Below are 567,307 nucleotides of genomic sequence, written 5' to 3' on the forward strand. Positions count from 1 at the left end.
CTACTCTGCGTCTCACAAAGACATGGTGGTTGGAAACAAGAATCTCAAATTTGGACTCATCAGCCCAAAGGACAGATTTTCATCGGTCTAATGTTCATTGCTTGTGTTTCATGGCCCAAGCAAGTCTTTTTTCTTATTGGTGTCCTTTTAGTAGTGGTTTCTTTGCAGAAATTTGACTTTGGAGGCCTGATTCACGCAGTCTCCTCTGAACAGTTGATGTTGAGATGTGTCTGTTACTTGAACTCTGTGAAGCATGTATTTGGGTTGCAATCTGAGGTGCAGTTAACTCTAATGAACTTATCCTCTGCAGCAGAGGTAACTCTGGGTCTTCCTTTCCTGTGGAGGTCCTCATGAGAGCCAGTTTCATCATAGCTCTTGATGGTTTTTGTGACTGCACTTGAAGGAACTTTAAAAGTTCTTGACATTTTCTACATTGACTGACCTTCATGTCTTAAAGTAATGATGGACCGTCGTTTCTCTTTGCTTATTTGAGCTTTTCTTGCCATAATATGTACTTGGTCTTTTATCAAATTGGGCTATATTCTGTATACCCCCCTACCTTGTCACAACACAACGGATTGTCTCAAATTCATTAAGAAGGAAAGAAATTCCACAAATGAACGTTTAACAAGGCACACCTGTTAATTGAAATGCATTCCAGGTGACTACCTCATGAAGCTGGTTGAGAGAATGCCAAGAGCATGCAAAGCTGTGATCAAGGCAAAGGGTGGCTATTTGAAGAATCTCAAATATATTTTGGATTCATTTCACTTTTTTGGTTACTACATGATTCCATATGTGTTATTTCATAGTTTTGTTGTCTTCACTATTATTCTACAATGTAGAAAGAAGAAGAAATGAGTAAGTGTTCTAAAACGTTTGACTGGTAGTGTGTACACATTATATATAATTTATGCCTCAATATCGAGATGTGTAACATGCGCAATGACGTGCCAAATTGATCTGAGTGCATTGCTATAGGGTAAGCATTAGAATAATACACCTCAATATTTACAGCCATATCTCTCTAGGATCTGATCCTCATCAGTATTGTGTAATAATTATAATGATAAGGTAAGATTTGAATGGAGAAAGCTTATCAGAGCGCAATGCTGCCTTTCTTTCAATCCGATCAGTATTGTCACATGCTCCAACGATGCACTTAGCTAACATTCTTTCTGCCTGGTGTTTTGGGAAATGCATGTTACATCTTAGGCCATTGTAGGAAAGATGTATCATTAAAACACTCGTAAGCCTAATATCCTTCGTTATAAGGAAACCAGGCCAGGGGCTGTTCAATTCAATTCTCTCATCGGTGCCCGAGAACAGGGTTTCCCAAACTCGGTCCTGGGGCCCACCCTGGGTACACGTTTTGTTTTGCCCTAGTACTGCACAGCTGGTTCAAATAATCAAAGCTTGATGAGTTGGTTATTTGAATCAGCTGTGTCGTGCTATGGCAAAAACCAAAACGTGCACTCGGGGGTCCCCAGGACCGAGTTTGGGAAACCCTGCCCTAGAGTCTAGAGCAGGGCTGTTCAATGTCGGTCCTGGAAGGCCAAACCACTTATGTTTTTTGTTTCTGCCTGTTAGTTAATTGCACTCACCTGGTGTCTCAGGTCTAAATTAGTCCATTATTAGAAGGAAAGGATGAAAAACAAGCGTTTTCACTCCAGGTCAACATTGAACATCCCTTCTCTAGACTCTAGAGGGCACTAGTGCCCATTGTGAGAATGGCGAGTGGAATTGAACAACCCTGGGCCGGTTTCCCGATAACAATGGAACTTGAAAGCTCTGCAATGTATTGGGTTCTGAATGAAGAGTATGTTGTTAATTTTGTTCTCATGCCCTGCACGTCCTCTGTGCTCAAAGTGGGCTAGTATTTTTAGAAACGTCCCAATTTGCCAGAGATTTGACACTGCTCTCAATCTGGTCAGGCTTCTTTCTGTGATTAGACAAACCAAGAGAAAATGACGTGAGCTAAATTTACCTCATCAAGACCTCATCACTCCTACCCTTCCAAGTTGGCGATCTGAAAGTGTCCAAAAATCTTTTCTGAAGCATAAGGGGGAGGGAGAGTACGAAGCGAGAGGTTGTTCCCTTATCCTTTTTCATTGGCCAAAACTCTTCATTATGCTCTCTTTTGTCATTTAGCCACTTGGGGGTAAATCACATTTTCACATAGTCATGTATTGACCTCAATGGGATATTACAGTAACTGAAATTTGGCTTCAGTGGAGATTTGCCCTTTGTTATGATTACCGGCGGTGACCTCAGCTAAAGTTAGGTCGTGGCATCTTTTAATAAAAAAATATACAGCACTGCAATGGCATATCTTTAGATTAGGTCTTTAGATTAGGTTCAAACACCACTACAGTAGGATGTAGGATTGTTGCCTTAGACGGCTTCAGGAAAGCATAAATACGCCAGTGTTTATCACATAGAGTATAAGAATATCAGCCATAGCGGATCAAGATATTCAACCCCTGCTTAACTTTCTAACACGTTTAATCTGATAGCGGCTGCTGGTATAAAATGTGTGTGTGTGTGTGTGTCTATAGAGCCCTCACATGCCCAGAGGATTCAAACACAGCTCAGCTCACCACATCTGCTCAGATTACTGGGTTATTCAACATGAACAACCGCGGGTAGTTTTACGAATGGTGGCCTGAAAGATTTCTCAATGGCTTATGTAGAGACCACAGGATCCAGTAGTGATGACTCGATGTGTAGGAAGCATGCGTGCTGCCGAGACATACGTGCTATGATTTATGTAGTAGCAGCTATACAACTGAAAGACCTAGCCACAGCTGAGATCCTAACTGAAACAGACCTTAAGGTGAGCCTGGGACCAAAGAGCAACAGCATACAGTTAACTCCACGTTTACCTGAGTTAACCTATCCCCCCCCCCCCTCCTGCTACAGGGCTATAGGAGTAGGGCACTACAGCTCCAGTGTCGTGGAAAGGGAAACTGCATGGGCAATCGTTATAGTCTCACCTCCGGCTCTATTCTACCCCGCTGCGTTAGCCTTTGGGGGTAGGAAGGAACAGATAGGTGTGGGGTGGTGGTGGTGGGGCATCTATAATGGATTGGTCTCTTTATTTGTGACAAGAGGAGATGGATGCACTACAAGGAGGCAGGACAATGAAGCCCCATTAAAAATGGATTACAGCGAATAGCTCGGAGGGGGTTGTTATTTTCCTACTTATCCGAGCTGTATTTATATATCTACAACTAGTACAGTACAGCTGTTTCTCTCCGGATTAGTCCCTCGTCGTGCTCTCACGCTCTCTTTCTTTCTTTCCCCACTCATCTCTTTCTCTCTCTATATATATGTTCTGTCTCTTTCGCTTTCCGTTCCTGCTGTCTCGTTCCAGCGCGCTGACTTCTTACCACGAGGGTGAACACTTCTATCCATCAGCACCCTGCCAGCACTGTGCCCTTCCTCTCTCTCTCTCTCTCTGCTCTCTCTCTCTCTGCTCTCTCCAGTCTCTCCCCTTTCTCTCTCCGGTCTCTCCCCATGCCCCTACTGCTCAGCCCATCTGTCTGACATGAGTTAGTGCTGCGCCCTGCGCTTCCAGTCTCCCGTGTCTGTCCGTCTTTGTCTTCCTCGACCAGCCCGGCTCTGAACATGGTGCCACAGAGAAATACTGTAGAGCTGAGGAGGAGGAGGAGCATATTGGGGTGTATTCAAACGGATATTGCTTTCCATATGATGCTCAGAGGCTGAGCAACACAGATATGAAGGCAATTTGACCATGACCTTTGCACTAGAGATATGGCTCTCTGTGCAGTAAAGATCCATGATGATCACAGGGAAATAAGTATGTTTTCCCTGTGATGTTCAGAGGCCAAGGGACAGTGGTCTGAAGTTTGGCTAAAAATGTCATAATTAGATTTACGACTTTGGTACAGTAATCAAACATTTGGCTCTAAATGTTGAAGAGTTGGGTCTATCATCTCAGGGAGGAGAGCATATGAAAGAGGACATTCTCAGCTACTGGAAGAAAATACATGTTTGGATATTAAAATAATATATTTATGATCTTGATATTCTTTGTGTACGGGTGAATTTGACCCGGAACATAAACGGTGTTCGAATTGAACATAAAGGGTTCATATAAATTCATTTAACTGTATAAAGCAGTACACACCTGTAAACCAGTGTTTTTTGTCGTTGTGCCCCACAAGATGAAAATGGTTAGATACTGAATGATGAGCTTTTGTTTACCCTTCTCTTTTCATATTTAAAATGAGGCGTGTCAATTTGATTTCTGTCGATTCAACAAATGTCCCCAAAATCATTCTGTACAAACGTCCTAGTATACCGAACAAAAACATAAACGCAACATGTAAAGTGTTGGTCCCATGTTTCGTGAGCTGAAATAAAAGGTCCCCAAAATGTTCCATACACACATCCCTTTTAGTGAGCGTTTATCCTTTGCCAAGATAATCCACCTGACAGGTGGCATATCAAGAGGTTGATTAAACAGTGTGATCATTACACAGGTGCACCTTGTGCTGGGGACAATAAAATCACACTCTAAAATGTGCAGTTTTATCAAACAACACAATGCCACAGATGTCTCAAGTTTTAAGGGAGCATGCAGTTGGCATGCTAACGGCAGGAATGTCCACCAGAGGTATTGCAAGAGAATGTAATGTTCACTTCTCTACCATAAGACGATTTTAGAGAATTTGGCAGGACGTCCAATCAGCCTCACAACCGCAGACCAAGTGTAACCACGCTAGCCCGGGACCTCCACATCCGACTTCTTCACCTGTGGTGTCGTCTGAGACCAGACGCCCGGACAGCTGATGGAGGAGGAGTATTTCTGAGGAGTATTTTTGTTTGTAGAAAAAAAACTCATTCCGATTGGCTGGGCCTGGCTCCCCAGTGGGTGGGCCTTTGCCCTCCCAGGCCCACCCATGGCTGTGCACATCCCAGTCATGTGAAATCCATAGATTAGAGCCTAATGGATTTATTTCAATTGACTGATTCCCTTATATGAACTGTAACTCAGTAAAATCATTGAAATTGTTACATGTTGCGTATCTATTTTTGTACAGTATCATTTTCCATTTCCCTTCATTCATATGAGATGCCATAATAACACCCCTAGACGCTAGTTTAATACAACAACAAAAATGATGCTACAGGGAAAAAGATCCGTTTTGGTATTCTTTTCAGAATGCATCCTCTTCAGAAGCTATTATACTTTCTAGCGGGAATTCTGTTTGACCAATGAGTCAGAGTGAATTAAGATCTGCGGTTAGGTATGTGCTTAGCTTCAAGTCTTCATTATAAAACATCTCCCGGTTTATCCTTTTAATACCTTTCCAGCGGCTTTCCTTCCGGTAATTTCCTTGGAAGGACAGGGTGGGTGCAAGAGAGAACAGATGAGATTATCATACAAGTGATGATGAGGCATACAAGGAACAGGTATTCTAGGAATGGCATTCTGAACTACACTCACTGATGATACACTAACAAATTGAGGAACCATGGTTACGGTTAAATAAAGGTTTTTTTCCGAAAAGCCCCCTCCAAAACGATTTACTTGTTTACACTGCCTCATAAAAGATGCAATATAATACAGTAATTCCCATAACTGCACTTCGCATATTCATAAAATCTTGAAAGGCATAAAAATGATTTTTTTCATCGATTCCAAAATGTGTCCAAGAGCAGCCTCACTATAGGAGAATAGAGGAGAATAGTCCAATAAGATATGGTGAAATAGAATACAATAGCCTTTTATTGATCTCCCAGCAGGTAATCTATCTTTCCCCAGGCGTCAGACACGTAGACAACACCTGAGGGTTGATAGCAGAAGTACAGGCTGGAATTGTCCTGTCAACGCCCACTCCTAGAGGAGTCTCCCCCCCACCCCCCTCTTCATCCCCCCAAACGAGCCCAGGTTTCTATAGAGAATGCCAGCCGTGTGAAACCTAAGAATATCATTGGCTGAGCCACCACAGGAGTGGATGAAAGAGGGAGTGCAGAGAGAAAGAGAGTGTGTGTGTGTGTGTGTGGGGGGGGGGGGGCAGAGTGAGAAGGCTTACGAAGATGTAACTGCTCTGCCTGCCACAGCAACTCGGCAGAACAGAGAGAGAGGGGGGGAACAAGGGAGGGACACACAAAGAAAGAGAGAGGTAGAAAGATGCCTTGCCGTGTTGTGGATTCTCTCTCCCGTGGTAAAACAGAAGCCCCATTGGATTGAACAGGAAGACTTAGGCTACAACTTCTGGACTGGTGCTTGGGAGAGGGCGAGCAGCAGCACCTGAAGAGACGCACCGGAGCAAGTACAGCAGATCTCTTTTGGATCTCGACAACACCTGAACATCCAACTGGATCCCTTTTCTGATCTACCGTTCTACGTACCTTCGCTGCTCACTAAAAGCGCCAGGACCCGGCTGAACTTCTAAACTGATTCTGATCACCGACTCCACCCTAAGACCAGAGTGGAGGGACCCAACTGGGACTCTGCGTGGATGGACTCCACCACGGTGGCCTCTTTTAGATGTGCTTCTCTCCCCTCGCTATACTGCCGGACTGGCCCCGCACCCACCTGTGCTCCCTGAGAGGCCTCAGCGGACCCCCCCCCCCCTCCCACCACCACCCTGGTGCCTCTGGGATGGTGTGATCATTGCGGGACCCATCGCTGACCTTAGATCAGGGCCAACATGCCGGTGATGAAGGGCCTCCTGGCCCCCCAGAATACCTTTCTGGACACCATCGCCACCCGCTTCGATGGCACCCGTGAGTACACCCTAATATACCGTAGTATGTCCTAGTATACCATAGTACTGTAGTGTAATGAAACATACCGTAGTGTACTCTAGTACTGTAGCGCTACTGAAAACATACCTGTCCACTTTTGGAAGACAATCATAAGTGACAATAATAATAATAACAATAGATGTTTTGGCATAGTGCTTTTTATTACATGGCGACTCTCAAAGTGCTTTACTGTGGCTCTGCAAACAAGTTAAAACACAAGCAAGTTGCTGCAACAATCAATGCAAAAATCATAGATTCACAAGTGAATATTTATTCAGTCCAAAACAAAAATGATGCAAACACACCACGTTTTGATCTTGGAGGGCCGAAACAATGTGTATGACGAGTTTCTCTCTCTGTCTTATAAAATACGTTTTGGGATCTTCCATGTGTAATATTTTGAATTTGTTTTTTTGCAAAGCACAGTGTATAAACACGAATGGATGAACTGTTTCGCTGTGCTTCCACTGCCGCCCATATAACCTGTGTCATAAAAACAGTCTGTGTGTAGACCTCTGTGCTTAAATGATGCTTTAAACACCATGTCGCATGGAAGAAAAACATTGTAGGTGTAGTATTGTCACACTTTATTTAAAGTCATCATGTGCTTTATTTACTTGGTATAAAGATGTATGAGCTTTTATAATGTCGCATTATTGTGTATTTCTGTGTGGCAATTTGTCGACAAACTGAAAGTTATACATCTTGGCTTTAATCTACAGTGCCTTCGGAGAGTTTTCACACCCCTTGACTTTTACCACATGTTGTTGTGTTACAGCCTACATTTTAAATTTATTACATATACCCCATAAAGTTAAAGTGGAATTATGTTTTTTTGCTACTTTTACAAATGAATTAAAAATGAAAAGCTGAAATGTCTTGAGTCAATAAGTATTCAAACTCGTTGCCATGGCAAACCTAAACACGTTCAGCAGTAAAAATGTGCTTAACAAGTCACATAATAAGTTGCATGGACTCACTCTTTGTGCGAAAAGAGTGTTAAAGATGATTTTTGAATGACTACCTCGTCTCTGTACCCCACACATACAATTATCTGTAAGGTCCCTCAGTCGAGCAGTGAATTTCAAACACAGATTCAACCAAAAAGACCAGGGAGGTTTTCTAATGCTTCGCAAAGAAGTGCACCTATTGGTAGATGGGTAAAAAAAGCAGACATTGAATATCCCTTTGAGCATGGTGAAGTTATTAATTACACTTTGCATGGTGTAGCAATCCAGTCACTACAAATATACAGGCATCTTTCCTAATTCAGTTGCTGGAGAGGAAGGAAACCACTCAGGGATTTCTCCATGAATCCTATGGTTACAGATTATAACGGCTGTGATAGGAGATAACTGAGGATGGATCAACAACATTGTAGTTACTCCACAATACTAACCTAAATGACAGACTGAAAAGAAGGAAGTCTGTACAGAATAAAAATATTCCTAAAAATTGCATTCTGTTTGCAACAAGGCACAAGTAATACTGCAAAAAAATGTGTGGTAAAGCAATTAACTTTTGGTCCTGAATACAAAGTGTTATGTTTGGGGAAAATCCAATACAACACATTACTGAGTACCACTCTCCACATTTTCAAGCATAGTGGTGGCTGCATCATGTTGTGTTTATGCTTGTAATTGTTAAGGACTGGGGAGTTTTTCAGGATAACAAAATAAATGGAATGGAGTGAAGCACAGCTTCCAGAAAATAGTATCTTTCAAACTAGAGGTTTCATGACTAATTGAGGTAAGACAGTAATTCTGCTCATAGATTATGCATGTATGAACTGCACATTGACACATCCAGCCCCCAAAAAGGGAGGTTTAAAAAATACAGTCGTGGCCAAAAGTTTTAAGAATGACACAAATATAAATGTTCACAAAGTCTGCTGCCTCAGTTTGTTTGATGGCAATTTGCATATACTCCAGAAAGTTATGAAGAATGATCAGATGAATTGCAATTAATTGCAATGTCCCTCTTTGCCATGCAAATGAACTGAATCCCGCAAAACATTTCCACTGCATTTCAGCCATGCCATAAAAGCTGACAGCATGTCAGTGATTCTCTCATTAACACAGGTGTGAGTGTTGACGAGGACAGGGCTGGAGATCAGTCTGTCATGCTGATTGAGTTCAAATAACAGACTGGAAGCTTCAAAAGGAGAGTGGTGCTTGGAATCATTGTTCTTCCTCTGTCAATCATGGTTACCTGCAAGGAAACACGTGCCGTCATCGTTGCTTTGCACAAAAAGGGCTTTACAGTTAACACAATCAAGCATTTATCAGATCATCAAGAACTTCAAGGAGAGCGGTTCAATTGTTGTGAAGAAGGCTTCAGGGCGCCCAAGAAAGTCCAGCAACCGCCAGGACCGTCTCCTAAAGTTGATTCAGCTGCGGGATTGGGGAACCACCAGTACACAGCTTGCTCAGGAATGGCAGTAGGCAGGTGTGAGTGCATCTGCACGCACAGTGAGGCGAAGACCTTTGCAGGATGGCCTGGTGTCAAGAAGGACAGCAAAGAAGCCACTTCTGTCCAGGAAAAACATCAGGGACAGACTGATATTCTGCAAAAGGTACAGGGATTGGACTGCTGAGGACTGGGGTAAAGTAATTTTCTCTGATGAATCCCCTTTCCGATTGTTTGGGGCATCTGGAAAAAAGCTTGTCCGGAGAAGACAAGATGAGCGCGACCATCAGTCCTGTGCCATGCCAACAGTAAAGCATCCTGAGACCATTCATGTGTGGGGTTGCTTCTCAGCCAAGGTAGTGGGCTCACTCACAATTTTGCCTAAGAACAGAACCATGAATAAAGAATGGTACCAGCACATCATCCAAGAGCAACTTCTCCCAAACATCCAGGAACAGTTTGGTGACGAACAATGCCTTTTCCAGCATGATGAAGCACGTTGCCAATAGGCAAAGGTGATAACTAAGTTGGCCTGGAAATTCCCTAGACCTTAATCCCATTGAGAACTTGGCGTCAATCCTCAAGAGGCGGGTGGACCAACAAAAACTGAAAAAACAAAAACATTGGGCTGCCATCAGTCAGGATGTGGCCCAGAAGTTAATTGACAGCATGTCAGGGCGGATTGCAGAGGTCTTGAAAAAAAGGGTCAACACTGCAAATATTGACTCTTTGCATCAACTTCATGTAATTGTCAATAAAAGCCTTTGACACTTATGAAATGCTTGTAATTATACTTCAGTATTCCATGGTAACATTTGACAAAAATATCTAAAGACACTGAGGCAGCAGACTTTGTGAAAATGAATATTTGTGTCATTCTCAAAACTTTTGGCCACGACTGTACTTAGTAGTCTCCAAAGTTCCAGAGCATGTCATTAAATATCTGCTCCGAAATAAGATAAAAAGATGTCTGCAGAAAGAATGGGGTATTTTTTTTAACCTTTATTTAACCAGGCAAGTCAGTTAAGAACACATTCTTATTTTCAATGACGGCCTGGGAACAGTGGGTTAACTGCCTGTTCAGGGGCAGAACGACAGATTTGTACCTTGTCAGCTCGGGGGTTTGAACTCGCAACCTTCCGGTATCAGCTATGACTTGACACCTTGACCTTGAAAAAAATCTATTTTGGTTATTGAACTACAGTAAGTGAAGTGGATTTACACCTGGTAACGGAATTACATCATAGGACCCTGATCTGTACTACACAGAAATGCATAATTATGGATATGAATATCACTCTCTTCATGGTGATATAGCCTGAATAGGTACACAAAGGTTGAAATATGCAATATCCTTTGCATGTTTGGGTATTATTCTAATCTACACACTTGTTATTGTTTTAATGAGCTCCATCCCCAAACAAGACCAAATTTGGTTGGACCGGTCCAAATCTGAACCAATCACATCTGTTTCACAAGTTTGTAGAGTACAGTACAGCACAAAACAGTACAGTAGAGTTCAGTACACTAGAGTACAGTAAGGTACATTATACTGTCCTCAACTCTAGTATGCTCTACTGTATTAAACTATATTCTACTGTACAGTGCAGCACAGGACTGTACTGAACAATACTCTATTCAATTTGATTTAACTTTAATTTACTTTACTGTACTCTACTGTGGTCTAATGTACTGCACTGTGCTCTCCAAACTTGTGAAGCATAGACGGCTATGATTGGTTCAAATTTGGTCCGGTCTGGACTGGACCAAATCTGAACCAATCATCCATGTCTATGTTTGTGAACTAAAACCAGTCCGGACCATGTCAAAAGGTCTGGACCATATCAAAAAACAACGCCTGTGGATGTTGAAATCAAGGCCGGGGGGATCTGACCAAATTTAAACTACTTCTCAATTTCCATGGACATCCAGTGTCGGTTGGTGCTCAGTGGGTAAGGATGCTGGTTACAGTGCATGGAAAGAGAAGGGGCTTATGGGTAGGTATCAGTAAGAGCTGGGAGAGGTGACATTAAATAGAGAGAGAGAGAGAGAGGCAGAGGGAGAGAGGGAGGGGTTGTTTTCACACTTGCTTTGACCACCAGATGACAGAATAAGAAAGGAAACAGTTATGAGCTGAACATAGTAGTATGCAAGTGGAAGGGGGGTCTGTAACAGGTGACACAACTGTGGTTTTTGACCACGATAAATTCCCATTGTAGCAGTAATTGCAATTGCAGTAATTCTGTTACTGGTTTTTGGGAAATATCGGGCAATGTTTCTTAAACTTACAGTGCATTTGGAAAGTTTTCAGACTTTTTTCCATGTTTTGTTACGTTACAGCCTTATTCTAAAATTGGTTATATATTTTTTTACCTCATCAATCTACACACAATACCCCATAATGACAAAGCGAAAATAGATTTTTAGACATTTTTGCGAAAAAATATATATACAAAAAACAGAAATATCTTATTTACTTAAGCATTCAAACACTCTGCTATGAGACTCGAAATTGGGCTCAGGTGCATCCTGTTTACATTGATCATCCTTGTGCTGTTTCTACAACTTGATTGGAGTGCACCTGTGGTAAATTCAATTGATTGGACATGATTTGGAAAGGCACACACCTGTCTATGTAAGGTCCCACAGTTGACAGTGCATATCAGAGCAAAAACCAAGCCATGCGGTCAAAGGAATTATCCAGGATTGTGTCAAGGAATAGGTCTGGGGAAGGGTACCAAAACATTACTGCAGCATTGAAGGTCCCCAAGAACACAGTGGTCACAGCATTGAAGGTCCCCAAGCACACGACAGCCTGCTTGGAGTATGCCAAAAGGCAACTAAAGGCCTCTCAGACCTTGAGAAACAAGATTCTTTGTTCTGATAAAACCAAGATTGAACTCTTTGGCCTGAATGCCAAGCGTCTCAACTGGAGGACACCTGGCACCATCCCTACTGTGAAGCATGGTGGTGGCAGCATCGTGCTGTGGAGAGGTGTTTCAGTGGCAGGGACTAGGAGACTTGTTAGGATCGAGGAAAAGATGAACGGAGCAAAGTACAGAGCAATCATTGATGAAAACCTGTTCCAGAAACTCAGGATCACTTTCCATGGGGACAACAACTCTAACCACATAGCCCAGAGCTTGAGAGGATCTGCAGAGAAGAATGGGAGAAACCCCCCACATACAGGTGTGCCAAGCTTGTAGCGTCATCCTCAAGGCTGTAATCACTGCCAAAGGTGCTTCAGCAAAGCACTGAGTAAATGGTCTGAATACTTATATAAATGTGATATTTAAGTTTCTTCTTTTTATAAATGTGCTAATTTAAAAAAAACTGTTTTGCTTTGTCATTATGGGGTATTGTGTGTAGAATAAGGTCGTAACATAACAAAATGTGGAAAAAGTCAAGTGGTCGGAATACTTTCTAAATGCACTGTACACAAGGCAAATCATTTCTCCAAAACACAATATGTGTTGATATTGGGTTGCAGAGGTCTTTACTCCAATATTATTGTGTTTTGATTTATTTCTAAAACCCTTTAAGACTTTGTCTGGTAGATGTTTTCTAAGACCCTCTTTTCATATGTTTGCCTTAAATATGCCCAAAAAATATGTTCAAATTGACTCTTAGCTTTCATTTGACACCCAATTTTACATGCTCCTATGAACTCCACATGTTGGTGCTCACATGAGTCCTTTTACCTGGAAATGCCCATATATTAATTTTACACATATACTGAACAAAAATATAAACACAACATGTAAAGTGTTGTTGGTCTTATGTTTCATGAGCTGAAATTAAAGATCCCAGATTTTTTTCATATGCACATGAAAAAAACCATTTCTCTCATCTTTTGTGCACAATTTTGTTAACGTCCCTGTAAGTGAATATTTCACCTTTGCGAAGATACTCCATCCACCTGACAGGTGTGGCATATTGAGATGCTGATTAAACAGCATGATCATTACACAGTGCACCAATAAAATGCCACTCTAAAATGTGCAGTTTTGTCACACTACACAATGCCACAGATGTCTCACGTTTTGAGGGAGTGTGCAATTAGCACGCTGACTGCAGGAATGTCCACCAGAGCGGTTGCCAGATAATTTAATGTTAATTTCTCTACCATAAGCCGCCTCCGACTTTGTTTTAGAGAATTTGGCAGTATGTCCACGTGTAACCACGCCAGCCCAGGACCGCCACATCCAGCTTCTTTGCCTGTGAGATCGTCTGAGACCAGCCACCCGGACAGCTGATGAAATGAGTATTTCTGTCTTTTAATAAAACCCTTTGTGGGGAAAAACTGATTCTGATTTGCTGGGCCTGGCTCCCCAGTGGGTGGGCTTGGCTCCCAAGGGGAGCGCCCTTGCCCAGTCATGTGAAATCCATGGATTAGGGCCTGATGTGAAAAGGGCCTGATTTGACTGATTTCCTTATAGGCACTGTAACTCAATAAAATTGTTGAAATTGTTGCATGTTGCATTTAGAATTTTGTTCTTTATATTTTATTTGGGTTAAGAGAGCTTTCTGTTTGTCTGAAGAGGCTTAGAAATATATTTTCCTTTTACTACTTTGTGCTTGCCTTGATGATAGATGCAATAAGCCAGTAAATATTTAAATTAATTATGTTACCATAAATAAGCTTGATCGTCGGACTTGACAAACACTCTTCCCAGGCAGTTGCAACATCTCAATGGAGCTGTATACTGTAACAGTTCTTGTGCTCTGAGCTGCTATGCCACACAGTGTAATTTCTGCATGGGCTGTCTTCCTTGTTTTGTACCTAGTGGAGAGACTCCAGGGACAGGGAGGCTGTGTCTCATTGTAAACTAATACCAAGGGGACAGGAGTGTTGCTGCTTGTTGTCGATTCACCCCATCTTCCCCAAGTCACCCTTTGTAACACTGAACTGTTGTGGTGCCTGACAATGCCTCTGTTCTACATACTGTATCAGAGGGAGGGTATATAACTGGAAACTTTGTGTTTACCAGTAAACTACCCGCATTTTGGTAACTTTTTAAAGGATTTTATTATTTTATCATGAGACATCTAGTTGCCATTTTGGGTACTACAGATTATCACAGGTGACTGTAATTATCTCTGACTTTATGTTCTACATATATATAAAATAATCAAATATGAGTATTTTAAAATAACAAATGTAATGAAAATGCTGAAAAACAAAATCCTATATATAAACCATCAACTTAGTGAATAGCATTGGTATAATATGTGAGGATTTCAGCATGAAATACTGTATTATTTTATATTCATTTAAAAAAAAACTTTTTATTTTACTATGTCATTATGTCTTTGTTGTAAATGTTTTGGTGCCAAATTGGTGGCAGTTGTGAAAAAACACAATCGTTCGAATAGTTGCAGAGTTAATCGAAAATAATGCCATTGTTGATTAGACGCTTTTTTCATTAATTAGGCTATTTTCTCTTGAACCATATGGTCTATCAACTAGAAACTAATGAACAATATGGACACAGATATATATATAAAAAATCATACTATATATGAATACATGTTTAAAAAGTTATTCAAGTGAGGTGGCAAGTAGCCTAGTGGTTAGAGTGTTGGAATAGTAACCGGAAGGTTACAAGATTGAATCCCCGAGCTGACAAGGTAAACCTCTATCATTCTACCCCAGAGCAAGGCACTGTTCCTAGACTGTCATTGAAAATAAGAATTGACTTAAATAAAAAATGAATTGCCAAAGTTACCACAGATTACCTGTTAAATACAAAAATGCCTCAAGATTCGGGTACCATTGGAAAATGACTGATAACACTAATCAGACCATTGACTACAAATGAGTTGGAGCTTTAATATTTCTAAAATAATTAATGGTGAGATGAATGTAATTGTATATACGAGAGAGTTGATGTTAATGTGTGTTAAATAGTTGTTAAATAGAAGGACATAATTGTATTTTTCTCAGCAGTGAGTCAACCACTATAATGAAGGCTCAGAAGCTGTCTTCTGAGCATGGAGCACAAATCCAATAACGTTGATTAGGGATTGTGATTGTGAGCCTTGGATAATGAAACAGTATATTGTAAATACTTAATTGGCAGGAAGAAAATGTCTTAACCCATTAATATGATCATTTCATGATAATTACATATCTTCCGTTATTTTCATTACAATCTGGGACGAGCCCCCAAGTCCCCACCCCCCAAAAAACGTTGACCGAGCACATGAACAATTGATGCAAAAGCAGCCTTGCATTGGAGAGGTTGTAAAATCAACCCAAGGAAGAAGTTACCACAGTAAATACACGTGTTCGTTATCTTATCAAATATTAGGTGTGTCCACATTTACCATTTTCAAGCTTCCTTCCCCCCTCGAATGAATGACATAAATGTATGATAGAATTATCTCTATTCATTGAAGGGAACAAGTCCCGTGACGGAGCCCTATATTCCACAAGCAATGTAGGTGGATGAGTAGTCTAAAGTAAGAAGGCCGATGTCTCTGGAGACGCCCTAAGCTTTGATTGATGGTTCTATTGCCTGTCCGCTACTGTGTTACAACTGTAAGTGACTGGAAGGAGATACCAGATGCTCTATGTCATTTATTTCAAGATCAGATGAAGCCGTAACACTAAAGGTTATCATAAAAGCACTGTACTCCTTTCCTTCGCTTTCATTTTCTTATCTTGTAGCTTTGATGTGCGATTCCTGTCCAGTCGTGAATACGCTTATGATGTCTATCTCCAAACGACAGTATCAGTGTGTAGGCTGCCTGGAGCAGGGGAGGCCCTCACTTCCTCTCTATGCTCCAAAGGGTCAAGGCATGAACCTCAAAGCCACTTCCAGAGGGGCCAAACAAACACACAAGCCAAACTTTCTTCATTCCCAACCACAACACAGAGGGCAACTGAGTTCATTTCTCAATGCCTTTTTGGTATTTAGAATACATTTTTATGAGTGAGTCACTTGTTCATTGTCTGTATCGTTCAGAATTTGTGTAGGCCTGTTGCAATACCCTCACTGTAAAAGTTGTTCATTTTTGTTGTTGTCAGAGATGCTTTTAATTTATTCCTTTGAGTGGTCTTCCCTTAGAATTTTGTTTGCTTCATTATGGGCAGAAGCACAATAAAATAGATGAGTAGGCTACAGCAGGCAATCGATGTTGGAAGCGCTTGCCACCGGACGCCAGAGCTTTCAAAGGCTCCGCGAACTGCTACTTGACAGAAACCCTCTGGGTGGCACAGTGCCCACGGCTGAAAGTGTGTGTGTATCTGCAGCTGTGAGTGTGTATTTCAATATGTGGGTGTGTGTATATGTTTGTGTGTGTTTATTTGTTCATGTGTGTATTTCCACAGTGTCAACTCTCCAGTCTGACCTCCCCAGTAGCTTTAGGCAGGGAGGCAGCAGTCACCCTGTGGGTAGCATGGTTATGGGGCAGCTGTGAGCCGAGATAAGAGCTTGGTTCATTTCTCCCCGCACACTTTTCCTTGAAAGGCGGTAGGCAGATAAACCAAGAGGGGACAAGGCGAGCGGCGTCAGTAGATTGAACCAGGTGGCGTCATTGTTAACTGGGTGATGAATGGGGTCTGAGGGCCAGCACTAAGGGTTGAATAGAAGAGCTGCCTATGACAGCTAGTGGACAGTTGAAGTGATTGGGTTAGCTACTTCTGTCTCTTTGTGTGTGTGTGTGTGTGTGTGTGTGTGTGTGTGTGTGTGTGTGTGTGTGTGTGTGTGTGTGTGTGTGTGTGTGTGTGTGTGTGTGTGTGTGTGTGTGTGTGTGTGTGTGTGTGTGTGTGTGTGTGTGTGTGTGTGTGTGTGTGTGCGTGCGAGCATGCGAGCGTACATGCGTGTGTCTTTGAAGCTGAGGGATGGGATAATAGATACACCATCCTCTGTGGCTTTCTGCTTTAAGGATGAAGAATGTGTTGTAATACCAGGTTAGCTCCAGAGCAGACAGTCTGTTTTAGATGAAATACATTTAGCTAGATATGGTCATTTTGATTGGTTAATTGATTTTACATTGAATGATCAATTGATCCTGGCATTGAGTTAACTCTGTGTTGGCCAATTGTGCTGGTCATTGCTTGTGGTGCAAATATGTTCATTCTGAACGAGACAATAACATTAACATCAGCTAATGACAAGGGAGAATGCTACGTACCCAGCTAAGCAGCGTAATTACGTGCATCACAATGCTGCTCTGAGCCTGCTCATTTTTTACTAAGGTTTGAAATTAGCTTTTGTGACATGGCCCTCGATCTGTGTGCTTTGAGTATCACATTCACATTGGCTGATTCTACATAGTCTAGCATCTCGTATGTATAAGGTGAATAGCAGTCTCTTGCTCTAAGAATAGCTCCAGCCTGTTGTTAGCTTAGCTACAGTCTGTTGTTGTTAGCATTAGCATCTAGCTCCAGTCTGTTGCTGTTAGCATTAGCACCATGCTCCAGTTTGTTAATATAATAATAATAACAACATATGACAATTATCAAACACTTTAATCCAAAGTGACTTTCAGTCATGCCTGCATGCAATTTTGTATGGGTGGCTCCAGCAGTAATCAAACCCATGATCCTGGCACTGAAAGTGCCGTGCTCTACCAACTGAGTTACACAGGACATGTTGCTAGCATTAGCAGCTAGCTCCAGTCTGTTGCTGTAACCATTAGAATCTAGCTCCAATCTACAGTTCTGTGCCTTATAGATGTGTAATTAAATTATATAGAGGCAAGATCCTTGAAGGAAGATCTTTAAAGCTTCAATATGTAACTTTTTGGGTAACCCTGACCAAATTCACATAAATGTGTGTTATAGATATGTCATTCTCGTTGAAAGCAAGTCTAACAAGCAGCAGATCACTTCTATGTACATTATTTATATTTTTCCCATACTTACACTTAATTTTTTCATCTTTTATTTTCGGTTTTGTACACCAGCTTCAAACAGCTGAAAATATTTTATTTTCGTACATGGAAAAATATTTCACAACGGTTTAGATGGTATAATGATTCTCTACACTATACTTGCTTGTTGTGTTACATAAACTATTAAAATTTTAGCAACCAGGAAATTGAGGAGTGATTTCTGCATAGTGTATCTTTAAGAGGATTATGGCCAAGGACTGAGGCACTGCAGAACACACACAAAAACACTCACCCACACAGTCACGCTCTCTCTCTCACACACACACACACACACACACACACACACACACACACACACACACACACACACACACACACACACACACACACACACACACACACACACACACACACACACACACACACACACACACACACACACACACACACACACATTCCACCTTACACTCAATAACTGGTTGTGCCAAATTTAGCTACGATGACTCCAACCAAACGCTTCCTATAGTTGTTGATCAGTCTCTCATGTCGCTGCGGACAAATTTTGTCCCACTCTGGCTTGCAGAACTGCTTTAGCACAGCGACATTTGTGGGTTTTCAAGCATGAACTGGTCCTCTCAGTTGGGATTAAGTCTGGACTTTGACCAGGCCATTCCAAAGTTTTGACTCGTATGTCCATAGAACATTCTTCCAAGAGTCTTGTTGATGATCCAGGTGCTTCCAGGTTGCTTTTTGGCAAACTTTAGTTAACTTTTTGGATGAGATGGGTCCCATTATGTCTGGCGAAATCCAAACACTGCATTCCACAGTAAGAACCTCATACCAACGGTCAGGCATGGTGGTGGTAGTGTGATGGTTTGAGGATGCTTTGCTGCCTCAGGACCTGGACGACTTGCCTTAATAGAAGGAACCATGAATTCTGCTCTGTTTTAGAGAATTCTACAGGAGAATGTCAGGCCATCTGTCTGTAAGCTGAAGCTGAAGCGTTGCTGGGTCATGCAGCAAGACAATGATCCAAAACACATAATCAAGTATACATGAAAATGGTTAAAAAGCAACAAACTTGTTTTGGAACAACCTAGTCAAAGTTCAGGCCTAATCCCTATTGAGATGTTGTGGCAGGACTTGAAACGAACAGTTCATGCTTGAAAACCCACAAATGTTGCTGAGTTAAAGTTCTGCGTGGAAGACTGGGCCAAAATTCCTCCACAGTGATGTGAGAGACTGATCAACAACTACAGGAATCATTTGGATGCAGTAATTGCAGCTAAAGGTGGCACAACCAGTTATTTAGTGTAATGGGGCAACTACTTTTTTACACAACGGAATTGGGTGTTGCATAACTTTGTTAATGAAAAAAATGAAGTAAGTGTATATATTTGTGTGTTATTTGTAAACACAGGTTCCCTTTACTTAACATTAGGTTTTGGTTGAAGATCTGATTTAAGTATAAAAAATATGCAAAACATAGAGAGAACCAGAAAGGGGGCAAATACTTTTTCACAACACTGTATAAACACAAACACGCTCACCCTTACACACGCACATACACACGCATGTTTTTGTCAGTTGATGATGCACATTGTGCACTTACAGTTGAAGTCGAAAGTTTACATACGCTTAGGTTGGAGTCATTAAAACTCGATTTTCAACCACTCCACACCTTTCTTGTTCACAAACTATAGTTTTGGCAAGTCGGTTAGGACATCTACTTTGTGCATGACACAAGTCATTTTTCCAACCATTGTTTACAGATTATTTCACATATAATTCACTGTGTCACAATTCCAGTGGGTCAGAAGTTTACATACGCTAAGTTGACTGTGCCTTTAAACAGCTTGGAAAATTCCAGAAAATGATGTCATGGCTTTAGAAGCTTCTGATGGGCTAATTGACATCATTTGAGTCAATTGGAGGTGTACCTGTGGATGTATTTCAAGGGCTACCTTCAAACTCAATGCCTCTTTGCTTGACATCATGGGAAAATCAAAAGAAATCAGCCAAGACCTCAGAAAATAACTTGTTGACCTCCACAAGTCTGGTTCATCCTTGGGAGCAATTTCCAAACGCCTGAAGGTACCACGTTCATCTGTACAAACAATAGTACGCAAGTATAAACATAATGAAACCACGCAGCCATCATATCGCTCAGGAAGGAGACGCTTTCTGTCTCCTAGTGTAAGGGTTTTCCTGTGGTGAAGTAGAGGCGGACCAAAACGCAGCGTGGTTATATTGATTCATGTTTAATAAAAACAGATAAACATGAACACTACAAAACAATAAACGTGGAAAACCAAAAATAGTCCTATCTGGTGCAGAGACAGGAACAATCACCCACAAACACACAGTGAAACCCAAGCTACCTAAGTATGATTCTCAATCAGAGACAACTAATGACACCTGCCTCTGATTGAGAACCATACTAGGCCGAAACATAGAAATACCCCAAAACATAGAAAAACAAACATAGACTGCCCACCTAACTCACACCCTGACCATACTAAATAAATACTAAACAAAGGAAACAAAGGTCAGAACGTGACACCTAGAGATGGTGCGAGAAGTGCAAATCAATCCCAGAACAACAGCAAAGGACCTTGTGAAGATGCTGGAGGAAACAGGTACAAAAGTATCTATATCCACAGTAAAACGAGTCCTATATCGACATAACCTGAAAGGCCGCTCAGCAAGGACTACGGTTTGCAACTGCACATGGGGACAAAGATCGTTCTTTTTGTAGAAATGTCCTCTGGTCTGATGAAACAAAAATATAACTATTTGGCCATAATGACCATTGTTATATTTGGAGGAAAAAGGGGGAGGCTTGTAAGCCGAAAAACACCATCCCAACCGTGAAGCACAGGGGTGGCAGCATCATGTTGTGGGGGTGCTTTGCTGCAGGAGGGACTGGTGCACTTCACAAAATAGATGGCATCATGAGGAAGGAAAATGATGTGGACATATTGAAGCAACATCTCAAGACATCAGTCAGGAAGTTAAAGCTTGGTCGCAAATGGGTCTTCCGACTGGACAATGACCCCAAGCATACTTCCAAAGTTGTGGCTTAAGGACAACAAATTCAAGGTATTGGAGTGGCCATCACAAAGCCCTGACCTCAGTCCCATAGAAAGGTTGTGGACAGAACTGAAAAAGCGTGTGCGAGCAAGGAGTCCAACAAACCTGACTCCGTTACATCAGCTCTGTCAGGAGGAATGGGCCAAAATTCACCCAACTTATTGTGGGAAGCTTGTGGAAGGCTACCCAAAATGTTTGACCCAAGTTAAACAATTTAAAGGCAATGCTACCAAATACTAATTGAGTGCATGTAAACTTCTGACCCACTGGGAATGTGATGAAAGTAATAAAAGCTGGAATAAATCACTCTCTACTATTATTCTGACATTTCACATTCTTAAAATAAAGTGGTGATCCTAACTGACCTAAGACAGGGAATTGTTACTAGGATTACATGTCAGGAATTGTGAAAACCTGAGTTTAAATGTATTTGGCTAAGGTGTATGTAAACTTCTGACTTCAACTGTATGCTGTACTCCACTATGTTTTGGGTGCTTTGTCAGTGTGCTTCTATCAGACTTCTATGGCCCCTCTCTGTTGTGAGGCAACTATTGCCTCTTTTCCTAGAGTTGGCAGTGATCTTTATATTTTTAGACATGAGACAGTGGCATACACTGTCAGGCTTAACACATTTTAAGCTTTAGACACAAAGCCTTTATTGACAACAATTGACCCTACGCCTTACTGTTGCAATCTCTGACAATATTTTTCCGGGCAGCCTAATTCCTCATTCAAACCACTGAAGAAAATCCCTCAAAATGATCTCAAACTTGTTTTTAATACACAATTCAATTAAACACATACTACACCTTGCTGATAATGAGACTCTCGGGTATGTTGTGGTGGACTGTCAATAAAATTGCTTCACAGAAACCTGGTAAAATTGTTTTTGTAGTGTGGCTCGCCACTGGATGGCTCTACATGCACTGTCAGCATGCAGTCAAAGCTACAAACTACCTTTGGAGCTAACAAGTGCTCTAAAATCTGATGTCGACAGCAGATTAGTTATATTCATAATATAACTTAACTAGCTAACATACATTTGGAGAAAACAAGTTATATTAACTAGCTAGCTAGCTTTAGCAACATTGGAGCCAGCTAGCAAACAATACAACAAAAATGATTCTGAAAATACTCCAACAGGCTCAATTCAATCTATCACAGCTAAAGGGCAACCACAATGCGGGTTCACTCAATCTTTATTCTGTGCTGTGATTTTAAGGATAGGTGTGTTCAGGTCAATATCTGTGTCAATACCCAATGACAACATCCACAAGAGGAACTTGTGGTGTGTGTTGGTTTTAACAGCATTGACATTCGGAGTGAAGCAGCGGTGTGGTTTTCCTGTATTTACAGTTGATTAAATTGGTTGCATCAATGAAGTTGCAAATCCGACACTAAAGATGACAGCGCACGTGAGCATGGTTAGTCAGTATCAGAGAATGAAAAATACATTCAAGTACAGAATAGCTCAACATTTTGGTGCCAAGATATTCTTACACTGTGATTTATGGGGTACCCTTGACCCACTTGGGAGACAATATAGAGATACTGCTAACTAGAGTTAGTGAATGTATTCTTAGACCATATTGCATAAGCTGAAGATGTAAAGGGTTGAGTTTAGCAAAAACAAACTAGCAAAACAAACTGTAGCCTATAGGCCTACTCTGCTACATGTATATAGTGTTTGATGGTTAGGACTACAAGGTAGCATGTAAAGAGTACATGGAGGCCTATAGTATTTGCTACGTTGTCAGTGTTTCTCTCTAGACCTCAGGAGTTATTGGCATTGCTTCAGTAGACGTTCATTGTTTGACACTCTTTGAACTTGTTTAGTGAGGTGCAGTTTTCTGACATTTTGTAGCTACAAAACGATAAAACATTGACAGTCAGCGTGTCCTCATAACGAACCACTTTAATCCACCAATTCAGACTCTTTCACAAAGGGCCATAAATAGCCAATCAAGTCTCAGGTTCTCAAGACACAGCTTGCCAGGAACCGTTCGCCACGAAACTTCCATTGACTGCCGGTGTTGAGGCGGTGGATCCGGTGGTTGCTGCCTGCTTCTCTTTATGTAATTCCTCCGTGGCGGGTTTGTTGTCGCTCGCTGCACGCCCGTGAAGGCTGTCACCACTTTGAAAAATCCCCAGCGGATGGCTTCCTGACTGTCGAGAACGGCCAATTAAAGCGCTAGTTTGTCTAAAGCGTGTCGTCAGCTGCTTTAGCTCTCCTTCATCGTGCTCTTGCACTCCTCCTCCGAGTGTAGCCTACTCCCTCTGGAATTTTGAGTTGCTGGTGGTGTGTGTCAAGCTTGCCTTGATTCAGTCTTTGACTTGAATGTTTTTACATTGGAAACATTGTAGCCTTCCTCCTCAAGGAACCTAGGTTACATACCTAATGGACATGTAGACCCAAAGTGTAAATCCAAATCCCGGCCCTTACTTCAACACCGAGATGTTTAAATGATGTAAATGCCAGTTATGCCAGACTCAGTCAGGTGTACTTGACTGTTGCTTTTCGGCGCCACAAACTGCTTATGGTGCACAGTTATTTTATTCTTTGGAATATGGGAGGAGAGCATGTATGTTGCCACTGGGCATATGTGAACATATTGTTATCTGATCCCTACATGTACAGGAATGGGTTGAGCCCCTGGGTAGAGGTATTGGTGTTTGGTAATCTGTGGTGGTAGAGCCTGCAGGCATAGCTAAATTAATAGAGGTTGTGATCCCAATAAATCTCTACTTTCTCCCAAAATGTGCACTTGCTCACTTCCCTTAATGGATTTTAAGGTAAATGACTGGTCCCTCTTGCCCATATATACAACAATCCAATGCATTTGCAGTGAACAAGAGATTATTGGAATTTTGCCATAATGTGTGAATACAGCACCAATGCTCTGCGAGACTACTATTGTACTGTTTAGGCTGACACTGTCCATGGTGCTGATGAGATGGAGAGAAAAAAAGGGGAAAAGAAAGGGGGTAGATGGAGCCCGAGGTGTGGATAGAATGAAAGGGCAAGAAGAGCATTGTTTTATGTCAGGCGGGCTGGTGCTTGGTGGTCTGCCAGGAATTGCTACCTATTAGCCAGGCATAGGCCTACCTATTACCTATTACTGTAGTGTAAGGGGCGGCAGCGTAGCCTAGTGGTTAGAGCGTTGGACTAGTAACCGGAAGGTTGCGAGTTCAAACCCCTGAGCTGACAAGGTACAAATCTGTCGTTCTGCCCATGAACCGGCAGTTAACCCACTGTTCCCAGGCCGTCATTGAAAATAAGAATATGTTCTTAACTGACTTGCCTGGTTAAATAAAGGTTAAAACATTTTTTTTAAAGTCTACATAGCCCATGCAAGAACCAAACAGTTCTTTCCAAACACTCCTGATTGACAAACATTCTCGTTCTCTTCCTCGACCCCACAGACAGCAACTTCCTGCTGGGAAACGCGCAGGGCCACCGCGGCTACCCAATCGTCTACTGCTCGGATGGCTTCTGCGAGCTGACGGGCTTTGCGCGCACCGAGGTGATGCAGAAGATGTGCAGCTGCCGCTTCCTGTACGGCCACGACACCAGCGAGCACGTGGCCCAGCAGATGGAGAAGGCCCTGGAGGGACGAGAGGAGTTCCAGACTGAGGTCCACTTCTACAAGAAGAACGGTGAGAGTGAGACCGTAGAAATAGAATTCTATTCTATTTAATGGGGATGTCTGTTCTAGAGATTCTATTGTGATGATTGAGTGTGCCCCACAAGCATAGACGCAGACCTGGTTTCAGCTACTATTTGAAATCTTTCAAATACTTTGAGCATTTGCTTGGAGCGTTTGCCTGGAGTGCCATAATGGTGGGATTTGCAGTTTGGGACTACTCTATTAGTCCATTAAACCAGGCACACTCATTCAAGCACTGATAAAGTATTTGAAATCAGCACCATACTACATACGACAACATGTACCATGCTATTGACAGAGTTCAATCTGAGCAGTTTGACCCGAGTGAAGAGTTTGGACATGGTCTGGTCTGAATTTGGAGAGCTCAAGCTGTGACAGAGGTGAGCCTGTAACCCATGAGCGATGGAAGGAGCTAATAGCAAGCAGAGACGGAAATATGGACGAGAATCTATGCAGTAGGTTTAACAGGGCTGCCGTGTTTAACTCAAGGAATTAGTGTGTGTGTGTGTGAGTGTGTGTGTGTGAACATACACTCGCTTCTGAATGACTGAATTTTAAGTAGGATTCTAAACTAATTGCCAGTATTGTCCTGTGGCCCACAATAAGATGTAACGCTTGCACACAGAACACAGCACTAAGAGCTTCTCCCACCTCCGAAACAGGCTTACTATAAGCTTTGTTCCCTCAACAGAGACCCAAACCGTACACAGAAAATTATGTGAACCACTGTGTTGCTAATTACTGAATGGAAAGTTTGTTGATAGTCTGGGTGTCTACAGATCTAAATAAAGCAAGAGACCCTGAATTGCTACTGAATTGCTACTGAATTGCTACTGAATTGCTGCTGAATTGCTACTTTGGCTAAACTCAAGCCTTAACATTATACATCTATTGCATGGTCCAAGGAGACCAAGAGAGCTTAGCTAGCCAACGTGAGCAATCGGTTGCAAGAGTTTTTTTCTTCTCTTATCTGCTTTATCACTGTTATTAATGAGATGCCAGCAGTACCATTTTTAATCTGAGCAACGTCATTTTTTTTGCGGTATCATTTATTTATTCATTACATGTAATGATGCAAGGAAGCTCATGGATCATGTCCTACATTGCTTCTTTTTGTTCTCAACAAAAATCTTTGTTTGTTTGCTTTGTTCAGGGACCTCTTTCTGGTGCCTACTGGACGTTGTGCCCATAAAGAACGAGAAGGGGGAGATGGTCCTATTCCTCTTCTCGTTCAAGGACATCACTGACACACATGGCAAAGTGCATCACAAGAAAGAAGGTAGGCCACACTTCAAAATCGCTCTCACCAAAAACTATTTTCCTTTGGTTTGGATGTGGTTTATGATGTACCACCTTTTTTCCCCTCCGCAATGTTCTCCTGTTTTGTCATTATTATTATTTATTTATTTATTATGCCGTTGGGCAGCCATTTGTGTTAACTTCAAAGATATTATTTGAGTAGTTAACTCATATAGACACCGAGCTGTAGACCTGTATTGTCTTGTGACATGAAACAAGCATGTTAAAAAACAGATGGAAGTCGTCATGGAGGTGACTGTGTGTTTTAACGTTTCAGAGGACAAGAGGCGGAGCAGGAAGAGTGGCAGCTCTCACTTCAGCGAAGCCAGGAAGCGGGGGCGGACCATGATCTACCATCTGACCAGCCAGTTCTCCAGAGGCGGCAAGAGAGAGGTCAACCTGGGCAGTGTGAGTACTGGGACCCCCTCAATTAATTCTTCTATTGGTACATTGGGTTGATTAGCTGATTCCTGATTGGTTAATTGGTTTACATATGTGCGTTATGCTTTCAACTGTTAAACTGTTTGGATAATTATTGAGCAAGGAACAACAATCATTCAAACTTGAACCAAATTCATAATGGTCATTTTTAAGTTCATACACTCAAACTTATTCCAAAGATAAATGGGTATTTCAAATACCCAATAAAACTAACATGGGTGAAGTTCAAAGCCTCTTAATAACCGTTTGGGCTTGTCAATAAATAACTAACAAAAGACAGGTTCTACATCATACAGTTCCACTGGTGTGGTCTAACATCCATTTCCACTGGTGTGGTCTAACATCCATTTCCACTGGTGTGGTCTAACATCCATTTCCACTGGTGTGGTCTAACATCAATTTCCACTGGTGTGGTCTAACATCCATTTCCACTGGTGTGGTCTAACATCCATTTCCACTGGTGTGGTCTAACATCAATTTCCACTGGTGTGGTCTAACATCCATTTCCACTGGTGTGGTCTAACATCCATTTCCACTGGTGTGGTCTAACATCAATTTCCACTGGTGTGGTCTAACATCCATTTCCACTGGTGTGGTCTAACATCCATTTCCACTGGTGTGGTCTAACATCCATTTCCACTGGTGTGGTCTAACATCCATTTCCACTGGTGTGGTCTAACATCCATTTCCACTGGTGTGGTCTAACATCCATTTCCACTGGTGTGGTCTAACATCCATTTCCACTGGTGTGGTCTAACATCCATTTCCACTGGTGTGGTCTAACATCCATTTCCACTGGTGTGGTCTAACATCCAATTCCACTGGTGTGGTCTAACATCCATTTCCACTGGTGTGGTCTAACATGAAACTCCATTTCTCCCTCCTCTGCAGGTTGAAACTGGAGTCACAGCATTAAAATGGCAAAATCTTAGCCTCCCAGCCATGGTTGCCGGGAGACTCAAGGCAGTTTCTAAGGAATAGAGTCACTGGCATTGTGGATTAGGGGTCAGAGTGGAAACTGATTACATTATCCCCCTGGGTGTTGCTGGGTTTCAACTAGACAGCCACAAAGTCAGATTCTACAGCCACAAAGTCAAAATTGGCTATACCAATTAGCTGTTTGGTCTTAATTTAAGGCTAGGCATAAGGTTAGTAGTGTGGTTAAGGTTAGTGTTAGGTTTTCAAATCAGATTATATGAAGATACATTTTAGAAATGGGTGGGGTTTATCCATAATTCTACCTTTGTGGCTTTATTAACGAGTGATAACCGTGTTACTGTGGCTGTCTTGAACATGGCAATGCTGCACTAGCAGCAGCTGCATTATATAGGTCATCATATATGTCCCTGATGGTTTTCTTACTCCCCTGGGTGTTGGGATGTCTATAGGGCCTCCAGAGAGATTTTTCATACTGAAAAGTAGGGGCTGAGGGGGTGTGTTTCAGGCCCTCCTCTCCCCTTCTTGGGCATCAGTGTGGTACGACCTCCCCCTCGTCTGCCAGAGGCCTGGTGCCACGCTTCCGATCCCACCTACTCGCAGATGGCACTGTTTACGCCGCCATACAGGCTCACTCACACCTGCTCGGAATGAATCACACTCGGACACACAGACGCATAGCTCACGTACCTACACACTGGCACACACAGCAGTACCCATGTACACTCCGCTTACCACAAAATGCTACACACGCATGCACATGCCAGGTCATTTTCAATGTCAGACTCATCTCTTGGGGGGCTGCTGAAAAATCACTAATTAGAGGGTTAGTAGCAAACCTACAACTCTGTTATTTTTTTAATTACCGGTTAAGTTGACTGAGAACACATTCTCATTTACAATAACCACCTGGGGAATAGTTGCAGGGGAGTGGAGATGAATGATCCAATCGGGAGCAGGGGATGATTAGGTGGCCATGATGGTATGACGGCCAGATTGGGAATGAAGCCAGGACAACCGGGGTTAATGCCCCTACTCTTACGATAAGTGCCATGGGATCTTTAGTGACCACAAAGAGTCAGGACAGGTTTCCCATCCGAAAGACAGCACCCAAACACAGGGTGTCCTTGGACCAAAGGAAAGAGTGCCTCCTACTGGCCCTCCAACAGCATCTGGTCTCCCATCAGGGCCAACCCTGATTAGCTTCAGAGGCAAGCCAGCAGTGGCATGCAGGGTGGTATGCTGCTGGCATGTCAATATATGGCATTAAAGCTGGAATCCATACTTGGAGAAACTGCCGCGTCAGTTTGCAATATTACAAAAACAAAGACGTTTCTTCAAACTGCGAACACTGTATTGTTCCCTCTGACATCATTGGATATCATTGCACATGGATGCATGCGCGATAAAACAGCAGAGTATACTGCAAGAAATGTTTTCGCGGTGCTGAATGCTCCTCTCCTCCATTTCAACAAAAACAATAACACATTTTAAAATATTTTTTTATATTTTTAATTGAACCTTTATTTAACCAGGTAGGCTAGTTGAGAACAAGTTCTCATTTGCAACTGCGACCTGGCCAAGATCAAGCACAGCAGTGTGAACAGACAACAACACAGAGTTACACATGGAGTAAACAATAAACAATAAACGAGTCAATAACATAGTAGAGAAAAAAAAAGAATCTATATACATTGTGTGCAAAAGGCATGAGGAGGTAGGCAATAAATAGGCCATAGGAGTGAATAATTACAATTTAGCAGATTAACACTGGAGTGATAAATGATCAGATTAACATGTACTGGTAGAGATAAAGGAGCAGAAAAGTAAATTAAATAAAAACAATCTGGGGTTGAGGTAGGTGAATTGGATGAGCTATACACCGATGGACTATGTACAGCTGCAGCGATCGGTTAGCTGCTCAGATAGCAGATGTTTAAAGTTGGTGAGGGAGGTAAAAGTCTCCAACTTCAGAGATTTTTGCAATTCGTTCCAGTCGCAGGCAGCAGAGAACTGGAAGGAAAGGCGGCCAAATGAGGTGTTGGCTTTAGGGATGGTCAGTGAGATACACCTGTTGGAGCGCGTGCTACGGGTGGGTGTTGCCATCGTGACCAGTGAACTGAGATAAGGCGGAGCTTTACCTAGCATAGACTTGTAGATGACCTGGAGCCAGTGGGTCTGGCGACGAACATGTAGCGAGGGCCAGCCGACTAGAGCATACAGGTCACAGTGGTGGGTGGTATAAAGTGCTTTAGTAACAAAACGGATGGCACTGTGATAAACTGCATCCAGTTTGCTGAGTAGAGTATTGGAAGCTATTTTGTAGATGACATCGCCGATGTCGATGATCGGTAGGATAGTCAGTTTTACGAGGGTAAGTTTTGCAGCGTGAGTGAAGGAGGCTTTGTTGCGAAATAGAAAGCCGACTCTAGATTTGATTTTGGATTGGAGATGTTTGATATGAGTCTGGAAGGAGAGTTTGCAGTCTAGCCAGACACCTAGGTACTTATAGATGTCCACATAATCTAGGTTGGAACCATCCAGGGTGGTGATGCTAGTCGGGCATGCGGGTGCGGGCATCGAACGGTTGAAAAGCATGGATTTGGTTTTACTAGCGTTTAAGAGCAGTTGGAGGCCATGGAAGGAGTGTTGTATGGCATTGAAACTCATATGGAGCTAAGATAGCACAGTGCACTGGGGCGGACAGTGGCGCTGTTTCAAATGATGCGCATTTCAGCTTTAAGATTATGTTTACCTGCTATAGATAAAATTGTCCCTTACACACTGCAAGTTGATACATCTAAATTATATTATTATAACATAATTATAACACAATGTCATTAACATATTATTATGAACATCTATTATTACAGCATATTTTGGGAACATGCCAGTATATTGTAACATATATTGCAGTACCATAGGGATATGGTAATTGTAGCCGTTTCTCTTGGCATTTTCATCTACCTAGAGACCCAGAACGAGGATCATGTTTCCTCTCCAAGTGTGAGTGTGCGACAGAGGGGGAAGCCAACTATAAATCCAACACAGAGGGAGGTGGAGAGATGACACTCACTCTGTCATGTGTGTACGCTCGTGTGTGTGCGTGTGCACATGTGTGTGGAGAGAGTGTGTGGGTATGGTCAAAAAGCTTGTGGTGTGTGTGTGTGTGTGTGTGTGTGTGTGTGTGTGTGTGTGTGTGTGTGTGTGTGTGTGTGTGTGTGTGTGTGTGTGTGTGTGTGTGTGTGTGTGTGTGTGTGTGTGTGTGTGTGTGTGTGTGTGTGTGTGTGTGTGTGTGTGTGTGTGTGTGTGTATGGTCATGTATGTGCACAAGTATGAGTTATTACTCTTCTCTCTATATTACACACACGTTGGGATTTCTATAATCGTTGCTGCCTAAGTTACAGGACTTATTCATTTACATTCTAGGAATGCTCATGGGATCACAGAGAATCTCTCTCTCTCTCTCTCTCTCTCTCTCTCTCTCTCTCTCTCTCTCTCTCTCTCTCTCTCTCTCTCTCTCTCTCTCTCTCTCTCTCTCTCTCTCTCTCTCTCCAGTTAACAGCGCATTCGGAAAGTATCCAAACCCATTCCCCTTTTCCACAATTTGTTACGTTACAGCCTTATTCTAAATTGGATTAAATCCATCAATCTACACCCAATACCCCAATAGAAAAAATAAATACATTATTTACATAAGTATTCAGACCCTTTGCTATGAGACTCGAAAATTGAGCTCAGTTGTATCCTGTTTCCAATGATTAAATGGTAAATTAAATTGGCCATGACGTCAAAGGAATTGTCCCGTAGAGCTCCGAGACAGGATTGTGTCGAGGCACAGATCTGGGGAAGGGTACTCCAAAATTTCTGCAGCATTGAAGGTCCTCAAGAACACAGTGGCCTCCATAATTCTTAAATTGATGAAGTTTGAAACCACCAAGACTCTTCATAGAGCTGGCCGCCCGACCAACCTGAGCAATCGGGGTTGAAGGACGTTGGTCAGGGAGGTGACCAAGAACCCAATGGTCACTCTGACAGAGCTCAAGAGGTCCTCTGCAGAGATGAGAGAAACTTCCAGAAGGACAACCATCTCTGCAGCACTCCACCAATCAGGCCTTGATGGTAGAGTAGCCATACGGAAGCCACTCCTCAGTAAAAGGCACATGACAGCCCTCTTGGAGTTTGCCAAAAGGCATCTAAAGGACTCTCAGACTTTGAGAAACAAGATTCTCTGGACTGATGAAACCAAGACTGGCAAAGGGAAAGGGAAAGGGGAAACCTAGTCAGTTGTACAACTGAATGCATTCAACTCTGAATGCCAATCGTCACGTCTTGAGGAAACTTGGCACCATCCCTACGGTGAAACAGCATGCTGTTGGGATGTTTTTCAGTGGCAGGGACTGGGAGACTAGTCAGGCTTGAGGGAAAGATGAACGGAGCAAGGTACGGAGACATCCTTGATGAAAACCTGCTCCAGAGCGCTCAGGACCTCAGACTGGGGCGAAGGTTCACCTTCCAACAGGACAATGACCCTAAGCACACAGCCAACACACACACACACACACACACACACACACACACACACACACACACACACACACACACACACACACACACACACACACACACACACACACACACACACACACACACACACACACACACACACACACACACACACACACACACACACACACACACACATACATACATACGGTTGAAGTCGGAAGTTTACATGCACTTAAGTTGGAGTCATTAAAACTTGTTTTTCAACCACTCCACAAATTTCTTGTTAACAAACTATAGTTTTGGCAAGTGGGTTAAGACATCTACTTTGTGCATGACACAAGTCATTTTTCCAACCATTGTTTACAGACAGATTATTTCACTTATAATTCACTGTATCACAACTCCAGTGGTTCAGAAGTTTACATACACTAAGTTGACTGTGCCTTTAAACAGCTTGGAAAAGCTGATAGGCTAATTGACATCATTTGAGTCAATTGGAGGTGTACCTGTGGATGTATTTCAAGGCCTACCTTCAAACTCAGTGCCTCTTTGCTTGACATCATGGGAAAATCAAAAGAAATCAGCCAAGACCTCAGAAAATAACTGTAGACACAAACAAGTCACAAACAAGATTCATCCTTGGGAGCAATTTCCAAATGCCTGAAGGTACCACGTTCATCTGTACAAACAATAGTGCGCAAGTATAAACACCATGGGAGCACGCAGCCGTCATACCGCTCAGGAAGGAGACACTTTGGTGCCAAAAGTGCAAATCAATCCCAGAACAACAGCAAAGGACCTTGTGAAGATGCTGGAGGAAACGGGTACCAAAGTGTCTATATCCACAGTAAAAACGAGTCCTATTTCGACATAACCTGAAAGGCCGCTCAGCAAGGAAGAAGCCACTGCTCCAAAACCGCCATCGTTATGTGACCATCGTTATGTTAGGAGGAAAAAGGGGGAGGCTTGCAAGCCAAAGAACACCATCCCAACCGTTAAGCACGGGGTTGGCAGCATCATGTTGTGGGGGTGCTTTGCTGCAGGAGGGAAGGGTGCACTTCACAAATTAGATGGCGTCATGAGGTAGGAAAATTACGTGGATATATTGAAGCAACATCACAAGACAACAGTCAGGAAGTTAAAGTACTAGTCTCTACTATTATTCTGACATTTCACATTCTTAAAACAAAGTGGTGATCCTAACTGACCTAAAACAGGGAATTTTTACTAGGATTAAATGTCAGGAATTGTGAAAAACTGAGTTTAAATGTATTTTTGCAAAGGTGTATGTAAACTTCCGACTTCAACTGTACATGCATACTGGTGGACCATTCTTGATACACACGGGAAACTGCTGAGCGTGAAAAACACAGCAGTGTTGCAGTTCTTCACAAAAACTCCTACTACCAGGGGCGCAACTTTGGTTTTCGAAGTGGGGGGAACATAACCTGGTGGGGGTCTGGGTATTTTAAGCTAACTTCCTGCATTTCTACACAATCTAATATGACCCATGGCCCGTCGAACCGTCTCTATTTTGAACAACATAAAGTACACAAAAATGCCCAGTCAACAAGTAAGAGATCATTTAAAAATATGTTTTAGCGATTGATAAGACTGAACTAGATCAATGATAATTCAATAATATTTTGTTGCACCTTCAACCAATAGCCTAACAAATGAACAACTCTTACAAATGACGTACAAAGACTTTTGATTGTCTTTGTCTTTATCAAATCTTAACCAGACTAAATATTCATTATTGGTTTCAGGTGTGTTAGGCAAAGGCCAGAGTGACAACGACAGTACGGCAGACCCCCAGGGCCAGGACTGAGCAGCCCAGGAGCTAGGGATTTCCTAAATAGGAACTGTATCTCCCCTGGTGTGGGCATGTTTTCAATACAGACTCCTTTTGCTGTACTGTATTCCATATAAGACATCACAACCTTATGAAAGGTGCACAGTATAACCTTAATCTTATAGTAAATCAAATCTAGTGACACATACCTTGACATTTCTTCCATCTATTGTGGGAGGATTAGAAGAAATTGTAATGCATTTCTTTACCACTTTACATATTAGGTTACAGTTTATTCTGATAAGTCTCCACTATCAACTTTTCCAAGCAAACAAAAACAGGGAGAAGGAAGAATCTGCAGACATGCTAAGATAGAAGAACATACTCTTTGTTAGAATTCAGCTAGCCTTCACAAGACCATAGCACATGCAAATATGTCCCTGTTTATGTTTTACACCTCCAGCAGAATAATTACATTTCTGTGTGCATGATATTCAGTTTCACTGGCATATAGTATGTTCTATGGATGGTCTTAAACTGCAGAAATTTATGTCTGAGATTATATGAACATGATTGGGCATTCTAACATATCTGTATCCATTCATCATCGTCAATAGCGTCTCCTAAGTTTTGTGTCGGGCAAAGCCTCTATCAACCCTTGATACAGTTTGGAAATCGACTTTAGAGGTTTATCAGACTTCCTTAAAAAAGTTTAAATCTTTAAAGCTTCTTGCTTGTCCTATAAATGTCAGAATATCGGTCTTCAATCGTTTGGTCGCTGATTTCATCGTTTCATTCAGGTCTAGTGTGATTGAGGCAAAAATAATAGCTACATTTAGGGAGCTAGCTAGAATTAGCCAACATTTGGATAGCTCTACTTTCTAATGATACAATGGTGCATCATCAAATTGACTGAAACAGGACAAAACAAAGGCAACAAATCATTTCCAACAGCTGTTAGATACTGTAACATAGATGCTGGGAGATGAGAAGAAGGTAGTAAGTTTAATATAACATGGACTGGTACAACATAAGAGTAGGGTCTAGACATGAAACAGAAACAATACTGCATGGGGAAAGAACCTAAAGGAGTGCCAGATAAAGGGGAGGTAATGAGTGAGGTAATGGAGTCCAGGTGTGCTTAATGATGAAGCACAGGTTCACGTAATGATGAAAGCCAGGTGTACGTAATGATGATTCCCAGGACCAGTGGTCAGTAAACCGGCGACGTCAAACACCGGAGGGGAGGAGCAGGAGTAGACGTGACAGATGCTGCTACCTGACAGATAGCTAGAGGCTAGCTAGAGCTGAACTGGCTGTGGTAGCTGCTAGCTAGCTAACTAGCTGCTAGGTGTTCATTCACTTCAGTCGAGAGGGGATGAAACATTAGCTAACATAGAATGTCAGTTGCACTACTAGCTCAGCACTGGGAATAAACATTTATTTTTCTGTCAAAAAACAGTTATCTTGCCAGCTAGATCAGTCAACTAAGGAGAAGCCAGTTTCTGCTCTCCTTACTTTTACAACTCTGAGAAAAATAACAACACAGACAGCAGCTGCCTCGGTTCATCTCTCCCATGCTGGTCCAATACGCCAGCCTTTCAGAAGCTTTGGCTTCACACAGCCTGTCCGCACGCTGTGGTGGTGTCTGTGAGGTCCTAAAATCCAGCTGGGTTGAAACTGGAAAACAGCCTACCCGATCACTCTGAGGCTTCTACGCGGTCTTAAAGTACACCCAGAGCTGCGTTTTGCATCAGAGTGCAATGATACAACTGGGCGGGACAAAAATGCACAATCAATACACAATACACAATGTCTCAATTATTTAACCTGTCTCTTCCACTTCATCTACACTGATTGAAGTGGATTTAACAAGTGACATAAATAAGGTATCATAGCTTTCACCTGGATTCACCTGGTCAGTCTATGTCATGGAAAGAGCATGTGTTCTTAATGTTTTGTGTACTCTACATGACCAAAAGTATGTGCACACATGCTTGTCGAACATCTCATTCCAAAATCATGGGCATTAATATGGAGTTGGTTCCCCCCTTTGCTGCTATACCACTCTTCTGGGAATGCTTTCCAGTAGATGTTGGAACACTGGAAGAAAGTCCCTCGCAATCAGTGTTCAAACTCATCCCAAAGGTGTTCGATGGGGTTGAGGTCAGGGCTCTTTGCAGGCCAGTCAAGTTAATCCGCACAGATCTCGACAAACCGTTTCTGTATGGACCTCGCTTTGTGCACAGGGGCATTGTCATGCTGAAACAGGAAAGGACCTTTCCCAAACCGTTGCCACAAAGTTGGAAGCACAGAATCATCTAGAATGTCTTGTATGCTGTAGCGTTATTTGCCTTCACTGGAACTAAGGGCCCTAGCCCAAACCATTAAAAAAACAGCCCCAGACCATTATTATGGAATCATGTAGTAACCAAAGAAGTGTGAAACAAATCTAAATATATTTCATATTTGAGATTCTTCAAAGTAGCCACCCTTGATGACAGCTTTGCACACTCTTGGCATTCTCTCAACCAGCTTCACCTGGAATGCTTCTCCAACAGTCTTGAAGGAGTTCCCACATATGCTGAGAACTTGTTGGCTGCTTTTCCTTCACTCTGCGGTCCAACTCATTCCAAACCACCTCAAATGAGCTGATGTCGGGTGATTATGGAGGCCAGGTTATCTGATACAGCACTCCATCACTCTCCTTCTTGGTCAAATAGTCATTACACAGTCTGTAGGTGTGTTTTGGGTCATTGTCCTGTTGAAAAACAAATGATAGTCCCACCAAACGCAAATCAGATGGGATGGGGTATCGCTGCAGAATGCTGTGGTAGCCATGCTTGTTTAGTATGCCTTGAATTCTAAATAAATCACTGACAGTGTTACCAGCAAAGCACCCCCACACCATCACACCTCTATGCTTCAAGGTGGGAACCACATATGCGGAGATCATCTGTTCACCTAATCTGCGTCTCACAAAGACAGCGGTTGGAAGCAGAAATCTCAAATTTGGACTCATCAGACCAAAGGACAGATTTCCACCGGTCTAATATCCATTGATCATGTTTCTTGGCCCAAGCAAGTCTCTTCTTCTTATTGATGTCCTTTAGTAGTGGTTTCTTTGCAGCAATTCGACCACGAAGGCCTGATTCACACAGTCTCCTCTGAACAGTTGATGCTGAGATGTGTCTGTTACTTGAACTCTGAAGCATTTATTTGCTCTGCAATTTCTGAGTCTGGTAACTCTAATGAACATTTTCGCCCCAGCAGGTGTAACGCTTGGTCTTCCTTTCCTGTATCTGTCCTCATGAGAGCAAGTTTCATCATAGCGCTTGATGGTTTTTGCGACTGTACTTGAAGAAACTTTCAAAGTTCTTGAAATGTTCCAGATTGACTGACCTTCATGTCTTAATTAAAGTAATGATGGACAGTTTTTTCTCTTTGCTTATTTGAGCTGTTCTGGCCATCATATGGACTTCGTATTTTACCAAATAGGCTATCGTCTGTATACCAACCCTACCTTGTCACAGCACAACTGATTGGCTCAAACGCATTAAGGAGGTAAGAAATTCCACAAATGTACTTTTAACAAGGTACACATGTTAATTGAAATGCATTCCAGGTGACTACCTCATGAAGCTGGTTGAGAGAATGCCAAGAGTGTGCAAGCTGTCCTCAAGGCAAAGGGTGGCTACTTTGAAGAATCTCAAATATAAAATATATATTTTTAACACTTTTTTTTGTTACTACATGATTCCATATGTGTTATTTCATAGTTTTGATGTCTCCGCTACTATTCTACAATGTAGAAAATAGTAAAAACAAAGAAACCCCCTGGAATGAGTAGGTGTGTCCAAGACTGGTACTGTATATACAGTGCCTTCGGAAAGTATTCAGATCCCTTGACTTTTCCCACATTTTGTTATGCTATAGCCTTATTCTAAAATGGATTAAATAAATAAAAATCCTCAGCAATCTACACACAATACCCCGTAATGACAAAGGGAAAAGAGGTCGGTTGAGATGTTTGCAAATGTATTAAAAACAAAAAACCTTATTAACATAAGTATTCAGACTTTTTGCTATGAGACACGAAATTGAGCGAGGTGCATCCTGTTTCCATTGATCATCCTTGGGATGTTTTTACAATTTGATTGGAGTCCCCCTGTGGTAAATTAAATTGATTGGACATGATTTGGAAACACACACCCATCTATATAAGGTTCCACAGTTGACAGTGCATGTCAGAGCAAAAACCATGCCATGAGGTCGAAGGAATTGTCCGTAGAGCTCCAAGACAGGATCGTGTCAAGGCATTGAAGGTCCCCAAAGAACACATTGGTCTCAAGTTTCAAACCACCAAGACTCCTAGAGCTAGCCGCCTGGCCAAAATGAGACACCGGGGAGAAGGGCCTTGGTCAGGGAGGTGACCAAGAACCCATGGTCACTCTAACAGAGCTCTAGAGTTGATGGACAACCATCTCTGCAGCACTCCACCAATCTGGCCTTTATGGTAGAGTGGCCAGAAGGAAGCCACTCCTCAGTAAAAAGCACATAACAGCCTGCTTGGGGTTTGCCAAAAGGAACCTAAAGCCGCTCATGAGTAACAAGATTCTCTGGTCTGATGAAACCAAGATTGAACTTTGAATGCCAAGCGTCACGACTGAAGGAAACCTGGCACCGTCTATACGGTGAAGCATGCTGGAGGCAACATCATGCTGTGGGGATGTTTTTCAGTGACAGAGACTGAGAGACAAGTCAGGATCGAGGCAAAGTACGGAGAGATCCTTGATTAAAACCTGCTCCATAGCGCTCAGGACCTCTGACTGGGGGGCGAAGGTTCACCTTCCAACAGCACAACAACCTTAAGCACACAGACAAGACAACACAGGAGTGGCTTTGGGACAAGTGTCTCAGCCAAAGCTGGGACTTGAACCCAAATGAACATCTCTGGAAAGACCTGAATTAGCTGTGCAGCAACGCTCCCCATCCAACTTGACAGAGCTTGAGAGGATCTGAAGAGAAGAATGGGAGAAACTCCCCAAATACAGGTGTGCTAAGCTTGTAGCATCATACCTAACAAGACTCGAGGCTGTAATAGCTGCCAAAGATGCTTCAACAAAGTACTGAGTGAAGGGTCTGAATGCTTATATGAATGTGATACAGTGGGGCAAAAACATATTTAGTCAGCCACCAATTGTGCAAGTTCTCCCACTTAAAAAGATGAGAGAGGCCTGTAATTTCCATCATAGGTACACTTCAACTATGACAGACAAAACGAGAATAAAAAAAATCCAGAAAATCACATTGTAGGATTTTTAATGAATTTATTTGCAAATTATTGTGGAAAATAAGTATTTGGTCAATAACAAAAGTTTATCTCAATACTTTGTTATATACCCTTTGTTGGCAATGACAGAGGTGAAACATTTTCTGTAAGTCTTCACAAGGTTTTCATACACTGTTGCTGGTATTTTGGCCCATTCCTCCACGCAGATCTCCTCTAGAGCAGTGATGTTTTGGGGCTGTTTCTGGGCAACACGGACTTTCAACTCCCTCCAAAGATTGTCTATGGGGTCGAGATCTGGAGACTGGCTAGGCCACTCAACTATTTTTTATTTATTTTTTATTTCACCTTTATTTAACCAGGTAAGTTAGTTGAGAACAAGTTCTCATTTGCAACTGCAACCTAGCCAAGATAAAGCGTAGCAATTCGACACATACAACAACACAGAGTTACACATGGAATAAACAAAACATACAGTCAATAATACAGTAGAACAAAAGAAAACAAAAAGTCTATATACAGTAAGTGCAAATTAGGTAAGTTAAGGAAATAAATAGGCCATGGTGGCGAAGTAATTACAATATAGAAATTAAACACAGGAATGGTAGATCGACAGAAGATGAATGTGCAGGTAGAGATACTGGGGTGCAAAGGAGCAAAATAAATAAATACCAGTATGGGGATGAGGTAGGTAGATAGATGGGCTGTTTACAGATAGGCTAAGTACAGGTGCAGTGATCTGTAAACTGCTCTGACAGCTGGTGCTTAAAGCTCGTGAGGGAGATGTGAGTCTCCAGCTTCAGAGATTTTTGCAATTGATTCCAGTCATGGCCAGCAGAGAACTGGAAGGAAAGACGACCAAAGGAGGAATTGGCTTTTGGGGTGACCAGTGAGATATACCTGCTGGAGCGCGTGCTACGAGTGGGTGCTGCTATGCTGACAAGTGAGCTGAAATGAGGCGGGGCTTTACCTAGCAGAGACAGTAGATAACCTGTAGCCAGTGGGTTTGGCGACGAGTAATAAATTAGTCTAAAGAAGGACAGTTTTATTGCTTCTTTAATCAGAACAACACTTTTCAGCTGTGCTAACATAATTGCAAAAGGCTTTACTAATGATCAATTAGCCTTTTAAAATTATAAATTTGGATTAGCTAACACAGCGTGCCATTGGAATACATGAGTGATGGTTGCTGATAATGGGCCTCAGTACGCCTATGTAGATATTCCATAACAAAATCCACCGTTTCCAGCTACAATAGTCATTTACAACAACATTAACAAAGGCTGCACTGTATTTCTGATCAACTTGATGTTATATTAATGGACAAAAAAAGTGCTTTTCTTTCAAAAACAAGGACATTTCTAAGTGACCCCAAACTTTTGAACGGTAGTGTATGTCATTATCCCCCCCCCCCCCTCACCCTTTCATTTCTTCCCTGTTAGCAGTTGGTCGTGCTGTGAATAGCTCACTATTTGTAGCACCAGTCCAGGAAGACAGGAACACCTGTGTGTGAGAGAAGAGAGAACAGGCTGTTAAAGGATTGACGCTGTAACTTCAGAGAAAGTGTGGGATAACTGCAAAGCATCTCAGTGCCCTAAAATACACCATGATTACCCCCAATTCCTATATTTAGGCTGTTTGTTCAAGGGAGTTGGGAATAACTATCTATCTCAATCCGTCTTTCTGTGGGTTTTAAGGAGGCAAGGAATCGATTGTGTCAGGGTTGACTAACCCTCCTCCTGGAGAGTTACTGGGTGTTCAGGGTTTTGTTCCAGAACTACTCTATAAAACACCTGATTCAGCTAAGTATTTCTCATTTATGTCCTCTCGTTGCCTCGTCCACTCTCTTTTTCTATCTCCCTATGGGGTTGGGAGTGTGTAATTCTAGTCCCCCCTGGTTTATATAATCTACTGTAACCCAGTTTCCAATGAGTCCACCAGTCTTGACCTGCTTTTTATGTGAGCAGGTTGTTGTGGAGTGTTCAAGTGGGAGATGATGAAGCAACAATGTGGAGTTGGTCGTTGTAGAATGTATGCACACATGACTGTAAGTCGCTTTGGATAAAAGCGTCTGCTAAATGGCATATATTATTATTATTATTATACTACTGTGGTCAAATCTAACAGTAACCATGCTGTTATTTCAGCAATTTCAGCTGGTTTGGACCTTTACTCTGTGCTGTATCCTGCTCGAGAGAAAGTCTGCCTTTCTGTGTTACAAGGGAGATATAAACCCTGGTCGCTCACGAGAGAAACAAACGGGCTGACACTGATTTTGAAGTCACAGGCAGGGCTACCTGATCAAGAGACGATGGGAGACCATGATCTGTCTGTGTCATGGTTTGTTTTTCTCAGCTCAAAGCATGCTGGGGGATATACGCGTTATAGGGTTGCCTGGGTAAAGCTTGATGAAGTACAAAGATCAGCTGTTGCTGCAGGGAGATTTAGCAACACTTGGTGCCCGCAGCGGGCTTTTTCGCCTCTCATCAACACTAGGACGTGCTCTGTTGGCTGTCGGAAGGATGGATTGACCCGACCCCGGTGATGTAATGTGAGCCAAATTAAAAAAGAAGTCCCAGCGTTCGCTGACGTCCCTGACTCATTCGCTAAAAAAAAACATTAAATCAGCTTGGCTTTTCCTTGGATTTGCCTCAGTGCCATTCAGCTTCTTAATTGAAGTGGGGGAAACATCCCAGCAGTCGAAACAAGTGGGAAATAACACATGGTCATTGTAACTGTACAGTGTCCCTCTTTTCTTCTTCCCTTTATATTGCACATTTTCACAATCGAGAGGAGCCTGTCATTATGGGTCAAGAGGTGATGGTTTGGGGACAATTCCAACATTTACAACGCACGCACGCACCAGGGTTGGGGTCAATTCTGAATGGAGTTGCGAAGTGCCCTTTAATTTCAATTGAATTCTTGAATTTGAATTGACTACACCTCACAGGAAACAGCATTTTAATTAAAGGTAGAACTTCTATTCAATGAAAATTAAATGGGTAATGGCTATTCAAATGGCTATTATGTACTGTATGTAGACACATCCCTATACAAATGTAGATGTTGACACCATGTATATGTATAACATATGGTTGAAATATTACATGTTTTTACTCATTTGCCTAAACTTATAAATATTATTGTATATTTTTGTAGGTTGTCTATAATAATTCAAATTTCACTTACATATTAGAAAAAATTAATTTCCCAGAATGCATTAGATCAAATCAAAGACTCCAGAATGGAAGAGAACAATCTAACATCTCATCACAAAAAAATGTTTGACAGTTGACTTATAATCAAGTTCATATTTGAAATGGTATCTGTATATATTTTTTAATTATGTGACAGACGTTTTTTGTAAAATATATGTCAAAGGAATGTCTTTATTTCACATCTGTTGAATTTCTTTGAATTGCTGTGAATGAAATTATATTCAAATTCTGCTGCCTCTGAGGTGTGTCCAATGCAAATTTAAATTCTTGGGTTGAATTGAATTTAGATGAAGAAATTCCTAATTGATCCCAATTTTGGCACACACACACACACACACACACACACACACACACACACACACACACACACACACACACACACACACACACACACACACACACACACACACACACACACACACACACACACACACACACACACACACGGGTTTGTATAACTAATATTGTGGGGACACACAATTCAGTCCCATTCACAATCCTATTTTACCTAACCCTAAAACTAACCTTAGCTCCTAACCCTAACCTAATTATAACCCTAACACTAGTTCTAAGCTTAACCCTAAACCCCCTAGAAATAGCATTTGACCTTGTGGGGACTAGCAAAAGATACAAAATTAGGAATGTTATAATTACGCCACTCTCCTACTCTCCCTCCTTTTTTGTGTGACCACAATTCCCTCACTCCCCCAATTATTTCCCCACGTAAGGGCTATCCATCCCGAGGAGCCTCATTAAGAAGATTACACAGCAGCACAACGGTGCTCGCCGCCTCCCGGACACATACCAGGGAAATTACATTTCATACTTAATTACCCAGGCTGACCCCCCCCCCCCCCAAAAAAAAAAAAAAAAAAAAAAAAAAAAACAATACGCACATATTCCAGAAAGTAACAAATAAATGAAATTTTACGAAATATCTGAACAAGCAATGAAGTCATTGAACACTGGTCACTATAATAATGTATACATACTGTTTTACCCACTTTATAGGTATACACTGTTCTAGTCATGTTTCATCCTATAGAACTACTGCTGTACACACATTTTCCATTTATATACTGACCATACTGTCTACACACACGCTATATATATAAATATTATACTGTATAAATTGAATATATATAGTGTGTGTAGACAGTATGGACAGTATATAAATGGAAAAGGTGTGTACACACACTATATATATATTATACTGTATATACTGAATACATTATTATAGTGACCAGTGTTCAATGACTTTATGTACATAGGGCAAGAGGTCTCTACAGTGCAGGGTATAGTAGGCCAGCTAGTGATGACGGTTTAACAGTCGGATGGCCTGGAGATAGAAGCATTTCTCGGTCCCAGCTTGGATGCACCTGTACTGTCTCCACCTTCTAGATGATAGTGAGGTGAACAGGCTGTGGGTTGGGTGGTTGGAGTCCTTGATCCATTTAGCCTTTTCTGTTTCCCTTCACTCCTCTTTCATTTCTGTCCAAAGTAATAGCTTTACTTAATGTCTCCTCAACATTGTTATGGCTATAACGTCCAATAGTCAGATCTGCGCTGTCATTATGCCAACCCCGGATGGACACTCTGATTCGCTATGGTATTATAATATATCTCACCCATGATTAGCTTTCTCAATCAAAAATTCTAACGAGGGGGGAATGAATAAGTGCTATTTCAAATTTTTATGGCGAAGTTCAGTCGAATCGGCACTTCTCTCATTTGTCTTTAATGAGACGAGATGAGAAAAGTTGAGAAATACACTTGGGCGAGAAATAGCTGATGCTTTTTGAATGGGGGGGATGTTGAAGGAAGAGTTGAAATCATGCATGTCATTCTGATGCTGTGTGGCGTAGTTGGTCGTTTCCCCTTCATCGTCGCCTCACTTCCTCCCTCACAGGAAGTCATCTTGATCGGAGGACCTCGTTTTTTGATAGGGCACTGATGGACAAATGTGATACTTTTTGCATTCATGATGTGTAGCAGAAACAATGAGAAACGGAGGAACTTGAGAAACTGGCCCAAGTGGGTGACTGTTTTCCCTTCACACACAATCCCATTCATCCTTTAATCATTCTACCAACACATCTCTCTCTCCCGCTCTCTCTCTCGCTCTCTCTCTCCCCCTCAGAACATGTTTGAGAAGCCCTCATCCCTCCCGGAGTATAAGGTAGCGGCGGTGCAGAAGTCCCGCTTCATCCTGCTTCACTACAGCATATCCAAGGCATTATGGGACTGGATGATCCTCCTGGCCACCTTCTATGTGGCGGTCACCGTGCCCTACAACGTCTGCTTCACGCCTTACGACGAGCTGGACACGGCCGCCCGCGCCACCATCGTCAGCGACATCGCCGTGGAGATGCTCTTCATCCTGGGTGAGGAGATGGGCGGAGTAAGGGAATAGGAGGTAGGAGGTAGGTTGTAGGATGTAGGAAGTAAGGAATATGAAATGGGACGTGCCATCGCTGTTAACGACATTGTTGAGGAAATGCTCTTCCATCCTGGGTGAGGGAGTAAGGAAGTAAGGGAGAAAACGAAAGGAAAGGTATAGGAGATGGAAAGGTTGTAGAAGATAAGGAATAGGACGTTGGATGCTTCTCCATCAAAAACCACACAGTCATTGAGATGTTCTTATGAAATAAGGGGATAAGATCAAAGGATAGGAGGAGATAGGAGGTTTAGTTGTAGGAGATAAGGGATAGGAAATAGGAGCTGAAAGCAGCCACCTGCTCCACCAACATCAACGACATCACCATGGAGATACTCTATAGGCGGTAGGATATCTGGGATCTAGGGAATAGGAGGCAAGAGATTGGAAATAATCACGTCAGGATTTGGCTTAATTATGGTTTGCTGTTCTCTTAGTCTTAACTGTATTAACTGTTATGTCCAGTATATTCATCTGATCCAGTGTTTCTCCTGTAGTAGATACATTTCCAAGATAGATAGTATGTGTCCTGGTCAGACTAAGACCTTGGTTCAAATACATTCTTATTTAAGTATTTGTATTTTAAATACTTATTTTCTCTGTATTTAATTATTTTCAAATTATTTGGCTGGATTACTTCTATTTGAAGTTTTTAAAAGTATTTTCAAATGATTTCCTATAAATAATATTTGAAACTATTTTCAACAATTGTTTCCAAGTATATTTCAAATACCATAGGACCAAACAGACCTGGGTTCAAATGCATGGAATATTGAAATATGCGTATTTGGAAATACCCTTGTCTCTGTATTTTAGTATTTTCAAATACATACAAATACTTTCCAAGTGTATTTCCAATATTCAACTATTTTTAAGAAAAATATCCAAATACTTACTTTGAAATGAATGTGAAATGAATTGAAATACTTGAGTAGTATTTGAACCCAGGTCGGATGCTGGTCCTGAAAAACTTGGGTGTGCAGTCTTTTGCTCCAGCCAGAAACGACAACACCTCTTGGTGAGATATACGTTGAATTAGGTGCTGTCGTGCAGGGCTGGAGCAAAAGCATGCACAGGGTTTTCCCCAAGGGTTGGGTGACCACTATTCTACCATGACTGAAACATTTCTGTGACCACTAAGCAAACATTTAGCTATCTTGGAACCTCATCACTTATTTCATACCCACTCCATTCACAGACATCATCCTGAACTTCCGAACATCCTTTGTGAGCACGTCGGGTCAGGTGGTGTACGAGGCACGCTCCATTTGCATCCACTACGCCACCACCTGGTTCTTTGTTGACCTGGTGGCTGCACTGCCCTTTGACCTGCTCTATGCCTTCAACATCACCGTGGTGGGTATATGAGTTCGTATATTCACGTACACTATACTGTACCTATTCACATACAAATTCACTTCAAAGAATAAAAAAATGGCTTGGATAAATTCTAATTAATTTGGTTGGAGGCAAGTGAATTTCAGCAAGTGTAATTTATAATACCTTTGGTAAGTTGAAGGTGCCTACAGAGCAGTGGCGATTTTAGCATGTAAATCTTGGTGGGGTAAACTCCCCCCAATTTTTTTAGATGCATGCCAGCAAAGACACTACACAACACTAAACAATACATTAATTGCACTATTACGGCGACAAGTGGTGCCCACAAACCGTGCCCCAATACTGGCCTACATAAAGCGGTCTCAACAGCAGAGCTTTCTTTCCAGCACAATGGAGTGAATCCTTACCACTGCTACACCTGGCTATCAGCGGAGCCTTGTCTGGCAGCGAAACAGTTCATTCAGCCTCGTATACTGCCTTTTTCAAAAACATAGCTGATATGGATTAAACAAATGTGGTTGCTACTGATAATTGAGATGTACAAACTATGGCATAAGGGAACGATGAGCAGAGAAGAGCCATTCCGTAATTTCGATGAAGACATTAATGAACGAGCGTGGAGTAAGACGGACGTAGTCAATATAACGGTGTTCAGCACTTTTGAAATGTACAGCAACAGAATGCAGAACATGGTCTGCTTTTACAGTATTTTCCCTGTACACTAAGACAGAACGGTAGGATAAATAAAGGGGGCATATAAGCAGACAATGAAACCTCTTACAACATTAGATTATGAGATTTCTCATAAACAAGTTATAGGCTACATATGCAGCACCACAGAGTCAGAACAGTAACGTTAGGTGAAATTAAGAGGTGAAAATAGACCAAATCATTAGGGTGAGGCACATGGGCTACTATCAGCTTACTACACAACATACACTTAGTATTACTTTTTTAGCTACAGTATACATATCTCCCTGGCATATTACATAATTTATGCAGCAGCATACAATACATTTTTGGATTCACCTTGTGATGTGCTCACTGAAGTTGGCGCAGCAGTCCTTTGTGGGCAATTTTTTAAATCAAACTTTGTCATCAAAGTTTGGCATTCTCTGGATTTATAGTGGGAACTCAGGAAAAAAAATACACAGCCACTCCATTGAATAGCAGGCTACTGGTTGCTTTGCAATGCTTGCAGTTAGCCACTGATTCCTTCCAAACGACTCATTGTTGAGTTTGCGATTTTCAACTTGTTGTGTAATCTTTATGTTCAATGGCCGATGAGCACCGATAGTATATACACAGCTATTCTGAGTGATCACCTTCAACCTATGGTGAATAATTTTCTACCCTAATGGGAGTGGTCTCCTCCAAGACGACAATGTCCCCATCCACAGGGCATGAGTGGTCACTCAATGGTTTGATGAGCATGAAAACGATGTGAACCATATGCCATGGCCATCTCAGTCACCAGATATCAACCCAATTGAACACTTATGGGAGATTCTGGAGAGGCGTCTGAGACGGCGTTTTCCATCAACAAAACACCAAATTATGGAATTTCCCATGGAAGAATGGTGTCGCATCCCTCAAATAGAGTTCCAGACACTTGTAGAAGCTATTCCAAGGCTTATTGGAGCTGTTCTGGCAGCTCGTTTTCATAGTTTCCACATTTTGTTGTCATGAATGTTGCCTTAAATGTAAAAAATACATTTAATTTGGATTTCATTTAAATTATCTTCAACCTACTCCACACCAAGTGAATGTGGAAAACAATTATAATTAAAACAATTTAAATTACTTTTTCATTTCAATGATCTACACAACCTACTCCACTCTCTCAAAATTAGTCCCCCCCCAAAAAAGAAGAAAAATCTGTTCTTATCTTTATCCTGTCTTTCCTCTTGGTCCCAGACCTCCCTGGTCCACCTGCTGAAGACGGTTCGTTTGCTGCGGCTGTTGAGGCTTCTCCAGAAGCTGGACCGTTACTCCCAGTACAGTGCCATGGTGCTCACCCTGCTCATGTCCATGTTCGCCCTGCTGGCCCACTGGATGGCCTGCATCTGGTACATCATCGGACGCAAGGAGATGGAGAACAACGACCCTGACACCTGGGACATAGGTGAGTCTGGCTGGCTGAGTGAGGAAGGTGAGGGCCGAGTGGGTGGGTGGGTGAGATGGGTGACACACACAAATACCAGGGCCTGGGATGTACAGACATATTCACTTGTGTGCATGCACGCAATGCGCACCCACACATTGATCATACTCATCGATAGATGCACCAAATTTAAGTCTCCAACCCCATATGTGTGTGTGTGCGTGTAGGCATGCGTAAGTGTGTGTCTACGTGTGTGAACAAGTGTGTGTCAAAGGAAAGCATTACTGGGCCTTATTTATCCCTGGAGGACACAACCTCATTCCACCAGCTCCCTTAAGTCCATGCCAGCTTCCTGACTCTTGGTGTGCCCTGGCGGGGGTGGCAACCAGCGAGTGCCTTGCCAACGCCCCCATCACTCTAAGTCTTTGATGACAGACCACCTGAACAGTGACATAGGCAGTGTACCGCAACAGAAGATGTTCACGCTTGCTCTGTAATACGATACAAACAGCATTTATTTTACATTATTAGAGTAGAAGTGTCTCCTCTTGCGCATCCAGAACATCGCTCTTAAAGGCATGATCCATCCCCAAGAAATAAAAATCATGAAACTCCTATCAATTTCTTGTAAACCTATGTTCAGTGGTTAAAATAAAAATGCTCCCCGTGATTTAACTTCTAAGTGGTCCGTATTTGAAATCCGGAACTTGTGTCGGAAAGGGTCATACTACATGGTTCTTGTCACTGGCGATAGGGGATGACACACTATCACATTACATAACGCTTTTATAACAATTACCTGCACTCCCGATCGCCAAATCAGCCAATAGATGGTATGAGCATACTTGTCTAGAACACATCCATCCATTTATATCGTCATGACAAAGTAGATATTTCACTTAGATGTGCTCAATTTAAAACATGGTACCAAATTATTCAACTCAGCTTCTCTCTCAAGTACAATCTCACAATGTGCCCTGTGTCTTTGGGAAATGTGGGAAAGGGCCATTGTTGCATACTCTGCACTCGCTCTGACAAGTTGAACTCAGTGAGATATACCCTTAAATTGATAGTGCAGTTTGTTTAGGCAATTTTACAGCTCGCTAGATACTCCACATGCTGATTTTAACTTTAGTATTATTGTGTGTAGCTAAGTTTGCTAGCTAACTAGCTAGCCAGCCAAGAGAGAGAGCATTGCATTGTGGGTTTTGTAGTCGACCTGAGCTGCAACAGATTTCCACAACAATTTGTTTTATTATGTCGACAAAATGAAATATTTGTTCACAAAAAATTACGTTTTCTTTCTCCCCAGCCCAGTTGTCTTCCAGCACGACTTGTCTGAATTCTCAATGTTGATTCATATTTTATTTTAACCCTAAATTATACAAGTAAGCGTGGCTTGGAGTTATATGAATGCTGACCTTCAGACCTGGTCTCACCCCTACACCCCCTACCCTCCAGGTTGGCTCCATGAGCTGGGCAAGCGTTTGGAGACTCCATACGCCAACAGCACACTGGGCGGACCCTCAGTACGCAGCTCCTATATCGCTGCCCTCTACTTCACCCTCAGTAGCCTCACCAGCGTGGGCTTCGGCAATGTGTGTGCCAACACTGACGCTGAGAAGATCTTCTCTATCTGCACTATGCTCATAGGGGGTGAGTGTGGCACCCTGGTTTGGCGCTGCCACCCGGGCAAGCGGGCATGCCAGGTCCAGGCCCAAAGTTTGGATGCAGTTTGGCGTCTTTTCATTTGTAAGTCGCACTGTGGTTATGGGGATTTAAAATGTGTGCCTTGTTCCTCTGCATCTCCTCTCCTTTCCTCTCCTCTTCTCTTCTGTTCTCTCCCCCCAGCCCTGATGCATGCGGTGGTATTTGGTAACGTGACGGCCATTATCCAGCGGATGTACTCGCGGCGCTCCCTCTACCACACGCGCATGAAGGACTTGAAGGACTTCATCAGGGTTCACCGTCTTCCCCAGCAGCTCAAACAGCGAATGCTGGAGTACTTCCAGACCACCTGGTCCGTTAACAATGGCATCGATGCCAACGAGGTAAGGTCATACGACCATAATGCAACCACAATACAACAACAGAACGATGCATAAAACACACTGATCCAGCTCAGATTTATGCTATCTTATTGCATTGTGTATTTATTATGGATCCCCATTAGCTCATGCCAAGGCAGCAGCTACACTTCCTGGGGTGCAGCAAAAATTAAGACAGTAATATACATTATAATATATATATTTTTTTACATTAAAATACATTTTACAACTTTAAGTAAGTGTCCTCCAGCCACTACTCTATTACAACACACTATATGGTAGCCACATTGATAAGTTGACATGGTCCTTTTTACATTGGTCAAGTGCTCTCTCTCTCTTTTTCCTCTCTTTCCTGCTGGCTTTCCCTCTCTCTCCCTCACCGCTCCCTCTCTCTATATCTCTCTCTTCCTCTTTCTCTCCGTTCCAGCTCTTGCACGATTTCCCAGACGAGCTGCGGGCCGACATCGCCATGCACCTGAACAAGGACATCCTGCAGCTGCCCGTGTTCGAGGGGGCCAGCCGTGGCTGTCTGCGCTCGCTCTCCCTCCACATCAAGACCTCGTTCTGCGCCCCTGGCGAGTACTTGATCCGGCAGGGCGACGCGCTCCACGCTAACTACTTTGTCTGCTCGGGTTCCCTGGAGGTGCTCAAGGACAGCATGGTGCTGGCCATCCTAGGTTAGTATAGGGGTCAAAGGTCATTGTCATCTGTAGGTCATATGTGGGACCGAAGAGAGAGGGTGAAGTTCCCCTTAGGTACAGATCTAGGATCAGCTTCCCTTCCCCCAATTCAAACCTTAACCATTAGTGGGGAAAATGCTAAACTGACCAAAGATCAGTGTCTAGGAGCAACTTCACCCTACTCTGAAGAGAGACTAGCGGGGATGGAATATGATAAACATTTGATGGGCTTGATAGGACTTTCACCACCTTGCTTATACCATCGTTTCCTTAACCTCTCCTCGAGTATCCAGATCCACTCAATTGATCTATTATTCTTTTAGCACAGCTGATTTGACTGGTTAACTGCTCATCAAGTCCTTTATTAGTTTAATAACGTGTGCTAGTACTGGATTTGTTCAAAAGAGTAGAACTGGCTGGAGGAACTGGAACTGTCTGGAGGAACTAGAACTGGCTGGAGGAACTAGAACTGGCTGGAGGAACTAGAACTGGCTGGGGGTACTAGAACTGGCTGGGGGTACTAGAACTGGCTGGGGGTACTAGAACTGGCAGGGGGTACTAGAACTGGCTGGGGGTACTAGAACTGGCTGGAGGAACTAGAACTAGCTGGGGGTACTAGAACTGGCTGGGGGTACTAGAACTGGCTGGGGGTACTAGAACTGGCTGGAGGAACTAGAACTGGCTGGGGGTACCTATGGGGTAGAGGCTAGGGGGTTTCTGGACAGGGCCAATGATTCCTCAGCAGCACCAACATGTGCCGTACTATATGTTGCTGACTGGTTGGTTACAGGGAAGGGGGATCTGATTGGCTCCGACCTGCCGGGGACGGATCACGTGATCAAGACGAATGCGGACGTGAAGGCGCTGACCTACTGCGACCTGCAGTATATCAGTGTGCGGGCTCTAAGGGAGGTGCTGGAGTTCTACCCGGAGTACGCCAGCCTGTTCACTGCAGATATCCTCCACAACCTCACATACAACCTGAGAGAAGGCAGCGAGGCAGAGGTGAGATATACACACCTCCACTGCAACCTCTACCAAAACTCTAAAAACATTTGAATGAAAGAAGTTGATGCTATACTCATTTAAAATCGCAAATATACAACATTTTTAGAGGTGAATAAAGCAAACCATTACATAGGCTGTTTTTACACTAAAATGTCTTATGTCATTGTCACTCTCCTTGACGTTCCTTCTGCACAATTGATCAAGCCTCTCTTGATCAATCAAACTCGTTGACTTTATTGTCATGGCAATTCTATTTGTCAGTGCTACTGTTACGCATATCCTAGCCCCGCTCTACACATAACAGAGTGGGATAAACTTGTCCCTAGATGCTAATCTAACATCAGGTTTGTGGTTTTCGCCCCTAATGGATAAGGTTAGGGGTTGGGGAGAGAAGCTGATCCAAGATCTGTGCATAAGGGCATGTTCTACCCACAGCGGTCATTACCCCAGAACAAGTGACAGTTGCTTAATTCACACAAAGCAACAACAACAAAACATTTATTTAATGTGTGATTACTTTGGAAAGGCTGTAAACAGAGGAAAGTCTGGTGCTTTACTTGAAGGTGACCTACATAAGGACTTCATAACACATTCATAACCCATACATGCCACCTTCATAAACTGTTCATAAGAATTTCAGAAATGCTTTATATTTTTAGTATGTCTTGCAGTTGTTAACAGAAGTATTTACTAAATGTGTCTGTACAACATAAATGCAGTAGGTTTGAGTTATGACTGCTGGCATCAGCTCACAGACTCCCCTCAACCTCTTCCAAACAATAGAAGGGAATGGAGTTTTGTAAATCCCTTGTGGTTTGACAACATGGCGAATCAAATGACAGACGTGAAGAAATAGCTACTAGCTAAGCTTTTATCAGTCAAAGGCGTGTCATTTTTTACAAAGCCTTTGTATCGCCGCCTTGTCATATTTTTGATTATTTGAGGGTTTTCTTTTCTAGTCACGTTGCCGGCATTTCATCTCATTTCCTTTCATGTCTTCAGAAACGAGATTTGAGCGACGCTGATATTACATTTGTTCAAGCGTTCGGTTTAGATTCAAATGTATTCTTAATGTGTTTTTTTTGGGGGGGGGGGGGGGTGGAGGGGCAATTTGAGCATGGCGCACAAGAAGAAATTAAATGAAGGCATTTGGTTGAAATGAAATGATATTTGTTTCCCATTCATTTGGCAGCCTTGCACTGTCTGTCTTCAAACTGTGCGTCGAATTGCGGGCCCGCAAAGTGGTTTGTAATCAGGTTTTGGGTCTGAGCAATGCTCTAGTTCCCTCTCACCATCTGTTCGAAGTGGGCTCTGGCACGAGGCCAGGGGTGCAGGCTTCAACCTCGCACAGGCTGAAGGAGAACTCAGTGCTGAAAATCTGGATAACACTTTAATGAAGGGTATCATGCTTATTACAATGTCTTATAATAGTACTACACTGACCATAAGAGTCCATAATAGCAGTTATAAAAACTCTGTTATAGATACTTAACTTCCACACTGGTAGCCAGGCCCCTATCCACTGTCCACACACACACACACACACACACAAACACTCACAGACAATAGCCCCTATCCACTGTCCACACACACAAACACTCACAGACAATAGCCCCTATCCACTGTCCACACACACAAACACTCACAGACAATAGCCCCTATCCACTGTCCACACACACAAACACTCACAGACAATAGCCCCTATCCACTGTCCACACACACAAACACTCACAGACAATAGCCCCTATCCACTGTCCACACACACAAACACTCACAGACAATAGCCCCTATCCACTGTCCACACACACACACACTCACAGACAATAGCCCCTATCCACTGTCCACACACACAAACACTCACAGACAATAGCCCCTATCCACTGTCCACACACACAAACACTCACAGACAATAGCCCCTATCCACTGTCCACACACACAAACACTCACAGACAATAGCCCCTATCCACTGTCCACACACACAAACACTCACAGACAATAGCCCCTATCCACTGTCCACACACACAAACACTCACAGACAATAGCCCCTATCCACTGTCCACACACACAAACACTCACAGACAATAGCCCCTATCCACTGTCCACACACACAAACACTCACAGACAATAGCCCCTATCCACTGTCCACACACACAAACACTCACAGACAATAGCCCCTATCCACTGTCCACACACAAAACACTCACAGACAATAGCCCCTATCCACTGTCCACACACACAAACACTCACAGACAATAGCCCCTATCCACTGTCCACACACACAAACACTCACAGACAATAGCCCCTATCCACTGTCCACACACACAAACACTCACAGACAATAGCCCCTATCCACTGTCCACACACACAAAACAATAGCCCCTATCCACTGTCCACACACACAAACACTCACAGACAATAGCCCCTATCCACTGTCCACACACACAAACACTCACAGACAATAGCCCCTATCCACTGTCCACACACACAAACACTCACAGACAATAGCCCCTATCCACTGTCCACACACACAAACACTCACAGACAATAGCCCCTATCCACTGTCCACACACACAAACACTCACAGACAATAGCCCCTATCCACTGTCCACACACACAAACACTCACAGACAATAGCCCCTATCCACTGTCCACACACACAAACACTCACAGACAATAGCCCCTATCCACTGTCCACACACACAAACACTCACAGACAATAGCCCCTATCCACTGTCCACACACACAAACACTCACAGACAATAGCCCCTATCCACTGTCCACACACACAAACACTCACAGACAATAGCCCCTATCCACTGTCCACACACACAAACAATAGCCCCTATCCACTGTCCACACACACAAACACTCACAGACAATAGCCCCTATCCACTGTCCACACACACAAACACTCACAGACAATAGCCCCTATCCACTGTCCACACACACAAACACTCACAGACAATAGCCCCTATCCACTGTCCACACACACAAACACTCACAGACAATAGCCCCTATCCACTGTCCACACACACAAACACTCACAGACAATAGCCCCTATCCACTGTCCACACACACAAACACTCACAGACAATAGCCCCTATCCACTGTCCACACACACAAACACTCACAGACAATAGCCCCTATCCACTGTCCACACACACAAACACTCACAGACAATAGCCCCTATCCACTGTCCACACACACAAACACTCACAGACAATAGCCCCTATCCACTGTCCACACACACAAACACTCACAGACAATAGCCCCTATCCACTGTCCACACACACAAACACTCACAGACAATAGCCCCTATCCACTGTCCACACACACAAACACTCACAGACAATAGCCCCTATCCACTGTCCACACACACAAACACTCACAGACAATAGCCCCTATCCACTGTCCACACACACAAACACTCACAGACAATAGCCCCTATCCACTGTCCACACACACACACACTCACAGACAATAGCCCTATCCACTGTCCACACACACACACACTCACAGACAATAGCCCCTATCCACTGTCCACACACACAAACACTCACAGACAATAGCCCCTATCCACTGTCCACACACACAAACACTCACAGACAATAGCCCCTATCCACTGTCCACACACACAAACACTCACAGACAATAGCCCCTATCCACTGTCCACACACACAAACACTCACAGACAATAGCCCCTATCCACTGTCCACACACACAAACACTCACAGACAATAGCCCCTATCCACTGTCCACACACACAAACACTCACAGACAATAGCCCCTATCCACTGTCCACACACACAAACACTCACAGACAATAGCCCCTATCCACTGTCCACACACACAAACACTCACAGACAATAGCCCCTATCCACTGTCCACACACACAAACACTCACAGACAATAGCCCCTATCCACTGTCCACACACACAAACACTCACAGACAATAGCCCCTATCCACTGTCCACACACACAAACACTCACAGACAATAGCCCCTATCCACTGTCCACACACACAAACACTCACATACAATAGCCCCTATCCACTGTCCACACACACAAACACTCACATACAATAGCCCCTATCCACTGTCCACACACACAAACACTCACAGACAATAGCCCCTATCCACTGTCCACACACACAAACACTCACAGACAATAGCCCCTATCCACTGTCCACACACACAAACACTCACAGACAATAGCCCCTATCCAATGTCCACACACACAAACACTCACAGACAATAGCCCCTATCCACTGTCCACACACACAAACACTCACAGACAATAGCCCCTATCCACTGTCCACACACACAAACACTCACAGACAATAGCCCCTATCCACTGTCCACACACACAAACACTCACAGACAATAGCCCCTATCCACTGTCCACACACACAAACACTCACAGACAATAGCCCCTATCCACTGTCCACACACACAAACACTCACAGACAATAGCCCCTATCCACTGTCCACACACACAAACACTCACAGACAATAGCCCCTATCCACTGTCCACACAGCACTTTTACAGACAATAGCCCCATCACACACTCATAGCACACACATGACATACACACACACACACACACACACACACACACACACACACACACACACACACACACACACACACACACACACACACACACACACACACACACACACACACACACACACACACCACACTCTCTTTTGAGTTAAGAGATAACAATATTTGATTGAACTCTCTCTAAATCTATTTGCTATGTGGGCCACTGGCAGGACTTGAAATGCATAAGTTTACCCATTAGTTGATAACAATTAATGTCAGTAATGACATTCCCATTAGCTTCAGGGAGGCTGACTCCCTTTGGAAAACTTTTCCCCCAGTGTGATGAGCCCTTCTTTTTCCAGCAATAGCTCACCTATATTATACACACTGTTCAATATTGTTACCAAAGACTCGATGTTGTCACTGAAAAAAATCTAAGAAAAGAAGCCTGTTTATTGCATTTATTTTTATTGGCAGTAAGGGAGATCCTTGTATTTTCTCTAAGGAGGCTTACTGTCACTATCCTGAGCTCCCTGTGCCGTGTGTTATGATCAAAGAGAAAGCAAGGATTATGGTGGTGTGTATTGTACATACAAGAAACCGTACTGTCAGAGAGAAAACATGTATTCAGAATATGTGAAGATAGGCTTCGACAACAAAAAAAAGTTTCACGGTGTAAAGTTCATAGTTGAAGCCCGTAATTGCGATACATTGCTGGCAATTTCCCTCCATGGCAGCAGAGAGAAGAACTCTCTCTGGAATCCAGCTGCCATCCAATGCAGGACCAATTAACAGATTCAGTCTGCGTGGCAAAGATGCCATCCCTAGCAACATTTAGATAATGATCAAAGAAATAACATGGGGGCGGCTTAGGAAACAGGTTCATGTGATTTTATAAGACATAATATATCCCCAAAAGGAGGATTCGGAAAAGTGGACTACCTGAATGCATACAGGATGTGTTAAAGTGCGTGTGTGCAAATTGCTAAAAATGTCATACTATGAAAAAAATCAAATTGGTCTTCCTTATTTACAATCATTCCTCTTGTATTACTCTTTTCACAGGGCCTGACAAGGTTCTCAAGGTCGCCCAGGCTTCCACACGTGAGTGCCGTCCATGCAACTTCAATAATATTGCCTCCATGTAGTCTAACGGACCATTCTTTTCCCCATTCCACTCGCCAAAGTTCCCCATTCCACATAAACCTGCCTGTCACATGCCATTTCAAATGCACCCTTACTAGTTCATCCCACGACAGTTGAAGTCGGAAGTTCACATACACTTACCACTCCACACATTTCTTGTTAACAAACTATAGTTTTGGCAAGTCGGTTAGGACATCTACTTTGTGCATGACACAAGTCATTTTTCCAACAATTGTTTAGAGAAAGATTATTTAACTTGTAATTCACTGTATCACAATTCCAGTGGGTCAGAAGTTTACATACACTAAGTTGACTGTGCCTTTAAACAGCTTGGAAAATTCCAGAAAATTATGTCATGGCTTTAGAAGCTTCTGATAGGCTAATTGACATCATTTGAGTCAATTGGAGGTGTACCTGTGGATGTATTTCAAGGCCTAACTCAGTGCCTCTTTGCTTGACATCATGGGAAAATCAAAAGAAATCAGCCAAAACCTCTGGTTCATCCTTGGGAGCAGTTTCCAAACGCCTGAAGGTATCATATTCATCTGTACAAACAATAGTGCACAAGTATAAACACCATGGGACCATGCAGCCGTGTTACCACTCAGGAAGATTAACTTACTTTGGTGCGAAAAGTGCAAATCAATCTCAGAACAACAGCAAAGGACCTTCTGAAGATGCTGGGGGTAACAGGTACAAAATTGTCTATATCCACAGTAAAATGAGTCCTATATCGACATAACCTGAAAGGCCGCTGAGCAAGGAAGAAGCCAGTGCTTCAAAACCGCCATAAAAAAGCCAGACTACAGTTTCAAACTGCACATGTGGACAAAGATCGTACTTTTTGGAGAAATGTCCCCTGGTCTGATGAAACAAAAATAGAACTGTTTGGCCATAATGACCATCGTTATGTTGGGAGGAAAAAGGGGAAGCTTGCAAGCCGAAGAACACCATCCCAACTGTGAAGCACGGGGGTGGCAGCATCATGTTGTGAGGGTGCTTTGATGCAGGAGGGATTGGTGCGCTTCACAAAACAGATGGCATCATGAGATAGGAAAATGATGTGAATATATTGAAGGTATCAGTCAGGAAGTTAAAGTTTGGTTGCAAATGGGTCTTCCAAATGGACAATGACCCCCAAGCATACTTCCAAAGTTGTGGCAAAATATCTTAAGTACAACAAAGTCAAGGTATTGGAGTGGCCATCACAAAACACTGACCTCAATCCTATAGAAAATTTGTGGGCAGAACTGAAAAAGCGTGTGCCAGCAAGGAGGCCTACAAACCTGACTCAGTTACACCAGCTCTGCCAGAAGGAATGGGCCAAAATTCACCCAACTTATTGTGGGAAGCTTGTGGAAGGCTACCCAAGTTAAACAATTTAAAGGCAATGCTGCCAAATACTAATTGAGTGTATGTAAACTTCTGATCCACTGGGAATGTGATGAAAGAAATAAAAACTGAAAGAAATAATTCTCTTCTATTATTCTAACATTTCACTTTCTTAAAATAAAGTGGTGATCCTAACTGACATAAAACAGGGAATTTTTACTTGGATTAAATGTCAGGAATTGTGACAAACTGAGTTTAAAATGTATTTGGCTAAGGTGTATGTAAACTTCCGACTTCAACTGGATCTGTATAACATGGGTTTCTGTCATGACTTGATGATTGTAATCCAAACACACGTTTTCTGAAGTGTGTTTGGATTTGTAAAAAAAAATTCAGGGTCATGTTGCTATAACTTCTCTGTAGGGGTTAGCGCCAGCCCGTCGCCAGGGTCAGGTTCATTAGGCACCAAATGGAAGAAAGCGGACTGGAACAGAGAGGGACTACTTGGACAAATTTTTTGTTTCACGTTTACAAATGTTTCCCATTATACCCTAATGAATAAGACCCAGGACTTCCCCTGAAGGTTGGAACTCATTTGGAGCAGAGAAAACGGTTCACTCCCTGGAGTCAGATCGCTAACTGGGTCAATATCTCTGTTAATAATAAGCCTTATGGGCTTATGAATGTAGGTTTGGCTAATGTTTTTTTTTGACACCTCGCTTGCCCAATTGAATTCCCCTTCAGTGTCACATGTTTTTGTTTTATCATATAAAGATTCAGCAACAGCATCAACCTTGCAATTTCTCCTATCCACCCGTGGCTTGATAAAACTACATATGAATTCAATATAAAGAACATGAATCATATCATATAATCCCCAGCTTCTAATTGGTTTATTCAATTCCACTCATCCCTCTGTAAATGAGAACATGTTCTCAGCATGTTCATTAGGTGTGAAACGAAAGAAAAAGGACTAAAACAGTGAAAGGACTTTCTAGACTTATCCAATAAGCAAGTCTTATTTCCCCCCCTTTGCAAAAAAAAAAAAAAATCCATGTTGTATTCTAATGAACCCTGCTCAAATAAGGTTGAAATAAATATGAGAAATTGATACATTTTCTTTTTTTTCCCTGCCGCCCAGAACCGCCGAGGTTCCACAGAGCACAAGCTCCCGTCCATCATTGAGACAAAAGGAGGTCTCCATGACGACTCAGATGAGTACTACCACCTATCACCAGCGTCCCGCACCCGCCGCGCAAACCTCCTCTTGCCCAGCCTGAGCAGCCCCGTGCGCCGCACCTCCCTGGGCAACCTGCTGGGTGACGAGCTAAGGCAGTTCAATGCCCTGCGGCGCTGCCGTTCGCCCAATCTGAGCCGGGGAGGCCTACCCCGGGGCCACAGCCTGTCTTCCCCACAGCCGCTGCCGAAAAAGGAGCACAGTGTCCCAGTGGCAGCCCCTGCTAGTCCCCCTACCTCAGGGGAGTTGGGGGCAGGGAGTCAGGGCCGCAAGCCCTCCAAGCTGCTGATTCCCACTGTCAGCTATTTTGTACCGCCGGACCTCAGTCCAAGGTAAACCACACACACAGAGGCCCAAGTTTTGTTGGACTTTCACTTTATCGCTGTCTGAATATCCAAACTTGTGCACTAGGTAATATTAAGTTATGTACAGCATTGGCAAAGTGTATTAAGTAGTGTGCTAGTGTGGATACTGTGATATAGTCATTTTGTTTTGTAAAGAGTCATTCGCCAAGGCTAAACTAGACAAATTGCAGTAAAACATTTAAAACTTCAACCACATTTCCATCGTGCAATTGTAACTAAATAGCAATGTATACACTGTGTAATGAATGATATGGGATTGCATTTACAAGCTTCTACAATAGCATTTAAAGCCAATTTAATATCTCACCAGATCTCAAACCACTTTAGTAAAGCAATAAGATTATCTAATTTCATCCAACCCCTACCACACACCATCCATCCATATTCATAATGTATTGTCTGGTGTCTAGTGAGCCCCACATAAAGGCAATACTGTAATGTGGCCCATAAGGCTCCGATGTCCTCCGGCCCAGAGAGATTCAGCTCTATGGGCAGCTGCCAGTGGGGCTCCCATTGCGGCTCCTTGGGTCGTGTGGCGACGGATGATAATTTGATAATTGAAAGGGGCTCTACTGTTTCTGTTGCCCCCCCCCCCCTGCCAGGGTTGTCGACGGCATCGAGGACAATGGTCGCACGTTCCTCTTCAACATGGAGCACAGTGGGCCCAAGGCCAGCACCACGGGACGTCCCAGTGAAGGTAACGCTAAACCCGTCTTAAACCCTGCGTTGACCGCACCCTGACCGCACCCGCTGCGGGAGTCTCACCGGGGAGCCAGATGGCTTGAAGGTGAACGTGGGGTTCAAACTGGGGCAGACATCATGCTGTCCCATATCCAGAATATAAGTTAGAGAAATTAATATGACATCTCAGGTGTCTACAGAGGTAGTAAGGCAGTAAAGGACATATTGGGCAATGTAATTCAATCAAAACTAGTTTGGGCTTGTTACGGTTGATAGGTAAAATATATCCCCTATTTTCCTCTAATGCTGAACAAGGGTGAGTAGCCAAAAGCATGTGTTGTTTACGAACACACTAAGTAGCGTCACGTTAATAACATATATATTAGCTGAGGATTAATGACACATTGACAACGGGGCGACAGAAGGGTGTATCAAGGGGAGGATTCATGATATCCAAGCATGACCGATTTAGTTTTCACTTGTAATTAACCGATGTGTCTAAGCGACGAAATAGGCGCCCTTATTATTTTCGGTTCCACCAGGTCTTGTTTGTGACTATGTCACGCATTTTCACATCTGAGCGAAGGGCCCATCCTGCGGACAGACTCATCCCCTCAAACCCCAGAGGCAAGAGACAGTCCTCTGACATGGGAGTCCAAATACCAAACTATTTTCCCACTTTGTTTTACTCTATTATCGTTCTTGATTTTTCGTTCATTTTTAGGTTCATGATAAGCAGGCAGATATGGTTCACAGTTTTTTCAAATTTATATCGATGCATCATGGGGAATTTAAGGTCATAAGTATCAATGTAAACGGACTGGGGAGTGACATCAAGAGAAGTAAGGTCATAGCAAAGATGAAACGGGAGAGAGTTGACATACTATTCTGGCAGGAAACTCACTTATCCACACCTGAACACGAGAAACTCAAGAAAATGGGATATAGAAACACTTTTTTTTCTTACAAAATGGGTAGAAGGGGAGTTGCAATCTTGATCCCACATTCAGTTAATTTTGAGTTTACGTCAAAAATAAAAGACAAGGAGGGTAGATTTATACTGGATAAAAAGGAAGTTACATTATTTAATGTATACGCACCCCCAGGGAGTGACATGGTCTTCCACAGGAAGGTGTTTGATTTAATTGCCACAGAAGCCTCTGACACTCTTATCTGTGGAGGGGACTTTAACACAATTCTAAACTCAAAATTGGACAGCACAAACCAAAATAGGAAAATGAGCCTAGTTGCCAAAAAGATCAATAGGATACCTCGGGATCTAGGACTGCTCGATGTATGGCGTGAAACCCACAAGACCGATAAGGAATATACTTTTTACTCAGCCCGCCACACTGAATACTCCAGGTTAGACTACTTTTTTTAATGTACAGTGCAGATACACAGGCTTAAGAATTGTTGGATTGGGCAGAGAGACTTATCAGATCATAATGGAGTTTACCTAACTCTACACCTTGATAGCAAACCAATAAATACTATATGGAGACTTAATACAAGCATGCTGAATGATTCAGCATTCAAGGAATCAATAAAGACAGAATTGAACATCTATCTGGAGAATAATGATAATGGGGAAGTATCTCCTGCTATATTGTGGGATGCAGCTAAGGAGGTTATTAGAGGGAAGATCATAGCCACATCATCTCTCAAGAAAAAGTCTAAAGAAGGCCAGTTTTATTGCTTCTTTAATCAGAACAACAGTTTTCAGCTGTGCTAACATAATTGCAAAAGGGTTTAGGTTTTCTTTTTCCTTTTAAAATGATAAACTTGGATTAGCTAACGCAACGTGACATTGGAACACTGGAGTGATGGTTGCTGATAATACGATAATGTAGATATTCCATTAAAAATCAGCTGTTTCCTGCTACAATAGTCATTTACAACATTAACAATGTCTACACTGTATTTCTGATCAATATGATGTTAATGACAAAAAATGTGCTTTCCTTTGAAAAACAAGGACATTTCTAAGTGACCCTAACATTTTGAATGGTAGTAAACTCATCAAAAAAAGCAATGTCCCTTTTTCAGGACCCTTTCAAAGATAATTCATAAAAATCCAAATAACTTCACAGATCTTCATTGTAAACGGTTTAAACACAATTAATGAACATGCACCTGTGGAACGGTCGTTAAGACACTAACAGCTTACAGACGGTAGGCAATTAAGGTCACAGTTATTAAAACTTAGGAGGCCATTCTACTGACTGAAAAACACCAAAAGAAAGATGTCCAGGGTCCCTGCTCACCTGCGTGAACGTGCCTTAGGCATGCTCCAAGTAGGCATGAGGACTGCAGATGTGGCCAGGGCAATAAATTGCAATGTCCATACTGTGAGACACCAGCACTACAAGGATACAGGACGGACATCTGATCGTCCTCACAGTGGCAGACCACGTGTAACAACACCTGCACAGGATCGGTACATCCGAACATCACACCTGCGGGACAGGTACAGAATGACAACAACTGCCCGAGTTACACCAGGAACGCACAATCCCTCCATCAGTGGTCAGACTGTCCACAATAGGCTGAGAGCGGCTGGACTGAGGGCTTGTAAGGCCTGTTGTAATGCAAGTCCTCACCAGACATCACCGGCAACAATATCACCTATGGGCACAAAACCACCGCCGCTGGACCAGACAGGACAGGCAAAAAGTGCTCTTCACTGACGAGTCACGTTTTTGTCTCACCTGGGGGTATGGTCGGATTCACGTTTATCCCCGAAGGAATGAGCGTTACACCGAGGCCTGTACTCTGAAGCGGGATCGATTTGGAAGTGGCGGGTCCGTCATGGTCTGGGGCGGTGTGTCACAGCATCATCGGACTGAGCTTGTTGTCATTGCAGAGTTTATATATTAAACCACCTGGACACATCAAAGATACAGCCGTTCTTCTGAACTGAGCTGTAGGAATGCAACTGCTTAGTTATGCTAGCATTGGTGGTTTTAAAACAGCTAGACTTCAATGCCTGTGATGGTAGAAAACTAAGGATGGATCAACAACATTGTACTCACTCCACAATAATGACCTAAATGAAAAGAAGAATACAAATATACAGAATAAAAATATCCCAAAACGTGCATTTGTATGCAACAAGGCACAATATGCTTGAGGAAAACCTCCTTCAGTCTGCTTTACACCAGAGACTGGGAGAGGATGAATACACCTTTCAGCAGGACAATGACCTACAACACAAGGCCAAATCTACACTGGAGTTGCTTACCAAGAAGACAGTGAATGTTCCTGAGTGGCCAAGTTACAGTTGTCTTAAAGGTCCCGAACAGTCATTCTGATTCCCATGTAAAATAGCCTTTTGAGTTACTAAAGCTAACCATGAACTAGCTAACACCAGACACAGATGAAGACCTAGCTAGCCATGAACTAGCTAACACCAGACACAGATGAAGACCTAGCTAGCCATGAACTAGCTAACACCAGACAAAGATGCAAGGGGAAACATACATGTATCAATGCCATAGATGAAGTGTAAACTTTTAATTATATTCGCTAGCACACTCCGGTATTGTAAATCAATCAATCACACACAGCCACTCAACATATCAATTACACCAAACAACAAATGAAGCCTATTCCTTGTTTTATGAGCCCAAGAGGTATTTGTCTTCTTCTGTTTCTTCCTCCACAGATACGAGGCAGGTGAACGCTACTTTGCTTCTGGAGTCGGAAGAGGTTAGACAGAGCATCAGTCAGCTCAACCAGAAGGTACACTACATTACAGTAGAGTAAGCCTCAGTGCAGCCTAACTGCTGAGTGAGAAAGAGAACACTAGTCCTATATTTATTTCTGAGACTACTCCTATGTTTCTTGCTGAGACTACTACTACTTTCTTTCTGAGACTACTTCTATGTTTCTTGCTGAAACATGCAATTAGTGAAAATATCTATAGCATTAGGAATGAGCATATTTGCACATTCAACGCCACATCTTGGATTATATGTGAACAACTTGGTGATACTACAAAGAACGACCGAAAGTACAAATCATAGCTTGAACGGTTAACCTTCTTGTGATTTAATAATAATAATAATAATAATAAATGCCATTTAGCAGACGCTTTTATCCAAAGCGACTTACAGTCATGTGTGCATACATTCTACGTATGGGTGGTCCCGGGAATCGAACCCACTACCCTGGCGTTACAAGCGCCATGCTCTACCAACTGAGCTACAGAAGGATTAACATACGTATACGTGTTACCTAGGCTCATAAATTCTCTCGGAAGAAAATGTATTAACCCTTAATAAATGCATATAAATGCATATCGGCATCCACCACAATCTCTGGATTTCGATTCTATTCCAATTCTATTGTATTTTATTATATTCCTATTCTATCCAAATTCTATTCAACTCAAATTGACTTTATTCTATTACATTCTATGCAATTTCCACCTTTATGTAGCACAATGTGTTCTTGCAATCCCTAATGTGGATGCAAATGTGTGGCAGGTGGTGCTGGAGTATACAGATGGTTCTAGGTAGGCCTTGTCTGAAGTGGGTATTAATTAATCAGCAGGGTGCTTCTGCATTGCAGAGAAAAAACCTGCAAGTGCTGACTCGACAATACCAAAAATACCTGATGATGACAACCCAACCCGCCCTAACATTCTCCTCGGATTCCTTCTACCCCCCCCCCCCCTCCTCCCCCCATGTGCCCTTCCACTTTCCCCCCTTTTTGAATCGTTACAGTCTCTCTGTCTTGGGAGTTTTTTTGGATGCATGTGTAAACAGGTCATTTCTTAGTCACAGAGAACAGTAGCTAGTCCGTGTTGGATAGGCGTACTTTGTGAAAGCTTCAGAGAGAGCAAGAGTCACTCTGTGAGGGCTGGAAACGAGTTGCAAAGATATGCTTGAGAGAACAAACGTCGCTGCCGTTTGGGTCGGGCTATTTTGTAAGTGGCTCCTGTGCCATGTTCATTTCAGACATATGCAAAGTATATATATATATTTACATATTGAGATATTCAGACTTGAGATCCTCGCACTAAACTATGACTTTCGCCTGAATCATTTAGTGACGTCAGTGGGAGACTTGCATGAATATTCGCCTTCAAGGTGCAGATCAAAAGGTCTGAATACATTCATATGTTGCCGCTTTCCCCTCCCCAATCTAACCCGAGTATATGTTCTCTCTTCCTAGATGGGCAACTTGAACAACGAAGTGTCTCAGCTGACCAAGGACCTCCATCACATGATGCACCTTCTCCAGGCCCAGGTGGCTATGCACCACTACACAGCCTCCCTGTCCTCCTCCTATCCCTACGCCGTCCAAATGGTCTCCAACCCCAACCCCACCGCCAGCACTGGCACAGCCTACAACCTGGCCCCCAGCAGCCTGCACCTCCATCAGGACCCTGGGAGCATGGAGGGGGGACACACGGACACACTCCACCCTTGCTGGGGCTACAGTGAGGCTCCAGGGGGGAGCTGCCAGGCTAGGGCCACAGGCGGTGGACAGCCAGAGGGCCACTACCAGACCCAACCTCAGTCTTCCAGCCCAGGGCCCCCTAGCTTCTACCATGTGACAGACTCGTCGGCCGTGCCAGGACCCTGCCGGGGATCTGGTAGAACCTCACCCAATCCCTGGACTGGCCCTTCCTTGCTTAGCATTAGCCCAACCTTACAGAGTGGTGGTAGCCCAGGCACGGCTACCACTGCTGGGCATGAGGACTTTGGCGAGAGTCGCCCTGGCCTTGACACTAGCCCAGTTAGCATCAGCCAGTCCCAACCCAGCTTGTGTCTGCAGCCGCCTAGCAGCGGTTTGTACAGCTGCCTGCTGTCTAGTGCTCCCACGTCTACTCACAGCCTCGTGGATGCCTACCCCAGTACCTACCCGCACATCTACCTAGCCTCAGAACCCCTTTTACACCCTGCAATGCCTACCCTGGGGGAACCTGCTGCAGTCCTGGGGATTGACGGGGTTCCAAGCCATGACTTCCCCCAGCAATACACATCCACCTCCAGCCTCCTTGACGAGGACCTGCACAGTCTGTCTGTCCACTCCAGCCCTGGAACTGCCCCCTCTTTCCCCAGGCCATCGTCCGTCTGTTCCCAGGACTCAGAGTCTCCTCCTAGGCAGGACAACTGCGCTCCTCCCCACATCCCCTTGGGAGACTCGGCAGCGGTGGGACACACCAGTCTGGAGTGCCTGCTGGGGAATGGGGGCTCCACAGAGAGCAGGGACAGCGAGAGCCCCGGGACCAGGTCGAGGAGATCCAGCCTGGAAGCTCAGACTCAGTGCACAGAGCAGTCCTGGTGCCTGGACCTGACGGACTAGTGCCCTTTCCACACAAGAGTGAATACAATATCTGGGCCAGCACACTAGGGTCTGCGCTGGCACGATAGTGTGAAAAGGTTACGCTTGGCCCTACAATTTGGCCCCAACAACTCAACCCCAACTACCATCACGGGGGAACTAAAAACTGGACAGGGAACTGAATCTTTACAAAGACAAGAAATGTGGGCATGATACAGAGCATTATAGGGACTGTGGTGCATTGTGCAACATTATGGACGTGCACTTTTGAGTGTTCTTAACGTGTGGCGTGTTTTCCCCCCATTTTCTGGGGAGGGGGGTGGGGGGGGGGTCACTTGTTAGTCCGCGTTCAAGCGACTTACAGCTTTTACTATGCAAACGCATGTCATTTTGTGCGTTGTCTTGGATTTGATCAAGTGTGTCCTTTTTTTTTAGACGTAGCTCATTTTTGAGGAGTTTCTCTCTTTCGATTGAAAGATCAACCTGAACATGTGTATTATTGAAGTTGAAATCCCGTTCGAGGTTAGAAGTGATTGTGACCTAGGTAGAGGTTCTTGACTGTAACACCTCGATCAAATGTTAGCGCGCGGAACAGGGGTCATTGTTACGTTCCTACACAAGTCCTCTAAAAGGGGAATTAAATCAAATACAAACCATGGTTATATTATTAATATATAAAATGTTTAATTCAGTTCAATGAAACAACATTACACTTGGTTGAAATGGCTACCTTTACAAAAGTAATCAAAGAATGCAACCAAAACGTATTAAGGTCTCAAGAACATAGGTTCAAAATCCAGAAAGCAGTTACTGTTTTCTAATTGATGAATAGTCGTTATTTAAAAAACGCTTTCAATTTTTTCAGATTAACAAGGTTGGAGGCTGCTTACCATAGAGATACTATGGCTGTGTTTACACAGCCACAAAAACCCAAATCTGATTTTCATTCTATATCTGATCTTTTTTGTCTACACTCAAGTTTTACATGTGACCCATATCAGATTTGCCCATTCACATATATATGTATAACGCTCATGTCTCCGTCACAACAATGGGAGTCGTTGTCCCAAAGGCGGGAAGGCAGGCGACAAACCTTAGGTCCAAAATAAGCCCATAGAAACGCTTTGGGCTTATTTTGGATAGATTTTTGGCAAGAGTGAAACCTCTCATTTTACCTCCTCTCTGCTCACACTGATGTAGCCTCTGAAGTAGCACACATATGCAATTCTCATTTCCTGTCACTGTTCCTTTAAATATTAGGGTGGTTGTCATGGTCAAGGCAAATCATGGTAAAAAAGTAAAATTTCAAAGCAAAGAAATCTGATCTGAGCGTCCAGACAGAGGTCACATATGGAGGATCGGGTTTGTATCAGGATTCAGCTCCACATATGGAGATGGTATAATTTGGAAGTCAACAGATCTGATTCCATGTGGTCTTTTGCTGTTTACACGTTAGGGAAGAAGATCAGATAGGTATCAGATATGCAAATAATTGGCAAAAGATCTGAATTGGGCTGCTTCTGTAAACGCAGCATAAAGGTGTCCAATTATGAACATCATGAATACATCTCTATACTACACATAGGGGCATTTGCTTGTTTAACCAAAAGATGACTATTTACACATTAATTTGTCAAGCAGTACTACAAGCAGTAAGCTAATGATAGAGTGCGTCCAAAATGGCACCCTATTCCCTATATAGTGCAAAACTTTGGACCAGGGCCCATAGGGGTCTGGTCGAAAGTAGTACACTATACAGGGAATAAGGTGCCTTTTTGGGACAGAGCCATACACACCTGTGAATTAGTGGGTTCCCGTAAGATATTCAGTCGAGATGAAGCCAATCGATATTGCGTAACCACAAAACATGAATTTACCTTAACCTGTTCCCCCACAGCTGGTTATTGAGCACAAGACGAGTTTCATAAGAATTTCGAAAAGATAAAATGTCGACCTTCGAGTCAGCCATAGAGTATATCATTTGAATGATTTGTTCTGAATAGAGCTGTGTCACTGCACTCCGAACCAGACTAGAGCTCACCTGGAAAGAGGGGTCTAACAACTTCTGCACTCACACAGAGATAACTCCTCCAAGTAAGAATACATGTTGAAGTATACATTTAGGCTTCCTCACAGAGGAATTGGCTGTTATGACCTGTTACCTCATTGCATGCTGAAGTGGTTTAATCTTTTTCCTAAGGAAAAGGTATCGACAATATGTTAACATTCTATTCGAGATACTGTAGATTGTATAGACACATACTGTACTTGCATGACAGGTCGAGGCCGACTGATTCACACGCACGGTTGGATGTTTTGACTTACTATTACATACTGGGCATATACGTTTTCAGATAAAAGAATATATCTATTAATTGTTTTTGGTTGACGTGGTGTTTTTTTCTCCCAAGTTCAGGCATGTTTATGTTGGAAGATAAATCGTTTTGTGTATTTTCAACCTCAATCAATTCATTATTCGCAACCAAATAACATCTTGAGATAATTTAAAAAGGAGTTAAAAAAAGAAAATCCTAACACCTATTAAGGGCTAGATTCAATAAGTATCATGGAAGATCTGCATTATAGCACAATTGAAATTGAAAGGGCATTTCTTATTGAGCCAACATATGCAGTGTTTACCATGAATTTGCGAACGCATAAACATTGCCTTTAAATATCAATTGAGCTAGTGCGGATCTTCCTCTATAAGGATAGGCTTAAGTGTACAATTTAACACCCTTATACAAAGCACACATACAGTATAGTAGGAATATTCAAATAAAGCTGCAAAAAACATTGTACCCCCATTTTGAAAGTTAATACTACTCATTCCGAGCTAGGAAAAGTTCCCTGAGGAAATATACTTAATATATTCTATAACTTCCAAACTATTTATGCCCGAGGGAGAAAAAAACAATCTCACGTCAATATTCAGAGTATACCATAATTTTGTTTGAGATTTCTCCTTGACTGACATAATAAAATATGCTGACAAATCCTACTGTGTATTTTACTCAACTTTCTCTAAACTAGGGCTGTCAAACTTAACTCCCAAGAGAGAGCGCATGTTCCCTTAATCCATGAGAAACAATATTTCATAATCCATCTGTTTGTCATAGTGGCAGGCTCATGCCTTTCTGTCAGAGCAGGCTGGTTGAGGAAGAAATGCCATCCTCATTTCTCCCTACACCAACCGCCACTGCTTTCTGAATAGCACGACAGCATGAGTGACACACCAGGGAGGGGCTGTCACCGAAGAATGCCACTAAATATCCAGTAATTAACAGCTTACAAAGTTTCAGTCGTTCTAGTGACTACATTACCACAAATAAAGCTTAGGAATTACCCAGAGTTACCCGCTCTCGTCAGGTTGGCCAGCTCTCATCAGGTCACAGTAAGTGACGTTCAGCTTAAGATCACTGTGGAGCTCAGTTTGGCCATTCACACATGCAAACACACCCGACCTGGGCTCATATACATGCTTTATTTAACTCTTTGTGTGTTAAATACTTCTTTTCTCTGTATTTGAGTATTTTCCTAATCATTTTGCCGAATCAACGACTTCTACTCAAAGTCGGAACTACTTTGCTTTATTATTATGAACTCAGTCGGTGTCTCAACTGTAGAATAGTATATTACACAACGTGACATTTCTAAATCCTCTTGTGTAGGTCAGTCACTGACAGACACTCAATGTCAGCTATTTTTCTTTTCAGATTGCTAGGTAAATTGGGGCTCTATTCAATTTGTAAAGCTGAAGCGCTACAGATTTCGCAATAGAAATGTAAAGCATGTGCCCAACAGTCCTGACCACCAGGGGGCCCCCCATTGATTTTGTAATTCGCCCAGATATCATATGAACATATGTTGTAGAATTGCAGGAAATTAGCTTTGAAACTGCAACATTTGCACAATACTTTGATTAACCTTGTGCATCTTTATTTAACCTCCCTGATTGAACTTTGTTACTTATTATCAAGGACAGATCAGCAGCATCCATGTTTCTCTTATGTATTTTGAATCAGAAATGACTTCACATGGATTCAATTTTCTCGGTGCACTCTATAAACAACTTGATCCCTCGAGGCTGCCGCCTGCCTGCCTACGTACCTTCGTTCCCCCGCGCAGCATCTGCCATTGTGTCAGTGCGGCACGAGAACCTGCCGCCTAAATGACCCGTCACTTTTTTCACCTGCCGAGTCACTTGGCTGCCTTCCGCTCATACTGTACGCTTGTCGCTGTCACCCCGACCTGCTTTTGGGATCTAATGTCTTTACCGCAGATCGTGTTCCCCCCCAGGTGGGCACTGCCCCCCCTGGCATCTGCCACTTTGCCCCTATTAGTTTTGGTAGGTGGTGATGGTGAGGGCTGTGGCAGGTGGTACTGGGTTGTGTGCCCATAACTCTCAACACAACAGCCCTGGGAGGGTGAAAAGGTTCAGCTGAAGGATGGCTTATAGTCTGGCTGTACGGTGCAGTCTTGTTATTAGATACCTGTACCTGCTTGACTTTCACTAACTTTAAATTGCCCGATCAATACTAATGGCTTGTTAATGAAAGTGCTTTTTTATGGGTCCCTTGGCATGCAGAGGAAGCAGTCAGGGACAGCATCTCTTGAAAGGTCTGCCAGGTGGCTCAACCTAAAACCAGGGTTATGTTCACCTAGGCACGAAATGGAAGAAAGCAGAACGGAACCGAGAGGTACCATCTGAGCTGTAAGAAAGGCTGGTTCTCATTTTCCTTTGCAAAACGTTTCGCTACGATGCACCCTATGAACACGAACCAGTGAATACGGTTCTCTTATATTACTTATACTGAGCAAAAATATAACACGCAAGAATTTCTAAGATTTTACTGAGTTATAGTTCATAGATGGAAATTAGTCAATATAAATAAATCCATTCGGCCCTAATTTACAGATTTCAAATGACTGGGCAATGGGTGGGCCTGGCTCCCAAGTGGATGGGCCTGTTGGAGTCAGTTTATGGTAGAGAAATTAACATGAAATAATCTGGCAACAGCTCTGGTGGACATACCTATAGTCAGCATGCCAATTGCAGGCTCCCTCAAAGTTTGAGACTTCTGTGGCATTGTGCTGTGTGACATTAACTGCACATTTTGGAGTGGCCTTTTATCGTCCCCAGTACAAGGTGCACCTGGGTAATGATCATGCTGTTTAATCAGCTTCTTGATATGCCACACCTGTCAGATGGATGAATTCTCTTGGCAAAGGGGAACTGCTTGCTAACAGGGATGAAAACGAATTTGTGCACAACATTTGAGAGAAATACGCTTTTTGTGCGTTTGGAACATTTCTGGGATCTTTTATTTCCAGGTCATGAAACATGGGACCAACACTTTACATGTTGCATTTATATTTTTGTTCAGCATACACTAAAAAGTAACATGTTTGAGATTGTAATATTGTAGCAACATTAGGAACGTCCTTACCGTGTCGTGTTGGCAGGAGCAGAACATGGTCACTGATAGGCCAATAACTGTGGCAGACAGACAGACACGTATCTGGCAGCGGGAAAATACAAGGTTGTCCTGGAGAATACCCTCGGTGCAAAAAAACTAGGGGGATAGCTAAAAAAAAAAAAGTGAACCGTGGAGGGAAGGAGAAAAAGGACGAGTGATTCGGAAAAAGCCCAAATGGCTCATATGTAATAAATTGGTGAAGTCCCTAAGACAGTACCTAATTCAGTTTGTCAGGCCCTCAAAATATCTAGTTGTCGTCACAAATAAAGCCAGTGAGTTTTTAGGCCCCAAATATCAAGATACCGTAACAATTAAAGCCAGGGAGTCTTTCCTTACCAACAGACAAGGAAAAACCTCAAGTCAGGGCAAGTGAAGGGAAAAACTCCCTTACCTGGTAGAAATGCAGAGGCTCAAAAGGGATGTGTGTCTATTGAGCCTGGTGAGAGGTGAGATTTGGATGTTCCTTCTTGTTCGTTATCGTGTAGCTCCCCCCTCTGGAGTGGGAAAACGTAGACGTTGAGTGTGCATCCAAGGCAGCAATCGGACTATGTAGTGTTTGCGGTCAGCAGAGCACACATCCTATCCATTTCACTGAATGTTTCACCTTTTTCCTCTGAACTCAGTTATGTTTTGTGGTACTACGATTGATCCGAGGCGTGTGCAAATGTGTATGGCACATTGAAGTTGAATATGGGGGTAATTCCCATTTAAAACAACTGTTAATTCTGCAGCTGTGCAATCAATATGTGCAGGGTCATGTAAGTGTCAGGCACGTAACGGAAAACAAAAGTGTTTCACTAGACGAGTGACAAGTTCTTCCTCGTTTCAATCATTTTGTTTTTTTATTTGGGTGTGTGGTGTTTAAATAACACGACCCATACTTTCTGTGCCCATTCATTACTGGATAGTATATCGACACATTGGGTCATTGTGAGACATTTTTTAGAGAAAGGGCATTGGCAAAATTAGAGCCTGTGTCCTTCTGGTCCATAAACCAGTGCTTGGACCACTGCGCCAGCTGTTGAGTTAGTGATTTAGAGTAGAAAACAATGGTGATTCGTTAATACTGTTGAAAAAAAAAGCTGCATTGGAATTCAAAATGACAACCTTGTGTGTCACAAACCGTGTCCAACGCCCACCATCTACGCTGAGCAAAAAAATATAAACCAAACATGCAAAAATTTCATTTTACTACAGTTCATGTAAAGAAATCAGTCAATAGAAATAAATTCATTAGGCCCGAAATGATGGATTTCACATAACTGGGCATATAGATATGCATCTGATGATAACAAATACCTTAATAATCAAATAAAAAAGATAGGGGCGTGGATCAGAAAACAAGTCAGTGCCTGGTGTGACCACTATTTGCCTCATGCAGCGCAACACATTTCCTTCGCATAGAGTCGATCAGGCTGTTGTTTGTGGCCTGTGGAATGTTGTCCCACTCCTCTTCAATGGGTATGCTAGATATTGGCCGACACTGGAACACGCTGTCGTACACGTCTCTCGAGCATCCCAAACATGCTCAATGGGTGACATGTCTGGTGAGTATGCAGGCCATGGAAGAGCTGCAACATTTTTACATTCCAGGAAGTGTGTACAGATCCTTTCGACAATGGGGCTGTGCATTACCATGCTGAAAAATTAGGCGATGGCGGCGGATGACTGGCACGACAATTGGCCTCAGGATCTTGTCACGGTATCACTCTGTGCATTCAAATTGCCATCGATAAAATGCAGTTGTGTTTGTTGTCTGTAGTTTATGCCTGCCTGCCCATACCATAACCCTACCAGCAACATGGGGCACACTGTTCACAATGATGACATCAGGAAACTGCTCGCCCACATGACGTCATACACGTGGGTCTGCCATCTGCCATAATTACGGTTGAAACAGGGATGCATCCGTGAAGAGCACAGCGTGCAGCGAATTAATGGTGAGCATTTGCCCACTGAATTCGGTTACAACGCCAAACTGCAGTCATGTCAAGACCCTGGTGAGGACGATAAGCACCACAGTATGTGCAGAAATCCTTCGGTTGTGCAAACCCAAAGTTTCATCAGCTGTCCGGGTGGCTGGTCTCAGACGATCCCGCAGGTGAAGGAGCCGGATGTGGAGGTCCTGGGCTGGCGTGGTTACACATGGTCTGCGGTTACGAGGCCGGTTGGACGTACTGCCTAATTCTCTAAAACGACTTTGGAAGCAGCTTATGGTAAGAGAAATTAACATTCAATTCTCTGGCAACAGCTCTGGGGGACATTCCTGAACATATGTAATAGACCCATTTCCCGGCCGGGGTGTGAAGTTGCAGTACGCAGTTCTTCCTCAGATCGGGGATTGACAATACAACAACATCCAACTTCAGATGCAGCTTATGCAAGTTAACAAACATGTTTTTACACCTGCATTGTTTGCTGTTTGGGGTTTTAGGCTGGGTTTCTGTACAGCACTTTGAGATATCAGCTGATGTACGAAGGGCTATATAAATACATTTGATTTGATTTGATGTAGTCCGATGGTTATCATCTACAACGTCACAGATGTCTTCCGAGGATGAACTACCTAGCAAGCTACCAAGCCAGCAAGGTAAAATATCACAAATAGAGCTCGATAAAGCCAGAAGAATAATACTCTCCTTGAACATAGTTATAGCCACCAGTCTTGTGTTTTCATATTCATCGCTATTACGTTTGTCGACATCTGCGTGTAAATATTCTGCTAGAGGGATTTTTTTAACACGAGAATGCGTGTGCATCACTCAAAGGTATCGTTTGTTTGTAAACCAAAAATGTCTATTCAAAGAGAATAAAATAAGAACCAAAATCACAAGTGAAATGGTGAAGGTCGGGAATTACAATTACTCAATCTTCAAGCAAACTTGTTCTCGTATATATATTTTTTCAGCTGACCATGCCTAAATTGTTGATGTCTGCTCCAACCTTGTTTCGAAAGTCTTCCTTCCCACAAGCTTAATACTGAAAAGGCTTCTCCTTTGAGTGAGTAAACGTATGTCCTAGTAGCTGTTTATTCGTGATAAAGCGTTCTTGGCACAAAGTGCACGCAAATGGCTGCTCTTCTGTATGAAGGAGTTGGTGGGTTTTCAAACTACCCTTCAAAGGAAAGTGTTTGCTACAATCCGTGCAAGGATTCTGCTCTCCAGCGTGTACTCGCTAATGTCTTTTCAGAGTGGGGCATTTTTTCTTATGCTTCTTCAAATTAAACTTCAGCGTAAAAAAATGTCCACAGTCGCGGCACTGGTAAGGGAGTTGATCATGTTGGGACTTGAGGTGCTTTCTCATTAAATATGGACTGTTGAAAGTCTTGTTACACAAACAGCATTTTCTGGCTTTGGAGGAAGGCGTAAAATGGCACTTTGCCTTGTGTTCCCTCAAATTGAACTTCCTCTTGAAATGTTCTCCACAGTCGAGGCACTGGTAAGGGAGCTGGCCATGTTTGGAATTCAGGTGCTTTCTCATTAAATATGCACTATGGAAGATTTCATGACACACGTGGCACGTCCTGGCTTTGGAGGACTGTCTTGGGGTAGGACGAACATTAGAAGTGTCTGGGCTCTGGGCTGAAGTGCCATGGGCCTGGGATGTCTTGTACTCAAAAGATGTTGTAGACATGTTATCCTCTCCTGGTTGAGCTGCCTCCTCACGCCCAATCTTCAGATGTTTTTGTAAGTCCTTCTGATTGCCTAGAAAACTTGCTCTAGTATGTTTTTCCAGGTAACAACGCCTAAATTGTTGATGTCTGCTCCAGCCTTGTTTCGTTTTGAAGGTTTTCCCACAAGCTGAACACTGAAAAGGCTTTTCCCTTGTGTGAGTAAACACATGTCTTTTTAGGTGTTTATTTGTGATAAAACGTTGTTGGCACAAAGTGCACGCAAATGGCCGCTCTCCTGTATGAAGGCGTTGATGGATTTTCAGACTACCCTTGCAAGTAAAACATTTGCCACAATCCGTGCAAGGAAAAGGCTGCTCTCCTGTATGTACTTGCAAATGTCTTTTCAATCGGCACAGAGATGGGAAGTCTTTACCACATGTATCACATAGATAGGTTGAAGGCTGAGGGATATTTGTCTCATGTTCCCTTGGTGCCAGCGAGCTGCTGCCATCTGCTGGATCAACATCCCTTTGGTGCTGGTTTGGGTTGACTCCCTCACTTGACACCCTCGAGTCTTGCTGTTGTCTCTGAACGTGCTGCAGCGTTGATTGAGAAGTATTCTTAACACACAAAGGACACTTTCTGGAGCCCAAATGAATGTCAGAATGTTTCTGTAGTTCAGATTTGCTTTGGAATGTCTCTCCGCAAACAAGGCACACGTACGTACGTACATCATGTTGGAATTTCATATGTTTTCTCAGATTCTCTCCATTTTGAAACGTTTCATTACACAAAAGACATGTTTCATAATGGTTGGCTATTGTGGAGGATTGCCCTTGAATTGTGAGAGCATTGGAGGTTGTTGGGTTCTGGGGTGTTGTGCTGAAGGACTGGGGTATCTCCATCCCATTTTCCACTATTAGAGTCGTGTTGGTCTCTTGGTGACCCCCCCTAGGTGCCTGCTGTTGGTTCACCAGGTTACACCTCTTAAACTGAGAGAGCTTAAAAGTCTTACCACACTCACAACAAGTGAGAAGCCTCTTTGCCGCTGAGCAAACTTTTTCATGTTTCAGCAAGTGAGAATTTTTGTAGAAATGGTCTCCACAGCCGAGACACTGGTAAGGGAGCAGATCATGTTTGGATTTGAGGTGCTTTCTCATTAAATGTACACTAACAAAAGTCTTGTGACACACACGGCATGTTCTGGCCTTGGACAACTGTGTTGGAGTGGGTTTATGGCACTCTTTCTGATGTTCTTTCAAATTAAACTTCTTCCTGAAGTTTTCTCCACAGTGGAGGCATTGGTAAGGGAGCTGAGCATGTTTGGAATTCAGGTGCTTTTTCATGAAATGTATCGTGTCAAAAGTTTTGTGACACAAACGGCACGTTCTGGCTCTGGAAGACTCCTTTCGAGTGCGAAGGACATTGGAAGTGTCGTCGGGCTGGGATGTCTCTGTCCCATCCTCAAAAGATGGCATCGACGTGTTGTCCTCTTCAAATTGAGCTGGCTCTTCAAACACATTCTGCAGATGTTTCTGTAAGTCTTCCTGGCATTCAAAGCTCTGCAAACACTTGGTGCACTGGTAAGAGTGAGATCTCACGTGTTTTGTCAAATTGCTTGCTTCAATGAAAGTTTTGTCACACAGAGAGCAAGAGAGGAGACTCTTCACCACCAAGCACTCTTTTTTATGCTCCTTCAAATGAAAGTTCCTTTGGAAATTTCCTCCACAGCCCGGGCACTGGTAAGGGAGTTGATCATGTTTGGATTTGAGGTGCTTTCTCATTAAATATGCACTGTCAAAAGTCTTGTTACACAAACTGCAATTTCTGGCTTTGGAAGACTGATCTGGAGTGGGACAAATGTTGGAAGTTGTTGAGCTCGCCACCAAGCACAATTTCTTATGTTCCTTTAAATGAAACTTCCTCTTGAAATGTTCTCCACAGTTGCAGCACTGGTAAGGGAGCTGATCGTGTTTGGAATTCAGGTGCTTTCTCATTAAATATGCACTTTGGAAAGTTCCCTGACACACATGGCAAGTTCTGGCTTTGGAAAACTCTTTTGGATTGGGACGAACGTTAGAAGTCGTTGGGCTCAGGGGCGAAGTGCCATTGGGCTGGGATGTCTCGATCCCATCCTCAAAAGATGTTGCAGACATGTTATCCTCTTCAAAAGATGTCGTAGACAAGTTGTCCTCTTCTGGTTGAGTTGCCACCTCACACCCAATCTGTTGATGTTTGTGTAAGTCCTCATGATGTTCAAAGCTTTGCAAACACTGGGTGCACTGGTAAGAACTCTGCTCAGTATGAGATCTCATGTGTGCCGTCAAATCCTTTGCTCCAATGAAGGTCTTCCTACAAAAGGAGCACATTTTGACCCGTTTGCTTCTAGCAGACTGCCCAATTACATGAGATAGGTCAGGGGCCAAAGAAGACTGAGGCATACTGTCAAAAGGTTCTCTGTTCTGTCCACTGCACTCCTCTGAGTGAACGTCCTTGACGTGGTGGTGCAGTGTCTCCTCCTCTAGGCCTCTACCTAGAGTTGAAAATAAAAAATAGTGATCTCAAAACATGGCAAAATCTGGGAGAACAAGTAAGGGTCGAACAATTATAGATACACTGTCTGGCTAAGACATGCAAATTGCTTTAACTTTAGCAGCCATAGGTTTTATGCTATTAACAAAATTGCCAAATGTGTGACTTCTTGAACGTGCATTCCAAGGCAAGTGATTGAAGGGGAAGTACTTTAAAACTTAATGTCAGATGGTTTCTCCCCCCGATAGTAGTCTATGGGCCGGGATAAACTGTAATCCATGGTTTGGTTTTCTTTAAACAGCCACTACAATCTCCAGCTAACTTTAGCCACCCTAGCTAAAACTCAATGGGAGGGGTATCTGGTGCCTGATATACATGAGTTGGCCATTCTTTTCAACAGGCACCACATACCCCTACCACTCCCATTCATTGTTGGCGAGCGGTGACTGAAATTAGCTGAATTTTGTAGAAAACTGAACCATGGATTACAGTTTCTCCTGGCCTATAGTATACTTTCAGGGTGAGAAACCATCCGGCATCACGTTGTAAAATACTGAGCTTACCATTAACGTATTATAAACGTTGAGCCAAATATCACTTTAAGAAGCAGATTCTGTATAAAATTGAGAGCCTGAATCATAGCTAGGATGATGATTTTCCTACCAGCTTTCCTTTTCTTGGGAGCATCATCGTCTGAGGTTACACTGTCTTGTCTGAAAAAGACCAAATTGAAGGAGCGTTAGGATTGTAATGGAAGATTACCAGTAGCAAGAATTGTTTCCAGTATAATAAATTCTTACTCAGTCTCTGGTGGTGGCTGTCCATTGGCATTGCTCTTACTTTCTGGTGATATGACCCATCCTGCTCTCTGTCCTTGGGGTCGCTCTTTTTTAATTTGAAGCCTCTTTCTCCTCAATGTTGGAGATGACACAGGTAACGGCATATCAGTCATGTCAAGTCGGTGCAGCAGCACCATGGGCTGACGGAGCAGACAGGAAGTTGACAAACTAGAACTGTCCTGCACTTTCTGTTGGTTGCTGTGAGGCTTTTGTATTGATAGCCCACTGTCAGTTTGAGGTTGGTGAAAAGCTCCATCTAGTTCTCTCACTCTTGCTGACTCTTTGTCAACTGTCTCGTGTTTAAGGTCTCCCTCAGTAGTTTCCTTGTGTATACACACCTCTTCTGAACCTTGAATTTGTAAAGACAAAATCTCAACATTCAAATGTCCGTCTGAATGCACCCCATCTACGCTCTTCACGTAATCTGACTCCAACAAAGGAAGCATTTCTGAATCGTTGGCAGATGAGGCTGGGCTTTGAATGTTCATATTTTCATATGGCAAAGGTTCCTCCATGGGTTCTGATTTGATCTCTGGGTCAGTTTGATCTGGAAAGATCACAACTGTCTTTAGTGGAGAGAGCGACAGCGATGAGAGGATGTAGTCGACCGAAGATAGAGCTGAGACAGGAAGACAAAGAAAGTCCATGTCAAACAAACCCTGGTTCATCTTTTTTAGTTTTATGGACACAAACCAATGTCTTTTTATGGCATTGATAATAAACAACCAGCAGTTATATGATACTAGAGGTTGACCGATTAATCGGAATGGCCGATTTAATTAGGCCCGATTTCAAGTTTTATTTAGGTATTTTTGGACACCGATTTGGCCGTTGAATTATTTTATTTTTTACACCTTTATTTAATCTTTATTTAACTAGGAAAGTCAGCAAAGAAAACATTCTTATTTTCAATTGACGGACTAGGAATGGTGGGTTAACTGCCTCGTTCAGGGGCAGAACGACAGAATTTCACCTTGTCAGCTCGGGGGATTCAATTTAGCAACCTTACAGTTAACTCGTCCAACGCTCTAACCACCTGCCTCTCATTGCACTCCACGAGGACACCACCTGTTATGTAAATGCAGTAAGCCAAGGTAAGTTGCTAGCTAGCATTAAACTTATCTTATAAAAAACAATCAATCAATCATAATCACATGGTTGATGATATTACTAGTTTATCTAGCGTGTCCCGAGTTGCATATAATCGATGCGGTGCGTATCCTTGCTACAAGGTGTACCTAACCATGAACATCAATGCCTTAAAATCAATACACAGAAGTATATATTTTTAAACCTGCATATTTAGCTGAAAGAAATCCAGGTTAGCAGGCAATTTAAACAGGTGAAATTGTGTCACTTCTCTTGCGTTCATTGCACGCAGTCAGTGTATATGCAACAGTTTGGCCCGCCTAATTTGCCAGAATTTTACGTAATTATGACATAACATTGAAGGTTGTGCAATGTAACAGGAATATTTAGACTAATGGATGCCACCCCTTAGATAAAATACAGAACGGTTCCGTATTTCACTGAAAGAATAAACGTCTTGTTTTCGAGATGATAGTTTCCGGATTCGACCATATTAATGACCTAAGGCTCGTATTTCTCGTATTTCTGTGTGTTATTACGTTATAACTAAGTCTATGATTTGATAGAGCACTCTGACTGAGCGGTGGAAGGCTCGTAAGCATTCATTCAAACAGCACTTTAGTGCATTTTGCCAGCAGCTCTTCGTTGTGCGTCAAGCATTTGCGCTGTTTATGACTTCAAGCCTATCAAGTCCCGAGATGAGGCTGGTGTAACCAATGTGAAATGTCTATCTATTTAGCGGTGTGCGAGCTAATAGTGTTTCAAACGTCACTCGCTCTGAGACTTGGAGTGGTTGTTCCCCTTGGGTAACGCTGCTTCGAGGGTGGCTGTTGTCGTTGTGTTCCTAGTTCGAGCCCAGGGAGGAGCGAGGTGAGGGACGGAATCTATACTGTTACACTGGCAATACTAAAGTGCCTATAAGAACATCCAATAGTCAAAGGTTAATGAAATACAAATGGTATAGAGAGAAATAGTCCTATAATTCCTATAATAACTACAACCTAAAACTTCTTACCTGGGAATATTGAAGACTCATGTTAAAAGGAACCACCAGCTTTCATATGTTCTGCGCAAAGAACTTAAACGTTAGCTTTCTTACATGGCACATATTGCACTTTTACTTTCTTCTTCAACACTTTGTTTTTGCATTACTTAAACCAAATTGAACATGTTTCATTATTTATTTGAGACTAAATTGATTTTATTTATGTATTACATTAAGTTAAAATAAGTGTTCATTGTTCATTCAGTGTTGTAATTGTCATTATTAATTCATTGGTTTCGGCTTTTTACGTCCTCCAATAAATCGGTATAGGTATCAGCGTTGAAAAATCATAATCGGTTGACCTCTATATGATATAGTAGTGAACGATAGTTACTGGAGTTGTAACTCCAATTCTATGAGTGGGGCGGAGCCCCATGAGGGAGCTCTGCTCCTAGTGGTTTGAATAGCCTGAGAGAAAATTATGCACACCTGCAGCCAATGGGAGCACAGGTGTCCCTATATAAGGGGACGCTTCCCCTCAATCAGCCTCCCAAAAAATGATCTTCCGCAAGACTGGGGGTCGGCAGGGCCTTAAGTCCTATGGGGCTCTGCTCCACTCATAGAACTGGAGATACCACTCCGGTAACTATCGTTCTATATCGTAGAGCGGAGCCCCATAGGGGAGCTCTGCTCCTAGTGGTTTAAGGTGGAGCGCAAATGCTCCGTAATGTACTTTCCACCGAGCCTAAGACTTCCAACTTAATGAAAAGGTCGGGCCCAGCAATGGCTGCGACCACACTGTGTCACAATATACTGTGTCCTCAGTACAATCCGCCCCACTCAGTCCAGAGACATAGTCAATGGCTAGTGGGCAGATAAACAGAATATGAGCCTTACTAATCTGAACCAGCAGATGGATGATACTTCAATATCCTGTCAATATTCAATGATTGGTCTAATAGGACTGTAATACTAGTTACAGGAACTATTTCCCTCATCCTTCCGCCCAAACATAGTCATAGACCTGTGGGCAGGTTAGAATACATGACCTCTACTGTATTGATCTCTCAGTCAGGAGTCATGTCACATAGTCACCCTAACAGGTAAAAGTGGACCTGAAGGAAACCAGTCCATCGGTCCTGCAGTTTTCCACTTAGTTTAAGTCCTCCAATCCGCTTTGCTGAGTACAGACTGAACCATGGTTAGAAGACATATCATACTGATTTTTCAGACGACATGAGACCCAAGAGTGTCATGACCGAATGTGCCGTCACTGTGTGATTCGGATGAAACCTTCGTAGGGCTAGCAACAGGGCAGCCCGACAAGGATCCGAAGTTCGAGCCTTCATAGTCACATAGTCTAGCTGCAATCCCAGATAGACAATCCGATGACTGGGCCAAGGTGCACTCTTTCCCCAATTCACAGCAAACCCCCACACGCGTGCGATGAATCACAGTCTGTGTCGTGTGTGCGATCGCCAGCTCTGCTGAGGAGGCGAGACCAGTAGGTCGTCTAGGTAGGCCACGTCCCTTATCCACTGACGATGCGACGGTTCGATTGCCGCCTCCACACATTTGGAAAAGGTGTGAGGTGCCAGGGTGAACCCGAATGGCATTCTCACATACTCGTACCCCTTGGGAGGCGAAAAACACAGAAACTTCCTGTGACGCGGATGTACCGGCACATGGAAGTACATGTCCTTTAGGTCTACTTTTATACAAAAGTCTGTTGTGGACACATTCCAGCAGGTGCTTTGTCGTAAGCATTCGAAAGGGCCCTTTGTGGCTACACGCTCGTTGAGAATGTGTAGATCCAGGATTGGCCTCACCCCCCCCCCATCTATTTTGGCACTAGGAAGTAGGGCGAATATAGCCCGTTGTTCCTTTGCTCGCGGGAATGTACTGTGACCGTGCCTTCTTCGCCAAAAGTCCCATAATCTCTGCAGTGAGAGCGGCGACTTTCTCTGGCGATTTCCTCACTGTTTCCACCACGCCCAAAAACGGGGGAGGAGTCACCCTTCACCAACGTCCCAGGCTTCTCTTTAACACCTCAGCCACATTACTCTTTGGTTGTCATGGAAAAGAGGTTCTCTTGTGACAAAAGTCAATTGGAACAGTCTTTATTATACAAACAACACGTTGGCTACTCCATCCCTATACAGTGGTGGGGAGGGGGGGATAGTGGGCACAATCGAACAGGGCGATGTGCTCTCCTCTATCCTCTCCCCCTCGTCTCATCATGGCAGACGTCTCTTCTGGCCACCAGAAGAGGGGCCCACTCTCGTAGCGCTGTTGTCGTCTGTTGCCGGGCTCGCTGTCTGGCACTAGACCCAGGTCTACATGTGACAGTAGAACTGGGTGGGTCTCTGGGTAGCAATCTAGCTCGTCCTGCACCTTTAGTAAAGCTAAATCCAGCCATTTCCCAGGAAACCAACAGGGAAAAATGTATCCGAGACGCTTCAATAAAAAGTTTGATTTACTGATGGTGCACACGTATTGCTATTTTCATCTACATCTCTACCTTGGCAGCCATTTCTTGGATCCATCTTGAGAACACAATGTAAACCAGTCCAAAAGCCTGTCCTCTCCTAATCCAGCTTCCCAACACGCTCCTTTGCTTCTTTGGCGGTGAGTCCGAAGAGGCTGTCGTTAAGAGATGGGGGAGTTCAACAGCATGGCTTTGTCAGTCTCCTTCATGGCTGTCAGAGACAGCCAGCGGTGTCATTCCGCGACCACCATAGTGGCCATGGACCTCCCCGCACACACAGCCGACACTTGGGTGACGCTTCTTCGGTCCCTTCCTCCGACAGCCCAGTCTTACCCGTAGTGAGACGGGACAGAGAGGCTGCCAGGAGGGCAATATTATTTGCTGCTGCTACAGCCTGGGCCCCGAGTGCAAAGGACTTCTCAACCAGCTGCGTTGTTGAGTCGGTCCTTTGATGTGGGTAGAGAAGCCTTCTTGGACGAGGGTCAGGAGCTCGAACCCGGGACGAGATACGCAGCCATGATGCTCTCGAGCCTGGGGATCCCCTGGGAAATTCCCACTCGTCTGCTGTCCACTCTGGTGAATGGGATATAAGCTTTGGCCGGCGCGAGTGCCGTCAGAGGTGACTCTCATACTCCACGTACTTTCTGAGCGAGGGCATGGCAGGAGCCAATGGCTCCGCCACCCTTCTTGGCTGAGAATAGGGGCCGCCTCCATCCTATCCACCTCCGGGTTGGGTGGAATGGGGGGGGGGCAGCTGGAGCTCTAGGTGGCTCGCAGCCCTCTCAATGAGCCCTGGAAACTAAGAGCGCAGAGAGGCCATGACGTGAAGGGGCTGCTGAGTAGTCAGAGTCCACCTTGTCCTCGCACAAGGATGAGAAAAATCTTGCACTCTCCTGAGGGAGTTTTTCCCCCAAATTGGGTCAGTGGAATGTTCCGGAGAAACATCCATGCACCTACCAACATCCTCGTCATCTCCAGATGCGGTGCAATCATATGATGCCTCAGAAACTGAGGCTGACATTGCGTCCTCAAGAGGAAAATCCTCCCTAAAAAATGCCCACTGCTGCTTCTTTCCTTTAAAGAAAGGAGGGCTCAGCTAGGGCATTGTGGGAGATTTGTGAGGATGCTCCTAGCGTGCTGTGACCCTAAGCACACGAAACACAGGTCATGTGAGTCCACAGAGGAGCAGTGACACTGAGCTCTTAAAAGAGCTTTTGGGTTGGGTGTAAATACCGGTGTGCTCATTTAGATGGACAACGTTGAGACTTCGAAATCGACGGCGGGTTCATCCTGAGACTTATCTTCTCGGCTTCTTCAGTCCGGTTCAAGTCGCTGAAGATAATGGGAGGCTGATTGAGGGGAAGCGCCCCTTTTATATAGGGACACCTGTGCTCCCATTGGTTGCAGGTGTGTGCATAATCTTCTCTCAGGCTATTCAGGCTATTACCCCGCTGCCTAAGCTCAGAGTAATGTAGCTCTTACCGTTGGTGTCCACATATTCATATGTGTTGTTTTGGTACTGGAGTAGGGTCTTCAAAGGCTCGGGGTGACACACAAACTGCACACAGTCCTCCAGGATAGAAGGGTCAGGTGGAAACCAAGATGCAGTCTAATGGAAAGAGGAATGGCAATGATCCCCATTTCTATAATATCATCTGAATTAATATTTTATATGAAACCAGTTAATAGAAACATCTCTTTATGGATGTTGCATTCTACCATAATTGGATCCAATGAATAGACATTTGGCATTTATATAATTTAAACATTTGGTTTAACCCATAGAGTTGGATAGAGGGCACATCTTTGCAGTGGGGGCATTGAGGGCTATCTCCATTTTAAAGTAGCCAATTTCTTCTTCTACTTCTATTAGTGTATTGACAGTCTGTAAACAAACTGAAAGGGTGTGTACTGCCACCTGGAGTATGTTTTCTGAATAGGTATAAAGCCTACTTACCCAAAGTGGAACACTGTCACCTTTGGTCCAACCACTACCAACCGATTCGTATAGGATCCCTTTGGACAGTGATTGTTGTATGAAAGTAGACTGATGATGGCAATAACATCTTAGCATGGTACCTGTTGAAGGGTTGGTGTTGGAAGTAACTTCTCCAGCCTAGACAGGAACTCCCACACCAGACTCTGCAGTGCGGAGTCATACTTGAGGCCGAATTCCTCTGAATAAACATTCTAGAAAACAAACAAGAACATTATGTCCATGCTTTTGAATTAAAACAATGATCTACAACGCATGTGAAAGTATTCATACCTTTCACATTTTGGTAACCTTATAAAGAAAAATGTCACGAATAATTGATCAGCTACACAGTCAGTGACAACACTGACCTGGAAGAAGTGTTCTCTCTCAATTGGGTCTTCTAGCAGGCTTTGAATCAGCTTCAGGAAGTTGGATTCTGATGCCTCCACCTCTGGATCAGGAATCTACAGCAAGCATTGAACAGTCAGTCAATTTAACTAGCCAACGTTAAACAACAGCAAAGTTATCAGTCTTGATATTTCACTGAGTAGCAGCACTCACCTCCTTTTCCCTATGAGTGATGACACAGGATCTAAGCCTGTTCAGGTGTGGCTGGATGGTGTCGGGGTCAGCTAGGTGATCTGTGCGACACAACTCCAGAACCAGCTGATGGAGTAAAAAAAATACAATTCATTATTATTTACAACAACCTGCAAGTAAGAGACTATGGAATGTGTTAATTTGTTAAACAAATCTAAATATATTTTATATCTTAGATTCTTCAAAGTAGCCACCCTTTGCCTTGAAGACAGCCTTGCACACTTTTGGCATTCTCTCAACCATTTTCACCTGGAATACTTTTCCAACAGTCTTGAAGGAGATCCCACATATGCTGAGCACTTACTGGCTGCTTTTCCTTCACTCTGTGGTCCAACTCATCCCAAACCATCTCAATTGGGTTGAGGTCAGGTGATTGTGGAAGCCAGGTCATCTGATGCAGCTCTCCATCACTCTCCTTCTTTGTCAAATAGGCCTTACACAGCCTAGAGGTGCGTTTTGGGTCATTGTCGTGTTGAAAAACAAATTATAGTCCCACTAAGCCAAAAAACAGATGGGATGACGTATCGCTGCATAATGTGTCCTGAATTCAAAATAAGTGTGCCTTGAATTCTAAATAAAATCACAGACAGTGTCACCAGCAAAGCTCCCCCACACCATCACACCTCCTCCTCCATGGTGGGAACCACACATGCGGAGATCATCTGTTCACCTACTCTGCGTCTCACATCGACAAGGAGGTTGGAATCAAAAATCTCAAATTTGAACTCATCAGACCAAAGGACAGATTTCCACCAGTCTAATGTCCATTTCTCGTGTTTCTCGGCCCAAGCAAGTCTCTTCTTCTCATTGGTGTCCTTTAGTAGTGGTTTCTTTACAGCAATTCGACCATGAAGGCCTGATTCATGCAGTCTCCCCTAAACAGTTGATGTTGAGATGTGTCTGTTACTTGAACTCTGTGAAGTATTTATTTGGGCTGCAATCTGAAGTGCAGTCAACTCTAATGAATTTGTCCTCTGCAGCAGAGGTAACTCTGGGTCTTCCTTTCCTGTGGCGGTTCTCATGAGAACCAGTTTCATAATAGCGCTTGATGGTTTTTGCAATTGTACTTGAAGAACCATTCAAAGTTCTTGACATTTTCCAGATTGACTGACATGTCTAAAAGTAATGAGGGACTGTCATTTCTTTTTGCTTATTTGAGCTGTTCTTGCCATAATATGGACTTGGTCTTTTACCAAATAGAGCTATCTTCTGTATACCATCCTAACCTTGTCACAACACAAATGATTGGCTCAAATGCATTAAGGAGAAAAGAAATTCCACAAATTAACGTTTAACAAGGCACACCTGTTAATTTAAATGCATTCCAGGTGACTGCCTCATGAAGCTGATTGAGAGAATGCCAAGAGTGTGCAAAGCTGAATCTCAAATATAAAATAAATACTGTTTAACACTTTATTTGTTACTACAATATTCCATATGTTATTTCACCCCGTCTTCACTATTATTCTACAATGTAGAAAATAGTACAAATAAAGAAACACCCTGGAATGAGTAGGTGTGTCCATCCATTTGACTGGTACTGTATATATGTATAACTTTAAGAGCTGGATTGCCTGTCATTGCAATTTGTTTATTTTCTTTTGAGCTTGTTAGCATATTTAGCTAGCAGCCTCCCAGGAAATTTGCTATTACTTGTGCTCATTCTGTTAGCATTCTGGTAATAGACACCAAATGTTTTTTTTTTTTCGTTTTTGGAGCCCCCTTGTGTACTAAGCCAGTAATACTGTAAATCCCAGGGTGATTTATTTATTTTAAAAATATATTTTACCTTTATTTAAACTAGGCAAGTCAGTTAAGAACAAATTCTTATTTTCAATGACGGCCTAGGAACAGTGGGTTAACGGCCTTGTTCAGGGGCAGAATGACACATTTATACCTTGTCAGCTTGGGGATTCGATCTTTCAACCTTTCGGTTACTCTCTAACCACTAGGCTACCTGGCGCCAATATGAGCATCTGAATACCTTCCAACCTTAATGTGTAGATGGGTGAGAAAAAAATCTACTTCATCCATTTTGAATTCAGGTTGTAACAACAAAATGTGGAGTAAGTTAAGAGGAATGAATACTTTCTGAAGGCCCTGTATGTAGTTTGTGACCTCACCCCCTGTACTTGAACAAGTGTCCCCCCTGTACTTGAACAAGTGTCCCCCCTGTACTTGAACAAGTGTCCCCCCTGTACTTGAACAAGTGTCCCCCCTGTACTTGAACAAGTGTCCCCCTGTACTTGAACAAGTGTCCCCCTGTACTTGAACAAGTGTCCCCCTGTACTTGAACAAGTGTCCCCCTGTACTTGAACAAGTGTCCCCCTGTACTTGAACAAGTGTCCCCCTGTGTTGAACAAGTGTCCCCCTGTACTTGAACAAGTGTCCCCCTGTACTTGAACAAGTGTCCCCCTGTACATGAACAAGTGTCCCCCTGTACATGAACAAGTGTCCCCCCTGTACATGAACAAGTGTCCCCCTGTACATGAACAAGTGTCCCCCCTGTACATGAACAAGTGTCCCATCCCTCCTCTCCTTTTCCATCCGTCCCATCTCTCACCTGTGCCCGCAGCCCCATGATGAGTTGGACTCGCTCTCTGTAACTCATCAGATCAGGAACTACCTCCAACACAGTGGTGACAAACTCCTCCACCAAGCCATAGTCCATTATGTCTCTCCGCTGAACAACTTGCCACAGAACTGCAGACGCCAGACGCAGTGGAGGAACAAAAAGACGCAAAGACGACAGTGGAAGAGGTCCATCTACAGAAACACAAATTCAGATAGTTAGCTAGATGACAAATGCCTTAGAAAATACTTACATGAAGATCATTTCATAATAACAAGCCATCTTTGATCGATTTTCTTGTTGTCAAACAAGGCTTTGAAAAAATTATATAAAATAATATTTATTGTATTTTTCCAGAGGCAATCTGCAGTCACCCCACTACTGGAGAAATGTAACCACTCTCAATACAACCACTCTCAGATACAGCCCGAACTGTGATGTCGTAGGGAGTTGTAGTTTCCAACATGACAATTTTCAACATAGTTTAAAACGTGGTAATTAACTACAATGAAAATAAAAGAGAGACGCACACTCTAGGAGCTCAGATGCAAAAATGTAATTGCCAACGTTTGGACAGCCAAGCTGTCTTCATCAGGGTATACCCTGATGGTAATTAGGGTATACCCTGGGATGGGACACTTGTTCATGTACAGGGGGGACACTTGTTCATGTACAGGGGGACACTTGTTCAAGTACAGGGGGACACTTGTTCAAGTACAGGGGGACACTTGTTCAAGTACAGGGGGACACTTGTTCAAGTACAGGGGGACACTTGTTCAAGTACAGGGGGACACTTGTTCAAGTACAGGGGGACACTTGTTCAAGTACAGGGGGACACTTGTTCAAGTACAGGGGGGACACTTGTTCAAGTACAGGGGGTGAGGTCACAAACTACATACAGGGCCTTCAGAAAGTATTCATTCCTCTTAACTTACTCCACATTTTGTTGTTACAACCTGAATTCAAAATGGATGAAGTAGATTTTTTTCTCACCCATCTACACATTAAGGTTGGAAGGTATTCAGATGCTCATATTGGCGCCAGGTAGCCTAGTGGTTAGAGAGTGTTTCCGGTTCCGGTTGGAGCGAGTGGTCGCATCTGCACGTCGCTCCAACGGGTAGTATAACTTTTTCATTATATTTCATTATATCACAACGGTTTGATTTGTCTTATCTTAGCAATTTCTTCTCAGCAATTTCTTCTCAGCTAGCTACATAGCCGTCTTTGTATCAAAGATAATTGCGTAATTATCGTATTTCGCCGTCCTAACGTAGTCTTCACTAGCCAGCTAGCTAACGTCCACTGATTAGCTGCACTGGAGAAACTATTACACTCAACTGAACGACTTGATTAGTTTAGTGTTAGCTAGCTACATAGCTGTCTTTGCTGTCTTCGTATCATCGTATCATCGTATCCAAGATAATTGTGTTGTTTAGGTTTAGAGTGTGTAGTCTTAGAGTGATTATCTTAATTTACCGAGGTTAGCTAGCCAGCTATTTGTCGTCCTTAACGTAGGTGACTCTGCTAGCTAGCCAACAGCTAGCCAACGTCTTCTGTATAGAACTCAACTACCCGGTCGCATTCACAGGTTGTATCACATATTCACTTCATTTCATTACAGTACAACGGTTTGATTTGTTTGATCGTAGCTAGCTACTTAGCTAGCTACATAGCCGTCTTTGTATCAAAGATAATTGTGTAGTCTAGAGCGATTTTCTAGGTTCGCTAGCCATCTATTGTCGCTCTTTTAACGCAACGTAACGTAAACAACACTGCTAGCTAGCCTGCTAGCCCCCGAATAGCAACACTGCAGAAACTATTACACTCAACGGAACGACTTGATTAGTGTAGTGTCAACAACGCACCCACTGCCAGCTGGCCTACTTCAGCAGTACTGTATCATTTTAATCATTTTAGTCAATAAGATTCTTGCTACGTAGCTTAACTTTCTGAACATTCGAGACGTGTAGTCCACTTGTCATTCCAATCTCCTTTGCATTAGCGTAGCCTCTTCTGTAGCCTGTCAACTATGTGTCTGTTTATCCCTGTTCTCTCCTCTCTGCACAGACCATACAAACGCTCCTCACCGCGTGGCCGCGGCCACCCTACTCTGGTGGTCCCAGCGCGCACGACCCACGTGGAGTTCCAGGTCTCCGGTAGCCTCTGGAACTGCCAATCTGCGGTCAACAAGGCAGAGTTCATCTCAGCCTATGCCTCCCTCCAGTCCCTCGACTTCTTGGCACTGACGGAAACATGGATCACCACAGACAACACTGCTACTCCTACTGCTCTCTCTTCGTCCGCCCACGTGTTCTCGCACACCCCGAGAGCGTCTGGTCAGCGGGGTGGTGGCACCGGGATCCTCATCTCTCCCAAGTGGTCATTCTCTCTTTCTCCCCTTACCCATCTGTCTATCGCCTCCTTTGAATTCCATGCTGTCACAGTTACTAGCCCTTTCAAGCTTAACATCCTTATCATTTATCGCCCTCCAGGTTCCCTCAGAGAGTTCATCAATGAGCTTGATGCCTTGATAAGCTCCTTTCCTGAGGACGGCTCACCTCTCACAGTTCTGGGCGACTTTAACCTCCCCACGTCTACCTTTGACTCTTTCCTCTCTGCCTCCTTCTTTCCACTCCTCTCCTCTTTTGACCTCACCCTCTCACCTTCCCACCCTACTCACAAGGCAGGCAATACGCTCGACCTCATCTTTACTAGATGCTGTTCTTCCACTAACCTCATTGCAACTCCCCTCCAAGTCTCCGACCACTGCCTTGTATCCTTTTCCCTCTCGCTCTCATCCAACACCTCCCACACTGCCCCTACTCGGATGGTATCGCGCCGTCCCAACCTTCGCTCTCTCTCCCCCGCTACTCTCTCCTCTTCCATCCTATCATCTCTTCCCTCCGCTCAAACCTTCTCCCACCTATCTCCTGATTCTGCCTCCTCAACCCTCCTCTCCTCCCTCTCTGCATCCCTTGACTCTCTATGTCCCCTATCCTCCAGGCCGGCTCGGTCCTCCCCTCCCCGCTCCGTGGCTCGATGACTCATTGCGAGCTCACAGAACAGGGCTCCGGGCAGCCGAGCGGAAATGGAGGAAAACTCGCCTCCCTGCGGACCTGGCATCCTTTCACTCCCTCCTCTCTACATTTTCCTCCTCTGTCTCTGCTGCTAAAGCCACTTTCTACCACGCTAAATTCCAAGCATCTGCCTCTAACCCTAGGAAGCTCTTTGCCACCTTCTCCTCCCTCCTGAATCCTCCGCCCCCTCCCCCCTCCTCCCTCTCTGCAGATGACTTCGTCAACCATTTTGAAAAGAAGGTCGACGACATCCGATCCTCGTTTGCTAAGTCAAGCGACACCGCTGGTTCTGCTCACACTGCCCTGCCCTGTGCTCTGACCTCTTTCTCCCCTCTCTCTCCAGATGAAATCTCGCGTCTTGTGACGGCCGGCCGCCCAACAACCTGCCCGCTTGACCCTATCCCCTCCTCTCTTCTCCAGACCATTTCCGGAGACCTTCTCCCTTACCTCACCTCGCTCATCAACTCATCCCTGACCGTTGGCTACGTCCCTTCCGTCTTCAAGAGAGCGAGAGTTGCACCCCTTCTGAAAAAACCTACACTCGATCCCTCCGATGTCAACAATTACAGACCAGTATCCCTTCTTTCTTTTCTCTCCAAAACTCTTGAACGTGCCGTCCTTGGCCAGCTCTCCCGCTATCTCTCTCTGAATGACCTTCTTGATCCAAATCAGTCAGGTTTCAAGACCAGTCATTCAACTGAGACTGCTCTCCTCTGTATCACGGAGGCGCTCCGCACTGCTAAAGCTAACTCTCTCTCCTCTGCTCTCATCCTTCTAGATCTATCGGCTGCCTTCGATACTGTGAACCATCAGATCCTCCTCTCCACCCTCTCCGAGTTGGGCATCTCCGGCGCGGCCCACGCTTGGATTGCGTCCTACCTGACAGGTCGCTCCTACCAGGTGGCGTGGCGAGAATCTGTCTCCTCACCACGCGCTCTCACCACTGGTGTCCCCCAGGGCTCTGTTCTTGGCCCTCTCCTATTCTCGCTATACACCAAGTCACTTGGCTCTGTCATAACCTCACATGGTCTCTCTTATCATTGCTATGCAGACGACACACAATTAATCTTCTCCTTTCCCCCTTCTGATGACTAGGTGGCGAATCGCATCTCTGCATGTCTGGCAGACATATCAGTGTGGATGACGGATCACCACCTCAAGCTGAACCTCGGCAAGACGGAGCTGCTCTTCCTCCCGGGGAAGGACTGCCCGTTCCATGATCTCGCCATCACGGTTGACAACTCCATTGTGTCCTCCTCCCAGAGCGCCAAGAACCTTGGCGTGATCCTGGACAACACCCTGTCGTTCTCAACTAACATCAAGGCGGTGGCCCGTTCCTGTAGGTTCATGCTCTACAACATCCGCAGAGTACGACCCTGCCTCACACAGGAAGCGGCGCAGGTCCTAATCCAGGCACTTGTCATCTCCCGTCTGGATTACTGCAACTCGCTGTTGGCTGGGCTCCCTGCCTGTGCCATTAAACCCCTTCAACTCATCCAGAACGCCGCAGCCCGTCTGGTGTTCAACCTTCCCAAGTTCTCTCACGTCACCCCGCTCCTCCGTTCTCTCCACTGGCTTCCAGTTGAAGCTCGCATCCGCTACAAGACCATGGTGCTTGCCTACGGAGCTGTGAGGGGAACGGCACCTCAGTACCTCCAGGCTCTGATCAGGCCCTACACCCAAACAAGGGCACTGCGTTCATCCACCTCTGGCCTGCTCGCCTCCCTACCACTGAGGAAGTACAGCTCCCGCTCAGCCCAGTCAAAACTGTTCGCTGCCCTGGCCCCCCAATGGTGGAACAAACTCCCTCACGACGCCAGGACAGCGGAGTCAATCACCACCTTCCGGAGACACCTGAAACCCCACCTCTTTAAGGAATACCTAGGATAGGTTAAGTAATCCCTCTCACCCCACCCCCCCTAAGTTTTAGATGCACTATTGTTAAGTGACTGTCCCACTGGATGTCATAAGGTGAATGCACCAATTTGTAAGTCGCTCTGGATAAGAGCGTCTGCTAAATGACTTAAATGTAAATGTAATGTACATTTTTGCATCTGAGCTCCTAGTGTGCGGCTCTCTTTTATTTTCAAGCTTTCTACTCCGCTAGCCAGCACCTCGTCTAAATAGGTGTCCGTTTCTTTTTCTTCTAAATGAACCACAATGACCATTACCCATTGTGCATCTACTTGTCCTGTCTGTGTTTCTTTTACGCCTTCTACGGAAAAGACCAGAATGCGCGATCGTGAGGGGATATCGAGAGCAGCTGATGTTTCGCGAGGTATCTCTACCTGAAAATACATGATCAAAGTGATTGACAGTTGGTATTCAACACTCATAAAAGTGTCTTATTTACTTTGAAGAACTACACATTTGTGATTCTGTCAGACTGCATAGGAAGCAGCTCTATAGAGATCACTTAGAATTAAATTATAGTCGTCAAATAATATGCACAACTGAAATACTTTAGTAAAGTAATGTGAATAAATGATGGTTAATAAGTGATAAGCAGTAATGGGCAGTCACTACCATCATGGGACTTTTATTCATTGTTTATTCGGTGTTGTTACAGCATTCAACCCAAATCAAAAACCATGATTTCTTAAAAAAAATAATCGAACCGCACTAATCACTCAGCACTATTCAATTTAAAGTTAAACAAATGATATAGAAATCACAGATTGCCCCTTAAATACTCTTTGATGTAAAGTCCCCTGTTTAGGGAACCGTTTCCGACCTACATTTTCGCTTATAATTCTATCTGTGGACACCGTAGATCAAAATGTCTCACATTAAGCGGCAGCCCTGCGTCTCATGGACACAGGAGTTTGTCTCTTCTGCCTGTATGAAGCAGGGTGTGAAATCTGACACCACTTGAAGCTGGGATGTCCCTCGCACCATTTAATTTGCTCTTTCGACTATCCAACTCCTGGCTGAACCCTACGTCACAGCTACTAACAACGCATATGCCTGGAATCCCCAGAGGTCGATTTACTAAGGCTGTCCCCAACTAAAAAAAATATTGTGTCAACCGAAAGTCGTATGTTCTTTCGACCAATTGATTGCTCTAAATGTTTATACATGTATTTTTCCATATGTAGACACACCCTATGTGTTTTAATCAAATCAACAATATGCATTGAGTTTGTATGTGTCACGCCTTGGTCATTGTATTTTGTGTTTTTGGTATATGTTTGGGTAGGCCAGGGTGTGACATGGGTTTATATGTTGTATTCATATTGGGGTTTGTATTATTGGGATTGTGTATGATTAGGGGTGTGTCTAGTTAGGCTTGGCTGCCTGAGGCGATTCTCAATTGGAGTCAGGTGATTCTCGTTGTCTCGGATTGGGAACCGTATTTAGGTAGCCTGAGTTTGCGTTGTATTTTGTGGGTGTTTGTTCCTGTCTCTGTGTTGTTTTCACCAGATAGGCTGTAATTAGTTTCTCGTTTCGTTTGTTGTTTTCGTATTTCAGTTTTTTCATGTACCGTCTTATCATTCATTAAAGTCATGAGTAACCTACACGCTGCATTTCGGTCTGACTCTCTACTTACAACAGACAAACGTCGTTACAGTATGATGCTTTAAGCTTACGGTTTGATGCCTCAAGAGGGCACCAGAGATCCAGATAACCAGAAGAAGAAAAAATACCTGACTCAACTATTACATTTACATTTAAGTCATTTAGCAGACGCTCTTATCCAGAGCGACTTACAAATTGGTGCATTCACCTTATGACATCCAGTGGAACAACCACTTTACAATAGTGCATCTAAATATTTTAAGGGGGGGAGGGGGGGGTGAGAAGGATTACTTTATCCTATCCTAGGTATTCCTTAAAGAGGTGGGGTTTCAGGTGTCTCCGGAAGGTGGTGATTGACTCCGCTGTCCTGGCGTCGTGAGGGAGTTTGTTCCACCATTGGGGAGCCAGAGCAGCGAACAGTTTTGACTGGGCTGAGCGGGAACTGTACTTCCTCAGTGGTAGGGAGGCGAGCAGGCCAGAGGTGGATGAACGCAGTGCCCTTATTTGGGTGTAGGGCCTGATCAGAGCCTGGAGGTACTGAGGTGCCGTTCCCCTCACAGCTCCGTAGGCAAGCACCATGATCTTGTAGCGGATGCGAGCTTCAACTGGAAGCCAGTGGAGAGAGCGGAGGAGCGGGGTGACGTGAGAGAACTTGGGAAGGTTGAACACTAGACGGGCTGCGGCGTTCTGGATGAGTTGTAGGGGTTTAATGGCACAGGCAGGGAGCCCAGCCAACAGCGAGTTGCAGTAATCCAGACGGGAGATGACAAGTGCCTGGATTAGGACCTGCGCCGCTTCCTGTGTGAGGCAGGGTCGTACTCTGCGGATGTTGTAGAGCATGAACCTACAGGAACGGGCCACCGCCTTGATGTTAGTTGAGAACGACAGGGTGTTGTCCAGGATCATGCCAAGGTTCTTAGCGCTCTGGGAGGAGGACACAATGGAGTTGTCAACCGTGATGGCGAGATCATGGAACGGGCAGTCCTTCCCCGGGAGGAAGAGCAGCTCCGTCTTGCCGAAGTTCAGCTTGAGGTGGTGATCCGTCATCCACACTGATATGTCTGCCAGACATGCAGAGATGCAATTCGCCACCTGGTCATCAGAAGTGGGAAAGGAGAAGATTAATTGTGTGTCGTCTGCATAGCAATGATAGGAGAGACCATGTGAGGTTATCTATTCTCCTCCCGCTCCTGCTGGCTTTCGCAGATTCGGCCGTTACTCTCCTGAAGTTGACGGTAATATGGCTACACGAGGAGTCGGCAACCTTTCTCATGTGGAATGCCAATTTATCTTACCGTTTCTACCAATCTGTGTGCCAGTTATGGTTTTGATATGCACATTTTCGTGACAGTTTAATTTAATTTATAATGATGTCTTCATACCACAAAAACATTCATGTGGTTAATCAAAATTATATCCAAATCTAAATGAAAAAGATACAAACGTAAAACATTACTTCTAATGCCATTGACAACTATGTAAAAAATGTCCCACATAAAGCCAACAAATAAAAACATTGCAGCCTGCAGGTAGAAAATATCCTGATTAAAATAAATGTCCTATAAATCACATTGGCTACACATGGCCTGTCTGTAACAAACTTGAAACATTGTATCAACTATTAACTTTGGTCAGGCCCGAAGCTTGTGCTAGCAAACTTGCAACATAGTATAAAATATTCTGTGCTCTCAAGAGTTTCCCATGCCAGTGAGCTCTGGACAGACACAGCTGTAGGCTATTTGCGCGAGGGATAAGAAGCCGTGCTTGACTTGGGCAGGAGCTCACTGGAGCTGAGTATCGGCATTTCAAATGTTCTACTGCTTGAGCTCCTGTTCCTCTTTAAGAATATTATCTCAAAAGTATCGTGGAGCTCATGCACCTAAATATAAACAGTACCAGCACCCAAAATGAGTACCAGAACCTATTTCATCCCAAGTCAAGCATTGATTCCACTGGATCAGAGCATGACAGTTCATTAGTGGTGGTGTGTTAAGCCAATCAGAAATACTATCAGATCCCCAAATGGTTACATTTATATGCCTACATTTGCACGCAGGCCAGGTAGCCTATAGACCTACATCTATGCATGCGTGTACTTACTCAACACTGGCAGGAGCACTCCAAAACAAAAGACAATGTATATGTATACATTTACATTACTCATAAATGGAATGAAATAAACCAAAACCTGTTTCTCACAAGTATACCATAGGCTGTGCACTCTGCAAACAATGTGTTCACTGACAGTGAGAATGGGAAGGCTGAAATAATCATATTTTATGCATTAAAAGAAATGACCATAACCAAAGTAACAAACATTGTATTAGAAATGATAGGAATTAACGGTAAATGTACTACTGGAGATATATGGAATGGGGAATTGATATACACTAACAATCAAATGCAAACAATTCACACAATAAAGTTATGAAACAATACATATGCACAAATTGGAGAGAGAAGTGCATCTGGGCGAATAGTCAACACAACGTCTACATTGGCCATGCAGAAGTCAGGGCATTCATACTTATTGCGCTTCGCGGAGCAGTGGAGAGCTGTTGTCAAGGAAGTGAGTCTGTGTATTATACAGGATGTACCACTCCCACTTACTGTCAACCAATCAGATCAATGCGGAGCTATACAGAGCCCTCCGTATTGTTACAAAATTTGGGAGGTGCACGGCGATGCAGTACAGAGCTTGATTTGGCCTCTGCATGCCTCCACAATTATGGAGCCTCCGACCACATTTTCGAATCAAGCATAAATTGGCTTTTAGTCTAGGCCTCCGCAATGCATTAGTTCACTGAGATGGGCGCAACTATATGCATTTGTTTTAGTCGAGCATTAACAATCTTGGGCGACCAACAGCCTAACGACCAAACAATCGCCCAGTCGACTAATTGGGGTCAGCCCTACGATTTATAGACAGTAATCTAAAATAATTAATAGATTTGAAACAAAAAAACACTTTGTCATTGACAGACACTATTAATATGAGATGAAAGGCGAGTTCCTAACTAGTTCAGGAAGCCAAGCTAGGGCTCTGTGAGAAGTTCACAGCAGTGGGGGCAAATGTATTCAAAATAGACCTTTCAAAAATAGGCACATTTCAAGCCATATTCATACAGAAATATAAAATGTCTTATTTTCATATTTGTACTGTGTACTCGAAGCGTGTGTCTTCACAAGTGACTACACCTCAGAAATTTTGTTTTTTAAATTTACCAGAAAGGTGAGATTTTTACCTTTCTTGGAGTACGCAGCATTACTAGTAATCGTTTATGGCCCTCATGACAAATCATGACTTTCGGCGATTACGTAAATTACATTTTTGATTACATTCAAGAGGTTTTAATAATATTGTACTACAGATCATTCATGGAAATAAAGCGCTAGCTATTTGCATCTGCAAGTTTGCTCTATTGTTTTGTGTTTTATTTACCTTCTTCCTTAAGATGTTTTTGCATGTCGAGCTTCCAGTGTTAGCTGTAGTGTATTACTTAACTGGCTTTTTTTGGAAACAAAATGTGCTATCGCCACTCCAGAATTTACCAATAAAACCAGGAAGAAACAACGTTACTTCTTCTTTGAGATTTGGTTGGCGGGTCGCATCTAAATGTTAAAGTGCATACACCGCCACCTACTGTACTGGAGTGTGAGGCTAGTCACTGCCTACCTAACTACATCAAATGATCTTCATTAGTCCTGTTCTTCTAAGAAAGTGAAATAGAGCCCTAGACACCTCCATCTAACCCTTTCACACAATCTCTCCCTGAATATGTTATACAGTTCACAAAATATCAATACATGCGCCACTGTTTTCCGCCACTAAACACTCATGACAGACCTGTTTCATGTCTCCCTATCATCCATAACGTGGCATTCGTAGTTTACCTCACACAACTTCCTCTCTCCTACATCCCATACTCCCCACCTCTTCCTTAATTGACTGGTGTATGCAGTACAATTGCCTCTCCTTACTACTGGCATCGCACAACCTTTGCCAAAGGTTGAGCCCTTTTACCAAGATCAAGTACTTCCCTGCGGTACCTGAATATCTACCACCTCTCTCCTCACCGCACTCTTAGCCGCCACATCAACATTCTCATTACCCTCCATGGGCGGGAAACCAGCAAAAGCTTACCACCACTCCCATCCTCTCCAATCCCATTAACAGCACCATCATCTCCACAAACAAGTCTCCCCTATCCGACTTGCTCGTCTTCACACTGCTCAACACTGCAGCTGAATCAGAGCAGATCACCACTGAGTGGATTCACGTCTTCCACCCATCTCAAACCTATAATCTTCCACCCATCTCAAACCTATGGCCAACAACTCGGCCGGCATACACTGACACATAATAAGTTAAACGCTTACAAACTCTAACATTGAAATCTTTGATATACACCCCTGACCCCACCCCAGCCTGGATCCTTTGAACCATCTCTATATATCCTTAAAAACAAATAAAACTGATGATCTATGTACAGTATCTCTCCGCACACCGTCTCACGTCCTCACCTCATTCTCTCCTACGCTCAAACATATCCACACGTGGTTTCGGAAACAGCCACGGAGGAACGTTCCCCAATGTAATTCCCGGCCTTATCTCTCTCTCCCCCAGTCCATATTCTACCACTTTCTGCCCAATTGTCTTCCCGTACTCCCTCTGAATACCCACTCCTTGCTCCCAGCATTCCCCAGTAGCTGTGACTGCAGGATGTCTCTCTGAACTCCCTTTCAACCTCACGCAAGATTGTCCGCCTTATCCTTAGTGGCAGTTCCCCACTATCCACCTGCAATGCCTCAACAGAGGTCGTCCTGAAGGCACCCACACACAATCTCAGGGCCCTTAACTTTATCCTATACAGGCGCTATAGTGCCGTTTTGGCTGCCGATCCATATACAAACCACCCATAACCCAAATATGGAACCTGCAGGTTATTTTTGTCTTATTATTTAAATTTGTTTCGCGGATCGCAACCAACCTGAAGGTGCTTACATCGCCAGCTAGTGGAGTGTGAGGTTGGTCACGGCCTACCTACATTAAATTATCTTCATTATTCCTGTTACAAATGTTTTATAATTTTTTATTATTTGCACCACAGACTAACCCTACACCTATATACCACTATTTCATTAAAACAATTACAAATCACCACGCCATTACATTTTCTGCAGTAAAATGTTGTACACCAAGTTACTTCTCCGCAGCTGCCACGTACACTCATTAAAAACCCACTACCACATTCCACTACTTTGACACTATCTGCTCCTGCACCATGCCAACAGCCTGGGAGGACAGGACACCATCCTTCAACACACCATGTAACTCAAATCTGGTATACCCAAATACTTCTCTACAGCTGCCACCACATCTATGTTCTGTGATTTACATTCCATTTCTGCAGTACAGTTGATAACCCTTGCTATGAATGCTAAGAAGCAAACCTTACTGAAGCATAAATAACTCCCTCAGTCCTGACACAAATATACTGCTCACTGGGATCCTCTAAATTGTAAATGGGAACTTGTTCTCAACTAGCCTACCTGGTTAAATAAAGGTGAAAAAAAATATTTAAAAAATAAAAAGGATCCCTCACCCTTGACCCATCCTCCTCTACTTTCTTCATTGCCTCAGCATACGAAACCTTCAGCACTACTCTGACTCTGGCCACTTCAACCTGCCTCTCTCGCACCGGACCCTTCCGATCCCCAGCAACATGGGCGCCCCTACAGTTGACACACAACTTTATCCACCGAAACTACACAATCCTCTGTCCAAGGCCTTCCTGCACACTTCCCAAATCTTGGAATCACCCTCCTACACACTGCTGCGCCATGACCATAAACGCCGCACCTGAAACAGCGCGGTGAATTCTACACAAAAGCTCAAAAAGGATAACTGATATATCCTAACATGACTGTCTTGGAGACTCTGACTCAAAACTCAAAAGGACTGACAATGACTCCTATGAACCCCTGGAATTCCCAACTTCAGTTGCTCCACCTCTACAATTAACCCTACCCTAGAAATCACTTAATGGTACCCCGTTCCTAAAAGCAAAGCAAGAAAAAGATCGAACAGATCACCCAAGTTGTGTGACACGGAGCGCCTTCTCCCTCTGGTCAGAAGAAACACAAAACAAATATCACAAGTCCACTACAGGTTACCGTCACTGATTCAACTGAACCAAACTCCTTTCCCATCCACCCTGAAACCACAAATGGATCCACCAAAAGGCAAGGGTCCACATTCACCAAAAATGTCACTCCTACTGGTCCAGATTCTTCTTTATCATGTCTGGCTCCATTTTTCCTCAACACACATCTTCCCACTACACTTGGCTCTTCTCCTTCTTCCTCGCTGTCTATAATCACATCTATCCGTTCACCACGCTCTTGCAGCGCCTTCATCCACTACATTGCTTGCAGAGCACGCACTGATGGCAATTTCTCCAAAACCCAACTTCTGTTCCTTAGCCCAGTTCACGAGTGCGGTTATCTCTTCCTTCACCTCCACACGTTCCGTCAAAGGACCTCTACGCCGCTTTATTCTGTTACCTAATCCTCTATTTCTATTCAAATAAAGCCCTACAAACCTCACAGGTTTTTGTTGTTGAAATCCTTCGAAATAAGTAACGTCCTGTAGTCTTTATAAGTGACTAATGAACATCAAACGTGATCAAACCTTTTATTTATTTTTAGAAAGCCAGTTCTATCCTTGAATATGACTGGGCAAAGTGTTAAGAATAGGAGAGCCATCTATTTTATAGTACACTAGAGCAGAGCAAACATGGACCAAAACAGTCTTACATTTACATTTAAGTCATTTAGCAGACGCTCTTATCCAGAGCGACTTACAAATTGGTGCATTCACCTTATGACATCCAGTGGAACAGTCACTTTACAATAGTGCATCTAAATCTTAAAGGGGGGGGGGGGGGTGAGAAGGATTACTTATCCTATCCTAGGTATTCCTTAAAGAGGTGGGGTTTCAGGTGTCTCCGGAAGGTGGTGATTGACTCCGCTGTCCTGGCGTCGTGAGGGAGTTTGTTCCACCATTGGGGGGGCCAGAGCAGCGAACAGTTTTGACTGGGCAGAGCGGGAACTGTACTTCCTCAGTGGTAGGGAGGCGAGCAGGCCAGAGGTGGATGAACGCAGTGCCCTTGTTTGGGTGTAGGGCCTGATCAGAGCCTGGAGGTACTGAGGTGCCGTTCCCCTCACAGCTCCGTAGGCAAGCACCATGGTCTTGTAGCGGATGCGAGCTTCAACTGGAAGCCAGTGGAGAGAGCGGAGGAGCGGGGTGACGTGAGAGAACTTGGGAAGGTTGAACACCAGACGGGCTGCGGCGTTCTGGATGAGTTGTAGGGGTTTAATGGCACAGGCAGGGAGCCCAGCCAACAGCGAGTTGCAGTAATCCAGACGGGAGATGACAAGTGCCTGGATTAGTAAATACGGAACCGTTACGTATTTTATCGAACGGGTGGCAACCCTAAGTCTAAATATTGGTGTTACATTGCACAACCTTCAATGTTGTCATAATTATGTAAAATTTTGGTAAATTAATTACGGTCTTTGTTAGGAAGAAATGGTCTTTACACAGTTCGCAACGAGCCAGGCGACCCAAACTGATGCATATACCCTGACCAGTGTTGCCAACTCCTCAGTAAGGAATGTAGCTATTGGCTATTGGCCATCACCTAATTTGCATAATTGGCCATGTGCATATAATTGTGATGGGCGCTGTAGGAGAGAGGAATAACGTTGCCTCCCTACCACTGAGGAAGTACAGTTCCCGCTCAGCCCAGTCAAAACTGTTCGCTGCTCTGGCCCCCCCAATGGTGGAACAAACTCCCTCACGACGCCAGGACAGCGGAGTCAATCACCACCTTCCGGAGACACCTGAAACCCCACCTATTTAAGGAATACCTAGGATAGGATAAAGTAATCCTTCTCACCCCCCCCCCCCCCTTAAAAGATTTAGATGCACTATTGTAAAGTGGCTGTTCTACTGGATGTCATAAGGTGAATGCACCAATTTGTAAGTCGCTCTGGATAAGAGCGTCTGCTAAATGACTTAAATGTAAATGTAAATATCGTGGGAGAGACAAAAAGTGAATAAAAAACACACAAAATATGTTTAGAACTACAAATGAACTTTCTTCTGTCGATTCTTGTTTTTTTTTTATGTCACAATTCCAACCCTCCTCATTTATCCGGGATTGGGACCGGCAAAAGTGACCCAAAATATTATTTTTTTAGTTTAGTTTTCTTAATTTTATTTGGTTTTTAACCTTGTGGTACACTTAGGAGCCTACAACAAGTCACAGTAAAACTTTAACATTTTTAACCATAACATTTTTTACATTTGTTTTATAACAATCTAAATGGACCAAAAATTGACAATAGAAAAAACTGTCAATGACAATGTGAGAAAGTTATGGTAACTAGTCTGGCCCTAATTCAGGTAATTCTTTTCAAGACTGTGCTGGCTCACAGAAGAGTGGGTCATCATCATTTTGGTCAAGGCTCTCTATGGCAGGTTCAGCAACTGAGGTTCAGCAAGGAGCTTGGCAATTTCTTCTATTTCTCCAGGGCTCTTATTGTGCTTTAGTGTCCTCCACATTAAAAACTGACATGTCCTGCAATTCTTAAATGTTGTCCGGCAGTCTCATCCTCAACTCATTAGTGAGGGAAATGGTGAAGGCTACACACCGCTTTCGGGCATTGTTTCCATCCTCAGGCGCAAGGTGGAGCTCAGCTGCCTTTGACTCAAAAAGGTAACCAAGGTACGGTTTGGGACTGATGTATCCATCTATTGGCCCTTTGAGTACATCAACATTTGCCAGTGGATTCAGCACCCTGCTGCTCAAAAACTTGATCAGGCTAACCAAGCTGTCAAGTAGCTTAAGAGGATCTACTTGCTCTCCCTCAAAAGCTTTGATGGCTAACTGTTCCTCAACCAGCACTGACTTCAAAAAAGTCAGATACAATGTTTTGAGGATCACATTACATGGGAGTATAAAACCTCAGCCATGGACTTGGTGATTGCGAAATGCAGCCTAAGCTCCTCCCCCCACTGGTCCAAAATGCGTGAAACCGCAGGTTCAATGAAGAGCCAACGTGTGGCACACACCTTGGTTATCTGTAAAGGTTTCTCCCCACAGTTGATGGTCTCATATATGGCCATGTAGGCCTCTCTGCGCTTTGGAGACACTGAAAACCCAGTTATAAGTCTCTCGTACCAAGTACTCCACACTACAGGGGATGGTGTCATTGGAAGCATGACTTACAGCAAGCTGCAGAGAGTGACGCACACAGCGAATAAGAACCAGATATGTGAAGCCATACTCCTCCTTCAGCACTTTATGGACCCCATTGTTAATACCCATCATAACAGAGGCATTGTCAGTCCCTATCCCCAGGAGTTTATTTTTTAAGAGAACACTTTGAGGAAAGCCACAACAGCAGGGGCTATAGATTTGGCATCGCCTCCCTCCAACTCAACAAGCCCCAGAAATGTTGATACAATTGTCTGCTTGGTGTCACTAAAGTACCTTATCACAACCCCCAGGTACTGAAAAACACTTACATCTGTGGACTCATCGAGGAGGAGGCTGAAACGCTGGTCACCCACATCTGCGAGCAACTTTTTCAGAAAGTATGGTGCTAGAACACCATTAATCATTTCTGTGCACTTTGAAGTGGGTAGCAGCAGTGGAGTCTGAGAAAGTAGCTCTACATCCTTCTCCAATGTGATCACATGCCAGCACGGAACAGTGTTCAGCGATAGCTAATGCCACGGTGGTCTCATCCTTTTTTTGCAGTCAATTTTTGGAACCATACATGGCAGGCAGCTTGTTTTGGGTGGAACTGTAATAAGGCTTTGCCTTTTGAGTATGTTTTGAGTTGTCATGCAGTTTTTTACATCACTAAGTTTGGCGTAGAAATCAGCCTTACAATACAGGCAGTATGTCCGTGTATCATCTCCAATAAACGGCTTCAACCAGCCTTCGAATTCAGGGTTTGATTCCCACTCCTTTCTGTATTTTTCAGTGTACAGTTTAGACCAAGACATGATGAGCTAGCCAGCTAGATGTTTAGCTTATGTCACAGAGAGGCACACAAACAGTGGACAAGGTGAGTAAGTGACTGAGTCAAATGCAGTGATTTATTTTAGACAAAAAAAAAACATTTTACATCCTGCCCTGAATGTAAGCCAGGGTGGGATCAGCCAGTGGTGGCTTCTCCCGCATGCGCGATTCATTTGCAATCTGGATGAGGAGGGGTGAACATCTCCTGCTCTGACTGCAGCTGGGAGGGACTGCTGCGGGAGGACTGGGCCGCCTGTGAGTGCTTTGGGACAGCGTGGGGCCCACGGAGTAAGAACGATACGTGCTATCACATCAGAGTCTCCAATAACACCAGAAAAAGTTGCTAGATTTGTCACTAGTCAATTTTTTTTGAAAATGTGTCTCTAGAGGGGTCTGAATACTGCTAAATATAGCGACAAAGTAGCTCAATTGGCGACACTAACTCTGCTTACACTGAACGCAAGAGAAGTAACACAATTGCAGGCACCACATTATATGCAACGCAGGACAAGCTAATTAAACTAGTAATATCATCAACCATGTGTAGTTAACTAGTGATGTTAAAATTGTATTTTATGAAATAACTTTAATGCTAGCTAGCAATTTACCATGGCTCCTTTCAGTCTGCACTCGTAACAGGTGGTCAACCTGCCACGCAAGTCTCCTCGTGGATTGCAATATAATCGGCCGTAATCGGCACCCAAAAAGGCCTATTACACATTATGAAAACTTTAAATCGGCCATTCCGATTAATCGGTTGACATCTTCTACACAGTTGTTAAAGTAATGTGTGACACTCGTTTTTGTTGGTGCATAGCTAGTTCTCAGACTGTAGGTTGCATTCTACCTTCTTCTCCATTCAATTTTAAGTCATTAGCTTCTCTTACGACTGCCTCGTGTAAACGACAATTCCGACATTTTGTTTTAACACGTCAATAATCATAGCTTGTTATACGGCTTTCGAAACACATGGCCCTTTCGTGATAGGTAGCTAATTGCACAGGTGGTCGACTCGTCTTTCGTAAACAAGCACTGTAACATGGACATATGGCCGTAAGGTGCGTATGATTTGTATTATTTTTTATTATTTCTTGCTGATATGAAAGATAAGGTCCTTATGCTTCCAAAACCGTACCGCAAGCGACGAGTGTTAATGTGCAGATTGAACTTCCGGACTCTTCACAAAATTCCCCCTTAGCAGAAGACGCTTCGTCCAATGAGTCATTGTGTAATGTGACATTAATGGAACAGAGTCATGGACTAGTGCATAGCTAGATAACTTAGGCAACGTTAGTTAGTTTTTTGGAAAATATCTGCAGAGGTGGCCACTGCAACAACTGATACCGACAGGCTACCTATCCATTTACCTTCTTCCTTTCGGGGGCTGGTTTTGCATTTTGAGGTTCCGGTGTCAGTGTACGGTAGTCTAGCCTAGAGTCAAGACTACCTAGGCAGCGTGTTTTGCAAATAAAAACCTGAGCTTTCTCATCCCACTACTCCAGATTCGAGAGCCTCGTTTCAGGAAGGTGTGTGTAACCCGGATGTTCAGTTACACAACGCGGAAATACAGGATAGAGTCATTCGCCACACTGATAAGTGAATCAAACATCAAAAACAGTAATTTGAAAATTAAGGGCAAATACTACGACTGGAATCTAAATCGGTAAGAAAGAACACATTTCCCCTCTAAATAATAGTTGATCATATTTGTGTGCCGTCCTTGTATGTGTTCTCTTTTTGTTATATTGTTTAAACAATATTTTTTTTAACTGCATCGTTGGGTACGAGATCGTAAGTAAGCATTTCACGGTAAAGTCTACACCTGTTGTATTCGGCGCATGTGACAAATACGATTTGATACCTAGCTAGAGTAGTCAGCTAGCTAACTAGAAATGCTAGCGTAGTGGCGAGTAAAGCTACTAAAATGCACCAGCCATTGCTGCTAGTCAACTATCTATGCATTTTCCACTTACTTACTGACTGTTGTTTTGTCATCTAAGTTAGCTAGTTAACGTATGACCTGTCTGTCATATGGTTGTTGAACTGGTAGACTTTGTTGTACTTTGTTGTAGCTAGCGAACGTTACGCCAGTGACAGCTTTTGGACAGACAGTTCGTGAACATAAATATAAACGCAACAATTTCAAAGATGTTGCTGAGTTAGTTAATTTAAGGAAATCAGTCAAATTAAATGAATTCATTAGGCCCCATGTTGGTCACAGATACCTTAAAGGTAGATGCGTGGATCAGAACCAGTCAGTATCTGGTGAGACCACCATTTGCTTCATGCAGCACCACATATCTCCTTTGCAGAAAGTTGATCAGGCTTTGGAATATTGTCCCCACTCTTTAATGGCTGTGCGAAGTTGCTGGGTATTGTCGGGACCTGGAACAAACTGTCATACACGTCGATCCAGAGCATCCACACATGGTCAATCGGTGACATGTCTGGTGAGTATGCAGGCAATGGAAGAACTGGGACATTTTCAGCTTCCAAGAATTGTGTACAGATCCTTGGGGCCGTGCATTATATGGCGGAGGATGAATGGCACGACAATGGGTCTCAGAATCTTGCCACGGTATCTCAGTGCATTCGAATTGCCATCGATAAAATGTGTTCGTTGTCCATAGTTTATGCCTGCCCATACCATAACCCCCCGGGCTACCATGGGTCACTCCGTTACAACGTTGACATCAGCAAACTAATCTGCCAGGGACTGCGGTTGAAAATGAGCTGGTTGGCTAAAACCGGCACTTTTTTACTGAAACATTGATTAATGTGCACTGTCCCTGTAAAAATAAACTCAAACCGCTCGCCCACACAACACCATACATATGGTCTGTGGTTGTGAGGCCGGTTAGACATACTGCCAAATTTTCTAAAACGACATTGGAGGTGACCTTTTTCTCTGACAACAGCGCTGGTGGACATATGTTTGCAGTTAGCATGCCAATTGCACGCCCCCTCAACTTGACATCTGTGGCATTGTGTTTTGACAAAACTGCACATTTTAGTGGCCTTTAATTGTCCCCAGCACAAGGTGTACCTGTGTAATTATCATGCTGTTTAATCAGCTTCTTGATATGCAACACTCGTCAGGTGGATGGATTATGTTAGCAAAGCAAATGCTCACTAACAGGTGTGTAAACACATTTGTGTGCGAAATCTGAGCGAAATAAGCTTTTGTCCGTATGGAGCACTTCTGGTATCTTTTTATTTGAGCTTTTGGAACATTGGACCAACACTTTACATGTTGCGTTTTTATATTTTTGTTCAGTGTACATAGATGGCATCAAACAGTAAAGTAAAGAGCAATGATGTAAATAAACCCTGGTTGCTGAAGCTATGTATTGGACATTGAGAGCCTTTGGAAGCCACCTGTCAGCCATATTGGCACTCCCCAGTAGGAGCAGTACTCCATAGGAAATAATGGAATTCTATTCTACAAGGTGCGGTGGCGTGAACACAGTGCCCCGGCTCTATCAGTCATCTACATCATTGATAAAGAGTGCCATTTACATAGTTTGTAAATGGTTTTTAGCCAGCCATGCAAAATCAGACTGACAAGATGCACCCCGTGGAGGTATTTCTGGACATGGTTTATAACGCTTTGGTTGAAATTGAATAGGCCAACTGCCTACCAACACATTAACTGAAGAGGCTCTACTTCATATCTGCCAGTGTTTGAGTTATCAATATTGACACATCATGCCAGGAAGATAAGGTGGCCAATAGCAAGACTGCTCTCACATGAGGACCGGTGTGGTTTGCCTAACTTCCACTTCCACCTATACCTGCAGGGACTTTCCAGCCAGACTAACTGGTATTTTTGTAATGCTTCTACTTCTTGTCAGTAATCGTTTATCTATCTTTTCTCTACACCAACACCCCAGTTGCTGAACTTCTTCTCTTCACTTTGTCTGGTTTCCGGCGCTGATCAGCTCAGCCCTTCTAACCTAATCCCCATCTGTGCCCGTGTTATACGGATCCCAACCGCTGCCCCCACGTATCGGAATTCCACTGCTGCTCCAGACCCCCCCCCTGCAGTCTCTCTTGGCGTGGCCAAGCCCCTCTCATTCAGGATAGCCTCTGCACAGCTCCATGGCGGGTCGTGGAGGACCGGCGCGACCCAACGGCCCGGCGGCAGGCAACAAGATCTGCCAGTTCAAGCTGGTGCTGCTGGGGGAATCGGCGGTGGGCAAGTCCAGTCTGGTGCTGCGCTTCGTCAAGGGCCAGTTTCAGGAGTACCAAGAGAGCACCATTGGAGGTGAGTTATTCACTGTGTGTGTGTGTATATATATATATATATATATATATATAGAGGTCAGACAAAAGGAAAAAGTGTAGGGTTGACACAAATTGCATTTATTTAACCATTATTTGACCTTTTGTAATCAACGCAATGTATGCTCAAGCAAGTCAATGTAGAGGACGATGCTACTGTAGTGGAGATGCCATTAACCTCCAAAAATGAAAAGGATTAACACTGTAGAACAGCATGTCTGCCGGATATAAGCCTATCGTATGCAATTCACAATAGTAAGCTCCAGTCAACGATAGAGGGCACAGGAAATGACCGCAATGTTAGAATTGTTAGAGGGGTCAAAGATTGACATGCCTCATGGGTCCTCTTCACTGCTGGAGAAATGGGCCTTGTTCAAAAATGCTATCTTTCTTCCTCCCTTCTAGTAAGTAATCAAAGATTTAATGACCCAGTCATGTCAGTGATTGGGCTCAATAAAGGGAGGTAGGAAGGAAGGATTGGAACGAGGCCATGGACTCTCTGCACTGTCATGTGATTGTGGAATTCTAGTGTTTGTAGTTTACAGACATGGGATTAGCATTTCTCTTTGCAGTTCTGATCCGTAGAAGCAGCAGTGCTGTGCTCGTTACGAACTTAATCCTCCAACCTGTTTGGCAGGACATGGTTAAAAATCCCAAAGGATACCAAAAATTCATTTTTTTTTTTTGTTCAAATGACCTTGCATAACATTATGAGCCTATTACAAAGTCCCTATTTGTTGATAGTATCCATTTTATTATTATTTTATTAGTCACTGTTAGTCACTTAGTCACTGTGGACTATCAATAGAAGTCACGTTGATACTCATAGAATAAAAATGAATTTTTTACAACTTCCCAAGTCTGAGGGTGGTATCAATTTGCCACCCAGGGCTTTTACTTGCGACATAGTTAAATGCGCTAAAGAGGAACAATGGGTACATATTGAAGATGTGCATGCTCGTCCCAATCTTTTCACGTGTCTATTTTCGAATGGATAAAGCAAAGAAAATGAACAACTTCATAGTTAAGAACACTTCAACCATATTGACGAAGATTTGAACGTATTCTACAAGAACTAATATCACCCCCTAAAAAACACAACCCTATGGAACGATCCCTGGATAGCTTTTCAGAATTCACAGATAAATTGTTTATGTGTATGTTTTGTATTATAAAAATAGAACCGTATCAAAGTTACTTTTTTTTAACGTCTCTGTTTTTTTTATATTATTTTTTTACCTGTGCGTGTACGGTTCGGTTCGTAGGCCTCCTCTAGCATAGAGCAAATTGAGGAACTGCAACTGAAACCGTACCCTACACTGGATAGGTTTTAAGTGCCCGTAATGACAAAACAAATGTTGACATTGAAGCGAGTGGGAGAGATTGACATGTCAACCCCGTGTCATGGCCCACTCAATTGCGGTGCAACGTTACTGATAGACGTGCAGGTATAAATGTATTAAGTGGAATAGACCTGTTTCTCTGTCATGTAGGAATAAAGTCTGCGCTATATAAGACACCTCCGAGAGTCATGAACACTGCTCTTTTTCCTCCCCTGACATATCCTCTTAACTCTTCTTCCCTCCCTTCCTCCATCTTACTATTTTCCAGCTGCCTTCCTCACACAGACTGTCTGCCTGGACGACACGACAGTCAAGTTTGAGATTTGGGACACGGCAGGCCAGGAGCGATACCACAGCCTGGCGCCCATGTACTACAGAGGAGCCCAGGCGGCAATTGTGGTCTACGACATCACCAACCGAGTGCGTAAAGGCTCTTTATCTGTTACACCTTACAACTGTGTAGGCAGGGCATCCAATTGAATTTGAATGACCAGTGAAACCAATAGTTTGGTTGTTTAAGAATATCAATTCTCAATGCTTTATGAGCTTAGTTCAACTCTCTTACCCTGTCATAACCTTCATGTAAATGATGCATTCTGTGCCTTTTGCGTGTTTCATCAGGACACTTTTACGCGGGCAAAGAACTGGGTGAAGGAGCTGCAGAGACAAGCCAGCCCCAACATCGTCATCGCTCTGGCTGGGAACAAGGCCGACGTCGCTAACAAGAGAGCCGTTGATCTCCAGGTGAGAATAATTCCCACGCTGTGTGTGTTTCATTGATTGACAACATAACAAAACATTTGGCATGATAATGACAACAAAATCAGATGCTGATGAATCAATTGTTACAATTTTTTTTTTTTTTGTCATAGTCCAAATGGTCTTCTACTATTTGGTGTGGTACTATGATAGTGTACATAAAAATTAAAAATAAATATCCATCCATCCATCCATCCATCCTAGCCAAATACATTTAAAATCACAATTCCTGACATTTAATCCCAGTAAAAATGTCCTGTCTTAGGTCAGTCAGGATCACCACTTTATTTTAAGAATGTGAAATATCAGAATAATAGTAGAGAATGATTTATTTCAGCTTTTATTTCTTTCATCACATTCCCAGTGGGTCAGAGGTTTACGAACACACAATTAGTATTTGGTAGCATTGCCTATAAATTGTTGAACGTGGGTAAAAAGTTTTGGGTAGCCTTCCATAAGCTTCCCACAATAAATTGGGTGAATTTCGGCCCATTCCTCCTGACAGAGCTGGTGTAACAGAGTCAGGTTTGTAGGCCTCCTTGCTCGCACACGCTTTTTTAGTTCTGCCAACAGATTTTATTATAGGGTTGAGGTCAGGGCTTTGTGATGGTCACTCCAATACCTTGACTTTGTTGTCCTTAAGCCATTTTGCCACAACTTTGGAAGTATGCTTGGGGTCCTTGTCCGTTTGGAAGACCCATTTGCGTCCAAGCTTCAAATTCCTGACTGATGTCTAGAGATGTTGCTTCAATATATCCACATAATTTTCCTCCCTCACCCAAGCCTCCCCCTTTTTCCTCCAAACATAACGACAGTCATTATGTTCAAATGGTTCTATTTTTGTTTCATCAGACCAGAGGACATTTCTCCAAAAAGTATGATCTTTGTCCCCATGTGCAGTTGCAAACCATCGTCTGGCTTTTTTATGGCGGTTTTGGGCTTCTTCCTTGCTGAGCGGCCTTTCAGGTTATGTCGATATAGGACTTGTTTTACTGTGGATATAGACACTTTGGTACTCGTTTCCTCCAGCATCTTCACAAGGTTCTTTGCTGTTCATCTCTAGGAGACAGAACACAGTCTCCTTCCTGAGCAGTATGACGGCTGTGTGGTCCTACGGTGTTTATACTTGCGTAGTATTGTTTGTACAAATGAACGTTGTACTGTCAGGCGTTTGGAAATTGCTCTCAAGGATGAATCAGACTTGTGGAGGTCTACAATTTTTTTTCTGAGGTCTTTGCTGATTTCTTTTGATTTTCCCCTGATGTCAAGCAAAGAGGAACTGAGTTTGAAGGTAGGCCTTGAAATACATCCAGAGGTACACCTCCAACGGACTCAGGCTAATTGACATAATTTACATAATTTATCAGAAGCTTCTAAAGCCATGACCTCATTTTCTGAAATTTTCCCGAGCTGTTTAAAGGCACAGTCAACTTAGTGTATGTAAACTTCTGACCCACTGGAATTGTGATACAGTGAAATAATCTGTCTGGAAACAATTGTTGGAAAAATTACATGTCATGCATAAAGTAGATGTCCTAAGTGACTTGCCAAAACTATAGTTTGTTAACAAGAAATTGGTGGAGTGGTTGAAAAACGAGTTCTAATGACTCCAACCTAAGTGTATGTAAACTTCATACTTCAACTGTATACACATAAAGTGCTGTCGGAAAGTATTCAGACCTCTTAACTTTTTCCACATGTTGCTACATTACAGCCTTATTCTAAAATGGATTAAATAGTTTTTTTCTCCTCTCATCAATCTACACACTTACCCCATAATAACAAAGCAACAACTGTTTAAAAAAATAAGTTTAACATTTATAAACTGAAATCGCATTTACTTAAGTATTCAGACCCTTTACTTAGTGCTTTGTTGAAGCACCTCTGGCAGCGATACAGCCTTGAGTCTTCTTGGGTATGACGCTACAAACTTGGCACACCTGTATTTTTCTCTGCATGTCCTCTCAAGCTCAGTCAGATTGGATGCGGAGCGTCGCTGCACAGCTATTTCCAGATCTCTCCTGTTCAATCGGGTTCAAGTCCGGACTCTGACTGGGCCACTCAAAGTCATTCAGAGACTTGTCCCGAAGCCACTGTGTCATTCTCCCCAGTCTGAAGTCCTGAGCAGATTTTCTGTACTTTGCTCCGTAAATATTTTCCTCGATCCTGACTCGTCTCCCAGTCCCTGCTGCTGAAAAACATCCCCAAAGCATGGTGCTGCCACCACCATGCTTCACCGTAGGGATGGTATTAGCAAGATGATGAGCGGTACCTGGTTTCCTCCAGACGTGAAGCTTTGCATTCAGGCCAAAGAGTTCACGCTTGGTTTCATAAGACCACAGAATCTTGTTTCTCACAGTCTGAGTTCTTTAGGTGCCTTTTGGGGAAACTCCAAGCGGGCTTTCATGTACTTTTTACTGAGAAGCTGTCTGCCCACTCTACCATACAGGCCTCTAAGAAGAGTCTGGGTGGTTCCAAACTTCTTCCATTTAAGAATGATTGAGGCCACTGTGTTCTTGGGAACCTTCAGTGCTGCAGACATTTTTTGGTACCCTTCCCCAGATCTGTGCCTTGACCAATCCTGTCTCTGAGCTCTACGGACCTCATGGCTTGTTTTTTTTCTTTCTCTGACATGCACTGTCAACTGTGGGACTCATATATGCACACACACACACAGGGGTGTCATGCACCCCAAAAATGGACTCCCAAGTTGAAGAAACATCTCAAGGATGCTCAATGGAAACAGGATGCACCAGAGCTCAATTTTGAGTCTCCTAGCAAAGGGTCTGAATACTTATGTAAATTAGGTATTTCTGTTTTTTTATTTAATACATTTGCAAAACATTTCTAAAAACCTGTTTTCCCTTTGTCATTATTGTGTGTGGCTTGAGCAGGAGAATTATTAATTTAATCCATTTTAGAAAATGGCTGTCACAAAATGTGGAAAAAGTGAAGGGGTATGAATACTTTCCGAATGCACAGTATGTAAAACAAAAAATACTTGTCATCCACATGTTGTCATTTAGGGCCAATTTCCTGGACACAGATTATGCCTTGTCCTGGGCTAAATAGCTTTTTAGTCCAGGTCTAAACTCAATCTGTGTCCGGGATACCCCCCCTTAGTGCTTAAGAACCTGTTATAGACCTGAATAATCCTCACAAATTCTGTAATAATAATATGATTGTCCTGTCTTTACAGGAAGCACAGGCCTATGCCGATGACAACAGTCTACTGTTCATGGAGACTTCAGCTAAGACTGCTATGAATGTCAACGAAATCTTCATGGCCATAGGTAAGGGCAACCATCTACCCAGTGAGTCCCAACTTACTCACTCCAAGCACTATTGGCCTATAGTCCTCATTTAGTGATCACACAGAATGTATGATTACTATTCTATGGGTTTATCTCAATAGCCTAAATAGACCTCCACCCTTACATTGTTGCCACTTTGAAAACCCAGCTATAGGATGAATTCAAATTGGTGGATTCCTACTACATTTTACTTTTAATTTTTGTTATATAGAAAACGCTCTTATCCAGAGTGACTTACCGTCAATAACTACCAATACAATGCAAACAGGATAGGAATTGGCTTTCACTAGTCCAGATGGTGAGATCCACATTTAGGATGTTCTGTGTATCTGTTACTTCTGGGAGGACATGAACGCAGCATTAATGGCCCACTCTACTCTTCTCTACTCTCTTTGTAGCAAAGAAGCTGCCCAAGAACGAGGCTCAGGGCGCAGCCGGGGCAGGGGGCCGGGCCCGGGCAGGAGTGGACCTTCAGGAGCCCGCCCCCCCAGGGCCGCAGCGGCCAATGCTGTGGCGGGAGCACTTAGCCAATATCCAATGAACTGACTGAACGAGCACAGAACACAAATATTATCAAGGCAACCAATCACGGCCTAGAGAGTAACGATGCGGGAACCGTTCTCTCCCCCCCCCCCCCCCCCCCAATCAAAAGGAGACCCTTTAAAAAAATTATAAGCTAGAGAACTTCAGTGTGACCCTCTCACATACTCTCTTTTACCCTCTATCTATCCCTCTGCTGTACCTCCCATCTTCTCCCTCTCTCACTTTAAGCTAATACTAACTGGATTATGTCTTAACATTTTCTGTCCTTTTAAAAAAAACATTTTGTCGATGGATCATACCAACTCCTATTAGCCTTTTTGTCCAGGTGGCAGGTGCGTGTCGCAAAGGTTAAGTTGTCTTTTCCTCTTAAAATCATTTTCTTCCTTCCATGTTGGTCTTCCACATCTGGAAGAGGGAAAATATGCTCCAAGGGGACAATGTGTCTTACGCTCTTTCTCCGGATCTGTCCATTTTGTAAATTAATATTAGCATTTGTTTATTATTACCGCTGTTCCTTTGGCACGAGTGGGGGATGATTATATCGGACACACCTAATGTGGTTTCCGACACGTGTGACAAATTAAACCGTAACACAGTGTGCATTTTTATCACCTAGTACACCAGACAGTCATTTTTAGCATCATGTTTTTGAATCTGTAAGATGAATGTAAGAATACATTGTAAGACCTGGGGGGAAAAAAAACATGGCAAGATTTTCTTGGCCAAACTGTACATTGTTAAAATGTTTATTCCCATTAACATAGTATAACAATCATTTGTTCACCACCAATCAAACACAAATGTTCTGTTGGGGGGGCAGCATGTGGTAGGCCAGCCTCCGACATGAGATTTAAATCATGTATATTGTTATCAAATAAACTTATCTTGTAGTTTGAGGTAAAAGAATACACTATTTGCTGAGTTGAAAGAGTAAGGAACCATGGTCCTTTATTAGGTGAGAATTTAACATCGCCCACAGCACCCCATTGAACACAGCCAACTGACGAACCTGTGAAAAAGACGATAAGTAAATTGAACCCTTTTCTACATCACATGAAGACTGGACTATTACAGTATGTCTTGCACAAACCCCTGCTTTCCTTCCTTGAAGCCTTTTTCTACTGGGTTAACACCTAGTGCTGAATCCTGACGACTTCAACTTTTGCACAGACCTGCCATTGACATTGATGAAACATTTTGTACAAACAAAATTATTGCAAAAAAGTAAGAATGCATCCCTTCAAACATTCCTCCGTAATATCTACAATGAACAAAAATATAAAGTTGGTGGGAACTTGGAAAACGCTGTTTACACGTCGATCCAGAGCATCCCAAACATGCTCAATGGGTGGTGTAACGGATGTGAAACGGCTAGCTAGTTAGCGGTGGTGTGCACTAAATAGCGTTTCAATCGGTGACGTCACATGCTCTGAGGCCTTGAAGTTGTGGCTCTGCAAGGGCCGCGGCTTTTGTGGAGCGATGGGTAACGATGCTTCGTGGGTGACTGTTGTGTTGATGTGTGCAGAGGGTCCCTGGTTCGCTCCCGGGTATGGGCGAGGGGACGGTCTAAAGTTATACTGTTACAGTGGCATGTGTGAGTATGCAAGCCATGGAAGAACTGAGTACATTTACAGCTTCCAGGAATTGTGTACAGAACCTTGCGACATGGAGCCGTACATTATCATGCTAAAAGATGAGGTGATGGTGGCAGATGAATCGCATGACTTTGGGCTTAAAAAAAAAAAAACAGGCCTCACAATGGTCCTCAGGATCTCGTCACTGTATCTCTGAGCATTAAAATTGCCATTGATAAAATGCAATTTTGTCTAGCTTACGCCTGCCCATACCATAACCCCACCGCCACCATTGGGCACTCTGTTCACAACGCTGACATTACGCGACGCCATCTGCCGAGTACAGTTGAAACCAGGATTCATCCGTGAAGAGCACACTTCTCCGGCATGCAAGTGGCCATCGAAGGTGAGCATTTCCCCACTGAAGTAGGTTACGACACTGAACTGCAGTCAGGTCAAGATCCTGATGAGGACATGCAGGTGAGCGTCCCTGAGATGGTTTCTGACAGTTTGTGAAGAAATTATTGCTGAGTTACAGTTCATATGTCTGTAACTAAATAACTTTTAAATTGTTGCATGTTACGTTTATTTTTGTTCAGTATAGTAGAGTGGATATTTTTTACTTTAAGAACCTAATTTTACTGAACAAAATTATAAATGCAACAATTTAAAGATTTTGCTAAGTTATAGTTCATATAAGGAAATCAGTCCATTGAAATAAATTCATTAGGCCATAATCTATGGATTTCACATAAGGGCAGGGGCCCAGCCATGGGTGGATCTGGGAGGGCATAGGCCCACCCACCACCCAATCAAAATGAGCTTTTCTTCACAAAAGGGCTTAATGACAGACAGAAATAGTCCTCAGCACCTCACCACCCCTCCCCTCTGTTGATACCTCAGGTGAAGAAGCCGGATGTGGAGGTAATGGGCTGGTGTGGTTACACGCGGGCTGGACATACTGCCAAATTCTCTAAAACGACGTTGGTAGAGAAATGAACAACCGTTCTGGTGGACATTCCTGAAGTCATGACAATTGAACGCTCCCTCAATTTGAGACATCTGTGGCGTTGGGTTCTGTGACAAAACTGCAACAACAAAAAATAGTCCCCAGTGTCATGTATTGGTGTGACGTACTGATATGACATCACCACGTAAGTAAAGGCATGCGGGGCTTGTTACACAGACAGTGATGGACTAAAGACATGTTGAAGTTTACCTCTTATTTTTTTCACCTTTATTTAACCAGGTAGGCAAGTTGAGAACAAGTTCTCATTTACAATTGCAAAGCATTTCGACACACAACAACAGAGTTACACATTGATAAAACAAACATCCAGTCAATAATACAGTAGAAAAATAAGTCTGGTTGGTGAAATTCAGTATAATATCCTAACTTAGCTGAAAGTTGAAGCATAGGATTGAACACTGGCGACGAGGATGATGTTTAAAAACGATAGTTAAATCTGAATTGATTCTGGGACCACGAGTAACATAGTAGATGACAGTACATTGAACATTTTGAAAGCCAAGGAAATCCGGTGCCGTTCTTCACTGACAGATAAAAAGGGATTTTCACCAGTGGAAGCCGCTGAGGGGAGAACGGCTCATAATAGTGGCTGGAACAGAGCGAATGGAATGGCGGAAAATCATGCGTATGATGTATTTGATACCATTCCACCTATTTCACTCCAGCCATTACCATGAGCCCGTCCTCCCCAATTAAGGTGCCACCAACCTCCTGTGGTTTTCACACGCCAAATAAACATAGGCAAGCGCAGGAAACAGGCTGAATTCACTGTGATATGTGAACGGGGAGAGCCGTTTCTAGGGAAAGACATTGCCATTAAATTGGGTGTTCTAAAAGTGGGTGTTACCATATCAGCAGCGAGCGAGTGACAGGTATTTAAACAAGACAAAGGTAAAACAACAGTAGATCAACCTACATAATAAAATATGACACCAGTAGCACAGGCCCTTAGGCGTGTACCTTTCTACCTGAGAGAAGCTGTAGAGGAAAAGGATTGAGGAACTACAAAACATGGACTTAATCAAGAGAGTGGATGGTGAATCTGGTAGTGGTAGTGCCAAAACTGGACGGCAACATAAAACTGTTTCTGGAAATGAGACACGTGAACACAGCAATCATACGTGGCAGGTGCATGATCCCTACAGTAGACTAACTTGCAAGGAATAAATGGGTCTGTCATGTTCAGAAACTAGATCTTAAATGGAGCTAACATCAACTAGAGTCAAGAGGCATAATGAAGTTTGCAGTGCCAAATGGGATATACAGATATAAAAGACTCATATTTTGAGTTTCATCGGCGAGTGAGTAGTATCAACATGAAATCACAACAGCACTGGCAGGCATCGAGGGGGTGGAGAACATATCAGATGACACCATTGTCCATGACCAGTGGCTACCTGCTGCTCTCAACAGGCTGGAGAACTGTGGGCTGACTCTCAACTCAGTTTTTGGGCAGACTGGTGTTTAGGGGCATGTTACTCTCACAGAAGGGCATTGGGCCCACAGCTGAAAGGGAGCCTGAGACTGCATCAGAGGTTCGTTGCTTTCTAGGGTTAGTGAGCTACAGCAGTAGGTTCATTCACAGGTTCTCTACACTCTCTCTACACTCTCGGAGCCTCTGCGGAAGTTGACCAAGAAAGACACACCACTTTAGACCGGAATAGAATGCATATCAGACAAAGCAGGACCAGAGGGCCTAGGAGCTGTGCACGTGTCTGTCAGAGTGTGAACACAGATATTCACAAACTGAGTGTGAGTCCCTTGCATTGGTTGGGGCTTGTGAAAGGTCTAGTGCCTGATCGTAAGGCGTTGGAGGCTATTTTACAATCCTCGCTCAAAGCCATGCGCTCGCATCGAACGATGGGTGCTGAGACTCCATCCCTATGACTTTCGCCTTACCAGGGAAAATCGGCATCGCTGACCCTCTGTCTTGTCTAATTGGAGGGACTGCAGTGAAAGACACACACATGGAGCAGAGGATTATGTAAGATTTGTGGCTGTGAACGCAACTCGAAATGCAATGACCTCAAGGGAAGTGGAGGAAGCATCGGCTGCAGATGAAGAGCTAAGAGAGGTGAGAAATGCTATTCAGGGTGGGTGTTCTGAGACATGCCAGGCATATGCACCTATAGCAATTGAACTGTGTGTAATTGGACAATTAGTCCTAAGGGGAACCTGCATTGTTTTGCCGCATGCACTTTATGTGAGGGCTCTAGCCTTAGCTCACGAGGGACATTTGGGCATTGTAGACATAAAACAACATCAGGAGTAAAGTATGGTGGCCTGCCATGGACATGGCTGCAGAGAGACATGTCAAGTCATGCCATGGTTGCCAGATTGTATGAAGACCAGATGTGCCAGATCCACAGTGCTACCTGGCAGGACGTCGCCACGGACCTATTGGGTCCACTACCAACAGGACACTCAATACTAGTAGTTGTAGAGTATTACAGCAGATATTATGAATATGATGTCATACAATCGACCAATGCAGAAAAGGTGATTGATGGTCTGGAGAAGATTTTCAGTCGTCATGGTCTACCATTAACCATTCGATCTGATTGCGACCCATGGTACATATCATCCCAGTTCCAGAACTTCTTACAGGAAAATGGGGTATAGCATGTAAAAATAAATGACACAAAATGGGCATAGGCAAATGGTGAAGTGGAGCAGCAAAATGCTTCCCTCATGAAACGGATTCACATTGCACAAGCTGAGGGGCTGGACTGAAAGCGGAAGCTACGCGAGTACATCACAGTCTACAGGTCCATTGATCACCATGATGCTGAGCAGAAAGGGAAATCCAAGATCTATGCAGAGACGGGCACTCTGACGTGGACATTGGAGACCAGGTTCCCCTAAAATGGGACAAAACGGACAAGTTCACAACCTTCAGCGAGATACCTCACACTGTGATCAATAAAGAGGGAAACAACGTGGTTGTTCAATCTCCAACCGTATTCCAGGAATACAACATTCGTGAAGAGGTATACGATTGAGGAGCCAGATCCACAACCAAAGGACACCACACAACTGAAAGAGACTGGAACAGAGTCCCACTCTGAGACATTACATGGTCTCTGGTTTGAACTCTGTCTGTGAGGGATCACCAGAAAGACCACGGAGACCCATGCCAGTCAGGCCTCACAGACTAATTAAACTGCCACATAAGTTAACAGACTTTGTCATTAAATAATGATCCTGTACGGTAAAGAAAAATCTGAAGAAACTGAAAAATGACAAGTTGTCACGTTCTGACCTTTATTTGCGGTGTTTGTATTTAGTTAGTATGGTCAGGGCGTGAGTTGGGTGGGCAGTCTATGTTTGTTTTTCTAGGTTTTGGGTATTTCTTTGTTTTCAGCCTAGTATGGTTCTCAATCAGAGGCAGGTGTCATTAGTTGTCTCTGATTGAGAATCATACTTAGGTAGCCTGGGTTTCACTGTGTGTTTGTGGGTGATTGTTCCTGTCTCTGTGTTTGCACCAGATAGGACTGTTTTGAGTTTTCACATTTCTTGTTTTTGTTTGTTTGTTCATGTGAAGTGACTTATTAAAGCATGAATCAAAACAACCACGCTGCGCTTTGGTCCGCCTCTCGTTCAGATGAAGAAAACCATTACACAAGTACAAAGGACTAATGCGAAGACTCATTGTTTGAGTTGTGTTGTGAAAAAGATGCAGAATGTTAAACATTTTTTTATACTGTTTTGCTTAGAAGTAAGCTAAAAAGGAAATTCATATCCAAGTAAAGGGTGATGTTGTGGATTGATACCCCATAATGATGATGCAAAAACAGTTCTTTTATTTTACATTTTTACATGAAATATCACATTTACATAAGAATTCAGACCCTTTACTCAGTACTTTGTTGAAGCACTTTTGGCAGCGATTTCAGCCTTGAGGCTTCTTGGGTATGATGATGCAAGCTTGGCACACCTGTATTTGGGGAGTTTCTCCCATTCTTCTATGCAGATCCTCTCAAGCTCTGTCAGGCACAGCTATTTTCAGGTCTCTCCAGAGATGTTTGATCGGGTTCAAGTCCGGGTTCTGGCTGGGCCACTCAAGGACATTCAGAGACTTGTCCCGAAGCCACATCTGCGTTGTTTTGGTTGTGTGCTTAGGGTTGTTGTCCTGTTGGAAGGTGAACCTTTGCCCCAGTCTGAAGTCCTTAGTGCTCTGGAGCAGGTTTTCATCAAGGGTCTCTCTGTACTTTGCTCTGTTCATCTTTCCCTCAATCCTGACAAGTCTCCCAGTCCCTGCCGCTAAAAAATATCCCCACAGCATGATGCTGCCACCAACATGCTTCACCTTAGGGATGGTGCCAGGTTTCCACCAGACGCTTGGCATTCAGGCCAAAGAGTTCAATCTTGGTTTCATCAGACCAGAGAATCTTGTTTCTCATGGTCTGAGACTCCTTTAGGTGCCTTTTGGCAAACTCCAAGTGGGCTATCATGTGTCTTTTTCTGAGAATTGGCTTCTGTCTGGCCTGATTGTGTGTGCATAGATGGAGAACCTTCGAGAAGGACAATCATCTCCACAGAGGAACTCTGTCAGAGTGACCATCGGGTTCTTGGTCACCTCCCTGACCAAGGCCCTTCTCCCCCAATTGCTCAGTTTAGCAGGGTAGCCAGCTTTATCAAAACTCTAGGTGGTTCCAAATTTCTTCCATTTAAGAATGATTGAGGCCACTGTGTTCTTGGGGACATTCAATGCTGCAGAAATGTTTTTGTACACTTCCCCAGGTCTGTGCCTCGACACAATCCTGTCTTGGAGCTCTATGGACAATTCCTTGGACCTCATGGTTTGGTTTTTGCTCTGACATGCACTGTCAACCTTGGGACCTTACATAGACAGGTGTGTGCCTTTCCAAATCATGTCCAATCAATTGAATTTACCACAGGTGGACTCCAATTAAGTTGTAGAAACATCTCAAGGATGATCAATGGAAACAGGATGCTCCTGAGCTCAATTTCGAGTCTCATTGCAAAGGGTCAGAATGCTTATTTAAATAAGGTTTGTTTTTTAGTTTTAATACATTTAGCCTAGGCTACTACACAAGTGAAGAGCAAAAGAAGGCAAATGTTTGCCATTTTTAATATTGATAACTGATGATCAATGAGACCCACCCCGCTGGCTGCTAGACTAATTTGCCAATCTAACATTTTTTTAGCTGATTGAGTTACTGCTGATGCAGAACAAAATTTCTAAATTGCACCTTATGTATTCTATTATTCTAACTTTCAACAGTAATTTAGGACCCGAAAAGTATCCACCCTCCAAAAAATGTGAAATATATTTTTGAATTGGTCCACTGGCTGCCAGTTGCCCATTCCTGCTTTACATTATTTAAAACGGTTGGATTACTTTGGGAATTTCGGTTAGCAGCAACAATATGATAAATGCCTTCAATGGCATTAGCCTACTTTATTCGAATATTTACGTACTTTTGTGATATTCATTCCCGCATGAATTATTGATTGAACCATCCAGTTGTGGTTAAGAAAACATTCATGCATAGTGGTGGACTTTGGGATGTGATGGGCGAAGCTGCATGCATCACAATGTTTAGAACTGCCATGACAACCCTCCCACTCTGTCAGAATTCGTCATTCTCTTTGCGCTTGTTTCCCTTAATAGGATGTCGGTGGGCGGAGCCGGGAGGGTCGTCAGCGAAATGGGACACACCTGGGCTCGGGTGTGTCCCGGGATAAATACACCTCTTCCCCATTCTTTGGGGGAGACTCCATGCAGACACGGATAGATTTTGGTTGTGGAATTTTTGTGGCCGTTTTGGTTGTTTACTTTGGTACTGTTCAACACCCCTCATTATCACATTTATGCACGCAAACACTCACTAACACTACTGATTACCGACTACACACACACCATTGTTAATTGTACTTGGTTTACTTTAGTTAATACATATATTTTGTTATTCCTTATCTCCACGTTGTTTCCCTTTTTGTTACAAACTTCGAGCCAGTTCGTGACACATATCAACCATCGTTATGAAGCATCGAATCTCATGGGCGCACATTGCCTTCGCCGGACATAGCTAAGACTAGTCTTACTTTTGGTTGGTGCAACAACAGATGTAAATTCTGATCATAGTCAGATGTAGTAGCTACGCCCGACCTAACGTTTAACCCCCCCCCCCCCCCCCCCCAACTGGTGCAACCAGCCCCTGATTGGTGAACCACTGATCCATTCACAGCTCTTTGTCTGTTGGCAAAGTTAGGGACGACCACACCCACACACATATACAAACAATGCTTTTAACATAGGCCTACCATGTTTTCAACTTACATGTTTTGCGTTTACATTGGCAGCCCAATTATTCAATTTTTTCCCACCAATTGTTATTCTGACCAATCACATCAGATCTTTTCACATCAGATATTTTCAGAGCTGATCTGATTGGTCAAAAGACCAATTTGTGGGAAGAAAATATCAGAATTGGGCTGCCTGTGTAAGCACAGCCTTTGACATACATGATAACATTGTGCATTTCCAACTCCATGGTTTCCATCCTCTCCATCTACGTTGTTATGCGCAGGTCAGTGTCAGAGGTTCTGGTTTGCTTCCACTCCTGCTTCAGCCTGTAGTCCCTCTGCCCGCTCTGCTCTCTCAGGGTGAGGCTCCTGTTCAGGCTGGTGGCCATCTCCTGCATGCCTTGGGCCAGGTCTCTCTGCAGGGGACCCAGGCCCTCCACCAGCATGAGCATGATCTCTTCCTTGGTCACAGTCCACTTGGAAGGGATCTTTTGCTGCTCTTGCGGGACAAGTGCAGGCAGTGCGGGCCCAGCGGTTTTCGCCTCCCTGGGGCTCCAGTTGCCCATGTGGGTATTCACAGAGGCAGCGAGTTCGGGGGAGACCTGGAGCTTAAAAAAATCAAATACTATATAATCATATATCCGGCAAAGTCACTGAATTTATCAATAATTGCTCTGAAATTGCTGCACGTAGTCTAGATATTACAATGACTCTTGTAACTTGCGTTCGATGATAATGTTATTACTCCGCGTGTTGACGTCATAAAATAATTGGCACCCAAGTTTATGCATGTATCTCAAATTATAGCCTACTTGAACATTAGGCCTAATTGTTATCATGTCCATAAATGTAACCTATTTGACCAGTAGATGGCACCAGTAGGCCTAGATATTCTTTCAAATACTGTCAATATCCTATTACATTTGGCTTTTGTTTTGCCATTTTTCCCTTCAGTAAAATGGCACAATTGAACTCATACACTAAACGAGACTCACTCAATGAATGAGAAATACAAATATATAAAAAGACAAACATTTGATTATGTCACCAAACTATAAATTGTCAGGATTCTCAACCCATTATCTGGGATGGCAGTGTTGCAGACAGGTTTTAAAAACAAAAGTATTGCACTATACAGGGAATAGGGTGTCATATGGGACACAACCAGTGTCTTGCAGGTGACCTGCCGATTCACAGTAAGGAAGTAACGATTCACAATTCCGTTTTGTTCCCCTGGTTATTCTACTGAGCTTTTTTTTTAGGTAAAGTGTCCCAAGGATAATGCAGTACGCCCTAATGCAGTGGGTTTCGATGAACACTGTCCTTTTAATAGAACCACCTGGTTGAGATTGGAGGTCGATTAACTTAAGAAATGCATGGTTTTTCACACGGATTTTCATACACACATAGTTGGTACTATAAGGGGACTGTAAATGGAATTGCCATTGTGGACTAATGACAGTGTGTACCCAGTAATCAAATCAAACATCCCATTTATAGAAGACTACTCTTCTACTGTTGTTTTGTTATCAACATGAATAACACATTTACTAGAAATGTATGATATGTTTAACTATTTCTTAGTCAAGGCTTGTAAGTGTTTATACTTGTGATTGATATGTGTGTATGGTTAATCTGTTATTTATGGGGAAATGTACCATGAGTTGTCACAGTGTGTATGATTTGTGCATCGTTTCACATAAGCGTAGAGGTGGTTTAGCACCACTATTAAGCAGAGATGGGGGTGCGTCCCAACCTTATTCCCTATATAGTTCACTACTTTCAGCCAGGACCCCATAGGGAGGCTGGTCAAAAGTTGTGCACCGTGTAAGGAATAGGGTGCCATTTGGGACGCAGCCAGGGTAGGCAGCACAGACAGGTAGACAACCACTTTGGGAGAAAAGCATAGGGATTATTATAAGGTGTGTAAGGTGTGTTTAATAACAAGGTACAACAAATACTCTCAAGATTTTAAATGAGAAAGGGTGGCACATGTCTTGTAAATTGTCTGACCATTTTTCTGATTGGGGTGCATCAGACACACACAGACACACACAGCAGCACTGTCAAAGGCCGTGCCCCTCGTAAATGATTTCTCATTTGGTGTGCTGTCAAGCGAGACACATTAGAAAAGGAACCCATTTCAGAAAAGGAACCCATTTCATACTGCAGCCGTGAATTACAGTGGTAGAGGAGGCCTGATAAGCAATGAGTCTGACTGTCCTTGGAAAATAGATAGAAGATTGTGCCCTGAAAATAAATGTAGGCCACCTACAATATAGTACTATATTTTAGCCCCCCCCCCCACAACAACAGGGCTTTATTGCAGATTTAGAGAACTAGAATGTTATTTTCGTTGGTGTACTCCATCACCCTCTAAACCAAGTGCAGGAAAAGATTTGATCTATCCATAGTTTTCTTTTACAGGGAAATGGGTTTGAGGAAAATAATGATGACTTTGAAGATTCCCTATATTCCTCTGTTAAGAATAAAACAATTTACAGCGAGCTTCACTCCACATCTAGATATGCCAATCAAACCAGTTCTGTCAGGCTTGCAAATCCTCCTGCGGAGTGACACGAGTGAAAACCCATTTTTCATATGATTTTGCTATACGGACACAGAATATAGGAATGCCAAGGGCATTGGGAGAATGAAGGTTGTGCTGTCTTCCCTAGAAGTTGATAACGCACTGCAGCCACACAATTTAAGATCTGGGCTATGCTTTTGGTTATATGTGGAATAAAACATAGAACAGTGCCGTAACAGGATGGAAGTCTTTTACAAAGAGAGAACATGGATGTCAGTTGAAAATAGCAGTTATATTTTGTATGAATCTATTAAAATCTCAGCTTTAAGGACTGCTGGATCAACTCCTCAGCACTGCTGGTTTCCAGCCTTCCCCTTTAATCAGGGTAGGATTCAGACCCGGGACACCAGGGTGTCAGAAGGACACACACCGTAGCGAAACATTTTGCAATGGAAAACAAAAATCTTTGTTCTTATTGTCCAGGTAGTCCCTGTTTCAGTCTGTTCTTCATTTTGTTGCCTAATGAGTAGGAATGTGATTAGGGATGTGAGTGGACTCTAGCTAATTAATGATACAAATAAATCATCAGTAGGCCCACTGGAGGGATTTTAAAGCTTTCAACATATCACAAATTTGATCCAATTAATGCTATTTCCATTTATGCACTCAATCTTTACTGTATACTGGCACTCATACTCTCCTGTTCACCAATGTACCTCTTATCTCCATATCCCTACACAGAATAACTTGCAAAAACTACTTCAAGACATGCATAGTGGAAGGTCTTCCCATTGAGGACATTTGCTGCTGGCTCATATTGACATCAGAATGTTGGTAAGAATACCATGCATGCACCTCCCCTATGGGCATCTGACAGTGCACAGTCCTTATCCACCAAGTTTGAAAACAGACAACAAACAGACAACCTAGTGCTTCAAGCATTCAATTGTACACAGTGGACCTCATGTATCAGTCATGAGCAGCACCAATTCGTATGTCAATTGTTCGTAGCCCCTATTATCAATTTCTTTTGACAAGCATTTCTGCATTCACTCATTTTCACAGTTTGAGCAGGTAAAGAAACTATTTCTGAGGTCAGGTGTAGGACAAATGTGTTAAATCTTGAATGGATTTGCGTATACATTTTTTGGCCCCACTTTAAACTACGTACCACTTATAAAGGCTTTATATAGCATACATAAATGCTTTATAAGTGCTACATAAATACTTCACAAATCATCTATAAGTGTATGTCATACTCTATAAACATAATCAGAGTAGAATGTAACATTTGGTAGTTCACACTATGTTCACACTAAAGGGTTATGTCACCCTTTATACACCATTTATAGCGCATGACATATGCTTATAGATGATTTGTGAAACATTGATGTTGATTGATGTAGTGTAGTGCTTATTAAACCGTTATGTATGCTATATAAATCCTCTATATGTTGTACTTTTTAATAAGAACAAATATATGTATTTAAGGCCCAGTGTTATTACATTTCAAACATGGCAAACATTCAACATTCAGTGTTGAATTTCCAGGTGAACTTTGAAGGCAGTGATGGATGGGATCAGCCTGCACAGTCCACACCGCAAAGGCTGTTACTGTGGCAACCAGGTGAATTGGGATGTAAGGGGGTGGGGGTGCAGCCAGCTTGTGATCAAGATAAGCCTTTGGCGAAATATGATTGAGAAGGAACATGGCCCCTAATGAAAACATTCAAGATAATGGCCATGCGTAAGACAGACCATCTCTTTGATGCACACAAACCATGTTGTTGATTGAACTAGAATCCAGCAGACTCAGAATTAGAGGCTTTACTCTCCCTGCAATACTCCCAGGGTTATATCTCATGGGTGAATTCAGTTGAGAAAAGTAAACAAGTCTGCTTCCCTGAGTATGAGTGTACTTTACACACACACACACACACACACACACACACACACACACACACACACACACACACACACACACACACACACACACACACACACACACACACACACACACACACACACACACACACACACACACACACACACACACACACACTTATTTATATATACTCTACCGTTCAAAAGTTTGGGGTCACTTAGAAATGTCCTTGTTTTTCAAAGAAAAGCTCATTTTCTGTCCATTAAAATAACAACATCAAATTGATCAGAAATACAGTTTAGACATTGTTAATGTTGTAAATGACTATTGTAGCTGGAAACTAATTATTTTTAATGGAATATCTATGTAGGCGTACTGAGGCCCATTATCAGCAACCATCACTCCTGTGTTCCAATGGCACGTTGTGTTAGCTAATCCATGTTTATCATTTTAAAAGGCTATTTGATCATTAGAAAACCCTTTTGCAATTATGTTAGCACAGCTGAAAACTGTTGTTCTGATTAAGGAAGCATTAAAACATTTACAACATTAACAATGTCTACACTGAATTTCTGATCAATTTGATGTTATTTTAATAGACAAAAAATGAGCTTTTCTTTCAAAAACAAGGACATTTCTAAGTGACACCAAACTTCTGAAAGGTAGTGTATATACACAGTACCAGTCTAAAGTTTGGACACACCTACTCATTCAAGGGATTTTCTTTCTTTTACTATGTTCTACATTGTAGAATAATAGTGAAGACATCAAAACTATGATATAACACTACCTAAATTCTGTCAGCATATTGACTGTAGCACCCGTGCTGGTTAAACACTTCTAACTTCCGCGATGCATACAAGGCCCTCCCTTTCCATCCTTTCGGCAAATCTGACCACGATTCCATTTTGCTCCTCCCTTCCTATAGGCAGAAACTGAAACAGGATGTACCCGTGCTAAGGACTATTCAACGCTGGTCTGATCAATCGGAAACCACGCTTCAAGATTGTTTTGATCACGTGGACTGGGACATGTTCTGGGTAGCCTCAGAGAGAAATATTGTTGTATACGCTGATTCGGTGAGGGAGATTATAAAGAAGGGCATAGGAGATGTTGTACCTACTGTAACTTGTGATGTATGGCAGGTCAGCCACCAGGGGTAGACTCCTCTATGCCTGGTGACAGACTGAGTATACATCACGAGGTGATGGCTCCATCTGCTGGACGTGCCAGGTCTCTACGGGCACAGGGCTGATTGGGGATTGGTGAGTAATAAAGGGCTGATTGCTCACCAGCTGTACAAGTCCCATAAAGCTGCCAGAAGGGCAGCACACAGGGGAGAGACTGGGGGAGGAAAGGACTCCCGTATAGTTGGGGATGGTACCAGAGGTAACAGGAGGGAGTTCAGTTTTTGATCCCCACCGGATACAGCAAGACCCGGAGTCTAGAAGACGGTATCCCAGAGAGGGTCTCTTAGGGGAGACCTATTATTTTATTTTGGACTTTTATTTTAATAAACACCTTTGAAACTGAGCTAATCCTACTCTGTCCGTGTCTGATCTGTGTAAATGTTTTGACCTAACCCCCTGGTCTGCCACAAACTATTAAAACCTACCCTAACCAGAAACCGTGGATAAATGGCGGAATTCGCGCAAAACTGAAAGCGCAAACTTCCGCATTTAACCATGGTAAAGTGACTGGGAATATGGCTGTGACGACCCTCCCACTCTGTCTGCCGTATTCTGTCTTTGTTCTTGTTTCCTTATTAGGATGCCGGTGGGCGGAGTTGAGAGGGTCGTCAGCTACATGGGAAACACCTGGGCCAGGTGTCTCCCAGGATAAATAGACCTCTTCAACATTCATGGAGGAGACTCTCTCCATGCAGACACCTGTTGTAGATTGTGGTGTGGTTCTTGGTGGCCTTTTGTTTGTGTGCTTTGGCACCTTTCAACACCCTGCATTATCACATTCATGCATGCAAAACACTCACTTACACTACGGACTACTGATTACACACACCATTGGATATTTTCCTTAGTTGCTTTAGTTAATAAATATATCTTTTGTTACTCCTTATCTCCACGTTGTCTCCCTTTGTTACGGGCTTTGAGCCGGTTCGTGACAAGTGGGGGCTCATCCGGGATCTTTGAACTATTGGTTTGGGAGACCGTGGAGGTACGTGTTTGGTTTGAATATGGTGTTTGAGTGTGATCGGCCCAGTATTGGTTGCCTTTGTTGTTTGGTTTGTGTGCTGCGTTGGAGAGAGTATAATGGTTAGTTTCCAGGCCTTGCCTAGCCTGGAAACTCTTGTTCTACTTTCTGTTGGGAAGTCAGTCTGAGGAGGTGAGTAAATCGGCTGTGTACCTCGGTAGGAGATTTGTGTAGGGTAGTGGAACTTGCTACCCGGAGCTATAGCCTTTTTCCCCTGATAGGTTTAGCGACGTGTTTCATTTTTTGGAATATGTTGGGCATGGTTAATGTTTGTTATTTTTGTGTGGTGTCTGTGGACTGAGCAGTTGTCTCGGGGCACATCCGTGGCTTGGTGGAATTTGCCAGCATGCTGGGGAGTTCTATTTCCTTGCCAGCGGGCTACAGTGCGTAAATTCCCACCGCAAATCTGCACGAAGACTAGGGTTGAGTTATTGTAGGTTTTGGGGAAGCTCCATATCTCATCTCTCTTCTGTGGTGCTCAGGGTGATTGTCAATTCTCGGGTTGTGTTCTGGTGTGCTCAGCAGAAGGGAAGAGCGAGAATTTTTTTGTGTGATTATGGCGTCTTATGTAGATAAGTTCATTCGCTCTCCATCAGAGGAATTGTTAGATTTAGGTACTAAAGAACAGCTGTTGAAGGTCGCGGAACACTACAAGGTTGAGATTAGTGATAAACGTCTAAAGAATTCTATTAGGTTGATATTGAAAGCCAATCTGATGGAGAGTGGTATTCTTGAAGTTACCACCGGGCCAGCCTCTGCTGAGGATTTGTTGTCTCCCCATAACGTTACAATGGCCATTCCATCGGTTAGTCCTAGTAGCCTTCTTTTGAACAGCAGAAAGAACTGCTTTTGTTACAGCTAGAGCATGATCGTGAGAAGCTAGAGCATGATCGGCAGCATGATCGTGAGAAGCTAGAGCATGATCGTGTGAAATATGAAAAGGAATTGGCATTTAAACAATATATGGAGCGTGCTAAAATCAAGTTGCAACAAGAACGTATAGAGTTGGTTAGGGAAGGAAAGATCTCAGGGGAGAGTTTGTTTTGGGAAGGTGACCCAGATTTACCTAGGGGTAGTTCCGCTTTTGGTCGTGCCCCAGAGACATTTGATATTGTTGGGAACTTGCGGTTATTGCCTCGGTTTAATGAAAGGGACCCCGAGACATTCTTTTCGTTGTTTGAGCGGGTTGCTAACGCTAGGAGTTGGCCTGATTCTGACCGCACTTTAATGTTGCAGTGTGTGCTGACTGGTAAAGCGCAGGAAGCATATTCAGCTCTTAGTGTACACGACAGTGCCAGTTATGATAAAGTTAAAACAGCTGTGTTACAGATTTATGAATTGGTCCCTGAGGCTTACCGCCAACGATTTAGAACTTTAAAAAGGGACGATAACCAGACTCATGTTGAGTTTGCGCGACAGTTATCTTTACAGTTTAATCGCTGGTGTTCTGCCTCTGCAGTTGTGACTTTCCAAGGGCTGTGTGATCTGATTATGTTAGAGCAATTTAAGGACACAATTCCTGATCGTATTGCCACTTATATTAATGAACAGAAAGTAAAGAATGTTGCTGAAGCTGCGGTTTTGGCGGACGAGTATGTGTTGACTCACAAAAGTGTCTTTGCAAAACCCCGTATTCGGAAAGAGTGGGGGCGTTCGGATAGATTTGGGCTTCGCTCACCGAGATACTTTGATTCTCGGGCAGAGTTCTATTCAACTAGGGTTGAACCTGACTCCCATGGTAAGGCTGACTTTGGGCAGGAGTGTCACTACTGTCAAGGTTCAGGTCATTGGAAAAACGAATGTCCACTTCTCAGGTCAAAGGGTGCTTACGCTAAATCTAAGCCTGCTGCGTTAGCTGCACCTGTTCCACATCAGTTCATTCTTGACTCATTTCCTCAGGCCCAGGAGAATGTGAAAGTCCATATTGATCCAGACTATTTACCTTTCATTACAGAAGGTTTTGTGTCTATGTTAGGAAGTAAAGACCTAGTGCCAGTGAAGATCCTGAGAGACACAGGTGCCTCTGAATCATTTGTGTTGGAGTCTGTGTTACCCTTTTCTGCTGAGACTGATTCGGGGAATAGTGTTCTAATTAGGGGAATAGGTTTGAACACTCTGTCAGTTCCATTGCATAAACTGATGTTGGATTGTGGGCTGGTGAAGGGTGAAGTTGTTGTGGGGGTGCGTCCTTCGTTGCCTATTGAGGGTATCGACGTTATCCTTGGGAATAACTTAGCAGGTGAGCGTGTATGGCCAGTTGTGTTTCCATCTCTAGTGGTTTCCACTAAGCCGTCATTTGTTGGGATTCCTGATGAGAGTGTACAGAGTTTCCCAGAGGTGTTCTCTGCGTGTGCAGTGACACGTTCTATGAGCCGTGGCGAACTAGTCACTGCGCCGACTAATGATAATAATACAAAGTATGTCACTGTTTTCCCTGTTATCCCGTTATCTGTAACCCGCTCAGATCTAATCAATGCTCAACGGGATGACCCCACGTTGGAAGAGTTGCGTGATCAAATTGTGCCTATAGAACAGTTGGGAGATGTCGCCCATGGCTATTTTCTCCAAGAGGATGTCCTGATGAGAAAGTGGGTGTCTCATGATAGTGTTTTTCTGGGGGAGGCAATTAGTCAGGTTGTTGTACCAGTTAAGCTTCGTGAGTTGGTGTTGGAAACTTCTCACAGTGACGTTGCTGGACATATGGGGGTGAGGAAAACCTACAATCGCATATTAAGACATTTCTTTTGGCCTAGATTAAAGAGGGATGTTTCTGATTTGATCAAAACTTGTCACACCTGTCAATTAACTGGTAAGCCTAATCAAGCTATTAAACCAGTACCATTGTTTCCTATTCCTGTACTCAGCCAACCTTTTGAGTATCTGATTATTGACTGTGTGGGTCCTCTGCCTCGTTCTAAAAGGGTAGCAGTTACCTGTTCACTGTGATGTGTCAGACCACTAGGTTTCCTGCTGCCTATCCTCTCCGATCTATCACGACTAAATCGGTGTTAAAAGCTTTGACTCAGTTTCTCTCATTGTTTGGAATCCCTAAGGTCATTCAGAGTGATCAAGGATCTAATTTTACCTCTAATCTGTTTGGTCAGGTTCTTCAACAGCTCCATATTAAACACAATGTGTCTAGCGCCTATCACGCGCAAAGTCAAGGAGCACTGGAACGTTACCATCAAACACTTAAGTCTTTGTTGAGAGCTTATTGTACTGAGATGGATAAGGATTGGGAGGAGGGGTTGCCTTGGTTACTGTTAGCCGCTAGGGAAGTTTCACAGGAGAGCACAGGTTTCAGTCCAAATGACCTTGTGTTTGGACATAGGGTGCGTGGACTTTTATCTGTTCTCCAGGATGACTGGAAGTCTCCCGAGCCTCCTCAGTCCCTGTGTTCGTATGTGTGTGATTTCCGGCGACGGCTGTATGCCGCTGGTGAAATGGCTAAAGAGAAGTTATCATCTTCACAGGATAGGATGAAGGGCATATTTGATCGCCGAACTGAGCCTCGTCACTTTAGTCCAGGTGACCAGGTTCTTGCTCTGCTGCCAATTGTTGGTTCTCCTTTTCAAGCCAAGTTTCAAGGTCCATATACAGTGGTGCGCCAGTACACTGAGCAAAATTATCTAGTTGCCACTCCAGAACGGAGGAAAGCACACCAGCTGTGCCATGTAAATCTGTTAAAACCCTATTATGCACGTTCCTCTGAGACTGAACAGTGGGATTCTACAGAGGACGGTAAACCTGTTCTTTTGGCTGATACCGTTGTTTCCTTGGGTTCTTGTCGTGCTAGATCTGTGCATGAGGAGGAAGATGTTCCTGGTCCTGACGATTGTATATTGCAGGGTAGATTGAAAAATTCAGAAACACTGGATATTTTAGACAGTCTTCTCACTCACCTACCTGTTGATGAGCGGAAAGAGATGGTTGGTCTGATTCAGAGATTTCCAGGTTTATTTTCTGATACACCTACACGTACAAACTTAATAGAACATGATATTGACATTGGAGGTGCTGACCCCATTCGTCAGCGGTTCTATAGAGTTTCTTCAGAGAAACTACGTTGTCTGGATGCTGAGGTCAAGTACATGCTGGAGAGTAAGATAGCAGAGCCTTCTTTCTCCAGTTGGGCTTCTCCCTGTATCTTGGTCAGTAAACCGGATGGAACAAACCGTTTTTGTACGGACTACCGTAAGGTAAACAGTGTCACAAAGCCAGATTCATTTCCTCTTCCTCGGATGGAGGACTGTGTTGATCAAGTCGGTGCAGCTAAGTTTGTGAGCAAATTTGACCTGTTAAAAGGCTATTGGCAGGTGCCACTGACGAGTAGGGCACGTGAAATCTCTGCCTTTATTACACCCTTTGGTCTGTACTCGTATTCAGTTATGAGTTTCGGTCTGCGCAATGCACCTGCCACTTTTCAGCGACTTATGAACAGGGTTGTCGCCGGTCTGACCGGGTGCGCTGTTTATTTGGACGATGTAGTGATCTATGCAGATACTTGGGAAGAACATCTGTCCCGTATTCAAGCCTTGTTTGAACGTCTGGCTGCAGGTCGCCTCACAATCAATCTGGCAAAATGTGAGTTTGCTCAGGCGACCGTTACATACCTTGGAAAAGTGGTTGGGCAGGGTGAAGTGCGTCCTGTTCGGGCTAAAGTGGTGGCTATTGATGCTTTTCCACCACCAACTACTAAAAAGGAACTGATGCGTTTCTTGGGCATGATTGGTTATTACCGTAGTTTTTGTAATAACTTCTCTACTGTGGTCGCTCCCTTGACAGATATGCTGAAAGCTAAGGCTGTTTACGTTTGGTCTACTCGTTGTCAACACTCTTTTGAAGATTCAAAGAGGTTGCTTACCTCAACTCCAGTGCTGGCTGCTCCTCGCATGGATTTGTCATTTACCTTGCAGGTGGATGCTAGTCATGTGGGGGCAGGTGCAGTTTTGCTGCAAGCAGATGTGTCTGGGATTGAGAAGCCTGTTAGTTTCTTTTCTAAAAAGTTTAACGATTATCAGTTGAACTATTCGGTTATTGAAAAGGAAGCGCTAGCACTCATTTGGGCGCTACAACACTTCGAAGTGTATGTCGGGTCGGGGGTAGTACCTATTGTGGTCTACACCGACCATAACCCCTCACTTTTTTGAGGTCCATGATGTGTCCAAACCAGAGGATAATGCGATGGTGTTTATTTTTACAATCATTCCATCTAGATGTGAGGCACATCCGGGGGACTGAAAACGTGATTGCTGATGCGCTCTCTCGTGCGCCCTGTTCCTAATGTTTACGTGACTGACCATTGTTTCGTATTGTCATGTTCTCTCTGTCCTGTCTGCTCCCTCCTGGTCTTGTTTTCTTTCCTCTTAAATGTTGCTTCCTTTGCGAAGGTTGCTGAGGTCTGGGGAGGAGGTTGGCTGGGGCAAATTGTAAGTGTGAACACGTAAACCCTCATCAATTTGGGGCACAGAGGCCTGTGTCAATTTGGGACGCAGAGGCCTGTGTCAATTTGGGACGCAGAGGCCTGTGTCAATTTGGGACGCAGAGGCCTGTGTCAATTTGGGACGCAGAGGCCTGTGTCAATTTGGGACGCAGAGGCCTGTGTCAATTTGGGACGCAGAGGCCTGTGTCAATTTGGGACGCAGAGGCCTGTGTCAATTTGGGGCGCGGGAGGCTGGTATGTTGTTCCGGGGTCCTTGTTGGTCCCCGGTTTTATGGGGGGAATGTGACGACCCTCCCACTCTGTCTGCCGTATTCTGTCTTTGTTCTTGTTTCCTTATTAGGATGCCGGTGGGCGGAGTTGAGAGGGTCGTCAGCTACATGGGAAACACCTGGGCCAGGTGTCTCCCAGGATAAATAGACCTCTTCAACATTCATGGAGGAGACTCTCTCCATGCAGACACCTGTTGTAGATTGTGGTGTGGTTCTTGGTGGCCTTTTGTTTGTGTGCTTTGGCACCTTTCAACACCCTGCATTATCACATTCATGCATGCAAAACACTCACTTACACTACGGACTACTGATTACACACACCATTGGATATTTTCCTTAGTTGCTTTAGTTAATAAATATATCTTTTGTTACTCCTTATCTCCACGTTGTCTCCCTTTGTTACGGGCTTTGAGCCGGTTCGTGACAATGGCCGAATACAACAGTGTAGTTATTCCCTCCGCAAGGCAATCAACGAAGGAAAATGTCAGTATAGAGACAAAGTGGTGTCTTAATTCAATGGCTCAGACACGAGAAGAATGTGGCAGGGTCTACAGACCACCACAGACTACTAAAGAAAAACCACGGACACCGACATCTTGCTTCCAGACAAACTAAACACCTTTTCGCCTGCTTTGAGGATAATACAGTGCCACCGACTCGACCCGCCCGCTACCGAGGACTGTGGGCTCTCCTTCTCCGTGGGTGACATGAGTAAGACATTTAAATGTGTTAACCTTCGCAAGGCTGCGGGACCAGACGGCATCCCTAGCCGGTCCTCAGAGCATGCGCAGACCAGCTGTCTGGTGTGTTTACGGACATATACAATCTCTCCCTATCCCAGTTTGCTGTCCCCACATGCTTCAAGATGGGCACCATTGTTCCTGTACACAAGAAGGCAAAGGTAACTGAACTAAATGACTATCGCCCCGTAGCACTCACTTCTGTCATCATGAAGTGCTTTGAGAGGCTAGTCAAGGATAATATCACCTCCACCTTACCTGTCACCCTAGACCCACCCTAGACCCCTAGACCCAATTCACACTGCACTCTGCCCTATCCCATCTGGACAGGAGGAATACCTATGTAAGAATGATGTTCATTGACTATAGCTCAGCATTCAACACCATAGTACCCTCCAAGCTCATCATTAAGCTAGACGCCCTGGGTCTCAACTCCGCCCTGTGCAATTGAGTCCTGGACTTCCTGATGGGCCGCCCCCAGGTGGTGAAGGTAGGAAACAACATCTCCACTTCGCTGATCCTCAACACTAGGGCCCCACATGTCACGACTTCCGCCGATGTTGGCTCCCTGCCTGTTTGGGCGGTGCTCGGCGGTCGTCGTCACCGACCTACTAGCCGCTACCGATCCCTTTTTCATGGTCTGTTTGTTTTGTCTTATTAGTTGCACCTGTGTCCGTTTTGTGTGTGCTTGATGGGCTTCCTTATTTAAAGTAAATTTACCCGCCCTTGTTTTGTGAGGGATTAATTTTGTGTTACGTGTGTGCGTTAGTTAGGTGTGTTCGTGTTCTGGATCTGGTACCCTGTGTTTTGGGTGGTCCATATATTTCCGCGCCTTGTTGTGGGCTTGTTTGTTTGTGTCGGATTAAAGTGCACTTTTTCCCTGTGGAACTCTTTGCGCCTGATTCCTTCTTCACACACCTAGTCAAGCGTGACACCACAAGGATGCGTGCTCAGCCCTCTCCTGTACTCCCTGTTCACCCATGACTGCGTGGCCATGCCCGCCTCCAACTCAATCATCAAATTTGCAGACGACACAACAGTAGTGGGCTTGATTAGCAACAATGACGAAACAGCCTACAGGGAGGAGGTGAGGGCACTCGGAGTGTTGTGTCAGGTCCTTCTGTAGCTCAGTTGGTAGAGCATGGCGCTTGTAACGCCAGGGTAGTGGGTTCGATTCCCGGGACCACCCATACGTAGAATGTATGCACACATGACTGTAAGTCGCTTTGGATAAAAGCGTCTGCTAAATGGCATATATTATTATTATTATTATAACAACCTCACTCAACATCAACAAAACAAATGCGATGATTGTGGACTTCAGGAAACAGCAGAGGGAGCACCCCCATCAAATCAAATGTATTTATATAGCCCTTCTTACATCAGCTGATATATCAAAGTGCTCTACAGAAACCCTGCCTAAAACCCCAAACAGCCAGCAATGCAGGTGTAGAAGCACGGTCGAGGAAAAACTCCCTAGAAAGGCCAAAATCTAGGAAGAAACCTAGAGACGAACCAGGCTATGAGGGGTGGCCAGTCCTCTTCTGGCTGTGCCGGGTGGAGATTATAACAGAACATGGCCAAGATGTTCAAATGTTCATAAATGACCAGCATGGTCAAATAATAATAATCACAGTAGTTGTCGAAGGTGCAACAAGTCAGCACCTCAGGAGGAAATGTCAGTTGGCTTTTCATAGCCGATCATTGAGAGTATCTCTACCGCTCCTGCTGAAAACAGAGTTGAAAACAACAGGTCTGGGACAGGTGGCACGTCTGGTGAACAGGTCAGGGTTCCATAGCCGCAGGCAGAACAGTTGAAATTGGAGCAGCAGCATGACCAGGTGGACTGGGGACAGCAAGGAGTCATCATGCCAGGTAGTCCTGAGGCATGTACCTAGGAGAGAAAGAAAGAAAGAGAGAATTAGAGAGAGCATACTTAAATTCACACCGGATAAGACAGGAGAAATACTCAAGATATAACAGACTGACCCTAGCCCACCGACACATAAACTACTGCAGCATAAATACTGGAGGATGAGACAGGAGGGGTCAGGAGACACTGTGGCCCCATCCGATGATACCACGGGACAGGGCCAAACAGGCATCCACATCGATGAGACAACAGTGGAGAAGGTGGACAGTTTTAAGTTCCTCTGCGTACACATCATGGACAAACTAAAATTATCCATCCAGATAGACAGTGTGGAGTAGAAGGTGCAACAGTGCCTCTTCCACCTCCGGAGGCTGAAGATATTTGGCTTGTCACCTAAAACCTTCACAAGTTTTACAGATGCTCAATTGAGAGCATCCTGTTGGGCTGTTTCACCGCCTGGTTTGGCAACTGCACCGCCCACAACCGCAAGGCTCTCCAGTGGGTGGTGCGGTCTGCACAGCGCATCACCGGGGGCAAACTGCCTGCCCTCCAGCACACCTACAGCACCCGATGTCAAAGGAAGGCCAAAAAGATCATCAAGGACAACATCCACCCGAGCCACTTCCTGTTCCCCCCTTTACGATTCAGAAGGCGAAGTCAGTACAGGTGCATCAAAACTGGGCCCGAGAGACTGAAAACAGCTTCTATCTCAAGGCCATCAGCCATCACTAACACAGAGAGGCTACTGCCTACATACAGACTTTAAATCATTGGCCACTTTAATGAATGGATCACTAGTCACTTTAACAATGCCACTTCAATAATGTTTACATATCTTGCATTACTCATCTCATATGTATATACTGTATTTTATACCATCTATTGCATCTTACCTATGCCACTCTGTCATTGCTCATCCATATGAGAGTAGGATTACTATTGCAACAACACATATGTATATATTCTTATTTAGATTTGTGTGTATTAGGTAGTTGTTGTTGAATTGTTAGATTACATGTTAGATATTGCTACACTGTCAGAACTAGAAGCACAAGCATTACGCTACTCATAATAACACCTGCTTTATTTGATTTGATTTGGCATAGAGTTGATCAGGCTGTTGATTGTGGCCTGTCCCACGCCTCTTTAATGTCTGTGTGAAGTTGCTGGATATTGTCTGGCACTGGAACAGCTGTTGTACACGTCGATCCAGAGCATCCCAAACATGCTCAATGGGTGACATGTCTGGTATGTATGCATGCCATGGAAGAACTGGGACATTTTCAGCTTCCAGGAGTTGTGTATAGATACTTGCGACATGGGGCCGTGCATTATCATGCTGAAACATGAGATGATGGCGGCGAATGAATGGTTCGACAATGGGCCTCAGAATCACGCCATGGTATCTTTGTGCATTCAAATTTCCATTGACAAAATGCAAGTGTGTTCATTGTCCGTAGCTTATGCCTGCCCATACCATAACCCCACTGTCACTCTGTTCACAACGTTGATATCAGCAAACCTCTCACCCACACAACGCCGTATGCATGGTCTACGGTTGTGATGCCAGTTGGACGTACTGCCAAATTCCCTAAAATGATGTTGGAAGAGGCTTATAGTAGGGAAATTAACATTCCATTCTCTGGAAACCGCTCTGGTGGACATTCCTTCAGTCAGCATGACAATTGCACTTTCCCTCAAAACTTGATATATCTGCGGCACTGTGTTGTGTGACAAAACTGCACATTTTAGAGTGGCCTTTTAATGTCCCCAGAACAAGGTGATCCCGTGTAATGATCATGCTGTTTAATCAGCTTCTTGATATGCCACACCTGTCAGGTGGATGGATTATCTTGGCAAAGGAGAAATGCTCACTAACAGGGATGCAAACAAATTTGGACACATTTGAGAGAAATAAGCTTTTTGTGCATGAAACATGGGACCAACACTTTACATGTTGAGTTATATATTCGTTCGGTATTTGTGTATGTATAATATATATCGTATATATAGCGTGATTGAAATTTAAAGGCAATGTTCTACATATGACCTGGAGACAGTGTCCAAAATTGCTGACTGTTTTTTTCAACGTAATCTACTCACGTTTGCAAACGCCCTTTTGTGGTGTTTGCCTTCTGCTCTACAGAGCCGATAATGGCTGTGCACTGGAAGCAGCGTGAGCAGTGACGATCTCATCACGTCTTCCAGAAACATGACAGACATTGGATGAATACAAAATGTTATTATCTTTGGCTGTGGGTATTGGAATAAAATCGGGCTTGACGACATTTACTTAAATATTTCAATAGATATTTTTAGCATAAAGGTGATAGTGAAAGTGTTATTTTATGATTTTTTTGTTGGGCTTCAGCAATACAGATTGAATAGAGTTGTTATTTTGTGTGGCATCATGACTGTAAGTCGCTTTGGATAAAAGCGTCTGCTAAATGGCATATATTATATTATTATTATTATTGGTAGCTTCTGATGAGCAGTGTCTGTCTGTCTGTCTGTCTGTCTGTCTGTCTGTCTGTCTGTCTGTCTGTCTGTCTGTCTGTCTGTCTGTCTGTCTGTCTGTCTGTCTGTCTGTCTGTCTGTCTGTCTGTCTGTCTGTCTGTCTGTCTGTCTGTCTGTCTGTCTGTCTGTCTGTCTGTATGTCTGTCTGTGCAAAGGCATCATACACATAGGGGGCACGTGCCCCCTCAGATGTCTCCTATTTAAAAAATATATATATATATACACTGTATATAAAAAAAAGATATGTTCATTTTTGTTGTTGTTTCTCTGAAATATTACTAACAAGCTAGCAATTTTCTGAAATTGGCTTTAGCTAGGTTCCCAATCTCCCAACCCCATACCTAGCTACCAAGAAGCCATTTCAGTTTATCAATAAAGTTAGAGTAGCTTGCTTGTGTATATTAGCTGATATGCCTGCTGGCAAGGTTGGTACACTTTAGAAAAGCAAGCAATTACTAAATGTACTGAATAAGACTCACATTTAAAAAAATAAACCACCAGTCAGGAGGAAACAGACAACTCAAGATCTATGCTTATAAATGCAGAAAAATAAACATATTTTTTGACATAGATGTAAGCATAATGATTTCAGGAAAAAGCTGTTCCAGGTGTTTCAAAAATGCCTAGCCCCCCTCCAGACCACCCCAAGCCATCCTCTTGTACTCTTTGCCCCCTCATATTTTTGGTGTGTGTGTGTGTGTGTGTGTGTGTGTGTGTGTGTGTGTGTGTGTGTGTGTGTGTGTGTGTGTGTGTGTGTGTGTGTGTGTGTGTGTGTGTGTGTGTGTGTGTGTGTGTGTGTGTGTTTTTGTGAGCTCTACACTCAGCTTTTATTTTTAGGGAGCCTTGTCGTTGGTCAAGCAGTGTGCCAAAGGACTTCCAGGGGAAGGACATAGCTAAGACTCCAAGTATGTTTCCACAGCACATCAATCACTGTCCGGCTGACAGCTGTCTCACACACACATGCCACAGCACACTGGGCAGAGCTCACACAAGCATATATCTGTGGCAAAGTCACCCACAGGCATCCGCTTTTGAACGTGGCCCAACAATTTGAATGAGGCCTACAAGGCAGAGGAGTGTTGGAGTGATACAACATGGTCAACATTTTCCCTTCACCCGCCAGCACATATATCTTCACAAAGTGAATGTTATTGGTGAGGGGTTAGTAGTTGAAGTAAATATTGACAGACAGTGTTAGCTATGCCTGTAATTATTTAACTCATTTTTCCTTCAATTGGCCTCCTTACTTTTGTGTGGGATGAAAATGACCACAGATAAACAGAGTTTTTCCTTTTACGGAACTGAGATGGAGACTCAGATATTTATTTAATGTCATAATGTGTTTTGAAGTTGAGTATTGAAATCGAAACATTGCTATTTCTAGATCTAGTAGATCTTGAAATAATGAGCCTCCAAATAGATATAGAGCACCTGTCCTATATAACCTGTCCACAAATACATGTTACTAATTTTAAGAGTAGGCTAACAGAGTTGTAATATACATTTTAAAATGATCAACAACATACACATGCCATGTGTGACCTACATGGGCTCTGAGCAAAATGAATAGCCCCCCCCCTTATAGTTGGATAGATGGAATTGTATCGTGCGTGCACCGGTTCAGCCTTGTTATGTCTCGTCTATGAGACCAGGCTAACCCGTGCCGCAGCGCGCGCCCATTAGCGTGGCTTTCTTGGCGCTCTCGTGAGACAGCGGCGCACTTCAATCCGCAACCGGTAGAGCAATGTTCGGTACAAACGGACACGGAGCTATTTTGAAACAGTCCAGAGCAGGTAGGCGAACAATATATTACATACTTTTGCTAACGTATTGCCTATTGTTTTTGTGCATGAAGATAAAGCGCATCCGTTAGTATATCGACGAGTAGACTAGCCTACCTGTGGTAGATTAGCCGCCTATATGAATCTAAATCGACTTTTACATTCATGAGGGTTATGATATCGTGTAAAACTAGTTTACCCTTCTCTCTGGGAAAAAAAAGTTTGTTAAACTGAATAGTCAGAACGGATACAATAGTGAGTCGTGGTTGGTGCGTTATTAATTCTGTCAACTTCAAGTAACGTTATGGTGCAACGTGGTAGCACTCTGGAAATGCCGTTGTTGACACAATCATTTACTTCATTTCTAAAAGATGATTAATGTTATTTCATTACATAAGGAAACGTTTTTATGAAGTAAAACACATTATTTTGGTGATTAACACAAAGCCTATGTGTCTATAATGCCTGTGTTTTAACATGGTAGTTACACAGGCAGGTTCAGTGGTGGACAAAGTACCTGTCATACTTGGGTAAAAGCAACGATTCCTTAGTAGAACATGACTCAAGTGAAAGTCACCCAGTAAAATACTACTTGAGTAAAAGTCTAAAAGTATTTGGTTTTAAATATACTTACATTTAAAAAGTCAATGTAATTGCTAAAATATACTTAAGTATCAAAAGTAAATGTACAAGTTTAAATCATTTAAAATTCCTTATATTAAACAAACCAGACTGCACAATTTTCTTGTATTTTTCATTGACTTCACATCATTTACAAAAAAAAAACACATTTGTGCTTAGAGTCCACCAGGTCAGAGGCAGTAGGGATGACCAGGGATGTTTTCTTGATGTGCATGAATTGGAAAATGTTCCTGTCCTGCTAAGCATTCAACATGTAATGAGTACCTTTGGGTGTCAGGGGAAAATGTATGGAGTAAAAAGTACATTATTTTTTTTAGGAATGTAAATTAAGTAAAAGTCAAATTTTCCCAAAATATAAATCGTTAAGTACAGATACCCCAACAAACTACTTAAGTAGTACTTGAAAGTATTTTCACACCACAGAGCAGGTTATAGGTTAGATGAGGAATGCTCCACTCTATTCTCAAGGCAAAGTTGAGTTTTGAGAACTGATATTTTCTAGTAACAACATTACATTTACATTTTAGCCATTTAGCAGATGCTCAAGAGCGACTTACAGCAGTGAGTGGATACATTTTTGTATTGGCTCCCCATGGGAATTGATCCCACAACCTTAGCGATGCAAGCGCCATGCTCTAACAACTGAGCCACAAGTCACCATCAGTTGATTCTTGTAATGTCAATTCTGAAAATGCTTCCCTGTACCTACAGTTGAAGTCGGAGGTTTACATACACCTTAGCCAAATACATTTAAACTCAGTTTTTCACAATTCCTGACATTTAATTATAGTAAAAGTTCCCTGTCTTAAGTTAGTTAGGATCACCACTTAATTTTAAGAATGTGAAATGTCAGAATAATAGTAGAGAGAATGATTTAGTTCAGCTTTTATTTCTTTCATCACATTCCCAGTGAGAATGTTTACATACACTCAATTATTATTTGGTAGCATTACCTTTAAATTGTTTAAGTTGGGTCAAACGTTTTGGGTATCCTTCCACAAGCTTCCCACATTAAGTTGGGAGAATTTTGGCCCATTCCTCCTGACAGAGCTGGTGTAATTGAGTCAGGTTTGTAGGCCTCCTTGCTCGCACACGCTTTTTCAGTTCTGCCCACAAATTGACCCATTTGCGACCAAGCTTTAACTTCCTGACTGATGTCTTGAGATGTTGCTTCAATATATTTTTTTGTACCTGTTTCCTCCAGCATCTTCACAAGGTCCTATTGATTTGCACTTTTCACCCCAAAGTATGTTAATCTCTAGGAGACAGAACGCGTCTCCATCCTGAGCGGTATGACGGCTGCGTGGTCCCATGGTGTTTATACTTGCGTCTATTGTTTGTACAGATGAACGTGGTACCTTCAGGCTTTTGTAAATTGCTCCCAAGGATGAACCAGACTTGTGGAGATCTACAATTCTTTTTCTGAGTTATTGGCTAATTTCTTTTGATTTTCCCCTGATGTCAAGCAAAGAGGCACTGATTTTGAAGGTAGGCCTTGAAATACATCCACACGTACACCCCCAATTGACTCAAATTATGTCAATTTACCTATCAGAAGGTTCTAAAGCCATGACATCATTTTCTGGAATTTTCCAAGCTGTTTAAAGGCACAGTCAACTTAGTGTATGTAATTTTTTGATCCACTGGAATTGTGATACAGTGAATTATAAGTCAAATTAACAATTGTTGGAAAAATGACTTGTGTCATGCACAAAGTAGATGTTCTAACCAACTTGCCAAAACTATAGTTTGTTAACAAGAAATTGGTGAAGTGGTTGAAAAACAAGTTTTAATGACTTCAACGTAAGTGTATGTAAACATCCGACTTCAACTATATGTTTGTTGTTTACAACTGTGTTGCTTCCCCAGGGTGCTGAAATTCAGACTTTTAATTTAAAAAAAGATTGAATACAACCACCGACTTTTCCCTCATTTGGTTTGCTCAACTCAGCACGAATATTCATGGTGCCAATTGAATCTCAGTTTACATAGATTACATAGTAACACACATTAGGTAAAATGTGGTTGTATTCAAAAAAAGTTTTTATTAAAAGTTTGAATTTCCACACCCCGCGGAAGGACCACAGTTGTACAGGAAAAACATAGGTACAGGTTAGCATTTTCAGAATTTACATTTTTACAAGAATCGAATGGTGACTCAATGTCCCACAACCAGTTACCAAAACTCAACTATGTATCGATATAAGAGAATGGAGTTGAGTGTTTCTCCGCTAGTTATAGGTGTGTATACAGTAGGATTACACATGGTTTCATAATAGCTGTAATACCTGGTTTTCCCCTGCTCAATTTCAAGGATTTGCATATAAATCCATATGAGGTGCCAACAGACCACCTCACATAACATTTTGAGCTGTCTTCACAGAGGCTGCTAGTGGAGAAGACACACAGTCTACAGTGCTACAGAAACACTGCTGAATATTTCATTGAGCTTCCATTTGACAAGAAGCTCACATGAGGCCTATCAGACCATTCCTCTTGCTTTTCCTTCGCAGAGAGGAGAGCTGAGCTAGGGCCACTAGATTCCCCCTTTCCCTGATACCTCAGATAATGGGCAAGAAAAAACATCTCAGGAAAACAATTAAGACTTTTCAGAGAGAAAGGTTTGAGACTGCCCAACGAGCCACTATCACATCGGGAACCCCTCCCCCTTCCTTTATTTCCTTGTACTTAGTATTTGTTTCAGTGCAAGTGTGTAGTCTACCTATTAATATTTTAAGGAAATAAAATATAGGCTAACGGGCGAATGATTAGAAAGATATACAGCAGTGACATAGTGTCACGGTTTTCTAATGGTGAAGGAGAGTCGGACCAAACTGCAGCCCGTATATTGTGATCCATGTTTATTTACACACGTAACACGAATCCAAAACACAAACTCTACAAAACAATAAACGTAGTGAAAACCAAAACAGCCTTAACTGGTGCAAACTAACACAGACTAAGGCCATCAAGCCACTCAGGACAATCACCCACAATACAACCAAAGAATATGGCTGCCTAAATATGGCTCCCAATCAGAGACAACGATAAACACCTGCCTCTGATTGAGAACCACTTCAGACAGCCATAGACTCTCCTAGAACACCCCACTAAGCTACAATCCCACTAAGCTACACACCACATACAAAAACCATGTCACACCCTGGCCTGACCAAATACATGAAGAAAAACACAAAATACTTTGACCAGGGTGTGACACATAGTGAATAAAGACATTTATTTAAAGATTCTTATAGATAATCCCTGAAACTAAAACAGGGACTAGCTGGTTTCCTCTTTCCATCTGTGGTTTATTTATTAGAACCTTTTATTTCTTATCCACTTCTTAAGAGCAAGGAAAGTAAAGGATAGGGTTGACTGTGGAACTCGAAAGTCAGACGGTAAGATTAGGGCTAGGCATCATCTCAGCTCCCATCCATTCACTTGCCTACACTTATTTTACACCCTTCTGACTGAGGAGTTGTTGCATGAAAGTCTAATTGCGGGAACTGGCCCTTTAGTGTCATTGAATGCCGTCACTAGCAGTCACATTCCAGTATTTTATCTACATTGATATTTTAGGAGATGCAAACCATTGTTCAGGAGCGGGACACTAGTCCGGACACTTATATGAAATCCTGCTATGCCCTTAGATCAGGACTGCCCAACCCTCATCCTGGAGATCTACTTTCCTGTAGGTTTTCAGTTTTCAGGAAAACCAACCGCGAGCTGCTCAGGGACGCGAGCCTACCAGAAGGGCTAAATGCCTTTTATGCTTGCTTCGAGGCAAGCAACACTGAAGCATGCATGAGAGCACCAGATGCGCCAAGTCTAGGTCCAAAAGCCTCCTTAACCTCTCTAGGGTAGGTGAGATGCCAACATCCGGTGAAACTTCAGAGCGCTAACATTCTAAATACACCATTCGTTATATTAAACATTCTTGTAAATACATGTATCTTACATAATTTAAAAGATGAATGTCATATTAATCCAGCTTCTGTGTCAGATTTTAAAAAGGCTTAACTGTGAAAGCAAACCATGTGATTTTCTGAGGACAGGGCCCCGCACACACAAGTATTACTAGCATTTTCCAACCAAGCATTAGCTTGGTCGAAAGTCAGAAAAAGCAATACAATAAATCGCTTACCTTTGAAGATCTTCCTCTGGTTACAATGCCAAGTGTCCTAACTACACAGTGAATGTTTGTTTTGTTTGATAACATCCATTTTTATAGCCTAACACAAAACATTTGTAACCCGCTGCGTCGTGATTTCCGTCTCATTCAACTTTGGACGAAGCATTCGTGGTAATTACACACACTAAACAAACGTTTATCCAGTCATGGTTGGTTTCATTGCAATCCTCTGGTTGACACTAACACAACCATACTTGATGGTTCTTTTCCCGGGACGTATTGACCGAAACAAACCGATTTGAAGACATCAATCAATGACCTCATTGCGCACCAATGGTAGGACCGGTCTATCGTTGATTGACTGTATTTTGTCCCAATGACCACTGATCATCTTGAAATCTAGCTTGGAAGATAGCCAATGAGTTGAGGTAAACGGCAATATATAATGGTTATACGTTCGAAGACCAGCCTTTGTCGTAAACTCTGGTGTAAAAGAGGTTCTTGATAGAGGAAATTGATAGAGAAAGCGAGACTGAGTTGCTTCAGGAAGATGAATCTTTCAGTTTTGCTACCGGTAATGGTTCTGTTATGGAGTTATTGGATTTTCAACTGCTTGGGAAGGGCTACAAACGGTTTGTGGACAACTTCTACACAAGCCCTACCCTGTTTACAGAGCTGAGGAAGGCGGGATGTGTGGGCTTGTGGCACCATTCAGACCAACAGAGTGGGCTTTCCAAAAACAAAGGTGAACGACATGCCTAAGCGGGGTACCATGCAATGGATTTGTGAAGATGGCCTGCTCTTTGTAAAGTGGATGGATACCAGAGAGATGGTCATGTGCACAACTATCCACAAGTCCTTCAGTGGCGATCACGTTGTCAGGCGTGTGGAGGATGGTAAGCGGGGCATGGACCACAAAATGTCCCCATTCCAGCTGCTGTGAAGGACTACAACAAGGGCATGGGAGGTGTGGACCTGTCAGATGCACTGATAGGATACTACAATGTTGTTCACAAGACCATGAAATGGTACAATACAATTTTCTATCATTTTATTGACATTGCTGTGGTGAATGCCTTCATCCTCCAGAAGGAAATGGCCAAGAGCTGTGGGCAGCCCCCCATCTCACAGCTAGCCTTCAGGGAGCTGCTCATCCAGGAGCTTGCAAGTCCACCTTCTGTCCCCTCTACCTCTGTCCCTTCTGCTCCAACCAGTGGTGTTCACCTGCCCAGATTAATCTCTGCAGGCATGAATGTGCCTCAAGGCAAAAGGGCACAGTAGGGAGATGTCGTTGTGCCCTTTGTCACAGGAAATGCACCACCTGGCAACGTAGCCTGGTGGTTAGAGCGTTGGACTAGGAACCAGAAGGTTGTGAGTTCAAACCCCTGAGCTGACAAGGTACAAATCTGTCTTTCTGCCCCTGAACAGGCAGTTAACCCACTTTTCCCAGGCCGTCATTGAAAATAAGAATGTGTTCCTAACTGACTTGCCTGGTTAAATAAAGGTAAAATTAAATCACATGCACCACCTGTTCAGTAAGCCTCTTTACAGCAGAAAGGGACTGCTAAGGGCCATGGCACCAGCAGCACAATATTGTGTAGAGGACTGAGGGTCTTCACAATATTGTAAATAGAAAATGTGTAAATAGTTACCCTTGTTATTTGTTTATGTTTAATTATTATTATTTTTTAAAATATTTGTATATTATATATTTAGGTATACATTTTTGGGGGTGTGTTAGAATAGCATTTATGTATTTTGTATGTTGTTCTTTCCTTCAAAATGTATCACTGTACCAATTCGGCCACTTGGGTACATTTGTGGGAAACCCGGAGGACTTCATGCTCAATGTCATGTAGCTCGCACATTTTTGAAGTTATCTGTCTAAAACTTTGCTCAGCTATTCTTGCCATCTTATGTTCTTCATTCAAATCATCCCCAGCATTCTATCCGTATGTTTGGCTGTTCTTGTTTATTTGAAAGATGATGCAGCAACAATAAAAAACAGAAAACTTGTGTTTATTTCCTTGTATTTTCTTCTACCAGATCTATTGTGTTATATTATCCTACATTCAATTCACATTTCCACAAAAGTTAGTGTTTCCTTTCAAATGATACCAAGAATATGCATATCCTTGCTTCTGGGCCTGAGCAACAGGCAGTTAGATTAGGGTATGTTTTTAGGTGGAAATTGAGAAGAAGGAGAAGAAGAAAGAAGAAGTTCCCAAAGAAGTTAACAGCTTCTACCCCCAAGCCATAAGACTGCTGAACAATTAGTCTAATGGCCAGCTGGACAATGTCATTGAACCTCCCCGTTTTTGTTTTTACACTGCTGCTACTAGCTGTTTATTACCTATGTATTGTCACTTTACCCCTACCTACATTACCTACTCATTCAAGGGTTTTTCTTTATTGTTATTATTTTCTACATTGTAGAATAGTAGTGAAGACATCAAAACTATGAAATAACACATGGAATCGTGTAGTAACCAAAACAGTGTTAAACAAATCAAAACATATTTTATATTTGAGATTTTTCAATGTAGCCACCCATTGCCTTGATGACAGCTTTGCACACGCTTGTCATTCTCTCAACCAGCTTCATGAGGTAGTAACCTGGAATGCGTTTCAACTTCAGGCGTGCCTTCTTAAAAGTTCATTTGTGGAATTTCTTTCCTTCTTAATGTGTTGAGCCAATCAATAGTGTTGTGACAAGGTAGGGGGGTATACAGAAGATAGCCCAATTTGGTAAAAGACCAAGTCCATATTATGGCAAGAACAGCTCAAATAAGCAAAGAGAAATGACAGTCCATCATTTCTTTAAGACATGAAGGTCAGTCAATACAGAACATTTCAAGAACTTTGAAAGTGCAGTCGCAAAAACCATGAAGTGGTATGATGAATCTGGCTCTCATGAAGACCGCCACAGGAAAGGAAGACCCAGTCTTACCTCTGCTGCAGAGGATAAGTTCATTAGAGTTACCAGTCTCAGAAATTGCAGACCAAATAAATGCTTCACTGAGTTCAAGTGACAGACACATCTCAACACCAATTGTTCAGAGGAGACTGTGTGAATCAGGCCTTCATGGTCGAATTGCTGCAAAGAAACCTCTACTGAAGGACACCAATAAGAAGAAGAGACTTGCTTGGGCCAAGAACACAAGCAATAGACATTAGACCGGTGGAAATTTGTCCTTTGGTCTGAGGAGTCTAAATTAGAGATTTTTGATTCCAACCACCGTGTCTTTGTGAGACGCAGTGTGGGTGAACGTGTAACAGAATAACTTTAGACCGTCCCCTCGCCCATACCCGGGCGCGAACCAGGGACTCTCTGCACACATCGACAACAGTCACCCACGAAGCATCGTTACCCATCGCTCCACAAAAGCCGCGGCCCTTGCAGAGCAAGGGGAACTACTACTTCAAGGTCTCAGAGCAAGTGACGTAACCAATTGAAACACTATTTAGCGCACACCGCTAACTAAGCTAGCCGTTTCACATCCGTTACACTCACCCCCCTTTTGACCTTCCTCCTTTTTCCACAGCAACCAGTAATCCGGGTCAATAGCATCAATGTAACAGTATAATTTTAAACCGTCCCCTCGCCCATACCCGGGTGCGAACCAGGGACCTTCTGCACACATCGACAACAGTCACCCACGAAGCATCGTTACCCATCGCTCCACAAAAGCCATGGCCCTTGCAGAGCAAGGGGAACTACTACTTCAAGGTCTCAGAGCAAGTGACGTAACCAATTGAAACACTATTTAGCGCACACCGCTAACTAAGCTAGCCGTTTCACATCCGTTACAAACGGATGATCTCCGCATGTGTATTTTCCACCATAAAGCATGGAGGAGGAGGTGTTATGGTGGGTCGGTGCTTTGCTAGTGTCACTGTCTGATTTATTTAGAATTTAAGGCACACTTAACTAGCATGCCTACCACAGCATTCTGCAGCGAAACCCCATCTCATCTGGTTTGCGCTTAGTGGGATTGTCATTTTTCTTTCAACATAACAATGACCCAACACACCTCAAGGCTGTGTAAGGGCTATTTGACCAAGAAGGAGAGTGATGGAGTGCTGCACCAGATGACCTTCTCCACAATTCCCTGATCTCAACCAAATTGAGATGGTTTGGGATGAGTTGGACCACAGAGTGAAGGAAAAGCAGCAAACAAGTTTTCAGCATATGTGGGAACTCCTTCAAGACTATTGGAAATTCCAGGTGAAGCTGGTTGAGAGAATGCCAAGAGTGTGCAAAGCTGTCATCAAGGCAAAGGGTGACTATTTGAGGAATCTCAAATATAAACTATATTTTGATTTGTTTAACACTTTTGTGGTTACTACATGATTCCATATGTGTTATTTCATAGTTTTGAAGTCTTCACTATTACTCTACAATGTAGAAAATAGTAAAAATAAAGAAAAACCCTTGAGTGAGTAGGTGTTCTAAAACTTTTGACCGGTAGTGTACATGTACAAATGACCTCTACTAACCTCATTACAGAGAGTGTTGCCATGGCACACAAAACTGTAACTCAAGCCAAGTGCAGCCTCTCCACTCATCTACTAAAATAAAATATAATCTTCATTATCTTCATCTTCCCTTGTCCCCTACAAATGACCTTGGTCTGATACACCCTCAATACCACAGCAGGGCTTTCAAATCTAAATCGGATCAAACCATTCCTGCAGTGGTGTGTGTCCTTCCTTGCTATTTTTGGAAGAGTTTCCAGCAGCAGAACCAGGCTATCATTCTTACCAAGGTGTCTCTCATCAGGTCCTTCCCCTGCCACCCACCCACTCCCTCGGGTGACACCATCATTTTCACCTGCCACTCGGTTGCCAGATTGAAAGTGGTGTTCGAACCTCCATTACCGCATGGTACTACACGTGTGTCTCTACTGGGCTTTAGATGTGAAGGCAGCTGGGTCAGCACTCTCCTGTGTCTGTCTATGCTTGAAAGGAGAGAGGTAGGCCCAGCGCTCGTTCTGCTCTCCTCCATGACCCTGCATATCCTTCATTCTACAGCTTGCTTCTCCTCCTGTCTTAGAAGCGTGTTCTCTCAGGCTGGATTGAGCTCAATGTGGAAAAACCATCAGCTGTGAAATTGAGAATAATCACGTGGAACGGGATTTGTGTGGAGCAGCTCTAGCTGGAATCTTCAATATCATTTGACTCATGGCAGCACTGATGATGGACTCAGCCCAGGAGCTCCACAATCCAAACAAAAATGTCCTTTAAAATGTCGCCATGTTTCTCTCATATTATTTACCAATAGATAGGCTAGGTTTGGCTTTTTTTGGTATCAAATCTGACCATTCTGACTTATGATGCTGCCAAGGAAAGCTCTTCAAAACCTAGACGTATTTATATGTTTTGTTGATCTTAGAATGCTTCATTGTTTACCTTTCTAACATAGTATGTTACTCGTTAAGTCATTGAGTCTATGAAATACGTATGTTCACCGTGCTCCCTGATGATGAGGGCTGAGAGGGCGTCTGCTCTGCATACGCTCCAGTTATCCCGTGATGCTTTGCGTTTCCCAGTCAAAGTTCTAGAGGGCATGATGTCACTGTGGAATGAGGTGACGTGGGGGTGGTGGACTTGGGCACAGATGGGGGCACCACCTATCCCGTGGCAGGGCCTAAATCCTACATTTGTCAGGGCTACTCACCACGACCGGCGCCCCATGGTGAGTGCCCCTTCAGACGGATCGCATGTCAGACAGTTACACTGCCCATCTTTAGCTCAGTGGGAACTGGTAATCCAGCGGATAAAAGCCCCAAAAGACTGTTGTGCACTTTTGCATAAAATCATGAAACTTGGTACACTCATGCTATATTTAGGAACATTTTAATGTTTTCTCATGTACCATTAGCTATCAAGTAGTGGGGAAAATGCTTAAACAGTCACTAGCCTAATACTGGGAGGTATGGTATGGTCCTTCTGGTCAACAGTTCTAAATTGTGTGCCAGTGAATCATATCAATCAGGATGGTAGTAGTGTCACTAAACTGATGACATAAGCCTGAAGATTTAGCCTAACAACGGTAGTGTTTTTGTCTTAACTTTCATAACTCTGACTCTGTCCCTCGCCAGCTTGTTTTGGAAGGCTCTCACGAAATAATGCTTTTCTACAACTTTCCCTCATACGCAGTCTCTCTTTTGACCGACACTTTCAGATTCAGGCTTAAATCACCCATCAGAGAGTGCGAGGGGTTGAGTGAAATGAATGTCTTTGGCGGTGATTTAAAGTCAGCAGACAGCCAATCTGTCACAGTCCCTGTATAATTCTTCCTTTCAATTGATAACCATGACCTCTCCATGACTGCTCTGGAGTGAAGAGAGAGCCGGGCAAAGCATCCCCCCACCCCAACCACACAGTTCTCTGTAAATCTCCAACAAACTGTAATATCTCAAGCTGAAGAAAGAAAAACACGTATTTAAGGCTCTGTTGAGATGTGACAATTGCCAGGGAAAGATCAATAGATGGGTGAAATGACAAATTGGCCAATGCTGGGCTGTGATTTAGCATACTCCACAGAGAAACTATAGTTCAATGTTCCTAAACTGGGTTTACAGTATACATGTTGGCTAGTTGATTAAAACGGGTTCCTTTATCTCTCTTATTCACCTCTGATATACTGAACATCTCTGTAAATGAGTTTCCTTTAAAAGGTCAGAGTGATTTTCTGGTTAGTGAAACCCGTGGAATAACTAGACTTGCCCTCAAGAAAATACCATCTCCGTGTTAGGCCATATAAAATGTTTTAATATGTGTAGTTTGGCAATATGTTTGATTTTAGTACGAGTTATTGCTTAGTATTGGCCAAGTTATTTCAAACAAAAAGAACGCTAACCCCAAAAACACTGACTGGTAGACGGTTTCATCCAAAGATGATTCGCTATCTTTCCATCTTTCCATGTGATGACTGATATTGTGCATATTAACATGACATTCACAACAATACTGTATAGCCTACACACATACACTATATACAAAAGTATGTGGACATCCCTTCAAATGAGTGGGTTCAGCTATATCAGACACGCTCGTTGCTGACAGGTGTATAAAATCGAGTACACAGCCATGCAATCTCCATAGACAAACATTGGCAGTGGAATGGCCTTATTGAAGAGCTCAGTGACTTTCAACGTAGCAGCGGTATGAGTAGAATCATGAATGATTCATGCATTCTCAGAGAATGAGTGTACAATTGGTAAATAGTAGCTGATATTTCAGCCAGATGTCCATCTAGCAAGGTAGCTCAATGGCTCTGGCTATTAGCTAGGTAGCTAGCTATAACTAGCTGGCTAGAAGGATGAAGTTAGAAGCTAACGTTGAACGGAGCCTGACTTCAGCAGGAGCAATTGACTGAAATTAAGCAAACTATAATCAAAATATGGGCTACTATAAGTTCTCATAACAAAATACCTTTTCTTTATAGAGAGTAGTGAGACAGACAGTGGTGAGTCAGGCTGCAATGAAGGAGGCAAAAGAGATACACAGAGAGGAAGCATTGAAGCAAGCAGGGAGAGAGGTTAGTAGTAAAGTGGTTCCCAAACTTGGGGTCCTGGACCCATGTGGGGTCCCCTAATATTTAAATAGGGACCCCTGATAGGGGTTTTAATCTTTTCAAACACATTAATCAATTGTTTCCCACCATTTAAGAGTCAACGAAGGGCCTTTTACACTGTCAGAATTCACGTTCATGTCATTATGTGTTGGAACAGCCCGTGGGACCCAAAATTGAGTGAAATACAGTATAAAGACAATTTAAATATAAAGACAACTTAATATTATGTTCCCTGAACAAAAATAGACAGTTGAAGTTGGAAGCTTATGTACACCTTAGCCAAATACATTTAAACACAGGTTTTATGACATTTAATCCTAGTAAAAATGCCCTTTTAGTTTAGTTAGGATCACCACTTTATTTTAAGAATGTGAAATGTCAGAATAATAGTAGAGAGAATGATTTATTTCAGCTTTTATTTCTTTCATCACATTCCCAGTGGATCAGAAGTTTACATACACTCAACTAGTATTTGGTAGCATTACCTTTAAATTGTTTAACTTGGGTCAAACATTTTGGGTAGCCTTCCACAAGCTTCACACAATAAGTTGAGTGAATTTTGGCCCATTCCTCCTGACAGAGCTGGTGTAACTGAGTCACGTTTGTAGGCCTCCTTGCTCTCACACACTTTTTCAGTTCTGCACACACATTTTCTATAGGACTGAGTTTAGGATTTTGTGATGGCCACTCCAATAGCTTGACTTTGTTGTCCTTAACCTCTCTGGTACAAGTGGGATGCTACCTCGACAACAGCCAGTGAAATCCCATAATTAAAATTCAAACATACAAGTATTATTCAAAAGGCTTTACTGCGAAAGCACACCATGCGATTATGTTAGGTCAGCGCCTAGTCACGCCTAGTCACAGAAAACGATACAGCCATTTTCAGCCATTTTCCAGCCAAGGAGAGGGCTCACAATAGTCAGAAATAGCGATTCAATTAATCACTAACCTTTGATGATCTTCATCAGATGGCACTCCCAGGACTCCATGTTAGACTGTAAATGTGTGTTTTGTTCGATAAAGTTCATCTTTATGTCCAAAAACCTCATTTGAAATTGGCGCGTTATGTTCTGAAATGCATTGTCTCAAACAAACATCCGGTGAAAGTGAAGAAATCCACATCAAATTACGGAAATATTCATCATAAACATTGATCTAAGATACAAGTGTTTAACATACGATTAAAGATAAACTTTTTCTTAATGCAACTGCTGTGTCAGATTTCAAAAAGGCTTTCCGGCAAAAGCACACCTTGCGATTATGTTAGGTCAGCGCCTAGCCAAAGAAAACCATACAGCCATTTTCCAACCAAGGAGAGGTGTCACCAATTTCAGAAATAGCGTTAAAATTAATCACTTACCTTTGAGGATCTTCATCTGATGGCACTCCCAGGTCTCCATGTTAGACAACAAATGTTTGTTTTGTTTGATAAAGTTAATCTTTATGTCCAAATACCTCCGTTTTGTTGGTACGTTTAGTTCAGAAATCCAAAGGCACAATGCACGCTCTCAACATCAAGACGAAAACTCAAAAAAGTACAATAAAAGTTAGTAGAAACATGTCAAACAATGTTTAAAATCAATCCTCAGGTTGTTTTTGTCATAAATAATCAATCATATTTCAACATGACAAAAGCTTGTCAATAGAAAAGGAGAAACAAGAAAGGCGCGCTCCTGATCACATGCTTGGCTCATGTCTGGAAATTTCCACTGTCCACTCATTGAATGTGCTGTATCTCCCTAATTCTTCAGAGTAAAAGCCTGAAACAATGCCTAAAGACTGGTCACACGTAGAGGAAGCCATAGAGATCGTGAACTGGGTCCTAAGTCTTTGTATGGTGGATAGGCTTTCAATGGAAAAACAGCCTTTCAAAATAATCATACTTCCTGGTTTGGATTTTCCTCTGGTTTTCGCCTGCCACATCAGTTCTGTTATACTCACAGACATTATTTTAATAGTTTTGGAAACTTTAGAGTGTTTTCTATCCAAATTGTTTAATTATATGCATATCCTAGCTTATGGATCTGAGTAGCAGGCAGTTTAATTTGGGCACGCTTTTCATCCGGAGGTGAAAATACTGCCCCCTACCCAAGAGAGGTTAAGCCATTTTGCCTCAACTTTGGAAGTATGCTTGGGGTCATTGTCCATTCGGAAGACCCATTTGCGACCAAGCTTTAATTTCCTGACTGATGTCTTGAGATGTTGCTTCAATATATCCACATTATTTTCCTCCCTCATGAAGCCATCTATTTTGTGAAGTGCACTAGTACCCTCCTGCAGCAAAGCACCCCCACAACATGATGTTGCCAACCCCATGCTTCACGGTTGGGATGGTGTTCTTCGGCTTGCAAGCCTCCACCTTTTTCCTACAAACATAATGCTGGCCAAACAGTTCTATTTGTGTTTCATCAGACCAGAGTACATTTCTCCAAAAATGCATTCTTTGTCCCCATGTGCTGTTGCAAACCGTAGTCTGGCTTTTCAATGGCAGTTTTGGAGCTGTGGCTTTTCAGGTTATGTCGATATAGGACTTGTTTTACTGTGGATGTAGATGATTTTGTACCTCCAGTATCTTCACATGGTCCTTTGCTGTTGGTGATTTGCACTTCTCGCACCAAAGTACATTCATCTCTAGGAGACAGAACGCGTCTCCTTCCTGAGCGGTATGACGACTGCGTGGTCCCATGGTGTTTATACTTGCATACTATTGTTTGTACAGATGAATGTGGTACCTTCATGCGTTTGGACATTACTCCCATGGATGAACCAGACTTGTGGAGGTCTACAATATTTTTATGAAGTCTTGGCTGATTGCTTTTGATTTTCCCATGATGTCAAGCAAAGAGGCACAGAGTTTGAAGTTAGGCCTTGCAATATATCCAGAGGTACACCTCCAATTGACTCAAATGATGTCAATTAGCCTATCAGAAGATTCTAAAGCCATGACATTGTTTTCTGGAATTTTCCAAGCTGTTTAAAGGCACAGTCAATGTAGTGTATGTAAAATTCTGACCCACTGGAATTGTGATGCAGTGAATTATAAGTGAAATAATCTGTCTGTAAACAATTGTTGGAAAAATTACTCGTGTCATGCACAAAGTAGATGTCCTAACCGACTTGCCAAAACTATAGTTTGTTAACAAGAAATTGGTGGATGGTTGAAAAACATGTTTTAATGACTCCAACCTAAGTGTATGTAAACTTCCGACTTCAAATGTAAATGCAACATGCAACAATTTCAAAGATTTGAGTTACTGTTCATATAAGGAAATCAATTAACATCATCTCAGTCCTGACCACTCATGTATGTAGTAAATAAGTAGTGAAACACATATTATTGAGTAGGTAATGATGAACAGTAAGTTTGCGAGGTTGTGGTGATATACTGTCATCTGTTGGCGACTAGAAACAATTGCATAGTAGGAACTATTACAAATTGATGGGCCTTGAAAATACATTTTAGTGCTTGGAAAAGTACTTGAAAGTCCTTGACCTGCTAATGTCTGTACAAACCCTCTGGTTTATTTTTGCAGATGCATCATGGTTTTGTAACTAAATTTGCTACAGACCTTTTAAAACAGGTTTATTGAGAATCCCCCTGTTGTCCTTCACAGAAATGTGAATGAGGTGGCTTTAGAAGGAACATGTGGTTGGTGCAAGCCACTAACCCACTTGGGCCATTTAAGATTAGGCCTACAGGTATTTTTGACAGCTGATTTTATTGTATTTTTTAAAAGAGAAGGAAACTAATAACATCATTTCAGAAGGTGTTTAGGCCTGGGACATAGGGGTGGCATGACACACATGTATGTCCCCATCCTTTCCACCCCACTGTTTTTTATCAGTCCCTATACGACTTGAGCATCCTACGCCAGTGTTTGTGAATGAGTGTGTGTGTGTGTGTGTGTATGTGTGTGTTTTTGCATGGAAGAATCAGGACAGAAGGGGGTGGTTTAAAAGACTGTGTCCTCCCAGGTCCAGAGAAGATGTTTTTTCCCTCCCTCTGCAGATCTCTCGCCTACTCTAATACTCGACTGCTGTGTTTGTGTAGTTTTGTCCTGAGGGAAGGATGTGATGTTTTAATCCCTAGTTGAGTCAACCGTCATTTAGATGTAAAAATGAAATGGAGGTATTCCTGCAGTGTTGAGGTGAGCCTGCTCGGGTTAAAGCAGGGATGATCAGTATAGAGACAAAGTAGAGTTGCAAATCAACGGCTCAAACACGAGACGTATGTGGCAAGGTCTACAGTCAATCACAGATTACAAAAAGAAAACCAGCCCTATCACAGACATTGACATCTTGCTCCCATACAAATGAAACAACTTCTTTGCTCGCTTGGAGGACAATACAGTGCCACTGACATGGCCCGCTACCAAAGCCTGTGGGCTTTTCTTCTCCGTGGCCAACTTGAGTAAAACATTTAAACGTGTTAACCCTCGCAAGGCTGCCAGCCCAGACGGCATCCCTAGCCGGTCCTCAGAGCATGCGCAGACCAGCTGGCTAGTGTGTTTACGGACATATTCAATCTCTCCCTATCCCAGTTTGCTGTCCCCACATGCTTCAAGATGGGCACCAATGTTCCTGTACCCAAGAAGGCAAAGGTAACTGAACTAAATTACTATCGGCCCGTAGCACTCACTTCCGTCATCATGAAGTGCTTTGAGAGGTGAGTCAAGGATCATATCACCTCCACCTTACCTGTCACCCTAGACCCACTTCAATTTGCTTACCGCCTCCATAGGTCTACAGAAGATGCAATCGCCATCACACTGCACACTGCTCTATCCCATCTAGACAAGAGGAATAACTATGTGCGAATGCTGTTCATAGACTACAGCTCATCATTTAACACCACAGTACCCTCCTAATTCGTCATTAAGCTCGAGACCTTGATTACCAACAACGTGTAAACGGAGGTGAGGGCCCTCGGAGTGTGGTGTCAGGAAAATAGCCTCTCGCTCAACATCAACAAAACATAGGAGATAATCGTGGACTTCAGGAAACAGCAGAGGGAGCACCCCCCATCCACATCAACGGCACAGTAATGGAGAAGGTGGAACGTTTTAAGTTCCTCGGCGTACACATCACGGACAAACTAAAATGGTCCAACCACACAGACAGCATGGTGAAGAAGTAGGCTGAAGAAATGTGGCTTGTTATCTAAAACACTCACAAACTTTTACAGATGCACAATCGAGAGCATCCTGTCGGACTGTATCACCGCCGGTACGGCAATTACACCGCCCTCAACCACAAGGCTCTCCAGAGGGTAGAGAGGTCTGCACAAAGCATCACTACCTGCCCTCCAGGACATCTACATCACCCGATGTCACAGGAAGGCCATTAAGATCATCAAGGACAACAACCACCTGAGCCACTGCCTGTTCATCCTGCTATCATCCAGAATGCTAGGTCAGTACAGGTGCATCAAAGCTGGGACAGAGAGACTGAAAAACAGCTTCTATCTTAAGGCCATCAGACTATTCAACAGCCATCACTAACATTGAGAGGCTGCTGCCAACATACAGACTCAAATCTCTGGCCACAATAAATTGACTTATTAAAGGTATCACTAGTCACTTTAAACAGCGTTACTTTAATAATGTTTACATATCCTACATTACTCATCTCATATGTACAGTGGGGCAAAAAAAAAGAAATTCCACCGTAATTTGCAAATAAATAAATTAAAAATCCTACAATGTGATTTTCTGGATTTTTTTTCTCATTTTGTCTGTCATAGTTGAAGTGCACCTATGATGAACATTACAGGTCTCTCTCATCTTTTTAAGTGGGAGAACTTGCACAATTGGTGGCTGACTAAATACTTTTTTGCCCCACTCTATATACTGTATTCTACACCATCTACTGCGTCTTGCCTATGCCGCACGGCCATCGCGCATCCATTTATATGTACATATTCTTATTAATCCCTTTACATTTGTTTGTATTTGTGTGTATAAGGTAGTTGTTGTGAATTTGTTAGATTACTTTATAGATATTACTGCATGGTCGAGACTAGAAGCACAAGCATTTCGCTACACTCGCATTAACATCTGCTAACAATGTGTATGTGACCAATAAATTGTTATTTGATTTGATTGAAGAGAACTCTATACTACACTGTTTTTTTTATAGGAAGGTCAGGATGGTCTTGGTCTTGTTTGTAATTACGTGTAACTCCAGTGACTCAAAACCATGACTTCTTTACCTCTTTTCTCTTTAATTTAGCATGGGAAAATAACAGTGCACTCATCATTACTAGGTTCATAGCAACCAATAGATACATACTTAATATATGTAGCCTAGTAGTATGTTAGAGTGGTTTTCACATTTTCAACGGTAGTAGTAAATTCTGTCCTGTTGAGACATGTCAGAAGCACTTCAGTAACACATTTTAATCAGTGCAGCTGCAGCTTGCGGACCTCAGGTTTTTCAATGTTCAATTTAGCACAGGGACAAAGGGACATGTCTATTTTGAAGTTTATTTGGCCTCAGGGTGTTTCTTCTCCTCTGATGACTTTGCTTAGTTAGCACCTGAACTTATGTTTTGTCTTTCTCATTTAGTCTAACAAACATTTTGTTCTGAAAATACTAGGCCTACTTCCATTCCTTTTTATTAGACTTTGGTAGTTGATCCTTTTAGTTCTCTCAGTACCCATATGGGAAAAAATACATTTCAAAATATTTAAGCTCATGTAAAACGTATTTCAAATACATGTCGATACATTTGCATCTTTGCTCAAATGCATGTAATGCCTGACAATATTCCTGAAATGCATGGCTATGATATCTGGTCTACAGGGTGGCCAAAGTGGTTCCTAATTCGGTTTGATCAATATAAATATTTTTTGGGGCCACTAAGCCAACACTTTGGCAGTGATATCATGTTAATTGTGATGGTGCAAGGCAGTTAAAAAGAAAATGATTTGAGTTAGAATGATCAGTTTAAACAAAAACGATACGTCATACAACGCTCCACAATATGCCAAAGTGTGGGTCTAGGAGTGTAGGTCTAAACCTTGCGCTTCAAATGAGTGGTATTATACAGCTCTACAGTGGATGGTTAGAGGTGTTATGGTGCATTTGTAACCAAGTGGGAAGTGGGAATTGACCACATCTGGGAAAAATCCCTGATTGGCCCTCCAACTGGTAATTACTAGTTAGTTAAATCAGCCTTGAATCCCCTTGTGACAGGGGGAATGAAACCTTGTTGTGTGCAACAGAGAGGGGAAATTAAATGCATGTTTCACAAAAATTGTTGAAGGCCCAAAAACTAGATTTCCCTGTGTTTTATAAATATATCCACACTGTGAGGCTGCAATAATACTGTGCAATTGTCAAAATGATACAATTATGATAATGCCCCTTTAGTTTAAAGGTCCCAAACAGATAATGATTCCGATGTAAAATAGTCTGTATAGGGTGACTAAAATATCACCCATAATATTTTTGGCTATAGTAATGCTCAAAATTTGATGGCTAACTACCAGGAAGTTTGAAAAAACCCCAGCCTGAGTGGATCGGGAGGTTATATTCATGAGCTCACCTTGACTGACACCTCTTTGAAAAGCCTATGTCAAGAAACTTGGATACAGTGAGCTGTGTTGCAGTAAAATCATCTCAAGCTAATTTGGTGATACACAAAGCAACTCAAACCACATTGAAATTGCATCAATGATATTAAACAAATTTATACAGCTCCCGTTTGGCATGTCTCTTGTGATGGTTCACAGCAGCACTGATGGAGGTGTTGACATGACAACTCCGTCACAATTTTGAATGACCTTTCACCCCTTTTGTTCCATGCTGGCTGAAGCTAGTAACTAGCTAACACCAGACACAAATGAAAGGGGAGACATAAAAATACATGCATCTTTGCCATAGATGAATAGTGTAAACGTTTCATTATATTTGCTGACGCCTACAGTCAAATTTTGACACCAGTAGAGTAGATATCTAGCTATATAAACCAAGCCCCTATGCAAACTGGCGTTCTCCGATGTTGGTTACAAGGCGGTACTTATTTAAATTAGGTAAGAATATCATGTTACCATTAGTGTATTCAAATGAGAGGTAGGGTGTCACCATATCCCCTTAATAATCTCGCCTCCTGAATCCAAGTCTTTGACATGGGGAGGGGACCAGTAACTTTATCATCAATTTTGATCAACGTACAAGCAACAGTAATTTTTCATACTTTGGTCCTCATGCTTTGATTTGGGTTCATCCAAATATCTTCGACTGTTCATGACCTTTAAGAGCTGTTTGAGAGACCACCTGAGACCCCCGGATTGTAATGCCAGTTAATGTGTTATGTTGTGTTCTTTGATTAAAGGTTAAGCTTCTACACTGCCTGTTCTGTAGTCTTATTGAGACTGTTCTTGTGATACCAAAGAGCCTACTAAAGTGTCATTGTTAAGAATAGTCATAATTTTGTGAAAATATGATTTGCCCAAATACATTTTAAAATGTATCTACCACATATATTGAAAATACATATGCCCTTAAATACATTCTTTCATGTATTTCAGAATGTATTTTGAAGTACATTAAATACATTTTCTGATGCATTTAACATATATTGTGATATACATTTTACATACATTTATATATGCTGTACATTTGCTATTGCAGACCATTGATTTTCTACATGACAAAATAATAGGACACTGACGATGTGGCGGAGTAGCTTCTGAACATTCTGTACATTGTATAGTGACCCACTCAGGGAGTGTGTGTCGGTGAGAGAGAGAGAGTGAGAGCGTTGTTGTCTTGCTGTGAGTTTTACATTTCACTCCAAACCTTCACACTATGAATTGTGTCCCCTTGAGCATTCTCTAGCTATATTTGGAAAACACATTCACCTTTGTAATTTTTGTGTTTGGCCCAATGGGGCGGGCAGCAAAGTCAAAGTTGTGCTGAAGAATAGCATCAACAATGCCAAAAATAGATCTTGCTTTCACCTCGCCCCGTTTCTCTGGGTCTTTCCTAAAAATGGCATTTTAGATATGGAACATTGAATGTGTGTGTGGATGAAATTGGAGCTTTCAAAGGGGGTCAAATATCCACATTTCCCCTGTATTAGGCTTACCCTTCGATTAGTCACCCAGTTAAGCTGTCACTGTAAAATAATATGTAATGTGAGAGTTGTGCTGACTCCCTTCGTATCATTTCTGGCTGCCATAGTGGACAAATCAATTCAGCAAGCTCAGGGATTATTATTATCTATATTTTTTTATTAAATACATTTGAAATTACAGATGTGAGAAAACAATGGTGGTTTTGGTTTGCAATATAGTCCTCTCTGTTTAAATGCCAGTGTTATATATAGTACATTCAGAAAGTATTCATACCCCTTGACTTATTCCACATTTTGTTGTGTTACAGCCTGAAATCAAAATGGATTGAATATACATTTTTTTACCCATCGATATGTTTTTAGAAATGTTTGCACATTTATTGAAAATGAAATACAGGAATATTTTATTTACATATAGTACCAGTCATAAGTGTGGACACACCTACTCATTCCAGGGGTTTTCTTATTTTTTTAAACTATTTTCTACATTGTAGAATAGTAGTGAAGACATCAGAAATAACATATGAAATCATGTAGTAACCAAAAAGTGTTAAACAAATCAAAATGTATTTTATATTTGAGATTCTTCAAAGTAGCCACCCTTTACCTTGATGACATCTTAATGCTGAAGTCACCTGGAATGCATTTCAATTAACAGGTGTGCCTTCTTAAAAGTGAGTTTGTGGAATTTCTTTCCTTAATGTGTTTGAGCCAAGCAGTTGTGTTGTGACAAGGTAGGGGTTTGGTATACAGAAGATAGCCCTATTTGGTAAAACGCCAAATCCATATTATGGCTAGAAAAGCTCAAATAAGCAAAGAGAAATGACAGTCCATCATTACTTTAAGACATGCAGGTCAGTCACATTTCAAGAACTTAAAATAAAAAATTAAAGTGCAGTTGCAAAAATCATAAAGCACTATGATGAAACTGGCTCTCATGACGATCGCAACAGGAAAGGAAGACCCAGAGTTACCTCTGCTGCAGAGGATACATTCATTAGAGTTACCAGCCTCAGAAATGGGCAATTAACTGCACCTTTGAGTAACAGACACATCTCAACATCAACTGTTCAGAAGAAACTGCATGAATCAGGCCTTCATGGTCAAATTTCTACAAAGAAATCACTACTAAAGGACACCGATAAGAAGAGACTTGCTTGGTCCAAGAAACATGAGCATTGGATATTAGACCGGTGGAAATCTGTCCTTTACTTTGATGAGTCCAAATTTTAGATTTTGGTTCCAACCGCTGTGTCTGACGCAGAATAGGTAAACAGATGATCTCCGCATGTGTGGTTCCCACCGTGAAGCATGTAGGAGGTGGTGTGATAGTGTGGGTGTGCTTTGCTGGTGACACTGTCAGTGATTTATTTAGAATTCAAGGCACACTTAAACAGCATGGCTACCACAGCATTCTGCAGTGATATGCCATCCCATCTGGTTTGTGCTTAGCGGGACTATCATTTGTTTTTCGACAGGACAAGGACCCAAAACACACCTCCAGGGTGTGTGAGGGCTATTTGACCAAGAAGGAGAGTGATGCAGTGCTGCATCAGATGACCTGGCCTCCACAATCACCTGACCTCAACCCAATTGAGATGGTTTGGAATGGAGCCAAATACAGGCAAATCCTTGATGAGAACCTGCTTAAGAGTGCAAACAACTTTAGACTGGGGGGCGAAGACTTATGTTCCAAAAGGACAATGACCCCAAGCATTCAACCAAAGCAACACTGGAATGGCTTCAGTTAGATGGGCTTTGGCTGGGCCATTCAAATCATTGAGTGGCCCAGCCAAAGCCCATCTAATTTAGCAGAGCTTGAGAAAATCTGCAAGGAAGAATGGGAGAAATCCCCAAATCCAGATGTGCAAAGCTGGTACAGCCATACCAAAAACTGTAATTGCCACCAAAGGTGCTTCTACAAAGTAACGACTTAGATGTGTGAATATTCATGCAAATGAGATACTTGTGTATTTCATTTTCAATACATTCACTAACATTTCTTAAAACATGTTTTATGGGGTATTGTATGTATACTGTGCACAATTATTAGGCAAATTGTATTCCTCATGATTAATTTGATTGTTGAACGAACACAATGCTCCCAGTCAATACAAAATATTATTGAACCTCAAACCTGAATGTTTAACAAAGGAAAAGTAAGTTTTGTCTTTCTCAGGGGAATATATAAGTGTGCACAATTATTAGGCAACTAAATTACAAAAATATTTTTTTACCAACTCACTTGTTTATTCTACATTTTTTGAGTAAGTGTAACAAATAACGAACACAAAAAGACAATTAAATAAAAATGTTGGCCTTTCAAAAATATTCAGTGACCAATATAGCCACCCTTCTTTTCAATAACTGACATGAGCCTTCCATCCATGGAGTGTGTCAGTTTCTTGATCTGTTCACAATCAACTTTTGCTGAAGCAGCAACCACAGCCTCCCAAATGCTGTTCAAAGAGGTGTATTATCTTCCTGCACTGTAAATCTCACGTTTGAGAAGGGCCCACAAGTTCACAATAGGATTTAAGTCAGGTGAGGAAGGGGGCCAGGCCATTATTGGGCATCTTTGAGGCCCTTGCTGTCTAGTACTTGGATTCATGTAATGGAGCATTGTCCTGCATAAAGATCACGGCCTTCTTGAATGCTGAGGAATTCTTCCTGTACCACTGCTTGAAGAAAGAATCTTCCAGAAACTGGCAGTAGGTTTGGAAGTTGAGTTTCAGTTCATCTTCAACCTGAAAAGGTCCAACTACCTCATCCTACATTTAATCCATTTTCAATTCAGGCTGTAACACAACAAAATGTAGAATAAGTCAAGGGGTATGAATACGTTCTGAAGGCACTGTATATGGAAATTCCCAGAACTTGTTTCAGTTTGGCACAGTGAAAGACCTCATCCAGGTCATGGTGGTTATGAAAAGCAGCTTGAATGAATACATGATGACCAGATTTGTTATGAATTTGGATATTGACACAATTAGGCTACATTACGCAAATAATGAAAAATAAATGTACCTTGCGAGGCAACACTTTAGTGAGTTAGCTGATGAGTTAGCCATCATGACATCTCCTATCTTACTCAATCAAATGTACTTAGAAATCCCTTTTTACATCAACAGTTGCTTGTTCCGTTCCTCAAATCCACTCTCAGTCACACACACTCCGATATAGCCTGTCAATGGAAAGCTGTCTTTAGACCCCTATCGAAAGCCCCCCCCCCAATTACCTAGAATCCCAGTCTAACTCTTTCTCCTCGTTAGTGGTTACTGAGAATCCCTGGCAAGAGCCGGGCTCCTGGGCTCAGTCCAGACTGAAAGGCCACTGGGCTGCTGAGCAGGTGTGTCCCCTCCACTGACTGTCACTGGCATGTTAATCAGCTAGGATTAGATCTAGCAGTGTGTACAAATGGGATGGAAAACCATCTAAACGACACCTCGTAATCATCCTCTTAGTCATCCTGCACTCACAGGCGCGTTAATGTTAATGTCTGACCCCTAATGCAAGCAGAATACGCTTCCCCTCGAAATGGAGGGAAACTGTCATGTTTGTCATTTATTATCATGTCTTGTCCCTGTGCTCCCCATTCTATTCGTTTCCCTCTGCTGGTCTTATTAGGTTCTTTCCCTCTTTCTATCCCTCTCTCTCCCCCTCCCTCTCTCACTCTCTCGCTCTCTCTTCTCTCTATCGTTCCGTTCCTGCTCCCAGCTGTTCCTATTCCCCTAATCATCATTTAGTCTTCCCACACCTGTTCCCGATCCTTTCCCCTGATTGGAGTCCCTATTTATTCCTTTGTGTTCCGTTCCTGTCCTGTCGGTTCCTTGTTTAGAATTCACCGTGCTGTGATTGTGTATCGCCCTGTCCTGTCGTGTTTTTTGCCTTCATCAGATGCTGCGTGTGAGCAGGTGTCTCTGTCAACTACGGCCTGCGCCTACCCGGCGACCTGCAGTCTGTGGCCGCTTCTCCTGTTATTCCCCTCTACAGACTAGAGGATTTCTGTTATTCCCTGTTTGGACTTGAATAAACTCTGTTTCTGTTAAGTCGCTTTTGGGTCCTCTTTCACCTGCATGACAGAAGGAACCGACCAAGGAATGGACCCAGCGACTTCAGACGCTCGTTACACTGCCGTCGAGATCCAAGGAGCCATGCTCGGCAGACACGAGCAGGAATTGTCTGCTGCTCGCCATGCCGTGGAGAACCTGGCCGCTCAGGTTTCCGACCTCTCTGGACAGTTCCAGAGTCTACGTCTCGTGCCACCTGTTACTTCCTGGCCTGCCGAGCCTCCAGAACCTAGGGTTAATAACCCACCTTGCTACTCCGGGCAGCCCACTGAGTGCCGCTCCTTTCTCACGCAGTGTGAGATTGTGTTCTCTCTCCAACCCAACACATACTCTAGAGAGAGAGCTCGGGTTGCTTACGTCATTTCACTCCTTACTGGCCGGGCTCGAGAATGGGGCACAGCTATCTGGGAGGCAAGGGCTGATTGCTCTAACAAGTTCCAGAACTTTAAAGAGGAGATGATTCGGGTTTTTGACCGTTCAGTTTTTGGTGGGGAGGCTTCTAGGGCCCTGGCTTCCTTATGCCAAGGTGAACGGTCCATAACGGATTATTCTATTGAGTTTCGCACCCTTGCTGCCTCTAGTGAGTGGAACGAGCCGGCGCTGCTCGCTTGTTTTCTGGAGGGACTCCACGCAGTGGTTAAGGATGAGATTCTCTCCCGGGAGGTTCCTTCAGATGTGGACTCTTTGATTGCTCTCGCCATCCGCATAGAACGACGGGTAGATCTTCGTCACCGGGCTCGTGGAAGAGAGCTCGCATCAACGGTGTTTCCCTGCTCCGCATCGCAACCATCTCCCTCCTCTGGCTTTGAGACTGAGCCCATGCAGCTGGGAGGGATTCGCATCTCGACTAAGGAGAGGGAACGGAGGATCACCAACCGCCTGTGCCTCTATTGCGGAGTTGCTGGACATTTTGTTAATTCATGTCCAGTAAAAGCCAGAGCTCATCTGTAAGCGGAGGGCTACAGGTGAGCGCAACTACTCAAGTCTCTCCATCAAAATCCTGTACTACTTTGTCGGTCCATCTACGCTGGACCGGTTCGGGTGCTACATGTAGTGCCTTGATAGACTCTGGAGCTGAGGGTTGTTTCATGGACGAAGCATGGGTTCGGAAACATGACATTCCTTTCAGAGAGTTAGAGAAGCCTACGCCCATGTTCGCCTTAGATGGTAGTCATCTTCCCAGTATCAGATTTGAGACACTACCTTTAACCCTCACAGTATCTGGTAACCACAGTGAGACTATTTCTTTTTTGATTTTCCGTTCACCGTTTACACCTGTTGTTTTGGGTCATCCCTGGCTAGTATGTCATAATCCTTCTATTAATTGGTCTAGTAATTCTATCCTATCCTGGAACGTTTCTTGTCATGTGAAGTGTTTAATGTCTGCCATCCCTCCCGTTTCTTCTGTCCCTACTTCTCAGGAGGAACCTGGCGATTTGACAGGAGTGCCGGAGGAATATCATGATCTGCGCACGGTCTTCAGTCGGTCCCGAGCCAACTCCCTTCCTCCTCACCGGTCGTATGATTGTAGTATTGATCTCCTTCCGGGGACCACTCCTCCTCGAGGTAGACTATACTCTCTGTCGGCTCCCGAACGTAAGGCTCTCGAGGATTATTTGTCTGTGTCTCTTGACGCCGGTACCATAGTGCCTTCTTCCTCTCCGGCCGGGGCGGGGTTCTTTTTTGTTAAGAAGAAGGAGGGTACTCTGCGCCCCTGCGTGGATTATCGAGGGCTGAATGACATAACGGTTAAGAATCGTTATCCGCTTCCCCTTATGTCATCAGCCTTCGAGATTCTGCAGGGAGCCAGGTGCTTTACTAAGTTGGACCTTCGTAACGCTTACCATCTCGTGCGCATCAGAGAGGGGGACGAGTGGAAAACGGCGTTTAACACTCCGTTAGGGCATTTTGAGTACCGGGTTCTGCCGTTCGGTCTCGCCAATGTGCCAGCTGTTTTTCAGGCATTAGTTAATGATGTTCTGAGAGACATGCTGAACATCTTTGTTTTTGTCTATCTTGACGATATCCTGATTTTTTCTCCGTCACTCGAGATTCATGTTCAGCACGTTCGACGTGTTCTACAGCGCCTTTTAGAGAATTGTCTCTACGTTAAGGCTGAGAAGTGCTCTTTTCATGTCTCCTCCGTTACTTTTCTCGGTTCCGTTATTTCCGCTGAAGGCATTCAGATGGATTCCGCTAAGGTCCAAGCTGTCAGTGATTGGCCCGTTCCAAGGTCACGTGTCGAGTTGCAGCGCTTTTTAGGTTTCGCTAATTTCTATCGGCGTTTCATTCGTAATTTCGGTCAAGTTGCTGCCCCTCTCACAGCTCTTACTTCTGTCAAGACTTGTTTTAAGTGGTCCGGTTCCGCCCAGGAGCTTTTGATCTTCTAAAAGAACGTTTTACGTCCGCTCCTATCCTCGTTACTCCTGACGTCACTAGACAATTCATTGTCGAGGTTGACGCTTCAGAGGTAGGCGTGGGAGCCATTCTATCCCAGCGCTTCCAGTCTGACGATAAGGTTCATCCTTGCGCTTATTTTTCTCATCGCCTGTCGCCATCTGAGCGCAACTATGATGTGGGTAACCGTGAACTGCTCGCCATCCGCTTAGCCCTAGGCGAATGGCGACAGTGGTTGGAGGGGGCGACCGTTCCTTTTGTCGTTTGGACAGACCATAAGAACCTTGAGTACATCCGTTCTGCCAAACGACTTAATGCCCGTCAAGCTCGTTGGGCGTTGTTTTTCGCTCGTTTCGAGTTTGTGATTTCTTACCGTCCGGGTAGCAAGAACACCAAGCCTGATGCCTTATCCCGTCTGTTTAGTTCTTCTGTGGCTTCTACTGATCCCGAGGGGATTCTTCCTTATGGGCGTGTTGTCGGGTTAACAGTCTGGGGAATTGAAAGACAGGTTAAGCAAGCACTCACGCACACTGCGTCGCCGCGCTTGTCCTAGTAACCTCCTTTTCGTTCCTGTTTCCACTCGTCTGGCTGTTCTTCAGTGGGCTCACTCTGCCAAGTTAGCTGGTCATCCCGGTGTTCGAGGCACTCTTGCGTCTATTCGCCAGCGCTTTTGGTGGCCGACTCAGGAGCGTGACACGCGCCGTTTCGTGGCTGCTTGTTCGGACTGCGCGCAGACTAAGTCGGGTAACTCTCCTCCTGCCGGTCGTCTCAGACCGCTCCCCATTCCTTCTCGACCATGGTCTCACATCGCCTTAGACTTCATTACCGGTCTGCCTTTGTCTGCGGGGAAGACTGTGATTCTTACGGTTGTCGATAGGTTCTCTAAGGCGGCACATTTCATTCCCCTCGCTAAACTTCCTTCCGCTAAGGAGACGGCACAAATCATTATTGAGAATGTATTCAGAATTCATGGCCTCCCGTTAGACGCCGTTTCAGACAGAGGCCCGCAATTCACGTCACAGTTTTGGAGGGAGTTCTGTCATTTGATTGGTGCGTCCGTCAGTCTCTCTTCCGGGTTTCATCCCCAGTCTAACGGTCAAGCAGAGAGGGCCAATCAGACGATTGGTCGCATACTACGCAGCCTTTCTTTCAGAAACCCTGCGTCTTGGGCAGAACAGCTCCCCTGGGCAGAATACGCTCACAATTCGCTTCCTTCGTCTGCTACCGGGTTATCTCCGTTTCAGAGTAGTCTGGGTTACCAGCCTCCTCTGTTCTCATCCCAGCTTGCCGAGTCCAGCGTTCCCTCCGCTCAAGCGTTTGTCCAACGTTGTGAGCGCACCTGGAGGAGGGTGAGGTCTGCACTTTGCCGTTACAGGGCACAGACGGTGAGAGCCGCCAATAAACGCAGGATTAAGAGTCCAAGGTATTGTTGCGGCCAGAGAGTGTGGCTTTCCACTCGCAACCTTCCTCTTACGACAGCTTCTCGTAAGTTGACTCCGCGGTTCATTGGTCCGTTCCGTGTCTCCCAGGTCGTCAATCCTGTCGCTGTGCGACTGCTTCTTCCGCGACATCTTCGTCGCGTCCATCCTGTCTTCCATGTCTCCTGTGTTAAGCCCTTTCTTCGCACCCCCGTTCGTCTTCCCTCCCCCTCCCGTCCTTGTCGAGAGCGCACCTATTTACAAGGTACATAAGATCATGGACATGCGTTCTCGGGGACGGGGTCACCAATACTTAGTGGATTGGGAGGGTTACGGTCCTGAGGAGAGGAGTTGGGTTCCGTCTCGGGACGTGCTGGACCGTTCACTCATCGATGATTTCCTCCGTTGCCGCCAGGATTCCTCCTCGAGTGCGCCAGGAGGCGCTCGGTGAGTGGGGGGTACTGTCATGTTTGTCATTTATTATCATGTCTTGTCCCTGTGCTCCCCATTCTATTCGTTTCCCTCTGCTGGTCTTATTAGGTTCTTTCCCTCTTTCTATCCCTCTCTCCCCCCTCCCTCTCTCACTCTCTCGCTCTCTCTTCTCTCTATCGTTCCGTTCCTGCTCCCAGCTGTTCCTATTCCCCTAATCATCATTTAGTCTTCCCACACCTGTTCCCGATCCTTTCCCCTGATTGGAGTCCCTATTTATTCCTTTGTGTTCCGTTCCTGTCCTGTCGGTTCCTTGTTTAGAATTCACCGTGCTGTGATTGTGTATCGCCCTGTCCTGTCGTGTTTTTGCCTTCATCAGATGCTGCGTGTGAGCAGGTGTCTCTGTCAACTACGGCCTGCGCCTACCCGAAGCGACCTGCAGTCTGTGGCCGCTTCTCCTGTTATTCCCCTCTACAGACTAGAGGATTTCTGTTATTCCCTGTTTGGACTTGAATAAACTCTGTTTCTGTTAAGTCGCTTTTGGGTCCTCTTTCACCTGCATGACAGAAACAAGTGCATTGTTGGCCTGTGCTTCTTGTTTGAATGGGGGAAGGCATAGGTAAGGGTTGTGTGGAGAATGGGGGGGCATATTGTGGTATGACACTTTGATTGGGATGTCGTCAGGGCATCTGTCGTCTGATGCTCTCTTTGGCTTTAGATCACTTAATCAGTATTATCCAAGGGCAATTACTGTCTGTGCTCTTTAGCAGAATCAAAATACACAATGGCCTCTTATAATCCTGGGTCTGAAGTTAGGTATGATAACTGAAAAAATGCTTTTTTGGGTTCACCTTGTAGTGTTTTTTTAATGCTCACTGCTTTGCTATCTCGCATCCTAACAGTGGATTCACATTGCTGTGGGTGTCTACTTCTCCCATGGAAAATTGTTGTTTTTGTAGCTCGTAGTCGTGAGCTACACCCACTTGTTTTTCATGTCTTGAGTATGATCTATTACCAAAGTGTCCAGACAGAGAGTGTGTCTGGGAAGGCTTTGCCTTGATCAGGGGTATCAAACACATTTTTCCCAAGGGTCCGCATTCGTTCGTCAATGAGGTCCAGAGGGCCGCATTGAAAATGTATTATATTTCCTTGCCATAAAAAAATGGCATCTATTTTTATCTATTCTTTATTTAGGTGATTATTAGCGAGCTGGACACAGTTAAGAAGCTGTATGAATGTAGGTCCATTATCATTACGACAGTTTACGACAGTATATTGAGTTCATTCCCCTGGTCTAGATCCTTCTAAAGCTTTCAGTTAATCGGAGGGCTTTACGCACAAGCACCGTTTAGTTTCCTATACACGCTCGCTCAAACTAAATTTTACATCTCAAATTCACATCTGAAAATGACATTCATCTGTTTATATAGGGTATCATTTGATAAAGCTTTTGCAATGACAGTGATTAATAAAACATATGCCACTTGAGGGTTACAATACACATGGAAAGTGGATATGCATGGATGCGCATCACAATCGTGAACATGTGATCACAACTGGGGTGACCTTGTCATTTTTGGAGTTAGCTGGCAAATTAGTGTAAGGGGGGCTTGCTAACTAGGCTAAGCCAAAACAACTTCTGCTAGCTAGCTAACCATCTTGGCAAACTGTGGGTCAAAACGCTTCCCTTATTTACGGTTAGCTTTGCTCTTTGCTAGCAAATATAAAGCTGTCTCCAAAACTAGTGTATCCAGTTTCTTTCACATATTGCAGTTTGTGATGTCTCCACGTTCCCAGTGTATTGTAACGACTTGTGATGAATTTAGGCCTACAGTATTGAGGCTGAAAGGGGATAAAGGCTCTTGTACACCCCCTGTGGAGGAGGAAGAGGAGGAGAAAGATTAAATTGGTGTGACTCTTCGTCACATCAGTGAGGTGGAATCCCATCCAGAGCTAGCCAACCTCTTTCTGGCAGCCAGAGCCCACAGCAATTCTAATCTTCCCATTCAAACGCAGCATCACCTCACTCTCCCACTCCGTTTATATCATTCACCATATTACCATCACACACATGACCTACATTTTGGTTAAGTTATAGGCTTAGGCTGGTGGCAAGTTTTATAGGAATGAGTTTATGCAACTAAGCCATTGAAGGGTGCCAAACATACGTAGTGAACTGTGAAGACTCCAGGTTATTTGGGGATGGTTGAACTAGTCAAAGTGAAACCAGGTTTCAGAGAGTGTTAGTGGGTTATATGTCACCATGCTTAAGATTTCTCAAGGTTGTGAAACCTAAGATTACTTTCGTAACCCCTGTTCTCTGACAGTGGTGAAAAAAGTACCCAACTGTGAAGATACCTTAATAGAAAATGACTCAAGTAAAAGTAAAAGTCACCCAGTAAAATTCTACTTGAGTAAAATATACTGAAATATCAAAAAAGTATCCAAAAATAATTTTTAATTCCTTATATTAAGCAAACTCGATGGCACCATTTTTTTATTTACGGAAAGCCATGGGCACGCTCCAGTGTTCAGACATCATTTACAAACGAAGCATGTGTTTAGTGTGTCCGCCAGATCAGAGGCAGTAGGGATTATCAGGGAAGTTCGGTGGATAAGTGCGTCAATTGGACAATATTCCTGTCCTGCTAAGCATTCAAAATGTAACAAGTACTTTTGGGTGTCAAGGAAAATGTATTGAGTAAAAAGTTCAATATTTTCTTAAGGAATGTAGTGAAGTATAAGTAGTCAAAACTACAGTGCCTTGCGAAAGTATTCGGCCCCCTTGAACTTTGAAACCTTTTGCCCCATTCAGGCTTCAAACATAAAGATATAAAAATGTATTTTTTTGTGAAGAATCAACAACAAGTGGGACACAATCATGAAGTGGAACGACATTTATTGGATATTTCTAACCTTTTTAACAAACCAAAGACTGAAAAATTGGGCGTGCAAAATTATTCAGCCCCTTTACTTTCAGTGCAGCAAACTCTCTCCAGAAGTTCAGTGAGGATCTCTGAATGATCCAATGTTGACCTAAATGACTAATGATGATAAATACAATCAACCTGTGTGTAATGAAGTCTCCGTATAAATGCACCTGCACTGTGATAGTCTCAGAGGTCCGTTAAAAGCGCAGGTCCGAGATACTGTTGTGAAGAAGTTTAAAGCCGGATTTGGATACAAAAAGATTTCCCAAGCTTTAAACATCCCAAGGAGCACTGTGCAAGCGATAATATTGAAATTGAAGGAGTATCAGACCACTGCAAATCTACCAAGACCTGGCCGTCCCTCTAAACTTTCAGCTCATACAAGGAGAAGACTGATCAGAGATGCAGCCAAGAGGCCCATGATCACTCTGGATGAACTGCAGAGATCTACAGCTGAGGTGGGAGACTCTGTCCATAGGACAACAATCAGTCGTATATTGCACAAATCTGGCCTTTATGGAAGAGTGGCAAGAAGAAAGCCATTTCTTAAAGATATCCATAAAAAGTGTTGTTTAAAGTTTGTCACAAGCCACCTGAGAGACACACCAAACATGTGGAAGAAGGTGCTCTGGTCAGATGAAACCAAAATTGAACTTTTTGGCAACAATGCAAAACGTTATGTTTGGCGTAAAAGCAACACAGCTCATCACCCTGAACACACCATCCCCACTGTCAATCATGGTGGTGGCAGCATCATGGTTTGGGCCTGCTTTTCTTCAGCAGGGACAGGGAAGATGGTTAAAATTGATGGGAAGATGGATGGAGCCAAATACAGGACCATTCTGGAAGAACACCTGATGGAGTCTGCAAAAGACCTGAGACTGGGACGGAGATTTGTCTTCCAACAAGACAATGATCCAAAACATAAAGCAAAATCTACAATGGAATGGTTCAAAAATAAACATATCCAGGTGTTAGAATGACCAAGTCAAAGTCCAGACCTGAATCCAATCGAGAATCTGTGGAAAGAACAGAAAACTGCTGTTCACAAATGCTCTCCATCCAACCTCACTGAGCTCGAGCTGTTTTGCAAGGAGGAATGGGAAAAAATTTCAGTCTCTCGATGTGCAAAACTGATAGAGACATACCCCAAGCGACTTACAGCTGTAAGGTGGCGCTACAAAGTATTAACTTAAGGGGGCTGAATAACTTTGCACGCCCAATTTTTCAGTTTTTGATTTGTTAAAAAAGTTTGAAATATCCAATTAATGTTGTTCCACTTCATTATTGTGTCCCACTTGTTGATTCTTCACAAAAAAATACAGTTTCATATCTTTATGTTTGAAGCCTGAAATGTGGCAAAAGGTCGCAACGTTCAAGGGGGCCGAATACTTTCGCAAGGCACTGTATAAATAGTAAAGTACAGATACCCCAAAAAAACTACTTAAGCAGTACTTTAAAGTATTTTTACTTAAGTACTTTATACCACTGTTCTCTGATAATAGAGTAAGGTGTCTCACATTAGGATATGGCCAACTCCCGTATCGCAAACATGCTCTCCAAAGCATAGTAGTCCCAACAGTATCATCCCTCAGAGGCTTTGAGACAAAACAAGTTCCTTTATCCCGACCGGAAAATCAAGGAAATCGGCCTTTTCTCTCCCCCAACACAGCAAGGTTCATGGTGAGCCCACATCCTTGAATGACGCCTCTGGAGGCCCAGCGGATGAGAGCCGCAATGATTCCATTGATCCTCCTCTAACTCTACCAGTACCTGACCAAACCACACCCCCTCCCTGTTCTTCCTCCTCTCTTCCTCTGTTGTCTCCTCTCCAGTCCCTGTATCATTTTGTTTGTCCCTATTTTCGCTCTTTTCCACTCCCTGTCTTAATCCCACTTAGTCCATTCCTTACTATTTCCTCCTCTCTTTATCCCCCTCCTTGTCCCTCTTTCCTCCTCTCTCCTATAATCACCAAAATATTCCTACAATTGGCACGAGCATGCCCGTCCTTGGCGTGGTCCATGTCCTTTCCTATACGATCGTCATAGTGGCTGGATGCTTACCAAGTACTTTGGCCACAATATGTTGCTTGCTAGCATCTTTTATTTCCTGTTGCTATTTTTTTTACACCCACACCAATCACAGGCTCGCCTTTTTTGTCATTAGTTGATTACCTGTACTGGACACACCTTTCCAAAAGGGTTATTCGGCTATCCTCCATTCAGCTATTCTCCACCCTTTTTGGTTCCAGGTAGAACCCTCTGTGGAAAGGCATGAACACAAAATGTTCTACCTGGATCCAAAAAGGGTTCTCCTATGGGGACAGCCGAAGAACCCTGTTAGATTCTAGATGACACCTTTCTTGCTAAGAGTGTACAGTTGTGAAACACGTTCAGCATGGCTGTTGAATTCAACACTTCTGTTTTTTTTTATACCTGGTAGTTACTTACACTCACCTGGTGTCGTTACAGGTCTTAATTAGTCTACCAGATTAGATGGAGAAGATGAAAACCAGAAGCATTTTGGCATTCCAGGATCGCAATTGAACAGCCATGAAGTACAGTATAGAGCTGTTAAAAAAAAAATGTTTGGGGCCACCCAGAGATTTTGTAAAATGTTCAGGGAAACTTCAGAGCTGTCTTCTTCAGGTCCTTTGTGCTCTGTCAGGAAATTAAAACTTGGGAAAAACTGTGTATTTTGTCATTCTGTGTGAATGTCAGCAGCAAATGCCACCAGATGACAAACAGCTACCTGTGTGAGTTTACTGCCATCCTTATGAGAGCGAACAGAACCTGTGTGTCTGCATGGCTACGCTGCCAATTGAAATAACGAGGGGATCCGTGTAGGAGAGGAGATTGTGTTTCTTCTTACATCTCACATTTGTTTTATGGAGCAGTAAAAACAACCTTTTTGCATGAAAACCCTCTCAAAGCCTTACTCTTAGGAGTTACAGGACAAAGTTTTCAGGGTCCCAGAAAATGTCACCCCAGTTGCTGAAAGACTAAATTGCATCAGATAATTTGGCTATATTCTGGCGAGTGGTTTGGCGAGTGGTGACAATCAATGTATTGTTTTCCTTTGCCTTTACAAGAGCTGTTATAAGGGGCCAAGCTGACATTAGTGGTTTTCTACCAAGTCTTACAAGGGTATCCGGCATTGGGTGATGGAAGCGACCATTCATAATGCTCTACACACAGGAGGTTGTGACAGAGACTGCATTAGACTCCACTTTCCACCTGATCTGTCTTTACTGTGCAACACTTACACAAATAACAGCAGCTTAACACGGAGGTGCAGCGTCTCCTGACATCAGTAGATACCGATAGCCAAGGTCGTAGGTCAACCAGAGGAGGGCACCTGCTCTGTCTCAAAGTGCCTTTGTAAAGCCTCAAACCCGGGCTGGGTCGCTGATGAATGGAGTGGCTGCATGAGTTACAGGGGGCTGAGGTGTGGAGGAACGCAGTGCAACATAGCAACTGCTGCCCACACATCATGAATCACCATGGAGAACTATGGAGGCCCATAGAGCTGGGGATAGACAATCAGGGCCTTGGTTTATAATGGGTCTGGCCTTGTCAGAGCAAAGGTCCCTAAGAGGTTGCTTTTACTTGAGTGTGTTTGGGGGGATGCTTGAGTATGTTTTTGTGTTCGTGCATGAGCGTGTGTGTGTGTGCCTACAGTAGGGCAAAGGTTTGCACTTTGTCTAAGTATAGTCTGATGTACTCAGAGAAGAGGCATGGAACAGATTGCCTGCTTATATCACATCTATCTCAGCCAGCTTGTCATGTCGGCCACTGGAGTGACAAAGGGCTGCGGGTGCGCGGCAGTGAGTGGGTCGCACTCCAGTAGAGTGTATGTGTGTCCAAGGCTAAAGTCTGTGTGTGTGTGTGTGTTTGTCAAAGGCTAGTGTGTGTGTGTTGTTAAAAGCTAGCTAGAGTGTCTACGTGTGTGTGTTATCAGCTCTGAGTGCCACAGACACAAGTGCCATAATTAAAGAGCTGGTATGTTTCTGACCCTGTGCAGCCTCTGCTCTGCTGTTAAATGCTGCTCCATAATCTGTGTGTGTGTGTGTGATTGTGTGTCTTGTCAGCACAATCCATGTCAGACCACTGCAGATTTTTCAGTACTCAAGTCAAGGTTTGTATTAGATAACTAATCATTTTGTGTATCAGAACAACCAGTAGGTAAAACAACCAATAGCATTTCCCCCCCAAAAATGATTTAAACCCGTTTCGCACTAACATGTGAGTACAAAATGATTTCCTTGAGAGTACACAAATGCAGACATTCGTTCAGACACCCATCTCTAATTTAAGAGTTTGCACTTATCTGAACTAGGTTTGTCTTCAGGAGTTGAGTGCCCACACCCTCTTATAGGTACTTGGGATATGCACGCTTAATCGATTAATCGAATATCCGAACGAACAATAGTGTTTGATTACTTGAGTGAGCTTTAAATGTATTAGTATTATTATTACATATTTTTAACAATGAAAAAGCTTTGTCTACATGTCAAGTAAATTATCCTTGTGACATTGTTACCTACATGGATATACCATGACACTTGAAATTCTTAATTGAACAAAATTTTGAGTGCAACTGTCAGATCTCCCCAATGAGTCAGGCACAGTAGAAACAAATCCCAAAGAAAAGGGCGTTTTATTTAACTTCTTGTGTCGAGCCATCCCGGATCCGGTATCGTGACTACAGCCACAAGCTCATTACCATAACGCAACGTTAACTATTCATGAAAATCGCAAATGAAATGAAATTAATCTATTTGCTCTCAAGCTTAGCCTTTTGTTAACAACACTGTCATCTCAGATTTTCAAAATATGCTTCTCAACCATTGCAAAACAAGCATTTGTGTAACAGTATTGATAGCTAATGTAGCATTTAGAGTAGCATTTAGCGTTAGCATTCAGCAGGCAACATTTACACAAAAACCAGAAAAGCATTCAAATAAAATCATTTACCTTTGAAGAACTTCGGATGTTTTCAATGAAGAGACTCTCAGATAGCAAATGTTCAGTTTTTCCTGAAAGATTATTTGTTTAGGACAAATCGCTCCGTTTTCTGTGTCACATTTAGCTACGAAAAAAAACCTGTATCCAGGATTGTGTAAATCTATCCGCAAGCTCATTAGCATAACACAACGTTAACTATTCATGAAAATCGAAAATGAAATGAAATTAATCTATTTGCTCTCAAGCTTAGCCTTTTGTTAACAACACTGTCATCTCAGGATTATGCCTCTCTTTCAGCATGCAACATTTTAACAAAAATCAGAAAAGGATTCAAATAAAAATAATTTACCTTTGAAGAACTTCAGATGTTTTCAATGAGGAGACTCTCAGTTAGATAGCAAATGTTCCGTTTTTACAAAAAATATTATTTGTGTCGACTAATCGCTCCGTTTTGTTCATCACGTTTGGGTAAGGAAAAAAATATATATATATTAAGTCATTAAAACGCAAACTTTGTTCCAAATTAACTCAATAATATCGACAGAAACATGGCAAACCGATGTTTAGAATCAATCCTCAAGGTGTTTTTCACATATCTATCGACGATAAAATCCTTCATGGCAGTTGACTTTCTCTTCTGAAGAAATGGAACGCGCATGGACCTACAGATTACGCAATAATTTCGACGCAGGACACAGGGCGGGACACCAGGTAAATGTAGTCTCTTATGGTCAATCTTCCAATGATATGCCTACAAACACGTCACAATGCTGCAGAAACCTTGGAGAAACGACACAAAGTGCAGGCTCATTCATGGCGCATTGACAGCCATATAAGGAGACATTGGAACACAGCGCCTTCAGAATATGGGGCATTTCCAGTATGAAACTTCATCTTGGTTTCGCCTGTACCATTAGTTCTGGGAGTTTTGGAAACGTCAGAGTTTTGTCTTTACAAGGCTGTCAATTCCATGCATAGTCGAGCATCTTTTCGTGACGAAATATTGCGCTTAAATCGGGCACGTCTTTTTATCCAATAATGACATAGCGCCCCCATAGGTTGAAGAGGTTAACTACCTCAAAAACCAACAGAACACCGGACTACAGTAATAGCCACGAAAACCCCCACTCAGACACAGTCCAGGGAAAAACCACCTGTAAAACATGAGCTAATAAAATGAAACCCAAACTCACTGACAGTTCAAACGAAAACAATCCCGCACAAACAAATCGAATTAAATACCCCCCCTAATTAACCAAAATGAAACCAGGAGAAACACAAAACAGACCAAAAGAAAAGGTAAAAAGATTGGTGGCAGCTAGTAGACCGGTGAAGACGACTGCCGAGCACCGCCTGAACAAGGAGAAGAGCGGCGCTCATGACAGTACCCCCCCCCCCCCCCGACGCACAGGCTCCCACAGCGTGCCGACGCCGGCCTCGAGGACAACCTGGAGGGCGAGGCGCAATCAGGATGGAGGCGGTGGAACGCACCCAGCAGTGATGAGTCCAAGATGTCCCCAACCGGCACCCAGCACCTCTCCTCCGGACCGTACCCCTCCCAATCCACGAAGTACGGCAGGCCCCCCACCCGACGTCTTGTGTCCAGGATGGACCATACAGTGTACGCTGAACCACCCTTGATATCCGGGGGGGGGGGGGGGGGGGACCTCGACGTCCTGTAGTGGACCAGCTACCACTGGCCTGAGGAGAGACGCATGAAACGAGGGGTTAATACGAAAGTAAGAGGGGAGCTGTAACCTATAACACACCTCGTTTATTCTCCTCAGGACTTTAAATGGCCCCACAATACGGAGGAAGATCGGTAAGAAAGTCTACAGACAGGTGTGGCCAAGACCGCTGTGGAACGGGGAGGGGCTGTAACTTCCCTTTAGGCAGGTGTCTAGGAGCCTTACACTGAGCGCACACCGAACAGGAGGAAACATGAACCCTCACATCCTTAGCCAACGTGGGCCACCAGTACTTCCCCCTAAGAGCCCGCACTGTCCACTCAATCCCCGCCGAGTGACCAGAGGAGGGTAGCGTGTGGGCCCACCTGATCAATCTATCACGAACACCAAGCGGGACATACCTCTGACCCGCTGTGGACAGTGCATCGGCCTTCGCGTTACGGGAACCTGGTCTGTAAGAGATAGTGAAGAGAAATCTGGTATAAAAAACATCGCCCACCTTGCCTGACGAGGATTCAGTCTCCTCGCCGCCCTGATGTACTCCAGATTACGGTGGTCAGTCCAGATAAGAAAAGAGTGTTTCGCCCCCTCAAGCCAATGTCTCCACACCTTCAGAGCTTTTACCACAGCCAGCAACTCCCAATCCCCCACATCATAGTTTTGCTCCGCGGGACTGAGCTTCCTCGAAAAGAAAGCACAGAGGTGAAGCTTGGGGGGCATGCCGAGCGCTGTGATGGCACGGCTCCAACACCAGCCTCGGACGCGTCCACCTCCACTATGAATGGCAAAGAGGGGTCCGGATGCGCAAATACGGGAGCGACAGTAAACAACGCCTTCAGACGACTAAAAGCTCTGTCCGTATCCGCCAACCACCGCAACCGCACCGGCCCCCTTTCAGCAGTGAGGTAATGGGAGCACCCACCTGCCCAAAACCCCGGATAAACCTCCGGTAGTAATTGGCAAACCCTAAAAACCGCTGCACCTCCTTTACCGTGGTCGGAGTCGGCCAATTACGCACGGCAGCAATGCAGTCATACTCCATCACCACCCCAGATGTGGAAATGCGATACCCCAGGAAAGAGATGGCTCGTTTGGAGAACATGCATTTCTCGGCCTTGATGTACAGGTCATGCTCCAACAGTCGCCCAAGAATCTTGCGCACCAGAGACACATGCACAGCGTGTGTGGCGGAATAGATCAGTATGTCACCGATGTAAACCACTACACCCTGCCCGTGCAGGTCTCTGAGAATCTCGTCAACAAAGGATTGGAAAATGTCTAGAGCATTTTTTAACCCATATGGCATAACGAGGTACTGATAAATGCGGTTTTCCACTCATCTTCATCCCGGATTCGCACCAAGTTTTATGCGCTCCTAAGATCCAGTTTTGTGAAGAACCGTGCTCCGTGGAATGACTCCACTGCTGTGGCGATGAGAGGGAGCGGGTAACTGAACCCCACTGTGATGGAATTTAGACCTCTATAGTCAATGCACGGACGCAGACCTCCCTCCTTCTTCTTCACAAAAAAGAAACAGATAACAGATAATGTGGAGGGCTGAATGTACCCCTGTCCCAGAGATTCGGTAACATATGTTTCCATAGCCACCGTCTCCTCCTGTGACAGGGGATACACGTGACTCCTGGGAAGTGCTGCGTTTACCTGGAGGTTTATCGCACAATCCCCTCGTCGATGTGGTGGTAATAGGGTCGCTCTCTTTTTACAGAAGGCGATTGCCAAATCGGCATATTCATAATGCACTGATGGAAACTCCCACACACCTACCTGAGCACTCCTCTGACCACCCCTTAAGAGCCCCCTGTTTCCACAAAATTTTGGGATTGTGATAAGCCAACCAGGGAATACCCAGCACCACTGGAAACGCAGGAGAATCAATGAGGAAGAGACTAATCCGCTCCTCATGACCCCCCTGCATCACCATGTCCAGTGGAACCGTGGCCTCCCTGATCAACCCTGACCCTAACGGTCAACTATCTAGGGCGTCACGGGGAAGGGTTGGTCTATCTGCACCAAGGGAATCCCTAACTTACTAGCAAAACCGCGGTCCATAAAACTCCCCGCTGCGCCTGAATCGACTAGCGCCTTATGCTGGGAATGAGGGGAAAACTCAGGAAAGGAAATCAACACATACATATGACCAACAGGGGGCTCTGGGTGAGCCAGGTGCTGACTCACCTGAGGTGACAAGCTCCTCCAGCACCTGTCAGCAGTGTGTCCTCTCCGACCGACCACAGCTGGTGCAGGAAGAGGCTCCTCCTCCGGTGGCCCTACCAGCAGCACCCCCTAACTCCATGGGTGTTGGTGCATGAGCGCTGGGAGGTGGAATGAACAGACCCTGATCAGGACGCCCGCGAGCCGCCAGCAAGTTGTCCAGCCTGATGGACATGTCTATTAGCTGGTCCAGACTAAGAGTGGTGTCACGACAGGCTAGCTCCCGGCGGACGTCCTCCCGCAGGCTACAGCTATAATGGTCCATCAGGGCCCTGTCATTCCACCCCGCGCCGGCGGCCAGGGTCTGGAACTCCAGTGCGATATCATGTGCACTCTTTGTCTCCTGCCTTAGGTGAAACAGCCATCCACTGGGTAATGGTCCCTCGCCGAGTCCGGGCCCTCCCAGACCACGTTGGCCAAATCCAGGGCTTTAACCTCGAGACGGGGAGACGACAACGTTGACACTCTCCTCTCCCGAGGGAGTCGGGTGAACGGTCACCAGGTAAAACTCCAGCTGGAGCAAGAACCCCTTACACCCGGCAGCTGTCCCATTGTAGTCCCTCGGGAGAGCGAGCCGAATCCCGCTGGGGCCGGATGCCGCCGGAGAAGGTGGTGGTGCAGGCTGGAGAGTGGCTGAAGACAAGGTAACCTCTCCATTCTCGCCAACACCTGATCCATCGCTGTCCCCAAACGGTGTAATACCGCAGTGTGCTATTGAACACGCTCCTCCATGGACGGGGTGGGCGCGTCCGCTGCTGCTGACTCCATGCTATTTGGTGCGGGATTCTGTCAGATCTCCCCAAGGAATGTGGGTGTGGAGTCAGGTGCAGGAGAAACATGTTCCAAAGAAAAGGGCTTTTTATTTAACTAGGACACCGGACTACAGTAATAGCCACAAAAACCCCCTACTCAGACACAGTCCAGGGAAAAAACACCTGTAAAACATGAGCTAATAAAACAAAACCCAAACTCACTGACAGTTCAAACGAAAACAATCCCGCACAAACACCCAAAGGAAATGCCAAATTAAATACCCCCCCCCCCTAATTAACCAAAATGAAACCAGGTGAAACACAAAACAGACATAACCAAAAGAAAAGGTAAAAGGATCGGTGGCAGCTACTAGACCGGCGACGACGATCACCGATCTCCGCCCGAACAGGGAGAGGAGCCACCTCCGGTAGAAGTCGTGACAACAACCTAATTTTTTTATAACGGTGCATTGACCTACTGCTGTGCATTTAGCCCTCCAGTCTGCCCTGAATCGGTATGCTATTTCCCCACTTTAAATAGCAATTATAGGCACACACTTAACAGATTTTACAGATTAGAAAATGACGCCGACAGATAGGGAAGCCATCCTTCTAGCTCCTTAGCAACTTTGCAGTATTTGTTTTTATGTGTTATCTCTTACATTATTAGCCCAGAATTTTTTTTCTGTTATTACATACAACCGGAAATATCCTTTAGATATCATAGCAGCGGGAACTCACCAGCATTACCAGTATTACGACCAGGAATACGACTTTCCCGATATGGATCCTTTATTCGTACCCCCCAGGGCAATTGAACTGATTCCAGAGGCTGATCCAAAATACTGCTGGCGGAGAAGAGGTATTCGGAGTGGATTCCTAGTCTGACTCAGGAGGCGCGCACACCAACCACCACTTCCGAGTATATTACTTGCTAGTGTTCAGTCTCTGGATAATAAAGTTGATGAGCTCAGGGCTAGGATCTCCTTCCAGAGAGACATCAGGAATTGTAACCTACTCTGTTTCACGGAAACATATCTCTCGGGATACACTGTCTTAAGTCCGTACAGCCAGTTGGGTTCTATAGTTCATTGCGCAGACATGTTTCATGATTAACTACTCATGGTGTGATTGTGATAACATACAGAAACTCAAGTACCTTTGTTTACCCACCCTAGAATACCTCACAATCAAATGCCGACCGTATTACTTCCCAAGAGAATTCTCTTCGGTTATAGTCACAGCCGGGTATATTCCCTCTCAAGCTAATAACATGACGGCCCTCAAAATACTACACTGGACTCTATGCAAACTGGAAACATCATATCCTGAGGCCGCATTTATTGTAGCCGGGGATTTTAACAAAGCTAATTTGAGGAAAACGCTACCGAAGTTCTACCAACACATTGGCTGTAGCAATCGGTCTGAGGAAACATTGGACCACTGCTACTCAACTTTTCAAAATGCCTACAAGGCCCTCCCCCTCCCTGATCACGATTCCATTTTGGTCCTCCCTTTCTATAGGAGTAACTCAAATAGGAAGTACCCGACTATTCAACGCTGGTCTGACCAATCGCAATCCATGCTTCAAGATGGTTTTGATCACGCGGACTGGGATATGTAGCCTCTGAAAATAATATCGACAAATACATGGATACGGTGACTGAGTTTATCAGGAAATGTATTAAAACCTACCCAAACCAGAAACCTTGGATAGATGGCAGCAATCACACAAAACTGAAAGCATGAACCACCGCATTTTACCATGGCAATGTGACTGGGAATATTGCAGAATACGAAGAGTGTAGTTATTCCCTCTGTAAGGCAATCAAACAGTCAAATCCACTGTGTCAGTTCAGACACAGTGGATTTGCAATTCAACAGCTCAGACACGAGACGTATGTGACAAGGTCTACAGACAATCACAGACAACAAAGGGGAAACCAGCCACACTGATGTCTTGCTTCCAGATAAGCTGAACACCTTTTTCGCCGGCTTTGAGGATCGTACAGTTTAAAAAAATATATATTTCACCTTTATTTAAGCAGGTAGGCCAGTTGAGAGTTACAACCAGTTCTCATTTACAACTGCGACCTGGCCAAGATAAAGCAAAGCAGTGCGACCAAAACAACACACAGTTACACATAAACAAACGTACAGTCAATAACACTATAGAAAAATCTATGTACAGTGTGTGCAAATGTAGACGATTAGGGAGTTAAGGCAATAAATAGGCCATAGAGGTGAAATAATTACAATTTAGCATTAACACAGGAGTGATAGATGTGCAGATGATAATGTGTAAGTAGAGATACTGGGGTGCAAAAGAGCAAAAAGTTAAATAAGAATATGGGGATGAGGTAGTTGGGTGTGCTATTTACAGATTGTCTGTGTATAGGTACAGTGATCAGTAAGCTGCTCTGACAGCTGATGCTTAAAGTTAGAGAGGGAGATATAAGTCTCCAGCTTTAGTGATTTTTGCAATTAGTTCCAGTCATTGGCAGCAGAGAACTGGAAGGAAATGCGGCCAAAACAGGTGTTGGCTTTGGGGATGACCAGTGAAATATATCTGCTGGAGCGCATGCTACGGGTGGGTGTTGCTATGGTGACCAGGGAGCTGAGATAAGGTGGGGCCTTACCTAGCATAGACTTATAGATGACCTGGATCCGGTGGGTTTGGCGACGAATATGAAGTGAGGGCCAGCCAACGAGAGCATACAGTTCTCAGTGGTGGGTAGTACATGGGGCTTTGGTGACAAAACAGATGGAATTGTGATAGACTACATCCAGTTTGCTGAGTAGAGTGTTGGAGGCTATTTTGTAAATAACATTTCCGAAGTCAAGGATCGGTAGGATAGTCAGTTTTACGAGGGTATGTTTGGCAGCATGAGTGAAGGAGGCTTTGTTGTGAAATAGGAAGCTGAGTCTAGATTTGATTTTGGATTGGAGATGCTACATGTGAGTCTGGAAGGAGATTTTACAGTCTAACCAGACACCTAGGTATTTGTAGTTGTCCACGTATTCTAAGTCAGAACCGTCCAGAGTAGTGATGCTAGTTGGGCGGGTGGGTGCGGGGAGCAATCTTAAAAGCAGTTGGAGGCCAGGGAAAGAGTTTTGTATGGCATTGAAGCTCATTTGAACATTTGTTAACTTCTCTTAGGGTAGGGGGCTGCATTTGGAATATTGGATGATAAGCATGCTCAAATGAAACTACCTTCTACTCAGGCCCAGAAGATTGGATATGCATATAATTAGTAGATTGGGATAGAAAACACTCTAAAGTTTCCAAAACTGTTCAAATAATGTCTGTGAGTATAACTGATTTGGCAGGCGAAACCCTGAGAAAAATCCATTCAGGAAGTAGGATTTTTTGTTGTTGTTGTAGTTTTCTGTTCATTGCCATTACAGTATCCATTGCCTTAGGACTCCAATTGAAATATTGTTGATTATTTAGGCTAAAAACAACCTTGAATATAAACATCGTTTGACATGTTTCTATGAACTTTAAGGATACAATTAGATTTTTTTGTCTGCCTGTTGTGACTGCGTTTGAGCCTGTGGATTACTGAAGAAAACGCGCAAACAAAACAGAGGTTTTCGGATATAAAGAGAGACTTTATTGAACAAAAGGAACATGTATGGAGTAAATGAATGTCTTCTGAGTGCAAACATATGATGATCATCAAAGGTAAGTGATGAATTTTATCTCTATTTCTTACTTGTGTAACTCTTCTACTTGGCTGGTTACTGTTTGCCTGCTGGGCTATGTTCTCAAATAATTGTAAGGTATGCTTTCTCCGTAAAGCATTTTAAAAATCTGACACCGTGGTTGGATTCACAAGAAGTTCATCTTTAAACCTATGTAAAATAGTTGTATCTTTTCTGATATTTTTCTGTATTTTTCTGTATTTGAATTTGGCTGTATTTCAATCTCACTGGATGTTGGCCAGGTGGGACTCTAGCATCCCACATACCCTAGAGAGGTCAACTCAGTGTCCACAGAAGGGCCAGATGTATACAGAATGGTGTCATCTGCGTGGAGGTGGATCAGAGAATCACCAGCAGCAAGAGCGACATCATTAACATATACAGAGTCGGCCCGAGAATTGAGCCCTGTGACATCCCCATAGAGACTGCCAGAGGTCCGGACAACAGGCCCTCCAATTTGACACACTGAACTCTATCTGAGAAGTAGTTGGTGAACCAGGCGAGGCAGTCATTTGAGAAACCAAGGCTGTTGAGGCTGCCGTTAAGAATGCAGTGATTGACAGTCGAAAGCCTTGACCAGGTCGATGAAGACGGCTGCACAGTAGTCTTTTATTGATGGCGGTTATGATATCGTTTAGGACCTTGAGTGTAGCTGATGTGCATGACCAGCTAGGAAACCAGATTGCATAGCGGAGAAGGTGCGGTGGGATTCGAACTGGTCGGTTATCTGTTTGTTAACTTTTGTTAAGATTTTAGAAAGGCAGGGAAGGATGGATATAGACCTATAACAGTTTGGGTATTGAGTGTCTCCCCCTTTGAAGAGGAAGATGACCCCGGCAGCTTTCCAATCTTTGGGGATCTCAGACAATACGAAAGAGAGGTTGAACAGGCTAGTAATATGGGTTGCAACAATTTCAGCTGATAATTTTAGAAAGAGATGGTCCAGATTGTCTAGCCCAGCTGATTTGTAGGGATCCAGATTTTGCAGTTCTCTCAGAACATCAGCTGGATTTGGGTGAAGGATAACCGTGCGGGGCTTGGGCAAGTTGCTGCAGGGGGTGCAGAGCTGTTGGCCGGGGTAGGGGTAGCCAGGTGGAAAGCATGGCCAGCCATAGATAAATGCTTTTTGAAATGATCAATTATCGTAGATTTATCGGTGGTGACAGTATTTCCTAGCCTCAGTGCAGTGGGCAGCTCGGAGGAAGTGCTCTTTTTCTCCATGGACTTTACAGTGTCCCAAAATGTTTTGGGAATTAGTGCTACAGGATGCAAATTTCTGTTTGAAAAAGCTAGCCTTAGCTTTCGTAGCTGACTGTGTATATTGGTTCCTGACTTCCCTGAATGTTGCAGATTGCGGGGGCTATTCTATGCTAATGCAGAACGCCATAGGATGTTTTTGTGCTGGTCAAGGGCAGTAAAGTCTGGGGTGAACCAAGGGCTATATCTGTTCTTAGTTCTACATTTTTTGAATGGGGCATGCTTATTTAACCTCTTGCTCCTACCTGACACGCAGGCGTCCCATCTAGACAACTGGAAATGCAAATGCGCTACGCTAAATGCTAATAGCACTCGTTAAAACTCAAACGTTCATTAAAATACACATGCTGAATTAAAGCTACACTCGTTGTGAATCCAGGCAACAAGTCAGATTTTTAAAATGCTTTTCGGCGAAAGCATGAGAAGCTATTATCTGATAGCATGTAACACCCCAAAAGACCCGCAGGGGACGTAAACAAAATAATTAGCATAGTCGGCGCTACACAAAACGCACAAATAAAATATAAAACATTCATTACCTTTGACCATCTTCTTTGTTGGCACTCCTAGATGTCCCATAAACATCACTATTGGGTCTTTTTTTCGATTAAATCGGTCCATATATAGCCTAGATATCAATCTATGAAGACTGTGTGATCAACGAAAAAAATAGCGTTTTATAACGTAACGTCATTTTTTTTAATTAAAAAAGTAGACGATAAACTTTCACAAAACACTTCGAAATACTTTTGTAATGCAACTTTAGGTATTAGTAAACGTTAATAAGCGATCAAATTGATCACGAGGCGATGTATATTCTATAGCTGTACGTCTGGAAATAATGTCCGGGTAAATCTCAACCAAAATATCCGGTCTGTTTGACCAAGAAACAAATCGTAGGCAAATGACAAGACTGTTGATATCGTGTGGAAGCTGTAGGTATTGCAACCTCGGCCCCATTTAATGTGGTTCACGTTTAACAATGGGTTGAAGTGGCGCATGGATACATTTTCCCATTTTCAGTGATCAGATTTTCCTGCACTTTTCGATGAAACGCACGTTCTGTTTTGTCACAGCCATGATTTAACCAGTTTTATAAACGTCTGAGTGTTTTCGATCCACACATACTAATCATATGCATATACTATATTCCTGGCATGAGTAGAAGGGCGCTGAAATGTTGCGCGATTTTTAACAGAATGTTCGAAAAAATAGGGGTAGGTGTAACAGGTTAAGAGGGTGAGGAAAGCACTTTTAAAGAGCAACCAGGCATCCTCTACTAACGGGATGAGTTCAATGTCCTTCCAGGATACCCGGGCCAGGTTGATTAGAAAGGCATGCTCGCTGAAGTATTTTAGGGAGCGTTTGACAGTGATGAGGGGTGATCGTTTGACCGCGGACCCATTACGGACACAGGCAATGAGGCAGTGATCGCTGAGATCTTGGTTGAAGACAGCAGAGTTGTATTTAGAGGGCAAGTTGGTCAAGATGATATCTAAGAGGGTGCCCATAGTTACGGATTTAGGGTTGTGCCTGGTAGGTTCCTTCATAATTTGTGTAAGATTGAGGGCATCTAGTTTAGATTGAAGGACGGCCGGGGTGTTAAACATTTCCCAGTTTAGGTCACCTAACAGTACGAACTCTGAATATAGATGGGGGGCAGTCAATTCACATATGGTGTCCAGGGCACAGCTGGGGGCTGAGGGGGGTCTAGAACAAGTGGCAATGGTGAGAGACTTGTTTCTGGAAAGGTGGATTTTTTAGAAGTAGAAACTCTGCAGGCTATCTCTGCAGTAGATTGCAACTCCACTCCCTTTGGCAGTTCTATCTTGTTGGAAAATGTTGTAGTTGGGGATGGATATTTCAGGATTCTTTTGTGGCCTTCCTAAGCCAGGATTCAGACACAGCTAGGACATCAGGGTGTGCTAAAGCAGTGAATAAAACAAACTTATGGAGTAGGCTTCGGATGTTAACATGCATGAAACCAAGGCTTTTACGGTTACAGAAGTCAACAAATGAGAGGGCCTGGGGAATAGGAGTGGTGCTGGTGGCTGCAGGGCCTGGATTAACCTCTAAATCACCAGAGGAACAGAGGAGGAGTAGGATAAGGGTACGGCTAAAAGCTATAAGAACTGGTCGCCTAGTGCGTTCGGAACAGAGCGTAAAATTAGCAGATTTCTGGGCGTGGGAGAATAGATTCAAGATATAATGTACAGACAAGGGTATGGTAGGATGTGAGTACAGTGGACGTAATCCTAGGCATTGAGTGACGATGAGAGAGGTTGTCTCTAGAGGCACCAGTATTCCAGGTGAGGTCACCGCCTGTGTGGGGGGGAAAAAGGCTATCTAAGGCATATTGGGCAGGCTGGGGGCTCTACAGTGAAGTAAGACAATAATAACTAACCAAAACATCAATAGACAAGGCATATTGAAATTTGGGAGAGGCATGTGTTGCAGAGTGATCATAGGGCCCAATGAGTAGCGATAGGTGAGTCAGGGAGCCGTTCAGTAGTCACTACTATGCTAGGCTAGCTGTAGACACCGTGATTCAGACAGCTAGCAGGCCGGGGTTAGCAGATGGGCCTTCGGCGACATCGCAACGGAAGAGCCTGTTGAAACAACCTCGGACGATTACGTCGGCACACCAGTCGTGATGGATCGGCGGTGCTCCGTGTCGGCAGTAAAGGGTCCAGGCCAATTGGCAAAATAGGTATTATAGCCCAAGAATTAGCTGGTGGACCTCTTCAGCTAGCCGGGAGATGGCTCTAGCTTGAGGCTAGCTCAAGGCTAACTGGTGGTTGCTTCAGGACAGAGCCGCTAGTTAAGAGTAGCCACTCGGATTGCAGCTCGCTAGCTGTGATGATCCGGTGTAAAGGTTCAGAGCTTGAGATAGGAATCTGGAGATGTAGAGAAAAAGCAGTCTGATATGCTCTGGATTAATATCGCGCTGTGCAGACTGGCAGGTATTGACCGAGCTGAGGCTGGCTGGTGTAGCGAGTTAATGGTGAAGATCGCTAGCAGTGACTAACTGACTACTAGCATTTCGCTACACCCGCAATAAAATCTGCTAAACGTGCATGTGACCAATATCATTTTATTTTATTTTATTTGAAGACCTGACACAGATCAATGCAAAACACTCACCAGTAAACCTTTTGGTATCAGAATCTGTTCTGTCTTGGCGAAAATCAGACTTCTCCTTCACTGTTGCTGTTAGTGTTAGTCAAAAATATCAGCGAAAAGAAGTCTGTTTGTCTCTCTGTTTACCTCTACCAAGGCACACTTCATACAGCACCCCCACTGGCATACAGTAGAAATCAGTGTATTAAGTGTATCAGTGAATGGCGCCTCGGTGGATGACCTTGTTATCTATAACCTTGATTAATAAAGCAGCCATTGTGTGTGCGTGTGCATGTGTGTGTGCGGGTGTGTCAAGTACTGTATATAGCCGCCTCTCTGTCCTGACTCATCTGTCTCTTTGGGACTAGCCCTTTGTCTATCAATCTGTTTGGTCTGGCTGTCCGTCCATCCTTCCACTTATCTGAGCTACTTGTTGTGCTTCCGAGTGGCGCAGCGGTCTAAGGCACTGCAACTCAGTGCTAACGGTGTCACTTCAAACACCCTGGTTCAAATCCAGGCTGTATCACAACCGGCTGTGATTGGGAGTCCATTGGGTGGCGCGCAATTGACCCAGCATCATCCGGGTTTAGCCGGTGTAGGCCATCATTGTAAATCAGAATTTGTTCTTAACTGACTAGCCTAGTTAAATAAAATAAAATCATGAATAATTAAAAATCCGTCCTGGATAAAAACATCTTTACGCCGTTTAAGACCTTGTGTCAGCTTCCTGTTAACAGCCATGTTCCAAAATATTTCAGAGGAGATGTGGGAAGTCTGAGCCCCTCCACACCCAAGGAGGATTTGATGTTTTAATTACCCCGATGATCACAGATCATTCACCTCTGGCTGTCTTTCTCCCGTTTTCATTTTGTCTCTCTCTTTCGTGCTTTTCTCTATCTGTCCCCTCTTCACATCTCCCTTGTTCTTTTCTCTCTCTTTCACTCTCTCACTTGTTCTCATTTTGTCTCTCTTATTATTTTGTCTCTCTCGTTCTTTCACTAGGTCTCCCTTTTCTCCTCCCAATTTCTCCCTCAATCTCTCTCTCTCTCTTTTCAACACATATCAAAGTTCTGTGATCAGAGAGGGAAGCACCAGCGGCAACACAATATTTATATTTGTAATTACAGGAAGCACATTGGATGGTGCCTTCGCGTGGTTCATCATTCGTCTTGTCCTGTCTTGTCTGTATCTAAGTTGGGGCTGCTGCTAACATGCTGCTAACACATGGCCTCCCTATCCGTCTTTGTAGTACTATGGGTTAACTTTTCACTGCAGTGGGCTAAATCAGGGTCACACGTAGTGTTTCTTGGTAGTCTTAAACAAATGTACTTTGAAACAAAAGCATATACCTCACACAGATGGTTATGGGCTTTAAAAAAAAGACACCTGTACCATGTCATATATAGAGTTTGCATCTCAGTATTACATGTTATATACATCACTGAAAACTGAAATATATCAAAACCGTTTGAAACACCAGATTTTCAGATTTTATTAATTATGAAATGTTGAAAGATATTAAGAACATTCCATCTATGAGGCCACTAGGTAATTTGACTGCAGGAAAGGGCTACGGTGTTGACAATGGAGTAGTCAGTTGCTGCTTTCTGTGTAGCAAAGCCCATGTTTAACACCTGCTTCCTACTTCAATCATAACTGTAGGTCTATTCTTGGGCGCTTGACTTTGTATAAAAGTGGGGGTGCATTTCTAAACCCATTTTAATGCAACTCTGTATTGTTTCTCAACAGGGAATTCATGTTTACATGACAGAATATTGAAAGAATAGACTAGATTTTGTTTTTGCCACAATGAATTAAATAGAAAGAGTAGACGAGACTCGTTTTCTAACTAGATTACTAATCTACCACCATCCCTCAAAGTCCCACTAGGGCTACATGATATGGGCCCCAAAAAAATGCAATCATTTAAAAAAATAATTTGTATTTTATTTTTTACAAATATTGCAGTTGCGATTTTTTGTGCAATTGATATAAAAAATACTTGGGTGAACTGTTAGAATCATAGAAATAGAATGATTATTCAAATTCTATGGTTGATGTTGTTTAGCATGAAAACGAATGAAAAAGACAGGTACTGTAGGAAAAAAGACAGTACTGTACGCTGATAGGCTAAAACTGCTTCTCCAATAGAAATCCCCAATCACACTTGCAGGCGATGTCATGGCGATGTTGGCTAGCTAAGCTCATGCATAGAAACACGTCATCAGGTTTAACGGTCGTTTCACGCCAAACAGCACATGAGCAGGCCATCAAAGGCACTCATCCGATATAAAGTTGTTTTTGACAAATATGAAAACGTGTCACTTTGTCACTTTCACAAGGTTAGAGTAATAACATGTTCAACTACTTAAAACCTTGGCTCGAGACTAGATTGTGCTTTTAGATTTTGAGAAAATTAACAACAAAGGAAGACTTTTTCACTTCACTCATTGACTTCTCAAACCCCCCCGGCCTGGTCTGTTTGGTCTGTTTCAGAAGCGTTCCCAGAAGTCTGGCGATGTTGCGTTTCTGGATTTATAAACTCTGTGGTAGGAGTTTTTGTGACCAGGTAGGATCCAAATTGTTGGTTAGTGTTATGTGTATTAAAGTTGTCAAAAGTTTAATATATTGTCCCATATTCCTAGCAATAAATTATTACATTAAGCTTGTGACTCTACACACTTGTTGAATACATTTGCTGTTTGTTTTGGTTGTGTTTCTGGTTGTGTTTCTTCCAATTGGAATGAATAGTAAATAATGTATTGTGTGATTTTGAAGTCACTTTTATTGTAAATAAGGAAATTATATTTTTCTAAACACTTCTACATTGATGTGGATGCTACCATGATTACTGAATGAATCGTGAATAATGATGAGTGAGTAAGTTATAGATGCACAAATACTGTATCATACCTAAGACTTACTAACCAACTAATCTGTAACTTTCTAAACTATCGAATCCAGCTACCCAGCAAAGGGCTACCTGTCATCAGCATCTGGCTCCTCAGAGAAGAGGCCATACCCCAAACTATATAATAAAATAGTATATTGCATTCCGTCTCAGCTGTTCATTCAGTTTAACATTTACTCGATTGAAATTACAGTACAACAGAACAGATGAACAGGGATTACATTTACTCGCAAGGGTGGCCTAAAAAGAGCCTCATGTATGTGTGTGAGGCTCTCAGGTGTTCCATGTCTGGCTGCTCTATTCATAGAATGTTCCCCTGGACTCTATGAGTCCCTTGAGAGACATAAATAATAACAATGCCTTTGTATGGCGTGTTTCATTTGACCGCTCATGTACAGTAGGTACATGTCTAGGTCAGCCAGTTAAGTCGATCTTTCCAAAGTTGGTTAATCCTATTGGAGCAGTGGTTAGCGAGTTTGCCTACAGGCTTGGAAACCCAGGTTCAAGATTTCGGTTCGAGACCCTCAAGGGGAATTGCTGTCGTTTAAGTTATGCCTAAATGACTGGTAGGTTACAAAACACACAAACATGTGAAAAGGGTTACATAGTGCAAGTTTCAACCCTTTATGGAACTGCTGTCAGTCCCTTGTTCTGTCAGTGGGTTGTTCCAATTACCAATTATACGATGCACAGCCCTCATTTATCAAATCCCATTGATAAACGAGGCACCCTGCCTGGTGTGGAAAGGATACAGTCAGCCCATCAAACAGATGGAGCGAGCAGGTGGAGAGAGAAAGAAAAGGGGAGAGAGAGAGAGGAGAGGGAGGGGGAGGGAGGGAGGCAGGGAAACTACGAGAGAGAGGGAGGGAGGGGAGGGAGCAAGAGAGAGAGAGACAGGCAGAGACAGAGAGAGACACTGCAAGAGAGAGAAAGAGCAAACAGGGAGAGAGAAAGAGAGAGTGAGGGTCTGTAAATTTCCCCTGGCACTGTGTAGAACAAGGAGCCAGTTTAAAAACTTCCCATCAGCTCTCTCTCTCCCTCTCCTGTAATTTGGCCCTGCGGGGTCGCTCATTCACGGGCCACCACCGCACGCTGCTAAACGCTTTCCCAGAAGGCCCGTGTGAACGGCTGAGGCGCTGCACGAGGTGCTGACTGTTCCATTGCATGCAGCTGTTGATGACTGTATTCTGATATAGTCGTCAGGGCAGAGGAAATGGGTAGAGTATGTGTGTGTGTCTCATCATGGATTATACTAGCAGTTGACAGACAGGCCCTTTAACTGTTTTGGTACATTGTTCCCTCAACAACTGGTGGAGGGTCAGATGTGTTGATCATAATCCTAGATCATTTATTAAGGCCCTCAGTTGTCTCCATGTATGTGCTCATGTATTGCAAAGCCTACTAACTAGCCAATGCAACTTGTGAATCAGCCCCTGGCAGACAGGCCTTTAAAGACCCAGTGTAGTAAACAAAATGGCTTTTTTTTAAATAAAACAAATCCAAATATGAGGTTGGAAGAATAATGTGCAATTGTGATAATCCCGTTTTAGCGTAAGAACGGTTTGAGAAGACATTTAAGATATTTCAGCCTGTTTTCGTGGGGTGGAGTTTTGGCCGTCCATGGTGACATCACCATGCTCTAAATTAGTTAATAGACCAATAAGAAATAGAGTTCCAAACCTCTCTGCCAATAACAGCTAATTTTCAGTTTCCCCCTCCCCACTCCGAGACACTCCTAGCAAAATTCTTGCTTAAGAAAATAATTTGATATTGAGATAAAAACAGCTGCATTGGACCATTAACAGCTGATCTAGGGACAGATATTGTTTGGCTCATACTGGTACGAATATGGGCTAGGTTAGGGAAATAGCATTATTCCGTTGACCAATGTGTGGTCTATGCACATGTCTAAGTTAGAGGGAGGACATTTCAATCCAAAATAAAAGTTTGTCAGATGTTTTCATACTTTAAAAGTAGTAATCTGATAAGACAAATCCACTTTTGTAGAGCCATCCATATGCCAAAGTATATAGTTATCCCTGTCTCTGACCCCACTCTCTGAGGGTTTCTCATGGGGAGTGGATATGCAAAAAAACACATTTCCAAATAGGACAAATGTAAGCACCAACCTAATTATCTTATTTTATATTATAGCTACTGTAGTAGGTAGGGTTGCACATTTTGGGGAATATTCAGAGGTGGAAACTTTACTTGGGAATTAACAGGAATATACGGGAATTAATGGGAATATATGGGAATTTACGGAAATATATGCAAATTAATATTAATACCATTTAAATGTGAATGTTTTTTTGCATTGGATATACAGTTGGTCGGAAGTTTACATACACTGAGGTTGGAGTCATTAAAACTAGTTTTTCAACCACTCCATACATTTCTTGTTAACAAACTATCTACTTTGTGCATGACATAAGTAATTTTTCCAACAATTGTTCACAGACAGATTATTTCACTTATAATTAACTGTATCACAATTCCAGTGGATCAGAAGTTTACATACACTAAGTTGACTGTGCCTTTAAACAGCTTAGAAAATTCCAGAAAATAATGTCATGGCTTTAGAACCTTATGATAGGCTAATTGACATCATTTGAGTCAATTGGAGGTGTATCTGTGGATGTATTTCAAGGCCTACCTTCAAACTCAGTGCCTCTTTGCCTGGCGTCATGGGAAAATCCAAAGAAATCAGCCATGACCTCAGAAACACAATGGTAGACCTCCACAAGTCTGATTCCTTGGGAGCAATTTCCAAATGCCTGAAAGTACCACGTTCATCTGTACAAACAATAGTACGCAAGTATAAACACCATGGGAACACGCTGCCATCATACCGCTCAGGAAGGAGATGCGTTCTGTCTCCTAGAGATGTACGTACTTTGGTGCAAAAAGTGAAACTCAATCCCAGAACAACAGCAAAGGACCTTGTGAAGATGCTGGAGGAAACGGGTACAAAATCATCTATATCCACAGTTAAACAAGTCCTATATCAACATAACCTGAAAGGCCGTTCAGCAAGAAAGAAACCACTGCTCCAAACCCACCATAAAGAAGCCAGACTACGGTTTGCAACTGCACATAGGGACAAAGATCATACTTTTTGGAGAAATGTCCTCTGGTCTGATGAAACAAAAATAGAACTGTTTGGCCATAATGACCATCGTTATGTTTAGAGGAAAAAGGTAGGTTGCAAGCCGAAGAACACCATCCCAAGCGTGAAGCACGGGGGTGGCAGCATCATGTTGTGGGGGTGCTTTGCTGCAGCAGGGACTGGTGCACTTCATGGTGGCGTCATGAGGACGGAAACTTATGTGGATATATTAAAGCAACATCTGAAGACATCAGTCAGGAAGTTAAAGCTTGGTCGCAAATGGGTCTTCCCAATGACCCCAAGCATACTTCCAAAGTTGTGGCAAAATGGCTTAAGGACAACAAAGTCAAGATATTGGAGTGGCCAACACTCAATCCTATTGAAAATTTGTGGCCAGAACTGAAAAAGCGTGTGCGAGCAAGGAGGCCTACAAACCCTACTCAGTTACACCAGCTCTGTCAGGAGGAATGGGCCGAAATTCACCCAACTTATTGTGGAAAACTTGTGGAAGGCTACCTGAAACGTTTGACCCAAGTTAAACAATTTAAAGGCAATGCAACCAAATACTAATTGAGTGTATGTAAACTTCTGACCCACTGGGAAGGTGATGAAAGAAATAAAAACTGAAATAAGTAATTTTCTCTACAATTATTCTGACATTTCACATTCTTTAAACAAAGTGGTGATCCTAACTGACCTAAGACATACTTTTTTTACTAGGATTAAATGTCAGGAATTGTGAAAAACTGAGTCACTCAACCCTGCTCCTTCTCTAGTTTCCCAGCTGCCAGCTGATCTGGGAACAGCATTCTGTCACCATCTTTATGAGGGGCAGCGAGAGAGAGAGAGAGAGAGAGAGAGAGAGAGAGAGAGAGAGAGAGAGAGAGAGAGAGAGAGAGAGAGAGAGAGAGAGAGAGAGAGAGAGAGAGAGAAATATAGCATGTGGGGCATAAACCATCCTTTATGGCCTGCTTTTATGTGCCTGTCTGAGACACATCATGGTTTTATTCTCTTTCCCCACTCGGGACAGACTGATGAGTGCTAGTATTTACAGGGGTAGAGATATGCTGGGCTATCATCTGGGGGTCGTCTACTGTATATAGTGATGGGCACATAGCCTCATACTGTGTGTGTGGTGCTGGGTACATAGCCTGTTTTAAAGCTAATTTCCCATTTTGCCATGGAGCAAAAAAAACATTTTATAGTTTGTATGTGTATAATTGCAGGAAATTAGTTTTTAAACATTTTCTCTCAGCCTCAGGGCAGAATGTGTAGAATTACAGGAAATTAGAAACAGACATTGTATACTTTTTGCAATTTTAATTATAATTTTATTTAGCTTTATTTAACTAGGCAAGTCAGTTAAGAACAAATTCTTATTTTCAACAACAGCCTAGAAACAGTGGGTTAACTGCCTGTTCAGGGGCAGAATGACAGATTTGTACCTTGTCAGCTCAGGGGTTTGAACTTGCAACCTTCCGGTTACTATTCGAATGCTCTAACCACTAGGTTACCCTGCCGCCAGGCTGAAAGACAATTATACGTTTTAAAACGAATTTCCTGCAATGAAACACATTTAGCCAAGGCTTGGGCCATGTTCTTATGCGATCTGAGTGACTCAAACATGACAAAATCAAAGGGGGACACATGCCAGCAGTGGTGTGCCGTTGCTAAATGCATTTAGGGGAAACACTGCATAGCCTTTTGTGTGGTGCTGGAAACCTAGCCTCGTGTATGGTGCTGGGTACATAGCTTTGTGTGTGTGTCATACTGGCTGGCTGTACCAGACAAACTGTTAGTGTGTTTCTACTCAGCCACTGTTGGCAGTTTGAGTCACACTCTGTCACCAGGAGATCAGCCAATGATTGGCAACCTCTAATGGGCTGCCTCGAGGGAAATCCAAACATGTTACCGGTAACTAAGTTTCAAGGACTTTAGGTCATTTTCATAACATGCCAAATTTTAAATAATAATATACATTTTTTAATTATGAAAAATAGAATGACAACGGCAGCAAAACATGATTCTAAATATAGCCTGACCCATCAACTTAGTGAATACCGTTGGTGTTTAATTTGAGGGTTTCAGCATGGAACATCCTTTATATTTTTACACGCTTTTATTTATTTTACTATGTCAAAGTGTTTTGATGCCGAACTGGTGGCAATTGTGAAAAAAGTAAATCTTACATTTACATTTACATTTAAGTCATTTAGCAGACGCTCTTATCCAGAGCGACTTACAAATTGGTGCATTCACCTTATGACATCCAGTGGAACAGTCACTTTACGATAGTGCATCTAAATCTTAAAGGGGGGGAATACTTATCCTATCCTAGGTATTCCTTAAAGAGGTGGGGTTTCAGGTGTCTCCGGAAGGTGGTGATTGACTCCGCTGTCCTGGCGTCGTGAGGGAGTTTGTTCCACCATTGGGGGCCAGAGCAGCGAACAGTTTTGACTGGGCTGAGCGGGAGCTGTACTTCCTCAGTGGTAGGGAGGCGAGCAGGCCAGAGGTGGATGAACGCAGTGCCCTTGTTTGGGTGTAGGGCCTGATCAGAGCCTGGAGGTACTGAGGTGCCGTTCCCCTCACAGCTCCGTAGGCAAGCACCATGGTCTTGTAGCGGATGCGAGCTTCAACTGGAAGCCAGTGGAGAGAACGGAGGAGCGGGGTGACGTGAGAGAACTTGGGAAGGTTGAACACCAGACGGGCTGCGGCGTTCTGGATGAGTTGAAGGGGTTTAATGGCACAGGCAGGGAGCCCAGCCAACAGCGAGTTGCAGTAATCCAGACGGGAGATGACAAGTGCCTGGATTAGGACCTGCGCCGCTTCCTGTGTGAGGCAGGGTCGTACTCTGCGGATGTTGTAGAGCATGAACCTACAGGAACGGGCCACCGCCTTGATGTTGGTTGAGAACGACAGGGTGTTGTCCAGGATCACACCAAGGTTCTTAGCGCTCTGGGAGGAGGACACAATGGAGTTGTCAACCGTGATGGTGAGATCATGGAACGGGCAGTCCTTCCCTGGGAGGAAGAGCAGCTCCGTCTTGCCGAGGTTCAGCTTGAGGTGGTGATCCGTCATCCACACTGATATGTCTGCCAGACATGCAGAGATGCGATTCGCCACCTGGTCATCAGAAGGGGGAAAGGAGAAGATTAGTTGTGTGTCGTCTGCATAGCAATGATAGGAGAGACCATGTGAGGTTATGACAGAGCCAAGTGACTTGGTGTATAGCGAGAATAGGAGAGGGCCTAGAACAGAGCCCTGGGGACACCAATGGTGAGAGCGCGTGGTGAGGAGACAGATTCTCGCCACGCCACCTGGTAGGAGCGACCTGTCAGGTAGGACGCAATCCAAGCGTGGGCCGCGCCGGAGATGCCCAACTCGGAGAGGGTGGAGAGGAGGATCTGATGGTTCACAGTATCGAAGGCAGCAGATAGATCTAGAAGGATGAGAGCAGAGGAGAGAGAGTTAGCTTTAGCAGTGCGGAGCGCCTCCGTGATACAGAGGAGAGCAGTCTCAGTTGAATGACTAGTCTTGAAACCTGACTGATTTGGATCAAGAAGGTCATTCAGAGAGAGATAGCGGGAGAGCTGGCCAAGGACGGCACGTTCAAGAGTTTTGGAGAGAAAAGAAAGAAGGGATACTGGTCTGTAATTGTTGACATCGGAGGGATCGAGTGTAGGTTTTTTCAGAAGGGGTGCAACTCTCGCTCTCTTGAAGACGGAAGGGACGTAGCCAGCGGTCAGTGATGAGTTGATGAGCGAGGTGAGGTAAGGGAGAAGGTCTCCGGAAATGGTCTGGAGAAGAGGGGAGGGGATAGGGTCAAGCGGGCAGGTTGTTGGGCGGCCGGCCGTCACAAGACGCGAGATTTCATCTGGAGAGAGAGGGGAGAAAGAGGTCAGAGCACAGGGTAGGGCAGTGTGAGCAGAACCAGCGGTGTCGTTTGACTTAGCAAACGAGGATCGGATGTCGTCGACCTTCTTTTCAAAATGGTTGACGAAGTCGTCTGCAGAGAGGGAGGAGGGGGAGGGGGAGGAGGATTCAGGAGGGAGGAGAAGGTGGTAAAGAGCTTCCTAGGGTTAGAGGCAGATGCTTGGAATTTAGCGTGGTAGAAAGTGGCTTTAGCAGCAGAGACAGAGGAGGAAAATGTAGAGAGGAGGGAGTGAAAGGATGCCAGGTCCGCAGGGAGGCGAGTTTTCCTCCATTTCCGCTCGGCTGCCCGGAGCCCTGTTCTGTGAGCTCGCAATGAGTCATCGAGCCACGGAGCGGGAGGGGAGGACCGAGCCGGCCTGGAGGATAGGGGACATAGAGAGTCAAAGGATGCAGAGAGGGAGGAGAGGAGAGTTGAGGAGGCAGAATCAGGAGATAGGTTGGAGAAGGTTTGAGCGGAGGGAAGAGATGATAGGATGGAAGAGGAGAGAGTAGCGGGGGAGAGAGAGCGAAGGTTGGGACGGCGCGATACCATCCGAGTAGGGGCAGTGTGGGAGGTGTTGGATGAGAGCGAGAGGGAAAAGGATACAAGGTAGTGGTCGGAGACTTGGAGGGGAGTTGCAGTGAGGTTAGTGGAAGAAGTGGAAGAACAGCATCTAGTAAAACCAGGTGGTGAGGGTAGGCAACAACATCTCCTCCCCGCTGATCCTCAACACGGGGGCCCCACAAGGGTGCGTTCTGAGCCCTCTCCTGTACTCCCTGTTCACCCACGACTGCGTGGCCACGCACGCCTCCAACTCAATCATCAAGTTTGCGGACGACACAACAGTGGTAGGCTTGATTACCAACAACGACGAGACGGCCTACAGGGAGGAGGTGAGGGCCCTCGGAGTGTGGTGTCAGGAAAATAACCTCACACTCAACGTCAACAAAACTAAGGAGATGATTGTGGACTTCAGGAAACAGCAGAGGGAACACCCCCTATCCACATCGATGGAACAGTAGTGGAGAGGGTAGCTAGTTTTAAGTTCCTCGGCATACACATCACAGACAAACTGAATTGGTCCACTCACACTGACAGCGTCGTGAAGAAGGCGCAGCAGCGCCTATTCAACCTCAGGAGGCTGAAGAAATTTGGCTTGTCACCAAAAGCACTCACAAACTTCTACAGATGCACAATCGAGAGCATCCTGGCGGGCTGTATCACCGCCTGGTACGGCAACTGCTCCGCCCTCAACCGTAAGGCTCTCCAGAGGGTAGTGAGGACTGCACAACGCATCACCGGGGGCAAACTACCTGCCCTCCAGGACACCTACACCACCCGTTGTTACAGGAAGGCCATAAAGATCATCAAGGACATCAACCACCCGAACCACTGCCTGTTCACCCCGCTATCATCCAGAAGGCGAGGTCAGTACAGGTGCATCAAAGCTGGGACCGAGAGACTGAAAAACAGCTTCTATCTCAAGGCCATCAGACTGTTAAACAGCCACCACTAACACTGAGTGGCTGCTGCCAACACACTGTCATTGACACTGACCCAACTCCAGCCATTTTAATAATGGGAATTGATGGGAAATGATGTAAATATATCACTAGCCACTTTAAACAATGCTATCTTATATAATGTTACTTACCCTACATTATTCATCTCATATGCATATGTATATACTGTACTCTACATCATCGACTGCATCCTTATGTAACACATGTATCACTAGCCACTTTAACTATGCCACTTTGTTTACTTTGTCTACACACTCATCTCATATGTATATACTGTACTCGATACCATCTACTGTATGCTGCTCTGTACCATCACTCATTCATATATCCTTATGTACATGTTCCTTATCCCCTTACACTGTGTATAAGACAGTAGTTTTGGAATTGTTAGTTAGATTACTTGTTGGTTATCACTGCATTGTCGGAACTAGAAGCACAAGCATTTCGCTACACTCGCATTAACATCTGCTAACCATGTGTATGTGACAAATAAAATTTGATTTGATTTTGATTTGATTTAGTAAAGATGAGGTCGAGCGTATTGCCTGCCTTGTGAGTAGGGGGGGAAGGTGAGAGGGTGAGGTCAAAAGAGGAGAGGAGTGGAAAGAAGGAGGCAGAGAGGAATGAGTCAAAGGTAGATGTGGGGAGGTTAAAGTCGCCCAGAACTGTGAGAGGTGAGCCGTCCTCAGGAAAGGAGCTTATCAAGGCATCAAGCTCATTGATGAACTCTCCGAGGGAACCTGGAGGGCGATAAATGATAAGGATGTTAAGCTTGAAAGGGCTGGTAACTGTGACAGCATGGAATTCAAAGGAGGCGATAGACAGATGGGTAAGGGGAGAAAGAGAGAATGACCACTTGGGAGATATGAGGATCCCGGTGCCACCACCCCGCTGACCAGAAGCTCTCGGGGTGTGCGATAACACGTGGGCGGACGAAGAGAGAGCAGTAGGAGTAGCAGTGTTGTCTGTGGTGATCCATGTTTCCGTTAGTGCCAAGAAGTCGAGGGACTGGAGGGAGGCATAGGCTGAGATGAACTCTGCCTTGTTGACCGCAGATCGGCAATTCCAGAGGCTACCGGAGACCTGGAACTCCACGTGGGTCGTGCGCGCTGGGACCACCAGATTAGGGTGGCCGTGGCCACGCGGTGTGGAGCGTTTGTATGGTCTGTGCAGAGAGGAGAGAACAGGGATAAACAGACACATAGTTAACAGGCTACAGAAGAGGCTACGCTAATGCAAAGGAGATTGGAATGACAAGTGGGCTACACGTCTCGAATGTTCAGAAAGTTAAGCTACGTAGCAAGAATCTTATTGACTAAAATGATTAAAATGATACAGTACTGCTGAAGTAGGCTAGCTGGCAGTGGGTGCGTTGTTGACACTACACTAATCAAGTCGTTCCGTTGAGTGTAATAGTTTCTACAGTGCTGCTATTCGGGGGCTAGCTGGCTAACTAGTAGTGTTGTTTACGTTACGTTGCGTTAAAAGAACGACAATAGCTGGCTAGCTAACCTAGAAAATCGCTCTAGACTACACAATTATCTTTGATACAAAGACGGCTATGTAGCTAGCTATGTAACTAGCTACGATCAAACAAATCAAACAGTTGTACTGTAATGAAATGAAATGAAAATGTGATACTACCTGTGAATGCGACCGGGTTGTTGAGTTCTATTCAGAAGACGTTGGCTAGCTGTTGGCTAGCTAGCAGAGTCTCCTACGTTAAGGACGACAAATAGCTGGCTAGCTAACCTCGGTAAATTAAGATAATCACTCTAAGACTACACACTCTAAACCTAAACAACACAATTATCTTGGAACGAAGATACGAAGACAGCAAAGACAGCTATGTAGCTAGCTAACACTACACTGATCAAGTCGTTCAGTTGAGTGTAATAGTTTCTCCAGTGCAGCTAATCAGTGGACGTTAGCTAGCTGGCTAGTGAAGACTACGTTAGGACGGCGAAATACGATAATTACGCAATTATCTTTGATACAAAGACGGCTATGTAGCTAGCTGAGAAGAAATTGCTAAGATTAGACAAATCAAACCGTTGGAGTTAATTGCAAATTCTGTCATTGTTGATAAAAAAATGCTTTTTTTCATTAATTACCCTTATAAAATATCACAGAAAAAAAATCACATTCAAGCAACATAGCACCCTGCATCCCACTGCTGATTTGCATCTGAAGCTAAGTGGGGACGGTCCTGGTTGGTCCCTGGATGGGAGCCCAGGTGTAGCTGTAAGTGGTAAGAAATAAACATGTGAGAAAAAAAAGTAATGTATGGGAATGGGAAAAATTAATGTCTAATCAAATAAATAATAATAAGCTTCATGTGAAGTTTTTCACTCGTGTCCAAAAACAAATGATATTCATTTTTCCCTTGTGAATTATTATACATTTTTACTCATGTTTATTTTCCACCACTTCCAGCTGCATCTGGAAGTCCAGGGTCCTATCCTGCTTAGCTTCAGAGGCAGACCAGCAGTGGGATGCAGAGTGCTATTTTGCTGGAATGAATGTGCCAAAACTTACAAAAACTATTTTTTGCATGCATTTAAAATGTATTTGTTCTCACATTTAAAAATTATTTCCTTGCACTATTTTGTTTTGTTATCAATACTTTTGGGTTAATGTTTTGCTTTCAATATCATTCTTTTTGTTTGAAATGCTAAGAATTCTGTTCTTGACTTCAGAAGTTTTACTTGATAAATTGCAAAAAAAGAAACTCACTCACTAGAGGATTGCACCATATCATAACCCTATGACTCTATTAAAGGTGTTTAAAGCGGCAGTTTCTTATTGAAACATTAACAAAGAGGACTCCCCGCCACAGTTTTTGTAAAAAGCTGAGGGATGGGCTGGAGAAATATAACCACTCTCAGATCCATAGACTACGCAATGGACGCAAAGACTGACCATCCATGATACAAAAAATATAGTTTCAACCATATTTTAACAGTGGTTATTTACATTTACTTTGTTTACAAACATTGGAGTTCTGATGGGGTATAACAGTTAAACTAAGCTCATGAGGCATTTATACGTTATGTTCCTCAAGAATCAATGGGTACATATCATGAATTTCAAAATGATGTAGCAACTAAGGATCGCCCCTTTAACAGGCAGTGGCCATCAAACAGCAAAACGATGTCGCTATTTGAACGTGATCCATTATTGTCAGGATTTGGCCAGGGTTGTTCCGGTTTTTGGTCACTAGATGCCCCCATTGTGCTTTTTGACCTTTTGTTTTCCCTTGATCCCCATTATTATTTGCACCTGTGCCTCGTTTCCCCTGATTGTATTTAAACCCTTAGTTTTCCTCAGTTATTTGCTCTGTGTTTGTATGTTAGCACCCAGCCCTAGTATTCTGTGTAGTCTTGTTGATCCCGTTGGACTCTCTTGTGGAATTCTGTTTTTTGTTCATGTTTATTTATTTTTTAGTATCTTTTGAGGCTTTTTATGCTATACCTACCACCTTGTGGATTTACCTTTTTGTCTTGGAGGATTACCTTTGTTCTTGTGGAATTCCTTTTGAGGTTGTGGAGTTACATGTTTTCCTGAAGGACTTCACTTTTTTACTTCATTAAATACACTGTCTCAAGTACTGCTGTGTCTGCCTCATCTTCGGGGTTCTGCCGACTATTCGTGGCTCAGTTGGTTAAGTGACTGTTTCTCACTCCAGAGACCCGGGTTCGTAACCGGGTCCTGACAATTATCCTTCTCCAGAAAAAGTATTCTGTCCACTGTTCCGCAAATGTCCCGCAAAATTTGGCTTTTTAGACGTGGTCACCTTAATTCCACCAGTAGAAACATTGTTACTGCAACATGTTAACACCATCTTTTCACATGTGAGGAGAATAGTATTATTTCACCTCACATGCGAGGTGAGTCTCAGCACACTCAGGATCAATGCACAATTCAATTGATTTAGGCTGAGCTTTCGGTCGTCAGACCTCCTCAAATGAAACTGCAAACTTACAAACTTTACCCTTTTGTAAGAGTAGGCTATTTTCTCTTGAACCCTAAAGTACTATAGGTCTGTCTATAAACTAGATAGACTCATGGACAATATGGACACAGATATATATATATATATATATATATATATATATATATATATATATATATACTGCAAAGTTTCCATAATTATCTGTAAATTTGGTAATTAACAGATTTTTTAAAATATATATTATATATGTATATATATATATATGTATTTATGTATTTTTTGGTAATTTTTACATTTTAAAATATATTTAACTAAATATATATGCATTTATGTATTTTTGTACATTTTAAAATATATTTTATATTAATACATAACAAAAAAAATATTCAAGAATACATTACCAAGATTTTCATAGATTTACAAAAACTGTTAATTACCAAATTTACAGAAAATTATGGTAACTTTGTGGTAGTTTTGCAACCCTAATTTCCCTACAGAAACGGGCAGTAGCTGGCTCTTATGTACGCTTCTGTGTGTGCATGTACTTGCTTGTGAATGATTGTGTGTGTGTGGGTGATTGTATGAGTACACTTGCTTGCATGTGTGTTTTTGGTAGACACCGCAGTCAATAGAACATGCTCTGGGTGGCACAGCTGGCCCTCTCCTGTGCCAATCACTGATCCCTCTTTAGAGCCACCCATTGCTCAACGTTCACTCACTACAGGGCAGGCACTACCCAACTACCCACACAGGTGCCAGGCAAAGAGAGTGGACAACCATTGCCAGGGGAAACTCTGCCAAACCTTAACCAAACTGGCCGAAAACCACTTTGTTAAGTGGTTTGTGGTGTTCAGATGGGTTGGTCCTCATTCTAAAAGCCTCCTGTGTATTATTATATGCAGGTTTTCATTCGAACTGATCCCATAATGATAACTTACTATCTGAGCTGCTGAGTTCATGGTTATGTGGATGGAACTGCCATATTTGTGTCCACATATTCAAGGCTATGTAACGGTCCAGTTATTTCCCCGAAAGCTACAAAGTAGCAAGGAATCGTCGAGCTCTCTCTTTGTGGGTGTTGTCACGTTTCCTTTTAAGCATGTTGTCAAAGCTAGCTAGTAACACCCTCCCTCCGCCGATTTGCATAAAAGTGGGATTTTCTGATCTCTGGTCGCTGAGCTCATACTCTCCAACTGTTAAGTCGCTTAATGTATCCTTGTGTCTCCTCCCCCCATTGAAAATGAATGGTTTCCAATTGTGAGGTAATGCTTTCTGGTTGTAAATGGGACAGTTTTTAATACAATATAATATATGGCATTAAGCAGATGCTTCTATCCAAAGTGACTTAGAGTCATGCGTGCATATATGATTATGTATGGGTGGCTGAGTGGGAATTGAACCCACATCCCTTGCAAGCTCCATGCGCTACCAACTGAACCACATGTTCTACCAACTGAACCACACAAGACTACTTCTTAGAATGAATGATTCATGCAGGGCTAAAATACAATGCAGTGTTTACCCTGCCGTTGTATAGGGCTCTGTTCCCTCTGCCTAAAATGGATTGGCTTCAATTGGTTTCAATTGAACATTTTGGTTAAAGTCCTAGATGCTGATTTGGGGGCCTTTGTGCCCCGTCCTGGAAAAGAATCTAACACTTGCATAACTTGCTATTCAGCGTATTCATACAGTAAGTGTTCATTCAGTGCCAGCACGGCAACCTAATAAAAACATCTAGGCTACCCTAGTTGTCACACAGCCTTGAAAAGCCTCTCTTTATCATTCATTTTCATTCCATGACTTAGCTTCTTTCATAATATTCCTTCACTCATTTCATGAGTACAGTGAATTTTAGCTGAGCTTCAAGTACAACCTCCACAACTGTAACGAGTGCGCTGAGAGTCGGGAAGCAAGTTCAGGGAGTGAGTGCTTTAATAAATAAAATAAACAAACAATGAACACGAAACACAAACAATATACCGACATGAAAACAGAGTCAATAACACCTGAGGAAAGAACCAAGGGGGGTGACAGATATAGGGAAGATAATCAAGGAGGTGATGGAGTCCAGGTGAGCGTCATGAGGCGCAGGTGCGCGAGACGATGGTGACATGTGTGCGGGAGAGGGAGTATAGGTGACAACAACTAAATCATTATCATGTTAGTTATGGCGCTATTATCGTTTGAAAAGCACAAAGCAAAATATTAGTATTTGTATTTATTATGGAACCCCATTAGTTCCTGCCAAGGCATCAGCTGCTCTTCCTGTGATTTTTAAAACAGAGTTGAATATCATCCATCCCACCTCTTTTTAGTTCCACAATAATTAGTGCTGTAGTACATTAGGTACATTAAGGCTATGTGAATTAACAGAGTTCTTTTTGACCACATTAAATGTTCAAACTAGCTTACAAGCCCCTTCAAAATCTTTAATCGCACATGTACTATCTATGATCAACTTATCTTAAACCAACATTGCAGCATTACAGTACCGACTACCGAGTCGAGACACTGCAAGATAATAATCATCTTTCGGCTTATTTCTAATAGATCAGATACTAAAGATTATTCCTCAGACGAACAAACCAGGAATAGCTTTCCGTTGATAGCACACACGTTAAGTAACACCTGTTATAGCCCCCTGATTACACAAGATTGACAGACAGCAAAGATGTGGAGCGTATGTTATGAAATTAAATCAAGCTTGGTACAAATGTCGCAGAGTCATCTGCGTATACTCTGATCACCATATCTCAAACCAACATCGCACCAACTGTCATGGTCAAAACATATTGTTGCAACAGTAGCTAAGATGGGGAGTCTGTCCATAATAAAGCGCTGCTCTGCCTTCTTAACAACGCTATCATCAAGGCAGGTCCTTCAGGCCCTGGAATTGTCGCACCAGGACTACTGTCCAGTCATGTGGTCAGGTGCCACAAAGAGGGATTACAATTGGCCCAGAACAGGGCGGCGCAGCTGGCCCTTAAATGTACAAGGATAGCTAATATTCATAATATGCATGTCAATTTCTCCTGGCTCAATGTAGAGGGAGAGATTGATTTCATCACTACTTGTATTTGTGAGAGGTATTGACAGGGTGAACTACTAGCACACAGGTCAGACATCCATGCATACCCCGCAAGACATGCCACCAGAGGTCTCTTCACAGTCCAAGTCCAGAACAGATTATGAGAGGCGCACAGTACTACATAGAGCCATGACTACAAGAAACTCTATTCTACATCAAGTAACTCACGCAAGCAGTAAAATCTGATTTAAAAAACAGGTAAAAATACACCTTATGGACAGCGGGGACTTTGAAGAGACACACACACAGGGGACAGACACATGCACACACACACACACACAATAACATACTTACTATACACACACATGGATTTTGTGTTGTAGATATGTGGTAGGATAGTAGCGGCCTAAGGGCACACACTTTATCTGTTATGAAATCTGTTGTGAAATGAATTGTAATGTTTTTTAAATTGTGCTGGGCACACACTTTATCTGTTATGAAATCTGTTGTGAAATGAATTGTAATGTTTTTTAAATTGTGCTGGGATGGAACACAAGACTGCACATCCAGGTGCTCTCCAGGGCTGGAGATGGAGATTGTTGAGAAGTAATGGAGAGGTTGTGAGATTTCCTCTTCCACTTTCCCGCCATAAAGATGAACTGTGCACTTCTGCCCCCTTGTGGTTGTTCTGGATATATTCACAGTAAGGCTTCAGAAGCATTGTGTGGCCCTCCTTTGAGTTCTATTACCATCGTGCACCCTACTCTCCCCCACCACTTCAATCTATATAAAACTCCATCGAATGTAAACACATTTTAAGAGCCATTTAGTTGTTGCACATATGCGTTATTATTCCTTGCATGGGGCAGTATAGCATTTTGTAAGAATTTGTGTATATGCATATAAGGCACATATACTTTTCTTTATTTTATCAACAAAATATTAAACAAGTACCTGATATTGTAAGAATGTATACATTTGTGCATTATTAAATTGAGATTTGAAATAAAATCATCCCTGAATTCTCTCCAAAATGCCTGAACTCCATTCATTATGTTGTCCATGCCAGGGCAATGTTTTATGCGCTATAATTCAGTCAATATCTGATGGATTTGAACAAATGTAAACGTTTGAAGTGTCTTTATCCATTGTCCAACTGTAACACTTATCAGTATTGCTGCAATAAAGGAATCTTAATCTGGTTGATGCTAAAATCGTTGTTGTGTTTCAGCCTTAACTGATCATAATTTATTTACCTTTGGTTGGACTCTCCCAGGGATGAAGAGGCCCAGGAGCCCCGGGCTACTGGAGAATGTCCTCCTGCCGAAGGCCAAGGAAGAGGAGGAGGAGGAAGAAAAGGAGCGAGCCGCCCCTGGGCGGAGGCCTAAGCGGGAGAGGAGACCGAGCAGTGTGACTCTGTGTGAGGTGTGTGATATCCATAGGAAAAATAAGTACATGTCCGGCTCTGTGTGTGTGTCTGCGTGCGCACCTTTGTGTGTGTGCGCGCCTGTGTGCGGTTGTGTGCGCGCCTGTGTGTGTCTGTATGTGTTAGGGATACATGGGCTCCAATATGATACAGGAATGATACTTTTAGTTTAAAACGATTCGGTGCGATTTTGTATGATTAGTGGAACGATTCAATACGATTCTATTTGATTTGATGTGCTAACATTTTTTTGCAGGAACATGTTCATTTTCTATTTTAAATTCAAATCTGATACTGATTGAGCTCAGGAGCTGGGCCTTCAGAAAGTATTCATACTCCTTGACTTAATTCACATTTGGCTGTGTTACAGCCTGACTTCAAAATGGATTAAATAAATATAAATTCTCACACATCTACACACGATACATATATATTTCATTTAACCCTAAAAACTCCTTAGTCCATGCCGATGACAAGCATACCCATAACATGATGCAGCCACCACACCACAATGCTTGAAAATATGAAGAGTGGTACTCAGTAATGTGTTGTGTTGGATTTGCCCCAAACATAACGCTTAGTATTCAAGACTAAGTTCATTTCTTTGCCACATTTTTGCAGTTTTACTTTTGTGACTAGTTGCAAACAGGATGCATGTTGTTGAATATTTTTATTCTGTACAGGCTTCCTTCTTTTCACTCTGTCATTTAGATTAATATTGTAGAGTAACTACAACGTTGTTGATCCATTCTCAATTTTCTCCTATCACAGCCATTAAACTCTGTAACTGTTTTAAAGTCACCATTGACCTCATGGTGAAATTCCTGAGCGGTTTCCTTCCTCGCTGGCAACTGAGTTAGGAAGGACGCCTGTATCTTTGTAGTGACAACTGGGTTTATTGATACATCATCAAGTGTAATTAATAACTTCACCATGCTCAAAGGGATATTCAGTGTCTGCTTTTTTTACCCATCTACCAATATGTGCTCTTCTTTGCGAAGCATTGGAGAATCTCCCTGGTAGTTGGGGTTGAATCTGTATTTGATATTCACTGTTCAACTGTGGGACCTTACATATAATTGTATTTGTGGGGTACAGAGATGATGTAGTCATTCAAAAATAATGTAAAACACCATTATTGCACACAGAATCCATGCAACTTATTATGTGACTTGTTAAACAAATGTTTACTCCTGAGCTTATTTAGGCTTGCCATAACAAAGTGGTTGAATACTTATTGACTCAAGACATTTCAGCTTTTCATTATTTATTCATTTGTTAAACTTTCTAAACGCATAATTCCACTTTGACATGATGGGTATTGTGTGTAGGCCAGTGACACAACATCTTAATTTTATTTCAGTATAAATTGAGGCTGTAACACAACAAATGTGGAAAAGGGGTGTGAATACTTTCTGAAGGCACTGTATACTAGTGGCTACACACACCTGTATGCTGTGTGTAGCCACCTGAACTAAGCCATAGGGCAGACAGCATCTACCACTATCAGATTAGAGGGGGCAATTTATGCATTTTGTCCACCCCCCCACTTTTTATCTGAAATTCCAATCACCCACTGATTAACCTGTCATTTTAGCAGAGTGTTTTGAGCTAGTAATGTATCAATATTTATCTTTAGAAATTAGCAATGGCATAACCAGTTAATATAACGGCATTTGGGATTTCACCCCCGTCTCAAAAGTAAATGATTTTGACCGTTTGGAGCTGCTCTTCTCCTGCTCCAACCGTAGGCCTACAGTGCGGCGGGCAAAAATGATTGCCGTCCTTGTTATGAAATTACAACTTTAACCTGTTCATGTGAAACTTTTTCATACCCAGGCATTCCCTGGGATGAAATTCACTACTTTAATTGATCTACTCGCTCTGCCCTCATATTTAGCCTCACATTGAAGTATTTTACCATTTTCTTTTCAGGACAACCAGGGCTACATGTAGAACACAAAACTATTTGACGTAAACAGTTGCATTCATGAGATTTATTGACAACAAAAATAATAAGGACTGCCAAGCAAGAACTTGATTAAAAATTAATTCATAAGAATGCTGTAAACACAGAAATTGTTTTCTCAGTGGGAAATGAATATCCAACTAGTCAGTTATAATTGTGTGGAGTTTGGTGTTTTTGACAGCAACTATGTGAGTTTATTACAGTATTATGTGCAATTATTGTCTCTGATATTCTATGTAGAACCCTTACCTTTTAACAACTCTTGTGTGGTCTGTGAGCTTCATAGAACAAAACAGATGTGCATGTTCATGAGAGTCTCAGCTTTTCATGGTATGGTCATTATAGTTTATAGTTCGGGATCTGCCCTTGTCTCACAAACACAGTTGTAGTTCAGCCCTCATCAATCGCACAGGCTAATGGTTGGTATTGGTAGATGCAGAATAAATATACAAAATTCAATGCAAAAAATATGTCTCTAATAGAGGTCAACCGATTATGATCTTTCAACGCCGATACCGATACCGATTATTGAAGGACCAAAAAAGGACGATTCCGATTAATCGGACGATTTTTAAAATGTATTTGTAAATAATGACAATTACAACAGAACTGAATGAACACTTATTTTAACTTAATATAATACATCAATAAAATCAATTTAGCCTCAAATAAATAATGAAACATGTTCAATTTGGTATAAATAATGCAAAAACAAAGTGTTGGAGAAGAAAGTAAAAGTGCAATATGTGCCATGTAAGAAAGCTAACGTTTAAGTTCCTTGCTCAGAACATGAGAACATATGAAAGCTGGTGGTTCCTTTTAACAATATTAGTCTTCAATATTCCAAGGTAAGAGGTTTTAGGTTGTAGTTATTATAGGAATTATAGGACTATTTCTCTCTATACCATTTGTATTTCATATATCTTTGACTATTGGATGTTCTTATAGGCACTTTAGTATTGCCAGTGTAACAGTATAGCTTCTGTCCCTCTCCTCACCCCTACCTGGGCTCGAACCAGGAACACATCGACAACAGCCACCCTCGAAGCAGCGTTATCCATCGCTCCACAATGGGGAATAACTACTCCAAGTCTCAGAGCAAGTGACATTTGAAACGCTATTAGCACGCACCCCGCTAACTAGCTAGCCATTTCACATCGGTTACACCAGCCTAATCACGGGAGTTGATAGGCTTGAAGTCAGAAACAGCAGAGCTGCTGGCAAAACGCAGGAAAGTGCTGTTTGAATGAATGCTTACGAGCCTGCTGGTGCCTACCATTGCTCAGTCAGACTGCTCTATCAAATCATAGACTTAGTTATAACATAATAACACACAGAAATACGAGACTTAGGTCATTAATATGGTCGAATCCGGAAACTATCATCTCGAAAACAAGACGTTTATTCTTTCAGTGAAATACGGAATCATTCCGTATTTTATCTAACGGGTGGCATCTATAAGTCTAAATATTCCTGTTTCATTGCACAACCTTCCATGTTATGTCATAATTACGTAAAATTCTGGCAAATTAGGCGGCCCAAACTGTTGCATATACCCTGACTCTGCGTGCAATGAACACAAGAGAAGTGACACAATTTCACCTGGTTAATATTGCCTGCTAACCTGGATTTCTTTTAGCTAAATATGCAGGTTTAAAAATATATACTTCTGTGTATTGATTTTAAGAAAGGCATTTTCTTGTTTTTTCGCGAATACACACTGTAACGACGTTCGTCTGTTGTAAGAAGAGAGTCAGACCGAAATGCAGCGTGTAGGTTACTCATGACTTTAATGAATGAAAAGGTACATGAAATAACTGAATTACGAAAACAACAAACGAAACGTGAAACTAATTACAGCCTATCTGGTGACTACTACACAGAGACAGGTACAAACACCCACAAAATACAACGCGAACTCAGGCTACCTAAATACGGTTCCCAATCAGAGACAACGACAATCACCTGACTCCAATTGAGAATCGCCTCAGGCAGCCAAGCCTAACTAGACACACCCCTAATCATACACAATCCCAATTAATACAAACCCCAATACGAAACCCAACATATAAACCCATGTCACACCCTGGCCTACCCAAACATATACCAAAAACACAAAATACAATGACCAAGGCGTGACACACACCACATCGATTATATGCAACGCAGGACACGCTAGATAAACTAGTAATATCGTCAACCATGTGTAGTTAACTAGTGATTATGATTGATTGATTGTTTTTTGTAATATAAATTTAATGCTAGCTAGCAACTTACCTTGGCATACTGCATTCGCGTAACAGGCAGGCTCCTCGTGGAGTGCAATGAGAGGCAGGTGGTTAGCATTGGACTAGTTAACTGTAAGCTTGCAAGATTGAATCCCCTGAGCTGACAAGGTAAAAATCTGTCGTTCTGCCCCTGAACAAGGCAGTTAACCCACCATTCCTAGGCTGTCATTGTGTGTTCTTAACTGTGTTCTTAACTGACTTGCCTAGTTAAATAAGGATTAAATAAAAATAAAAATAAAAATAATCGGCCAAATCTGTGTCCAAAAACACCGATTTCCGATTGTTATGAAAACTTGAAATCGGCCCTAATGATGTTTGAATATTAGGTCAGGGAAAGGCTCTTTTTGGCGCGAGCAGCTGCTTCCTGTAAGCACAGTTGTTATCTGCCTTGGACATCAATGACTGTCATATGCATTTACACATTTGCATGCTTAGTTCGACAGCTACTGAAGGAGAGGACGCATCAATTCAGTCACAAAAACATAGAGCTATTTTCAGCAGAGGGAAATAAAATTCTATGAGAAAAAACATTAGCGACCGGCGGTTCGAAGCGCTTGAATCGAGTTTCTGATTGATTCATACTACATTTGGTTCGGTTTAGTCCCCACAAGGTCAAATGCTATTTCTAGGGGTTTAGGGTTAAGATTAGAATTTGTGTTAGGGTTAGAATTACGTTTAGGGTTAGTTTTAGGGTTAAGGTTAGGTTTTTGGGTTAAGGTTAGGGTAAGAGTACGGGTTAGAGGTTAGGGAAAATAGGATTTTGAATGGGACTGAATTGTGTGTGCCCACATGGTTAGCTGTACAAGACTGTGTGTGTGTGTGCGTGTGACAGCGAGGAGCCATGCAGTAGCCTACCTGCTGGGAGCACCATAGTGAACGGACTTGACCTACATTCTTTTGTAATGTTGTTTTTTTGTCCAGTCTCTGTGTCAAGGTGGATAAAAAACACAGAATTAAATATCACATATCATTCTAATAGTATTAAAAGTACAGCGTAAATATAATGTATGTCTATGTGTAAAACCATCTTTCTTTTCCAAGGTGTGTAACATCCAGCTTAATTCATTGGCCCAGGCCCAGATCCACTACAACGGCAAGACTCACCAAAGAAGGCTTCGCCAGTTCAATCTCGCCAAGGCCTCCAATGCCACGCACACACACACAGGTACTGGACACACACACATACACACATTTCAGTGGTCTAACTTGCATCTATCTTGGTGCTCCTCAAATATGTGTGTGACTGTGTATAAGCATAAGTCTGTGTGTGTGTGTGTGTGTGTGTGTGTGTGTGTGTGTGTGTGTGTGTGTGTGTGTGTGTGTGTGTGTGTGTGTGTGTGTGTGTGTGTGTGTGTGTGTGTGTGTGTGTGTGTGTGTGTGTGTGTGTGTGTGTGTGTGTGTGTGTGTGTGTGTGTGTGTGTGTGTGTGTGTGTGTGTGTGTGTGTGTGTGTGTGTGTGTGTGTGTGCATACCTTGACCTTGCTTCTTTGGGAAAGAGCACTCGAGTCTCGGTCACTTTAAATTAGACCAAAGACAACTGCACCCTAGAAACACTAGGTAAAAAAAACAAGAGAAAACAATATATAACTTATCTTTGAGATAGATAAATATGCTAAATAAATGTGTAGGTTGGCTCACTGCAAGTAAAAATCCTAAGAACAAGTATTTGAAGTAAAATAAAAGGCCATTTATTCTTCAAATTGCTGACTCACCGACAGCAAAAAGAGGCGTTTTCGCGGTAGCTTATTTCTTATTTACGTCATATCCCAAATTCTGTTTCTGTGACAAGCCATTAATTAACTGAAATCATCTCCCTGTGTCGCTCAGTCAGCCATACTGGGTACGTTCACATGCACACAGTAATGCAATTATTGTGAATAGTCAGATTAATATAATAGTTTACATGCTTTGCAAGAAGAACGATTTCCCTAAATAAACCTGTTTACTTTTCCGATGGAAAGTCCCATGATGGGACTTTCATAAATGCAGAAAATCGTCAATCAAAATAAACGTTCTACCACAGCGACCATGTTATTTTTGGGAAGCCTATTGGATTCTGAGTCCGGACATATAAAGTTTGTATGTGAAAACAATTAGCATACTTTCAGTTTTTACTAACTCACTTCATTTGCAGATAAGATTGAGGCTTGCCCTGCTGGTGTTGGCACATGTGCAGATCAAATACACTACTGGAACTCACACTAAGGCATTAATGTGTCCTAATAATTTGAAAGATTGCTCAGAAAACCGGGTGTTTTAATCGGCGTATGCTTACTTAGATTATGACCGATTAAGATAAGCACAGTAAAGTGTTTACATGATTAATACCATACTCGGCCTACTGCCATAAGCAGTTTAATATGTAGCTATTAGTGTGCATGTGAACATACATTACCGGTTAAAACCTTTGAACACCTACTCATTCAAGGGTTTTTATTTATTTTTTACTATTTTCTACATTGAAGACCTCAACACTATGAAATAACCCATATGGAGTCATGTAGTAACCAAAAAAAGTGTTAAACAAATGTAAATCTATTTTATATTTGATATTCTTCAAATAGCCAGCCTTAGCCTTGATGACAGCTTTGCACACTATTAGTATTCTCTCAACCACCTTCACCTGGAATGCTTTTCCAACTGTCTTGAAGGAGTTCCCACATATGCTGAACACTTCTTGGCGGCTTTTTCTTCACTCTGCAGTTCGTCTCATCTTAAACCATCTCAATTTGGTTGAGGTCTGGGGATTGTGGAGGCCAGGTCATCTGATGCAGCACTCCATCACTCTCTTTCTTGGTAAAATAGCCCTTACACAGCCTGGAGGTGTGTGTTGGGCCATTGTCCTGTTGAAAAACAAATGATAGTCCCACTAAGCTCAAACCGGATGGGATGGCGTATCGGTACAGAATGCTGTGGTAGCCATGCTGGTTACGTGTGCCTTGAGTTCTAAATAAATCACAGACAGTGTCACTACCAAAGCACACCCACACCATAACAGCACCTCCTCCATGCTTTACAGTGGGAAATATACATGCAGAGATCATCCGTTCATCCACACTGTGTCTCACAAAGACACGGCGGTTGGAACCAAAAATCTCCAATTTGGACTCCAGATCAAAGATCTAGTAGTGTTTTTGTCTTCCAGCAATTCGACCATGAAGGCCTGATTCACACAGTTCCCTATAAACAGTTGATGTTGAGATGTGGAGAAACTTTCAAAGTTCTTGAAATTTCCCATATTTACTGACCTTCGTGTCTTAAAGTAATGATGGACTGTCGTTTCTCTTCACTTATTTGAGCTGTTCTTGTCATAATATGGACTTGGTCTTTTACCAAATAGGCTATCTTCTGTATACCACCCCTATCTAGTCACAACACAACTGGTTGGCTCATACACATTAAGAAGGAAAGAAATTCCACAAATAAACTTTTAAGAAGGCACACCTGTTAATTAAAATGCATTCTAGGTGAATAACCCATGAAGCTGGTTGAGAGAATGCCAAGAGTGTGCAAAGCTGTCATCAAGGAAAAGGCTGGCGATTTGAATATTTTCAAATATAAAATATATTGGTTTAATACTTTTTTGGTTACTACATGATTCCATATGTGTTATTTCATAGTTTTGATGTATTCACTATAATTCTACAATGTAGAAAATAGTAAAAATAAACAAAAACCCTTGAGTGTGTAGGTGTTCTAAAACTTTTGACCGGTAGTGTACTCACTGACCATCTCAACCAATCAGCAAGCAGAGAACATGTTCACTGCTTAGTGAGGCAATTGACAAACAGTGATGTCTAGTACAGGGGTATATTCACTAGGACCCAAAACGCAAGCAAACGGGGCGAAATGGAGAGGGACCTACCGGAACGAGAAACTCTAGTTTTAGTTGCAAAATGATTTCTGTTGCAAAATGTTTTGTTACGGTTTGCTACGGTGTGCACTAATCAATAGGTTTTGATGTGCCTATTGGACTGATTATGAAGCCATAAATTATAAACTCTCACAATGCATTGCGTCACATGACCCTTTGCAGTAATGATTACGATAATGATTGTGGTAAGCCACCCCTGCCTTCTTGGATCATCATCAGTAGAGTTTTATGTAACTGTAGCAAATTGCATTGGATATTTTTAGACACCGGTTTAATGTCTTGGCTCCATTGCCAAAGGCATTGCCCAGGTAATATCTTTCACAATGTAAATCTGTGTGTGTGTGCGTGCGTATGAGGGTGTGTGTTGGCTAAGTGTGTTATAGTACAGAGATTCTTGTAGTTAAAGACCTCCACATATTTTGAAAACACTGAATCTCTCCTTTTGAAGTCAGGCGGTTTGTCATAGTCGTGCATCTCACTTCCAGAATGGCTCTTTACCCTCCAGGTAAAAGTTAACCTTCCACACAGACCTAGGATCAGCTCACCTGCCCAAAACCTTACCTTAACCATTAGGCGTGAAAATGTTCAACTGCTCTTCTTATCATTATCTGTGGCAACTTTGTCCAGGAGTCAATAGGAGACATAGGATGAAGAAGCCTATATAGATGCTAATCTGATCAGCTTTGCATTACCCCCTAATGGTTAGGGTTGATATAAGGGTAGAGCTGATCCTAGACGTATTCCTAAGGAATGAGATGGATCCCAGGGAAGGGGCTCCATCCAGTAGGTTCCTCAGTCCTGGGGAAGAGCAGCAGATATACTCATTCATTCCCAGGCTCCTGCCTTCCTCTGGCGCCTGACTCTTGTTCCGCTTCCCACACCTGAGCCTGCCCTTCCGCCGTAAGCTTCCCACTTGACTGGACAGTGGACATCTCTCCCCTCGTTCCCAAGACTCACTCGTTCCCAAGACTCACCCCCCCCCCCCTTAAGATTTAGATGCACTATTGTAAAGTGACTGTTCCACTGGATGTCATAAGGTGAATGCACCAATTTGTAAGTCGCTCTGGATAAGAGCGTCTGCTAAATGACTTAAATGTAAAAATGTAAATGAGCTTATTCTCAGTGGCAGCTGGTTTGTCTGTGTGTCTGTGAGAGTGAATGTGTGTGTGCTCTTTAAGCATTTTACTGCAGTGGTCTAAATCAGGCTTAGACAAGAGTGTTTCTTGGTAGTCTTAAACAAATCTACTTTGAGACAAAAATATACACCTCACACACATGGTTATGGGCTTAAATAAAGAATACACCTGTACCATGTCAGGTAGAATTGAAATGTATTCAAGTTTACGTCCAAATATTACACTTAATATACATCACATAAGATTTTGACATAGAAACCCCGGATTTTCAGTGTGTTTTTGAAATAATGTTTATTAATTATGAAAAATATTAATAACTTTCCACCCATGAGGCCACTAGAGGGCCATTTGGTCAATTGACTGCAGGGTACTAATCATTTCCTCCAGACTGCTCTGCGAGTTTGCTTAGATTTGTGCAGACACACACCTTCAGGTGACCTGAAAAAGCCCATAATCATCTTTGCTCGGGGGCTACTGTATATGTATCAAGCTTCTCAGAGTAGGAGTGCTAGGATCAGTTCCCCCTATCCATCTAGTTATATTAATTGTGATCTAAAAGGCTACATTGATCCTAGACCAGCATTCCTACTCTGAAACGCTTGATTAGAACAGCCCCTGGTCTTTGCTCATTGGGTGAGTATTTTTGTGGGAGAGAAATGGATACTTATCACGGGGATCATCAACTAGATTCAGTAGCGAGACAATATTTTATTGAGCGGATGGTCAAGGGACCGGAACATAATTACAAATCATTTGTAGACTGCAAATTGACTGCAAGAAGCCCCAACAGATATAATGTTTCACTAAAACATAATCATTTCAAACCTTGCTTGCATTTGGATACGATCACATGGCTCTCTATTATGAGTGGGAATACTTGGGAACAGATTTCTTCAATTAAAATCACTTGGATCTGATTTCCTGGTTTCCTGATTTCCTTACAGCCTTTTCTGTCCAACAATGAAAATCCTTCTTTTTTTTTTGGCTCTGAAAACTTGGTGCACCAAATAAAATCACCTAGTTGGGGAACCCTGCCCTATCACGTGAGAGTGAGACTCATGTGTCCGTAAAATTAGGTAACGTTGTTTCCTGGATGGACTACCCCAGTGACAAATCTAAGGACAAAGTGGTATTGGCAGCCCTGTCAGCAAGCTGAGGCAAAATAGATTCAAAAGACCACACATACACTTTTAATAACATGCTCTCCCGCTGCAAATCCTCTCTTTCAAACACACACAGGCACGCATGCACTCACACTTTCTGATGTCAACAGCCTTTGAAAATGAGGGTGTGCCACGTGTATTAACCCCCTAGAGTCCATTGACATTTACATTTGAGCAGATGCTCTTATTCAGAGCGACTTACAGGAGCAATTAGGGTTAAGTGCCTTGCTCACAGGCACATCGGCAGATTTTTCACCTAGTCAACTCGGGGATTCAAACCAGCAACCTTTCGGTTACTGGCTCAGCACTGGCCCAACACTCTTAACCGCTAGCCTACCTTATGCCCATGAACTATTGCTTTCTCGAGTGCTTACCCTCAATAGCTCAGGGAACCTGGGCACCTGGAACAGGCAAATACTAACGTCAACACTTGCTACAGTGGTCCCTAACAGTAAGCCAGGCCTGAAATGCCACCCCTATATTATTATATTATATTATATTATGACAACATAATAAAAAAACTCCCCTTCCAAATCTGTCTGTTGAAGCTATAGGTATCCGTGTTTTGTTTGCATTGCCTTCGTCTCAATCATCTGCGTTGAAAAGTGGCAGAGCTACTGTGCATTTGATGCATTTTGCATCAAAAAATGATACTGTGGCAAGTGACACTGCTTCTTGAAAGTCCAATATCTTGAAAACATGACTGCTGAACTGTATTAACAGTGGACAAAGAAAAAATCATATATATTTTTTGTGGATTTTTCTGTTAAGCTCTCTCTCTCAGTGTGATAACTGTCATAGGATGTTTTCCGTTGTACTGAATTATTGCATAACATTCATTACCTCCGGTGCATATTTGAACCGTTTCAAGAACCATAAACTGTATGTGCATTTTCAGATCATTACTTATTTTGTATTTTATAAGTTCATTGTAATGCCCAGAGTTGTCAACTGACATGGAAATGTATTGTACCTGTTCTCTTTTTATAGTCTGCATGTAATACTGTATCAAGACTTTGCATGATTCATATCCACTAATTTAAATCAAAGTTTATTGGTCGCGTACAAAGTTTAGCAGATGGTATAGCGTATGCAAATACCCCCCCCCCCCCACCCCACCCAAACAATATAGAATTATAATCAAATAAAGAAATGTCAGAACTGATCCAATTAGCAACCAAATAGTACTGTAACAGTAATACAAATGCAATCTATATACAACAGATTACAGTAAATATACTAAGAATGATATGCACAGCAGTATATATATTAGGGTGAAGCTATGTCAAGAATCCAGTGTATAAAGAAATATGCGGTGTGTATAGACAGTGTAACTACTATAAAGAATACAGTATTTAAATATACAGTGTGAAACAGGAAGTGTCCAGTGGTTTAATGTCTCTATGACATGAGACAGCAGCATTGGCTCTGTGTGTGTGTGTGTGTGTGTGTGTGTGTGTGTGTGTGTGTGTGTGTGTGTGTGTGTGTGTGTGTGTGTGTGTGTGTGTGTGTGTGTGTGTGTGTGTGTGTGTGTGTGTGTGTGTGTGTGTGTGTGTGTGTGTGTGTGTGTGTGTGCGTGAGTCCTGCTCTGGCCCATCTTTACTGTCTCTGTCTACCGGACGGTAGCTGAGTTAACAGTCCATAGCACGGGTGACTGAGGTCCTTAAAGATTTTCTTGGCCTTTCTTTGACACAGAGTGCTGTTAATGTCCTGGAGGGTAAGCAGTGTGTCACCAGTGATGCGTCGAGCTGACCACACCACCCTTTGGAGGGCCATATGTGACCCACCACCTGGATTTGGTTCTATGTAACAACATTTGAAATGGTGTTTTTACATTGGATAAAAGTAGAGGCTCAGAGCTAGAAAATGGTAAATATACTGCATTTGAGGAACAATGGGGAAGTAATTCTGCTTTGAAAGTTGATAAACGTGTAACACCACTTTTGAGAAAATGGCCCATGAATGTTTTGGAACACCTACTGGAGAGCTCTTCTTTGTCTACACCCATTCAGCATCATTCACACCCTCTTAAGCCTCAGCCTCACCCATCTATTTAAGAATTCACGTTAGGGCATGTGTAAAACAGAGTGAATAAGGTGGAGTAGTAAACGACCAATGAGTTCAAGACTAAAAGTGGTGAAAGTAGTAGCAAAAAGTACTAATAAAAATACACTTTATCTAGTCCTTGGCCTATATCTTAATGTGATTTTAGTGCAGGTCATGTTGTTCTTCATATTACTGTCTCTGGTAAACACACACAATATGAAATCAAAGTTTCTTTGTCACATGCACAGGATACAGAAGGTGTAAACGGTACAGTGAAATGGTTACTTGCGTAATGGAGTCTTTTGTGTAGACATGTAGCTAGCTAAACAATGAACCATAATCCCAACTCTAATGCCGCGTTCAAAACAACTGGGAACTCGGAACTGGGGAATCTCTGACTTCAGTGCGTTCAAAACAACTGGGAACTTGGAAAAAAACAAGCTCCTACTGGGAAAATGTATTTGAAAGGTCATCCAACAACTTCCCAGTCAGGAACTCAGGCTTCTTTCTTGAACTCAGACTTTCCAACCTGAAGATCACTGACATCATGATTTGACCTTGTATTTTCCGAGTTCCCAGTTGTTTTGAAAGCGGCAATACTACCATGCTTGAATCTGCAGGTACAGTAGCTAAAGCTAACCAACTAGGTTCAATTTTAGCTAGCTAGCTAACATTAGGCTAAATTAGCAATGCAAATTGATTTTTGAGATAGTAATAATATTACTACACAGATCATACAAGTAACGTTAGCTAGCGAGCCAGCCAGCTAACATTACTTAGCTAGTTAACAGTAAGATATAACTTGCAATAAAATTAACTTTCTGACAAAATCGTTAACTTATAATATCTGAAAATGTAGCTACTCTTACATGTATGAACGCTTCTCCCTCTCTGTCATGGATGCCCTTAGTTTGGAGATGTGGAGACAAGTGTTTTATAAGTGTTTTATAAAAGAGCCTTCTGTGTTCTCTTTTTGACTCTCTTCATCATCTCTCTGCTTCCACCGGGCATTAAACTAATTTCAAAACTCGGTCAAATTCTTCTGTGAAAACAACTCTTTCTTCCCAATCACTGTCATCAGAAGACTCTATAAGTGCAAGTGCTTAGGAGGATTATTTAAGAAACTGTTTGAAGAGGTAGGATTTCATATGTTTTCGTACGATGGGCAAGGACTCTGCTCTCCTAGCTTCAGGGGCAAGCTGGTTCCACCATTGGGGTGGCAGGACAGAGAAGAGCTCTAACCTCCTCCCTGTAGGCTTTCTCGTCATTGTTGATAATCAGGCCTACCACCGTTGTGTCATCAGCAAACTTGATGACTGAGTTAGAGTCTTGCATGGCCACACAGTCATGGGTGAACAGGGAGTATAGGAGAGGGCTGAGAACACATTCTTGAGGGGCCCACATGTTGAGGGTCAGCGAAGGTGGAGGTGTTGTTGCCTACCCTCACCACCTGGGGTCGGCCCGTCTGGAAATCTAGGACTCAAGGCCCTGAGCTTAGTGATGAACTTAGAGGCCACTATGGCGTTGAAAGCTGTAGTCGATGATCACAATTCTCACATATGCATTCCTCTTATCCAGGTTTCTTGTCCACTACACAACTAGAAATATACCATATCACCAACATTTTCCAAACTGAGAAATAGGGTTCTTCGGTTGAAGTGTTCATTTAACACACACACACACACACACACACACACACACACACACACACACACACACACACACACACACACACACACACACACACACACACACACACACACACACACACACACACACACACACACACACACACACACACACACACACACACACACACACACACACACACACACACACACTGTGAAGGGTGTGTCTGTGAATGGAGCGGTGCTGGCAGCTGGCGTGGGGGGGGCACATCTGCCCTGGCGGTCTCCCTCGCAGGGCTGCGAATGGTTCACTGACCCTGGCACCGTGATGCCAAATGACAGCAAGGAGCCGAAGCCCGCGAGGATGGAGAGAAGGAGCTGTAAGGCCAGGAAAGAGATAGCAGAAGGGGTGGTAAGAGAGTGGGTGGAGTGGAGAAGGGTTGGGGACAGATGCATGTACAGTTGAAGTCGGAAGTTTACATACACCTTAGCCAAATACATTTAAACTCAGTTTTTCACAATTCATGACATTTTATCCTAGTAAAAATTTCCTGTCTTAGGTCAGTTAGGATCACCACTTTGTTTTAAGAATAATAGTAGAGAGAATAATTTATTTCAGCTTTTATTTATTTCATCAATGGGTCAGACATTAACATACACTCAATTAGTATTTGGTAGCATTGCCATTAAATTGTTTAACTTGGGTCAAATGTTTTGGGTAGCCTTCCACAAGTTTCCCACAATAAGTTGGGTGAATTTTGGCCCATTCCTCCTGACAGAGCTCGTGTAACTGAGTCAAGTTTGTAGGCCTCCTTGCTCGCACACGCTTTTTCAGTTCTGCCCACAAATTATCTATAGGACTGAGGTCAGGGCTTTGTGATGGCCACTCCAATATCTTGACTTTGTTGTCCTTAAACCATTTTGCCACAACTTTGGAAGTATGCTTGGGGTCATTGTCCATTTAGAGGACCCATTTGCGACTAAGCTTTAACTTACTGACTGATGTCTTGAGATGTTGCTTCAATATATCCACATAAAGCAAAGCACCCCCACAACATGATGCTGCCACCACCGTGCTTCACGGTTGGGATAGGGTTCTTCGGCTTGCAAGCCTCCCCCTTTTTCCTCCAAACATAACGATGGTCATTATGGCCATTTTCTTTCATCAGACCAGAGGACATTTCTCCAAAAAGTAATATATTTGTCCCCATGTGCAGTTGCAAACCGTAGTCTGGCTTTTTTATGGCGGTTTTGGAGCAGTGGCTTCTTCCTTGCTGAGTGGCCTTTCAGGTTATGTCGATGTAGGATTAGTTTTACTGTGGATATAGATCCCTTTGTACCTGTTTCCTCCAGCATCTTCACAGGGTCCTTTGCTGTTGTTCTGGGATTCATTTGCACTTTTCGCACCAAAGTATGTTCATCTCTAGGGGACAGAACGTGTCTCCTTCCTGAGCGGTATGATGTCAGTGTGTTCCCATGGTGTTTATACTTGTGTACTATTGTTTGTACAGATGAACGTGGTACCTTCAGGCTTTTGGAAATTGCTCCCAAAGATGAACCAGACTTGTGGAGGTCTACAATTTTTTTTTCTGAGGTATTGGCTGATTTAGTTTGATTTTCCCCTGATGTCAAGCAAAGAGGCAGTTTGAAGGTAGGCCTTGAAAAACATGATAAGATAAGATATGCCATTTAGCAGACGCTTTTATCCAAAGCGACTTACAGTCATGTGTGCAACATTCTACATCCACAACCCACTACCCTGGCGTTACAAGCGCCATGCTCTAACAAATGAGCTACAGAAGGACCACGGGTCCACAGGTACACCTCCAATCGACTCAAATGATGTCAATTAGCCTTTCAGAAGATTATAAAGCCATGACATCATTTTCTGGAATGCTCCAAGCTGTTTAAAGGCACGGTCAACTTAGTGCATGTAAAATTCTGACCCACTGGAATTATGATACAGTGAATTATAGGTGAAATAATCTGTCTGTAAACAGTCGTTGGAAAAATGACTTGTGTCATGCACAAAATACAACTTGCAAAAACTACAGTTTGTTAACAAGAAATTTGTGGAGTGGTTGATAAACGAGTGTTAATGACTCCAACCTAAGTATGTAAACTTCTGACTTCAACTGTATTGTTTTCTCATTCTGAAAGGAAATACTGAAAAGTGGATGAAAGAGAGTAATCATCTCTTTTTCACTTATTCTTCACTGCCTTAGGGTCAATGCTCCACAGGTAAAAACAGGGTGTCATGTATTGTATTGTCATGTCTTGTCCCTGTGCTTTCTCTTCTCTTCGTTTCCCCCTGCTGGTCTTATTAGGTTTCTTTCTCTCTCTCTATTCCTTTCTCTATCGTTCCATTCCTGCTCCCAGCTGTTCCTCATTCTCCTAACGACCTCGTTTACTCTTTCACACCTGTCCCCTATTTTGCCCTCTGATTAAGTCTCTATTTCTCTCTCTGTTTCTGCTTCTGTCCTTGTCGGATTCTTGTTTGCTGTTTGCTTGGCTTTTGTTCCGTCCAGTTGTATTCTGCCTCGTCATCAGATACTACGTGTGAGCAGGTGTCTCTATCCTCTACGGCCCGCGCCTACCCAAAGGGACCTGCAGTCTGTTGCCGCTAGCCCTGCAACTCTCCTCAACAACTAGAAGGGGGACTCTCCTGTTAAACTAGAGGATTTGTGTTTTCCCTGTTTGGACTTCCCCTGTAATGATTGAGGAGTTATGTTTTCCCTGTTTGGACATTAAAAGACTCTGTTTCCGTTATATCGCTTTTGGGTCCTCACTCACCTGCATAACACAGGGTGGACAACAATATGTGTCTGTAGCGTTTTTTTTCCGAAAAGCCGTCGGAATTCCAGTTGCAAGATAGATCAAATAATCCAATAGTAAGTCAAATGTTTCCAAACGATGGCTTGATTAATGAATCCATAATGATATGACGCAAGGTAAACAAAGGTTCCAGTATTTCAGGTAAACAAAAAAATCAGGGTAAAACCTGTGGTTCAGAAAATGTACCCCTTCCCGGTATCCCAAACATTTACCATAACTTGTAGCCTTTACTTCCTATCTCTATATACCCAATAGACAGGTTGGCTGACAATGTCATGAAAATGATGTGAGAGCTTCGATGGAGTCTGAAACTATCCATTGTTATTCTGAACTGTCAGATAGCTATCAACAATGACAAGAAGCTGCCGTGTGGGAAATCGTAGTTGGCTTGTTTCAGCTAGTTTTAGCTTGTCCTTGATACCATGTGTTGTTTTGAGATGTTTTGACTGATTTCATGACAATGTAAGTATGGCAACTCTAACAATCTGTTTGAGAGACAAGAAGTGCTCATTGTGCACAAGTATTTGTATTTTCAATAAACATTGGAGAGGAAATATAGTTTACATGTTGTCAACAATCTAAACCAACCCCATTTGTTTTGCCCCATAATTGCACACTCGTCGGTTTTGTTGCTAAACAACCAACCCGTCTACAGTATATGTGGCTATCTTGGCAGCCCCACCCGTACTTCAAACTAATTGATGCTAGAGGGCGCTACATGTCAGTAGTGGACGATCCAGCCTGACCTACGGAGGAGGAGCGTTGACAACGAGGTGCCCGATGAAGAGCTCCGGGCCCTGTCTGTCAGATGTCCCTACGTCTCTGCCTGGCCGTACCATCAATGTTCCCTCGGCTCAAGATACTACCTTTCTGAATGATCTATCACCTGAATCTGTGGAAGACCATCACCCAATAACTTCCAGATCCTCCTACATTTGTTAAAATAAATTGTTTTTGGTTTGTTTTGTTTTTAAGGTGACTTTGTGATTCAACGTGTAATGAAAAGCGCCAAATTAAATAAATATATTATTATTAATCTATATAGATATGAAACGATTCTTGATAAGCAATAAGATTTAATAAGCAAATATTTGCATAACCTCTCTGGGAAAGGTGGGACGCTGGCCAACATCTGGTGAAATTGCAGAGAGCCAAATTCAAATGACAGAAATAGTAATAATAAACATTCATGAAAATACAATTGTTATACATCGGTTCAAAAATAAACATCTTGTTAATCCAGCCGCTTTGTCAGATTTCAAAAAGGCTTTACGGCGAAAGCATAACATGCGATTATCTGAGTACAGCATCCCGCACACAAAACCTATACAAACATTTTCCAACCATGTTATGCAGGTGAATGAGGACCCAAAAGCGACTTGGCGAAAACAGAGTCTTTAATCCAGTAAAGTAAATATTCAATACTCCTAGACAATTCGGAGCGGTAAATAAAGCATAAAGAACAATTCCACTCGTAATGACGAGAACAGACTGGAGACTCGATCATGAACTGCAGGTTGCCTCGGGAAGGCACTTGACCGTAGCAGACTCAGACACCTGCTCACCACGCAGCATCTGAGGGAAACACGACACGACAGGGCGATACAAAGACACAGCACGGTGAACAATAAACAAGGATCCGACAGGACAGAAACGGAAAACAAGGGGAGAAATAGGGACTCTAATCAGGGGAAAAGATAGGGAACAGGTGTGGGAAGACTAAATGATTGATTAGGGGAATAGGAACAGCTGGGAGCAGGAACGGAACGATAGAGAGAAGAGAGAGAGAGAGGGAGAGAGAAAAAGGGAACGAACCTAAAAAGACCAGCAGGGGGAAAACGAACAGAAGGAAAAGCAAAATGACAAGACAATATAAGACAAAACATGACAGTACCCCCCCACTCACCGAGCGCCTCCTGGCGCACTCGAGGAGGAATCCTGGCGGCAACGGAGGAAATCATCAATCAGTGAACGGTCCAGCACGTCCCGAGACGGAACCCAACTCCTCTCCTCAGGACCGTAACCCTCCCAATCCACTAAGTATTGGTGACCCCGTCCCCGAGAACGCATGTCCATGATCCTACGTACCTTGTAAATAGGTGCGCTCTCGACAAGGACGGGAGGGGGGGGAGGGAAGACGAACGGGGGTGCGAAGAAAGGGCTTGACACAGGAGACATGGAAGACAGGATGGACGCGACGAAGATGTCGCGGAAGAAGCTCGCACAGCGACAGGATTGACGACCTGGGAGACACGGAACGGACCAATGAACCGCGGAGTCAACTTACGAGAGGCTGTCGTAAGAGGAAGGTTGCGAGTGGAAAGCCACACTCTCTGGCCGCAACAATACCTAGGACTCTTAATCCTACGTTTATTGGCGGCTCTCACAGTCTGTGCCCTGTAACGGCAAAGTGCAGACCTCACCCTCCTCCAGGTGCGCTCAACGTTGGACAAACGCTTGAGCGGAGGGAACGCTGGACTCGGCAAGCTGGGATGAGAACAGAGGAGGCTGGTAACCCAGACTACTCTGAAACGGAGATAACCCGGTAGCAGACGAAGGAAGCGAGTTGTGAGCGTATTCTGCCCAGGGGAGCTGTTCTGCCCAAGACGCAGGGTTTCTGAAAGAAAGGCTGCGTAGATGCGACCAATCGTCTGATTGGCCCTCTCTGCTTGACCGTTAGACTGGGGATGAAACCCGGAAGAGAGACTGACGGACGTTTCTCCCTCCAAAACTGTGACGTGAATTGCGGGCCTCTGTCTGAAACGGCGTCTAACGGGAGGCCATGAATTCTGAACACATTCTCGATGATGATTTGTGCCGTCTCCTTAGCGGAAGGAAGTTTAGCGAGGGGAATGAAATGTGCCGCCTTAGAGAACCTATCGACAACCGTAAGAATCACAGTCTTCCCCGCAGACAAAGGCAGACCGGTAATGAAGTCTAGGGCGATGTGAGACCATGGTCGAGAAGGAATGGGGAGCGGTCTGAGACGACCGGCAGGAGGAGAGTTACCTGACTTAGTCTGCGCGCAGTCCGAACAAGCAGCCACGAAACGGCGCGTGTCACGCTCCTGAGTCGGCCACCAAAAGCGCTGGCGAATAGACGCAAGAGTGCCTCGAACACCGGGATGACCAGCTAACTTGGCAGAGTGAGCCCACTGAAGAACAGCCAGACGAGTGGAAACAGGAACGAAAAGAAGTTTACTAGGACAAGCGCGCGGCGACGCAGTGTGCGTGAGTGCTTGCTTAACCTGTCTTTCAATTCCCCAGACTGTCAACCCGACAACACGCCCATAAGGAAGAATCCCCTCGGGATCAGTAGAAGCCACAGAAGAACTAAACAGACGGGATAAGGCATCAGGCTTGGTGTTCTTGCTACCCGGACGGTAAGAAATCACAAACTCGAAATGAGCGAAAAACAACGCCCAACGAGCTTGACGAGCATTAAGTCGTTTGGCAGAACGGATGTACTCAAGGTTCTTATGGTCTGTCCAAACGACAAAAGGAACGGTCGCCCCCTCCAACCACTGTCGCCATTCGCCTAGGGCTAAGCGGATGGCGAGCAGTTCGCGGTTACCCACATCATAGTTGCGTTCAGATGGCGACAGGCGATGAGAAAAATAAGCGCAAGGATGAACCTTATCGTCAGACTGGAAGCGCTGGGATAGAATGGCTCCCACGCCTACCTCTGAAGCGTCAACCTCGACAATGAATTGTCTAGTGACGTCAGGAGTAACGAGGATAGGAGCGGACGTAAAACGTTCTTTTAGAAGATCAAAAGCTCCCTGGGCGGAACCGGACCACTTAAAACACGTCTTGACAGAAGTAAGAGCTGTGAGAGGGGCAGCAACTTGACCGAAATTACGAATGAAACGCCGATAGAAATTAGCGAAACCTAGAAAGCGCTGCAACTCGACACGTGACCTTGGAACGGGCCAATCACTGACAGCTTGGACCTTAGCGGAATCCATCTGAATGCCTTCAGCGGAAATAACGGAACCGAGAAAAGTAACGGAGGAGACATGAAAAGAGCACTTCTCAGCCTTCACGTAGAGACAATTCTCTAAAAGGCGCTGTAGAACACGTCGAACGTGCTGAACATGAATCTCGAGTGACGGTGAAAAAATCAGGATATCGTTAAGATAGACAAAAACAAAGATGTTCAGCATGTCTCTCAGAACATCATTAACTAATGCCTGAAAAACAGCTGGCGCATTGGCGAGACCAAACGGCAGAACCCGGTACTCAAAATGCCCTAACGGAGTGTTAAACGCCGTTTTCCACTCGTCCCCCTCTCTGATGCGCACGAGATGGTAAGCGTTACGAAGGTCCAACTTAGTAAAGCACCTGGCTCCCTGCAGAATCTCGAAGGCTGATGACATAAGGGGAAGCGGATAACGATTCTTAACCGTTATGTCATTCAGCCCTCGATAATCCACGCAGGGGCGCAGAGTACCGTCCTTCTTCTTAACAAAAAAAAACCCCGCCCCGGCCGGAGAGGAAGAAGGCACTATGGTACCGGCGTCAAGAGACACAGACAAATAATCCTCGAGAGCCTTACGTTCGGGAGCCGACAGAGAGTATAGTCTACCCCGAGGAGGAGTGGTCCCCGGAAGGAGATCAATACTACAATCATACGACCGGTGAGGAGGAAGGGAGTTGGCTCGGGACCGACTGAAGACCGTGCGCAGATCATGATATTCCTCCGGCACTCCTGTCAAATCGCCAGGTTCCTCCTGAGAAGTGGGGACAGAAGAAACGGGAGGGATGGCAGACATTAAACACTTCACATGACAAGAAACGTTCCAGGATAGGATAGAATTACTAGACCAATTAATAGAAGGATTATGACATACTAGCCAGGGATGACCCAAAACAACAGGTGTAAAAGGTGAACGAAAAATCAAAAAGAAATAGTCTCACTGTGGTTACCAGATACTGTGAGGGTTAAAGGTAGTGTCTCAAATCTGATACTGGGAAGATGACTACCATCTAAGGCGAACATGGGCGTAGGCTTGTCTAACTCTCTGAAAGGAATGTCATGTTTCTGAGCCCATGCTTCGTCCATGAAACAACCCTCAGCCCCAGAGTCTATCAAGGCACTGCATGTAGCACCCGAACCGGTCCAGCGTAGATGGACCGACAAAGTAGTACAGGATCTAGATGGAGAGACCTGAGTACTAGCGCTCACCAGTAGCCCTCCGCTTACTGATGAGCTCTGGCTTTACTGGACATGAATTAACAAAATGTCCAGCAAGTCCGCAATAGAGGCACAGGCGGTTGGTGATCCTCCGTTCCCTCTCCTTAGTCGAGATGCGAATACCTCCCAGCTGCATGGGCTCAGTCTCTGAGCCAGAGGAGGGAGATGGTTGCGATGCGGAGCAGGGAAACACCGTTGACGCGAGCTCTCTTCCACGAGCCTGGTGACGAAGATCTACCCGTCGTTCTATGCGGATGGCGAGAGCAATCAAAGAGTCCACACTTGAAGGAACCTCCCGGGAGAGAATCTCATCTTTAACCACTGCGTGGAGTCCCTCCAGAAAACGAGCGAGCAGCGCCGGCTCGTTCCAGTCACTAGAGGCAGCAAGAGTGCGAAACTCAATAGAGTAATCCGTTATGGATCGATCACCTTGGCATAGGGAAGCCAGGGCCCTAGAAGCCTCCCTACCAAAAACTGAACGGTCAAAAACCCGAATCATCTCCTCTTTAAAGTTCTGGTAATTGTTAGAGCAATCAGCCCTTGCCTCCCAGATAGCTGTGCCCCACTCTCGAGCCCGGCCAGTAAGGAGTGAAATGACGTAAGCAACCCGAGCTCTCTCTCTAGAGTATGTGTTGGGTTGGAGAGAGAACACAATATCACACTGGGTGAGAAAGGAGCGGCACTCCGTGGGCTGCCCGGAGTAGCAAGGTGGGTTATTAACCCTAGGTTCCGGAGGCTCGGCAGGCCAGGAAGTAACAGGTGGCACGAGACGAAGACTCTGGAACTGTCCAGAGAGGTCGGAAACCTGAGCGGCCAGGTTCTCCACGGCATGGCGAGCAGCAGACAATTCCTGCTCGTGTCTGCCGAGCATGGCTCCTTGGATCTCGACGGCAGTGTTACGAGCGTCTGTAGTCGCTGGGTCCATTCTTTGGTCGGATCCTTCTGTTATGCAGGTGAATGAGGACCCAAAAGCGACTTGGCGAAAACAGAGTCTTTAATCCAGTAAAGTAAATATTCAATACTCCTAGACAATTCGGAGCGGTAAATAAAGCATAAAGAACAATTCCACTCGTAATGACGAGAACAGACTGGAGACTCAATCATGAACTGCAGGTTGCCTCGGGAAGGCACTTGACCGTAGCAGACTCAGACACCTGCTCACCACGCAGCATCTGAGGGAAACACGACAGTCCCTCTTTGTATCCCAAAAACTGGCTCAAAGGCAGTCAAAACACGCAGATGAATACATCCTAATAGTACCGGTAAAGTTCGTCGAAACATGTCAAACGATGTTTAGAATTAAACCTCAGGGTGTCAATTATCTAAATAATCGATAATATTTCAACCGGACAATAGTGTATTCAATAGAAAGGAAAAACAACGAAGAGCACGCACACAGGCACATGCACAATCCGGTACTGCATGCTTCTCCAGTCCCCTGACCAAAAGGTTTCATTCTTCTTCATTTTTAGAATTCAAGCCTGAAACCATGTCTCAAGACTGTTGACATCTAGTGGAAGCCATAGGAACTGCAATCTGGGCCCTAAACCATTACATAGTCAATAGGCATTCAATGGAAAACCCACTCACATTAAAAAATTCCCACTCCCTGGATGGATTTTCCTTGGGTTTTTGCCTGCCATATCAGTTCTGTTATACACACAGACATTATTTTAACAGTTTTAGAAACTTCAGAGTGCTTTCTATCCACATCTACCAATTATATGCATATCCTAGCTTCTGGGCCTGAGTAACAGGCAGTTTACTTTGGGCACGCTTGTCATCCAGACGTCAAAATACTGCCCCCTAGCCCAAAGAGGATAACCAAGAAAATAGGAAAACCGTTTCCAACAATGTTTATCATTCTTCTTTGGTGTATGGTAGATTGTTAGAAAGCTAAATGTCCTTCAAATCCCTGTCAAGAATTATGAGATCCAGTTAAACCAAAAAGAGGAAGGCAAAAAAGTGGTGCGTGGTACTTTGATTCTTTGTGGACATGGGTATTGTTGACAATTCAGCCATAGCTTTTCTTGAGTCAAGATGCAAGGTCATGAAATGACATTATTATCTTTGAGGGTTGAACCAATAGTTCAAGACAGTAGGAGAAACCTCATCTATTGACGAACCAATAAGAACAAGCTTTCTTCCCTTTTCTTGGTTGAACTGTTCTTGGCACCCATTCTCTCTCCTGTACACCCCTTCTTTTTAATTTCATCCCCAACTGGGGGGTCTTGAAATTGGATGCAAAATCAGACAACAAGAATCATTATAGAAATTATGGGGACGATTTTTGCCTTTGCCTCAATTTCCTGGAAGGTATTTATTTTCTAAAGGGGAAAATACAAATAGAAATTGGGGAGAAGCTTAAGACGGAGAAACAATGTGTAATTCTCCTTTAGAAATAGAAATGGAGATATGGATTTTCTCCTCAACAGTTCCTAAAAAAAGGGCTGCATGGTAGAGCAACAAAGTAAGGATGTAAAGCTTGCCTTATTTTCTCCAGATTGTGCCACTGCAATACAGACACATACGCTTATGCATACACTTACACACATGCACACACACATACACGTGCACACACACACACACTATATGAGTTGTGTGGCATGGAAATTAAGCTGGGCTGTGAAATAGGACATCTATCAGCTGGAGTTGAGGCGGTCTGGCCTCATTTCACAGTGGAGACTGGAGAGTGGTGGAAATTTTGAGGAGCTCCTTTGGGGAGCTGTCATAAGAAGCCATTCTCCACGGTTGAAGGCCTGGGGCGTAGAGAGTGATGGGAAGGTTCACGTTGTGTATGGAGGTTGCAATTTGGGTTCCAGCAGGTCATTTGCAGGTCAGAATATCAGTGTGCGTGTGTGTGACTAACTTTATGTTTCTATGTACATATGGCGATGTTAGGCAAGCAGCAGGAGTATTCTCTCTCTCTCTCTCTCTCTCTCTCTCTCTCTCTCTCTCTCTCTCTCTCTCTCTCTCTCTCTCTCTCTCTCTTTCTCTCTCTCCCTTTCCCATCTCTCCATTCTCATTCCATCTGGCCTTTTATCTTGGTTATTTACATAGGAGATGTCCTTGTCCGTATGGCATCCCCAGTACACCTCAACCGCTCCTGAAATACATGGATTTCCATACATCAGCAATTTACATTTTGAACACCCATACGACGCATGCATGGATACACGCACACATACACACACGCTGGTTTACATAATCGGTTGGAGATGTGTACCCATCCGCACGTGCGGAGTAAGGTTTCAGCTCTGGGGCAACTTTGCAGATTTATTTGAATCCAGTACCTTCAAATCAAGTGTATAACTGTCAGTGCGTGTCAGTGTTGGCCTCCCCAGCCGCCGTTATTCGGGTCGACAGGGAGCCAGAGCGAAAACACACAGGCTGAATCCACACACATATGCAGGCGCGCACACACACAACCAAAAACACACACTGACTAAGTCCACCGCGGCGCTCACTGACATTTATATTTGTGTTCCCAGGTCAATGAGGCTCAGGGAGAGCAGGGGAATTATTCAGCTTTATTAAAATTATGATAATGTGTTAAATTATTATGTGACTCAATGAAACACTAGCCTTGTCTGGAATCATTGTAATAGCCTTAAACAACTCTATTGCGAGTACAATACAGTAGCTGACCAACTATGGACTGAATCTGCCTGCGTACATACCATGATAGTCATGCCATTATAGTCAATGTTTCTTTAAGGTAATTGATTAGCTATAAAGTACACACCTAGTTGTCCAGGTCTGAATCAGACTCACATTTAGGAAAGAACAACAACCGTGCCAGCATGGATTTTTCTGAATTCATCTGTCTTCGATTCCTTGCATCCCACCTCCTCTAGCTTTTTGCAGGCCATGAGATTTAGTTGCTGCCCCCCCTCCACACACACACACACACACACACACACTTCTCGACCCCTTGCTAAAAGTTCTTTTTAAATTGACCCAAAACATGACTCGAAACCAGATCCAGACGAACCAAATGTGACCAACCGCCCTGATTCGGTTTTATGTAGCAAAATTTGAAATTGTGTTTTTTACATTAGATAAAAATAGCGACTCAGAGCTAGAAAATGGTATATCATACACTGCAGTTGAGGTACAATGGGAAAGTAATTCTGCTTAGAAAGTTAATGAACTTGTAACCCCACTTTTGAGAAAATGACCCTGGAATGTTTTGGTACACCTACTAAAGAGCCCTTCTCTGTCTACAGCCATTCAGCATCGTTCACACCCTGTTAAGCCATAGTACCACCCATCTCTCTAAGAATTCACATGTGAGGTCATGTTGTAAACATACACTATATCAAATAAAATCCAAGTTTATTTGTCACATGCACAGGATACAGAAGGTGTAAAGGGTACAGTGGTTACTCGCATTGTAGCAATATCAAAAACAGAAAGTGTCCATATTTTGTACATACATTATTAGATGACCCTTACCCGACACACTTGTCTAAATTGATGGGTCATGTGAAGGAAATGCTAGAACCGCATCTAGCTAAGTGGATGGGTCACGGTTGTCTAGACATGTACGCATGTTCAAGAAATACAATAGATCGCTGTAATCCCCCCAGACACACCTAGCTAATTTGATGGGTCATGTAATAACCCGGCCGAACTGGAGTCTTTTGTTTAGACATGTAGCTAGCTAGCTAGCTAGCTAAACAATGAACCGGCATAATCCCAGCTCATACTACAACCAATAAAAACATTGTCATAGCTGTAGTATGAATCTGCAGGTAGCTTAAGCTAACAAACTAGGTTCAATGTTAGCTAACTAACATTAGGCTATAACTAGCAAATCAAATGGATTTCTGATTCAAGTAATATTACTACACAGATCATAACGTTAGCTAGCAAGTCAGCAAGCTAATGTTTTTTTAATGATTTTTTCATTTAATATTTAAAACATACAATATACTTGCAGTGAAGCCACTCAACAACTACATCATATTAGTCATCTAACAGACTCCCATCCAGAGCGGCACACAGAAGCAACCAGGGTCAACACCCTGCTCAATGGCACGTCGACAGATCTCCCACAAGGACCCAAACCAGCGATCCATCAGCCACCGGCCCAAACTCCCAACCACCAGCCATCAGTCCTCCAAGACCCCCCTACACAGTGCCCCCCTCCCCGAAAAAATATATAACTCCAATCCCCACCCCCAAGACACCCATCCTTAATGTACCAAAAATGAACAAAAGAGAGAGAAAAAAGATAGACAAAGGAAAACAGAAAACAAAAATGGCAAAAACAAAAGACATCAATGATAACAAAAATCATAACAGCAAGGCCAACTGAATATGTTCGAGTGCATGTATGGCACTATTTACACGTGTGTGTGTGTCCGTGTATGGGCACATGTGTGCATTTGAATGAGAGTGTGTGTGTGTATGCATGTGCACAAACACCTGCACGACATCAGCATCAGGCAAACAGGCATTAGCTGTAACAACACTGCCCTTCAGTGTCATTCAAACTTACTTTTTGTTATGTTTTATTTTGTCTTTATTTTTTTTACTTTTATCTTTGACCGTCATTCTATCTCCCACCCAGCAACTCCACTCCCACTTGTCTCCAATTCCACATCCCAACCCTCAGCTTCCCTCAGCCCATCCCACCTATCTCTGCTGGCCAGCCTCTTCAGATTTCTGCGCACCATATATCTTTCAACTATGCTGTGATGTTTAACATACAATTTCAATCTATCTAATCAAATAGAATCCACAGATTGCGAGTTGACGATAGATACCATTTAACTCTGTTTTGTTTGTAGCTACATCTTGTTTGACCAGCATTGTGTCAAGTCACTCTGGTTTACACTGACCGTGGCATGTGCAAAGAGTAACCCATCACTTTTTCTAATTGATCTGTTGATAGCGCCTGCTAAATTCAGGGCATCAACGTTGTTGAGAAAAGCAGCAAAACTTTTGTAGTTCTCGATGGCCAATGTTATATCTTAAAAAAAACGTTGCGATAGAAAGGACAAACCAACACATACTAAACAGCTAACGTTATAGACAGAAGCATGCTACATGGCAGACCAATCCAAACTCATCTCTCAGCGTGTCCAGCCCATCCATTATCTTAGCTAATTATGGCTAGCAGGGAGGTTCCTGTCTTTTTCCGTGGCTAAAGCAACTAGGCTCGTAATTTAACAATTGTATTTGTATTTATGGATGGAATACAAGTTTGTTATTAAGCCACATGAAACTTCACATGTTCCAGAAGGCATTTCTTCCAAAAAACATACTTTGATGAAAAAATGTATGGCGCTCCTGTGAAGTAGTGACGTGCGACATATGCCTAGTTTCCTGAAACAAGTCACAAATGTGGAGTTCTGGGCAAGAACCTTTTAGAGGCCCCCAGTCTTGGCGACCTAGACAAGATTCTCTTAATTTCCTGCAATTCTACCTTCTTTTTCCTTTTTTTTGGCATTTTTACCCATTTTGCCATGGCTTATTAGTAGGGTTGCCAAATTCCCTGAACTTTCAATAAATTCCTCGGTTTTCCCGAAACTCCGGGTTGAAGGTTTCCCGGAATCAGGAGGGAATAAGCAGGAAATCTGGAATCCTCCAATCAGGATTTCTGGAAAATCAGGGAATTTATGAAAAGTTCCCCGTATTTTGCAACCCTACTTACTGTATTTGTGTTCATAAACTCTGAGTGACTCAAACATTATAACAAAATCAATGGGGTCCCTTGGAGGTTATGCTTGAAATAATCTCTAGTCATGCTTTATGGATAGGTCTGTCGGTAATTGACATAACAAGAGGAAAACTCCTGGTGCACTAGCCAATTTCGAAATTGCACCTTGTGTTTTGTGAACAGTAAGACCGTTTGAAAAATAAAGTATAATAATAATAATAAAAACAGCGTGTGGTCCAGGTGTAGTGCGAGCTAGCCCTGGAGGTAGAATGGGATGAATTATGGAAAGATTAAATAAAGAGTCTATGAGAGACTTAATAGCTCAAAAATATATATTTTCTTTTTCATTAATTATGAAATAAAATACATGTTCAACCTCTTGTAAAAAATACTAAACAGCCTTAGTACAACACGCAGCGACCACACCAATAGATTTGAGCCTTTTGATATGTACAGTGCATTCGGAAAGTATTCAGACCACTTAACTTTTTCCATATATTGTTACATTACAGGGCGGCAGGTAGCCTAGTGGTTAGAGTGTTGGGCCAGTAACCGAAAGGTTGCTGGATTGAATCCCGGAGCTGACAAGGTAAAAATATCTCATTCTGCCCCTGCCACGCTGTTCCCTGGTAGGCCGTCATTGTAAAATAAGAACTTGTTCTTAATGTTCTTAACTGACTTGCTTAGTTAAATAAATAAAATGGATTAAATATTATTTTTTCTCATCAATACCCCATAATGACAAAGCAAAAACATTTTTCTACAACTTGGAGTCCACCTATGGTAAATTCAATTGATTGGACATGATTTGGAAAGGCACACACCTGTCTATATAAGGGCCCACAGTTGACAGTGCATGTCAGAGCAAAAACCAAGCCATGAGGTCGAAGGAATTGTCCTTAGAGCTCCAAGATAGGATTGTGTCAAGGCACAGATCCACAAGAATACAGCAGCCTCCATCATTCTTAAATGGAAGAAGATTGGAACCACCGAGACTCCTAGAGCTGGCTGGCTGGCCGCCCGGCATAACTGAGCAATCGGGAGAAGGGCCTTGGTCAGGGAGGTGACCAAGAACCTGTCACTCTGACAGAGCTCCAGAGTTCCTCTGTGGAGATGGGAGAACCTTCCAGAAGGACAATCATCTCTGTAGCACTCCACCAATCAGTCCTTTATGGTGAAGTGGCCTGACGAAAGCCACTCCTCAGTAAAAGGCACATGACAGCCTGATTTGAGTTTGCCAAAAGGCACCTAAATGACTCTCAAACCATGAGAAACAAGATTATCTGGTCTGATGAAACCAAGGTTGAACTGAATGCCAAGCTTCACGTCTGGAGGAACGTGAACCTGGCAGCGGCAGGGACTGCAAGACTCGTCAGGATGGAGGGAAAGATGAACGGAGCAAAGTACAGAGAGATCCTTGATGAAAATCTGCTCCAGAGAGTTCAGGACCTCAGACTGGGAAGAAGGTTCACCTTCCAACAGGACAATGACCCTGAGCACACAGCCAAAACAATGCAGGAGTGGCTTCGGGTCAAGTATCTGAATGACCTTGAGTGGCCCAGCCAGAGCCCGGATTTGAACCTGATTGAACATCTCTGGGAGAGACCTGAAAATAGCTGTGCAGCAATGGTCCCCATTCAACCTGACAGAGCTTGATAGGATCTGCTGAAAAGAATTGGACAAACTCCCCAAATACAGGTGTGCCAAGCTTGTAGCATCATATCCATGAATACTTATTTATTTACATTTAAAATATAACCTTTATTTAACTAAGCAAGTCAGTTAAGAACAAATTCTTATTAACAATAAAGGCCTACCCCAGCCATACCCGGACTACGCTGGGCCAATTGTGAGCCGCCCTATGGGACTCACAATCACGGCCAGATGTGATACAGCCTGGATTCAAACCAGGGGCTGCACTGAGATGCAGTGCCTTAGACCGCTGTGCCACTTGGGATATTTGAGGCCGTAGTCACTGCCAAAGGTGCTTCAACAAAGTACTGAGTAAAGTGTCTGAATACTTAATTATATGTATTAATTCAGTTTTTTTTAGTAAAAAAATAATAATAATCAGAAATGTCTAATAACCTGTTTTTGCTTTGTCATTTGTCATTATTGTGTGTAGATTGATGAGGGAAAACAACATTTAATACATTTTTGTATAAGGCTGTAACGTTGAAAAATGTGGAAAAATCTAATCAAATGTTATTAGTCACATTCGCCAAATACAACATCTGTAGACATTACAGTAAAATGCTTTCTTACGAGCCCCTAACCAACAATGCAGTAAAAAAAAACATATGAGTAAAAATAAGAAATAAAAGTAACAAGTAATTAAAGAGCAGCAATAAAATAACAATAGCAAGACTATACACAGGGGGGGTACCGGTACAGAGTCAAAGTGCAGCTGCACCGGTTAGTTGAGGTAATAGTAATGCATAGATGTTAACAACAGAGAGTAGCGGGGGGGGGGGGGTAATGCAAATAGTCTGGGTAGCCATTTGATTACATGTTCAGTAGGTACCTAGACTTGGCATGGGTCTAGGGAGTGGGATAATGGTGTTGATGTGAGCAATGACTAGCCTTTCAAAGCATCTCATGGCTACAGACATAAGTGCTACAGGTGGCTCTCACAACTGGCTCTCACAACTATTATGTTTTTATTCCGTTATTCACCTGCATAATCCCTGCCAGATAGCAGAAACATCAGTCTATTTACAATGGCTTTTTAAAAACACACTGCTTTTTAAAAAGCCTTTGTAAATAGACTGATGTTTCTGCTATCTGGCAGGGATTATGCAGGTGTGAATAACTAAATAAAAACAGAATAGTTGTAAGAGCCAGTTGGATGGCAAGAGCGAGAGTGAAAGAAGACAAAGAGGGGTGAAGGGGGTTAAGAGGAAACAGTTGGTGCTGGCCAACACCAACTCATCTCCCACTCTTTTTCTCTTTCCCTCCCACTCCCTTCCTCTCCCCCTTGTCTCCACTCCTCTCTCTCACTCTTTATTCTCCCGCGTTCTCTCGCTCCCTCTCCCCCTAATCTATGTTCCTTTCTCTCTGTCTCTGTCTCTCCCCCTGGCACACTGATCAGTGTAGCATGAAGCTTTTAATTGAGGCGCATGTGTATCATTCCTGTGAGCTGCAGCAGATTGGATTAGCAGAGCGATGTGTCATTGAGTTGACTGACAAAAGACTACCACTGCACAGAGGGAAGTAGAGTGAGAGAGGCAGGCGCAGAAGAGAGAGAGAAATAGGCTGCTCTTTTAGGTGGGTTTCTTTTGGAGAACGTTAGGGAACATTGTGGCAATATTTACCAGGAATCTGTAGCTTCAAAGGGATAGGAGTTTACAAAACGAATCACAATACCAAGCACCATGCTTCTAGGTAAGTGATGTTTACTTAGTGGATGTCTGAGTGGATGTCTGAGAAAGTGTGCTAGCAAACTTGTCATTTAATTTGTCTCATAGGTTTCTTGATAGTCTGTAAAAACAGTTATATTCAGTACTGTACACATGTTGTGTTGCATTATTAAATATTGTTAGCCTATTTGAAATAGGATTCATAGCACTCTTACCGTTGGTTGTCATTTGTGACAGACACAGGGAATTTGTGTAGTATAGTTATCCCTGTCACTGTCAAGTGTCAATTTACAACGGTAGAAATCAGTGTCTGCAGTAAAAAAACACTCAAGAGTAAAGCATCCTTGTTTTTCCCCGGTTTGACCCTTTGAGAAGAACAAAAAAAATGAACAATTGTGTTGTCGTTTCAAAGGGAAGGACAGAATTGGTATCGCTGACCATATTGTTACAGACAATTGTGATCTCTGTGGTCCTGATTAGCTGATCTGGGCTAATTGTAGCCAATTGTTGATACACAAGTGTTTTTTCTGGTAATATAAGAAAAGGGGTTTTGTTTGAAATATCTTGATAAAAAACAAATGATGAAAATGTATTAAATATTTATTTATTTTTATGTACCATCTCATATGTATATATGTACTTCACCTTCAGAAAGTTTACTTTTCCCACATTGTGTTACAGTCTGAATTTAAAATAAATTAAATTGAGATTTTGTGTCACTGATCTAAACACAATCCCCTGTAATGTCAGTGGAATTTTGTTCGTAGAAATGTTTGAAATTAACAAAAAACAAAAAACTGGTATGTCTTGAGTGAATAAGTATTCAACCCCTTTGTTATTGCAAGCCTTGATAGGAGTAAAAGTGTGCTTAACAAATGATAAAATAAGTTGCAATGACTCGTTCCATGTTCAATAATAGCGGGTAAACATGATTTTTGAATAACTACCCCACCTCTGTATCCCACATATACAATTATCTGTAAGGTCCCTCAATCGAGTGGTGAATTTCAAGCACAGATTCAACCACAAAGACCAGGGAGATTTTCCAATGCCTCGCAAAGAAGGGTACCGATTGGTAGATGTGTTTTTTTTATGCAGACGCTGAATATCCCTTTGAGCATGGTGAAGTTATTAATTACACTTTGGATGGTGTATCAATACACCCAGTCAATACAAAGATACAGGCATCCTTCCTAATTCAGTTGCCGGAGATGAAGGAAACTACTCTGGGCTTTCACCATGAGGCCAATGGTAATTTTTAAATAATTACAGAGTTTAATGGTTGTGATAGGAGAAAACTGAGGATGGATCAACAACATTGTAGTTGTACTAACCCAAATGAGAGAATGAAAAGAAGGAAACGTCTGTACATAATACAAATATCCAAAAACATGCACCCTGTTTGCAATAAGACACTTAATTAAGTAATACTGCAAAAGATGTGGCAAACAAATGTACTTTTTGTCCTGAATACAAAATGTTATGTTTGGGGAAAATACAAAACAACACATCACTAAGTACCACATATTTTTAAGCATGGTGGTGGTTGCATCATGTTATGGGTATGCTTGTCATCGGCAAGGAGTGGGGAGTTTTTTATGATAAAAATAAACGTAATACAGCTATAAACACAGGCAATATCCTAGAGGAAAACCTGGTTCAGGTTGCTTTCCAACAGACACTGGGAGACAAATTCAGCTTTCAGCAGGACAAAAACCTAAAACACATCGCCAAATCTATACTGTAGTTGCTTGACATTGATGTTCTTGAGTGGCCTAGTTACAGTTTTGACATAAATCGACTTAAAAATCTATGGCACGACTTGAAGATGGATGTCTAGCAATGTTCAACAATCAACTTGACAGAGCTCGAAGAATTAACAAAAAATTGAATGGGGAAATATTGTACAATCCAGGTGTGCAAAGCTCTTAGAGACTTACCCTAAAAGACTTACACCTGTAATCGCTGCCAAAGGTGCTTCTACAAAGTATTGACTCAGGGGTGGGAATACTTATGTAAATGAGATATTTATGTATTTTGTTTTGAAAATAATGTGTAAACACAGAACAAAATGTGGAATAAGTCAAGGGTTTTTGAATACTTTCTGAAGGCACTGTAGATGTTGAATAATATCAGCTAGGAATGAACACAGGCTGCAATGCATGCAGTACTCCATGGCGGCATAGCCCGAGCCCCACGCTAGTTTCTTTAAAAACAAGATTAGGGAGATCAAAGGGAGGCGGTTGTGAGGAGATAGTTCTGTAGATGCCTTGTGGTGATGCTACAGCTGTTTTTATTCTTCTGCCAGTATCAGTTTGAGCTTGGGCTGCTGACAATCTTTTATGGAGAAATTTTGGGATGCGTTCCCTATTCCGTATTTAGTGCAGTACTTTAGAGAAGAAAATGGTGCCATTTGGGACACTTCCCTTGTCTGTGTCAGAGTGTTGAGCGAAGGAACAGTGGTGTGGTGTGAATGCTCTCTGTTGTTGTCTTCAACCAAGTCAGTTATATCATCCATAATTGTGATTATAATATAGTTTCCTCATGTCTTAGATTTGTAGCTCCAAATGGAGGTTTCTCTCTGTTACAAAAAAAGCAAACCGCTACCATAGCTGTATTCCAGTGAGAAAAATGCATGTTTTACATATGTTGAAGTCACTTTCATTTTCAGTTCTAAGTGGAAGTTGGAAATATGTATTTTATGACTTTGAAAATACATATTTTTATGGACATTGAAAATACGTATTTTATGGACAATGAGGGCTACTTTCATTTTCAGTTCTTAAGTTTACATATTTTACAGATGTTGAAAATGTGTATTTTACAGCCATTGAAAATGCATACTTTTTGGTCGTTTCTACGGCCAAATATCAATCGTATGTAATTTCACTTACATCTACATGTCACTGACTGTACGTAGATCTGGATAAAAGCATCTGCTAAATGACCGAAATGTCAAAATGAACCACACAAGGTATTATTCGAATGAGCTATGCCCCGAAACAAGACAAAATTTGATCGGTCTGGACCAGACCTAATATGAATCAATCATAGATGTTTATGTTTCGGCCAAATCTAGACCAGACCAAATCTGAACCAAGTTTAACCCAAACAAAGACCGATCTGGACCAGACCAAATCTGAACCAATTCTGGGCCAAATCAAAGCTGGACCGGACCAAATCTGAACCAAGTTTGGACCCAACCAAAGCCGGTCCAGACGAAATCTGTTTGGGATAAGTCAAGGCTGGTCCAGACCAGACCAAATCTGAACCAAGTTTGTTCCCAAACAAGACCAGTTAGGAACGGAGCAAATCTGAACTAAGTTTGGGCCCAATCAAGGCTGGTCCAGACTTGACGTAATCTGAACCAATCATAGACTTCTATTTTGGGCCAAATCAAGGCCGATCTGGACCGCACCGGACAAATATTTTTTTCATTGGATTCCCTTGATCCTAAATGCGAGTTTGACAAAATATAGACGATGATGTTGTGTTGTTGTTGTTGATGATAAAAATGATTCTGATTACAGTGGCAGTAATGTTTGCATCGATAATGCATAGCATAGCCACCATACCTTTTAACCAGCATCTAGCTCTTTTCTCAATCCTTTTTTTCAGTTCTGGTCACATGTTTGCTACCCACAGTGTGTGGCGCATTAAGTCTCTGGTGTGCCAATGGTGCATCCCCCAGCCCCCCTCCCTGCTGTGGGCAACATTGCTGAGAGTGATGGCTAGCATTAGTCATTACAGAGTGGTGACAGCATGGGCTTGATTAGCCTTTCTGATAATGTCACTGGGAGTTGGCACACAGGCTGGTATGTTTGATGACAGGCATATGTACTGCCCACATGCTGCCCACAAGGGTTCTGTGCAGTGGATAGAATAACCAATACTAGACCATACTTCCTTAAAGTCTTAATGACATAATTTGTGGTTGTAAAATGGTTTGCTTGGTTGAGAATAGGTCATATAGCTAACCTACCTACCAGCTACTGGTCTCTGAAACAACTAGGTATTGGTGGCTTTTTAATTTCAAGATCAAGTTGTCATGTCAATGTTGTCATATTGTTAGGTCACTAACACTCATAATGACTTAATTCCAACCAGTTTTGCCCTATGGGACAATCCATCATTTTTTTCCCTCTATTGGCTAGGTCAGTGTTCTGGGTCAGTGTTCCATTGTCAGGTAGATTTGATGTACTTGGCATCCCGCTGAGTATAGACTATGAACCCACGAAGCCCATGGAAATTTGTTTTTTGGGCTAGATGTTAAGATTTGAGGAAGATACGTGTTAGGAGTGACATCTATCAGGGCTAGGGGCGTAGGAGCGACTCTGGCATTAAGTGCTCATTTCTAGTGACGTGAGAAAAGGATACAGACAAATCCTAACTTACAAATGGGCACATTTACAAGTCTAAGGGGTGCCTTGCAGAGAGGCACTTACTCTGTTACAGTCCAATCAGTCTTAGGACCATGGCCATTCATACTGTACTGAATTCCAATGTGACTGTTAATGTGGATACTGTATATTCAATTAAATAAAGTGTATGATTAATTTCCTCATATTTTTCTCACTTCCCCTATGTCAGGTTGTTACTACTGCTTCTCACATACTGTATGGTTTGAAACCTAACGTAATATTTTCCAAGTTAAATACAGTTCTTATACTGTATTATAAACGGGGTGGTTCGAGCCCTGAATGCTTATTGGCTGAAAGCCGTGGTATATCAGACCGTATACCATGGGTATGTGTCACGCATGCTCCCGCTCTCCCTCTCTGGCACTCGAGGGCTCCAGGCTGCCCTCCATTACGCACACCTTTCATGTCCATGTTTCATTAAATGTTCACTCTCTGTACTTCAAATCAAATGAAATTTTATTTGTCACATACACATGGTTAGCAGATGTTAATGCGAGTGTAGTGAAATGTTTGTGCTTCTAGTTCCAACCGTGCAGTAATAACCAATTAGTAATCTAACCTTAACAATTTCACAACAACTACCTTATACACACAAATGTAAAGGGATGAAGAATATTTACATAAAAATATATGAATGAGTGATGGTACAGAACGGCATAGGCCAAATGCAGTAGATGGTATCGAGTACACTATATACATATGAGATGAGTAATGTAGGGTATGTAAACATTATATTAAGTGGCATTGGATGATAGCAGGGTGAACAGGCAGTGGCTCGGGTGGTTGTTGTCCTTGATGATCTTTATGGCCTTCCTGTGACATTGGGTGGTGTATGTGTTCTGGAGGGTAGGTAGTTTGCCCCCAGTGATGCGTTGTGCAGACCTCACTACCCTCTGGAGAGCCTTACGGTTGTGGGCGGAGCAGTTGCCATACCAGGCGGTGATGCAGCCCGATTGCTCTTGATTGTGCATCTGTAAAAGTTTGTGAGTGCTTTTGGTGACAAACCAAATTTCTTCAGCCTCCTGAGGTTGAAGAGGCGCTGCTGCGCCTTCTTCACCACACTGTCTGTGTGGGTGGACCAATTCAGTTTGTCCGTGATGTGTGCGCCGAGGAACTTAAAACTTACTACCCTCTCCACTACTGTCCCGTCGATGTGGATAGGGGCGTGCTCCCTCTGCTGTTTCCTGAAGTCCACGATTATCTCCTTTGTTTTGTTGACGTTGAGTGTAAGGTTATTTTCCTGACACCACACTCCGAGGTCCCTCACCTCCTCACTGTAGGCCATCTCGTCGTTGTTGGTAATCAAGCCTACCACTGTAGTGTCGTCTGCAAACTTGATGATTGAGTTGGAGGCGTGCATGGCCACGCAGTCGTGGGTGAACAGGCTGTACAGGAGAGGGCTCAGAACACACCCTTGTGGGGCCCCAGTGTTGAAGATCAGCGGGGTGGAGATGTTGTTACCTACCCTCACCACCTGGGGGCGGCCCGTCAGGAAGTCCAGTACCCAGTTGCACAGGGCAGGGTCGAGACCCAGGGTCTCGAGCTTGATGACGAGTTTGGAGGGTACTATGGTGTTCAATGCTGAGCTGTAGTCGATGAACAGCATTCTCACATAGCTATTCCTCTTGTCCAGATGGGTTAGGGCAGTGTGCAGTGTGGTTGTATGTCTGTGGACCTATTGGGGCGGTAAGCAAGTTGGAGTGGGTCTAGGGTGTCAGGTAGGGTGGAGGTGTCATGCCTGCACCGGCTCTCCCTCTGGCGAATGAGGGCTGTGTCAGCATTGATGTCGTTATTTTTCTCCTGTCCAGATGCTGTTCCTGTTCTGTTTCATGTCCGTGTTTCATTAAATGTTCACTCCCTGTACCTGCTTCTCGTCTCCACCGTCAATCCCTACAGTATGAACCTCTTGAAACTAGGGGGCACTATTTTTTTTGTGAAAAATAATGTTCCCAAAGTAAACTGCCTATTTCTCAGGACCAGATGCTAGAATATGCATATAATTGACAGCTTAGGATAGAAAACACTCTAAAGTTTCCAAAACTGTCAAAATATTGTCTGTGAGTATAACAGAACTGATATTGCAGGTGAAACCCTGAGGACAATCCACTCAGGAAGTGCCTCTTATTTTGAAACCGTTGTGTTCCTATGCACCCCAATTGGCCATTGAAAGGGATATCAACCAGATTCCTTTTTCTACGTATTCCCTAAGGTGTCTACAGCATTTTGACGTAGTTTCACACCTTTATGTTGAATAATTAGCATAAATGACTACATTGCGTAAGTGGCCAGCTGAGGGCTCTCAGAGTGATTCTTGCGTAAAAGACAGAGGTAGTCATTTTTCCTCTCACTCCTACTGAAAAGCCAATTGTCCCGGTTGATATATTATCGAATAGATATTTGAAAAACAACTTGAGGATTGATTATAAAAAAACGTTTGCCTTGTTTCTGTCAATATTATGGATATAATTTGGATTTTTTTCCGTCGTTGTCGTTTCCGCTATTTCCGGTGGATTTCTGAACATAACGTGACCAACAAACGGAGGTATTTTGGGTATAAAAATCATCTTTATGGAACAAAAGGAACATTTGCTGTCTAACTGAAAGTCTCGTGAGTGAAAACATCCGAAGCTCATCAAAGGTAAACGGTTCATTTGATTGCTTTTCTGATTTTCGTGACCAAGCTTCCTGCTGCTAGCTGGACATAATGCTATGCTAGGCTATCGATAAACTTACACAAACACTTGTCTTTCTTTGGCTGTAAAGCATCATTTCAATATCTGAGATGACATTGTGATTAACAAAAGGCTAAGCTGTGTTTCACTATATTTCACTTGTGATTTCATGAATATGAATATTTTCTAGTAATATATTTTGACCGTTGCACTATGCTAATTAGTGTAGTTGATGACAATTCTCCCGGATCCGGGATGGGTAGTTCCAAGAGTTAAACATTTATTTTTACTGCTCTAATTATGTTGGTAACCAGTTTATAAAAGCAATAAGGCACATCAGGGTTTGTGATATATGGGCAATATATCACAAAGTGATATATCACAAAGTGCTATGTCCTAGCACTTCGCGTTGCGTCGTGCCTAAGAACAGCCCTTAGCCGTGGTATATTGGCCGTACACCACACCAACCTCGGGCCTTATTGCTTAAATTATAACCATCGACATACACAGTTAAAAACTATTTTAATTAAAAAGGGTAGGCATGAAAGCTCAAACTGAAATTAATCAATCTCCACTCTACACAATTATCAAAAATACAATATAATCATGGCTGCCTCTCTCTTTCATGAAGTTAACACATGCAATGCACCCTAGACTTAAAGACATGCTTCGGAACTTTGGCGACTACTAAGTATTTTTTAAACCTCCCGCTTTGGGCTGGATATATCAATGTGTACATACATAATCTATGAGCAGAATTACTGACTTACCTCAACTAGCCACGAAATCCCTAGTTTGAAAGTGACTGTTTTCTGGAAGCTGTGAGGTGCCATTTTCCCCAAATTTCTCTGTGTGGTCCAGCCTCTTAACAATTCAAGTTTCAGCCAATATGCTTCAGCCCCTTGCCATTTGAGTGACAGCTAGCAAGATGCACACACAGCAGAGTGAGAGCGAGAGCAATGACGTTGTGCTCATACAGTGGGGCAAAAAAGTATTTAGTCAGCCACCAATTGTGCAAGTTCTCCCACTTAAAAAGATGAGAGAGGCCTGTAAATTTTCATCATAGGTACACTTCAACTATGACTGAAAAAATTACTCTGTACCGGTACCCCCTGTATATAGCCTCGCTATTGTTATTTTACTGCTGCTCTTAATTATTTGGCACTTTTATTTCTTGTTATTTTAGGTATTTTTCTTAAAACTGCATTGTTGGTCAAGGGCTTGTAAGTAAGCATTTCACTATAAGGTCTACACCCGTTGTATTCGGCGCATGTGACAAATACATTTGGATTTGATTTGGTTTATTCTTGGCTTCAAAACATTTGCTATCAGTTTTTCACACAGCCAAAACTACCCAGCCTTAGCTAGTTAGATAAAACCCAGCTAAAAATGACTACAGGTAAAGCTAACTACCCTGCAAACAATAATGAGTTGTTAGGACGTCACAAAATGGTCACCAGGACATTGTGTAATGGTCCCCAGGAAGTTTTGTCTGGTTCCCAGATTTTTGGGGGGACGTCTCCAAGGACATTTTTAGGACATTGTATCATGGTCCCCTGAGGTTTTGTCTAGTTCCCAGTTTGTCCCAAGGATGTTTTTAGGTTGTTCTTGTGACATTATGTCATGGTCGCCTGCAGATTTTGTGTAGTTCCCAGTTTGTCCTGGGGACATGCCCAAGGATGTTTTAAGGACATTCTTTGGACATTGTGTCATGGTCCCCTGGAGTTTTTTGTTTAGTTCCCAGTTTGTCCCAGGGACATCACCTGATGGTCTTGAATAAACATTCTCCCATCCCCCACACAGACCCTAGTTTCATTACACATCACCCCTGTTGTCAAGCCCATCAAGGCCCTGATTGGTGAACCACTAATCCATTCACAGCTCTTTGTCTTTTGGCAATTCTCAGCATGCGCGCGCGCACGCACACAGCTTTTAACTTAATGTATTTGACACAATTTAACATATATTACATTGTGTATGTTTAATCATACAGTACTTATTATGTAACATGTCCTCAACTGGTATTTGAACGTACAACTTCTTGGTTCACAGCATTCCTATCTTCCTGCCACCCAACTATGCCTGAAACAATGACTGATTTCACCCGCCTATTCCTACACTTTGCACTTCAAAGGAAATCTCAGCTCTGTTAAAAATAAAACTATACTAAAAACCTTAACTCAAATTGCTGAAGAATGTAAACTAAATCAATGAGAGAATAGTCAGATTAACTGATCATTAAAATGGATGTACATATGGCACTCTTTTGCTAAGTGCAGTGATATATTATAGGTAATGAATATGTAGGGAACAGAAATTATACAGACTTTGTGACTCAGCAGAAAGATCAGCATAGCCCAAATCCAGAGATTGAGAGTTCAAATCCCAGGTGGGGCGATCATAGGGTGGTGCAGTGTCATCTGGTGTAGGACATCATTGTAATTAAGAATTTGTTCCTAACTGACTTGCCTAGTTAAATAAATAATATCTTATTGTCATTGATTCAATATTTTTTTTAGCTGAACAGTATACCACTTACCTTAAAACCCCAATACTTTACTTATAATGGCTTGGGACACCAGGGACAATCAGAGGAGCTTCAGGGGACCATGACACAACCTCCCAAGAATGTCCTAAAAAGGTCCTTGGGGATGTCCGTGGGACCAACCGGGTAATAGATAAAACCTCCAAGGGACCATAACACAATTTCCCAATAACATCCTTAAAAGGTCCTGATATGATCTTGACATGGTCCTCAGTGACGTCCTGGTATCTTACAGGGAACTAGACAAAGGCCCCCCAGAGAACATTCCCTTGTGACTATCATGCAACGTTCTAAGGACTATTGAAATGAACGTCCTGAGAACGTCCTAAAAAGGTCCTGACATGGTCCTCAGTGATATCCTGGGAACTTACAGGGAACTAGACAAAGGTCCCCAGAGAACTTTCCCTTGGGACCATCATGCGACGTTCTTAGAACATTCTTAGAACATCAGAGGGAAAACAAATGAGGTGGGAGGGGGTGTCAATGTAAATAGTCCGCGTGGCCAATTGATTAATTGTTCAGCAGTCTTCTGGCTTGGGGGTAGACGCTGTTAAGGAGCCTTTTGGTCCTAGACTTTGCGCTCCGGTACCGCTTGCCGTGTGGTAGCAGAGAAAACAGTCTATGACCTGTGTGACTGGAGTTTTTGACCATTTTTGGGCTTTCCTTAAAATACCTAATGGGAATGTCCTCAGGACACCCCCTGTTTGCTGGTAGCTACTAGCCAGGAGAAAGCTTAGATTTGCTCATGTTCTTTCCAACACATCAACATTTATTCACATTCATGCACTTTTTACTTAAAGTTACTGTGATATTACCAACAACAATTACTTTCCCCGATGCAGTGAGTAATGATGGTGCTGCACCATGCTTTTTCTCTCACTCACACACTGTCCCTCTGCTTGTAACAACCGAGAGTCAGAACAAAGCAGTGAGTGTGGGCAGGGGAAGTGACACACATATTGGCAGCGGAGACCTTTTCAAAATAAAAGTCCCGCAATGAATCTAATGACTCATTTTTCAAAATGTCAAAATATCAATATATTTGTTCCCTGCTCCTACTCCCTTGATCAGGGAAGATGTCAGAAATGACACAACGTCCCAAGAATGTCCTTGGGGACTTCAGCGGGACAAAACCCAGGAAATAGACAATCTCCAGGGGACCATAACAGAATTTCCCAATAACGTCCTAAAAAGGACCTGACATGGTCCTCACTGACATCCTGTTTATTATCATTTCATAGTCACCTAACCCTACCTATATGTACAAATTACCTCGACTATCCTGTACGACTGCAGATTGTTCCTCAATATTTACTAAATAAACTCAAGTAAAAAATTATAAAAAGTACAGCTGAAGTCGGAAGTTTACATACACTTACATTGGAGTCATTAAAACTCGCTTTTCAACCACTCCACAAATGTCTTGTTAACAAACTATAGTTTTTGCAAGTCGGTTAGGACATCTACTTTGTGCATGACACAAATCATTTTTCCATCAATTGTTTACAGACAGATTATTTAACTTATAATTCACTGTATCACAATTCCAGTGGGTCAGAAGTTTACATACACTAAGTTGACTGTGCCTTTAAACAGCTTGGAAAATTCCAGAAAATTATGTCATGGCGTTAGAAGCTTCTGATTTTGAGTTAATTGGAGGTGTACCTGTGGATGTATTTCAAGGCCTATCTTCAAACGCAGTCTGTGGTAGCAAGGATAAATAATTGGTACGTAGCCTGTAAGTCATCATGAGTCAGATAGATTTGCAGCCATGCTGAATGTTTATTTCGGCAATATCAGACTTAATAACCGTAGCATCTCCCTTGCTGTACGTAGGGAAAATTCTGTGGGATTTGAAGAAGCTATTGCTATTTTTACCTTTCGAATATTTAATTTGACCTGTATGCATGAATCGAATGGCTTGAAACAATTCAAATAACAAGTCAAATATACTGGTACTGGGTAATAAAAGCCATGATGTCGTTGACTTTAACAAAATAGCCCTGTAAGATCAAAGATCCACCACCATATTTTACAGTAGGTATGGAGTTATTTTCTGCTCATGCATTCTCATTTCGACGACAAATCCACCACTGGTGTGCGTGGCCAAAGTGCTCTATCATCATGTCATCTGACCAAAGCACCGGTTCCAATCCAAGTGCCAATGCTTTTTATCAAACTCCAGCCATTTACATTTGTTGCATGTAAAAATTGAGAAATGGTGTAAGATCCCTCCCAATGTGTTCTCCAACTCATACATTTAAAAAAAAATGCTCAGTGTCGTTATACTCGCATGGTGAGAAATTGAAAGGTATTGAAAACCGGGGTGTCAATCATTTTGACCCCTACCTTTTTGAGAAAAAAATAATATTCCTTGTTAAACAAAATCTCTTTCTGTGAGCAGTTATATTAGTATCAAATAATATAATTTCCACATTTTATTTAGCATATAATATAGAATATTTCATTTTATACAGTCGTTTTTGCTCATCTTTATCAAGGGTGTCAATCATTTCAGCCCCAACTGTATTATACTTTGCAAATGCATTAAATAAGCGATTTGTCATATTTGATGAAGCAGGAATTCATACAGGTCACGTGGTCCTGTACTGTAGCTTGGTTGGTAGAGCATGGCGCTTGCAACGCCAGCATAGTGGGTTCAATTTCCTGGACCACATGTACTGTACGTTAAATATATGCACGTGTGACTGTATGTCACTTTAGATCAAAGTATCTGCTAAATGGTATAATGACAAAATTATAAAGAATGAAGATGGCACAGCGAACATGTTTCATTATATGTTAGCTGTGAAAATCAAGGAGACTGTTTTCAGTGAAGAAAGATCAGTCAGTCAGTCAGTTTAAATCTGCCGTGGTGCTCATTAGCGAAAATAGCATTTGTTCTGTCCAGACAGTTCTTTCTCTGTCTCAGTGTCATGGTTGATGGATTCTGGAGGGCTCCATGTCATGCAGGTGAAAGAGGCCCCAAAAGCGACTTGGCGAAAACAGAGTCTTTAATCCAGTAAAGTAAATACAAACAAAAAACACAACTTTCACTCGAAATGACGAGGACAAACTGGAGACTCGATCTTGAACAGCAGGTGAACAGCAGGTTGCCTCGGGAAGGCACTTGAACCAGACAGACTCAGACACCTGCTCACCACGCAGCATCTGAGGAAAACACGACACGACAGGGCGATACACAAACACAGCACGGTGAATTCTAGACAAGGAACCGACAGGACAGGAACGGAACACAAAGGAAGAAATAGGGACTCTAATCAGGGGAAAGGATCGGGAACAGGTGTGGGAAGACTAAATGATTGATTAGGGGAATAGGAACAGCTGGGAGCAGGAACGGAACGATAGAGAGAAGAGAGAGCGAGAGAGTGAGAGAGGGAGGGGGAGAGAGAGGGATAGAAAGAGGGAAAGAACCTAATAAGACCAGCAGAGGGAAACGAATAGAATGGGAAGCACAGGGACAAGACAAGATAATAAATGACAAAACATGACAGTACCCCCCACTCACCGAGCGCCTCCTGGCGCACTCGAGGAGGAATCCTGGCGGCAACGGAGGAAATCATCAATGAGTGAACGGTCCAGCACGTCCCGAGACGGAACCCAACTCCTCTCCTCAGGACCGTAACCCTCCCAATCCACTAAGTATTGGTGACCCCGTCCCCGAGAACGCATGTCCATGATCTTATGTACCTTGTAAATAGGTGCGCTCTTGACAAGGACGGGAGGGGGGGAGGGAAGACGAACGGGGGTGCGAAGAAAGGGCTTGACACAGGAGACATGGAAGACAGGATGGACGCGACGAAGATGTCGCGGAAGAAGCAGTCGCACAGCGACAGGATTGACGACCTGGGAGACACGGAACGGACCAATGAACCGCGGAGTCAACTTACGAGAAGCTGTCGTAAGAGGAAGGTTGCGAGTGGAAAGCCACACTCTCTGGCCGCAACAATACCTTGGACTCTTAATCCTGCGTTTATTGGCGGCTCTCACAGTCTGTGCCCTGTAACGGCAAAGTGCAGACCTCACCCTCCTCCAGGTGCGCTCACAACGTTGGACAAACGCTTGAGCGGAGGGAACGCTGGACTCGGCAAGCTGGGATGAGAACAGAGGAGGCTGGTAACCCAGACTACTCTGAAACGGAGATAACCCGGTAGCAGACGAAGGAAGCGAATTGTGAGCGTATTCTGCCCAGGGAGCTGTTCTGCCCAAGACGCAGGGTTTCTGAAAGAAAGGCTGCGTAGTATGCGACCAATCGTCTGATTGGCCCTCTCTGCTTGACCGTTAGACTGGGGATGAAACCCGGAAGAGAGACTGACGGACGCACCAATCAAACGACAGAACTCCCTCCAAAACTGTGACGTGAATTGCGGACCTCTGTCTGAAACGGCGTCTAACGGGAGGCCATGAATTCTGAATACATTCTCGATAATGATTTGTGCCGTCTCCTTAGCGGAAGGAAGTTTAGCGAGGGAATGAAATGTGCCGCCTTAGAGAACCTATCGACAACCGTAAGAATCACAGTCTTCCCCGCAGACAAAGGCAGACCGGTAATGAAGTCTAGGGCGATGTGAGACCATGGTCGAGAAGGAATGGGGAGCGGTCTGAGACGACCGGCAGGAGGAGAGTTACCCGACTTAGTCTGCGCGCAGTCCGAACAAGCAGCCACGAAACGGCGCGTGTCACGCTCCTGAGTCGGCCACCAAAAGCGCTGGCGAATAGACGCAAGAGTGCCTCGAACACCGGGATGACCAGCTAACTTGGCAGAGTGAGCCCACTGAAGAACAGCCAGACGAGTGGAAACAGGAACGAAAAGGAGGTTACTAGGACAAGCGCGCGGCGACGCAGTGTGCGTGAGTGCTTGCTTAACCTGTCTTTCAATTCCCCAGACTGTTAACCCGACAACACGCCCATAAGGAAGAATCCCCTCGGGATCAGTAGAAGCCACAGAAGAACTAAACAGACGGGATAAGGCATCAGGCTTGGTGTTCTTGCTACCCGGACGGTAAGAAATCACAAACTCGAAACGAGCGAAAAACAACGCCCAACGAGCTTGACGGGCATTAAGTCGTTTGGCAGAACGGATGTACTCAAGGTTCTTATGGTCTGTCCAAACGACAAAAGGAACGGTCGCCCCCTCCAACCACTGTCGCCATTCGCCTAGGGCTAAGCGGATGGCGAGCAGTTCACGGTTACCCACATCATAGTTGCGCTCAGATGGCGACAGGCGATGAGAAAATAAGCGCAAGGATGAACCTTATCGTCAGACTGGAAGCGCTGGGATAGAATGGCTCCCACGCCTACCTCTGAAGCGTCAACCTCGACAATGAATTGTCTAGTGACGTCAGGAGTAACGAGGATAGGAGCGGACGTAAAACGTTCTTTTAGAAGATCAAAAGCTCCCTGGGCGGAACCGGACCACTTAAAACACGTCTTGACAGAAGTAAGAGCTGTGAGAGGGGCAGCAACTTGACCGAAATTACGAATGAAACGCCGATAGAAATTAGCGAAACCTAAAAAGCGCTGCAACTCGACACGTGACCTTGGAACGGGCCAATCACTGACAGCTTGGACCTTAGCGGAATCCATCTGAATGCCTTCAGCGGAAATAACGGAACCGAGAAAAGTAACGGAGGAGACATGAAAAGAGCACTTCTCAGACTTTACGTAGAGACAATTCTCTAAAAGGCGCTGTAGAACACGTCGAACGTGCTGAACATGAATCTCGAGTGACGGAGAAAAAATCAGGATATCGTCAAGATAGACAAAAACAAAGATGTTCAGCATGTCTCTCAGAACATCATTAACTAATGCCTGAAAAACAGCTGGCGCATTGGCGAGACCAAACGGCAGAACCCGGTACTCAAAATGCCCTAACGGAGTGTTAAACGCCGTTTTCCACTCGTCCCCTCTCTGATGCGCACGAGATGGTAAGCGTTACGAGGTCCAACTTAGTAAAGCACCTGGCTCCCTGCAGAATCTCGAAGGCTGATGACATAAGGGGAAGCGGATAACGATTCTTAACCGTTATGTCATTCAGCCTCGATAATCCACGCAGGGGCGCAGAGTACCGTCCTTCTTCTTAACAAAAAAGAACCCCGCCCCGGCCGGAGAGGAAGAAGGCACTATGGTACCGGCGTCAAGAGACACAGACAAATAATCCTCGAGAGCCTTACGTTCGGGAGCCGACAGAGAGTATAGTCTACCCCGAGGAGGAGTGGTCCCCGGAAGGAGATCAATACTACAATCATACGACCGGTGAGGAGGAAGGGAGTTGGCTCGGGACCGACTGAAGACCGTGCGCAGATCATGATATTCCTCCGGCACTCCTGTCAAATCGCCAGGTTCCTCCTGAGAAGTAGGGACAGAAGAAACGGGAGGGATGGCAGACATTAAACACTTCACATGACAAGAAACGTTCCAGGATAGGATAGAATTACTAGACCAATTAATTGAAGGATTATGACATACTAGCCAGGGATGACCCAAAACAACAGGTGTAAACGGTGAACGAAAAATCAAAAAAGAAATAGTCTCACTGTGGTTACCAGATACTGTGAGGGTTAAAGGTAGTGTCTCAAATCTGATACTGGGAAGATGACTACCATCTAAGGCGAACATGGGCGTAGGCTTCTCTAACTCTCTGAAAGGAATGTCATGTTTCCGAACCCATGCTTCGTCCATGAAACAACCCTCAGCCCCAGAGTCTATCAAGGCACTACATGTAGCACCCGAACCGGTCCAGCGTAGATGGACCGACAAAGTAGTACAGGATCTTGATGGAGAGACTTGAGTAGTTGCGCTCACCTGTAGCCCTCCGCTTACAGATGAGCTCTGGCTTTTACTGGACATGAATTAACAAAATGTCCAGCAACTCCGCAATAGAGACACAGGCGGTTGGTGATCCTCCGTTCCCTCTCCTTAGTCGAGATGCGAATCCCTCCCAGCTGCATGGGCTCAGACTCTGAGCCAGAGGAGGGAGATGGTTGCGATGCGGAGCAGGGAAACACCGTTGATGCGAGCTCTCTTCCACGAGCCCGGTGACGAAGATCTACCCGTCGTTCTATGCGGATGGCGAGAGCAATCAAAGAGTCCACATCTGAAGGAACCTCCCTGGAGAGAATCTCATCCTTAACCACTGCGTGGAGTCCCTCCAGAAAACGAGCGAGCAGCGCCGGCTCGTTCCACTCACTAGAGGCAGCAAGAGTGCGAAACTCAATAGAATAATCCGTTATGGACCGTTCACCTTGGCATAAGGAAGCCAGGGCCCTAGAAGCCTCCCTACCAAAAACTGAACGGTCAAAAACCCGAATCATCTCCTCTTTAAAGTTCTGGAACTTGTTAGAGCAATCAGCCCTTGCCTCCCAGATAGCTGTGCCCCATTCTCGAGCCCGGCCAGTAAGGAGTGAAATGACGTAAGCAACCCGAGCTCTCTCTAGAGTATGTGTTGGGTTGGAGAGAGAACACAATCTCACACTGCGTGAGAAAGGAGCGGCACTCAGTGGGCTGCCCGGAGTAGCAAGGTGGGTTATTAACCCTAGGTTCTGGAGGCTCGGCAGGCCAGGAAGTAACAGGTGGCACGAGACGTAGACTCTGGAACTGTCCAGAGAGGTCGGAAACCTGAGCGGCCAGGTTCTCCACGGCATGGCGAGCAGCAGACAATTCCTGCTCGTGTCTGCCGAGCATGGCTCCTTGGATCTTGACGGCAGTGTAACGAGCGTCTGAAGTCGCTGGGTCCATTCCTTGGTCGGTTCCTTCTGTCATGCAGGTGAAAGAGGACCCAAAAGCGACTTGGCGAAAACAGAGTCTTTAATCCAGTAAAGTAAATACAAACAAAAAACACAACTTTCACTCGAAATGACGAGGACAAACTGGAGACTCGATCTTGAACAGCAGGTGAACAGCAGGTTGCCTCGGGAAGGCACTTGAACCAGACAGACTCAGACACCTGCTCACCACGCAGCATCTGAGGAAAACACGACACGACACTCCACCACTGATATAATTCCCTGCTCGCTGAGTGCTCCGAGTTAGTGAGTTAGCTGAACTCGACATGTCTAGAAAATCCTTTAAGCTGTGACGAAATGTTATGCGTGTAGCAACACTATCTACTTGGAAGGTTTTTATCATGCGGTTTTGCCATCATCTTCAGAAGGCTTCGGTTGCCTTCCAAGATGGCTAGATTTTAGCTTTATAAATTGGTACTGTAGTACTTTTAGATGTTAGCCAAATGCTGGATACCTGAATAAAATGCAATGACTTCACTCTACTCTGAATCTATATCTCACTAGTTAAAACCTGGTAATGGATAAAAACCAAAGGACCAGGTCCTGCATTCACAAAGAGTAGTGCTGAGTAGTACTGAGCATGGTAGTGCTGATATAGGAACAGTTTAGTCTTTTAAGTAATAATGAATCATATTATATGGACAGGTGGGACCTTATCCTAGATCAGCACTCCTACTATGTGATGCTTTTTGAGCACGGCCCCTGGTCCCTCAATGCCCCAAATAGCACATTGTCCACATCACATCTCTATGACACAAAACACTTTGTCAGCAGCAAGGAGTCACATAAGTGCTGCTGACTTGACCGATAATCTTGTGCGCCACAGTATCCAGTGAATTGTCACAACAACCAAGCGGGAATATGCAGGTTTGAGGAGAACCGACCTCACAAAAACGTAACCGGCAAGGCTTAAATCTTTCATGTCTAGGAATGGATATCGTAAAGGGAGAGGGCTTTTTCACACGTCCTGATCCACATATGTATGTCCGCTCACTGGTTGCTATTCCCAGTTTAAAGTGGAAGAGGTTGTTCACAACAGTATTTGGAGTATCCTGCTGAATATGCAAGCTGTCGTCATTAGTTTCATATTCATACAAAAATGACCAAACCTTAGTAACGGGCCTCTGGTAATGACTTGATTATGACCAGAAAAATCTATGTCTCAAACTAATGGCTGATATAGCAGTGTCATATTTTTTTCATCTCCAGCGCTATTAAGAGGACACTTCAAGCATCTGTGCTTGCCACTCTCCCAGTCTTGCTGAGACTCAGAGGAACGCTAATATTCTGAATGCTTTTAATTGGGAAGTCGATCGGACGGAGAAAGACACCAACGGACATGAAATATGTTAGCTGGCACATCTGCTGAGCACCATTCAATGGAGTGATTGGCCCAGCCTTATCTCAATGGGTGCAGCTGGTGCCAGTTTATTTTTAGGGGGTATTCAGAGGTCCTCACATTCCTACAGCTCAGCTATGCTGAGTTCATCCTTAAGGAAATGGTAACAGAATCTGTGCAAAGGCACCGTAGCGTCCTCTCTGCATTCGTTAATTAAATACTGTAGGTCGATACTAGTAAACCCCAATATCATGGTGTTTGTAACATTCTTATCCAAATAAGAACATTTCCCCAGTCACTATACAAATTCAATTTGAACCAAAACAAGTTAGCACTCAGGTTCCTGATTGTACCTTTATAATGCCTGGGTGTAGGACCCACAAATGTTCCCTTGATAACTGTTGGGTGACCTGAATGGGTGACTACCAGTTATTTGCTTTGTTCCTCTGAAGAGGGTGCCTGGTATAGGTCCAGTTGCTGTAACACAGGCTCGTTCCCCAGTAAATAGCGTATCCTCTGAGTAATACACACATGACTCAAATGCTATGCTCAACGTAGCAGACATCGACTTTTGCCACTGGGCTTGCCACCTGTTGATAGTTAGAGCAAACATCTGTATAATGAAGGGGTGCACCATGTATTTGCACCTACTGTAGAGAATGTGTAGTCAACTGTTTATATAGTTATTGATAGATTATTTGTCACTTTTTGTAGAACAGCAACATTTCAGGTGGCAAATTGGAAGGACGCTACTGGCATTCTAGCCAAAAGCAAATGGACAAGTGGCCAGTGTTACCACGTTGATTTTTAGTGTAACATTTCTAGTGTTGATTCAGGTGTTAACATTCATTGGTGTAAACAAAACAGAAAACAGTATTGATGTTAATAACCAGTGTTAAACCAAAACCACACCCATCATTATCATATTTCCCAGCATGCTGTATATTGCAGGTAGATTTTTGGAATTGTTCAAAATCAATGTTTTTGTCACGCCTTGGTCATTGTATCTTGTGTTTTGTTATATGTTTGGGTAGGCCAGGGTGTGACATGGGTTTATATGTTGTATTTCGTATTGGGGTTGTATTAATTGGGAGTGTGTATTATTAGTGGTGTGTCTAGTTAGGCTTGGCTGCCTGAGGCGATTCCTAATTGGAGTCAGCTGATTCTCGTTGTCTCGGATTGGGAACCGTATTTAGGCAGCCTGAGTGCGCGTTGTATTTCGTGGGTGATTGTACCTGTCTTAGTGTTAGTCACCAGATAGGCTGTATTAGTTTCACTCGTTTGTTGTTTTTGTATTTTCAGTTATTTCATGTACCGCATTATTCTTCATTAAAAGTCATGAGTAACCTACACGCTGCATTTCGGTCTGACTCTCTACAAACAACAGACGAAGTTCATTACAGTTTTTGCATGTACATTACTTGATATATGCTACTCAAATATAAATAACATACAGTGCCTTCAGAAAGTATTCATACCCCTTGGCTTAGTCCACATTTTGTTGTCTTAAAGCCTGAATTCAAAATGGATGAAAAAATATATATTCTCACCCATCTACATGCAATACCCCATAATGACAAAGTGAAAACATGTTTTTAATACTTGTAGAAAATGTTTTTGAAAATTAAATACAGAAATATGTAATTTACACAAGTATTCCCTGAGTCAATACTTTGCAGAAGCAACTTTGGCAGCGTTTATAGCTGTGAGTCTTTCTCAGTACGTCTCTAAGAGCTTTCCACACCTGGATTGTGCAATGTTTGCCCATTATTCTTTTCAGAATTTGTCAAGTTATATTTCAATTGGTTGCTGTTTATAGCTAGACAATCATTTTCAGGTCTTGCCATAGATTTTCAAGCAGATTTAAGTCAAAACTGTCATGCAGGTGAAAGAGGACCCAAAAGCGACTTAACAGAAACAGAGTTTATTCAAGTCCAAACAGGGAATAACAGAAATCCTCTAGTCTGTAGAGGGGAATAACAAGAGAAGCGGCCACAGACTGCAGGTCGCTTCGGGTAGGCGCAGGCCGTAGTTGACAGAGACACCTGCTCACACGCAGCATCTGATGAAGGCAAAAAACACGACAGGACAGGGCGATACACAATCACAGCAAAAACACGACAGGACAGGGCGATACGCAATCACAGCATGGTGAATACTAAACAAGGAACCGACGGGACAGGAACGGAACACAAAGGAATAAATAGGGACTCTAATCAGGGGAAAGGATCGGGAACAGGTGTGGGAAGACTAAATGATGATTAGGGGAATAGGAACAGCTGGGAGCAGGAACGGAACGATAGAGAGAAGAGAGAGCGAGAGAGTGAGAGAGGGGAGGGGAGAGAGAGGGATAGAAAGAGGGAAAGAACCAAATAAGACCAGCAGAGGGAAACGAATAGAATGGGGAGCACAGGGACAAGACATGATAATAAATGACAAACATGACAGTACCCCCCACTCACCGAGCGCCTCCTGGCGCACTCGAGGAGGAATCCTGGCGGCAACGGAGGAAATCATCGATGAGTGAACGGTCCAGCACGTCCCGAGACGGAACCCAACTCCTCTCCTCAGGACCGTAACCCTCCCAATCCACTAAGTATTGGTGACCCCGTCCCCGAGAACGCATGTCCATGATCTTATGTACCTTGTAAATAGGTGCGCTCGACAAGGACGGGAGGGGGGAGGGAAGACGAACGGGGTGCGAAGAAAGGGCTTAACACAGGAGACATGGAAGACAGGATGGACGCGACGAAGATGTCGCGGAAGAAGCAGTCGCACAGCGACAGGATTGACGACCTGGGAGACACGGAACGGACCAATGAACCGCGGAGTCAACTTACGAGAAGCTGTCGTAAGAGGAAGGTTGCGAGTGGAAAGCCACACTCTCTGGCCGCAACAATACCTTGGACTCTTAATCCTGCGTTTATTGGCGGCTCTCACCGTCTGTGCCCTGTAACGGCAAAGTGCAGACCTCACCCTCCTCCAGGTGCGCTCACAACGTTGGACAAACGCTTGAGCGGAGGGAACGCTGGACTCGGCAAGCTGGGATGAGAACAGAGGAGGCTGGTAACCCAGACTACTCTGAAACGGAGATAACCCGGTAGCAGACGAAGGAAGCGAATTGTGAGCGTATTCTGCCCAGGGGAGCTGTTCTGCCCAAGACGCAGGGTTTCTGAAAGAAAGGCTGCGTAGTATGCGACCAATCGTCTGATTGGCCCTCTCTGCTTGACCGTTAGACTGGGGATGAAACCCGGAAGAGAGACTGACGGACGCACCAATCAAACGACAGAACTCCCTCCAAAACTGTGACGTGAATTGCGGGCCTCTGTCTGAAACGGCGTCTAACGGGAGGCCATGAATTCTGAATACATTCTCAATAATGATTTGTGCCGTCTCCTTAGCGGAAGGAAGTTTAGCGAGGGGAATGAAATGTGCCGCCTTAGAGAACCTATCGACAACCGTCAGAATCACAGTCTTCCCGCAGACAAAGGCAGACCGGTAATGAAGTCTAAGGCAATGTGAGACCATGGTCGAGAAGGAATGGGAGCGGTCTGAGACGACCGGCAGGAGGAGAGTTACCCGACTTAGTCTGCGCGCAGTCCGAACAAGCAGCCACGAAACGGCGCGTGTCACGCTCCTGAGTCGGCCACCAAAAGCGCTGGCGAATAGACGCAAGAGTGCCTCGAACACCGGGATGACCAGCTAACTTGGCAGAGTGAGCCCACTGAAGAACAGCCAGACGAGTGGAAACAGGAACGAAAAGGAGGTTACTAGGACAAGCGCGCGGCGACGCAGTGTGCGTGAGTGCTTGCTTAACCTGTCTTTCAATTCCCCAGACTGTTAACCCGACAACACGCCCATAAGGAAGAATCCCCTCGGGATCAGTAGAAGCCACAGAAGAACTAAACAGACGGGATAAGGCATCAGGCTTGGTGTTCTTGCTACCCGGACGGTAAGAAATCACAAACTCGAAACGAGCGAAAAACAACGCCCAACGAGCTTGACGGGCATTAAGTCGTTTGGCAGAACGGATGTACTCAAGGTTCTTATGGTCTGTCCAAACGACAAAAGGAACGGTCGCCCCCTCCAACCACTGTCGCCATTCGCCTAGGGCTAAGCGGATGGCGAGCAGTTCACGGTTACCCACATCATAGTTGCGCTCAGATGGCGACAGGCGATGAGAAAAATAAGCGCAAGGATGAACCTTATCGTCAGACTGGAAGCGCTGGGATAGAATGGCTCCCACGCCTACCTCTGAAGCGTCAACCTCGACAATGAATTGTCTAGTGACGTCAGGAGTAACGAGGATAGGAGCGGACGTAAAACGTTCTTTTAGAAGATCAAAAGCTCCCTGGGCGGAACCGGACCACTTAAAACACGTCTTGACAGAAGTAAGAGCTGTGAGAGGGGCAGCAACTTGACCGAAATTACGAATGAAACGCCGATAGAAATTAGCGAAACCTAAAAAGCGCTGCAACTCGACACGTGACCTTGGAACGGGCCAATCACTGACAGCTTGGACCTTAGCGGAATCCATCTGAATGCCTTCAGCGGAAATAACGGAACCGAGAAAAGTAACGGAGGAGACATGAAAAGAGCACTTCTCAGCCTTTACGTAGAGACAATTCTCTAAAAGGCGCTGTAGAACACGTCGAACGTGCTGAACATGAATCTCGAGTGACGGAGAAAAAATCAGGATATCGTCAAGATAGACAAAAACAAAAATGTTCAGCATGTCTCTCAGAACATCATTAACTAATGCCTGAAAAACAGCTGGCGCATTGGCGAGACCGAACGGCAGAACCCGGTACTCAAAATGCCCTAACGGAGTGTTAAACGCCGTTTTCCACTCGTCCCCCTCTCTGATGCGCACGAGATGGTAAGCGTTACGAAGGTCCAACTTAGTAAAGCACCTGGCTCCCTGCAGAATCTCGAAGGCTGATGACATAAGGGGAAGCGGATAACGATTCTTAACCGTTATGTCATTCAGCCCTCGATAATCCACGCAGGGGCGCAGAGTACCGTCCTTCTTCTTAACAAAAAGAACCCCGCCCCGGCCGGAGAAGAAGAAGGCACTATGGTACCGGCGTCAAGAGACACAGACAAATAATCCTCGAGAGCCTTACGTTCGGGAGCCGACAGAGAGTATAGTCTACCTCGAGGAGGAGTGGTCCCCGGAAGGAGATCAATACTACAATCATACGACCGGTGAGGAGGAAGGGAGTTGGCTCGGGACCGACTGAAGACCGTGCGCAGATCATGATATTCCTCCGGCACTCCTGTCAAATCGCCAGGTTCCTCCTGAGAAGTAGGGACAGAAGAAACGGGAGGGATGGCAGACATTAAACACTTCACATGACAAGAAACGTTCCAGGATAGGATAGAATTACTAGACCAATTAATAGAAGGATTATGACATACTAGCCAGGGATGACCCAAAACAACAGGTGTAAACGGTGAACGGAAAATCAAAAAGAAATAGTCTCACTGTGGTTACCAGATACTGTGAGGGTTAAAGGTAGTGTCTCAAATCTGATACTGGGAAGATGACTACCATCTAAGGCGAACATGGGCGTAGGCTTTTCTAACTCTCTGAAAGGAATGTCATGTTTCAACCCATGCTTCGTCCATGAAACAACCCTCAGCCCCAGAGTCTATCAAGGCACTACATGTAGCACCCGAACCGGTCCAGCGTAGATGGACCGACAAAGTAGTACAGGATTTTGATGGAGAGACTTGAGTAGTTGCGCTCACCTGTAGCCCTCCGCTTACAGATGAGCTCTGGCTTTTACTGGACATGAATAAACAAAATGTCCAGCAACTCCGCAATAGAGGCACAGGCGGTTGGTGATCCTCCGTTCCCTCTCCTTAGTCGAGATGCGAATCCCTCCCAGCTGCATGGGCTCAGTCTCAAAGCCAGAGGAGGGAGATGGTTGCGATGCGGAGCAGGGAAACACCGTTGATGCGAGCTCTCTTCCACGAGCCCGGTGACGAAGATCTACCCGTCGTTCTATGCGGATGGCGAGAGCAATCAAAGAGTCCACATCTGAAGGAACCTCCCGGAGAGAATCTCATCCTTAACCACTGCGTGGAGTCCCTCCAGAAAACGAGCGAGCAGCGCCGGCTCGTTCCACTCACTAGAGGCAGCAAGAGTGCGAAACTCAATAGAATAATCCGTTATGGACCGTTCACCTTGGCATAAGGAAGCCAGGGCCCTAGAAGCCTCCCCACCAAAAACTGAACGGTCAAAAACCCGAATCATCTCCTCTTTAAAGTTCTGGAACTTGTTAGAGCAATCAGCCCTTGCCTCCCAGATAGCTGTGCCCCATTCTCGAGCCCGGCCAGTAAGGAGTGAAATGACGTAAGCAACCCGAGCTCTCTCTCTAGAGTATGTGTTGGGTTGGAGAGAGAACACAATCTCACACTGCGTGAGAAAGGAGCGGCACTCAGTGGGCTGCCCGGAGTAGCAAGGTGGGTTATTAACCCTAGGTTCTGGAGGCTCGGCAGGCCAGGAAGTAACAGGTGGCACGAGACGTAGACTCTGGAACTGTCCAGAGAGGTCGGAAACCTGAGCGGCCAGGTTCTCCACGGCATGGCGAGCAGCAGACAATTCCTGCTCGTGTCTGCCGAGCATGGCTCCTTGGATCTCGACGGCAGTGTAACGAGCGTCTGAAGTCGCTGGGTCCATTCCTTGGTCGGTTCCTTCTGTCATGCAGGTGAAAGAGGACCCAAAAGCGACTTAACAGAAACAGAGTTTATTCAAGTCCAAACAGAAAACGACAAATCCTGAATCCTTAACAGGAAATGTCCAAACAGGGAATAACAGAAATCCTCTAGTCTGTAGAGGGGAATAACAGGAGAAGCGAAAAGTTGTAAGTTGACTCCGCGGTTCATTGGTCCGTTCCGTGTCTCCCAGGTCGTCAATCCTGTCGCTGTGCGACTGCTTCTTCCGCGACATCTTCGTCGCGTCCATCCTGTCTTCCATGTCTCCTGTGTTAAGCCCTTTCTTCGCACCCCCGTTCGTCTTCCCTCCCCCCCTCCCGTCCTTGTCGAGAGCGCACCTATTTACAAGGTACATAAGATCATGGACATGCGTTCTCGGGGACGGGGTCACCAATACTTAGTGGATTGGGAGGGTTACGGTCCTGAGGAGAGGAGTTGGGTTCCGTCTCGGGACGTGCTGGACCGTTCACTCATCGATGATTTCCTCCGTTGCCGCCAGGATTCCTCCTCGAGTGCGCCAGGAGGCGCTCGGTGAGTGGGGGGTACTGTCATGTTTGTCATTTATTATCATGTCTTGTCCCTGTGCTCCCCATTCTATTCGTTTCCCTCTGCTGGTCTTATTAGGTTCTTTCCCTCTTTCTATCCCTCTCTCTCCCCTCCCTCTCTCACTCTCTCGCTCTCTCTTCTCTCTATCGTTCCGTTCCTGCTCCCAGCTGTTCCTATTCCCCTAATCATCATTTAGTCTTCCCACACCTGTTCCCGATCCTTTCCCCTGATTAGAGTCCCTATTTCTTCCTTTGTGTTCCGTTCCTGTCCTGTCGGTTCCTTGTTTAGAATTCACCGTGCTGTGATTGTGTATCGCCCTGTCCTGTCGTGTTTTTGCCTTCATCAGATGCTGCGTGTGAGCAGGTGTCTCTGTCAGCTACGGCCTGCGCCTACCCGAAGCGACCTGCAGTCTGTGGTCGCTTCTCCTGTTATTCCCCTCTACAGACTAGAGGATTTCTGTTATTCCCTGTTTGGACATTTCCTGTTAAGGATTCAGGATTTGTCGTTTTCTGTTTGGACTTGAATAAACTCTGTTTCTGTTAAGTCGCTTTTGGGTCCTCTTTCACCTGCATGACAGATTACGAGCATACACATAACATGATGCAGCCACCACTATGCTTGAAAATATGGAGAGTGCTACTCACTAATATGTTGTACTGGACTTGCCCCAAACATAACACTTTGTATTCAGGACAAAAAGTGAATTGCTTTTCCACATTTTTTACAGTATTACCTTAGTGCCTTGTTGCAAACAGGATTCATTGCTTTGTAATATTTGTATTCTGTACAGGCTTCTTTCTTTTCATTCTGTCAATTAGGTTACTATTGTGGAGTAACTACAATGTTGTTGATCCATCCTCAGTTTTCTCCTATCACAGCCATTAAACTATGTAACTGTTTTAAAGTCACCATTGGCTTCATGGTGAAATCCCTGAGTGGCTTCCTTCCTCTCTGGCAACTGAGTTAGGAAGGACTCCTGTATCAAATCAAATACAACACCTTACAAAATGCTTACTTACAAGCTCTAACCAACAATGCATTTTAAAAATAAATAAATATGAATAAGAAGTAAAAGTAACAAATAATTAAAGAGCAGCAGTAAAATAATAATAGCGAAGCTATATACAGGGGGTTCCGGTTGTCACGCTCGCTATCCTCAAACTCCCTGTCATAAATCAACCAAGGCGCAGAGTGCATGTAGTTCCACATCTTTTAATGAAAGTGAAACTGAAATAACCAAAAAACAAACAGGTAAACAGCAAAGAACATGACGCAACCGATGTGCACACAAACACACACGGAAAAAGAATTACCCACAAAACACAGGTGGGAAAAGGCTACCTAAGTGTAGTGTCTTAACACTTAGTACTTATTTATGTAATAAGAAAGACTCTGAATACAAGCAATTGAACTGGAGCTTCACATTTACTCAAACTAGTTAGTACCAGAATAACATAGAACAATACTGCGCATGACCAAGGGCGCTTCATCCTTAAAGGGGGCATCAGTAATTAACAGAACATAACATTCCTTCTCTTATACAATCAGAGTTACTTTTACCAAACCACAACTGAAACATTTCCCAGAACTTGTTGTAGTTATTTTGCATCTTTTAATTTGAACTTGAACAGTTAGTTTTTGTTTGTTTGTTTATAAGTCTAGTCTGTCTGGTGGACGGTGCCTTCGTTCTGGGTAGCGCCTCAGATTGTCTGGAGGCTCCTGAACATCCTCAGTGTGTGCTTGTTCCATTATAGCGTCTGCTATAGCAGCACCTTCATCAACACGTTCCCTTCTTTCAGCCTGGGGTCTCTCTACTGCCCCACCGTCCTCTACAGTTCCTTGTGTGTCACTCTCGGGAGCTCTCTGTGCCTGTTCTCTCTCGATTGTTGTGCTGTTTTCCGTGGAATGCATTTGGTCAATGTGACGCCGCCACATTATGTCTGGGCTCACTTGAACCTGGTAAGTTCTGGGTCCCGTTTGTGTGTGTACGGTCCCTCTTGTCCATTTCCCTCCTCTTCTGTAGTCTCGCACCATCACTTCCTGTCCTGTTTGGAGATGGCGCTCCCGGCCACCGGAGAGCATCTTGGCTTGTTTGTTCAGCACTTCATTACGCCTGTTTGGCTTCATGATGTCCAGCTGTGTGCGGAGAGGCCTCCCGAACATCAGTGCGGCTGGGCTTTCATTTGTTGTGGCATGTGGGGTGTTTCGGTAGGAGGCCAGGAACTTGGCCAGTTTTGTTTGCAAAGTCCCTTCGTCTCGTTTTGCTGCACGGAGTCCTTGCTTTAGGGTTTGCACAAAGCGTTCTGCCAGCCCATTGGTGGCAGGGTGGTACGGAGCTGAAGTTGAGTGTTTGATTCCATTTACTGACATGAATCTTGTAAACTCGTCACTTACAAAAGCTTGCGCGTTGTCACTTACCAGCTGCAGTGGCAAACCGAAGCGTGCAAACGTTGTTCTGAGACACTCTATCGTCTGAGCTGAGGTGGAGGAGTCAGTGCAAAACACCTCTGGCCATTTGGAATGGGCATCAACTATAACCAGAAACATGTGCTTTTCAAAGGGACCAGCGTAGTCCACATGAATTCTCTGCCATGGCTCTGCGGGCCATTCCCATGGGTGGACTGGGACAGGAGCAGGCATGTGAAGAGTTTCCAAACATCCACTACAGTTCTTTGCCATATTTTCTATCTGTTGGTCCAGACCTGGCCACCAGAAGTGGCTCCTTGCGAGCAGCTTCATTTTGACAATTCCAACATGACCTTCATGTAGTTGCCGCAAGACTAGATGTTGGCATTTCTGGGGTATCATGACTCTCATTCCCCACATCAAACATCCTTGGTACGTTGTAATTTCGTTTCTCCGCTGGAAATACGGAGTCAGCTCCTTTCTGCCAGTAGCTGGCCATCCTGACATGGTGTAGGTGTACACTTTTGACAAGGTCACATCTTTCCTTGTCTCATGTTTGATAACTGTGCTTGTGACCGGTAGTGCCTCGAGCTGAGCGGTATGGAACATGTCCACTGCATCCACCCTCCTTTGCCTTTCTCTTGTACATGGCAGTCTGGATAATCCATCTGCATTTGTGTGGAGGGATGACGGCTTAAACTCAATGTCATACATATGACTGGCAAGGAACAGGGCGTATCGCTGTAACCTGGCTGCTGTCATTGCCGGAATGCCTTTCTTTGGACTGAAAATGGAAAGCAACGGCTGGTGATCTGTAACCAGTGTGAAACGCTTGCCATATAGGTATGCGTGGAATTTCTTGATGCCCCACACTAGTGCCAGTGCTTCTTTGTCGATTTGTGAGTAGTTTTGCTCTGCATCATTCAATATTCGTGACGCAAATGCAACTGGCCTCTCTGACCCATCTTTCAGTGTGTGTGAAAGGACTGCCCCTAATCCATAAGGGGACGCATCACAAGCCAACTTCACTGGCATTTCAGGGTCGTAATGCATCAGGACCTGTTCAGATGTTATGAGCCGTTTTGCCTCCAGAAATGCATTTTCACACTGCTCTGTCCACCGCCATGTCCTATTCTTTTCCAGGAGCTGATTTAGAGGCTGGAGTACTGCTGAAAGGTTTGGAAGGAATCTTCTGTAGTAATTGATCAGTCCCGTGAAAGATCTCACTTCTGTGATATTTTGTGGTCGTGGTGCCTGTACCACTGCCTCGATTTTGTACTGTGTTTTGTGCAATCCATTACAGTCAATCTCATGTCCACAGAAGACAATCTTGTCTTTGAAGAACTCACACTTCTTTAAGTTTGCCTGTAGACCATACTCTTTCAGTCTTTTCAGGACCTCTTCCAGGTTAGCCAGGTGCTCTTTGTCGGTGCGTCCTGTTATGATCATGTCATCCAAGATACACTGGCTTCCTGGGATTCCTTGCAAAATCTGGTCAATAGTTCGTTGCCAAATGGCTGGGGCTGATGCAATGCCAAACACCAGGCGGTTATACCTGTATAGACCTTTGTGTGTGTTTATTGTCAGGTACTGTTTGGAACTCTCTTCAACCGGTAGCTGCAGGTAAGCCTGTTTCAGATCGATTTTACTGAAGTGTTTCCCACCAGCTAGTGCAGCAAAGATGTCATCCAGGCGTGGTAGGGGGTATTGGTCCACATGCAACATTGGATTCACAGTTACCTTGAAGTCCCCACACATTCTAACAGACCCGTCTTTCTTCACAATAGGAACTATGGGTGTGGCCCATTCGCTTCTGTCCACTTTTGTCAGGATCCCTGTATCCTGCAAGCGATCGATTTCCGCTTCCACCTTTGGTCTCAGGGAGTATGGAACAGATCTGGCTTTGCAGAATTTTGGAGTTGCGTCATCTCTTAGTACAAGTTTTGCTGTGAAGCCTTTTACTGTTCCCATCTGATCACTGAAAACTGTGTTGTATTTATTCTGCAAGTGTTCCAGTGTTTGGTCTGTGCCTTTCTCTTTGGACTGGAACGTGTGGAGCATTTTCAAGTCACACCAATTCAGCTTTATTTTTGAAAGCCATTCCCTGCCAAATAATGGGGGCCAGTTCCAGGCACCACATACAGCTGTAACTGCTGTGTTTGCCCCCCATAATGCACTCTGACCTGCAACGCCCCCATTGGGCTCAATCTCTCTCCTGAGTATGTCTTCAGCAACACATTTGTGTTCTTCAGCTTGATAGCCTTAAAGTGCTCATTGTAGACAGTAGTGGAAATTATAGACACTGCCGATCCTGTGTCCAGCTCCATTTTGAGGGGTTTGCCTTCTATATCTGGTGTCACCCATATTATGCTACTGCTGGGGAAAGTCACTGTGTTTAACTCCATTGTACCAATTAACTGTTCATCTGAATCACTGCCACTGTTCTCTGCTAGTGCATTCACAGACCCTTTAATTTTCTCAGTTTTCCTGTTGTGACTGAATTTGGCTTTGCATGCACTTTGAATGTGCCCCCTTCTACTGCATTTGTGACAAATTTCGTCTTTGAAACGGCAGTCCTCTGCTCTGTGACCATCTCTGTCACACCTGTTGCATTTTTCGGCAACACGGGGGCGTTGTCGACTGCGTGAAAACTTGTGCAGGGAAATTTGTGACAGGTCGGTACTTCTTTTACTTTGCAACTCAAAAGTATCTTTAGTCGCGATTTCCATAGCCACAGCAATTTCAACAGCCTTTGCAAACGTGAGCTCTGATTCTGTGAGCAAACGTTTTTGAATGTGTTCATGTTTCAGTCCACAAACAAATCTATCCCTTAATGTGTCATTTAGGTTCGCTCCCAACTGGCAATGTTCAGACAGTTTCTTCAACACTGCTACATATGTACTAACATCCTCCCCCTCATTCTGATCTCTCTTGTGGAAACGAAAACGTTCCGCGATGAGGAGTGGTTTAGGTGATAGGTGATTTTGCAATATCTCCACAATCTCTGTGAATGTTTTATTTGAGGGCTTCAGAGGGGCAGTCAGATCTCTTAGCAAACTGTATGTTTTTGGGCCAATTAAACTCAGCAACGCTGGCACTCTCTTGTTATCAGCAATGTCATTTGCAATGAAGTACTGTTCCAGTCGTTCAATGTAAGTTGCCCAGTTTTCTTGCGTGTCATCAAACACATCTATTTTCCCGATGCTAGCCATTCTCTTTACCTCCGGCTCCACTGGTCTTTGATCTGCCGCCTCGTTCTCGTCAGCTCTCCCCTCGTCCTCACTGCTTGCTAGCTGTTGTGCTAAAGTGTCAAAATCCTCCTCTCTTCCTACGAACTCCCTCTGTATTCGTGATGCACACTGCAGGTAATCATCCTCGTCGCCATTGTAGTGTCTTAACACTTAGTACTTATTTATGTAATAAGAAAGACTGAATACAAGCAATTGAACTGGAGCTTCACATTTACTCAAACTAGTTAGTACCAGAATAACATAGAACAATACTGCGCATGACCAAGGGCGCTTCATCCTTAAAGGGGGCATCAGTAATTAACAGAACATAACACTAAGTATGGTTCTCAATCAGAGACAACGATTGACGGCTACCTCTGATTGGGAACCATACCAGGCCAAACACATAGAAATAGAAGACATAGAAAAAACACATAGAATGTGTTTGAGGGTAAAAGCTGTTTAGAAGCCTCTTGGACCTAGACTTGGCGCTCCTGTACCGCTTGCCATGCGGTAGCAGAGAGAACAGTCTATGACTAGCCCCAGTGATGTACTGGGCCGTACGCACTACATTCTGTAGTACCTTGCAGTCGGAGGCCGAGCAGTTGCCATACCAAGCAGTTATGCAACCAGTCAGGATGCTCTCGATGGTGCAGCTGTAGAACCTTTTGAGGATCTGGGGACCCATACCAAATCTTTTCAGTCTCCTGAGAGGGAATAGGTTTTGTCATGCCCTCTTCACGACTGTCTTGGTGTGCTTGGACCATGTTAGTTTGTTGGTGATGTGGACACCAAGGAACTTGAAGCTCTCAACCTGCTCTACTACAGCGCCGTCGATGAGAATGGAGGCGTGCTCGGTCCTCTTTTTCCTGTAGTCCACAATCATCTCCTTTGTCTTGATCATTTTGTGGGAGAGGTTGTTGTCCTGGCACCACACGGCCAGGTCTCTGACCTCCTCCCTATAGGCTGTCTCATCGTTGTTGGTGATCAGGCCTACGACTGTTGTGTCATCTGCAAACTTAAAGATAGTGTTGGAGTCGTGAATGGCCGTGCAGGTTGAACAAGGAATACAGGAGGGGACTGAGAATGCAGCCCTGAGGGGCCCCTGTGTTGAGGATCAGCGCGGCGGATGTGTTGTTACCTACCCTTATCACCTGGGGGCGGTGCGTCAGGAAGTCCAGGATCCAGTTGCAGAGGGAGGTGTTTAGTCACCAGGGTACTTAGCTTAGTGATGAGCTTTGTGGGCCCCATGGTGTTGAACGCTGAGCTGTAGTCAATGAATAGCATTCTCACATAGGTGTTCCTTTTGTCCAGGTGGGAAAGGGCAGTGTGGAGTGCAATAGAGATCATCATCTGTGGATCTGTTAGGGCGGTATGCAAATTGGAGTGGGTCTATAAGGGCACAAGACGAGTCCCATATTCAGACACATGAGGCAGATGGTTAAGCTCCGATATTTATTATAACACAAGGGGTAGGCAAAAGGCAGGTTGGGTACAGGCGAGAGTTCAGAAATCAGGTCCGAGTCCAAACAGTACAAGGCGTTAGGCAGGCTCGAGGTCAGGGCAGGAAGAATGGTCAGGCAGGTGGGTTCAGTGTCAGGACAGGCAAGGGTCCAAACCAGGAGGACTAGTAAAAACAGAGACTGGGAAAAAATAGGAGCTAGGAGATAAACGCTGGTTGACTTGGCAAAGAAGACGAACTGGCACAGACAGACAGAAAACGCAGGGATAAATACACCGGGGATGATGAGCGACACCTGGATGGGGTGGAGACAAGCACAAGGACAGGTAAAACAGATCATGGCGTGACAGGGTCTAGGGTTTCTGGGATAATGGTGTTGATGTAAGCCATTATCTTTGTAGTGCCTGGGTGTATTGATATACCATCCAAAGTGTAATTAATAACTTCACCATGCTCAAATGGATATTCAGTGTCTGCTTTAAAAAATACAATAATTACCCATCTGCCAATAGGTGCCCTTAGTTGCGAGGCATTGGAAAACCTCCATGGGCATTGTGGTTGAATCTGTGTTAGAAATGTACTGCTCGACTGCAACTTATGTGACTTGTTACGCACATTTTTACTCCTGAACTTAATTTGGTTCACCATAACAAAGGGGAATACTTATTGACTCAAGGTATTTCAGCTTTTCATTTTTAATTCATTTGTAAAAATAAAATAAAAATAATTGAAAGACATTATTCCACTTTGACATTAAGGGGTATTGTGTGGAGGCCAGTGACAAAAAATCTCAAATTAATATATTTCTTATTCTGGCTGAAACCCAACAAAATGTGGAAAAAGTCTAGGGGTGTGAATACTTTCTGAATGCACTGTACATTATTCTTAACTAATCAAATGTGTTAGTTGGACTTATTGCACTCATTACCAAAGTGGTTGTTTCAGTTTAAATGGTTTAGGTAGTATCACATCTTAATCTTCCCAATCCGGCAGTCATTATGAATGCTGGTTGCGGTTTAAATGTTTTGGGCTGTATGCCAACATGAATTACACATCACTTTGCAAGCCAGCATGATGTGACTTTCCCTCAACATTAGGCTTTATGAAATATGTGTTGTATTGTGTTAAATTACTACATTTTTATGATAACATATTCACTTAAGATATCACTTGGTGACCGAAAATTGATAAATGTAATAACCCTGTCTCTGTAACTATCAAATACAGTTTTGGTTTTGAAACTCTACAATTCACTCAAAAGACAAGGCACTCTGGGAAATATGCAAATAAGCCTTTAAACTAAGCAGTGTGTTAATTTAACACTGAAAAGTGTGGGCCCGTATAGACACTGGACTGTATTTACCTGGCTGTAAAAGACTAGTTGGTTGTAATCTAGTTATTTGAGGACTTATTAACCAGAAGAATAGTTTACAACCAGAAAATGATGCCATTAAGATGTCCACTACATCAAAAGGAATGGTATTTATTTGGCACTTGGAAATTTGGAAGTGCTTTGCCCTCTTTACATATACAGTAGATAACCAAAGTAAATAGGCTTTCAGAATGCCCTGCTGGTTCAATGACTCAAGGACATCAGCAGTGGATTTAACCTTGAACAATTCATGGTATGTTTTAAAATGCCAGTGTGATAGTGGGCTCAGAGTGTAATAAGCGAAAATAGGGCAGATTACGATGGGAGGCCTGAACTTTGCTAGATGTTACCCTGCAGGAAGACTGTCTCACTAAGCCGTTGGGCTGCTGTGTGTGTGTTTGTGTGTTTATGTTTGCGTGTGCATGTGTGCGTGCATGAACAGTGACAGAGTACAAAAAAGAGTTTGCCTGGACAAAAATGTATTTATTGACGAGTACAGAGGTGTTGTTTTCCTGTCACGAAAAGGAAGATCTCCCTCTCTCTCTCTCTCTCTCTCTCTCTCTCTCTCTCTCTCTCTCTCTCTCTCTCTCTCTCTCTCTCTCTCTCTCTCTCCCTCTCTCTCTCTCTCTCACTCTCTCTCACTCTCTCTCTCTCCTCTCTCTCTCTCTCTCTCTCTCTCTCTCTCTCTCTCTCTCTCTCTCTCTCTCTCTCTCTCTCTCTCTCTCTCTCTCTCTCTCTCTCTCTCTCTCTCTCTCTCTCTCTCTCTCTCTCTCTCTCTCTCTCTCTCTCTCTCTCTCCACCCTCTCACTCTCTCTCCCTCTCTCTCTCTCTCTCTCTCTCTCTCTCTCTCTCTCTCTCTCTCTCTCTCTCTCTCTCTCTCTCTCTCTCTCTCACTCTCTCTCTCTCTCTCTCTCTCTCTCTCTCTCTCTCTCTCTCTCTCTCTCTATCTCTCCACCCTCTCACTCTCTCTCTCTCTCTCTCTCTCTCTCTCTCTCTCTCTCTCTCTCTCTCTCTCTCTCTCTCTCTCTCTCTCTCCCTCTCTCTCTCTCTCTCTCTCTCTCTCTCTCTCTCTCTCTCTCTCTCTCTCTCTCTCTCTCTCTCTCTCTCTCTCTCTCTCTCTCTCTCTCTCTCTCTCTCTCTCTCCTCTCTCTCTCTCTCTCTCTCTCTCTCTCTCTCTCTCTCTCTCTCTCTCTCTCCTCTCTCTCTCTCTCTCTCTCTCTCTCACTCTCTCTCTCTCTCTCTCTCTCTCTCTCTCTCTCTCTCTCTCTCTCTCTCTCTCTCTCTCTCTCTCTCTCTCTCTCTCTCCACCCTCTCTCACTCTCCTCCCTCTCTCTCTCTCTCTCTCTCTCTCTCTCTCTCTCTCTCTCTCTCTCTCTCTCTCTCTCTCTCTCTCTCTCTCTCTCTCTCTCTCTCTCTCACCTCTCTCTCTCTCTCTCTCTCTCTCTCTCTCTCTCTCTCTCTCTCTCTCTCTCCCTCTCTCTCTCTCTCTCTCTCTCTCTCTCTCTCTCTCTCTCTCTCTCTCTCTCTCTCTCTCTCTCTCTCTCTCTCTCTCCACCCTCTCTCTCTCTCTCTCTCTCTCTCTCTCTCTCTCTCTCTCTCTCTCTCTCTCTCTCTCTCTCTCTCTCTCTCTCTCTCTCTCTCTCTCTCTCTCTCTCTCTCTCTCTCTCTCTCTCCTCTCTCTCTCTCTCTCTCTCTCTCTCTCTCTCTCTCTCTCTCTCTCTCTCTCTCTCTCTCTCTCTCTCTCTCTCTCTCTCTCTCTCTCTCTCTCTCTCTCTCTCTCTCTCTCTCTCTCTCTCTCTCTCTCTCTCTCTCTCTCTCTCTCTCTCTCTCTCTCTCTCTCTCTCTCTCTCTCTCTCTCTCTCTCTCTCTCTCTCTCTCTCTCTCTCTCTCTCTCTCTCTCTCTCTCTCTCTCTCTCTCCTCTCTCTCTCTCTCTCTCTCTCTCTCTCTCTCCCCACCCTCTCACTCTCTCTCTCTCTCTCTCTCTCTCTCTCTCTCTCTCTCTCTCTCTCCACCCTCTCTCTCTCTCTCCACCCTCTCACTCTCTCTCTCTCTCTCTCTCTCTCTCTCTCTCTCTCTCTCTCTCACCTCTCTCTCTCTCTCTCTCCACCCTCTCTCTCTTTCTCTCTCTCTCTCTGCTGCTCTCTCTCTGCTTATCTAATGGAAACTAAAAACTCTCCCCCACCCTGTCAGCCTATTGTCCTAGTCTATAAGCAGCAAATAGCATCATCATTATTGCATAAGCACAGTATAGTACAGTAATTGCTTTTATTCCTTGACTAAAATAAATACTTTGTAATATATCCCTAAAAGGAATGTGACAGACTGGAGGGAAAAAATAATGTTTTTAAAATGCTCATTATGTGAGAAACGGTATGTTTTGCACGATTAGAAGTAGCCAGTGTTGATGAGTGTCGTGACTTAGTTACAATGGTGTGTTAAATCTTTAGTGTACGTAATCGTCTCTCTAAAGTCGTTCCAATTTAATTGTGTTGTTTTTTTCAGCCATGATTCTGCATCATTTGTGCAAACGGAGAGATAACTGTGTCGAGATAACAAGTTTTCTACCCTTGATGCTTTTAGAGTCAAATATGTTTTTATGAGAATACTTAAGCACACTCACAACATTCAGACACAATGGCCCAATCAGAAACCGTGTGTGTGTGTGTGTGTGTGTGTGTGTGTGTGTGTGTGTGTGTGTGTGTGTGTGTGTGTGTGTGTGTGTGTGTGTGTGTGTGTGTGTGTGTGTGTGTGTGTGTGTGTGTGTGTGTGTGTGTGTGTGTGTGTGTGTGTGTGTGTGTGTGTGTGTGTGTGTGTGTGTGTGTGTAAGCCCTGGGTCTGCTCAGGTGGTGAGGGGCAGCTGTCTCCCGCCTCTTCAGCTCCAAAACAAAGCCAAAGCGAGAACCCTGAACGTCAACAGGGTCCAAAATAAGATAAAAAAATATTTGATTGCTCTGTAATTCTATAAAAGAGAGCAACATGAGAACAAGTGGATATAAATTGAGGGCAGCCTTAACTGAATGAACAAGAGAGACTAAATGTACTTGTATATATGAACATTTATTCAAATAGATGTGGGGGATGTCCCCGTCTCCGGGGGATGAACCCCAGAGCCAGATGCAGGGATGGCAGATAGCCCTTTGATGGGCGTCTGGCATCAGTACCCCACTGGCTGGTTGTAAGATACTGTATTCAGCTGGTGGCGGTGGGGAGGTAGAGGGGAGAGGACGTACACTTTTGCTGCAAGTGCGAGACAAGGGGTAAGCAATCATTTAAATTCATGATTTACCCCCATTGGTGAGAAAGAGAGCAAGGTGATTATTGAACTGCTATGCCCATAGGTATATTAGGAAGCCTGGTGGAATCACGTTATTCTGATGTGGCTCAATTGTCCAACGGCAACAAGTGACTGACATTCCGCATGTGGTTAATTGATAGTGAAGGAAGAGTGACCTGACGTTTTCCTGTTGATGAGACTATATTTATGAACATATCAAATATAAAGTTCCCGCTGTGCCCGTGTCAGGAGAATATTCCATCAACGTTCCGCCAAGCATTCACAGCACATGGTTGCCATGTTCTCAGAATATAAGATACTAATGTTCTAGACACGTTTCAGAGGGGTATTTTATTAGGATCTGCCATTAGCTGTTGCAAAAGCACCGACTACTCTTCCTGGGGACCACACCAAAACATGAAACATGACATATTACAGAACATTAATAGAGAAGAAGAGCTCGATGACAGAACTACGTACATTTATTGGGACAGCGGTTAGGGCGTTTGTCATTGGTGCCGGTGGCCTGGGTCCGAGACCTGCTAGGGTAGTCATCCTACTATCACATTCTTTGCTAAATATATTAATGTCATTATTTGGCAAGAGTTACAACTATCTGATCTAATTCAAATGTGTTTCTTATTTAAAAGTTGTGAATCTGTAGGGTTTCCCCTTGAGCACAAAGTAGTACTACATTTCCACTACTTCATAAATTGTCAGTATCTATTCATTCAATATAGCTGAGCATCTCAAAGAGACCCTTGTCGTCTTTCTAAAATCAACAACACATTTACCATGTAGAACAAACTTGTCATTGAGAAACTCATTTTCATTAGATCAGATAGGTGTGTTGTAACTGTTGCCAAACAATGGCATTAACATACACTACCGTTCAAAGGCTTGTCCTTCTTTTTGAAAGAAAAGCAACAAAAAAATGGTCCATTAAAATGACATCCAATTGATCAGAAAACAGCGTAGACATTGTTAATGTCGTAGATGACAATTGGAAACGGCTGATTTTTAATGGAATATCTGCAGAGGCCCATTATCAGCAACCATCGCTCCTGTGTTCCAATGGCACGTTGTGTTAGCTAATCCAAGTTTCTCATTTTAAAAGGCTAATTGATTGTTAGAAAACCATTTTACAATTATGTTAGCACAGCTGAAAACTGGCCTTCTAGGCAGAGTTGCAAAGAAAGAGCCATATCTCAGACTGGCCAATAAAAAGAAAAGATTAAGATGGGCAAAAGAACACAGACACTGGACAGAGGAACTCTGCCTAGAAGGCCAGCATCCCGGAGTCGCCTCTTCACTGTTGACGTTGAGACTGGTGTTTTGGGTACTATTTGATGAAGCTGCCAGTTGAGGAATTCTGTTTCTCAAACTAGACACTCTAATGTATTTGCCCTCTTGCTCAGTTGTGCAAGGGGGCCTCCTACAACTCTTTCAATTCTGGTTAGAGACAGTTTGCGTTGTTGTGTGAAGGGAGTAGTACACAGCGCTGTACCAGATCCTCAGTTTCTTGGCAATTTCTCGCATGGAATAGCTTTCATTTCTCAGAACAAGAATAGACTGACGAGTTTCAGGAGAAAGTACTTTGTTTCTGGCCATTTTGGGCCTGTAATCGAACCCACAAATGCAGATGCTTCAGATGCTCAACTAGTCTACAGAAGGCCAGTTTTATTGCTTCTTTAATCAGAACAACAGTTTTCAGCTGTGCTGATATTGCAAAAGGGTTTTCTAACGATCAATTAGCCTTTTAAAATGATAAACTTGGATTAGCTAACACAACGTGCCATTGGAACACAGGAGTGATGGTTGCTGATATGTAGATATTCCATTTAAAAATCAGTCGTTTCCAGCTATAATAGTCATTTACAACATTAACAATGTCTACACTGAATTTCTGATCAATGTGATGTTATTTTAATGGACAATTTTTTCCCCCTTTTCTTTCAAAAACAAGGACATCTCTAAGTATTTGGGGTATTGACCCCAAACTTTTGAACAGTATATTGCTAAGAATGTAAGAGTAGGGTGACTTCCCTAGCAGGTCTCGAACCCAGGCATGTGCTTATTGGGCCAGTATACAGTAGTTAGGCCCTGTCCAGAAGAAACCCTAACCCCTCCTCCCTAGGCACTTATGTAGATGAAGCAACTTGAAGGATGTAAGCAATAATGGTGATTGCACTTGTCTTCATTTATCCACCAGTACCCGAATACCCGATCTGAGATCCGAGCGGGTCGGATACAGAATTCTAAATAATGTCACGGGTCTGGGTATGATTGTCACAGGTCTCGGGTTTGTGTCATTTTAACTGACTTGTCCGGAAGGGCCCGTACAGATCGGAACTTTACTCCTGCAGTAGAGAGAGAGAGAGAGATTTTATCATTTATGTTGCTGCTTTTGCTTTTCATGAGAGTGGAGCATGGCGAGTGTAGCTTGTTGTTGTTGTTGGCCAATCATAAGTCATTAAAGCGGCAATAGTTAGGAGATATCTAATCAATGGAAGATGCAATTAAAATGACAGAATTAAAAGTTAAAGGAGAAGGATAGGCTATAACAACCTAGAGCCAACAGGTAGGCTGCTATTTAATATTCAGAATGGAGTTGTTGTTATTTGCAAACTTAGAATGAGAAAGTGCATGCACTGCAACCTCAATTAGCCTAACAGTTAGCTGGCTTAACTAGCTTCTCCGGGTTTGTTGCAGTCAAGACAGGTACTATGTGATCATATTTCATGATAAATAACCTAGCTATGGCAGCTATTAGTCTACTATAGCGCCAGTAGGCATGGTCGGTTGCCGTCTCTCTCCATCTCTCCTCCCTGCTACCCGTGTCACTCACACACAGTATGGCCCCTCCCTCATGAGCTTTATCAGCTCCGGTTAATAAAGTAACCTAACAAATGTCTAATATTTCAAATATATACGTTGAAAACACTCTGTTTAAAGCACTGGGTGTGAGAGTATCCCAAACCTTGCCAACAGACAAAGCGCTATGATTGGATCAGGGGTTCACCAATCAGAGACTTGATTGGCTTGGCAACAATAACGAGACATAATTTGTAATTACATCTTTTTTTGGGGGGGGGGGATGAAACGTGTCTAGAACATACATATTTTAAGTTATGAGAACATGGTAACCACGGTCTGAGTAAGTTCTATTTTAAATTAAGGGAATGGTCTCTTGGAAACATTCCTTGCACATCACTGGAACGTTACTATGAAAACGATAGTTAATGACCTAGTGAGACTCTTAAGGGAACGTTCGACAATATGGTGTGTCCTAAGGGATGCTCTGAAACACTCTTCTGAGGTGCTGTCAGTGGATCCTCTGCGTTGAAAGGCTTGTTACCCTTTTCCTCGTCAAAAGAATGATAAACACTGGGACGGTGAGTCACCCAAAGACTAATCCTCAAAATAATAGCGATTAAGCCTCCAGTTTGCAGTGTGCCATCATTTCTCTGCCTCATAAGCTTTTATCCCCACTCTATGAAAAGGATCATTGCATCTACACTCCTATCATCCATGAATATGGTATCTTTCTCTGGGGAAGTCGAAGCCGGGTTGAAAGAGGAAAACTGTTTTACCATCAATTCAATGAATCGTGAAGGGCAACTCTTGTGTAGTGTAAAAAAAATATATATATATATATATATATATATATATATATATATATACATACTGTCAGACATACACACAACAAATATAAGGGTAAGATTAAAAAGCATGATTCAATGCACAGTTGACCAGTTGAAAACAACGACTGCTAAAAGACTGACTGCGTGGTTAAAAGTGTCAAATGAATGCCAAAATATGTCATAAAACAAAAAAAATGAAACCTCTAACTATTCTTGTAGCCAAAATATTTTTCTGAGCCAAATATAAATTCGCTCACAGTTTTGATGTTTGTACCCGCTTCTATGGAGCAAAACATTACATTTCTTGCCTGGTACTTTTTGTAACTTAATGCTTGAAAGATTATTGAGATCAATTGCAGATTTGTGTGAGAGAGAGGGGGAGATGAGAGTGGGGAGACAGCGAGGGAGAGAGAGAGAGAGAGCGGGGGAGAGAAAGGGGAAACAGAGAATGAGAGAGAGTGAAGGGAGAGAGTAAGAGAGAGAGATAGAGGAGAGAGAGTTAGAAGGAGAGAGAGTTAGAAAGAGAGGGAGATAGAAAGAACGAGAGAGTCAAGGTCCCCAAAAGTCACAATTTAGCACAGCACCCAGTTGGAGGTGAAAATGTTCCCCTAGTTTCTGCTTTATCACACACACACACGCACTCACAAAAGCACAAACACACATTCTATTTAATGGATCCTGATCGCTATTAATGTGTGCTGATGGTAATATCTCCAGGGGAAGTGTTCACCTCCATCAAGATCAAAAGTAATATAATTGGCTATTTAAGCCCCATTTGCTCTCGCTCGCTCGCTCGCTCTCTCTCTCTCTCTCTCTCTCTCTCTCTCTCTCTCTCTCTCTCTCTCTCTCTCTCTCTCTCTCTCTCTCTCTCTCTCTCTCTCTCTCTCTCTCTCTCTTCCATCTCTCTCTCTCTCTGCTGACCAATCTCTTATAGCTGTACCACAATAGAAATGTGTGTGCCAAGCTGCAGTACTCCAAACTTGATTTGGATTAAGTGCTGTCCTTAATCCTTAAAATATTCTGGTTATTTTTGCACAATTTAGCACATTGAGAGTTCTAGTGGACAGAAGGACAGAAATGTGTAGATTGAAGTACTCAGTATGGCAGTAGGGATGGGCACGGGTATTCGATTATTCTAATATCCGAACAGACGTTAGTATTCAATTACCTGGGAGAGTATTATTTTTTGAGAGAATGGCTTTTAAAGGCTAAAATGCAATCAAATGATCTGTGACATTGCTACATAGCCAACAAGGATATACCATTACATTCAAAATTATAATAAAACTAGTGATGCACCAATATGACATTTTTGGCCGATACCGATATCCGATATTTTCCTGGCCAAAAACACCCGATACCGATAACTGATATTTAAAATGTCCCATAGGGTGGCGCACAATTGGGCCAGCGTCGTCCAGGTTTGGCTGGGGTAGGCGGTCATTGTATATAAGAATTTGTTCTTAACTGACTTGCCTAGTTAAATAAAGGTTACACACACCACACTGACCAACAAGTTATTTTGTTGGCATTTACGTATGTCCCCATTACCAGTAAAACATCATCAAAACCTATTTCTTTCACATACTTACTGTGCTGTTTCGTTGTTCATTTGTTCAGTCATTTCATTCTCAACCAGGATTTCTATGGAACGCCGTTTGGGTCTTTGCCAAATAAGCTTGTTGATCAATCAGGACCTGAACATGACTGCACATCACATAATAATTTCACGCGTTCATACATTTTTTATGTAGTTATTACACATTGATTACAATATCACTCGTATTTCATATGTCACAACGATTCATCGATATACGTATACTATGATGCTGGCAAAGTTGTCTCGTTCACCTGCTGGTCATAAAAAAAAGCTAGCTAGCTGATGGATGCAAATAATGTTCTTCCCCAAAACAACATCACCTGTTTCAGCTAGCTAACTATATAGCTAGGTGTCATCATCTAAAATATCCCTAATTTATAAGATATTTATTTGATTAATGGTGGTTGGACCCATCTACGTGAAGCTAGCCACAATAAGGATTAGCCACAAGAGAGGACTTTGCGGTGGGCTTTCAAAATAAAAGTATGTCATTGACAGTGATGCAAATAAATACAAATAGTAGAATTATGCCATAATTGAATAGATCATGCTAAACAAGGATGGAATGTTGTTATATAAAATCAACAAAAGACAAGGATTTGTCAATTTGACAACAATCTGTTGAAATCACACTGGATGTAATTAGACTTTAGAATTGCATTGGGGGCATACTTATTTCACTGTACAGCCTTACCTATGGATTATGGATCAATGACATGGGGTATCAGTCTACTCAGTGACACCCAGAGAAAATTAACTTCGTAGCTCTTATTGCGGGACTCAACTGTGAATTGTGCCACATTTATTGTCAACCTTTGTGTATTGAACACTATTCCAGAGGAAAAACATTGCGTGGATGTTTTGGAGTCTGATAACTCTGAGGAGGACCATGGGTATTGCTTGGGTATTGTGTAGACTGATACCCCATTTCATTGATCGAACGATAGAGAAAGAGAGAGCGGAGTGAAATAGAAAGAGGGAAAGAACCAATCCTGTCCATGATCTTATGTACCTTGTAAATAGGTGCGCTCTCGACAAGGACGGAGGGGAGGGAAGACGAACGGGGGGGTGCGAAGAGGAGCAATAGGTAATGCTGTACAGTGCAATATGAATATAAATACACACATTCGGCTGACTGGGGAGGTGATTTCACACAGTCACAGTCCCGCGATAAGAGCTAATATTTGTGTAAACTCTTCACAGTTGTGTTCTGTGTGTGTCACAGAGTAGACTGATAACCCATTTCATTGCTTCACATTTCAAACTTGTTTAACATTATCTAGTCTAAATATGGAATGATCCCACCAATTGTAACCTTCTGCATCACTTTTAAAGTGGTCTTTTTATTTTGAAGGCAAACTGCAAATTCCACTATTGTGCCTAATCCTGATTGTGGCTAGCTTCACAACACATAACCTGGTCCGGTCGAGCCTCACTTGCTGGCTGCTTATAACATTAGCTTTGGACAACAGGGTTAAGTGTCTGGCTAGTTTTTTATTTTCATGAACTGAAGTTCAATTTCAATAGGCGAACAACAAGTGGCTACCTACCTAATACTTCCTCACAAGGATTCCTAAATCATTGCTAAGAATAAGGAAAATGACTGCAGTTTCTACTGGTCATTGTTTTCAGGCTGGTTGTATTGGTGCTAGTTAGGTACCAAGCTAAAGCTAGCTACCCCAGAAGTTGCGGTGAAATTGCAGTTTAACAAATAATGCTTTATTACCAACATGGTATTGTAAACATATCATTCGTGGCCTGTGTTTACAGATTTTTTGTACAGCTTTGACAGTGCTACTGATAGTCATGGTGGCGCTCGGCTTGCATGTGAAAATTCAGAACACACAACATTCTATGATAAAACTGTGTTATTTGACGTGTCAAATTAAAAGCTTATTTAACGCGTCAAATAGTGTTATTGTCAAATAGTGTTATTTGACATGTATCCTTTTTGACACGCAAAGACCCAAACGGCGTTCCATAGTATGTCGCAAAGCTAATAGCAGTGACGATATTACTGTGTAACTCCGGTAGGGCAACATCTGAAAAATAGCGCAATTGGTTGTGTGTACCGGTGCTCGACCAGTCGTGAAGTCCAACATCACCCACGACAGAGAACGGTTGATTGTCAAGGGCAATGAATTCCATTATCTTGACGTTAATGGATTGAGTTATCTCGCTGAAATGTTCTTCCTCCTTCAAATGACTGCTCGACTTGTTGACTGCTCGATCCACACAGCAGACATTGTGGGCTAGGTTAGGAATGCTGTGTTGCACGTGTAGCGCAAAATTTTACGTAGTGTCATTACGTGATGTACCTACGTTATATAGGTATGCACGTCAGCTTTGACATTGGTTTTGCACATCGGCGTTAAACTAGACATCGGCCGATACCACTGTTGCCATTTACAGGAGATATATTGTGCATCCCCAAATAAAATGACTGTTTTATGACAGTTTTTATGACTGCGCCCCATAAAAAAGACATTGGTCAATCAAAGTGGCGCTACAGTCAGAGGCTTCATGTGTAGCAAATGACGTTAAGTGAGATTTAAAATTCCGGAATTAAGTTGGCTAAATGAGAAGGAGTAGGCTACAATGATCACCCAACAGGTAGGCTGTTGTTTCATATGAATGGAGTTGTTGTAGACAAGGACAGCAAGCGCAAAATAGCCTCAATTAGCCTAACTACTTTAGCTAGCTGGCTACTGTAGCTAGGTAGCTTCTTTACAACAATTTGATGTGGTCAAGACAAGCACTTCCAGATGGTTTAATATATAACTTATTGCAGCAACAAGTTTGTCTAACTAGTTTGAGTCGGTTTGGCTTCTCTCTCTCTCTCTCTCTCTCTCTCTCTCTCTCTCTCTCTCTCTCTCTCTCTCTCTCTCTCTCTCTCTCTCTCTCTCTCTCTCTCTCTCTCTCTCTCTCTCTCTCTCTCTTTCTCTCTGACTGTCACACACACACTGGTCCCTGAAATAAACTTGTATTTCAACTATCTGGATAAATGTCATGATATTATTCGAATAGCAAAATAATTTCGAATTCCTATCCCTATACGGCAGTCAGAATTTATTTCAAGGAGAGGTGTGGCTTTGTATTAATTTCCATTGAAAATGTCCATAAGATGTCAGTCTTTGAGTGCACAAGGATGATGTTTCTGTAGCTCAGTTGGTAGAGCATGGCGCTTGTAACGCCAGGGTAGTGGGTTCGATTCCCGGGACCACCCATACGTAGAATGTATGCACACATGACTGTAAGTCGCTTTGGATAAAAGCGTCTGCTAAATGACATATATATGATAGGAAGTCAGAGTCTACCAAGTAGCTTGGGAGGTGTGTTGATCACCTCCCGTTGACACCGCCAATACAGCAAAGAGTTATCAGTGACAGATGAATTCTAGCCTTAGCCCATTGTCTTACGCCAGATAGTATGTCAGGTAGAATTGACAACACCTGTTGGAAGACAATGGATTTTCAGCATCTGTATGTCCTCCACCCACCTTCTACAGGTACACTGTCCCAGGCCAACCCCCTCCTGGCCTCCCTATCCCTCCCGGGACGGCCCCTCCAGACCGAGCTGGACCTCAAGCACTTCCTGCCGCTCCACGTCAACGCCTCCTCCCCCCTCAACCTCTTCCCCAACTTCAACATGGTGAGCTGCTCTCACACACACACATGCATGTAGACAGGCATGCACACACTAGGGTTGGGCGGTATCCAGATTTTCATACCGTTTATGTACCATACCGGTGTTATGCAGGTGAAGTGAGGACCCAAAAGCGACTTAACAGAAACAGAGTTTATTCAAGTCCACAACTGAAAACGACAAATCCCGAATCCATAACAGAAATCCTCTAGTCTGTAGAGGGGAAGGACAGGAGAAGCGGCCACAGACAGCAGGTCGCTTCAGGTAGGCGCAGGCCGTAGCTGACAGAGACACCTGCTCACACGCAGCATCTGATGAAGGCAAAAACACGACAGGACGGAACAAGAACACAATACAGCAAACAAGGATCCGACAAGGACAGAAGCGGAAACAGAGGGAGAAATAGGGACTCTAATCAGAGGGCAAAATAGGGGTCAGGTGTGAAAGAGTAAACGAGGTAGTTAGGAGAATGAGGAACAGCTGGGAGCAGGAACGGAACGATAGAGAGAGGGAAAGAACCTAATAATACCAGCAGGGGGAAACGAATAGAAGAGAAAGCACAGGGACAAGACATGACAATCTATGACAAAACATGACAACCGGGGTATACGGTATATACGAAGGAGCGCAATTTAAATAAATAAAATTGCCACACAAAAAATTTAGGCAACAGGGATCTTGATCCAGGAGGGGGTTTGCATGTATCTGTTCTAAGCAATAAGCTTGATCTTGACATCTAGCCACTTAGTTAGCAAGTTAGCAAACCAAATGCATAGCTGGAACCCAAGGCTTGATAATTTGATAATCTTTGATTTCTTATAGTTCCGCTATATTTGTAGTTATAAGCAGTGGCGTAGCACGCAGCCCCCGCGAGGGGATGTGCCCCCAACCCACATTTTTTAAATATATATTTTTGGGGAGGTATTGAAAATCATATCGTTTGTATTTCAAAATACCCCGGTATACGGTATAAATGGAATATCGCCAAAGCACACACACACAGGCATTCATGCGCATGCTCATGTACACACACACACACACACACACACACACACACACACACACACACACACACACACACACACACACACACACACACACACACACACACACACACACACACACACACACACACACACACACACACACACACACACACACACACACACACACATACACACACACCCACACACAATGTCCAGTTCCTGTCTTATTACCTGTTCCTCTATGTACTTGATGACATGTATACACACACTGTACATCTATGAACTCCGAAACATACCTTGTCACATCTTTTGGATTAGGTGTATTGTGGCAAGTGCAGGCGGAAGTGACATCACACCACTCAAATATGGAGAAGCTGCACATGGAGAGATCCATGATTGACTGTTAGTTTTTCTATTTGATGGCATCATGCAGGGATGCTCAACTACAGTCCTGGAGGGCAGCAGTGTTGGCTGGCTGTCTTGTTATGTCCTTGCCTCATAATATCAGACCAAATTATTTTGTTCAGAAATCTCTTGCCAATCAAGAAATCAGCAGGGCCCTCGAGGACTGGCGTTGTGCAATCCTTCCTGACCTTAGTTGTAGGGGTGGTTGTAGGGGTGCAGGATTTTCCTCCATACCTGATTCTACTAATCAGGTGCTCCTCAAGACCTTGATTAGGGTCGTGGTCATTAGGCCACAAACGGAATCAAACAGACTGAAACAGGGAATACCTGGGCTCATTTTCCCTTTCCGTTGCGAAGTTTTCTATAAGTTTTCCATTGTGTGCCCTGATGAACATGAGCCAGGTATTTTAGAGCAAAGGCCTACAGGAGAGTAGCTCCCCAGGAGGGTTGGTTGACCGCCCATGTAATAGTTAGACACCACTTAATCTGAGTAATGTTTGTGTTTAGTCTGGCTTGTTTTGTGTGCGACAGATGGACCCGGTTCAGAAGGCGGTTATCAACCACACGTTCGGTGTTGCACCGCCTAAGAGGAAACAGATCATCTCCTGCAACATCTGTCACCTCCGCTTCAACTCCACCGTAAGTCAGTCAACTCCGTTGCCACAATACTACAGGCTGAAGCTATCCTCCTCTCTTGTCAGATCGTTCATCACTCTGACGGTGTATGTGTGCATGTGTGCTCCTGTTCCTCTATCTCTGTGAAAGTTGTGTGTGTTGTGTTGTGTTGTTGTTGTTGTTGTCGCCGAGCCTTTCTCCACCTATCAGCCAGGAAAAGCATTAAACGCAGACACCCTCTCTCTGCTGGCATCCAAATCCCCACATAGAAGAACCATCACAGTCCACACACACAAAAACGGACACTCACACTCACACTCACTGAGCACACAGAGACACAGGAACACAGAGGGAATGCTCAATACATCTGTAGACTGCTCCGTTCACGAAAACTCATTACATTTTTGGGACTCAAGCTATGCTTGTCAATTAATTGAAGAACTACTTGACGGGGCTGTGATGTACTGTATACAGTATGTATACAGTGCATTTGGAAAGTATTCGTACCCCTTGGCTTTTCCCACAGTTTGTTACGTTACAGCCTTATTCTAAAATTGATTACATATTTTTTCCCCTCATCAATCCACACACAATAACCCATAATGACAAAGGGAAAACAGGTTTTTAGAATTTTTTGCAAATTCATAAACATGTGAAAAACGGGAATACCTTGAATACATAAGTATTCAGACCCTTTGCTATGAGACTCGAAATTGAGCTCAGGTGCATCTTGTTTCCATTGATCATGCTTGAGATTTTTCTACAACTTGATTGGAGTCCAGGTGTGATAAATTCAATTGATTGGACATTATTTGGAAAGGCACACATTTGTCTATATAAGGTCCCACAGTTGACAGTGCATGTCAGAGCAAAAACCAACCCACGAGATTAAATGAATTGTCTGTAGAGCTCAGAGACAGGATTGTGTCGAGGCACAGATCTGGGGAAGTTTACCAAAACATTTATGAAGCATTGAAGGTCCCCAAGAACTCAGTGGCCTCCATCATTGAATGGAAGAAGTTTGGATCCACCAAGACTCTTCCTAGAGCTGGCCACCTGGCCAAACTCAGCAATCAGGGAGAAGTGCCTTAGTCACTCAGACAGAGCTCCAGAGTTCATCTGTAGAGATGGGAGAAACGTCCAGTAGGACAACCATCTCTGCAGCACTCCACCAATCAGGCTTTTATGGTAGAGTGACAAGATGGAAGCCACTCCTCAATAAAAGGCACATGACAGCCTGCTTGGGGTTTGCCAAAGGCACCTAAGGACTCTCAGACCATAAGAAACAAGATTCTCTGGTCTGATAAAACCAAGATTGAACTCTTTGGCCTGAATACTAAGCGTCACTTCTGGAGGAAACCAGGCACCATCCCTACGGTGAAGAATGGTGGTGGCAGCAGCATCATGCTGTGGGGATATTTTTCAGCGGCAGGGACGTGGAGACTGGTCAGGAACGAGGGAAAGATAAATGGAGCAAAGTACAGAGATCCTTGATGAAAACCTGCTCCAGAGCACTCAGGACCTCAGACTGGGGTGATGGTTCACCTTCCAACAGGACAACGACCTTAAGCACACAGCCAAGACAACGCAGGAGTGGCTTCGGTACAAGTCTCTGAATGTCCTTGAGTGGCCCAGCCAGCCTGACTTGAACCTGATTGAACATCTCTGGAGAGCAGCGATGCTCCGCATCCAACCTGACAGAGCTTGAGAGGATCTACAGAGAAGAATCGGAGAAACTCCCCAAATACAGGTGTGCCAAGCTTGTAGCGTCATACCCAAGAAGACTCGAGGCTGTTATCACAGCCAAAGGTGCTTCAACAAAGTACTGAGTAAAGGGTCTGAATACTTATGTAAATATATTATTTCAGTTTTTAATTTATTTATACATTTTCAGTCATTTAAAAAAACGTTTTTTGCCTTATCATTATGGGGTATTGTGTGTAGATTTTTAAAAAACAAATGAATAAGGCTGTAATGTATCAAAATGTGGAAAAAGTCAAGGGGTCTGAATACTTTCCGAATGCACTGTATGAACTGTGTAACTAGTTACCAAGTTTTTTGCCAAAATCCTTCCCCTTTCCTAATTTCTTGTCATTTTTTGTTTCAGTTCTGTTCTGATGCTGAGATCCAGGGATCTCTTCCTCTCTCATACTGTTTCTTTGTCTCCTCCATGACCAGAACCAGGCTGAGGCTCACTACAAGGGCCACAAGCACACACGCAAGCTGAAATCCATGGACGCCCAGAGGAACCGTCAGAGGGGCCAGGGCTCCATGGCAGGGAGGGAGAGAAACAGAGACAGGGGGAAGACTGGAGTGGCAAAGTCCCTACCAGCACTGATGGACCCCAGCCTCACAGAAGGAACAGGTAAAATACCAGGTCTGGAAAAAAAGCTCCGCTCTCGCCTTCCTTTGAAGTAAGGATTGAGACCTGATTGCGATCAGCAATTAGGATTCATGTTAGATCAGTGATCATAGCAAGGAACGTGCATGCGGAGGATGTCGTTTTGACGTGTAGGAGCGGAGCTGTTGTTGTAAGCTATCCTGGAATTCACGGTGATTATGGTTCTGTTTCACGATTGTTTCAATTCACTGAATAAGAGTAGATTCCAGGCTTATTGTAACCTTGTTTTCTGTCCGCAAAACACAGCACAGAAACTTGCCCATAATAACCATTTTAGGTTGACAAGACAGCTACTATTAATCCAAGTTTGGAATGCTACTGCTAGGGATTGTCGATAACCGCTTTAAAGAACACAGATTTCTCACAGACATCGTAAAAAGCTAAGTTACGGTAGGAGATCATTCCTGCTATAAATATTTTTTAGCATTTTAGTGCTATTTTGTGGACAGAAAATGTTGCCCATACCGTTTACCGATCAAAACAGTATCTTTGTCTTCCTGTTATTTTGTCTCTTTGTCTTGTCGTTTGTCAATCCATTTTTCTCATCTGAAAATAGCCCCATCTCCTGTCGCTCCTTCCTTCGCCGTATTTACTAGACTCATCTTCGTTTTCTATTGATTCTCTCCATACTTCGTTCACCATAATTCAATTCCATTTAATGACATAATGATAGAGCCTTTATATCCAGGGTAACCATGGCAATTGATTAATGGAGAGAAAGGGAGAGAGAAAAAAACAGAGAGAGAGAAAGGGACAGTGAGGGAGAAAGGGAGAAAGAGTGAGAGAAAGGTAAGAGTTTATTGATTTATAACTAACAGTCTCGTATATTCCTGTCTTTGACCATCGTTGTTATATGTTTACTTTGACAATGTACAGTGCATTCAGAAAGTATTCACAACACTTGACTTTTCCAAATTGTATTGTTTTACAGCCTGAATTTAAAATGGATTCGATTGAGATTGTTTTTGTCACTGATCTACAGACAATACCCAATAATATCAAAGAATTATTCATTCAAAATGAAAAGTTGAAATGTCTTGAGTCAATAAGTATTCAACCCCTTTGTTATGGCAAGACTGAATATGCTCAGGAATAAAAATTGGTCATATAATAAGTTGCATGGACTCACTCTGTGTGCAATAATAGTGTTTAACATTATCTTTGAATGACTACCTCATCTCTGTAACCCACACATACAATTATCTGTAAGGTCCCTCAGTTGAACAGTGAATTTCAAACACGGATTCAACCACAAAGGCCAGGGAGGTTTTCCAATGCCTCTCAAAGAAGGGCACCTATTGGTAGATAAGTTTTTTTTAAAGCAGACATTGAATATCCCTTTGAGCATGGTGAAGTTATTAATTACACTTTGGATGGTGTATAAATACACCCAAACACTACAAAGATACAGGTGTCCTTCCTAACTCAGTTGCCGGAGAGTAAGGAAACTACTCAGGGATTTCACTGTGAGGCCAATGGTGACCGTAAAACAGTTACAAAGTTTAAAGGTTGTGATATGAGAAAACTGAGAATGGGTCAACAATATTGTAGTTCCTCCACAATGCTAACCTATTTGACAGAGTGAAAAGAAGGGAGCCTGTACAGAATACACATATTCCAATACATGCATCTTGTTTGCAGTAAGACACTAAAGTAATACTGTAACAAAGCAATTCATTTTTTTTTACCTGAATACAAAGTGTTATGTTTGGGGCAAATCCAATACAACAGATTACTGGGTAGCACTTTCCATATTTTCAAGCATAGTGGTGGCTGCATAATGTTATGGGTATGCTTGTAATTGTTAAGGACTTTTTTAAATAAAAAATTAACGGAATGGAGCTAAGCACAGGCAAAATCCTAGAGGAAGACCTGGTTCAGTCTGCTTTCCACCAGACACTGGGAGATTAATTCAACTTTCAACAATAACCTACATATGTGGCAGCTACCTTATGATTGATGAGGATTTTCATAGGGCAAATGAATGGTCTTTACTAGACGTCCGCGGGTGCTATTAAAATAGGCTGACGGCCTCAGGTCGCCCCCCCCCCCCCCAAGGCCTTGTCTTCCGGGAAGTAAAGAAAAAAACTTTCCAGGACACTCTGTCACGCCCTGACCATAGAGAGCCCTTGGTTTTCTATGGTGTAGTAGGTCAGGACGTGACTAGGGGGTGATCTAGTATATCTATTTCTATGTTGGTGCTAATGTGGTTCCCAATTAGAGGCAGCTGTTTATCTTTGCATCTGATTGGGGATCATATTTAGGTAGCTATTTCCCCACCTGTGTTTTGTGGGATATTGATTGTTTTTATTTGTTTATTTATTTCACCTTTATTTAACCAGGTAGGCAAGTTGAGAACAAAATCTCATTTACAATTGCGACCTGGCCAAGATAAAGCAAAGCAGTTTGACACATACAACAACACAGAATGTGGAGTAAAACAAACATGGAGTAAAACAAACATACAGTAGAAAAATATGTCTATATACAATGTGAGCAAATGAGGTGACATAACGGAGGTGAAGGCAACAAAAAAAAGGCCATGGTGGCAAATACAATATAGCCAGTAAAACACTGGAATGGTAGATTTGCAGTGAATGAATGTGCAAGGTAGAGATAGAAATAATGGGGTGCAAAGGAGCAAAATGAATAAATACAGTAGGGGGAGAGGTAGTTGTTTGGGCTAAATTATATATGGGCTATGCTGCTCTGACAGCTGGTGCTTAAAGCTAGTGAGGGAGATCTGTTTCCAGTTTCAGAGATTTTTGTAGTTCGTTCCAGTCATTGGCAGCAGAGAACTGGAAGGACCAGAGTGACCAGAGAGATATACCTGCGGAGCGCGTGCTACAGGTGGGTGCTGCTATGGTGACCAGCGAGCTGAGATAAGGGGGACTTTACCTAGCAGGGTCTTGTAGATGACCTGGAGCCAGTGGGTTTGGCGACGAGTATGAAGCGAGGGCCAGCCAACGAGAGCGTACAGGTCGCAGTGGTGGGTAGTACTGTATATGGGGTTTTGGTGACCAAACGGATGGCACTGTGATAGACTGCATCCAATTTATTGAGTAGGGTATTGGAGGCTATTTTGTAAATTACATCGCCGAAGTTGAGGATCGGTAGGATGGTCAGTTTTACAAGGGTATGTTTGGCAGCATGAGTGAAGGATGCTTTGTTGCGAAATAGGAAGCCAATTCTAGATTTAACTTTGGATTGGAGATGTTTGATGTGAGCCTGGAAGGAGAGTTCACAGTCTAACCAGACACCTAGGTATTTGGAGTTGTCCACATATTCTAAGTCAGAACCGTCCAGAGTAGTGATGTTGGACAGGTGGGCAGGTGCAGGCAGCGATCGGTTGAAGAGCATGCATTTAGTTTTACTTGTATTTAAGAGGAATTGGAGGCCACGGAAGGAGAGTTGTATGGCATTGAAGCTCGTCTGGAGGGTTGTTAACACAGTGTCCAAAGAAGTGCCAGAAGTATACAGAATGGTGTCGTCTGCGTAAAGGTGGATCAGAGACTCACCAGCAGCAAGAGCGACATCATTGATGTACACAGAGAAGAGAGTCGGTCCAAGAATTGAACCCTGTGGCACCCCCATAGAGACTGCCAGAGGCCCGGACAACAGGCCCTCCGATTTGACACACTGAACTCTATCAGAGAAGTAGTTGGTGAACCAGGCGAGGCAATCATTTGAGAAACCAAGGCTTTCGAGTCTGCCAATGAGGATGTGGTGATTGACAGAGTCGAAAGCCTTGGCCAGGTCAATGAATACGGCTGCACGGTATTGTTTCTTATCGATGGCGATTAAGATATCATTTAGGACCTTGAGCGTGCCTTGTCCATTGCTGTTCTGGTTAATGTTAATTGGCTTATTTCACTGTAGAGCCTCTAGCCCTGCTCACTATACCTTATCCAAACTTTCTGTTCCACCACCCACACATGCGATGACATCACCTGGTTTCAATGATGTTTCTAGAGAAAATATCTCTCTCATCACTCAATACCTAGGTTTACCTCACCTGTATTCACATCCTACCATACCTTTGTCTGTACATTATACATTGAAGCTATTTTATCGCCCCCAGAAACCTCCTTTTACTCTCTGTTCTAGACAACCAATTCTCATAGCTTTTAGCCGTACCCTTATCCTACTCCTCCTCTGGTGATGTAGAGGTTAATCCAGGCCCTGCAGTGCCTAGCTCCACTCCTACTCCCCAGGTGCTCTCATTTGTTGACTTCTGTAACCGTAGAAGCCTTGGTTTTATGCATGTTAACATTAGAAGCCTCCTCCCTAAGTTTGTTATATTTACTGCTTTAGCACACTGCCAATCCGGATGTCCTAGCCGTGTCTGAATCCTGGCTTAGGAAGTCCGCCAAAACAGACAGACTATCCTACCGATCCTCGGGGTAATGCCCCGCCTTATCTCAGCTCACTGGTCACCATAGCAGCACCTGCCAGTAGCACACGCTCCAGCAGGTATATTTCACTGGTCATCCCCAAAGCCAATTCTTCCTTTGGCCGCCTCTCCTTCTAGTTCTCTGCTGCCAATGACTGGAACGAACTGCAAAAATCACTAAAGCTGGAGACTCTTACCTCCCTCACTAGCTTTGAGCACCAGCTGTCAGAGCAGCTCACAGATCACTGCACCTGTACATAGCTCATCTGTAAATAGCCCATCCAATCTACCTCATTCCCCTACTGTATTTATTTCTTTATCTTGCTCCTTTGCACCCCAGTATCTTGCACATTCATCTTCTGCACATTCTACCATTCCAGTGTTTAATTGCTATATTGTAATTACTTCGCCACCATGGCATATTTATTGCTGTAGATAGATTTTTATACTGTATTATTGATTGTATGTTTGTTTATTCGATGTGTAACTCTGTGTTGTTGTATGTGTCGAACAGCTTTGCTTTGTCTTGGCCAGGTCGCAGTTGCAAATGAGAACTTGTTCTCAACTAGCCTACCTGGTTAAATAAAGGTTAAGTAAAAAATACCAGTGTTGAGCAATGCTCTCAGTAAACAGAATCTACATCTGCCAGTGTTTTTAATTGAATCCAGCTCTCACCTGAATCCACTGTCTTACGCTGCCTGATATAGTTGCCAAGTGAATGCTGGCCTTTCTCCCCCCATGTAGCCCTAACCCCATTGTCTTACGTCAGATAGAGACTAGAGTCAGGTGAGGGACTAATGCTGTGTAAGACTGAAGCCACCTGTCGGAAGACAATTTAACCCCAATCCCTGTTTGTATGTGAATACCACATGTACGATAACTCTCACACAGCAACTTCTCTCTTTCTCCCCAGGCCTGCTCTCGTCTCACCAGCCCCCCACCAGCCCGAAGCTGGATGACCCCCTCCAGGGGGTCTCCTCCACCCCTATGCCTGTCTCGGAGACCTCTTCCCTGGACGCCTTGGCCCTCCTCTCCCCCCACGTCTCCCCTGCTGTCTACCAGCTCTCGGAGCTCACGTCAGATGGTAGCCCTATGGAGGGCCCCAGCCCGACCCCAGACTCCAACCCGTCACTGGAGGGCCAGGGAGAGTCCCCAGAGGCACCAGGAGGAGAAGAGGAGACCAGGCAGGGCAAAAAGAGCCCCCCTGCCAAGCAGCACCTCCACTGTCCCATGTGCAAAATCACAGTCAACTCCTCATCCCAGCTAGAAGCCCACTATAGCGGTATGCACTGCAATATGTCTATATGGCTACTTGCACTGCATTTGCTATTGAGTGATAAGTAGATACTATTTAAATGCTGACCTATGATTCTGATTAAAACATTTTTTTACTGATCAATAGCTATGTGAATCAATAGCTATGTGGTCGTGTCTGTGATGTGTCTGTGCCTTTCTAGGCTCCAAACACAAGCAGATGCTGGAGGGCCAGGTGGGTGCTCAGGCGCGACGCCGAGGCAAGGTAATGTCATTACCTAGGCCGACATGCAGGAGCAAGCAGGCAATAAGCAGCAAGGCCAGGGTGGGCGTGGCCCTGGCTAGCCAACCGTTCCACTGCGAGATGTGCGAGGTGTCCGTCAACTCGGAGACGCAGCTCAAACAGGTGTGTGTGTTTGTGAGTGTTTCTGAGTGTGTGTAGTACAGCCTCAAAATATATATGCCATGCACTCAGTCCTTGCATTTGGAGCTGCCTATGAATTTGAGAGGGGTTACATTTCCCTAGCCCCATCCCTCAGCTGTAGACCAATACAAGTGGGATTTTCGATTGTATTTCGAATGAATCCCAGCATGTAGCTTTTAAGGGATGTTTCACTCAGTATAAAACCTAACATTTGCTTTTGTCCCTCAGCACATGAGCAGCAGAAGACACAAAGACCGGTTGTCAGGAAAGCCCCAGAAACCGAAGTTCAGCCCTTATACTAAGAGCCAGCCAAACCCTGTTTTAGCGGTGAGTGTCCGTCCAACACACACACACATCACACCAACTACCCCTCCTGTCCTGCCCATTCATTCCCACACAGCCAGTGTTCTTATTTTGTCAACCCTTTCCCCCGTTCTTGTGTCCTCTCTGCAGAGCGTGAGATGGAGTGGTTTCCCGTTTGGGGGGGTGACCTCGGCCATAGGGAAACTGGCCAGCCACTGCCACCTCAGCACTTACAGCCCTCAGGTGAAGACCTATATGAGGACATTTTGTGAATGTATTTTTAGCAACCAGAGACAGATGTCTTTATCTGGTTGACTGGATGTTTTACCAGATAACCAAACTATGACATCAGATGTCTTTACCTGCATGTAACAGAGACCAGTTGGTTGTATTTGAGTTATATCCGGTCTTCTAACCCAGAAAACCAGTTTAAAGGCAGGAAATAACGTCAGGGGCCACATTTTACCCACTTAGGAAGAGTAAGAACCTGAATTTGAATTGGGCAATTGTCTTAGGTGGCTCTGGTCACATAAACGGCAAACACACATTTACTCACATTCCCAAACGGTCTCTGTCCCATTGTCTATCTATGGGGTTAATGAACTGAGCACTATAGCGTGCTGCTGCTATGTCGGATAGCTGACAAAGGGCCATGTTTGGGAATAGGCATGGTCACGTTCTTTCACAGTTCACTCACTACAAAAATAACTGCTTGAAAGTTGGTGAGGCCAAATATACTGGCAGGCACACGAAGGTCTCTCACACATGTAAACATAGCCTCACACACACACACAAACATTGTCACATTACCACAACACACACAAGTACATGCTCGCACACACACACACACACGCACGCACACACACACACACACACACACACACACACACACACACACACACACACACACACACACACACACACACACACACACACACACACACACACACACACACACACACACACACACACACACACACACACACAGACAGACAGACAGACAGACAGACAGACAGACAGACAGACAGACAGACAGACAGACAGACAGACAGACAGACAGACAGACAGACAGACAGACAGACAGACAGACAGACAGACAGACAGACAGACAGACAGACAGACAGACAGACAGACAGACAGACAGACAGACAAAGACAGAGGGCTGCACAGGATTTGTGTTTGGCCAGCTGCTGGGTAGAGGCAGTGTCTCAGGCCATGGTCACAATCTTGTCTGGGATATTTAAGGCCAGTTCGTGAGGTTGCCAACAATTCACACTGGCTTCACACAAATTGATGGTGATGGATATTCACTCTCATGTTTCATTCACCCTCACTCTGACGTTAATGTTGTGGTTAGCTGAATGCATACAGGCCTGATCTAGAGTATAACTTTTTGGATACAATTTTATGGGCTTGAAGAGAGAGAGCATTGTTAGACTGATTCTGACATGGGACACCATGTGAACATACTTTCTGGCCGAACAATAGCTAGGTTTCCATCCATTTGGCGACAGATTATTATGGGAATATTCAAAAATACGGATAAAGAAAATATTCCCACCAACAATGGTGTGTTTCCACCAAACTGGCTTCCACCAACAATCAGTGCGTGTGAGGTAATGCACACAACAGTTGACTTTTCACTTAAGTTTTTATGTTCCAAATACAAAATGTAAGTTCAATGTGTTTCCGTTGCATTTCCAACTATGTTGTCACAAAAACGCTTGCGTTAAATAGCAACTATGCCTCTACTCTGGTCTTGACACGTCCGCTCTAGGCAACAGCTGGCAGATACAGTGCGGTTGGCCAGTGCGGAGCAAGAATATTTGTATTTGCCAAACGTCAGGCAAGCATCGATCATCATGTCACCAGAATGAGACCCTCGATATTTATTGGAAAGGAACATCAAGATCACCATGCACTTTCACCACCCTGTGAAGTTCATCGGAACTTTTTTCATCAGTAGCCTAATAAACTGCATCGTCTCCTGAGTCATAGCGGGAAGACCACACACCATATCATCGCAAGACTCCCAAGTTTACTTCAATACGAAGGTTATTATATAAATATTTGGCGATGAAGGCATTTCCACTGCTGTTTCTCGCATAAATAATTTGACCGACAAAAAAAGATCCCACCATGTCGAACGAACAAATTATCTGTCGACATTTATAAAATTGTACCGAAACGTCCTGTTTCCATCACAGCTGGTACCACAGAGCTTGAGGTGGCCGGTATTCAATCAATTGCAGATAGTGGGTTTTCCAAATATTGCTTTGAGAAGTTGAATTTGCACAACTGTATGTCCTGGATGGAGGGAGTTATGGAAAATCCATAACCATCAGGAAATGATTGAATACCAGACCAGGGTCAGCCACACAATCTCCATAGACAAACAATGGCAGTGACTTTCAACGTGGCACCGTCATAGGATGCCACCTTTCCGACAAGTCAGATCATCACATTTGTCTGCCCTGCTAGAGCTGCTCCTGTCAACAGTAAGTGCTTGCAACATTCACTACCGAGTTCCAAACTGCCTCTGGAAGCAACGTCAGCACAAGAACTGTTCGTCAGGGAGCTTCATGAAATGGGTTTCTATGTCCGAGCAGCAGCACACAAGCCTAAGATCACCATGCGCAATGCCAAGCATCAGCTGGAGTGATGTAAAGCTCGCCGCCATTGGACTCTAGAGCAGTGGAAATGCGTTCTCTGGAGCGATGAATCATGCTTCACCATCTGGCAGTCCGACGGACGAATCTGGGTTTGGTGAATGCCAGGAGAACGCTACCTGCCCCAATGCATAGAGCCAACTGTGATGTTTGGTGGAGAAGCTATAAGGGTCTGGGGCTGTTTTTCATGTTTCGGGTTAGGCCACTTAGTTCCAGTGAAGGGAAATGGTAACGATACAGCATATGAGATTCTAGACGATTCTGTGCTTCCAACTTTGTGGCAACAGTTTGGGGAAGGCCCTTTCCAATTTCAGCATGACAATGCCCCTATGCACAAAGTGAAGTCCATACTGAAATGGTTTGTCGAGATCGGTTTGGAATAACTTGACTGGCCTGCACAGAACCCTGACCTCAACCCTATTGAACACCTTTGAAATTAATTGGATGCCGACTGAGAGCTAACATCAGTGCCCGACCTCACTAATGCTCTTGTGGCTGATTGGAAGTAAGTCCCCGCAGCAATGTTCCAACATTTAGTAGAAAGCATTGCCAGAAGAGTGGAGGCTGTTATAGCAGCAAAGGGGGGACTCCATATTAATGCCCATGATTTTGGAATGAGATGTTCGATGAGCAGTTGTCCACATACTTTTAGTAAGATAGTGTATGTCTAATACCTTCAAATACCTGTGCCGAGGTTGATGTGCAAATCCATGCTAAATCAAGCACACCTCAAAGAGGTATTTGAACCTGGCCCTGGGACTACTATAATGTGCCCAATAATAAATGCACATTTTTGTTTTCCATTGCAAATAGTTTCAAAACGTTTTTTCGTTGCGTGCGCTAATGAACCTGACCTGCATGTAAGTTTGTTGAATAGCTGCTGCAGACTCATACTAAAAACCCTATGGTTCCTCTCTTCCAGACCAAACTGGCCCTGCAGAAGCAGCTGTCCAAGGCCCTGTCGGCAGGTTTCCTGGCCAGCCACATGAACCCGGCCACCCTTTGCACCATGGCCTCCAATCCTCTGACCCTGCGGTGCCCCCCGGGGCCAGGCCATACACCCCTCATCCAGACCCCCCTGCTCAGCCCCGCGCTCTTCAGGCCTGCCCCGGGGCCCCTGAGGGCCACTCACACGCCCATCATCTTCTCGCCGTACTAGCCGAGTTTGGACTAGCTTGGATCAAATTGGCATACATTTACATTTTAGTAGAGCAGACGATCTAGCCCGGCCTTTCTAGATGAAAAAAAGGACCTAAGTGGAGCTACTCTGAGGCCCTGTCCAGAAACAACCCTTTACCCTCATACCTTGGCAGTTGTGTACAGTACAGTATATCATTTTATGCTGTATAAAATGATTAGATAGGTACTGTATGTAAGCAATATGGTTGGAGCTCCACTTTAACTTCTAATAGGCTAATTTGAATGTTCACCCTATCGCTGAAACCCATCAAATCCTTTCAGATCTTCACCAGTGCACAGAGGTTAAGGGTTGATTTTGTACAGGGCCTAAAACGTTTCTATGCAGCCAATGAGAGCAGAGCAGCGTGCCACCAAGTCCAACATGCAAAACCGCTTACTGGCTACGGTGCTACACACTGGAGAACCAGAGATGGCCGTGGCATTTCAGCCACAGAATTGTTGCCCCTCTCTCCCGTTGGCTCTCTGACGACTGTCGACTGCATGCTCCAACGTGGTCTGGAGGACCATCTTTGAAGCCATAGCGATGAACGATCAAGTTGTATTTGTTTTGTGCTATTTATTAGATGACGATAGAGAAGAAGGCCTATATTTATGTCACGTATAGTGTCTGTTGCCGATGTCCCCTCGCTTTAGGATTTTCCAAACAGTTTCACTCTGGGAGTAGGCCTACGCTGTCAGATTTCCCTTGTCCAGTATTAGTCCCGCACCTTTTTGTCAAGGATACTGTTTTATTTGTGTTGTGCTTTCAGCTAAGGTACTTTTCAACTAACACTTTCATTGAAACCCGGTATTAAATCCCAAAAGAGCAAACCTAGCTAGGTAGAGCCTCCACTGGACGGCAATGTATCAGTCTCTCTCTCTCTCTCTCTCTCTCTCTCTCTCTCTCTCTCTCTCTCTCTCTCTCTCTCTCTCTCTCTCTCTCTCTCTCTCTCTCTCTCTCTCTCTCTCTCTCTCTGTACTTCTGTTTTCTAAAGCCTTGTTGATGTTGGCCAACCTAAATAAAACAGGTTTGCTAGGTTGCAGCCGGTATCCACCGCATTCACGGTAAATGCTGCATAATGTATGTCAGCTCAAACGGAAAGGACTTTCAAATGTCAATTCGCTATAACGCGGATCTACCTAAACGATTTGAATCCTGGCTTTGGTCTGGGAACATGATGCACGATGCCAATGTGAGACCCCGAGTCCCAGCAACCACAGACCGATCAGACAACACATTATTAGTAATTCTGTGTGGCTCAGGCAACGGCATGGTCATGTGTTCAATTCTTGCAGGGAACACATACACGTACTAAAGAATGTATGCACTCACTATACTTCAAGTCGCTCTGGATAAATGATGTATACCCTGCTCTCAGCATTTGACAGAGAAAGATACATAAAATGTAGCTGGTCCCAGATCTCTATATGCTTTCAAGATATTCAGAGGAGCTGGCTCAAGCAGATCTGAAGTCAGGTTAACATTGATGGGTATAAGAAGGTATCGATGAGGTAAGGGTCACTCTCTCTCGTGCTCTTTATTTTTCTTCTTTCTCCCTTTCTTCCCTGTGTAAAAAGCAGTATTAGTAGAGCCACAATCAGCCCCCCACTCAAACCTGATGGAGAAGATTTTACTTCAGGGAAACAGGACTAAAGAGACAGAGAGAAGGGGGAGGGAGAGAGAGAGTGAGAGAGGCCTGCGTACAAAACACCCATAATCTGGGGCTTATTCAGAAGGGTGCAGCGTCACAGAACATTTATCATTTAGCATAGAAGTACAGTACCAGTCAAAAGTTTGGACACACCTACTCATTCAATGGTTTTTCTTTATTTTTTACTATTTTCTACATTGTAGAATAATAGTGAAGACATCAAAACTATGAAATTACATATGGATTCATGTAGCAACCAAAAACGTGTTAAACAAATTGGCTACTTCAAAGTAGCCACCCTTTGCCTTGATGACAGCTTTGCACACTCTTGACATTCTCTCAGCCAGCTTCACCTGGTTGAGAGTTCCCATAAATGCAGAGCACTTGTTGGCTGCTTTTCCTTCACTCTGCGTTCCAACTCATCCCAAACCTTCTCAATTGGGTTGAGGTTGGGTGATTGTGGAGGCCAGGTCATCTGATGCAGCACTCCATCACTCTCCATCTTGGTCAAATAGCCCTTACACAGCCTGGAGGTGTGTTGGGTTATTGTTCTGTTGACAAACAAATGATAGTCCCACTAAGCGCAAACCAGATGGGATGGCGTATCGCTGCAGAAGGCTGTGGTAGCCATGCTGGTTAAGTGTGCCTTGAATTCTAAATAAATCACAGTGTCACCAGCAAAGCAGCCCCACACCATCATACCTTCTCTGTGCTTCACAGTGGGAACCACACATGTGGAGATCATCCGTTCACCTACTGTGTCTCACAAAGACACGGCGGCTGGAACCACAAATCTCACATTTGGATTCATCAGACCCAAAGGACAGATTTCCACCTGTCTAATAATGTCCATTGCTCATGTTTCTTGGCCCAAGCAAGTCTCTTCTTATTATTGGTGTCCTTTAGTAGTGGTTTCTTTGCAGCAATTCTACCATGAAGGACTGATTCACGCAGTCTCCTCTGAACAGTTGATGTTGAGATGTGTCTGTTACTTGAACTCTGTAAAGCATTTATTTGGGCTGCAATTTCTGAGGCTGGTAACTCTAATGAACTTTTCCTCTGTAGCAGAGGTTACTCTGGGTCTTCCTTTCCTGTGTTGGACCTCTTGAGAGGACCGCTTGATGGTTTTTACGACTGCACTTCAATAAACTTTTAAAGTTCTTGAAATGTTCCGTATTGACTAACCATCATGTCTTAAAGTAATGATGGACTGTTGTTTCTCTTTGCTTATTTGAGCTGTTCTTGCCATAATATGGACTTGGTCTTTTACCAAATATGTCTATCTTCTGTATACCACCACTACCATGTCATACAATTGATTGGCTCAAATGCATTAAGAAGGAAAGAAATTCCACAAATGAACTTTTAACAAGGTACACCTGTTAATTGAAATGCATTCCAGGTGATTCCCTCATGAAGCTGTTTGAGATAATTCCAAGAGTGTGTCAAGCTGTCATCAAGGCAAAAGGTACTGTAGCTACTTTGAAGAATCTGAAATATAAAATATATTTTGATTTAACACATATTTGGTTACTACATGATTCCATTTGTGTTATTTCATAGTTTGATGTCTTCACTATTATTCTACAATGTAGAAAATAGTAAATATAAAGAAAAACCCTTGAATGAGTAGGTGAGTCCAAACTTTTGGCAGGTACTGTATATCACATAGATAGGCAGTCCTCTTTGTCATAGAGAATAAGAAATCATGCCCACTCTATACGGTGCATTTCGATCTGCAAAGTTCTGAAACGTTTCACTCTTTTGAACAATCTCCAGATGCCACCAAGCACACTGTTTATGGGAGTCTGAAGTACAGGAGCTCCTCTTTAACAAGTGGGAATCATGTCCTGATGCTTTAGCCTGATAATGTGTAGTATGAGGACTTAATTCATTCCTGAGGAAGCTGGTAAGTGTTCTCACAGAAGGGGACTATCGAAGATGTATCACCGCTCTAGTTTTAAGCCCCTGCTAACTCAGTTTTGTGTCCTTTGTTCAAACTGCTTGAGCTGGAATATTGTAGCCTAAGCAATATTACTTCATTTTAAAGTTGTATTTAAGTGTCATCCAGTGGACTACATGGGTAGCTTAATTTTCCATCCATTGCAATAATGTCAATTGGTATTCATAAAGAACATGTCGATATGATGTCTGTATCGTTGTACATGACCTTATAAAGAATACAGCTTTTTCATAGAAATGTGTCTCCTGTGTTACCTTACTCTACAGTGCCTCTTGTTGTTACACTGATGCACAATTGTAAGGATACAATTATTCTCTGGCTGTGACAGACCAATCATGCCCTCTGCTGGCCTTGCCCTCTGCTGACATCTTGAGTTCACATAGAACCAGGAAGACTCTGACAACAGAATACAAGCCACTCCCTCCTACTCCTCAGAAAACTAAACCTATCTCTGGTTAATAATAATAAATAATAATATATGCCATTTAGCAGACGCTTTTATCAAAAGCAACTTACAGTCATGTGTGCATACATTCTACGTATGGGTGGTCCCGGGGATCGAACCCACTACCCTGGCGTCACAAGCACCATGCTCTACCAACTGAGCTACAGAAGGACTTGCTATGTTTGTTAGTGCGTGCATCAAAATGGCAGAGGCCATGGACTCAATCAGTTGTCCGAGCTTTCTGGGTCTACTGAAGGATCCAGTGACTACTCCCTGTGGACACAGCTACTGTATTGGCTGTGTTAAGGGCTGCCCCCAGTGCAGACCTTTATCCCAAGGCCTGTTCTAAAGAGAAACGCTACGTTTTCTGAGGTCACCAGAAACAGAAGAAGACAGGAGTCCAAGCTGCTCCCCCTTCTCTGTCCTTTGCTGGACCTGGAGATTTGGAGAGCTGGGAGAAAACTAAAAGCTGTGATGTCCTGCCTGGTCTCTTAATGTGAGACTCACCTCCAGCCTTAGTAGCTCCATTAAAGAAGCACAAGCTAGTCAAAGCCTCCACACAACTACTGGAGGTTTTTAATGCATGAACATAAAAGCCATGAGACAGATACAGCTACAGCAGAAAGGACTGAGAAACAGGTAAGGTGCGTTCCTGGTGTAACTCGTGCAGTTGTTGTTGCCATCCTGTACCTGTCCCGCAGGTGTGATGTTTGGATGTACCGATCCTATACAGGTGTTGTTACACATGGTATGCCACTGTGAGGACGATCAGCCGTCCGTCCTGTCTCCATGTAGCGCTGTCTTAGGCATCTCACAGTACGGACATTGCAATGTATTATCCTAGACTTGAAGCTCTGGTACCACTTGCCATGCGGTAGCAGAGAGTAAAGTATATGACTTGGGTGACTGGAGTCTGACCAATTTTTGGGCCTTCCTCTGCTTAGTATATAGGTCCTGGATGGCAGGAAGCTTGGCCCCAATGATGTGCTAGGCCATACGCACTACCCTCTGTAGCGCCTTGTGGTCGGATGCCGAGCATTTGCCATACTAGGCAGTGATGCAACTGGTTAGGATGCTCTCGATGGTGCAGCTGTAGAATATTTAGAGGAGTTGAGGACCCATGGCAAATCCTTTCAGTGTCCTGAAGGGGAATAGGTTTTGTCATACCCTCTTTACTACTGTCTTGGTGGGCTTGGTCCATGTTAGTTTGTTGGTGATGTGGACACCAAGAAACTCTGTCCTCTTTTTCCTGTAGTCCACAATCCTCTCCTTTGTCTTGTTCACATTGAGATAGAGGTTGTTGTCCTGGCAGCATACTGCCAGGTCTCTGACCTCCTCCCTATAGGCTGTCTCATTGTTGTCGGTGATCAGGCCTACCACTGTTGTGTCATCAGTAAACGTAAGTATAGTGTTGGAATCGTGCTTGGCCACACAGTCGTGGGTGAACAGGGAGTACATGAGAGGTCTAAGCAGGCACCCCTGAGGGGCCCTCGTGTTGAGGATCAGCGTGGCAGATGTGTTTTTGCCTTCCCTCACCACCTAGGGACAGCCCATCAGGAAGTCCATTATCCAGTTGCAGAGGGAGATATTTACTCCCAGGGTCCTTAGCTTAGTAATGAGCTTTGAAGACACTATTGTGTTGAACGCTAAGCTGTAGTCCGTGAACAGCATTCTCACATAGGTGTTCCTTTTGTCTAGGTGGGAAATGGCAGTCTGAAGTGCGATTGAGATTGGAGCATCTGTGGATCTGTAGGGGCGGTATGGGAGTGAGTCTAGGGTTTCCGTGATGATGGTGTTTATATGAGCCATGACCAACCTTTCAAAACACTTGATGGCTACCGTCATGAGTGCTACAGAGCGGTAGACATTTAGGCAGGTTAACTTCCCTTTCCTGGGCACATGGACTATGGTGCGCTGCTTGAAACATGTAGGTATTACAGACTCAGTCAGGGAGAAGTTGGAAATGTCAGTGAAGACACTTGCCAGTTGGTCCACACATGCTCTGAGTACACATCCTGGTTATGCGTCTGGCCCCGCAGCCTTGAGTGTTGACCTGTTTAAAGGTCTTGCTCACATCTGCTACGGGGAGAGTGATCACACAGTCGTCCTGAACAGCTGGTACTTTCATGGATACTTCAGTGTTGCTTACCTTGAAGCGAGCATAAAACTCATTTAGTCCGTCTGGTAGGCTCGCGTCACTTTTAAAGAGATGTTCAAAAAGTGTTGGGAAAATGAGTCTGTTTATGAAATGGAGTAGGTTGGCTTGTGAACTGAGTCTGTCCTTCTCCATAGTGGCTACATTTTAGATTGAACACCTTGCTGAGCCCAAGACCAGAGAGGAGTTAAAACAAAATGTGAGTAAACAGGCAAACACAAACAGATCGGTTTGGAGTATTTGGAATAAATATAACAAACATTATCAAACAAACAAACAGAAGTGCATGACACACACACACACACACATAAAAGCATACATACAAGCGGAGACATGCATGCACACACACAAAAACATAAACAGGCGTGCATGCATGTGCGTACACACGCGTATGAATGACTACACGTACGCAAACATTGTCACTCACTTTATTTATTTATTTCATCTTCTTAGACTCTTGCCAGCTGACATTGGATCCCAACACAGCACACACTAGCCTGTGTCTGTTTGATGGAGAGCAGTAATGTTGCCCGGAGAGATTAGGCCCAGTCCTGTCCGAACCATCCAGACGGATATCCCTCCTACCAACAGGTGCTGTGTAGAGACTGTCTCTCTGGAACTTGCTACTGGAAGGTAGAGTGGAGCGGGGAAGGGGTTCATGTAGCTGTCTCGTATATAAACGGATCAGCACAAAAGAAGATAGTAATGAGTGTGTGCTTTGGGAGGGAATGATCGATGCTGGAGGTTATACAGCTCTTCATTCAGCCGCTGTTTCATCCACAGTAATAACAGGACTGATATCCCTGTCCCCTGCTCCTCCAGAATAGGGGTGTACCTGGACCACGTGGCAGGAACACTGTCCTTCTACAGCATCTCTGACACAATGACCCTCCTCCAGACCACATTCACTAAGTCCTTCTATCCTGGATTCTTTGTTTGTGTTGGAACCTCTGTGGAGATGCTGACACCTACTCAGTGATAAAGCTGTAGTCTGCTGGTACCATTGTTGTGAGCTTTAGAGATTGATTTGGGATTGCAGATATCATAGAGTACAGTACTCATAGAAGAAAAGGTGCTATATAGAACCTAAAAGGGTTCTTCGGCTGTCCCCATAGGAGAGCCCTTTGAAGAACCTTTCCACAGAGGTTTCCACAACTCAAAAGGCTCCTACCTGGAACCACAAAGGGTTCTCCTATGGGGACACCCGAATAACCCTTTTGGAACCCTTTTTTTTCTAAGAGTGCATAATAAATGTACTTAATTTGCGTATACAGAGGTGTAATTAAAACCGAGTGTAACAGACTGAGCCTTTGGTTCTCGAATGAACGTGAACGCGTAATGATGAGACACGTGTACACGTCAATGGTGGGAAGTTTGATTGACAGATGAAAGGGACCAATCATCATCGAGCTTAGTTGAGTCAGTCCGGGAGCGGAACACCGCTGAACAGTTCAAGGGGAGAAGTCATTTGTAGTTGATCATTAAAGTATTTTGACTTAGTTGTTGCGCTATATTTTGCACTATAACTGAAAAGTGTGTATTTGGAAAACTTGGTATGGAAGATAGTGAGACTTGTGCACCACATACACCTATAGACAATTTTGGTCTCTGTGGTTTATGTTTGCTGAATAATATTCACAATGTTACTTGTACCACATGCAACAACTTAATCAAAAGTAAAATAAATTGTACTTGCAAGGATACACTACCTCTTGTTTTTCATTTAGGATCATCATCCCAGTGTTTTCAATGAGGACACACAGCAATTGTGAATCAAATGAGCTTTTATTAAAGTATTAGTGGTTAGGGAATGAGTCATTACATGGTACAGATTTCATATGCATTATTTAACCAACATGAAAACGAGATGGGGGGGGGGGTTAAACATAGACTTTAGTTTTGGGGTGCACCCCTTCCCCCCCACAGTTGATTTAAAATGTATCTTATTAAAAGCCGGAAAGGCACTGTTTAAAAAGAAATCATAGTTGCTGAATGTTATTTAAGCTTTGTGTACAAAGTAAGTATAAAATGTCATTCATGGCTGTTTGTGGCTTAATGTAAGTATTTTCACAGAGGGTTTGGAGACAGCGGAAGCAAATGAAGGTCCACTGGTTCTGCAATAAAGGCAGTTGCACTGCTATGGCAGTGATTGACATTATATACACTTACATACACGGAAATGAATGGTAGGAGAAAAACAGGATTATTCAGATCTGGGTTTGGAAACTGGGCCGTGTTCATTAAGCACCAAGCGAAAGAAAATGGACTTTTCAGGTAGGGACTACCTTGTCCAATAAGAAACGTCCATTTCCCTGTTCCGTTTTAAAATGTTTTCTGTTCTATGCCACAATGAACAAGACCCAGGACATCAATGATACTGGAGTACTGTCTCCCCTTTTGTTACAATTTGGAGGAAAAGTACGTTTCACCTCACCTTCGATCAATTAATCCAACAATTTATCTGTTTAGTTTGAAATGTACGTTTTTAAAGGAAAATAGAGAACTCGTCTGCATGAGATCATTAACAACGGTGATGGTGCATTTATGTGCTGTTGGAATAACCAGTGACTGTGAGTCTGTGAGCATGCACACATTAGGTCAGGATTAGATTGAACCCCAGCCTTATATTATCTCTTCACAAAACAATTGAACGTGTCAATAAAACTAAAAAAGGCTTGAATTGGACATTAAAAACAATGATTCTAAACGCAACAAGAGAATCAAAGCACAGTTGACTTGCATCAGCCAGGTTAAAAATGTTAGGGAAAACAAGTGCCTGGTATCAGCCCATTGGGATTTAAGGGTTGCTCCTACATCAGTGAAAAAGTACTAGTTGATGGGCGGCTTTCGTAAGGAGATGCTTGTGTCAGCACTGCTGCTCTGTAAATGTCCCTAGGTTTAATACCATACATTGCCACTAGGTGGTGGACTTCATCAAAACACTTTTAAAGAGAGTAGACGTTCAAAAAGTGTTGGGAAAATGAGTCTGTAAGTGGCTGGTTAGTCTACCGTCAACTCAACATATAAGAAACTTTGATAAAACATTGATAAAACAAATAATTGCTATTGTACAGGGTTTATATAGCACACCAGTGGCAGGATTTACATTTTTCCACCAGGATTGTGAAGAAATCGTATAAAATTGCTCCTTATCTTTGTTGTCACGTAAAAAAAAAGAGCTTTTAATGACTTGAGATTTCACCAGAATGTCCTTTCTTATCTAAAACTCAGGCAGTGAATGAATACATGTGTGTGTAGTCTACCTACAGCACGAGTGACTTTCCATAAACGTCTCACAACCTTTTTGTGTTTCTTGCAGATGTCAGGGTCCTTCATTTGAGCGCAGACCCCTTCGTTAGACTCTTTCTTCACAAACAACAAAAAGGTGACGGTATAAGATGCCATCTTTATCAAGAAAATACACCCAAATTACATGAACTGGTCATATTCACCATAAAGTGTGTGTGGGGGGAGGGGGGGGGGGGTAATAATATTAAGAATGAAGTGATACTTTCATCGTATCGGGGGCCTAAATCAAGTCTTCAAAATACATATTAATAAAATATCCAAAAGCACTACATAATCATTAATTATTCTGTCAAAAATAGTATGTCACTGTAAACTTTGCGTCAAACTTTGGTTGTTTGTAGATTGGTAAACTGACTTTATGAATGTATTAATGCAGTGCTTTGACATTTTATAATCACTCATACAATGGGAAAGTGACTACCTATTTGTCTTTACTTCCTGGATCCTTACTTCCTGGATCCAGTCCCATACTGTTTTTTACTGGGCTTCAAGATTATATAATCAAATTCAGGGAAACGTGGTCATTTAAGATATTTAAAATAATTATATTCGTATTTGTGGATATATTTACTTTAACCCGATGCCGTTTATGAAGATTTTTCATTCTCATTTTTGTGCTTTTTACGCTTGATGACATTTCAAGGAACAAATCATTTCAAAACTGAAGTGGCCACACTTTCCCATCATTTAAGGCTTCTCTTTTTTTTTAGACTGTTACTAAAGAGTTACTGAAATATCTAACATACAGGTGGCAACTAAATTAGCACTTTACTAACTTCCATTTCAACTTGATTCTGGAAGTTGATGGAATATTATACTGTTCGATCCCAAGGGATATGGCCACACCCCTTCTGAGTAATAATTTGTTCACGGCATAGAAACTTTATGCTGTGTTCCTTACCACCCCATTCTCTCCCTTTCTTTCTCTTCCAACCCCATGTTGTTGTTTGTTGTCTCATTCTTCTTCCTTTTCTTCTTCTCTTCATGGCCTCTCCAGCACCCAATCCCAAAATCAATCCCTAGCCCCTCCCCCTTAGACACTTTTGTAAAGTGGATTGGACAGGTGCAAGAAATACAGCAGAAGACAACAGGTAGCTATTACCGCATTGCTTCTACCTATCCAGTCCTTTTTAGATCTATACAAGGCACTCAGGGGGTTTGGTTCTAGTGGGCAGTTTTGGTATTAGGCAAGTTGTCTCGTTCACCTTCCACCTCTTCCTCCTCTTCCTCCACTTCCTCACCTAGTCGCTGTCCCTATCCCGCTCCACCAGCACATGCTCCGAGTCCTCGTGCATCTCCTGCAGGGAATGGCTGTCCTCCTCATCCTCTTCCTCTTCCTCTTCATCCTCCATCCCTTCCTCCTCTCCTCCTCCATTCATCATATCCATGTCCACGTCCAGATCCACATGCCCCTCGTGGCAGTCATCCTCCAGTCCCTGAAAAGGGTTCAGGTCCTGGGATACCTCCACCATCTCCGTCCCCTGGACTTCCACGGGCTCCATGGCCCCCTCACGGAACTTCTTGACGTGGAAGGTGAAGGGAGGCACCTTGTAGATGGCGGTCTTGTCGCGGGCGTAGACGGTGTGGTCGGGGGTAAAGGATTTCATTACCTTCTGCCGCGACACCTTCATCTTCTCCTTCTGCTCCGGGTTGACACTCATGCGCGTGCCCAGCTTGCCCATCTTCTTCTCGATGTTGTGGCGCGTCTTCTCCAGGTTCTCTTTGGTCTTCTGCTTGGTCTTGTCGAAGTTCTCTTTGGCGTTTTTTTTGGTCTTGTCGAAGTTCTCTTTGGCGTGTTGTTTGGTCTTGTCGAAATTCTCTTTGGCGTTTGGCTTCGGGATTTTCTCCACGTTCTCCTTATTAGTTTTCTGCCTGTTGAAGCCCATCTTCTCCTTGGTCAAGGTCATCTTCTCCTTGGTCAAGCCCATCTTTTCCCTGGTCTTGGTCATCTTCTCCTTGGTCAAGCCCATCTTCTCCTTTGAGAAGGCACTTTTGATGTTTTGTACGCGCTGGAGGCTGCTACGCTTGATGCGCTCGGCGCGCGACTCCTCGATGACGTCCTCGATCTCCAGCTCCTCCTCGTCAGAGGAGAGGTCCAAGTGGGGCTTCTCTTCTCCCTCCTCTCCGTTCTCCTCAGCTCCTTCTTTCAGGTCCAGCACGCTGCCTCGTCCTCCCTCCACAAGCTCTGAGAGCTTCATGGACTTTGACACGGTCAGTTTAGAGGGAATCTTCACCTCGTCCTGCAGATAAGAGGAGACATGACGCTGTTAAAGCAGATGATAGACATGCTCTGTATGTCAGAGAATATGTTTTTGGACCAATACATATTTTTTCTTAGACCAATAAATAAGCCCCCCCCCCACACACACACACACACATACACATATATATTATTGACAATAATAGTCCAATTATTCAGGGCATGGGTATCTGAAGTGACACATGTGTATTGCAAACACTAGCCTTTCTTTGACTACATTCATGAGGCACTTTAACTTTGAACTTCAAAGCAACAGTAATACTTGTTTGGACTTGGGTCTTGCATTCGTTTCTGATAAGGTACGTCTTAAAATAGTCTGACATGAGAATCCCACATGGGAACCCTTGCCCTGGGTTTGTACCGGTAAAACAACACTTGTGTGTGCGCATGTGTGTGTTTGTGAGTATGTGTGCGTGTGTGTGCGGAAACCCTGGTGCAGTGGGTGTGATAAAGCCTGAGACCCCGAACACCTCTCCTCTCCCAACAATACCCCCCCCCCCTCCCCCGTTTCCATATTTCCACTCCACTACAAAACCATTACATTTTCCACTGTCGTGTCTCCCGTTGGCATGAAAAAAAAGTAACCTTCAGCATCCAAGCTTTGTATTGGATCCCGGCCTTGCCAGAAGCAATCAGTCTACCTTAATTACTCTATTGTTTAACGCCTGTACTCCTGATGCTGGTGAGTCATGTTCCTCGCCTCCTTTGCACTGCACACACACACGCACTTTCTTAATGTACACACACGCATTTGTATTATTACACACACACTTGTAAATGTTTGTGCACACACACGTGCACACTTGAAGGGGTGGAGAGGCCTCCAGGCTTTTCCTGTCAGGAACATGGTGATTTCAAGGCCTCTGAGCTACCTGCAGGCTGCCACACGTTCAGAGTCGGACGACGTCTCCTCACCAAGGCTCACTGCATCACATCATCTGTCTGGAACTGGGGAACCTAGACACTGAAGACAGCTTTCAACCGAAACGTCTGTGTGTAACTCCCATGTGCAGACCAAATGTTTTCAGGGGGGTGCCAATGAGGAATGACGTACACTCTTTAAAACGTGGAAGTATGCTCTTTAAAACGTGGAAGTATGCTCTTTAAAACGTGGAAGTATGCTCTTTAACAAGTATGCTCTTAACCAAATGTCTAATTGGTTTACGTGTACAAAGGACAGGCTCCACTGCTGTTAATGCCTTATTGACACGAGGATGGATAGAAAGTCATCAATTAATCTAACCTAGGGGTGGCAGGTAGCCTAGTGGTCAGAGCATTGGGCCAGTAACCGAAAGGTTGCTAGATTGAATCCCAGAGCTGACCAGGTAAAAATCTATTGTTCTGAACAAATAAGAATTTGTTCTTAACTCATTTGCCTAGTTAAATAAAGGTAAAATAGTGGAGAAGGCCATAATTTTCATGATCTAACCCACCAGATAGCTGCTTCTCAAAAACACCTGATATCTTGACCTGCCTCAACGAGTGTTTCTGAACAGCACAGGCACGTTTCAAGTCTTTGTTGTCAGTTCTTCCATTCCACCCATTCCCCCTTCCCACCCGTCCCTTCTCATCGTCCTGGCCTGCCTCTCCCTCTTCCTGTTCCTCGCATTCCAGGCTCGCAAACCCCTCGCTCTTTTCCCGTGTGCGTGTGTTCCTGCGTTCTGCCAAACCCCGTGTACAATGCTCCGGCTTGTTAATGGAAAAGACATTTTCTTCTTTTTTTTTTCCATCACGGCAATCTCACTGAGTCACTCGCTTACACTGCCATATGGGTCTCCAGCTAATATTGTGCATTGTCTCCCCCCCCCCCCAACCCCCACCGTTAGGAAAACAGGAACAGTAAAAGGCATTAACATTAACAAAAGGGCTCGGAGGGGGTGGGGGGGCGAGAAATACCTTTTGGCTGAGTTAAACGAGGGAGACACCGCCGGCTATTTTGATAAGCACAAAGGTGATGATGCTTTTACGGCTGTCTGGAAAACCATGTGCTTGCATTGATATTGGGGGAAAAAACAACTGGAGCGTCAAAGCAGGTGGGAGAGGAGAACTCCCTATTGTGTTTCATTGTTCTGTGACTGGGATCATACTTTTGGTCATGCATTGTGTTCTATTGGTGTCGAGGGTAAACGCAACCTTGACTGATGAACCCTTATTTCCTTAGTAGTACACAGGGGTTGCGTTCCAAATGGCACCCTATTCCCCATGTAGTGCATTACTTATGACCAGGGCTCATAGGGCTTTGGTCAAAAGTAGTGCACTGTAAAAGGGAATATGGTGCCATTTGGGATTCTGCCAGAAAGAGAGTCTTACATTGATTTACATCACAAGCATAACATGGGTTTTCTTGAAACAATTTCCTAGCCTTGTATGTTATCAAAGTTGTTCTGTAGCGCAGAACGATTCCAATTGGTTCTGGTGAAAAGGGTTGGGCGGTATCTCGATTTTCATACCGTCATACCGTCATACCGTTTCTGTACCAGACCGTATGAGTTATTACCGAATGTGCACACTAGGGGCAAACATTTTATGACCACTTTTTTTTACACACAAAACAATTTAGGCAACAGGGATCTTGATGTAGGAGGAGATTGAATGCCTCTGCTGTAATGCCTCTGCTGTAATGCCTCTGCTGCAATGCCTCTGCTGTAATGCCTCTGCTGCAATGCCTCTGCTGCAATGTCTCTGCTGTAATGCATCTGCTGTAATGCCTCTGCTGCAATGCCTCTGCTGCAATGTCTCTGCTGCAATGTCTCTGCTGTAATGCATCTGCTGTAATGCCTCTGCTGCAATGTCTCTGCTGCAATGTCTCTGCTGCAATGCGCTGCTGTAATGTATCTGCTGCAATGTCTCTGCTGTAATGCCTCTGCTGTAATGTATCTGTTGAAATGTCTCTGCTGTAATGCCTCTGCTGCAATGCCTCTGCTGCAATGCCTCTGCTGCAATGTCTCTGCTGCAATGTCTCTGTTGTTGGTTTCTGTTGTCAGTATAGAAAATTATACCGTTGGTATTCCGAAATACCCTGGTAGACGGTATAAAATGTATATTCCACAAGCCTAGCAGTCAAGTCACTAACCAAACCAATCAGATTTGTTCGTATTTGTTCCACCCCGGGGACACCTTTCATAAAATATAAGGCTAATGGGCTCTTAGCGCAGGCTTTTACAGTCTGTTACAACAGCCTTTTTCATTGCAGGTCTATGTAAGGACTCGACTTCCTTAACCTTTTCTTATTTCAAATCCCATTTACTCCTACCGTACTGATCAAATCGTCTTGAGACCACCAGGCACGTACGTGCACAGCACAGGAGGTTGATGGCACCTTAATTGGGGAGGACGGGCTCGTGGCAATGACTGGAGCGGAAGAAGTGGAGGGGTAACAAATGCATCAAACACAGGGTTTCCTGGGGTTTGATGCCATTCCATTTGCTCCTTTCCGGCCATTATTATGAGCCGTCCTCCCCTCAGCAGCCTCCTGTGATGCAAGTTCCACAGCATACCTGCCTAAATCCCTCTCCCCCCACCCACCTTGTGTGAAAATAACCCTCTGAATACAAAATATGATTAAGCTATTGAGTTTTAGATATTGGATGGTAAAAACTAGACATATGTGCCCTTTCTTGACTTTAATCTGCCTCCCTACAGTGAATACCTCTGCCCGGCCCAGCTCGGGAGACCTCCAATCTGTCAGTATGCAACTTCAAAGAACGGAAGTTCAGAGGTCAAGGCACTTATATAAGGCTTCTTGAGGAGCCAAAATGGGGGGTGTAACGGAGGAAAGTGTGTACATGGAAAAAAGAGTGAACTGCGTCCCAAATAGCACCCTATTCCCTATGAAGTGCACTACTTTTGACTGGTCGAAGGTAGTGCACTTTAAAGGGAATAGGGTGCCATTAGGGCTACAACCGGAGTGTGACAGGAAGCCAGGCATTCACCTTGGCGTGACTGATATCCTGACCCCTCCTGATTTTAAAAGGACATTGTTCTCTCAGGCCCGACGAGGGGGAGACCGAGTGAGACAGAAGCCAACGAGGGAGAGACCAATAGACAGAAAGGCAGGAAGGTGGTGTGGGGGGGGGGGTATGGGGGTATGTATGCCTGTGTGTGTGTGTGCGCATGTGAGCTCGTGCACAAAAACTTGCTCAATACATACAGTAACATTGCCATATTAGATTTGAACTTTGCCCATCAATTACAAATGGCAGGCATTGCAAAACACTCTGTGCCAGGGTTAAATGTGTCCTGTAGTGTTGGGAGTAGTCTATGATTTGTGTTTCATCATCACATGGGCTGCAATCTTTATCTTGTGCTGCTTGGTGTCAGTCAAGGCAGGGTGTGGTGTGTCTGTGCATGTAGGATGGTGGGGGTAATGTGTGTGTGTGTGTGTCTGCATATGGTTTTTCACTGATTTCAGACCTCCCCTTTCAGACCGTTCCATTCTACCACCACTGATACACAGCTACAGTGTACTGTATACACACACTCTTCTGTTGTCCTTAGCAACCACCACAGAGAAACTCCCTCCAACCCGCTGCTTCGTGTGCTGGGACCGCAGTGGTGAATACAGTCTATTTTTCTCTCTCTTTCCTTCTCCTCTCTCTCCTTATTTCTCTCCTCTTTTCTCTTTTCTCTCTCTCCGTCTCCCTCTAATTCCTTTCTCTCTCTCTCTCTCTCTCTCTGTCCCTCTCTCCATCTCTCATCTCTCATTCCTCTTTCTCTTTTCTCTCTCTATCTCTCTCTATTACCATCTCTTTCCTCCCTCCCCCTCCCCTCTCCCTTTCTCCCTCCCCCCTCCTTCATTCACTTAGTCTTAGTCATGGAGAGAGTGGTGCACGAGCTCTGAGACATGGCCTGTGGAAAAGTTATCTGTCTCAAAGGTGTTTACAGTGCAGTTACACTCACACTCGCTGAGTGCCTCTGCCACCCACTTAGAGTGTGTGTGTGTGTGTATAGGCACGAGCACACGTGTGTGTGTGTGTATAGGCACGAGCAAGTGTGTGTGTGTGTGTGTGTGTGTGTGTGTGTGTGTGTGTGTGTGTGTGTGTGTGTGTGTGTGTGTGTGTGTGTGTGTGTGTGTGTGTGTGTGTGTGTGTGTGTGTGTGTGTGTGTGTGTGTGTGTGTGTGTGTGTGAGGACGGTCTATCCACAATAATTCAACACCACACAATGCACTCCAGTGTACATACTGTACTGAATGTTAAACTCATGTGGGACAACAACGAGCGTCACGTTCAGTCTGGTTTAACCAGGCTATGCCATCGCCTTTTGAGTACAAACATTCTAAACAGTGGTATGTAGAAAGACTGTTTACAGGATGTAGAAAAACATTTGACTATCCACCTATGACCACCAACACTAACACACGCAAAGGTCTATTTTGTTAAACATGTATCTGCTTTGGGGCAAGCAGCACAAACGGGCAGTGGGGGGCTGGCGAGGCTAGCTAAGTCAAAAACAGGTGACCCATGTTGAACTGCTGCCTGCATGTCTAGTCATTGTGTTGTGGTGGGGGGGTACTCATATGCTGAGATCAGCTGGCTGCAGCCCCGTGCCGTCAGCACAAATAAGTCCCACTCTTTCACTAACAAGCCTACGTGCCCCCCCCCCCCTGTTTCTTCCCTCTCTCTGGCAGTCCAGTATCCGCAACCCTATTCTGCTTTTTGGCTGTTTTTCTGCCTTGTGGAGTGATTTGGGGGTGGGATGTGCAAATGTAATCCGTGTGCAAAAATTATATAGGTGGATACAATAAAAATCCCTAGACAATTATCCTTCATGTTGTAATATTAATGTCCTCATCCTTACCATCACCACTATACTTTACTCCATGTATATTCCGAGTCAATATTCATATCATAATAAGGAATTCCCCCGAAAAACGCCCACAAATTGGGAAACAAGCATTCTTTAACATTGACCCCCGTTGTAAAAGAGCCAACCTCTTCGTCAATTTTTTGTTAATCCGGACCTACGGTTCATGTAGGAAATAGAGCCTGCGAGAAGAGCCCTGTGGCTTCAGGCTTATTTGACGTGGGAAATGTGGGGATCCGGTACCCAAGTCGACTTCTCATAGCTATGTGTGTGCAAAACATTTAATCACAGGTTAGACATTTAACTTGTTTCGTATAGTCTTTTTGTAACTTTAGTCACTACTAGTAGCTGTATAGTCTGTTTTGTATTGTTGGTCTTGGCTAGCTTAAGGTTTTAGTTGGTAGCTAGCTAGCACTCCATTATGAAAAGGTGCATGAGGGAAGCCCTACACTAAGCAGTGAGAACGCTCGGAGCAGAAAGAGATGAAAAGTAATATTTAGACTTGTTGTGCTTTTCTTAAATGTAGTTTTGTAATTGACTAAAACAAGCAAACAACAAGAAAATCACCCAAGGCGGGCGGGCCCCAAGGCGGGCGGGCCCCCTACGTTCTATCTAATACCGACAGGGAGTATCTGCCCGTCCTTGAGTCTATGCTTTGTCAATATTTCCACGTTCCGACCTCAGCAGGAAAAATAAATTGCACTTTACAAACAGGCATGTGTCAGAGGACCTCGTTTGACCGCGGCAAGGCTCGAGGACCCGGGTGAGGCTCACCATGGAAGCTTTCCTCCAGCCCAGCCCAGCCCAGCCCCAAAACTCAATTGCTGTAGAACCACTCATCACTGCCATGTGTACAGCTTCTTTACTGTGTGTGTCTGCCGGGCTACAGAGGAATTCCTCTCTCACCGACACTCCCTCTCTGTCCTCCTCCCTTTTCAGTTTTCATGGAGCAAAAACAGTTTTACATTCTTCTTTGCATACATCTGAACCTTTTACGCATCCCGAAAATGTCGATCTTTAGCACAGAAGCAGAAAGAAACCAAATATCCCTTTTAGGAATAATTTCATGCCCTTCAATTTAAGTCCCTTTGAGCCCGGGTCAAAAGTAGCGCACTGTGTAGGGATTAGGGTGCCATTTGGGACGCATCCTGAAATGAAAGAAACGTCCTGCCTTGAAATAGAAATCCTTCACTGGACTAACTTTTGAATTAATGGCACTACTTTCCAAAGCAAACCACTGACTGAAGATCGTGTTAGGCCTAGTCTGGGACACTGATCTAAGATCAGTTGTGTGTTCCCCCTCTAATGGTTAAGATTACAATTGGGGGAGGGGAGGCTGATCCTGGATCTGTGCCTAAGGGGTGTGTGTGTGTGTGGGAAAGCATGCAATGGGCAAACAGTGACAGAGAGCCACTGGGGGAGAATGGCTGCTCCTTTTTTCCATTCTGATTTTCCCCTGGCCCTGAGAGAGAGAGAGAGAGAGAGAGAGAGAGAGAGAGAGAGAGAGAGAGAGAGAGAGAGAGAGAGAGAGAGAGAGAGAGAGAGAGAGAAAATTGACACAGTGAGAAAAAGAGAGAGATATATAGAGAGAAAGAAAATAGACACAGTGAGAAAAAGAGAAATATATATATATAGAGAGAGAAAACAAACTAGAGAAAGAAAGAGAGAAAATAGAGAAAGAAAGAAAGATTGAAAGAGCGAGAGAGAAAATAAAGAAAGAGAAAGAAAAAAATGTGGAAAGAGAGAAAGAGTAATACAGTGTGTAGGGGAGAAAGAGCGAGCGAGGAGGAGAGAGAGAGAGAGAAGTCAGAGTCACAGAGGGAGAGGAGAGATTGCTATATAAAGTTATGGCATGCCGGAGGTCCCTCGGGGGGAACGGAGCGCAATGAATCACAAGCTCTGTTGTTGAGACATCTCTCCTACTCAGCCCTGTGTTCACGAACTGGCCACAGCAACACCTTCACTGCCTCCCCTATGCTGTTCCTATTGGGGATGAGTGCACTTTGACTCCACCTTGTTGTTCCTGTAGGGATGAGCGCAATTTGAATTACGTATGTTGTTGCTATTGGGACTCCCTGAGCTGTTATCAGAACACTTTTCCACCCTTCTCTTGAATGGTTTCTGAGGATGGAGCAGGGGAGAAGAAGATGGTTAATTCAGCTTATCATTCAGTAGACACACTATGTCATATCGCAAGGAGAGCCGAGTAACTCAGTGAGCATACGGTACAAAGGACATGACGCAATGCTCTTCAATGAGGAACATTGGGATTTTGTTTTACTTCATCAATTGACTGTGAGGTCATCAGTGAGGTCTCGCTGAACACAAAGAGAAGTTCCCTTACAGTTCCTTTATGAGCTACAGTAAGCCCATGCCTGGCCAACACTAGCTGACCCCTGACTCCTGAAAGATAAGCAGCACACCCTTACAGACTCCCCTATTTTTTTCCCCTCGGAAAAGGGCTGCCCTGACTAACTAGTTTCAGCTGTTCTCCTATGGCATTGTAAGGTGGTTTAGTTATAGTTAGTGCATTAGGTCTATACTGGGGTAGTATAATGCTAAACCATTACATTTCTAATAATAGCTTGCTATTTTCCAGTAACAGTCTTGAAGATTTCTCAGTGAGTCAAACTGATGATTCCCCTACACAAACGCCCTAAATAACAAAATGCACTAATCTGATCACATGATTTCGTATTGATGTTCCGCTTACAGGAATTAGCTTATTAGATATGATATAGCAAATAGGCTTGTCTTTGTGCTGGTTCGAGATGTAAAGCTGTAAATATGCATTTTCAAAACACTTCAGGGCTAGTCAATGTTACAGTTTAATAATTTTGCAGATGCAGACCAACAGTAAGTCCATTCAACCAACCAAAGTGAAACAAATGAACCATACAACTGGAGTGTCACAAGTACAACTTTAGTCATAAAGAACTGACATCACTGTGCTAGAATATAAAACAACAACATGCTAGGTTAAGTTTGTGAGATGGCTAGTAGTGCCAAAGTATTCTTGATACAGTAGAGTGAACACAGGGGTCGTCCTTGGTTCCAGACAAGCTGGACACCTTCTTCGCCTGCTTTGAGGATAACCTAGTGCCACCGACTCGGCCTGCTACCAAGGACTGTGGGCTCTACTTCTCTGGGGCCGACGTGAGCAAGACATTTAAGCGTGTGAAACCTCGCAAGGCTGCCAGCCCAGACGGCATCCCTAGCCGTGTCCTCAGAGCATGCACAGACCAGCTGGCTGGAGTGTTTATGGACATACTTTGTTGTCCCCACAAGCTTCAAGATGTCCACCATTGTTCCTCTACCCAAGAATTCAAAGGTAACAGAACTAAATGACTATCGCCCCATACCACTCATTTCTGTCATCATGATGTGCTTTGAGAGACTAGTCAAGGATCATATCACCTCTGCCTTACCTGACACCAGAGACCCACTTCGATTTGCTTACCGCCACAATAGATCCACAGGCGACGCAATCGCCATCGCACTGCACACTGCCCTATCCCATCTGGATAAGAGGAATACCTATGTAAGTGTAGTCGAGTTTAAATGGTTATTCCATCAAACTTCAAATGATTAGAATAGTACACAATGCAGAACAGAACAACCAGGTTGAGGGTCAGTGGCCAAAGCCCGCTAACAGGAATATTCCAAGTTCAGACAGAAGGGGGGGAGTCAGATCGCTATGATCGCCAGGAACTTGCGCTACCGGTGCTACCTGTTGATGTTCGGTAGGCAGCTAAAGTAGCTGAATGATGTTAACATCTTCGGGTTTTGTTTCATTAAATGTATTTTATTTCATCTGGGTGCTTGTGTCACCTACTAACTCCCTGGTACTACCCGTAGCTCCCGTTCTCCACAGTCCGAGAAAACGCTGAGGAGAAAGGTATGTGTTGCAGATTACTCCTTTGTAGAAGTCCATAACGTGAAATAAATAAAACATCCCAAGGTTAATGCTGTAGATATTGTTATAAGGGAGTGTGAGACTATTGAAACATATAGTTTACAGAGTGCTAAAAGTGCTGCTGTTGCTTGCTAGCATGCCTTTCTGTGATGCAGACGGTTAGCTGAGCTGCCGACTGGTGCTGGCGTTGCATTATGGGAGATGTCGTTTGGTCCTCTACGGTCAGAATGGAATAGAGGCGATTTCACGTTGTGACTTGTTTATGTTGCAGTGTTTTTGTACCATGAGTTGTTGTGTTTTGGTACTGTCAACACTGAAAGCACCTAGAAATGTATTGGGGATGTGAGACAGGATATGTGTTTTACCTTTCTTCATGCTCCTGTGTAGAAGAACTTGTCAGATGGTGCATTGGAGACTGATGTGTTCCTGTCCTGTCTTTTCACAATACTATTGCAGGTATGGTTCTATTAGGAATTAAGATTATACATTATCTGTATTAAGGACTGGTTATTATTTTATAGTATACATTATGGCTTTATGTGTGAGTGTGATTGTGTGAGTCCGAGAAAACACTGAGAGAGAAAGAACAACTTGTCAGATGATGCATTGGAGATTGATGTGTTCCTGTCCTGTCTTTTCACAATACTATTGCAGATCAACATCTAAATATTTTAAGGGGGGTGATAAGGATTACCCTATCCTAAGTATTCCTTAAAGACAGCTGTGGTGTCGCTCTTCATTTCTTGGTTCTCCTGTGGTACATAAGAAACCCGCTACATAAGTATGCTGTTCATTGACTATAGCTCAGCATTCAACACCATAGTACCCTCCAAGCTCATCATTAAGGTTGAGGCCTTGGTTCTGAACCCCGCCCTGTGCAACTGGGTCCTGGACTTCCTAATGGGCTGCCCCCAAGTGGTGAAGGTAGGAAACAACACTTCAACTTCGCTGATCCTCAATACTGGGGCCCCACAAGAATGCGTGCTCAGCCCCATCCTGTACTCCCTGTTCACCCATGACTGCGTGGCCATGCACGCCTCCAACTCAATCACCAAGTTTGCAGACGACACAACAGTAGTAGGCCTGAACACCAACAATGATGAGACAGGGAGGACGTGAGGGCCTTGGGAGTGTGGTGCCAGGAAAATAACCTCTCACCCAACATCAACAAAACTAAGGAGCTGATCATAGACCTCGGGAAACAGCAGATAGAGCATGCACCTATCCACATTGATGGGACTGCAGTGGATAAGGTGGAAAGCTTCAAGTTCCTCGGCGTACACATCACTGACAAACTGAAATGGTCCACCCACACAGACAGTGTGGTGAAAAAGGCACAACAGCGCCCCTTCAACCTCAGGAGGCTGAAGAAATTTGGCTTGGCACCTCAAACCCTCACAAACTTTCACAGATGCGCAATTGGGAGCATCCTGTCTGGCTTTTTCACCGCCTGGTACAGCAACTTTACCGCCCACAACCGCAGGGCTCTCCAGAGGGTGGTGCGGTCTGCCGAACGCATCACCCAGGGAAAGCTATTTGCCCTCCAGGACACCTACAGCACCCGATGTCACAGGTAGGCCAAAAAGATCACCAAGGACAACAACCATCCGAGCCACTGCCTGTTCACCCCGCTATCATCCAGAGGGTGTCAGTACAGGCGCATCAAAGCTGGGACCGAGAGACTGAAAAACAGCTTCTATATCAAGGCCATCAGACTGTTAAATAGCCATCACTATCAAATTAGAGGCTGCTGCCTATGTAGACAGACTTGAAATCACAGGTCACTTTAATAGTGGAACACTTAGTCACTATAATAATGTTTACATATTTTGCATTTCTCATCTCACATGTGTATTCTGTATTCTATCCTATAATACTGTATCTTAGTCTATGCCGCTCTGACATTTGCACTTCCAAATATTTATATATTCTTAATTCCATTCCTTTACTTTAGATTGTGTGTATTGTTAGATATTACTTGATAGATATTACTGCACTGTTGGAGCTAGAAACACAACCATTTCGCGACACCCGCAATATCATCTGCTAAACACGTGTTTAGTGACCAATACAGTTTGATTTAATTTGATTTATGCTTTGTCTGAGTGCAGACTCAACCCACTGGGCAAAAACAGGTTTAATCAACCACGTCATTTCAACCCCCAAAATCAATATGACGATGTTGAATCAACGTGGAAAAATGATTGGGTTCGCAAGAAGTCATCAACTTAAAGGCATTTTGTCTTTTCTTTTTCACCTTTTAACCTAAATCCAATGACATGGTGACGTTTTTTGTTGTTGTTCGATTTCACGTTGAATTCACGTCTGTGCCCAGTGGGAAGTTGTGTGGAGAGGAACAATGTTAAAAGAAGTGCCCCCTTCTTCTTTGGACACACACACACACACACACACACACACACACACACACACACACACACACACACACACACACACACACACACACACACACACACACACACACACACACACACACACACACACACACACACACACACACACAAAGTCCTCACTCACGTGTTTGACAGTGGTGTCAAACAGCCCTCTCGTTTGACCTTTTTTAGAGTTGCACACTACCCAAATGGCTCACATACAGCCGAATGTAATGTTATTACCATTACAAGCCCCTAATGTTTCCCCTTTGAATTCAAGATTGAAACCAGTGATTTACAACACAATGATGAAAATGTACATGTTAGAAGCTGCCTTGACAATAACTCTCAGACTCAAACCTTTGTCTTTGACAGGGCAAATCCATTTGTTCACCTCTCTCCGGTCTACAGTGCCATATAAGGCAAGGTATCAGGAATGCTTTGGTTCTCTTAACTCACTTACTAGCCAAAATGTAGAACATTCAACATTCATTTTTGCGAGTTTCTTTCGGGGGACTTTGACGGGTAGGGTAGCGGCCCTATCCTCTCCGGTATGACATCATACGTTCGGACAGAGAGCTTGTCAACGGCTAGACATCTGGCTTAGCGGCGACTCCGGCTCGAGTAGCCGCTCGCAGGGCCCACGGGAACTGGAGGTGGAAGGGTCGGTGGGGAGGGGGCTGCAATCTATAAATAGCGACTATCACATACTTGTTTGATTGTGAGAAGGAAGAGGCCTTTATGGGATCGGGTTCCTGTTTACGTTGGCTTGGATTTGAACCAACGGTCTAAGTCTTTGTCCTGCGAAACTCTATCTCTTGTGGCTCTCGGCCCGCCGTGATGTCATGGGGTGGTTGTTGCTTAAAGGGATAGTTCACCCCCCAAAAGAAGTCGCCAGGTAAACAAAACCAACGCATGGATCACTGTCTTACATTGTCCATAGACTGGGTTATGAATTGTCAATGTCGTTTTGTGATCTGGGTGAACTATCCCTTGTGTCCGTTGACAGTCATGGCAAATTATTGCTTGTTAATTCACTGTACCAATTAGGTGACAGCTGACTGAAGGGCGGCTTCATTTCTGGACAAGAGGGTTTATTGAGGCGCCTTTTGTGTCCCAATTTGCATCTCCCTCTCCACCCCCCCCCCCCCCCCCCCTCAAGGAAGGCCCATAACAGATCAACGGTAATGCCGGTCATTTGACACATATCAATACATTTATTGTTAAGTCGATAACAGCTCGATGTCCCGCTCACGGGAATTTGCTTATTAGATATCGCTAAATAGGCTCGTCTTTGTGAATGTTCAAGGCTGTAAATACGCCCCGCATATCGAGCCATGGCAGTCTCAGGGCTATACATGGCTATGGTAGCAACCGTGCCTCTTTATAGGGTTACCCGAGATACCGACAGGTCTGTGTCAAGTACTCTGAGCACTTTTCACCATACGCCCTTCAATGCCACTGCAAGATACAGCTTGCCATTGTGAGAAGCCAGGTTTTTTCTACTTCTACATACTTTGTCTGGGGCTCCGATCAAACACATGTACATTCATGCACACACACACACACACACACACACACACACACACACACACACACACACACACACACACACACACACACACACACACACACACACACACACACACACACACACACACACACACACACACACACACACACACACACACACACACACACACACACATACGGAGTCGTGAATCTCTTCATGAACAGAAATCCATTGTTATTGGAAAGAGCAACAAGGGGGGTGCCATGGCAACGGCGGTGACTGTCATCCCATTGGGCGTCCCCATAAGTCAAGCGTACAGAACAGTACATAAACCGGCCTGGACAGAAAGAATGGAGTCGGTGGCAAAGGCTGGTTATAGTTCGCAAAGGATTGTGTCTACAAAAGTCCATGCAAGTTCTTGAGTGCAGACGTAGGCCACCGTATTGGATAACGGATTGTATTTATACTACTTTCCTCCATCTTTGGAAATAGTCTTGCTTGGCCAAACTCATGGGCCTATGCCACCCTTGTGTTGTGTTGTTAGACGCAGTGGGTGTGGGAGGAGACTACGCTACGGAAAGTAAAATGCCTGGGAGGGGAATGGAATGGAACACCTCATAGTATTTTTTATGAATGTAACAGCAATGACTGGGAATAAGTAATTACAGGTATCTGTGTTTAGTCATTACAGTGGATGGTCTGTGTGTGTGTGTGTTTTTGGTTTTACTCATCTTGTAGGGACCAGAAGTCCTAACAAGGATAGTAAAACAAGGACAATTCAGACAAGTGGGGACATTTTTTGCCGGTCCCCGAAAAGAAAAAGGCTGTTTTAGGCTAAGAGGTTTAGGGGTACAATTGGGGTTGGCGTTAGGGGTTAAGGTTAGGGTTAGAGTAAATAGGATTTTGAATGGGAATCAAGGATATTGTGTGTGTGTGTGTGTGTGTGTGTGTGTGTGTGTGTGTGTGTGTGTGTGTGTGTGTGTGTGTGTGTGTGTGTGTGTGTGTGTGTGTGTGTGTGTGTGTGTGTGTGTGTGTGTGTGTGTGTGTGTGTGTGTGTGTGTGTGTGTGTGTGCGTGCGTGCGTGTGTGCGTGTGTGTGTGTAAGCCTACATTCTGGGCTCTGTAGTGTAGAAGAAAGTCCCTGAGATGCCTCTCTAACTCAAAACATTTGCTGATCACCAAATGTGACATATCATATTCATCTTCATTAAAAACACCAACCACAACGTATTCTGTTTTCTGTATGACTTCTCTTAGAGCCCCCAACACACACACACACACACACACATCCATGTATGCTATCAATGTTTCTGCTACTTTGCGTTCATGAATACTGGATACAGTAAAATTGCTTTTTTGAGCATTCCATTTGTAGACAATTTGGAGGTGTGTATGTGAAAACAGAAAATAGAACAGCATACTTTATCGTCCCTTAGGGAAATGTGGTTTGTAACATACACGGAATGCTAGGTGGGGTTGGTAGTGGTGTGGAGGGGTGGGAGTTCGGGTGGAGGGGGAGTAGGAGAGATGGAGTTGGGTTTGGAGTTAAGGTGAAGGGAGGACTGGAGGGGGGTAGCAGGGAGGGGTGATAGTTATTGGTCTAGGAGGAGTAGGAGAGAGGAAGGTGGGATGGGAGTTAGGGTGGAGTGATGGTAGTGGAGGTGAGAGAGCAGAGCTGGGGAGCTGGAGATGCCGATGGTATGAATCAGCTGTCTAAATATGTGCTGCTCTGGATCAAAACACACACCCGCATCACGCACTCCTTACACAAAGAAGATGGACCCTCTCTCTCTCTCTCTCACCAGAGGAAGCTGGTGGGAGGTGCTATAGGAGGACAGGCTCATTGTAATGGCTGGATCGGAATTTAAGGAAAGGAGTAAAACACGTTGTTTCCGTGTGTTTGATGTGTTTGGTACCATTCCATTGATTCCATTCCAGCCAATACAATGAGCCCATCCTCCTATAGCTCCTCCCACCAGCCTTCTCTGACACACACACACACAAGTACACATATTCATTTTAGAAGGCTCATCGCAAGACTAGCTTTACGCTTACCATTTGATCAGTTTCAAATTAAACAAATGATTTATGGTACTGATTGAGAAATAATCCAATCAAATTAAAAACCAAAAAGTAATCCTATGAGTCAACCTATAAGAATGTAGTATTCTTCTCTGCAGCGCAACAGTCTCATCTGTGGTGGATTAAATGTTCCAGTGTTGCTCTTATTTACCTCTATTTATCCCCCAATCATACTACTCTCTCTCTCTTCCCTATTTATCTCCTTATCGCACTCCCCTCTCTTTCTCTCTCTCTTTCTGTCTCCCTAGCTCACTCACTCACTCCCTTTCATGGAGTTGTCACATTCCAGTGACATTTCACTGAAGTGTAGCCCCATTCCGAGCGCCTCTCTGAGGGGAACACAGCAACACATGCATTCAGTCAGTTGTCCAAGCCCAGTCTGATGCATCAGACAGATTAAACAAGGACTTACAGTAAATGTACATAAATGACATGCGCGCACACACATACACACAGCACAGCTGTTCCTGCTGATAGAGAGGTGGGAGCCGTCAATTTCGCTGATGCGCTGACCGAGCTTACACAGATTAGTGGAGCAGGTTGAGAGCTTCAAGTTCCTTGGTGTCCACATCACCAACAAACTATCATGGTCCAAGCATGCCAAGACAGTTGTGAAGAAGGCGCGACAAAACCTATTCCCCCTCAGGAGACTGAAAAGATTTGGCATGGGTCCTCAGATCCTCAAAAGGTTCTACAGCTGCGCCATTGGTTGCATCACTGCCTGATATGGCAACAGCTCGGCCTCCAACCGCAAGGCACTACATCACTGGGGCCAAGCTTCCTGCCATCCAGGACCTCTATACCAGGCGGTGTCAGAGGAAGGCCCTAAAAATTGTCAAAGACTCCAGCCAACCTAGTCATAGACTGTTCTCTCTGCGATCGCATGGCAAGTAGTACCAGAGCACCAAGTCTAGGTCCAAGAGGCTGCTAAACAGCTTCTACCACCAAACCATAAGACTCCTGAACTTCTAATCAAATGGTCACCCAGACTATTTGCATTGCCCCCCCCCCTCTTTACACCACTGCTACTCTCTGTTGTCATCTATGCATAGTGACCTTAATAACTCTACCTACATGTACATATTACTAACCGGTGCCCCTGCACATTGACTCTGCACCGGTACCCCCCTGTATATAGTCTCGCTATTGTTATTTTACTACTGCTCTTTAATTACTTTTTACTTTTATTTCTTATTCTTATTTGTTTTTTTTGTTTTAAAATTGCATTGTTGGTTAGGGGCTCGTAAGTAAGCATTTCACTGTTGTATTCGGGGCATGTGACTAATAACATTTGATTTGATTAGGGTCCACTCACTCCCCCTACTTACTTTAGATGAACCTAGTTTATTCTAATTTAGCATACCAATGGCTTCTCATGTTAGCTTAGCCTAGCATTAGCCTAGCGTTAGCTTCTCCGCTTCAACCACAGAAGATAGAGGGCTTCAGCTGAGCCCGGGAGTCGTGACTACACTTGTGGTAGCCTGGGGGCCCCCGGAGGGAGTGGGCTGGTAGGGGTGCTGACTACAGGGTAAACAGGCACTTGCAAAGGGAAGATAAATACCAGTGCTCCTGCCGACTACAAAGCCACCCCAGCTGTGCCCTCAACTTTCTACCTTCCCTTCAGGATGAGTTACTGCGTGTTTTTACTAGTATCAGAGGAGGGCTGCGGCTCGGTAGGGTTTCCTAAGGGCTTGGATGAGAGTTGAAAAAAAAAGATTATATCAGGAACGACTGATATATGATTTTGGCGTGACATTATAATTGGAGTTAGTTCTTAGGAGGCTCGAAAAGAACATTGGAAAGATGCACAGAAACCCCAAAGTGTATTTACATTTTCATCCATTAACAGGAAACATGTTTCTGATAGGTACCAGTATCTTGTTGACTCCTGGGATGCGTTCCAAATGGCACCCTGTTCGCTATGGGCCCTGGTTTAGAGTACTGAACTATATAGGGAACAGGTTGCCATTTGGGACGCACCCTTGGTGTTGTGTAAGAATAGGCATCCCCACACTATATTCTATGTCCCTAGCTTGACCTCTACATCACTGACACACACAGTACCACTCACTGGCTGGAACGAATAAACAAAGCCCAAAGAACCACACCCAGAGTATCAATCACCGGGAAGTGTTGAAAACTTCACCTTGTGGACTCTCCCTCATAGTGAAAGTGTACACATCTTGCCATCGGAACCACCTAACACTATTTGGCAGGGTGAGATAGGAAGGCATCACCAACCGTATCCTTCCTTCCAAATTGCCTACAAATGGAATGCTCCAAAATTGCTAACAGTGAACTCCCCTCCAAATAGCCTTAAAAATGGAATGCTCCAAAAAGCTATTATCTGTGTACTGTATCCAGTATTCATGGCCCCAAAGTAGCAAAAACATTGATAGCATTCATGGCTGTGTGTTTGTTTGTGTGTGTGTGTGTAGGGGGGGGGGTTGACCTTGATGGGTCTAAGTGAAGTAGCACAAAACAGAATACGTTGTGGTTGCTGTTTTTAATGAAGATTAATATGATGACATGTCACACTTGGCTGTGATGTTTTGAGTTAGATAGGGATCTCAGGGAGTCTCTTCTACACCACAGAGCCCAGAATGTATTCTTACACACGAATACAAACACAAATACACAAACAAACCGTGGTGGCAGGTAGGCTAGTGGTTAGAGCGTTGGGCCAGTAACTGAAAGGTTGCTGGATCAAGCTGACAAGGTAAAAATGTGTCGTTCTGCCCCTGAACAAGGCAGTTAACCCACTGTTCCCCGGTAGGCCGCCATTGTTAATAAGAATTAGTTCTTAACTGACTTGCCTAGGGTAATAATTGTTACATTGAAAAAGATATATATTTCATTTAAGAAGGCTCATAGCAAGACTAGCTTTACACCTGCCATTTGATCCGTTTCTAATTAGACAAATGATTTATGGTACTGGTTGAGAAATAATCCACTCATCAAATTAGAACCAAAAAATCCCTCCTATGAGTCAACCTATAAGAATGTAGTATTCTTCTCTGCAGTACAGCAGTCTCATCTGTGGTGGATTAAATGTTCCTGTGTTGCCAGTGTATCTCTCAACATAATAGAGGAGAAAGAGTTTTGTGTGCTCTTGTGTATCATATGTATGGTATGCCTGCCTCGTTTGGGTATGATTTGATTTGAATCATTTTTGTAGTTAAAATAAGACTTGTACAAATGGGAGAGTGGACAGCTCTTTGTTGTGTGTGTGTGTGTGTGTGTGTGTGTGTGTGTGTGTGTGTGTGTGTGTGTGTGTGTGTGTGTGTGTGTGTGTGTGTGTGTGTGTGTGTGTGTGTGTGTGTGTGTGTGTGTGTGTGTGTGTGTGTGTGTGTGTGTGTGTGTGTGTGTGTGTGTGTGTGTGTGTGTGTGTGTGTCTGTGTCTGGTGTGTCTGTGGGCAAGCTCACACACAGACAAAAACATTTTCTCAAAGACGGGCAAAGGGGGAAGGGAACAGAGCAAGAAAGAGAAGAGGGTGAGAGAGAGAAAGAGAGAGAGAGGGGGGGGGTTCTGCCCAAGCTGTGCTCGAGACAGTCAGGAGGATGGAAACTCTGAATGTTCTCACACTGCTGTGCAAAGCTGCAAGCCATTACACATTATGCCGTGGCCCGGGCTAAAAAAAGACTGCACGGCGCTCCCGAGCTCGCTGCGAAACTACAAAGTGTCTTTTCAAATGAAACATCTGGAAGTCGAGAGTGTGCTGGTGGTATTTTCCATCTTTGTTTAAATAAAACAGAAAAGGGATGGCTTATAGATTCCTTATGACCAAAGAAGTGAGCTGTATCCACATGTGAAGCCATGTATGTTTTAACTCAGTAGGATGTCAAGTAGGATCAAAGGCAAGAGATTTGTCGGTAGTGGACATTTGTGACCCTACTTCTACCATAGGGTGTGGCACATGGTATGATATAATCCTAGATCACCCAAGGTATACCAAAACAATGAAACATATATTGCATAGAAATATGACATAGTAGAACATATTAATAAATGTATGTGGCACTGGTTAAACTGCTTTTTGAAGTTCAAGTTCAAATCTAGATTTTTTTCCCCTACTTGATGGATTGCTTTCATGGGGCAATTGTGTCCTACAAACATAGTGATGTGTGATGTGAAATATACTTATCTTTGAGTGGCATGTTTGCCTTTAGAGTACATCCATATTAAAGAACAAGTTGTCATTTGGTAACTTGCCAATGATGCATTGAGGTGAGCCACACCCCAAACTCCTCTCCCTCGCCAGTACACACTCAGCCTGGTAATATGCAAACTATCATCTGCAAAAAATACCTGTCAATTGAGTATTAACCTTTTCACGAAGTTCCACTTGTTTGTGTGTTTGCCAACCACCCCCAGTCCAGTACCCTCATGATAGTCCCCAATCCTCACCCATCACGGTGTCAAGCGGGCGTGCCGTGCCAAATTCCCCCCTCAACCAACTCACACACCACCCCACACGCCTCCCCTCCATCGACACACATATCCACACACACTCGCCCCACCACCCACACACCTCCATCCCATCCCCACGCCACACCCAAACACATTCACCCAACGCTCACCTGGTAGATCATGACTTTGAAGTTGCGCCTCTTCAGCAGCTCGTTCTCGTTGCTCTCCAGCCTCTTGATCTGACCTCCTTGCTTCTCCAGGTTGGCACGCACTGTCTTCACATTGACGCTCACCTTGCGCACCTTCTCCAGCATCTTGTTGACCGAGTTGGACGTGGTGCTGTGGCTCTTGGACAGTTTGGTGAGCTCGCCCTGGATCCCCGTCACTGACCGCTCCATGTCCTGCTGCCGAGCCTCCAGGCCACTCTGCGTCTGTTGGATCTGGTCCACCGCCCCGATGATCTTGTCCAACAGAGCCAGGACCATAACGCCGTTCACCTGGGCGCCCGCTTTATCCTCTTCCTTTTCCTCCTGGTCGCCCTCGGACACGGCGAGCGCCGCCGACGAACGTTCCTTGGCGGCACCAAAGTCTTCGTCATCCGACGGTGGCAGGTTGACTTCGTCGTCGGAGATCTCGGTGAGGGCCTGCTGCCGCTCCTGCAGCTCCAAGTGCAGGCTGGATGTTTCCACTTCCATGACTTTCTTGATTGTTTTCTGGATGAAGACCTGAAATTAAGCCAAAGGACTGTGCATTCAAAGGAATTAGACGCCGGAAAGAGATGCTTTCTCAATTGTTTTTTTCTACTTCACTCGAACCCCTTGGGTGTCAGTTTAGTATTTGCTGCTTTCTGTCCCCTGACTCACACACTTCTCTGTCTGCCCTCTCCTTCTGTGGTCCCGTACACTTCTCTGTCTGCCCTGTCCTTCTGTGGTCCCGTACACTTCTCTCCTGTCTTTCTCTCAAACTCTCAAACTCTTTCTCTCAAACACACAAGCAGGCTAACTCTCTCTCTCTCTCTTCCCTATGTTCCAAATCTTTGGACAAAGTCCAATCTACAGGGAAGAAGTCTGCTTTGGAAGTAACCGTAGGAGCGCTGGGATGTGAATGACACTCTTCCCGGAGAAACCCTTCCAGTCAAAGCAGAGCCAGCAGCTTTTTTCCTCTCCGGACCCCTTTTTCCAGGGACTCTCCCCTTTCCCCTCCTCTTCTCTCCCCTCCCTGGCCCCTCCTCTCTGTCCATGAGACTCCACCTCAGCATTGTGGGGAAACCCAGCCCCCACCTCCCATAGACCCAGACGGCCCATCCCTCTGGGCCCCATCCCTCTCTCTCCAGCATGGTTGGAATAGTTAGAGTGGCGCTGTGCACTGGCCGTCACATGCAAGCTCAGGCACAGCAACAGGAGGAACGTGAGGTAGGAGTTTTCATAATAGACTACCATTCAAAAGTTTGGGGTCACATTGAAATGTCCTTGTTTTTCAAAGAAAAGCACATTTTTTGATCATTAAAATAACATCAAATTGATCACAAATACAGTGTAGATATTGTTAATGTTGTAAATGACTACAGTATCTGGAAACGGCTGATTTTTCATGTAATATCTGCATAGGCGTACAGAAGCCCATTATCATCAACCATCACTCCTGTGTTACAATGGCATGTTGTGTTAGCTAATCCATTATCATTTTAAAAGGCTAATTGATCATTAGAAGACCCTTTTGCAATTATGTTAGCACAGCTGAAAACTGTTGTTCTGATTAAAGAAGCAATATAACTGGCCTTCTTTAGACTAGTTGAGTATCTGGAGCATCAGCATTTGTGGGTTCGATTACAGGCTCAAAATGGTCAGAAACAAAGAACGTTATATCTAATATAAAATATCATAAAAATGTAAAACAAGATTCTCTGGTCTGATGAAACCAAGATTGAACTCTTTGGCCTGAATGCCAAGCGCCATGTCTGGAGGAAACCGGGCACCATCCCTATGGTGAAGCGTGATGGTGGCAGTATCATGCGGTGGGGATGTTTTTCAGCAGCAGGAACTGGGAGACTAGTCAGGATTGAGGGAAAGATGAACGGAACAAAATATAAAAATATCCTTGATGAAAACATGCTCCAGAGTGCTCAGGACCTCAAACTGGGGGCAAAGGTTCACCTTCCAACAGGACAATGACCCTAAGCACATAGCCAAGACAATGTAGGAGTGGCTTCGGGACAAGTCTCTGAAAGACCTTGAGTGGCCCAGCCAGAGGCCGGACTTGAACCCAATCTAACATCTCTGGAGAAACCTGAAAATATCTTTGCAGCAACGACTCTCCATCCAGAGCTTGAGAGGTTCTGCAGAGAAGAATGGGAGAAGCTCCACAAATACAGGTGTGCCAAGCTTGTAGCATCATACCCAAGAAGACACGAGGCTGTACTTTCCGCCAAATGTGCTTCAACAAAGCACTGAGTAAATGGTCTGAATACTTATGTAATTGTAATATTTAAGTTTTTTATTTTTTTATCAATTTTCTAACATTTCTAAAAACCTGTTTTTTCTTTGTCATGATGGGGAATTGTGCATAGATGAATTAGGAAATAATACAATTTAATCCATTTTAGAATAAGTGTCACGTTCTGACCTTAGTTCTTTTGTTATGTCTTTGTTTTTGTATGGTCAGGGTGTGAGTTGGGTGGTTTGTCTATGTTCGTTTTTCTATGATTCTCTATTTCTATGTTTGGCCTGGTATGGTTCTCAATCAGAGGCAGCTGTCTATCGTTGTTCCTGATTGAGAACCATAGCTGGTTTTCTATTGTGTTTTGTGGGTGATTGTTTTCTGTTGTGTGTCTGCACCAGCCAGAACTGTTTTCGGTTGTTTCTCTTTGTTATTTTTGTTATTTCTGTGTTCATTTGAACACAAAAAAAAAAAAAAGTTTAACCTTTATTTAACTAGGCAAGTCAGTTAAGAACAAATTCTTATTTTCAATGACGGCCTAGGAACAGTGGGTTAACTGCCTGTTCAAGGGCAGAACGACAGATTTTGTACCTTGTCAGCTCAGGGGTTTGAACTTGCAACCTTCCGGTTACTAGACCAAAGCTCTAACCACTAGGCTACCCTGCTGCTGCACCTTGGTCCTCACCTTCTTCCACCATCGACAACCATTACAGAATCACCCACCACCAAAGGACCAAGCAGCGTGGTAACGGGCAGCAGCAGGAGCAGCAGCGATCTCAGGACTCCAGGACATGGGAGGAGATCCTGGACGGCAAAGGACCCTGGGCACAGGCTGGGGAATATCGTCACCCCAAGGCAGAGCTGGAGGCAGCCAAAGCTGAGAGGCGGCGGTATGAGGAGGCAGCATGGCTGGAAGCCCAAAAATGTATTGGGGGGCGCACACAGGGAATGTGGCGAAGTCAGGTAGGAGACCTGCGCCAACTCCCCGTGCTTACCGTGGAGAGAGAGGGACCGGGCAGGCACCGTGTTATGCCGTGAGGCGCACTGTGTCCCCGGTGCGCAGGCATAGCCCGGTGCGGTACAAGTAGCGCCTCGTATCGGCCGGGCTAGGTTGGGCATCGAGCCAGGTGCCATGAAGCCTTCTCAGCGCATCTGGTCTCCAGTGCGTTTCCTCGGGCCGGGGTACATGGCACCAGCCCTACGCATGGTGTCCCCGGATCGCCAGCCCAGCCCAGTGCGGACTATTCCACCTCGCCGCACTGGCCTGGCTACGGGGAGCATTCAGCCAGGTAGGGTTGGGCAGGCTCGGAGCACGAGACCTCCAGTGCGCCTTCACGGTCCGGTCTATCCGGTGCCACCTCCACGGACCAGCCCTCCGTTGGCAGCCCCCCGCACCAGGCTGTCTCTCTGTCTCCTCCCTACAGGTGCACCCGCCTGTCCAGCGCTGCCAGAGCCTTCCACCTGCCCAGCGCTACCAGAGTCTCCCGTCTGTCCTGAGCTGCCAGAGTCTCCAGTCTGTCCTGAGCTGCCAGAGTCTCCCGTCTGTCCTGAGCTGCCAGAGTCTCCCGTCTGTCCTGAGCTGCCAGAGTCTCCCGTCTGTCCTGAGCTGCCAGAGTCTCCCGTCTGTCCTGAGCTGCCAGAGTCGCCCGTCTTTCGGAGCTGCCAGAGTCTCCCGGAGCTGCCAGAGTTCTGTCCGGAGCTGCCAGAGTCGCCCGTCTGTCCGGAGCTGCCAGAGTCGCCCGTCTGTCCGGAGCTGCCAGAGTCGCCCGTCTGTCCGGAGCTGCCAGAGTCGCCCGTCTGTCCGGAGCTGCCAGAGTCGCCCGTCTGTCCGGAGCTGCCAGAGTCGCCCGTCTGTCCGGAGCTGCCAGAGTCGCCCGTCTGTCCGGAGCTGCCAGAGTCGCCCGTCTGTCCGGAGCTGCCAGAGTCTTTTGTTATGTCTTTGTTTTAGTATGGTCAGGGTGTGAGTTAGGTGGGTTGTCTATGTTCGTTTTTCTATGATTTGCTATGTCTATGTTTGGCATGGTATGGTTCTCAATCAGAAGCAGCTGTCTATCATTGTCCCTGATTGAGAACCATATTTAGGTAGCCTGTTTTCTAGTGTGTTTTGTGGGTGATTGTTTTCTGTTGTGTGTCTGCACCAGCCAGAACTGTTTTCGGGTTGTTTCTCTTTGTTATTTTTGTCATTTCCGTGTTCATTTGATCCTCATCTTCTCCTTCATACGACGACCGTTACAATAAGGCTGTAACGTAACAAAATGTGGAAAAAGTCAAGGGGTCTGAATACTTACCGAATGTGCTGTATATACTGTGTATATATATTATTGTATTATATATATATATTTTGGGGTCTGTCGAATATGTGAAAAGTGGAGGTGTCTGTGTGTGTTTGTGTATTGCTGATGTTGAAAGAAAAACATGCTGCATAACTAGCCTCATCATTATTTTATATTGGGGACTTATATTTGATTTCTTATTACTGCCATTGTCTTTTACAACATTTATAACTTTACTAATACAATTGTTTTTCAGGTTAAGGGGAAAGAAACCATCGCTATTCCTAAGGTTTTGCCAATAATGGCTGCAGCCTTCAAGTACTTAATAGCAAATACACACTGCCAGATGAACACAAACTAAATGTATTAAGTATGTTAAAATTATTATTATTATTATTATTATTATTATTATTAACTAAAAAGAGGATACATTTGAAGAAAGATTACGAAGTGAATAAGACAATTGTGGTCGATTTCTATCATCCAGATAAGGTCCTATTTTCATGAATAACTCCTGTAGGGGAGATCTGGGTTGGTTGTCTCAAGGCACAAAATGCGGAATTGTGTTAAGAATATTGTTTGATCAAGGCCTGGCCATTTCTAAAACTCCATGCTATATTGCTTCATTTCCTGTTACAAAGGGAATAAGTTACTAGCAAACATTGTGACAACCAACCCCACGGTAGAGCTGGTTGTCACAAGTGGACAGAGTGTATTTAATGGCTTGTAACTCCATTTTGGATATGAGGATAAAAATGGTCCCCATTTCAACATTTGTCTTTCTCCTAATATTGAAAAGAGTGTTGTAAGATATACAAGTGCTGAGGAATACACACGAGTAAAAAGTATGACAACCAACCCCAGTCTCCCCTATGAAAGGCATCTGGATTATCCATCATTTTCCCTAGAGGGTTTATTTTCAAATTATGTTGTATGACAATTACAGTAATAACCTCTAGAAGTCTCCCTGTTTGGCAAACAATCAATCAAAATGTGTGTTTAGAGAGAGCTGGTTTTGAGTGACTATTTGATTTTTATAAATCAAATAAAACTCAAAGTCGTATGCACTCTGGTGAATGGGTACACAATAGCATCTGAATGAGAAGCAAAAATTAGAGTTGCTTTAAGAGGAAATATCATATAGATTGAGAAGTAACAAGAATTGTTATATACCATTTTACATCATTTGAGATACAGTTATTTTATATATTGGTAGTATATTATAATTAAACCAAGCTTTAAAAAAAAAGATCATATCAACCCACCTATGATCCATTACATCAGTCAGCAACAACCTAAATATTCGGAAGTTAGTGGAGTCAACTTTGGGTAGTTCTGGGCCATTGTGACATAGGATCTCTATGGTTGTGTTGTGTCTATTAAATTACCAATAGATGCAGTGTAACGGTTTTCTTGAGTTGATGGAGAGCCGCCGCCCCTCTGAGGTTGAGGGGCTCTGGTGCCTCCGGGCTGAGGGGCTCTGGGCTCTGGCGCCTCCGGGCTGACCGGCGGCACTGGCGGCCCCTGGCTGACTGGCGGCACTGGTGGCCCCTTGCTGACTGGCGGCACTGGCGGCGCCGGGCAGACTGGCGGCACTGGCGGCTCCTTGCAGACTGGCGGCACTGGTGGCTCCTTGCAGACTGGCGGCACTGGCGACTCCTTGCAGACTGGCGGCACTGGCGGCGCTGGGCAGACTGGCGGCACTGGCGGCGCTGGGCAGACGGGCGGCACTGGCGGCGCTGGGCAGACTGGCAGCTCAGATGGCGCTGGGCAGACTGGCGCTGGGCAGACTGGCTGGTGGCGCTGGGCATGGCGCTGGGCAGAGAGGCGGCACTGGGCAGACTGGCAGCTCAGATGGCGCTGGGCAGACTGGACGCTGGGCAGAGAGGAAGGCTCTGGCAGCGCTGGACTGAGTAGCTCTGGCGCCTCTGGAATGAGGGGCTCTAGCACCTCTGGACTGAGGGGCGGGAGCTCTGGCAGCGCTGGACAGGCGAGGCGCACTGTAGGCCTGATGCGTGGTGCTGGCACTGGTGGTACTGGGCCGAGGACACGCACAGGAAGCCTGGTGCGGGGAGCTGCCACCGGAAGGCTGGTGTGTGGAGGTGGTACTGGATAGACCGGACTGTGCAGGCGCACTGGAGCTCTTGAGCACCGAGCCTGCCCAACCTTACCCGGTTGAATGCTCCCGGTCGCCCTGCCAGTGCGGTGAGGTGGAATAGCCCGCACTGGGCTATGCAGGCGAACCGGGGACACCGTGCGCAAGGCTGGTGCCATGTAAGCCGGCCCAAGGAGACGCACTGGAGACCAGATGCGTAGAGCCGGCTTCATGGCACTTGGCTCGATGCCCACTCTAGCCCGGCCAATACGCGGAGCTGGAATGTACCGCACCGGGCTATGCACCCGCACTGGGGACACTATGCACTTCACAGCATAACACGGTGCCTGTCAGGTCTCCTACCTGGCTTCGCCATTGTTTCTATGTGCCTCCCCAATACATTTTTGGGGCTGCCTCTCGGGCTTCCTTGCCAGCCGTGTTCCCTCATATCGCCGGCTCCTCTCTCCGGCTGCCTCTGCTCTCCTAGCTGCCTCCACCTGTTCCCATGGAAGGCGATCCTTTCCCGCCAGGATCTCCTCCCATGTGTAGCAACCCTTGCCGTCCAATACATCGTCCCATGTCCATTCCTCTTTGCGCTGCTGTTGCTGTTGCCCGTTACCACGCAGCTTGGTCCTGTTGTGGTGGGTGATTCTGTAACGGTTTTCTTGAGTTGATACGCAGCGTTGTTACTATTCATGGTTCATTAATAAAGCAACTACACATGAACGAACAAACTAACAAAACAAGAAACGTGAAAACCCAAAAGAGCCCTATCTGGTGCAAACACAGAGACAGGAACAATCACCCGCAAAACCCAACACCAAACAGGCTACCTAAATATGGTTCCCAATCAGAGACAATGACTAACACCTGCCTCTGATTGAGAACCATATCAGGCCAAACACAGAAACAGACAAACTAGACCCACAACATAGAATGCCCACTCAGATCACACCCTGACCAAACAAAACATAGAAACATACAAAGCAAACTATGGTCAGGGTGTGACATGCAGTAAAGATGTCAATGGAACTCAGACCGTGGGGGACGGAAGAAGGACGTCGGATTGTTGCACATTCAACAAATCTGTTCTAACCAAGTGGATATTCTTCAAATCCGTCACGATTTATGTATTGTAACAGGTCTGGTTTCGATATCTTTGGCTGTTTTCGCTGCATAACATTTAGAAGTTGTCCCACACATTTTGGTTGAACGCATTCAGTTGTGCGACTGACTAGGTATCCCTGTTCATTTCCTTTTCAGGTTTAGAAGAAGTAACTGACAGATGATAGCTCCCATTCGAATAAGCTGGTAGCATAGCTAGCATACAAAATCAGTGGTCAGTAGTTTTTAACTGTTTTATTGTATTTATTTATTTTTATTTCACCTTTATGTAACCAGGTAGGCCAGTTGAGAACAAGTTCTCATTTTCAACTGCGACCTGGCCAAGATAAAGCAAAGCAGTGCGACACAAACAACACAGAGTTACACATGGGATAAACAAACGTACAGTCAATAGCACACTAGAATAATCTATATACAATGTGTGAAAATGTAATAAGATTAGGGAGGTATGGCAATAAATTGGCCATAGTGGTGAAATAATTACAGTTTAGCATTAACACTGGAGTGATAGATGTGCAGAAGATGAATGTGCAAGTAGAGATGCTGGGGTGGAAAGGAGCAAAAAATAAATATGGGGATGAGGTAGTTGGTTGGTGTCACGCCCCGACCGTAGAGATCCTTAAATTCTCTATTTGGTAGGTCAGGGTGTGACAAGGGTGGGAAATCTATGTTTATATTTCTTTGTTGGCCGAGTATGGTTCACAATCAGAGGCAGCTGTCTATCGTTGTCTCTGATTGGGGATCATACTTAGGCAGTCCTTTTTCCCACCTTCTGTTGTGGGATCTTGTCTTTGTGTGTTGCATGTGTTGCACTCCTAGCTTTACGTTCGTTGAGTTGTTTATTGTTTTTTTTGGTGGAACATTTAAATGAAAGAAAATGTATGCCTACCACGCTGCACCTTGGTCTTCCCTGGGGTGGCAGGGTAGCCTAGTGGTTAGAGCATTGGACTAGTAACCGAAAGGTTGCAAGTTCAAATCCCGGAGCTGACAAGGTACAAAATCTGTCATTCTGCCCTTGAACAGGCAGTTAACCACTGTTCCTAGGCCATCATTGAAAATAAGAATTTGTTCTTAACTGACTTGCCTAGTAAAATAAAGGTAAAATAAATAAAATTTAACGACGGACGTTACAGGTGGGCTATTTACAGATGGGCTGTGTACAAGCGCAGTGATCAGTAAGCTGCTCTGACAGCTGATGCTTAAAGTTAGTTAGGGACATATAAGACTCCAGCTTCAGTGATTTTTGCAATTCGTTTCAGTCATTGACAGCAAAGAACTGGAAGGGAAGGCAGCCAAAGGAGGAGTTGGCTTTGGGAATGACCAGTGAAATATACCTGCTGGAGCGCGTGCTATGGGTGGGTGTGGCTATGGTAACCAGTGAGCTGAGAAAAGGCAGGGCTTTACCTAGCAAAGACTTATAGATGACCTGGAGCCAGTGGGTTTGGTGATGAATATGAAGCGAGGGCCAGCCAACGAGAGCGTACAGGTTGCAGTGGTGGGTAGTATATGGGGCCTTGGTGACAAAACGGATGGCACTGTGATAGACTACAGCCAATTTGCTGAGTAGAGTGTTGGAGGCTATTTTGTAAATGACATCTCCGAAGTCAAGGATCGGTAGGATAGTCAGTTTTACAAGGGTGTGTTTGGCGCATGAGTGAAGGATGCTTTGTTGCGAAATAGGAAAACGATTCTAGATTTAATATTGGATTGAAGATGCTTAATTTGAGTATTTGTAGTTGTCCACATATTCTAAGTCAGAACCTTCCAGAGTAGTGATGCTAGACGGGCGGGCGGGTGCGGGCAGTGATCTGTTGAAGAGCATGCATTTAGTTTTACTTGCATTTAAGAGCAGTTGGAGGCCACAGATTGAGTGTTGTATGGCATTGAGGCTCATCTAGAGGTTTGTTAACACAGTGTCTAAAGAAGGGCCAGAAGTATACAGAATGGTGTCATCTGCGTAGAGGTGGATCAAAGAATCACCAGCAGTTGACATCATTGGTGTATACAGACTAAAGAGCCGGCCCGAGAATTGAACTCTGTGGCACCGCCATAGAGACTGCCAGAGGTCTGGACAACAGGCCCTCCGATTCGACACACTGAACTCTATCTGAAAAGTAGTTGGTGAACCAGGCGAGACAATAATTTGAGAAACCAAGGCTGTTGAATCTGCCGATAAGAATGTGGTGATTGACAGAGTCGAAAGCCTTGGCCAGGTCGATGAAGACAGTTGCACAGTATTGTCTTTTATCGATGCCAGTTATGATATCGTTTAGGACCTTCAGCGTGGCTGAGGTGCACCAATGACCAGCTCAGAAACCAGATTGCATAGCGGAGAAGGTACGGTGGGATTCGAAATGGTCAGTGATCTGTTTGTTAACTTGGCTTTCGAAGACTTTAAAAAGGCAGGGTATGATAGATATAAGTCCATAACAACTTGGGTCTAGAGTGTCTCCCCCTTTGAAGACGGGGATGACCCCGGCAGCTTTCCAATCTTTAGGGATCTCAGACGATACGAAAGAAAGGTTGAACAGGCTGGTAATCGGGGTTGCAAAAATTGCGGCGGATCATTTTAGAAAGAGAGGGTCCAGATTGTCTAGCCCAGCTGATTTGTAGGGTTCCAGATTTTGCAGCTCTTTCAGAGCATCAGCTATCTGGATTTGGGTGAAGGAGAAGTGGGAGTTGTGTTACCTAACAGCAGAGCTGTTGACCGGGGTAGGGGTAACCAGGTGGAAAGCATGGCCAGCCGTAGAAAAATGCTTATTAAAATTCTGTAATACAGATGATTGGTGACGATGACATCCAGACAAGCATTATACTCCAATTTTTACTTCAACATAGTGTGAAAGAAACATATAATCAATCGCCTAAATGTAGGCACATTTTGCTGGGGGGCTAAATGGAGATTTGGGATCTTTCCCCCACAGCATCTTTCCCCCACGCGTTTCCATGGCATTTCCATTGTTTAAGTCGGGTTCCATTGACCTCTTTACTGCATCTAGAATTAGGAATTAGAATACTTAAGTTTTATGAGCCCAATAATGAGCCCAACAATGTGAGCCATGATTTCATAATTGATCAGTACACCTTGAACATTCCGTTTGAACTATTTGATGGCTGACCACTGAAAATATAACAGCCCCTCGAAACAATGTAGAAAGTGGTATCAAAGCAACTGGCTTGCAATGGAACCTCCGGAAAGTTACGAGGAATTACTGCAGGAATACCTGAAACTGAGGGAGGAGAAGGAGCAGATGAACCAAGTGATCATCTGGATGACGAAGAGAAATAGTCAACTAGAGGATTTGTGCTCACAACATGGCCTCAGTACAGATACTTCAGTTCAGCCGAAGGCTAGGTTTACCCCGCATCTGCCCCCCAGACTTCCTGTGCCCCCCACAGCAGTCCTCGGGGTGCGCAAGGTGTGGCTAGAGAATTCATGTAAGACCAAGATGGCCGCCATGATAGAAAAGCTAGATAAGGTGACTTTGAATCAGGTTATTTTGTATTGCAATATATTTTTATTGGAGAATAGTATGCAAAATTACAGATATCACTTGACATGTAACAGTGTTCACCTGTTTCCTTCAGGTGACTTTGAATCCATTTCAGGAGAAGAAGAGGTGCAAAGTAGTGGAGGCGAAACAGCATGGAGGGTTACAGCAGTCGATGAGCAACGCCGACTGCAACCGGAAAGAGTGTGATATCTGTGGCCGGCGCTTTCATCCTGACCGTCTGGAGAAACACAGCCTGATATGTGCCAAGGTCGCCTCCGAGAGCAAAAGACGTGGGGTCTACGACTCCTTCAAGCACCGGTACAAGGGCACCAACCTGGACAGCTTCATCAAGCGATCTATTGATCCATGATTCATGTGATATGGTGTGTTACCTATCCTCCAAGGATATAGGCCATTCTGACTATGACAAAGTTTAAAACTCTTCCCCTACGAGAGAAACCTTTTTATTTTCACTTCAATAAAAAGTATACGTGAATTGTTTGGATCTATCAGTGCATTTCAAGAGAAAGATGTGTTCCCATCACAGTCTATTGGTGCATTTACACTGTAAATATGTCCAATGGTGAACAATTTACCATTATTTGGGTATATTTAGGTTGAGCAGGCAGAGTCAAACACAAATGACCATTTTCAAAGATTTATTCTTAAGGTATGGTTTGGTCCATAAATCATTGTAATTAAGTTCCAAACATCAATCCATATCTATATCCAATCCATATTCAGTTCTGCATACTTTGTTTTCCATTTATCTTTTACTTTAAAAACCGAGTTAATTAAAATCACAAACATACAAACCAAATAGAAAACTCAGGAAGTGGCAAATGAAGTGGTGCAGCCCAGCAGGCAGGTGTCCATTTTCTTCAAAAGAAGGAGTGGATACTGTATTTTGACCCTTAACCTACTGCAGAGAAAACTCTCAAAGGTACATAATTATTTTTAATCATAGCAGCACTTCAACATTGCACATTTTTACAGATACGATCTATAGGTTTTTCTTATGTGTGTAGAGATGATAAACAATGACTAACGAGGCCTTACTACTTTAATTGCCTTTTTAAATGCCCGTACACACCAGTAGAAAGCAACTTTTTTTCTCGAGTTGACAGACGATGGCCAGAGCATATGATGGATTTAAGTCAATAATTAATTGATTTAGTCAAAGTATGATACAGTTGAAGTCGGAAGTTTACATACATCTTAGCCAAATACATTTATACTCAGTTTTTCACAATTCCTGACATTTTAATCCTAGTAAAAATTCCCTGTTTTTGGTCGGTTAGGATCACCACTTTATTTTAAGAATGTGAAATGTCAGAATAATAGTAGAGAGTGATTTTTTCAGCCTTTAGTATTTTCCATCACATTCCCAGTGGGACAGAGGTTTACATACACTCAATTAGTATTTGGTAGCATTGCCTTTCAATTTTTTAACTTGGGTCAAACGTTTCGGATAGCTTTCCACAAGCTTCCCACAATAAATTGGGTACATTTTGGTCCAATCCTCCTGACAGAGCTGGTGTAACTGAATCAGGTTTGTAGGCCTCCTTGCTCTCACACGGTTTTACAGTTCTGCCCACAAATTATCTATAGGATTGAGGTCAGGGCTTTGTGGCGGGCCGGGCGCAGTGCGCGCTAACCAAGGTTACCAGGTGCACGGTGTTTCCTCAGACACATTGGTGCGGCTGGCTTCCGGGTTGGATGCGCTGTGTTAAGAAGCAGTGGCTTGGTTGGGTTGTCTCCCGAGCCTGTACAGGAGTTGCAGCGAGGAGACAAGATAGTAGCTACTAAAACAATTGGATACCACGGAATTGTGGAGAAAAAGGGGTAAAAATAAATGTATCACTAGTCACTTTAAACAATGCCACTTTATATAATGTTTACATTACTCATCTCATATGTATATACTGTACTCTATGCCACACAGCCATCTCGCATCCATATGTACAGAATATGTATTCTTATTCATTCCTTTACGTGTGTATAAGGTAGTTGTTGTGAAATTGTTAGATTACTTGTTAGATATTACTACACGGTCAGAACTAGAAGCACAAGCATTTCGCTACACTTGCATTAACATCTGCTAACCATGTGTATGTGACCAATAAAATTTGATTTGGTAGGAAGGATGGTCTCAGGGTCCGAGGGTGTAGCCCCGGGGCTATAGCGGCGTGAAAGCGCATCCGGCTTGACATTCATCAGTCATTCAAATGAATTTCAAAATCAGTCATCTAAATTAATTTTTAGATAAATGGTATTGGCTACCATTTTAATTACATATTTCAATGAATGACATCAAATGGATATCAAAGAGTGTATTAAGTCCATCTATAGATATTTGTAGCCTACCATCATTATATAATATAAAACCCCATTGTAATAGCTCAACTAAAGTGTGGCTGACGTCGAAAGCCACACTAATCGCACAGCCCTACAGCATCCCCAACGCGTCATATGACCATCCCCCAGCAGATGGCTTGCGTGATGTCACATTGATTCGTGAGGAGAGCGCCTTTCGTTCGACCTGGAGAAATTCTGAAGGATTTTATCACAAGTAAGCTAATTCATAACTGATTAAATCTATATATGTAAATGTGAATTTTACAAACAGAACGGTATCAAACAGAAATGCATTTTCTTAAATGGTGAATTTGAACGTGCTGTCATCTTGCGCGAGTCCTCACCTTGAGAACATTTCCTCTCTGGTCCACGCACTTCAGCTGATGATGCGATGCGGCTTGGTGCTGTTTAAAATAATAGTGATAGACCTACTGTACTCTATGTCATCCCAAATCAAAAGGAAGAAATTGCAAATAAGGTCAGTCGACCATTAATCGACGATGTTAGAATAATTCTGTATTTGCATTGGGCCGTAGGCCTAATAACCATAGACCTTCGGTCAAAATATAACCGTTTGTGATATAAACGAAATTCATTATTATCTATTCATAATACTAAAATGTTTATTTCAGTGACCATCAAACAGAGGTGCTATCTATTTATTTCGGCGTCATTTTAGTTGAAATATGGCTATAGCCGGTCATTTCAAGCAATATTTCAGACATGTGTCCTCATAATTTTCAATTAGCCGACATAATTGTTAGAAAGACGTATATAAATTCATCAATAATATTCCTATCATTGTTCCCCGTGTTCACCGTTGCCTTCGTCATATTATGAAAGATGCTCAATAGTCTACTGGTAGCCTACAGCAGCAGCATCATCATAATGGCGTCCTTGAGATGAAGGACAGTGCGGCAGAGAAAACGACATCGCTTTCTGAAATTGAGAGAATATTTGAAATTTTAACGATTGAACGTAATATGCTTTATGTTATTTAGAACATTTTAGAAATGTATTAGAATATACCTAACCTATATGAATTATGTTCGGGTTGACTACCTGGGCAGCGGATATATGTTTAGTATCTTTAAGCACGAGTAGGATTTCCATTGGACACGGACAGTTAATCCTCATATCCGTGTTGACTGATCCTGATGACAGTCCTTTCACACCTGGAAAGAAAAAGGAAGCCATAGAGTTAGAAGAATGACATACAGTACCAGTCAAAAGTTTGGACACTATTTCTGATCAATTTGATTATATTTTACTGGACAAAAAAAATGATTTTCTTTCAAAAACAAGGACATTTCTAAGTGCCCCCAAACTTTTGAAAGGTAGTCCAAATGCTAGACCTACTGCTCTTGAACTGTTCAAGCCAGAGACACACCAACCCAACTTTGTTCAGGCTATCTATCTGTCCATCCTTGTCATTTTGCCCTTAATTTTGCCAACAGGGGTATTATTATTTTTACCTTAAAGGGTGATTGTGTCAGGTGGTCACCATGGGGGAACTGTTCAGGAGCGAGGAGATGACACTTGCCCAGCTCTTCCTCCAGTCTGAGGCAGCCTACTGCTGTGTCAGCGAGCTGGGAGAACTGGGAATGGTTCAGTTCCGCGATGTAAGTAACATACCAGTCATCTATCTATTAAAAAATATATATTTAACCTTTATTTAATTAAACAGGAAGTCCGATTGAGGTCAGAATACCTCTTTCCCAAGGTAGACCTGGCCAAGAAGGGCAACTTTGACACCTGATTCTGTTTGAATTTTTAGCTCAACCCAGACGTGAATGTGTTCCAGAGGAAGTTTGTGAATGAAGTGAGGAGGTGTGAGGAGATGGACAGGAAACTAAGTGAGTGATTTCACAATATGTTGAATGAATAAATGAATACATTTTATTTGACATATTTAATATGTGTATAGAGATATGTCAGCCAAGTGAGCCAACAATACATCCAATGTTTTTGAGAATGAAAAACACAGTAAGTGTTACACAATAAAGACATTTCCATTGTGGTCCTCCCCATTTCTAGGTGGGTAACAGAATGGACAGCTTGGGCAAAACATAGCAGGGACAGTTCATATAATACCACATTAAGTGCATTCGGACCCCTTGACTTTTTCCACATTTTGTTACATTACAGCCTTGGATTGAATCGTTTTTTCTCTCATCAATCTACAGTCGTGGCCAAAAGTTTTGAGAATGACACAAATGTTAATTTCCACAACGTTTTCTGCTTCAGTGTCTTTAGATATTTTTGTCAGATGTTACCATGGAATACTGAAGTATAATTACAAGCATTTCATAAGTGTCAAAGGCTTTTATTGACAATTGCATGAAGTTGATGCAAAGAGTCAATATTTGGGAACAAAACATCGATATTTTGGGTCCATGGCCAGGAAACTCCCCAGATCTTAATCCCATTGAGAATGCGTGGTCATTCCTCAAGAAGCGGGTAGACAAACAAAAACCCACCAATTCTGACAAACTCCAAGCATTGATTATGCAAGAATGGGCTGCCGTCAGTCAGGGTGTGGCCCCGAAGTTCATTGACAGCATGCCAGGGCGGATTGCAGAGGTCTTGAAAAAGAAGGGTCGATGTTTTGTTCCCACGAGCCACCTAGTTATCACTTTTGCCTTATAGCAAGGTGCGCCATCATGCTGGAAAAGGCATTGTTCGTCACCAAACTGTTCATGGATGGTTGGGAAAAGTTGTTCTCTTAGGATGTGTTGGTACCATTCTTTATTCATGGCTGTGTTCTTAGGCAAAATTGTGAGTGAGCCCACACCCTTGGCTGAGAAGCAACCCCACACATGAATGGTCTCAGGATGATTTACTGTTGGCATGTCACAGGACTGATGGTAGCGCTCACCATGTCTTCTCCAGACAAGCTTTTTTTCCGGATGCCCCAAACAATCGGAAAGGGGATTCATCAGAGAAAATTACTTTACCCCAGTCCTCAGCAGTCCAATCCCTGTACCTTTTGCAGAATATCAGTCTGTCCCTGATGTTTTTCCTGGAGAGAAGTGGCTTCTTTGCTGTCCTTCTTGACACCAGGCCATCCTCCAAAAGTCTTCGCCACACTATGAATGCAAATGCACTCACACCTGCCTGCTGCCATTCCTGAGAAAGCTCTGTACTGGTGGTGCTCCGATCAGCTGAATCAACTTTAGGAGATGGTCCTGGCACCTGCTCGACTTTCTTGGGCACCCTGAAGCCTTCTTCACAACAGTTGAACCACTCTCCTTGAAGTTCTTGATGATCCGATAAATTAGGTGCAATCTTACTGGCAGCAATATCCTTGCCTGTGAAGCCCTTTTTGTGCAAAGCAATGATGACGGCACGTGCTTCCTTGCAGGTAACCATGGTTGACAGAGGAAGAACAAGGATTCCACGCACCACCCTCCTTTTGAAGCTTCCAGTCTGTTATTCAAACTCAATTAGCATGACAGAGTGATCTCCAGCCATGTCCTTGTCAACAATCACACCTGTGTTAACGAGAGAATCACTGACATGATGTCAGCTGGTCCTTTTGTGGCAGGGCTGAAATGCAGTGGAAATGTTTTTGGGGGATTCAGTTAATTTGCATGGCAAATAGGGACTTTTCAATTCATTGCAATTCATCTGATCACTTCATAACATTCTGGAGTATATGCAAATTGACATCATACAAACTGAGGCAGCAGACTGTGAAAATTTATATTTGTGTCATTCTCAAAACTTTTGGCCACGACTGTACACACAATACCCCATAATGATAAAGAAAAAAATGTTTTTTAGTGGAAAAATGAACATTTATAAAAAATAAAAATAAAAACTGAAATATTAATTTGACGTAAGTATTCTGACCCTTTACTCAGTACTTTGTTGAAACACCTTTGGCAGTGATTACAGCCTCGAGTCTTCTTGGGTATGACTCTACAAGTTGGCTGTAATGAAAACTCAGGGAGAAAAAGGTGTAGATTCACACGCAGAGATGTTTATTTCACCTTCGCAGAAGGCAGGAATCGTGGTCACAGGCAGGCAATGGTCATACACAGGTAGACAAACAGGCTGGTGAATCAAAACTAGGACTGAAAGCTATAACTGGTTCTCACAAACGAGCTAGGAATAGGCTTAGTAGAGTCAAAACGAACAATACCTCTCAAAGGCACAAACAGAATGAACTGAACTAAATAAGGAGCTGATGAGACCAGGTGAGTAACTAACACAGGTGAAATCAATGAACAAAAAATTAAAGACAGGGCTACGTTCAAAAACACAAAGAAACAGGGCTACGTTCAAGAACACAAAGAAACAGAAAACAAGGTTGACTTAAGAAAATAAATACAGAACCTTACATGGGCACATCTGTATTTGGGAAGTTTCTCCCATTCATCTCTGCAGATCCTCTCAAGCTCTGTCAGGTTGGATGGGGAGCGTCGCTGCACAGCTATTTTCATGTCTCTCCAGAGATGTTTGATCTGGTTTAAGTCTGGCCTCCGGCTGGGCCACTCAAGGACATTCAGAGACTTCCACTCCTGCCTTATCTTGGCTGTGTGTTTAGGGTCGTTATCCTGTTGGAAGGTACTTTGCTTTCTTTCATCTGTCCCATGGTCCTGACTAGTCTCCCAGTCCGTCCCCTGAAAAACATCCCCACAGCATGATGCTGCCACCATCATGCTTCACCGTAGGGATGGTGCCAGGTTTCCTCCAGATATGATGCTTGGTATTCAGGTCAAAGAGTTCAATCTTGGTTTCATCAGACCAGAGAATCTTGTTTATCATGGTCTGAGAGTCCTTTAGGTGCCTTTTGGCAAACTACAAGTGGGCTGTCATATGCCTTTTACTGAGGAGTGGCTTCCGTCTGGTCACTCTACCATAAAGGCCTGATTGGTGGAGTGCTGCAGAGATGGTTGTCCTTCTGGAAGCTTCTCCCATCTCCACAGAGGAAATCTGTAGCTCTGTCAGAGTGACCTTCAGACATTTTTTGGTACCCTTCCCCAGATCTGTGCCTCGACACAATCCTGTCTCAGTGCTCTACGGACAATTAATTCGAACTCAAGGCTTGGTTTTGCTCTGACATGCACAGACAGCTGTGGGACCTTATATAAACAGGCGTGTGCCTTTCCAAATCAATTGAATTTACCATGTGGACTCCAATCAGTTTGTAGAAACACCTCAAGGATTATCAATAGAAATAGGATGCACCTGAGCTCAATTTCAAGTCTTATAGCAAAGGGTCTGAATACTTATGTAAGTAAGGTATTGCAGTTTTTTTGTTTCTTATAAATGTGCAAACATTTCTTAATCAATCAAATTGATTTATAAAGCTCTTCTTACATCAGCTGATGTCACAAAGTGCTGTACAGAAACCTAGCCTAAACCCCCAAACAGCAAGCAATGAAGGTGTAGAAGCACGTTGGCTAGGAAAAACTCCCTACAAAGGCCAGAATCTAGGAATAAACCTAGAGCGGAACCAGGCTATGAGGGGTGGCCAGTCCTCTTCTGGCTGTGCCGAATGGAGATTATAACAGAACATGGCCAAGATGTTCAAATGTTCATAGATTACCAGCAGGGTCAAATAATAATAATCACAGTGGTTGTCGAGGGTGCAACAGGTCAGCACCTCAGGAATAAATGTCAGTTGGCTTTCCATAGCTGATCATTTAGAGTATCTCTACCGCTCTTGCTGTCTCTAGAGAGTTTAAAACAGCAGGTCTGGGACAGGTAGCACGTCCGGTGAACAGATACTTAAAACCTGTTTTCGCTTTGTCGTGATGGGGTATTGTGTGTAGATTGATGAGGGGGAAAAAAATGCTTTTAGCAATTTTAGAATAAGTCTGTAACGTAACAAAATGTGGAAAAAGTCAAGGGGTCTGAATATTTCCGAATTCACTGTACATTGAGATATAGTATTGTTAAGAATACCACACACAGAATGGCACACAGATGTCTATTTCTCCGACAATGCAGAAACTCAATGGCTTTAGTCCCAGGTCTGTTTGTGCTTCTGCCTACTACGTATGTTGCCATTGTCAAGCAATTTGGCATGACAATTCCATAAGGAGTTGGCAAGAGATCAGAAACAGACTGGCAACCAGGGTAGAAACTCGCACATGTATTGAATATTACCTGGTGTTTTGCTTTCCAGGGTTTGTCGAGAAGGAGATTAAAAAAGCCAACATCCCGACTGTGGATACAGGAGAGAATCCCGAAGTCCCCTTCCCTAGGGATATGATTGACCTGGAGGTATCTATCCCTGTGGAATACTGCATGTCAGTAATATGAAATGATGAATGTCATTAAACATCAACCCAAATTTAGCACAACACAAATTTCACAGATCATTTAATCATCGTTTTTGCCTTATACTACTACTCCATTTACGGAAAAACCACATGACTTTCACGTGATCACATGTGACGTGTTTCAAAACTTCTTAATGTGAAGTTAATGTAATAACATGTGACAACATTTAAAGCAACGTGAAAACGTGATTTTCCACACGTGAAATCATGTGTTTTTTCTGTAAGGGCCTACCTGACAGTGAAGTGGAACTGTGCAGCAGTTCACCTGCTCTAGCCAATACCTCTAAGACCCATGATGACACTTTACCGGACATTGGCCATAATTATAGGATATAGGTAGGACTCATGTTAGGGCCCATGACTGTTTGTTATGGAGCTGAATAGACTATCCCTTCCATAGAAATAAAAACACTAGAACGGGTATCCTCATTCAAATCAATGGGTCTGTAATGGGTGTACCGGCAGCCATTTGAAAGGTTTACCAATGGGAGTAAAGCAGGAAGTAAAGGCTATGCCCGTTCTAGTGATTTTATTTCTATGACCCCTTCTACCGTTTTCGAATCGCTCCCCATCCCATCTAAAGCCCAATCTCATTGGTTGTCTCTGTTTGATTGTCAGGCCACGTTTGAGAAGCTGGAGAACGAGCTGAAGGAGATCAACACCAACCAGGAAGCCCTGAAGAAGAACTTCCTGGAGCTGACTGAGCTCAAGCACATCCTGCGACGTACCCAGCAGTTCTTTGACGAGGTCAGCGAGTACCTCCACTCCAATATTTTGGGCACGTTCCAGGCGGACTACATTGCAGATGCATGCCAGATCTCACAACGCCTGGATAGGTTTTTAACATATCAGCTACCCACATCATTTGATATAGCAATTTGATGACCGACTGCTCAGTCAATGACATGGCACACAACCATTGATTGATGCAACATCTGTAATGTAGTTCACTGGAACACAACCTCTGTTTTCCTCAATCCCTATGACCAAAAGTATGTGGACACCTGCTCATCGAACATCTCATTCCAAAATCATGGGAATTAATATGGAGTTGGTCCTCTCTTTGCTGCTATAACAGCCTCCACTCTTCTGGGAAGGCTTTCCACTAGATGTTGGAACATTGCTTCGAGGACTTGCTTCCATTTAGCTACAAGAGCATTAGTGAGGTCGGGCACTGATGTTGGCAAATTAGGCCTGGCTCGCAGACGGCGGTCCAATTCATCCCAAAGGTATTCGAAGGGGTTGAGGTCAGGGCTTGGTGCAGGCCAGTCAAGTTCTTCCACACTGATATCAATAAACCATTTCTTTATGGACCTCGCTTTGTGCACGGGGGAAATGTCATGCTAAAACAGGACAGGGCCTTCCCCAATCTGTTGCCACAAAGTTGAAAGCACAGAATAGTCTAGAATGTAATTGTATGCTGTAGCGTTAAGATTTCTATTTACAGGAACTAAGGGGCCTAGCCCGAACCATGAAAAACAGCCCCAGACCATTATTTATCCTCCACCAAACTTTACAGTTGGCACTATGCATTCAGCAGGTAACGTTCTCCTGGCTTCTGCCAAACCCAGATTCATCCGTCAGAATGCCAGATGGTGAAGCGTGATTCATCCCTCCAGAGAACTCGTTTCCACTGCTCCAGAGTCCAATGGCGGAGAGCTTTACACCACTCCAGCCGACGCTTGGCAATGTGCATGGTGATCTTAGGCTTGTGTGCGGCTGCTCGGCCATGGAAACCTATTTCATAAAGCTTGCGATGAACAGTTAAGTGCTGACGTTGCTTCAAGAGGCAGTTTGGAACTCGGTAGTGAGGGTTGCAACCGAGGACAGACTTTTTTACGCACTTCAGCACTCGGCTGTCCCATTCTGTTCTGTGAGCATGTGTTGCCTACCAATTCGTGGCTGAACTGTTGTTGCTCCTAGATGTTTCCACTTCACAATAACAGCACTTACAGTTGACTAAGGCAGCTCTAGCAGGGCAGAAATTTGTCGGATTGACTTGTTGTTACCATCCTATGACGGTACCACATTGAAAGTCACTGAGCTCTTCAATAAGGCCATTCTACTGCCAATGTTTGTCTATGGAGATGTCATGACTGTGTGCTTGATTTTATACACCTGGTGCACACACGGGTGTGGCTGAAATAGCCAAATCCACTAATTTGAAGGGATGTCCACATATGTAGTGTATCTTAACAAAGTGTTTGCTGGTTTGTAACGCCAGACTAAATTGCATCTTCCTCCTATATCCATCATCATCATATTCCTTATGTTCCACAGATGGAGGACCCCGCCCTAATGGAAGAGTCGTCAGCCCTAATGGAGGGTAACGAGGGTGGCCGGGGAGCACCGCTCCGACTGGGGTGAGACACACACACACATAATCACACAATCACACACACGCACCGTACAGCAGTTTTCCCAAAGAAACTTCCAAGCCCTCGGGCACTGAAATTGTCAATTGAAATCGATAGAAACCAATGTTTGTTAGGCTTGGGTCTAACAGAGTTAGGTGGCTCGCCCTGCTTGAACAATGGTAGGGGGAACACTGGTGTTCTAGGAGATGTACTTTTAACATACAATACATTAGAGTACGCCCTATAGGTCACTTGAACTGTACATTGAATGCAATCAGCTGTACAATACAGGAAAAATATATATTCTAAAATATATTCTAGCTGTCGTGGGGGATCATTTAACTCATATATGACCAAGCCAAGTTTTTGGCCTACAGGCATATACAGGCAATTTAAATGAAAGATGGTAGTGGATGGTGTATAAAAAAACTACTGGCCTCTTATAATAGGGACTGATTTCAATTAACTTTGAGCCAGGCATTGATCCATGCTTGATAATGTCAGAGCTGTGTGTGTGTGTGTGTGTGTGTGCGGATAGGCTTCCGCACCTATCGGGAGTTCCACTCAGCGGTCGAAAAATGCTAAAGAAAATAATTCCCCTGAAACTGGCGACATGGAACATCAGAACTCTTTTGGACACTGACGACTGGCAATTAAGAACAGCCTTCCACCCAGCCTCACCGAAACACCTGTCGGCATAAGTGAAATACTCATGTCTCTCCATATCCCCTTAGCCAAGATGCGTTATGCTAGTCTTCTCAGTGCATACGCACCAATGTTACCATCTGAAAATGAGGCAAAGGACTGCTTCTACCAATCACTAGATAAGGCCTGGGTGACTTCAACGCTAGGGTGGGACAGAAAAACAGGATATGGAGTGGAGTGCTGAGTAGGCATTGTGTTGGCCAGGTCAATGAGAACGGCATGATACTGCTAACTCTATGTGCCGAGCATGATCTCATTGTCACTAACACCTTGTTCCAGCAGAAGAACAAATATAAAACATCATGGATGCACTCACGCTCCAAACACTGGCACCTGGTCGACTACGTCATAGTGAGACGTTGTGACACTAATAACATCCTGCTGACACGTGTCATGAGGGGTGCAGAATGCTGGACAGATCACCGTATGATACTGGCTAAACTCCAGGTGAGAATACTCCCCCCCCCCCCCCAACGTTTGCAGAAGTCCAGTAAGAGGCGGCTGCACTATATCCGGCTTGAGAAAGCAACAGTAAGGGTCGAGTCCCGCCGCTCTCTAGCTGAAAGGCTGAGGGAGACTGAGCCTCTTCTGAACGCAGAGGACTCCATGGACCAGAAGTGGGCTTCTATTAGCTCAGTGTTCTATCAGGCAGCAGCCCACTCCATTGGCTACAAAGGTAGGAAACATTAGGACTGGTTTGATGAGAATTCTGACACCATCACAACCTTACTGGACAATATGCCTAAAGCGCACAGGGCTACTCTCAACAGCCGCACATCTTCTACCCTTCGCAAGTAATGGCATGCATCGCACAAGGAAGTGCAAACAACCTTGCGTACTCTGCAGAACAAATGGTGGTCGAAGGAAATCCAAATTTATGTAGATAAAAACACAATTTCTACAACTCAACTAAAGCTATCTATGGCCCGGGAAGTCGCTACATCACCCCCATGAAAACAGCTGATGGTCTGACTCATGAAGGACCAAAACCAGATACTGATGAGGTGGGCTGACCACTTTGAAGCACGACTCAATCAGCACTCTCCTACAGACCACTCCATCCTGGAACAACTGCCTGTCCGTCCACCTATTCAAGACCTCAATCATTTGCCAACCTTCCAAGAGGTGTTATCAGCTATCCATCCCTCAAGAGCAACAAGACTCCTGGTGCTGACAGCATCCAGGCAGAGCTACTTAAGAAGGGAGGTTACTTCTGCACTAGAACGCTCCACCAGTACACCAGTGATGTTTGGGACCGGGGGAGTGTCCGCCAGCAGCGGGATGCAAATATTGTCACCATCTATAAGAACAAGGTCCATCTGCAGCAACAGCCGGGGGATATCCCTTCTGGCTGTTGCCGTCAAGGTCCTGGCAAAGGTGACGTTACGTCCTTCAAATACCTGGTCAGCGTCCTCTCTGAGGACTGCAGAAACGACCTTAAAATTCAAATTAGGATCAAGCAAGCATCAGCTACCTTTGGAAAATTCAGACGCAGGGTCTTCCAAAACAGGGATTTCCACCTCCACACCAAAGACGCTGTTTATCAAGCCGTCTGCATCACTACACTTCTTTACAGCTGTGAAGCCTGGGTCACTCAATCGCCACAACAAGCAGCTTGAGCGATTCCGCATAAGATGCCTGCTGCGCATCCTGGGAATCGCCTGGCACAACCATGTACCCCATACAGAAATACTTGCTAATACCAACTGCAAGAGTATGGAGGCCATGGTCACCCAACACCAACAACACTGGCTTGGGAATGTAATTAGAATGTCTCAGGAGCGCTTGCCGCGGAAGATCTTGTATGGCCAGCTACATCTTGGCCTGCGGTCTATAGGGGGGCAGAAGAAGCGCTACAAGGACCAGCTAAAAACGTTGCTGAAGAAGTGCAACATCAAACCCACAGACCTGGAGGATGCTGCTGCCGACCGTTCCGCTCTGCCAGAGCGGTGTACAGAGGTGATAGGAGAAGAGCACAAAGAGACAGCAAAAACAGTTCAGGAAACATACAACCATGCCTGTCTCCACCAACACAGACTGCATATGCTGGATTGTGGATCATCACCGGAGGCCCCGGACTGGGGACCATCGCTGGAGACCCAGGACTGTGGCCCGTCGTTGGAGGTTTCCGGGCTGTGGCACGTCGTTGGATGTTCCGGACTGTGAAACGTTGACGGAAGCTCTGGACTGGAAACTGTCACCGGAAGCTCTGGACTGGGAACTGTCGCCGGAAGCTCTGGACTGTGGAGGCGCACTGGCTATGAATGCGAGCTGGAGACACCGTGCGCATCACTGCGTAACACGGTGTCTGACCAGTCACACGATCCCCACGGTAAGCACGGGGAGTTGGCTCAGGTCTAACCCCTGACTCTGCCAATCTCTCCGTGTGCCCCGCCCAATCTTTTTTTGGAGCTGCCTCTCGGGCTTCCATGCTAGCCGTTTCCCCTCGTATCGTCGCTGTTCCTCATGTGCTATCTCCACCTGCTTCCATGGCAGGGTCTTGTCCCCTGCCATTACCTCCTCCCAGGTCCAGGATGTCCTCCACTCATCTGTCTCCCGGGCCCAGGATGTCCACTCCTCTTGAACACGCTGCTTGGTCTTTTTATGGTGGGATCTTCTGTCACGTTCATCATATGAAGGAGACCAAGGTGCAGCGTTGTATGCGTACATTCTCTATTTATTAAATGAACGCCGAACAAAAACAATAAAGAACAAACTAAATGTGAAGCTACTGGAGTGCACAAAGACAACTTTACTGTAGACATACAAAAAAAACATAGACAATAGAAAAACTAGCGTACCCACCCTAGTCACACCCTGACCTAACCAAAATATAAAGAAAACAGAGATATCTCAGGTCAGGGCGTGACACACAGTGACAGAACAGCAAACAACTTGGGCTCATCCATCTTTCAACACATTTGTTTTGCACTGTTCCCGTTGGCGCCTATTGCGTCTATTAGCCATTGACGTACTGGGGTTAATGCTATTAGGCTGGTCCCAGAACAGTTTGTTCTGTAACAACTCATATGGTTGTTGTTATGCCAAAAGGACAAACAGATCTGGAACCAGGCCCCTATGTCAGGAAAAATGTCACGACAACCCAGAGGGATCATGTACAGTGCATTTGATTGGCCAGAACCTGAAATATTTTAATTTGGCCTGAGCAGGTTTGTTGCTGGGGTGATCAGCCGGGAGAGGATCCCTACCTTTGAGAGGATGCTGTGGAGAGTGTGCCGCGGCAACGTCTTTTTACGTCAGGCAGAAATCGAGGACCCCCTGGAGGACCCCGCCACGGTCTGTCAATAACGTTTTTTAAATCTTACTTCGTATTAAATAAATAAAAAATGTGTTTGTGTTTTGTGTTGTATGTTTGTTCTTATTCTCTACTGTCTTTTGATTCTTTGTGTATTTTTTAAATGTTATTATGTATACACGCCTGTCTGTGAACTGAGCACCTAAAGGCATAAAAATTATTAAGTATAATAAGTTTGTCAAAAAATGTTTTCTTTGACACACCAATCAAGATGAAAAGTACAAAAACGTATTCACACCCAAGTTTGTGCAACCTAACACCCAATGAGCCAGGGCACCAAAAAAAAAATGGAATTCTGCGTTGTTCAATAAGTTGTTCCAACGACAGTCACTGCTTGATTGGTGAGATGATTGACTCTTTCTCTCTTACAGGGCGACCAAGTCCACAAGTCAGTCTTCATCATCTTCTTCCAAGGCGATCAGCTGAAGAACAGAGTCAAGAAGATATGTGAGGGGTAAGTTACTACCACTAGTCAGTACCCAGTTCCTCCATTAATTTAGCGTTTGAGTGCTGTCAGAAATGTAGATATACGAGTTCCCGACACGGAAATAACCACTACAACGACCCTTTAAGTCGGGAAACTTGGGCCAGAATGATGATACCCGATATCAGTTGTGACGTTTCGTTATCTGATCACGGAACATTGATTTAAATGGGAATGTCTGTTTTCTAGTAAATATAATTCTATGGTTACCTACAGTATAATTGTAAGTCAGTATGTAAACTGTTGGTTGTGTGTTCCAGATTCCGGGCCTCCCTCTACCCCTGCCCCGAGACTCCCCAGGAAAGGAAGGAGATGGCTGCTGGGGTCAACACCCGTATTGACGACCTCCAGATGGTATGCAAGACAATGAACACATTGTCACTTAACCATTTACTGCAGTGTGCAAAATCAGGGACACAGTGTTTTTTGATTGTCAAACAAATCTACTTTGAAACCAAGGTATACACCTCACACACATGGTTATGGGTTTTAAAAAACAAAGACACCATGTCAGATATAGAGTTGAAAATGTATTCACTTTTGGGTTTGCATCCCAATATTACACCTTATGTACATCACAGATGACTGAAATATAACAAAATTGTTTGACATAGAAATAATGATGAGGCATATTAATAACATTCTACCCATGAGGCCACTAGAGGGAGATTTGGTCATTTGATGCTACATGTATCCTAATATGGACACCGTACCCAGTGGTAGGCAACTAGATTCAGCAGGGGGACGATTTTTGGCTGAGCTGATGGTTGAGGGCCGCAACATAACAATCATTTCATACCTTAATTACATTGAGACACAATTACATATCTATTACTTTATTTGTGGGATTATTTGGGAACAGACTTCCTAAATTCAACTAATTTTTAGCTGGAGATTTTAACTGTTTTCTTTGACCCAAAACTAAAATCAAAAGCTTGGGCCGTTCACACTACCCTCTGTAGCGCCTTATTGTCAAATGCCGAGAAGTTGCCATACCAGACGGTGATGCAACTGGTCAGGATGCTCTCGATGGTGCAGCTGTAGAACTTTTTGATGTTCTGGGTACCCATGCCAAATCTTTTCTGTCTCCTAAGGGGGAAAAGGTGTTGTCGTGCCCTCTTCACAACTGTCTTGCTGTGTTTTGACCATGATAGTTTGTTGGTGATGTGGACACCAAGGAACTTGAAACTCTCGACCTGCTCAACTACAGCCCCGCCGAAGTTAATGCGGGCCTGTTCGGCCCACCTTGATCAGCTCCTTTGTCTTGCTCACATTGAAGGAGAGGTTGTTGTCCAGGCACCACACTGCATGCTCTGAGTACATGTCCTGGTAATCCGTCTGTGCAGTCTTCAGTGTTGCTTCAGTGTTGCTTGCCTCAAAGCGAGCATAAAAGGCATTTAGCTCGTCTGGTAGGCTCGCATCACTGGACAGCTCGCGGCTGGGTTTTCCATTGTATTCCGTAATAGTTTGCAAGCCCTGAGTGTTAGAGCCGGTGTAGTAGGATTCAATCTTTGTCTTGTATCGACGCTTTGCCTGTTTGATGGTTCGTCTGAGGGCATAGTGGGATTTCTTAAAAGCGTCCAGATTAGTGTCCCGCTCCTTGAAAGCGACAGCTCTAGCCTTTAGCTCTTGCAGATGTTGCCTGTAATCCAAAGCTTCTGGTTGGGATATGTACATACGGTCATAGTAGGTACGACGTCGTCGATGCACTTATTGACGAAGCCGATGAGGTAGTATACTCCTCAATGACATTGGATGAATCCCAGAACATATTCCAGTCTGTGCTAGCAAAACAGTCCAGTAGCGTAGCATCCATGTCATCTGACCACTTCCGTATTGAGCGATTCACTGGTACTTGCTGCTTTAGTTTTTGCTTGTAAGCAGGAAAACTTGGAGAATAGAATTATGGTCAGATTTGCCAAATGGAGGGCGAGGGAGAGCTTTGTACGCGTCTCTGTGTGTGGAGTAAAGGTGGCCTAGAGTTTTTTTTCTCTGGTTGCTCATGTGACATGCTGATAGAAACTAGGCAAAACAGATTTAAGTTTGCCTGCGTTAAAGTCCCCGGCCACTAGGAGTGCTGCGTCTGCATGAGCATTTTCTTGTTTTCTTATGGCCTTATACAGCTAGTTGAGTGCGGTCTTAGTGCCAGCATCGGTTTGTGGTGGTAAATAGACGGCCGGAATAATATAGATGAAAACTCACTTTGTAGATAGTGTAGTAGAGGAAAACCTGGTTCAATTTGCTTTCTAACGTTGACCTTTCAGCAGGACAATAACCTAAAACACAAGGCCAAATATACACTGGAGTTGCTTACCAAGACGACATTGAATGGCTCTGAGTGGCCTAGTTACAGTTTTGACTCAAATCTCCTTGAAAATCTATAGCAAGACTGGAAAATGGCTGTCTAGCAACAATCAACAACCAACTTGACAGCGCTTGAAGAATTATAAAAGTATAATGTGCAGAAAATTTGCTAACGTTCTAAAAACATGTTTTCACTTTGTCGTCGTGGGGTATTGTGTCTAGGTGGGTGAGAAAAATGATCTATCTAATCCATTTTGAATTCCAGATGTAACACAACAAAATGTGGAATAAGTCAAGGAGTGTGAATACTTTCTGAAGGCACTGTATGATTGTATGATTGGAGTTCCATCCAATCAGGGCCCATGAACTGTCCCAAATGGTTTGTTCCTGCCTGACTACGTTGCAGACGCCTGCATATCAAATAACCACATCATACGATACAGCAATATGATGCCCGACTATGCAGTCGATGGTGTGGCGCGTAACGATAGGTTGATGCGATGCAATGTCTTTCAGGTAGGAACGCCACCCTTCACTGTTGCAAGTGAGGAAGTTACCCAGTTACCCCTTGTTCCGTTCTCAGGCTTGCGTTTGCCAATACGTCATTCTTGTTACACAGGGCTTTTGTGTTTGTGTGACAGTGTTGCATGCTAATCAACAGCATATACAATGGCAATCATAAATTGTCCCGGAAAGCACATTTCTATGTGTGTGCTTGTGTTACACAGTCCCTTGATACTGTTGGTTTAAGTCGCACAATGTTCTCGATGTTGGGATGTGCACATGTGCAGTATCTCAGTACTAGTCGGTAGAGGTCTTTCACTTCGTATAACAAGAATTGTGTTGAACTCTATCCTTATAAAAAAAATAATGTGGTTCTACTTGAAAGGGAAGACTCCCTCTGTCCTCCTCTAACAATGCCCTCCAGGGGATTAACCGTGCGCAAGCTTTTAAAAATAAATTAAATCTTAGTGGCCGTGTCCGAAATCTGTTTTTCCTACTACTTACTAAAACGACATACTGTTTAGTCAAAGTTAATACAGTAAGCAAAAAATATCAACATACTCGGCTCACCCTTCCTAAGAATGCGTCGTCTAATGTGCAATTTCATTGATACCCGCTATTTGCTCACTTGGTTACAGTGTGTCCCCTTCTCATTATCAGCTGACTATCATCTGTTGTCAAACACATGTGCCTGGAAAGACGATTATTTTCCTCAAAAGTGTGCAGCAAATTGTACTAGATGAAAAGCCGAAGTGAGTATAACATCCTGGAATTTAAAGCATACTCGATTTTGGAAATGTCATATACTATAAAACGTAATATTTTCGCATACCTAAAATGGCTACTATTTAGAACGCAAGTATGGGTATTTGGACATGGTCTATGTCTGAACCATCTGAGGCCTGAAGACTTGCTTTAGCTCCCCTGAGATAATACCAACTACCTAGGCTTAGCTAACACCATCTTGTTGTCTGTGCAGGTCCAAAACCAGATATTTAATCATTAAACTGCACCAACGACCTGAAGACCTGCGTTAGCTCCCCCGAAATAATACCTAGGCTTTAGCTCAACGGGCTAACAAAACCCTCTTTTCTCCCGTGCAGGTGCTGAACCAGACAGAGGACCACAGACAGAGGGTGCTCCAGGCTGCAGCCAAGACCATGAGGGTGTGGTTCATCAAGGTGAGGAAGATGAAGGCCATTTACCACACGCTGAACCTGTGCAACATCGACGTCACCCAGAAGTGCCTGATCGCCGAGGTGTGGTGCCCTGTATCCGACCTGGACTCCATCCAGTTCGCCCTGCGCCGAGGAACGGTGAGTCGGGTCTGCAAATCAGAAGGATTAGAGCTCTGAGGCAGGAACCTCCCTTTAGTTCATTACCTCACTTCCTGTTGTTATTTTGATGAGGAGAATTCGGAATTTAATACAAGGCGACGATAAAGTATGAAGTACTTTGCATTCTTTATAACCACCATAGAATTTGAGTCGAATAGAAATACTTGGAATTGGACAGTAATCATAAAAAGGGAGAAATTATATTGCTAGATATTAAATACATACAGATTGTCATTGTGCAATCTGTTTTGCCAGGCAAACTAAACTAACAACACGCACAATTTTCACCAGTTCACCCAGAGGTCTATGGAATGTACTCTTTCTGTGCCCTGTTCTTATCTAGAGCTAAATGAAATTACAGGAATAGGCAAACGTTGATGTAATGTTATCATGTAGCCAAATACAACAGTGCTTCTGCCCAGTCTTTGGTCTGCAGAACTGACCTGGGGTCTGTTCCTTCTCCCATTACTCATTGGTCTAAGTGATGTGGCAACCTCCTCACTGAGTTATCTGAAAATATGAAAATGGTGTTTGTGCATTGGCTGTATCAGGTTTGTAATGGGCTTGCGAAGGTGAATTGGCATTTGTCAGGTAATTCTGGTAAAGGGTGAAGTTTCCCCTAGATGCTGATCTTGGGTCAGATTTGCATTTTCCTTACTAATGATTAAGGTTAGGATTGGGGGAGGGGAACCTGATCCTAGAGTTGTACCTAGGGCAAACTTCACCCCATAGCAGTGACTTATTGTGGATTGGTGTGTTTTACAGGAGAGGAGTGGCTCCACAGTGCCCTCCATTCTCAACAGGATGACCACCAAGCAGACTCCGCCCACCTTCAACAAGACCAATAAGTTCACCTCTGGATTCCAGAACATCGTGGACGCTTACGGGATCGGAAATTACCGGGAGATTAACCCAGGTGACAGACAAGTCTACACTGTGTGCCTCTGTGTTGTTGTTGTTGTGTCTTTCTGTCGTTGTTGTTGTGTCTATGTATGCTGTTGTGTCTTCGTGTGTTGTTTTGTCTGTCTGTTTTGTTGTGTCTACATAACTGTTATGTCTCTGTGTGTTTTGTGTCTTGTGTTTCTTTGTCTCTTGTCTTGTTTTGTCTCTTGTGTTGTTCGAGTCTCTATCTGTATCTTGTTGTTGTTTTCCCCTATGCCATTGTGTTGTACTGTCCACTGCGATGTGTCTTATTGTGTGCTCCTTCCTACAGCACCGTACACCATCATCACTTTCCCTTTCCTGTTTGCCGTCATGTTCGGGGACATGGGTCACGGTGTGCTGATGACCTGCGCCGCCCTCTACCTGGTCATCCGAGAGAGCCGCATCCTCTCCCAGAAGACTGACAACGAGGTACGTCCCACCAAGAGCGCCGATGACATTGTGTGCTTCTCCTTTCTCCTGAAGTGTGCAAACTACTTCTCACAAACCTAAAAGCATTGGATTGGGGAATGAATGGGCCAGGGGAAGTTTCCACCATGTTTCTTATTACACTTAGTTCCTTTAAAGTCAGTGAAGGGATGTGAGCAAGTGCACACTTTGGGAGGAAGGAGATAATTAGGCCAATGTATTGTAGATTTAATTTGGCAAACTATCCTCTCTTGTACAGTAGGCTACTTAACTTGGGGCAATTTAAGTAATGTTTTAGTGTTTGGTGTAGTTGAGTGTTGAATGATGGCTGGTACAGGATGCAGACATTCTTTACCCGGTGAGGCCTGGGTCGTGTTCATTAGGGTACGCAACAGAAAACATTTTCCAATGTTTTACGAAGGGAAATTAAAATTAGTGTTTCTTATTGGACTGGTCTACGTTTTCCCTCTCTGTCTGTTTTTTCCTTTCTGTGCCAATGAACATGACCCAGGCCAGTGCTCCAATGTGTGTTCATACTCTCCCTGCCCTGGCAGATGTTCAACATGGTATTCGCTGGACGCTACATCATCCTGCTGATGGGAATCTTCTCTGTCTACACCGGTATCATCTACAACGATTGCTTTTCCAAATCCCTCAACATGTTTGGCTCCGGTTGGAGTGTCCGGCCCATGTTCAGCCCCAAGGGAGCCAACTGGACGTAAGTTATCCGTCAGTTAACTGTCCAACCTATAAACCAACCAATAACCAACCAATCACTCACGCGACTGCGCGACAGCCAATTGGGAGAAGGCCGTTCTTGGTAACAAGCTTTGACATTAGCTAACAACAAAAGGATACACCCACCACGGGAGATTTCAACAGCATGATTGCTGTTTAACATATTGTAAAAAACTTTCATTCCAGTTAATGTAGTAGCAGGGTTTTTCCACGAAAGGTGTCCTTTTTGTGTAGTATAACTTGGTGAAAACATTTTAATTCACCTCATTTTAACACTGTCATGACAATCGGATGTTAAACTCGTCTGAAGTTGGTAACACTGATGTGCCAACTTCTGTCTGTAGCATTGGAACTGTTTGAGATACAAACTAATATGACCCCACTATGGAAAAGGGAGACATTGCTCCGTTTTTCTCAATGACCCCCACATGTGTCATGGGACTCGTCTGAAGGTAACCCATACAAACAAATGGAAGTATGGAGGTGGTTTTGTGGCAACAAAAATAAGGGGTTAAATATGTTTCCAAAAAAACTAAAATATTCCCTGAGCTTTCTTATATCGCCTAGATATAGGAAAGACACTTCAAAACCTTATTCCTTATGATTTATTTTTTAACGGTCTTTTTTGCCATTTATGAATGTTTAATTCAATGCATTTCTAGGCGCTGTAGTATTAAAGGCCAAGTTCAAAATTGTATCATATTTTTTTGTTGTTCTTGTATTTTACCCCAATTATCTCCCCGATTACGATCTTGTCTCATCGCTGCAACTCCTCAACGGGCTCAGGAGGCGAAGGTTAAGTCATGCATCCTCCGAAACCTGACCCGCCAAACCGCGCTTCTTTACATCCACCCACCTTAATCCGGAAGCCAGCCGCACCAATGTGTCGGAGGAAACACTGTTCAACTGACGACGAGGTCAGCCTGCAGGCGCCCGGCCCGCGCTAGAGCGCAATGAGCCAAGAAAAGCCCTCCCGGCCAAACCCTCTCCTAACCTGGATGATGCTGGGCCAATTGTGCTCCTCCCTGTGGGACTCCCGGTCACAGCCGGTTGTGATACGTCTTGGGATCAAACCCAGGTCTGTAGTGACTCCTCTAGCACTGTGAAGCAGTGCTTTAGACCACTACACCACTTGGAAGACCATCAAATTGTTTTTTAATATATATTTTTAATACCTAAAGGGGTCTTAAAATTCCAAATCAAATTGCTAAATGATCCATAGTATGACCATCTTAAAATAATTCCATATGTTAGCTTAGTACCCCCAACGGCTTCGACTTTTAGAGTTTAAAATCTTCAGAGAAGTCACAGTGAGTGTACAGAGGGACATTTAGCAAGTCTTTATTTATTTATATACAAAATCTGATTTATTGAATGTTCCATCTTGGGTATATTACAGGGCACTTCATTTATTATACCAGGCTTTTTTAAATCTAATATTGGTGCACTTTCCAGCAATGCATACTAGAAACCCCCTTATGTATACTGTCTGTCAATGATGGCATCGCTCTGCAAATTGTTCACTTCAATTGTCTATAATATATCTAGGTTTGAAACTCTCAATGAAAATAAGGTGCTGCAGCTGGACCCAGCTGTGCCGGGTGTCTTCAATGGCCCCTATCCACTGGGTATAGACCCGGTAAGTCTGTCTGCCCAGTCAGTCGGTCTGTCTGAACTGTTATATTGTCCATCCCTCTGTCTCTCTGTGTCTGTCTATCTGTCTGCACTTACCGGGAGTCATCTCGACAATGAGAGCTCTGAATCTACGCCTCTTCTTTGTGATCTTCAGATCTGGAACATTGCCACCAACAAGTTGACCTTCCTTAACTCCTTCAAGATGAAGATGTCTGTGATCCTGGGAGTGATCCACATGATGTTTGGCGTCTCTCTCAGCCTGTTCAACCACCTGTACGTACCCCTCTGTGTTTAATGCTGTAGGTGGTCTGGATGTCCGTTTTGACCTTTAACCTGTAAACCGGAGCGCCAAAGACAAATGGTAATGGTCAATAATGTTATTCTCTTCTCCTCTTCTCATATCTTCTGTTCTCTTACTGTGGGCCAGGTACTTCAAGAAGCCCCTGAACATCTTCCTGGGCTTCATCCCTGAGATTGTCTTCATGGCCAGCCTGTTCGGCTACCTCATCATCCTGGTCTTCTACAAGTGGACGGCCTACGACGCTTTCACCTCCAAGGACGCGCCCAGCCTCCTCATTGCCTTCATCAACATGTGTCTCTTCAACTACGGCGACGTCACCAATAAGCCTCTCTACCGGGGACAGGTGTGACCGGGGGACCCTTCCCTCCCTCCATGCCTCTGTCGCTGATAAGGCTCCATGTCCCCAAAATGTTGTCTGTTAACGTTCTCTCTGTTTTGAATCTATAGATGGGGATCCAGATTGTTTTGGTGCTGATTGCCCTTGCATGTGTTCCCTGTATGCTGATAGTGAAAACTATGGTGCTTCGGCGCCAGCACCTATGGAAAAAGCACCTGGTATGTTCATCAGATCTAACCTTTATCCTTTACGACTCTAGTTGATTACCTGTTTTTGAGAACCTGTTGTCGTTTTCTTTCGCTTTTTTTCGTGGCCTTTCGTTTCTATGGACTGTATGTTGTATTTCTGTAATGTTGTGCTTGGTTGTGTTTTGCCATACAATGATGCTTAAAGCATGCCTTGGAAAATCTGTGAAGTAAAACAAGTATATTTACTTTGCTATATTTTGATAAAAGATTACAAAGAGATTAGAAATAATTTAGCTGCATGTAAAAAATATTTATTTCGTTATTTGATTAACACAGGGCTAGCTTTGCTTGTTTGGCATATTAGTGGCACCTAACAAGTCTCCAATTTGTACAATATTCCCCATAATTTTAAATATTTGACATATATTTAACATGTCTTTTTTTCCATATATTTTACATGTATTTTGCATACATGATTAACATTTTTACATGTATTTTACATATATTTTACATATATTTTTTTTATATCAATCTGCTTGTTGGGTGCCCCCCTAAGTGCCAAACGCAAACATAACACCCCAAGGCGTGCTTTAAGCCAGACACAGATCTTGTGGCTTTTGTATCTAGTCACAGAAGAGGGAAGAATGCCCTGCAGAGAATCTAGAGCAATCTTTAGAGCAAACAGGCGTGTCCTCATCAACCGGACTCACCCAACAGGGCACACAGAAATTCGGAGGGGTGCGGGTGGGCAACGGGCCCACGGAGGACGAAGCTGGTATCATGGACCACGACGCGCTCTCACAGCACTCTGAGGACGGAGACGAGGTGAGCCAAGGGGTTTAACTGACCACGTACCTTTCTGACATTTTGGCTATGAAGTACCATCATTTCAGACTGAAAGTTCATTCCAAAAAAAATATCTATCATCTGATTTACTCTCAGCTTAGAATAGAATCGAATATCTTCCCACTTCGGACCTTTCTTCTAAAACATGTATTATGGCTTTTCTTTCTCCCTTTCAAACGTTGTATCTCTTTCTCATTAGAAAGCACTTCGTTCCCCTCTCTCCTTTGAAATCATCCCGTTCTTTATCACATCGTTTAAGACCTCTCGTTCATAGCTACAGTATAGCTCTTCCTCTGGATCTTTCTCTCAAACCATTTGAAACCCTTTAAAGGAATGAGTCTGGTGGACCTTTGTACGGAATTTTTGGTATCTTTCTAGACTACAGCACGTACTGCCTCACTCTATTCCTTATGCAGCAATGACTTGCTATAACCTGTCGCAGCTACATAAAACCCATTAATGTACCCTCACTACGTAGCTTCGTTATCCTCCTAGACGTGTGTTTCAAATAGCAGCGCTTCTTTCTGTGTGTTATTGAGTGAAGGTGGGGGGGGGGGTACAAGTGAGGGCAGGGGGGATGGAATGGAAGAGATAAGAAATGGATTTTCTGTTTCACAGTGGGTTCAGAAAAGTAAACAGTGAGGTGATTTTGCATGAGAACCAGCCTCAGTGAGTCATTGCATCAGGGAATGGAATTTGGAAAATATTGTTTCTGAGTCAGAGGTTCTGGGGTTTTTCATGTAGGCCTAATGTTACATTATATATCCTGGTAAGAGGTTTGTTTTTACAGAGAAAGTGTATTTGATAGTCCAATAAGAGTATACTTTGATGATTTCTTATGAAGAGGTTTGTATGTTTACAAAACAATTGCTGGCTTGTTTTGTAATACAAACTACGACTACTATGAAATGTGATCATGTACTGTGTCCAAGATGACATAATTTCATTGTGGGTGTTGGGAGCATCTTTTAAAGTAATCATTCACTGGAAGTCCAACCAGACATTCTCTGGCACCTCTTCTGAAAGTTTAAACATTTAGCAAAATGCTGGATTAACTAAAACTGTTATTATGTTGTCGCAAAGAGCCATAGAACGTTATGTAATGCATGCTATTCATTTTTTTTGTGATCATCTTTTGCCATCATGGTAGTCATATAACAAATTGCTTCCTGAACCCTGCCACTAACCTTTGACCTCTGCTTACTTTCAAGCATGCAGAGGAGGAACCGGTAAGAGCCAGGCCGTGCATCCCGGCATGCTGTGCATCTGCCTGTCCCCAATGACAGTATTCTGCGCCCTGTCTGTTTACCCAACCTGCCTACCTACCCACTCTCTGTCAACCACCCAAGAATGACATGTGTGTGCATCAAATCAAATCAAAGTTTATTTGTCACGTGCGCCGAATACAACAGGTGTAGCACTTAATGTGAAGTGCTTACTTACAGGCTCTAACCAATAGTGCAAAAAAGGTATTAGGTGAACAGTAGGTAAGTAAAGAAATAAAAACAACAGTAAAAAGACAGTGAAAAACAGTAGCCAGGCTACATACAGTAGTGAGGCTATATACAGTAGTGAGGCTGTAAAAGTAGTGAGGCTATAAAAGTAGCAAGGTTACATACAGACACCGGTTAGTCAGGCGGATTGAGGTAGTATGTACATGTAGATATGGTTAAAGTGACTATGCATATATGATGAACAGAGAGTAGCAGTAGCGTAAAGAGGGGTTGGCGGGTGGTGGGTGGCGGGACAGCGTGTGTGTGTGTGTGTGTGTGTGTGTGTGTGTGTGTGTGTGTGTGTGTGTGTGTGTGTGTGTGTGTGTGTGTGTGTGTGTGTGTGTGTGTGTGTGTGTGTGTGTGTGTGTGTGTGTGTGTGTGTGCGTGTGCGTGTGTGTGTGTGTGTGTGTGTGTGTGTGTGTGTGTGTGTGTGTGTGTGTGTGTGTGTGTGTGTGTGTGTGTGTGTAGCAAGGCAAGTCTATCAAAAACCAGTTTTGATTGGATTCCCTTTCATTAACTAACATTTACCATCTGATTGCTCACTTTTTCTTTTTCTCTGCATCTCCTTTCTCACCAATCCTCAGTCCATCCATCCCCACCAATGTGCATTGAGATATCAAAAAGGCATGATTTTACTGTTGCTGTAATGTTTTGCTATTGATATCTGGAGGTTGGATGAAAACCAATATCCGAGCTATTCAGCTTCTTACATTTGCCATTGCAACATGTACTGTGCAGTAGTGTTGTTTTTCTTAGCGAATCACGTTGGAAGCCCTTTTCAAGTAGAACAATGAGAGCCAGCGCTGGCTTTTCCGTGAACTGTGAGCGGATCGAAGGACAAAAGAGAGGGATGGAAAAAGGAAGCCTTGCCCTTGCCAAGCTAAACTGAATGATTTTGATTCTCATGTTTTTCACATCTCATACGCAAGGGAAGAAAACCACATTACCGGTAGTTGTGGATAGATTAGATAAAGCAACCTCTTGAGGTACAATTCACTCAGTATGGAATTACAGCATACTTACAGTCAACTGTAAAGTGAATTTGAACAGCACCAGCCAGAGTCATGTTCAGCAGGGCACACTGTAACAAAACCTTTTTGCAATGGAAAACAAACATGTTTTTATTAGACAAGCTCAGGTGGTACCTCCCTGTTTCTTTCCTTTTTACTCTCTTTCAAATCCTTTTTTTTCTGTGTAGCTTCCATCGGAATGGCAGTAGGTCTTAGTGTACATGCTGTTCCAATGGAAGGAGCATTGATCTTAGAACACATCCCTGATGAGCACCTCCTCTCTCTGCAGTTTGACTTTGGAGATGTGGCGGTCCACCAGGCCATCCACACCATAGAATACTGCCTGGGCTGCATCTCCAACACTGCCTCCTACCTGCGACTCTGGGCCCTCAGTCTGGCCCATGCACGTGAGTGTTATCCACACACTGCACACACACACTACACACAGGTGAATACACTGTGCACGTGCATGTAACTACGTACTCTGTGCACCTAGAAATACATGTGCGCGCGCACACACAACGAGTAGGCACGCACTCATAACACAAGCATAGTGCACATGCAATACGGTTCTTTTCTATCTCTCACTTACTCAATCATGCACATACTACATGGCAAGAGGGTTGACACTAATTGGTGGATAACGACCTACTGGTGGAATGGACGCCTTACAACGCTCACTTCTCACCCCCTATCTCCCGTCTGTCTCTTTCTACCTCTCTTTCCCCTTTCTATCTTTCTTTTTTTCTTTCCTTCTTTCTCTCTCTCTATCCACAGAGCTGTCGGAGGTGCTTTGGACGATGGTGATGCACCTGGGCCTATCCTCCAGGAGCGGAGGCGGCTTCTTCGGCCTGTCAATCATCTTCGCGGCCTTCGCCATGCTCACCGTGTGCATCCTGCTCATCATGGAAGGCCTGTCCGCCTTCCTGCACGCGCTCCGTCTCCACTGGTGAGTCTCAAACACGCACGTACGTACACACTACACATACAGTGCCTTCAGAAAGTATTCTTACCCTTTCACTTATTACACATTTATGATTGTGTTACAGCCTGAATTCAAAATTGATTAAATTGTTTGTTTCCCCCCTCTCACCCATCTACACACAATACCCCATAATGACAAAGTGAAAACTTGTTTTTAGAGATTTTAGCAAATTGATTGAAAATGAAATACAGAAATATTCACACCCCTGAGTCAATACTTTGTAGAAGCAATACTTTGTAGCGTCTTTCTGGGTGCGTCTCTAAGAACTTTCCACACCTGCCCATTATTCTTTTCATAATTCTTCAAGCTCTGTCATATTGGTTGTTGATCATTGCGAGACAACAATTTTTTCAGGTTTTGACACAGATTTTCAAGTAGATTTCAATTAAAACTGTAACTCAGCCACTCAAGAACATTCACTGTCTTCTTCGTAAGCAACTCCAGTGTAGATTTTGCCTTGTGTTTTAGGTTATTGTCCTTCTGAAAGGTTCATTCATTTCCCAGTGTCTGGTGGAAAGCAGACTGAACCAAGTTTTCCTCTAGGATTTTGCCTGTGCTTCACTCCATTCCATGTATTTTTTATTCTGAAACACTCACCAGTCCTAAACGATTACAAGCATACTGATAACATGATGCAGCCACCACTATGCTTGAAAATATAGAGATTTGTACTCAGTAATGTATCCTATTGGATTTTTTTTTTTTTGCAGTATTACTTTAGTGCCTTGTTGCAAACAGGATGCATATTTAGGAATATTTTATTCTGTAAAAGCTTCCTTCTTTTGACTCAGTCATTTTGGTTAGAATTGTGGAGTAACTACAATGTTGTTGATCCATCCTCAGTTTCCTCCTATCACAGCCATTCAACTCTGTAACTGTTTTAAAGTCAACTTTGACCTCATGGAGAAATCCCTGAGCGGTTTCTTTCCTCTCCAGCAACTGAGTTAGGAAGGACGCCAGTGTCTTTGTAGTGACTAGGTGTATTGATACACCATCCAAAGTGTAATTAATAACTTCACCATGCTCAAAAGGAATATTCAATGTCTGTCTTTTTTTTACCCATCTACTAATAGGTGCCCCTCTTTTGCAAAAACCTCCCTGGTCTTTGTGGTCGAATCTGTGTTTGAAATTCACTGCTCGACTGAGGGACTTTACAGATATGAGGTAGCCATTCAAAAATCATGTTAAACACTATTATTGCCCACAGAGTGAAACCATGCAACTTATTTTGTGACGTGTTAAGTAAATGTGTTGATACTTTCTGAAGACACTCTACGTCTGCATACACACACATTACACACGCTCACAGACACCCCCCCCCCCCACACACACACACACACACATTACATTACACACACACACACACATTACACACGCTCACAGACACCCAAACACACACACACATTACACACGCTCACAGACACCCCCACACACACACATTACACACACACACATTACACACACACACACATTACACACACACACATTACACACGCTCACAGACACCCACACACACACACACATTACACACGCTCACAGACACCCACACACACATTACACACGCTCACAGACACCAACACACACACATTACACACGCTCACAGACACCCACACACACACATTACACACGCTCACAGACACCCACACACACACATTACACACGCTCACAGACACCCACACACACACATTACACACGCTCACAGACACTCACACACACACACGTGTACACACACACGTGTACACACACACTTACAGTCCACACACACACACACACACACACACACACACACACACACACACACACACACACACACACACACACACACACACACACACACACACACACACACACACACACACACACACACACACACACACACACACACACAATGACAGACTCTGTATACTGTATCCATGGCCCTGCGCAACCTCCAAATTGATGCTGTTCAGATCCCTTGGGATCTGCTCATCTGTTTTCGTGTAAACTCACAGGAGAACACACATGGTCGGGAGGTGGAGTGTGGAATGTGATGGGTAAAGACTCACGGAGTGAATCCAGTGCCTTAGCAGAGGGGAGTGTGCCACTGACTGATGATCCAGTTCACAGCCCCCACAGTCTATCTTGTCTGCATCCCAAATGGTACCCTATTCCCTACATAATCCACTACTTTTGACCAAGGTCCATGTGTCAGGAATAGGGTACCATTTGGGATGCAGACTAACTGTCCAGTCTTCATGCGATACTCCATTTTTCACTTTCTCCAAAGTGTCCTTTTCCCCCTGAGTTTTCCAGTGCTCGAGGTCATGTGGAAAAATAGCTCTGCGCAGTGTAACCAAATAGACATATACTGTAGGTAGACAGGCGAGAGGTGATAATTTTAAGAATTGGAAAACTAAATAAACAAAAAACTCACTATCATTATTTTTTACTTTGTTAGTGGTCTATCTTTCTTAGGTAAAGGTTTTTGGCATGTTACGTATAGAGTTGGGTTTATTTTCTTAAAACCTTCCTCGTCTGGCACTTGCTATTAAGCACTAATGACCATCTTACCTCATGGTTGTGAAATGAGGTATAGGAAAGTGTGTTTTTGATGGATGCCAGTATAAGCCTAATGTCTTACGCCTGCTTGCCTGCCTTTGTACTGTCGTCTGTCAGTGTTGGAATGGTGCAGTGCCATACCGCTCTCTCTCCCAAACATCAGTCAGTCTATCAGCTCCTCAAAATGGCCTCCAGGGAAATGCTATGTAGACCACCTCACATAAGTAAAGTGTGCATTCAAAATGGCAACCTATTTCCTATAGTGCACTACTTTTGACCAGGGCCCAGCTAAATATATGTTTTGTTTTTCTGTGTTTTGTATCATATTGTACAACAGCTGATGAATATATATATATATATATATATATATATATATTGTAAATGAAACTGAAAACGATCTGTTATTGGCAGAGAGGTTTGGAACTCTCTTTTTATTGGTCTATTAACTCATTTACCTGGGGATGTCACCGGGCAGACCAAAACTCTATCCCACTAAAACAGGTTGAAATTTCAGGCGGTCTTTTCAAACAGCTCTTACACTAAAATGGCATTATCATAATTTTCACAATTTCACAGTATTATTCCAACATCATAGTGTGGAAATATACTGTAAATAAAACACAGGAAAATTAAGTCATTGACTGCATTGGGCCTTTAAATGCGGCCCTCTCAACTCTGACAGCTAAATATTTGCTGTGGCGGTGGGACATTCCTTGGCACTTCCCGTGCTTCCCTCGTATGGCTGTCAGCTGAGGCCGGAGAGGAGGAGCGGGAATTGGGAATCCACTCTTTGTTTTTTCAATGCATCAAGACATCAGGTTGCGTTCCAAATGGCACCCTATTCCCTACATAGTGCTCTGCAGTACTTATGACCAGGGCCCATAGGTCTTTGGTCAAAAATTGTGCACTATATAAGGAATATGATGCCATTTGGGACACAGCCCAGAAAGAGTGACTATACCAGAGCCTGACTTTGTTCGATTATCTCTGAAGTTTCTCACCTTGGCTTTCGGTAACTTGACTGAACATAAAAATAAATGTAAAAATTAAAAACTTGACTGAACATGTAAACATTGAAGTGAACTTTTAAATTGTTCAGCAGAGGAGGATAGAAAAATTGAGTTTTTGGGTGCACTATGTAAAGGTGGTCAGTGTCACATTGGTCTGGGTTTACAGATGATTCTGACAATAACGTCCATAGCCCATATCATTCGAAGCATGCACCATTGATGTTTCTGGTCCTGGTGCCATATGAAAAATACCACAAACCTCCAAGATGATCTTATTTGAGAATAAATGTAATCTCTCATAATGAATTGGTTGTTCCAGTTCCAGTGTAGATGAGGACGGGAATGTTAAGACGTGAAGGTCATCTGCCTCTGGATGCTGTGTAGAGTACCTTATGATAAGCTGTAGACCACACTATCTATCAAGAGAGTTCTCATCTATATTATTCTTAGTCGTCTTTTTACCACCACAAACCGATGCTGGCACTAAGAACGCACTCAACGAGCTGTATAAGGCCATAAGCAAACAAGAAAATGCTCACCCAGAAGTGTTGGTCCTAGTGACCGGGCACTTCAATGCAGGAATACTTAAAACGTTTTACCTGATTACTACCAGGTTGTCACATGTGCAACCAGAGGAAAAAAACTCTACACCACCTTACCTCCACACACAGAGACGCTAACAAAGCTCTCCCTTGCCCCCCATATGGCAAATCTGACCATAATTATATCCTCCAAGTTTTCCTGCTTACAAGCAAAAACTAAAGCAGGAAGTACCAGTGACTCGCTCAATACGGAAGTGGTCAGATGACATGGATGCTATGCTACAGGACTGTTTTGCTAGCACAGACTGGAATATGTTCTGGGATTCATCCAATGTCATTGAGGAGTATACCACCTCATCGGCTTCGTCAATAAGTGCATCGACGACGTCGTCCCCACAGTTACCGAAACAAACATATCCCAACCAAAAGCTATGGATTACAGGCAACATCCGCATCGAGCAAAAGGCTAGAGCTGCCGCTTTCAAGGAGCGGGAAACTAATCCGGACGTTTATAAGACCTCAGACGAACCATCAAACAGGCAAAGCGTCAATACAGGATTAAGATGTAATCCTACTACACCGGCCCTGACACTCCTCGGATGTGGCAGGGCTTGAAAACTATTTCGGACTACAAAGAGAAACCGGGACGTGAGCTGCCCAGTGACACGAGCCTACCAGACGAGCTAAATGCCTTTTATGCTCGCTTCGAGGCAAGCAACACTGAAGCATGTATGAGAGCACCAGCTGTTGCGGACGACTGTGTGATGGTAGCCGATGTGAGCAAGACCTTTAAACAGGTCAACAGGTCAGGTTTAAACAGCCGCGGGGCCAAACGGATTACCAGGACATGTACTCAGAGCATGCGTGGATCAACTGGCAAGTGTCTTCACTGATATTTTTAACCTCTCCTTGACCGAATCTGTAATACCTACATGTTTCAAGCAGAACACCATAGTCCCTGTCCCCATGGAAGCGAAGGTAACCTGCCTAAATGATTATCGCCCCGTAGCACTCACGTCGGTAGCCATGAAGTGCTTTGAAATGCTGGTCATGGCTCACATCAACAGCATCATCTCGGATACCCTAGACCCACTCCCATTCACATACCGCCCCAACAGATCCACAGATGACGCAATTTCAATCACACTCCACATTGCCCTTTCCCACCTGGACAGAAGGAACACCTATGTGAGAATGCTGTTCATTGACTACAGCTCAGCGTTCAACACCATAGTGCCCACAAAGCTCATCACTAAGCTAAGGACTCCGTGACTAAACACCTCCCTCTGCAACTGGATCCTGGACTTCCTGACGTGCTTATCCCCAACACTTGGGCCCCTCAGAGGTGTGTGCTCAGTCCCCTCCTGTACTCCCTGTTCACCCACGACTGCTTGGCCAAACGCGACTCTAACACCATCATTAAGTTTGCTGACGACACAACAGTGGTCGCCCTGATCACCGATAACGATGAGACAGCCTATAGGGATGAGGTCAGAGACCTGGCAGTGTGGTGCCAGGACAACAACCTCTCCCTCAATGTGAGCAAGACAAAGGAGCTGATTATGGACTACAGGAAAAGGTGGGACGAACAGGCACATCGACGGAGCTGTAGTGGAGCAGGTTGAGAGTTCTTTGGTGTCCACATCACTAACGAACTATCATTGTCCAAACACAGCAACACAGTCCTGAAGAGGGCACAACAACACATTTGCCCCCTCAGGAGACAGAAAATATTTGGGATGGGTCCCCAGATCCTCAAGAAGTTCTACAGCTGCATCATTGAGAGCATCTTGAATGGCAACTGCTCGGCATCTGTCCACATCACGGCCCAGTAACTGGGGCCAACTATCCAGGACCTATATACTAGTCAGAGGAAAGCCCCAAAAATGGTCAAAGACAGTCACCCAAGTCATAGACTCCTCTCTGACCGAGGGCAGCACCAAGTCTAGGACCAATAGGCTCCTTAATAGCTTCCCCCCAAGCCAGACTCATGAACAATTAATAAAATGGCCATCCAGACTATTTATATTGCCCCCCCCATTTGTGTTTACACTGCTGCTACTCACTATTATCTATGCATAGTCACTTCACCCCTACCTACATGTACAAATTACCTTAACTAACCTGTATCCCCGCACACTGACTCGATGCCGGTATCCCCTGTGTATAGCCCAGTTATTGTTATTTTATTGTGCTACTATTTTATTATTTTTTACTTTAGTTTATTTGATAAATATTTTCTTAACTCTTCCTTGAACTGCACTGTTGTTAAAGGGTTTGTAAGTAAGCATTTCACAGTAACCTGTTGTATTCAGCGCATGTTACAAATAAAGTTTGATTTAATTGGATTTTTCTTTGTCACCAACCTGACCAAGGCCCTCCTGCTCCGATTGCTCAATTTGGCCAGGAGGCCAATTATAGGAAAAGTCTTGGTTGTCTCTGAGAACATAGGAGGCCACTGTGTTCTTGGAGACCTTCAATGCTGCAGAAATGTTTTGGTACCCTTCCCCAGATCTGTACCTCTACACAATCCTGTCTCGGAGCTCTACGGACAATTCCGTAGAACTGAGCTCAATTTCGAGTCTCATAGCAAAGGGCCTGAATACTTATGTAAATAAGGTATTTCTGTTTTTATTTTTAGTAAATTTGAAAACATTTCTAAAAACCTGTTTTCACTTTGTCATTATGGGGTATTGTGTATGGATTGATGAGGAAAAACATTTTTGTAATCCATTTTAGAAAAAGGCTGTAACATAACAAAATGTGGAAAAGGGGTTAAAAGCGGAAGTACAATTTCAGTTGAACCTTGTGTGCAATTGATTATCATTATCTTAATCCATCTGCCCTTGCTTACTTCCCTTGGCAGATTTGATAGAACCGTGGGAAATCAGTATGATGGAAACTAGTTGGAGCTATTGCTTCCTTCCACCCATCCATGTATCTCAGATCTGCCAGGGGAGTGAACGAGGACAGAGGAGAGAGGGAATGAAGTGCAGCCTCAGTCACTGGCAAGATACCCCCCCCCCTCTCTCTGGGGAAAGGGATGATCGACAAGTTATACTAGCTACATGTAGCTTAGCAGTATAACATCAGGTTATTTAAATCAAATGCAAATGGAAGTGTTCCACTTTTTAAAAAGCCATTTCATCCTTTTCTTAATGTAAATAATGTTGGGTAAGCACAAAAAAAAGAAGTTGACTTCACTTGGCTTCTCACCAGTTGTCAGCAAGTGGATGATGCTGTGTATGTTGCTTTCAGCCAGTTGAATAGATATTCAGCAACCGTCGGTAGGACAATCCAGCTTGAAAGCGAAGTAGGGACAGCAGTTGTTCCACGATTTAAAATGTTTCTTCTTTAAGGTTTGTTCTCATTCAGAGAGGAGTTGGTGTTACTGCCAAGCATCTGGCCTCGTAACTGAGGAAGGAACATGCTGCTCGTTAAAGCCCGATATGTGGCATAATGGTGCCGTCCAAAGACCGTCCAAGTTTATTTGAGGCTTTTTGACTCATGTCCAGGAAATGTTGGACGAAGTATCATAATTGACTATGATAATTTGTAATTGGTCTTGACATTCGAGAGGCAACCATTTCTTTGTTTTGTGTTGTGGCGGCTGGCTGGCTCGAGGCCTGGTCCCAAAACTCCATTGACCTGTTCAATAAACCACTGATCTTTTGCGGTCCTTTTTGTCTCTTTTTTTTAGGGTGGAGTTCCAGAATAAGTTCTACACGGGGCAGGGCTTCAAGTTCGTCCCCTTCTCCTTCGAGAGCATCCTGGAGGGGCGATTTGACGAGTAAACCAGCTCGGCCACATCCCTGACAAATCCCAGACGAACACCCCCTCCCACCCCCCACCCCCCAGACTTTTCCCTCTATAAACGTTTCTGCATGGACCCCCAAACTGCAGCTCTCTTACCCCCTCTAGGAGCCATGTTGTGACGTGTCGGTTTCGTGAGTTGTGTGTCTACGCTCCTCTTTGCCCCACTCCGCAATGTCGTGAAGTGTTGTTGTTGTTTTTCCATTTTTCACGAAACTCCCTCCTTCCCTCCGTGATGCCATAAGAAGTTGCTACATATGGTGTGTGTCGCGTTTCACCCATGAGCTCATCAGTCGCTCTTCATTCATATGAAAGATGGTCATGGAGTGTTTATTCCAAAACGCATGGCTCTGTAATGACAGCTGTTGACAACATGTGTATGTAATGATGCTATCCCGTAGCACTGCTGGTACTTGCATCATACAATTTTGTGAAAGTGGTGAAGAGAACAAACGATGGATCGGTGACAAAGTAGCAACACTGTCAAGTTTTATTCTCTGTTATCCTATAGCATCCGATAGCATCCTATGGCATCCTATGGCATCCTATGGCATTCCCTCAATGTGACTGGTGTAAAATGTTCTGGTATTTCTATTCAAAGAGAATGTCCCCTGTGTGTTGTGGCTCTCCCTGTATATATTGTTTTGTGCAGCATGATCTAGCTATTAGCGTGACCGTGTCAAGAGGAAATCATAACAGATGCTTCCTGCTAAGGATATGACCAAATTGAGATGGGGAGATTATGGGGACATGTTCAGGAGCAGTTTGATTTGACTGTATTTACTGAACCCGCTCCGTTGAGGAGCAGGCAGAGCGATATTTAAATCAAAACATAAAATGCCTTTCTATTGGTTACTGTACTGTACTCATTTACTTGCCCCTAACTCGCAGCAACTGTATTGTTGTTTATGATACTGTAGTACTTACACATATATTATTTTAAATGCTAGATGTGTAGCCTATTCTACCCTCATGTTGTTTTCATCACATGAAAACAACACTCTCTTTGGTTCATATCGGTGGTTGTGTGTGATGTGGGCTGTCGAGTAATGAAACATATCTATCAAAATACACACATTAAGTCCTCTCTAGTACAATCCTATGGTATGTAGTCATCGACAAATATTTATTTTCGTTCTGCGAATACATATTTTAACTGGTTGTCAATGTGGTCATCTGAATTGTTGTGTTGTGTTCATAGTCGGTGTGTACATGTACGCGTGTGCATGCCCTGCAGAAGGATTGGCCTATTTAAAACAAAGTCCTGTTGTTAACGGTCAAATTTACTCTGCAGTGTAACAGGTGCTCTGTCAGTTGATGTTTGTACATGATATCAGTCAGATGTGTTTGTGAAGGTAACTATTAAAACAAAGTGTCTGGGAGAATGGCCCTAGTGTCCTCACTTTCATATTGTGATTGTTATTCATTGTTGACAGTAACTATAGTACTTCACACAAATGACAATATTACATATTGGTTTCCTTACCCTGTAAGCAGTCTATGGAAGGTAAGACAGGAATCCATGCTTTGGTTTTGTGTACCTGTCTACTGTCTCCAAATGCTAACTTTTTATCATAGACTGCTGACAGGGTAAGGAAACTGATATGTATTTGTGTAATTTGGGTGAACTCTCCATTTAACAGTCATCGATTTCCCATGGTCAAGCACATACTTCCATCCACCCTCATCATCCCTGGATTTCTGAACTCACTTCTTAGGGTTCCTGGTTTTTTGATTCCCTGGTCTATTGTTGAATACTTCAGTAATTGATTTCCATGTATGAAGGTAAAGCCCTCAGAGATTTACAGGCCTCCTTTGTTTGAAACAAGAGGAACAACATCAACATGGCCCTGAATACACAAAATGGGAGCTCCGCTGCCAAGCCATCCCACCCACTTCCCAACCCCCCCCTTCCATATGGCCTCAGAAGCCTGTGGAAACAAACAACCTGTTAGGACAATGCATTGTTATAATGGGAACTCCAGGCTAACCTCTCATGCCTCTTCCTGATCAAATCCAGGCATACAACAGCTATACTCAATAGGCGGTCCGCATTCCGCATCCGGACACAGAACGGGGTCAATACGGACCACGGATCTTGACAAAAAGGAACTAAATCACAACTGAAGTGGACTGTTTTTGGAATGACATTGGCCTAATTGTCCCTCTTTTCATAGGCTAATTAGTCTAGAGGCCTTGGAGGATGTTCTATGTACAACCTGGTTGCCGGGGGACATGAGTGTATTACCAGCTGAGCACAGACGATAGTGGAGATCCATAGCGCCCACTAGCGGCTGCCCAGGCTAGCAAGCGGCACGTGGCAACAATCCACTGCAAAAGAAAATGTGCCAGGGTGCACTCCCGCATTTCCCCGCACGCAATATCGGGCGTTCCTGCATGTGGGCATTCCTGCATCTGCAGAAACCCCTTTTTATACTTTCATTGGTCCATTTTTAAGCTATGACTCCGGCACAGGAGGGAGGCTGGAGCGATCCAGTACAGTAGGTGGCAGTAATGCAAATAATATTGGATTCCAACTGCCGATAAACCCCACAGAAGAAGAAGAATCGGCAGAGGGCGACAACAATAGCTAGCTATAGCTAGTACACGGGGCAGGGACGACCGGTAGACAATGTCTTTCACGCCCGCCTTTCACTCTTTTACCGCAGTTCTGTTAACGATGGTGAGGGCAGGTAAGAGCGAAGGACACACTGTCTACCAGTATCAACCCCGCCTTCCGCTAGCTAGGAAGGAGGACTCTGGTAGAAATTAGGTTGGGGGCGAAAAACACATAATACTTTTATTCCCCTTTTGACCCACATTCAAACGTGTCACACAAGCATGAAGATGTTGTGCTCAAGGGGGGGCATTCATGCAGGACCAATGGGGTGCTTGAGGGAGGGGTGTTCATGCAGGAACAAAAACGCCACCCACGCGGGAACGCCCGAATTGTGGGTTGCAGTTGCACACTATTAGCTGGTTTCTGCCAAATGGATAGCAAGCACGCTCGTGGCCATCAGCTCTTTGAGTTTTCTGACGTGATGGCCAGAGAAGCATGAAGGAGATTAAAATATATATATCTATATATATATTTAAACTTTATTTAACTAAGTCATAAAGAATCGTGAGTAATAAAACAGGCAAGCACCCGAGAAAGTTATTTAGCAAAGAAACGCTGCCAGAGGTAACACAAGAGGGAGCTCAACCCTTCAGGCGATGAGTGGGAGATATGAGAGTAGCTGACCAACAACCAACATAGATTTGACTGCACTTTTGGACTGGGGATACCCCAAGCCCACTCCCTCCCTCCATAAACTTGGCAGACTTCATTTCCCTTTCAAAGCATACAAATTCCTGTGAAGATTGGTACAAGTCCCGAGCTCTCTGGAACATGGAAGCACTATTTGTATTTGAAAGAAAATCAGATAGGCATAAGCATGTCCTAGAGAACGTCTTAATTATCCATTTTAAATGAAAGAGGAGAAACATCTGGTCTCCACTAAAGCACTATTTTTATCATTCTTTATTTTATAACTGCGATAACAGGTATTTTGTCCTGTCAATAGCCTTAGGAATTGTAATATTTATACGGTAGTAATGTATCTAGCCTAAATGTGTCTAGCCTAAATGTGTAAAGACCCCTTTACCTTTTCTATATTTTCTTATGTTACAGCCAAATGTTTACTAATTTATTAAACATTTTAAACAGAAGGACCTTATTTACATAACTATTCAAACCCTTTGCTATGAGACTCACAATTGAGCTTAGGTACATCCTGTTTCCATTGACCATCCTTGAGATGTTTCTACTTGATTGGAGTCCACCTTTTGGTCAATTCAATTGTTTGGACATGATTTGGAAAGGCACACACATGTCTATATAAGGTCCCACAGTTGACAGTGCATGTCAGCAAAAGCCATGCGTTTGAAGGAATTGTCCATAGAGCTTTGAGACCGGATTGTGTCGAGGCACAGATCTGGGGAAGGACACCAACACATTTCTACAGCATTGAAGGTCCCCAAGAACACAGTGGCCGCAAACTGAGCAATCAGGGGAGAATGGCCTTGGTCAGGGAGGTGGTCACTCTGAAGGAGCTCCAGAGTTCCTCTGTGGAGATGGAAGAACCTTTCAGAAGGACAACCATCTCTGCAGCACTCCACCAATCAGGCATTTATGGTAGAGTGGCCAGACAGAAGTCACTCCTTAGTAAAAGTCATATGACAGCCCGCTTGGAGTTTGCCAAAAGCCACCTAAAGACTTGCAGACCATGAGAAACAAGATTCTCTGGTCTGATGAAACCAAGATTGAACTCTTTGGCCCGAATGCCAAGCGTCACTTCTGGAGGAAACCTGTTCCCATCCCTTTGGTGAAGCATGGTGGTGGCAGCATCATTTTTCAGCGGCAGGGACTGGGAGACTCGTCAGAATCAAGGGAAAGATGAACAGTGCAGAATAATGAGAGATCCTTGATGAAAACCTGCTCCAGAGCACTCACCTTCTAACCTTGAGTGACTTGAACCAGATTGAACAACTGGAGAAATCTGAAAATAGCTGTGCAGTGACGCTCCCCATCCAACCTGACAGAGCTTGAGAGGATCTCAGAGAAGAATGGGAGAAACTCCCCAAAATACAGGTATGCCAAGATTGTAGTGTCATACCCAAGAAGACTCGAGGCTGTAATCGCTGCCAAAGGTGCTTCAACCAAGTACTGAGTAAAGGGTCTGAATACTTATGTAAATGTGATATTTCAGGTTTTTACATTTACATTTACATTTAAGTCATTTAGCAGACGCTCTTATCCAGAGCGACTTACAAATTGGTGCATTCACCTTATGACATCGAGTGGAACAGTCACTTTACAATAGTGCATCTAAATCTTAAAGGGGGGGGGTGAGAGGGATTACTTATCCTATCCTAGGTATTCCTTAAAGAGGTGGGGTTTCAGGTGTCTCCGGAAGGTGGTGATTGACTCCGCTGTCCTGGCGTCGTGAGGCAGTTTTTATTTTTAATAACTTTGCTAACAGTTCTTAAATCCTGTTTTTGGTTTGTCATTATGAGGTATTGTGTGTAGATTGATGAGGGGGGATAAAACATTTTAATCCATTTTAGAATAAAGCTGTAACATAACAAAATGTGGAAAAAGTCAAGGAGTCTGAATACTTTCCAAATGCACTGTATGTTTGAGCTTCCTGCGGTCAATTTGCAGTCTACAAATGATTTGTAATTAAGTTTCGGCTCCCTGACAATACACTCAACAGAAAATCGTCCCGAGGCTGAATCTAGTTGATGATCTCTAATTCAGGCTATGTGATATCATGTTGTAATCGATTCCACACCCTTTCCAATTTCTCAGGGACAGTGTTCTCGTTCCTGTTGGAGAGCGACACTTTCCATGTGAAACTCTCAGCTAAAATCCAGACGCCCATTTCCGCTATGACCGTGTGCTTGCGGTTCTTCTCTGAGGTTGGCAGAGGCCAGTCCATTGTCTCACTAGCAGGCCCGTCATGATAAGGATTTGCTGTTGTTCAAACCATATGTGGGGGGAGCATACTAAGTGCACATCAAAGAAGCTGGACTGGATTTCTTGAGGTTGCCAGATAATAAGAATGAATGGAACTCCATCTGCTGGACCTGGGACTCTTACACTGGTCTGACCCAACTCTGGATAAATGGAAAGTGAAGTACATGGAAGTTTGTCACTTCGGACATTTCTATAACTGGAAAGCAAAGTATTATTTTAAGAGCAATACACATATGGGGTGGTGCTTTCATAGATTACAGTCCTTTGTGGGGGACCTGGCCAATGTCCACTTATGGGATAGTGTCCTCCCTCCCTCCTTGACAAATCCGATTTTTATGTGAATGGGAATTCCTTCACTCCTGGAAATATTCTAAACTGGAAAGCATTAACTGAGGGGAACGTGTTCAAGGAGAAGAGTGACTTTAATAATGTTGCCTGAACACTAGTATGCTTTTTTAAATCTGTCTTTCAATGCTCCAACAGTGCAGCAATACCTAGTAACACAAAACAATACACACATAATCCAAAAAGTAAAAATAAAGAAATTAATAAATATCAGGACGAGCAAACTCAAGAGTCAAGGATATATATATATATTCCAAAGCATTATGGAGTGCCATGGAGAAGTTTAGTTACCATACAGCAGATGGCAGTGGTGAGCCATCCCACCACCCAAGTAGTATTTGGACAAGGTTTGTGACTTAGGTTTGTATGATGAAGGCAGTCGAGTGGATTGCTCCATGTTGTCATCAGTGGAGGCTCCTCAGAGGAGGACGGGGAGGACCATCCTCCTCACTGAAATCACAAAAGTATAATTTAAAACATTTCAAAGTTATCCTTTTTAGATAAAACTATACTAAATATAATCATGCCACCAAATAATCGATTAAAACACACAATTTGCAAAGGTCTACAGTAGCCTCAACAACACTGTAGGGTAGCTGAAGGACAGCTAGCTTCCGTCCTCCTCTGGGTACATTGACTTCAATGCAAAACCTAGGAGGCTCATGGTTCTCACTCACTTCCATAGACTTACACAGTAATTAAGATAACTTCCGAGGACGTCCTCCAACCTATCAGAGCTCTTGCAGCATGAACTGACATGTTGTCCACCAATCAAAGGATCAGAAAATGAATATAGTAATGAAAGCAGCTTGCTAGCACTGCAGGGCATAAAATGTAGTGAGTAGTTGACTCAAAGAGAGAGAAAAATAATAATTTAACAATTTTGAATTAATTAATTTACTCCAAAATGAAGGAGAAGCAAGAGAGAAATATATATAGAGATTGTCATTTTTTTCCCACTTTCAGTTTCAATTACTTAGCTAGTAATGCATCTAGCTAGTTTGGCCTACTGAAACACCCTGCTCAAGCAGAGGGATGCTATGTTAGCTAGCTGGCTATGCTATCCATCACAAACCTGAAACTCTTCCAAGTCAAGGTAAGCTTTTGTTTTTACTAATATATTGCCACCTGGCCCGCCGATGTAACTGCTTACTGACTGTACACTAATGTTAATGCGTGATTGTAGCGGGTTTACTAGCGCATTAGTTATATTAGGTATGTTGACTAGGACGTTACTTTAGCTAATATTTTTTAGTTATTTATTTATTTCACCTTTATTTAACCAGGTAGGCAAGTTGAGAACAAGTTCTCATTTACAATTGCGACCTGGCCAAGATAAAGCAAAGCAGTTCGACAGATACAACGACACAGAGTTACACATGGAGTAAAACAAATATACAGTCAATAATACAGTATAAACAAGTCTATATACAATGTGAGCAAATTAGGTGAGAAGGGAGGTAAAGGCGAAAAAGGCCATGGTGGCAAAGTAAATACAATATAGCAAGTAAAACACTGGAATGGTAGTTTTGCAATGGAAGAATGTGCAAAGTAGAAATAAAAATAATGGGGTGCAAAGGAGCTAAATAAATTAATTAATTAAATACAGTTGGGAAAGAGGTAGTTGTTTGAGCTAAATTATAGGTGGGCTATATACAGGTGCAGTAATCTGTAAGATGCTCTGACAGTTGGTGCTTAAAGCTAGTGAGGGAGATAAGTGTTTCCAGTTTCAGAGATTTTTGTAGTTCGTTCCAGTCATTGGCAGCAGAGAACTGGAAGGAGAGGCGGCCAAAGAAAGAATTGGTTTTGGGGGTGACTAGAGAGATATACCTGCTGGAGCGTGTGCTACAGGTGGGAGATGCTATGGTGACCAGCGAGCTGAGATAAGGGGGGACTTTATCTAGCAGGGTCTTGTAGATGACATGGAGCCAGTGGGTTTGGCGACGAGTATGAAGCGAGGGCTAGCCAACGAGAGCGTACAGGTCGCAATGGTGGGTAGTATATGGGGCTTTGGTGACAAAACGGATTGCACTGTGATAGACTGCATCCAATTTGTTGAGTAGGGTATTGGAGGCTATTTTGTAAATGACATCGCCAAAGTCGAGGATTGGTAGGATGGTCAGTTTTACAAGGGTATGTTTGGCAGCATGAGTGAAGGATGCTTTGTTGCGAAATAGGAAGCCAATTCTAGATTTAAGTTTGGATTGGAGATGTTTGATATGGGTCTGGAAGGAGAGTTTACAGTCTAACCAGACACCTAAGTATTTGTAGTTGTCCACGTATTCTAAGTGAGAGCCGTCCAGAGTAGTGATGTTGGACAGGCGGGTAGGTGCAGGTAGCGATCGGTTGAAGAGCATGCATTTAGTTTTACTTGTATTTAAGAGCAATTGGAGGCCACGGAAGGAGAGTTTTATGGCATTGAAGCTCGTCTGGAGGGTTAATAACACAGTGTCCAAAGAAGGGCCAGAAGTATAAAGAATGGTGTCGTCTGCGTAGAGGTGGATCAGAGACTCACCAGCAGCAAGAGCGACATCATTGATGTATACAGAGAAGAGAGTCGGCCCAAGAATTGAACCCTGTGGCACCCCCATAGAGACTGCCAGAGGTCCGGACAGCAGACCCTCCGATTTGACACACTGAACTCTATCAGAGAAGTAGTTGGTGAACCAGGCGAGGCAATCATTTGAGAAACCAAGGCTGTCGAGTCTGCCGATGAGGATGTGGTGGTTGACAGAGTCGAAAGCCTTGGCCAGATCAATGAATACGGCTGCACAGTAATGTTTCTTATCGATGGCGGTTAAGATATCGTTTAGGACCTTGAGTGCTGAGATGCACCCATGACCAGCTCTGAAACCAGATTGCATAGCAGAGAAGCTATGGTGAGATTCGAAATGGTCGGTAATCTGTTTGTTGACTTGGCTTTCAAAGACCTTAGAAAGGCATGGTAGGATAGATATAGGTCTGTAGCAGTTTGGGTCAAGAGTGTCCCCCCCTTTAAAGAGGGGGATGACCGCAGCTGCTTTCCAATCTTTGGGAATCTCAGACGACACGAAAGAGAAGTTGAACAGGCTAGTAATAGGGGTGGCAACAATTTCGGCAGATAATTTTAGAAAGAAAGGGTCCAGATTGTCTAGCCCGGCTGATTTGTAGGGGTCCAGATTGTTCCGCTCTTTCAGAACATCAGCTGAATGGATTTGGGAGAAGGAGAAATGGGGAAGGCTTGGGCGAGTTGCTGTTGGGGGTGCAGTGCTGTTGACCGGGGTAGGAGTAGCCAGGTGGAAAGCATGGCCAGCCGTAGAAAAATGCTTATTGAAATTCTCAATTATGGTGGATTTATCAGTGGTGACAGTGTTTCCTATCTTTAGTGCAGTGGGCAGCTGGGAGGAGGTGTTCATATTCTCCATGGACTTTACAGTGTCCCAGAACCTTTTTGAGTTAGTGTTGCAGGAAGCAAATTTCTGAATTTCTAAATTTCTTGAATGGGGCATGTTTATTTAAGATGGTTAGGAAGGCATTTTTTTTTAAATATCCAGGCATCCTCTACTGACGGGATGAGATCAATATCCTTCCAGGATACCCCGGCCAGGTCGATTAGAAAGGCCTGCTCGCTGAAGTGTTTCAGGGAGCGTTTTACAGTGATGAGTGGAGGTCGTTTGACCGCTGACCCATTACGGATGCAGGCAATGAGGCAGTGATCGCTGAGATCTTGGTTGAAGACAGCAGAGGTTTAATTTAGATGGGAAGTTGGTTAGGATGATATCTATGAGGGTGCCCGTGTTTAAGGCTTTGGGGGGGGGGTACCTGGTAGGTTCATTGATAATTTGTGTGAGATTGAGGGCATCAAGTTTAGATTGTAGGATGGCTGGGGTGTTAAGCATGTTCCCGTTTAGGTCGCCTAGCAGCACGAGCTCTGAAGATAGATGGGGGGCAATCCGTTCACATATGGTGTCCAGAGCACAGCTGGGGGCAGAGGGTGGTCTATAGCAGGCGGCAACAGTGAGAGACTTGTTTTTAGAGAGGTGGATTTTTAAAAGTAGAAGTTCAAATTGTTTGGGTACAGACCTGGATAGTAGGACAGAACTCTGCAGGCTATCTTTGCAGTAGATTGCAAAACCGCCCCCTTTGGCAGTTCTATCTTGTCTGAAAATATTGTAGTTTGGAATTAAAATTTCAGAATTTTTGGTGGTCTTCCTAAGCCAGGATTCAGACACAGCTAGAACATCCGGGTTGGCAGAGTGCGCTAAAGCAGTGAATAGAACAAACTTAGGGAGGCGGCTTCTAATGTTAACATGCATGAAACCAAGGCTATTACGGTTACAGAAGTCATCAAAAGAGAGCGCCTGGGGAATAGGAGTGGAGCTAGGCACTGCAGGGCCTGGATTCACCTCTACATCGCCAGAGGAACATAGGAGGAGAAGAATAAGGGTACGGCTAAAAGCAATAAGAATTGGTCGTTTAGAATGTCTGGAACAGAGAGTAAAAGGAGGTTTCTGGGGGCGATAAAATAGCATCAAGGTATAATGTACAGACAAATGTATGGTAGGATGTGAATACAGTGGAGGTAAACCTAGGTATTGAGTGATGAAGAGAGAGATATTGTCTCTAGAAACATCATTGAAACCAGGAGATGTCATTGCATGTGTGGGTGATGGAACTAATAAATTGGATAAGGTATAGTGAGCAGGACTAGAGGCTCTACAGTGAAATAAGCCAATAAACACTATCCAGAACAGCAATGGACGAGACATATTGACATTAAGGAGAGGCATCCTTAGTCGAGTGATCAAAAGGGTCCAGTGAGTGGGGAGGTTGGTTTGGAGGTCACGGCGATTTAGACAGCTAGCCAGGACATCGGTAGCAAGCTAGCATAGGATGGAGGTCTGTTGTTAGCCACCTCTTGCGTTCCGTCAGTAGATTAGTGGGGTTCCGTGTGGTAGAGCGGATTAGTCCAAATCACACAAAAAAAAAAAAAATTAAAACAATAGATATAGTTATAGAGGCCCAAGAAGAAACATAATAATAATAAAAATAAATAAATTGTCCGATTGTCTATTCTGAGAGCAGCCGGTTAGCAGGCCGCAGATGGGCGTTCAGGTAACGTCGCGACGGAGGAGCCAGCCGGATCTCCTTCGGGTAGATAACGTCGGCAGTCCAGTTGTGAAGGCCCGGTGGGGCTCCGCGTAGGCAGTAAAACGGGTCCGGATAGGTGACTGCAGCCCAGGAGTGATTGACGGAGCTCAGGAGTGATTGACGGAGCTCAGGAGTGATTGACGGAGCTGGCTAGCTCCGGAGTAATTGATGTTTGCTCCGGAATCGACGAGAGCAGAGAGACACACGGATAGCAGCTAGCTAGCTGTGAGATCCGGGAATGAATGTCCAGAGAGCAGTTGAAATCCAAGGACATGGAGAGAAAATTGGTCCGGTGTGTTCCGTTACGAGCCGCGCTGCGCCGTACAAAACTGGCGATAGATTTTCGAGCTAAAGGATAGCTGATGACCACAAACCGTGGTTAGCTGAATACTAACGATTTGCCAGTAAAGAAGCTAACTAGCTTCTGAACTAGCTTCTGAACTAGCTTCTGGCTAGTTTCTGGCTAGCTTCTTGGAGGATTGCAGATTTGAGGTAAATAATACTTATTTATAAATATAAATTGGTGAGGCGGGTTACAGGAGAGTGTTTTGAAGATGAGTTGATGGAAAATAAAAATAAAATGTATGTGAAAAAAGTTGTAAATATATATACATACAGGACACGACAAGACGAGGACAAAAGACGTCTGAACTGCTGTGCCATCTCGGGACTATATGGTGACAACGATGTAGGCTGTGGCTTGGAAAGTTTTTTTAGCATGGCCACATACAGCTGATGTGTTGTGCATTGAATTCCACAAGCGAAGGGAAAGGGGGTGAGGACGAGAGCTCAAAGATGCGAGAACGAGTACAACTTGGCTGTGTGTTCACACGTGATCAGGGGTGTATTCATTCCGCCTATTCTGTTGAAAAACATTTCTTAAATGGAAGCAAACTGAACAAAACAAGGATAAACATGAATTTGTCCAATAGAAACTCTCGTCTGTAACTGTTGGACTAATGATTACGTCCTATATCAGCTAGATGCAGGCAAGAGTGTGCAAGGCGGTATTGAATCTGTGAATGTGTCACTGTCTGTGTCCTCAAAGTTGTCTCTGACCTGTGTGTACCGACATTGTAAACGTTCATTCATATGCTTCCATTGAACCTCATGATGGGTAAAGGGAAAATGTGTGTAACATGTAGTACCCTAAATCTATTGCTGTTACATTGAACTGGGTGAATGGAATATGAATGACAGTCATCCAATATGCTGTAATAGAAAGAAGGCTATGCTCATAAAAAAACAAATTGTCCTCTGTTCAGGGGCAGAACGACAGATTTGTACCTTGTCAGCTCAGGGATTTGAACTTGCAACCTGTCAGTTACTAGTCCAACGCTCTAACCACTAGGCTACCCTGCCTACTTTAGCACTCAGAACGGCCTCATTTTGGGGGGGGGGGGTTATGGATCTGCAAGCTGACTAAAGCGTTCGACAGGGATGCTGGCCCATGTTGACTTCAATGCTTCCTACAGTTTTGTCAAGTTGGCTGGATGTCCTTTGGGTGGTAGACCTTTCTTGATACACATGGGAAACAGTTGAGCATGAAAAACTCACACACTCAAACATGTGCGCCGGGCACCTACTACCATGACATGGCACACATACACAATCCATGTCTAAATTGTCTCAAGGCTATAATATCCTTCTTTAACCTGTCTCCTCCCCTTCAGCTACACTGATTGAAGTGGATTTAACAGATAACATCAATAAGGGACCATAGCTTTCACCTGGTCAGTCTATCCATGTCATGGAAAGAGCAGGTGTTCCTAATGTTTTGTACACTCAGTGTACAGTTGCAGGGGTGCAACTTTCACTGGGGATGGTGGGGCTCCACCCACATTCTGAAATTGTCCTGCTCAGTTTAATCAATGGAATGTGATACAAAATAGGAAACAGTGTGCTTTATGACCATGCAGACGCCCCCGAGCGGTCGGGTAGGCTGTTTGGAGTGTTTATCTGACTGGATTCAAAATGTAAACACTTCTAAAACCAAAGTTGCACCCCTTTATAGGGGACATGAGGAGTAGGCTACCAATATGGCGGACGGTGGCTTTCGAACAAATTGTCTCATCAAGTTATTTAAAATAAATGACACAAATTATATTATAATTATCTTGATATTTAAGATGACATGTTTGTATGAAATATAATCCTATATTCTTACAATAAGTATTTTTTTTAGATCAATTACCAGACTAGGAGTTATAGGCCTATAAGGAGCGGGAGTAGAGAACCCAGACGCAGCTGTTTGGAATCAAAGCTTGACACTGTAACATGAGATCAACTGATCTGCTGGTTTATTCTTGTGGGTTTTTAGTTGCAGGAAAGTTGTTTCAACACGCTGGTGCATGAACTCCAGCGTTAATACAGAGCTGCATGTGGTTCTGCCTGGTAGTTGCAATTGGCCAGCAAAGTCATTCATCTTCTGTTTACACAACGACCTTGTGCACACAGACACACTGGAAAAATGTCAATAAAGACATCTTTCTTTTTCGGTTTCATTCTCCTGTGAAAATAACACTTTACACTATTTCAAAAGTCATCTGTATACAAACGCTAAATGAAAGACAGACAAACATTTATCAGAAATTATTGAAACTTTATTGCACTATTCTTTTCTATTAATTGAATACTCAGGAACATAAAAAATATGGGATATTGATTCGTAACAGAGCTTTTAAAGTGAAAGCTGCTATGAACATACAAATGATGATGACAGTAATCATAATACATTTGAACACATTAGCAATACCTGGTACAAATGTATTGCTCTTGGTTCACTAACAGTTATAGTCACTTATCTCCTTGAACACCCCTCCCCCAGTAGTGAACTCCAATGCTTTCCAGTTGAGAATATTTCCTGGAGTAAAGTTTTTCCCTTGCATATACAATTTGATTTGGCAAGGAGAGATGACACTGTCCCAGAAGTGTACATCAGTAACATCCCCCACAAAGGATTGTGATGCAACAAACCTTCCACCATAACTGCCTTGGTTTTGACCTAAGATTATACTTGGTTTTCCATTTATAGGGCCATTTGGCTTAAGAATCTTCGATGCACTTCGTCTCCCATTCGCCCACATCTGGGTGAGACCAGTTTTAGAGTCCCAGGTGCCACAAAAAGAGATCCATGCATTTCTATTTTCTGGCAAACCGCTGATAGTAACAGAATTTCCTCTGATATTCAGTTTATACCCACCCTTTGATTGCATACACAGATTGATATCTTTGGGATCAGAGGGGGTTGCTAGAGAAAAAAGGGACTGGTCCCGGTGTTCCTCAGTGAAGAACCTCTGACACATGGTCATAGCAGTAACAGGCTTTGAGACGTTGACAGAGAGTTTTACAAACGAGTTGCTTGTCTCGACTGGGATGATGAACTTTTTCCCTGAGAGATCTGTATGGGTTAAAAATGAGAGAAGGAGAGAAGCTCACCAACAGAAATGTAACAGAAATCAACTTGACCCAGTATGATGAAAATATAGAGCTTTAAAAAAAAAGTTATTTCACCACAGATTAGTTTAACAATATTTGCAATGCAACATAATCGGAAGAGAATTTGCAGACACTCAGTGACAGCAAATATTCGCACAGTTGAGTCCATGTAGGGCCAGATCTACTACATGGTTAAAATTACAAGTGAAAACTTGAGAGATCATTCACCTTGATGTTCAGCATAACAACCATAGATCAGAAACAGCAGAACCAGCAGCTTCTCCATCCACTTTAGTACACTGTAAAAAGAGAACAAAAGGTACTGAAAGTATGACATCTGCTGCCTGTTAAACCTGCCTTCAAGAACCATTCTGAGTGCTTTGTACACAAGAAAAACAGTGCTAAATGTTGCCGATCTGCATAATCAATTGAAAAACTATTGTATTTTAGTAAAGTCATTCAAATTGCCTTTCCATGTCTTCTTGTTTAAAAGACTTGATGAAGCAAATGTCCAGGATAGCAGTTTTACTCGAGCTCTCTTCCGCGTCTTTCTCTTCTACTGTAAAAGTCATAGACTTTTAAAGGGGAATGGGTGGATCTATTATGAACCAATGGTGAAGAGAGTCAGATAAATACACTCTCCTCCTCTGGTTGCCATGTTTTACCAGTGAGTGTAAGTGGGTCATTCATATCAAAGCTGCAGGTCATTCATCTTTGCACACAGTATATTCCGAGACACAAACTCCGTACCCTCTCTACAGAGAAACAACTAGAACCTATTAGAAGCTTTGTCAATCCCACTGACACAGAAAATGGTGACAGTAGCTTTCTTCATGGCTATGTCCGAATTACTCTTATTTTACTCTTACTTTTGGTCATGTAGTGTAATTGTATGTGGACACCTGCTCGTCAAACATATCATTCCAAAATGATGGGCATTACTATGGAGTTGGTCCCCCCTTGGCTGCTGTAACAGCCTCCACTCTTCTGGGAAGTCTTTCCAGTAGATGTTGGAACATTGGAAGCAAGTCTCTGCAGCATTCCACCACAAAAAGCATTAGTGAGGTCGAGGTGATGTTGGGTGATTAGGCCTGGCTCGCAGTCTGCGTTCCAATTCATCTCAAAGGTGTTCAATGGGTTGAGGTCAGGGCTCTATGCAGGCCAGTCAAGTTCTTCCACACCAATCTCGATAAACCATTTCTGTATGGACCTCGCTTCGTGCATGGGGGAATTGTCATGTTGAAACAGGAAAGGGACTTCCCCAAACTGTGGCCACAAAGTTGGAATCATAGAATTGTCTAGAATGTAATTGTATGCTGTAGCGTTAAGATTTCCCTCCACTGGAACGAAGGGGCCTAGCCCGAACCATGAAAAACAGCCCCAGACCACTATTCCTCCTACACTAAACTTTAAAGTTGGCACTATGCAATCGGGCAGGTAGCGTTCTCCTGGCATTCGCTAAACCCTGATTCGTCCGTCAGACTGCCAGATGTTGAAGCATGATTCCTCACTCCAGAGAACGCATTTCCACTGCTCCAGAGTCCAATGGCAGCGATCTTTACACCACTCCAGCCGACGCTTGGCATTGCGCATGGTGATCTTAAGCTTGTGTACCTCTGCTCGGCCATGGAAACCCATTTCATGAAGCTCCTGACAAACAGTTATCGTGCTGACTTTGCTTCCTGAGCCATTTGGAACTTGGTAATGAGTGTTGCACGCGCTACGCACTTCAGCACTTGGCGGTCCCATTCTTTGAGCTTGTGTGGCCTACCACTTTGTGGCTGAGCCGTTGTTGCTCCTAGACATTTCCACTACACAATAACAGCACTTAGAGTTGACCGGGGCAGCTCTAGCAGGGCAGAAATGTGACAAACTGCCATGTTGAAAGTAACTGAGCTCTTCAGTAAGGCCATTTTACTGGCAGTGTTTGTCTATGGAGATTGCATGGTTGTGTACTCTATTTTATACACCACGGATGTGGCTGAAATAGTAGAATCCACTAATTTGAAGGGGTGTCCACATACACTATATATACAAAATTATCTCTCCTTCCTCCCAAAGTGTGAACTTGTCTACTTCCCTGATTTGAAAGGAAATGACTGGTATAAGAAATATGGTGGAAACACCCACTAGGCTATGCCTCCACCAATCCAATGGTTGGTGCACAGTGAGCAGTGGAAGACACAACCAGTTGTGCTCACTGGGTGGTCAGTTGTGGGTGGTCAGCCCCGTGCCCAGATTTTTATTTATTTATTATTTGATTGATTTCAGCAATCAGATAAATCTTATACTTGGAATTAGATTAGGAACATTCAGATTCGGATTTGCTAACACAATCTGAACTTTAATCAAGATTAAATGTTGTAGTTGCGTTTTTCAAAATTCAAAAAAGTAGTGATTAGGATAGTTTTGATGCTGACAAAATCTGGATGATCTTGATTCTAAAGGAAGGGTGGATTCAGGTTGGATTTAGACAGGTGAAAGGCACTACAACTAAACAATGTCAATGTAACTAAGTTGGGAGGTTTAAAAAACACACTGAAAATTCAGATCTGTGATCTTTATATTGTAGGATCCGGATCAAAATGATCGTATCCACTTATTTTCTGAAGAACTTGCTAAAAGAAAGACCTGATTCTGGACAGCAAAAAAATCAATCTGATCCAGATTAAGAATTTAAAAAACTGGGCCCAGGATATTGGTCAAAAGAAGCCATGCATTTATCCACATTTGAGTATAATAACCTAAGGTTACAGTACTTGTGTAACCCCGGTTCTCTGATAATATGAGTGAGGTCACTCACTACGGGATATGTGAATAGTGGGGAACTCACTCCTTATCAGGCGCCACGGTCCCGTCTTCTAACTTCATTATCAAGTATATTTCTTCTTCCTTACGCACAATGTGAAGTGAAATGCGGTGAGGGACCTCACTCATATTATCAGAGCACCGAGGTTACGTAAGTAACCTTAATAAGTTCTCTTTCAAATATTTGTTTTGGTCTCTCACTATGAGGATATAGCCAACTCCCATAGCACTTGTATACTCTCCAAAGCTAGGTAGTCTAGACGGAATCACCCCTCAGTGACCCTGACATTGAGATCTGAATGCATCAACGAGGGCGCAGTGACAATCAGTCGGTAGAACCTCAATAGCCTCCACTATCCAGTGGGATAGACGCTGGCAGGAAATGGGCCTTCCTGTGCAGGGAGTTCCCCAAGAGATTATGGACGTACTTTGATTTATTAGGATCCCCATTAGCCGAAGCCAATGGTGACAGCTAGTCTTACTGGCTATATGTAAAGTGGTCGTTTATTAGACATCTCATTTACATGCTTTCCAACGGTCTGAACGGCAGCTGTGAAATGGCCTCAAGCATAATAAATTACATTTACATTTACATTTAAGTCATTTAGCAGACGCTCTTATCCAGAGCGACTTACAAATTGGCTAATAGATAGCACCCTTCCTTGCCTTGCTCTGCCAAGGGTCTCTCATTCTTTGAGTGGTCCCTGGGTTATCAGCCCCCGCTCATCCCTGAGCAAGAGGAAGAGGTCGGCATACCTTCGGCCCAGATGTTTGTCCGTCGCTGTCGTCGTTCCTGGAAGAGAGCCCGGTAGGCTCTTCTCAACACCACCTCCAGGAATCGACAACAAGCGGACCGCCACTGGAGCCCGGCACCCCGGGTATGGCTGTCCACCCAGGATATGCCCCTCCAGCTGGTGTCCCGCAAACTTGGAGAACCTGTCAGACGTGGCGCACGTGTTCTTGGGCGGAGCGGGAGAAGACGCAGATGTCGTCGAGGTAGACGAAGATGAACCGGTTCAACATTTGGCAGAGAACATCATTAACCAGAGCCTGGAACACAGCTGGGGTTTTGGTAAGGCCAAATGGCATGACCAGATACTCGTAGTGACCGCTGGCCATGTTGAAGGCAGTCTTCCACTCGTCCCTTTCCCATATCCGCACCAGGTGGTAGGCGTTCTGTAGGTCCAGCTTGGAGAACACGGTGGCCCCCTGGAGTGGCTCAAAGGCCCAGGAGATGAGTGGTAGCAGGTAGTGGTACTTCACAGTGATGTTGTTGAGGCCCCGGTAGTCGATGCATGGCCGCAGGGTTTTGTCCTTCTTCTCCACAAAGAAGAACCCTGTTCCGGCGGGGGAGGCAGAAGGACGGATGAACCCTGCAGCTATGGAGTCCTCAATGTAGGCCTCCATAGCCTTGGTCTCCGGAGTACAGTTGTCCCCGGGGCGGAGCGGTGCCTGGGAGAAGGTCAATCCCCCAGTCATATGGTCGGTTTTGGGCGGAAGCGAAGGGGCCCGGGCCTTACTGAACACCTCCCGGAGGTCCTGGTACTCCGCGGAAAGAGTGGAGAGGTCCGGGGCGACTTCCGAGCCCCCAGGAAGACGTCCCAGGGCAGGCTGCACTGACTTCAGGCAATGAGCGTGGCAGAATGGGTTCCAGCCCATGATGGCACCAGCAGACCAGTCAATAAGGGGATTGTGTCACTGGAGCCAAGAGAATCCCAATACCACGGGAACCCGAGAAGACCTGTTGCGACTCTAGGGGGAGTATTTTCATTTTTGGAGAAAAAAAAGTTCCCGTTTTAAATGGGATATTTTGTCAGGACAAGATGCTAGAATATGCATATATTGAGTGTATCCACCTGAGACAGAAGGTCCGTGCATAACAGAAGTGTCCAAAGCGCTCCGGACACCATTGAACTCAGTTCTGCAAACTTTGTCTGTGAGGGCCAAAACGGGACCACCAGTATCAGCCTGTGCTCCCTCATTCTGTCCAAGACCTGTTGTAGCAGGGCAGTTAGAGGAAATACATATAGACAAGCTTGGGCCACTGCTGGGCCAGGGCATTGTGACTCAAAGGTGGATTGTCATTCAGAATGGAATACCAAAGAGGGAAATATGTGGCGCTTCGAGATACGAATAGCTCGTCTGAACTGGCGCAAAATTTCCTCTATCACCTGTGGGTGGATACGCCACTCCGCAGACTGAGGACAATAGGTCTGCACCTAGATTTAACTGGCACCTAGATTTAACTGGCGACTTGTGACCATAGCGTACGTGTAGGTATGTACGGCAGGACCAAATCAGAGAGATAGGTAGGAGCAAGCCCATGTAATGCTTTGTAGGTTAGCAGTAAAAGCTTGAAATCAGCCCTTGCCTTGACAGGAAGCCAGTGTAGGGAGGCTAGCACTGGAGTAATATGTTCAGATTTTTTGGTTCTAGTCAGGATTCTAGCAGCCGTATTTAGCACTAACTGAAGTTTATTTAGTGCTTTATCCGGGTAGCCGGAAAGTAGAGCATTGCAGTATTCTAATCTAGAAGTAACAAAAGCATGCTTTAATTTTTCTGCATCATTTTTGGACAGAAAGTTTCAGATTTTTGCAATGTTATGTAGATGGAAAAAAGCTGTCCTTGAAACAGTCTTGATATGTTCGTCAAATGTTCGTTTATTGGAGACGACTGTACAACCATTAAGATTAATTGTCAGATTCAACAGAAGATCTCTTTGTTTCTCGGGACCTAGAACTAGCATCTCTGTTTTTAAAAGTCGAAAGTTTGCAGCCATCCACTTCCTTATGTCTGAAACACAGGCTTCTAGCGAGGGCAATTTTGGGGCTTCACCATGTTTCATTGAAATGTACAGCTGTGTGTCAGACTAATTTGGGTTTCCAATCTCTCCATAAGAATGTGGTGAACGATGGTATCAAAAGCAGCACTAAGGTATAGGAGCACGAGGACAGATGCAAAGCCTCAGTCTGATGTCATTAAAAGGTCATTTACCACCTTCACAAGTGCAGTCTCGGTGCTATGATGGGGTCTAAAACCAGACTGAAGAATTTCGTATACATTGTTTGTCTTCAGGAAGGCAGTGAGTTGCTGCGCAACAGCCTTTTCTAAAAAAATTGAGAGGAATAGAAGATTCGATATAGGCCGATAGTGTTTTATATTTTCTGGGTCAAGATTTGGCTTTTTCAAGAGAGGCTTTATTACTGCCACTTTTAGTCAGTTTGGTACACATCCGGTGGATAGAGAGCCATTTATTATGTTCAACATAGGAGGGCCAAGCACAGGAAGCAGCTTTTTCAGTAGTTTAGTTGGAATAGGGTCCAGTATGCAGCTTGAAGGTTTAGAGGCCATGATTATTTTCATCATTGTATCAAGAAATATAGTACTAAAACACTTGAGTGTCTCTCTTGATCCTAGGTCCTGGCAGAGTTGTGCAGACTCAGCACAACTGAGCTTTGAAGGAATACGCATATTTAAAGAGGAGTCCGTAATTTGCTTTCTAATAATCAGGATCTTTTCCTCAAAGAAGTTCATGAATTTATTACTGCTGAAGTGAAAGCCATCCTCTCTTGGGGAATGCTGCTTTTTAGTTCGCTTTGCGACAGTATCAAAAATACATTTAGGATTGTTCTTATTTTCCTCAATTAAGTTGGAAAAATAGGATGATCGAGCAGTAGTAAGGGCTCTTCGATACTGCACGGTACTGTCTTTCCAAGCTAGTCTTCCAGTTTCCAGACTTCCAGTTTTCTGGAAGCTTGCTTCAGAGCTCGGGTATTTTCTGTATATCAGGGAGCTAGTTTCTTATGAGAAATGTTTTTAGTTTTTAGGCGTGCAACTGGATCTAGTGTATTGCGTAAGGTTAAATTGAGTTCCTCAGTTAGGTGGTTAACTGATTTTTGTCCTCTGACGTCCTTGGGTAGACAGAGGGAGTCTGGATGGGCATCAAGGAATCTTTGTGTTGTCTGTGAATTTATAGCACGACATTTGATGCTCCTTGGTTGGGGTCTGAGCAGATGATTTGTTGCAATTGCAAACGTAATAAAATGGTGGTCCGATAGTCCAGGATTATGAGGAAAAACATTAAGATCCACAACATTTATTCCATGGGACAAAACTAGGTCCAGAGTATGACTGTGACAGTGAGTAGGTCCAGAGACATGTTGGACAAAACCCAGTCGATGATGGCTCCAAAAGCCTTTTGGAGTGGGTCTGTGGAATTTTCCATGTGAATATTAAAGTCACCAAAAATTTGAATATTATCTGCTATGACTAGAAGGTCCGATAGGAATTCAGGGAACTCAATGAGAAACGCTGTATATGGCCCAGGAGGCCTGTAAACAGTAGCTATAAAAAGTGATTGAGTAGGCTGCATAGATTTCATGACTAGAAGCTCAAAAGACGAAAACATATATATTTTTTTGTAAATTGAAATTTGCTATCGTAAATGTTAGCAACACCTCCGCCTTTGTGGGATGCACGGTGGATATGGTCACTAGTGTAACCAGGAGGTGAGGCCTCATTTAACACAGTAAATTCACCAGACTTAAGCCATGTTTCAGTCAGGCCAATCACATCAGGATTATGATCAGTGATTAGTTCATTGACTATAATTGCCTTTGAAGTAAGGGATCTAACATTAAGTAGCCCTATTTTGTGATGTGAGGTATCACGATCTCTTTCAATAATGACAGGAATGGAGGAGGTCTTTATCCTAGTGAGATTGCTAAGGCGAACACCGCCATGTTTAGTTTTGCCCAACCCAGGTCGAGGCACAGACACGGTCTCAATGGGGATAGCTGAGCTACTGACTACACCTGCTGCCTGGCCTGCACCCTATTTCATTGTGGAGCTAGAGGAGTTAGAGCCTTGACTATGTCTATGCACTCCTCCAGCTAGGATGGAGTCCGTCACTCCTCAGCAGGTCAGGCCTGTTTGTGGGTGAGTCCCAGAAAGAGGGCCAATTATCTACAAATTCAATCTTTTGGGAGGGGCAGAAAACAAGTTTTCAACCAGTGATTGAGTTATGAGACTCTGCTGTAGAGCTCATCACTCCCCCTAACTGGGAGTGGGCCAGACACAATCACTCGATGCCGACACATCTTTCTAGCTGATTTACACGCTGAAGCTATGTTGCGCTTGGTGACCTCTGACTGTTTCATCCTAACATCGTTGGTGCCGACGTGGATAACAATATCTCTATACTCTCTACACTCGCCAGTTTTAGCTTTAGCCAGCACCATCTTCAGATTAGCCTTAACGTCAGTAACCCTGCCCCCTGGTAAACAGTGTATGATCGCTGGATGATTCGTTTTAAGTCTAATACTGCGGGTAATGGAGTCGCAAATGACTAGGGTTTTCAATTTGTCAGAGCTAATGGTGGGAAGCTTCAGTGTCTCAGACCCCGTAACGGGAGGAGTAGAGACAAGAGAAGGCTCGGCCTCAGACTCCGACTCGCTGCTTAATGGGGAAAACCGGTTGAAAGTTTCTGTCGGCTGAATGAGCGACACCGGTTGAGCATTCCTACAGCATTTCCCTCCAGAAACCATGAGAAAGTTGTCCGGCTGCGGGGACTGTGCGAGGGGATTTATACTAATGTTACTATCTGTACTTACTGGTGGCACAGCCCCTGTTTCATCCTTTCCTACACTGAAATTACCATTGCCTAGCGGTTGCGTCTGAAGCTGGGCTTGTAGCACAGCTATCCTCGCCATAAGGCGATCGTTCTCCTGTACATTATGAGTACAGCGACTGCAATTATAAGGCATCATGTTAATGTTACTACTTAGCTTCGGCTGTTGGAGGTCCTGACGAACCACGTCCAGATAAAGCGTCCGGAGTGAAAAAGTTGAATGAAAAAAAGTTGAGTGAGGGAAAAACCAAAAATATAAATGGTAATTAAAAAGTAAAAACCGTAAAGTTGTCAGGTAGCAAAGTAAGGTTGACAACAAAACGCACAGAAACACGTAAACAAGTCTGCAAGTTGTTTACGTGCAAGAGTCCGGCTGCAGTCAGAATGCACCTCTGTCTGTTGACTGTTAGACCCATGCACATGGACAGAGAGGTCAGTTTCAAGCCTAAAAAGCTTGTCTGTTGACTTATCAGGAAACCCAGATTGCAGATATGATTTATCACTATCCTAGTGTGTTTCTCGGCCAATTCTCTCGATTTCGCTATTATAAGCCAGTCATCTAGATAGCACATTATCTGTATCCACTGTGATCGTAGGGGGGGGGGGGGGGCAATAGCTACATTCACGGAAACGGTGAAGCAGTGAGGGCTTAAGTTCAGGCTGAACGGGAGGACACAAAACTTGTATTCTTTGTTCTGAAATGAGAACCTGAGAAATGTCCTGTGCCTTTCCACAATAGGTACGTAAAATAACTTGTGCTTGAGGTCCACTGTTGTGAAATATTCTGCATGTCTGACTACTTTGAATAAACGGAGGTGTGTTAACATGTGAAAAGGTTGTTTTCGTAATAATTTGTTCAACACCCTCAAATCTAAGATTGGTCTCATGCCACCGTCTTTCTTTGGCACTAGAAAATATTTCTGATAATGACCAATATTTTGTCTGCTTCCCTCACGGTTTGAGTGTGATTTTGTCTACTTCCTTCACTGTTTGAGTGTGATTGGGAAGGTGATTATGAAAGAATTACCTGAGAATCCTTGTCTCTTGCAAGAACGACACATTAGCTAGCTAGCTGACTCAGGCTATTAAACGGACCAACGTCAACGGAATCTAAATAAAATCTAAAATATCTTCTTAGCCACTCTGTCGAAGGCGTAGGCCATCCGAAATGTAGCAGTTTTGACCAAAATAAGAATATATTAATTTACAGAAGATAAGAATGATAGCTCCGATGAACAGCGGTGGCTGAATAAAGCAAGAGTGACACTCTCAGGCAGGATAGTGCGTATTATACCCTCGGGGGTGGGGCATTATGCATCATGGCGTGGAGGGGCCAATCACTGCCAGCCATGGCCATGATGGGACTATTATTCAGTGGTCCTATCTGGAGACAGTTTATAGCACAGTAAGAACTCGAGTTCGAAATTAAGTAAAACATATACACACATACTCTACCCACATAGCAGCAACCATACCCCTCCCTTACTGTTGAGAGTTAGAATAGTAGAATGCACAAGTTGCAAGTTCGAAATTTGGTTGTGCATCAGCAATTTTTCTCTTATTATGACAGTCACTCAATTAGATAAGTTAGTCTAGCCAGCTATCTCTTGTAGTAATCATGGCCGAATACCGACCAGGCAGGCAGGGCACGTGCCCAGGGGACCTGACCTCCAGGGGGCCCCATTGATTTTGTTAGTCATTCTCACTCAAATATCATTAACATGGCATAAGTCATGGCAGAGTGTGTAGAATTGCTTTAAAACTGGGAAAAATGCATCTCCACCCCATGGCAAAAGCTGTAGAACTGCACATTTCTCTCTCTTTGCCCCATTTCAAAATTTGTAGAATTGCAGGAAATTCACTTAAAAACTTAAACTTTTCTCTCTGTAGTCAAGAAGGGGGCAGCCACTAAAATGTCTTGCCCGCAAGGTGGAGTGGGGACAACCAAATCTTGCTCAGGGCCCACAAAAGGTTAGTGCCGGCCCTGGTTTTAGTCAACTTAGCCAAAAATGCTCAAAACACATTTTAGTTACACACAGATAATTCACCGACAGCCATTCCAATGAGATGCTGGCGGAATAATTACGTTTAAAGTAGGCGTCGCCATTTCTCTGAGCCAACAAAAGTACTCATCCTCCATCTCACTTTGTATGCGTTCCTTGAGAGTTCAGAACATGAACCTGGTCCTCGATGATTGACATCAGAGGAGGAACTACTATTATCATAGATTTCTCCACTTTAATTTTCAATAAATTGCAGACTGTCGGCCACACTTGATACACTAAACTTTTACCATAGCCTGTAGGTCAGCGATGGGCAACTGGTGGCCCGCAGGCCGCGTACCCCCTCAGTCGGGGTCATGCAGCCTGCATTCGGGGTCATGCGGCCTGAGCACCCCAAGTCAATACTAGAATAGTATAATACACTAGGTGCAATTTTGTAATTTGGTTGTGGATCAGCAGTTTTAATCGTTATGTCAATCACTGAAAGTAACTCAATTAGCCCATGTCAACTAAGGAAGTCTGAGGGACAGAGGGGGCAAGTAGCTGACTGGTGGTTGTAATGATCTTCCTCTGTTGTTTGTAGAGAGTCAGGCCGAAATGCAGCGTGTAGGTTACTCATGACTTTTAATGAAGAATAATGCGGTACATGAAATAACTGAAAATACAAAAACAACAAACGAGTGAAACTAATACAGCCTATCTGGTGACTAACACTAAGACAGGTACAATCACCCACGAAATACAACGCGCACTCAGGCTGCCTAAATACGGTTCCCAATCCGAGACAACGAGAATCAGCTGACTCCAATTAGGAATCGCCTCAGGCAGCCAAGCCTAACTAGACACACCCCTAATAATACACACTCCCAATTATTACAAACCCCAATACGAAATACAACATATAAACCCATGTCACACCCTGGCCTACCCAAACATATAACAAAAACACAAGATACAATGACCAAGGCGTGACAGTGGTGCAACATCTTATCTTTGTGAGACTGGCTTCTCTGCTGTTGCTGCACTGAAGACCAAGTACAGGTCCCAGCTAAACATTGAGCAGGAGCTGAGAGTTGCAGTATCATGCTTCAAACCCCTCTTCGAAAAGCTGTGCTCTGCAAATCGTGCTCATTGTAGCCATTAATCCTGACTATCTCATTTTGATTTTTTTAAAATCAGTACAAATTGTTTTATTCATTCTTGTTTTATAGGTCAAAGTGTTTCATATATTGTGCTCCTAAGTTAATGCTGCTGATCAATTTGAATGTATTATTTATTGATTATATTTGATTTTTCAGTATCAAATACAATGGATACAAATGTTATGCAGAGGTGTACTTATTACAATTTTATGTTTACGTCTTCCGAGGGGGGGGTAACAGAAAATAATCGAGGAGCACGAAACTAGTCCAACACAATAACGACCTGCCTCTCTCTAGTTGCACTCAACAAGCTGTTACGCGGATGCAGTAGGCCAAGGTAAGTTGCTAGCTAGCATTAAACTTATCTTATAAAAAACAATCAATCATAATAATCACTAGTTAACTACACATGGTTGATGATATTACTAGATATTATCTAGCGTGTCCTGCGTTGCATATAATCTGACTAAGCATACAAGCATACAAGTATCGAAGTATCTGGCTGAGCGATGGTAGGCAGACGCAGGCGTGTAAACAATCATTCAAACAGCACTCTCTTTGCGTTTTGCCAGCAGCTCTTCGTTGTGCGTCAAGCATTGCGCTGTTTATGACTTCAAGCCTATCAACTCCAGATAAGGCTGGTGTAACCGAAGTGAAATGGCTAGCTAGTTAACGCGCACGAATAGCGTTTCAAACGTCACTCGCTCTGAGCCTTCTAGTAGTTGTTCCCCTTGCTCTGCATGGGTAACGCTGCTTCGATGGTGGCTGTTGTCGTTGTGTTGCTGGTTCGAGCCCAGGGAGGAGCGAGGAGAGGGACGGAAGCTATACTGTTACACTGGCAATACTAAAGTGCCTATAAGAACATCCAATAGTCAAAGGTTAATGAAATACAAGTGGTATAGAGGGAAATAGTCCTATAATTCCTATAATAACTACAACCTAAAACTTCTTACCTGGGAATATTGAAGACTCATGTTAAAAGGAACCACCAGCTTTCATATGTTCTCATGTTCTGAGCAAGGAACTGAAACGTTAGCTTTCTTACATAGCATATATTGCACTTTTACTTTCTTCTCCAACCCTTTGTTTTTGCATTATTGAAACCAAATTGAACATGTTTCATTATTTACTTGAGGCTAAACTGGTTTTATTGCTGTATTATATTAGGTTAAAATAAGTGTTCATTCAGTATTGTTGTAATTGTCATTATTACAAATAAATAATAAATAAAATAAAAATCGGCCGATTAATCGGCAACTGCCTTTTTGGTCCTCCAATAATCGGTATCGGTATCTGCGTTGAAAAATCATAATCGGTCGACCTCTAGTACACATTATAAAATAGTGATCATTGCCCACTGTAGATTTCTCCAAAACCTCCCAACTACATCTGCCTGCCATTGAACTTGAGGTCAAAGTAACATCCAGAGCAAATTAATTTTCAGTTAATGGGTCAATCCTGGTTCCCGGACATCATTAAGACTCACAAGCCCTTTCTCATGCAATAGTTACTCCAACACTTGTCCATTTACATCAGTCCGTAACTCTCCCCAGATCGTACCTTGAGCATTAAAGACGCCACACCACATTACCCGTCTCCTATCTTGACCTTCTACATTCCTAAGGGCCAGCAACTCTAGTCTCTTACACGGGTTGTAAAAGTTCACTATTACCATATTTCCCCCTCCCAACTACCCCTCTACCACTACATACTCACATTCAACTCCCTCTCCCACACACTTTCAGTACCAGACAAAAGTTTGGACACACCTACTCATTCCAGGGTTTTTCTTTATGTTTTACTATTTTCTACTTTGTAGAATAATAGTGAAAACATCAAAATTATGAAATAACACATGGAATCATGTAGTAACCAAAAAGAAGTGTTAAACAAATACATTTTACATTTGAGATTCTTCAAAGTAGCCACCCTTTGCCTTGATGACAGCTTTGCACATTCTAGGCATTCTCTCAACTAGCTTCACCTGGAATGCTTTTCCAACAGTCTTAAAGGATTTCCCATATGTGCTGAGCACTTTTTGGCTGCTTTTCCTTCAATCTGCGGTCCAACTCATCCCAAACCATCTAAATTGGGTTGAGGTCAGTTGATTGTGGAGGTCAGGTCATCTGATGCAGCACTCCATTACTCTCCTTCTTGATCAAATAGCCCTTACACACCCTGGGTGTTGGGTCATTGTCATGTTGAAAAAACAAATGATAGTCCCACTAAGCCCAAACCAGATGGGATGGCGTATCGCTGCAGAATGCTGTGGTAGTCATGTTGGCTAAATGCACCTTGAATTCTAAATAACTCACTGGCAGCGTCACCAGCAAATCACCCTGACACCATCACACCTCCTCCTCCATGCTTCACAGTGGGAACCACACATGCAGAGATCATCCGTTCACCTACTCTGTGTCTCATAACGACATGCCGGTTGGAACCAAAAATCTCAAATTTTAACTCATCAAACCAAAGGACAGATTTCCACTGGTCTAACGTCCATTGCTCATGTTTATTGGCACAAGCATGTCTCTTCTTCATAATTGGTGTCTTTTAGTAGTGGTTTCTTTGTAGAAATTCGACCATGAAGGCCTGATTCACTCAGTCTCCTCTGAACAGTTGATGTTGAGATATGTCTGTTACTTGAACTCTGTGACGCATTTATTTGGGCTGCAATTTCTGAGGCTGCTAACTCTAATGAACATATCCTCTGCAGGAGAGGTAGCTCTGCACTTTAAAAATTCTTGAAACTTTCCGTGTTGACTGACCTTCATGTCTTAGAGTAATGATTGACTGTCATTTCTCTTTGCTTATTTGAGCTGTTCTTTCCATAATATATACTTGGGTCTTTTACCAATTAGGACTTTCTTCTGTATACCACCCCTACCTTGTCACAACACAACTGATTTGCTCAAACGCATTAATAAGAAGGAAAGACATTCCACAAATTCACTTTTAACAAGGCACACCTGTTAATTGAAATGCATTCCTGGTGACTACCTCATGAAGCTGGTTGAGAGAATGCCAAGAGTGTGCAAAGCTGTCATCAAGGCAAAGGGTGCTACTTTGAAGAATCTAAAATATATTTAGATTTGTTTAACACTTTTTTGGTTACTACATGATTCCATGTGTGTTATTTCATAGTTTTGATGTCTTCACTATTATTCTACAATGTAGAAAGTAGTACAAATAAAGAAAAACCCTTGAATGGGTAGGTGTCCAAACATTTGACTGGTACTGTATATGGGATCTCCTGCTTTATAAAGGTAGCACACCCTCCTCACCCCCGTGCCACACTATCTCTATGGACTCCAACATAACCTTGTAATACAAAATCTAGAGTAGGTTTAAGCCATGTCTCCTGGAGACATTTCACATCTGGTTTGGCTGGTAAGTCCTCAAGAAACTGTTTGAAATATTGCCCATTACCCATCAAACCTCTGGCATTCCATTGAAGGATTAACACCATAATGAAAATGAACCAATACATGATTCCTGGCTGGACTGATTCTCAATCTTATTGAGGTCGTCCTGTACATGTTCCCATGTTAGTCCTGTGACCCCAAGATACCTCACCACCTGCTCCACTATAATCAATGTCTTCTTAGTCTTCAAATGTAATTTTCCTTCACAATTGATTGCTGCTGTCACAAATGTAACAAACGTCCTCATGTCTACTACCATTCTTGTGTTCTCTCCCATTGTGCTCCCTACATCACGCCCAACCTGCATCCCAATTTGCCCTGGAATACATGCTCCTCTCGGTATCTCGATTGTTTCTGCGTGAACTACCTTCACTGCTTCTGCATGTAACCCTCTCACCAGGCTCGAATTAGACTCTCACGATATTAACTTACGTAGAGTATCTCAACAGCATGGGATGTTAGGTGAGAAGGACATCTCCGATAAGAATCCCTATTGTAAACTGTCTTGGGTGATGACAAATAGGGTAAACTCACCCCATTCCATACAAATGTGCGCAACCGCGACATTCAAACGAGGCTGCAAAGAAAACTAATGGGACTGTAGCGACTGTGTTGACTTCAAAATCTGGGGTGTGAACTACGTTTCTATTCAAGCGTTGATCGACATGGTAATGGCTCTATAGTATTGGAGAAAAGTTTTTAAAAAACTGACCCTCCGTTACATCGTGACTTGTTATGCCGTAATGTATAGCACACGTAAAGCAACCATTTCTGTCTTACAGTCTCTCTTCACCAGGTGTAGCACTTCTCTCATCGTTTAAAAACAAGAAATGGATAGTGACGGGAGTAAGGGAGGGATACCTAGTCATTTTTTGCATCTTCACTGCAAGCGATCATGACTCTCAAAAGACCATGTTTACTTCGAAGGTCACTTTAGCACCGACCTATAACCCCGATTAAAATTCAACACAAACCTTCAAATAGGTATGTAATGACACATTATATAAACGCGTTATAGTGTCTTATTTACATTTTAGAGGCGATAAGGTGATAAATTGGACAGATCGAGTGAAAAAAAGCCTCGACGGAGCACATTGCCTTCTTGAATCATGCAGAAACGGTCAGCGCGGAGGTCATTTATTTTGTTGGAAAGGGGAGAAACTGTGCTTTACAGTGGTATTGACATTACAGTTGATCTGGAAGTATTACGGTTTTGGGGTGCTAAAATAAGGTCAATTTTACGGACCAAGGCGATGTACAAAATTGAGTGAGTTTACATTAGGGGATTAACTTCAGATGGAATGATTATAGGTTTTTGTTATTGTATAAGGATATACTTTCCCAAATTAAATTGAAACACAAAATGACTCCACCAAGGCAACACACATAAATAAGGTTCAAGATGTGTATAATTACATTTTCTAAGCACCACATCAAAATCAAATAAAAAATAATAAACCCCAATGAGTCGTGCACAACCCACGTCCAAATTATTTCAAGTTTGCTTAAAGGGAGGCCTGGGAAAAAAGAGAGGGAGAGAGACGTTGAGAAAAGGATGAACATTACATTATGACCGTTGGTGAAGAAAAATTATAAAAGAAGACAATAAAAAACAGAACAAAACCCCTACCTACCGAGTTTTGAAGGGAAACACCGAATTTACTTTATATGAGAGTTGTTAGAATTTTGTTAAGAAAGACTTAGTAAAGACTGAAGCTACCGTCTCATGCATATCGCATGATTACAGATAGTCCTGAATGAATCGTGAATAATGAGTGAGAAAGTTACAGGCCCACAAATATCATACCTCCCCCAAAAATGTCTTGGGAGGTATAATATTTGTGGGCCTGTAACTTTCTCACTCATTATTCACGATTCATTCAGGACTATCTGTAATCATGGTAGCATCCACATTAACGTATAAGTGTTTAGAAACATATTCTATTGTTAATTACAATAAAAGTAATTAACTCCAAAATTACACAATATATTATACAGGCAAACATATTGGCAAAAGTCTCATTGTCCTAGAGAGATTTACACGGTTATCAGCACGTCATGCCAGGGTAAGCCTACATGAAACACAGACCTTATTTTAATTGTTTCTAAAAATCCCCTATGGGAAAAATGAATGGTGGAAAAATGATTGGAACCATTTCCTTGTTTGACTGCTAGGTTTTATGGGTATTAATGACTCAGACTGCCAGCAGCATACCACCCCGCATCTCACTGCTAGCTTGTTTCTGAAGCTAAGCAGGGTTGGTCCTGGATGGGAGACCAAATGCTGCTAGAAGTGATGTTGGAGGCACCCTTTCCTCTGATCTAAAAAAATATCCCAATTGCCCTGTGTAGGATGCTGTCTTTCGGATGGGATGTTAAACAGGTGTAACTCTCTGTAGACACTAAAGATACCATGGCACTTATTGTAAGTGGTGTCCTGGCTAAATTCCTCAGGTTGTTGCTGTAAATGAGAATGTGTTCTCAGTCAACTTACCTGGTAAAATAAAAAAATACTGTGGTGTGCTTCCCTGATCCAAGAACTCATCTGATTGGTAGAGTAGGGAGGCCTTATGACTTTGTGGCTGTGGTAACTTAAGATGACTGGTTAGCATACATATGGCTAATGTGTGCCAGGTTATCTGATGGGACCAGCTACAATATACCGTTCTATCAAGTGCAAGTAAATCAACCATTTTTAATTAGCTGATGCACATTTTGAGACTGTGAAACTTAAACTGTTTCTAGTGTTTGCAAGTATGGCCCCAATTGGTTTTGGTTAAAACATGTTCAAATGTTTTGTTTACTTAAAAATATGCTTAATTGTGACAAATGTTTTCTGCAATGTGATCAACCTGTGACTGAATTCATTCAAGCCTTTGTTGTACACAGTGAGTGATCTACTGTAAAAACGGACAGAGCTTTTCCATTTGAATATGTGCAAATATTTGTGGTTCTGAAAAGGGGGAGAGACAATGCAATCATCAGGATCCATTTACAAGATACTAAGAGATACATATATGCAAATCAAAAATAGACATGCAAACTATAAATATATATCAGAATGTGTGAGCATATGCCCTGATAAAAGCATATCAACAACTGCAATAATTTTACAGGCTAACACAGGAATATTCACACATCAGCAATTTAAACCGAGAGAGAGAGAACTAAGACTAGGGTTATTGATTTCTGGCCCAGGCTAACACAGGAATATTCACACATCAGCAATTTAAACAGAGAGAGAATTTAAACAGAGAGAGAGAGAGAGAGAGAGAGAGAGAGAGAGAGAGAGAGAGAGAGAGAGAGAGAGAGAGAGAGAGAGAGAGAGAGAGAGAGAGAGAGAGAGAGAGAGAGAGAGAGAGAGAGAGAGAGAGAGAGAGAGAGAGAGAGAGAGAGAGAGAGAGCTAAGACTAGGGTTATTGATTTCTGGCCCTCTCTGGCCTGGCAACAGCGCTTATGAGGCAATTAGTAAATGCGCATGTGCAGGGGCACGAGAGAGGCTTCACGTTACAGAAGTAGCGCGTAAACAATATAACTATTGCTGTATCCCTTAATAATTAGTATGCTAGTTGCACTCAATAAATACTCTTGTAGCACTGACTAAACAATACTAAATGTACGACGTAGCGTGCATGTGGTAAATACAACCAGACAGTGAATGTAAGTAAACAAGCATTAAAAAGAAGTGCCAGGGCGGGCCGTGGAGTGCGTAAACGTCCTGATTGGTTTGAATGGGCGGATGAACGCGAATCATATTGAGAGGACCGTTTTTTTAATGTCCTCTCAATATTATTCGCGTTGTTATATATAAAAAAAAAAATATATATTTTTTACATATTGGCCTACTGTAGGTCCAGCCTTGAAAACGCAAATAGCATAATTTGTGACGTTTTGCTGAGGAATTTCCCCGTGCCTTTCTATACCCAAATACATCTAATCTAAAATACAATTTCCTCAGACTTTATCGGGTGACTTTTTTCCCCCACGATTTTACCATTTACTTACCAACCTCTCGACTGTGATTGGTTTAATACTTTGATTGACTCCAAACAAATCACACTCTGATTGGCACAGAGCATTTCTCAAAACGAAAACTTCCTGATTGCCTGAAAGTTGACCAAACTCGTATTTTATTACACGGACGCATACGACTCTTTCGCTTAAGTTGATTTTGATCAAAATGAGATTTAAATGTATTTATAGCATTGCTTTACTTGTAGTAGTCTCTATTTTATCAGCACATTGCGAGTTTCAGACTCTCGCACATTTAAAACCGCAAGCCAACGACAAGACTCAGGGAAGAGCTGTAGTGGAACTTCTGAGACGTCTACTTGGAAATAGATCTCGTGAGTTCATAGTGTCCGTCAACAGAACTTTATCCAATGATAATTTGGAAGTGTGTGAGCTCCGGTCGGCGAAAAATAATAAAATCATAGCCACAGGCAGCACTGGGGTGGCAGTCGCCTCTGGGATTTACAACTACTTAAAATACTTCTGCAATTGTCACGTATCGTGGTCAGGTAATCAACTTAACATTCCTCGCCCTTTGCCGCAACTCACAGGCGTACTGCGCATCAGCACCCAACACAGGTAAGTGAACGAAACTTTATGCGGAGATAGTACTACTGTCCTCACGGGATGTAATAGGGCAACCTGGGCTCATAGACTAGACGTAACATAGTAAACACGAGACACTCAAATTAGGGATACCTAGTCAGTTGTACAACTGAATGTCTTCGATTGAAATGTGTCTTCCGCATTTAACCCAACCCTTCTGAATCAGAGTATGATCTGTTATGATTGGTATGGTTACATACGCGAGATGGTTATTTAAGGTTATGTTTACTAACCCAAAGGTTGCAAGTTTGAAACTCTAAACAGATTTTTTGTTAATTAGTAACTTGAACTACTTATGACTTTTTAGCTTCTTTGCAACTACATAGCATGTTAGCTAATCCTTCCCCTAACCTTAACAATTTTAGCTAACCCCAGAGGTGGGACCAAGTCATTGTTTTACAAATCACAAGTAAGTCTCAAGTCTTAGCACTAAAATCCCAAGTCAAGACAGGCATGTCCAAGTCAAGTCTCAAGTCCAAAACTTTGAGTTTCGAGTCCTAAACAAGTCATAATGTGCTCTTCACCAAATTAAATACCATTTCATATTTTAACAATAGTAATAGTTAGTATATTACATTCATACAAATAATCAATGCTTTTAAAAATATCTCTATATTTATTAGTTTCCAAATAAACGTTATATTTCCATGGAAATACATAGGTAGCCATGAGAAAGACACACACTCCCCCAATAGTAATCGACTATCAAGGATCGCTATGGGGTGAAGTAGACTTGTACACAATCGCCCAACCTTAACACACACACACACACACACACACACACACACACACACACACACACACACACACACACACACACACACACACACACACACACACACACACACTCTGTGTGGTTACAGTAGGCTAACATATGTCAATGGTTTTAGGAACAATAGTAACATCAGGCAGGATTTAGGCTACCAACTGCCTAGCCAGTTGTAGCTCAATCTTGGGTGCAATGATCACGTTCCCGCACTGACTGACTGTGTGGAGGCTCATTGATTTAATGTTACGTTAGCCTACATGAAACACTAGTAAAGTAATAAAATGTATAGCTGTCTGCTATATTAGCCACGACTTACCGTTCTTTGTGCAGCTTCAAATGTCGAACAAAGTTGGAAATTGTTGCGCCTCCATCTGTAATTTTCTTCCTGTATGTTTTGCAAGTTGCAATCCATTTTTTGTTGATACAGCGTAGTCTTTATATCCAAAACTAATAACTTTGGGTAACATCCATCCAAGGGCTCCATCTGAATTCACCCGCACAACTTTTTCTCAGCTGGCACAATTTGATTGGCTGCTGTCCTATTCAAACTGTAATCCATTAAATGAAGAGTTGATGCGCTGAACACTTTTAAATAGCATCATTTTTTATATTTTGGCTTGGGGAGGGTATCAAGTCATGTTGAGTCATAAGGCTCAAGTCCAAGTCAAGTCACGAGTCATTGATGTTAAGTCAGTCAAGTTGCAAGTCATTATATTTGTGACTCGAGTCTGACTGGAGTCCAAGTCATGTGACTCGAGTCCACACCTCTGGCTAACCCTAGCCACAAACGTAATGCTTTAACCTAACTCCTAAACATAACCCTAACCCCTAACTAACGTTAGCCAGCTAGCTGATGTTATCCACCTAGCTAGAATTCGTATAATTTCCTACGTTTGTTTCAACATAATGTACGTTCTGCAAAATCATAACACATTGTATGCTTAGAAAATTGTAAATTAATTGTAAATTGCAACATATCATATGAAATTGGTGATGGGACATCCACAAATTGATTACATGCCATACATACTAAATGGAGTGTCTGGGATCTACGTTTATGTTTAGAAGCTTGAAAAAGCTGCTCAGATGTGGAAATCTAGTTCCACCACAAATATGAGAATGCTATGCCAGGGCTTACATACAGCCATTAGTGCCTTTGGCTTGTTACGACCTCCTAGTGAGATCTTTTTTGGAGCAGTGAGCAAGTTACCTTATTCATAGACGCTAACTATCTTTAGTGCCTATTGATGACGATATCTTCTTCCCGGGGGACTTTTGTTAAGAGCCCAGACGCTCAGTCAGAAGGTGAACACACATTGCTTGCGGTACAGTTTTTGGAAACATAAGGAACCGCAAAGTATAGTAAATGTAAAATGAACAGTATAATGTTTGGATTCAGTCTCGTCGGGTGAACTGTTGTGTCCTCACCTTTTTAGTTTAATGTTCCCATAATATCCAAACTATTCCCTTTTCATTGCTACCTGGTTATACATATGTTTTCCAGATTTCTTCTGTAAGAAACATTTCAATTTAGCCCTAGGCCGATTCTCACGAATGCAAGAGGTTTTAATAGTACATTCTTGTGCCAATGGCTTGGGAGACCCGGGTTCGTGACCCGCAAGAAGCATTGTAATGTAGCCGTTCGCTACATTGGAGTTGTAAGTGGGATATGGCTGGAATGAGGCCATCAGAAAGGCACGTACATGAGGGACTTGCTATTGTTAAGCATGGGGACACGCTCCTCCTGTACGGAGAGCAGTGGCGTGTATTCATTCATGGATGCCAAGGGAAGCCAGGTATACCCTCCAAAATTGACTATGAATAAAATAATTTGTCTTTAGTCTGTTTCCTAATTTTTCTTCAATTCGCAAGAGGCTGAATGTACAGTATCTCACTGGAGAAAGCATCTGAGATACTCGGTCTCAGTATTGTTCGGTCGATAGGCTGTGGGTTGACTAAGATCATTTTTTTATTGTTAATGCAGTCTAAAATATATAGATTTTATGATATGAGACACCTGTCTGATTCACGCCTGTCTCAGTGGACTAATCGATTGTGGAGGCCACGGGGATGGCACACAAGTATCACATTTACCGTTATTTCCCATCATTTGTAATGTACAATGTTTGTTTGGTTATGGTAATTTCTTTTAATGCATTCAATATATTCTTATTAGTCTTTTACCATTCTCATTGTCGAAGTGGACACGTTGTTTGCGGACTGCACAACCTAAGCTACACTTGTGAGGAACAAGTTTTGGTTTATTTCATTCCATTTAGGAGTTGTCAATTTATTCATTATTGTTTGTTTGTAGCGCTCCTGTCAATGTTGAGTAAGGACACGCACCTGATTTATCCATAAAAGTAGGCCTGGGCTACCTGGCCTGCGTGCAAATATAGGCCTATAAATGTGCCCATTTGGTGATCTGATAGAATTTCTGATTGTCTTAACTCACCACTGCTTACTTCTCAAAATAATTTTTTGCTGTCTGAGGTCAATAACCTCAGACAGCAAGTTAACGAAGTCTATTTTTTACACCCATTGTGAATGACGATAGTTCCTCAACGTAGCCTATTAAAAAAATATTTTCAGCTCTCTTTCGATAACCACTCGGCGTGAAGGGGGGGGGGTCAATTCTCTGATCCGGTGGAAACGCCGTAAAATAGGTCTACCCGATTACTTCTTATTAGGGATGCACGATATATTGCAATCATATGTTAATAGCTAAAAATGGCGACATCGGTATCGGCCCGATGTCTAGTTTAATGTCGATGTGCAAAACTGATGTCAAAGCTGATGTGTATACCTATATAATGTAGATGACGTAAGATACAATTGTGTGCAAAACAGCATTCCTAACCTAGCCCACAATGTCTGCTGTGTGGATCGAGCAGTCAACAAGTCGAGCAGTCATTTGAAAGAGTAAGAATTTCAGCAAGATAACTCGAAGGTGAAATCCATTAACGCCAAGATAATGGCATTTATTGCCCTTGACAATCAACCGTTCTTTGTTGTGATGTTGGCTTTCACCGACTGTTCGAGCACCGGTACACATGTTGCTCTACCAGAGTTGCACAGTAATAGCCTCACTGCTATTAGCTTCACGGCATACTATGGAATGCCGTTTTGGGGCTTGGCATGTCAAAAAAGATGCATGTCAAATAACACTATTTGATGAGTCAAATAACAGTTCTATTATAGAATGTTGTGTGTTCTGAATTTGCACATGCAAGCCAAGCGCCACCACTACTATCAGTAGCGCTGTCAAAGCTGTACAAAAAAAGTCTGCAAACACAGGCCACGAATGATGTGTTTACAATACCATGTTTGTAATAAAGCATTATTTGTTCAACTGCAACTTCTGGGGTAGTTAGCTTTAGCTTGGTACCTAGCTAGCACCAATACAACCAGCCTGAAAACGATTACCAGTAGAAATTGCAGTCATTTTCATTATTCTTAGCAATGATTTAGGAATCCTTGTGAGGAAGTATTAGCTAGGTAGCCACTTGTTCGCCTATTGAAATTGAACTTTAGTTCATGAAAATAAATAGCTAGCCAGCTACTTAACCCTGTTGCCCAAAGCTTAACGTTATAAGCAGCCAGCTAGCTTCATCTGGCTAGTGAGGTTCGCTGGGTTATGTGTTGTGAGGCTAGCCACAATAAGGATTTTAGGCACAATAGTGGAATTTGCAGTTTGCTTTCAAAATAAAAGTACCTCTTTGAAAGTGATGCAGAAGGTTACGATTCGTGGAATTGTGCCATATTTAGACAATATAATGTTAAACAAGGTTGGAATGTGAAGCAATGAAATTGGGTATTAGTCTACTTGGTTACACCCACAGAACACAACTGTTAAAGGTTTATGCAAATATTAGCGCTTAGCGCGAGACTGACTGTGTGAAATCACCTCCCCAGTCAGCCTATTGTGTGTATTGCCATTCATATTGCACTGTACAGCTTTAAATAGGGATTGGGGGTCAATGAAATGGGGTATCAGTCTACTCAATACCCAAGATGTTTTTTTCCCAATGTCCTCCTCAGTTATCGGACTCAAACATCCAGGCAGTATTGTTTTTCCTCAGGAATAGTGTTCAATACACATAGGTTGACAACATGTGGCTCAATTCAGTTGTTTCAGAGTCCCGCAATAAGAACTATGACGCTAATGTCCTCTGGGTGTCACTGAGTAGGCTGATACCCCATGTCATTGATCCACAATCCATAGGTAAGGCTGTACAGTGTGATTAAACAACCTTGTCTGGCATTTTATATTCAATTATGACATAATTCTACTATTTGTATTCATTTGCGTCACTGTCAATGATATACTTTTATTTTGAAGGCTAACCGCAAAGTCCACTATTGTGGCTAATCTTTATTGTGGCAAGCTTCACATAGATGGGTCCAACCACCATTAATCAAATAAGAACTGTCTTATAAATTAGGGTTATTTTAGATCATGACACTGAACTATATAGTTAGCTAGCTAACTATAGCTACTGAAACTCATTATGTTGTTTTGTGGGAAGAACATTGTTTGCATCCATGAGCTAGCTAGCTTTTTTTTAATGACCAGCAGTGTAGGTGCGCAAGACAACTTTACCAGCATCATAGCATACATATTGAAGAATCGTTGTGACATGAAATACGAGTGATGGTGTAATAACAACATAAAAAATGTATGAGCATGTTAAATTATATGATGTGCAGTCATATTCAGGTCCTGATTAGTCAACAAGCTTATTTTACACGTCAAATAGTGTTATTTGACACGCAAAGACCAAAACTGCGTGCCATAGAATGAGAAAAACTGATTGAAAATTAAACAAATGAACAAATGAACCACGAAACAGCACAGGAAATAAGTGAAAGAAATAGGGTTTGATTGTTTTACTGGTAATGGGGACATGCGTAAATGCCAAAAAAAATGCCTTTTTGGTCATTGTGGTGTGTGTAACCTTTATTTAACTAGGCAAGTCATTTGAGAACAAATTATTCTTTACAATGACTGCCTACCCGGGCCAAACCCGGACGATGCTGGGCCAATTGTGCCCCGCCCTATGGGACTCCCAATCACAGCCGGATGCGATATAGCCTAGATTCGAATCAGGGACTGTAGTGATGCCTCTTGCACTGAGATTGTGTGTGTGTGTGTGCGTGTGTGTGTGTTTAACTGCACTAGAATGCTTAAAAGGCCATTAAAATGTTAAATATCGGTTATCGATATTGTTTTTATGGAAAGGAAAATATCGGTATTGGCCAAAAATGTAATATCGGTGCATCACTAGTTCTTAATCCTTGTGCAAATATCCTACAGCTATGTCTGTCTGTCTGCAGAAAACTCTGAGGGCCCAGAATATTTGATACAATGTTGCAAGATTGCTGCTCAAGCTTCAGGCCTGACCCAACATAATAGTGGATATAATGTTTCAAGTTCCTTGCAGACAGGCCATGAGTAGCCAATCTGATTTATAGGATATTTACATTTTATCAGGATATTTTCTACCTGCAGGCTGCAATGTTTTTATTTGTTGGCTCGATGTAGGCTATTTTTTACATAGTTGGCAATATAAGTTACTTTTAGAATTTTGATTAACCACATGATGATTTTGAGATACATAGACATTATAATACATTAAACTGTTCTACGAAAATGTGCATATACATATCATAACTGGCACACAGATTGGTAGAAATGGTAAGATAAATTGGCACTGGAAAAGGTTGCCGACCCTTGGGTGTAGCCAATTTGGAATTTAACAGCAGGAGCATAACAGCAGAATCTGCAAAGGCCAGCAGTAGCGGGAGGAAGAGGTTTGGTTTAAAAAATGTATTCATGTTTTTGCTAGACTATCTTGATCTCTGGCTCCCTCCAGTCATTTGTGTATTAATGATTTAATCACAGTGTGCTTAAAGCATCAGACAAGCTCAGTAGCCTACATATAGTTTATTTTATTAAAACACATAGGGTGTGTTTTTATATAGGGGGACACACACACACAGAAATCAGTACCATGGACAGATGTAGCTTACGTTGATTGGACTAAATAGTTTCTGGTATCTTAGTTGTGACTGTATTAGACTAAGCATAGATGATTTGATGATGTTGAAATGGTGTTGGAATAGTGGAGGCAGCTCCTGTTTTCTTTGTGACTTGCGGTAACTCTGTGGTTCTAAATCAATAGTTGTTTAGTAGACCGAAAATATCTCAAACATTAACTTGCTTGACCAGTCTTTAGTAGGTCATGTAACTGTTTGCTTGTGGACTTCACCAGACAGATGTTGCTCTCCGATTTTGTGATGAAACAAAGGTGTGGTTGAATTTATTCTGCCACTTTGTCTTCTTACTGTCTCGGCCTTAGGCTTATATATCACGGTGGCAAGGGATATGAACTAACAGGTTATAGAGCAAACCGTGCAATTATCACAACACAGGTTGTGAAATGGCTTTTTTCCCTGGCTTGGCTTCCTCAGTGATTTTACTCATGCACTGCTACAGACGGAGAGGATAGTGTAACGACCCCTGCCTACAGTGCCTTGCAAAAGTATTCATCCCCCTTGGCGTTTTTTCTTATTGTTTTTCCTATTTCGTTGCATTGCAACCTGTAATTTAAGTTGATTTTTTTTTTTTGATTTCATGTAATGGAGCTACACAAAATAGTCCTAATTGGTGAAGTGAAATGAAAACAATAACTTGTTTAAAAACATTCTTTAAAAAAACTGAAAAGTGGTGCGTGCATATGTATTTACTATGAAGCCCCTAAATAAGATCTGGTGCAACCAATTACCTTCAAAAGATTGCACTTTAAGTGTCACATGATCTGTCGCATGAGCTCAGTGTATATATACACCTGTTCTGAAATGCCCCAGTCTGCAACACCACTAAGCAAAGGGCACCATGAAGACCAAGGAGCTCTCCAAACAGGTCAGGGTATGAAGTTGTGGAGAAGTACTGACCTGTGGGCCGCCCACAGACCAGGCATTAATCAGAGAGTCAACAAAGAGACCAAAGATAACCCTGAAGGAGCTGCAAAGCTCCACAGCGGAGATTGGAATATCTGTCCATAGGACCACTTTTTAAAAATATTTGACCTTTTCATTTAACTAGGCAAGTCAGTTAAGAACAAATTCGGCCTAGGAACAGGGGCAGAATGACAGATTTTTATCTTGTCAGCTCGGGGATTCGATCTAGCAACCTTTCGGTTACTGGCATAATGCTCTAACCACTAGGCTACTTGCCGCCACATCCACTTTAAACCGTACACTCCACAGAGCTGGGCTTTACAGAAGAGTGGCCAGAAAAAAAGCAATTGCTTAAAGAAAAAAAATAAGCAAACTTGTTTGGTGTTTGCTAAAAAGCATGTGGGAGACTCCCCAAGCATATGGAAGAAGGTACTCTGGTCAGATGAGACTAAAATTGAGCTTTTTGGCCATCAAGGAAAACGCTATGTCTGGCGCAAACCCAACACCTCCCATCACCCTGAGAACACCATCCCTATAGTGAAGCATGATGGTGGCAGCATCAGGGACTGGGAAACAGGTAAGAATTGAAGGAATAATGGATGGCTCTAAATACAGAGAAATTCTTGTGGGAAACCTTTTTCAGACTTCCAGAGATTTGAGACTGGGATAGCGGTTCACCTTCCAGCAGGACAATAACCTTAAGCATACTGCTAAAGCAACACTCCAGTGGTTTAAGGGGAAACATTTTAAATGTCTTGGAATGGCCTAGTCTAAGCCCAGACCTCAATCCAATTGAGAATCTGTGGTATGACTAAAGTCTGCTGTACACCAGCAAAACCCATCCAACTTGAAGGAGCTGGAGCAGTTTCGCCTTGAAGAATGGGCAAAAATCCCAGTGGCTAGATGTGCCAAGCTTATAGAGACATACCCCAAAAGACTTGCAGTTGTAATTGCTGCAAAAGGTGGCTCTACAAAGTGTTGACTTTAGGGGGGTGGATAGTTATGCACGCTCAAGTTCTGTTTTTTTGTCTTTGTTTATTTCACAGAAAATATTTTGCATCTTCAAAGTGGTAGGCATGTTGTGTAAATCAAATGATACAAACCCCTAAAAAAAATACATGCCAAGTGGTGTGAATACTTTCGCAAGCGACTGTATGTAGTCTTGTCACGATCAATGCTCGTTCATTAAATTGACAGACAATAGTAATGAATGTGTAAAGAAAAATATTGCACATTATGTTTGACCCTGCATGTGAAATATGTGCGTAGTCTCTTTCGGAGTCTCAGCATTTGCATATGCCCAGTTCAGTGTTCTGGGCTCTCTTTCGCTGCTTTATGGCACAGTGAAATTTGGGGGGGAGAACAGGGCATTGTTACAATTTAGTTTTCCTTGTTTACCGTGAGGGCTGTAGACATTCGTGCTGTGGCTGGGCCTTGTTAAAGTGAAAATCAGTGGGACGTGAAGAATGGAGTGTTGTTACAATCGAGTTTTCCTTGTTTATCGTGAGGGCTGTGGACATTTGTGCCCTTCAATTAGCCATAGTGCATTAGTCGCACATCAGCTAACCCCAGCAATGTCATCATGTTAACAGTGGTTGGATTGTAAAGCGCATGGGGCAGTTTTTTCCCATGACACGACATTAACAGTGAAGTGTAAGTCAATTATGATTTGGCTGAGATCAGATGTTGAGCTCGAGCTTGTTCCCGGCTGAAAGCTTTCATCCAATCTACAGGATCTGTATGACAAACGCTGGTGTCAAGGTCAGCAGCAGGATTAGTCTGTAGAACATACACAAGTTGGTGATTAGCCAACATTTTGCTACTTTGTCCCCATCAATACGCACTCCAAGAACGATGTCCACCCACCTACCCCACTCGTGTCAATAGATCGTGTATACTAACCTTCACACACTACCTACACTTAACAGGCACCAGTCAGTCACCCACACCATCTCCTCCTTACTAATTTTCTCCAATTTAGACTTCAAGCTTTGCATAAACAATCAACTAAGCAGCTACAAGACAGATACTATAGTAGAAGTTGTAGCCTACTTATAACACACCATGTATTACCACAAGACACACACCATGTTTATGCAGTCCACAGTGCATTCGGAAAGTATTCAGACCCCTTCACCTTTTCCACATTTTATTACGTTACAGCCTTATTATAAAATTAATGAAATAGTTGTTCCCCCTCATCAATCTACACACAGTACCCAATAATGACAAAGCAAAAACAAAGCAATTAAAATAAAATAAAAATGAAATACATAAAATAAAAATGAAATACATAAGTATTCAGACTGGAGGTCGACCGACTAATTAGGGCCAATTTCATAATAATCGGATGACGTATTTTTGGGCGCCGACGTGACAATTATTTTTTATTATTATTTTATACCTTTTTATTTAACTAGGCAAGTCAGTTAAGAACACATTCTTATTTTCAATGACTGCCTAGGATCGGTGGGTTAACTGCCTCGTTCAGAGGCAGAACGACAGATTTTCACCTTGTCAGCTCGGGGGATCCAATCTTGCAACCTCACAGTTAACTAGTCCAACCCAATAACTACCTGCCTCTCGTTGCGCTCCACGAGGAGACTGCCTGTTACGCGAATGCAGTAAGCCAAGGTAAGTTGCTAGCTAGCATTAAACTTATCTTATAAAAAACAATCAATCAATCATAATCACTAGTTAACTACACATGATTGATATTATTAGATATTATCAAGCGTGTCCTGCGTTGCATATAATCTGACTGAGCATACAAGTATCTAAGTGTCTGACTGAGTGGTGGTAGGCAATTAGCAGGCGCGTAAACATTCATTCAAACAGCACTTTCGTGCGTTTTGCCAGCAGCTCTTTGTTGTGCGTCAAGCATTGCGCTGTTAATGACTTCAAGCCTATCAACTCGTGAGATGAGGCTGGTGTAACTGAAGTGAAATGGCTAGCTAGTTAGCGCGCGCTAATAGCGTTTCAAACATCACTCGCTCTGAGCCTTCTAGTATTTGTTCCCCTTGCTCTGCATGGGTAATGCTGCTTCGATGGTGGCTGTTGTTGTATTGCTGGTTCGAGCCCAGGGAGGAGCGAGGAGAGGGACGGAAGCTATACTGTTGCACTGGCAATACTAAAGTGCCTATAAGAACATCCAATAGTCAATGGTATATGAAATACAAATGGTATAGAGGGAAATAGTCCTATAATTCCTATAATAACTACAACCTAAAACTTCTTACCTGGGAATATTGAAGACTCATGTTAAAAGGAACCACCAGCTTTCATATGTTCTCATGTTCTGAGCAAGGAACTGAAACGTTAGCTTTCTTACATGGCATATATTGCACTTTTACTTTCTTCTCCAACACTTAGTTTTGCATTATTTAAACCAAATTGAACATGTTTCATTATTTACTTGAGGCTAAATTTATTTTATTGATCTATTATGTTAAATTAAAATAAGTGTTCATTCAGTATTGTTGTAATTTTCATTACAAATAAGTAATTAAAGTGAACGATTAAAAAAAAAAAAAAAAAAAAACCTTTTTAAATCGGTATCGGCTTTTTTGGTCCTCCAATAATCTGTATCGGCGTTGAAAAATCATAATCGGTCGACCTCTAATTCAGACCCTTTACTCAGTATTTTGTTGAAGCACCTTTGTCAGTGATTACAGCCTTGAGTCTTCTTGGGTATGACACTACAAGCTTTGCACACCTGTATTTGGGGAGTTTCTCCCATTTTTTTCTTCTCTGAATATCCTCTCAAGCGCTGTCAGGTTGGATGGGGAACGTTGCTACACAGCTATTTTCAGGTCTCTCCAGAGATGTTCCAAGTCCGGGCTGACTGGGTCACTCAAGGACATTCAGAGACTTGTCCCAAAGCCACTCCTGCATTGTCTTGGCTGTGTGCTTAGGGTTGTTGTCCTGTTGGAAGGGGGACCTTTGCCCCAGTCGGAGGGCCTGAGCGCTCTGGAGCAGGTTTTCATCAAGGATCTCTCTGTACTTTTCTCCGTTCATCTTTCCCTCGATGCTGACTAGTCTCCCAGTCCCTGCCGCTGAAATACATCCCCACAGCATGATGCTGCCACCATGCTTCACTGTAGGGATGGTGCCAGGTTTCCTCCAGATGTGATGCTTGGCATTCAGGCCAAAGAGTTCAATCTTGGTTTCATCAAACCAAAGAATCTTGTCAGTCCTTTAGGTGCCTTTTGGCAAATTCCAAGCCGGCTGTCACGTGCCTTTTACTGAGGAGTGGCTTCCGTCTGGCCACTACCATAAAGGCCTGATTGGTGGAGTGCTGCAGAGATGGTTGTCCTCATGGAAGGTTCTCCCATCTCCACAGAGGAGCTCTGTCAGTGACCATCGGGATCTTGATCCCTGACCAAGGCCCTTCTCCGTCGATTGCTCATTTTGGCCGGGCAGCCAGCTCTAGGAAGAGTCTTGCTGGTTCCAAACTTCTTCCATGTAAGAATAATGGAGGCCACTGTGTTCTTGGGGACCTTCAATGCTGCAGAAATGTTTTTGTATTCCTGTCTAATCAATTGAATTTACTACAAGTGGACTCCAAGTTGAAGAAGAAACATCTCAAGGATGATGAATGGAAAAAGGATGCACCTGAGCTCAATTTCGAGTCTCATAGCAAAGTGCCTGAATGCTTATAGATAAATATATATATCCTCAATCTACACACAATACCCCATAATGACAAAACGAAAAACAGGTTTAGACATTTTTCTAAAAATATATACAGTGGGGCAAAAAAAGTATTTGGTCAGCCACCAATTGTGCAAGTTCTCCCACTTAAAAAGATGAGAGGCCTGTAATTTTCATCATAGGTACACTTCAACTATGACAGACAAAATGAGGAGGAAAAACATTGTAGGATTTTTAATGAATGTATTTGCAAATTATGGTGGAAAATAAATATTTGGTCAATAACAAAAGTTTATCTCAATACTTTGTTATATAGCCTTTGTTGGAAATGACAGAGGTCAAACGTTTTCTGCAAGTCTTCACAAGGTTTTCACACACTGTTGCTGGTATTTTGGCCTATTCCTCCATGCAGATCTCCTCTAGAGCAGTGATGTTTTGGGGCTGTTGCTGGGCAACACAGACCTTCAACTCCCTCCAAAGATTTTCTATGGGGTTGAGATCTGGAGACTGGCTCGGCCACTCCAGGACCTTGAAATGCTTCTTACGAAGCCACTCCTTCGTTGCCCGGGCAGTGTGTTTGGGATCATTGTCATGCTGAAAGACCCAGCCACGTTTCATCTTCAATGCCCTTGCTGATGGAAGGAGGTTTTCACTCAAAATCTCACGATACATGGCCCCATTCATTCTTTCCTTTACACGGATCAGTCGTCCTGGTCCCTTTGCAGAAAAACAGCCCCAAAGCATGATATTTCCACCGCCATGCTTCACAGTAGGTATGGTGTTCTTTGGATGCAACTCAGCATTCTTTGTCCTCCAAACACGACAAGTTGGGTTTTTACCACAAAGTTATATTTTGGTTTCATCTGACCACATGACATTCTCCCAATCTTCTTCTGGATCATCCAAATGTTCTCTAGCAAACTTCAGACGGGCCTGGACATGTACTGGCTTAAGCAGGGGGACACGTCTGGCATTGCAGGATTTGAGTCCCTGGCGGCGTAGTGTGTTACTGATGGTAGGCTTTGTTACTTTGGTTCCAGCTCTCTGCAGGTCATTCACTAGGTTCCCCCGTGTGGTTCTGGGATTTTTGCTCACGGGGTGAGATCTTGCGTGGAGCCCCAGATCGAGGGACATTATCAGTGGTCTTGTATGTCTTCCATTTCCTAATAATTGCTCCCACAGTTGATTTCTTCAAACCAAGCTGCTTACCTACTGCAGATTCAGTCTTCCCAGCCTGGTGCAGGTCTACAATTTTGTTTCTGGTGTCCTTTGACAGATCTTTGGTCTTTGGCATAGTGGAGTTTGGAGTGTGACTGTTTGAGGTTGTGGACTGGTGTCTTTTATACTGATAACAAGTTCAAACAGGTGCCATTAATACAGGTAACGAGTGGAGGACAGAGGAGCCTCTTAAAGAAGCAGGTCTGTGAGAGCCAGAAATCTTGCTTGTTTGTCGGTGACCAAATACTTATTTTCCACCATAATTTGCAAATAAATTCATAAAAATCCTACAATGTGAATTTCTGGATTTTTTTCCTTATCATTTTGTCTGTCATAGTTGGAAGTGTACCTATGAAAATTACAGGCCTCTTCTTTTTAAGTGGGAGAACTTGCACAATTGGTGGCTGACTAATACTTTTTTGCCCCACTGTAAATGTATTTCATATATATTTAAAAAAATGTCTAAACCTGTTTTTCATTTTGTCATTATGGGGTATTGTGTGTAGATTAAGGATATATATATATAGATTTTTTTATTTAATCAATTTTAGAATACGGCTGTAACGTAAGAAAATGTGAGGGGTCTGAATACTTTCTGAATACACTATTTGCTCATCACAGAGTCAAGGAAATATTTAGCAAAGGTGACTTGCGCTAGTTCCTGGTGCTGAGCTTGATGTTGTCACTGCAGATGTTAATGGGATCGGTTGATGTCACTGCAGATGTTAATCAAACACACAGGCCAGTCAAGTTAGCCTCTACAGTAGTTAGTTGGCTAGCTAATAGATAGATATGGTCCGGTAGCTAACGTAACTTAGCGTAGCTTACATTTGCTTGCAAAGTTACAAATCACATTGCCAGATAGCAGCTGGCTAATTCCATTGATTTGCTTCGGAATGTTTAGCCAGCATATTATGAAAGCTAGCTAGATTTTGGTTTAGATAAACACTACGTTACCTCTGCTCGACTTCTTAGTAAGGCAACCAATGACATGTTAACCCAGCAGCCTGTGCTTGCATGTAGTTTGCACATCCAGGTACTGAGCACCACACCATGACTGAACTTGACAGTTGTTGTAATATATGTAATATACAAAAATATATAAACTCAGCAAAAAAAGAAACATCTCACTGTCAAATGCGTTTATTGTCAGCAAACTTGACGTGTACATTTTTGTATGAACATAAGATTCAACAACTGAGACATAAACTGAAGAAGTTCCGCAGACATGTGACTAACAGAAATGGAATAATGTGTCACTGAACAAAGGTATGGGCTGGGTCCAAAATCAAAAGTATCTGGTGTGGCCACCAGCTGCATTAAGTACTGCAGTGCATTTCCTCCTCATGGAGTGCACCAGATTTGCCAGTTCTTGCTGTGAGATGTTACCCCACTCTTCCATCAAGGCACCTGCAAGTTCCCTGACATTTCTGGGGGGGAATGGCCCTAGCCCTCACCCTCCGATCCAACAGGTCCCAAATGTGCTCAATGGGATTGAGGACACATTGTGTCCAGTGTAGCAACTAAACACCAATGTTTTCCCGATGTCCCAGTGTAGCTCCCTGGTAATGCCTTTCTCTTTTTTCTAGATTCAGGTACTATCAGAACGTATGCACTCAGAGCTACTCCACATTGTGGTGGGACTGGCCACGATGGCAGAGAGAGATCGACTGGATGGCACTGAATGGCATCAATCTGCCTTTGGCATTTACTGGACAAGAGGCCTTGTGGCAAGAGGTAATGAGGTGTGTGTGTGTGTGTGTGTGTGTGTGTGTGTGTGTGTGTGTGTGTGTGTGTGTGTGTGTGTGTGTGTGTGTGTGTGTGTGTGTGTGTGTGTGTGTGTGTGTGTGTGTGTGTGTGTGTGTGTGTGTGCTGAGGTAGAGCAAACTGGAATGCATATTACCACTAATTTCCTACTAATAGGTGGGGGTAATGCCAGATAAAAGTGCAAAGTAATTTGTTGCTAACTTTTTCCTATTTAAACACACATTTTGTCTTAACTGTATTGTATTTTAGAACAACTCTGACATCTAGCTGTTTTTGATGGATTAGGTGTACCTCTCACTGGGGCTGAACCAGACTGAAATTGACCACTTCTTCACTGGCCCCGCCTTCCTAGCCTGGAACCGTATGGGGAACCTGTTCCAGTGGGGCGGACCCCTACCACAGTCCTGGCATGTGAAGCAGCTCTACCTTCAAGTACTAACATTTTGATTGGTTTCCATACACACATTCGTTCCCTCCTGCATTTGGAATAATAATGATATATATGTTGTATATTTCTTCTGCACTCCAGTTCAAGATTTTAGACCGAATGAGGTCCTTTGGAATGCTGCCTGTCCTGCCGGCTTTCTCTGGGATTGTGCCTCAGGGCATCGTCAGGTATGACTGCTTATTCAAAACCGTTTCATCCATCCATAGCTTCCGTTCTATATTTTTGTTGTTGTTGGAATACAAAATAAATAGCCATTTGGAGGTATTTGAATCAGTTAAGATCAATGTGCTCAGCAACAATGTTTTCCTGGATTGTTCAGTCCTTGTTTGTTCCATTTTCCAGACTCTTTCCGAAAGCCAACGTGACCAAACTGCCGCCCTGGAGCCATTTCAACTGCAGCTACTCCTGCGCATATACCCTGGACCCCCGTGACCCCCTCTTCCATTCGATCGGCTCCCTGTTCCTGTCCCAGCTGGTCAAGCAATTTGGCACAGACCACATCTACAACACAGACACCTTCAACGAGATGACGCCGACCTCCTCGGACCCCACCTACTTGTCCTCGGTCAGCCGCGCAGTCTTCGACACCATGACCTCTGGTGAGACTTGCATGCCGAACGCCGCAAAAAAAAAACGTTGTCTGTTAATTAGCTGACACTAGCTTCGTTACCCTCTAATGTGTTAAGTAGTTTTTCTTCCGGGAATTCCGGCCACAACAGTTAGCGGATGTTAAAATGGCAGTATACATTGGGTCGTAATTACTGTAATCGTCCTACTTTCATAACACCAGGGTGCCCTGCCATAGTGCCACCTGTGGGGGTTGTACATACTTGCCCATACTCCTAGCCATATCAAGAGCTCTGCCTTTCTTCTCTCTCACCCCAAAATCTTTTTTTGTCTCCAGTGGATCCCCGAGCCATTTGGCTGATGCAGGGCTGGCTCTTTGTGTTTGACACAGCATTCTGGAAGCCTGCCCAGATTCAGGCCCTTCTGCACGGAGTGCCCATCGGTCGGATGATCGTGCTGGACTTGTTTGCAGAGTCCACGCCAGCTTTCTCCTTAACCAAGTCTTTCTACGGCCAGCCCTTCATATGGTGCATGCTTCACAACTTTGGCGGCAATAGCGGGCTTTTTGGCACGGTGGAGAGCATCAACTCAGGGCCTTTCGATGCTCTCGCCTTCCCCAACTCCACCCTGGTTGGGCTCGGGCTGGCACCGGAGGGCATCGAGCAGAACCCTGTGGTGTACGAGCTGATGAGCGAGTTGGCGTGGCGCAAAGAGCCAGTCAACCTGGCCAAGTGGGTGTCGCTGTATGCGGTTCGCCGCTACGGCAGCACCCACGAGAACCTGACAGCCGCCTGGAGACTGCTTTTTGGTAGCGTTTACAACTGCACCGTGCCACACTACAAGAACCACAACAAGAGTCCACTGGTGCACCGGCCCTCGCTGCACAAGACCACAGAGGTGTGGTACCAGCGGGCCGACCTGTACGAGGCTTGGAGGCTGTTGTACCAGGCGGCCTGGCCTCTCATGGCCCAAGAGACGTTTCGATACGACCTGGTGGACGTCACCCGAGAGGTTCTGCAGCTTCTCACCACCGACTACTACCACGAGATCCGGGATGCCTTCCAGGCTCAGAAGCTTCCGGAACTCCTGACGGCGGGGGCGTGCTGGTGTACGACCTCCTCCCTGAGCTTGAGCGCCTGCTGTCCAGTGACGGCCACTTCCTGCTGGGGACGTGGCTGGAGCAGGCACGCTCCCTGGCCCTGGATGAGGCGGAGGCGCGGCTGTACGACATGAACGCCCGAAACCAGATCACCCTGTGGGGGCCCGAGGGCAACATTCTGGACTATGCCAGCAAGGAGTGGGGTGGCCTGATGGAAGACTACTATTCCCAGCGATGGAGCCTGTTTGTCAACACCCTGGTGGAGTGCCTGGAGAGAGGCCGACCCTTCAGGCAAGACGCTTTCAACCAGGCCGTCTTCCAGGTGGAGAAGGGCTTTGTTTTCAACAAGCGGAAGTACCCCTCCAAACCACAGGGTGACACCTACGACATAGTCAGCAGAATCTTCCTCAAGTATTATCCACAGGCTTTGGAGAGACTAAAGTGAGCCTGTCTGTAATCTGCCGAAAGACTTACACAGCGAGAAGAATGTCTCTCTTCCCCCCCCCAATCACATTTCTGTAGAATGTACTCAGAGGTTCAAAATACCCTTTTATTTTGTAAATAATTATATTGTGGATTGTTGAGATTACTAGAGCAGCATACAAATGTACATATTGAAGATGAGACATCCAAACATATGTTAAATGTGTAAGGAAAAGGAACTATGACATTAAATAGAGAGTTCAGCAAAATGACATTTTGATATTTTTCTTCTTACCTTCGAAGCAGTCTATGGACAAGGAGTGACTGCAATCCACTATTCGGTTTTGTTAAACTACCACTGCCAACAATTGGTAAAATGTGCATTTTCAGAGCAAAAACTAATGCAAGTCAATCTCCCTCGTTTAGCATGTTTTAAATATAATGCCCTATTGATCTCTTAAATGGATTGTGTTGCCTAATTGCTTACCAATTACTTGGTTTAAACAAAAAAAGGGTGATATTTTGGGCAGGAAATTAGGCTGCTTTCAAGGTAAGGAAACAAATATTTAAATATATATTTCACTGTTAAGTAGCCTTGCTTGAGCCTTGGCATGCATTTCACTGAACTATCCCTAGGCCAAGTGCAGCTGTATTTGGCTCAATATCAAATCATTTCTGGGTAACAACTAAGTTAAGGAGTTTTACATTTAATTGTTTTTTTAAATAAACAAATAGCTTTTTAGTACAATTTATTTCTCAAGCAAGCATTTTGCTAGAACTGTCTGGGTGTGGAACGGGGAAAGGGGACCAGAGTGGTGCATTAATCACAGTCAGGATTGTGGAAGGAAGCAGAGAGGCCTAATGGGAGGGATATGCAACTTGAAAACTGTTATTTGCAGAGGTTTGGAAGTCTATTTTTATTATTGGTCTAATAACTTAGCCAAAACACGAGGCGAGCCACAACCCATGCAAAACCTGCTGAATAGAAGGTCCTGGGTTGTATTTTTCAACCAGCAACTATCGGGAAATAACACTGATCACATTCTTTTTCACACTTTTACAGTGTTCTTGTCATCAGCCGTTATACAAAAATTATACAGAACACAGGAAATCTTAACTTTGACTGCACTGGGCCTTAAACTTAATTACTATAACCGGCATTGATTAATATATGACGTAATTGCACCATTAATTAATGCACTGAGTGTAGAAAACATTAGGAACACCTGCTCTTTCACATGGTCAGTCTGTCATGGAAAGAGCAATGTTTTTAATGTTTTGTATACTCAGTGTATTATAGAGAGCAGTCCTTTCGGAGCCCAGATCATTTATTTATGAATCCCATCATTGGAAGTTTCAGTAGTTGGGTTTCCCAAGGGACTACATAGGCCAGCATAACTGACCTAAGTTGTAAATATACGAAAAATAGGAATTGCCTTGTAATGTGAATGTATCTTTCAAATTTTGGAATGTTCTCAAATCATTATTGTTCATGATATCGATAAGGATTCCACCTTTGAACTATTTGGGTGACGCAAAAGGCCGTCCTCCAGATGGCAAGGCATTATTGTGGAATGTTGGCTTATGGGCATGCCATTTTGATTCCCAGTTACATAATTTTTTCAATTTTGCGCCAAATATAAATTGTGAGCAATAATGGGACCAAAGTGTAGTTTACATTGTTGAAGGGATATACCGTATGAGTGAAGACTACCTCTTCCAGGGCAATAGCAGACACCGTATGTCTCTCTATACTCAGCCGGTGTGCAGAAGAATCATGTCTTAACCAATTTAGGATGTGGCGAAATGCCAGTGCCTGGAAATACAATTGAAAGCTTGGCACAGATAGTCCTACGTCTTTCCCTCTTTGTACCGCAATATGAATTTGATCCCAATAGCCAGAAGGGGAGCTTTCTACTCCCAAATATTTTAAATGGGAACTATTGGGATTCCATAAGGAGAGATTGAGTCCTCCACCGGTGCCTTGAGAGGCATTAGGACTGATTTTGATTAGATACGTTTTATAGACGAAGCTAGCTGAATTGAGCTCAAGCTATTGATCGTTACTACTTAGCTTGTTGGCTAGTAAACAACTGGGCCGATTACCATGGAAATAATGGTTGAGTATTACTCTATTGATGGCAAATTATGCTCTCTGTCTCATCAATAAGTTAAGTTCTGTCTTGACTTTGGAAAAATGGCTACCTGGTCTAAAGAGTTTGTGGAGAACGCTCTAACACAGTTAAAGAAATCCGATTTCTAAATGTTAATTGTGATTTATTCGATCCAAATGCAGTTGCCTTATTGTTAATAAAATCTTTGGTGGCATTCCATAGAATCCAGGGGTCATCGACTGAAATCTTTTATTGGTCATTATGAATTAATTTAATTTCAAATTGATCAAAGAATTCTGGATTTTTTAGTAAAGAAACGTTGAAACGCCATCTTGTGACTCTTCTAGGAGATTCTGAAGTTGGCAGTAGTAAGCGTGGTGGTCAGACATGCTCATATGTTGAATTTCTATTTTCTTAATTAAATAAAATACAGGTGTAGATAATAGTATGAAATCGATTTGTGAGAATGTTATATGCCTGTTTGAGGAGAAAGTGTACTGTTTTTATTTTATTTAGGATTATGTGCTCGTCAGGCATCAATGAGGTTGTGATCAGAGATTATATGCTGGAGAGCCTTGGTTGCATGTGGATTGTAGTTGGTTTTATTAGATTTCTCCCATGGCATTCATGTCTGTTCAAATAACCAGATGGAATTCAGTTAATTTTAACAATATGCTGTTCAGAGAATCAAGAAATGTAGGATCATATGAATTGAGTGTACATGTGAATAAAGGCTATTTTCATTCCATTATGAATACGTTTAAGGAAAGTGATTCTGCCTTCTTGGTCTTCGCCCTTATGCTCTGTGATTTACAAAATACATGACTTCTAATCTTGTTAACAATTAAACATTTGAGACATTCTAAGACGTTTCATGTGGAAGCGGTTTAGCATGGCTTAACGACCTATAAAATGGTATAAAACGACCTACAAAAAATAGTCAATTTAAGAAATGTGTGCTTGCTTCAGGTGTAAAAAATAATAATAATAATGGTAGTGCGTTATGATATCCTAAACCAAAATATAAACACAACATGCAACCATTTCAGACTTTATTGAGGTACAGTTCATAAGGAAATCAGTCAATTTAAATAAATTAGGGTTGACCCCAATAGTCGATTGTTTGATCGTTAGGCTGTTGGTCGCCCAAGATGGTTCACTGCTCGACTAAAACAATGACCGTGAACTAATCCATTGCAAAGGCCTACACTAAAAGCCAATTTATGGTTGATCCAAAAATGTGGTAAAAGGGTGTGACACAATTGCTGAGCCTCCAGAGGCCAAAAAACAGCTCTGTTCCACATCGCCATGCGCCTCCCAAATTTTGTATCAATGCGGAGGGCTCTGTATAGTTCCACGTTGACATGATTTGTTGCCGATCGGTGGCGGTGGTACATCCTGTATAAACACAAACTCACTTCCTTGACAACAGCTCTGCGACGCGCAAGAAGTATGAATGCCCTGACTTCTCCTTAGGCCATATCACCATAAATGCTGCATGGCCAATTTTATTTTATTCCATTTTTTAAAAACATTTTTTAAGGCCAGACAAAAAAATTCAGTTTCCATTGAATCCATTAAACAATGTCAATAAATGTTCAATTCAGGCTGTAATAACGTGTCCAGGAATGTGAATACTTTCTGAAATCACTGTATGAGAGTGGTCCACCCTGGAAGACCAGTATGACATCCTCTTTCTGATATAGGACTTTATCAAGGTAAAGCTTGTTTTGTCTTTTTAAGAAAAACAAATTCTGAGATAAAAATGACAAGCCAAAGAACATAGGTGCCTATCTACAGTCTGCTTGTAATATCTTTGAGGGGAGGTACAAGTTGCATAAATATTTATTATACACACTCAACCGGTTTGTGTAACCTCTTATCGGACCTTCAGGGGGAGATTGTGAAAGAGGGACTCCCCCTAAAAACCAACTAGGCCATTTTCAAGGGGATTATGTGGCATCAATATGAGCCAAAAGCATTTATTCTAGTGTCAAATTTGACTAAATTTGACGTAAAGGCAGTCTGGTCTAAAACTGAGTTTGGAACCTCAGTTCGTCAACATGAGTAAATGAAGGTTGGGTTTGGATTACAATTGTCATCAAATCATGCTCCACGTTCAAATGTCCCCTTCGCCTACGTTGCTTTCCTTCATTCAATGGGGCTCTGTTGTTTCATTGCCCCCAACACGTTCAAAGGATCACGTTCGTTTTAGACTGAAAAGCCCTATATGAATTGACCATGTAATGCATACTTCCAGCAGGATCCACAGACAAATCATTTGCCAGCCCTGCTAAAGGACCCTAATCATGCAGAATAGATGGTTAGGGTTCATTGGTCCCTAGTGGTGGTGAGTATAAGTGATAATGCCGGTGTTTGGAGGATATATTGGCGCTGGTGTTAGGCCCAAAACGAAGTCTAAACCGTGCCAAAATATAATAGACCATAGTCCGATGGTTATGTATATTTTGACAATCATTATCACCGCTAGCATAGCTGATGATAGCCAGCTAGTTAAGGTAGCTAGGTAGATCAATGCAACTAGGATTTGGCTTGGAAACACAAACATTTAAAAAGTAGGAAAATGTTTTAGTAGGAAAACCTTTTGTTGTGATTGTGATGTCGCCAAATTGACTTTAGATGCAGTATAACTTTAGCCAGCTAACTACGATTGAGGGGACCACTATATTTTAGCTAGCTAACATTAGCATTGCTAGCTTTTTTTAACGAACTTTGTTAGTAACTAATGTCAACATTTCCAACTCTCTAAAGTACATTTTACAACTATTAGGGTTGCATCAATCGAATCTGATATCAGGATAAATATGACATTGAGTCACCGTATTGTATGCTATGTATTTTTTATTAGCTAAGCAATAAATGGTAAATGCAATTTTCGTATATACGGGCTCTCTGTCACACCTCGCAGGGCAAAACAGAGAACTGACTTGTTCCTGACAAAGATATTATAATATACTCTGAACAGAGGTAGTTCCTGCTTCCGAGCCGGCCTGTCACAGAGTAGAGACTGGGCGTGGTTTAGACTCACCCAACCTATTGTTGATTGTTGGCGCACGAGCTGGTACCAGCCCCCTAAGCGCTTCAGCGATCAGTCGTTGTAGTTGTGTAGAATATACAGTTATCAGGCACCTGGCTCCTGTTATCTAACAAAAGACCGGTTGTTCTCGCAACACTACGTTCTGAATGTGCCTCCCCCTACTCATTGTACAGTTCCTGTCATGTTATTCTGTATTTTTCCATCATGAGAAAGGCCCATGGCCCTGAAACTGTTAACAATGTCTCAAGTCAGCTATGTTGCATAACACATATACCCACACAAGCCAACAGCAAATAATATCCAATCACATATATGGTAACGGGCTATAGTGTATAACACAGAATCCTCATACAACATGATATGGGAATGTTGTTTCCTACTAGTTATTTGCATATTTTAGCAATGTCATCGTATTTCCATGCCACTAAGTTAGTGTAATTCAGATGAAACAGTCACATTACCCTCCGAGGATCAACCCATATCTAGGGCACAAATCAATATCGGATGCAGCTATGGTGGTACTAGTCTGTCATGTGTAACTAACAGCAACAAACTCAAACCAACCCAGGGCCATAGCAAAACATGTCACAGTTGGTTGCATAGTGTAATGGCATCGCCGGCCTGAGTCTAATCCGATCTCGAGCCAGTCAGTCTTCATTTGTAAAGCATAGAATTAGCTTCCATATGAGATTACATTATTTATCGCGCTATGACAATCGTTGACCCATTTTCTGTTAAACAAAGTGCACAATTGGGTGCTAGACTGATCCCCTAGTCATGAACGGATGCCAGGACCTACCAGAAGGCGCAAAGGTGGGTATCATAACATTTTTAGGAATGGTTTAGCGACCTCCAAAAATAATTTAATTCACTGTTTACGTGCTATTTTCACAGTTTGTCAGGCAAGACCTCAGAATAAGTGTCATGTGACACAAGTACCTGTGTGACACCTTCGTTGTTGCCAGAGTATCCCTCGATTCCTATGAAAAAGACACTCCAACACCGAGGCCTCTGACAGTTACTGTTCTGACGACACAGACTGCTTCGTCAGCAACAGGTAGTGTGTGTTAAGTGAAAAGTTGTATTCAAAAATACCCTGCTTGATAAACTAGTCTAATTCCCCAGCCAAGCAGATATAACTACTAGAGTCCGTTTTGGTTATGAAGTGAATTAGCAAAAGCTTTGTCCTTTCTGTAGAACAAAATGCAATTTACTACTTGGCTGTCTATTATATCACCCTGTCACAGGCCCTCCAAGTCAATACCACCTCATACGATTGTCTGCTGCAGTTGTTGGAGAGATGTCCAGTTTGACCTGAACATGTATAGAGTATACCAGCAAGGGGGCCCGCATCAGCATCATGCAGACATGCCCTCACGTAAACCCACGTCATTACTTTGATACATTTGATAACCAAATTGTGAAACATAATTTACAGTCCATTTGGAAAGTATTCAGACCTTTTCGCATTTTTAAAATGTTACAGCCTTATTCTAAAGCCGATTTAAATGAATAAAGCTTAATATCACCTATCCCTAACTGCCGTTGGTAATAGAACAGTGACACTGTGTATGTGTTCAGATGCAGAGAGACCTGGCACTCAACGTATCTACAATGAGGGGATTTACTAGGGATGTAACATTCACCGATACGAATCGTCACGATTCAAATGTTTAAGATTCTAGTTAAGTGCATTGGTCCGTAGACCCCAAACCTGTCCATATGTAGCATGCATCTGTCAGAAAATTGATTCAAACATTATGAATTGCTGATTCACCATTTTTATTCTGGCTCATACATTTTTTTTTATTCTACCTCCTGAAAATACCTTGTTGTTGAAAAATTCTTACACAGGGACACTTGAAGTCAATCTTAAATGAATCATTGTTTGTCAGCGCGCTGGAGAGGTTCCAACCAACTCAATGCACCATAGTACACATGTCAATCAGGAGCTGTGCCTGGGCAGTCCCAACAGTTGTCTTATATATGGCTATACACAGACAAGTTATATTTGCATGATTTAGCATAATTAATTCATCATTACAGTTTTGTTTCATTCATGTGACCTACCAACACCTTACAAAGCTTCTCTCTAAGCTGAGACCTTGAAACTGAGATCTTTTGTTCTCAAAACAGTCTGGGTGTACTGCCAAATTGCAGCTAATGATAGGTGATTTGTACAGTCAGCCACTTGAATGAACACAGAAATTGGTTTATAGAACAGCACATAAATAGAACACAGACATTTGTTATAAGCACAAACACAACAATTCCCATTAAAACCTCATCTCCAGTGTCGAACTAAGCATTTAACTGCTGATAGTCATTGATCTACAAGTAATTTTGCATGCCCCAGGCAATCTCAGTAGCCTGCTGTGGTCAAACTGCACACTGCCCAACTTTAAACGCTGACCAACACTAGGTAGGCAGCCTGTTCTTGCACATCTCTACGCAGGACCTTCAGCATTCAAATGCTAAAATGGCTTGCGCGATATTAGGCTTTAATTAGTTGAGTGACAACCTATGGAATTAGCTAGGTTATTAATAATGCTAAATATTAATGTCATAGCTCATTCGTAAACAAATATTGATTGAGACGTCACAAGCTCAAACATTTCATCTGCAAGAACTACAAGTTAATTAGTGGGTGATGGGGATTTCAGAATCAAAGTTGGGGAGACAAAAGAGGTGCTACATTGCACCCCCTTATCTGATTGTGGTAGTAGATGCTTAGTCTCCCTTATGGCTCTGCACAGGTGCCTACATAGTACATACATACGTGTATGGTATCACAATCACACCCTGGGTAGTTAATCATGAAGCGTACACCCCCACATTGCTTCTTCCCGGAGAGTTCTTTATTCCTGTCTGCACAATGAACTGAGAACCCAGCTGGCTATATGGACAGAGACAGTATATTCCGAGAGAGCCATGATTCTGTGAAACAACAGAGTATGTTACCGTCCCTGATGTCTCTCTGGAACGAGATCCTCGCCCTGAGCTGGTCTACTTTATTGTCCAGAGACTGAACATTAGCGAGTAATACACTCGGAAGCGGTGTTGGTGGCAGCATCATACTGTGGGGATGTTTTTCTGAGGCAGAGACTGGGAGACTACTCAGGATCGAAGGAAAGATGAACGGAGAAAAGTACAGCGAGATTCTTGATGAAAACCTTTGCCTCAGTCTGAGGTGCTGAGCGCTCTGGAGCAGGTTAATATTCCAACAGGACAACGACCCTAAGTAGACAGCCAAGACAACGCAGGAGTGGCTTCGGGAGCTCCATCAGCAGCAGATTTTAATTTACAATGGAAAAATGTGTTTTTGCAACAGATGTTAATGCATGGAATCGTATCTTATTGCATGGAATGAGTTTGCATCAATTCGTTCTCTAATCAAACCAATTCGTACCTAATCGTTTCATACTTATACGTATCGTTCCTGTATTTTATCGGAGCCAGTGTATCTTGATAGCCAACGTATCAAATCGCCTTGAAAGGGAAAGATGCACACTCCTAGGGATTACTAATAATACAGTACAGCACAAATGTCCAGCAATAATTACACCCTTTTCATTCCATGTGCCTCAACTCTGCCTATATCTACACATGGTCTGGAGATGCTTTTGCCAGATGGGTTAGGTTTAATCTGACATGTTCAACATAGTACCCGTTTGTGTGTCAGATATTACCTATCCTAACTGCCATTGGTTATAGAACAGTGACACTGTGTATGTGTTCACAGAAACACGTATGGAAAAGATGCACATCCCTAGGGATTACTATTAATACAGACTTGCAAGATGATGTGATTAAGTCTAGACTGACGTATGGGCTTGATACTGATGTCTCTGAATAGAGAGCCCTGGCACTCGGCATAAATATTTTACTAGAGACTTGTATTGTCTTTTTTAAAATTATTGAATGGAATGGTATCAGTTGTGGCGGTCATGAAATCATGCAAATGACTGCTGGTTTCTTGGTAATTGACCATTAATTAACACTTTTAGAATCCCCAGGCCTCTATGCACACAAACTGCTGATGCGTGCCTTTTGGAAGCCTTCTGGGAAGGACTTGCTTCCATTCAGCCACAAGAGCATTAGTGAGGTCAGGCCACTGATGCTGTGCGATTAGGCCTGGCTCACAGTCGGCGTTCAAATTCATCTCAAAGGTGTTGGATGGGGTTGAGGTCATGGCTCTGTGTAGGCCAGTGAAGTTCTTCCACACCGATCTCAACAAACCATTTCTGTATGGACCTCACTTTGTGCACTGGGGAATTGTTATGCTGAAACAGGAAATGGCTTTCCCCAAACTGTTGCCACAAAGTTGGATGAACAGAATCGTCTAGAATGTCATTGTATACTGTAGCATTAAGATTCCCTTTCACTGAAACAAAGGGGCCTAGCCCGAACCATGAAAACAGCCCCAGACTGTTATTCCTCCTCCACCGAACTTTACAGTTGGCACTATGCATCCGGGCAGGTCGCGTTAATTTGGGAAATCTGTTCAAGTATTTTCACGCATAAGAGGGAGATGTGATCATATACAAATGTAAGCAAGGTTTGAAATTATTACGTTTTAGTTAAATATTATTTGTTTGGGCTTATTGCTGTCAATTTGCAGTCTACAATTTATTTGTAACTACACTACGGTCCCCTGAGCATCCTCTCAAAATAAAAAACATTTTTTAGGGGGTGACCAGTGAGATATAACTGCTGGAGCGCGTGCTGCTATGGTGACCAGTGAGCTGAGATAAGGCGGGGCTTTACCTAGCAGAGACTTGTAGATAACCTGTAGCCAGTGGGTTTGGCGACGAGTATGAAGCAACAGTGATTGGCAAGTTAGCCTAACTTGCCATGAAAATACAAACTAGCTGCAGATGTAAGAAACAAAACTAATATGGGTAATTATAGAATGCTTGTGGATTTATATTAAGATCAAAGTGGAAACATCGTTGTCAACATTGTTGCATGTGCTGCACTGACCATGCAGACTGAACAAAAATATCTCGTGGTCAAGCAACAACAGATGCGCTCCTTGAGTGACTGGGGTAGGAATAGGTATGTATGGAAAGCTGCATGGGGGGAGAGAGAGAGCGGAGAGGGATGACTCAAGTAGTGGAGTAAACTACAAATGGACATAACACATTGTGTATCACATTTTAACAAACTAAACATTTAAATACAGTTAGAAGGTCAAGTAAAAACCCAAACCGGTCCGTGCATCAATACTGGTATCTAGTAAAATACGGTATACACCCAGCCTTAGTCAGGTCCTCTCTACTTGACCCGTGTCAGTACCGTCTATTGGTGCAGTCAACTTTGTGTTGCAGCACATGGTATGAAGGTGTGTAAGACCCCACACGTGGGCCATTTTGGTTTTCAGTTAAGGTTGTCCATTTTTCTTTAGTCCTGGTCAGTATTATGTTTCTCTGTGAGGAAGATGTGCCTCTGAGTTCAGAGGCCGTTTCCTAAAGTTTCAATTCAAGACTGACAACGCTCATGCCTACACTCCTCTCTCCGTCTTGCAAGATGTCTCTTTCTCCGCAAAGTCGGTTCCATTTTCCATTAGTCGGTGTAGTTGGGAAGCCATAGCATGGTCCCGCTTGACCAGACCCTGTTTTTAGTCTTCGACAGGTATTTTCCCAGTCTCCTGTCTGTCTTTCCGCTGAGTTTATCTCCATTTACAACTGCCAGGGAGCAGTTTTTATTAGGGTGGGTGTGACTCTTACGATGGCCTCATCATGGGGGATGGAGTTAAAAATCTATGCTTAATCGTTTGTCTGTGTTACGAACGTTCTTGTGAGAGGGAGTTGGGTTTTTTCCTGTCCAGCATCATGGGATGTTGAACAAGGAAACCTTTATTAGACACACCACATGACCTCGGTCGTGTCTCTTGAGGGACACATTTCAAACTTTTCCTGGTGTGACTGCTTCCTTTTGTTTATACATCCTAGTGAACACTCTGTCAGCAATATCTCGGAAGAGCAGGAAGACAAGTCGGTCTGTCTGTCTGATTCCATCTGCCTATAATTATTCCTGGTTGGCCAGAAACAACGGTCCCTTCCCTGATTCCTGAAAGGTTTATGACTCATGATATGAGGGTTGGGCAAAAAGGGGTCTTTGGGGGTGAACATAGAGAGAGATCATCTCCCGTCTCATGACAATCACACTATGGGAATGTGATCCAATGACCCCTAGAGTTACAACACCCCTCCCTACTCAAACTACTCCGACAGTTTCAGAAAAATTCTTGCTTGAGAAATTGCTCTTTTCTGTGAAGCTATTTACATTTTAATTTCACCTGTATTTAACCAGGTAGGCCAGTTGAGAACAAGTTCTCATTTACAACTGCGACCTGGCCAAGATAAAGCAAAGCAGTGTGACAAAAACACAGAGTTACACATGGGATAAACAAACGTACAGTCAATAACACCAATAGGAAAAAGTCTATGGACAGTGTGCAAATGTAGTAAGATTAGGGAGGTAAGGCAATAAATAGGCCATAGTGGCAAAATAATTACAATTTAGCATTAACCCTGGAGTGATGGATGTGCAGATGATGATGTGCAAGTAGAGATACTGGGGTGCAGAAATGAATAACAATTTGGGGAAGGTTGGGTGGGCTATTTACAGATGGGCTGTGTACAGGTGCAATGATCGGTAAGCTGCTCTGACAACTGATGCTTAAAGTTAGTGACGGAGATATGTCCCCAGCTTCAGTGATTTTTGCAATTCGTTCCAGTCATTGGCAGCAGAGAACTAGAAGGAAAGGCGGAATTGGCTTTGGGGGTGACCAGTGAAACATACCTGCTGGATCGTGTGCTAAGGGTGGGTGTTGCTATGGTGACCAGTGAGCTGAGATAAGGCGGGGCTTTACCTAGCAAAGACTTATAGATGACCTGGAGCCAGTGTGTTTGGCGATGAATATGAAGCGAGGGCCAGCCAACGAGAGTATACAGGTCGCAGTGGTGGGTAGTATATGGGGCTTTGGTGACAAAACAGATGGCACTGTGATGGACTACATCCAGTTTGCTAAGTAGAGTGTTGGAGGCTATTTTGTCAAATGACATCACCGAAGTCAAGGATAGGTAGGATGGTCAGTTTTATGAGGGTCTATATACAGATTACACACAATATTCTAATAGAAGAAACGTGGAAGAAAATGTTGGTAACTTAATTTTAAGGGGTCCTTATTACAGTGTAATTACACAAAGTATTGTAATACACTGTAGTAATATGTAACTGGTGGTAATTGCAGTCTAAGTACAGGGATGTAACAACAAATACCTGTTACCATGCTGGTGGACAAGTTTCCAATAGCATCCCAATGCACTGTACTGTATTTCAGCCTGCACAAACCTCATGATCAGTGTTAGCCAATTGAAAACCGACCACCTCATTGCCACAACTCGGCAATAAAGATCTGGAGTGTGATGCCCAGGCCCAATGGCAAAAACGGGTTAACAAATGGTTCACATAAAAAAAAACATACTTGTTGAATCATTTAATGTTGCATTTGACAATGGGTCAATTACTTTAACCATTTTTTTTATTACATTAAGAAACAGTAATGGTTTAAATTGATGCTTGCCAAATTGTAAGCCTATTAAGCTTGGCTGAATAATGGTTTATAAATACACTTAATGGTCAACACAAACTCTTATTCCATTATGTAACCTTGCCAGGGATTTAATGTTGAGGAACAGTCTCACTTTTGGATGGAATGCATTGGTGCAATTTATTTAACGGCGAGTTTGTCATTCTTGCTATCAATCTGGCCATTTAGAATTATTCTTCTTCGATTAGGTTTAACGGCGGTTGGCATCCAATACACGTTGCATTACCGCCGCCTACTAGACTGAAGTATAACTCCCTTATACTTTGCTTAATTAATTTATTTTTATTTTTTAAACACTACACACTAAAAATAATAAATACCATACTCCACTATTTAAATCGATTTAGTCCTACTTCAGGCCGACAGCCTTGAAGGATGGGACACCACCACTTAACACACCCTGTAACTCTTCTGATGTCAAGTCTCGCACACTCAAATACCTTTCTGCAACCTCTATTTTCTGCAACTCACAATCCCTCCCTGCAATACAGTTGATAACCATTGCCATAAATGCCAAAAAACCTTACTGAAACATAGCAATTGTTTTATCCCTCTGGTACTGGTACAAATCTACTACTCACACCACTCCGCTCAGGATCCCTCCCCTTTGATCCATCTTCCTCTACTTTCTTCACTGCCTCAGCGTATGACAACTTCGTCAAGACTCTAACCCTGGAAACCTCAACCTGCCTCTCTCGCACAGGACATTTCTGATCCCCAGCCCCATGGGCACCCCCACAATTGAACACATACCACTACTTTCCCCAATGCTATACATTATTTTGTCTCCTGCCCTTCTGCATACTCCTCACACCTAGGAACCTCCCTCCTACACACTGCTGCAACATGCCCATAAGCTTGACACCTGTAACAACGTAATGTAGTCAGCACAAATGCACTTCTATATCCTAACATCACTTTGTCGGGGCAAAAACTCAACATCAAAACTCAACAGGAAAGACAATGACTTCTGTTTCTCCACTGATGCCACCCTGTCTGTGTCGCCTCAAACGATGAGCATCACAAATACTGTGAATTTCCCCCTTCAGTTGGTCAGCTTTCACATTTACCACTATCCCAGTAATCACTATTTTCAATGGTGCCCTTTTCTTGAGAGAGCAAAACAACAATTCACATCTCTTGCCCCCACTCGTTTAACATGTAGCGCCTGCTCCCTTTGACCAACAGAAACACATACAATTATCACAAGACCACTTATGGTTACCCTCAGATTCCACAGCACCCAATTTTTATTTATTTAACATAGTTATTTATTTAACTTGGCAAGTCAGTTAAGAACAAATTCTTATTTACAATGATAGCCTACTCCAGCCAAACCCGGATGACACTGGGCCAATTGTGTGCTGCCCTATGGGACTCCTAATCACAGCCGTGTGATGTGATACAGCCTGGATTCAAACCAGGTACTATGGTGGCGCCACTTGCACTGAGATGCAGTGCCTTAGACCGCTGCTCCACTCGGGAGCCCAAACTTCAAATGGATCAGCCAAAAGGCAAGGGTCCCCTTTTTCCAAAAACTACCACCTCACAATCTCCCTAAAATCAGCACGAACCCCCTCCGGATGTAGCGCTCAAAAGTGCGTCCCACTTGTAAAGCAGCTGCTTCATCTTGATGTTATTCTTTATCAATAGCTACCACAACGATTTTTCTTTTTCAAACACGCGCGCTCTCTTTCTCCCGGATTCATCGATTTCCTGGAGCGTGACGTCCCGGCCATCTAGAATCACAACAACAAGCTGACTTCTGCCCCATGGGAGCGTTTACATCGTTAGTCGATGCTTTACCGGACACAGACTAGCCTACAGACTATACTTTAACACAAAGTTTGCTCAAAATAATAGCCTCTTACATAGGCTTCATTTTCTTTACTAGATTTTGCGGGACGCGATGGAAGAAGAGGTATATTTGGCATGCCTGTTTCACCATTGCCCCTTTGCTTGGTTAATGTCTGCTACAACTTTGAGGCAGGAGACACACTTCACGTGGAGCTCTTGTAGGATTTTGAGCGCGATATAGGCTACTCGTGCTTTTTTATAGAATGCGTTCCTGCTCATGAATATATACATGTATCTACGCAGGCTCATGGCAGGACATCGGTGAATAAATACCAACCGACGGAGTTGAAAGTCAAAGAAGAGGACCATGGCGATTTCAGTTATCAAAGTAAGAGTGGTGGCTGATGATTATTACTGGATAAGTGTTGTGGTTTAAAAAAAAAACTCAATTACCTTTTCTTAATTTGCTATTTACTTTAGTTTATTCTTATATGGAAGATGAATTATGGGACTGGTTAATTGCATTTTGATTACACTGAGAAAACATATCAATGAATATTGGCAGAATAAGTGGCCCACGCGCTACTGCAGGGGTAGGCAATCCTGTTCCTGGAATGCCACAGGTACTGCTGGATTTTGTTTCATCTAGGCCCTGATCAGGGGTTCAGTTCGCTTGAACGTTTGCTACGTTGTGGAACGTTTTCTACTGAACTTTTCTACTGAACTACATGTTTTCACAAAACGTTCTTTAACAGACTTGAAGCAACGAGTGACGTATTTAAAGGGCAGGGGTGCATTTTGAACTCGCAACCCAGCCCTTCATGTTTTTTCAACTGGTCGATCAGTGCAGCATGGCTTCTGTTCAGTTGAACACGCTATTACGTTTTTATGTACTGAATGCAGCCCTGACCAACTGAGCTAAAAATGAACACACCTGGTCTTCGAGGTCAGTTAAATCAAAAACATGAAGTGCCTGCAGCACCCCAGGACCAGAGTGCAGGCATAGGCAACCATCTTCTTTCCCTCCCTGTGAAGTGTACATGTCCTTCTCTGAGAAGGGAATTCGAGAGCTACAGTATAAGGTTCTATCTGCAAAAAGATGATTCTGAGATAATTGGTTTTAAAATTCCAAACCTTCATTGGTTTGAATGGTGTCAGCAATTTATATCTTGTATTATTTTGAATATAACATGAATTTGGGGGTATTAAGAGTACTATATAGGTAGAGAACATTGAACAGAACAAGGCTATATCATTAACAAAATACTTAATTGATTAATTAATGCCACTAATTAGTAAGATTCAGATTCATGCAGGGTAGTAACGTCATGACTTGTGATTATGGTCCATTGTTTAGCTAGCGACGTGTCTTAACAAAAGACTCCACTCTAATTTTGACAAAGTATTTTCATTTCAAGTTAGTGTACTTGAAACAAGTTCACTACCTAGCTAATGAAGCTGGCTGGCTTGCTAACAACATTACGTCATGCATTGGATTCATTGTTTACCTAGCTAGCTATCTAGCTATATGTCTTAACAAAAGAAGCTTGTCTTAGTGTGCCAGAGCGCAGAATAATATTTTAACGTTCAACACCAGTTGAATATGTCCGGTGTCAGTAAACGTCATCAACAAAGTGTAATTCAATTGTTGCCAGCAGCACAGTTAGACGCCAATGCTCTGGATAACATGAAACAAGCCTAACCAGCTCTGCTAGGGTGAGTAAAATGGTCAGAGTGGGGTGTTTTCTCATTGTGTCTGGAAGTACTTAGCCAGTTTTCTTGGGTGCTTGACTAGTTGTGAGGTCAGAGCTTTCAGAACAAGCCTACTTATTGAGGATCCAGTGTGCGCTCTGAACGTGAAACACTCTGAATTTACAAACAGACAATCTGACAGCAGAGTTGCAGTCACTAACACTCTGGATAACTTCTTATGGCAGATGACACTTCATGTTACACAATACATGTATGTTTTGTTCGATAAAGTTCATATTTATATCCAAAAATCTGAATTTACATTGGCTCGTTATGTTCAGTAGTTCCAAAACATCCAGTGATTTTGCAGAGAGCCACATAAATACTCATAATAAACATTGATAAAAGATCCAACTATTATGCATGGAATAAATACACGCTTCTCCTTAATTAATGCAACTGCTGTGTCAGATTTTTTAAAAAACTTTACGGAAAAAGCACACCATGCAATAATCTGAGTACAGCGCTCAGACAACAAAACAAGCCAAACAGATACGAGCCATGTTGTGGAGTCATCAGAAGTCAGAAATAGCATTATAAATATTTACTGACCTTTGATCTTCATCAGAATGCACTCCCAGGAATCACAGTTCCACAATATATGTGTGTTCGATAAAGTCCATAATTCATGTCCAAATAACTCCTTTTGTTAGCGCGTTTGGTAAACAAATCCAAACTCGCGAGGTGCGGGCAAGTCCAGGCGCAAGTTCAGACTAAGTTCAAAAAGTTATATTACAGTTCGTATAAACATGTCAAACGATGTACAAAATCAATCTTTCGGATGTTTTTTACACAAATCTTCAATAATGTTCTAACCGGAGAATTCCTTTGTCTTTAGAATCGCAATGGAACGCAGGTCGTTCTCACATGAGCGCACGTGATCAGCTCATGCCACTCTGGCAGACCCCTTACTCAATCCGCTCTCATTCCCCCCTCCTTCACAGTAGAAGCCTCAAACAAGGTTCTAAAGACTGTTGACATCTAGTGGAAGCCTTAGGTAGTATGAACCCATAGACAGTGTATATTCGATAGGCAATGACTTAAACTACAAACCTCAGATTTCCCACTTCCTGGTTTGATTTCTTCTCAGGTTTTGCCTGCCATATGAGTTCTGTTATACTCACAGGCATCATTCAAATAGTTTTAGAAACTTCAGAGTGGTTTCTATCCAAATCTACTAATTACATGCATATATTATCAACTGGGCCTGAGTAGCAGGCAGCTTACTCTGGGCACCTTATTCATCCAAACTACTCAATACTGCCCCCAGCCATAAGAAGATAACATAATAGCCTAACCAGCTCTGCTAGGGCGAGTAATGTTCAGTGAGCGGTTCTCTCTCGCTTAGATGTCTGGAAGTAGCTGGCAAGTTAGTACAGAATGGTCAGATCAACCCTTAAAGAGATGGATGGGGCTAAGGCTTAAGAGGGTGTGAATGGGTGTAGACAAAGAAGAGCTCTCTAATAGTAGTACCAAAACATTGAAAGATGGTTTTCTCAAAAGTGAGTTTACAAGTTGATCAACTTTCAAATCCAAATTACTTATCTATTGTTTCCTCAAATGCAGTCTATGATATATCAGAGGTGTGGACTTGTCACATGACTTGGACTCGAGTCAGACTCTAGTCACATGATGATTTTAGACTCAACTTGACAAAATAAAAAAAACACTTGCAAACTCGACTTTGACTTTAACACCAATGACTTGTGACTTAACTTGGACTTGAGCCTTTTGACTCAAACTGACTTGATACCCTCCCCAAGCCCAAATATAAAAAAGTATGCTATTAAAAAAGTGTTCAGCGCATCAATTCTTCATTTAACGGATTACAGTTTGAATCAGAGAGCAGCCAATCAAATTGTGCCAGCGGAGAAAAAGTTGCGCGTGGCAGTGCAGATGAACGTCGGCAGATGAATTCAGACGGAGCCCTTGGAAAGATGATACCCCAAATTATTATTTTTGGATATAAAGACTACGATGAAGTCAACAAAAGACAGATTGCAACTTGGAAAACATGCGAGAAGTAAATTAGACTGTGGCGCAACAACTTCCAACTTTATTTGACATTTGAAGCTGCACAAAGAAAGGAAACACTTTGAAGTTTGTGGAAATGTGAAAGGAATGTAGGAGAATATAACACAATAGATCTGGTAAATGGTAATACAATGAATAAACCAACAGTTCTTTTGTATTTAATTGTACCTTTTGAAATGCAAGAGATAGGCCATAATGTATTATTCCAGCCCAGGTGCAATTTAGATTTAGAGCAGTGTATGTGCAAAATTTTCGACTGATCCAAAGAACCATTGTATTTCTGTTCATGTTGTATCAAGACTGCTCAAATGTGCCTAATTTGTTTATTAATAACTTTTCATGTTCAAATTGTGCATTCCTCAAACAATAGCATGACATTATTTCACTGTAATATCTACTCTAAATTGGACAGTGCAGTTAGATTAACAAGAATTTAAGCTTTCTGCCAGATCAGATATGTCTATGTTCTGGGAAATTTTCTTGTTACTTAAACCTCATGCTAATTAAATTAGCCTACATTAGCTCAACCGTCCCATGGAAGGGACACCGATCCCAAAGAAGATTTTATAAAATTATTGTAACTTTATGACAGGATTGTTTTAGGTGTCTAGAGTATATCTGGAGAGAGAGAGCACTACAATATTAGTTTGTTTCATTGATGTTTATCTCATGGCTACCCATATATTTCCATGAAAATATCAAGTTTATTTGGAAAGTAATAAATATATATTTTTAAAAGCATTCATGATTTGTGTCAATTTAATATACTAACTATTACTCTTGTTAAAAATTTGAATTTCAATTTGGTGAAGAGCACATGACTTAAGGACTTGAGACTTGTCGGTCTTGACTTGGGACTTGAGTTCTAAGACTTGAGACTTACTTGTGACTTGTAAAAAGGGTACGACGCAATGGCGGAGGCATGCAGAGGCCAAATTGAGTTCCGAACCGCATCGCCATGCGCATCCCAAATTTTGTAACAATGCGGTGGTTCTGTATAGCTCTGCATTGACATCTTTGGTTGATGGTAGGTGGGGGTGGGAGTTCCTGTATAAACACAAACTCACTTCCTTGACAACAGCTCTGCGCTGCTCTGCGAAGCACAAGAAGTATGAGCGTAAATACTGCACGGCCAATGCAGACTTTTTATTGACCATGCAGCACTTTTTACCCTGCAAGGTCGAGAGTAATGCTGGTTTTCTGTTCTACCAGATAATTTGTTCCCACCTGTTGTCCCAGGTCTAAATCAGTCCCCTACACTAACGTAAACCTAGGAATAGGGAGTCTAGAGCCCTGATTTGGATTGGTCACATGACAATTTATCATGTGGAGATTTACTAAGCTCTAACTCAAGATCTTGTTTGTTTTTGCCAGGGCCAGGAGGGAGCCCAAACTCACACTCCGACGGTGGGAAGACTTCCTCAGAGTCAGGGGAATCAGACAGAAAGCTGCCCAAATCAGACAGACCGCACAACTGCTCTCTGTGCGGAAAAGGATTTTCCCAATTGGGACATCTGAAATTACACAATAAAACGCATACAGGAGAGAAACGCTATGGCTGTATTCAATGCGGGAAGAGTTTCGCAAGGTCAGACTATTTAAAAAAACATGCGAAAATTCACAGTGTAGAGAAACCATACAAATGCTCTGTGTGCGGCAAGGTATTTGCTAGGTCAGACATCTTAACCATACACAAGAGAGTTCACACTTCAGAGAGGGTGCAGCATCCCACCAAAGAGAAACTCTATCCCTGCTCTCAGTGCGGAAAGCGGTTCTCTCAATTGGGAAACCTCAAATCGCATGAGAGCTCTGTGCATGCAGGAAAGAAGCCTTTCAACTGTCCTGAATGCGGAAAGGGGTTCTCGCATTTTGGTAACATGCAAAAACACCAGCGTGTGCACACTGGAGAGAAACCATACATGTGCCCTGATTGTGGGACAGGTTTTTCCAGATCACATCACCTCAAAACACATCAGCAAATTCATAAAGGGGAGAAGCCTCACTTATGCACTGAATGTGGGAAGGGTTTTGCTAGGGCAGACTCTTTAACGGCACATCAGCGAGTGCACAGGCTAGACAACAAGCCGTACGGCTGTTCTGACTGTGGCAAAGCCTTCTCTTCATTTGGAAACTTAACGCAGCATCAGAGAATTCACACCGGAGAGAAACCATATCAGTGCTCTCAGTGTGAGAGAAGCTTTGCTTTTTCAACAGATTTGAAAAATCATCAGAGGAGACACACTGGAATGAAACCATACTATTGCTCGGACTGTGGGAGAAGTTTCACAACGGCATCTTCCCTAAAATCACACCAGAAAATTCACAAATTATAAAAGTCATGGTCTCTGTGTGGTAGTAATGTCTCTCTACAATGTCAAACATTAGCGAAATACTCAGCTGTCAAAATGCTGCCGATGGGGAAACCTTGAGGCTCACATTTTTCTTAGGAATACTAGAGGCACAATATTCTCATGGTTTAATCCTTGATTTAAAAACAGCATAGGAATTCAATGTTTTGTTTTTAATAGAGTGATTTTGGATGGTTATTGGATGGTTATTTTTACACTGAAACTACCTGATTTTTTTTTTTTACCCAGAAATCTCTTTAATGTTTGAATGTGTTTACTACATAGCTCCAGTTGTGTGAATTTTATTCTATATATGTTGATAATGACAAGCAAAAAACATGACTATAGGGAACCAGAATCTCCTGCAAATTATGTTAACTTTTGTTGTATAACCTGCATTTGTCATAAGAGGGTCAGGACACATTACATTGCAATCACAAAACATATGCAATGTCATAAGTTATATTGACAAACTTTAGTTGCAAACTCATTTGAAGCATTTATGCTTTAATTTAGTCCTCTGACACTAGTTCAGTTGGTAGAGATAAGAGAGTCTGCTAAATGGCATACTGACTGGCTGCATCACTGCTTGGTCTGGCAATAGCACCCCCCTCGATCGCCTGGCGCTACAAAGGGTTGTGCCGACAGCTAAGTACATCACTGGGGCTGAGCTCCCTGCCATCTAGGACCTCTATCAGGTGGTTGACTTGACAGCTCATGCAGTTTTAGTGTTCTGATTACAGAGTTCTGATCATGGAACACCATGTGTCTACACCTACACAGTTGCCACATAAAAATAAAAAAATGATAGAGATGGAATTCCCGGCACAAATATTTTACAAAATGTTTAGATTTAGGCTATAAAAATGGATTTTATCAAAGAAAACGGCACTTCATTTGATCAATGGCATACTCAGGAAGAGAAATAAGAGCAAGATATCAGAATGTAAGTCAATTTTACCTTCAGATGTGAAAGTCTAAAAACTGTCATGGCGGAAAATGTTTCTGTTCTTGATTGCTCTTCTCAAACAAAAGCATGGGATTTGTTCTCTGTAATAGCTATTTTAAATTGGAAAACGTCGTTTGATTACCAAGATTCTAATCTTTTGAAGGGTATAAGACACTTGCATTTCAAGAATGTTTAATGTTACGAAATTGTATTTTTAGTTGTCACTCTGAAATTTCCCCTGATGTTGGTCCCTGTACGGGGACAACAGCCATAATTAACCTGGGAAGGAAAGAAATTTCACAAATTAACTTCTAACAAGGCATACCTGTTAATTGAAATGCATTCCAGATGAGTACCTCATGAAGCTGGTTGAGAGAATGCCAAGAGTGTGCAAAGCTGTCAAAGCAAAGGGTTGCTACTATGAATAATCTCAAATATATTTTTTTACTTTTTTTGGTTACTACATGATTCTAAATGCGTTATTTCATAGTTTGGATGTATTCACTATTATTCTACAATGTAGAAAATAGTCAAAATAAAAGAAATCCAAAAAATTAGTAGGTGTGTCCAAACATTTGACTGGTACTGTATATATTTTCAAAAAAATATGGGAGATTGGAAATAATGCAGACAAGTGCGCTGATTGAAGCTACAATCTGCAATATTAAAGCTGATCTACACACTAAAAATAAATAAAAAGTTGAGGGAGCATGCAATTGGTATGCTGACTGCACGAACATCCACCGGAGCTGTTGCCACAGAATTGAAAGTTAATTTCTTTACATTAAGTCGCCTCCAATGTCATTTTAGACAATTTGGTAGTACGTACAGTGCCGTGAAAAAGTATTTGCCCCCTTCCTGATTTCTTTTTGCACATTTGTCACACATGTTTCAGATCAAACACATTTTAATATTACACAAAGATAACCCAAGTAAACACAAAATGCACTTAAGTGATCATTTTATTTATTAAGTGAAAAAAAGCTATCCGAACCTTCTTGGCCCTATGTGAAAAAGTAATTGCCCCCTATACCTAATAACTGGTTGTGCCACCCTCAGCAGCAACAACTGCAATCAAGTGTTTGCAATAACTGGCAATGAGTCTTTCACATCACTGTGGATTAATTTTGGACGACTCTTTGCAGAATTGTTTTAATTCAGTCACATTGGAGGGTTTGAGAGCATGAACTGCCGTTTTAAGGTCACCCCACAGCATCTCAATCAGATTCAAGTCCAAACTTTGATTAGGCCACTCCAAAACCTTTATTTTGTTTTTTTTAAGCCATTTAGGAGGTGGACTTGCCAGTGTGTTTTGGATCATTGTCCTGCTGTAGAACCCAAGTGCGCTTCAGCTTGAGGTCACAAACTGACTATTATTTTTCTGAAATGCTGTGTTACTTTTACGCCAGATGTAACGGGATGCACACCTTCCAAAAAGTTCAACTTTTGTCTCGTCAGTCCACAGAATATTTCCCCAAAAGTCTTGGGAATCATCAAGATGTTTCTTGCCAAAAGCGAGACGAGCCTTTGCTCTTTTTGGTCAGCAGTAGTTTTCGCCTTGGAACTCTGCCATGGATGCCATTTTTGCCCAGTCTCTTTCTTATGGGTGAGTCATGCATACTGACCTTAACTGAGGCAATTGAGGCCTGCAGTTCTTTAGATGTTGTTGTGGGTTTTTTTGTGACCTCTTGGATGAGTCGTCGCTGCACTCTTGGGGTAATTTTGGTAGGCCGGCCACTCCTGGGAAGGTTCACCACTGTTCCAAATGTTCTCCATTTGTGGATAATGGCTCTCACCGTGGCTCACTGGAGTCCCAAAGCATTAGAAATGGCTTTGTAACGCTTTATACACTGATAGATGTCAATGACTTTGTTTCTCATCTGTTCCTGAATTTCTTTGGATCGCGGCATGATGTCTTGCTTTTTGAGATATTTTGGCCTACTTCACTTTGTCAGACCGGTTCTATTTAAGTGATTTCTTGATTCAACAGGTCTGGCAGTAATCAAGTCTGGGTGTGGTGAGTGAAATTGAACTCAGCTTTCCAAAAAATGTGATTAATGTGTTTGAGCCAATCAGTTGTCAGATGACCTGGCCTCCACAATCACCCGACCTCAACCCAATTGAGATGGCTTGGACCGCAGAGTGAAGAAAAAGCAGCCAACAAGTGCTCAGCATGTCGGAACTCCTTCAAGACTGTTGGAAAAGCATTCTAGGTGAAGCTGGTTGAGAGAATGCCAGGAGTGTGCAAAGCTGTCAAGGCAAAGGGTGGCTCCTTTGATGAATTTAAAATATATTTGGATTTGTTTAAACACTATTATTCTACAATTTAGAAAATAGTAAAAATAAAGAAAATCCCTTGAATGAGTAAATGTGTCAACTTTTGCCTGGTACTGTAAAAAAACAAGTCACTAGGTGTAGGCAAGGCCATAAGCAAATAGGTAAAATTGTATTATGGTGATTTTCCTTTCCACGGTAGCAAGAGCTTATCTATTTTTGCCAAATTTCTATTAAAATGTATTGCAACGAGAATGTATTTCTTTCTGGTTATGAATACTGAGTAGGCCTATGTCCACTTCACCGTCAGAATACAGTCAGAAAAGTTTTTGGGGGATCCAATATGTAATATAGTACACTTATCATAATTTGGTTGTAATCCAGAGAGGTTAGAAAAAGTATCTAGATCATCTATGAGGCTGTGGAGGGATCCAAATTGTGGATTTGAAAGAAAATATGAATCTGCGTACAATGACACATTTTGTTTTCAAACCCTTGATTTCTAGGCCCTTGAATTGTTGGATCTGATTTTAATAGCTAGCAATTCGATGTCCGTAATAATAATTAGATATGCCGATAGTGGACAACCTTGTTTTACTCCTCTTGGCAGTTAAAACTTTCTGAGAAGTAGCCATAATTTACTATTTTACACCTAGGGTTATGGTACATACAGTTGAAGTCGAAAGTTTACATATACCTTAGCCAAATTTAAACTGTTTTTCACAAAACATTTCCTGTCTTAGGTCAGTTAAGATCACCACTTTATTTTAAGAATGTGAAATGTCAGAATAATAGTAGAGAGAATTATTTATTTAAGCTTTTATTTCTTTCATCACATTCCCAGTGGGTCAGAAGTTTACATGCACTCAATTAGTATTTGGTAACATTGCCTTTAAATTGTTTAAATTGGGTCAAACGTTTCAGGTAGCCTTCCTCAAGCTCCCCACAATAAGTTGGGTGAATTTTGTCCCATTCCTCCTGACAGAGCTGGTGTAACTGAGTCAGGTTTATCGGCCTCCTTGCTCACACACGCTTTTTCAGTTCTGCCCACAAATTTTCTATGGGATTGTGGTCATGGCTTAGTGATGGCCACTCCAATACCTTGACTTTGTTGTCCTTAAGCCATTTTTGCCACAACTTTGGAAGTATGCTTGGAGTTATTGTCCATTTGGAAGACCCATTTGCGACCAAGCTTTAACTTCTTGACTGATGTCTTGAGATGTTGCTTCAACATATCCACATATTCTTCCCTACTCATGATGCCATCTATTTTGTGAAGTGCACCAGTCCCTCCTGCAGCAAAGCACCCCCACAACATGATGCTGCCACCCCTGTGCTTTACGGTTGGAATGGTGTTCTTCTGCTTGCAAGCCTTCCCCTTTTTCCTCCAAACATACCAATGGTCATTATGGCCAAACAGCTCTATTTTTGTTTCATCAGACCAGAGAACATTTCTCCAAAAAGTACGATATTTGTCCCCATGTGCAGTTGCGAACTGAAGTCTGGCTTTTTATGGCGGTTTTGGAGCAGTGGCTTCTTCCTTGCTGAGCGGCCTTTCAGGTTATGTCGATATAGGACTCGTCTTACTGTGGATATAGATACTTTTGTACCCGTTTCCTCCAGAATCTTCACAAGGTCCTTTGCTGTTGTTCTGGGATTGATTCGCACTTTTCGCACCAAAGTACGTTTATCTCTAGGAGACAGAACACGTCTCCTTCCTGAGCGGTATGACGGCAGCGTGGTCCCATGGTGTTTATACTTGTGTACTATTGTTTGTACAGATGAACGTGGTACCTTCAGTCGTTTGGAAATTGCTCCCAAGGATGAACCAGACTTCTGGAGGTCTAATAAAAAGATTCTGAGGTCTTGGCTGATTTCTTTTGATTTTCCCATGACGTCAAGCAAAGAGGCACTGAGTTTGAAGGTTGGCCTTGAAATACATCCACAGGTACACCTCCAATTGACTTAAATGATGTCAATTAGCCAATCGGAAACTTGAATTTTCCAAGCTGTTTAAAGGCACAGTCAACTTAGTGTATGTAAACTTCCGACTTCAACTGTAAATTTAACCCATTGTATAAGAGATTCTCTAATATTGAAATATTCCAGGCATTTATTTATAAATTCCATTTGTACTTTATCAAAAGCCTTTTCAAAGACAGCTATGAATACCAGGCCTGGTTTTTCAAAGTGTTCTATTGTTTCCAGTACTTGTCTTATATTATCTGCAATGTATCATCCATGTAAAAAAACTGTCTAATTAAGATAAACAATATCAGATAATAGTATTTTAATTCTATGCTAGTTTGCTTTATTTTTATAATATATTACACTTGATATTTCTTGTAAGTTCCTCCATTTCTTTTTGTTTTTCTTCTAATGTATTCTGTACCTCTATGGTACTGTTTTTATTGCTTTCTGTACTGTTAGTCCCTCTATTTCCTTTCTTAATATGGATTATTTTGATTTAAAATGCCTCTAAAGGCACATTTAAAAGAGTCCCATACAACAAGGGGATCTGCTGTACCTATGTTATGTAGGAAAAAGTCAGTTATGAATTATTCTGTCCTGGTTAAAAACAAGATGTCATCCAATATGCTTTGATTAAATGTCCAATATCCTCGCCCATGTGGAAATTTTTGTAGGAGTGACATATTAAGCCAATGTTTTGATGGCCTGACCACCAATTGCATTGTGTTTTGTGAGAACTGCACATTTTAGTGTGGCCTTTTATTGTCCCTAGCACAAAGTTCACCTGTGTAATGACCATGCTGTTTAATCAGTTTCTTTTTATGCCACATGTTAGGTGGATGGATTATTTTGGAAAATGAGAGATGCTCACTAACAGGGATATTAACATTTGTGCACAACATTTGGGAGAAACTTTTTGTGCATATGGGAAATTAATGGGATATTGTATTTCTGCTCATGAAACATGGGAGTAACACTTTAAATGTTGTGTTTATAGTTCAGTATATGCTTAAGAATGTTCAAACTAGTTTTCATTTGGAAGGTATAAATAAAGTGTTTTTATCAAAGCAATCACTTTTGCATGTGAAAACACAGAATTCTACTCATTACTCCACGTGCTTAACCTATCTCACTTTTGTATTCAGAATAGGGCACTGGGGCAGCCCAGCTCCAAAACTAAACAGTGTTCAGCCAATTAGGTGACCCTTAACAAAGAGTCATGCCTTGGTCCATTTGTGCAGTGTTTGGCTGACCGCCATATGCAACTTCCTGGTGTAGCACTAGCATGATGGTGGTAACTGTTTTATTAAGATTGTCGGCATATAAAAAAAAAAAACGTTGCTCTCCTTCTAAGTTGGTAAAAGATAAAACTGATGCTATTGCAGTCTGAATAGAACATGTTTAATGTACCTGCTGGCTCAAGGGCCAAATTAATGTGCTAGCCGACGTAGCCTACAATGTGCGTCGATGATAGTGGACCCTTCAAAAGACAGGTAATTAGCGACCACTAGCGGCTGTCCAGGTTGTGTTGTTTGGTCCTCCCTTTACGATTTGTAAAAGCTGTTTATTAGGCTACAGATGACATATTTTGGTGAACTGCACAGGGGGGTGAAGTGCATGGTGATGATCTTGATGCTCATTTCCAATAAATGTATTTATATAACCAGTTTTCTTAAATAATTCCTTATTTCTTTATAAAATAAACTGAAAACATATCAGCTAACCACGATATGGCAATCAGAAGCAGACTATGCAGTTGATGATGTGACGCACAACCAGGTTGACACAATGCAACGTCTTCAAGCCACCAAACTACTTGATGTTTAATTCTGTATCGATCAGCCGTGTAAAATGGTGCCGGAAGAAATGGCAGCAATTTTATGGGCGCCTAACCAATTGCGCAACAAAGAAAATTGCGTTATTTGTAACTTATTTTGAACATAATGTTTCTGCCACTGTATTTTACTGCAAAAAAAAGCTTCTGGATTTCAGGACAGCGATCACTCACCTAGGATTAGACTAAGATTTTTCTTCAACAAGCAGGAAGCACAGTATATACTGCGAATACACGACAAGGCCGACATCCCCGTTATTGGCAAGAGAAAGAGACGCAGGTATAGAGGACACAGAGCGGGGTGCCTCATAAGAATCTGGAGAAGGCGAGAGGGAAAGCTGCCGTTACCGTCAATATTACTCGCCAATTTACAATCATTAGACAATAAATTAGATGAGGTACGATCACGAATATCCTACCAACGGGACATAAAAAACTGTAACATCTTATGTTTCACGGAATCGTGGCTGAATGATGACATGAATATTCAGCTAGCAGGATATACGCTGCGCCGCCTAGATAGAACAGCACACTCCGGTAAGACGAGGGTGGGCAGTCTGTGCATATTTGTAAACAGCTTGTGCACGAAATCTAAAGTAGTCTCAAAGTTTTTAGAGTATAGAAAGTAGAGAGTATCTTATGATAAACTGCAGACCACACTATTTGCCAAGAGAGTTTATCTATACTTATCGTGGCTGTTTATTTACCGCCACAGATGGACGCTGGCGCTAAGACCACACTCAGTCAGCTGTAATAAGCAAACAGGAAACAGCTCACCCAAAGGCGGTGCTCCTAGTGGCCGGAGACTTCAATGCAGGGAATCTTAAAACAGTTTTACGTCATTTCTATCAACATGTTAAATGCGCAACCAGAGGTGAAAAAGATCTAGATCACCTGTACTCCACACACACAAATGCATACAAAGCTCTCCCTCACCCTCCATTTGGTAAATCTGACCACAATTCTATACTTCTGATTCCTGCTTACAAGCAAAAATGAAAACAGGAAACACCAGTGACTCAGTCTATAATAAAGTGGTCAGATGAAGCAGATGCTAAGCTATAGGACTGTTTTGCTAGCACAGACTGGAATATGTTCCGGGATTCTTCCGATTGTATTGAGGAGTACACCACAAGTCACTGGCTTTATCAAAAATTGCATCGAGGACGTCGTCCCCACAGTGACTGTACGTACATACCCCAACCGGAAGCCATGGATTACAGGCAACATTCGCACTGAGCTAAAGGGTAGAGCTAGCACATTCAAGGTGCGAGACTAACCCAGAAAGTTATAAGAAATCCTGCTATGTCCTCCAAAAAACTATGCCCTCCTTGCAAACTACTACAAAGGGAAGCACAGCCACGAGCTGCCCAGTGACACAAGCCTACCAGACGAGCTAAATCACTTTTATGCTCGCTTCAAGGCAAGCAACACTGAGGCATGCATGAGAGCATCAGCTGTTCCGGACGACTGTGTGATCACGCTCTCCGTAGCCGATGTTAGTAAGACCTTTTAAACAGGTCAACATTCACAAGTCCGCGGGGCCAGACGGATTACCAGGACGTGTGCTCCGGGCATGTGGAGGTTGGCAGGTTTATTCACTGACATTTTCAGCAAGTCACTGTCTGAGTCTGTAATACCAACATATTTCAAGCAGACCACCATAGTCCCTTGTGCCCAAGAACACTAAGGCTACCTGCCTAAATGACTACAAACCCGTAGCACTCACATCCGTAGCCATGAAGTGCTTTGAAAGGCTGGTAATGGCTCACATCAACACCATTATCCCAGAAACCCGAGCACTCCAATTTCCATGCTGCCCAAACAGATCCACAGATGATGCAATCTCTATTGCACTCCACTCTCACTTTCCCACCTGGACAAAAGGAACACCTACGTGAGAATGCTATTCATTGACTACAGCTCAGCGTTCAACACCATAGTACCCTTAAAGTTCATCACTAAGCTAAGAATCCTGGGACTAAACACCTCCCTCTGCAACTGGATCCTGGACTTCCTGATGGGCCGCCCGCAACGGTGGTAGGCCTGATCACCGACAATGACAAGACGGCCTATAGGGAGGAGGTCGGAGACCTGGCCGGGTGGTGCCAGAATAACAACCTATCCCTCAACGTAACCAAGACTAAGGAGATGATTGTGGACTACAGGAAAAGGAGGACCGAGCACGCCCCCCATTCTCATTGATGGGGCTGTAGTGGAGCAAGTTGAGAACTTCAAGTTCCTTGGTGTCCACATCACCAACAAACTAACATGGTCCAAACACACCAACACAGTTGTGAAGACGGGACGACAAAGCCTATTCCCCCTCAGGAAACTAAAAAGATTTGGCATGGGTCCTGAGATCCTTAAAAGTTTCTACAGCTGCAACATCGAGAGCATCCTGTGACTGGTTGCATCACTACCTGGTACGGCAACTGCTCGGCCTCCGACCGCAAGGCACTACAGAGGGTAGTGTGTATGGTGTCAGAGGAAGGCCCTAAAAATTGTCAAAGACCCCACCCACCCCAGTCATAGTGTTCTCTCTACTACCGCATGGCAAGTGGTACTGGTGCGCCAAGTCTAGGACTAAAAGGCTTCTCAACAGCTTTTTACCCCCAAGCCATAAGACTCCTGAACATGCATTCAAATGGCTACCCGGACTATTTGCATTGTGTCCCCCCCACCCTCTTTTACGCTGCTGCTACTCTCTGTTTATCATATATGCATAGCCACTAACTATATATTCATGTGTATACTATCTCAATTATCCCGACTAACTGGTGCCCCCGCACATTGGCTACCCGGACTATCTGCATTGTGTCCTGCCACCCACTCTTTTATGCAACTGCTTTATAATATAAATTCTGTTTATCATGTATGCATAGTCACTTTAACCATACCTACATGTAGATACTACCTCAATTAGCCTAACTAACCAGTGCCTGTATATAGCCTCGCTACTGTTATTATTCACTGTCTTTTTACTGTTTTTTTATTTCCTTATCTATTGTTCACCTAATACCTCTTTTTTTTTACTTAAAAATTGCACTGATGGTTAGTAAACATTTCACTGTAAGGTTGTACTGTACCTGTTGTATTCGGCGCACGTAACAAATAAACTTTGATTTGATCTGTTATCTGTTGACAATGGATAAAGGCCATGATTTCTCATCTGCAGCAGAAATAAGGACTGAGACCGGTGCATATAAAGTTTCTCAGAGCGGTAGTGCTGATCTAGGCTCAGGTTCTACCTTTTTTCAATATGACTTAAAAGGTCAAACTGATCCTAGATCTGCACTCCGACTCTAAGATGCTTTGTGATTACGGGTCTGGTGCAACTTATAAATGTTGAACTGAAGTTTGGACACTGATCTGTTTTAAAAGAAACATTATAGTCTATAATGGTGGGAATCGCAACATGACTGGATTTGAGGTTCATTACAAAGTTCATTGCTGAGATGCCAAGCAGGTGTTTACAGGTGGTCGGCCTACTGTCCATTTCCTGTCTGTGATTGTATTCTTTCTTTCTCCAGAGTGGTGCAGCGGTATAAGGCACTGCATCTCAAATCAAATCAAATGTTATTTGTCACATACACATGGTTACCAGATGTTAGTGCGAGTGTAGCGAAATGCTTGTGCTTCTAGTTCCGACATTGCAGTAATAACCAACAAGTAATCTAGCTAACAATTCCAAAATGACTACCTTATAGACACAAGTGTAAGGGGATAAAGAATATGTACATAAAGATATATGAATGAGTGATGGTACAGAGTGGCATAGGCAAGATACAGTAGATGGTATTGAGTGCAGTATATACATATGAGATGAGTATGTAAACAAAGTGGCATAGTTAAAGTGGCTAGTGATACATGTATTACATAAGGATGCAGTAGATGATATAGAGTACAGTATATATGTATACATATGAGATGAATAATGTAGGGTATGTAAACATATTAGGTAGCATTGTTTAAAGTGGCTAGTGATATATTTTACATCATTTCCCATCAATTCCCATTATTAAAGTGGCTGGAGTTGAGTCAGTGTTAGAGGTGTCACTACAGACCCTGGTTCGATTCTAGGCTGTATCACAACCAGCCGTGATTGGGAGTCCCATAGGGCGGCGCACAATTGGCCCAGCGTCGTCCGGGTTAGGTTTTGGCTGAGGTAGTCCGTCATTGTAAATAAGAATTTGTTCTTGACTGACTTGCCTGGTTAAATGACACTCCTGTGTGATGCAATAAAATAGATAGCCTACAAATAAATAAAACATTGTATAATATAAATTATATAATAAAATGGAACCAGATTTATTCTATCAATAGCAGAAATCTTGTTTTAAGTTCGTATTTCACAAATAGCACCAACATATCAATAGTGACCTCTGTCGGCTGATTATGAAATGAATAGCTAGATATTTTCGCTGACTGCATTACCCAGATGTCCCCAAATCAATTTATCAACCAATGAATGTTGTCCATGTGCAACCGGTAGCTAGCTAGGTCAAATGGGCATGTCTCTTTATCGAAAGAATAATAGCAATATTGGACAGTGGTACAACAATGTAGTTAGCCATTAGGAATAGCCAGTTACAGACCAGATTTAAACTTAACTCACGTTACCTTGCTACAGCATTTGCACAAGGTAAAGTAACTAACTATTGTCACTCTTCATGTTATTTCTACGCACGAACGCAGTTGTCCGTGCTAGCTTGCTTACGCCGCAACCTACAGTAGCTAACGTTAGCGACATACTTCAATGATACCTATGGGTTGTGTATGTCATGGTAGTAAAGTCAAGGTGTAGTATTTTGACAATATTCCGGGGTGTACGTCTTTGCCAAGTAAAACTCCACTCTAATGGAAACTGTAGCTAGCTACTCCACAACGCGGAGTTGAGGTTGACTTGTTGGCAATATCCTGATCATAACCAACTAACGTTAACGTAGCTAGCTAGTTCACGTTAGCTACTTGGCTATCCAGCTAGCTGAAAGTACCAGAAACGAACTAACAAAAACAAGTCAAGTAGCAAAGCTAACTAAACACATTTCCTCGAATGTTCCTATTTCTTTAGCGAAGGTCAATGTGTCTTATAGTTAACTTAGCTAGCTATAGTAATAAGAAATCATTCGTCTTCATCCGTTTGTTTAGTCGTTATTGATTTACCAGACGTACAAGGCCAAGGTGACAGCTTTCCCTTAAATAGGTCGTTATCAATAAAACGTCACATTAAGGTGCAGACCCCCCAGCTCCGCTAAAAGCTTTGACAACTGCGTGCGGTTTTCAAGGGATTGTTAAATACATGTCAACTATTTGGTTGAAATATCATCACAGAACTACACATTTCTTATTATTCCATGCAAAACAATTGCGCACATTTAGCGCTATCAGAGTTATACCACAATTAACTGCTTTTATGGTCCGTAAACATAAATTGATCATGTCATTTCAGATACGTGAGTGTAGCATCACGATATCTCAATATTGGCCACAACTAATTGGATATTTGAGTGATATAAAAGTGAACTATACCTGACCGGTATGAGTGGTTTAGGTTAATTTCCCATCCTTTATTTTAAAAAATACAGTAGGTCTACTTACCAATATGTTTAACCAATTGTGCAAAGTTTCTACCAGTAGATATAATTGCATAGTAGAAACTACTTTGCCCTTTCTACTGGTAGAAACGTTTCACAGTTGGTTGAGCATATTGGTAAGTAGACCTAAAGTTTGTTTTTAAGAGTTTCATCAAGATTGCAGCTGACAGACATGATAGGCTACGTGTCAAATTTTCTAGCAGAATATAAGGGATAGCTTGTTATATTGACGTTATCTTTCAGGGGATAATTTCGATGGCTATACTTGCTCGCCATCTATAGTGCTGAAGACAGTAGTCCGATTTACAACTTTACCAGGAGGAGGGCTTACCCATGTAAAGCTCTTTCCAAAAGCTTAATCTCTGATGAAGCAAGCTAAATGACACATGTTGTTTGCTTAGCTAGCTAGGTACAGTACATGCCAATAGGTGAGGGTAGCCTATCCAATCTGAAAATAGATGATCAATTGATGTTTACTGATCATGAAAAGCATTTCTGTATAACGCTGATCATATAGTTAAATGTGGAATAATTGGAAATGTGTAGTTCTGACTATGCTCTTCAAGAGGTGATGATATTAAAGCCAAATAGATAACATTTGTTTAGCAATCCCTTGAAAATGGTATGTAGTTGTCAAATCTTCATTGACCTGTCAAAGGCTTTCTATACGGTTGATCACTCCCTGTTAATTCAGAGGCTTTTCTCAATTGGCCTAGACCAGGCTGCATGTAACTGGTTTACAAATTACTTGACAGATAGAACTTAGTGTATCCACTGATGGTGTTAAATCAGGTTTCCTGAATATTACGAAAGGTGTCCCACAGGGGTCTATTCTAAGTATATGTTGTATATGTTCTGAAGAGCGCATAAAAATAACTCTGATTTAAGCATATGTACTTTGAAAGGTGTCCATATTAGTACCAACATATACTTTGAAAGGTGTCGATCCCTGCTTACAGATATCTGGATAGATGAAAAAATAACTCCTTGATAAAATAAAGGTCAAATAAATACACATTTCAGCAGCGCCTTGCTCCCCAGCAGCCAAATTGAACGCTCTGCATGGTATTGTGACGTTTTATTGATAACGACCTTTAGCTTAGGTAACTAATTATAATAATAATAATAATAATATATGCCATTTAGCAGACGCTTTTATCCAAAGCGACTTACAGTCATGTGTGCATACATTCTACGTAATTAATAGGTATAGGTTTTGTCAGTGTTTTTTGTGATGGTGTGACCCTGCCTTTTGATCTACCCCAGACATTGTGCGTAGCGAGTGTCCCTGCTCCGGTGACACATCTGGCCAACATGTCCATGTTCAGCACGGGCATCCTGGTGCTCACCTCTCCCCTCCACACCCTCCCTCTGCGCATTGCCCCTGTACTCAGCTCGGCTGCCCAGGTGGTGGAGCGCACCCTCTACGTCCATCTCCATCCAGGCCTGAACCTGGGTACAGGTGGGGGCCAGCCCAGGCCTGTCTTCATCCAGCCTGTGGTGGATCTGTCCAGCCTTATCACCGGGCTCTACAGCAATGCTGCCAATGTGTGCGGCCACTTGGACGTACGAGTGCTCCTCACCAACGTCCGCGCCCAGCCCAACAATGCCTCCAGCCCAGAGACAGGTGGGACAGGGGTAGCATGTAACCCCTTCCCTTCCCCACAGCCCCTCTCCCACTCCCCCGAGGTGGTGCTAACAGACTACGCCCTGCAGGACCCAGGCCAGTCCCCGCTGGTGGCCCAGTGTCTGCAGAGGTACACGTGCCACTGTTACGTCTGCACGCCCGGCTTGGCCTCGGTGCTACTCCACCCGCAGCTGCAGAAGCTGGAGGAAGAGGTAGAGGAGGGCCAAAAGGACGACTGGGATAGTAGGTCGGAGCGCATGGAGACTTACAGTGAGGTGGTGGTAGGGGGAACGTTCGATCGCCTCCACGGGGCGCACAAGACGCTGCTGAACATCTCTTGCCTCTTGGCGAACAAGCGGTTCCTTATTGGGGTGTGTGACCAAGAACTTCTAAAAAGTAAGTGCAATGATGAGAAAGGACAATGATTGCTGTGTAAACAAGTTTCTTTGGGCATTATTATGTCTCCTTGTCTTCTATCCATACACAAGGTATTGTGTTCCTTACCCCATAATGGGCTATATAATCTGATTTGGATTGCCATTGTTAAAAGGACTTTGGAATTCACTGTGCTCCAGGTTATTTTCTCTGGATCAAAAAGTGTTTCAGGTGGTGGGCAGGGGGTGCAGACTGTCGGCGGTGCAAAATTTGAGGTCCCCCATCTTGACAATGTAGACATTTTTGAATTTTTAAGGCCATTTCCTGTTATTCAAATTCTTGGAGCTGAGAGAAAATAGTTTTGTTTTAATGTTAATTTCCTATGCATTTTGCCATGGCTAATACTGTTGTTTTGCGCAAACATAATAACAAAATCAATACTGCTAAATTCATTGTTTTTGGTATTTTAAATTCTCCCCGATTTGTCTAGTTTTTATTTTGGAGATTGTTAATTCTCAGATGATATTATTGAAAAACATAGATGTCGATTATCTTTTCTACATATTTTCTGTTTTTAGTCATTTAAGTTAACACTGAAAGTGTTTTCCCATCACAAATGTATAAAGTTTGTTTTTTATTATTATACGTATTTTTGTACACTGTTTGGATTTAGGAGACCCGGGGAAAAATCCTTAGGCGGCAGAAAATCCCCTGCACTCACCGTTGACATTGAAGAGTGTGGATTTACGGATACGCTTACACAATAGCGGAATAAAACGTTTGATGTCCCCTACCCTGCCATTTTCCTTGCCTCTTATTCTTCGTTCTCTTCTTCCTCTTTCTCCACCTCTTTTTCTTATCTTTCTCTGCCTATCCTCAGAGAAGGTGCTAAAGGAGCTAATTGAGCCATATGCTCTGCGGGTGCAGCGGCTCCAAGAGTTCCTGCAGGACGTCAAGCCCTCGCTGCAGTACGAGATCGTGCCCCTTTCGGACCCCTTTGGACCCTCCGTTATTGATGCCCAGCTGCAATGCATTGTGGTCAGCGAGGAGACCCGCAGGGGAGGCGAGGCTGTGAACAAGAAGCGCCTCGAAAATGTAAGTGCGTTGGGCTTAATGGTCTTCTCGCGCCAAACTGCGCATGTGCAGGCCGTCAAATCAAAAGCACTCCTTCGATATAATTTAAAACATTTTAGTTTGTCACTTTCAGAGGTTGGAGTAATAACATGTTGAACTAAATACATTTGCTCAAATCCAGGTTGTGACTTTAGATTTCGAGACAATTAACAAACTACTAAGGAAGAATTTTTCACTTCTCTCATTGACTTCTCGAATCCCAAATTCAGGCCTGGTCTGTTTCGCAAGCGTTCCCGGAAGTCTCGTGATGTTGCGTCTCTGGGTTTAGAAACATACAGTACAACTTGAACAAGCTTCAATGGTGTCTACTAGCTGGCAAAGACAGTCATAGTGTTGTGAGTGGACCTCTTGATACAGCACAGGCTGAGGGATGGCTGGCTATGTATTGTTTGTGTTACGTCTGAACGTAGCCTATATATTCTCTTTGTTATGTCTGGTGTCTTGTCATCAACTGTCTGCCCTATTAGGGTCTTCCAGGACTGGTGCTGCACGAGATCCAGCTGCTGAAGGATGCCCACCACACTGAAATGGAGGAGGAGAAGATCAGCTCCTCCAGCCTCCGCTCACGCCTCCTGGGGACCCTCCTCACAGACCCAAAAGTACACACATTCCCCCTCTTCCCTTCCAGCCTGCTCATGGGTGTCACACATACCATACTAATTTCTACTTGGTATTTGAGACAGAAAGGGATTTTGTGTACCCCTGAGAGTAGTTTGTCGCTGACACCGGCAAAAGATGGGGCTAATTTCAGTATTTTTGATCTCTATGGATATAACAGGGACTGTGTCCCAAATGGAAACGTATTCCCCATATCAGGTTTACCCAACCGGAGGGCTGAATTTCACCATCAGGTGGTTTTATTTGACCCCCCAATTTTCATTGTTGGACATAAAAGACCAAAAACACCAGGAAATCAGCCTCCAAGTGATTTTAATTTTGGAAATCTTTTCCCACGTATTTCCATGCATAATAGAGAGACATGTCATTGTAGACAAATGTAAGCAAGATTTGAAATGATTGTTTTAGTCAAATATTGTATCCGTTTGTGCTGCTTGCGGTCTATTTGCAATTGAATAATTATCTGTAATCATGTTCCAGCCCCCCGATCATCCACTCAATAAAAAAATTGACCAGCGGCTTAATTTAGTTGATCCCTGCCCTATATAGTGCAATTCTTTTAACTAGGGCTCTGGTCAAAAGTTGTGCATCATATAGGAAAAAAGGGGGCCATTAGGGACCCAGACAGGGCTTTTTCAGAACAACTGATAGTTACTCCAGCAAGGTTACCAGGGTAGAGAAGGCTATATTCAGGGACTCTTTCTCCTCAAGCAGAAGAAACATGCTTTTCATCCAGCTTCCGCAAATTATCTTTCAGTGGCAATTGCAGTCACACAATAGACTACTATTCACTAATTGCAAGCGAGTGCTTTGTCAAGCACGTTGTTGGGATGCATCAGGTATCACAAGCTTTGATTTTTTTACAATTCAGTTCCTCCTTATCTCATTGTAGTCTAATTGGACCTGAGCCTTAAGTTAGTATATGATTAAACGATGTGTAGTCAGTATCGTAGATATATGATATGTCAGACATTTAGTGTGATTATTTACACACAAGCCACCATATGACTGCCAATGCATTTTGATGCCCCATTCACCTTTACCCGTCTTGCCTATCCCCTGTGAAGCAGAACAAGTCCCATCTCCCCCTGGTGCCCTACGTGATTGGCCTGACCGGGGGCAGTGGCAGCGGGAAGAGCTCCATTGCCCAGCAGTTGGAGGCCCTGGGTGCGGTCCGCATCGACAGCGACCAGCTGGGCCACGAGACCTACCGGCCGGGGGAGGTTGCCTACAACAGGGTGCTGGAGGAGTTTGGATCAGGTGCGGGTGGGTCTTCCGTCCACATAGCTGACAGAAGCTGTCATCATATTCTGTATAGTGGAGAATTGATTTAACAGATATAATGTAAGGCTTTACCCAAAGCATCTGTTTCAATGAATGACTCTTATCATTTGCAGATCTTATTAATGAGGACAAAACTATCAACAGACGCGCACTAGGCAGGAAAGTTTTTGGAAACAAGGTAATGTTTGTGTGTGGCATGTGTGAAATACAGCCACATAATATTTGATATTTTAGACAAATGGCAAGGGATGTAAAAACAAAATGTTGGTTTATTTAGTTGTATTTAGCATTTTCTTTTCAAATATCAATGGAATGGACTATATCAGCAGAGATATAGTGCCTTCAGAAATTATTCACACCCCTTGATGTGTCAAAGCTTAAATTTGTCACTTGCCAAGACTACCCCATTATGTCAAAGTGGAATTATGTTTTTATAAATTTTTATAAATGAATTAAAGATGAAAATCTGAAATGTCTTGAGTCAATAAGTATTCCACCGCTTTGTTATGGCAAACCTAAATAAGTTCAGGAGCAACATTTGCTTAACAGGTCACAAAAGTTGCATGGACTCACTCTCTGTGCAATAAGTGTTTAACATGATTTTTGACTGACTACCTAATCTCTGTAAGGTCCCTCAGTCAAGCAGTGAATTTCAAACACTGATTCAACCACAAATACCAGGGAGGGTTTCCAATGCCTCGCAAAGAAGGGCACCAATTGGTAGATGGGTAAAAAAATATATATATCCCTTTAAGCATGGTGAAGTTATTAATTACACTTTGGATGTAGTATCAATACATGCTGCCACTACAAAGATACAGGTGTCCTTCCAAACTCAGTTGGCGGAGGAGAAACTGCTCAGGGATTTCACCATGACATTGGTGACTTTAAAACCGTTAGTTTAATGGCTATGATAAGAGAAAATTGAGGATGGATCAACTACATTCTAGTTCGTACACAATACTAAGCTAAATGACCAAGTTAAAAGAAGGAAGTCTGTACAGAATACAAATATTCCAAAACATGCATCCTGTTTGAAATAAGGCACTAAAGTAAAACTGTAAAAAAAATGTTGCAAAGAAATTAACTGGGGCAAAACCAACACGTAACTGAGTACCATATTTTTTTTTTATGCTTGTCATCAGCAAGAAATAGGGTTTTTTTATTATTAAAAATAAATGGAATCGGCCTCCTGAGTGGCGCAGGGGTCTACGGCACTGCAGTGCCAGTGCTAGCTGTGCCACCAGAGATTCTGGGTCCGAGTCCAGGCTCTGTCGCAGTTGGCCGCGACCCGGGAGACACATTTGGCCCAGCGTCGTCCGGGCAGGGGAGGGTTTGGCCGGCAGGCATGTCCTTGTCCCATCGCGTACTAGTGACTCTTGTGGCGGGCCGGGCGCAGTACATGCTGACGCGGTCGCCAGGTGCACAGTGTTTCCTCCGACACATTGGTGCGGCTGGCTTCCCGGGTTAAGTGGGCATTGTGTCAAGAAGCAGTATGGTTTGGTTGGGTTGTGTTTTGGAGGAAGCACGGCTCTCGACCTTCGCCTCTCCCGAGTCCGTACAGGAGTTGCAGCGTTGAGACAAGACTGTAACTACCAATTCGATACCACAAAATTGAGGAGAAAACCGGGTAAAGGAAAAAAAAGAAAGAAATGGAATAAAGCTAAGCACAGGCAAAATTCTAGAGGAAACCCTGGTTGTCTGCTTTCCAACGGACACTGGGAAACAAATTCACCTTTCAGCAGGACAATAACCTAAAACACAAGGTCAAATATACACTGGAGTTGCTTACCAAGATGATATTGAATGTTCCTGAGTGGCCTAGATAGTTTTGAATTAAATGGCAACACTTGAAAATGGCTGTCTAGTTATGATCAACAACCAACTTGACAGAGCTTGTAGAATTTAAAAGAATAATGTGCAAATATTGTCCCTAAATACATTTCTCAACCAATGAATGTTGTTCATGTCCAACTGCTAGCCATCTAGGAGTCTTTATTGAAAGAATAATAACAAATGGTACTACAATATTGTAGTTAGCCATTGGGAGTACCCAGCTGCAGACGAGATTGTCACTTAAATGACCTTACCTTGCTAAAATATTTGTACAAGGTAAAGTAGCTAGCTATTGTCACACTTCGTGTTTGTTGTTATTTCCACGCACGAATCCTAGTGTCTGTTCTAGCTAGTTTACAGCAACCTACCTTGCTAGTTTTCCCAGTTTTTTTTGTCAGCTAGGGATATACTTCAATGATAGCTATGGTTTGTGTATGTTATGGTAGTCGTTTCAAATTGTAGTCTGCTGAATACTCCGGGGTGTACGTCGTTAGCCAAGTAAAACTCAACTCCACATCAACGCGGAGTTGACCTGTACTTGTTGGCTATCCGGGGTGTTGCAAATGTTGTGATTTATCATAGCTAACGTTGGGCAGGACACAATTGATTCAGTTTAACAGATTTTTACCCAGAAAAGTGAGGCGAGTGAGGGAGGGAAGAAAAAAAACAATCATTAGGTGGATAAGGAATAACAGTACCACATTGTCCTAGGCTATATGGACATTAACAATTGGCAAAATATTCCATTTGACTGATTTTCAGATGTCTTATCATTAATACAGAAATGAACATTATTCACACAGAATATTGCATTCTATTTATTATACATCCTATCATATTCAAAAATTATTGAAAGGTTATGAATGTATTATCAGTTTATTAATCTACTTAATTGTATAGCCTAACAAATTCAAGAATGATTAAAAATAAATAATTGTAATCAAATTAAAACGTTGATGAATAATAATGAGTTCATTACCTGAATGTGTCTCTATAGCCTAGGCGTTAACAAAATATTCATACAAATATGATTAGGCCTCTCATAGACTAGAGGCCTTGTAGAAAGAGGGTCAATCAAGTTAGGTCTGCCAAATTTAATTTAGCATCCTCCTTCGATTGTCTAGCCTGGCTGTCACGAAAAGCCCCCACCTGCTGATCTACACGAAGTGTGTGCGTGCCACTGGCGATGTACTTTGCTGAACATGCTAGCTGTTCTCGGTGGCGCATTATCACTTCAAACGCATTCCGTCGTGGTATCGGTTGGCCTACTACTACAGGTTGTACCGGTAAAATGTAAGTTATGAATCGCAAATCACCGTAGAGCTGACACTGCGATTTCATTAATAATTTTGACAAAAATTTGGTTGTCCAAAAATACTATCAGCTCGCACTGCGTCTTTGCTGATGAATGCCATGCTCTCTGGCCAGTCAATTGGTCAAATTGCATTGTATTCAACGAATCTAATAGATCTGGAAATGATGCAATAACCATTCATTTAACCGACTATTTGTTTGAGGGACGTCCCACGTGTAACCTGGTCACATAAATAGTAGGACTTTGCGCTGGCTTCAGCCATGACGACATGAGAGAAATTAAACATCTGCAGGTGTGAGCGTGTGTGTGTCACTTTCCAATCCGAGGCTCGGAACAGATCTGAGCGCTTGATCTGAGACTGTTTGGTCTCTTGGGCATCAACTTGGGAGAGCGGACAATACATTATAAACAAAGAGCCGCATATATTGGGTGTGTGGAGAAAAGTGAGGCTGGGCATCCGTGAAATAGCAATTCAACTTTGTCCGGCCTCAGCTAATTGGCTGCAATTAACTAGCTAACAAATCAACAAAGAAGTAACGTAGGCTTGCTAGCTAAACACATATTTCCTCCAATTGTCCTATTTCTATAACTATAAGACACCTTGATCTTTGCTAACGTCAGCTAGCAAATAAGAAGCCAAACTCTCTTCATCCCTTTAGTTGTTATTGATTTACCAGATGTAGATACCTACTGTACCGTTAAATCCTTTCAAGTTCCAGGGGGACAGCTTATCCCTTCAGTAGTTTATCAGTAAAACGTCCAATCAGGTGCAAAGTTATTCGCTTTACCTCCGCTAAAAACATTGACAACTGCCTGCCATTTTCATGGGATTGTAAATAAATGTTAACTATTTGGTTGTAATGTCATCACCTCTTGAAAAGCACAGTCAGAACTTCAGATTTCTGATTATTCCATGCAAAACAATTGCGCACAATTAGCACTGTCATCAGTTAAACAGCAAGTAACTGCTTTCATGATCGGTAAACATCAATTGATTATGTAATTTCAGATATGTGAGGGTAGCCTCGCGATGTCTCTCAGAATTGGTCACCTGGATATTTGAGTGATGTAAAACAAGAACTACAGTGCATTCGGGAACTATTCAGACACCTTGACTTTTTCCACATTTTGTTACATTACAGCCTTATTTTAAAATGGATTAAATCGTTTTCCGCCCTCATCAATCGGCACACAATACCCCATAATGACAATGCAAAATCAGGTTTTTAGATTTTTTGTTTGTTTTTAAACTTACATTTACGTAAGTATTCAGACCCTTCGGCAGCAATTACAGCCTTGAGTCTTCTTGGATATGACGCCACAACCTTGGCACACCTGTATGTGGGCAGTTTCTCCCATTATTCTCTGCAGATCCTCTCAAGCTCTGCCAGGTTGGATGGGGAGCGTCACGACACCGCTGTTTTCAGGTCCCTCCAGAGATGTTTGATTGGGTTTAAGTCCTGGCTCGACTGGGCCACTAAAGGACATTCAGAGACTTGTCCCGAAGCCACTACTGCATTGTCTTTGCTGTGTACTTTGGGTCGTTCTCCTGTTGGAAGATGAACCTTCGCCCCAGTCTGAGGTCCTGAGCGCTCTGGAGAAGGTTTTTGTGACGGATTTCTCTGTACTTAGCTAGCAAATATATTATTTTCGAGTAAGGCTGTAACGTAACAAAATGTTGAAAAAGACAAGGGGTCTAAATTCTTCAAATGCACTGTATTTGATCCATTTTGAATTCAGGCTGCAACACATGTGGAAGAAGTCGAGGGGTGTGCATACTTTATTTTCTTTCCTGCAATCCTGACTAGTTTCCTAGTCCCTGCCTCTGAAAAACATGACCACAGCATGATGCTGCCACCACCATGTTTCACCGTAGGGATGGTGCCAGGTTTCCTCCAAATGTGATGCTTGGCATTCAAGCCAAATAGTTTCATCTTGGTTTCTCATCAGACCGTAGAATCTTGTTTCACGTGGTCTGAGAGTCTTTAGATGTATTTTGGCAAACTCCAAGCCGGCTGTCACGTGCCTTTTACTGAGGAGTCTCTTCCGTCTGGCCACTCTACCATAAAGGCCTGATTGATGGAGTGCTGCAGAGTTGGTTGTCCTTCTGGAAGGTTCTCCCATCTTAACAGAGGTACATTGGAGCTCTGTCAGAGTGACCATCAGGTTCTTGTTAAGCCCCCCCAAACTTCTTCCATTTAAGAATGATGGAGGCCACTGTGTTCTTGGGAACCTTCAATGCTGCAGAAATGATATAATAATAACAATATATGCCATTTAGCAGACGCTTTTATCCAAAGCGACTTACAGTCATGTGTGCATACATTCTACGTATGGGTGGTCCCGGGAATCGAACCCACTACCCTGGCGTTACAAGCGCCATGCTCTACCAACTGAGCTACAGAAGGACCATATTTTGGTACCCTTCCCCAGTACCCTCTACTAACAATTCCTTTGACCTCTAGGCTTGGTTTTTGCTCTGACATGCACTTTCAACTGTGGGACTTTATATAGACCGATGTGTGCCTTTCCAAATCATGTCCAATCAATAGAATTTACCACAGGTGGACTCCAACCAAGTTGTAGAAACATCTCAAGGATGATCAATAGACCTGAGCTCAATTTCGGAGTCTCATAGCAAAGCATCTGAATACTTATGTAAATAAGGTATTTCTGTGTTTTATGTTTAATAAATTAGCAAACATTAATATAAACCTGTTTTCACTTTAACATTATGGGGTATTGTGTGTATTGTGTTATTTTAGAAATAGGCTGTAACGTAACAAAATGTTGAAAAAGTCAAGAGGTCTGAATACTTTTCAAATGCACTGTATTTGATCCATTTTGAATTCAGGCTGCAACACACAACATATGGAAGAAGTCAAGGGGTATGCATACTTTCTAAAGGCACTTTGTGGGCTTCTTTCCCAAAACATTATCGGGCCTGAAAATGTGTTGTCAGTTTAGCTCTGTGACTTAATGGCATCGGCTTCTGTTAATCATTATATCAATTGATATCCTCAAACTATGCTTGTATACTTTTAAGATATGTTATTCTGTACTTGTTTTTTCTTGCAACATTTTTCTTGTATGCACATTAAGATTACACTTGTGTAATGAAAGCGCTTTACAAATGCAATAAATTAGTATTACTATTGTTGCAGGAGAGGTTGAAAGCCCTCACCGACATTGTGTGGCCGGAGATAGCTCTACTCGTCAAGGAAAGGATCCGACAGGCCCGAGAGGAAGGTATGTTGCTGATTGATACTTGTCAAAGTTGTGTGTGTATATATGTATGTATGTTTGTGTGTCAGTGTTTGTGTGCTTTCACCTGTGTGTACAGACGGTGGGCTTGTGTTCCCCTGTAGCTCAGTTGGTAGAGCATGGCGCTTGCAACGCCAGAAGAGTGGGATCTGAACATAAAATGTATATACACATGACTGTAAGTCGCTTTGAATAAAAGTGTCTTCGAAATGGCATGTATTCTATTATTCCCCCTAGGTAAACAGGTGTGTGTGGTGGACGCGGCTGTGCTGCTGGAGGCCGGCTGGACGGACATCGTGCACGAGGTCTGGGTCGCCGTCATTCCTGAGGAAGAGGTATCCCACATCTGTGCTATGAACGTCTGAGAATAACCTCATAGATAACTGCGCAACGGGCACTCTTTCATTTTGATGCATTACACAACCTGGAATTTAGGCATAACTCCTCAACACAACTTTGTCCCCAATGTCAAAGTGACAACATACCAGAACATTTTGAATTGAAAATAATAAACAAAATGGTACTTAAACAGTGCTAGTTCAATTACATGATCATTTTACATTTGTCATTTAGCAGATGCTCTTATCACAGTAACTGTGAGTAAGACTCTTGCATAACATCTAATGCTAAAAGACACAACACTGATACAGACACTTTTTAAATTTATTTTTATTTATTTATTTATTATCCACCCCGACACTCCTACCCCCCCAGGCGGTGTCTCGGATCACGGTGAGGGACGGTGTCAGCCAAGAGGATGCTGTGCGCCGGCTGCAGAGCCAGTGGCCCAACACGCAGCAGGTGGAGCAGGCCAATGTGGTGCTCTGCACTCTGTGGGAGCCCGAGATCACCCAGAAACAGGTAAGGAAGGGAGAGGGAGACCAGGTTCTTGTTCATTAGGAACCAAAAGGAAGAAAACAAGGAGGGACTGGTCCATTTTCCAATTGCAAAACATTTTGTTACGGTATTCCCTAATGAACATGACCCAGGGCGAAGCCAGACACACTGACGGGGGAAAATGGCTTGATAAAGCACATTTGAAAAGTCCTGAAACCTTTACCATCCACACATAAAGGCTTCTTGCATTTTTATAGGAACAATCATTTTTATGCATCTTAAGCTGCGTCCAGATTCTCCACCCTTCTTCTAAAGTGGGCATGCCACTTGCACACTTCCAATCATGGATTTAAAAAGTATTGGATTGGTGTAAACATTGGCTGGAGAGAGTTTCCACTAAAGCTTACCGTATGCTTCCCAGTCAAAACAGTTTGAATTATGACTAAATTCTATGACTTTTTGGTGTTCGGCAGTTTTTATTTTCTTACAGCTGTTCGAGCACACAAATGTATTTCTTGAGGCAAGCCCAAGTTCGATACCCTTACATCCCTTCGTCGGTGAGTGGTCGACAGTAGGGTTTCTTCAATTAAGTGTTAACTAGTCATCTGTTGTTGAATGACAACTTTCATGCACATTTTGTCACCTTAAAAATACTGCACTTAGATGTAAAATTGTGGCTAAGACCTCAGTAAAAAAAATTATGACGGTGTTCTTGATTTATCTTTAGATTGATTCTGGCTATTTTGAGGAAGTGTTACTGTATGTTGTTGCTACGGTGTCTCAATGGGGAAAACCCATTTTTCCGCTCTCAAATGTATTTTTAAGGCAGTATGCGAGGCACTGATGCTCGCTTCGCGTAGCCGAGTTCTGCTAGGAGAAAACCAAACCTAGTATGCGGACACCTTTCGGGGGTGACTACTCAGACAAAACGAGTATTGTAACGGATGTATTTTTTTGTTGTTATTTTCCATGATTGGGAAAAACATGGATTTAAAAAAATATCTAACAAGCTGAGGGAGGGTAGGAAAAAAGATGAAAGGCTGACGCACGTTCTCAGGGGTAAAAGTTCTCCGTCAATGATTTTGTGTTTTACATTATTGAAAAAGATTGGAATTGGTCAAACTTGCAGTTTAATGTACAAAATGATCCTCTTTCCTTAAAAGCATGATGGTCATGACATTTTTACATGGGAGGTTAACTTGGCCCTGCAGACAATCGATCTGAGATCGAGATGGGCCGTTTTTAGTATTTTTAAAATTATTTTTTGCTTTAACCCCTGCGTTCTGACTGCAAACGCATCTACCCGCTGCTCCTGATCTGCAGCTTCCTTGGTTTATATGAAAATGCAGAGAGACGATTAGGTATTGCCGACCTCTATTTAGGCGTTTCAAAGCAGTTTTTCCAATTACGAGTATTATCCCTGTGAATTTACGGCTACAAATAAGAGTATGGCAAGTTCGGCACATCCCTAGTTTCCACCATTGTTAAATCCATGACAGGAAGTGTGGAAGTGAACACTTTGGGGGGAAAATGAAGAATATGGACGCAGGTTAACGTTTAACAACCAAGTATTTTCATTATGACTTTCAGGGAGGATATAGATACCAGTCAATGCATTGTATAAACAAACCCTTTCTCACGTCTTCCTCTGCATTTAAATTCCAGGTACGGAAGGCCTGGGATCTTCTTCAGAAGCGGATCCAACAGAGTCGGGAAGGAGCCAAGCCACCGTCCTGAGTCAGACCTCCGCGCGCACACCACAACAACAACAGTGAACTGCACACATACCGACTGTATGCCCTGCAAGGGACGAGGGTGGCTCCAAAACTGCCAGGGTGCAATCATGTTAGGGACGTGTCTGCCTTAAAAAGAGCACCACAGCGGTTGCTTTGGTGTGCCTGCAAAAGACACTGGAGCCATACTTGTGAACATTAGAAACAGTTTAAATGTAAACAGTTTCTCCGTCTCAATGAGCATCAGCCAATTAAAATGAATAGAACGCTACATTGTAGCTGGTTCCATCAGATAACCTGGCACACGTTAGCCCTATGCTATCCTCACCAGATGACAGTGATTATTTCCTGGAACAAAATCCCTCATCAGCCTATCAAAGATCTTTAGACTTTATTTCCACCAACCAATAGACATGCTGGTTGTTTAGCAACAAAACCGACAAGTACGCAATTATGGGGCAAAACTTAGATTGTTGACAACATGTAAACTAGTTTTGTCTCCAATATTTATTGAAGACATTAATACATTTGCACAACTTTGATCCATATTAGCATAGACGTTACATCAGTCAACACCTCAAAACAAGACATTGTATCAAGAACAAGATAAAAACTAGATGAAATGAGCCACCTACAATTCCCCACATGGCAGCTTCTTGTCATTGTTGCTAGATATCTGGCCATCCAGAATCACAACAACACCGACTTCTGCCCCATTGAAGTGTGTGCGTTGTTTTCGTGACGTTGGAAGGTAACCCGTCTTTGGCATTTCTTAAAATAGGTCAACCCAGGTCACTAAAGGGATATTTTAAACCTACAAATTTAAGGTTTACTTTTGTTCCCGTTGGTCTGTAACAATTGTGTGTGCCAATATTGCAGTGATTCATCCTTGACTAGGCTACTAGTACTAACGTTAGACAAAATGTTCACGTTTTCAAATATGACAAAATCCCAAATTTGGTCTGTCCATTTCACACACATTCATGTGCTTTCACAACAGTAAAGATGTAGGAGGATTATACAACATGTACGTTTATATTCATATATCTTTTTTTTAAAGTAAAGTAAAGACGCTATGAATATTTGGTGGTGTGATCCTCTAAGGCTGTAAGCCCAGAGACTGCAAGGTATGAAGGCCATGAGTTCGAATCCCCCTCAGGGCAAGGTTTTCATTCAAGGAAAAAAACGCTCCACTGTTGGGCCTCGAGTCAAATAATGCATATGTGACAAAGTATATTTATAAAATATAACCAATAGGTTAGCTTTTCAAACTGCGTGCCCGGGGACTGGGAGTGTAGGCTACCTGTGATTTCGTTATCTGATAACTTTTTTAAATGTTGTGTGTAGATTCACTGGATATATTCACTGCAGTATTAAGCCTAGCATTGAGCTAATGAATTATGACCTAATATGCATACACTTTTATAACTTAGGCTACACATTTCAAGCCGGTCTGTGTTCGTGGTTTTGTTGCGCAATTATGCACCTGGCATCTTCGCTGCCTCGGCTATTCGTCTGAAATCGTGTGGATTTCCAGGTAAAGCCAAATTACAATTGCTTGTTGGACACTTGTTTTGACTTTATATGATTTAATAATAGCCTATTGGAGGAGAGATGCTCTCTTGCTTACTGAATAAAAAATACAAATAAAATATATATATATATAAAGAAATCTCACTACTTTAAGTCGCTCTGCATAAGAGCGTCTGCTAAAATGTAAACGTAAAATAGGCTACAGCTTTAAGAACTGGCAGGGAGTTGGAAAGGCGAGAGAGACATTTGTGTCAGAAGAAGCCCATATTATCTTAGCACCGATACATCCTGACAAAATACAACTTATGAGTGGCTTGCTAATGTACTCCTTTTCTGGACCTCCTAAACTGTATAGAATATACCCATAACTGTTCCAAATGGTTGCATAATCATGCCTAGGTCGTATGCAGTTATTTCGGCTAAAACAAAACAGGACATTTGAGCGGTTATTAAAATTTGATCTATAGACCACCGGTTACTCACTTGATAACAATAATACATTCCTTATTGCTTTGTGTTGTAGAATCGTTAGGGGAGCTTTGAGCAACGAGGCAAGCAATGACATACTGTAAAAGTTATGCAGGCTAAACTGTGTTTGCTGTTGAATTGGTACATTTTTAAATATACGTTTTTATTTTTCAATGTATGTACAATGAAGTATTATTTGCGGTTGTCGCTATGACAACAAACACACTCTGAAAGCACTGAATTATCTTATGACATTATTAATATGTCTACCACGTGCAGTAGGATGTGTTGATCAGACGATTGACAGGTGTGCTGTAGAACGAATAACAATGAGCCTTTCCTCTAGTGTGGATGCTTGCTAACGTGAGTTTGAGTCCGGACTCGTGATACATCTTGAAAATAACAACATTGCCGCAATACTGTCATCTGTGGGATGATAACGAGAGACTTTAAGGACGCTCTCATGGAGAAGTATTTGTTCACGTCCATCTAGGTCAACATTTGCAATTGGCTGATGCAGAACTTGTTCCAGGAAATAATCACTGTCATCTGGTGTACCAGGTTATCTGATGCGACCAGCTACAATGTAATGTTCTGTCATCTACGATTTTATGTTTCTAATGTTCGTAAGTATGGCCCCAGTGTGTCTGTCTGGTTGGCTTTTCACACACTCGTTTAGAAATAGTTGTTTCTTTGTCATTTGGGTGGATATAGTGCGAGACAAAACATGGCCAGAGAATTAGGACTCGATTTCAATCCGTATCGCAGAAGATCTGCGGTGTAACGCAATTTAAAGATTATTTCCGATTGTGCTGACATATGCAGCATTTACTGTGAATGCAGTCTCTGCGAACGCAGGAAAAAACATTGCCTTACAATTTAAAGTGCGCTATACCGCAGATCTTCCGTGATCTGGATTGAATCGAGCTCTTAATGTTACTACTTAGTGAATAAGTTTGAAGATTTGCTGTTTTAATGAACAAATAAAAGTCCCTCGCGACCTGGTTTTATATGGATGTTTAAATGGATCATCGGACATCAGACAATCCTAGGTATAATATACTCTAAAGACCAAACTACTGTAAATACAAATATTTCAGACACGAGAATGCATAAATCGACTCAAGTAGCGGTGGGCATTTTGACTACGGTTTCTTTTGTAGGGCTTAGGGTCAATCAAGTATTTGTTAATATAGCTTTAAGTAAAAAATAAATAAGTGTTGAGTATAGTGAAAAATAATGTTTGGGATGTTTATGAGGAATTGTGGAATAAAAAATGTAGCACTAATTTTGTGCTGTTTCTAGATTGAGAAAAGATAGATTAAACAGGACAAACAGATCTGGGACCAGTTTAGGAGAGCGTAGATACAGTGCCTTCAAAGTATTCATACCCCTCCACTTATTCCTGATCTTGTGTTAGCTGGTTGAGAGAATGCCTAGAGTGTGCAAAGCTGTCATCAAGGCAAAGTGTTGCTACTTTGAAGAATCTCAAGTATAAAAAAATATCTTGATTTGTTTAACACACATGGAATCATGTAGTAACCCAAAAAATTGTAATTTCATAGTTGTGATGTCTTCACTATTATTTTAAAATGTAGAAAATATTAAAAAATAACCCTTGAATGAGTATGTGTCCAAACTTTTGACTATTACTGTAAGTATTCACACCCCTGAGTCAATACATGTTAGAATCACCTTTGGCATAGATTACAGCTGTGAGTTTTTCTGTGTAAGTCTCTAAGCACTTTTCACACCTGGATTGTCCAACATTTCCCCATTTTATTATTTTCAAAATTCTTCTGTCAAATTGGTTGTTGATGATTGCTAGACAACCATTTTCATGTCTTGCCACAGATTTTCAAGCAGATATAAGTCAAAACTGTAACTCGGCCACTCGGGAACATTCACTTTCTTCTTGGTAAGCCACTCCAGTATAGATTTGGCCATAAGTTTTAGATTATTACTGCTGAAAGGTGAATTCATCTCCCAGTGTATGGTGGAAAGCAGACTGAACCAGGTTTTGCTCTAGGATTTTGCCTGCTTAGCCCCATTCAGTTAATTTTTTTTATCCTGAAAAACTCCCCAGTTTTAAATTATTACAAGCATACCCATAACATAATGCAGCCAACACAATGCTTGAAAATGGTACTCGTATGTTGGGAAAATCCAATACTACTGAACACTTTGTGTTCAGGACAAAAAGTTAATTGCATTACCACATTTTTTTTGTTGCAGTATTACTTTAGTAACTTGTTGCATGTTTTTGAATATTTTTTATTCTGTACATGCTTCCTTTTTCACTGTCAATTAGGTTAGTATTTTGGAGTAACTACAATGTTGTTGATCCATCCTCAGTTTTCTATCTTCTCGCAGCACTTATTTTGTAACTGTTTTAAAGTCACTATTGGCCTCATGGTGAAATCCCTGAGTGGTTTCCTTCCTTTCCTGCAACTTAGTTAGGAAGGACACCTGTATCATTGTCGTGACTGGGTACTATAAATATTAAACTTTCATGAAATCACAAGTGCAATACATCATTTACATTACATTTACATTACATTTAAGTCATTTAGCAGACGCTCTTATCCAGAGCGACTTACAAATTGGTGCATTCACCTTATGACATCCAGTGGAACAGTCACTTTACAATAGTGCATCTAAATCTTAAAGGGGGGTGAGAGGGAATACTTATCCTATCCTAGGTATTCCTTAAAGAGGTGGGGTTTCAGGTGTCTCCGGAAGGTGGTGATTGACTCCGCTGTCCTGGCGTCGTGAGGGAGTTTGTTCCACCATTGGGGGGCCAGAGCAGCGAACAGTTTTGACTGGGCTGAGCGGGAGCTGTACTTCCTCAGTGGTAGGGAGGCGAGCAGGCCAGAGGTGGATGAATGCAGTGCCCTTGTTTGGGTGTAGGGCCTGATCAGAGCCTGGAGGTACTGAGGTGCCGTTCCCCTCACAGCTCCGTAGGCAAGCACCATGGTCTTGTAGCGGATGCGAGCTTCAACTGGAAGCCAGTGGAGAGAACGGAGGAGCGGGGTGACGTGAGAGAACTTGGGAAGGTTGAACACCAGACGGGCTGCGCCGTTCTGGATGAGTTGAAGGGGTTTAATGGCACAGGCAGGGAGCCCAGCCAACAGCGAGTTGCAGTAATCCAGACGGGAGATGACAAGTGCCTGGATTAGGACCTGCGCCGCTTCCTGTGTGAGGCAGGGTCGTACTCTGCGGATGTTGTAGAGCATGAACCTACAGGAACGGGCCTCCGCCTTGATGTTGGTTGAGAACGACAGGGTGTTGTCCAGGATCACACCAAGGTTCTTAGCGCTCTGGGAGGAGGACACAATGGAGTTGTCAACCGTGATGGCGAGATCATGGAACGGGCAGTCCTTCCCCGGGAGGAAGAGCAGCTCCGTCTTGCCGAGGTTCAGCTTGAGGTGGTGATCCGTCATCCACACTGATATGTCTGCCAGACATGCAGAGATGCGATTCTCCACCTGGTCATCAGAAGGGGGAAAGGAGAAGATTAGTTGTGTGTCGTCTGCATAGCAATGATAGGAGAGACCATGTGAGGTTATGACAGAGCCAAGTGACTTGGTGTATAGCGAGAATAGGAGAGGGCCTAGAACAGAGCCCTGGGGGACACCAGTGGTGAGAGCGCGTGGTGAGGAGACAGATTCTCGCCACGCCACCTGGTAGGAGCGACCTGTAAGGTAGGACGCAATCCAAGCGTGGGCCGCGCCGGAGATGCCCAACTCGGAGAGGGTGGAGAGGAGGATCTGATGGTTCACAGTATCGAAGGCAGCCGATAGATCTAGAAGGATGAGAGCAGAGGAGAGAGAGTTAGCTTTAGCAGTGCGGAGCGCCTCCGTGATACAGAGGAGAGCAGTCTCAGTTGAATGACTAGTCTTGAAACCTGACTGATTTGGATCAAGAAGGTCATTCAGAGAGAGATAGCGGGAGAGCTGGCCAAGGACGGCACGTTCAAGAGTTTTGGAGAGAAAAGAAAGAAGGGATACTGGTCTGTAATTGTTGACATCGGAGGGATCGAGTGTAGGTTTTTTCAGAAGGGGTGCAACTCTCGCTCTCTTGAAGACGGAAGGGACGTAGCCAGCGGTCAGGGATGAGTTGATGAGCGAGGTGAGGTAAGGGAGAAGGTCTCCGGAAATGGTCTGGAGAAGAGGGGAGGGGATAGGGTCAAGCGGGCAGGTTGTTGGGCGGCCGGCCGTCACAAGACGCGAGATTTCATCTGGAGAGAGAGGGGAGAAAGAGGTCAGAGCACAGGTTAGGGCAGTGTGAGCAGAACCAGCGGTGTCGTTTGACTTAGCAAACGAGGATCGGATGTCGTCGACCTTCTTTTCAAAATGGTTGACGAAGTCGTCTGCAGAGAGGGAGGAGGGGGGGAGGAGGATTCAGGAGGGAGGAGAATTCAGGAGGGAGGAGAAGGTGGCAAAGAGCTTCCTAGGGTTAGAGGCAGATGCTTGGAATTTAGCGTGGTAGAAAGTGGCTTTAGCAGCAGAGACAGAGGAGGAAAATGTAGAGAGGAGGGAGTGAAAGGATGCCAGGTCCGCAGGGAGGCGAGTTTTCCTCCATTTCCGCTCGGCTGCCCGGAGCCCTGTTCTGTGAGCTCGCAATGAGTCATCGAGCCACGGAGCGGGAGGGGAGGACCGAGCCGGCCTGGAGGATAGGGGACATAGAGAGTCAAAGGATGCAGAGAGGGTGGAGAGGAGGGTTGAGGAGGCAGAATCAGGAGATAGGTTGGAGAAGGTTTGAGCGGAGGGAAGAGATGATAGGATGGAAGAGGAGAGAGTAGCGGGGGAGAGAGAGCGAAGGTTGGGACGGCGCGATACCATCCGAGTAGGGGCAGTGTGGGAGGTGTTGGATGAGAGCGAGAGGGAAAAGGATACAAGGTAGTGGTCGGAGACTTGGAGGGGAGTTGCAATGAGGTTAGTGGAAGAACAGCATCTAGTAAAGATGAGGTCGAGCGTATTGCCTGCCTTGTGAGTAGGGGAGGAAGGTGAGAGGGTGAGGTCAAAAGAGGAGAGGAGTGGAAAGAAGGAGGCAGAGAGGAATGAGTCAAAGGTAGACGTGGGGAGGTTAAAGTCGCCCAGAACTGTGAGAGGTGAGCCGTCCTCAGGAAAGGAGCTTATCAAGGCATCAAGCTCATTGATGAACTCTCAGAGGGAACCTGGAGGGCGATAAATGATAAGGATGTTAAGCTTGAAAGGGCTGGTAACTGTGACAGCATGGAATTCAAAGGAGGCGATAGACAGATGGGTAAGGGGAGAAAGAGAGAATGACCACTTGGGAGAGATGAGGATCCCGGTGCCACCACCCCGCTGACCAGAAGCTCTCGGGGTGTGCGAGAACACGTGGGCGGACGAAGAGAGAGCAGTAGGAGTAGCAGTGTTGTCTGTGGTGATCCATGTTTCCGTTAGTGCCAAGAAGTCGAGGGACTGGAGGGAGGCATAGGCTGAGATGAACTCTGCCTTGTTGACCGCAGATCGGCAGTTCCAGAGGCTACCGGAGACCTGGAACTCCACGTGGGTCGTGCGCGCTGGGACCACCAGATTAGGGTGGCCGTGGCCACGCGGTGTGGAGCGTTTGTATGGTCTGTGCAGAGAGGAGAGAACAGGGATAAACAGACACATAGTTGACAGGCTACAGAAGAGGCTACGCTAATGCAAAGGAGATTGGAATGACAAGTGGACTACACGTCTCGAATGTTCAGAAAGTTAAGCTACGTAGCAAGAATCTTATTGACTAAAATGATTAAAATGATATAGTACTGCTGAAGTAGGCTAGCTGGCAGTGGGTGCGTTGTTGACACTACACTAATCAAGTCGTTCCGTTGAGTGTAATAGTTTCTGCAGTGCTGCTATTCGGGGCTAGCTGGCTAGCTAGTAGTGTTGTTTACGTTACGTTGCGTTAAAAGAACGACAATAGCTGGCTGGCTAACCTAGAAAATCGCTCTAGACTACACAATTATCTTAGATACAAAGACGGCTATGTAGCTAGCTATGTAGCTAGCTACGATCAAACAAATCAAACCGTTGTACTGTAATGAAATGAAATGAAAATGTGATACTACCTGTGAATGCGACCGGGTTGTTGAGTTCTATTCAGTAGACGTTGGCTAGCGTTGGCTAGCTGTTGGCTAGCTAGCAGAGTCTCCTACGTTAAGGACGACAAATAGCTGGCTAGCTAACCTCGGTAAATTAAGATAATCACTCTAAGACTACACACTCTAAACCTAAACAACACAATTATCTTGGAACGAAGTTACGAAGACAGCAAAGACGGCTATGTAGCTAGCTAACACTACACTAATCAAGTCGTTCAGTTGAGTGTAATAGTTTTTCCAGTGCAGCTAATCAGTGGACGTTAACTAGCTGGCTAGTGAAGACTACGTTAGGACGGCGAAATACGATAATTACGCAATTATCTTTGATACAAAGACGGCTATGTAGCTAGCTGAGAAGAAATTGCTAAGATTAGACAAATCAAACCGTTGTGCTATAATGAAATATAATGAAATGTAATGAAAAAGTTATACTACCTGCGGGAGCGAAGTGCGATGCACTGTACTAATAAATACATTAGAGATGATGCAACCAAAGAGTTTTTCGTTTATGAGATCAATTAATTTGCACATCACAAGTACATGGCAAAGAAAGTATGGCAAATAAGTACATGTATGGTCATCCTTATTAGGCAGCTAGTAGCCTAGTCAAAATCAAAATATAGCTTAACTTATTGTTATTCCAGCCGCTGTGTCAGATTTCAAAAAGGCTTTACGGCAAAAGTAAACCATGTGATTATCTGAGGACAGCGCCCAGCACACAAATGCATAACAAATAATTTTCAACCAGGGAGTTGCGACATGAAAGTCAGAAATAGCGATATAATATATGCCTTACCTTTGAAAGATCTTCTTCTGTTGGCACTCCAAAAGGTCCCAGATACATTACAAATGGTCCTTTTGTTCAATAAATTCCTTCTTTATATCTGTAAAAATTCAGTTTACCAATACTTATGCAAACAAGTCAATCAACCTTTAGGTACCCAAATACGCAAATAAACGATAACATTTAAGATGGAGAATCGTTATTGTCTTTAACGGAGAAAAATACAAAAGAACGCGCTCTCATTCACGTGCTTGGAAACATGACAGCCAAAATGGGAGCCACCTAGAAAAACTACAATTTCTGGCAAATTTTTCCAAAAACCAGCCTGAAACTCTAAAGACTGTTGACATCTAGTGGAAGCCCTAGGAACTGCAACCGGGCATGATTTTGCCCTATTATAAAAGTGCCAGCCATTGAAATCAGTGGTAGGACTACATTATTTTGGGGGGATGGTTTGTCCTCGGGGTTTCGCCTGCCAATTCAGTCCTGTTATACTCAGACGATTATTTCAACAGTTTCAGAAACTTTAGAGTGTTTTCTATCCAAATCTACAAATTATATGCATATCCTAGCTTCTGGGCTAGGATATGTTTACTTTGGGCACGCTTTTCATCCGGACGTCAAAATACCACCCCCTATCCCAAAGAGGTTTTAAACACTATAATTGCACACAGTGAGAGTCTATGAAACTTATGTGAATTGTTAAGCAAAGTTTTATTCCTGAACTTATTTAGGCTTGCTATAAAAGGGGTTGAATACTTAAGACATTTCAGCATTTTATTCATTTGTTAACGTTTATAAAAACATAATTCCACTGACATTATGGGGTATTGTGTGTAGGCCAGTGACGACAAAAAATAATCTACATTTAATCCATTTTAAATTCGGGCTGTGACAAAATGTGGAATGTGGGTTTGGTAAAGCGTTGTACTTTGCTGGTAATGAAAGTTAGTGTATCAAATGAAGTGTCACAACTGAATCAAAGTGAATGGAAAGTGTTGTGGTTTGACCTTTCTACACCCTCCTTGTGCGTCTAGCTGTGAGAGGCACCATTGAGGAACAGTTTACTGTCTGGAAGTCATGACAAAAATCAACATGCAATAGTGAATTTACCCATCCTTGTGCACTTGTCATTTCTTAGTTTGCCCTTACTATACATTAAGCTTTACTGTGACTTTTTTTAGACCTCAGTTCAGTCCATTGTGTATTCTATTGTCTTTGAGCCACACTTGACATCTGTGGACAGTTGAACAATGACCGTATCTCAATTCTAAAGTGGCCTTCTCATCTCTCCTACATCTTGCAATGATCGGAAGTCTTAGGAGATGGGAAAGAAACATGACCGACAGTGGTCAATCTATCCCAGGGTCAAAAAACAGAAAAAGCAACAAAGAAATGGCATGAAAACAGGTCTACAGTATCCTAATGAACACCCTGGAATTTGCTTTCACTGGTTCTTCCACCTCAGAGCAGTTCACAACGATTATACATTTTAGACCAAGGTCTCCTTCTCGATTGCATTGTAGTTCAATTGCTAATTAAACTATATTTTGCAGTAGCTTGATAGTAGTTAAGCTAAATTAAAATCTTGATAGTGTTTTCAGCAGTTAATTACTTTTTTTGCCATTAAGCTAACTACTACATACTTATTTTGCTCAAATATGGGTGAAGTAGGCAATTTCCTTTCTTTTTCGACATCAGACCTGTCTAATTCTCACTTGAAACATTGTGTAATTTGTCCTATTAAGCACAAAAACATTCTATTAACAAGAGTGATCGGTTCTTGCAATTTGTAGCTTAACTTCTTCCAGTGTGAAGTAATTGGTAGTTTGGTAAACTATCTTTTCAGAGTAGCTTCCCCAACTGATTGTAGGCTACATCCCAATTCTGCACCCTTCTCCCAAAGTGTGCACTTCCACACTTCCCGTTATGGATTCAAAACATTGGATTGGTGTTATCATCAGCTACTAGGGAGTTTCCAGCATTGTTAAATCCATAACGGAAAGTGCACACTTTGGGGAAATGGGTGGAGATTAGGGATCCAGATGTAGTTGTTTTGTGTTTTCAGGCTACAGTTCAACGGTAAGTTTGGCCGAGCACAGCGCCTCCCCTAGGATGTTGGTAGCTCTGCACTTGTAAACCCCAGTGTCGGCAGGTCCCAGGTCAGTCAGGACCAGCTCACACATGCCGTCGTACCCCGCGGTGACCCTCGACGATGACTTCACGGTCTCCTCATCCTTAAACCACACCACCTCCGGCTCGGGGTAGCCTGTGATGGGGAGAGACCGGGGTTAAAATGATGAGTGAAAGGGCGAGAAGGGTTGAAATGTCTCGCCCTGTGGCTTGTCAATGGTGCAAAGGGCCTAGCGTTAAAATGGTGAGTGACGGGTTCAAATGACGAGCGACGGAAAACTTAAGGTTACAATAACAAGCAACATGAGACCAGGGTTAAAATGAAACTTGATGTTCACAAGGGTCACCCTGAGCACGCCGATGGGAAGACTGCTTCACTGGCAACAGAGTGCTCTCATTGCTCATGTGTAGCAAATGGGTTTTGAGCAGGTTTGAGGTAAAATCCAACTGAAGTCGCTCAAATTGGAATAATTTCAATTGAACATTCCAAAATGGAAACACTTTTAAAAATAGCTTCTCCTATTCCATTTATTGAGAAGTCATTGGAAATGGATTACATTTTTTGTTCAATTGTCGAATATGTTTACTTCCTGAATTGACTTCAATTTGAATTGGCCTCAACCACTGCCCTTGATTAAGCTTCCAACCAAACGTACCCTGGACGCGGCAGGCCAGGCGGGCGGAAGATCCCCGGGGCTGGCTGGTGTCCCTTAGGACCTGCTGGAAGCGGGGTTCGCTCTGTAGCTCCTGATCCAGGGTCTGGATGGCCTGCTCTGCCGCCGGGCTCCAGCTAGCCTCTGGGTGGGGGGAGGAGAGAGGGAAAATAATACTGTCATCTTCCAACAATGGCTAGTAAACAGGAGCACACTACCATGGAGCGTACTACTTTTCAGAGGTCGATTTAACATTAAAAAGGCAAAACACTGACATTGAGCCCTGGATGGGCAATGGATGTGTCTCTTACCCTCCCCAAGGCTGCCAGGAGTGTCGGGTCCGTTGGTGAGGTTGGCCATCCTCTGCAGTGCCAGGACAGCCTTGCCTGTTTTCTATAATTATGGAGAGAGATAAAACACCACATCACTGAGAACCAGGCATCTGCCATTTGAATCAATGAGACGCTATTAACACACCCCTTGTGGGGGTTCACTGAGTTGTGCTTTAGCTCACTCCTCTCTGTTCATAGTCGTGCCAAAGATGTTTGTATGGCTGGACATGATAATGACTGAAGAGTTGGCTTCAGCACATACCGTATGTGGCCAGGGATGTGTTCATTAGGGCAGAAAAGGTTTGAAATGGAATGTGATGTAGAATTGATTTGTGTAAGGTAATATACCTTCCATCTGCGTTTGGCCAAGAAACGTCGAATCTTGTCCTTCTTGAGGGACTTGGTGGGCCGGCGGACCAGAAGGGTAAAAGAGGCCATCCAGGGGTGGGCCAGGGCCTCGTCACACAACAGCCTACACCTGAAGACGGGGTCAGGGTTTGGGGAGGGGTAAGAGCACACACCCTTATACGATTTCTCGCTTGGTTTCACATTCAGTTGCAAGCACAACGCAGAATAACCTACTCCAACTCCAGTAGTATATTGTTAGCCATTTCTTTGGATTTATACTCCACTAGATGTACTACATAGAGGCTCTGTGACTTCACCACACGCCGCAGGTCGCCACACAGAATTTGGGTGCGTGTCAGAGGTCGTAACTAAGCAAGTGTCAGTAATGTTTCGCTAAGGAGAACAATTTGGTGGAGTATAAAATCTAGCCTGACAGACTAAACATGCAGGCACGCATGTACACGTGTCCCCAGTGCATAAGACAATATGGATGCCAGCAAGTAGCCATCCAGTCAGCCAACATCTTGACAGGAGGAGACACAAACCTTGTGTCCTTCTTGAGCAGAGAGGTGATGAAGTCTTTAGCCTGGTCCGAGATGTCCTCGAAGCTTTCCTGGTCAAACTCATAGCGGGCGGCCGTCACCAGGCTCAGGGTCTCTGCGTCACTGTTACCTTGGAAGGGCAACTCACCGCTCAGCCTGGGAGGCAGCAGAGAAGCAGGGTCACATTGCCCATTGTTTGTGTTTGTTGAACCATTCGACAGTTCCTATGGGGCACTGTTTGTTATATTTTTATAGCCAGCAGATGGCAGTAAAGGCAAGCTTCACACCCATTGCCACAAAATAACTTACGCTTGACCATGTTCAATAATGCACAATGTTGCAAACTGTCTGATAGAAATATATGGTGTACAACAGCCATGTCTCTGTGACATGTAGAGTCAGCAAAAAAAACTGCTCTATTCATGGTATTTCTATCTGAAAGGTTAGGCATGTTGCACCAGTGTGAACGCAACCTAGACATTTTATTCCACAGTGCGCCCTACTGAACACCGGACCCTGGTATACTTGAATAGAAGCAAGTCGGTGGGCCTGTTCATAACTCACAAGATGAAACAGATGACTCCGATGCTCCACATGTCAGTGGCCAGCCCTACCGGCTCGTAGCTGATCACCTCAGGGGCCACAAAATCAGGCGTCCCATGCATCACCATCAGTGGAGTACCAGGCTCTGGCATTGGAGAGGAAAACAGTTGAAAAACATGCTGGTCAAGGTTATTACATTGATACCGGCCACGTTCCAGGCTCCCTTTATTGCAGTCTCAGAAGACTGCTGTGTCACGTTAATGTGGTATTGTGAGATCTGGTCAATTGCACAGCAAGCCTGTAATAAAGGTGACCTGTAACGTGCCCATTGTGTTCAAGATTTTTCATCCATCTCTGTACAGAGCAGATGAAATCACAATGGAACAAACTCAAAGTGAATTTCACATCTAAATACAGTATACTTTACAGTAAAACAATCAAATACATCAACAATAATACGTTAAAGGATGGCAGAGTCTCAAGAGTTATGCTCTCCCAATGTCCAGTAGTCAAATACAAAAATAAAAATGGGTAGTGGATATCAGAATGCAAAAACGAAAAAGGGTACTTGGTACTGGATAGCAGGTAGTGTAGGGCCCATGCATGCATCTGCTGACAAGCGATGCTAGCCAGTGCAGCTGCAGGATATGTGGACTGCCCTTTCCTGTTTACTGACCTCTGTCCCCCCTGCTGATAGTGTGTGCCCGGCAGTGTATGTGAGCGAGGAGCGGATCGTGCCCAATTTTACTGGAGCGTGGAGCGAGGTGACCAAAGGCTGGTGCGTAGGCTTTCTTTCCCGCTCCAGCCTCACTTCAGAACTGAGCTCAGGGCATTTGTAGTCGACTTGTGTGCTGCTAATAGCCGATTGCTTTAGCTACTGTCATGGAGTTTCATAAAGAAATTGAATGAAACACACAGATGCTAAATCAAGGTGACTTACTAAGATGAGGACCAAGAGCAAGAGAGTGAGTGTGGTGCGGGTCTGTGCCCAAACAGTTTGAGCTTCTACTTTTAAACATCCACCATTCCAGAAATAAGTCTCTCACTGTTGCCACATGTTATAGACCCCCCTCAGCCCCCAGCTGTGCCCTGGACACCTTATGTGAATTGATTTCCCCCCATCTATCTTCAGAGTTCGTACTGTTAGGTAACCTAAACTGGGATATGCTTAACACCCAGACCATCCTACAATCCTAAGATAGATGCCTTCAATCTCACACAAATGATCAAAGAACCTACCAGGTGCAACCCTAAATCTGTAAACACAGGCACCCTCATAGATATCCTAACAAACATGCCCTCCAAATACACCTCTTGCTGTCTTCAACCAGGATCTTAGAGATCACTGCCTCATTGCCTGCGTCCGTAATGGGTCCGCGGTCAAACGGCCACCCCTCATCACTGTCAAACGCTTCCTAAAACACTTCAGCAAGCAGGCCTTTCTAATTGACCTGGCCCGGGTATCCTGGAAGGATATGGACCTCATCCCGTCAGTAGAGGAAACCTGGTTGTTCTTTAAAAGTGCTTTCCTCTCCCTCTTAAATAAGCATGCCCAGTTAAAAAAAATGTAAAACTAAATGTAAAACTAAGAACAGATATAGCCCCTGGTTCACTCCTGACCTGGCTGCTCTTGACCAGCACAAAAACATCCTGTGGCGTTCTGCATTAGCATTGAATAGCCCCCGTAATATGCAACTTTTCAGGGAAGTCAGGCACCAATATACACAGTCAGTTAGCAAAGGCTTTGGGACACTGTAAAGTCCATGGAGAATAAGAGCATCCCCTCCCAGCTGCCCTCTGCACTGAGGCTAGGAAACACTGTCACCACCGATAAATCTACGATAATCAAGAATTTCAATAAGCATTTTTCAACGCCCTGCCATGCTTTCCACCTTGCTACCCCTACCCCAGCCAACAGCTCTGCACCCACTACAGCAACTTGCCCAAGCCCACCCTCACTTCTCCTTCAACCAAATCCAGATAGCTGTTGTTCTGAAAGAGCTGCGCAATCTGGACCCCTACAAATCAGCTGGGCTAGACAATCTGGACCCTCTCTTTCTAAAAATATCTGCCACAATTGTTGCAACCCCTATTACTAGCCTTTTCAACCTCTTTCGTATCGCTGAGATCCCTAAAGATTGGAAAGCTGCCGCGATCATCCCCCTCTTCAAAGGGGAGACACTCTAGACCCAAACTGTTACACACCTATATCCACCCTGCCCTGCCTTTCGAAAAAAGCCAAGTTTTTGAAAGCCAAGTTTACAAACAGATCACCGACCATTTCGAATCCCACCGTACCTTCTCTGCTATGCAATCTCGTTTCTGAGCTGGTCATGGGTGCACCTCAGCCACGCTCAAGGTCCTAAAAGCTATCATAACCGCCATCGATAAAAGACGGTACTGTGTGGCCGTCTTCATCAACCTGGCCAAGGCTTTCAACTCTGTCTCCTTGGTTTCTCAAATGACTGCCTCACCTGGTTCACCAACTACTTCTCAGAGTTCAGTGTGTCAAATCGGAGTGCCTGTTGTCCGGATCTCTGGCAGTCTCTATGGGGGTGCCACAGGGTTCAATTCTCGGGCCGACTCTTTTCTCCGTATACATCAATAATGTCCCTCTTGCTGCTGGTGATTCTCTGATCCACCTCTACGCAGACAACACCATTCTGTATACATCTGTCCCTTCTTTGGACACTGTGTTAACAAACCTCCAAACGAGCTTCAATGCCATACAACACTCCTTCCATGGCCTCCAACTTCTCTTAAATGCTAGTAAAATTAAACGCATGCTCTTCAACCGATCGCTGCCTGCACCCGCCCACCCACCTGTCCGCCCAACTAGCATAACTACTTTGGACAGTTCTGTCTTAGAATATGTGGACAACTACAAATACCTACAGTTGCAGTCAGAAGTTTACATACACTTGGAGTCATTAAAACAAATTTTTCAACCACTCCACAAATTTCTTGTCCTAACCGACTTGCCAAAACTATAGTTTGTTAACATCTACATTGTACATGACACAAGTCATTTTTCCAACAATTATTTACTGACAAATTATTTCACTTATAATTCACTGTATCACAAATCCAGTGGCTCAGAAGTTTACATACACTAAGTTGACTGTGCCTTTAAAAAGCTTGGAAATTAACAGAAAATTATGTCATGGCTTTAGAGGCTTCTGATGGGCTAATTGACATCATTTGAGTCAATTGGAGGTGTGCCTGTGGATGTATTTCAAGGCCTACCTTCAAACTCAGTGCCTCTTTGCATGATATCATGGGAAAATTTAAAGAAATCAGCCAAGACCTCAGAAAAAAACGGTAGACCTCCACAAGTCTGGTTCATCCTTGGGAGTAATTTCCAAACGACTGAAGGTTCATCTGTACAAACAATAGTACGCCACTCTCCCAAGTGGTCATTCTCTCTTTCTCCCCTTACCCATCTGTCTATCGCCTCCTTTGAATTCCATGCTGTCACAGTTACCAGCCCTTTCAAGTTTAACAACCTTATCATTTATCGCCCTCCAGGTTCCCTCGGAGAGTTCATCAATGAGCTTGATGCCTTGATAAGCTCCCTTCCTGAGGACGGCTCACCTCTCACAGTTCTGGGCGACTTTAACCTCCCCATGTCTACCTTTGACTCATTCCTCTCTGCCTCCTTCTTTCCACTCCTCTCCTCTTTTGACCTCACCCTCTCACCTTCCCCCCTACTCACAAGGCAGGCAATACGCTCGACCTCATCTTTACTAGATGCTGTTCTTCCACTAACCTCATTGCAAATCCCCTCCAAGTCTCCGACCACTACCTTGTATCCTTTTCCCTCTCGCTCTCATCCAACACTTCCCACACTGCCCCTACTCGGATGGTATCGCGCCGTCCCAACCTCCGCTCTCTCCCCCGCTACTCTCTCCTCTTCCATCCTATCATCTCTTCCCTCTGCTCAAACCTTCTCCAACCTATCTCCTGATTCTGCCTCCTCAACCCTCCTCTCCTCCCTTTCTGCATCCTTTGACTCTCTATGTCCCCTATCCTCCAGGCCGGCTCGGTCCTCCCCTCCCGCTCTGGTGGCTCGACGACTCATTGCGAGCTCACAGAACAGGGCTCCGGGCAGCCGAGCGGAAATGGAGGAAAACTCGCCTCCCTGCGGACCTGGCATCCTTTCACTCCCTCCTCTCTACATTTTCCTCCTCTGTCTCTGCTGCTAAAGCCACTTTCTACCACTCTAAATTCCAAGCATCTGCCTCTAACCCTAGGAAGCTCTTTGCCACCTTCTCCTCCCTCCTGAATCCTCCTCCCCCCCTCCTTCCTCTCTGCAGATGACTTCGTCAACCATTTTGAAAAGAAGGTCGACGACATCCGATCCTCGTTTGCTAAGTCAAACGACACCGCTGGTTCTGCTCACACTGCCCTACCCTGTGCTCTGACCTCTTTCTCCCCTCTCTCTCCAGATGAAATCTCGCGTCTTGTGATGGCCGGCCGCCCAACAACCTGCCCGCTTGACCCTATCCCCTCCTCTCTTCTCTAGACCATTTCCGGAGACCTTATCTCTTACCTCACCTCGCTCATCAACTCATCCCTGACCGCTGGCTACGTCCCTTCCATCTTCAAGAGAGCGAGAGTTGCACCCCTTCTGAAAAAACCTACACTCGATCCCTCCGATGTCAACAACTACAGACCAGTATCCCTTCTTTCTTTTCTCTCCAAAACTCTTGAACGTGCCGTCCTTGGCCAGCTCTTCCGCTATCTCTCTCAGAATGACCTTCTTGATCCAAATCAGTCAGGTTTCAAGACTAGTCATTCAACTGAGACTGCTCTTCTCTGTATCACGGAGGCGCTCCGCACTGCTAAAGCTAACTCTCTCTCCTCTGCTCTCATCCTTCTAGACCTATCGGCTGCCTTCGATACTGTGAACCATCAGATCCTCCTCTCCACCCTCTCCGAGTTGGGCATCTCCGGCGCGGCCCACGCTTGGATTGCGTCCTACCTGACAGGTCGCTCCTACCAGGTGGCGTGGCGAGAATCTGTCTCCTCACCACGCACTCTCACCACTGGTGTCCCCCAGGGCTCTGTTCTAGGCCCTCTCCTATTCTCGCTATACACCAAGTCACTTGGCTCTGTCATAACCTCACATGGTCTCTCCTATCATTGCAATGCAGACGACACACAATTAATCTTCTCCTTTCCCCCTTCTGATGACCAGGTGGCGAATCGCATCTCTGCATGTCTGGCAGACATATCAGTGTGGATGACGGATCACCACCTCAAGCTGAACCTCGGCAAGACGGAGCTGCTCTTCCTCCCGGGGAAGGACTGCCCGTTCCATGATCTCGCCATCACAGTTGACAACTCCATTGTGTCCTCCTCCCTGAGCGCTAAGAACCTTGGCGTGATCCTGGACAACACCCTGTCGTTCTCAACTAACATCAAGGCGGTGGCCCGTTCCTGTAGGTTCATGCTCTACAACATCCGCAGAGTACGACCCTGCCTCACACAGGAAGCGGCGCAGGTCCTAATCCAGGCACTTGTCATCTCCCGTCTGGATTACTGCAACTCGCTGTTGGCTGGGCTCCCTGCCTGTGCCATTAAACCCCTACAACTCATCCAGAATGCCGCAGCCCGTCTGGTGTTCAACCTTCCCAAGTTCTCTCACGTCACCCCGCTCCTCCGCTCTCTCCACTGGCTTCCAGTTGAAGCTCGCATCCGCTACAAGACCATGGTGCTTGCCTACGGAGCTGTGAGGGGAACGGCACCTCAGTACCTCCAGGCCTGATCAGGCCCTACACCCAAACAAGGGCACTGCGTTCATCCACCTCTGGCCTGCTCGCCTCCCTACCACTGAGGAAGTACAGTTCCCGCTCAGCCCAGTCAAAACTGTTCGCTGCTCTGGCCCCCCCAATGGTGGAACAAACTCCCTCACGATGCCAGGACAGCGGAGTCAATCACCACCTTCCGGAGACACCTGAAACCCCACCTCTTTAAGGAATACCTAGGTTAGGATAAAGTAATCCTTCTCACCCCCCCCCCCCCCTTAAAAGATTTAGATGCACTATTGTAAAGTGGCTGTTCCACTGGATGTCATAAGGTGAATGCACCAATTTGTAAGTCGCTCTGGATAAGAGCGTCTGCTAAATGACTTAAATGTAAATGTAAATCACTCCAGTGTTAATCTGCAAAATTGTAATTATTTGCCTACCTCCTCATGCCTTTTGCACACAATGTATATAGACTCCCCTTTTTTTCCCCTACTGTGTTATTGACTTGTTAATTGTTTACTCCATGTGTAACTCTGTGTTGTCTGCTCACACTGCTATGCTTTATCTTGGCCAGGTCGCAGTTGCAAACGAGAACTTGTTCTCAACTAGCCTACCTGGTTAAATAAAGTCCTCACTGCAAGGTGCACCTGTGTAATGATTATGTTGTTTAATCAACTTGGTGATATGCCACACCTGTCAGGTGGGTGGAATATCTTGGCAAAGGAGAAATGCTCACTAACAGGGATGTTAACAAATTGTGCACAATAAAAGAAATAAGCTTTTTGTGCATATGGAACCTTTCTGGGATGTTTATATCAGCTCATGAAATATGGGACCAACACTGTACGCGTGATGTTAATGTTTTGGTTTAGTGTCATTTTTTAAAACATAATTCCACTTTGACATTATGGGGTATTGTATGTAGGCCAGTGACAAAAAACACCATGTAATCCATTTTAAATTCAGACTAAGACAACTGAAGGCACTGTAGGTCTGTTCTACTCAATATTTAATTCTGAACGTTCCACAACGCTGTGCCCTACTGGCATATGGCCCTTGTATCTGCAGGACACTATGATGACCCTTTTTACACTACTGGGTTGAGCTTCAGCCAACCCAGTAGTTGAGCTGTACTGTGCAAACAAAATATCTGAGCCAGGAAAGTAGCAAAATAGCGTTCGGGTCAACACGATAGTTTGAAAATGCTATTAGTCTCTTCTCCAAACCCACTCACCCAGCTTGGCTGCCAGGCCAAAGTCGATGATCTTAATCCGCGTGCCCGTGGTGTCCACGCACACAATGTTTTCTGGCTTGAGGTCCAAGTGGACAATGTTCTGCCGGTGGATGTACTGCATGCCCTCCAGGAGCTGATGCATGTAGCGTGCGCTGGTAGGCTCCGTGTGCTCAAAGTTGTCGTCCGCGATGCGCTCAAACAGTTCCCCGCCGGCAATGCTAGAGATATAGAAGGTATAAGGAAGACCAAGGTCCTCATGTCAAACCAATCCATAGATCCTGTAGCTCTAGAGGGTTGGATAGGCCTCGGTGATACAAGCCCATTATTAGACTGATCCCTTGGATATGCGCGTTCAATGTAAACTAAGTCGATCTCTCAACAGCCGTGTAGCCTGGTCCCAGATCTGTTTGTGTGGTTTTGCCAAGTCCAAACTTGGCAATGACAACAACCATCGGAGATCTAGGTACCAGGCTACAAGCAGTGGCCCTCAATCCTATCTCCAGGAAAGTGCAGAAGAGAAGAGAAACACACTATAAACATGCACACAATATATTGTAATGGAAACTCAGTAAAGACATCAATGCAATTGTACTCCTAGAATAATCGTAATGATTGGAACTGGCTGTGCTTACTACTCCATCACCATGATGATTTCGGAGCGGGTGTCATAGGCCCCGAGGCACTGCACCAGCTTGGGGTGGTGGAGACAGTTCATCAGCTCGATCTCCCTGCGCGCCACAGCCTTCGCCTTGGAGCTATGGGCCCGGTAGAACTTCCCTGCACACACCTGACCTGTCTCCTTGTGACTCAGCCTGAACACCTGGCCAAACTTCCCCCTGTTGAGGTTCCAATAGGCAGTTAGCAGGGTTGTGTTCATTAGGACACACAGTAGCAAAATGTTTTCAAGTGTTTTAAAATGGGTCGCCACAGAAAATAAAAATCGACAAGTTCATGGTCATATTCAATAAATGCCAATCAGAAGAAAACTAAACAAAACTGGGAGGGAATACCTGAACTTGTCCAATGAGAACACTCATTGTCACTTTTTGTTTGCTATGATGAGCACAAATTAATAAAACCCAGATAGTACTTCAGTTTCGGACAGTTTTGTTCTGTTGCATGCCAACTGAACGCAACCCAGTTCAGCAATGAGTCAATATACTGAGTGAGTGACCATCTAATGCTTACACTCCCAGCTTCTCATGCACATTGTAATGATCCTTGACTTTGTGTGTGGTGTCAATGGTGACAGTCACATACGATTGGGATTCCACTTTTGGCTCTCCTTCAAAAGCACAAAATCAAGATTAGTCAACAAGAATTACTGTACAGTATATGTGTAGTTGAATTCAACAGAATGTAGATACGAGACATTTCAAGGAAAAACCAATAGACAGAGACAACCAATCAGATCAGCAACTGTGTTAAGATCTAAACTTGTAGTAATCATCAAAGTCACTGTTTGGAGAAAATCAATATCCGCCAACCTCTGGTGTCCATCTTGACACAGTCTGACACCTCACTCGGCTCACTGACACCTGCCAAATTGTAGGCCCGAACACGAAAGCGGTACTCCCCCAGGGGCTCCAGGACCGAGCGGAGCCGGTACGAGGTGTTCTTGCAGCTGGTCGTCACCTCAGTCCAGTCCTCGGGCTTCTCAGTGCCTTCTCGTCTCACCTCCACCGTGTAGCCTGTGACGGCAGTGCCCCCGTCGTAGCTGGGCCCCGACCATGACAGGACCAGGGAGCAGGAGGAGAGCTGGGAGACCATGGGACTAGATGCCGGAGGTTGAGGCCGGTCTGAGAAGACAGGGAGACAAACACAGAGCCTGTGAGATTACATTTGCTTCCTTTTGAAAGCACTGATCTGACATGACTGGTGTGGTGGATTTGGATTCCTAAGGAAGGATGCCATTTGAAAGCATTGGAACAAGATCCAAGGTAGATGTGGTATAGAATTGGAACAGGGCCCAAGTTAGATGTGGTTTCCTAATACTTGACTTAACTCATTAGTTCAGTCTTGTTAGAGCAGTGATGATACCTCAATGTAGGAAAGAAGGAAGGAAGCCATTTAAAACTATTGGAAGAGGGACCATGGTCAACTTTAGATGGAAGCAATTGAGCTCCGAGAGACCAAATGCATAACCTCTTTTGACGTAGTCGAGGTCAGCAGCTGTGAACTTTTCCTGCTTCACCCTGAACAAGACTATTCAAGAGGAAGACATTCCCCGACCCTAAGGGTTCGTTGACATTGAGTTTACTAGTAGGACTATTCTTGGAATTGTTACGTGTGAGTAACCATCTCGTCTTGTTCTGTGGTTCTCCAGGAGCAGAATCGAGGCTCATTGGTATTATGTAGTGGTAATGCAATCTATCAGCAATAATTGTCAATTGGGATAAGGCAGGGTCGTATTCATTAGTGTACACGGTAGCAAAATGTTTTGCAACAAAAAGCTGGATTTCAGCTAGTCCCTCTCTGTTTCGGTATGTTTTCTTTCATTTGGTGCCTAGTGAATATGGCCCTAGTTTATTGAACAGTTGAAACTTTAGTGTTCATGAACACGCCCCAGGATACTCACCGATAACACTGAGGGTGACTGTGTGCTGAGCCAAGCCCCTGCGATTCCGCACCAATATAGTGTATGTACCCGCATCGTCCGGACAAGCCTGAGATATCTCCACACTGCTGTCAGTGTCACTGCTCTCTACACGAGTCCTCGGCCTGCCTGCAACCACCTGCATAGAGGGAGAAGAGGCAGAATAAATCTATTCTTGGACTAAAATGCACTTGAGATTGGTGTTTAATCCAGGACTAGACTTAATCTGAGTCCCGGTAAACTGGTCCACTTCATCTGTGAAAAGTTGTACATTTATTTAAAGTATCAACAATAGATATGGTAAAGGAATACAGCCTTATTTCTGACCCCAAGCCAATTCAACCCAGACCTGCTCTCTGTTGTAGATCCAGCAGGAAGCCACAGGAACACTGCAGCTCCTGAATGCACAGTGGAGTTTGGCCTGCCCTCCCACCCGCACTTCCAACTGCTCTTGGGGGTCAAGAAACTCCAGCAGGGGACCTGGAAGAGGCAGAGACAACGAGTGGTTAACATTACATCACTGAGCTCAACTCTTTTTTTGCAAAGCATGCAAACTGCCGGTTTGAAGCATATTTCAAGTTGGGTAAAGTTTGACTTGTTCTTGGTACTTTAAGTGTTCACATGCGAATAGGAGGGCCTTTGTCTTGATACTTGTTATTCTAAATCTGACTGGAAGACAAGCAGTTGTCAATGGACCAACTCACCCTTTTCAGTGGAGACTCTTCTCTTTGAGGTGATATCTGAAAAAAAAGTGTCACATTACATGGGTGATTGACTATGGGAAGATAGCAATTAATATTCTAACTTTTTTGGGGGGGGTGGAAGATCGCAATTGCCTACTTCTCGCATCCTCTCTCCTGTCTCATCGTCTCCTTCTTCTTCTTTGGGATTTGTTTGGCGTATCGCATCCAACTTTTGGGTGCACACATCCAGGGCTGTTACGGTGACTTATTACTGTCACACCGGTGGTCATGCCGGCAGTCAAATTCCACATGACCGTTTAGTCACGGTAACTAGGCTTCTCCAAGCTCTGATGCTACCGATGGTCATTAGTAGCCTTCCAAACGTGCTATCTGCATGGTACTCAGCACTCTATTGTCCCTCTAATCACTCTGACATCAATGCAAATGCAATTGAGCATCTCATCAAACACGTTGCGCAGCAATTCAATAGGCTATGCAATTGTGTGAGAAAACAGACTGAAGGCCTCTATTAAAAAGAGGAGGATCCCATCAGCTTTCTATAGGCTAGGCCTACTATATTTATTTCACAACTTTCCTAATATTAAGAACATTGCTTCTCTTTACAACAGGAGTATAGCCTACATGGCTGGCATGAAAATGAACCATGGGAAAAGCGTCCTCTATTCACTATTTAAGTGCATAGATGAAGTGAAAATGTTTCTTCTGCCCCTGTTTCGAGACAGGTGAATGATATTGGTCCATTCTAAATCAAAACTAATTTCACACATATATTATTTAGTATATGTAAAGACAAGATTACATCAAGAATAGTCTGATGGGTGACAATATTAGCCTATCACTTGCGAATCAAATCAAATGTAATTTGTCACATGCGCCGAAAACAACACCTTACAGAAAAATGCTTACTTACAAGCCCTTAACCAACAATGCAGTTTTAAGAAAAAAAAGTTAAAGTATTTACTAAAATAAACTGAAGTAATTTTTTTTGTTTTAAGTAGGTGTTCCTTTTGTCCAGGTGGGAAAGGGCAGTGTGGAGTGCAATAGAGATTGCATCATCTGTGGATCTGTTGGGGCGGTATGCAAATTGGAGTGGGTCTAGAGTTTCTGGGATAATGGTGTTGATGTGAGCCATGACCAGCCTTTCAAAGCACTTCAAGGCTACAGACGTGAGTGCTATGTGTCGGTAGTAATTTAGGCAGGTTACCTTGATGTTCTTGTGCTCAGGGACTATGGTGGTCTGCTCGAAACCTGTTGGTATTACAGACTTGGTCAGGGACAGGTTGACTTGGTCAGGGACAGGTTGAAGACACTTGCCAGTTGGTCAGCTCATGCTCGGGGCACACATCCTGGTAATCCGTCTGGTCTTACATCGGCTACAGAGAGCGTGATCACACAGTCGTCTGGAACAGCTGATGCTCTCATGCATGCTTCAGTGTTGCTTGCTTCGAAGCGAGCATAGAAGTTATTTAGCTCGTCTGGTAGGCTCGTGTCACTGGGCAGCTCATGGCTGTGCTTACCATAGTAGTCCATAAAAGTTTGCAAACCCTGCCACATCCGACGAGTGTCGGAGCCGGTATAGTATGATTCAATCTTAGCCCTTATTGACGCTTTGCCTGTTTATGGTTCGTCTGAGGGCATAGCGGGATTTCTTATAAGCGCCCAGATTAGTGTCCCACTCCTTGAAAGTGGCAGCTCTAGCCTTTAGCTCAGTGCGGATGTTGCCTGTTTTCCAGGACTTCTGGTTGGGATATGTTGGGATAGGCCAGTGACTGATGTAGTGTACGCCTCAATGGCATCGGAAGATTCCCAGAACATATTCCAGTCTGTGCTAGTGTAACAGTATAACTTTAGACCGTCCCTTCGCCCATACCCGGGCGCAAACCAGGGACCCTCTGCACACATCAACAACAGTCACCAAAGAAGCATCTTTACCCATCGCTCCACAAAAGCCGCGGCCCTTGCAGAGCAAGGGGAACCACTACTTAAAGGTCTCAGAGCAAGTGACGTCACCGATTGAAACGCTATTTAGCGCACACCGCTAACTAAGCTAGCCATTTCACATCCGTTACACTAGCAAAACAGTCCTGTAGCATCTACGTCATCTGACCACTTACTTATTGAGTGAGTCACTGCTACTTCCTACTTTAGTTTTTGTTTGTGTTGCAGGAATCAGGAGGATAGAGTCATGGTCAGATTTGCCAAATGGAGGGCGAGGGAGAGCTTTGTACGCGTCTCTGTTTGTGGAGTAAGGTGGTCTAGAGTTTTTTCCCCCTATGGTTGCACATTTAACATGCTTGTAGAAATGAGGTCAAACAGATTTAAGTTTCCGAGACAGGGCGTGCTTTTTATCCCAACTTTTTCAAATCAAAGTCACACACTCATGTAGCCTAGCCCGTAAGCCTATATTATTTTGATAAGGTTTGTATTTGTTATTTATTTTTATTTTACCTTTACCACGTCAGTTAAGAACAAATTCTTATTTTCAATGACGGCCTAGGAGCAGTGGGTTAACTACCTTGTTCATGGGCAGAACGACAGATTTTTACCTTGTCAGCTCGGGGATTCGGGATACGATCTTGCAACCTTTCGGTTACAAGTCCAAGTCTAACCACTAGGCTACCTGCTGGCCCATATCACATCTAAAGGGGCTAATCAACTTCTAAAAATGTTTACATTTTTAAAATCTGTTTTACAACAGGTGTAGAGCCTAACTGGCATACATACACAGCGTGTGAGTTTCAAGTTTGGGGAAGATCATTTTCCCCATAGATATGCACCTTTATAATAAAAGCATTACACTTGTGGTCACTTTTGAGAATGGTGTTTATACATGCAAATGGAACATTTGCGCTTATTGCTGTGCTTATGTGAAAAAATAGCCTAATAGTTTATCAACATTTTAAGCTAAACGTTCTTATCTGTTGCCTCAGCCTCAATGCTTAAAAGGTTTTTTGATGCTAGTGATCGTATTAATTTGGGATCTATCCAGTGGTGATTTTAGCATGTCCATTTTGATAGGGCCAACTCCCCCCAAAATTGTGATGATTGCCATCAAAGCCACTACACAACACAACAGTAAACAATACATGAATTGCACTATAAAGGTGACAAACGGTGCCCACAAACTGTTAGGGCCTACACAAGTCCCAACAGCAGTCTCAACACCTTACCACTGCTACACCTGGCTATCAGCTGAGCCTTGTCTGGCAGCGAAACAATTCATTCAGCCTCATTTACTGCCTTTAAAAAAAACGTAGTTGATATGGCTGACTTGCTTAAACAAATATGTTTTTTTACAGATAATTGAGATGTACAAACTATGGCTTAAGGGGACGACGAGTGGATAAGAGGCAATCCGTCATTTTGATTAAGACATTCATGAGCGAGCTAGGACAGACATGGTCAATAGAACTATTTCATCAGCACTTTTTAAATGTGCAACCACAGAATTCTGAACGTGGGTCGTTCTTACAGTATTCTCCCTGTACACCAAGTCAGAAGCTTTTAAAATATTTGATGACATCTCTAAAATAGGCTATAGGCTAAATGTGCACCACCAAGTCGGAACGTAGGTGAAATTAAGAGGTGAAAATATGCCTGTCACGCTGGTATAAAGGATTTGGAGACAGGCGCAGGAATACATCTGGGTTTTTAATAGACCCAAAACAAACACATATACAAAACACTGGGATTTACCCAAACAAAAGAGCGAGGGTAAAGGGACCAAATTATTAGGGTGACTAATTTGGCTACTAACTGCTTACTACACAACATACACTTAGTATTTATATCTTAGCTGCAGTATACATATCTCCCTGGCATATTACATAATTTATGCAGCAGCATACAATACATTTTTGTACAATCTTGTTGTGCTGTGGTCACTTGAACAGGAAGGGTGCGCTGCGGTCCTTCGTGGGCAAATTTTGTCATCAAATTCTGGCATTCTCTGGATTTATGGTGCTTTCAAGACAACTGGGAACTCAGAAAAAAACAAGGTTCAATCATGACTTCGGTGATCTTCAGGTCGGAGCTCTACAAAGAGCCCTGAGTTCCTGACTTGGATGACCGTTCAAAACGTATTTTCCCAGTCGGAGCTTGTTTCCCCCCCCCCCCTCCCCGAGTTCCCAGTTGTCTTGAACTCACTGAAGTCAGAGATTTCATTTAATTTTGAACGTGGCAGAAGTCATGATTTTTGATAAATATTAGAAAATGTCTATCATTTTTCTTTGTTTGTTGGGTAGATCAGCTGGGAAAAACAAACAAATGTAATCCTTTTGTAACGATCGTCGTAGGTGGAAGAAGGAGAGGACCAAGGTGCAGCATGATACATGTTCATGATCTTTTAATTACACTGAACACTAGAACAAAAGAAACAGTCCTGTCTGGTAGAGACAGAAAACAACTACCCACAACTCAAGGGCGAAACCAGGCTGCCTAAGTATGGTTCTCAATCAGAGACAACAATTGACAGCTGCCTCTGATTGGGAACCATACCAGGCCAAACACATAGAAATACAAACATAGAATGCCCACCCCAACTCACGCACTGACCAACCTAAAATAGAGACATAAAAAAAGGAACTACGGTCAGGATGTGACAGTACCCCCCAAAGGTGCGGACTCCGGCCGCAAAACCTAAACCCATAGGGGAGGGTCTGGGTGGGCATCTGTCCGTGGTGGCGGCTCTGGCGCGGGACGTGGACCCCACTCCACCTTAGTCTGGGCCCATTTAGGTTGTGCCTTTGGAGGGAGGGATACTCTGGCAGCTCCGGACAGGAGGGAGACGCTGGCAGCTCCGGACAGGAGGGAGACGCTGGCAGCTCCGGACAGGAGGGAGACTCTGGCAGCTCCGGACAGGAGGGAGACTCTGGAGGGACGAGATGGAGAGACAGCATGGTGCGTGGAGGAGGCACCGGATGGACTGGACCGTGGAGGCGCTCTGGAGGTCTCGAGCACCGAGCCTGCACAACCTGTCCTGGCTAGATACTCCCTGTAGCCCGGGAAGTGCGGCGGGGTGGAACAGACCGCACTGGGCTGTGGTGGCGAACCGGGGACACCGTGCGTAGGGCTGGTGCCATATAACCCGGGCCGAGGAGATGCACTGGAGACCAGATGCGCTGAGCCGGCTTAATTACTCCTGGCTCGATGCCCACTCTAGCCCAGCCGATACGAGGAGCTGTGATGTAGCGCACCGGGCTATGCCTGCGCACTGGGGACACCGTGCGCCTCATGGCATAACACGGTGCCTGTCCGGTCAAGCTCTCGACATGGTAAGCACAGGGAGTTGGCTCAGGTCTCCTACCTGACTTAACCACACTCCCCGTGTGCCCTCCGCCAAGAAAGTTTTGGGGCTGCCTCTCATGCCTGTTGCACTGCCATGCTAACTCCTCATATCGCCGCCGCTCCGCTTAAGATGCCTCCAGCTCTTCCCTGGGGCGGCGATATTCCCCAGACTGTGCCCAGGGTCCCTTACCATCCAAAATCTCCTCACATGTCCAGGAGTCCAGAACCCTCTGCTCCTGGTTACCCGCTGCTTGGTCCGGTTATGGTGGGTAGTTTTGTAACGATCGTCGTAGGTGGAAGAAGGAGAGGACCAAGGTGCAGCGTGGTACGTGTTCATGATCTTTTAATTACACTTAACACTAGAACAAAAATAACAAAAACGGAACAAACGAAACAGTCCTGTCTGGTACAGAGACAGAAAACAACTACCCACAACTCAAGGGCGAAACCAGGCTGCCTAAGTATGGTTCTCAATCAGAGACAACGATTGACAGCTGCCTCTGATTGGGAACCATACCAGGCCAAACACATAGAAATACAAACATAGAACAAAACATAGAATGCCAACCCCAACTCATGCCCTGACCAACCTAAAATAGAAACATAAAAAAAGGAACTAAGGTCAGGACGTGACACCTTTTTAGATTTAAATATAAGGCAGCTTTGCTGGCTTGAACCTCTAAAGAGGTGTTATTTATTTTACGTCACCAATGTTTTGGCAATAGGCTCATGCATTCAAACATGTAATAATTATAACTGGAATTATTAGAAAATGTTATAAGTGGTTAAGTTGTATAGATACACAAATGCCTTTGAACATGTTGATATTGTCAAATCAACAAAACAAAAAAGAGCCTTCTGGCCATACAGCAAGGTAGGATAATAACAACAAACATCCAGCACTAGTCTAGGGGCTTGCTTACCTCGAGAGTCAGGCAAACACCTCGGAATCATATGCTAATTAGGTTCCGGATTATCATTGAGGGTCAGATGCTTGAGTTCAATCACTGAGATTCACATAGGACCAATGCCCAAAAGCGTCCACATAACTACAAAATGATGACTAAAATAATTACTACCATTGCCACGATAAAGCACTATGCTATTTTTAAAGAAGGTCTGAATCCCGTTCTTCAAGAGACAGAAATATTTGATTGATGACAACAGTATACTATTCAAAATAGTTCAAACTGATTCCTTACCTGTTGATATGGTTCCCTGCTTGCTGCTACCCCCCCGAGCAGTGTCCCTGTCCTCCAGCTCATTCTTGATCCCCTTCAACACAAACTGCCGAGGGGCGGCAGGCTTAAAATCCATCCGAAAAGTGGACACGAAAGTCTTCTTGGGGCCCATGCTGCCTTTGTCCATCTTTGCCAGGTGAAAATAGCCAAATCTGAAGAGGCAACCATTCAATGTTAAGCATACACGACAAGGTTTCCGATTCGCTGTCTGTCAACAACCCCTTTTTCGCAATCTCCTCCTATTGGCTGTCTACTTTTATTTCTTCTTGATTGCTCTCTTATCTCTTTCACTTTCCATCTCTCTGCAAAGCGATGTGTGAAACTCTCTTATGTTCCCTTTGGTTCACAATTCACACCTCATCTGGCATTGTTTTCACACTGGCTACAGCCCACTGGCTAGCTCTCAACCCCAACACAGGAAACCACTATATTTATCAGGTTCAATTATATGGCTAGCCAGTGGACCGCCTCCCCCTCCCACAACACAACAGACAGAGAGAGAACAGACTCGCTCACACACACACACACACACACACACACACACACACACACACACACACACACACACACACACACACACACACACACACACACACACACACACACACACACACACACACACACACACACACACACACACACACACACACACACACACACACACACACACACACACACACAGCAAAAACAAAGAGAGATAGAGAGAGACCAAGAGAAAGAGAGACACGGAGAGAAATGAACAGAGAGAGTTCACCTACTTGGTTATGTCCTTCACCAAACACGGTCACCAAACGCCTCTGCCAAGCACACCGAGCCAACTGTCACAATAAATCACATACACACAGAACACACAACACAACAAACAAAAAAAACAGCCTCGCTGTGCTCCTCTGTGGCATGTTGTTTGGCAAGCTCTATGCCACTAATGACATCACAGGAATCTAGGAGAGCAAGTAGGACAGCTTTTTATATTTGTCTAACCCACTGTGTCAAACTACACTACAAATAACAATCTCCACTCTAGCTGAAGGAATCTTACAGTTGGGATTTCTCACAGCGATAGAATGTTGTGGATAGAATTGAGGTACAGGTGATATACGTTCACTTGAATATGTTCACTTGCTTTTGGAAATCCCAATGCAGGCTTGCTGTTTCCGAGAGTGTCTTGTTGTGTCTGTCGTTCACGGTGTGTTCCATGGTTCCAGGGTTTACAGCAGTTTCGCCAGATTGGGCAGTTTTACAAACATTTGTTTTGTCATTGGGCTGGCAAATTTGTTTGACTTTTTTGTGCATTGGGCAGGAAAGTGTCAATAGTGTCTGGCAACACTGGTTCACAGTTGTAGTATAGAATGTCCCTCTGCCTGCTAGCTGGGGCCATTGCTAGGTCCATCTTCTCTAATGCATATATAAAGGACTGTGTGAAGAAGCTGACTTGCCACTCTTATCATTGGAAGGCACATTGTTTACTTCCCCTTAAAAATGGTTTGGAGCGTTCATATTTTATATTTAGTTTTTGTGACAAAATAAGCAAGTATAGTGTAGAGAATCATTGTACAATCAAAACCGTTCTGAAATACCTTTTACATAACCAAAAACATTTTATTTTCAGCTGTTAGAAGCTGGTGCACAAAACCGAAAGTAAAAGCCCAAACTAAATTAAAGAACAGGGAGCATAGAAATACCGCCCATAGAAGAGATCTAACCATTTGTAGATGTTAAATGACAATTACAGATCTATAACACACATTTCAATGTGAATTTGGTCAGGTTGCCCGAAAACATATTGCCCCTTTAATGTTTGGTCAAGTCACATTTGGGCCATTTCAGTTTCATATTTGAGTGCAGTAATTTAGGTCTACCCATTTGCAATCCTCCAAGTCCATTGGATGTGCAGGTGCAAATGAGCACTTGCTCTAGTCCCATGCACGTCATTCGTAATGGGAGCGTGTGCAGGTGCTCGGCTCATTAGTAATACGCCTACATTTTTCGGTCTGTTGACCTGCAGAACTATTGTCAAGTGTATATTCATTTGTTAGAAGTGTTCCCGTTTTGAGATTGAGCCAGGAACGTTTTAAATGTCTACTGAGCCGGGATATGTACATTTGGGTGAATAGAGCTCCATGGGGTATGGTCCATAGGGAGGGGTCATCTGTATATATGTACCTGTACCTGTTATCTTCTAGCTCATGGATGTGAGCTGTGTGGAGAGGCTGTATAGCCCAACTTGCTGTGGTTATTTTGTCAGGGGAGGCCTGATTGAGGTTTAGGTTTTGATATCAGATTATCAAAACAATTTACATGAGAGTCTGATTCATGGCAGGCCCGCTCATAAGGCAGATTGACGAGGGCGGCCTTTTCTGAGCTAAACTGACCAATATGCACCTCCAACAACATGTAAAACCTCACAATTCTGCCCTAAACCGATGGCAAGTTCTCTCAACCAGTGGCATAAGGGATTTTTAGTTAGGTGAGTGTTGATGCCGCCCTGTGATAAGCAGCGCCCACTTTGTCAAAGGCAGGGGCGCCGCTCCAGGGTGCTGTCAGAGAAACGCATCTCTGCGGCGCTCCACCAAAGTTCCGTTAAAAAAATATATATCTAACATAATTCATGTAGCAGATAGAGGATATGGTAGAAAGAGTATGTGGCCTTTTCTGTAGCCTACAGGCTGGAGATAAAATGTATGACAATGTAATGTATAAGGGCACAAGGCGAGAGCCACATGCAGACACAGGGGGCAGATAGAGTCTTAGATGTTTATTCATCCAAAAAGGGGTAGGCAAGAGAATGGTCGTGTACAGGCAAAAGGTCAAAACCAGTTCAGAGTCCAGGAGATACCGAAGGGCAGGCAGGCTCGAGGTCAGGGCAGGTGGGAATGGAGTCCAGAAAACAGGCAAGGGTCAAAACCGGGAGGACTAGCAAAGAGAAGAAGAAGAAAAAGGAGTACAGAAAAACACATGCTGGTTGACTTGACAAACATACAGGACAAACTCGCACAGAGAGACAGGAAACACAGGGATAAATACATTGGGGAAAGTAAGTGACACCTGGAGGGGGTGGAGACAATCACAAGGACAGGTGAAACAGATCAGGGTGTGACAGTAATGAGACGGATACTTTTTAAATCATGCAGGTTTCTCCGATCAAATAGCCTAACCTAAGACACTTTTTTTACCTCATCCAGGTTTCACCGACCAAATAGCCTAACCTAAGACACTTTTTTTTTTAACCTCATGCAGGTTTCACCGATCAAATAGCCTAACCTAAGACACTTTCTTTTAACCTCTGGCAGGTTTCACCGATCTAATAGCCTAACCTAAATTGCGCCCAATCAAATAAAACAATGCATTGTTATCTTAACAACATATCCTAAAAACAGGACAGGTCAAAGTGAAATGGACAATATGGAATGGACAATCACAACTGTCGTCACCCCATTGTCATGATTAGTGGTTTCAAGTTTGTAGCCGTCTGTTTTTGACAAGCTGATCATAGCGAAGAAGAAAATACATCTGCATTTCCAGCTATGTGAACATATTGCAAATAGACTCTAGTGATGGGCATTCTGGCTCTTTTGGCTCCCAAACGTATCTTTAAAAAAAAGTGTCTTATTTCAAGTCAAACCGTTTGTGATAGTTTGACTATGATCGGTGTTAGAACAATTCAAATTAAATTATTAAATCAAATCAAAGTCTACCTTAACCACAATGTATTTAAAAATGCATTGGTTTGTTATGAAAAAGAATGCTATTAAACATTTGCATGTAAAGTATAACTTTTTAATGTATATAAACAAAGTGCATATAAATCTAACCAATTTAAACATATACAATCTGAACAGCATAATAGAATATTGCACCATATCAAAGAAAAATAAATAACCATTTGTAAAACTGCAGCATCCCACAAATTGAAATAAATGTAAAAAATAAGGATGCTATTACACATGTGCATTTAAAGTACAACTTTTTTAATGTATATAAACGTATTTATATAAATGTATATAAAGTGCATATGAATGTAACAATCCAAAACAAATACAATCTGAACAACATAACAATAGAATATTGCACCATATCAAAGAAAAAGAAAAACAATGATGCAAAACTGTAGCATCTCACTTTAAACATTAAACTGGTCCCTCTTTTCTCTCTCTTCTTTATTGCCATGTTATAACCAACAGCATACAGCAATGCTGACCATATTTTGCTTTTATGAGAGATTTGCATTCAGAAATGAAAACTGCCTCACTTTCGAGGGGCTGATGTGGATTCTTCGCTCAGTAATTATTTGTCCCATTTTCGAGGAGACCCTCTCAGAGGGAACGGATGTGGCCACTATGCAGAGTCTCCTTGTCATGACTTTAGTAAGCCGTGGGTAGACAGAGGCCTTGTTCTTCCACCAGCTCAGAGGAGGAGGGGCTCCTCCAAATAGGATCGGACCTCCATTATGGCATCTGCTGAGGGATTCCTTCGTGCTGCATACCCAGTTGCTCTCTCTTCAAACAGCATCTAAACAGCAGACGTTTGTGGCACTACTGCTGGTGCTTCTGCTCCATCTGATCCCTCTTCTTCCTGTTGCCCTGGTGCTTGAGCCAGCTGGCTGCTGGGGCTGTCCCTCCCTGCTGCTGAGGTTATTATTTTTAAGAGCCTCATCAATCGCTCTGGCATCACTGAAGGCTAACTTCTTAAACCTGGGGTCAAGTGCAGCGGTTTCTGACAGGATGTGATTATATTCCATTCTGTGGAACTTTCTGTCCATTGATGAACATAGGGTGTTCAGTAACTTATTAGTTCAGGTTCATGTTTTGTCTACTACATACCCATCTGCTGCTCATATACATATATAATACTGGATTAAATAATGATGTAGTAATAACTGCTTACTGTACCTCTCTCCACTGATCTCCACAGTGACCTGCTCAAAGGGTTCCAGGACTCTGCACACCTCCTCCACCACCTCCCATTCCTCTTGGGTCAGAGCATCAACAGGTGCATTGACAATGGCCAGGGTAGAGATGATGGCATCCTTTGACTCAAGAAACCGCTTCAACATATAAAATGTTGAATTCCACCTTGTAGTGCAGTTTTGTTTAAGCCTCAGCTCAGGCATCCCTCTACCTCACGCAACAGATGGGAGCCCCCACCACCGAGAGGACCAAGGTTCCCACGGTTATTTCTCTGCTGATTGGGCGGGTGTTGGAATGGGCCACGGCTGTCTGGGATGGGAGAGGAGGAGCTAGATTCATATGAGGACTTCATGGCTCTGTTCAAATGCATCTTTGATCACCCAGAGAGGGGGGTGAGCGCCTCCTCCAATTACGTCAGGGGGACCATATGGCTGCTGAGTACGCACTCACCTTCCGGACAGTAGCAGCATCCAGCGGATGGAAAGTTGCTGTACTTCCAAGTATTTCTCGCACTACCCAATCCGTCTCTGACATGTACTGTGGCGCAGGATGTCACTCGCTACGCCAAATCTTGTTCTGCATGTGCCCAAACCAAATTCCCCTGGAACGCTCCAGCAGGGAAACTCCTTCCCATGCCTCAGCATCCCTGGTCCCATCTTTCTATTGTCTTTGTTACTGATTTCCCCTCTGATGGTTTCACCACCATTTTGGTGGTTGTGGATAGATATTTAAAATCCTGTTTTAATCCCTCTTTCTGGTCTCCCTACTGCTCTCTAGATCGCTGAAGCACTATTCCAGTAGGTCTTCTGGCTTTCTGAAGGACATTGTCTCTGACCGTGGCCACCAATTCACATCATGGGTATTGAGAGTCTTTATGGAAAAGCTGGGGGTCACGGTCATCCTCACTTCCGGGTATAGGCCTCAGTCCAATGGGCAGGTGGTGAGGATGGACGAGGAGCTGGGGCGGTTCCTGAGGATTCACCGGCAGGGAGAGTGGGCTCGACTCCTTTCATTGGCTACGTCACTCCTCCACTGGGTTGAGGCCCCCCCCTTCCAGTGTTTTCAGCCGGCCCTGGATCCATGGCCCCCTGACCAGACCAACGCTCCTGCGGCAGATGGTTCAGGCACGCAGAAGTGTGGCGCGACGCTCACGTGAGACTCCAGCGTGCCGTCCACCATTAAAAGGAGGACCGCAGTGCAACCCTGTGTACCACCCTGGGGATCGTGTCTGGCTCTCTAGCAGGAACCTCCCACACTGCCTGCCCTGCAAGAAGCAGCCCCCGGGTTTGTGGGGCCGTTCACCGTTCTCCGGAGGGTCAACGAGGTGATGTATAGGTTACAGCTCCCAGTGACTACATTTATCTCACATTTTCATGTCTCCTTTCTCAGGCCAATGGTTCCTGGTCCGTTAGCTGATGCTGTCCCCCATAGCACCCCTCCGCGCCCTCTGGACATCAAGGGGTCCAGCCTATGCTATCAGATCTTTACTGGACCCCCGACGTCATGGGGGTTGGCTCCAATACCTGGTGGACTGGTACGGGTATGGCCCAGAGGAGCGGTGTTGTGTTCTGTTGGAGGACATTCTGGATCCCAACATCTGTGATTTCCACCTTTACCGACCGTCCCTCTGGTCGGCGTTGTCCTGCGGCTGGACCCGTGCGTCGGGGGTGTACTGTCATGTCTACTCCCACTCCTCCCCTCCAGCGTTCGACGTCGCCAGTATACTAACCACCGGTCCTGGGATCAATCATCACACACCTGCACGTCTTGAGGCACACCTCGACTCCATTACCTCACTTACCTCCCCTTTATCTGGCACTCCATTAGGTTCTTTCCCCAGTCAGTATCGTTCCTGTGTTTATGCTACTGTTATGTTTGGTTCCATGTTTTATTCAACGTTTGACCTGCACCTCGACTCTCAGCGTCTCCGTTACACTACAACCCAGTAAGCACGAGCTGATATCTTTCTTTTGGTCCAGACCAGACTTTTTGTCATGCAGGTGAATGAGGACCCAAAAGCGACTTGGCGAAAACAGAGTTTTTAATCCAGTAAAGTAACTTTACAATCAAAAGGCATAATTCTACTCGTAATGACGAGAACAGACTGGAGACTTGATCAAGAACTGCAGGTTGCCTCGGGAAGGCACTTGAACGTAGCAGACTCAGACACCTGCTCACCACGCAGCATCTGAGGGAAACACGACACGACAGGGCGATACATAGACACAGCACGGTGAACAATAGACAAGGATCCGACAGGACAGGAACGGAAAACAAGGGAAGAAATAGGGACTCTAATCAGGGGAAAAGATAAGGAACAGGTGTGGGAAGACTAAATGATTGATTAGGGGAATAGGAACAGCTGGGAGCAGGAACGGAACGATAGAGAGAAGAGAGAGAGGAAGGGAGAGAGAAAAGGGGAACGAACCTAAAAAGACCAGCAGGGGAAAATGAACAGAGGGAAAAGCAAAATGACAAGACAATCTAAGACAAAACATGACAGTACCCCCACTCACCGAGCGCCTCCTGGCGCACTCGAGGAGGAATCCTGGCGGCAACGGAGGAAATCATCAATGAGTGAACGGTCCAGCACGTCCCGAGACGGAACCCAACTCCTCTCCTCAGGACCGTAACCCTCCCAATCCACTAAGTATTGGTGACCCCGTCCCCGAGAACGCATGTCCATGATCCTACGTACCTTGTAAATAGGTGCGCTCTCGACAAGGACGGGAGGGGGGGAGGGAAGACGAATGGGGGTGCGAAGAAAGGGCTTGACACAGGAGACATGGAAGACAGGATGGACCCGACGAAGATGTCGCGGAAGAAGCAGTCGCACAGCGACAGGATTGACGACCTGGGAGACACGGAACGGACCAATGAACCGCGGAGTCAACTTGCGAGAAGCTGTCGTAAGAGGAAGGTTGCGAGTGGAAAGCCACACTCTCTGGCCGCAACAATACCTAGGACTCTTAATCCTGCGTTTATTGGCGGCTCTCACAGTCTGTGCCCTGTAACGGCAAAGTGCAGACCTCACCCTCCTCCAGGTGCGCTCACAACGTTGGACAAACGCTTGAGCGGAGGGAACGCTGGACTCGGCAAGCTGGGAAGAGAACAGAGGAGGCTGGTAACCCAGACTACTCTGAAACGGAGTTAACCCGGTAGCAGACGAAGGAAGCGAGTTGTGAGCGTATTCTGCCCAGGGGAGCTGTTCTGCCCAAGACGCAGGGTTTCTGAAGGAAAGGCTGGGTAGTATGCGACCAATCGTCTGATTGGCCCTCTCTGCTTGACCGTTAGACTGGGGATGAAACCCGGAAGAGAGACTGACGGACGCACCAATCAAACGACAGAACTCCCTCCAAAACTGTGACGTGAATTGCGGGCCTCTGTCTGAAACGGCGTCTAACGGGAGGCCATGAATTCTGAACACATTCTCGATGATGATTTGTGCCGTCTCCTTAGCGGAAGGAAGTTTAGCGAGGGGAATGAAATGTGCCGCCTTAGAGAACCTATCGACAACCGTAAGAATCACAGTCTTCCCCGCAGACAAAGGCAGACCGGTAATGAAGTCTAGGGCGATGTGAGACCATGGTCGAGAAGGAATGGGGAGCGGTCTGAGATGACCGGCAGGAGGAGAGTTACCCGACTTAGTCTGCGCGCAGTCCGAACAAGCAGCCACGAAACGGCGCGTGTCACGCTCCTGAGTCGGCCACCAAAAGCGCTGGCGAATAGACGCAAGAGTGCCTCGAACACCGGGATGACCAGCTAACTTGGCAGAGTGAGCCCACTGAAGAACAGCCAGACGAGTGGAAACAGGAACGAAAAGGAGGTTACTAGGACAAGCGCGCGGCGACGCAGTGTGCGTGAGTGCTTGCTTAACCTGTCTTTCAATTCCCCAGACTGTCAACCCGACAACACGCCCATAAGGAAGAATCCCCTCGGGATCAGTAGAAGCCACAGAAGAACTAAACAGACGGGATAAGGCATCAGGCTTGGTGTTTTTGCTACCCGGACGGTAAGAAATCACAAACTCGAAACGAGCGAAAAACAACGCCCAACGAGCTTGACGGGCATTAAGTCGTTTGGCAGAACGGATGTACTCAAGGTTCTTATGGTCTGTCCAAACGACAAAAGGAACGGTCGCCCCCTCCAACCACTGTCGCCATTCGCCTAGGGCTAAGCGGATGGTGAGCAGTTCGCGGTTACCCACATCATAGTTGCGTTCAGATGGCGACAGGCGATGAGAAAAATAAGCGCAAGGATGAACCTTATCGTCAGACTGGAAGCGCTGGGATAGAATGGCTCCCACGCCTACCTCTGAAGCGTCAACCTCGACAATGAATTGTCTAGTGACGTCAGGAGTAACGAGGATAGGAGCGGACGTAAAACGTTCTTTTAGAAGATCAAAAGCTCCCTGGGCGGAACCGGACCACTTAAAACACGTCTTGACAGAAGTAAGAGCTGTGAGAGGGGCAGCAACTTGACCGAAATTACGAATGAAACGCCGATAGAAATTAGCGAAACCTAAAAAGCGCTGCAACTCGACACGTGACCTTGGAACGGGCCAATCACTGACAGCTTGGACCTTAGCGGAATCCATCTGAATGCCTTCAGCGGAAATAACGGAACCGAGAAAAGTAACGGAGGAGACATGAAAAGAGCACTTCTCAGCCTTCACGTAGAGACAATTCTCTAAAAGGCGCTGTAGAACACGTCGAACGTGCTGAACATGAATCTCGAGTGACGGTGAAAAAATCAGGATATCGTCAAGATAGACAAAAACAAAGATGTTCAGCATGTCTCTCAGAACATCATTAACTAATGCCTGAAAAACAGCTGGCGCATTGGCGAGACCAAACGGCAGAACCCGGTACTCAAAATGCCCTAACGGAGTGTTAAACGCCGTTTTCCACTTGTCCCCCTCTCTGATGCGCACGAGATGGTAAGCGTTACGAAGGTCCAACTTAGTAAAGCACCTGGCTCCCTGCAGAATCTCGAAGGCTGATGACATAAGGGGAGCGGATAACGATTCTTAACCGTTATGTCATTCAGCCCTCGATAATCCACGCAGGGGCGCAGAGTACCGTCCTTTTCTTAACAAAAAGAACCCCGCCCCGGCCGGAGAGGAAGAAGGCACTATGGTACCGGCGTCAAGAGACACAGATAAATAATCCTCGAGAGCCTTACGTTCGGGAGCCGACAGAGAGTATAGTCTACCCCGAGGAGGAGTGGTCCCCGGAAGGAGATCAATACTACAATCATACGACCGGTGAGGAGGAAGGGAGTTGGCTCGGGACCGACTGAAGACCGTGCGCAGATCATGATATTCCTCCGGCACTCCTGTCAAATCGCCAGGTTCCTCCTGAGAAGTGGGGACAGAAGAAATGGGAGGGATGGCAGACATTAAACACTTCACATGACAAGAAACGTTCCAGGATAGGATAGAATTACTAGACCAATTAATAGAAGGATTATGACATACTAGCCAGGGATGACCCAAAACAACAGGTGTAAAAGGTGAACGAAAAATCAAAAAAGAAATAGTCTCACTGTGGTTACCAGATACTGTGAGAGTTAAAGGTAGTGTCTCAAATCTGATACTGGGAAGATGACTACCATCTAAGGCAAACATGGGCGTAGGCTTGTCTAACTGTCTGAAAGGAATGTCATGTTTCCGAGCCCATGCTTCGTCCATGAAACAACCCTCAGCCCCCGAGTCAATCAAGGCACTGCATGTAGCACCCGAACCGGTCCAGCGTAGATGGACCGACATAGTAGTACAGGATCTAGATGAAGAGACTTGAGTAGTAGCGCTCACCAGTAGCCCTCCGCTTACTGATGAGCTCTGGCCTTTACTGGACATGAATTGACAAAATGTCCATCAAATCCGCAATAGAGGCACAGGCGGTTGGTGATCCTCCGTTCCCTCTCCTTAGTCGAGATGCGAATACCTCCCAGCTGCATGGGCTCAGTCTCTGAGCCAGAGGAGGGAGATGGTTGCGATGCGGAGCAGGGAAACACCGTTGACGCGAGCTCTCTTCCACGAGCTTGGTGACGAAGATCTACCCGTCGTTCTATGCGGATGGCGAGAGCAATCAAAGAGTCCACACTGGAAGGAACCTCCCGAGAGAGAATCTCATCCTTGACCACTGCGTGGAGTCCCTCCAGAAAACGAGCGAGCAGCGCCGGCTCGTTCCAGTCACTAGAGGCAGCAAGAGTGCGAAACTCTATAGAGTAATCCGTTATGGATCGATCACCTTGGCATAGGGAAGCCAGGGCCCTAGAAGCCTCCCTACCAAAAACTGAACGGTCAAAAACCCGAATCATCTCCTCTTTAAAGTTCTGGTAATTGTTTGAACAATCAGCCCTTGCCTCCCAGATAGCTGTGCCCCACTCTCGAGCCCGGCCAGTAAGGAGTGAAATGACGTAAGCAACCCGAGCTCTCTCGCTAGAGTATGTGTTGGGTTGGAGAGAGAACACAATATCACACTGGGTGAGAAAGGAGCGGCACTCCGTGGGCTGCCCGGAGTAGCAAGGTGGGTTATTAACCCTAGGTTCCGGAGGCTCGGCAGGCCAGGAAGTAACAGGTGGCACGAGACGAAGACTCTGGAACTGTCCAGAGAGGTCGGAAACCTGAGCGGACAGGTTCTCCACGGCATGGCGAGCAGCAGACAATTCCTGCTCGTGTCTGCCGAGCATGGCTCCTTGGATCTCGACGGCAGTGTTACGAACGTCTGTAGTCGCTGGGTCCATTCTTTGGTCGGATCCTTCTGTCATGCAGGTGAATGAGGACCCAAAAGCGACTTGGCGAAAACAGAGTTTTAATCCAGTAAAGTAACTTTACAATCAAAAGGCATAATTCTACTCGTAATGACGAGAACAGACTGGAGACTTGATCAAGAACTGCAGGTTGCCTCGGGAAGGCACTTGAACGTAGCAGACTCAGACACCTGCTCACCACGCAGCATCTGAGGGAAACACGACACGACAGGGCGATACATAGACACAGCACGGTGAACAATAGACAAGGATCCGACAGGACAGGAACGGAAAACAAGGGAAGAAATAGGGACTCTAATCAGGGGAAAAGATAAGGAACAGGTGTGGGAAGACTAAATGATTGATTAGGGGAATAGGAACAGCTGGGAGCAGGAACGGAACGATAGAGAGAAGAGAGAGAGGAAGGGAGAGAGAAAAAGGGGAACGAACCTAAAAAGACCAGCAGGGGAAAATGAACAGAGGGAAAAGCAAAATGACAAGACAATCTAAGACAAAACATGACACTTTTATTTTTATTTTTTACAAACGGTAGGCTTACCACATAGATGGGCATTCTCAAACATTTTTTGGTGCAGTTCAGACTGGCCTTGATTTCCACATCCACTGCCATTGGTTCAGATTTGGTGCGGACCAAAAACCATTCATAGACATCTGTTTGCTTCAAGTTTTGTACGGTCTAGACCAGCCTTGATTTGGCCCAAACATAGATAAATAGAACCAAAAAATTGCCTGATCTGGAAAATACGTGTTTTAGACATCTTTTCATTGTCATTTTGCTTACTGAAATGTTTCTAGTCTCTGGAATCTCCTAGGGTGGCAGAACGGCAAGGACCGCCCCTGGTCTGATTATCATAAACTGAACTCTATTTTGCACCTGATGCCTTCTGATACTACAGTCCCTACGACAGATCAATGTTTTATCAGTCTGAGAACCCCATAGCATTAAAATACTGAGGGAGTGGTCTCAGTCTCGTACATTATAGTGGTAATTTGCATTTAATTGGGAGTCACTAGGTCAAATATGTGATACTGCAGGTATAGGCATCATTTTTACTACATTTACATTTACATTTAAGTCATTTAGCAGACGCTCTTATCCAGAGCGACTTACAAATTGGTGCATTCACCTTATGACATCCAGTGGAACAGTCCCTTTACAATAGTGCATCTAAATCTTAAAGGGGGGGGGGTGAGAAGGATTACTTATCCTATCCTAGGTATTCCTTAAAGAGGTGGGGATTCAGGTGTCTCCGGAAGGTGGTGATTGACTCCGCTGTCCTGGCGTCGTGAGGGAGTTTGTTCCACCATTGGGGGGCCAGAGAGGATTCAGCATGGCCTATCCATAATGTAGAATTGGAAATCCTATGGCTATTTAGAATTTATTTATAATTGTATTGAGAAAAAAAGATGTCCTGAGTACAAACCAGGGGATTCCACTTGTTTACAATGGATGGAATACAGACAAAATAATGATTCTAACCCGATCTATTCTATGGACCACATTGATTGCGTTTACACAGGATGCCCAAATCTGATGTTTGAACCAATTATTGTTAAAAGATCTGATTGGTCAAAAGACCAATAATTGGGCAAAAGATCAGAATTGGGCTGCCTGTGAAAACACAGCCATAGAGTTCATGGTAATTGTCAGAATTACATAAAGGGGATATAATCAGCATTCAAAGCCCCACGTCTTCCTGGTTCTACACACTAATCGTTATCAGAAGGAAATCGCTCAGTTTTGACGAATTCCAAACAGGAAAAGCACAGATGGGGAAGCTCAATTTTTTTTCTTTCTCTGAGTGTGTATTCCAAATATGTTAACAATTCTTCATCCTGTTCCCACACGTTCCATATACATGTTTCAGTGGGACAGGGACCTTGAGAAATACTCCTGAAATCCTCAACAAGCAGTGAAGCTGCACCTAGACACTGATCATGGGTCAATTTTCCATTTCCCCCACTAATAGTTAAGGTTAAGTTGGAGGAGGGGAAGCTGATCCTAGATCTGTATCTAGTGGAATCTTCACCCCGGAGCCAACAAGCATCAATGTTTCTGAGAGTGAGGCTATTGCCATTAAAAAGACGCTGAAAAGACGTCTTTGTCTAACGTTGAAGTCACGTTAATTTTCAGTTCTAAGTGAAAAGTGTATCATATGTATCATCATATATGAACATTGAAAATAAGTCTTTTTTTGGTCGTTATTTCTATGGCTACATTTCAACCATACGTCATTTCACTTACATCTGTAAGTACATATGTACATTTAAAAGTCTATGTTACATTCATACATTTTATTTTCAAATAAAATATCAAATTAGAGTAAAATGGAGAACAGTTATTATTGCTACAATCTGTCACTTGCACTTACCTTAGCCTTTTCAAACGCTTTAGAATTGGCAATGAACATGTTCAAAGTTTTCTGACATGACCAACATAACTCTTTAACTTCTCAGTATGGGTTACAGAAACATTTGATTTTCTCCACTCTAAAAATAAAAAGGTTCCTGGAGTGTCCTTTAGGGGTTCTTCAAATTAAAACTGTGGGAGTGTATGACTGTGATATGTAGTTGTTTAGCTACCTTAGTTGTATGCACTGTAAGTGGCTCTGGATAAGTGTCTGCTAAATGACCAAATTGTAAATATAAAAATGAACACTTGCAAAGCACCCTGGGTATTATTCCAATGAGCTCTGCCCCCAAACAAGACCAAATTTGGCAGGTCTGGATTAACCTAACGTAGCACGGGTAAAAGAAACGCCTGAAACTAAATTACCCACATTCTGGTCAAATGTCGGGGAAGGTTCTCTTCTGGACTCTTGTGGAGGAGTTAAGATGGAGTGTCACCTTGTTAATATTCAGGATGGAAACAACTTCAGAGAGCAAGATAGCAAGTGTTATCTAACATTAATGGAATCTCTGTCAAAGAAGACATCAACAAAATTGGTATGTGGTGTCTGTTGACTTGAATTTAATCTCAAAGAAAAACAAACAATATTATATATCAAGTTATATCTTTCATCTTTTCACACATCCAAAAGCGGAAGTCGATTCATAGTCTCCCTTCCTTTTCCACTGGAAACCATATGTCTCCAATTTTTGCCAAATGCTGAGGGTGGGACCAAATTTGAACCGATCATAGACGTCTATGTTTGGGCCAAAACAAGGCCGGCCTGGACCAGACCAAATTTGAACCGATCATAGTCTATGTTTGGGCTAAATAAAGACAGTTCCAGATGGATCAAAAATCTAAGTCTGTAGACATTGAAATCAAGACCATGGCGGACGGAATAGTCAATGTCCATGGATGTCCTGCATCAGTCAGTGCTCACTGGGGTATATCACTTGGGCCAAATCAAATCCATTTTTGGGCCAAACCTAGGCCGGTCCAGACCAGACCAAAAATCTAAGTGTGTGGACTTTGAAATCCAGGCTAGGACAGACTAAACAAATATCAACCAATAATGCTCACTGGGGGTACGTCATTGTCTTTTTGTCTATCAAAAGTAGGCTATAACTCAAGTTAACTATTGTCTGATGAGTTCCATTTGTGAAAAAGACAGAACGTTAAGGCCAGAGTTTCCCAAACCTGGTCCTCGGGACCCCAAGGAGTGCATGTTTTGGTTTTGGCCCTAACACTACACAGCTGATTGAAATGCTCAAAGCTTGATGAGTAGTTGATTATTTGAATCAACGGTGTAGTGCTAGGGCAAAAAAACAAAACAAAACTTTGGGGTCCCCAGGACCAGGTTTGGGAAACCCTGCTTTAGGCGATAATAGGATAGCGCCCTCCTCTTCAGAAGTGACTTCGTTTTATCACGACCACTTAATTCGAGACACAGGTCCTTTTCAAGTAAACATTTGGGGAAGGACAGAAGTGGAATTTGTGATTTTAGGTCATGAGTCATTGACAAGTTGCCAACCATTACATAAACCACTCCCAAACCAAACATGAAGCTTAAATTCTTTAAGGAATGAGCCAGTGAAAAATTGTGGGACTGTGAGGTCTGATTTAAGATGTTTATGTTAAAGGGTCCTATGATAATCCATCATTTGAAGACTGTGAGAGCTAAAAATGCTTCTCTTCTAGTTTGGTTTGCGAAGTACCGGATATGTTAGCCTTGTGAGAGAGCCAGTATCCACAATAATACTTTTTTATCTTGTCATTGTGTCATGCCTGAATTCCATTGTCAGGCAAATTAGTACATGTAGATATGTTAAGTACAGTCAGGTCCCAAATTATGGCAACCTTGATAAAGATGAGCAAAAAAGACTGTATAAAAGAAACAATACAAATACTGAACCCTATTGTATGAAGAATAAAATATATATATATATTATTTTATACTAATACAACTGCTCAGAGAAAGAGATTTTGATGGTAAAAAATGCATTAAATAAGATAGGGGTCAAAATTATTGGCACCCGTTCGTTATCAATACTCCGGGCGCCCTCGGCACTGAGCCTTTCTCTAAAATGTTTTATGAGATTTCTGAACACATTTGGTGAGATCTTCGACTATTCCTCCATACAGCATCTTTCCAGAACATTGATATCCTCTGTCTGCGCTTATGGACTGCCTTATTCAATTGTATTAATTTATTTTATACAGTCTTTTTTGCTCATCTAGGCAACCTGCCTACATGGCAACCTGCCTAAGTGACTACAGACCCGTAGCACTCCTGTCCGTAGCCATGAAGTGCTTTGAAAGGCTGGTAATGGCTCACATCAACACTATTATCCCAGACACCCTAGACCCACTCCAATTTGCATACCGCCCAAACAGATCCACAGATGATACAATCTCTATTGCACTCCACACTGCCCTTTACAACCTGGACAAAGGGAACACCTATGTGAGAATGCTGTTCATTGACTACAGCTCAGCGTTCAACACCATAGTACCCTCAAAGCTCATCACTAAGCTAAGGATCCTGGGACTAAACACCACCCTCTGCAACTGGATCCTGGACTTCCTGACGGGCCGCCCCCAGGTGGTGCCACGCTGCCACGCTGATCCTCAACACTGGAGCCCCCCAGGGGTGCGTGCTCAGTCCCCTCCTGTATTCCCTGTTCGCCCACGACTGCATTGCCAGGCACGACTCCAACACCATCATTAAGTTTGCAGACGACACAACAGTGATCACCGACAACGACGGAACAGCCTATGGGGAGGAGGTCAGGGACCTAGCCAGGTGGTGGCAGAATAACAACCTATCCCTCAACGTAACCATGACTAAGCAGATGATTGTGGACTACAGGAAAAAGAGGACCGAGCACGCCCCCATTCTCATCGACAGGGCTGTAGTGGAGCAGGTTGAGCGCTTCAGGTTCCATGGTGTCCACATAATCAACAAACTAGAATGGTCCAAACACACCAAGACAGTCGTGAAGAGGGCACGACAAAGCCTATTCCCCCTCAGGAAACTAAAAAGAGTTGGTATGGGTCCTGAGATCCTCAAAAGGTTCTACAGCTGCAACATCGAGATCATCCTTACTTGTTGCATCACTGCCTGGTACGGCAATTGCTCAGCCTCCGACCGCAAGGCACTACAGAGGGTAGTGCGTACGGCCCAGTACATCACTGGGGTTAAGCTGCCTGCCATCCAGGACCTCTACACCAGGCGGTGTCAGAGGAAGGAACTAAAAATTGTCAAAGACCACATCCACTCAAGTCATAGACTGTCTCTCTACCTCCGCATGGCAAGCGTTACCGGAGTGCCAAGTCTGGGACAAAAAGAACGTTTTTACCCCCAAGCCATAAGAGTCCTGAACAGGTCGTCAAATGGCTACCCCCAACCCCTCTTTTACGCTGCTGCTACTCTGTTTATCATATATGCATGGTCACTTTAACTATACATTCATGTACACATGTACATACTACCTCAATTGGCCAGAACAACCAGTGCTCCCGCACATTGGCTAACCGGGCTATCTGCATTGTGTCCCGCCACCCGCCAACCCCTCTTTACGCTACTGCTACTCTCTGTTCATCATATATGCATAGTCACTTTAACCATATCTACATGCACATACTATCTCAATCAGCATGACTAACCGGTGTCTGTATGTAGCCTTGCTAATGTTTTTCACTGTCTTTTTACTGATGTTTTTATTTCATTTCTTTACTTACCTATTGTTCACCTAATACCTTTTTTGCACTGTTGATTAGAGCCAATCCGTAAGTAAGCACTTCACTGTAAGGTGAATCAACTTTGATTTGATTTGATCTTTATCAAGGGTAACAATCATTTTGGACCTGATGGTATGTGATCTCTTATACTCGCACACGCATGAACACACATTCACACACATTCACACGCATGAACACACATTCACACACATTCACACACATTCACACACATTCACACGCATGAACACACATTCACACACATTCACACACAGCTATGTAATCGCTCATGTAAAATCATCAAATTGTGAAAAGTACTTATGGAAAAAGATTTTAAAATCTTGCTGTCACCCAATTCAAAAAGCAGTGAGTAGTCACAATGAAATATACATGTCAGCTATTGATGCAGTGCTTATCAGTCAGTCATAAGTACTATTGTATGTACACATTGTAAGTCACTTTGGAGAAAAGTGTTGACTAAATGGCATATACACCATATGTATATATATATATAAAGATATGTGGACACCCCTTGAAATGAGTGGATTCTGATATTTCAGCCACACCCATTGCTGACAGGTGTATAAAATCGAGCACACAGCCATGCAATCTCCATAAACAAAAATTTGCAGTAAAATGGCGTTACTGAAGAGCTCAGTGACTTTCAACGTGGCACCGTCATAGTATGCTACCTTTCCAACAAGTCAGTTTGTCAAATGTCCGCCCTGCTAGAGCTGCCCCGGTCAACTGTAAGTGCTGTTATTGTGAAGTGGAAATATCAAGGAGCAACAACAGCTCACAGAACAGGACCACCTAGTGCTGAAGAGCATAGCTTGTAAAAATCATCTGTTCTCGGTTGCAACACTCACTACCTAGTTCCAAACAGCCTCTGGAAGCAACGTCAGCACATGTTTGTCGGGAGCTTCATGAAATGCATTTCCATGGACGGGCAGCCACACACAAGCCTAAGATCACCATTCACAATGCCAAGCGTCTGCTGGCGTGGTGTTAAGCTCGCCGCCATTGGACTCTGGAGCAGTGGAAACTCGTTCTCTGGAGTGATGAATCACGCTTCTCCATCGGGCAGTCCGACAGACAAATCTGGATTAGGCCATTGCCAGGATGACACTACTTGCCCGAATGTACAGTTGAAGTCGGAAGTTTACATGCACCTTAGCCAAACATATTTAAACTCGGTTTTTCACAATTACTGACATTTAATCCTAGTAAAAATTCCCTGTCTTAAGTCAGTTAGGATCACCACTTTATTTTAAGAATGTGAAATGTCAGAATAATAGTAGAGAGAATGATTTATTTCAGCTTTTATTTCTTTCATCACATTCCCAGTGGGTCAGAAGTTTGCATTCACCAGACTTGCTACCTGTCCCAGACCTGCTGTTTTCAACTCTCTAGAGACAGCAGGAGCGGTAGAGATACTCTTAATGATCGGCTATGAAAAGCCAACTGACATTTACTCCTGAGGTGCTGACCTGTTGCATCCTCGACAACTACCATGATTATTATTATTTGACCATGCTGGTCATTTATGAACATTTGAACATCTTGGCCATGTTCTGTTATAATCTCCACCCGGCACAGCCAGAAGAGGACTGGGGCGGCAGGGTAGCCTAGTGGTTAAAGTGTTGGACTAGTAACTGAAAGGTTGCAAGTTCATATCCCTGAGCTGACAAGGTACAAATCTGTCATTCTGCCCCTGAACAGGCAGTTAACCCACTCTTCCTAGACCGTCATTGAAAATATGAATTTGTTCTTAACTGACTTGCCTAGTTAAATAAAGGTTAAATAATTATATTTTTTAAATAGCCTGGTTCCTCTCTAGGTTTGGGCTTTTCTAGGGAGTTTTTCCTAGCCACCGTGCTTCTACACCTGCGTTGCTTGCTGTTTGGGGTTTTAGGCTGGGTTTCTGTACAGCACTTTGAGATATCAGCTGTGTCACGGCAGATTTCCTCCTCTTCCTCTGAAGAGGTGAAACAAGGATCGGACCAATATGCAGAGTGGTAGGTGTCCATGGTTTTTAATGTGAAAACCTCAACACAAATACGTGAACTAAACAAAACAGTCCCGTATGGCACTGACACAGGAAACAATCACCCACGAAATACCCAAAGAATATGGCTGCCTAAATATGGTTCCCAATCAGAGACAACGATAGACAGCTGCCTCTAATTGAGACCCAATCTAGGCAACCATAGACATACAATTACCTACATTTACATATTACATTTAAGTCATTTAGCAGACGCTCTTATCCAGAGCGACTTACAAATTAGAATGGCAACAGCCCCATAAACATACAAAACCCCTAGACAAGACAAACACATAAATCCCCCATGTCACATCCTGACCTAACCAAAATAATAAAGAAAACAAAGATAACTAAGGCCAGCGCGTGACAAGCTGATCTAAGAATAAATCAATTTGATGTGATTTGAATGAAGTGGCCTTCCGAGCGGCACAGTGGTCTAAGGCACTGCATCGCAGTGATGCGGCGTCACTACAGCCTCGGGTCATTACCGGTTGTAACGGGTTAGGGGAAGGTTTGACCACGGGGGCTTTACTTGGCTCATCGCTCTCTAGCAACTCCTTGTGGTGGGCCAGGTGCCTGCAGGCCTACTTCCGGTTGTCAGTTGAACAGTGTTTCCTCTGACACATTGGTGCGGCTGGCTTCCGGGTTAAGCGAGCGGGTGTTAAGAGGTGCGGTTTGGTGAGTCATGTTTCAGAGAACGCATAACTCAACTTTCGCCTCTATCAAGCCCATTGGGGAGTTTCAGCGATGAGACAAGATCGTAATCACGAAATTGGGGAGAAAAAGAGGGGTCAAAAAATTAAATAGGAAATAATAGGATGTAGTGCAAAATCTACATATTTCTTGCTTTTAATTGGAAATCCTCCATACTCCCTCCATACTCCTTCCATACTCCCTGCTCCCTAATACTGGTTTGGCAGCAGAGGCAAGTTGTGCCTCTCTTCCAGCAGGTCGCAGGGCTGCAGCATGTTGCGGCAGCCACTCCAGCTCCAGCTGTAGGTGGAGAATGTGTCAGAGAAGGCATTGTGGCCCAGAGAGTTGTGGTAGCTCTGCAGCGAGCCCCAGGAGTCCCAGGAATCCCGCTGCTTATACTGGCTCAGCGTCTCCAGGTAGGTGTTCAAGCCCTCTTTGGACTGGGGTGAGAGAGGGACGGAGGGAGGAGATTGAGGGAGGGAGCGAGGGAGATAGATAAATATATGTAGTGATAAAGAGAAGTAGAGGGATACAGAGATGGAGGAGAGAGAGAGGGAAGTAGAGAGTAACTCCCTTTAACCAGACCTTTCCAAGCAGAGATATTGTTTGTACAGTAGCCCTACATTGTATTCACACATATTACATAGCACATAGCACACTGTTACACAAAAATGGCAGGGATAGAGAGAAGAGAGAGGCATCTTTGCTGAGAAGATTTGGAATAGATGGAAGGGGGAGGCAGAGACAGGAGGAAAGAGGGGAAGACTCAAACATGGCCATTTCTAACTGAAATACTGCAAAGGTATTGACTAAAATGGCAAATACGTGATGCTGTTGTTATAGTGTGAGCTGGAGCACCTTGATGCGTATTTGGTTGATGTTGTCATAGGTGAGACGTTCTCTGTCCTTCACTTGCAGGTCCACCTTGATCTTGACCGGAGTGATCATGTCTTTAGTCTCCTTTCCTGGGTACTTGATTGATAACTATGGGAGGGACGGAAGGAAGTGGAGAGAGTGAGCGAGAGAGAGAGAGTGAGCGAGCGAGAGTGAGCGAGAGAGAGAGAGAGCGATAGGGAGATGAGTAACCCACAATCTCCTCCCTATAGACTGTGTCATTGTCATTGGTGATTAGGCCTACCAGCATCGTGTCGTCGGCAAACTTAATGATGGTGTTGGAGTCTTGCACGGCCACAGAGTAGTGGGTGAACAGGGGGTACAGGAGGGGACTAAGCATGCACCCCTGAAGGGCCCCGTGTTGAGGGCCAGCATGGTGAATGTGTTGTTGCCTACCCTCACCACCTGGGGGCGGCCCGTCATGAAGTCCAGGATCCAGTTGCAGAGGGAGGTGTTCAGTCCCAAGGACCTTAGCTTAGTGATGAGCTTTGAGGGCACTTTGGTGTTGAACACTGAGCTGTAGTCAATGAACAGCATTCTCACGTAGGGACTATGGTGGTCTGCTGAAACATGTAGGTATTACAGACGGGGTCAGGGAGAGTTTGAAAATGTCAATGAAGACACTTGCCAGCTGGTTAGCGCATGCTCTTAGTATGCGTCCTGCTAATCCGTCTGGCCCTGCGGCCTTGTGAATGTTAACCTGTTTAAAGGTCTTACTCACATTGGCTAAGGAGAGCATGATTCTACATTCGTCCAGAACAGCTGGTGCTCTTATGCGTGGTTCACTGTTGCTTGCCTCAAAGCGAGCATAGAAGGAATTTAGCCTGTTTAGTAGGCTAGTGTCACTGGGTAGCTCGGGTTTGGGTTTCCCTTTGTAATCCATGATAGTTTGAAAGCTCTGCAACATCTGACAAGCATCAGACCGGTGTAGTAGGATTGGCTTTGCCTGTTTGATGGTTGATTTCTTATAAGCATCTGGGTTAGTGGCCCACTTCTTGAAATTGGCAGCTCTAGCCTTTAGCTTAGTGCAGATGTTGACTGTAATCCATGGCTTCTTGTTGGGATATGTATGTCCGGTCTCTATGAGGACTATGTCGTCAATGCACTTAATTAAGCCGGTGACTAATGTGGTAAACTCCTCAATGCCATTGGATGAATCCCAGAACATATTCCAGTAAAACAGTCCTGTAGAGTAGCATCCGCTTCATCGGACCACTTCCGAATTGAGCATGTCACTGGTACTTCCTGTTTGTTCTTGCTTGGAAGCAGGAATCAGGAGCATAAAGTTATGGTCAGATTTGCCAAATAGAGGGCGAGGGAGAGCGTTGTATGTGTCTCTATCTGGAGTAAATGTGATCTAGAGTTTTTTTTCCATTCTAGTTGCATAGGTGACATGCTGGTAGAAACGAGGTAAAACGGATTTCAGTTTTCCTGCATTAAAATCACCGGCCACTGGGAGTGCTACCTCTGGATGAGTATTTTCTTGTTGGCTTATGGTCCTATATAGCACGTTGAGTGCGGTCTTAGTGCCAGCATCGGTTTGTGGTGGTAAATAGACAGCTACGAAAAATATAGATGAAAACTCTCTTGGTAAATGGTATGGTCTACACAGCGTATCATAAGGTATTCTAACTCAGGCGAGCGGAACCTCGAGACTTCCTTAATATTAGAGATTGCACGCCTGCTGTTGTTAACAAAGAGACACGCCCTTAAGTTTACGAGACGCTGCCGTTCTGTCCTGCTGGTGCATAGGGAAAAAACTGTTGAATTGACATAAACCATGTCCTCGTTCAGCCACGGACTCCGTGAAGCATAGGATATTACAGTTCCTCAGGTCCCGTTGATAGGATAGTCTCGCACGGAGCTCGTCCAGTTTGTTCTCCAGTCATTGTACATTCACCAATAGAACAGAGGGTAGAGGAGGTTTATTTAATCACTGCCGTAGTTTCGTCGGAGTGCCCCCACGTCGGCTTTTATATCGCCGTCTTTTCATATTTGGGTAAAATAGACTAAACTTCCCCTGCTATTATCCTTTTATTTTTAGATTCATAATAGGGATAATAATGAATGAATTGCTGATTCAGAACTGAATTAAAGATAAGAAGCCAGGGAAGATAACATCTAGATAAAGTTTGGTTACATCAATGAAAAATACTTGACAATATTCAACACAGCATGCAATACAGCGGTGATCCAGATGCATTTTCATTCAATTCAGGTCGTTATTGTAAAACATAATTGATTTATTCTTGATGACTTGCCTGGCTAAATAAAGGCGCAATAAATAAAATAAAGTAATAACCGAATTTACTGAATTTAAATGGAATTGTCTCTGTCGTTTTAGCTCATACCTGTCTGATGCGCTCCTCGATCTCCACGGTCTTCCAGGTCTTGGCAGAGGGGACACTTCCCTGTGTCGCCACCCGCTTGCCCACCATGACCTTTGACCTGACATTCAGGCTGGGCCGCTTAGAATATGGGCTGGTACTGGGAGCTGAGAGAGTCACACACACAACGCAGTGACTCGGATTCAATTCAATTCAGGAATCCAATGTTGCCAAAGAGGGTTTAGGGTCACTTAGAAATGTGTTTCTTTTCGAAAGGAAAGCACATTTTTTGTCCATTGAAATATCATCAAATTGATCAGAATTACAGTAGACAGCTGGAAAACGACAGATTTTTTTATGGAATATCTACACAGGTGTTTAGAGGCCCATTATCAGCAACCATCACTCCTATGTTCCAATGGCACGTTGAGTTAGCTAATCTAACTTTATCATTTTAAAAGGCTAATTGATCATTAGAAAACCCTGTCGCAATTATGTTAGCACAGCTGAAAACTGTTGTTCTGATTAAAGAAGCAATAAAACTGGACTTCTTTAGACTAGTTGAATATCTAGAGCATCCACATTTGTGGGTTCATTACAGGCTCAAAATGGCCAGAAACAAAGCACTTTCTCCTGAAACACGTCAGTCGATTCTTGTTCTGGGAAATGAAAGCTATTCCACGCGGGAAATTGCCAAGAAACTGAAGATCTGGTAAAACGCTGTGTCCTACTCCCTTCTCAGAACAGCACAAACGGGCTCTAACCAGAATAGAAAGAGGAGTGGGAGGCCCCGGTGCACAACTGAGCAAGAGGACAAGTACATTAGAGTGTCTAGTTTGAGAAACAGACACTTCACAAGTTCTCAACTGGCAGCTTCATTAAATAGTACCCGCAAAACACCAGTCTCAACGTCAACAGTGAAGAGATCAGAAATACAGAGGTGACTCTGGGATGCTGGCCTTCTAGGCAAAGTTCCTCTGTCCGGTGTCTTAATCTTTTCTTTTTATAGGCCAGTATGAAATATGGATGTTTATTTGCAACTCTGCCTAGAAGGCCAGCATCCCGGAGTCACCTCTTCACTGTTGAAGAGGCAACTCTTCACATTAACAATGTCTTCACTGTATTTCTGATCAATTTGATGTCATTTTAATGGACAGAAAATGTGCTTTTCTTTCAAAAACAAGGAAATGTCTAAGTGACCCCAAACTTTTGAATGGTAGTGTACAGTGTAAAATTGAAAGATAGGTAAGGAGTACAGGAGGTTGCTGAGGGGAGGATGGCTCATAATAATGGTGGAACGAAGAAAATGGAATGGCTTCAAACACATGGAAATAATGTGTTCTGATGTAGTTGATACCATTCCACTGATTCCACTCCAGCCATTACCACGAGCCTGTCCTCCCCAATTCAGGTGCCACCAACCTCCTGTGCTAAGGAGGGGAAGTAATATACACAAAATTAAACCAGGAACTGAAATTATGTACGTTGTTCAGATGTTACACAGACATTGCTCACCATTGGGTTTGATGTACTTCATCAGCTGCTTGGGCTGCAGGCCCACCAGATGGGCCGCCTTGGCGTAGTAGGTGATCACGTGACCCCTGCTCTTGTCCTGATGCGGCGCCACCCGCAACACATGACGCAGCGACTTCTTATGGTAATACCTGGGTGGAGACAGAGAGACTCAAAGAACGAGAACTTAAGCTGACATTTTATTTTGGGGCTTTGTTCTTCATATTTTGTCATCAGCAACAGTTTACTCAAATTATTTACTCTAATATTTATTCTCACAATAAACCTCACAATTCTTGGGACCTCCCGAGGGGCGCAGCTGTGTAAGGCACTATATCGCGGTGCTTGAGGCGGCACTACAGATCCCAGGCTGTGTCACAACCGGCTGTCACTGGGAGTCCAATAGGGCGGCGCAAAACTGTCCCAGCATTGTATGGGTTGGGGGAGGGTTTGGCCAGGGGCCTTTACTTGCCTCATCGCGTACTCGCGACTCCTTGTGGCGGGCCGGGCACCTACAGGCTGACTTTGGTCGTCAGTTCAACCGTGTTTCCTCCGACACATTGGTGCGGCTGGCTTCCGGGTCAAGTGGGTGGGTGGGTCATGTTTCGGAGGACACATGACTCGACCTTCGCGTCTCCTGAGCCTGTTGAGGAGTTGCAGCGAAGAGACAAGATAGTAATTGGATCGTAATTGGATATCACGAAATCGGGGAGAAAAGGGGGGTATATCTTTTTTAAATATAGAAAAAATAATTTGAAAAATCTTGCATACATGTAGTGCCTGACCAGAAGTACTGCTAGTGTATATTTTCAGAGAACGTTTGTATTTTACCGAACTATCTCCCCAGTGGCACTGCTGGGAATGAGGCCCGCGTTCAGCATCTGATTCAAGGCTTTGTAGAATACAGAGTCTGACTGATCCACACTCTGAGATGGGTCAGGGGACTCTGCTACAGGGAGAGAGAGAGGGAGAGAAAGAGAAAGAATGGAGAGAGAGGGGGAGGTTTGATAGAGAGGGAAAGGGGAAGAACAGAGGGTGACAATGGAGAGGGATAGAAAGGGAGAGATTAAGGGAGGAGGAGTAGAGGGAGCAGTTGGCACCTGTTTCATTGGCTTGAAAAAATGACGTCATTGTGAACATGTGCATGCCATCTAAAATCTGTCGAAACACACTTTTCTCTCTTACAGGCTTTTTACCGTTTATACACCTGGCGAACTTCTGACTGTCTGTCATCACACACAGAAAGTCTTGAAAACCTACCTCACCATCTCCTAGAAACAAATCACATTTTAATTATTGTTCCTTGCAATACAACTACAGATAGCTTTCATATGTTCTACTAGGGATGGGGATTTGAAAGAACGTCTGTGTTGGAGTACTCTCATCAAAATAATTTTGAGTCATCAAGTTATTGCATGTTAGCGTGAAACGGGGCTGATGGCAAAAAAATTATCCTATTGGATCTTCCAATTAAGCCTGTGGTTGTTCTGATACACAACTGAAAATGTAATTTAACATAATTACTGCACTTGACATATTCCACACACATTTAAAAGTTTGAAATGTTCTCTGTGCTTATACATTGTACCTGATAAATAGCTGCATTTGTACATTTTTGAGTATTTGTTAATAAGTAATTGAGTACAAACCTTGAATCGACTATTCACACCCACCCCATATTCTACCCGTCTTTGATTTCACAAACATCTGAAAGGCTAGTTTGGAGTTTCAAATGTATTGGAAGCAGGTTATAAAGGCATTTCACATTCAGTGGAACATGTTAGAATTGCAAATGGAATGTTTTCATCTTGTGAAATTTCCAATAGCGTCATTCCTTGATCCTGCATTGGGTTACATTGCATGTGTATGTCCTTGTGAGTGACCTCACCGTCATAGTCGGCCCTATGTAGGGCAGCCTCAGTCTGCTCGGGGCTGAGTCTCATGTTTACTGTGTCCAATAGGGAAGAGAGACCCACTACGTCGATGCAGCCATGACTATCGGTGGCAAACAGCTTAAAGACAGCCTGGAAAGCTATGGGATAGGATAGAATAGGAAATTATTAATTTGATTGTCCCCGAGGAGAAAACAAACTCCTTCTGGTTGAAAATGGCTGGTTTGTACACTGATGACGGTCCTATAACCAAAACTTAAGCTTGAGATCCCTTAAATACACCATTTTTCCGATTGTATTATTTTTCTGTTTGTGCTACTGGAATTAACTAACCTTCTTTTCATTTTAAATTCTTTCGACAGGCATGCATAGCGATTGACACTCATTTAAAGTATAGAAATGATTGTGTTTGTCTTTTTTCACTATTGGCGCCACAAGGTGAATTTTGTCACCTTCAACTTGAGCATCCGACAGTGGCTCCTCTGCAACCATGGTTGCCAAGTCCTTGAGCTGACCCACACCCCTGTTGGTCAGAGCCATGGTGTGACATTGGTAAGTAAGAAGGGACATTGTCATCAAACAGTTCTAAAATTCTAAAACCTCTTTATATTCAATAATACCGACTCAGCACTGTTGGCATACTTGCTCAATGAATCTCTCCTAGATTCCTCGCCTCCTCTCTCCTCGTCTCCTTGCCAAGACGCCTTGAAGGAGAAGGTGCGAGAGGAGGTACCTTGGACCTTCTCCTCCAATACAATTGACAAGGAGGTGAGGAAATAGGATGTGAAAATTGCAGGAAGACAAATTGAGGTAAGAGATGTAGTTTCAAAAATTTGGAATGATAAAACAGACTGCACTTTACACTGAGTGTACGAAACATTGAGGACACCTTCCTAATATTTTGTCCCCCCCAGAAACTCCAGAAAGTTGAGTGAAATTCAGTCTCGTGCTTTTCTATGCAGGCTGATACTTCTTCAGCGCTACAGCTTAGAGGGAACATTGATGCTGGCCCATGTTGACTCCAATGCTTTCCACAGTTGTGTCAAGTTGGCTGGATGTCCTTTGGGTAGTGGACCATTCTTGATACACACAGGAAACTGTTGAGTGTGAAAACCCCAGCAGAGATGCAGTTCTTGACACAAACCGGTGTACCTGACACCTACTACCATACCCCGTTCAAAGGCACTTAAATATTGTTGTCTTGCCCATTCACCCTCTGAAAGGCACACATACACAATCCATGGATCAAGGCTTAAAAATCCTTTAACATGTCTCCTCAACTTCATCGACACTGATTGAAGTGGATTGACATTGATAAGGACCTGGTCAGTCTGTCACGAAAAGAGCAGGTGTCCTTAATGTTTTGTACGATCCATTGGAGGAGTAGAGGCCTGGTAGCAAATAATGCTTGTCTGATTCATGTTGTTCTGATCAAAATTCTGAAGAACAAAACAACGCATACTCACAGAGAATCTAGGACTTCCTTCAAGTCTGAGGTTATCCTGTTGGGGTCTATGTCTCTGCTGCCCTGACCCACAGGGTTTTGGGTGCCCTAGAAATACAAGTGATAGGTGAATTATTTAGGAAATGTTTATTTTTTTTATAAAAAAATGTTGTAATTATTGTTATATCAATAACCTGTTTTTTTTCTCCAGTAGAATATGTTTGTCTTATTATATCAATAGCCTATCTTTGTCTTACTTTTTACTTTTTCACCAACATAATAAAAAGGCTAAATAGTGGGAAATGTATGTTACTAGCCTAACCTTCATCCTGCCTGCTGGGGTCTCTCTCATTGTGACAGGTATGGGATGGTTCATGCTTCTCAGATAAGCTCACATAGGGCGTTGACCCTGCAGGAAGGACAATTGGATAGTTTTAGTGCAGTGATGGGAGTATAAAATTATATCTAAACCATGACGTCACAACCAGACCTACATCATAGAGGTCCTATTAAATGACGTATTCTTGATCCTAATTCTATTGCCTAAAAAAATACGTTCAAAATAAGCTTGCGATCTAAAAATGAAAACGCTGAAATAAACGCTGAAATGACCACATTGGTTACTTGTAGGCCTTCTAAAGTTAACGATCAGAATTGCCCATTGTGTGTTCTCACGTTGAGAGTAAAAGGAATGGTTTCCAACATCACTTCCCAAAGCACCTCTTATAGAAACAATCGAAGGGACTCAGGTTCTCACAGCCATTTCATTTGCACTAATTTTGGGGACACAAGTGTCATATGACGTACGCATCAGTGACGTTTCTTATTTATTCGACAAAAGTTGCAGAAATCCCAATTACTCCGTCTCGCACCTGCCGTTTTATCGTGAACATTTTTTTCCTCAACAACAACAAAAAGTGTTACAAAAGCATAATACTGTATCTAATGTAGGTTCATTGTCCTGTCATGGCAAAAGTCATTTTTTATAATCATAAAAAATGTTTAACTAGGCTATGACACTTGATAGTCAAACTATCATCGCTGTAGAACAAGTTTCTCAGAGACCTTTGCATAAACCTTGTTCAATACCATTCATCAGATGCGTAATTTGTTTAGTCTGGCTCAAAATGTCAGAAAATGAGAATAGGATAATTCTATATATTCAGTGGAGACATCACCATTTCTATCCTTTGTTCTCCGCTAAAACCCTTACATTTGGAATAATAATTTAGCCTGCGGGGTAAGGCATTTCATTTCGTGATCAGAATTTAATAACCTTTTTTTTGTCTCCAAAATTATAAGAATATTCTGCATTAAGTTCCTTTTCATTTTATTTGTATATATAGCCTACCATTAGTCTTTACCATTCATCTTAATAAAGCTAATAACTCACCAAAAAATTTTTATTGAGAAATAATGCATTTACTGTATATTTACTATATATATAAAAGCCTATGTGTTATGGCATGAAGGATATATCATTTTTCAGAGCACATTGCAAGGGCTAAATGGCAGATTATTATGCCAAGGTAAATGCTCATTCATTTTAACAAAATGTAGCCTATACTTTTTTATGATACACTCTATTTAAAAAAAAAATTGATAGGATATTTTGATATGATGATATGTCTTCAAGTCTTGTCTTGCCAGAACTGGACGAAGTGTATTGACTTTCATCACATTTTATTTTGTTGAGGGTCAAAATACTAATATAGGCCTACACTCAACTATACTTAGACTTGTGTCTCAAACCACTTTTAAATGTTTTTCTACAACATCTATTTGAAGCAGTAATACTCACAGCTTTATTTCTAGGTGTCTGGCATTGCCCTTATTGTCAATGGGTCAATGTCGCTCACGAAATACACAGAGCTAGCGACTTTCACCGGCAGTGGTCTGTCCCGCACCTCCATGTTGCTTATCGCATACGGCATCATCGTAGTGGGCATCACAGTCTCGGTCATCTTCCTTGGGTGCTTCGGGGCGCGGATCGACAGTCGCTCCCTTGGGGCCGCAGTGAGTAACATCCAATTAATTAGACCTACTGCATTTTTGCCCTGTAACCAATGTTAGCATTATAGCCCCTTAAAGTTCCAGTGCAGTCCAACTTGATTTTCCTGTGTTTTATATATATTTCCACGCTATGAGGTTGGATTCATACTTTGGAATTGTGAAAATGATGATAATGCCGTTTTAGTGTAAGAGCTGTTAGAAAAGACTTGAAATGTCAGCCTGTTTTGGATGAGATGGGGTTTTGGCCTTTCAAGATGACATCACCATGAGGTAAATTAGTTAATTGACCAATAAGAAAAAAAGTTCCAAACCTCTCTACCCATAACAGCAAATGTTCAGTTTCCCCTCCCCACTCAAACCACTCCCAGACAGTCCTAGCAAAATTATTGCTTGGGAAATAGCTTTTTGCTAAGAAACTATTTAAAAACATGTTTTTAAAACTATTTTAATTGAAAGCAATCACAGTATGGTACTTAATTGTTACCCAGAAATCATTTGATATTAAGATTTTTTTAAAGGCTGCTTTGGACCTTTAAAGCTAATTATTTTGGATACCATGAGTGCAGGCTGAATCAGGTTGGAATCAACACCTTGTGGTCATCAGGACCAGAATTAAAGAAAGCTCCATGAGCTTGCAATACTCAGCAGCATACACCCTGCATACCACTGCTGGCTTGCTTCTGAAGCTAAGCAGCGTTGGTCCTGGTCAGTTCCTGGATGGGAGACCAGATGCTGCTGGAAGTGGTTTTGGAGGGCCAGTAGGAGGCACTCTTTCCTCTGGTCTAAAATAATATCCCAATGCCCCAGGGCAGTGATTGGGGACACTGCCCTGTGTAGGGTGCTGTCTTTCGGATGGGTGTCCTGACTCTCTGAGGTCATTAAAGATCCCATGGCTGGAAAATAATAAACATATTATAAAAAAATAATTAAAAAAAGATCCCATGGCACTTATTGTAAGAGTAGGGGTGTTAACCCCGGTGTCCTGGCTAAATTCCCAATCTGGCCCTCAAACTATCATGGTCGCCTAATAATCCCCAGTTTACAATTGGCTCATTCATCCCTCTCCCCTGTAACTATTCCCTAGGTCGTTGCTGCAAATGAGAATGTGTTCTCAGTCAACTTACCTGGTAAAATAATGAATAAATAAATACAATAATTTGCAATAACACGTTTTCTTTGCTCTGCCATGTAATAATGCTGAGATCCTTGTCATGGTCCTGACTATGGAGATTGTAGCAGGGATTTCCCTGTAATGTCCTTCAAAGTAAGGTGATATATGTCAATTGTGTGTTGCATTTTGCAAATGTTTTTCAGTATTGAAGATAAATATTTCACAATAAACAGCAGTGCTTCTCGAGTTCCCAAGCATTTTGTTGGGCAGGAAGCTACGCCCCTCTGCCTAGCTCTGCTGCCCCCTACTTCAAAGCCCACAATAGTTTCAATAGGAAAGGTTTGTGGTTGCTGCTGCAATTGTTACATCTAAAGCCTCTGTGCGGCGCCTTGGACGAAATAGTGGGGAACCGATGAGCTATTTTGGTGAATGTGCTGTATAATTGCAAATGTAATTCATTATGTCCTATACTGCCCTCTGCAGGTGGATGAGACAATCAAAAAGAAAGCCCGCTCCGTGATCTCAGCGTGAAGAACAGACCTGTCATAGATGATGTTCAGGATGAGGTGACACAGTTACCACAGCTTTATTCAACCATTGGCCTATCACTATTGACGAGAACAATGATCACCTGTTGTATCCGTCAGTGACTGCTGTGATGCATTATGAAAAAGGAAATCCATCCATTGGAAGTTGTATATATATATATGCCATTTAGCGACGCTTTTATCCAAAGCGGCTTACAGTCATGTGTGCATACATTCTACGTATGGGTGGTCCCGGGGATCGAACCCACTACCCTGGCGTTACAAGCGCCATGCTCTACCAACTGAGCTACAGAAGGACCACTATTACACGCAACTGTAATATAGTGTAATATAGTCTGACATTGGTTGGACCTGTGTGTGTGTGTGTGTTTTGCATGTGTGTGTGTGTGTACTTCATATGTTGCCCTGTATGTTGCTGTGTTGCTGTTGCAGTACCACTGCTGTGGTGCAGAGAACTACACCGACTGGTTCCGCAGTAAGGGCTGGGGCAACAGAAGCTCAGTCCCAGCCTCATGCTGCCTGGTAGAGTATGATTTCTGTGGCCACGTCATTAGTAAAACCACTGTATAACTGAAGGTCAGCAAATACACACACACACACACACACACACACACACACACACACACACACACACACACACACACACACACACACACACACACACACACACACACACACACACACACACACACACACACACACACACACACACACACACACACACACACACACACACACACAGAACGAGAGAGCCATCATAGTGTCATCATATTGATTGATGATAGTGACTGTATGATCCTTAGGGTTGTGTCCAAACCATCAGACAATGCCCGGGGAAGAACCTGGAATGGGTGGCTGCTGCCTGTATTGGTCTGGGGGTTGTGGAGGTAAACAGATGTCAATCTGTCCATCATGTTCTATTTTGACAGCATAAGACATGCGTTATTGTGTCACATATTCACAAACAAGAGGCATATGTAGAACATGTGTGTCAACACATTCACAGCTAACTGACTAATTTGTTGTGTCCTCTAGGTCTTTGGAGCCTTACTCGGAATGTGTCTATTTCAAGACTTGAGATGAAGAAGCTACGAAAAAATGTACTTAAAAATGATACTATCATGACAAATTCCACACATCTGCTACTGTTAGTAAGATGCTGATATTGTGTTTGCTTGGCGTGCTTTCTGTCCACATATATTTTACCCTGTTATTGGCAACGTTTTTTAGCTTGAAATGTATTCTTTGTTGGGAATACAGTTTATTTGATGATGTCATGCTTTATATTTGTTTATTTATAGCCAACAACATAAACATAAAAATATAAGATATAGCTGCCTAAAATACCAATGAGTGTCAACAATGAACTGCAACTCCCAGAAACGCGTACAGGAAATAAGTCCGTCTAGAATTTGCGTCTGATTCAGAACGAACTGAAGCGTTAATTCCGAGGTAGAGGCACGAGTTGAAGCATGCATTGTCACGTTTTACCAAAGTATCTTGATAGGGAATGATAACCTTACTCATCAAAGCTACACGTCAAAGTAAAGGTAAAATATGTTGATATTATTGTGCTGATGCAAGCTGAAACTATTTTCACTGGTGCCTCGTTCTCAGAATAAAGCTAGCTAGCTAACTAGCTACCAATCGAAAACACGTTTTATTCATGTGTAGCGCAGAAGGTTGGTGGCACCTTAATTGGGGAGACCGGGCTCGAGGTAATGGCTGGGGCGAAATAGGTGGAATTGTATCAAATACATTGGTTTCCATGTGTTTGATGCCATTCCATTTGCGACATTCCAGCCATTATTATGGGCCGTCCTCCCCTCAGCAGCCTCCACTGAGAAGCTAGGGTTTTCAGTCGTTACATTCGTCTGCATTTGGCTCCACATAAACTACCATTCCGACGCTGTGTTTTTACGTTTAGAAAAGTAAACCGTCGCTTTCAAACCGGTTCTCGTTATGGCCCATATCAGCGATAAATATTTCAAATAAAAATAGTTGTTGTAGCAGTTTTGAACAGATACTCAAGCCTTGTGTTCCTCCAGTTGACGGACTACATTACCTCCCCAGTTACGCTTACACACAGGTGTTCAGAGCAGTTAGACAACTAATACATGTAGTACATGTGGCTGCCTATGTCTTCCATCTGTCTTCAGTAAACAAGCAATGTAACATGGAGATATGGCAGTGTGGGAACAGTAAACCTAACCAATATAAACCTGTGTAGTGATTTAACCTTTTTTACATTTATTTTATTTTATAATTTATTGCTGATATGAAAGATGCGTTCCTTATGTTTCCAAAAAATGTGTGTCGTGGAAATTCTAATTCAATAATGAGAGGTCAATCACCAATCGGGATATGACTTTATGCTCTCCTTATTAATACGTTTTGAATAGAGTAATTAATTGCTTCTATAATAACGAGGCTGGTCATCTCAACACTCCCGTGTTGTGGCAAGCAAATTGATGTACAATGAATACAAATATATTTTACAACAGAGTTACGCCCTTTTAGTCTAAATGAAAAACAATAGATGTATGGAATGGATCACAGGGTGAAACTTGATATATAAGAAAGGAGTATCCCAGAGCCAGATAGTATTTGCTATGAAGGCTGTTCTTATTGTTCAGAGTTTGGCCCCTAAGACGAGGCTAGGATCTCATCCCTGTTACTTCATAACACAAACACCAACTCATTCTATGGCATACATACAATTGTGAACTCCAGACACTCCTATCTCAAGTAAAACCCCTTCTTGACCACACGCCTGGACAAGCTCACTGGGGGGAGTGAGCCTCTAGGTCATACATTATCCCAGGATAGGTGGAACATCCGAGATGACATACAATGGTTCGAGACACTATCCCACACATCTTGTCTCAGACCTCATCTCCCCAAGGCCAAAGGAGGGAGTGACTGGTGCACAGACATTGTGGAGACAAGTAATTGGTTCCCCATTAATCAGACCATCCCTTCACGTGGTTTAAAATAGTTAGACACATTCATATATGAAGACGATGTTCCCTCCTGTCCTTCTCTTTCTGATATTCTGCATAGCACCAAGGACATGTGATAGACAAGCCTGACTTCTCCCCTCTCTGGGCCCCAGGTGACTGAGCCCCAACTGAGGGAGGAAGTGCAACTGCCAACACCAGAGTCCGAAGGGAAACATTCTAATAATGAGTTCAACCGTTCAATTATATAAGCATATTATGCAGTTAAGACATCTTAATTATCTATGTTACCTAACTAATTCTGACTCTTCCACCACATGTACTGCAAGTAATCCGTATTAATGTTTAGAGCAAGCATCAGGGCTCTTAATAAAACTCTGGTCAGAAGATACTATCGTCAATAGGCACTAAAGCATTTACCATCAGTGAATGGGGTAGCTAGCTAGCTAACATGCTAACTACATGTGAATCACATACTAGACTAATTAAATGTATATATCTTTACACAGCTAGCAAGCTGACCTTCTGCAGCAGACAATTGTGTAGGTTAAGTTCGTATGTTAGATTTGTCATTTTCTGGTGACTAACTAAATCAGAAATACTCTAAAAAGGAATGTCTTAGTTACTAGCTACATTCAAACACAGTCCAACTCTTTGTCATTCTAACTTACTTTACAGATAAGTTATTTTGCCGTTTGCAAAGCAACATGTCTGAGGAATTACTACAGCGAGTGAGAGACCTGGAAGGAGAGGTGGGGAGACTGAAAGCACAGCTGAGAGAGAAGGTCAAGGAAGGAACTGAGGGTGAGATGGCGGTGTCAACCAACTCTGATGGAAAGAAGGATACCAGCAAGCCTGATGCTGGTGGCAGGAAAAAGGGCAAAAGAGGGAGTCGGGACCGACCGTTTGATTTCTCTGCCCATCCTCGGCGCCATGTTGCGCTCCGCTTAGCCTACCTGGGCTGGGCCTATCAGGGCTTTGCTGTCCAGGAGAACACAGACAGCACTGTGGAAGCCCGGCTCTTCGAGGCTCTTCTGAAGACTCGACTGATCCAGGATCGCCAGAGTTCTAACTATCACCGTTGTGGCCGCACTGACAAAGGAGTCAGTGCCTTTTCCCAGGTCAGATAACTTGGCCTACTACACCTCCAACAATAATAGTTCTTGAAAACATTGGCACAATAGCGGGCAACCTCTCCCAACCCAACTGTTACTTCAAATCATATGGACAAGTTTGTTATGCCTTAGATTAAGCTAGCAAGGCTATATGGTTGCTAGCTGTCCATGCATGGACATAAACATGTATATTGTAACAAATTCCCAACTCCCATTTGTTTTTTGCCCTCATGTAGCCTTAACAGTATATATATATTTTTTCTTGACAGGTCATGTCCATAGACTTGCGCTCCACTCAGTTTTGTGGAGGCCTAGGAGTGACTCTCCCGTCCAATGTCGACGCTGGTGTCAAGAACGAAGTGGACGTGGCGGAGCTACCTTATGTGAAGATGCTGAACCGAGTCCTGCCCCAGGACATCAGGATTCTTGACTGGTCACCTGCTCCGCAGGGCTTCAGTGCGCGCTTCGACTGTCAGTCTAGAACCTACCGGTACTACTTCCCACGCGGGGCTCTGGATGTAACGTTGATGGCAGAGGCTGCCAAACGGTGGGTGGTGCCAAATGATCCTGTATGTAATTTGAAGACGGGTCAAATAAACAATGAGCCATATTGTCTTGTTTACCCTAGATTCTTTCTAGGGCAGGTTGCAAAGCTTAGGTCTTCTAAACAATATTTGCTATTGAATCTAAAAATGTCAAATGATGCTGACTGAAGCTAAATTATTTAGTCAGGTTGGCAGCAGTATGGGTAGGCTGGGACAACCCGCCCTGCTAGATTAAAAAGCAGGTGAAACGCCACCACAGTTTGAAACAATAGTCATTTTAGAAGCTGAACTGAAAGCCCTGCATCTTCTCCTTACTCATTGGTCTACAGCTACGAAGGCACTCACGACTTCCGCAACCTCTGCAAGATGGACGTGGGCAACGGAGTGCTGCAGTTCCAGAGGACCATCCTGTCTGCCACGGTCCAGCCTGTCCATCAAACTCCCCCTCCTGCGCCCACTACCGCAGACCCATACGACCTCTTCATATTTGAGATCAAAGGACTGGCCTTCCTCTATCACCAGGTCAGAGAATGCTCCCTGACTCATTGGACATACATGTTTTCATCTGTGGCTTATTGCATATGTTTTAGCTCTTTGGGTTTTTGAACAGCTCGTTACAAATAAAATGTATTATTATATCACCCAGTACTAACTCCATGCTATGTTGTCTGTTGTTCTTTCCACCAGGTGCGGTGCATAATGGCAGTGCTGCTGCTGATTGGCCAGAAGCTGGAGCCCCCAGAGATAGTGGATCAACTCCTGGATGTGAAGACGAATCCCAGGAAACCCCAATACAGGTGAGTTGGTCTAGGCATTGCTATCCAGAGACTCTTCCAAACACTTATTAGAAAAGCAAATAACATCAATTTTGGACAACAAGACAAGTCATTAGAAAACATGTCCACCATAGTGCTTTGTCGTGTTCACCAAACGAAAGAAAACACTCAAACAGGGAGGTAATATCTGAACATGTTCAAAACTTGTCATTTATCCATTGTAAAATATTTTGAATTGGTGTGCCCTAATGAACACAACCCAGTACAAAAGCGAGTGGTCTTTCTATTTTTCATTCAGCATGGCGGTGGACTTTCCCCTGGTGCTGTTCGACTGCCATTTTGAGGGGTTGAGTTGGCGCAGGGAGGCTGAGGAGGTGGAACATGCCCTGGCCACGCTGCAGCACCACTGGACACAGACAGCAGTCAAGACCCAGGTCATTCACGGCATGATCCAAGGCCTAGACAGCACAGGTCTGTCAATCCTTCATTGAAATCAAATCCAACTTTATTTATCCCTATCCTATTGTCTAGCACTGCATAGGAGACTGTGGTCAAGAAGTACAAAGGCTACAGGTAACTGACAAAATAAAGGAAACGCCAACATAGTGTCTTTAATAGGGCTTTGGGCCACCACGAGCCAGAACGGCTTCAATGGTTCTTGTCATAGATTCTACAAGTGTCTGGAACTCTATTGGAGGGATGCTTAACCATTCTTCAACGGGAAATTCCAGTGGTGGAAAACGCTGTCTCGGGCGCCGCTTCTAAATCCTCCGTAAGTCTTCAATTGGATTGAGATCTGGTGAACGAGACTGCCATGTCATATGGTTTGCATCGTTTTCATGCTCATCAAACCATTCCGGGACCATTCATGCCCTGTGGATGGAGGCATAGCCATGGTTTCGAAAATAATGGCCTGCCCAGCACAGTGAAGCCTCATAATAATGGCCGGAACGGAGCAAATGGAATGGCATCAAACCCCTGGAAAACATGTGTTCTGATGTATTTGATACCATTCCATTGATTCCGCTCCAGTCAATACCACGAGCCCGTTCTCCCCAATTAAGGTGCCACCAACCTGTGATTTTTATACATGACCCTAAGCATGAGGGAATGTTAATTAACTCAGGAACCATACCTGTGTGAAAGCACCTGCTTTCAGTGTACTTTGTATCTCTCATTTACTCAAGACTTACCATTATTTTGGCAGTTGCCTGTATGAGCAAGTGCTAGTTGTCTTATACTCAGGTTACATTGGCATTTTGTATGGGGGTGTGTAATGGAACAACCCATTTTCTCCATCAACAGGTGGGACCTCCTCTCCCCATTGCTGGCTGATGGAAGGTACCAAACAGCGGACCTATCGGCCCTTGCTTGAGCGTCCACGCTGCGAGAGCCTGGAGTCCAGGATAGAACACTTTGTTAAAAGAGGCAGGCTTGAACGAGAAGAAGGGGAAAATGGTGGCGAAACGGTACACAAGGGCAAAAGGCCAAAGCACTCGCACAAAACCTCCATTTCGTCTGTCCTCCCCGACGTGTCGCCGTCCTTCTGACCCCAGGGACAATCAGAAACCATAAGATTGACACCTGCTAGAGAAATTGGATTTATCATATAATATTGTCTGAATTCTTAATGCTGTTATTTTACTTTTAGATTATTTTTTTATGTAATGGAGAAACAATTGTAGGTTTTTGTTATTCTCTGGAATAAATCAATTTGAGATTCATCCAAAAGGGTTTAATGTCTAATGGAGAACTTGGATAGGGGATTAAAATAACCTTTCATCATTGAAGATTTGTCAAGTTATGTGGCCCACCCATAGAATTAGAATTAATTATAGTACTTTAATAGGATCTCTGTTCCCACCAAGGAAGCTCAAGTCGAAACATTTGTCACAATCGGGCAGAACCTTTTCGTAGAATTTGAGTGAATACCGGGAGCTTATTATCGATGCACTGAGCTAAACTAGCTAGTAATCTAAAGAAAGTTGACTAGCTAACTTAGATGTTTCTTACCTATCCACAGATGGAACAATGAACCAGATGTATAAATCTGAAGCATCCGGTAGGCATTTCCAATCACCACCAAATATGTTGATGAGAGGAAGCCCAGTGGTCGGCATTGGGAGAAGATGGTGCGAGATGGATTTTGGCCAACATTCTGCAAATGTTCTCATCTATTAACCTCTTCAACCTATGGGTTGAAAAAAAACGTGCCTGTTTTAATCGCAATATTTTGTCACGAAAAGATGCTCGACTATGCATATAATTGGCAGCTTTGGAAAGAAAACACTCTGACGTTTTCAAAACTGCAAAGATATTATCTGTGAGTGCCACAGGCAATACCAAGATGAAACCTCAAACAGGAAATGAGCAGAATTTGAGGCTCTGTTTCCCATCGTCTCCTTATATGGCTGTGAATGTGCCATGAATGAACTTGAGCTCTCTGCGATTTGTCCAAGATGTCTGCAGCATTGTGACATATTTGTAGGCATATCATTGGAAGATTGACCATAAGAGACTACATTTACCAGGGGTCCGCCTGGTGTCCTGTGTCAATTATTGTGTAATCTCTAGGTCCATGTGCATTCCATTTCTTCAGAAGAGAACGTCAACTGCCACGATGGATTTATTGTCGATAGATATGTGAAAAACACCTTGAGGATTGATTCTAAACATCGGTTTGCCATGTTTCTGTCGATATTATGGAGTTAATTTGGAAAAAAGTTCGCGTTTTTCTTACCAAGCGTGATGGAGAAAACGGAGCGATTTGTCAACACAAATAATCTTTTTGTAAAAACTGAACATTTGCAATCTGAGAGTCTCCTCATTGAAAACATCTAAAGTTCTTCAAAGGTAAATGATTTTATTTGAATGTTTTTCTGGTTTTTGTGAAAATGTTGCTTGCTGAATGTCAGGCATAATACTATGCTAGGCTATCAATAGTGTTACACAAATGCTTGTTTTGAAATGGTTGAGAAGCATATTTTTGAAAATCTGAGATGACAGTGTTGTTAACAAAAGGCTAAGCTTGAGAGCAAATAGATTTATTTCATTTGCGATTTTCGTGAATAGTTAACGTTGCGTTATGCTAATGAGCTTGTGGTTAGATTTACACAACCCTGGATACAGGTTTCTGTCTTGGCTAAACGTGACGCAGAAAACGGAGAGATTTATCCTGCACAAATAATATTTTTGTAAAAACTGAACATTTGCTATCTAACAGTCTCCTCATTGAAAACATCTGAAGTTCTTCAAAGGTAAATGATTTTATTTGAATGTTTTTCTGTTTTTTGTGAAAATGTTGCCTGCTGAATGCTAATGCTAAATGCTACGCTAGCTATCCATAGTGTTACACAAATGCTTGTTTTGCAATGGTTGAGAAGCATATTTTGAAAATCTGAGATGACAGTGTTGTTAACAAAAATCTAAGCTTGAGAGCTAGCATGTTGATTTCATTTCGTTTGCGATTTTCATGAATAGTTAACGTTGCGTTATGGTAATGAGCTTGAGGCTGTATTCACGATCCCAGATCCGGGATGGCTCGTTGCAACAGGTTAAACACTTGATCGCAGTAGCTCTGCCTCCTTTCAATGCGGAAGTGCGACATCAGCGGATTGAGAGGCACCCAGATATCTCTAGCTTATATTGACATATTTTGATGATGATTTTTTTCAAAGTTATGTTATATAGATTGACATACCTGTAACATTCTCAGAACACCACCAATTGTGTGCTATTCTAGGTACCCAAGGCAGAGCATCTATCCTCTCAGAACAGAGATTGTCATTGTTGGCTTGCAAAAGAATCAGGGCATATCAACACAAAGTGATCCTCGAAAGGAGATTTTACAAGTTCAAGGTAAACATTAATTATGTTATCACTGAACCAATTTCAATTGCTTATTGTATCAATATTCTCAGCTGTGAATGAAGACAGTTGGCTTAGTTGACTAATCTGTACCCCAGCACATTGTCTCTGTATTTATTTTGATTTATCCTTTATTTAACCAGGTAGGCTAGTTGAGAACAAGTTCTCATTTACAACTGCGACCTGGCCAAGATAAAGCAAAACAGTGCGACACAACAACAGAGTTATACGTGGAATAAACAGCGTACAGTCAATAACACAATAGTAAAAAAAGAAAGTCTATATACTGTAACGGCGTTCGTCTGTTGAAGGAAGAGAGTCGGACCGAAATGCAGCGTGTTGGTTACTCATGACTTTAATGAATAAATCGCGGTACATGAAATAACTGATAAATACAAAAACAACAAACGGAATGTGAAACCTATTACAGCCTATCTGGTGAACACTACACAAAGACAGGAACAATCACCCACGAAATACAAAGCGAAACTCAGGCTCCCTAAATACGGTTCCCAATCAGAGACAATGAGAAATCACCTGACTCTGATTGAGAATCGCCTCAGGCAGCCAAGCCTATACAACACCCCTAATCAGCCGCGATCCCAAATAATACAAACCCCAATACGAAAACAACATATAAACCCATGTCACACCCTGGCCTACCCAAACATAATAACAAAAACACAAAATACAATGACCAAGGCGTGACATATACAGTGTACAAATGCCTTGAGGAGGTAAGGCAATAAATAGGCCGTAGTAGCGAAGTAATTCCAATTTAGCAAATTAATACTGGAGTGATAGATAGCAGATGATGTGCAAGTATAAATACTGGTGTACAAAAGAGCAGAAAAGTTTTTAAAAACAATATGGGGATGAGGTAGGTAGATCGGATGGTCTATTTACAGATGAGCTATGTACAGCTGTAGCGATCGGTTAGCTGCCCTGCTAGCTGATGTTTAAAGTTAGTGAGGGAAATATAAGTCTCCAGCTTCAGAGTTATAAAAAAATATAAAAAATATTGCAATTCGTTCCAGTCATTGGCAGCAGAAATTGGCAGCAGAAAACTGGAAGGAAAGACTTTGTCGATGACCAGTGAGATATGGTTAACGTGACGTGTGATCATAACAACATACAGGTACTCAAGTCCTTCTGTTCACCTGATTTAGAATTCCTCACAATCAAATGTCGACCGCATTGTCTACCAAGGGAATTCTCTTCGTGGCCACGCACGCCTCCAACTCAATCATCAAGTTTGCGGACGACACAACAGTGGTAGGCTTGATTACCAACAACGACGAGATGGCCTACAGGGAGGAGGTGAGGGCCCTCGGAGTGTGGTGTCAGGAAAATAACCTCACATTCAACGTCAACAAAACTGAGATGATTGTGGACTTCAGGAAACAGCAGAGGGAACACCCCCCTATCCACATTGATGGAACAGTAGTGGAGAGGGTAGTAAGTTTTAAGTTCCTCGGCGTACACATCACAGACAAACTGAATTGGTCCACCCACACAGACGGCATCGTGAAGAAGGCACAGCAGCGCCTCTTCAAGCCTCAGGTGGCTGAAGAAATTCGGCTTGTCACCAAAAGCACTCACAAACTTCTACAGATGCACAATCGAGAGCATCCTGTTGGGCTGTATCACCGCCTGGTACGGCAACTGCTCCGCCCACAACCGTAAGGCTCTCCAGAGCGTAGTGAGGCCTGCACGTAATACATGTATCACTAGCCACTTTAACTATGCCACTTTGTTTACATACTCATCTCATATGTATATACTACACTCAATACCATCTACTGTATCTTGCTTATGCCGCTCTGTACCATCACTCACTCATATATCTTTATGTACATATTCTTTATCCCCTTACACTTGTCTATAAGGTAGTAGTTTTGGAATTGTTTGCTAGATTACTTGTTGGTTATTACTGCATTGTCGGAACTAGAAGCACAAGCATTTCACTACACTCGCATTAACATCTGCTAACCATGTGTATGTGACAAATAAAATTTGATTTGATTTATACCTTTGGAGCGTGTGCTATGGGTGGGTGTTGTTATCGTGCCCAGTGAGCTGAGATAAGGTGGAGCTTTATCTAGCATAGACTTATAGATGACCTGGAGCCAGTGGGTTTGGCGACAAATATGTTGCGAGGGCCAGCCAACTACAGCATACAGGTCGTAGTGGTGGGCGGTATATGGGTATCTGTTCCCCCTGTATAAAGCCTTGTCATTTGAATGTTACATTTTTTTTAAATGTAGTAAATATTTCCTTAACTCTATTTCTTGAACTGCATTGTGAGGTTAAGGGCTTGTAAGTAAGCATTTCATGGTAAGGTAACCTGTTGTATTCGGCGCATGTGACTTGAATGCCTTTTATGTTAAAGAATCACATTCCTTGCAGTTGACAGTGCATAAGTGAATGACTTCTTTCAGACCAAAGTGGAGAACCTCTACACTACTTATGTGGTCCCTTGTGGTTCAGTTTGTAGAGCATGGCATTTGCAATGCCAGGGTTGTGGGTTTGAATCCCATTGGGGGACCAGTACAAAGGAAAATATGCACTCACTATAAGTTGCTCTGGTTAAGAGCGTCTGCTACATTATTAAAATGTCAATTGCAGCTAGACAACGTGTCTTTGTGCAGCTATTTGTTGAGTGTTTCAAATCTATAGCCCACTGATGACTCATGTCTCAGTGCAATTTACGTGCCAAAGATGGTTGTGACATGTATACAATTTCACAAATGGGTATTCGTCTGAAAATGTGACTACTGGACAAATACTATGCATGTTTGATAAATATGCAAGGTAGAGGAAAGCTACTAGGTAATTTGATCCTAGCCATGTCCATTTTTACAAGCAGTCTGTGGGGCTTGGGTTACATGAAAGCTTTGATCGTTGAGAGCCTTTTGAATTCTTAGATATATTGTGCACATTTCTCTGTCGATTCGAACCAACAAGGTATTTCTTGCTGCTGAAATGTCAGTTTTGTAGTCTGGCCATACACTGCTTGGGTATCACACTGACTGGAAATGTTTAGACTGTGAATTTAGAGAATATCATTTGAGGGGGGAATTTCCTGAACACTAATGTTCAACTATGTCCTTTACACCACTGTAATGCAGTTCTTGAACCGTGGGTTGTGAAAATGTCACTGAATTCAATGCTTCAAACTGGGAAATTAGTCTTTTTGAAGTGAGGAGACGGTTTCCATCGGTTAGCTCTAAGTAATCTATTATGGCAGCCAGAGAATTCTGATGCGGTATTGAGAAAGATGTAAATGGGTAACATTTTATCTAATATATGCCATTTAGCAGACGCTTTTATCCAAAGCGACTTACAGTCATGTGTGCATACATTCTACGATGGGTGGTCCCGGAAATGGGTAAAGCGCCATGCTTTTGAGCTCAGAAGGACCGTATCTGTGTGACTGGAAAGTATTCATACTGTGGAATTACAGAAATGATATCATTTTGAATCAAGAATTGTTTGTCTGAGGCTCATTTAACTACTTCATAGAAATATAAAACCCCTTCTGTCCAATCCCTTCCCTAGTCGTGCCAACTGAAATGTGTAAGTCATTTGCCCGTATCTTAAGTGTTCAAATCTAGCTCTGACCAGAAATGCCCCCTTGTTGATTTTGTGCCTGAGTGAAATATTACAGAACTCAATCTGTACATCTGTTTCTTGTTGCCAACAACTGGGATTTCAATTGTACTGGATGGAAAAATGGGGTCTCTTAACTGTAACATTTTCTGCTACACGGGTACGACAAGAACAATTAGTATCTGGTGTGGTGGTCCACTACACTGTAAATTCCGATCATTGTTCATCCTTGTCTTTTTATTAAGACTGAACGATTTAGAATGTATAGCTGGAGGAATTTGAAAAGACCTTCAGGGATACTTTGGTTCTTTATTTTCCTTTTTCACAGCTTTCCTCAGGTTGGCAACTTTGTGTTTTTTGGGATTGCGAAGTTTGATTTCCTCACGTCTCTCTGGCCAGCTTTATGCAGAGTGTACAATTTGACATTACAATAGTCAAATCTATGTTTTGTTTCATCAAGAAATAAAAAAACAAAAGACGTTACCTCACAAATTGCTGTACTTATTCTGTCTTGGGTTTGACTTGTATAAGGCTGAAAAAATCTGTAAATCTTCTTCCAAAAGGTCAGATCAAATTGGTATTACAAGGAGAATGTTTTTGAAAAGTGTGTCCAACATCCCTTAAAAGGTTTTGATCTGTGCATTGGACACTACTACTATTGTCTTTGATGATTTTTGTTTCTTTCAGAACTTTGCCCAATTGCTCAGATAAACTGCAGCGCAGTTCATCCATTGCATTGCGTGGTTCACTTAAGTAATTTTCACTGGCTCGTATGATAGAGGAGTCCAGATCTTTTGCCGTGGCTTGTCCTGTGACTATTTTTCAGCAGCGCCGCAAATACAGCAACATACTGTCGCTTTTGAACATTTTCATAGCTGTATTCAACAACACTTATGGACCTACCACCATTTGTACAGGTACCGTTTTACTGTCATGCACCAGCCTTTCTTTGTCCCTCATTGCATAAAAAAACTGCTCTATTACAATTTGTGTGTGATCCTCGCTTACTACTACAGGGGCATAGTAGTTTGGTGCGGCAAGGCAAGCTACAACTATCAGAGCAAAATCCTTATTTTTATTGACTCTAGACTTGATCCCACCACCAGTAAAACAAGTATAACCTTTTTAACAGGATATACTTGTCAAACATAAACACCTTGATAGCTGTATTTTGGTCATCTTCAAGTTATTTCTTTCAGTAATTGCAGTGATTTGATTTCATCAGAATCCCAAAAGTTGTTTTTGTGCATTGTTCAGATGTTTGTCAACACTGATGTATCTAGTCCAATGCCACTTCTGTTCTGAGCGGCCAAACATCTGAAGTCGGCATTGGCTGTTAATACAGCCCCATATAAAGTTCGCAGGAAATTGTGATGTGATGACAATGCAAGTCGATCCCTCTCTGGAGCTCGGAATGGTCTTCATACCATCTTCATCTGAATGTGTGATATCGCCTGAACATAAAACAAGGACATCAAGTGCATTCAGTGTCCACAACACATTTAAGCTCACATGACGAAAGGCCACAGTATCTGTTTATTTTTAAATGTTTTTTTATATATCCTTTTCTGAGCGACTGAAATTTGATATTGAAAATATACTACATAGTAAGGATTTTAATATTTCCTGGAAATAAGCCTACCCATGAGAACTTGGTGTTATTACAGTGTAACTATGAATAATTACAATTATTACAATGCTTGTTAGTGTAATAAGAACCCCTTAAAATTAAGTGTTACTACAAGTTCTCATGGGGAGGCATATTTCCAGGAAATATTAAAATCCTTACTATGTAGTACATTTTCAATATCCATTATTCATAGTTACACTAATAACACCATGTAATTGCAGTCTGTAATTACAGGAGTGAAACAGCTAACGCTTGTTACAAATGTCAATGATTCCGATAGCATCCCAATGCACCATAAACAGGTCAACATTCACAAGGCTGCAGGGCCAGACGAATAACCAGGATGTCTACTCAGAGCATTCGCAGACCAACTGGCAAGTGTCTTCACTGACATTTTCAACCTGTCCCTGATCGAGTCTAATACCTGCATGTTTCAAGCAGACCAACATAGTCCCTGTGCCCAAGAACACCAAGGTAACCTGCCTGAATGACTACCGACCCTTCGCACTCATGTCTGTAGCCATGAAGTGCTTTAAGGCAATCACGTCAAGATCTGCTCATCTGCACAACACGCTTGAAATAAAAATGACATCGACCGTGTAACACAGTGTTTTGGGTTTATTTGTTGTGTGACCTATTCTCCCCATATTTATGTGTCACCTCATTTCTCCTTCCCACTCTGTTTTTGGTGTTTTTGTGCCAATTCTCATGGGGAATTATACTGTCTTTGACTATGTTGCACTGACTTGGGTTTTTATCTTCCATCTCCTTATATATGAGTGACAGGCTCAAAAGGTTGATGAACTTAATCTGATTAAGAAGACTTTGAATGTTCTATTCTTGTTCCACAATGGTTGTTCCTTTTGGCCATTGCAAAGATTTGGCAACTTTCTTCCAAAATTGGAAATCAAATATTTGATTATACTGCCATTGAAATAGCATGATGATCCAAACACATTTTTTTCCCCCTTTCTTGGGCAAGTCTTAACTTTCTGTTGCTCCTCAACATCACGACCACCCCATACAATGTATTTGTCAAATTTGGTTCAGCAGCATTTATAATCTGTCAAATTATTCTGATCAATGGTCAAATTATCAGTACGGTCAACAACACAGTTAAGTCTATCACCACAGACAATAGCATCACTATCTGTACAGTCATCTACCATAGGACTAGGTCCACCCTACTACTCCTTCCTGTGACTCAATTAATTCAAGCACTTGATTACACCAGTGTTTGGCCCAGACTCTTTACATAGTTATTGCCTCAGCACCTTACTCTGCTTAATCCTTCCTTTAGCTGCATAAAATGAGTGCATGTATCACCATTCTCATCTTTCCACAGCCACTTAAGCTACCTGACACTAATCTTTTCTGTGTTTTTTGTAGCAGTTGGCCATTGCAGAACTTCTTTCCAAAATGCATTATCAATGCTTTCATTGTGCTGCAGAACAGAATGAATTGCAAATGAAATAGCAGGATTATCCATAGGTCTCTGTCCTCTCTTTCAGTGTCTGAGCATGCACTGATCTGATGCCTGCCCCTTCTCCCCCTGACCTTACCCTGCTGCCTGCCCCTTCTCCCCCTGACCACTCCCTAATCTTACCCTGCTGCCTGCCCCCTTCTCCCCCTGACCACTCCCTGATCTTACCCTACTGCCTGCCCCCTTCTCCCCCTGACCACTACCTGATCATACCCTGCTGCCTGCCCCTTCTCCCCCTGACCACTCCCTGACCTTACCCTGCTGCCTGCCCCTTCTTCCGCTGACCACTCCCTGATCTTACCCTACTGCCTGCCCCCTTCTCCCCCTGACCACTCCATGACCTTACCCTGCTGCCTGCCCCTTATCCCCCTGACCATTCCCTGGGTTGGGTCTCTCTCTCTAAGGTTCCTTTTGAACTCTGTAGGACTTTGTGAAGCACAGCATGTCCACTTTGAGGGTCAGCGTTTTTGCAATGGTTAGGTTTTGCAGTGATTATTATACTTTCTAACACATGCACTTAAAAGAAATGTGGATGAAATCTCAGCCAATAGCAACAGTAAATAACATACCCTATAGATGTCTTGAAAGTACTTATTTGCACGCCACTGTTGCACAAAAAAACATCTTGCATCCACATGGCTGAACTGATGGAGAAGCAACAGGAGTAGGAGCATGTGGGCCATCAAGTGAGGCTCTTCGCAGGGGTCCTAATGGGTGTCCTCTAGAAGTGGGGGCCCTGGAGATCTGGACTACCTTGCCTCCACTCCATCGTGAAATCCTTAATTTTTAATTGATTGAACCTTTATTTAACTGGGCAAGTCAGTTAAGAACAAATTCTTATTTACAATGACGGCCTACCAAAAGGCAAAAGGCCTCCTGTGGGGACGGGGCCTGGGATTTAGATAAATAAATACACATCACCACAGGACAAAACACACATCACCACAACACTACATGAAGAGAGACCTAAGACGACAACATAGCAAGACGGCAACACATGACAACACATCATTGTAGCAACACAACATAACAACAACATGGTAGCAACACATGGTACAAACATTATTGGGCACAGTCAACAGCACAAAGGTCAAGAAGGTAGAGACAACAATGGGATCATTGTGTTGAATTTAAAAATGTAATTTGTGATCT

General features: G+C 43.4%; 14 protein-coding genes and 1 pseudogene across 24 annotated transcripts; 10 read left to right on the top strand and 5 right to left on the bottom strand.

The window, feature by feature from the left end:
• The first annotated feature begins 6,146 nt into the window (after positions 1 to 6,146).
• kcnh4b (potassium voltage-gated channel, subfamily H (eag-related), member 4b) lies at positions 6,147 to 70,604 on the top strand. Its single transcript, XM_046369211.1, has 16 exons — positions 6,147 to 6,762; positions 24,553 to 24,786; positions 25,951 to 26,076; positions 26,374 to 26,504; positions 44,426 to 44,669; positions 45,921 to 46,078; positions 47,978 to 48,185; positions 49,626 to 49,820; positions 50,016 to 50,215; positions 50,640 to 50,889; positions 51,683 to 51,897; positions 57,514 to 57,552; positions 60,068 to 60,495; positions 61,131 to 61,225; positions 64,877 to 64,953; positions 66,391 to 70,604. The coding sequence occupies exons 1-16, from the start codon at positions 6,687 to 6,689 to the stop codon at positions 67,525 to 67,527; spliced, it is 3,813 nt and encodes a 1,270-aa protein (XP_046225167.1). The 5' UTR covers positions 6,147 to 6,686; the 3' UTR covers positions 67,528 to 70,604.
• A 3,555-nt stretch (positions 70,605 to 74,159) lies between these two features.
• On the bottom strand, positions 74,160 to 99,854 carry LOC124048428 (zinc finger protein 850-like). Of its 2 annotated transcripts, XM_046369210.1 has the most exons (10): positions 99,721 to 99,854; positions 89,674 to 89,876; positions 87,072 to 87,176; positions 86,879 to 86,974; positions 86,612 to 86,722; positions 86,015 to 86,141; positions 79,932 to 80,589; positions 79,795 to 79,844; positions 79,043 to 79,132; positions 78,777 to 78,951 (listed from the first exon to the last, which is right to left on the bottom strand). In XM_046369210.1, exons 1-10 carry the CDS (start codon positions 99,743 to 99,745, stop codon positions 78,923 to 78,925), a joined length of 1,494 nt encoding a protein of 497 aa, XP_046225166.1. In that variant the 5' UTR covers positions 99,746 to 99,854; the 3' UTR covers positions 78,777 to 78,922. The 2 variants fall into 2 exon arrangements, with proteins under 2 accessions (XP_046225165.1, XP_046225166.1); XM_046369209.1 differs by having other exon boundaries at positions 74,160 to 79,132.
• A 7,764-nt stretch (positions 99,855 to 107,618) lies between these two features.
• LOC124048430 (ras-related protein Rab-5C-like) lies at positions 107,619 to 117,524 on the top strand. The gene is given in 7 exon segments (XM_046369212.1): positions 107,619 to 108,041; positions 110,272 to 110,645; positions 112,274 to 112,425; positions 112,627 to 112,749; positions 115,964 to 116,057; positions 116,477 to 116,562; positions 116,564 to 117,524. Coding segments are annotated over 6 exon segments (663 nt in total). The 5' UTR covers positions 107,619 to 108,041; positions 110,272 to 110,479; the 3' UTR covers positions 116,606 to 117,524.
• A 27,101-nt stretch (positions 117,525 to 144,625) lies between these two features.
• On the top strand, positions 144,626 to 310,649 carry LOC124048431 (zinc finger protein 385C-like). Of its 2 annotated transcripts, XM_046369213.1 has the most exons (11): positions 144,626 to 144,759; positions 214,875 to 215,023; positions 220,323 to 220,446; positions 293,736 to 293,878; positions 295,795 to 295,902; positions 298,057 to 298,243; positions 303,586 to 303,954; positions 304,130 to 304,332; positions 304,579 to 304,677; positions 304,804 to 304,896; positions 308,245 to 310,649. In XM_046369213.1, the coding sequence occupies exons 1-11, from the start codon at positions 144,711 to 144,713 to the stop codon at positions 308,479 to 308,481; spliced, it is 1,761 nt and encodes a 586-aa protein (XP_046225169.1). In that variant the 5' UTR covers positions 144,626 to 144,710; the 3' UTR covers positions 308,482 to 310,649. The 2 variants fall into 2 exon arrangements, with proteins under 2 accessions (XP_046225169.1, XP_046225170.1); XM_046369214.1 differs by lacking the exons at positions 144,626 to 144,759; positions 214,875 to 215,023; positions 220,323 to 220,446 and adding an exon at positions 247,043 to 247,212.
• A 5,833-nt stretch (positions 310,650 to 316,482) lies between these two features.
• LOC124048433 (caveolae-associated protein 1-like) lies at positions 316,483 to 341,572 on the bottom strand. Its single transcript, XM_046369215.1, has 2 exons — positions 340,571 to 341,572; positions 316,483 to 320,265 (listed from the first exon to the last, which is right to left on the bottom strand). The coding sequence occupies exons 1-2, from the start codon at positions 341,093 to 341,095 to the stop codon at positions 319,267 to 319,269; spliced, it is 1,524 nt and encodes a 507-aa protein (XP_046225171.1). The 5' UTR covers positions 341,096 to 341,572; the 3' UTR covers positions 316,483 to 319,266.
• On the top strand, positions 340,501 to 352,313 carry LOC124048434 (zinc finger C2HC domain-containing protein 1C-like). The gene is made up of 2 exons (XM_046369216.1): positions 340,501 to 341,812; positions 351,918 to 352,313. The coding sequence occupies exons 1-2, from the start codon at positions 341,735 to 341,737 to the stop codon at positions 352,191 to 352,193; spliced, it is 354 nt and encodes a 117-aa protein (XP_046225172.1). The 5' UTR covers positions 340,501 to 341,734; the 3' UTR covers positions 352,194 to 352,313.
• A 1,968-nt stretch (positions 352,314 to 354,281) lies between these two features.
• Positions 354,282 to 389,652, top strand: LOC124048435 (V-type proton ATPase 116 kDa subunit a1-like). 3 transcript variants are annotated; one of them, XM_046369218.1, is made up of 22 exons: positions 354,282 to 354,395; positions 355,639 to 355,803; positions 355,959 to 356,037; positions 360,321 to 360,418; positions 361,096 to 361,224; positions 362,758 to 362,840; positions 366,710 to 366,836; positions 367,227 to 367,309; positions 367,600 to 367,693; positions 371,251 to 371,463; positions 372,250 to 372,400; positions 372,698 to 372,837; positions 373,389 to 373,552; positions 375,121 to 375,211; positions 375,362 to 375,480; positions 375,635 to 375,851; positions 375,956 to 376,063; positions 376,661 to 376,858; positions 378,091 to 378,108; positions 379,672 to 379,789; positions 380,160 to 380,331; positions 388,158 to 389,652. In XM_046369218.1, the coding sequence occupies exons 2-22, from the start codon at positions 355,687 to 355,689 to the stop codon at positions 388,249 to 388,251; spliced, it is 2,613 nt and encodes an 870-aa protein (XP_046225174.1). In that variant the 5' UTR covers positions 354,282 to 354,395; positions 355,639 to 355,686; the 3' UTR covers positions 388,252 to 389,652. The 3 variants fall into 3 exon arrangements, with proteins under 3 accessions (XP_046225174.1, XP_046225176.1, XP_046225175.1); XM_046369220.1 differs by having other exon boundaries at positions 376,751 to 376,858; XM_046369219.1 differs by having other exon boundaries at positions 354,294 to 354,395; positions 355,664 to 355,803.
• Positions 389,653 to 390,950: 1,298 nt separating this feature from the next.
• On the top strand, positions 390,951 to 394,230 carry LOC124047636 (annotated as a pseudogene).
• A 7,617-nt stretch (positions 394,231 to 401,847) lies between these two features.
• Positions 401,848 to 403,322, bottom strand: LOC124047747 (C-reactive protein-like). Its single transcript, XM_046368054.1, has 3 exons — positions 403,173 to 403,322; positions 402,933 to 403,003; positions 401,848 to 402,666 (listed from the first exon to the last, which is right to left on the bottom strand). The coding sequence occupies exons 1-3, from the start codon at positions 403,274 to 403,276 to the stop codon at positions 402,050 to 402,052; spliced, it is 792 nt and encodes a 263-aa protein (XP_046224010.1). The 5' UTR covers positions 403,277 to 403,322; the 3' UTR covers positions 401,848 to 402,049.
• Positions 403,323 to 421,797: 18,475 nt separating this feature from the next.
• On the top strand, positions 421,798 to 443,107 carry naglu (N-acetylglucosaminidase, alpha). The gene is given in 7 exon segments (XM_046369221.1): positions 421,798 to 422,304; positions 437,524 to 437,671; positions 437,987 to 438,133; positions 438,231 to 438,316; positions 438,492 to 438,748; positions 439,054 to 439,806; positions 439,809 to 443,107. Coding segments are annotated over 7 exon segments (2,253 nt in total). The 5' UTR covers positions 421,798 to 421,894; the 3' UTR covers positions 440,261 to 443,107.
• An 11,535-nt stretch (positions 443,108 to 454,642) lies between these two features.
• LOC124048437 (zinc finger protein 239-like) lies at positions 454,643 to 462,314 on the top strand. Its single transcript, XM_046369222.1, has 3 exons — positions 454,643 to 454,949; positions 455,129 to 455,213; positions 459,986 to 462,314. The coding sequence occupies exons 1-3, from the start codon at positions 454,938 to 454,940 to the stop codon at positions 460,942 to 460,944; spliced, it is 1,056 nt and encodes a 351-aa protein (XP_046225178.1). The 5' UTR covers positions 454,643 to 454,937; the 3' UTR covers positions 460,945 to 462,314.
• A 10,153-nt stretch (positions 462,315 to 472,467) lies between these two features.
• coasy (CoA synthase) lies at positions 472,468 to 491,150 on the top strand. Of its 6 annotated transcripts, none has more exons than XR_006841212.1 (10): positions 472,468 to 472,632; positions 474,851 to 475,607; positions 476,467 to 476,681; positions 477,188 to 477,319; positions 478,406 to 478,604; positions 478,736 to 478,800; positions 484,628 to 484,661; positions 484,938 to 485,022; positions 485,275 to 485,372; positions 485,752 to 485,796. XR_006841212.1 is itself a non-coding variant. In XM_046369223.1 (10 exons), exons 2-10 carry the CDS (start codon positions 474,899 to 474,901, stop codon positions 487,609 to 487,611), a joined length of 1,722 nt encoding a protein of 573 aa, XP_046225179.1. In that variant the 5' UTR covers positions 472,469 to 472,632; positions 474,851 to 474,898; the 3' UTR covers positions 487,612 to 491,150. The 6 variants fall into 6 exon arrangements, 4 of the variants coding, with proteins under 4 accessions (XP_046225179.1, XP_046225181.1, XP_046225180.1 ...); XR_006841213.1 differs by having other exon boundaries at positions 478,406 to 478,598; XM_046369223.1 differs by lacking the exon at positions 484,628 to 484,661 and adding an exon at positions 487,540 to 491,150 and having other exon boundaries at positions 472,469 to 472,632; positions 485,752 to 485,898.
• Positions 491,151 to 496,547: 5,397 nt separating this feature from the next.
• Positions 496,548 to 518,779, bottom strand: LOC124048439 (myosin light chain kinase, smooth muscle-like). The gene is made up of 15 exons (XM_046369228.1): positions 518,631 to 518,779; positions 517,834 to 518,024; positions 511,346 to 511,381; positions 510,991 to 511,121; positions 510,624 to 510,780; positions 509,533 to 509,844; positions 509,234 to 509,330; positions 508,678 to 508,881; positions 508,046 to 508,263; positions 501,080 to 501,203; positions 500,519 to 500,671; positions 499,974 to 500,103; positions 499,605 to 499,686; positions 499,297 to 499,437; positions 496,548 to 498,776 (listed from the first exon to the last, which is right to left on the bottom strand). The coding sequence occupies exons 2-15, from the start codon at positions 517,997 to 517,999 to the stop codon at positions 498,577 to 498,579; spliced, it is 2,151 nt and encodes a 716-aa protein (XP_046225184.1). The 5' UTR covers positions 518,000 to 518,024; positions 518,631 to 518,779; the 3' UTR covers positions 496,548 to 498,576.
• Positions 518,780 to 538,635: 19,856 nt separating this feature from the next.
• LOC124047637 (EF-hand calcium-binding domain-containing protein 3-like) lies at positions 538,636 to 546,900 on the bottom strand. The gene is made up of 10 exons (XM_046367954.1): positions 546,818 to 546,900; positions 546,518 to 546,603; positions 545,504 to 545,574; positions 545,048 to 545,191; positions 544,356 to 544,430; positions 543,991 to 544,108; positions 543,163 to 543,311; positions 541,672 to 541,814; positions 539,285 to 539,410; positions 538,636 to 538,866 (listed from the first exon to the last, which is right to left on the bottom strand). Exons 1-10 carry the CDS (start codon positions 546,869 to 546,871, stop codon positions 538,636 to 538,638), a joined length of 1,197 nt encoding a protein of 398 aa, XP_046223910.1. The 5' UTR covers positions 546,872 to 546,900.
• Positions 546,901 to 551,564: 4,664 nt separating this feature from the next.
• On the top strand, positions 551,565 to 557,287 carry pus3 (pseudouridylate synthase 3). 2 transcript variants are annotated; one of them, XM_046368056.1, is made up of 8 exons: positions 551,567 to 551,717; positions 553,283 to 553,390; positions 553,806 to 554,248; positions 554,512 to 554,789; positions 555,117 to 555,309; positions 555,475 to 555,584; positions 555,862 to 556,034; positions 556,869 to 557,287. In XM_046368056.1, exons 3-8 carry the CDS (start codon positions 553,835 to 553,837, stop codon positions 557,111 to 557,113), a joined length of 1,413 nt encoding a protein of 470 aa, XP_046224012.1. In that variant the 5' UTR covers positions 551,567 to 551,717; positions 553,283 to 553,390; positions 553,806 to 553,834; the 3' UTR covers positions 557,114 to 557,287. The 2 variants fall into 2 exon arrangements, with proteins under 2 accessions (XP_046224011.1, XP_046224012.1); XM_046368055.1 differs by lacking the exon at positions 553,283 to 553,390 and having other exon boundaries at positions 551,565 to 551,717.
• Positions 557,288 to 567,307: the final 10,020 nt, after the last annotated feature.

The sequence above is a fragment of the Oncorhynchus gorbuscha genome, linkage group LG11 (genome assembly GCF_021184085.1).
Source record: "Oncorhynchus gorbuscha isolate QuinsamMale2020 ecotype Even-year linkage group LG11, OgorEven_v1.0, whole genome shotgun sequence".
NCBI lineage: Eukaryota > Metazoa > Chordata > Actinopteri > Salmoniformes > Salmonidae > Oncorhynchus > Oncorhynchus gorbuscha.

Coding starts and splice junctions, on each gene's coding strand:
- kcnh4b (XM_046369211.1), top strand. CDS start 6,687: ATGCCGGTGATGAAGGGCCTCCTGGCCCCCCAGAATACCTTTCTGGAC. Junction 26,505..44,425: donor GAGAGGTCAACCTGGGCAGT/GTGAGTACTGGG, acceptor TCTCCCCCTCAG/AACATGTTTGAGAAGCCCTC. Junction 48,186..49,625: donor CCCTGACACCTGGGACATAG/GTGAGTCTGGCT, acceptor CCTACCCTCCAG/GTTGGCTCCATGAGCTGGGC.
- LOC124048428 (XM_046369209.1), bottom strand. CDS start 99,745: ATGCAAAAACATCTTAAGGAAGAAG. Junction 86,975..87,071: donor TCACTCATAGGGAAAAGGAG/GTGAGTGCTGCT, acceptor TGCTTGCTGTAG/ATTCCTGATCCAGAGGTGGA. Junction 86,142..86,611: donor CAACACCAACCCTTCAACAG/GTACCATGCTAA, acceptor TCTTTCCATTAG/ACTGCATCTTGGTTTCCACC.
- LOC124048431 (XM_046369213.1), top strand. CDS start 144,711: ATGTTCGGTACAAACGGACACGGAGCTATTTTGAAACAGTCCAGAGCA. Junction 293,879..295,794: donor TCTTCCCCAACTTCAACATG/GTGAGCTGCTCT, acceptor TGTGTGCGACAG/ATGGACCCGGTTCAGAAGGC. Junction 298,244..303,585: donor CAGCCTCACAGAAGGAACAG/GTAAAATACCAG, acceptor CTTTCTCCCCAG/GCCTGCTCTCGTCTCACCAG.
- LOC124048433 (XM_046369215.1), bottom strand. CDS start 341,095: ATGGAAGTGGAAACATCCAGCCTGCACTTGGAGCTGCAGGAGCGGCAG. Junction 320,266..340,570: donor TCAAAGTCATGATCTACCAG/GTGAGCGTTGGG, acceptor TCTTATCTGCAG/GACGAGGTGAAGATTCCCTC.
- LOC124048434 (XM_046369216.1), top strand. CDS start 341,735: ATGGTTGGAATAGTTAGAGTGGCGCTGTGCACTGGCCGTCACATGCAA. Junction 341,813..351,917: donor AGCAACAGGAGGAACGTGAG/GTAGGAGTTTTC, acceptor TGTTTCCTTCAG/GTGACTTTGAATCCATTTCA.
- LOC124048435 (XM_046369218.1), top strand. CDS start 355,687: ATGGGGGAACTGTTCAGGAGCGAGGAGATGACACTTGCCCAGCTCTTC. Junction 360,419..361,095: donor GGGATATGATTGACCTGGAG/GTATCTATCCCT, acceptor TTTGATTGTCAG/GCCACGTTTGAGAAGCTGGA. Junction 373,553..375,120: donor CCCAAGGGAGCCAACTGGAC/GTAAGTTATCCG, acceptor TAATATATCTAG/GTTTGAAACTCTCAATGAAA.
- LOC124047747 (XM_046368054.1), bottom strand. CDS start 403,276: ATGACTTTTACAGTAGAAGAGAAAGACGCGGAAGAGAGCTCGAGTAAA. Junction 403,004..403,172: donor AAACAAGAAGACATGGAAAG/GCAATTTGAATG, acceptor CTCTTTTTACAG/TGTACTAAAGTGGATGGAGA. Junction 402,667..402,932: donor TTGTTATGCTGAACATCAAG/GTGAATGATCTC, acceptor TAACCCATACAG/ATCTCTCAGGGAAAAAGTTC.
- LOC124048437 (XM_046369222.1), top strand. Junction 455,214..459,985: donor TGGCGATTTCAGTTATCAAA/GTAAGAGTGGTG, acceptor TGTTTTTGCCAG/GGCCAGGAGGGAGCCCAAAC.
- coasy (XM_046369223.1), top strand. CDS start 474,899: ATGTCCATGTTCAGCACGGGCATCCTGGTGCTCACCTCTCCCCTCCAC. Junction 477,320..478,405: donor CCCTCCTCACAGACCCAAAA/GTACACACATTC, acceptor TCCCCTGTGAAG/CAGAACAAGTCCCATCTCCC. Junction 485,899..487,539: donor CCGAGATCACCCAGAAACAG/GTAAGGAAGGGA, acceptor TTTAAATTCCAG/GTACGGAAGGCCTGGGATCT.
- LOC124048439 (XM_046369228.1), bottom strand. CDS start 517,999: ATGGACAAAGGCAGCATGGGCCCCAAGAAGACTTTCGTGTCCACTTTT. Junction 500,672..501,079: donor GGAGTCATCTGTTTCATCTT/GTGAGTTATGAA, acceptor GCTGCCTCCCAG/GCTGAGCGGTGAGTTGCCCT. Junction 500,104..500,518: donor CTGCTCAAGAAGGACACAAG/GTTTGTGTCTCC, acceptor CCCCGTCTTCAG/GTGTAGGCTGTTGTGTGACG.
- LOC124047637 (XM_046367954.1), bottom strand. CDS start 546,871: ATGAACCATCCCATACCTGTCACAATGAGAGAGACCCCAGCAGGCAGG. Junction 545,192..545,503: donor GTCGGATGCTCAAGTTGAAG/GTGACAAAATTC, acceptor CCTATCCCATAG/CTTTCCAGGCTGTCTTTAAG. Junction 538,867..539,284: donor TCAACCAAATACGCATCAAG/GTGCTCCAGCTC, acceptor CTCTCACCCCAG/TCCAAAGAGGGCTTGAACAC.
- pus3 (XM_046368055.1), top strand. CDS start 551,678: ATGATAACCTTACTCATCAAAGCTACACGTCAAAGTAAAG. Junction 555,310..555,474: donor TGGCCTTCCTCTATCACCAG/GTCAGAGAATGC, acceptor TCTTTCCACCAG/GTGCGGTGCATAATGGCAGT. Junction 556,035..556,868: donor CCAAGGCCTAGACAGCACAG/GTCTGTCAATCC, acceptor CTCCATCAACAG/GTGGGACCTCCTCTCCCCAT.